The 492,042-nt window shown below is 46.5% G+C and overlaps 1 protein-coding gene across 2 annotated transcripts; it reads right to left on the bottom strand.

Annotated features, from left to right (window-relative positions):
- Positions 1–43,683: 43,683 nt before the first annotated feature.
- Positions 43,684–442,007, bottom strand: ASAP3 (ArfGAP with SH3 domain, ankyrin repeat and PH domain 3). Of its 2 annotated transcripts, XM_086957572.1 has the most exons (28): positions 440,750–440,883; positions 440,533–440,709; positions 399,872–399,944; positions 371,529–371,674; positions 304,209–304,283; positions 266,766–266,815; positions 260,669–260,798; positions 253,838–253,923; positions 238,452–238,527; positions 231,415–231,501; positions 231,198–231,307; positions 213,032–213,101; positions 196,193–196,280; positions 192,160–192,208; positions 188,530–188,708; positions 187,936–188,069; positions 169,584–169,678; positions 168,737–168,917; positions 165,509–165,594; positions 158,917–159,032; positions 117,195–117,262; positions 115,195–115,305; positions 84,160–84,370; positions 57,981–58,266; positions 50,529–50,682; positions 47,082–47,210; positions 44,205–46,894; positions 43,684–44,159 (listed from the first exon to the last, which is right to left on the bottom strand). In XM_086957572.1, exons 2-27 carry the CDS (start codon positions 440,659–440,661, stop codon positions 46,820–46,822), a joined length of 2,994 nt encoding a protein of 997 aa, XP_086813698.1. In that variant the 5' UTR covers positions 440,662–440,709; positions 440,750–440,883; the 3' UTR covers positions 43,684–44,159; positions 44,205–46,819. The 2 variants fall into 2 exon arrangements, with proteins under 2 accessions (XP_086813698.1, XP_086813697.1); XM_086957571.1 differs by having other exon boundaries at positions 440,533–442,007.
- Positions 442,008–492,042: the final 50,035 nt, after the last annotated feature.

The following is a 492,042-nucleotide window of genomic DNA, read 5'->3' as shown; positions in this document are numbered from 1 at the left end:
AACTTAGAGAGTGAGACGCCCCTTTTCTGGCGAAGACAATGCCATTAGAGAGCTAGGAGGCAAGTCAGTAGTCATGAGAACTTGATATATGTGACCTAAACCGCTATTAGACTTGGAGCAGAATCAGAATCATAAACTTTTATTCGATTATCAAAAATTTACATAATCATAAAAAGTACAGTTTAAAAAGAACCATCATTTTTGTACTGGGGTTTACATTTTTAGAGTTTACATCTTTATAAAACAATTTTCGGTCGGATTCTTGTTACTATTTTTAAAAAAGTCGCTATCATTTTGGCTTCATGCGGGTTTGCCGGTGACTGTAGATAGGCAAGCGCTGGATATGTGTTTCTATGGCCGCTTAGTCGCAGAAGGGGAAGGATCCATTTTTTCCTAGCCACACTGTAGAATTTGCAGAATAGTGTGACATGGACCGTTGACTGCTTAGAGACCCCATCACAAGGACAACAATTCATGATCCGTGACCAGTTATTCTGTTCTGAGAATGAGACCAGGCGAAAAAAGAGATCGAACCGGAGTCTAGTCAATAAGAACTTTTCATGATTCGAGAGAAAGAACGTGAGGTAAGGCTGTATCAGCTTCTCTGATTGCAATTTGGAGATTTTTTCATTTTGTGTTTTCACTATCTCCGCTTGATTCCGGAGTTCTCTCAGGTGGCCTATACACAGTTCTTTCAGCTGTTTCTTGGATATATCTTCAATCGAAGATGGATCAGAAAAGTATTGCTCACGGTTAAGATCTTGGAAAAATTTAAAAACATAATTGAGCCAGGGAATTTTTCTCCAGTGAGTTAAGCTAAGACAGTCTGTGATGAGGGCGCGTGATACATGGCTTTCTGGGTTGCACCATATGCGATGCCATAGGATGAGAGGTTGGCAGCGTATGGTGTCTGTCACGAATTCCATCCCTAGCTCTCGATGAGATGCTAATATCGGGGAGCTTTGGGGGAGAGCCAATACGTATTTAATAAAGGCATTCTCCGTGACCTGTAGTTGCTTGATGCGCCCGTAACCCCAGATGCCTGCTCCGTAGCTCGCCACACTGTGGCATTTTGCATAGTATAGAGTTATGAGTTCTGACGGAGCAGGTTTGCCTAGTTTTCTGGAGAAAGCGCAAAGTGCAGATGTTGCTCGGCGAAAATTAAGGTTTCTGGCTTCTATGGCTTTTCGCCAGGTCATTGAATCGTCAACAAGTATACCCAGATATGGATATACTGACGTTTTTTCCAGCTTACTGTCTTTTATGTATATGGATTTTGTTTTCCCTGGTTTGGATCCTATGGACATTGTAAATGTTTTCTTTGTATTTACTTTTAGTCCCAAGGAGTCCATAAACGTCACATATTTGGCCAGCTGTCGTTGTAGTTGGTTGGCTGTACGGGCCAGGATGACCGAGTCGTCGGCGTAGAGTAGGATGGGTATAGGGCGGCGAGCTATTTGCGGGAGGTCCTGGCTCCCTGCCAACATTGCTTTTTCAATCCCGTTGGTGTATAGATTGAATAGGAAGGGAGCCAATACACACCCCTGCCTTACTCCTCGCGTAATTTTGAAAGGGCGCGATATGTCGCCGCCAATGCCGTAACGCACTCGGCCTTCTGCGTTGGTGTATAGGCCCCTGAGAAAGGCCAGTATCTCTGGATCTACTCCGAGATTCGACATAATTTCCCACAATTTGGCATGCTGAACACAATCGAAAGCCGAGCTCAGGTCTACATAGACTAGATAGATCTTCCCTTCTTTTGCGTGGGCATATTTTCCTGCCAGAAGCGTCAGGTTTAGGGCTTGCTCCACCGTGCCGAGTCCCTTCTGGAAGCCGTATTGCAGATCAGTGAAGATGTTGTTTACCTTGGCCCAAGTTTGTAAGCGGTCCAAAAGTAGTCGACCTGCAATTTTACCCGTAGAATCCAGAAGGGAGATCGGCCGGTAGCACGCTGGGTCGTTTCGGTCCCCTTTCTTGAATATTGGCAAAAGAGTGGATGAGGACCATGAGGGAAGGAGACCGACTTGAGCGACTGCGGTCATTACCCGGGTTATTATTAATGACCAGTAGTCGCTGTTGTGCAAGAACACGTCCATGGGTACCCCGTCCGGGCCGGGAGCCTTGCCAGCTTTTGACGCTCGAATTGCTTTTCTGACCTCGGTGACTGTAAAGCGTAAGTTGATTGGAAGAAGATGGGTTTCTGCCTCGGCCACACGCTCTGTTTGGGGTGTGTCGGATGCCGGGCCGAAAATTTTTGTGAAGTGAAGGACCCATTCATTCTCTGACACTGCAACGTCGAGGTGGTTTGGATCGGAGTCATTTTCCAAGAAGGGTGATCTAATGGTCTGCCAAAAAGTGGTGCTGTCCTTTTTTAATGCGCTCTCGTGCAGTTGGCACCAAAGGTCTCTCTTGATCTGACGCCTACGTTCTTTCCTTGTTTCGTTATACAGTTTCCTCCGGGATGAGATTAGTTGGGCGTCTCTTGGTTTCTGCCGAAGAGCTTCTTTTAAGGCTGAAAGGGCTTTTGTACAATCCGAGTTAAACCATCTGTTGGTTTGGGATGAAGGTTTGTTTGCCCTGTATTTGACTAGTTCGTCTCTTATGGCCCCTTGTATGTTGTGAAAGGAGGCGATAATTAGTTCGGGAGAAGCTTCTGCGGACAGACAGTCCCTTTGCCAGGGGAGCGTTTTTTCAAGTATCCTTTGCGTAGTCGTCTCAGGGTCAACTTTGGCCCATTTAATTGCGAAACCGTTCCTTTTCTTTAGTGTTATTGTTTGCTGATCGAGGGAGCTAGTTCTCGCTATGGGAGGACCAGCTTTCTCCATTGTGATCTCCACGCTTAAAGGATAGTGGTCGCTGATCGGGCTGGACCCTACTTTGTAATTTGTTATCGTGTTCTTACACGTATTTGAGGCTAGGATGAAGTCGATGGTGGATATGCAACCTCTCCCATGGAAGGTGGGTTGAAATTCCTGTACCGGGTCCACTAGCTCATTTACAAAGTCTAAGTCCAGGGTAAATAAAATTTCGTTCAGCTTATTTCCACTTTGTGAGTGTGCAAAGTGAGGGACCGGGTTGCCGGATACAGATAGTAGGCCACAGGTTCCGGTTTTATGGTTTAGACATAATGGCTGGTTAAAATCTCCTCCCCAGATGTATTTTATTGTTGCACTTGGATTCGAATTTTGCAGTGTGGATATATGGGCCACCATTTCATCCAGGTGTATGCAGCAGTCCTGGGTGCCTGCGTTATTGTAATAGTTAATGAGTATATAGATATTCCTTGATGCAGTGGTGAGATGTGTGATTTGAATGACCTGGAAGGCAGATGTTTCTTTTATTAGTTTTACCGTGGATGCTAGAGTGTTAGAGAAATAGGTCGTAAGACCACCTTTGGGTCTTCCCATTGTGCTTGGCGTTGCTTTGGTGAAAAATGTCTTGTATCCCGGTAGATGGAGGGGGGATAGACGCCAGGTCTCTTGTAAGCACAAGATTTGATGGCTTCGTGCTATTTCCAGCCATTGAGGACATGTTATTTTGCTGGCTAAGCCTGCAACATTCCAAAAAGCTATACCTACGGCAGTGGCCTCATTAGTTGTCGCGATGGCGAGAGTGGTTTTGCCACTGGTTGTGATTTCAGTGGTTACAGATTGCTCAGTGAGTGGTCTTGCGCTCGTGACCGAGATCTCTGAGGGGCAGGGAGTTAAGAGATTATTTTGTTGAGTCATAGGAGACTCTGCTAGCTCAAGCTGTTCAGGTGAAGTTTTCTGGTACTTATCAGGGGCTAGGGAATGTGAAACGTCAGCTAAATAATGAGAGGCAGCTGTAAGTTGATTCAGATCGACCGTGGATGGTCAATCGATCATGTCAAGACACTCGTAGCGGTTGTGGGTTGGGAAGCCCTGCCAACCTTCATATGCGGGATAAGGTCTATCCTGCCAATATGGAACTTGGGTATCAACATACCTTTCTCTTGGTCCTCCCCTATCTAGGTACTCACAAGGGAAGTCCCGCCGATTCCACGGTGTTTGACGCCATGGATCCTGATTTCGTCGGGCTTTGGGAAGATGGTGCCATTCCCAGGGAGGGGGGTTGAGTTGTTGTTTCATTGGGGGGTAAAACAGAGAAAGGTGGCAGGCGTCTACTCCTCCTTTTTTCTCGAGTTGTGGCCAGGCACAAATATAATCAACCGTTGCGGGATCTTTGCATGTTACTATGATACAATCACCGCGTATTGATTTCTTGGTTTTGCCTATCCAGGCTACCCTACGTGCTGATACGATCCCTCCTGATAGATGGGGTTCAAGAGGTCTATTTATGCTAAGCCACTGCATGGCCTTGTTTTTAAGTGACCATGCAGTTTCTGGGGTGTCGTCTACTAACTCGGGTACTCCTGTTAAAACTATTGTGTAGGGAGTAGCTTCAGGGGGCAGATGGACAGGGCGTCTAACTGCAGGATGTTTTTTCGGGGTGAATACCGATGTGATCTTTGGTGTTTTTTGGAGGGGTAGGGAATTCGTGGGCTGAGAGGCAGGTTTCTCCTGGGGGGTTCTACTAGAATCTAAATTTTGAGCTGGACATGAGCTTTGTGTCTCAGCCTTACTTTTAGTATCTATCTGTTGCCCTTTACTTTGTTGTATTGACTTCTGTTGTATTGGTTTCTCCTGCTGGGGGTGGGATACATTTATTATTGGTTTGGGTGTGATTATCGGTGGATTGGGGTTCATTTGTACTGTATGTATTGTATTTGTAGGATTAGCTACTTTCTGATTTTGTTTCTGGTTTTGCTTTTTTGATGGGTGTGTGGTATTTCGCTGTCCCTTTACATCTATCCTGGTATTTGTATCTAAGAGAGTAGCTGATATTATCGTTAATTGAGCCTCGAGATTTCTTATGCTCAGCTGGATGGGTTTCAGATATTGGTAAAGTAGGTCTTTGGTGGTAGTTAACACTTGAGTTGTAATACTACAGGTCTTACATTGCTCAGTTTGGTTATTGATATTGGATATTGGCTTGTGCGGGAGAGTGCAGTCAGGAATATGTAGTATGCTGTTAGAGCATGGGGAGTTTGAGTTATTCACCGGTGAGTTTTGGGTTTTTTCGCTACGTGGTAGTCGGGTTTCTGATGTTGCCCTTTCCCGTGCATCGTGCTGGGGTAGGTTGTCGTGAGTTAGGATATCTCCTTGCGATTGACAGCCAGCTAGGTCTGGGGTTGCTTCCAAATCTTCTGATGATAATGATGAGGATTCCAACTCGGAATGAGTAACTGACAGGTCAACTACAGAGGGAACAGTGTTGAATTCTGTGGTTAGAGGGAGTACTGGGAGTGAGCTGTTTTGGGAGGTCAAATTGATTGGAGAAGCAGCATTCGCTATGGCGCCGAGTGATGAGCGCTTGGCATTTGCGCTCATGAGGTCCAATGAGACCCTCTTTTCCATTAGGGCTATACTTTGGTTTATTGTTTCATGGACCCGCGATATAAACAGGTCAATGGGGCCTGTTACCTGTGCCACCTCCTGCGCGTGTTTAGACTTCGATTTGGATTTAGAAGCACTTCTGGTTTTGGGAGGCATGATGTTTGTTACCGGGTTGTCGATGTAAGTGAGATGGCCCGGTCCGGTCTCTATCGGGCACTAACGGGCAACAACGGGCCCGCCCTTGGCCCGGGCTTCGCCCCGGGCTTCGGCCCGCGCGCGTCCCGCGTGGCGCGTAGAGGGGCTTGCTTAAGTTGCTGAGCTTTGAAAGGGGGCGGGCACTGGGAGGGGGCGCGGCTCACTCGGGAAGAGGAAACAGCTGATGGATTTTAGCGCTGTTCCTCGCAGTCCCGGGGCCGCGCCTCTCACCTCCTCTGCGGCCTCGCGTTGGCTTCCTCCTCCCTCTTGGCAATTGTAAGTGGCGTTTTTCTGTTGCTACTCCTGTAGCACTGGTCTGGAAACAGCTAGGGCGTTGAACCACAAAAACCTCAATGCGAGCGGCACCCGCGAAGCGGGGGCCGCGAGAGGTTATAGGCTGATGGGGGCGGGCACTGGGAGGGGGCGCGGCTCACTCGGGAAGAGGAAACAGCTGATGGATTTTAGCGCTGTTCCTCGCAGTCCCGGGGCCGCGCCTCTCACCTCCTCTGCGGCCTCGCGTTGGCTTCCTCCTCCCTCTTGGCAATTGTAAGTGGCGTTTTTCTGTTGCTACTCCTGTAGCACTGGTCTGGAAACAGCTAGGGCGTTGAACCACAAAAACCTCAATGCGAGCGGCACCCGCGAAGCGGGGGCCGCGAGAGGTTATAGGCTGATGGGGGCGGGCACTGGGAGGGGGCGCGGCTCACTCGGGAAGAGGAAACAGCTGATGGATTTTAGCGCTGTTCCTCGCAGTCCCGGGGCCGCGCCTCTCACCTCCTCTGCGGCCTCGCGTTGGCTTCCTCCTCCCTCTTGGCAATTGTAAGTGGCGTTTTTCTGTTGCTACTCCTGTAGCACTGGTCTGGAAACAGCTAGGGCGTTGAACCACAAAAACCTCAATGCGAGCGGCATAGACTTGGAGCAACATTATAGTCTATTAAATAAAATACAGGACGTTTTTTGTTCAGTGCAATTCCTGAGCTCAAGTAGTGAAGATTCTTCCCCATGTGAAAACTAAGGCTCATTGAAATAAAATATGGCCTCGGATCACTCCGTTCAGTCAAGCAGGGAAGCCAGAATTGACCCCAGGGTTTCTTTTTTTTTTTACATAAACGGTTTATACTTTGTTTTTAACTCTAATCTTTAATTTGATATGCATCCCTTCTCTCGCTCTTCAGCCTTTCTCTCTCTTATATCCTTTTTCTGCGTCTTTCTCTGCATTCATGGGCCTCCATTTTGACTCTTCCACCCACTACTTGCTTTGGTTTCTTTGTTTTTGCATCATTTGCTCCCCCCTTCTGCGCACTCTCCCTGGTGGTCTTGCTGTTTTTTCCTGCTCTGCTCTCACCTGCTCTTCCCACCACTCCTCCTCTAGCCACAGCCACGGCCCCAGAACCCTACAACAGCCACCAGATGTACTTAGTGCACCACTGCAGCTCTCTATGCCCTTAATCCCAGACGTATCATCCAGCTCTGCTGTCGGGTGTCACCGGTCGATGCTGAATGTGCGTTCTCCTGCACCACCTGCCAATTCTTCTCAATTACTCCCCTCCCCTATCCCCTCTCTCCCAGACACCCTCGTCTCCACTCAACATAAACAACCATGCACCCCACATCACAACCTCACACAGCCCTCACCTTTCCCTATCCTGCCTCCTCCTCAACACCCGGTCTCTCACCCAGACAAGCCACCGAAGTCTAGGACCTCATGCACAATCTTTCACCAGACATGCTCCTCCTGACTGAAACTTGGTTGACCCCATCATCGGCCCCCAACATCACCATAGTGATACCCCTGATTGCAAGATCATACAACAGGACAGAGCTGTCAGACTCAGAGGATGACTCGTCATCGTTTCAAAAGAGAGTATCTGCTGCTCGGCCACATCCACAGACACTTGCTATACTATGGAACACCTTGGCTTGAAGCTACAGATCTCCAGCAACTCCACCCTGGGTGAGTTCTCATCTACCGATCTCCTTTTCTGCTAACCAACTTTGGCAACACCATCTCAGACTTCGTGGCCCCTCTGGTACCTCCTGGAGGATGTCACCGACTTGATCACAAATAACTTCCTGGAGGACCTGTCCACCCAGCGAGTCAACAGTCCCATCCATGCCACCGATCATCTCCTGGACCCCATCTTCACTAACTTCAACAACATCATGGTAGGCAACTCCACACCTCTCACATGGACCGACCACGCCAATGTCCATTTCAACCTGCCCACCCCACATCATCATAGAACTGCACCCATCAAATACACCAGACAAATTTGGAATAGGATCCCAGAAGAAACATGGACCTCGGAACTCCTAGCCAAGCAACCACAACACCACCATGACCTCTCAAGGTCCATCACCTACTAGTATGCCTAGATCACCTCCTGTGCACACACCCTAGTCCCACCCAAGAAGACCACAAGTACAAGGCAGCAAGCAAGCCTGTATACAAATAACTCAGACTCAACAAATGCCAATGTAAGCAACTCACATGTAGAGGGGGAGACTGACTCATGGCAACACCGATAATAGCACCTACAAGTCAGCCATCTGATTCTACCATTAGCAAGTCAGGTTCACCAAGCATTTAGCGCCCACAGAACGCAACAACAGTACCACTGTGCCAAAGAATTATTTCACCACACTTGCCACATGCTTCACAACCATCATCCATCAGAGGACCTCTGCACCTAGCTCTCCGATTTCATCAGAATTGAGATCAGCAGCATCTAAAACAAGTTTTAGCTGCAGCCAGGCTCTTCCACTCTTGCTGCCTTTCTACTCATTGTGACACACCCTCAGAAACTCACCATGACCACCAAGCAAGTGCTGCACAGGTTACAGGTTATACAGAACTCTGCTGCTAGATTACTCTGCAAACTCCCTAATAGAACTGCTACCTCAGCTTCACTACGTGACCTTCCCTGGCTCCGGATTGATAATCGTGCCAAATTCAAAGCATTGTGCTACATGCATAAGATTAACTTTGGTGAAGCACCTCATTATCTAAAGGCCTTAGTACACCACTATCACCCCCCCCCCACCATCTTCGATCCTCCAACCAACACAAATTCCAAGTCCCTAGGATCAGAAAAGCCAGAATGGGTGGACGCTCCTTTTCCTATCTGGCTCCCTCACTCTGGAACTCTCTCCCCTATCATCTACGTACTGAACAACACTATCCTAAATTCCGTAAAGATTAAAAAACCTGGCTCTTCAATCAATAGTCCCCTTACCTCTTCTATTGCCTAGCCTTCCATCCTTCTGGGTTCTCTAGCGTCGGGAAACCTTCGGGTAGCTGAGCGCTGTACAAATGTAGTAATAATAATAATAATAAGCACAACATCACAACTTCAGGAACTGCAACAGTCATGCAGTCCATGCACTCTGGAGTGTCTTCGGACCCCTGCCACCATTGCATCTTCACCAATAGACTAGAAGCCTTCAGCTCTGTTCTAACCCGGATATTGAACAACTCTATCCACACAGTCACTTTCCTGGACACCTGGAAGCATGCACAATATTGTCCCTCCTGAAGAAACCCTCACCTTACCCAAAGACATTGGCCAACTACTGCCTGATCTCCTTGCTGCCCTACCCTGCAAAAGTCCTGGAGTAAATTAACAAGCTACTGGCCAAACACCTTAACCCCTTCGATGCTCATGACGAGCTCAGCTCGTCATGAGGTACACCTCTCGTACGCTCATGACGAGCTGAGCTCGTCATGATTGCATTGTTTTCTGAGTTCTTCAGCACAGCAGGGGAATTGCTGCAGCAATGATGGTGTTATACACAACCACCTCCTTGACCAAACTGAATCTGGATTCAGGTCAGACTACAGCACCAACACCATGCTCATAGCTGCCACAGACAACATTTGACTGATCATGGACAGAGGGGACATCACAGCTCTCATCCTACTTGATCAATTAGCTGCCTTTGACACCGTCACGCATCCTATCATCACCCAATGTCGCCACAAAGCCATCATACAAGGGACTCACGCTCCGCTGGATCTGATCCTTCATTCTACACTGCATTCATGTGAATCAGCCTTGCTCCCAACACATTGTCTGCTGCCAAACACATCTGTGTGGTACCCCAAGGATCATCTGTTAACCTCACACCTTTCAATGCCTGTATGGCCCTGCATGCAAACATCATCCAGACCAATGGAATCAACAACATCTCCTGTGCTAAAATCACCCAGCACATCCTCTTCTCCCCTCTCCAACTACATTCCTTGTGACTGGACGAACTTCACCAACTGCATGTTTGTTGTAACCAGAGGAAGGAAGCTTTTGTCTTAAACTCAACAAAGATAAAACAGAAGTTGTACACTTGGGCAGAGACACCTCGCTATGAAACTGCACCTGGTGTCCAGCGGACATTGGTTCTACACCCTGCCCGACCCCCCAAAGGCAACATCCTTGGAATAGTGTTTGACAACCAGCTCACCATGACCAGCCAATTCAACACAATCACTGGCTCCTATTTCCACACCCTTAAGATCCTCTAGAAAGTCTTCAAGTAGCTCCTGATCAACACACGTAGAACCGTCACCCAAGCCCTCGTCACTGGCAACCTGGACTACGACAACACATTATATGTCGGTATCACTGATCAACTGACCAGATGATTTCGGACCACCCAAAACACAGGAGCTAGACTCAAGCTCAGGCACATGCATACAAAGCCCTATACAACATATGCCCTGTTTTCTTCAACACCTGAAACAACTTCCTCAACCTACCAGAAAACTCAGCTCGGCCCAACTCCTGCTCACACTAATCCCTTGGATATGCAGAGATGGTGGTCATGCTTTCTCTCACCTCACTCCCAAAGCCTGGAATTACCTGCCCCTTCACATAAGAGCCTCCTGCTCAGTACTTGGTTCCCGCAATAAACAGAAAATGTGGCTCTTATGTAGGCTCTTATCTAGGTCCTAGACCCGGATAGTATTTTTAGCCTCTGCTTACCAGCATGGGGATACCCTCCTGGGTGAGTTGTGCGCTCTACAAGTACCCATAACATAACACTTCATGGTAGAAAGCGTGTGGCAGTCAGAAGCCCTATTGAAAGCTCTGCTTGTTTTGGTCTTGAGGGTCCAGAAGGAACTCGAGCTGAGCCAGAGTTTGGCCTCTGACTCTAATCATTCTCAAGCCTTAATAGCTCTCATACCTCTCTCAATAACACCCCAGCAGATCAGACGCGATCTCCATAGACAGAATATTGGTACTGCTCAACTCCTTTACTCAGCTCCCCATTTTATTTACGTTATGTGGTGGTATTTGATGGTGCACAGCCCTCCTAATACCCTTTTTTACCCTCTCTTCTTTTTTAATCAATTACCTTCTTGGGTATTCACTCTGCTCTTTCTGCTACACAGTCCACCAGTGGCAGCCCTCAACATTTTGAACAGGCGCAGTACAGAGGCTAGCATTGTAAGGACTACTTAATGAGAGCAGATCGTTGCAGGTCTGGTGCGCATGCATTCCCAACCTTTCTGAAAAGACTGGCACATGTGCGCCTCTCTAGAGCACAACTACCTCTGTTGCGGATGGACTGCTCCAAATTTGGTTACTTCTTTGTAGATAAATAACTAAAGAATCAACATAAAGAGAAGGTGTCAGAGTAACAGCAGTAGATCTATCAGGAAGCTGGCATAGAATATCACCAGTGTCAGCACTCGGGTATTTACTCACTCTTCCACCTAAACACTCCTCTCAGTGAGTTACACACTGCTCTAGAGAGTTGCTTGTATCCTAAATGTCACTCCCAACATAAACCTATATGTTCTATGAGCGATGTGAGCTTGTGCTAGTCTGCCCTTCGATATCAGTTCTGCAGAGAATGGAATAATGCACTTTCCTACTGTCATGCTATACCTGTTTGGCAAGAAAGCAAAGCTTGTACTCCTGCTGCCTGATTTTTATGTTTTCTATGGTGGGCACATTTGGGCTGCTGGTGCCCTAGCAGTACCTGTCCTCTGAAGGGAAGTTTCTACTGTTTCTGCCCTTTGTAGCTGCACTATGAAGTAGGGGTGCTTCTACTGCTGTTCCCTATCTTATGAAAAATAAAATGTTATATTGAATGCCCTTACATAAAATGTCTTGGGAACCCTGGATTGTTCCTGTATTTTTTGATAAGAGATACTTCTACTCCTGAGGAAAGTGCTTGACCCCATAGGGGCAATATTCGAATGCTGAAACATGTCGATGGAAAAGTGAGGTTTGGTCCATTGCTGAGCCTCCCTGTTTAGGTCTTGCCTACTACACATCACATTCACTGTCTGGTGCAAGACATATTGTTGTCTTGCAAGTCCCCAAGATGGATGGGAACTGAAATAAAACAAGTGGCTGTGTCACTTTGTGAGAGTGCACAAGTGTGGTCCTTGTTCTTACAAAATATGTGGCTGGCCACATCAAAAGTATTTTCTTTTCTTTAGCCATACTGCACAGCATAGGGGATGCTGTGCAGCATGGCTAAATACCATTGGCAAAAGCAATAGGCTACAAAGGTGAGACCTATTGGCTTTGCCAATGCTTGTTCTAATATTGTGGTAGCAAGATACCAGTAAAAACTATTTTACCTCACCTACACAATTTCAACACAGGTCTGACAGTTTAACAATGGTGGGAATAAATGTGAGGGGTACTGAAGGTTTGAAAGAGATGATGTGGTCACATTTTTGGCCATACATGCCTGCCCCATAGGGGCAGCGCTCAGACTGTGACGGGTGGCGTGAGCAGAGCACAGTATAATTGGCTGGAGGGTAATGGCCTCTGCACTAAAAGTAATAGCTTTAGTTGTTTCTACATCACTCTTGCCGAACCAGATATTGAGGTCTTCCAGGATGTACACATTAGGGTGACTTAGTTGGCACTGTGTCCAGTAGCAAGTTCTTAAGTTTTCTCTTGCTGGGAACTGGTGCGTATATCACGAAGAAGCGGCTGAAATTTGGGGTGATGTGACATCTCACTAGCAGGTACTCACAGTTTGTGATGTTGAAGTAGTTTAAGTGGGATATGTAGGAGAGTAGGATCTGCTTTCTATGGTTACCCCCACTTTTTGCTGTGTTTCTTTATCGTCTTTATTTCAACATGAATGTCATAAAAGAGGTCACAATGCATTAACAATAAAATTTCCACTGGAAACATTACATTTTAACAATATAAAAACCAGAAGTACATCGTGCCAATACAACTATTTCATCATACTAAAATAGAAAAACATTGTTAAAAACATTAAGAGAAAAATCAAGTCAAATTCCCTGCCCTCGCTAATAACCTTCCGGCACCCTGAGGCTATACAAAGATACACAGGATCTCATTTTACAATAAATTTCCTTCTAATGTTCCACATATTAGCAAAAAATTTGGTTACAGCAAAAACAATTACTGGCGATAAATCAGTTTTTAATATTCGGTAGGAGTGAAAACACTGCCTAATCCCCAAGTTTTTGCAAATTGGAACAATCCAGTTCTTCCTGGGTGTCCGATATGCCGGGCAGAAGATCAATACATGCAAATCATTTTCTAGCTCCGCAGTGCAGGCGGGACAATTTTTAGAAGTAGGTGGAGACCAACGACTAGTAAGGGCTCTAATTGGCAGAGAGTCGTGTCTCCATTGGAGATACAGCTTCCTAAGACCAGTAGGGTTAATATCAAGAACGGTCTCCATTTTGTAATAATCTTTCCTTGCTAAGAATGTGCTCGACACTGTCCCCGTTTGGGCATTCAATAAGCAGATAGACAGATTATGATCATAGTACAAATTAACCAGCTCTTTACGGGATATACTTCTACAAGCTTGTTCCGGGTTAATCCATAATAGGGGGCAACCTATCCTCTCAAATTCCTGCCTTATATATTTTAGCCAGGGAAGTTTCCATGCATTCGGGAGGTTTAAGAGCTCCATCAGTTCTTGCCTATAGGTGGCGAGTTCTGGGGTTACCCAGAGTCGCCTCCAAAAAGTTAAAGGCTTAAGGCCCAATTCCTCTTTTAATGGTCTCCGTCCCAAGTCAAGCCTTAGGGGCAGCAAAGGTGTACTTATGGGCAAAGATACCAGCTGCCTAAGGAACTTGTTTTCCGTGACGGTTATTGCAGGGGCGCACTGGTGACCCTACAACTCGCCACCATAGATTACCGCCCCATGGGCCTGCATTTTATACATTTCAAGAGGTGGGCCAATAGGTTTTAGTGTGGATTTATTCAAAAATTTAAGAATACACCCCGCCTTTTGAGAAAGCTTTAGTTGAGATTTAATCTGATGTTGAACCCAGGTCATCTTTTCATTAAGAGTCAGACCCAGATACTCGAACGTCTGCGCTCTTTCCAACCGAACACCTCCTATAGCAGGGTTTGGGTGTGATGTTTTCGGAGGATTAAAAATCATGAATTTCGTTTTAGATGTATTCATTTCCAGCCCCCGGTCATGGCAAAAGGTGACAAAGCCAACCAAGACCCATCGGAGTCTTAGAGAGTAGCAGGGTATCATCTGCGAATATAATCGCAGATATCCTCGCCCCAGCGAGCCTTGGGGCATCTCTATTGGGGACCGCATTCAGATGGGGGATTACTCCGTTGACGTAGAGGCAAAACAGGGTAGGCGTGAGAACGCATTCCTGCCTTACCCCCCTGCCAACGGAGAAGCTAGATGACAAATTACCTTCCCTCCCGCACCTGACCCTCGCGAAATTCTGATTATGAAGTCGTATTATGATGAAGGGGGGGTCGGGATGCCTAAGTCCCCTAAAACGCTCCAAAGTTTCCGACGTGAGACCAGATCGAAGGCCGCACGAAGGACTATGAAAACAGTATATAATGAACCGCCCTCTACCTTGACCATTTTCCAGAAGAGCATAGTTAATCTGAAAATCTGGTCTGTGGTGGATACGTTCTTCCTAAAGCCCGCCTGATACGGGCTTAAAATTTCAAAGTCCTCTATCCAGTCCAAAAGGCGGTCCAAGATCAGCCTTGAAAAGAGTTTCTGAGATACATCTATTAGGCTGATTGGCCTGTAGTTGGCTAGCAGCAGAGGGGACCCCTTCTTAAATATGGGGACCAACTCTGCTCCCAGTCAAGTACTTTGGACCGTCATACTTCCAAGGATTGCATAAAAAATCGTTAGTAGATAGGGAGCCCAGATCCCAGGTTCATGTTTATAAAGGTCGCCTGGAACCTTATCCAGCCCGGGAGCTTTACCCCCAGGGAGCTTAGATATAGCTGCCCGGACCTCGCCTAGGATGAACCTGATCTCGGATGAGCCAGGGACAGAGCTGTTCAATATGTCACCTTGGGGGAACTCTAATTGGGAATTGTCCCCCTTATAGAGGGTACTAAAGTGTTCCTCCCATACCTCAGCTGCGATGTTCGGCCCTACTGCCAGCTCTGGTTCCACAGAACCAGTGCTCACAATCTGCCAGAACTTCCGTGCATCTTTAACCGCTAGGGCTGATGTTAAATTCACCCAGTTTTCATTCCCCCACTTGATCTTAGCATGGTGGATTAGCTGCCGGTATTCATGTCTCCTGCACTTTATAAGTTCCCTGTTGTTATTCTGTTTCAATGCGCCAAGGAGTTCTCTTTTTGCCAATTTGCAGGCCCTATTATACCAAGTTGGCTTCCTTCCGCCCCTTCTCCCACTCAAACCCGGAGGATTTAAGATATCTGAAAGGCTGTTAAATAATACCTTGTTAAGTTCTTCTAGCCTTTCATAAAAGTCAGGGGTAAATTGCTGTTCAATAGGAGCAGCTATGTCAACTAATACTGGGAGAACCCGGGCATACAATTCACCTACTCCATCTGGAGTATTGACCAGCTTGTCCCATCTTATCCTACGTCTGTTACTTGACAGGATGGCCTTGTTAGGTGTGCCGGACTGTAAAGAAGAGCTGTCCTTATAGGTGCCCGGCACGGAAAAATCCAGAATCAAGGGGTTGTGATCACTCTCTCTCCTCGGTACAACCCTAAAATCTAATACTCTGTTCCAAGCGCTGCACTCAACAAAGATATAATCGAGTCGAGTCTCCCTCCCTGGTTTGTTAAAGGTGGGCATGGGCGGGATGTCAGACTTCGTACGGCCGTTACATGCCCTGATCGAATGGGTCAGCGTCAGGGACATAATTTGGACGGCCAGGGGGGCCCATGACCTTGCCAAAGGACCTGCCACTTGAGGAATTTTCCAGGCATCATCCTCCTCCTGATTTACACTATCCAGCAAACCCTCAAGTGGTTCAAAGTGGGAGTTGAGATCTCCTCCCACCACAAGCATGGCTCCCTCAGGAATCTTGGTTAAGAAGGAGGATAAGTCTTCAATGACTCCAGACTCAGAAGTGGGACTCACAGGTCTCAAATAGATATTGACTAGTGCGAGTCTGTAGCCATACTGCCACTCTAGAATCACACATTGCACGTCATCTGATGCGGTGTCCATAATTCTAGCAGTACAGACCAGATGGGTTGCTATCCAGATTGTTAAACCCCCCAAGGGGCTGCCTTTTCCCGCCCACCTTGCGGGGACAGAAAATGAGGCGAATCCTATGCGGAATTGTTCCTCCCTCGCCCATGTTTCCTGGAACAGGCAGATGTCATTCAGATCTATAAATGTTCCCCAGTCAGGGCAGGCCAGTTTGTTACAAAGGCCCGCTACATTCCAGGAAAGGATTTTTAATACAGAAGAGCTGGAGGGACCGCCAGGAGGTTGCCTAGCGGGTTCATCATTGATAGTGATAGTGCTCACCGGGGCAGGGAGTGAGTGTTCTCGGGAAAGGTGACCAATATCAGGAATATCCGCCACTGTCCCCAGCGAAGCTGGGACAGCCTGGACTATTTCCTGGTTATTAGAGAGATTTATTTGGGCCAACCCGCCTTCTCTTCCCCCTGGACCTGCGTCTCATTGTGGTCAATCTACCTGGTCAAGGCAGCTATACCTGTTAATATACGAATAATCCCCAGGGGTAGGTGCATAATAACAGATAGGCCTATGCCTTCTGCCTTGAAAACTTGTTCCGACCCTTGTCCATCCTTCTTCAATCCCTGGATGCAATCTAGTGTTTGAAGGTGGGTAAAAGAAGGACAATGGCAACGGTTGAATAGTTGTGTTGCCCGTGCTATCCAGCCAATTGCAGATATGAGAAACAATCTGTGGATTCCTGAAGTTTACCAGGATGCAATCACCTTTAATTTTCTTCGTGGTGCATCCCACCCATGTAACCCTCCTAACCATCAGCAGTTCACTTCTCATGTTTGGGGGAAGGGGCCTGTGGATGTTCAACCAGCTGATCACTTTATTTTTTAAGGAATCAAAAGTTTCTAATGCAGAGTTGGTAAGCTCGGGCACACCACTTAGAATTACTACATGGGGTGCCGCCTCTGGGGGTAGATTAACTACCTTTTTCCAACTTAAATTACTTGAGTCCTGAGTAGAACAATCACCCATCTCAGTGGGGATCCTTACCGGCCTAGTTGGATTCTTTGTGACTGCCAAGTTGGATTGCTGTACTAAGGGCAGGGGGACCGGTTGCCTGGGGGAAGGTACTGAGATAGGAGTTTGTAAGTTGGATGGAGGTACAGTGGCTGGGATGGGGGAATGATTTTCTTGGTGGTTGGCAAACTAGATGAACTAGCTAGAAGAGGAGCCCCTACATTCGTCAGTGACACTCTATGGGTGCTACCCATAGTTCGCAGATGGTCCTCAATGCCCCCGGTGACCGTTTCTATTACTTGTAGCCTTGTATCAATACGGTCAAGTCTGGCCAACAGGGGATCTAACAAATTCTTCAGAACATTAGTGAGAGCATGGGTAAACTGTTCCCCGCCACCAGAAGACCCCTCCCCAAAAATAAAAGAAGTAGGCAGGGCTGACACCTGTGTTTGTGATAACTGGATAAAAGTGTCATTTACATTAACAGTAGGGGGGGGGGGGGCGCACTCCACTATATGGGTCGTGTTCTCAGAGTTATTAAGTGGTGGATCTAATTTGGCCCTTTTTCCTCCCTTAAACTGCCTCCCTCTTTTCCTTTTCGGGACAGCCCCTTACCCTCAGTCCTCGTGAATGAGATATATTCGGGTCACTCCCCTCCTCAGAGATCTGCACTGCCTCAGATATCGAAGCAGATGCAACCTCAGGTACGGTCTGGAGTGAGTCTCGGTGTGAGGATGAGGTAGACATTAGCTCTTGCAAAACAGACTCAATTGTTTGGTCAATACTATCCAAAAGAGCTATGTGAGAATCGTCAACCTTTTCAGGGGTTCTAGCATTCGCAATTAGACCCAGGGAGGATCGTCTAGCGCTTTCAATCCCATCTGAGAGCCGTCTTTCCAAAACAGTTAAATCATTGTTCGCTCTAATGAGGAAACTGTCCAAAGTACCTGAAACCATGGAAGTTGCTGCCGTGGCTTTACTTCTCGTTTCCCTCGAAGGCATTATCCTTGTTCTTTATGGAGATCCCAGCAAAAGAAGAAGTTAGGTATCCTCCGGAGAGCTAAGCACAGCCCAAGAGGGGTGGCCCGGTCCGGTCTCGCCCGTGCTCGAACGGGATCAAACGGGCCCGCCCTTGGCCCGGGCTTTGCCCGCGCGCGTCCCGCGGGTTTGGGCGTGTTTTAATAGAAAGAGGCGGGGAGCGGGAAGAGTCATCAGGTGCGGCCGATGGAGGCGCCGCAGAGACTGCTGGGACTCGCAGTCCCGCTCCGCTCCACTACCCTCCTCAAAGCAATCAGCTCCGGTACGGCAATCCAGGAGTCCAGGCAGGCAAATGGAAAGGCAGGTTCCCCAAGCTTCAAACAGGTACTGCACCAATCTCCTAATGTCTGCGAGTGCGAGCGGCGCCCGCGAAGCAGGGGCCGCGAGTCGTAATAAGGACCCATGGGGCGGGAAGAGTCAGCAGGTGCGGCCGATGGAGGCGCCGCAGAGACTGCTGGGACTCGCAGTCCTGCTCCGCTCCACTACCATCCTCAAAGCAATCAGCTCCGGCACGGCAATCCAGGAGTCCAGGCAGGCAAATGGAAAGGCAGGTTCCCCAAGCTTCAAACAGGTACTGCACCAATCTCCTAATGTCCGCGACTGCGAGCGACTTGCTGTGTTTCACTGATTTAGTGACTTTAGACTGGCTGGGGCCCTGCTAACCAGACCCCAGCCTAGCTGCTTCCTCTCTAAACTGATTGCATGTACATTAGGTACACTCCAGATTGGTTACTGGGCTACCCTTGTGAGTCCCTAGTAGATGGTACCTTAGGTACCAAGGGCATAGGTACCCCAGAGGCTGAAGCATGTATTATGCCACCCCTGGGAAGCCTTCCAAAATGGCACCACAAGTCTGCTACTGCAGCCTGGTTAAGGTGATACTTGAACCCCTTACCTAGATATAGTATACCTATATCTACCTATATATACAGACACATATACACCTATAAGTCACTCCTTTGGCAGGCCTTGACAATCCTGAAGGCAGAGTGCTTGGTTTTGTGTGAGAGGGTGCCCCTCTGCAGCTTTCGGAATCCCTTCCTTATAGCTGTTCTGTGATACAGCCTTACCATATACTCTTAAGTGCATTATAACCTTGCAGTAAATGCTAACTTTGGAATGGCTGCATCAAAGCATGATGTGTTTGGTGTCAAACACGTTGGAATCCTAACCCCCCCCCCCCCCCCCCCCGCCAGTCCTGGCGGCGGGGGTAGAATTCCATTCTTCTAGAGGGAGAAGACATGTACACACTTACCTGAGCTGTAATAGTTTAAAAGAGTCCCAGCATCACAAAATGGATGCTGGTGCCATAGACACGAGTCTGACCTCCTGCTGCTGGATGAAACTCTGGCAGGGGAGGCCTGGACAATAGGTTTCCAGTCCAGGGAGGTGTAACCACCTCCCCAGAGAGGCTTTAGTGTATTGGGGCAGGGTGGGTGCATTCAGTGAATGCTTTTCAGACAGTGCCTGGGGCAAACAAGGTGTCCCTGTGCATACCCCAGTTCAAAACGGTTGCTGGGGCACTCAGCCCCAGCTCTGGCATGAAACTGGAAAAAGGGGAAGGGGTCTAACCACCCCCTCCCTAGGTCCTCCCATAGGTGGGACCTTAGAGTCAGTCCATCCCCTAAACTTAGTATAAGTATAGGAACCCAGTCCCTAGCTAATTTTAGATTACCCTGGATGAAACTCTGCAACATATATCCTGGAACTTCAACATTCTATTTCGACTAGAAGACTGAAGGATCTCCCTTGGGGTCAAGGAGTGATTCCCCAGTTCAAATAAGCACCAAAGAAGCATCTTGCCGGTCGGCATTGTCGAGGCTCCTGCCGGATCCCGAAGAATTTGCGACACAGGACATGGCCTTCCAGACATCTCTGAGGCCGACACGAGATCTCAGCAGAGCTGAGACCGGTAGCCATCACGAGAGACATGGGACCAGAACTCCTGGACATCCAGCACATTTGCTAGTGCATCAAATTCCCGAGCTTTCCCCAAGTTGTACATTGGGCTACTTATAGCCCAAGCCCTGAGCACCTTTTGAACCAAAGCTTGTGGGCCTACACTCCACGAGTGTTCCGTGGGCCCGCTTCTAGCATTTCTGCTTGAGGCCCCTTCGCGATCCCTGGTTCGTCGACTGGTGGGTCCCCGCGAAGGAAACTCTTTTGTTTCTTGGGCTTCCATGGTTGTTCCAGATATGCCCTGACTCCCCTCCAAACGGTAAGTCCCTCAGACCTTGCTGGTCTGCTCTGTAGCCAATCTTTGCATTCTGCATGGATTGCTGTGGCCAAGGCTTGTTGGGTCCAATCCGGATACGCTGCAGCACTCTACATCCGATGTGGGATAGCTTGAATCCAGCTTCTGGTTGTCGTTGACATTTCCTGGTCCTCGTGGCTGAAGAGTCAAAATTCACCTCCTGCACCTGAAATCACCCATCGGTGGGCAACTTCTTGTTGCCTCCCTGGTCACTGGCAAGTGACCCAGATTCTGTCCCCTCTGCTTTCATGTTCTTCACATCTTCGATCCACCCTTGGATCCATCCGGACACTTTTCACCTGGTCGCCTGCAGCACTTCTTTGCTGGTCTCCATAGAAAACAACGACGAAACCCGACACGAAAAGACACCTATGAACCCGGCTTCCCTAGGCGAGGTAACACGAGTACTTCTTTCTCCATAGAAGTCAATGGTGATTTGAGGCTGTGTTTAGACACAGCATGCGTCCCCCGTGGGTCTCCTGCGTCCCTACCTTGGGTGGTTCCTGGTTGCCCAATTGGTTCTACAGGCCCTAGGCCTTGTCTCTATGTTCACAGCGGTACTTATACCACTTTCTTAGTATATGGTTTGGAGGTCCCTAGGGCAAAAAGTATACTGTGCTAATTTACTGTGTGCTACTTACGTTTTCTGTAAGTACTTTTGCCTTTAGCCTCTTAAACAGGCTCGAGGGGTATGTTTAGAATCAATACATATATTTTATATATATACCTGGTGTGGTTCTCTTTTCATTTGGTCATTCACAAGATTATAGACTGGTAAAACAAGCTGCTTTACATTCCTTCAAGACTTAGCCTGAAGGCTACTCTCCACAGCTACCACTAGGATAGCTTTCTATAAAGGTTGTCTTTAAACCTACCATCAAGTTTGTACTGGTGCAAGGTGCCCAATAGAATAGTGGACAGCATATGCAGGCCAACTTCTCACAGGATATCTTTATTGATTTTCCGTGAACGACTGCCATACCTCCTCCCATCTTGCTAAAGCGATTCTTGCTGATGATGCCATATCCAGAGCAGTGACTTCATGTTGTGTGTGTGTGTAGTCATTGCCAAGCCATATTTTTGGGATTAATGTGATGTCTGGGTTGCCTTCTAAGGACAGGTCAAATATATTGAAGCTATTCTTGTTCATTGATCTGGTGTCAATCAGAAAGCAATTTAGATCCTGGTCCTCTGTCTTCTTGTTGATCTGCTAGGGGTGAGAGGTGGTACGGGTGGAGATGGGAGACAGAGGAGAAAAGAGTGGGAGGTGGAAGGGTGCGCTGACTATGGCTTTCGGTGGGGTCAGAGGGAGGAGTGATGTGCTACCTAGCCTTGTTTGTCTGGCGGTGAGGGGGATTCAGATGGTTACATCAGGAGGGCTGCATGTGTCATGGGCTGCGTTCAGAGGGTGGAAGAAGCAACCAGGGAACCTAGAGGTAATGTACTCATGCCACCCTTTTATTTTCAGTCTCCTGCCGAGTGGCACTGCAGACCTCCACCACTTGAACTGTGCTCTTCTAGGGTGAAAAGTCCTTAGATCAACTGTGTGAGTGTGATTTCTCATGCGGGTGTATTGGTAGTAGTGCTTGATGGCTTGTTGGTCTGTACAGACCGCTTGATTTAGTGCTTGGGGGTGTTTGTGGGTCTTGTTATCCTGCGGGTGGGGGCAGATCGCTCTGAGACTAGTTGGATTATAGTGTTCATGTTATTTAATAGTGGTGTTATCCTCACTCTGTGGATTTAATTTTGATACACTATTTGCCAATCAATCAACAATTTATTTGTTCTGGGCGTAAGAACATACAAAAAGACACAAAATATTAAAGCTTAAAGACATAAAACTAATTATCAGAGCAATAATGGCAAGGCGCAAGTGCAACATATGTGTCAGTAGCATTAAGATACTTAAAGTGAAAGTGGGCAGGTCGATCTAGTCAGTTTCCATGTCCGAGCAATGTAGATGGCCACCCTCATAGGCAGTAGGTGTATGTCAGTAGAATACAGCGAGATAAGGGTCTCTGCATTTCCTAATGTTGTTTGTTAAAAATAATGGACAAAGAACCTGCCTTCTTATCTCCAGCCTGATCATAATAGCATAACATGGAGAACGGTCTCCTGACCCCCCATCTTGCCTGTGCGTCGGTCCCTGCAAGTTGGGCTGTTAGTCCATTTGCTGGTATAGGCCAGCACAGGCAAGATGCCCAGTCGTTATTCCAGGTACAGCGTTTGTCTCTCCACTGGGACCAAAGTGCTTAAACATGGTTTGTAGTCAAATGATGGCTTAAGTTTGAGAAAGAGATAAGACAATCTGCCTCCCTTTAGAGCCCATTGTGCTCTGGTGTGATCTAGGTATAGTCTCTGTAGTGACTGACTGGTCAGTGTCTAGTGTTTCTAAACTGTGTGTGTTTCTTTCAGTCACTCCTCCAGGGCTGGCTTCCACACTCACCCCAAGCCCATCCATCACAGGTGTCACAGGTCAGGCGACCCTGCTAATAAAAGTGTCTTTGCGCTCGTGCCCTGGGTCAGTTCCAGACTGGATAACCATGTGTCTGTGTCGTTATTAGCTGTGCATGAGGGCATAGGGCCCTACACATTACAGTCTCTTTACAAGGCAATATGATTCAGCCACAGAAAGTTTGTAGACCCTCTATTTGTTGTAGTGTCCGAAAGAGCCGCTCTGTATCATACTGCATTCTTAATAGGCCTGGGTCTGATCCTACATAAAATTGGCTTGATAAAAACGACGGGTTTGACCCCAGAAAGGGGATTCTGTGCCTTTAACGCCACCATTGGTGCTCCGGGGTCTAAATGTAATAACTGGTGTAGGAATTTGTTCTCTGATACTTTCAGTCTGTAGTAAGTCTTAAACCCCCATAAGAAGCAGTTGACATAGCTTTGGCTTTGTAAACATTAATGACTGGATCAAAGGACCTTCCTCCAATCTCGTTGGCAAAGCAAAAGATAGTGTCATGGTTCCATGCTATCTCACTCTTAGTGACCTGAGCCAGGCAAGACAGGTTTCATCGAATCGTATGTCCAGGTAGTCAAAATGTTTTACTCTCTACAGGTTTACACCATGGATTCGGAAAGTCATTCTTAGCTTCTTTCAATTTTTTTTAAACCATAAATGTCTTTTTGGTAGTAATAATTATCAATTTTTTATTGATTCAGTATTTATCAACGCCCAGAAGCATTTGAAGCATAGATTGTTCTGTTTGGACGAAAATGACTGGGTCCTTGGTGAAGAATAATATTGGCAATTTCACAATCCTAATATTGGGACGTAGAGATCAATGTCTTTGAGAGTTTTGCCCATATCATTAATAAAGAGATTATAAAAAGCAAGGGAGTGAGTGCACAATCTTGTCTAACTCCCTGTTCAATTTCTGTTTCTGGAGCACACTCGCCTCTCCCGCCATAGCAAACCAATGCCGTATTCCTTTGATATACATTGTATTGCAGATGATAATTTTACAGGAACCCGCTGCTCCATTAATGATGCCTCATAGTAAAAATCTGCCCACAAAATCAGCCTTTGACTCAAGGTCAATAAAGACCATGTTAGCAAATTGGAATTGGAAGAGGCCTTTACAGAATACTCTCTATTCCGAAAAAGATGAGGTCTCAGAGGAGGAGGCAATAGCCTGGTTAGCAGAATCAGTCAAACCTTTGGACCAAGAGCAGAAAGATAGTCTTAACCAAGATATAACAGTAGAAGTGAGGATGGCCATACAAGCATCTAAGGGTGGGAAGGCTGCTGGGCCGGATGGGATACCAGCGATGTTATATACAGTCTTTGTTGAAGTTCTAACCCCCTTTTTGACAGTGTTATTTAAAGAGATTCTGGAAAATGGGATGCAACTTCCAAGATCATGGAATGAAGCGACAATTTCGCTTATTTTGAAACCAGGCAAGGATCCCGCTAAGTGTAAATCATACAGACCCATATCCCTATTGAACGCAGATTTAAAATCTTTACTACTATTCTGGCGGGGCGATCAAGCAAGTTTGTGGGTGGGGTAATCCACAAGTATCAGAAGGGATTCATCAAGGGGAGGCATATACATGAATTAACGTACGCCTCCAAGGCTTTCTATAGGGTCAGGTGGTCTTATCCGCTAGTGGTTTTGAAACGACTCGAGCCGGGGTACAAATTTTGTAGGGCAGTCCAGTTAATATACCAATATCCCACTGCAAGAGTTTTAGTAAACAGAAGTCTAACTGCTCCCTTTAAAATATCGAGGGGTACAAGGCAGGGTTGCCCGCTGTCTCCTCCGTTATTTAAGTTTTTACATAGACCCCTTTGCTCAGAAACTTAGGATGTCAACCGACATTAGCGGCTATTCTTGGGGACCTTGGAATAGAAAGTTGCATTATATGCAGACGATTTGGTAATCTTCTTCGATTTAGAGGCTGCGCAATCTCCTACTGTACAGATGGCTTAGGGGTTTGGTAGAATATCCGGTTACTTGGTAAAGAAGGGCAAAACAGAAATTATGGTCTGGAACCAGAGGAAAGATAACCCGTTTATTAAAAAGGAGAGGAAATACTTGGGGATTAAAATTGCGGAAGATATAAATAAAATCCAGGAATTCAATTTGCTGAGAATTCTTAGGAAAACAATGCAGTTAATGAAGAGCTGGGTATATCTTCCTCTTACCATTTTTGGCCGGGTTAATTTGATCAAGATGGTGATTCTGTCAAAAATCACATATCTATTTAACACCATGCCTCTGCATTTCGAGAAAACATTAATAGATACAATTCAACAGGCAATAAATTAATTTATCTGGGAATATAAAGGGGTCCAATTTACTTTGAAAAAACTGTGGGGACGGAGAGAGAAAGGGGGATTATCATTAACTGATATTCAATACTACGATTGGGCTATTCAGATTGCTAACTCTAGAGTGCTTTTTCAAACCCCAGAAGACACAAATGTGGGAGTTATGCGTTCCGTTATCATAAAAGCGAACAGAATGGGCACTGACGGGTTTCTCTTTAAGTTTGAGGACCCAAAAGTTTCCAAAAAGATGAAGTTAAAAGTAATACATGCATTTACCAGAATGTGGTACTTGATAAGAAGGCGGCTCAAACTAGACTATTATTCCTTCTCTGCCCCAATTTAGGAGTCTCCAGGGACACCAGAATGCCTCAAAGATAAATTGGCCTTACCGATGAGAGGCGGGTGCACTTGTTTGGGGTGAGATTATGCAGGATGGAAAGCTAATCACATAGAACGAGATAAAGGACCTCATGGGAGATAACATTTCCCATTTTAAGTATATGCAATTTAAGAGTTGGGCGCAGGCAGGGAAGACACCACTGGGTGAAGCCAATGACTCGGAGTAAAAACTAGCGGGTAAACCCCCTGGCGAGAGAGAAGTCTCTTTTTGGTATCGGGGTCTGCAAGATACCATAGGTGGAGAATTCACACTGGAAGAAGATCTATGGGGAAGATGCTTGCCGAGCTGCAATCTACAAAAAACACAATTGATGGACAGAATGCAGAACAATGTCATACATTCACCCCAGTACAGAGATCTGGGCCTAAATCCATCGTTTTTTTGCACTCCATACCACCCCAGTTCAGACATGGCCATATGCAAATCAGTCTGACCCTGTGCCTCATGGGAACAGTCCAGGCCGAACTGCCAAGCCATGCCTTTCCTGGACCGGAAACAAGCTTCCGAGGACCGGTTTCTGGCATTCCAGCCGTCTTCAGCCCGGCTTGCTTGAATCCAGTGGTGTGGAGTGCATGGGACTCACGTCTGAGCATACCCATCCCATCGGGGTGACAAATGCAAAAACCACAATTGATGGACAGAATGCATAACAATGTCATACGTTCACCCCAGTACAGAGATCTGGGCCTAAATCCATCATTTTTTTGCACTCCACACCACCCCAGTTCAGACATGGCCATATGCAAATCAGTCTGACCCTGTGCCTCATGGGAACAGTCCAGCCCGAACTGCCAAGCCATGCCTTCCCTGGACCGGAAACACGCTTCTGAGGACCGGTTTCTGTCATTCCAGCCGTCTTCAGCCCGGCTTGCTTGAATCCAGTGGTGTGGAGTGCATGGGACTCACGTCTGAGCATACCCATCCCACTCGGGGTGACAAATGCAAAAACCACAATTGATGAACATAATGTAGAACAATGTCATACATTCACCCCAGTACAGAGATCTGGGCCTAAATCCATTGTTTCTTTGCACTCCACACCACCCCAGTTCAGACATGGCCATATGCAAATCAGTCTGACCCTGTGCCTCATGGGAACAGTCCAGCCCGAACTGCCAAGCCATGCCTTCCCTGGACCGGAAACAAGCTTCCGAGGACCGGTTTCTGGCATTCCAGCCGTCTTCAGCCCGGCTTGCTTGAATCCAGTGGTATGGAGTGCATGGGACTCACGTCTGAGCATACCCATCCCACTCGGGGTGACAAATGCAAAAACCACAATTGATGGACAGAATGCAGAACAATGTCATACATTCACCCTAGTAAGGAGATCTGGGCCTAAATCCATCTACAACATATTTGGCAAGTATTGATGCGTACACTTTATACTATTGTTAAGCCTGCTTTTTTAAATAGAAACCACTTCTTCACACTCCAAAGGGCATACATAACACCTGAGAAGCTGTCCAAAACGGGGAAAGGAAAACAGACAGCCTGCACAAAGTGTGGCTTGGAAAAAGCAGCATATGTGCACATGTTCTTTCAATGTACACAGGTACAGAATTTTTGGTATGAAGTCGAATCAACACTTTCAGGTATTTGGGGGATACATATAAAGGTAAGCCTTTCACAAATTATCTTTGGGGTGACGGAAGGTGCATCGGGAGCCGTTAGGGACTTGTTGTTCTATGCATTATTGCTTGCTAGAAGGGAGATATGTCGTAACTGGATAAGTGAAACTCCGCCTCAGCATTCAAAGTGGTTAGAGTCTATGTTTTATATGTCAAGAATGGCCTGCAGGTAAATGGGTCCAAAAAGAGAAAAAGATTCTGGGATATACTACAAAATTGGGCAGGGGTTAACCAAATGTAAAGAACTGGTAAAAAAAAAAAAAAAAGATAATAAGAAGACCCCTCTGTCCAATGATATATAATGCTTATATAACTCTCTGTTTTATGCTGCAAGGACCTCCCAATACACTTCATGCAGCCGCCGTAAGATCAGATGTCTTCTGAGAGAGACATACCAGAAGCAGGATGGTGTCTTAACCCAGCGTATTTTTTTCTCTCCCCCCGCCTGGTGAGGGTCCATGGTCTCCCCCTCATAGGGAAAAGGCAAGGGTATAAGCCATTGAAACCTGAGGTGAATGAGGACAAAAAAATTAATAAAAAAATTAAAATAAAGACCATGTATAGGTGGGGCTTCTTAATCGATGTGGCAAGGTAAACCCTCCTTGCCTGGCCAATTGCTCCCAGGTTCTTTAACCCCTTCAGCGCTGATGACAAGGTCAACTCGTCATGGGCTTTACCTGCCCTGCGCTAATGACGAGTTGACCTTGTCATGAACAATGGTAATCATCCAAAGTCAGCGCAGAACGGGAAAACCCCTAGCAGCCAAGGTGTTAAAAAAGACGGCTTGATATTTGGACAGGCTCTCATTATCGTCTGCCTAATTCTGCAGACAATTTAGCAGCAGTTTCCCATTAATTTTGCCAGCAGCGTCCAACAATGAAATTGATCTGTAATTTGTGGTTTTGCCACATAGGCCTTTTTTGATGGCCTTATGCCATGCTGCTGAGGTTTCCTGATATACCCAAATGGTAAAACCAGTCTTTAATACAGGAACCAAGCTGGATACGTCATTCCTGAACGCATTGAAGGGTAGGTTGTCTAAGCTGGGAGCTTTTCTGGGTTTCTGGCTAAAGATCACCCCTCAAACAACTTCCACTGTTTATTTTGAGAATTTGTGGTGGAAGGGACTGGGTGGGCATCAATAGGGTTAGAGGACGGAGTCGGATGAAGGGAGTCACACAACCTCTCACAAATGGTGGTAGGACACAGGGAGTTCCTTATCCACAATTAGGACAGCATTAGCCATGGACCCATTTGAGATCTTAGGAGATTATAATATTTAATAGGGGAGTGAAATTAGATGGTCCAAATAGTTTAATACACATTGTCTGGATTATATTGGAACTTTGCTGTTCTTCTGGATGATAATTTTCATGCGACTAATCTTAAAAATATATTTCTACAATATAGCTTGTTTGTAAAACACATTTGAATACTGTTGTCCTTTCTGTATAATAATCTATCTATGATATTTGTGAGTGAAACAAATGGGTAGCAAATACAAATGAGTGTCATTATATGTTTCTAGTATTATAGGTTTCCTTTTGCTACCCATTGGAAAATAATATTCCAAGTATTGACTGGGCATCAAGATGTTTAAGTTTCAGGTCTTTTTTGCATTGCCTTAAACATATCCTGCAGAAAGCAGAATTTAAACAATGGAAGCTTAAATGTACTCTTGGAGATGTGGAAGTAGTAATCCTTAAATTCTATAGTGACTTCAAAGACATATTTGACAAAAACACTAGTGTATTCCCACCTCATCAGCTTTTTGACTATAGATGTCCAACCTGGGTCCTAACTTCCTTGCAGAAGAATTTATGCTCTGACAGAACTTTCATTTTAGAATACCTCAATGAGCTTCTGGATCTGGGTATTGGATTCATTCTATCCTCACAGTCTACAATCTTCTCACCTTTTCTTTGTCCCCGAAGAGAGAGGAAAACATGTATAGATTGCAAGCATTAAATTGTGTTACTATAAAGAATAGGTATCCCCAACCATTGACCCCATCCTTATTAGACCAATCAAAGAAATCACTGATTTAAAGAAAATTATGCCTAAGAAGAGCATACCATCTTGTGCATATCTGTAAGGGTAACAAGTGGAAAACCACACTCCAAACTACATTTGGTCTCTAGGAGTACCTTGTTACGCCCTTTGGATTGTGAAATGCCCAGCTGCCTTCCAATACTTCACAAATGAGGTACTACACAAATTCATAGACATTTGCGATGTGGTCTATATTGAGGATATCTTGATCTCCTCGAATTCCCTAGCTGAACACACTGGCCATGTAAGATCTATTTTACAGCAATTATGAGACAACAATCTTTTCACAAAACAGTTACTAAATTTCAAATTACTTAACTTAATCCTATTGAAGTTGAATTCTTGCGATTCGTCATTCATATGGACAGGAAGAAAGTTGAAGCCATTGAAATTTGGATATGTCCTTAATCAGTATGGGAGGTTACAGAGGACACAGAGTGGCGTATTTTTTGGAAACACCAACCCTTGTTGAATGTGTGACTACAGGGCGGTGTCCCCATGAAGGTCACGGGTTGGGAGATTGCATCATGAAACTCCGATATTAACGACGAATGAGTTACGGAAAAACAAGCAAGGTTGACTTCACCACTTAGTAACAATTTATAACATAGTGATATAGACCAAATTCTGCTAGGGTTCTTTACCCTGAAGAAGGCCAGTGACCCAGAAGGGAAATTAGATTTGGCCGAATCATGTTGGTACATTTAAAGACGGGGCTGAGGAGTAGGGGCTCCTCCTATATACCCCTCCCTTTGATTTTTTAACCCTGCCAAGGTGGTCCAATAATAAAGGAATTCAGCCAAAATCTCTTGAGGCAGTTTTAGCACATTCTTTTCAGTACCAGTGATCATTAATGAAGGAAACTTTTCCTTCTCTCTTTCTTCAACTCACAAAAAAAAAAACAGCGCTCCATCCAGTGTGTTGGTCGGCACCTGGGCATCAAAAGCGGCGCTGTGAGGAAGCATGCCACTAATTAGTGGGTGAGGGCAGTATTTAAAAATCTATAGATTTTCCCTTCTATACCCTTCTTTTCTCTCAACTCTGTGTTGCGGTTTCCTTTGGACAGAGATAAAGATGTAACAGTACAGAGTAGTGTTTCTCTGTTATGCATTTCATTCCTGCTCTTTTTGTGAGTTATAGGTTAGATTAATCCCAGGTGTCAGACTGAAACTTTAAAGCTCTCATGTCACAGGCAGGGGGTGCTGACTTCGCATCGACGCATGAAGTGGTGTCAGGCAACTTCACCAAAGCTATATATTATCCACCCCAAAGTAATGACTTCAGTTTACATCCATTTTACCCCCACCTTCAAGGCAAATGGATAGCATGAAATCCAAGAATAGTGCAGTACCAAAACACAATTTGGGATATTAACTTTCCGTAGAACACATCCATCAAATGAGGTTCTAAGAGGAATCTGTAGGCAGAGTATCCACCAGAAAGATCGTTGCCACAGGTAAGTATCTTTTTCTTCTGATGGCTTCTTGCACATGCAGATTCCTTACCTGTAAAATAGCTTCCAAGGCAATACCCTGCCCAGGATGAGGTTTGATGGATGATTCGACAAGGAAATCCTGCAAGACTCATCTTGCAAAGTTGCTGCTCTACGTGCCTCACAGTTCAGGCAGTAATTCTTGGCGAAAGGGTGCAGTGGCGCCAAAGTCACTACCTTTTAAAGGTCTGCTAAGGGAATGCCTCTCCCAAGGGCTGGAGTAGTGGATTGGGCCCTGGGGGAATGGGCTTTGATTCCTTCCAGGTGATCCTTTTTGGCCAAAGTGTAACATGTTTGGATGCAAAGTAACATCCACCTTGAGATGATCCTCTTTTGTACTGCTTTCCTCTTCTTGGCACCACATTACCCACAGAAAAGATGATCATTCAGCCGGTTGTCCTTGGTACTGTCTAGATAGTAGTTCACCGCTAGTGAAAGTCCAACCTATGCAACTGCTCCTCCTCCCTAGTGGGATCAAGCAGTGGTGAAAAGTGGGAAGGGTGATAAACTGATCCAGGTGGAAGAGAGTCACCACTTTTTACAGGAAAGTAACCTTGGTACGCAACTTCAACACGTCACAAGAAAAGGAAGGGTGGACGACAACTAATAGCTTGTAATTCGCTCACTCCTCTTGCTGAAGTAATAAGAACAGAAATTACTGTTTTGAGAGTGAACATCTTTAAGGAACAACAGGGCCTCAAATGAAGTCTCCAATAGAAAAGTAGAAACTAAATTAAGATCCCTTTGGGGTACTACAAAGGGGGCTGGGGGAACATGTTTGTCAACCCCTATAAAAATCATTACAATGGGAGTTTTAAAAAGGGACAGCTGGTCTGACAGACAGAGGAATGCTGACAACACTGCTAAATATCCCTTGACAGTGCCAATTGCACAACCCCACTGGGTAAGGGAAAGCATATATTGCAGGACTTGTGACAGTTTGGCCTCCAAAGGGTCTACATTGTTGTTTGCGCACAGCAAGCTGTTTTTTGGAGTGGCGACGAGCAGACAGAATGATGTAAACCACCTCCAGAAGCAGTTGAAAGAAGCTTAAATATCCCCACCTAATCTCCAAGTATGTAAGTGGAGGCCTCAGGGATTCGGGTGCAAAACTATTACCTCAGACTGGGAGAGAAGGTCCAGTCTGAATGCCAGCTTGAGTGGAGGACGTGTGGACGAGTGTCGAATATCTACATACAACACCCTCCTTGGCCAAAAAGGGGCAATAAAAAATAACCTTGGCCTGGTCTTGGCATATATTCCTCCGAACCTGAGGAGTCAAGAGAATGGGAGAAATGCATAGTGCAGTGGAAAATTCAATTTCAGTTGAACGCATATCCCATTGCTCCCCAAAACAGATCCTGTAGGACAAAGAACTGCTGGCATTGTGACATTGAGCATTGTCCAGTGAGGTGAAAAGGTCAATCTGAGGAGTGTCCAATTGGGCGGAGATATACTGGACCACTTCTGGCAGGCAGTGCCACTTGTGATTGACAAAATAATGCTGGCTAAGGCAGTTGGCTCTGACATTCGTAGACCCAGCTAAGTGATTGGCGGTTAACCAGATTCCTTGGTGGTGTGCCCAAGACTATAGTTTCAATGCCTCCAGGCAAAAGAAGTGAGCGCTTATTCACCCTTGCTAGTTGACATACCACATTGCAGTCATGTTGTTTGTCAAGATCTGGACAGACCACCGTGAATGGAGGACAGGAAGGCCTTGGCGACGGCCGAAACACACACAGTTCCAAAATATTGATGTGAATAACCTGTTCTCCTAAACACCGAAGGCTTCTGATCTGCAGATCCCCCAACTGAGCTCACCACCCTGAGTTGAAGGTATCCATCACTACCATAGCCAGTACCGGAGGACGAGTGAAGGACATCCCATAGCTGAGGCTCACCTTGTTCCTCCACCAACCTACTTCTGCTGCTTCTTTCTCTGACTGGTACTGCCACTTCCCTGACTGCTGCGTCCTCATGTGCTTCACCTCACCACTCCTTTCTCTCTCACTCTCTCTCTGGTGCTGCTGGGGATATATTTATGGAGTTTGATAGGTCTTCCTCATACTGTAGCCACTGCCTGCGGAATCACAACTGCAGGGCCCTCATGTGCTAATGTGTGCGAGTGACTAGAGAATGCAGGAAGGTAGCAGACCCAGAAATCTCAGAACCTTCAGAAGTGGAACAAGCATACCTTGTTAAAAGGATGTGACTATTTTCTGAATGTCGGTAATTCTCTGAGGAGGAGGAAAGGCATGGGGAAGGGTCGTGTTTAGTACCAAGCCTATGAACTGGATCAATGGGAGGGGCACAGTGAGATTTGGGCTCATTGATCGAAAAGCCCAAGTTGAGCAGCAGAGACACTGTTGACAGTAGATGGAGCAGTACCACCTCTGGTGACCAAGAATGGAAAATGGGGATGCCCCATTTTCTGTGGTAGTTTACAACCACTGCCATCACCTTCATGAAGGTTCAATTTGCCATGGCTAAGTCAAAAGGGAGCACTGCAAATTTGGAGTGCATAAATCTACCACAAAATGAAAAAAAATTCTGATGTGACCAACTGGGTCCTGTATGGTGCTTCCGCTGTAGGTCCCTCAGGCTGCACAGATGTGCCACTATGGCATCCCCCACTCATGAGGGAGAAAAGAGTGGGGCTACAGGTGTTCCGTGAAATGTTGATTTCGCTCAAAAGGTACAGATACCACAATGCCTTGTTCAGTGCATGAGTGTTCTGCTCATTCTCGGACCACTCTTCTCTTGTATAGGAGTGTTGCACAAGGTGGGTCTTTGGCGCTGTTGGTATAGACTGCTCCGGGGCCCCCGCCTCCTATGGTCAGGGGAGCCACTGTCAGCTCATCGTGATTCACCTGTGCTTTGGTACGCCAGCCCACCAGATGAGAGCATTCGCTGGTTGGGTGATGCATTGCTTACAGGAGACACATCTGACCTCCGTTGAACTCTACAATCTTTAAAGGTGGTGGGGACAGGTGGTGGGCACTATCTGCTCTAAATACACAAGAGAGATGATGGTATGGATTTCCTTTTTTAGTCCCCATGGTAATTCACTGAATGCCGTTGACAAGGAGTGGCTTTGTGTAGTGATGGAGGGGGTGCTAGATGGGAAACATCTGTCACTGGTGGGGAGTTATGCTACTAACAGTAACTTTCCAGCAGCTGTGTACGTGTACAGCTGGAGTATAGGAGTGTGAGAGAATTTGTTGCAATTCCGGAGGGCTGACCAGGAGGCAAAGTTTCGATCCGTTCCATAGAAGTCTTGGCACCGATTACGGATGATTCTCACCTGTAAGAGAGGTGGTTTGAGGTGTTTCTAAAAATAATTTTTCACCAATAATTATTCACCATAGGCACGCTCATTGTGTGTAGAATGACACAAACGTGTCTGGACATTTTTAACCGCACCTTTTCATGACCACATCCACGGGTAAACATACCTCTGGTGTTTTGATGGGATGGACCACCTGAAAAAACTTTTTGTCTTTTCCATTTCAGGTCAGCTAAAATAGCGGTTGTTCTGTAGGTACATTGATATACCTGCACTTATAGATTTCACTTTTTTAGAATAAAAAAAAAAAGCATAAATAGAAAACGTGAGTAAGGTGGGGATTTGTGTACCCCAGTCCTGAAGAGGATGTTTTTACATCGAAACATGTTGACACACACATAGGAGGTGGCGCACATAAATAGCGCTAACACCTCTAACTCTTTTTAACAATACCAGCCCGGGGGCCAATTAAAGTTTCATTGCTACCCCACGAGCCAGGCACTTTTTAATTTCACTCACTATTTAAACCCCACCACTACACTCACTTACACTCTCCCTCACTAACACCACACATAGTCATATCAGTGCTCCCATGCAATCGTCGGTCGCAGCACGCCGCATCCCGTAGAGGGATGCGAGGACCCCGATGACGAAGCATGACACCAAGGGGCCTGTTGGTGTGTGAGGGGTATCCAAAAACAACAAGTGTGTTCCCAACCATAGTAGGGACACCTTTTTCCCACTTCCCTATGGATTCCTCTTGTTAAAAGTTTCTAGAGACGCTACAGACCCGGGTTTGTGGTACACGCGACACACGAAAGAACTCATTATTATTGTCCTATTGCCCTTGCCCTGAGAAGGCCAAGAAGAATCAAAAGGCTGAAACGCATCCGCGTCAACAAATTTTGTGGAGGAAGTCCTGCCAAATTTATAAGGAGTTGTAATAACTTTTTGTGACACAGTAGAGCCATAGGAAAAGAGGTGCCCTAGCCAAAAGTGTTCACTTAGACTACCTCTAAGTGAATCACCCAGAATAAATGTGTGAACACTAGTATAAATATGTTTGGGTATTGCCAACGTTAAGTTGAGTTTATTGTTTTTTTGTATATATATATATATATATATATATATATATTTTTTTTTTTTATGAACAAAAGGCAAGGACGCGGCACTCCTCTTGAACACGATAGTTTATTTTAGGTCTCTTAGCAAAAACTCCTACGCGTTTCTAACTAACGTTCTTGGTCACGGCAGTGTTCTACAAGAGTCCCTTTTCACTTTCCACCATTTATACTATTCACTCAGTTGAACAAAATGAGGAATTATGGGCCTTGTAGTTTGTACATTAAACGTGTGTTTTTCAATATCAAAACAAAGCATTTATGTAGGGCTTTGCGTGTGGGTGACATTTCTTATAAGAAATGTTCTAACATAAATTTTATAACAATAAAATTATATGCTAATAATTAAATTAAATTCGAAATTGAAGTCCATTTTGTGCTTTCACAATAAACACTTTACATCAAGGACCTTTCTTATAACGTTTTGCGTTATAATTCGTTAGACGGGCTGAGTGCCCTATGTCCCACACTTTTCCCCTTGATTAAACGTTGCGGCCTTTGTAATGTTCCTTCACACAGGATTTTACATAAAGTCAATGATCAGTGTTTTTCAGAGGTGTACATGCATCTCCTCGTCTGCGTTCAACCCTCTTGGCTGTCTTGTTTTGAACTTAATTATAAGTTTAGACTCCAAACGTCTCAATTTCAGAAGTCTGTCTCCCCCTCTTTCCTGGGTAGGGATGGATGCTAGTCCCAAATATCTTATATCTTCCCAGGTTTTGCCAGTATGTGTTCTTAGATATTTCGCCATGGCATAGGTGTTGTCATTATTTTGTATTGCCCGAATGTGTTCTAAAATTCTCTTCTTGAGAGGACATTTGGTACTCCCAATGTATTCTTTTCCACATTGACACATGAGCATGTATACAACAAAGGAGGACTCGCACGTTATTTTTGTTCTGATTATGAAGTCTTTGCCTGAAGGGTCTGCAATAGATGTTGCGTTTTGACCTATTCTGCATGCTTTGCATGTTTTACATTTGGTAAATCCAATGTTTCTTTTCTGTAGCCAGTCTTTCTGTTTTGTCAGTGAGAAGTGGCTGTTTACCAAATGGTCCGAGAGATTTGGCGCTCTCCGATATGTTACTAAAGGGCCAGTTCCAATGTCATTTCCAATGTCCGGATCTTTCATTAAGATATGCCAGTATTTAGCCAGGATTTTTTGAATTTTATAACTTTCTTTGTTATATGTAGCAATCATTCTCGGTTTTTCTTCATGCTCTGTTGTTTGTTTGTTTTCTTCAGGTTGTTCAATTTCTTCTGATTCACTAGGTCTTTCCAAGTTTAGTGTTTCCAATCTTGTTTTACATTTAGCTTTGTCTTCCCCAATGGTTATATCTCTGTGTTTATAACCCCTTTCAAGAAATCTATTTCTCGTGTCATCAAATTTTTCCTCCAATTCCTCTTCTGTTGAGCAATTTCTTCTCATACGGAGAAACTCACCGTAAGGTATGCTTTTAACCAGTTTTTGGGGATGGAAACTCAAACCGTGCAGGATGCTGTTTGTTGCCGTTTTCTTTCTGTGGGTAGTCGTCTCAATTTTGTTGTTATGTACAAAGACTTTGATGTCCAAGAACTCAATTTCTTTCTGACTTATGTTGTACGTGAACTTTAAGCCAACATCATTTGCATTGAGGACATCAAAGAAGGTTTTAAACTCAGATGTGCTTCCCTTCCACAAGAGAAACAGGTCATCTATGAACCTCACCCAAAGTGCTACTTTGGCCATGTATTGGTCGTTTTCTTCTCTCCAAGCTATGCTCCTCTCCCACCACCCCATCATGAGGTTCGCATAGCTTGGAGAGAAGGAAACTCCCATGGCTGTTCCACACTTTTGCTGGTACATTTTGTGGTTGAATAAGAAGACATTATTGTATAGGCACATCCTGATCATCTCAGTTAGCATTTTCGAATGTACTCTTTCTGTTATAGGCCTTTGTTTCAGAAAAAACTCTATGGCTTTGATCCCAATTTCGTGGCTGATGGAGGTGTAAAGCGACGCCACGTCTATCGTTATCAATGAGTAGGTTGGATGCCAATCTGTGTTCATAAGCACTTTTAAGAAATCTCCAGAGTCTTTTATATAAGATGTCAGGGTGGGAACTAGATCGCGATGAGGATGATTATAAGTTTGGCACAATTCTAACCTTTGCACGAAAATTCGACACAGCAAAAAAACAATGGGATGAAACGAAGAAGGGAACTACCCAAATGAGTGGATCAGAGTCAGAAATAAGTGATGGGGAACAGGATCAGGATGTGCCTATACAATAATGTCTTCTTATTCAACCACAAAATGTACCAGCAAAAGTGTGGAACAGCCATAGATGACCTGTTTCTCTTGTGGAAGGGAAGCACATCTGAGTTTAAAACCTTCTTTGATGTCCTCAATGCAAATGATGTTGGCTTAAAGTTCACGTACAACATATGTCAGAAAGAAATTGAGTTCTTGGACATCAAAGTCTTTGTACATAACAACAAAATTGAGACGACTACCCACAGAAAGAAAACGGCAACAAACAGCATCCTGCACGGTTTGAGTTTCCATCCCCAAAAACTGGTTAAAAGCATACCTTACGGTGAGTTTCTCCGTATGAGAAGAAATTGCTCAACAGAAGAGGAATTGGAGGAAAAATTTGATGACACGAGAAATAGATTTCTTGAAAGGGGTTATAAACACAGAGATATAACCATTGGGGAAGACAAAGCTAAATGTAAAACAAGATTGGAAACACTAAACTTGGAAAGACCTAGTGAATCAGAAGAAATTGAACAACCTGAAGAAAACAAACAAACAACAGAGCATGAAGAAAAACCGAGAATGATTGCTACATATAACAAAGAAAGTTATAAAATTCAAAAAATCCTGGCTAAATACTGGCATATCTTAATGAAAGATCCGGACATTGGAAATGACATTGGAACTGGCCCTTTAGTAACATATCGGAGAGCGCCAAATCTCTCGGACCATTTGGTAAACAGCCACTTCTCACTGACAAAACAGAAAGACTGGCTACAGAAAAGAAACATTGGATTTACCAAATGTAAAACATGCAAAGCATGCAGAATAGGTCAAAACGCAACATCTATTGCAGACCCTTCAGGCAAAGACTTCATAATCAGAACAAAAATAACGTGCGAGTCCTCCTTTGTTGTATACATGCTCATGTGTCAATGTGGAAAAGAATACATTGAGAGTACCAAATGTCCTCTCAAGAAGAGAATTTTAGAACACATTCGGGCAATACAAAATAATGACAACACCTATGCCATGGCGAAACATCTAAGAACACATACTGGCAAAACCTGGGAAGATATAAGATATTTGGGACTAGCATCCATCCCTACCCAGGAAAGAGGGGGAGACAGACTTCTGAAATTGAGACGTTTGGAGTCTAAACTTATAATTAAGTTCAAAACAAGACAGCCAAGAGGGTTGAACGCAGACGAGGAGATGCATGTACACCTCTGAAAAACACTGATCATTGACTTTATGTAAAATCCTGTGTGAAGGAACATTACAAAGGCCGCAACGTTTAATCAAGGGGAAAAGTGTGGGACATAGGGCACTCAGCCCGTCTAACGAATTATAACGCAAAACGTTATAAGAAAGGTCCTTGATGTAAAGTGTTTATTGTGAAAGCACAAAATGGACTTCAATTTCGAATTTAATTTAATTATTAGCATATAATTTTATTGTTATAAAATTTATGTTAGAACATTTCTTATAAGAAATGTCACCCACACGCAAAGCCCTACATAAATGCTTTGTTTTGATATTGAAAAACACACGTTTAATGTACAAACTACAAGGCCCATAATTCCTCATTTTGTTCAACTGAGTGAATAGTATAAATGGTGGAAAGTGAAAAGGGACTCTTGTAGAACACTGCCGTGACCAAGAACGTTAGTTCGAAACGCGTAGGAGTTTTTGCTAAGAGACCTAAAATAAACTATCGTGTTCAAGAGGAGTGCCGCGTCCTTGCCTTTTGTTCATAAAATTACCTAGGAGACACGCTCCCGGTCTCCAAACGCGAGCACCAACCAATGGAGTTCCCTCTGCTACGGGGACATTTGTGAGGAATATATATATATATATATATATATATATTTTTTTTTTATTTTTATTTACTTTTTCACATGTACTTTTGTATGTCCTTACGTTTTCATTAGGTTCTGTTCATAGATCGGTCCCCCTGTATATGTGTGTCTTAAATTATTAGACAATATATTTTTGAAGGACTAAAAGGCTGAAGATATGGTAATTGAATGTTTCCTTTGCTAAAATAAAAGTTATGTATTAATTCCTCCATACCTATCTTTTTTGTACATGATAGTGTCCCATACCCAGGTATAGGAGGGTGATTTGGATATACCCCGCGCATATATACACAATAGTTAAATGACAACAACAGCACAGCCTCCATCAGAAGCACTGACTATGATGCATTCAAGACAGCAGACCATGTGATGTGCATTCAGACATAATTTGGGGTAAAACACGCCTTAACCAACAAGATGAACACCTTGGAACTCCAAATACAGGAAGCTGAGGTGCAGTTGGAGAACGAACTAGGACACCATGTGGCCTCACAAACTTGTATCAGGACACAGTATATTGGTGGACCAACTTTGGCATATTGATTATAGGGAATATGTGACCTGCAGCATGCAAAAGGGGGTAGGGTGAGTTACCTGTTGGCATGGCTCCTCTGCGCAGACATATCTAGAACCCCCATTGGGCTATAATGTCACCTGCAGGTGGAATGGTCACCTAACAAGTGACTATAAATTAATTGTTTGTGACTTACTATGCGGCACTATACACAGCTGTAGACACTTTGGGCTCTTATGTGACAGATTGCCTATACCACACTTCGAACCTTTGCAGAGATCTATTTTAGACGAGCCACTTATGATATGCGGATGTATGCGCAGCAATAGTTCAGGTGGTGAGCAACAAAACCTTGGGTGTCGATGGCTTCCGGTGGAGTTTTATGTAAACTATTGTACAAAATCTTCCCCAAAGCATCTTCAACTCTATAGAGAAGCTAAAAAGACTAGATCCCTACCCCAGACATTACAACCGGCATTGATAGTTGGCCTCCCTATGCCAGGTTGCGAACCTATGGGCGTGTGCTCCAAATGGCCCTTCTCATTACTTAACAATGACTGCAAAATACTTGGCAAGGTGATAGCCAATAGATTGACCACCATAATCACCAAACTGGTGCATCCGGACCAGAATGCATTGGTAGCAGGGAGTAACACTTTCCTCAACCTTAGGTAGTTGTTTTCTATAATGGGGACGGTGCCAGAAGATTGAATACCCACATTGGCAATGTCCCAAGACAATGAGAAATCCTTTGTTACGGTGACAGTACCTTATGGGTGCTGGAGAGAATGGGGTTTGGAACAGAGATTAGAGGATGGATAGGACTCTTACACTTGGCCTCAACTGCGAGGGTAAGCACAGGTAGATAAGTCTCTGAATCATTCCCAATATATGTCGGCCACTGGGAAGGCATGCCCACTAATGACCTTGATATTTACACTTACCATGGAAGCAATTGCAGCTCAATTTAGCCTCAGGGGCCCGTAGTGCGTAAAACCAAACAATGGAACTTGGGGCACCATCGCCCTGTATGCGAATAGCAAGCTCTTATATCTGCCTAATACACAACAGACCCTTCACTCCATTCTGGGTTCACTAGAGGAATTTGGGGAAATGTCTGGGTTTAGACTCAATAAAGCCAAAACATGCTTGCTTTCATTTAAGCCCCTAACTGATAATGAGTATGTAGGGGCAGCACACAATGGACTTGAATGGAGATATGACACATTTAAATACCTGAGGGGTCAATGTTTACCACGCTGACAGGGACCTAATATAGAGGAATTTGACTAAGGTGGTGTCTAGCACTAGGCAGTCGGTGCAATTTTATTAGACCCTTCGCTTGTACACTATGGGTAGAATAGCAGTTGCTCAAATGTTGGTGCTACATAGGTATTTGTGCCACTGTCATCCCCACATGTATGCATATATGTAAAACCATTAAAGAGATATATTCAACAACAAAAAAAGATGGGGATGTAAAAATACTTATCATGTAATTCAACAGACACAATCCAGTTTCCAAGACCCAGCACCAGCAACACTCTTAAAAGAGTCAGCATCTTAAACTTCTCCTTTGTCATGTAGAAGTTCAGAGTTCTATAATTGAGGATCAGACACAGACCACCATCCTTGTGCACCAGGAAGTAACGTGAGTAAAATCCATTACCCTTTTCCTGTTTTGGGACTCACTCCACTGATCCTTTTAATAGGTTTGTTGCTACCTCCTGTTGCAATATGGCTAGGTGGTCTGGAGGGGTGGACCTGGGGAAAGGAAAAGGTATAGCCCATTTCCACTATTTGAAAGACCCACTGGCATGAAAAAATGACATTCGAGGCCGTGAGAAAGAAGGACACTAGGCCGCCTACAGGCTCCTAATGGGCTTCGGGAAGAGATATAGGGCTGCTTGCCTGGTGGTGCAGGGGAAAAGGAGGAGGGATGTAGGGTGGATCCACAACCCTTTCCTCTGGCTTTGCCTATGCCCTGTCTGACCAATGGATTTGGTTGCTGCGGGGTTTGAGGCTACTATTGTTCCAGATGGCAAAACACATATTGTGATAATCTCTTGAGAGGGTCAAACTGTTGTCCCAAGGAGCAAGCTGTATACCCTTGCTCGCCTTGAACCTCTCCAACGCTGAGGCAGCCTTGTCTGCAAACGAGTATCTCCATTGAACTGCAGGCTTTCAGGTTAAGGGTGGTTTACCTATAGCCAGATGATAACAGCGTGTCACCAGCCTGTTAACTGCAGTGGTGGAAGATAGTCTGTGCCATGACAGGGTCTACAAAGAGAATATAAGGACAGGAGGGGTTACACAGTGGGTGCTGTTGGCAAGAGGACCTCTGTGAGAAAATTGATCTTAACCTCAGATGTTGGTAGTTGTACATTTAAGACCTCTCAGTAGCCTTTTTCACAACAGCATGAAATGGCATTCCTTCTGGTGTGAGTGGTCCGGTTGGAAATTCCCTCTCAAATTCAGGCGAAGTGTCAAGGCGCTAACTGATGAAAGGCCTGGTTATTCTTGCCCTTCTTCACTATTATCACTCCCATATAGACGAGATCTGACTCTGTGCCAAACAGGTCATGCATGCAGCTCCTGTATATTCCTCCACCAGCCTTTGGGTCTCACTTCATGACCTGTTCTGTGGCACGACTTTGTGGTCGGGTGCCAGTGGCAGAGGTGGAAGTGGTGTCAATAGTGTATTTTAAGGTGCCACCATTCAAGGAAGTCGGTTGAGGCATTGAGTAGTGGTTCACCAAGTCAAATAAATGTGGAGTCGGCGTCAGACCAGGTGGAATGGTACCAAGCAGCATCAGAGCCGTAGGCATGAACATTGAGGGTGTCATGAGAAGCCATGGGACCAAAAGGTGTGCCGGATGGTACTGATGCTCTCATAAAGAATGAGCACATGGCGTACAAAAATGTCGCCACTTCCAGGCCCAGAGTTTGAAATTCAAGGAAGGGTGGAGCCAGCATCGGAAACTCAGGTTGTGAAGGCCCTGGCAAATGTTTCCAAAACGATGGGAGCGGCATTGATGGATGTTGAGGTGGGTTTTGGCTAAGTCCACTGAAGTCACCAGAGTGGGCCCACTCGGTGGCGCATCAACTGGCTCCATGACCACCAACTCCAATTCTGAAGATAAAGACGCTATGGGAGCCTGAGGAAATCTCAACTTGTCTTTTGCATGCTGTGATGCTTCTTGTGTTCCTTTTACTTTCCTTTTGAAGTGTGCAATAAGGGCGACCTAGAGTGAGGTCATAAACGTTGCAGACTGCTTTTCTTCCCTGTCTCAGACTCCAAAGTATTTTAAATTCTGCTCTCTAATGGCCTTCACGTGCATGCTTCAGCAAGAGTCGCAGGTATGGGAGTCATGGTCTGAGCTGAAGTACCAGAGGCAGATGGAATGGGGAACGGTAATCGACATCGGGCCCTCACAGTTCTCACAGGGTTTGAACCCGGATTTCTTCGGTGGAGACATTGTACTGCAGAAATACATTTTCTGAGAGGAAACACTCAGAGAGTGAGCTCCGGATCTGCATCATAGGCAGGGAAAGAAGGAAACTAACGCTGTTAGGCTGCGATGGCCGCTATATGGCTTCAGAGACCACTTCTGGTGTCGCTGTGAAGCCATTACCCCGTACCAGTCCGTTTGAGACCTCGGATTATTCTACAGGTAAGGAATCTGCAGGTAGAAGTATCCATCAGAATAGCATAATATTTAAAGAGAAATAGACTGACATTCTGTGATCCAAACAGTCATATGCTATTATACATTATTCAATGGGTATTCATGTAAATTGTTCATACAATGTGAAAATTAAAGTAAGTGTTATGTTACAGGGTTCTTGATTGTGAATCTCTGAATATTTCTCACAGAATGAGGAAAAGGAAGTAATGTGAGTAAGAGAAAAGAAGGAAAGATGGCGGAAGAGGAATATATGAAAGGTTACGTAAAACACATTCTTGGACACATGTTTGACTGTACATATTTTTTATTTTAAATTGTGAAAATTAACATTTTACACCTAAGTTTCATGTAGGAGCTGCGCATCTGGCCCCAGTTCATTTTTTGAATTCCTATGACCATGAGTGCCCCTGTGGATCCCAGATGTGTGACATCGGTATCGACGCGATTGAGGGCTAGCAATTATATTGCCCAGTTATTCTTCCTTACCCACTGGGTGGGATGGATACATTTTTTTTGTCTGGCTTTATTATTCACTTAATCTGTTCCAGTTATTATCTGAGAAAGAGTAGCTGAGTCTATTTGCAGGAAAGCAAACATTTGGAATGTATATTCACTGAAACACTGAAATATTTGTTTTGAGCACAGCATTGTTATATTTTTTTTGTTTACTTCCATTAATGACTGAAAATTGAACACTGCCTCCCTCTCTTCGATTAAGGGATTTTGCAGGTCCCTGCCAACACTCGTCTCTTCTAAAAGTACCTCATTTTGCAGGTCCCTGCCAACACTCGTCTCTTCTAAAAGTACCTCTGTTCCTTTACATTTGTTTCCCTGACCCATTAAAACTCAGAACTCCAATTGGATTGTCTGAGGGGCAAAGTATTTGTAACTGAACATCTGAGACTACTAAGTCTTTACTTTGCTATTTATCCTCACGCTGGAGGTATTTGTCAAACCAAGTTGTCTTCGGCAAACGACAAAACACTGACTTGAAAGATCCCTTACTTTGTAGACAGAAAGATAACAGAATATTTAATCGTTATTTGCAGCGAAATGTCTAGCTACCATTGTACCCTGCCACCCACATGGGTGAATATGTAGATTGTTCTGCTTTCGGTTAAAATATCACTTTGTAAGCCCAATTTAAAGAAAAAGTCAAGAAAACATTAGGCGCCAATTCTGGATAAAATGTAAGATTGGGAATGAATCTATTTGCTGTTTGTCTCCTGGGGTATTGTGGGTATATGCAGCGAAGGTGAGCTCTAGGTTCCAAAGGACCCCATTTCCAACTCATTGAATTATTAATCAAAACAAAAGTGCTACTGCCTGTCAGAATGTGCATAAAAAGGACAGTAACCAACTTGAGAACAACAACAATAGTAACATGATTTGAAATTCCATTAGACACAATTTTTCTTCTAATAAGAAAAATACTGACCATGTTGAATAAAATAGCCAAATATTGCTACTCTAGTGTGCCTACTTTTTAACTCTACTCTAAAAATCGTTTAAAAATGTACCCTTACTAGTCATTTTCCAATTTGGAATGAAAGGATGTATTGGCCATTATTTCAAGTAGTTAGTGGTGAAAGGCACATAGCATGTACACCAGAATCACATACCTATTGAGTAGAAGCCGGAGACCCTACTATGCTATGATCTGGGCATGCAATAGGAAACCACATGAAGCACACTTTTTTTGTACAGAAATTACACAATTCCCACACAACAGCTTTCAGCAACTAAGTAATCACCAAGGCATCAGAAAACTAGCTTGGGAGGAAAAAGCAACTTTTAAAAGGTAAAAAGAAATCCTATTAATTTCCAGGAAAAAACAGACAGAGCAACATTTGACTTTTAGTTTTTTTTAAATCTTCCAAGTATGCCAACTGCCACAGACACCAGAGGTAGCACATATGATTTTTTTTTAAAACAGCCACTGCCAGAAGTGCAGTAGGAAGCGTCAAAAGTGTACTAGAGAGGATACAAAAGTTACAGTTACTTTCTAAAACATTGAAAATTCAGCATTTTATTTGCTAGAGTAGACTTCTTCTCAAATAGCCAGTATAACCAACACTGATAAGCAATGCTAAAAAGGTGGGTTTTATGCTACCATATTTGAAGGTGGCTATGGTGGGGAGATTTGGCTGTTCTCTTCCTACGCCACATTACAAAATGAGCTTTCTGAATGCCAAAATAGGGTACCATAGCTCTGTGTAAAGGTCTGCTATGTAGGCAATAAAGAACATACTCATCTTTGCCCTTTGACCCTGATGACAGCATATACATGCCATACATATTCACATGAATACTGGCTTGTACCATTGGCTCATGCATTGCTCACCCTAGGAGCTTGCACTGCATGTAGGAGGTTTTCACTCCTTGCAAGAAGTAGGGCTTACCAGTGGCCAATCACACTTTCTAAATGCTGTCTTATTCCTTATAGGTCAATTTGGCTCAGCAGAAAATCTAGCCAAAAAGATAACACTCTCACACCTCAGAGAACAATTTCCCACTCTGGGCGGCAGTTCCAAACCCTGGGGTGCAATCTCGCAAATAGGAAAAACGTATCACAAAACGGAGGGAAGTCTGGCATCCTAGGTGGTAGCATTTCCGACTAAAGGGCAGTACGCCTGGCTGGTCAGCATCTCACATCCCGGTCAACAGACATGTGTCCAGGAGACCACTGAGAGCCAACTTGGCATCAAATTATGGCCTTCCTTACTTGTGCAAACTTCAGTCTCAGTCCAGGACGAGCTGGCTCTTTTGCTGGAGGTCTATCTTGTTCTGTGGTGAATGTCCAAACACACTGGAAGATAGCCCATGGCAGCCACTGAAATGCAATCCCATTGGCGGAAGGGCTGCCTTGCATTATAAACACCTCACTGCAAAAACTGTAAAGCAGGTGGGTTATATTTAGAAAGGGCCAGCACCTAGCTCAAAGGGAAGGACATATCTTTAAATATTTTGGTATTCACCAAAACAAACTAACCCCATGATGAGAAATTAGGCAACATTTTGATGCTTTTTGTAACCATCCTTTCAAATGTCTCTGGGGGTTTACAATGACATAATTGTTTGTTCTCCAAAAGGTTCCACCTTTCCACCAAGAACCAAGAACAATCCTGCCTGCAAAACTCCCTCTGGGCAGTGCAAAGCCAGAGGCAGCCTTCCTTGCCTCATTGAAACAGTCACAAACAGCAAGTGAGTCCAAGTATTTCCAAGTCCTTGGTGGTACATTATCAAAAATGGTCATGGTTTGTGGTTCTTCCCTTTCTTCCTTGGATCTCTTAGCACCGAGTCAACGCAGAGGCAGTGAACGGGTCATCCTGCTTTCTGTGGCATCACTGCCTAGTGCAAGACGTTGCTTTGGAGAAGCATGTTGTTTCTCTTCCAGTTCTAAGTACACATGGACACAGCAATCAATCTTGCAAAGGTTGAACCGAGGTAGCAAGGAAAGTGCCCATCCTGGATCCATTGCCTTCCACATATCCCACCTAGAACAGAAGAAACGCGATTAGAGAAGAGTGTTAACAGTAATGAAAAGCTTACCCTGCATCCCTCTGTATATTTATCCCTCCTCCTCAACACCTGAGATACAGGTCACAGGTGAACAGAAGAGGTTTTCAACCAGCAGTATTCAAACCATCAAGATGTCCCCAGAAAGTAAGCTTAGGGTCTCACCCAGCAATTGAGGTCCTCATCAGATGTCACCACAATCACATCACCTTTAGAGAACTTCAGCTCACCGGCCTTGCCCAGTTTGCAGTCCACAACAGCCTTTGCTCGTTTCTGCCGAGGAATCCCCTTTCTCTGTGGATAAAGGATCAAGTTAATTTAAAAACTAAGCATCAATTGACCAATCATAATAACTTTAGTAAGAATATTTTTATCGATCCATAAAAGTGCATAAAATACGAAGAGAAAATATCACATATAAGAAAAAAAACTTCTATCAATAAATCCCAAAAGTACATAAAATAGAGAATACATCTTATATAAAACTAAAACTTATTCAATTAGTAGTTCGAACTTCATTAATAAAAATCATCCTGTTTCCTTACATTGTAAAAATTATCAGCCTTCATAGACTAGGTTATCTAAAAATGCAAGTGATTTCCTTCGTTTATAGCCAGGCTTATATAACCAGCAACAGCTCGGCATACTAATTCATTATTGAGGGTATACATAAAAGTCACGGCATCCTTATAAAAGAAATGTTTCTATGCCATAAAGATTTGCCGTAAAAATATTCTCCTTATATCTCGATAGAACTTGCAGAATAGCATAAAGTGAATCATGAACAGGGTAGTTTTCCCATCACATGGGCATCTGTAAACCTTTTTTTGCCATCTTTCATGCTTTGGAAAATCCACCAGTTCATGGACAGTGCCCAAACATAACCTTGTCAGGTAAAATATGTCATGGGTATTTGTAACTTTAACAAGATATTCAGGTAGACCAGACAGCTTTATACTAGCCATATATCTTGAAAATGCTCATTTTTTTCTCTTCTCTGCCAGCTCTTTGTTGGCTTTGTTTCTCCATGTAAATCTTTTTAATTTAATTTTTGCCGTATTGCAGAATATAAGCGGGGTCTATCACTGATAGTTCTTCATCGATTTCCTTCAACAGCTTATCCATATATACTAGGCATGGGATTTTATTGAAATGTTCCAGTGCTAAGCAGTCCTTAATTATGTCCCTGGTGAACTTTGTTCCTTCCTTGCAGCAGATGTTATGCCAAGAGCATAAAGCTCTTTCTTGTATTAGGTCGGCAACATTAGATGCATCTCATTCTTTATGTAGGAGATATACGGATGTAGACCTTGGTACAGCCAGCATACGGCAGAAAAAATAATTTTCACAGGATTGTAATATATTTGCACTGACGGTACCCCATACTACAGAGCCATAGGTTGCTACTTTTAGGCATTTACTGCAAATACGTCTACTGCCTTTCTTATTACAAAAATCTGAAAACAGCCTCCATAGTTCTGATAAGTTTATGTTTTAACTGGTCTATATGAGGGCCCCAATTACTATTAAAGGAGATTAAAATGTCTAAATACGAGAAACTTTGGACTTCTGTCAGCTAATGTTCCCTCATACAGTGTCTTTTTCTTAGTCCTACCCCGTACGCAGAACATCACAAATGTTTTAGTAAGATTAAACTTTAGGTCTTTTTGCTCCATGTATGAGACAAAAGCTTCGACCAGTTGTTGTAGTCCGTTTGCAGTTCTAGATATTAAGACTTCGTTGTCTGCATACAGGAGCAGCGGGGTTGGACGAGAGTCTTTTTTCGGGGCATCACTGTTCAATTCTTGGGAGGGTTTTGTCAATTCCATTAATGTATAAAGAGAAGAAGAGGGGTGCAATAACACACCCCTGCCTTGTTCGCCTGGACACCTTAAAACTTAGGGTGCACTCTCCTTCCCTCCCATACCTTACTCTAGATGGCAGTCTTGCATGAAGTTGTGATAAAATGACACAATGTCATCTGGGGCGTCCATATAAATCATTGCTTCCCACAATTTAGCGTGATTAACACAATCAAAGGCCAAACTAAAGTGTGCGAAGCATAAATGGATGTTTACTTCCTTGGCCAGTGTTTATTTACCAGTGATCAAGTTCAGATTTATGAACTGCTCTACTGCCCCCATCTCCCCCCTAAAGCCATATTGGGATTCTTTCAAGATGTTACCATCATAGACCCATGTCTCCAATCTTCTAAGGACTATTCGCCCCATAATCTTTATTGATGAATCTAGAAGGGATATGGGATGGTAGCAGTTTGCCTCTCCCCTGTTGCCTTTTTTAAATATGGGGACAATTATACTATTTAATTGACTCAAACAGCCTTGAGTAGAATGCCAACTGAAGATGCAGACAGCCATGACACTATTGACTAGGACAACATATGAAGAGCTGCCCGGTACAGGGTCTGGGGAGTAGCCCACCCATTGCAGGATACACCATTCCATTAGGATAACTGTATAACCTTGTGATACTTACTCCTAATGGGACAACACCTTTTCATGGAGGAATGACAACTCATTAGCATTACATAAAACATGGAGAGCTGTCCAACATGTTCACTCATGCTTCTGCACTGTGGCAAAATGGATGAACACCAGTTGCTTGAAATTTAGAAAAGATAAAATCAAGAATCCTCATCTGTGGGATTCAAACTGACATCTAGACCTCAGAGTGGAGGTCCTCTGAGCTTCGCAATCCCCTGAGCCCTCCACATAAGTGAGGAATTTAGGGTCAAGGCATTTTAACAAAAATGTTGTTTCGCCATATAAATTACCTAGGTGGAAGGTACCTGCTGTAATCCTCTGAGAATGCTTAGAAAAATAGTCCCTCTCTTGCCTCCTTAAGCCCAGAAAACCTTAATCGAAGCCCTTATCACCTCACGGTTGGACTACATGAATTAAATATATTTGGGTCTACTTGCTTATCTTTTGCATCGGTTGCACACTGTCCAAAATGCCTCTATCCGGTAGGGGCTCATCCTCCCAGCCAGAGTATCTATATCTGCTCATCTCGAATCCATGCCTTGGATACCCGTCATTAAACGCTGCCAGTTCAAGAATACAGACCAACTGCCCCGATTCAAGCGGGAGACTCCTGAATTTGTAATTGGACTCTATTTTAGCAGTCTCCTGCCTAAAATTGCCTTTACTTAATTGCAGTCAATGGAGAAAATAAAGTCCCTTGATTTAAAAAAAAATCTTTTTAGTTTGAAAATGCTGGCAGTGTGTTTTTTACATTGTGTTTTCTATAAGTCAGGTCCCCAATGCCTATGAAGAACATTCTAGCACTATCTCTCTTCAAGATCATTAAGATTGTTCTCAGCATTGTGGCTTTAAGTCCCCACATACAACAAAAAGAGAATGGAAGGATGTGCATTCTCATTTTCTGCTGCAAAACTTTGGAACCAACTTCCCCTTTCTCTCAAAAACGTAAATGACCTGACCTCTTTCAGGAAATCCGAAAAACCTGGCTAGTCACTTAAATGTTCCTTCTGTTTCCAGGAAGTTCTTTGCTCCTGGCACCAGGACACCCTGTTGGGTATAATCAAATAATAATTACACCTCACTAACAGCCTCAGGCAAAAGTTTTTACCGGCACAAGTTTCCTTGGAAAGAGTGGCACACTGGAGGCTGGAGCTGGCATCCTAGCCAAGGGCACATCTTCGCTGCTCCCCGGGCTCTGAGGTGAAAGGCTGGAGTTGGAAGTCTTCGAACTGGTTCTGCGATATGTCTTGATGCCATCAGAACTGAAAGGGAGAAGGAAAAACAGTCAGAGGGGAACAAAGTATTTTCAAAGGCAAAAGAGGGAATACGGTGGCAAAGGGAAGAAGGGCTCGGAGGTCCAACAGTGCACTCGAAGGGGTGTCGGGAATTTGAACAACTCTTGGAATGTACACATTGCGGAAGAAGAGAAGGGGCATAGTTTATTAAAGCCGGGTGGGTGAAGTTGATTACAATTTTGTGGTGGAAGATGAAAAATGGAAACTGTTGGAGAAGGTTATAATTTAGAGGGCTTTATAGTAGGGGACAGAGGAAGAGAGAAAGATGCACGTCTAGGAATGCATAAAGGAGAATCCAATAGGCCCTAGGCAAAATGTGCTTCTATGAAAGATTTTCGGGAAACCGCATTGCTTAAGCACACTTAAGTGATCAACAACATTTGTCATTTAAATCTTTAAGGAAAATACAGACTACTGGAAATAGACAGGTGATCCCACCCCATCAGTCTCACAGTTCCCCCACTCTTAGAGACTGTGGAGCCTCCACTGGTTCTGTGGTTGGAATCCTATGACTTAAGTGCCGATTCGCCAGAGAGCAATCAGGTCATATTAGCAGTCTATTTGAGATGGGACACACAGTAGTCCAGACAGGGTAATCACTCAATGGCCTGAAAAAACTCCCTGCACATTGGGGTCATAGATTGTTTGATTTTCCAGAAACCTTTACCGCTTTGAGAGTTTATTCTTGAGGAACCAACTGGGCATATCAATATATCTTTCTCTCATTAAAGGTACACTGTCTTTAATGGAACCACCGCATTGCCAGCATTACTGATCAAAGACAGACCCCTGTCTGAGAGGTGGGAATCTTTAAGTATGGTGAGTGCACTCCTGATGGGGATGGCAGAGGAGATGGCTGACCTGAAAAATTGTCAGCCATACTTTAAATGACTCCTTAGGTCTTTGCTGCCCAACAGGAGTGGCGCCTTCACAGTGAGTAAACTCCAAGCCCTCGAGCCCAGGTGTAACATATTGTTCTTGGGGTTCTCAAATCCAAGTGCTCCACCGAAATCCTGCCACCTCTGTGGGTACCTGGTACTGAGGATCCCTTGGGAGAGGCATAGGTCACCAGCACTAAAAGGAACAATGGTTGCAGAATGAAACATATTTAAGGGCATCTCTTTTAGATTATCCCTATTTGTGGTAGATTCATCACCTTCACATGGTCCTTAACTATATTACAGGTTCCACGAATGGGGTACTAATCAGAGACAAAAACGGCACATATCACCTACTGTAGAAACTATGAATACTGTGTTGTGTTTTTTATTTTGCACTATGGCAACAAAGCCAGACTGTTTCCAGATTTCTTCAATTCAGAGTCAGTTAAATAGTTCCATCTACTGAGAAACTTCAATTATATTTTTCTACAATCATAGTCATATCTTGGACACGAGCTCAGCATTTTTTAGACCTATTCAATGAGTTAGAGGGTTTTTACACAGCATCTGAGAAGAATTACATTATGCTGTCTCACATACATCCAACACTTTCATTGTTGCTCTGTGTCTGAGATTGATCAAGTGCTGTATAGAGATGACTGCCAGAAATATGTGTTGGGATTTAAGGTGCATCAAAATATAAGTGATATCTTTTTAAGTAAATAATCCTTGCTATCACATGGTGCATCTTGTATTCAAGTGTATAGAGGAAACTTCCAGTTATCTGAGAAGCAGAGAAGATTATTTTGTTTTGTGTAATCAACTGTATACAAATGTTGTCCTAAACCACATTAGTCTCGAGTTCAGATGGCTGCAACCTAACACGTACAAAAGCCCACAATTGCCAGCTACAATCAGTTTAGACTGTTCAATGCACAGAAAGCCTTTCATTGTAAATTGAAGAATGAGGCGCTATGTTTCAATTGATTGAATATTGATCCCCATGTGTACAAAAAAGTTCTATTTTAGATTCCAAATGAATTTGCCCCTTCATGCCCTTATATAGGTATAATACACATTACCCTTATATAGGCATAGAAATCCAGTCCTTATTTAGGCACAGCCCATGGTACCCAAACACAGGCAAGGCTACTTCCATCCGTTCATCCACGTCACAACGATTTCTTGGAAAACCAGACTCTTAAGCAGAAGGGACGTCCCCTAGCCTGGATATTGATTTCTCCAAGAACTCATTTATTATGCATGAACATCATGCATGAACATCTATTCCTTAGGGGTTCATTCATGACGTTCATATGTCTGACTTTTACGTCAATACTGGCATTCCTAAACACCTTCAAGGTATAAATATACTTCCACTTGCTATGGCAAAGCACGGTGTGGTTCGGTGCAGTTTGATTACCTACTTGCACGATGCAGCTCGCTACAGCAAGTGCCGAAGGAAGCCAACTCTCCTGCTGACACACTGATCAGAAGCTGTCATCCTCCTGCCGAGAAATCCAGCTACACTACAATTTCATCATAGATACACTGCATTTTATTTTGAAAATAGTCTGCCATGTGATTTCAGCTATTGTGATCCATACTATGGAGGGAACCTTCTTTAAAACTCATAAGAGAGGTGATAGTATTAAATAACTCACATGAAGAATGTTTCGCTCTCTTTATTTTTGTAGAAAAAAATAGAGTTTTGGTACTAATAGTCATAGTGTAGTACTCTTTGCTGATGCTGGTATACTGGTCTTTAGCTATTCGATCATAATCTTTTCTCAATAGCCGTTCAGCTGCCAGACATTTCTGTTTAAGGCATTTTAATTCGGGAATGTACCACGGAGTGGAGGGTCTTTTACAATAGGTCATTCAGGCGCCAGCTGGGTCAGAGCAGAATCTAACCAGCGGAAAGTAAAAGGGATTTACCCGGAATTCTGATCAGGCTCCTGCCAGATTCCTGTTAAGTAAAAAAATCTGCATTATGGTCAGACCATACCAGGGAGGAAGATTTTTAAAATTGTAGTCGGAGATCATTTGTAAAAATCCCATCCAGGGTGTGACTTGCCTTATGAGCAAGCTCCGCTATTTGTTGAATGAGGTCAAAACTGCGGCACCCATCAATCAGCTTGATTGTATCAGGATTGGTTGCTGCCTTTAAGTAAAAAGTTAAAATCCCCTGGAACTGTAAATTTTTGTAGTTCCATACAGGATTTCAAAAGCATTTGCAGATTGGAAGGGGTAGGGTGACGATAAACTAGAATTCAATTGAAGGTAGCTGGTTAGCACATTTAAAGTTAAACATGATTGCTTTCCCGCCCAAAAGGTGGGCTGGTATAAATGTAGCTTTATCTGCTTTCTGATACAGAATGGCCAGACCATTCCCAGGTTTGCCATCTCTATCTAGTCTATAGATGGAAAAGCCGCCAGGCACTACAATGTTAAGATCTGGGTCTGATGGGTGGTCAAACCAGGTTTCAGTAAGGAATGTCAGAATGGGTTTAAGGATATCTAGGAACTGAGCAAAATCCATTCGTAGGAATTGTTCACGGAAAGAAGATTATTTTGAGCATGCCAATCTACTGAAGGAGAGGCTTCTCCATCGAGGGTACCCTAAAAAACTATTAAAAAATTCGCTTAAAAGGGCATGGTGGACGCCACGTGAAACACTAATGCAGAAAAAAACGAGAGTGGAACATAAACTATTGGTCTGTGTTTCGACCTTTTGCCCAGCGGCCAACCAACTCAAAAAACTGATAACATCTAACTGGCATCTAGTAAAAGATTTACATGAGGACTTCAAAGTGCCGCCTTTGTTTGCATACAAAAAAGAAAAAAGTGTGGCAAACCACATTGTGAGAGCAGCTTTACCAATTGAGAAAGGCCTGACTCTAAGAAGTCTGTTTGGATTTCCACCGACAACAGGACACCACAAATGTGGAACCTGTATTTGCTGTGAAGAAACCATAGAGGAGTCGGTTTTCTCATTTAATAACATCAATTGGAAACATGAAGTTATTACCAATTGCAAGACAAGGAATGTTGTGTACGCTATAATATGTCCCTGCCCAATGTTATACATAGGAAGAACAACTCAAGAGGTCAGGCAACGCATTACCCAGCACAAGTCAAGAATGCGCAGAGAAGTTGAAAACGCACCTTTAGTGAACCACTGGGTGGCCAAGAATCACGATAAAAAAAACTAAAGTGGACGGTCCTGTAGAAAATTGAAAATGATCCGAGAGGGGGCAATTTGGAGACACGACTAAACCAAAGAGAAGCCCTGCTAATAATGAAATTCGACACAGCAGTCAACGGACTAAATGAGATTTCTGAAATCTACAAATCGAACACGTAAACTACTTTAGTTTTTCAACAGCGCCGACGGGACTACATCTCCCATAACTCCTCAGAGCGTAGCCACACCCACAGCCAATAACAGTGTTTGTGTTCACTCACTCCCAGAAGACTGAAGGGGAAGGAGTGGAAAAGTACGAACTGCAGTGGACTTCGAAAACTAGCGCGGTGCATAGCCACGGTAAGAATGACTCCATGGGGGCCAGCGAACGTTGCAACTCAACCGCCATAGACACGCTAGTAATCAAGCGGTAACACACGTTTCCCCTTTTTGATTTTCCAGCGTTCCCGTGCGAAACTTCACGACAGAGCCCGATCCATTGGGGACTTAATTCTCAGCTATCACGCATTACCGCCCAGGTAGGCGCACATTCTGAAACCGAATGAATGAGTGACGTAAGAACGTACATATGTGACAACAGCACTAGTATTACTCAAAACTTAGCGCACTTATCGTTTGTTTATATTCCAGCACTTCCCTCTCCCCTTCTTTTGGAATACAATTGTCTGCAATCACGGTTGGAGCCATGACCCAACAATAGAGGTAGGCTGATGGAAGCTAGACAGCGAACAAGGTGTTTATCTCTTAAAACATAAGATTTATGATTGTTTCCTTTTCTTTGTAGTTACTTTTTGTTCCCGAGGAGAACCCTGGCACTTACAGGGTTTGAAACGCGTCGACCGACCCGGTCCCGGGTCATCCCTTTGAATTTAGATTGGAAATTTCTCGACAATCCACAGAAAAGACTGTTTGCTTTCCTTTTAAACCATTACAAACAATTGTAAAATACGACAAAAAAAAAGGACTCTTCATTTGTTGTGTATATAGGTTCTTTTTGACACCGGGACCAGTATGGATGTGGAGTAGTATGAATGGACGGCCAAGAATGTGTTGTTTGTGAGTTTGTCTGATTTATTGTACATACCAATTTGTCTTATTTCATGTTTGTATATAAATGTACATAAACTCTTTTTTGTATTCCCATGCACAAAACTAAAAATGACTAAAAACTAAAATAGTCTTCAGAAGAAAATTAAAAACAAAAGTTGCAATTCTTAAAGCAAGTGCCCATGCTATTTTCATGTATGCTGTGTTCTTTAGTCGGTTTTGAAAAATAAGTTTCTCAGCACTGGCAAGTGTTTTGTTTCTTTAGTGTATATTGGCTCAGCCTTGCTGAGTTTAGGAGTCAAGACCCTTTTTGTTTCCTAACCTGGTCACACAAAGGCATCTCATTACAAACAATGGGAAATGGGAGAGCAAAGTTACAGCCAGAGTACCTGAAACTCCAATTACTATCTTCTGGCTAGAGTGTAGCACAATGGGTGACCTTACCTTAAGGTGCCAGTGCTAACAGGTCTATAGTCGAGTAGAGGTGGGTGTTTGGTCAATGAGGGTTCCTGGCGAATGCTGCTGTCAGGGTATGTGTGGGTAAGGAGGTTGCAAAGGTTGATTTTTAATTCCAAGCAAAACGATGTTTGGGTGCTCTATTTCCCCTACAAACTTATTATATGACATTTGTCGAACTTTTAGTACCAGAATCTGGTCATTTAAATGTGTTTTATACAACAACTTAATGAATATACAAACTTGACTCTACTCAACAATCGAATTGAAACCAACCTAACCCACACTGCAGACCAGCTTTTTACTCAGAATTTGAAATATCATCTTTCAATCAGCACCACATATTGAAAGAGTCTTCAGGATGCCATCATTCACGATTCTGAAATTTGAATTTCTGGCATCTTGTCTGAGTTTATGGGAACCATATTTCAGCCCATGCATATTTGTAAACTTTCCTTTGTACCTAGAAATGTGCTCTTGTGGGTGAATATTAGTTCAGCAATAATAATTAATGAAACTCATGCTTTTGCTGAAAAGCCATGCTTTTTTATTCGTAAAGATAACATGGCACTATGGAGTCTAATACATTTGGCCTGAAAGTCATTTTTTGTTTATATGTTGGAAAGGTCATTTCTTACCGTACATTTTCATCCACCTCTTCAACCGTCATTGAATCCTGTTATTATTTTTTTCGATTTTTTTTTTAAATGAGAAACAATGATTTTGCTTTTGCCCTTGTGGCTCGAGGGTTAAGAATATTTTCAACTTAAGGCAACCTCATAACCTCATGCACATAGCTTCTTGCATTCGGTTAGTTATAAACCAATGAATGGCGCTCTATGTGCAGGTCTGCGGACAATTCCACAAGTGTTAAAGCTTTAAAAGCATGCTCCCTAGCAACATCCCTTTTCTGGAAATTTCCAAAACTGTAACTTGGTGTTTTTAGCATTTTCTTGAGCTACTTAGCTATCTTCTACTCTACCTTCAGAATTGCTTTAAGCCGTATACAAAAATATCCTCACTTGTAAAAATGTTAAGACCGACCACAGATTTCGTGTGTAGAAACAGAGCTAAGCTTCCCTCACGTGAATGAGCTTGGGTCATCGCTATCTGCTCCAGAGGAAACTAAACCCAAAATGGCCACTGAAACATCTATGGTTACAGGTATGGTAAAGTTGTTTGGGTCTCTTCACATTTATTTATGTATTTATTTTCGGGCTTCTATAGTGTGAACCAGACCCCAAGGGGTATCAGAGTGCTTTAAATCAGTCATCGTAAAAAAAAAGTGAAGTGTGATCAAAACAATACCTGAGGGGAAAGATGTTGCTGACTAGGAAGGGTGTTTAGTTCTTTTTTGAAGTAGACATGGGAGGGGTTGGCCCTGGTGGCAGGTGAGGTGGCGTTCCACATTTCAGCTGCGGATTCGAGAAAATTTGTACGAGAGTTCTAAACTTTGTGCATGCCGGGATTACTAGGTGCAAGGAGTCAGAGCTTCAGCTGGAATGGGAGTCTCCTGACATGGTTAGTTTATTAGGGATTAAAATTGGGTTCTCTACTCATCCGACTACATAGGTTATATGTGCATGACTCGATTCAGATTTGCTGTGGAAGAAACCTGTTCATGAGTGGCAGGAAGGTCTGGACATATTTCGTTTTCCAACACACTCACATACCTGAGCAATGGAGGGGTTGGCTGCCCCTTCTCAGCTGGACTCCCAAAAGGGTGGATGAACACGGGCTCTGACCCCCGTCGCTGGAGGCTTCCCGCTAGCTCAGGACCATCCCAGCAGGCCATGCTTCGAGCTTCTGTGGGGCTACTGGAGACCTGGCGACGGTAGAGGTGGTTGGCTCCCTCTAGGGTGCTGGGGGCACTGGATGAGGAGTTAGGGCGGGTCCCCAAGCTCTCTGGAACATTGACAGGATGAGGCTCAGCAGACTGGCGAGGCCCTTCTGAACGATCTAGCATCGAGGATGGGATAGGAGAGAAAGGAGAGACAGAAGGCAGACAAGGTTTATAGCAGCTGAACCTCACAATCTTGGCTTTCATTTGATATCTTGTAACAATTGGTCCGTTTGCCATAAGCACTCTAAACCCAGCGTTTCATTTTGACTTTAACCAGGGATTTAAGTGAGCCGGGTCTTGACCAGGAGTTCTAAAAAGCAGGTGCTGAGACAGGTCCCTATTGGGCCCTCCATTTTTTCCCTGAGTCACAGGATGAAAAACAAAATCCTAACTCTGCAGCAGTGCCACCCTTCACTGATTTGATGCAACTTCAAAGGGACTCGTTATAGTACTTTCAGTCTCATCATTTGAGAACTGAAGCATGTTTTATATTCTATACAACAAAGCCAAAATACGTAGCTTATTTATAATATGCAACTAGCAACCATTGGCAAAGCCAATATTACTGGCTTGTTATAGGTCTAATATTACTTGTTGTATTATATATCTGGATGCAATGACAGAAGCTGCAAATTACCAGATTGATGGCATACTATACTAAACACAGGTTTTTAGCTTACGTGTTTTAGGCTACGCCCTAATTACATCAGACACGACCCTTTGATAGACACAGTTGTTCATCCTACTTAAAGGCCTGACTTTCCCTTACATCTTTCAGCTCAAAATATGTTTTCTTCATGTCTCTGGTACCTTTTGACGTGAATATCTTTCAATTTATGCCAAGAACTGATACTGAAATTAAGAGGAATAAGGCACGTAAAATGTGAAAGGTTGCTCTCAGGTGAGTCACTATGTGCAGGGCCACTGGAATTATGTGGCAGGGGAGGATTAAATTAGGCATCAGTCTTGACTTAATTATGTGGCAAGAAAAGGCAATTTAGGAGGCCTAATGCATAATACTTTTTTAATTTGTCATTTGTAGGTTTCGCCTGGACAGCACTTGTGAAATCTCTTGTATTCAATATATCTTACAAGGGGGCTCTGATCAATTCAAATGGCCAAATTACTGTGTTAATTCACTTTTGTCTGGAACCTTTTTTTGGTTAACCTCCCATGGCTGCACACATTTACTATACTTCTTCTCAAGCTGTTCACACTGTTAATGCCCCATTTACTATCAAGATAAGATCTCTTCCCATGGAAAAGGCAGACCGCTTCTAACAGTATGCTGGAATGCTTACTTTTTATTACTTTGTTGTGCAAAGAAGATGCTTTAACCTTAGAATTTTTGTGGCATTTCCTATTCATGCCTCAGTACCTTTCTATGCACTTTGTAGCCATAATTGGATCGATTTTTTTCAACATAATCTTTTTGATCATTATGATCAAATTCTAAATGTTGTAATAAACATTGCACAGTAAAAATGTTACTATACAAGAGCTATGCTATATTTTAGTACTAAACAGGCAACCACAAGTGCAGTTACCCTGAAGGCAACAGGGTCATGATTTTGAATGGTGCAGCAGGTGCAGAGGCACTGGGGCCAAAAGTTGTCACAAGTCCACTAAACACCAAATATTGCTATATCTTACTACTAATCAGGCAGTTACAAGTGGAGTTATATTGCAGGCAACATTATTTGACTGGGCAGCAGGTGCAGTGGCACTGGGTCCAGAAGTTGTCAGAACTCCTCTAAACACCTAATATTTTTATATTTTACTACTAAATATGCAATCACAGGGGCAGTTATTTAGCAAGCGCTAAGGTTATGATTTCAATAGTGCAGTGGCATCAAGACCAACAGCTCCAGACGCCACACTAAACACTGATTATTGCTATATTTTACAACTAGACAGACAGTCACAAGTGCAGTTACCTTGAAGACAACAGCGTCATGATTTGAATGGTGCATTAGGTGGAGTAGCACTGGGGCCAAAAGTTGTCAGAACTCCTCTAAGCACATAGTATTGCTATATTTGACTACTAAACAGGCAGTCACAATTGCATTTACCCTGCAGTTAAAAGGGACTTCATTTGAATGGTACAGGAGGAGCAGTAGCTTTGGGGCCAAAAGCGCTAGGGACCCACAAAACCCAGATTATTGCTAAATTCTACTACTAAACCAGACAGTTACAAGTGCATTTATCCAGCAGGCAATAGGAGCATGTTTTGAATGGTGCAGCAGGTGCAGTAGCACCACAAGCAAAAACTCTAGGCACCCCACTAAACGCCTAATATTGCTATATTTTATTCCTAAACAGGCAATCACAAGTGCAGTTATCTTGCAGACAACAGAGTCATGATTTGAATGGTGCTGTAGGTTCAGTGGCACAGGGCCCAATTGTTGTCAGAACTCCTCTAAATACCTTTTATTGCTATATTTTACTACTATACAAGCAGAAACAATTGCAATTATCTTTCAGTTAAAAGGGACGTGATTGCAATGATGGTGCAGCAGGTGCAGTGGCACCGGGGCCAAAAGCTCCATGGACCCCACTAAACACAGACTATTGCTAAATTTGACTACTAAACAGGCAGTCACAAGGGCAGTTATCTAGCAGGCTCTAGGGCCATGATTTCAATGGTGGAGCAGGTGCAGTGGCACCGGGGCCAAAAGTTGTCATAACTCCTCTGAACACAATATTGCTATAACATCAATTAATTCTATTATTTCCCTCTTTCAGTTTTCAAAATGTTGCTATTACTTACCCGCACTATATCACTAGTAACAGCACAATATATTGACTTTTTGTACATAAACAAGTCATAAAACTTTAACAGACTTTCTGTAAGTTATATTGTACAACTACTCAGCAAGCTACAACTTACAACAAAAACAGCTTATTAATCACATAGGCGAAACATAATGCATTTACCAATGCTTGTTACACATTTGAATAGTGTCTGGGTGAAGATTTAATCTCCTGAGTATCAGTTCAACACACAAACCCAGCAATAAGCAACAGAAAGGTGGACAGTCAACCTGCGCAAAGGGACTTCCACTGCGCAGCAACACCCATTACTGAATGTTTACACATTTTTGATCCGCTTAACCCCTTCCATGCTGATGACGAACCCCAGCCGTCATGCACTACGGTGCTCGTGTGCTGATGACGGCTGGGGTTCGTCACGGCCCGCCCCTGTTTGTGTTGTTTACAGCACACCAGTGGAATCGCGGCCGCATGGAAAGGGTTAAGCTACCAAAAATTTGTGGTTGAAATCTGCAGATTGTGCAGAAGATGGTAGATTATGTGGTAAATGTGACTAATCCATTAAAATGTGAAATATTCTGTGGCTGCAAAATCGCATAATTCCAAAGGCCCTGGCTGTCTAGCATTTCCCTCCCACTTACCCAGGACAGACACCCCTCTTCCAGCCAGTTCCCAACAAAGGAAGTCAGGCAGAAGAGGCTTGATCCTAATCATGGGTTTAACCATGCTGGGAAGATGAGGCGCAGACAGAAGCTGAAAGAAGCAACACTCAAATGGTAGGAGCAAGGATGTAGGTGTCTGCAGTGGGAGGTAAAGAAAATAGTCTGCTATGCGCGAGAGTGTTCTAAAAAACAGAGGAAAAAGAGGTGAAATGCTTTAAACAATGTTGTGTTGGGCTGTCTGAGTTTAAGTCACGTCTTTCACTTACAAATCAACACTTCCACCATTTGTTGTTTATTTATTTATTTATTTATTAAGCAATTTGTAATGCGCAGACTAAACCCGAAGGTATCAAGGCGCCTATCAAAATCAAAAAACAGAAAATATACAGAAAATAGAGTGCCACTAATGCAGAATGCCACTAGGGGTATGCAAGTATGAAAAGATGGGTCTTGAGCGCAGATCTAAACGTTTGCAGAGAGGGGCTAGATTTTACTTCTAGAGGGAGGGCATTCCACCACTTGGGTGCCAAAAAGGAAAAGGCCCTGCCTCCCCATCTTACTTTTCTGACACGAGGCACAGAGAGAAGGAGTTTGTGACCGGAGCGGAGATTTCTACTAGGGTTGTGCCGAGAAAGAATGGATCCCAAACTTGAGGGGTTGGGTTTAGCAAGAGCTTTGTACACTAGGCACAGGGATTTGAAACGGATCCGGTATTCAACGGGGAGCCAGTGCAGTTGTTTTCGGGCTTCAGTGGCAGAGGCACGTTTGGGTAGGTCAAGAGCAAATCTTGCTGCTGCGTTCTGGACCACCTGCAAGCGCTGTAGATGACTCTTGTTCAACCCTGCATACAGCGCATTGCAGTAGTCCAGACGCGAGCCCAGGAAGGCAACAGCAAGTTGCTTTCTTGCCTGGGGTGACAGAAAGTGCCTGATTTTCCTCAGAGTGTGAATAATCCCCCAGCAGGTCGAAACAGTCCTGTTGACCTGTTGGCACATACTGAGGTTGGGGTCGATCATAACTCCCAGGTTTTTGGCTGACTGGGTGGGCTCGGGACATGCACCCAGCGAATCCGGCCACCACTCCGCCGACCAGGTCGATTCCTTTCCACCAAAGACCATCACCTCTGTCTTCTCCCCATTCAGCTTGAGTGAATTGTGGATCATCCACTGGCCAACTGCCTCCATGCAAGATCTAAAATTTGCGGCAGTTGACGTAGCTGGCTGGGAGAGAGAGACTAGGATCTGGGTGTCGTCCGCGTAGGACACTACCTCCATCCCAAAAGATCTAATAAGTCTGGCAAGGGGGGTCACATAGATGTTAAAAAGGGTAGGGCTAAGCGCTGACCCTTGTGGGACCCCACATTGCACAGACAGGGATGGAGATAGGAATGAGCCCAGCATTATCCTTTGTTCTCTGTGTTCGAGAAAAGAGGAAAGAAGTCCCAGAGCAGACCCGCGAACACCGATTTCCCTTAGGCGAGATGTTAATACCGCAGGAGAAAGGGTGTCGAAGGCCGCAGTAAGGTCTAACAGGATCAGGAGGGAGGTCTGACCCTCATCAACTCTGGTGCGGATGGTATCCAGCACTATGGTGAGGGCAGACTCGGTGCTATGTTCCCTCCTGAACCCGTGCTGGGAAAGATCCAAACAGCCCGAACTCTCCACAAATGCCGCCAGATGTTTATTTAAATAGGCTTCAAGCATCTTTGCGGGAGCCGGGAGCAGTGAAATGGGGCGAAAGTTCTTTAGCACCCCGGGGTCCAGAGAAGGCTTTTTAAGCAAGGGTTTTACAACAGCATTTTTCCACTGTTGGGGAAAAATGCCTTCCTTCATCGCTCTGTTCATAATGTCAACCAGAGGAGGAAGGAGAGATTCTCTGCACTGCTTAAGGATCTTTAGCGGGCAGGTATCCAGCGGAGAACCAGATTTAGTTTTATCAAGCAGGATTTCAAGATCCTGACTGGAAAGAGGAGGAAAGGAGGTCAATTCCTGAGGCGGAGAGGATACCGCAACGCTGGGTTCAGGGAGGGCAGGCAGCGGGGGGACGGTGATAAGGGATTTTTGGATCTCCAGAGCAGTGTAAATGTCAGCGATTTTAGACTGGAAGAAGGCCGCTATCTTGTTGCACAAGTCCTGGGAGGCAACCACAGGATCCGGTGTCTGGAGTGTCGTGAGGGAATCGACTATCCTGAAGAGATCTCTAGGAGATGACACTGAGGAGGTGAGTGCCGTGAAGTATTCCTGCTTGGTTTTAATGACTTCAAGTTTATAATTTTTAAGCAAGATCCTATGGGCTTCTCTGTCTTTAGAGGTTAGGTTGTTGGGTTGTCATGCAACGCCCTCACAACACTATTAAGTATCCTGTACTTTACATAAGCTCATCAACTCCTCCCTAGAGAATCCTACTTTTACATTACTGAACTTGAACACTTGGCTCTTAAATAAGCCTTTGACTCCTTACAGTATTATATTTAAGGGCGGGCCTTCCCTTTGTTTTCCCATCATGCCTTGTTGGTTAGGCTCTCCAAACAAAGACACTAATATCAATATCTTCATATGATTCCTGTCATTACAACCCTTTGAATTCCATATGGTTCGTTGCCCTGGACAGAGACAGGCCGATTATGACTGTCAATGATGCTTTCATCAGTCTCCTAAACCTGAACGACTTAATCTAAGGGAGTAGGGTTGAAACAGGTCTGCGCCCTCCTCCGAGCTTCTACTTGTGATTCCACCTGCTCACCATTTAAAATCTATCTCCTTGCAGACAGTTCACAACATGGGAAGGCAGGCAAAAGAGGCTGAATTCTAACCAGGGAGTCAGGCAGGCCGGAAGTATGAGGCATCCGCTGGAAGTTTGGAGAAGCAATGTTCACATAGAAGGAGCAAGGGCGTAGGCAGAACGGGATGTGATGGAGGAAGTCTATGGAATGAGAGGTCAGAACGCGGAGGGGCGACATATTCAGAATTCAAAGGAAAGAGGGAACATTGTGCCCACACAAAAAAAATGTGGATGCTCCCAATGATATCTGGGTGACCCAGTGTTACTGCTATCTGGCAAGGGTTACAGTTGTAGCTATTGGAGCCTAGAGCCCAGATTAAAGGCCCAACAGGTCTCTACGTTCTTGATGGGCCAGTTCTCAATGATTGTTCCAAAGGTTCATAGCATCTCTAGGTTTGTATCTTAAAATCTACCAGTCACAGTAGAGTTGTTGGAAACTCTGGACAGGGGTGGAAAGGCCTTGCTCATCATGCTAGATCTGTCGGCGGCCTTCGACACCGTCCCCCACGACCTTCTCCTTACAGGACTCTGGGAGATTGGCCTAAGGGGAACGGTGTTCGAATGGTTTCAATCTTTCTTGGCCGACCGCAGACAAACGATCTGGGCCCCCCCTTTCTCCGCCCCTATGCCGCAGCTTGAGGTGGGGGTTCCGCAGGGCTCCATACTCAGCCCCTCCCTTTTTAACATCTTCATGAGGAGCATCTTGGGTCTTTGTCATTCGTTACCGCTGGGGTGCCCGGGAGGACTGCTGACCCTCTGGTAATTGCTGGGATTGCTGCCTGCCTCCCGCTGCCCGCTCCCACTACTATCTAGGGAAGCGCTGGACGCTGCGTGGAGTGCAGGGCAGGGCACTACAATCCCCAGAACCCCTGCAAACCACGTGACCAAACAGCAGCGCCAGGAGGCGCTTTAAAATCCTGACGGACCTGCAGAGCGGGGGGAGCATCTTGGGTCTTTGTCATTAGTTACCGCTGGGGTGCCCGGGAGGACTGCTGACCCTCTGGTAATTGCTGGGATTGCTGCCTGCCTGCCTCCCGCTGCCCGCTCCCACTACTATCTAGGGAAGCGCTGGACGCTGCGTGGAGTGCAGGGCAGGGCACTACAATCCCCAGAACCCCTGCAAACCATGTGACCAAACAGCAGCGCCAGGAGGCGCTTTAAAATCCTGACGGACCTGCAGAGCGGGGGGAGCATCTTGGGTCTTTGCCATTCGTTACCGCTGGGGTGCCCGGGAGGACTGCTGACCCTCTGGTAATTGCTGGGATTGCTGCCTGCCTGCCTCCCGCTGCCCGCTCCCACTACTATCTAGGGAAGCGCTGGACGCTGCTTGGAGTGCAGGGCAGGGCACTACAATCCCCAGAACCCCTGCAAACCACGTGACAAAACAGCAGCGCCAGGAGGTGCTTTAAAATCCCGACGGACCTCCCTCGCGGGACGCCGGGCTAAGCCCGGGCAAAGGGCGGGCCCTCTGTGGCCCTCAGAGGACTGAAGAGGACGGGACGGGCCACCCCATTTGACTCTTTAACAGGAGGAGGTATTGTGAAGCTTCATTTTCATTGACTATATTGACTATTTGGCCGTTTCCAACAATATCGTAGACACTATGTCCATTTGGGAAGAGCTCAACGCCCTGTGTGGCACAAAGTACGTCCCTGATGCAATCATCTCCCCTACTGTGGGCACTAACTGTGTAATTTCTAATGGCCTCCCACGGGACCTAGCTTCCCCTGTAAATAAAGACCAAAACCAAGTACACGCGTCTCCCCTGGATCTTAATATTAGAGGGAAGCACGACAGTGACATTGCAAATGGGAACCATGCAAGTACACTAAATCTGTGCATCAGCCCAACATCAGCTCCCTCTACACTAACAACATCAATGGAGGACACGGCCGCGGCCAAATTAGACGACCCCGTCTTGTCCCCCAAATTGACTTTATTAACCCAAATTGAGCAACTGTTGTTAGCTGTCATCTCACCCTTGGTCTTAAAAATCAACGACTTGGGGGACAGGCTGAATAGCATCGAGGAAGTAATCAAAACGTATCCTCCTCCAACTAATAAAATGTGTACATCCATTTGCCTTAACCCTCCCATTGCCCCTGAAAAGCATAAGTCTGGTATTTGTAAGAACGGTGAAACACAAATACAGCCTCCCTGTTTACCTGCCCCAATAGGTCCCAAAGTAACTTTAAAACCTGTGATAAAAACACATACAGTGGTTAGATCTGCTCCTGTCAGAATGCCACGCATCAACTTACCTCCTGAAGCCGCCCCATATGTGTTTGTCCTCTCTGGGGTCCCTGCCCTCAGCCAGGGAACACACGAATCACAGCAGGACCTGCTAAATAAGGTCATTTTCTGGCTACAAAACAATAGACCTTTGCCACCTGAGCTAGATGGTGGTATCTTGAGTGTCAGGAGGGTGGGGTGGTTAGGCACGCTGCCCAAAGACATCGCTGGGGACCTGGTGCTAATTAAATTTAAAAACAGGAATATCGTCCCCTATTTACGATTTTGCCCCCCCAAAGAAAGACATGGCAATATTCACATTTGGGATTTGCACGATTTTTACCTGAGCCCCCAACATATTCCTTACATAGACCAACGGCAATGAAATACTACTCCTGGGGAAGGGGACCTCGTCTCCACAGTGCAACTAATCTTTTAGCCTCCAACGGTTTTGAACTTTTGCCCAAAATTTTTATTTTTAAGACCCCACCACTTAGAGGCCACTCATAAGCCTGAGCAAAACTGACAGGGTAGGATGTAACTGATAAGTATATTAATGATAGAGGCTTGCTTAAATGTTCTTCCTCGGCTCCACAGTATGTATGTAAGTCTCTTTGTTTTAGAGTTGTTTTATTGAAAATGAAACCTATGCACATTGATTAGCTGATTCGTTATACTTATTTAATCTTGTTTTATTAACTTTGTAATGAAATGTTTGGTGTTTATGAAATGTTATGGTGTTTATTTATGTATTGTTGATGCTTTTATGATTTTAATCTAAAATCGAATAAAGCTTAATTGAATTGAATTGAATTGAACATCTTCATGACACCATTGGCGGCACATGTGGAGGAGCTAGGGGCCCAGATCGTATCCTATGCGGATGACACACAGCTCCTGTTCACGTTTGACAAGGGCTGTGACTTCGACGGGGCGGCCATCCGGAAGTGCCTGGAGTTTGTGTTTGATTGGTTCGGGAAAAGCGGCCTCAAATGCAACTCGGACAAATCAGAGATATTGTTTTTTGGCTGTCCTGCCGACCCGAGATGGAAGTTTTGGTGGCCTTCGGCCATGTTCCCCCCGGCCAGCGATTCTGTTACAGCAAAGAATCTGGGCATGCTGGTCGATAACACCCTCTCCTTCAAAGCCCAGGTAGCTGGCCTGACAGGGAAGTGCTTCGCCATCTTAAGGATGTTGAGAAAGTTTCTGCCGTACCTATCTTTGGAACACAAGAAGATAACGGTGCAGGCCTTGATAGGCTCTTGCCTAGACTATGCCAACATCCTTTACTTGGGTCTTCCTGAATATCTGCTGACCCGTCTGCAGATAGTCCAAAATTCGGCAGCCTGGGCAATCTTTGGCCTTACCAGAAGAGCCAGGGCGAGCAATCTCCTTGCCACTCTGCACTGGCTGCCGATTCGCAAGCGCATCTCATTTAAGACCTTAACTACAGCTTTTAAGGTGCTTCACAATCTCGGTGCTGGCTATTTGCAGAGAAGGGTCAATTTCTATCTTCCATCTAGACCCTTGAGGTCTGCTGCCCAGGCCTATGCCATAGTGCCGTTAGTGAGACGTGTTCGCTGTGGAGGTCGCTCCTTTAGCTACCTTGCCCCCCGTCTTTGGAACACTCTGCCCCTGATGCTGCGAACGTGCCCTAATTTGTCTGCCTTTAGAAAAGGACTTAAAACTTATCTCTTTGTTCTGTAAGTTGTTCCTTGGATTTCTAGTACCGTTTGGCTGTCCTGTTGGTTGCTGGTATTTTGTGAAGAGGATCTATAGCGCCGGGACGCTCTTGGAGCAGCTGAGCGCTCTACAAAACACCCAGTAACATAACATAACAACAGTTGTTCTGGTGGCGGGGAGCCGAAGTGTAACAAAAACACCCAAAGGAAGCCACAAAGGAATCAGTAGCCACTGGCTAATAGACAGACTGACAAAATAGGCTAATGTGACTTCAACCAGTGATCTCTGATGAGGGAAATGAGCCCTTTTTGAAAAGGTCAAAACCCCTGTTTTTGCCCGGAAACTGATGTGACTTCGACTGGAAGTGCACTGGGTTACTTCTAACCAAGTCCCCAGTGCCAGAGCTCTTTTCCAAAATTGTACAATTGTTTCCCCCAATTGGCAAAATCTTTAGCTCCCTCTGTAAGTCCCTAGTAAATGGTACCCTTGGTACCTAGGGCTTGGGGTACTAAAGAGGGGCCCTAAGTGCAGCAGCATGAAATGTGCCACCCCAAGGGACCCCTCACCAAGCACATACAGGGCTGTTATCGCAGGCTGCATGTCTTGATGAAGACAAAAGGGAAAACACTACATGTCACACATCCCTGTGTGCCATGCCAGTAGTGTGGCTTACTGGTTAGAGGCGGCAGACCCGAGAGCAGAGGACGGCCCGGGACCAGGGTTCGATTCCCGGCGCGGCAGGTTTCTGGACCAGGGTCAGCGGACTCGATAATTTTCTCGCCTCGGTGCCCACTCTGATCAGCGATCACACTCGGCAACTCTGGGCATTAGCTTGACTCATCTTCACTAACGGCCCCACCAGACCGCCGGGGATGCCTGGTCTCACCCTGGAGATACCCATTAAGGGACCATCTCTCAGGGAAGCCAGGAAGGGTTTCGCAGCGGTCGAAGCGCCTTGGGACCCTACGGGTAAGTAGTGCGCTATATAAATGCCTATACATTTACATTTACATGTCGTCTAACACTGCATGTGATATTTAAGTCACCCTTACAGCAGGCCTGACACTCCTAAAGCAGGGTGTTGAATATTACATGTGAGGGCATGCCTGCATGAACAGATATCCCCCTGTGGTGGTCAATCCTATTACTGCCAGTAAAAAGTGACCAGGGAAACCTTATAAAACAAGTGCTGGACACTGGTGAAAATGAGTTCCCCAGCTACATCATAGCATCACTGAAGATAGCGATGCTTGGTATCAAACATCTCGTATTCATAAGCCCACACTGATTCCAGTGAAAGAGTTACCTATACATGCTCCCAACGGGCACCTTAGAGGTGCCCCTGAAAACCTACTAGCATCTGATGTGCTCCCTGACTGGTTTCTGCCAGCCTGCCACACGAGTCACTGTTCTGACCTCCTAAGTTGAGAGCCTTTTGCTCTTAGGAGACCCAGAATAAAAGCCTGTCCGGGAAGAGGGTGTGGCATACCCTTCCACAGGATGACCTGCTGATTAGCCTTTCTAGGCCAGCAAGCTTCAAAGAGCTGCTGCTTTTAAAATGCAAGTCTGGCTCCCCTCACAGGACAGGAAGCCAACCCCCTTTGTCCACAGCCCCTCTGGCACCTGGACAGGTGGGAGAATTAGCTAATCAGGTAGGCGTGCTTCCTCCAGGCTAGTACCACCCCTAAGGTGGGCTAAACTGAGACGGACACAATTTTGCATAAGTAGCCATCTTTGTGACGGCATACTTAGGCATTCTGGGGCAGGGTTATGCCCACTTCCAACAGGAAGTGGTCATACATACGGGTCATAGTGACACCAACGGTAAGTAGCCTTTTGACTACTTCCCAACACTCCCCTAACACCCCATAATTCAGTATTTATGGTAGCGCATGACACCAGAAGAGCAGATCCTGATGACCTGAACGGATAAGATCAATCAATCGATACATTTCTAAAGTGCACTACATACCCGTGAGGATCTCAAAGGCGCTGGGGGGAGAGGGGGGACACTGCTACTGATCGAAGAGCCAGGTCTTGAGGAGTCTTCTGAAGGCCAGTAGGTCTTGGGTCTGCCGTAGGTTGGTGGGGAGGGTGTTCCAGGTCTTGGCGGTGAGGTGGGAGAAAGATCTGCCGCCGCCGGTTGTTTTAGAATGGGGGGACTGTGGCGAGGCTGGTGGAGCAGAGCTGGCGGGTGGGGGTATAGAAGCTGAGTCGTCTGTTGAGGTTTGCTGGGCCGATGTTGTGGAGAGCCTTGAAGGTGATCCTCTTGTTGATGGGGAGCCAGTGCAGATCTCTCAGGTGGATTGTGATGTGGCTGCGGCGGGGGATGTCGAGGAACAGATGTGCCGAGGCCTTCTGTATACGTTGCAAACGTCCCAGAAGCTTGGCCGACGTTCCTGCGTAGTGGGTGTTTCCGTAGTCCAGCCTACTGGTAACGAGGGCCTGGGTGACTGTTCTTCTCCTTTCGGTGGGGATCCACTTGAAGATCCTGCAGAGCATTCGGAGGGTGTTGAAGCAGGATGAGGAGATGCCGTTGACCTGCTTGGTCATGGAGAGGGTGGAGTCGAGGATGACCCCTAGGTTGCGTGCATGGTTGGTGGGTGTCGAGGCTGTTCTTAGTGTTGCTGGCCACCAGGAGTCATCCCAGGCTGAAGGGGAGGAGCCGAGGATGAGGACCTCCGTCTTGTCAGAGTTCAGCTTCAGTCGGCTGTTCCTCATCCATTCGGCGACAGCCTTCATTCCTTTGTGGAGGTTGGCCTTGGCGGTGTGAGGGTCTTTGGTGAGGCAGAGGATCAGCTGGATGTCGTCAGCGCAGGAGATGATGTTGAGGTCGTGCTGTCGAGCGACGCGGGCGAGGGGTGTCATGCAGATATTGAACAGCATTGGGCTGAGGGAGGAGCCCTGGGGTATGCTGCAGTTGATTTTGGTGGCATTGGATCAGAAGGGAGGGAGGCGAAGGCTCTGTGTTCTGCCGGAGAGGAAGGATGTGGTCCAGTCCAGGGCCTTCTCTTGGATCCCGGCGTCGTGTAGGCGTGTTCGTAGTGTGCGGTGGCAGACCGTGTCGAAGGCGGCTGACAGGTCCAGGAGGATGAGGGCCAATGTTTCTCGGTTGTCAAGCAGGGTCCTGATGTCATCGGTGGCGGAAATTAGGGCGGTTTCGGTGCTGTGGTTGCTGCGGAATCCGGACAGGGAATGGGACCAGGATGCAGTTTTCCTCGAGGTAGCGGGCCAGTTGTTTGTTGACGATTTTCTGGGTGACCTTCGCCGGGAGCAGGGAGATGGGCCGGAAGTTCTTGAGGTCCTTGGGGTCTGCCTTGGGTTTCTTGAGTAAGGCGTTGATCTGGGCGTGCTTCCAGCTCTCCGGGAGGGTTGCTGTCTCGAAGGAGATGTTGATTACTTTCCGGAGATGGGGTACGATGGCTGTGCAGGCTTTGTTGAATATGTGGTTAGGGCATGGGTCTAATGGAGATCCGGAGTGAATGGTGCTCATGATCTCACTGGTCCAGGAGAGCAGGCGGTTGGTGCAGGTGGTGGTCGTGGGGGTGGTGGTTGTCGTGGCGTTGAAGCTGTTGTGGATTTCGGCGATCTTGCTGTGGAAGAAGGTGGTCAGCGAATCGCACAGATCTTGCGAGGGTGGGATGTCGTTGGTGTTAGAGCTGGGGTTGGAGAGTTCCTTCACGATGTTGAAGAGCTCTTTGCTGTTGTGTGCGTTGTTATCTAGGCAGTCTTTGAATGAGGCCCTCTTGGTGGTTCTGATGAGTTGATGGTGTCTGCGGACGGCGTTCTTGTGGGCTGCGTAGCTGTCTGATGTTCGTTCGCTGAGCCAGTTCTTCTCCAGTTTTCGGCATGTTCATTTGGAGGCCTGGAGGCCTTCGGTGAACCAGGTGGCTTTCTTGATGGTGTGGCTGTTGGAGGGTGTCTTGAGTGAGGCGAGGGTGTTGGCGCAGTTGTCGATCCATTGTCTGAGGTTACGGGCGGCGGTATCGGTGGAGCCGGCGGGTGGGCTCTGGGTGAGTGTGGTGGTTAGCTGGTCTTCGGTGATTTTGCTCCAGCAGCTTTGAGGCATCTGTTGGGTGCGGTGGTGCGTGGTGGGGTTCCTAAAGACAGACAAGAAGAGTCACACAGCAAGAACAGAAGACCCAGCAATTCACTTGATGCCAACCCTGCTGTACTGTCTGTTGACTTCACCTATTGCACCAGAATGAAACTGCAGCTTCTGTCCTGCAGCTGCTGAGTCCCCAAAACCTGGGAGACCTGCCAGCCTCTACCCAGGAACCAAGACTTTCCGAGGGACAGCAGAACTGTCCCATGCGTCCTGCAGACAGCACAAGAAGTACAAAGAGGACTCCAGCCCCACCAAAACCCGCCGCCACCAGGCACCACTGTACCCGAGCCACCCAGCCCATGTCGGAGTGAGCCAAAAGTGTCAGCATGGTCCCCAAGCCTCTGAGTCCACTGTGGAGTGACTCCTCGTGAACTCCCCGACGTCGCCTGCAGCCTCTGTTGGCAGGCCCCTTAAACTGTGAGTGTTGCAGGACGGAAAAACCCAACACCCCACCCAAAGACCCTTGGCACCTGGACGCCCCGTCTTGACGAGAAGATGACCAAAGGTATCCCCATATCCCCAAACATCGCAAGAACTTAAGCCACTCGTTGTTCTTACCGGACTGGTCCCCAGTCCCCTCCTGCACCCTCTCTCTAGCGCAACCGTTATCCATAAGTTAACATTGGGAATCCGACGCTGTTTTGCAACTCTGCACCCGGCCGCCCTAGTGCCTCTGGTGGTGTTCTGCTGCTGCTGGCTTGGACCTTGCCCACCACTCACCGTAACTCCTGGAGAAGAGTCCTGTAAGTTGCTGACAAGAACTGGTAAACTGCATATGATTTTACTCCCATAGGATAACATTGCAGAATTTGCACTAGGTGTCGTCTTTTTGAACTGAAAAGAATTCATATTTAAAAACGTATTTATCTTATGAAGATACTTGCCATTTTTAGGTCTCACAGAACTGGGTATCAGCACGCATGCGCTGCTTGCTCTGCGAAGCTTCCTGTAATCAAGCGGATTTCAGAAGTGGAGTCTAGGCTCCGCCCCTTCTTTCCATTGGCTTACATCATCGTTGATGCTAAACGCTGGCTTTGGATTGTGAGAGAGGCTTTTCAGTCCCTCCTTGTTACCACCCTGTCTCCTTTGGCCCCACCCAGGCGGACTGGATCTTTTATTTGCGGCAGTACAGCTTTTAAAGAAGACCATGGCGCAAAAATCCCTCAAGTGCGTGCTGCTCCATTCCCACTGCGTTGCTTTGCAGACAACTGCCCACACTGTAACAGCTAAACCAGCACTTGACGCTCCACTCAACGCACAAAGGTCAAAGAAATGCCAGAGTTAAATCAAGAACTCCTCCTGGTCAAACCGGGCCACGTAGCTGGTCAGACGGATTGGTCTCATCATGCCGCTCTGGCCTCTGGTTCTGCCAATCAGATTCAGGGTTCAAGAACACAACTGTGTCATGGGCAAACACAGTATTAACAGTTGCCGATTTCTAAAGCAAATGGATTTGCGTCTGCTCGCCACTCAAGCACTGGCCATCACCTCAGATGCAACCAAGCCGCCTCTTACAACCATGTAGCAAAGACCACCCAAATAGCAGGCACTATATATTTTTGAAAACATGCGCACGTAGCTGACAAGTTTTTTTCCTATTGTGCGACTTTGCCATTTTTTTACTGTACTTAGGTGTGACATTCAGTGTCTTTTTGTGACACACTCAGGGAAACATCTCATTGCCGTAAAATGCAGTAGAATCAAAGTTATTACTACAGCCATTTAAATTACCACAGTTTGTGACACTTGTGAAGTCGAAAGACCCCTATAACAGCCCTTCCCTTGACATGCATCCTATTTCAAACAGGATGGTCATGGATTATTTCGTGGAATAACAACAAAGAAAGCATCTAAAAGCAGCATTTAAATGTGTCCTGATTCACTCATGCTATAAACCTTACCTGCAAATGATGCTTTTCGAGCCGCTCAGAAAGGCTTTGGAGGGCTGTCCGGACACCGTGGTGGCAGCCCGCTCTTCACGGCCTGGGTAAATACAACTCTGGGCAACAAATGTGGTCTTGTGACCACAGGCCAGACTGAGAAGCGCTGCCATTGGACATGGGGGAGGTGAGAATTAAACTTTTGGTACATTTGTGTCTGTGTTTGTGTGGTGGCGCGAGAGACCAAGGGAAAGAGAGAGCCAGTGTGTGCAGGTTTTATTGATTTGTGTTATCTTTCTTTATAGGACGGTTCTCAACTTTAACTTGTACAACCAATTGAAACATATAGACAAGCGTTTGCAATGCAATAGGTTTACACTAGTTTGAGCTAGTGGCATTGTAAGGAAAATGCTACTTACCAGTATGCATCTGTTTTTGGCATGTAGAGCTGCAGAGTTATACACTGTGCATAGATCGCCATCTAGTGTTGGGCCCGGATGTTTGCACTTGTTTCTGTCCTGAAAAGTTCTTTGGAAGTCACAAGGTAGGTGACTCCTCCTTTGGATCACATTGCGCATGGGCATCGTCTCCATTCTCAGATTGTTTTTCGCCATTAGGGAAATGATGGCACTTTGCAAGAAAAGGAAGGATGTCCATGTAAGTTGTATCTAATTAAGATAATACTGGAACAGATAAAGGTAGCCGGGGAGGCGGGTGGGTGTGTGTAACTCTGCAGCTCTACATGCCAAGAACAGATGTATACTGGTAAGTAGCATTTTCAGTTTGAGGCATATGAGCTGTAGATTACACACTGTGCATAGATTGTATAGCAGTGCCCACTCTTAGCGGCGACCACCCGTATCTGTTGCAGTAGTTTGAAATAGTATTTTTAGTACAGCCTGGCCCACAGTAGCTTGTTTAGTTTGCACATCTACACAATAGTGTTTTGTGAATGTGTGCAGTGTAGACCATGTAGCTGCTTTGCAGATGTCATCTTAGGGAATGTTCCCTAAAAATGCCATTGAAGCTCCTATTTTTCTTGTAGAGTGGGCTTTAGGAAGAACAGATAATGAATTTTTAGCTTTGTGGTAGCAAATTTGTATACATTTGACAATCCATCTAGCTAACCCGGATTTTGATATAGGGTTGCCCTTGTGTGGTGGTGAGAAAGAGACAAAAAGTTGTTTGGTCTTACGAAAGGGTTGTGTTCTCTCAATGTAGTATGGCAATGCTCTTCTAACATCTAGGTTATGAAGAGCTCTTTCTGCGACTGTCTGTGGCTGCGAGAAGAGAACGGGCAGTTCCACAGATTGATTGAGGTGGAAGAGAAATAACTTTAGGAAGAAATTTAGGATTAATACGGAGAATGACCTTATTATGATGCATACATCTTTGTATGTGTGTTGAATAGACACATCCAGGGGATTGATATTGTTGTTGTGACAATATATTACAAAACGTTTCCACTTTGCTGCATAACATGCTCTAGTGGTTGGACATCTAGCTTCTTTTATGACGTTCATGCAGTCAGGAGGAAGGTTAAGGTAACCGAATTCTAGGATCTCAGGAGCCAGATCGCAAGGTTGAGAACGACCTTATTATGATGCATTTGCAGAAAAGGTTCTTGAATGGTTAGTGCTTGTAGTTCACCAACTCTCTGTAGAGAAGTAATAGCTACTAGGAACGCAACCTTCCATGTTAAAAATTGTAGTTCACATTTATGTAAAGGTTCGAAGGGAGGTCCCATTAGCAGTGTGAGAACAATGTTCAAATTCCACACTGGTGAAGGTGGTACTCTGGGAGGAATTATTCTCTTAAGGCCTTCCATAAAGGCTTTTATGGCAGTTACTCTGAAAAGAGATAGATGGTGTCTATTTTGTAAATATGCTGCTACGGCAGCAAGATGAAGTCTAATAGATGTGTAGGCTAAGTTACATTATGTCGTCGAACACATGTGTATGCTCTTGATCATTGCACATATCCTTGAAAGGAGATACAAGATGTCGTCCGCTTTCACTATAATGTGGTTGCTGTCATTAGTAATGCTAATCGTCACACTAGCTGAGTTGATGTGTTGGTCGCGCAAGATAACTAATATGATTTCTGTTTCTTTTATCTTTCCTTTAATTTTCGTGCTATTAGTTTTAGTTTCTATACATACCTGTTGCCTTATCAGAAAATGTTTATACTGCTACATCCATACTGTCCTACTGTGCGATCCTACTGGACACTTGCATGTACACCTTATTATGCTGACTGTGTTACCTGCTATCCCTATGTACATGGTGTATATTTGTTTTGTACTAATGTGGATTGCCTCGACAGCCTCAATAAAATGTTTAAAAAAATAAAAAATAAAAAGTTACATCTTTGGAGGTGTAGTAAGTATCCTATGATGTGTTGAATAGACACATCCAGGGGATTGATATTGTTGTTGTGACAATATATTACAAAACGTTTCCACTTGGCTGCATAACATGCTCTAGTGGTTGGACATCTAGCTTCTTTTATGACGTTCATGCAGTCAGGAGGAAGGTTAATGTAACCGAATTCTAGGATCTCAGGAGCCAGATCGCAAGGTTGAGATGAGCTGGGTCTGGGTGTCTGATCTCTCCATGGTTCTGGGTTAAAAGGCGTGGAGATGGGTATAGTTTTTGGTGCGGTACCACAGACAGTTGTAGCAGTATGGTGTACCACGGTTGTCTGGCCCTTGTTGGAGAAACTAGGATGAGGGTTAGAGAATGCTGCTGTAGTTTGCGCACTAGTAGTGGCATGAGTGGGATAGGCGGAAAAGAGTACGCAAATCTGCCTGACCAGTTCATCCATATTGCATTGCCTTTGGACAGTGGGTGTGGATATCTGGCGGCAAAGCTTGGGCATTTGGCGTTTTTGTGGGTGGCAAAGAGGTCTATCTGAGGTTGTCCCCACATCTGAAAGAATGGTTGAAGAACTTGCGGATGAAGTTCCCATTTGTGGAACTGTTGTGTCTGAGGACTTAACAGATCTGCCATGGTGTTTTGTACCCCTGGAACATGTTGGGCTAAGAGGAATATGTTTTGAGGTATAGCCCACCGCCATATGTTCTGTGCTAGCTGAGAGAGTTGCAGGGAGTGTGTTCCGCCCTGTTTCTGTATGTAATACATGGCTGTCATGTTGTCTGTGCGGACTAATACAGTCTTGTTTGATATTTGCTTTTGGAATGCTTTTAATGCAAGGAATATGGCTAGTAACTCCAGGTGGTTGATATGGAGTAACGTTTCTTGTGGTGTCCACCTGCCTTGCATGGTGTGTTGTAGTAGATGGGCTCCCCAGCCGGAGAGCGATGCGTCCGCTGTCAAGTATATCTGAGGAACTGGCAATAGGAATGGTCACCCTTTGGGAAGGTTTTTGGTGTTCCACCACTGCAGAGAGCGATGAGTACGACTGTCCACCAACACTAGATCTGTCAATTGACCTTGAGCCTGGTTCCATTGGTCTGCTAAGCACTCTTGGGGAGGACGCATTTGTAGTCTTGCATGGGGCACTATAAAAATGCAAGAGGCCATCATCCCAATGAGCTGTATGAACACTCGAGCTGGAAGGAGTGCTGTGGCTGAAATTTCGTGAGAAGAGCTTGCATGTTTGCTATTCTTACCAGAGAGGGATAAGCTAGCACTGTTGAGGTATTTATTGTGGCACCAAGGTATTGTTATATGTGGGACAGTTGCAGATGGGACATGGTGTGGTTTATTGTGAGCCCCAAGTCGAGAAGCAGTTGGATAGTGGGATGACACACACTGGTTGTCGGGGCTGGATTTATGAGCCAGTTTTCTAGATATGGGACAACGTGAACGTGCTGTCTTCTTAAGTGTGCTGTCACTACTGCAAGGCACTTGGTGAATACTCTTGGTGCTGTTGTGACTCCGAATGGGAGTACTTTGAATTGATAGTGCTGACAGTCTATTACAAATCTGATATACTTCCTGTGACCATGGTGAATGGGAATGTGGAAGTATGCGTCCTTGAGATCTAAAGTGGCAAGGAAGTCGTTTTGTAAAAAAAGAGGAATGAGCTGTTGGAGTGTTACCATGTGAAAATGGTCTGACTGTATGTATATGTTTAGGGGTCTGAGGTCTAGAATAGGCCTTAGAGAGCCGTCCTTCATTGGGATAAGAAAGTATAGGGAGTAAACTCCCTTGTTTTGTTGGTGCAGAGGAACTGGTTCTATTGCACTTTTTTCTAGTAGGGATATTACTTCTTGCTTTTAGCAGTAACAGATGCTCTTGTGACATTGGACGCTGTCTGGGTGGTATGTTTGGGGGGGTAGATGTAAGTTCAAGACAGTAACCTGATTGAATAATTTGTCGCACCCACCTGTCTGATGTGATGTTGGTCCAGACAGGAAGGAATTGTTGTAGTCTTCCCCCCACTGGAGTGGAATGGTGAGGGGGAAGTGAAAGAAATTCATTGGGTAGGGGTGGAGGCAGAGCGGGAGTTGTTACTTTTGCCTCTGCCTTTGTTATCGTTACCCCTGTAACCCCCTCTTTGGTAGCCCCTAGTGAAGGTGGATTGGCTAGGGGTCTTATTAAGAAGTGGAGGGGCTATCGGAAAAGTAGCCTCTTGTGTTGCCTCTGTAGGATGAACGACGAAAGGAACGTCTGGGAGCTTGCGACTGCATGGCTCCCATAGATTTAGCTGTGTTTTTATCTTTTTTCATCTTTTTTAAGGATACATTGACACTAGGGCCAAATAGGTGTTGCTCATCAAATGGTTGATTGAGGATGGAATTCTGGACTTCAGGTTTGAAACCTGAAATACGTAGCCAGGCATGCCTACGCAAAAGGACGCTGGTGTTAATTGACCTTGAAGCAGTATCTGCGGCATCTATGGCACAATGGATGGAGGCATTGATGATAGTTTTACCTTCCTGTATGAGTTCATTGGCCCTATTTTTATATTTGTCTGGTAGATGCTGCATTATGGATTCCAGCTCATCATAATGTGCCCTGTCATATCTTGCTAACAGCGCTTGAATATTGGCAATGCGCCATATGTTTGCTGCCTGTGATGCCATTCATTTGCCAGAGGCGTCAAGGAGTTTAGACTCCTTATCCGGTGGGGAGGCCTCACCTGATGTTTGGGAACTGGCCCTTTTCCGTGCATTAGAGACTACAAGGGAGTCTAGCGGTGCGGGCCTCTAATATAGACTGGTTCTCTAGGGGCAGCTTTGTATTTTTTCTCAATTCGGGGGTTGAGGACTAGAGCCCTGACTGAATCTTTAAATACCTCTGGTTCATGCTTAATGACCCCTTTAAGCATTGGCAGAATTGAAGTGGACCTTTGTGTGGTGTCAAAGTGTCCATTAAGAAATCTTCCTCCAGTGTCTGTGTGTAGGTCAACCCTTACAAATTTCAAATTATCGAGATCTCGTGGAGATAGGAAACGCGTTCGAGACAATACCTTTGGAAACGGGTGAGGGATTGCGCACCGAAGGAAAACTCGGTTCCAAACTGGAGCGCAGTAAACACATGCGAGCCCGATGGCGGAAAAAAACAATCCGAGGATGGAGCCGATGCCCATACGCAATGTGATCCAAAGGAGGAGTTGCCTATCCCGTGACTTCCAAACAACTTTTCAGGACAAAAACAAGTGCAAACATCCGGGCCCTACACTAGATGGCAATCTATGCACATTGTGTAATCTGCAGGTCAAATGCCTCGAACATGACAATACCTTTTATATACGTTTTGTTTTTTAAAACATAAATAAAAGGCATTGTCATTTACAATGCCATTAGCTCAAGCTTGGATAAATGTGAGACCTATTGCATTGCAAACACTTGTTATAAATTGGTGTGGATCTCGTTTTTGAGTCAAGTGTCTTATCTATTGAACATTGTGTGTATTTTCAGATGTCATGCACTCCTCTGTGTTGAGCCTAAGGCAGCTCGACCACAATACCCCCTAATAGAGCACCATGGGAGTGCCATATTGAGCCCCCTGTCCTCTCATAAGGACTCTTTGCATGATATATCTTGATTTGATATACCATATAAAGAGCTAGTCACCTACAGCTGTCAAACTAAATGGGCTAGAAAGATGGTTCAAATGCTCCGGGATTCAAAACGACCTTCCTCAGACAAGTGAACAAGACTTCACCTCAGAGGTTTAAGATTGAGTTTCTTCAGAATGCGCTGGAGCAGTGAAGGAGATATGTATATGTATATATGATATGTGCTGTACTGTCAAAAACTTTGGCAAAAGGCAGCAAAAGGCTGTCCAGGATCAAAGCCTAACATGTATAGTCAATTTGAGATTGGAGGGGTGGCTGGATTTTGTAAAGATAGACTGTGGAGTAGGTGCAATCACAATATCAACATGAGGAAAGTCAAGCGTGAAGTAGGCACGCCCTTCTCAACTTCAGAGGATGATGATGATGGACCAGCTCCTGGAGCGGTTATGTAGTTGTTGCTTTTCTGGGACTCCAGGGATGGGGGACCACACAGCTCTGCAACAGTCTTGGTTCCTCGAGATAACTCCATGATGGTCCTGCCTGTCAGCTGGGCCTTCTATTGTCTTCCTTGGAAGCAGATAACGTCCTCCTGGTAGGTGCAGCCGAGCTCCTTATTGAGGTTTATCCTCCAGGTCCCGCAGCAAGGCATCTCACATGCTCGCCAGACTAGGGCCCACTCTTGTTCAAAAGTCTTACTTCCTTACACAGGTATTTAAACTTCCTCTGTGCCCCTGGGGCAAAAACAAACCAAGTGCTGACTGAAGAGTTCAATATATAACCACGACTGGTGGCTAGGTGGACTGCAAGAACCATTAGATTGTCTGATATTTTACAATGTCCCAAAGTTTCACATTGAGCCGTTGCTTGCCAAGTTCATGGGCTTCATTCCCAGTGTCTACGACTTATCATTTTGAATTGCCCTAGGTGTGAAGCACGTTTATGTTACCCCAAGGTTCTGGTTTCAGGGGAAATGACCATAACACAAAACCTGGATGGAAGTGGGTTTCACCAGTCAGCAGAAATCTGCAAAGGCTTTGGCTAACTTCCAGCCACAACCACTGGGTATGCCTAGGTCTGGTAAAGGGGAAATTAAATGTAGATGACAGGTGGCGTCTTCTGTTCCGCTGATCTTAACTCTTCTAACTCTGTCTCTCTACCTCTAACTCATTGAAGAATAGAGATGCAACCCTTGTAACATCCTAAATTAATACTCCATATATCTCCCTTGTGTCCAGTTCATGCCTTTTCATCTGTTATTCTTTTTCCCAAATCCTCCTATTTTCAGTCTTTAGCTAAAACATTTCATTCTGTTGTTTTATTCTGTCAAGTTCAGTGAACTTTTTTTAATAGGGTGCCTGTGTATTGTTGATTTTGTTTGCTTTTGTTTCTGAACTGGGGTTTTGTTCATTCAAATCCAAAGGATTGAGCATATCGACATTGCTATACTGCAGCAGAAGATTGTGGGTGACGTCCTGAATGCAAACTACACACTGCAATTTTTAGAAATTAAATGCGAGATAGCGTTGCGGATCTCTGTCGGACTCTGGGATCATTAGGAAATGCCTAATTGGATGCTTGACTGAAATCTACCGAATTTTGATAGTAGCAATTTTCAGTTACCGAGACTGATCGATCTTTCTCTGCACCTTACGATTTTGTGGAGAACCTCTTTTATACAATGTTGGCCCTGATGAAGCCTTTGCAAGGTGAAACGCGTTGGCTGCATGTTTACACGGTTTTATCAAGAAATTTAAATAAAGAAGAATATTCTACCATATTGCTGAGGACCTACAAGTTTTGTTTTATGCTAATTAGTTTTACATAATCAACGGCATTTGTTGCCTCTCTTTTTTGTGAAAACAGTACAGTGAGCATATCGACATGTTCTGTACTGGGCCGACAAGAAATGCACGATTCATAACCTAATGGGAGAAACGTCTTTGTGTAGAATTGTAACCATTATTCTGAGTTTGTGCAAGTTGTCTCTACCCAAGTTATGTGTTGACAGTCTGTCAGAATCAGAACTCTGGCTACAAGCAGAGGCAGAGATCAGGTCTGTGGACAGATGGCTGGAAGAGAAAACTAAACAATGCACCTATTCTCTTAACCCTTCAAGCAATACTATGCAATTTCCACTTTAAACTCCAACACATTGTGTCGTAGGGCCGCCATCAGATGCATTCAGTAGTGCAGAAGGATAATCTTCTATATAAATAGTATGTCTGTCTGTCTGTTTGTCTTTTATGCATTACTACACCATTCATCCGATCGCCGTGAAACTTTGGGAAGTTGTTGAGTACACTCCCACAAAGGTTTCTGTCAAATTATTTTTTTTAAATCGGCCCCCCAGGCCCTCATAATCTTTCGAATACTGAAATAGACAGCGAATTTGCGAGCATCGTTGACAGTTATGACCCCCAAACGGAAATCAATTGGTCAATCTACATCAGAAACACGGAAGAAAAAGGCATTACGAGCTTCAGAAACAGACGAGCAACAGGAAGCAAGATTAGAAGCTGTTTGAATACAAACTGCTCAAGCCCGTTATTCTCAAACGAACGAGCAACGAGAAGCAAGATTGGAAGCCGATCGAGTACGCACTGCTCAAGCCCGTTCTTATCAAACGAACAAGCAACGAGAATCAAGATTGGAAACAGATCGATTACGCACTGCTCAAGCCCGCTCGAATGAAACAGGAGAGCAACGAGAATCAAGATTGGAAAACGATCAATTACGCAGTGCTCAAGCCCGCTCAAATGAAACAGGAGAGGAACCAGAATCAAGATTTGAAGCCAATCTTAAATCAAGCCACACTTAGAAATGTTTTAAAAAATAAAATGAATAAGTTTCAATAACAATGACACAATGTAAATTTAATGTGATCATAACAAGTTTCCTTGAATTTCCTTTCTTCTGAGATCGCAGCAACGCGTGACGGGTAAGCTAGTGTTTTATAATAATAAGTAGAGGTGATAAGCACACTAGACATTCGCTTATATGTATATTTTCAGCGTTACCTACAGCAACTACATACTTGGGGCTTCCTGAAAAAACTTTTGTCAAAGCCTCAAAAGCAGAGCAGGTCATTTCATCTTCCAGCTCAAGCTAAACAAGCATGCCACCAAAGCAGAAAAATCGGTGCACTGCCTTATAATCGAAGAACGCGCATGCTTTAACATGCTGCGCCTGACCCACAAAATAGTACGACATCCACTCTACAGGTCCATGGAATTCTTCCAATGCCAGCTGCCAACAGATCAACACCTGGGATCCTACTGTCTCTGGAAAAATCTAGATACTCATGTCAGGAAGGAAAATCCTTGCACACCTAAGGCGCAATGCAAAAGAGCCCCCCTCCGGTGCCAGGAACCCAATCACTTGAAGTCCAGAAGAGCCTCGGAACCCCATGCATTCCGCTTTACTTACAGACTCCAATGGCTCCAAGGCATCAGGACTAAAGGATGCCCTATATACATGCACCCATCTCTGTTCTCTTCAGACTCACTTCCCCTGACTGGGCACTCAGGAACTATTGGTGCTATAGAAATCAGTTGCACATAGTAAACAAATGTAATCAGTGCCATCCATCGCCGAACAATCCAATCAAGTCATACCAGCTGTGTGACCCCATACACACCAAGAGAGAACAATCACACCTGCAGTGGCAGAACACTTAAACTTAGAGTTAGCCGAAGAGCGAAGCAGCACACACACACAGTGACAGGACACACACACGCACTACCCAACGAGAAAGCAAGAACACTGAAGAATTATTTTGCATAATTTAGGAACTCACTCCTTTTACCAAGGAGACATTTTGCAGTCAGAGTTTGTGCAACATAAAATACAACTCTTCACAACCCCTTCCCTTCCGTGCACCCACCCTCACCACATACTCACTCCGTGCTGTGCTTTTGACCGGCAATGGTGGGGGCATCTCTGGACTCGAGGAAGACTTTGTGCTTGGTCGATGGCTAGCGACCTCTATAGTCTCATAAGTCTTGTTAGTGAGGTCCACCCCAGCGCAGCTCCACTGGTGTTGAGGGAATGGAACAGATTTTCCAGAAGGTGAGGGGTAAGGTGATCTGACCGACCTCTGCAGAGGGCTGACCTGTAAGGGAATAACAGCTTACCATGAGAACCACCAGGTGTGCTACTTGGAAATTACCACAGTATGTGCTTCCTTATGTGTTGAATGGGACTTAGAAAAGCCACAATTTGATTTCCAAGTGGCACAGGGCTGATAAAACCTTACACCATGGTGTCTTGCTCTAGAAAGACTGAGGCCAGCACAGTCAATCCCACCCCCTATGATTCCAGGTCGCTAAATGCAGTCTAGTCGAGCTTATGTGCACAATTACATGACCGTTGGATGTGGCAAAGAAGGAAAACACTCTAAATATGCAGCCGAGACATGAGCAGCAGGTGAATTATGCCAGACTGTGTATCTAAACTGGCTGAAGACCCACAATCACATACCTTGCACTTATTTAAAATATACTTGTCTCTGCTGCACAGCACCTCTCCAGAATATCTAACCGACTACTCTCCCAGCAGACGGCTCTGCTCTGCAGATGCTTCTTTGTCGTTGTGTGGCACTGCCTCATATCTTGCAATATTTGTCCCCATAACCTACTCTGACATACGCCCTTCTAGCACATCCACTCATTTATTTTGAATGACTTCTTCAAACCACAACAAAAGACTTCCATGTTCAACAATGCAAGCTCTTCCACCCAGCAGTGTTCCTCCTCGGCACCGCCACTTTCCAACCCTACAGAGCCTCTACCTCACTCCCAAATCCGAAAACTTTTAGCCCAAACTTAGTTCATAAAGTACAACTCCTATGACTGCAGCCCTTCTAACAACATCTTTCACTCTACCACTTCCCCACCCTGCATTACCTCAACAAACTGTGTTCTCTTGGACACAATATCACTCACTTCCCAGGTCTTACCAATCAGTCGCCCAGCTCTACATCAAGCCCTGTAATCTTCCCCAAACATCACCTTCCCTTTTCTCAGTCCTCCCACTCTGAGCTTGCACTATTATACTATGCTAGATTCCACAGACGACTTCCATCTCAGACTTACCACTCCCTTTCTTCTAGTTCTATTATTATACTCCCATCTTCTTGTCACTTCTTTCTCTGCCCTAGCAAACCAGCACGGGGTAGATTACTGCACTTTTCTTTATCCACTCCCATTCACTTCTTAAAACTACCACAGCCGCACTCTGCCATCTTTAATACAACCTATGACTCCGCCTACCATCATTCCCTTCCGAGACTAATCACTTACCTTACACTGTTTGCCGCCACCATTTTCTCCTCCTCCTTAACAACTAAACTCCCCCCCCCCACCCCCCACCCCCTGTGCCTGTCACCTTCTCATATCCACCTTATTCTGAGCTAGTCAGTATCCTCATCCCTTTAGAGCCTAATCTCTTGAAGGAAAGAGCCCAGCATTCCCTCTCTTTGGATAACTATAACTTTAAAGCTGTTGCTGTGCAACCGTAAACTATAAAACATATTTTGAAATTGTGTACTTTTATTAAATTGTCTTAAACTAACGACAAGCATAGCTGATTGTTACCTACCTGTAGGAATAGTGTTGCAGCTTGCTGTTAATTCTGGACTCCAATGTGGTACATTATTTTGCCATTTACTATTTGGGCTCAATTCAGTGACGACATCACTGACTTTATCACCCCACACGCCCTCCCCTCCGAGGATTACATTCTATTGGGAGACCTCAACTTTCACCTGGAAAAGAGCAACGACGGCAGCACCACCACCCTTCTGGACAATCTTGCCAACCTCGGACTCAAACAACTGGTCACTACCCCCACCCACATTGCTGGCCACACACTAGACCCTATCTTCACTTCCAGCAAACATGTCTCCTTCAGTCATACCACAGCTCTCCAATGGACGGACCACAGCTGCGTTCACTTCACATACAACAAGTCCACAATCTACAACCATCCTCAACCCACCATGCGAAGAAACTGGAACAAAATCACCATCAACCAGATCTCCTCTTCGCTTCTTCAAAACCCGCCTGTCCACTCCTCAAACCCCGACCAAGCAGCCACTAACCTCACCCAATGGATATCCAACAGCGCCGACATTCTAGCCCCGTTGAAAAAACGTCAAAGCAAACCTGGCAGCAAAAACGCCTCCTGGTTCAACGATGATCTTAAGAAATCGAAGAAAATCTGTCGCTCCCTCGAGAAGGCCTGGAAAAAAGACCCAAACACCAGCACCAGGGACGCCTTCAAAAACGCCACCCGCATACACCACCAACTAATCCGGTCTGCCAAGAAAGCCGCACTCAAAGACCGACTAGACAACAACGCCCACAACAGTAAGGAACTATTCAACATCGTCAAAGAATTCACCAACCCATCAGCCAACTCCAACGACATCACCCCTTCACAAGCCCTATGCGACTCCCTAGCTTCCTTCTTCCACAACAAAATCGCAGACATCCACAACAGCTTCGACAACCGACCCGGAGACCAACCCACCCAACCTTCTGCAGGACCTTCACCCCCCCTGAACACCCTCAACGACTGGAACCCAATCTCCACTGAGGACACCATCCGCCTGATGAACTCCATCCACTCAGGATCCCCAACTGACCCATGCCCTCATCACATCTTCAACAAAGCAGACTCCATCATAGCACCACACCTCCGAGATGTCATCAACTGCTCCTTCAACTCCGCCACCTTCCCGGAAAGCTGGAAACACGCAGAACTCAGTGCCCTTCTGAAAAAACCCACAGCGGACCCCACCGAACTCAAAAACTACCGCCCCATCTCGCTTCTTCCATTCCCTGCCAAAGTCATCGAGAAAGCTGTCAACAATCAACTCGCCGCCTTCCTCGAAACCAACAAATCCTTAGACTCCTCACAGTCCGGCTTCCGAGCCAAACACAGCACTGAGACCGCACTCATCGCTGCAACTGACGACATTCGAGCTCTACTGGACAACGGAGACACAGTCGCCCTCATCCTCCTCGACCTCTCCGCTGCCTTCGACACAGTCTGTCATAGCACCCTTCTACAGCGCCTCAGAAACGTCGGAATCCAAGGAAAAGCACTGGAATGGATCACTTCGTTCCTCACCGGAAGAACACAGAGAGTCCGCCTCCCACCATTCAAGTCAGAGTCCACTGAAGTCATTTGTGGCGTGCCACAAGGATCTTCTCTCAGCCCCACCCTCTTCAATGTATACATGAGCCCCCTTGCGACCATCGCTCGCCAACACAACCTCAACATCATCTCCTATGCTGACGACACTCAACTGATCCTCGCACTCACAAAAGACCCCAACACCGCCAAAACCAACTTACACGAAGGAATGAAAGAAGTAGCCGAGTGGATGAAGCACAGCCGTCTGATACTGAACTCCGACAAAACAGAAGTCCTCATCTTAGGCACCTCCCCCTCCGCCTGGGATGACTCTTGGTGGCCAGAGGCCCTTGGAAAGGCACCCATCCCGACAGACCACGCACGGAACCTGGGCGTCATCCTGGACTCCTCACTCTCGATGACCAGACAAGTCAACGCCGTTTCATCTTCCTGTTTCAACATTCTTCGCATGCTCAAAAAAACATTTCGCTGGATCCCCACCGAAACTCGTAAAACGGTTACCCACGCATTGGTCACTAGCCGCCTGGACTACGGAAACACCCTCTACGCCGGTACAACCACAAAACTCCAGAAAAAACTCCAACGCATCCAGAACGCCTCTGCCAGGCTCATACTAGACATCCCGCGCAAAGAACACATCTCTGGTCATCTGAAAACCCTCCACTGGCTCCCCGTAAATAAGAGGATTACTTTCCGCCTCCTAACCCACGCACACAAAGCACTTTACGAACTTGGACCTGAATGCCTCAACACACGACTGTCCTTCTACACCCCCTCCCGTCAGCTACGATCCTCCAACCAAGCTCTTGCCACTGTACCTCGCATCAACAAAACCACCATGGGAGGCAGATCCTTCTCCTACCTGGCAGCTAAAACTTGGAACTCTCTTCCTACTCACCTTCGCCTTACTCAGAACCACCTAGCATTCAGAAAGCAACTTAAAACTTGGATATTCGACAAGTAATTCCCCACCCCTCCTCAAGCGCCTTGAGACCCTATGGGTATGTAGTGCGCTATATAAATCTTTTTGACTTGACTTGACTTGACTTGACTAAATAAGGGTCTTCAAGCAGCAGCTATAGGCAGGAGACTATGGCCCCAATGTACGAAGCCATTTAGCATTTCTTAATGGGCTGAATCACTATTGCGGCCCATTATGAAATGCTAAATGGCCTTTTCAGAAGGGCCAAAAACTGTCGCAATTTGTGATTTCTACACTGTAGAAATTGCAAATTGGAACTGCGATTTAGGAACATTTCAAATGCCTAAAGCACATGTACAAAGCATTTCCTAAATGCAAATTGGGCACTTAGGAAATGCAATTACCATTGACTTCAAGTCGATGGTAAACATGTGCAAAATAAAAAAATGCATTAATAATGCATTTTTTTTATTGTGACATGAAGTGCACAAATGCCCCTCGGGCATATGTGCACTAGGAAATTCAGGGTTTGGCTTTGCATTTCTTGAATGAGATTTCCTATTCAGAAATAACAATTTAGGAAATGCAAACCTTTGCCTATTTCATCAATAGACGGAAATGCACTGGCATTTCCTATTTGCGATTCCCTAACAGTGATTCCTAATCTGTAGGAATCGCTATTAGGAAATCACAAATTAAGTACATATCCTTTCGCATTTCTTAAATAGCGAATCCTATAGAGTGGCTATTTAAGAAATGCAAACAGGAACCTTAGTACATCTAGCCCTCAATCAATCAATCAATCAATTAATCATTCATCATTTGTAAAGTGCACTACTCACCTGCGAGGGTCTCAAGGCGCTGGGGTGGGGGAATGCTGCTACTGCTCGAAAAGCCAGGTCTAGATGAGTTTTCTGAAGGTCAGCAGGTCTTGGGTCTGCCATAGGTGGATGGGGAGGGTGTTCCAGGTCTTGGCGGCGTGGTGGGAGAACGATCTGCCGCCGGAGGTCGCTCTTCGGAATGGGGGGGGACTGTGGCGAGGGCGAGGTCGGAGGAGCGGAGCTAGCGGGTGGGGTGTAGAAGCTGAGTCGTCTGTTGAGGTACGTTGGTCCGGTGTTGTGGAGTGCCTTGTGTGCGTGGGTGAGGAGCTTGAAGGTTATCCTCTTGTTGACGGGGCGCCAGTGCAGGTCTCTCAGGTGGGGTGCGATGAGGCTGCAGCGAGGGATGTTGAGGATCAGGCGTGAAGAGGCGTTCTGGATGCGTTGGAGCAGTCTCAGGGGTTTGGCCGAGGCTCCTGTTTAGAGGGCTTTTCCGTAGTCCAACCTGATGCCGTTGATCCACTGTCTGAGGTTGCAGTGTCAGGGTCGGTGGGGTCTACGGGTGGGCTCAGGGCGAGGGTGTTGGTTAGCTGGTCTTCGGGGATTTTGCTCCAGCAGCGGCGAGGCATCTGTTGGGTGCGGTGGTGTGTGGTGGGTTTCTTGAAGGTGAAGTGGATGCAGCGATGGTCTGTCCAGTGGAGTGTGGTGGTGTGGTTGAAGGAGACGTGGGGGCTTGCGGAGAAGATGGGGTCAAGCATGTGACCGGCAGAGTGGGTGGGTGTTGTGACGAGTTGCCTGAGTCCAAGGTTGGCTAGGTTGTCAATCAGGGTGGTGGAGTTGGTGTCGTTCTCGAGGTGGAAGTTCAGGTCCCTGAGGAGGATGTAGTCCATGGAGGCGAGGGCGTGTGTGCTGACAAAGTCAGCGATGGAGTCGCTGAATTGTGGTTGGGATCAGTGGCTCTGTAGATGCGGGTTCCTCTGTGGGTGGTGTTGGGGTCGGTGTGGATCTGGAAGTGCAGGTGTTCGGCGGTGCTGAAGGTGTCGTCGGTGTTGGTCGAGACTCTGAGAGTGTTCCTGTGGATGATGGCGATTCCTCCTCCTGCTCCGTTGGTGCGGTCCCTGCAGGTGATCTTGTAGCCTTCCGGGACAGCTATGGCTATGTCGGGTGCCGAGGCGGGTTTCAGCCAGGTCTCCGTTTGGAAGGCAACATCTAGGGAGGTTGAGTCGAGTAGGTCCCAGAGTTCAATGGTGTGTTTGCGGGATTAGCGAGTGTATCAGAGGTGGTTGGGTTCTTTCCTGGTCGGCTGCATGGTGGGGCTTGTGAAGCTGCAGTTCCGGTAGGTGAAGGCTCTGTGGGTGCCCTTCGGGGTGGCCAGGAAGCAGGTGTGTGATCGTCCGGTGTTGAGTGCAGAGAGGGTTCTGGCATCGTAGCGGTGTCCGGCGTCGTGGCGTTCACGAGGTCCAGGGGTCCTAGCGTTGGGCGCGCTCCAGGAGCGGACGGGCGCAGACGGGCTTGCCTTAGGCGCACCCTCAGCGGCCGCTGCGCTGCCTCCATGTGAGGGGATGTGGGAGGGAGGAGCAGCTGGGAGGTGGGAGCGTGCGGCGATTGAGATTGCAGGGGGGCGGGCCGAAGGGACACAACGGCGGGAAAAATAGGCGGGGCCGCAGGAGAACTGAGCACAGGAAGGAAAAACAAGTTTAGGCAAGAAAACAAGTACAGGCACAGAGGAATAAAAACAAGTCTGGGCAAGAAAGCAAGTACAGGCACAGAAGAATAAAAACAAGTCTGGGCAAGAAAGCAAGTACAGGCACAGAGGAATAAAACCAAGTCTGGGCAAGAAAACAAGTACAGACACAGAGGAATAGAAACAAATCTGGGCAAGAAAGCAAGTACAGGCACAGAAGAATAAAAACAAGTCTGGGCAAGAAAGCAAGTACAGGCACAGAGGAATAAAACCAAGTCTGGGCAAGAAAACAAGTACAGACACAGAGGAATAAAACCAAGTCTGGGCAAGAAAACAAGTACAGACACAGAGGAATAGAAACAAATCTGGGCAAGAAAGCAAGTACAGGCACAGAGGAATAAAAACAAGCCTGGGCAAGAAAGCAAGTACAGGCACAGAGGAATAAAAACAAATCTGGGCAAGAAAGCAAGTTAGGCACAGGGGAAAAACACAAGATCAGGCAAAAACAATGCAGGCAAAGCCGTGCAGCAGCGTGGGGAGCGACCTGCCTGCAAGCAGGGTCATGACTCATGATGACAAACCTGAATCTACAAGATATCTGATTTCTTTAGATTCTATTTTCGCTCGTGGCCTATTGCACGGATGAACTGTAATGCAAGTATAAGTAAAATGAATGATTGCGTAGATAGTTTGCATTCCTCTTCGCCTGGGAAGGGGTGTTCATGTGAATCTAGAATGTCAGCAAGCTTCAAAACCATGGTTACAACTAAGAAACTATTTCTTCTGGAAGCATCCATCTGTTGTAGATTTGCATATTGTGTCTTGATTGCAAAGCAGTGTTCATCCAGGGAGATGAGCGTGAAGTGTGAGGAGCAGATACCAAATGTTATTCACTTATTTATTAAAGGAGTTTTATATAGCGCTAAATCATGTAGTTAAGGTGATGTAGTTAAGGTGACTTCCGCGTACTCAGTGGTATTTACGGCACAGAATGTGGTCAGACGAAACACTACAGTAGGATGGGGACTTCCAACAAGGGAAGTTAACCCCAGAATAGTGATGGAGCAAGGTTTCATACATAACAAAACTTGCTTGAACTCAGTCCTCTCGAAATAACATGTAACTTATTAACCAACATATTTTGTAAGTACTAATAATGCACCACACAAACATTTCAGTATCTAAGGGAAGCTTGTTTATGTGCTTTTACTAACCAGTAACACAAGTGTCCTAAATTGGCTGCTGAAAAACACAGGAACCCTTCTGCGCATGCGTCTACTGCATCCACGTAGTATGACGTACTTGGCTTTTGGTGGTAATTCTTTGCAGCTGCGCAGTAGTGCCAGAAATGGCCGCTTTGAAACTCACATGCTAATGCATATGCTTCTGCCTAAACTAAACCTTGTGTGTTTTGCTTAACTGCTAATGCAATGGATTAAATAAAGTAATGGGAATAGAGTAGGAATAAGTGGTATACAGTGCATTCATTTATTTTCGTATTCTAACGTGTCTCTGTTTGACTTTATTGATAGCTCGTATTTGGGCCTCATGAGTAACTATATTCTCCATCTTGAATTAGCGGTGCATGCTCACTAAAACTCTGCAAGCCTTGAAATCACTGGCATTGCACCCTCGCCAAGTCTCACTTTACCAGCGATGTGCCTAGGAACCTCACCCCATGACCTGGAAAGAGGAAGACGAACTGCAAAATTGTTAATTATTGCATATTAATTGAAAATAAATGTTGCTGGGTGGAATAAAAGACATGGGAAAATAAATTATGGGCAGGAATTTAGCTTAATTAAAATAACGGAAAATTACTTCATACTGGTATGGTTTGATGACCTCTTCCCGTCTTTCTGACCAATCAAATAAAGGGAATACTTGAATTTTCAACATTGGGGGGTGGTACATACCCTGGAAATTGGTATAACTAAGGTAGGTTTAGTCAGTTAGATTGTCCAACTTGTCATGGACCAGTCACTGACCAGCGTATGCTGAAGGAGAATTGAGAGCAGAGTGCTGGTCGAGCACTCTGACAGAAGAATCAGGAATTTGCTGAGGGAGAAGAATCAATCTTCCCAGTCGGGGTCCGAGAGTAGTTGTAGAGAGGGTTGTAACACTGGCGTTGAACTTAGCTGAGGTTACCTGTCCTGTCCTGCACCTGTCCTGACCTGTTGGCTCCTGTCTAGTCGGGAACCCTTTTCTTTCCAGCCCTTGGCCGGGGTTGGTCCTCACGCCATTCTAGGTAAATATAAATCCGTGTGGTATGTCCTTGTACTGTCCTTCCCAGGTACCAATGTCTAGAATTAAAATTAAGTCTTCAAAGATTCTTGCTTTGTTTATTATTCTTATTCTTGAGAAACTGTTGAATAGTCTGTACTGGTTTTTGACTCACAAACTATCGGATAGATCATTAGATAGTGTGCTCCCCAAAAAATGTATTTCAAAGAAAAAAGGTCTGAATAAACAGCCTTGGTTCAATTCAGACCTAAGGTCCCTTAAACAGGAATGCAAACGAGAGGAAAGACAATGGCGAAAACACTTCGACGAGGAGAAGAAAATTAAATACAAGCTTACAATCAAGAAATATAAAACTGCACTTAATGTAGCCAAATCCACCTTTTATGCTGAAAAAATTGAAAAATCCACTAACGCTCCCAGAGAAATGTTCAGAATAGTAAAAACTTTGACAAGGGCCCCCGATTCCCCCCTCATCCGAGCTTTCATCTGAAGAATCTGGTGCTTGTTGCAATGAACTAGCAAACTTCTTTGCCACAAAAATTGAAAAGATTCTTCTTTCTCTCCCTCCACTCCCAGCAGCTGAATCCAACCCTCCTCCGAGGGATGATATCAATTCTACCATACCTCACCTTGCATCCTTCCACCCGCTCAGTGACTATCTTTTCCCTTCCCTTTTCAACTCCATAAAAAGCGGCTCTCCCCTTGATCCCGCCCCCATGTCCATCCTGAAATTAGCCCTCCCCCATGTTAGCAAAAACATCATTGACCTTGTCAACACTTCCCTGGAGTCTGGCACAGTACCTCAAGACTGGAAGCTAGCCATGGTGAGGGCCCTGTTGAAGAAGCCAAATCTCAACCCTGATGACTTTTCCAATTACCACCCCATCTCCCTCCTCCCTGGCATTAGTAAGCTTGCTGAAAAGTGGGTGAATAAACAACTGGTGTCCTATTTGGAGTCCTATAACCTGTTACACCCCACCCAAACAGGCTTCCGAAAGGGACAGGGAACCGAAACAGCTTTGTTGAGGGTGGTCGAGGTATCCAGGAGGATTCTGGACGCAGGTGGCAGCGCGGCCATTATCCTCCTGGACCTCAGTGCCGCCTTTGACACGGTTAACCACCGTGTCCTCCTAGCCCGTCTAGAGAGAATTGGAGTCACAGGTAAGGCCCTTGAATGGCTTGAGTCCTTCCTTAGCAATAGATTCTTTAAGGTCTTCTCAGACACCAACTGCTCCCTTCCAGTGCCATTACAGTGTGGGGTGCCACAGGGCTCCTCCCTTAGCCCCACACTGTTTAATGTGTACATGGCACCTTTGGCAGAGGTAGTGGCCCCTTTCGGAATCCAGCTGGTAAGCTACGCTGATGACACCCAGCTAGTAGTTTCCCTTAACCAGGCAGACTCCCCCCGAACAATCTTTGCAGCTGCCTGGGTGCGGTCGCAGAGTGGATGGATGCATCCCACCTGAAATTGAACGGAGGAAAAACCGAGCTGATGTTACTCGGAAGGAAGGCCACCTTTAACATCTTCTCTATGTGGCCTCCTTGCATGGGACCCGGGCCTACCCCAAAAACTGAGATAAAAAGCCTCGGGCTCGGGCTCTGGCTCGACACGGAGCTATCCTTCAAAATCCAGGCAAGAAAGACAGTGGCTACTTGCTTCGGTTTAATGAAAACCATCCGCAAAATCCTCCCCCAGCTACCTGAGACTGCTAAGAAAACCATAGTCCAGTCCCTTATTTTATCAAGGCTGGACTATGGGAATGCACTTTACCTAGGAGCCCCCACTTCAGTTACCCGACAACTTCAAATGGCCCAAAACTCTGCAGCAAGGCTACTCACTGGTACCAGCTATCGTACCTCAGCAGTACCTTCACTAAGGACCCTGCATTGGCTCCCAATAAAAGAGCGGGTCCATTTCAAAACCCTCTGTCTGGTCCATAAAACTCTCTATGGGAATGGCCCCCCCATTCTGAACGATATGATCAGACCATACATTCCATCTAGGGATCTTCACTCTAAACAGCAAAACCTCCTCACAATACCCAGGACCAACAGAGCCCGATCTAGGGACCGTCTCTTCTCGCAAAATGCAGCAAGGCTGTGGAATGCCCTCCCGCTTTCACTTCGCCTAGAACCCAGCCTGCTGGCATTTCGAAAACAACTTAAAACAGCACTGTTTCCCAAGATACAGATGAGTTAGCTCCCACATCTCAGATCCTTGTCTATACCTTCTGTTCAACGTCAAGCGCTGGGATGCTTTCGAGTAGCCATGCGCTATACAAGAACCTCTTCAATTCAATTCAATAGATAAAGAGTTTTAAACTGCCCAGAGTCTGTGGTTATTGTATAGTAAAGGTAAATTGTCATACTACCTATTATTCTAACTGCCATATCTATGTTCCTCCGTGATTAAAATATATACAAGTGACAAGGAATTGGTAAGTTATGGTACTCAAATATAGGCAGGAAATTAGATTACCGAATCAAAGTGTGTATATTTATGGGTTCAGGTGAGTATGTGTGTGTAGAAATATCCTGAACTGGTAATCGCGCACCATCAATAAGACTTGTTGAGGAAATGTTTCAAAAACGGTCACACAAGTAATTTTTTTGCTTTAGGCATCCAGAATCTTAGTCAAACTCTGTTTTTAAATTGCTACTGCTCTCGGCTTGTTTTAAAGTTCATATAGTAATGTGTGGTACAAGTGTAAATATAAAACCATGTAGCCATCTTGCATATGTCAATTGAGGATACATTTACATTATATTATCGCATCAATACAAGGGGCGTAACTATGGTGAAGAAAACTTCTGGACGCACATGTAACATCTTGCATGATATGCAAAGAAACATTAACAATCTAGCACGTGTATCCTTAGTACCTGGCTTCCTCGATAACCACGGAAAATCAATACAAAAGGTTGTTTATGTTATTATGTAACGCATTGTGGCTTATTGTCGACGTCCGCATTTGCCATATAGACAATCACCTAAAAACGACATGTAAAACAAGCATTGGCATAGCCAATAGGTCTCGCCTTTTGGTCCTTATAAGTGTTTAGGCAGACCTTTAGGCTTTTCCAATGGTTTTAAGCTGTGTTGTAGAGAAGTTAAGTATTAAAATGGTTAATTAGCTGTCCCTTAATTCCAAGCTTTCTTTGGGGACAGGAGAAATAATGTAACTGCATCGCAGGGATACTTGGCTGAAGGAACAACACAAATTATGAAATGTATATATAATTGCCAACAATATATGGATCTGCTCAGAACATATATCATAAGTGCCTCCCTTCCCAGGTAATATATCAAAAGTGCATCTTTTAGTAAGCAGTGCAAATTAGAATATAAATGCACAAATGGATCGTGCACCAATGTAATTGTTAAAGAAAGCAGCGCTGCCTTGAATACGCGTTGTTGTGATGGCGGACCAGGAGGAACCGCTGCAAAGGAGTTGTGGACAAACCCTGGCAAGGAACGGTGGGGAAAAGGCTACACATAGTCGATTTTAGTCCCACAATAATAATAAAATGCCCTGAAAGAAAAATTGCACAAGTGCCTCAGTTTATACAATGGTCAGCAAGCATAATTCTGCTTGTCGGTTTAGCATTACAGTTCTAAGCACACTCACGACAGATGTTATAAAAACACCCAGTGCGAGGAGGAAACTGTCTAGAGTTGGCAGGGAAACACTAAAAGTGCATGCTGTGAGGGTGAACATGTATTGTAACCACAGCAATTGTGAGACAGAGAGCTGGTATTGTGACAAGTGGGGTCGAACAGAACATATGGTCGCCTGCCATCCGCACTCCAGTCCTAACATGCTGCTGGTACTGCTTGGTGCCAGCGAGGAGCCATCCCAGGGGGCCTCAGCAGCTAGTTTGGGCAGACTACTGCTAGCCACATTTAAACCTAAAAGCCAGTTGATCTCTAAGACAGAAGGGGTTGGTGGGAGGGGGGGGCTCTTCGTCACAGATTTCTGTTTTTCACAAGTCATTATCTTTAAAATGCCCATAAACGTTGCAGAACCAAATAGAATGAGCAGTGCTTTACGTGGACTGGTACGGAGTACCAGCACTTTTTTTTGAGGAGGAGAGTAACGGCAATTCTCAAGAGAAATTAAACACCTTTGATTGGAGAGTACCAGCACTTCTCAGAATCAAACATGTACTCTGCTACAGAGTGCCTGAACTTTTATTTTTCCATTTCAAGCACTGAGAATGAGCATATAATACTGCAAGAAAACGAGACACCTATTCACACATTGTGTAATCAAACTCATTTTGAGTGGCTCTGGCTGGTATCTACAGTCATTCACGAACTGTTCATTTCTAAAAAACATTCCATGATTATTATATAGATTGCAATTGGAGCACCACGTGAAAAAATAAATTCATCTTGAAGGGCAATGCTTAGGGAAGCTTGAACACCAAACGAAAATCAGACTGTAAAATAAGGGCTGTTTATATGCAGAAAGCCACAGTAATTAAATTACATTGAAGGATAAAAAGCGGAGCTGACACAGGAGGCATTTAACACTTCCTGCCACCCTGCGCTTTACCCACAAGCTCTTTCACCAGCTTAGACGGACACCTGAAGCTGCAGTCTTTTCAACCAGCCCACAAAGCTGACCAGATAACAGAAGTGTGAGCATATAGTGCAGTGAACCCTAAACACGTGTGCCACAGCATGCCAACTGTAAACGAGCTGCAACCACTACGAGGTGCCGCCCACCCTCCCACTGCATTACCAAGCCTGCAGTTGGATATGAAAGTGGCGCTTCTTTAAATACTAGTGATCTCCTGTAACTGTCTGTTTACCCTTGCAGTTCCATCAGTGTTAGGAGTAAATATTTGCTATGTAAAAATGTGGCACGATGTGCCTAAAAATTACACTGGTGACGAGTAACGTTCAACACAACAACTGACACAGTAGATAACAATATATTGTAATTCTCTGACGCTATGTGGTATAAATAACAAAAAAGGTGTTGGGGGTTTATTATAAAAAATGTGCACTGATGTCACAAAAAGTTACATCGACGAAAAAGTGCATTGAATTTGCAAGTTCGCTATTAACATACACAAAATATGAATTGCTCACAGTATTCACCTGAAGATATTTTGACGGTTCGCTTTGCAGCCATATTATTAAAACATGTCTCAAGTTCCCGCCCCTTTTGGAATACTGTTTTAGGAAAGCGTTGCACACGTACATTGTGCTATGAGAAAGACTTCAGTGTACCTGGTCAGTCCGGCTAAAATGTAATGCGGCCAGCCACACTCCCCGCGGCACTGCAGCTAAGGTGTCCAATTAAGCCTTTAATATTGAGACACAACACTTTGATCCCTTATGAGAAACTGCTAATCTTGCCTCCGGCAGGGCAACAGGTGGGAAATTAAACAGATTGTGTCAGGCATGGCCCACCAACACCATCGTCCACGGCTCTACAAACCCCAACACACAGCTGCCAAGCCCATATGCAGTTGAAAGACAGGGAAGACACGGCCACTATTGTATTTCAGAAACGTGAAAGATTGTGGCGATCAAGGTTTGCTGCTTTAGAAATATTGACATCAAGAAATGTTAGTGGTGTCATCGGGTCAAACCAGGAGCCGCCTCTAACTGTAGAAATGGACAGCAAGAAAGTGAAAGGCTAGAGATGAGGTGGGGGAAAGGAGGGTGACAGAGGGCAAAGAACACAAACGATTGACAGAGACGCAGAAAGCTAGTAGTGAGCCATTTTATAATTTTGAGTTAAGGTTGTCATTAAGTAGTTAACCACCACGAGATTGCTCAATTCACGGTGCACCATAAATACAATGCCTCACACAAAATGAAGGAAGATTGACGCGGCTGCAGTAACCTGATCCCAAGTGGGGGAGGGGTGCTGTGTCTGCCTGTTGGCACTCAAACAAGCAGCAGTTGTTTTTAAAACACACGTGCTTGTGCAGGCATCCGCCCTGCAGGAGCAAGCAGCGGCGGCGCGGAAGTCATGTTTACAATTAGCATGCGCACCGCTGCTCACTTCGAAAGGTGGATGCCAGCACAAACACACGTGTGCTTGAAAAGGAGCAGACCGATTTCAAAAGGTCATCTTCTAGAACAGCACATGCGCTCTGCCTAGGCGAGACCTAAACATTTACTAGGTTGCTGTTTAAAGACCAACCACTAGACGGCAGAACAACATACAACATGAGAATCTAGATTTGGTTTCATTCTGCAAAAAAACAGGATATGAACACGATAATGCTGTGGAAAACCGAATGCTTTCGTTGAGTTGGTGGCAGCAGCAAGCTCTACAGTGGCCCGGCTCTTCTGGAGGGGAATAAGTGGGCAAACAATAGACATGCAGGAGTCAGCAAGAGACAGGCATCGCCTGAGATCCTGCAAAAAAGACAGTGGGTATAAAAAAATGGCAACCAGTGGTATGTCTTTGCAAGCCACGTCAAAGGTTCTGGAGGGTCTGAGGAGCTACGAGATACCTAAACAAGTATTTGCAATGCAATTGGTCTCGCATTAAAAAGAGTTTAAGCTATTGGCAATGCAATAGCTTAAACTCTCGCAAATGCGAGACCTATTGCATTGCAAATATTTGTTTATTTACTAGCGCCCATGTGGCACTTTCACATTCATGAAGCCCGCGCCCCCTTCTTTAGACAACCCGCGTCTAAAGAAAGGGGCATGCCCAACATTAAAGTAAAACTGGGGCATGGGCGCTTTGACAAAAAAAGCATCTGTTTGTGAAGTTGACAAACGGATGTTTTTTTTTGCCGCACTTTCACTTTCAATGTCAGCCATGTACCTTTCTGATTTACATATGGCCATGTCTGAACTGAGGTGGCAGAGTGGGCTAAAGAACGGTGATGGATTAAACCAAGATCTGTTGAGTGTTTGTTTGGTTCAGATGCTCCGTCCATCACCACCCCCCTTTTGTACCGCTTTGTTCGCCATAAGTTGGCAGGGTATGCTCAGACGTGAGTCCCTTGCTCACTTTGCCACTGGATTCAAGCAAGCCTGGCTGAAGACGTCTGTAATGCCAGAAACCGGTCCTAGGAAGCTTGTTTCCGGTCCAGGGAAGGCATGGCTTGGCAGTTCGGGCTGGACTGTTTCCATGAGGCACAGGGTCAGACTGATTTGCATATGGCCATTTCTGAACTGGGGTGGCATAGTGGACTAAAGAACGGTGATGGATTAAACCCAGATCTGTTGACTGGGTGTGAGTGTTTGATTGGTTCAGATGTTCCGTCCATCACCACCCCCTTTTGTACAGCGATGTACCTTTCTTTAGACACTGTTTGTGTAAAGAAAGAGGCGCAACCTCTGTAAAATGTGAAAGTGCTGCATGGGCGCTAGTAAACAATATAAATAAACAAATAAGTAAGCGTGGTCGCTAAATCCGGACAACGCTGCTAAAATAAATAAATTAACAAGCACTGGCATTGCCAATAGGTCTCGCAGTAGGAAAGTTTGAGCTATTACAATTGCAAATAACAATGCCTTTTATTTTTGTTTTCATTTTGAAAACATAAAGGGCTTTGTCATTTACAAAAGCAATAGCTCCAACTTTCCTACTGCGAGACCTATTGTGCACTGCACAGTGTGGGTGAAAGTGGCACTGCGTGGGTGTGAGTGGCGTTGCGTGGGTGATAGTGGGCTTGCGTGGGTGTGAGTGGTGTTGCGTGTCTGAAAGTGGTGCTGTGTGGGTGAAAGTGGCACTGCGTGGGTGTGAGTGGCTTTGCTTGAGTGAGTGGCGTTGCGTGGGTGAGTGGCGTTGCATGTGTGAGTGGTGTTGCGTGGGTGAGTGGCGTTGCATGTGTGAGTGGCGTTGCGTGGATGAGTGGCGTTGCGTGGATGAGTGGCGTTGCGTGGATGAGTGGCGTTGCATGTGTGAGTGGTGTTGCGTGGGTGAGTGGCGTTGCATGTGTGAGTGGCGTTGCGTGGATGAGTGGCGTTGCGTGGATGAGTGGCATTGCGTGGATGAGTGGCATTGCGTGGATGAGTGGCGTTGCGTGGATGAGTGGGGTTGAGTGGATGAGTTGCGTTGCGTGGATGAGTTGCGTTGCGTGTGTGAGTGGTGTTGCTTGGGTGAGTGGCATTGCGTGGGTGAGTGTGGTGTTGCGTGGGTGATAGTGGTGCTGTGTGGGTGAAAGTGGCACGGAGCCTTTGATGTGGCCTGGCGCAGGAGAAATGCTGCTGCTGGGAACAGATGGCCTGGCCGTGAAGCAGGGGGCGGGGCAGCGCTGGGGAAGCCTGTGGGAGGGTGATTGATGCCTTTGATGTGGCGATATTAAACACCCCCCCCATGACGAAGTTAAACAGTGGAAATCATTGGGAGAGCAGACTTAAAGTCACGTTTAAGGCTGTGATTCGGATTTTACTAGCACCCTACATTTGATCGTCCTCATTTTTTTTAAGTAGTTGCGTAGTTTGATCTTTTTCAATTCAGTGCATTATGGCCTGATTTTATTTTCCTTTTCCTGAAGCTGCTTTCTTCAGCGGCCACCATCCGTTCGAGTGATTAAGTGCTCAGAGCTGGGGAGGGGCCTATGCTGCTGCGGTCAGAATTGCAGCCACTTTTCAGCAGTCCATGGTTCAATAACCGATACCTCCTGTACAGTGCGGCGTGAGTCTTCCTCAGACTGTTTGCCATGGCTCATTCCGGTGTCCAGGAAAAGCATCCTTCATGGTCACTGGCGACACTAGTGCTCAGGATATCGAAAATGGAGGGGATATCTGTACTAGTTAATGGAGTAGATTTAGTCAAAAATGGTAGTCGATGTTGTGTAATTAATGTAAAGATCCAAAGGAGTGTACCTGAAAGCCCCTTCTAGACAAGGGATGGATATAACCATTCAAAGTCCTATATGAACAAGTGCGCATGCACGCCCCAAAGTTTTGGGTGAAAACCTTCTGTTTCTTGCTCTGGAATTTAAGTCTGTAATGGCAGGAGAAAAATAATTAAAATGTATTCCATCACAAATGAATGACGAGTGAAAAGGAAAGCGTACCAGGCATACACCAACATTGTTATTACTCACTCAGGAGTAGCAGCGTCTGAAAGAAGAGGCCAAGATGGGTAGATTACCCACAGTAAGCTAGATCATTTGATGTGCGTCTTCTGGAGTCCGTGCCCCAGTATCGTGAAAGACCGAGCGAGTGACCATCACTGTCCGAAGCAAGAATGCGCTTTCAAGAAGTGGCTCAAAACGAGGCTTGGAATGCAATGCACAGTTATGAAACTAATACATCAAAGGAGGAGGTGTGGCTCTCTGAGGCGAGAACTATAATGAATCTATAGAAGCATTTGGTGTCACATTAAAATACTGTAATCTCAGAACCCTAGTAAAAAAATAGACTGTACTAAAATACATGTTGCGGCAGAAAAGAGGAATAGGAACAAAAAGTAAGAATATGCAGGTAACCGGGGTAAACCCAAGGAAGAAATCCGAAGTCAAACACTATTTTGAACCTGAATATTTAAAGTACAGGGCAAGGTAATATACAGTTTGGGAAATTTTAGTTTTGAAACCATGATATTATGATATTATGTACAGCTCTTAAACAATTTTGAGCTGTGGGTCTTGGGGGGTTGTTTCCTCTCACTGCATGCAAGGCAAGGGAAACAGAGTACGGCCGGCCTGCGGCCGGCCATGAATAATTAGGGGAGGAGAAGCCCTTTGATGTGCTGGGCTGTATAGAGTGCAGGCATGGTGAAAGGAGATGCGTGGAGGATGGGGGCGGGCTTGGGTAACAGAGTACGGCCGGCCTGCGGCCGGCCATGAAAGGGGAGGAGAAGCCCTTTGATGTGCTGGGCTGGCCCTGAATGCGCGTGCTTGTTCACGTGAACTTCATGAAAACCGCGGGGCTGAAAGCCCTTAGTTTGACGATGTTTTCGCCACTTGAATTCTCGCTCCGCTCGATGCGCTTGCGCACATCGATAGGTCGCGAGACCTAAAAAAACAGGCCAATATAGTTAAAGCGGACCGCCATTAGTAAAAGTGTAAATGAAAGTGAGCTGGGTAGGTAGTTGGTAGGTAGTTGGTGGAATAAAATAGTGCTCACCGACTCATAAAGCAAACCATGTAACAACACCAGTAAAAGTACAGTCGCTATGGGAGGTAACAAATGCAGACAAGGCGGTACCAAGGAGGGACTAACAAGCTTAATAACGACTGGGAAGCCAGCCTTTACGAAGGACAATGACACAAGCCAATTAAAAATATGGGCGGAGAGTGGACGGGGCTTCAAAGCCATACTGAAGTACTGCAGGCCTCGCAGCAGCGCATGCGCTGCCCAGGCTCGCCCTAAAATAAAAACAGGGGCCTGTTTATCCACTGTCTCACAAGGGCCTTAAGGTTTTTTTCTGCACTCGTAGGCTTTTTATATATTTATTTGCTTTATATAAAGCCCTTTTATACAAGAGGGTTTATTAACAAGCCCCTTGCTCAACTTTTGCGTCATTTTTAACATGGGAAAAGTGACGCAAAAAGTAGTGCAAGGGGCTTGGAAATGAGCCCTAATGTCTTAAAGTACAAAAATACACAACTGTGCAAGAATCAAGCAATTGGACGCCTCCTTTTGTGAACCGGTGGCAGACCTGATGCTGTGAGTGTAGTAGACAGCAAGATGGCAGGGAAACAGCTGAGGACAGAAAATAAAATAAGCATTTGCAATGCAATAGGTCTCGCATTTGCGAGAGTTTAAGGTATTGGCATTGTAAATGACAATGCCTTTTGTTTATTGTATTGTATTGTAATTGGATTTATATAGCGCTTACTACCCCTGACGAGGCGTTAAAGCACTTTTTCGGCGAGTACCACGCTACTCCGGGACCCATAGAGGATTAGTGTTGAATTAGTATAGTGAAACATGCAAGTACATTTTAAGTGGTGGATAGGTTAGTCAGTTATTTGGATTTGGAATGATAGCAGAAGGATAGAGGAGGACAAAGGTTTGTATTTTTATAGCGCTTGTTGCTATTCATGAATCCTACAAAGGATTAGTGGTGAATTATTTTGGTGAAATATGAAGTAATTTCAGTGGTGGATATTAGTCAGTTACTTTGAGTGAGAAGGGTAGCGGAGGGATACAAGGGGAAGAAAGATTTGCATTCATATAGCACTTGTTACCCCTGATGGGTGTTAAATCGCTTTTCTGGCGAGTAGCACACCACTCCGGAACCCATAAAGGATTACTGTTGAAAATTAGTATAGTAAAAAACAAATATGAAGTAATTTGAGTAGTGGATATGTTATTCAGTTATTTGGGTAGTATATTAGTATAGTTTAATATGGAATTTGAGAAGTGAACAAGTTAGTCTGGTAATTTCGATTGAAAAGGGTAATGGAGGGATAAAAGAGTGAAAGATATGTAGTTTTTTTTGGTCTTAGCAATAGGAGGAGGCTTTTGGATGAGTAAAAAGGAGTTTTGGAGGGGAGGACTCAGAGGAAAGAATTTAGAAAGGTTTGTTTTAGGGGATCGGTACAGTAAAAGAGGTGTCAGATGATGCAAGGAGGGGTAGAGTAGGAGAGAGTCTAGAAAAGGTTATTTTGGCAATCATAGTAGTGGTATGGTGTTTGGGATAAATTAGAGAGTGGATGTAGAGGATATAGTGATAGATGTATAGGATGAGAGATAGGGTAGTGCATTGGAAGGAGTAGTAGAAGAAGTTTGAGATGAGTCAGAAAGTTGGGTTAGAAGATGTATTGAGCGAAGTATAGGCTGAGAAATAGGGTAGTGCATTGGAAATACTAAATTAGAAGAAAGTGATAAATATATAGATCCATAATTACATTGAAAGTATATAGGTACAGTGCTGGGCGCAGTGCTGGGGTGCCTAGATTTCGAATGATTCACAGGAGCAGAGCTCACCAACGGCTTTGAATAACATTTTTCCAGGCAGCACGTGCAGTTCATCTTCTCCCTGTCTCCCTGGTCCATGGGCTCTCAGATCCAGTTAGCAACGGACTAGAATCAAGTTAGACAATGAGGCGTATATGTATTCACAGATGTCACTGCTGTAAGGTAGTAAGCCAGAACCTGACTTGTGAGCCCAAAAGGCCTCCTACTAAAATCATCAATTTAAGAGATTGAGGAGAACAAGCTTGACCCGGATGCTGTTCGTGGAAAGGGTCTGCCCTGGAAAGAGCAGGAGTTGTGGTCGCGTGGGCTGTGCATATATAGTGCCTGGAGTGAGGGCGCAGAGTCTCCCACAGCGAGGACCCATGAACCCTTTTTTTTCTTCTTTTAGATGGGCCGTTTGTGGATTGCCTATTTAGTAGATGCACACACTTCACGTTAGCAAGGTGCAAGACAAGGGAGTGAGTGGGTGGGGAAGAGGAGGCAAGTTTTCTATTTAATAAATATTGGTTAAAAAAAAGAGAAATACAAATGGCCCATGATTCACATCACTTTAAATGTTCTCCGAAGTCAGTTGCCCTTTTAATAATAGAACGTAAAAGCACTCTGACGTGGGGAAGAGTTTCTAAAATGCAAAGGCCGATCTAAATGTAAAACTTAAAAGTTTGTTGACCACGTTTTGTCCCTTGCCCTGGCTGCTGCTAGATGACACCATTGCTTTACTGTCTTGTCCATGGGATCACCAGGGTAGATAGACCCACTGGGAGGGGAGGTGGGATTGCAATAATTTATAAACATTACATACAGTGCACCCTCAAGTCTGAGGAAATCCCGGACAGTGAAGCTGGGTTCTTTTCTATTTCGGCATCCAACAACTACATCATAAAGGGGCTTTTGGTTTGCAGACCCCCAGGAACATCTACTCGGTTCGCCCCTAGTTTGATTGAGTGCTTAATCCAACCAGCACTCAGGTATGAGAAACTACTGCTTCTGAGGGACATGAATCTCCACTTAGATGATGCCTCTAATGCTGGGGCTCAAGAGATCCGCCAGGAATTAGCAGCACTACAGATGACATTAAAACTGAGCTCCCCACTCATTATCTGGGCCACCTACTTGACCTGATTTTTGCGAACTAGGAGGCCTTAGAAATAGAACCCCGTTCCCGGATATATGGTCAGACCATTTTATGATCTCTTTTAAGGTGAAGATGCCTGTAGAAAAACTACAGGAGAAGGTGGAAATTAAGGAAAAACGCAGGAGGTGGGCGGGTTTCTGGTTAGAGAACTTCCACAAGGCCCTGGTACAGGGTGGGCTCCGGGCAGTTTAGAAATTGAGTCGGTCTGCGAGGCCTTATACAGACGCATTACGGAGGCACTCAATAGTAATGCACTCTGGTCTGTAAAGGGGGCAGAGAGACAAATAAAGTCCGCCCCATGGTTTGGGGACGAACGAAGAAAAGTAAAGGCCGCATGTAAGCGGCTCGAGAGACGTTGGAGAAGAGGCTTCTCGGCTCTTGGTAGGAGTGAATACAAAGCCAGTCTTAAGGGCTATCATGCCCTAATTAGAAAGACACGGGCCTCCGACTACAAGGAGAGGATAGAGATAGCTGAGAATTCGGTCGAGGAGTTGTTAGCTATTTTTAAAGAAATATCCTCCTTGTCCAACACTGCTGCACTCTTGGTAGGCTCAGTGGAGTCCTGAAATCGGGTGGCAAACTTCTTTGCAGAGAAGGTAGAGAAGATTTACTCCACCTTCCCTGTGACAGCTAGGGAGGGGTGAATGGTCGATGATGCATAATGAGGACAGAATGTCTTGATGCATTCAACATTCCCTTTCAGGATACCCTAAGCAAGATAGCTGCCAACATCAAGTCTAGTTCTCCCAAAGACCCTGCATCGCCCAAGGTGTTGGGAGGTACTATTGAGACACTCGAGCCTTACATCAGACACCTTTTTAGAGCTTTCCTTTAGGACAGGTATTGTTCCGATAAAATGGAAGGAGGCTGTGGTTCTCCCTTTGAAAAAAAAGCCCAATGTCAGCATGGAGCAATTGGACAATCTGCGTCCTATTTCGCTTCTACCTCACTTTGCACAGATCGCAGAGAAGGTGGCTAACAACCAACTGACGGCCCATATTAGTACACATAGTCTTCTCCACCCCACCCAATCAGGCTTTTGTGTGTCTTATTCGACCAAATCGGCTCTGCTCCTGTCGATTGAGACTGTGAGGGATCCACGACCAAACCCAAGATGGCCGCGGGGTTGGACCCGACCGGAAGTCAGGTCGGCGTACCAGTCGTCCAATCAAGCAGTACTACATCCGCTTTGTGGACACAAATGGCCGTGTCCACAGAACTACAGGAGGAAGAGCCGGAGTGGGAGACGGACGACCGAGGGGAGATCTGCGAAGACGCCCCGAGGAGGAGAGACCGAGGAGAAGACGCCGACAAGAGCGAGGAGAACAACGAGGATGCCCCGAGAAAGAGGGACCAAACCGAAGATGCGGAAAGAACACGAGCGAGACCGGCCCCCTGAAGGAACCAGAGGCGGCGGGATCTCACGATACCACGGTCACCTGGGACCGTGGCAACAGGCAAGTGACGGGGAGACCGGGGGTTGGTTTAAAGGGTGGTGGAAAGGCCGCCTGAGCACCTCACTTTGTCGCTAGCACAATTACACCCCTACTTAGGCACTACACCGTTAGGGACCGGTATAAGGTGCACACATCCCCTTCCTTGAATGTATAGAGAAAAGCCAGAGACCCTGACGCTTGTATTATTTTCTTTCCTTTATGCCCTCTTCTGGATTCTGGAGGCCGGTCCACATCAACTCAGTGAGGCCAAGCTCCACCCGAAGAAGGGATCAAGAATCCAGACCCTGTGCAGAGCAACCGTTTCCTTTAAATGACTTTCCTTCATTTGTTTCCATTTATACTTCAGTGACTGTACAACTGAACTCCTAAAGAGTGTGTTGTTTTGTTTCATGAGCCAGCCAGAGCACCCAAAGTCGAAACGAAGTAATAAAGCTGGTAAACCTTACCCCCAGACTAGCTCATATCTCCGTGTACCTAGTAGTCGGGCGGAAGTCCTGACAGAGACCATCCGGAAATATGTGGATGAGGGACAGATGGCGGCCTTAATTCTATTAGATTTAAGGGCTGCATTTGAAACTGTAGCTCATCACACGCTGCTACAATGTCTCAGAAAGGGAGGGGTGGTTGGTAAGGCCTGGGAATGGTTGGAATCCTTTTTGCAAGACCACAGCTTTCAGGTAGCACAGGGACCCCATCGGTCAAAAAACATCAAGCTGAGACAGGGGGTGCCAAAGCGGTAAGCCCTCAGTCAAACCCTATTCAATCTCTATGTCACACCGGTGGCCGAGATTATGGAGAAATTTGGGGTCAAAGTCATGTCCTATGCTGACGACACTAAACTGGTTGTGTCTCTGACACAACCAGATGAGAGGGCAGCAAGTAATTTTACAACATGTCTGCAAGAATTGACGTCTTGGATGGCCAATAACTGCCTCAAATTAAATGGAAATAAAACGGAGGTGATGATCATAGGGAAGGCTCCATCAGTGTGGACATCGGCTTGGTGGCCACAGACGCTGGGTCCTATACCCACGCCTAGCGAACAGGTTAGGAATCTAGGGGTGTGGCTTGATACCAAGCTCTGGTTGGAGCACCACACAAGACGAGTTGCAGGCACATGTTTTGGAATCCTGCAGGGACTCAGGAAGACCTTGGATTTGCTACCTACCACAAGCAGGAAAACCAAATCATGGTCCATGCCTTGGTGACATTGAGGCTGGACTATGGGAATGTCCTTTATCTGGGAGCTAATGTCAAATGCATCCAGAGGCTGCAACATATTCAGAACGCGGCAGCTCACCTGGGTTTGATGTTGCCTAAGAGAGCCCCTGCCAAGAGGGCCATGGGCATTTTGCATTGGCTGCCAATTAAGGAACGAATCCTGTTTAAAGCCCTCTGTGTCAGCCATCGGATCATACAGGGGAAGGGGCCCACCTACCTTCACAATCTTCTAACCCTGCATACCCCCACCCGTCAATTAAGATCTAGGGGGATGGGACAGGTTAGTGTTCCTACCATCAGGAGAGCAAGGATGGGTGGTCGCTACTTTCGCTTTTTGGCGGCACAGCAGTGAAACAAACTTCCGTAGGGACTCCGGCTCGAGGCCTCAGAGGTGACGTTTCGCAAGGAGTTGAAAACCTACCTCTTTCCCGTACATTAGACCACTGTTGTCTTAATCCTTTGAGGGGTTTGTAATCTTTGTGAGGGTGTTGCTGGGTTTGTACTGTAGCGTGGGGACACACTAGCCTAGTGTAACCAGGCGCTTTATAAACGTACTTATTATTATTAATTAATATTATTCTTTTATTTTTATTATTATTATTATTATTATTAAATATGTCCGCTAGTCATCATTTTGGGACTTCGTGCAACTTTAAAGGTGGCAGTCAGTAATTACTACAGTGCCTTGAACATTTAAAGTTGTACAGCATATCTCTCTTTTAGTCATACTCCATGTACTTAAAAGGGACTGTGATGCAGGAGACGATGCAAAAGTGAATATGGAGACAGGAAAGGTAGGATGAATAAAAGGGTGCATCAGAAAGATTTCGAGGAACTACGTTACTTACAAATTCATATTTTGATAAAAATGGATTGTCTAAATACAGATTCTATTTGTTAAAATACGATGCTAGAGTGCAGAACAGTTGTCATTGATAGTTGTGCTCAGTGTAGAGTGTTTAGGACAGAAAGTATTCTTTTCAATGTAAGATGTTGAAGGGAGCATATATATAAATATTGGTGGCACCATAGTGAAACTGCGGGTGAATGGATTATTTTCTTTCTAAAATTAGCTTTATGGGGGCTGTTTCAGAGAGCGGTCCCTTTGTTGGGATAATAACACACCGCATGCCGTATATTTTCTGGTTTAAACCCGTGCAGAGATTAAAAGTTTGGGAAATCGTTAATGGGTCACGGGCAGAGTAAACAGTTTGTGACAACCTGAGACAGACAGTGTCAACAGAATGGCAGTAAAAAACACACAAGTGTGCACAGGGAAAGGAAGATAAAGCGGTGTGCCCCACTGCCCTGAAGGGTCGGCCTGATTTACGCCCCGGGGACGGACGGGAGCCGATCGCTTCATATTTCTCTGATTTGCTACCGGGGCTGTTCCATGCCCAGTGGAGAAGTCTGGCTCAATGGTTAGAGAGGCAGACCCTGATGCAGAGGTCTAGCCCGGGACCAGGGTTCAATTCCCGCCTCGGCGGGTCTTGGGCTCAATTTCCTCTGGCCTGATAATTCTCGCCTCGGTGCCTATTCTAATCATGGTACAGACAAAGTGGTCCCAGAACAAAGGAAGAGCAATATAAAGCAATAGCAATCGATTATAAACTAAATCCAAGGAAAGTTTGTAGTATTGTTTTTAATCACAACCAGCAAATGCAATAAATTGCAAATAATTCATAAAATGCATAAATATATATACACACACACTTAGTGCCCCGAAGGGAAGGGTCAGGGTGGTGATGGAGAGTGTAGGGAAACTGAATAAGTGACAAATTACAGTCAGTTTGAGCCTTAGTACATAAAAATGGCAAATAACCAGCAATTCACAAATAAATCAAAACAATCTCATGCTTCAATGGAGAAAGCAAAAATGGCAAATAACAGAGGCTGAGGGGAGGGAGGGTGTGTCGATGTTTCGACCCAGAATCGTTGCAGGTACTGGTTTCAAAATTGAGCGACAGCGCCAGCAATTGATACATCTGTTGTGGATAGGGATGTTGTTGAATGTTAATATGGTCCCTCGCGTGTATATGGAACCTTGATTAAAAGCCTCACACAATCTCAGCCGGGGGTCGCAGAGGCGGTGATATTCGAGGGATCGGGCAGAGGAGTCCGGATCCTTAGTGAATTAATTCTTCTAGTCACAAGTGGGGGGTCAGAGCGGGACGCCTACTCGGTCTACACAAATGTAAGAAGCCGTGGGGATTCAGTCCCTATCCACAACAGATATATCAATTGCTAGGCAGTCGCTCGATTTTGAAACCCTCGCACAACATCTGACTGATCTGCCCCCGCCATTCAGACGTACCACTCCCCAGTTATTCTCTGGTTTTTACAAACTTTCATGCTCTTCCCTGATGTCCCCTGCCTTCTGAGCAGTCGTGCTTCCACAATAGTCGGATGTAACACAACCTATTGATTGTCTGCCCCACTTGGTTTTCCACTGTCCTGATGAAGACCCTCTAGCAAGGTCGTAGCCAGTACCTGCAACGATTCTGGGTCGAAACGTCGACACACCCTCCCTCCCCTCAGCTTCTGTTATTTGCCATTTTTGCTTTCTCCATTGAAGCATGAGATTGTTTTGATTCATTTGTGAATTGCTGGTATTTGCCATTTTTATGTACCAAGGCTCACACTGATATTAATTTGTCACATATTCAGTTTCCCTACACTCTCCATCACCACTCTGACCCTTCCCTTCCTTTAGGGGCACTAAGTGTGTGTATATATATTTATGCATTTTATGAATTATTTGCAATTTATTGCATTTGCTGGTTGTGATTAAAAACAATACTGCAAACTTTCCTTGGATTTAGTTTATAATCAATTGCTATTGCTATTGCTTTATATTGCTCTTCCTTTGTTCTGGGACCACTTTGCCTGTATCATTAACTCACCCAGGTACCAGCAACTTATTTGGGTAAACCCCCGTGTTCATAACACTATTCTAATCATGGGTCACACTCTGCAACTCTGGGCAATAGCTTGCTTAACCTCCACAACGGCCCCAACAACGCTAGGATGCCTGGCTTCACCTTGGGGGTACCCAGGAGTGGGCACCTCACAGGGAAAAGCCAGGAAGGGTTCCACAGCGGTATCTGTACACGCGCCGAGATACCCTCATGGGTCGATTCGTGCGCTATACAAGTACTACTACATGCTTGATGTGGAGATGAGCAGCGGATCAGAGATCCGCGGGAGGGAGACCCACACTGGCCGGCCAGGGGGTGTAATTGATTCTGGAACCTGAGACAACAGAGCGCAATTTGTTTTGAGAATGGGTGGCAAAGCAACGCCTTCTGCAGGGTGAGACGGGGAGGCGGGGTGACTTCCTCTGGGTGGGGCAGGGATGGAGGGGTGACATTGGTACTTGATGCGGACACCAAAAGCAGCAGGAAGCACCGTATTGCTTATGAAATATACTGCCGTAGGGTGGGGATATGTACTGGGAGAGGGGCCTGCGAACGTGGATGGCAATCCTTAGTGTGACAGAGCAACAGTCATTGTCGCCCTGGGGGTGGCCGCAGGCGGCTTCTCCTTGGGCCTGCACTTGTTGCAGAGCTACCAGCTCCCGAATGCTAAAAATACAAGCAAAAGCACATTGTGCTAAAATGCGTGCACATGACCCGTAAGCGTGCACATCGCCTTTCTGGGTGCGTGCACATCTCCTGTCCCCATTCCACCGTAAAAGCCACGACAATAGATCTCGCCAAGGCGACAGCGAATGAGCTGCGTCGCTAGGCGAGACCTTAAAATAACAACCGCTGAAAATAAATCACTCTTACTTGCATCCTGTGAACACCTTACGGGGTCTCTCAGGGATCGAAACTAGCCCCGTAGACTCATATGGCCTGTTTTACTATCAATATGCACATTTACATAAGACTAACTAACATTTCCACTAATCACATCAAAAGCTACCTCTCGAAAATACATAGCAGGATGTGCAGGCATAATCTGTCATTTATTTAAAACCAACTGAATCCTGATCAATACCCATAGCAGTTATAACACAACAGCCAAAAAGCAGCCCACACTACATACAAAATGTCACATCTCTCTAAAATTTATGCCGGCCCGGATAACTAACAAACTGAAAAACCATTACAAAAAAATAAATGGTAAAAGTATATAAACATTGTGAAATCAATAAAGAGACCTATTATTGGGGGAGAGGATGTAGCCTAAATGGCTAGTGCGGTCGGCCTAGAAGCTGGGGAACTGGGTTCGTGTCTCAGCAGGGACTCTCAACATCCTGTGATTCTGGGAAAATCCCTTAATCTCCCTGTGCCTAACAAAAAGAAATGTATGTATCCATCTGAAAAGCAACTGGTGCTCATGTAAAGCACTCTGATACCTTCAGGTTAAGATCACACTATATAAAACTCTAGAAAAACAATTATATAAGCAACTCAAACAAATCATACAAGCACATAATATGGTATGTCAATCTGCGCAAACTGTCTGCAATCTGTAGGAAGACGAATTATGGGCAAGGAAGGTTGAACACGTTTACGTCAACACTCATTAAACCTTGCAGGCTCCCATTCCACGCTTGCTGCATGTTCAGATCTGCCTTCATTCTCTTCAAAGCACTGACAGTGATACCCTTCTCTTCCTTAAAAACAAATTAGTGTAACTAGGCAGAAACTCACTGAAAACCACCTACTGGTGAGATTAAAGGCAGCACTTAATTTTTACCAGTGGTTTCTGGAGCCCGGTGCCGGCACTTAATTGTCAGCACCAGCACTTAAGAGAGGGTGCCACATGGCGGCGCTGTTTGTGTTATTTACAGATGAGCAGTACAACAGTTACTTATTAATTCGATTCACACTAAATATAACCAATACCTGCCGAACAAGCCATTCTTATATATTTTTGGCCTCGAATAGTCTGAATTGTCACACTTACACACAGGTACTGTCATTGGCAGTGCTGGCACGGGCAGTTGGTGGTGCAAGCTGCAGCTGCCTCCTGACGAGGGCCCAGGCACTTTCATTTTTACAAATTAAGCACTGATTAAAAGATATCTCCTAATGGATTTCCGTCTCTCCTCCTCTTCACCATCCACCAAAATGACAGACGACTCCCTTCCGAGACAAAGCAGCAAGAAAGCCAGCGCAGGGTCCCTGCTATTTCTTGCATGCAAATTACACCGTGACAAAACACTGAATGATGCCATACGCCTATATTTAAGAACCACGTGTAATTAATGCCTCATCAAAATATCTAATATACCACCAACTTTTCCTACCCCTTTAAAGGGCATTTTATTTATGCACCTTCACTGTCATGCAATGTCTTGTACATATGTGGTGCTTGTAACCCATGTTTTCATTCAGTATGTTTTATCTGTCTTTTACCCTCTGTACTACTACCTCTTTTGTAAAATGCTCTAACACCCTTCTTAGATTAAGTACACACTTTAGTAATGACTAATCAAACAATAACATTTTTTTTTAAACTGCGAGGTGCTTCCTGAAGTCTTGGAAGAAGAAGAAAGGCAATGATGCAAAAGTGACGTGCAGTGGCTAGTCTCAGTGTGGCACAGGCTGTGGCCCTCAATGGGTCAAACCAGACTGATGAAGCAGTGACATCTAGCGGCCATCTAGAATATTATATTGGTTAAGGTCCGACACCTACGAAAAAGACAAGCATGGGCATTGTCATTAGAATTGTGCAGCTAGACTACTGCTGGGGGTACCAAAAAATAAGTCGGCCAAACAAGCCCTTAGAACTCTTCATTGGCTACCGGTCTCGGAGAGAGTTACATTTAAGGCCCTATGTATAGGTCATAGGACCTATTGGGGTTTGGGACCAGCCATTACCAGACCTCTCATCACCCCTTACCATCCTAGGAAATTCCTTCGCTCTTCCAACCTCCATCTGGCAGTCACACTGAAAATAAAAAGGTCTAGAAGTGGAGGCAGATCATTTACCCACAATGTGGCCAGACTCTGAACACGCTGCCCCCTTTTATCCGTGGCGAACCTCTTCATCTTCCATTCCGGAAACTGCTCAAGAGCTGGTTATTTAATCAATCCACTTAATAATTTAACTGTTCTGTCTAGTCGCTAGCGCTGGGACGCCCTCGGGTAGCTATGCGCTATACAAAAAAACAATAATAATAATAATTAGGTCAGCTTATGAATGGACTGTCAAGCCAGACCTAAAAATTCAAGTATATTAATGACTCCCTTCCTACCATCTGTGCTGCTGCCAGGGAGACACAGCATACATGATCTTGTTATCTAAGGCACTTTAATAGCTTTACAAAGTCGTGTGTGCCCCTAAAAGTGCAGGTCATGGCAGGACTATAAACCGGCAGCAGAACCGCTCATCTTTCACACTGACTCAAAACCTGTTTGAATTCCACCCACCATATACTTAAGTCGGAGAAGGATAACATCTTCCACAGACCCACCTTTTCATCCAAGTCATCCTCGCTGTCGAAGGAGGTGCTGTCGGACTGCATGTCCCAGTTGTAATCCACGTGCACTTGACTGTTGAACTTCCCAGACTGCACCTGCTCCAGCTGCAAGAGAGCAATCCAGGAGTGAGAAATGGACGCACGTAAGATCACGCCATCCTATGTGCGCAAGAACGCGCAGAACCCAGTGTCTCCAGTTTATAGTATATGTGCGCTCCATCCTATACTAAGAAATACTGTTGCTCACACTCACACACATAAGCAATAACTTGCTGCAATCCCAGGGGTCTCCAAGCAGGAGTTCACCTGCCAGGATTTACTACTCACAGCCCAGGCAACACCCTACTAGGAGTCATAACATTCCTTTTACACAGGTCAGAAACTTCCTCAGACAGTCAGTACAACGACAAGAGGGATATAGAACAATGTAAGAATTAAGGAAAAATCTTACAAACTAGATCAACATCTACAATTTTCACATTTATAGATCAGTTGACACGATAGATTTTATGATTCCAAAATGTATTATTTATGAGTCTGAAAATGTGTATGTGAATTTATTTCTTCGAAGTAAAGAATTTTGACTTGCGACGTTAGGTACCACAGAAAATACAGAAACCGCTGATAGCACAATCAAACATGGCATAAAGCTATAAGATATATATCCTCCACAAGGGTCACCAAAATAAGCATGAAAGCAAAGCTTGGTCACAGGGCACAGCAGACTCCTCTATCTTTCATTTTTATCCGTTTGCACCTTCTTTGTCACCAGTAGTACCTCAGTGCATGGCTAGATCACTCCCTTTAATGTCTGAATGTGACAGCACACATTGGGTTTCAGACATATACTGGACTGGTGAAGAGCTGCACGTGCCTCTCCTCCCAGCTATGCATTCTGAGACATTCTCAACTGCTTGAGTGTCTGGCACCGACACAAATGTGCACATAGACCTGCCTCCCACAGGCACAATGCAAACCCTTTCACACTAGCTGCTTAGTCCCAAGATGCTGGTTTCTGGTCCAGGGAGGACCTCGCTTGGCAGTTCTGGCTGGATTGCTTCCATGGGGAGCAGGTCCAAGACTGATTTCCATATGGCTGGGTCCAAACTGGGGTAGCGTGGTGAGCAAAAGGACAATGGGTTATACCCAGATCTTTGTGACTGGGGGTGAATGTTTGCATTGTACAGCATTCCGTCCATCATTTGTTCCTTTTGTTTTTGTCGCCCAAAGTGGGAAGGGTATGACCACACGTGAGTCCTGTGCTCACTGCGCCGCTGGATTCAAGCTAGCCTGGCTGATGAGGTGTAATGCTCCGAAACCGATCCCAGGATGCCAGTTCCCGGTCCAGGGAGGACATGGCTTGGCAGTTCGGGCTAGACTGTTTCCATGAGGAGGAGGGTCTAGACTGATTTGCATGTGGCTGGGTCCAAATTGGGGTGGCTAAGTGAGCAGAAGAACGATGATGCATTTAACCCAGATCTATGACTTGGGGTGAGTGTCTGAAAAGTTTCAGTGCTCCGTCCATCAGCATGCCTTCCTGGGGCATTGATTACATGTCAACTGTTTCAACACATCCACACACACTTTAGTGTCACTTGGCTTCTTGCAAAGACCGACATGATCTTCTTCCATGAGGAAGCATGCCGCATGCAGTGTGCCCTCTTCCCCAGACAGCTCCAAGGACATGACCCAGGTGTGCCCCACTGGCTTAAATGCCCCATGTGTGCCAGGTGCAGTGCACTGTGATAGCATCAAACACTGCCAAATATTACGTGTTTCACAGTGAGAAAGGCTGAGGGTTCTAATGTTACTGTATACCTTCATGACACAGCACCCATGCTGTGACAAAGCCAATCATTATGTGGTTGAATACTTGTAAAGCCAGAGTTCTGATCGACTCCTCACCAGACTCGCAGCTTTGTACAAGTACTGTGCTACCATACAGCTTTGCCAGGCCCTCCCTTAGCACATCCGCTGCAGCAGAGTATACATACCAGATCCTCACACTCAGACATTTTGTTCTTCTTTGCCATGCTCAATGCCGTCTCCCCCGCTGTATTCACTGTTTGGAAAACAGAATCTCTGTTATGAAGTAAAAGAAAATGTCCTGCCATACTCATTCCTCAAAAAAACGCACTCTGCGCTTCAATCCCAGTTACAGATAGCATTTAAACATGAATACATTAAAGACGAGACGTGGACTGTAAAGATCACAAACATTATTTAATTTTGCATTTCAGAGCTTCCTCTTTGTTATTGAGTTCCAGAGAAATTGAGAGCTTCTGTTATGCAGTGCATTTGAGTGACATGCGACAAGAGCATTGGGGTGAAAGTCACTCACCTGTAACAGCAGCAGACAAAGGAGGCCATGTTTCATAGTTCAGCAGTTCCTGTGTGCAGCTGCTCAGGCTCCCTGGTGAACAATGACTGATGGTAACTGTAGGAGAGTAGGGTCTGCAATCCTATGATCACCCGGACTTTTTGCTTTTGTTTCACTGGTTTACGACTTTCTCGGGCTGTGGGCCTGCCAATCAGACCCACAGCCTAGCTGTTCTCTCGCTAAATTGATGTGTGTACCTTAGGTGCATTACCCAATTGGAACTGGGCCACCCTGTCAGACCCTGTAACTCAGGGCATCGGTGTACCCAGGGCCTACAAGGAGCTGAAGCATGTATTATGCCACCCCTGGATGGCCATCTAAAACTGACACAACTGGCTGCACGACACCTGGGGCAACATGGCGTATTCTCTCGTTGCTGTAGGTATAGTATCCCTATATCTAACCTTAACATGGACACCCGAGTTCCTATCAGTCACTCCTATGGCAGGCCTTCACAATCCTGAAGGCAGAGTGCGTGGAATCGTGTGAATTGGGCTCTGGCACGAGCCGAGCCCGGTTGCAGCTTGCGGAACCAAGACCCAACGGCTGTTCCATGATAACGCGTATCATATCGGTAACTTCGGTATAGCGTTATCAAGACATGTCGAGTAAGGTGTCATACGAATCGGGATGCTGCCCCCTCACCAATTCTGGCGACGAGGTTAGCATTCCGCCCTTCTAGAGGGACACGACATGTACGTAACTGTGAACCCCGGTTAAAGCTAACTGAAGCCTCAGCTCCACAAAATGGATGCTGCCACCACAGACACGAGTCTGACCTCCTGCTGCTGGGAGTCCTTCCAGCGAGGAGAGCTTGGACAAAGGGTTTCCTGTCAGGGGCGGTGTTCGCACCCTCCCAGACAGGGTTTTGTGTATTCTGGGTAGGTAGGGCTTTGCAGGAAGGTGACTGCGGAGTGGCACCCCGGTGCTCACTATGCATCTGCCGGCTAGAACCAGTTCCAGGGGCGCGCAGCCTCTGACCTGGGGAAAGTCCGGCAGGGGAGAGGGGTGTAACTACCCCCCTTCCTGGTCCCACCCCTAGGGCAGGACCTAGTCATGTACCCACCCCTTTCTTTAGGATAAAGGCAGGAGCGGGGACCCTTCCAAATCAGATCATCTTTGAATCAAGAACTACTTTCTACGAAAGGACATTCGAGACTCTTCTCAAGATTTCTCCCTTGTGGCTAAGGAGTAGTCACCCTGCATCCGCAGGCACCATCTAAGAACTCTGCGGTTTGCTGCAAGTCCTTCCTCAGGAATCCGACGACCCAGCTCGACGAGAACCGGCTTCCCTGGCACCTCTGACCTCTACCCACATCGCCAGCTCAGCTGAGATCTGTGGGTGCGACGAGACCTCGAGGGACCGGCCATCATCAAAACCTGCACGCTTTCTTAAACCAGCACGATCACCGAAGGAATCCTCTGGTGAGTGCTCTGGGGTCCGAGAAGCCCCGACCCTGAGCCGCTCCAGCATCGAAGTGCAGTCTCCCAGCATCTCCACGATCTGCGTGGGGCCCTTCTGCTTTGCCGCTCAGCACGTTGTCCGGTTACTAGCCGCTGGCTTGTGACCTCCTTGACGACATCCGACAACCACCGCTGCTGTTCTGGTTGCTCCAGACCGGCCTTTGCTCCCTTTTACGAGAGGAGCACCCCGGACCCTCCTGGTCCACTCAAGACGCCATTTTAGGCCCACCACGTGGCCCTGAAATCTGCCAAGGCTTGTTGCCCCAATCCTGGGCCCAGCGACGCCGACAGCATCAACCTTCGTGGGACAGCTCGCACCTCCATCCTGGTCGCCGACAACGCCTCCTGGTCCGTGAGACTGCAGAGCCTAGCGTCGCCCACTCACCTAGTCGAGGTGACGGCCATCCGGTGCCCTCCTGGTACCCTCTGACTACTGGCTAGTAGTACGAACTTGGTCCCCTCTGCTTTCAGGTATCAACGATCTCTGATCCAGGCTTGGATCTCTACGAACTATTCTACACTGGTCGCCGGCCAGCAACTCCTTCCTTCCGGCTCCTGGCTCGTCAGCAAAGACCCCCGACGCCTGTAAGACTGGTGCAGCCGCAGCCCTTGTGGCTAGGTAACTCCGGCATTTCGGTGCCCGCATAGCCTCCTTACTTAAGGGTCCCGAGTCCCTCGCTTCCGACTTGCCTTATCGGGTCCGCCCGAGACCACTAAACTTTCCGTGCCCTCGGGCACTTGTATTGATTGTGCACTTGAAGTATTTTCCTAAGAGTTTTGTTCTGTGCTTAGTACCCTGTCCTCATAAAGAGTACAGGGCTGTTGTGATTCTAATAAATATACTGTTTATTTTCATAACACTTGTGTGGTGTCCTTTCACTTGATGTTCAAGGGGTATGTGATGGTATAACAGCTGGCTTAACACGCCCTCTAGAGTTTAGCCCGAAGACTGCTCGTATCCACGCTACTAGGATAGCTGGTCTAAGGTTGACTTACAACCAATCACCATAAGGGTCGTTTGGACCGATGCATAGTGGTCGCTGGAATAGTGAACACTGCATATCGGGCCAACTTCTCACATTGGTGAGCAGCGGTTGGGATTTGAGCTTGCTGTTGTTCTACCACGCGTATCCTAAGAATATCTTGTGAAAGATCGCATAAGTACTTCAGGTACATATAACTTAGCTTAGAATACTCTGAGTTCTACTGAACCAGCTGTTGTAGCTCCTCAAGGCTTAGCACACCTTGGCTACAACTCTTAGCAAGGGATCAGTAGGTAAACACATAGTGTAGGTAGGTGCATCACTTACACCACACTAGAAGCAGCATGTCAGACAAAGGAGGAAACTCTGAGCCTCCCCTTGTGTCAGTCGACCTTCCACAGGTCACCTCCAGATATGCTGCACTTAGCTTCCAAGAGATGCGACAGATCTGTACATCTCGGAAGCTAAAACAGGGTGCAAACCCTACCATTCCGTTTCTGATTGGTCTCTTGGAGACTTATGATGCAAGGAGGGAGGGTAACACCGACCCTTCTCATCCAGAAGTGGATATGCCCCCCCTCGAGGGAACCCGAGGTGACCCTGACCTTATCCATCTCTCCGCAGAAGGTGAAGAGGAGGACGAGGAGCCAGAGACATCTGGGGACGAGGCAGACAAAGGTCCAGTCATAGTTAGCCAGCTAACCCAGGACAACTTAAGCCGGCACGAGAATGGTACCAGGAGACTCCTGGGGCCTCTCTCAGGCCAGCTTAACATTGGGAATGGACGAGTTAGGTCTCTGTCGAGAGGCTCTAATAGATCCGTTCGAACCAATGGCTCTCGAGGCTCTGCTCGAAGAGGGATGACATCCCCTCAGAGGAGAGTGTACGAAGCAAAGGAGCGGGAAGTCAATCTGCGGATCGAAAGGGAAGAACTTGCCCTAGCCAAAGAGAGACTCGCCTTTGCTAGAGAGCAAGAATTGAGTGGGACAATTCCCACTGGTGGCAGCATTCCCCCACGGGAACCCAGGAGTTTAGACACTAAGCACCTGAATAAGATAGTGCCCCCCTTTAAGCAAGGGGACGACATCCACTAATGGATTACTACTTTGGAGCGGGCCTGCACTGTCCAGTGCGTCCCCCAGAGTCAGTGGGCAGCTATCTTGTGGCTCTACTTTGAAGGTAAAGGTAGAGATAAGCTCCTCACTACTAGAGTCGAGGATGCTAACAATTACCAGGTCCTGAAGAACACACTGATTGATGGGTTCGGCCTAACCACTGAGCAGTACAGGTTGCTGTTCAGGGATACCCAGAAAACTCAGTCTCAGGACTGGTCTGATTTCGTTGATTGTGCCACTAAGGCTTTGGAGGGCTGGTTGCTGGGCAGTAAGGTTACTGATTACACAGGATTGTATAATTTGATCATGCGAGAACAGATTTTAAACAATTGTCAGAACCAGTTGTTGCATCAGCACCTTGTCGACTCGGATCTGACCTCTCCCCAAGAATTGGGGAAGAAGGCAGACAGATGGGTCAGAACAAGGGTTAAGCAGAACCAGGGCCAGAACCAGGGTGGTCAGAAGAAAGCAGACCAGAAGGGTAAAGATTCGAAAGGGGAACAAACTGACCAGAAGTCTTCGACAGGTCCCCAACAACCCAAAGGGGGGGGGGGTCAGGCTTCCCAGAAAAAGAAGAATCAAGAAGGCCAATCGAAAAGGTGGTGCCAATACTGCAAAAGTAAAACTCACTGGTTTAGGGAGTGCACCAAGAAAGGAGGGCAGACTCCTGCTACTGCAGCCCCTAAGGCACCTGTGCCCCCTAGTACAGCCAGCAGTAGTAGTGCGCCTCCCAAGGGACTAGTTGGGTTAACCTTGGGTTCTGAGGGGTGTGACAACTTAGTTGGTACGCTCACTCAAGCTGTCCTTGTCTGTACGGGGGATGTGGATATATCCCCTGATGTCAGTCCCAATACCTTGGGCAAATACCGACAGACACCTTTGATCAATGGAAGAATGGCTCAGGCCTATAGGGACACGGGTGCCAGCGTCACCATGGTGACGCCTAACTTTGTGGACCCTGGACAGATCATGCCAGGTACAGATTTCCTGGTGACCAATGCCAGCAACGTCACTACCAGTCATAGTTTGGCGATTGTTACTTTCTCCTGGGGAGGGGTAAATGGCCAGAAAAAGGTTGTTGTTAGTTCAGACCTCCCAGTGGATTGTTTGTTGGGCAATGATTTGGAGTCATCGCAATGGTCAGAAGTGGAGCACCGGACTCACATGGAGATGTTAGGCTTGCCAGCACATGTGTTTGCCGTGACCAGGTCACAGGTCAGACGATGCCCCACTGAACAGGTGCTGGATCCTGGAACAACGGACCAGACACCTCCCAAGAAGAAGAGCAGTCTGGTTAAGGCAGCGCCTTCCCCCTTGCCCCAGGTCGAGGATCAAGTCTCAGAGGAGGCTGACCTCCAGGAATTGCGGGAAACTGAACCTAAAGAACTCGAACTTGATCAAGTTGAGTTTCTGGGCTCAGGGGGACCCACACGAGAAGACCTGGGGAAGGACCAGTTAGACTGCCCTTCCCTTGAACCCCTCAGACAGCAAGCTGCTGCTGAGGCTGCTGGGAACGCCACAGGTACCCACAAGGTATACTGGGAAGATGGACTCCTGTACACTGAGGCAAGAGACCCCAAGCCTGGCATGACCAGGAGGCTGGTTATCCCCTTGTCTCAGCGTGGTTTCCTCCTTACCTTGGCCCCGAGATTCCCTTAGCTGGACACTTAGGCCAGACGAAGACGTGGGACAGGCTTGTCTCACACTTTCACTGGCCTCACATGAACGAAGATACCAAGGAGTTTTGCCGCTCCTGTGTCACTTGCCAAGCCAGTGGTAAGTCAGGTGGCACGACAAAGGCCCCCCTTATACCAATGCCTGTGGTGGGGGTGCCCTTTGAACGGGTGGGGATTGACATTGTCGGTCCAATGGAACCACCAACAGCATCAGGGCACAAGTTTATACTGGTGGTAGTGGATCATGCCACCAGGTATCCTGAAGCTATTCCTCTTAGGACCACTACAGCCCCTGTGGTGGCAAGAGCCCTAGTTGGAGTATTCTCCAGAGTGGGCTTCCCTAAGGAGGTCGTCTCCGACAGAGGTGCAAACTTCATGTCGAGCTACTTAACTGCTATGTGGAAGGAATGTGGTGTCAACTACAAGTTCACTACACCCTATCATCCACAATTCAATGGGCTTGTTGAGCGATTCAACAGGACCCTGAAAGGGATGATTTATGGACTACCTGAAAAGCTCCGGCGTAGATGGGACGTCCTGATTCCCTGCCTTTTATTCGCTTACAGAGAAGTCCCACAGAAGGGGGTTGGCTACAGCCCTTTTGAACTTTTGTACGGGCATCCTGTAAGAGGACCCCTGGGTTTGGTGAAGGAAGGATGGGAGAGACCTCTCAAAAAGCCTGCAACCAGCATAGTGGACTATGTGCTTGGTCTCCGCTCGCGGATGGCTGAGTACATGGAGAAGGCATCCGAAAACCTTAAGGCCAGCCAAGAACTCCAAAAAGCTTGGCATGACCAAAAGGCTGTCTTGACTGTTTATCAGCCCGGACAGAAGGTGTGGGTGTTGGAGCCAGTGGCCCCAGCAGCACTCAAGGACAAATGGTCCGGGCCCTACACCATCCTGGAGAAAAAGGGAGAGGTCACCTACCTGGTGGACCTTGGAACTCCCCGGAGCCCCCACAGGGTGCTCCATGTCAACAGGCTCAAAGCATATGTCGACAGGAAGGACATGAGTTTGCTCATGGCCATAGATGAGGGACAGGAGGAGGAGAGTGACCCTCTCCCCGACCTGCTCACTCAGAATCCTGACGATGGATCGGTAGACGGTGTTGTCTTTTGTGGCAGCCTCTCCGAACATCAACAGGAGGATTGTAAACAGGTTCTTCAATCCTTCCGGCATATGTTCTCTCTAACACCCAGTCAGACCAATTGGTGTACCCATGAGGTTGACACTGGTGACAGCTTGCCCGTCAAGAGTAAAATCTACAGGCAGCCCGATCACGTTAGAGACTGCATCAAAAGTGAAGTGCAGAAAATGTTGGAGCTGGGAGTCATTGAACCCTCGGATAGCCCTTGGGCTAGTCCCGTAGTTCTAGTGCCGAAACCTCACACCCCGAGCGGTAAGAAAGAGATGAGGTTCTGCGTAGACTACAGGGGTCTCAATGCGGTCACTAAGACTGATGCCCACCCAATACCAAGGGCAGACGAGCTTATCGATAGATTGGCTTCGGCCAACTACTTAAGTACGTTTCACCTGACAGCTGGGTATTGGCAAATCAGGTTAGCTGAGGACGCCAAGCCTAAGACCGCATTTTCTACCCCTGGTGGGCATTATCAGTTCGTGGTGATGCCCTTTGGTTTGAAAAATGCACCTGCCACCTTCCAACGGTTGGTGAATCACGTTCTCACTGGGCTGGATGACTTCTGTGCGGCGTATCTTGACGATATCGCTGTCTTTAGCTCCACCTGGGAGGATCACCTGGTCCACCTGCGGAAAGTGTTAGAGGCTCTGCAAGCAGCAGGTCTCACTATCAAGGCTACCAAGTGCCAGATAGGGCAGACACAGGTTGTATACTTGGGCCACCTTGTCGGTGGAGGCCAAGTTCAACCACTGGAGAGCAAGATACAGTCAATCAGGGACTGGGCTCCTCCAACCACCCAGACTCAGGTTCGAGCTTTCTTGGGCCTGACTGGTTACTACCGAAAGTTCGTCAGAAATTACGGATCGATTGTGACTCCGCTTAATGAACTGACGAGTAAGAAAATGCCAAAAAAGGTTCAGTGGACAGCGAGCTGTCAAAAAGCATTCGATGACCTAAAACAGGCCATGTGCACGGCACCTATCCTCAAGAGTCCAGACTACTCCAAACCATTCATTGTCCAAACAGATGCTTCTGAGTTGGGTGTGGGAGCTGTTCTATCTCAACTGAATTTTGATGGTAATGACCAGCCCATTGCTTTTATAAGCAGACGGCTGACCCCCAGAGAGAAAAATTGGTCAGCTATAGAGAGGGAGGCCTTCTCTGTGGTGTGGGCCCTGAAGAAACTGAGGCCATACTTGTTTGGCACTCATTTCAAGATTCAGACCGACCATAAGCCCCTCCTATGGCTAAATCAGATGAAGGGTGAAAACCCCAAACTGCTTAGGTGGTCCATTTCCCTACAGGGGATGGACTTCACAGTGGAGCATAGACCTGGCACTGATCATGGCAATGCAGATGGGCTCTCCAGGTATTTCCACTTAGAACAAGAAGACTCACCTGGTCAAGGTTAGTTTATTGTCCCAACGTTTGGGGGGGGGGTCATGTAGGAGAGTAGGGTCTGCAATCCTATGATCACCCGGACTTTTTGCTTTTATTTCACTGGTTTACGACTTTCTCGGGCTGTGGGCCTGCCAATCAGACCCACAGCCTAGCTGTTCTCTCGCTAAATTGATGTGTGTACCTTAGGTGCATTACCCAATTGGAACTGGGCCACCCTGTCAGACCCTGTAACTCAGGGCATCGGTGTACCCAGGGCCTACCAGGAGCTGAAGCATGTATTATGCCACCCCTGGATGGCCATCTAAAACTGACACAACTGGCTGCACGACAGCTGGGGCAACGTGGCGTATTCGCTCGTTGCTGTAGGTATAGTATCCCTATATCTAACCTTAACATGGACACCCGAGTTCCTATCAGTCACTCCTTTGGCAGGCCTTGACAATCCTGAAGGCAGAGTGCGTGGAATCGTGTGAATTGGGCTCTGGCACGAGCCGAGCCCGGTTGCAGCTTGCGGAACCAAGACCCAACGGCTGTTCCATGATAACGCGTATCATATCGGTAACTTCGGTATAGCGTTATCAAGACATGTCGAGTAAGGTGTCATACGAATCGGGATGCTGCCCCCTCACCAATTCTGGCGACGAGGTTAGCATTCCGCCCTTCTAGAGGGACATGACATGTACGTAACTGTGAACCCCGGTTAAAGTTAACTGAAGCCTCAGCTCCACAAAATGGATGCTGCCACCACAGACACGAGTCTGACCTCCTGCTGCTGGGAGTCCTTCCAGCGAGGAGAGCTTGGACAAAGGGTTTCCTGTCAGGGGCGGTGTTCGCACCCTCCCAGACATGGTTTTGTGTATTCTGGGTAGGTAGGGCTTTGCAGGAAGGTGACTGCGGAGTGGCACCCCGGTGCTCACTACGCATCTGCCGGCTAGAACCAGTTCCAGGGGCGCGCAGCCCCTGACCTGGGGAAAGTCCGGCAGGGGAGAGGGGTGTAACTACCCCCCTTCCTGGTCCCACCCCTAGGGCAGGACCTAGTCATGTACCCACCCCTTTCTTTAGGATAAAGGCAGGAGCGGGGACCCTTCCAAATCAGATCATCTTTGAATCAACAACTACTTTCTACGAAAGGACATTCGAGACTCTTCTCAAGATTTCTCCCTTGTGGCTAAGGAGTAGTCACCCTGCATCCGCAGGCACCATCTAAGAACTCTGCGGTTTGCTGCAAGTCCTTCCTCAGGAATCTGACGACCCAGCTCGACGAGAACCGGCTTCCCTGGCACCTCTGACCTCTACCCACATCGTCAGCTCAGCTGAGATCTGTGGGTGCGACGAGACCTCGAGGGACCGGCCATCATCAAAACCTGCACGCTTTCTTAAACCAGCACGATCACCGAAGGAATCCTCTGGTGAGTGCTCTGGGGTCCGAGAAGCCCCGACCCTGAGCTGCTCCAGCATCGAAGTGCAGTCTCCCAGCATCTCCACGATCTGCGTGGGGCCCTTCTGCTTTGCCGCTCAGCACGTTGTCCGGTTACTAGCCGCTGGCTTGTGACCTCCTTGACGACATCCGACAACCACCACTGCTGGTCTGGTTGCTCCAGACCGGCCTTTGCTCCCTTTTACGAGAGGAGCACCCCGGACACTCCTGGTCCACTCTAGACGCCATTTTAGGCCCACCACGTGGCCCTGAAATCTGCCAAGGCTTGTTGCCCCAATCCTGGGCCCAGCGACGCCGACAGCATCAACCTTCGTGGGACAGCTCGCACCTCCATCCTGGTCGCCGACAACGCCTCCTGGTCCGTGAGACTGCAGAGCCTAGCGTCGCCCACTCACCTAGTCGAGGTGACGGCCATCCGGTGCCCTCCTGGTACCCTCTGACTACTGGCTAGTAGTACGAACTTGGTCCCCTCTGCTTTCAGGTATCAACGATCTCTGATCCAGGCTTGGATCTCTACGAACTATTCTTCACTGGTCGCCGGCCAGCAACTCCTTCCTTCCGGCTCCTGTCTCGTCAGCAAAGACCCCCGACGCCTGTAAGACTGGTGCAGCCGCAGCCCTAGTGGCTAGGTAACTTCGGCATTTCGGTGCCTGCATAGCCTCCTTACTTAAGGGTCCCGAGTCCCTCGCTTCCGACTTGCCTTATCGGGTCCGCTCGAGACCACTAAACTTTCCGTGCCCTCGGGCACTTGTATTGATTGTGCACTTGAAGTATTTTCCTAAGAGTTTTGTTCTGTGCTTAGTACCCTGTCCTCATAAAGAGTACAGGGCTGTTGTGATTCTAATAAATATACTGTTTATTTTCATAACACTTGTGTGGTGTCCTTTCACTTGATGTTCAAGGGGTATGTGATGGTATAACAGCTGGCTTAACACGCCCTCTAGAGTTTAGCCCGAAGACTGCTCGTATCCACGCTACTAGGATAGCTGGTCTAAGGTTGACTTACAACCAATCACCATAAGGGTCGTTTGGACCGATGCATAGTGGTCGCTAGAATAGTGAACACTGCATATCGGGCCAACTTCTCACAGTAACCTCTTGGGTCACCGATAAGTCAAGATAACTAAGTATCAGTCCTAATGACAATGTGCTCTCAAACCCAATGGCAGATCGGAAAATGACCTCTACAGCGTGGGGCATTGTATGCTTCGGGTTGACTCAACTAATTGCATGTGCCCAAAAACCTTATAAACAGCAAACAAGAAGCTCTAGAATCAGACAACCAAATTGCAGAGTGACAGACAGCACTTGAGTCTAAAACAGGCTCAAGTTTGAAAATCCCTCTTCACCACCTAAGTTTACCACTTTGACTGACTAACACAAAACTGCTCCAGGACTGCTCTGTAGACAACACCGTAGGATACATAGTGGATACATAAGAGAAGGTGCAGCTTCACCTACACATGTATTGGCCAGACAGCCACTGGGACTCTAAGGCAAGGCTGCTTCACTCAGTTATTTGCCGTGTCTATTTCCTGCAGGTGAATCTGGTGTGGGTGGTGCACGTGTGGGTTCTAGGAGAGCCAAAGGAGCTTATACCGTCCCATGCTTATTTTCTATTTTATAAAGAGGTATGTGTATTCAGCAAGCCTAGCTAGAAATTAACAGAGCTCTTCAACTGACTGAACAGTTCTCAGTGGATATTGAAGTGGTGACTGCAGTGAATGCGCGTGGTCCCATTTGCCCCAGTCACAAATCAATTTTAACCGCGACCAGTAAGTTCCAACATACAAGCTCCCGAAGTATTAAGGACTCAATAGGGTGAGCAGCCTCTCGATAACCATTAGTTTCCCTCAAAAGCTCAAGAGACCAGTTTGGCCCGTTAATGGTCCTTAGATCTGTGCCAATTTAAGGGCAATGGAGTCCATGGTCACCGGGTCCGCAAACATTAATCCCCTCGGGAGGACCTATGACCTTTGGTGAGTGGCGCCCTAGTTGTATGGGTTGTGGGTTTCTGGGTTCTGCAAATTTGGGGCGACACATTTCATTTCAGACAGGACTACTTTTAGGGGCAGCATCTTTTATTCCAGCCATTTGTAAGCAGCGTGGTGCCCACAGACCAGAGTTGTGTCCAGAGTCTCCGCATCTGTACTCTTTGCCCACCTATTTGCGAGAGTTACGCTATCTCTAAGAACCAGGGGCCTGCGGCCGAGCCAAGACTGCTAGGATAATAATGAACACAGCGCAAATGTTAAGAGAAATCTGGCACCTAATTCAAGGTGCCCTTTCAATAAAGTATTGAGAGTTATTTATTGTGTACTATTGAATCAGGGGTTCTAACTCTGTTTACCTACTCGAGGTAACCCTTTACTACTTGTCCAAACCACCCTGAGACAGGCAAGTAACTGTTGGGAGTAACTTGGCTATCCAACTTGGAAACACCGGTATTGTGGCCTTGGGACACCAGTGGTAAACAACAGTACTCGCACGGAATAGTGCCCAGTAACCACCGACTGCCTCGTGACACCAACATGGGCCTCAAAGGAACAACACCTAATGGTGCAATAACACAATATAAAGTGAAGGGAAGTGTGAGATGAATGAAGAGGATCTCCTGTAGGACATGAGCCGGAATATGTAAATCAGATAGCTGCTTCAGCCATCAGAAAACATTCAGTCAATCCCAGTGCAAAGGATTGTTGATTGAATTTTCTCTTTTGTTGCTAAGAAGAGATTTGACAACTTGACCAGAAATTCAATTTTCCTGTAGAGATATGCTCGTAATATAAGGTGCATGTATAAGGTGCAGGGCAAGCCACTTGGCCACAATGACCCCACACTTTCTGGATAAAGCCAAGATCCCTTTCAAGGTAACTAGGCACAAACCCAGAAGAGGTTATTAGGGCAGTGTTTTGTGAACTGACCAATAAGAGGTGCGGAAATGATAAATCTGTCTCTTGCTGTTTCTTCAATCTCAAGGGGTTCCATGCAAGTCTCATGGACCGAATCCATGCCAGGGTTTAAGTATAACAGCTGACTATGTTAATACATCTTAAGTAGAGTCTTTATATGCACATACATCACAAATGAATATTCTGAATATCTGTCTGGGTGTGAACAGAGTGGACAATCTAGTTCTATTGGATAACAATGAGGAAGAAAGCAGGAGGACATCTAGTTTTCTTAGCTTTGAGGCAGGAGAAGAGCACTTGTAGGAACACAGATAAATAATATTTTTTTCAGAATAAAAACATCATATGCTTTGTTCCCATTCCTGAACAGTATTAATCCAATCGAAACCATATCAATATATGCATGGTGTAGCCAGTATTAACCTATGTGTGAAATACAATTTCTAATGAACTAAAATATAGATAACTAAGTAAACAGATTGCCAGCCACACACTTACTTAAATCCTCTATTTTTGAGGGAACAAACCATAAGAGACTTCCTGGTTCGTACGGGTATATCACTCTAACCCTTTTATTATTTATTTATTTTTTGTCTTTTTTAGTATCGATGTATGAAAGGGACACCTTATCGTTTTGTACACCTTATATACAATTATTTACAATTCGCGATGATTTACAACACAAACACATACACATAACTAGTTGTATTATACAAAGTGAATTGCTCTGATATATATACACTCAAATATTCATACTACGAAGAAAAAATCATCCGTAATTCCATAAAGACCAGAGTCAAAAGTATAAACTTGATGACAATCATAAATCAATGAACTACAGTTAAATGTGGGCAGTTCAAAAAAGGAAAAATAGACTTCAAATTAATTCATTCAGTCCATTCGACCAATAAATGGCTAATCTTTTTACGCCAACGCGTTTCGAATCCAGTATGTCAACTCTACGGATTCTCATAAGGGCTCTGTCTTAATACGGGATATCTGCAAGTGTATAAAATAAAACTTGTTTTAGCTACATTTCTGGCGGTTGTTTAGCTTCCAACTACATTTAACTTGTATTCCTCTTATTACCTGTTGAACCAGCAGCCGCCGGTCAAGGGTAGAGTATTAGTTCTGACTGAGTTTCTTTTCTTTTCGGGATCTAAAAACAAATGCAGGTATCATGACCTGTTCTTGCTCACTTTCTAAGAACAGAATGGGGCACATGTGTTATCAACATACCTTACTGGATCATTCTCGTGATCCTACGTTTCCACCAAATGGGAGTTAATTTTCAGTCTTGTATTACAGCCTGAAAATAATGAGAATAACGTTTTACGCGCTTTTTATGCACAGACGGAGAGAGTATGGCACTCGTTGCTCTACTCGGCATACCTGCTCTGAGGGATTCCTCGCTTGGGCTGTTCGTGTTCTAATCGGTTGCAGCGGTAAACGCTTTCTAACCATGCAGGCACCACTTTCCTCAGTCCTTTTTACTCGCGCTCGCTTTCCCTAGAGGAAATAACAGCGTTTTATTAGGTTTCTGGGGCTACTGCATTATTGGTAGCAAATCAAACCCATGTTAGCTCTAGACTTACTTGAACAAGCTGTGACTCGGCATCTAGCTCTCATTCACTTAGTTTGGCAGCCATGTTGTAACATGGTTTTGGACCTACTTAAAGCTACTTGCTTGGCGGCCATCTTAGAGTGGGGTCGCTAGTTTGGCAGCCATGTTGTAACATGGTTTTGGACCTACTTAAAGCTACTTGCTTGGCGGCCATCTTAGAGTGGGGTCGCTAGAGAAGGCTATCATTTAGATGTGAAAAAAGGTGAATTTAAACCACATATGAAAACATATGCGCAATTACCATCGACCCTTTCTTTTGGAGGCACTGTACTAGATATAGCTCACACTCTAGATATTTCAGATAGCGAGTTGAGCCCGCTGAGTGCGCTATTAAACTTAAGTATAAGGTAGGCCTCTTTTTTTAGTAGAAGTTTATCATGGTCAATGGATCTAGACTGTTGCAGAACATATAGAATTGACCACTTCAAGTCATTCTCAGTGTGTTTATTTTCAATGAAATGCTCCACCATGGGTGCTGTAAGCACTTTATTCTTGATTCTAGATTTATGTTGCGTTATGCGCATATTCACTTGTTGTGTTGTCTTGCCTATGTAAATCTTATTGCATGGGCAGATCACTACATACACAACATTTCGTGTTTTACAATTTGAGAAACTTAAGTGTTTCCACTTAATATTCCCATGTTGGAATTCCTTCCCTTCCACAGTAGTCCCACAGGCCACGCATGTCCCACATTTATGATGTCCCTCAATGGGTTTCATTCCCCATTGAGACAATAGGTCACTCTTAGGTTTGGGTAATGCTATCTCGGCTCGGACAAGATGTTGTCCGATGCTCCTGTTCTTACGATACGCGAAAAGGGGACGGGGAAATGGACAGTCCAGGTTTTCTAGTAAGTGTCAATTTTTTAACACAGTTTGTCTGAATTTGTTTGTGTCAGGCCCAAATGTGGTGACACAGACCATCCAGTCTAGTTCAGCCTTTGATTTTGTTTGTAGCAAACATTCGCGTGGTGTACATCATGCCCGCTTGAATGAGTTTTTTAACAGTTTTTTGGGATAACCACGGCTTTCCATTTCGTGACAGAATGTGTCAGCGTGTCTTTCATACTCTGACAACTCCGTGCAGTTTCTCCTGATACGGAGCAGTTGGCCATAGGGCAAATTAGCCTTCAAGTTCCTGGGGTGGTCACTTTGGTGGTGCAGTATTGTGTTTTTATCAGTCTGCTTCTTGTACAAAGAGGAGACCAACTTCCCGTTTGAACATGTGATTTCCACATCCAGGAACGTCATTCTTGTGTCACTGAACTCTATAGAAAATTTAATGTCTGGATGTTTGGAATTAAGCCATCCATGAAATTTCATCAACTCCGTGTGGCTCCTGTGGCAGGGGAATGTCCATTTCCCCGTCCCCTTTTCGCGTATCGTAAGAACAGGAGCATCGGACAACATCTTGTCCGAGCCGAGATAGCATTACCCAAACCTAAGAGTGACCCATTGTCTCAATGGGGAATGAAACCCATTGAGGGACATCATAAATGTGGGACATGCGTGGCCTGTGAGACTACTGTGGAAGGGAAGGTATTCCAACATGGGAATATTAAGTGGAAACACTTAAGTTTCTCAAATTGTAAAACACGAAATGTTGTGTATGTAGTGATCTGCCCATGCAATAAGATTTACATAGGCAAGACAACACAACAAGTGAATATGCGCATAACGCAACATAAATCTAGAATCAAGAATAAAGTGCTTACAGCACCCATGGTGGAGCATTTCATTGAAAATAAACACACTGAGAATGACTTGAAGTGGTCAATTCTATATGTTCTGCAACAGTCTAGATCCATTGACCATGATAAACTTCTACTAAAAAAAGAGGCCTACCTTATACTTAAGTTTAATAGCGCACTCAGCGGGGTCAACTCGCTATCTGAAATATCTAGAGTGTGAGCTATATCTAGTACAGTGCCTCCAAAAGAAAGGGTCGATGGTAATTGCGCATATGTTTTCATATGTGGTTTAAATTCACCTTTTTTCACATCTAAATGATAGCCTTCTCTAGCGACCCCACTCTAAGATGGCCGCCAAGCAAGTAGCTTTAAGTAGGTCCAAAACCATGTTACAACATGGCTGCCAAACTAGCGACCCCACTCTAAGATGGCCGCCAAGCAAGTAGCTTTAAGTAGGTCCAAAACCATGTTACAACATGGCTGCCAAACTAAGTGAATGAGAGCTAGATGCCGAGTCACAGCTTGTTCAAGTAAGTCTAGAGCTAACATGGGTTTGATTTGCTACCAATAATGCAGTAGCCCCAGAAACCTAATAAAACGCTGTTATTTCCTCTAGGGAAAGCGAGAGCGAGTAAAAAGGACTGAGGAAAGCGGTGCCTGCATGGTTAGAAAGCGTTTACCGCTGCAACCGATTAGAACACGAACAGCCCAAGCGAGGAATCCCTCAGAGCAGTATGCCGAGTAGAGCAATGAGTGCCATACTCTCTCCGTCTGTGCATAAAAAGCGCGTAAAACGTTATTCTCATTATTTTCAGGCTGTAATACAAGACTGAAAATTAACTCCCATTTGGTGGAAACGTAGGATCACGAGAATGATCCAGTAAGGTATGTTGATAACACATGTGCCCCATTCTGTTCTTAGAAAGTGAGCAAGAACAGGTCATGATACCTGTATTTGTTTTTAGATCCCGAAAAGAAAAGAAACTCAGTTGGAACTAATACTCTACCCTTGACCGGCGGCTGCTGGTTCAACAGGTAATAAGAGGAATACGAGTTAAATGTAGTTGGAAGCTAAACAACTGCCAGAAATGTAGCTAAAACAAGTTTTATTTTATACACTTGCAGATATCCCGTATTAAGACAGAGCCCTGATGAGAATCCGTAGAGTTGACATACCGGATTCGAAACGCGTTGGCGTAAAAAGATTAGCCATTTATTGGTCGAATGGACTGAATGAATTAATTTGAAGTCTATTTTTCCTTTTTTGAACTGCCCACATTTAACTGTAGTTCATTGATTTATGATTGTCATCAAGTTTATACTTTTGACTCTGGTCTTTATGGAATTACGGATGATTTTTTTCTTCGTAGTATGAATATTTGAGTGTATATATATCAGAGCAATTCACTTTGTATAATACAACTAGTTATGTGTATGTGTTTGTGTTGTAAATAATCGCGAATTGTAAATAATTGTATATAAGGTGTACAAAACGATAAGGTGTCCCTTTCATACATCGATACTAAAAAAGACAAAAAATAAATAAATAATAAAAGGGTTAGAGTGATATACCCGTACGAACCAGGAAGTCTCTTATGGTTTGTTCCCTCAAAAATAGAGGATTTAAGTAAGTGTGTGGCTGGCAATCTATGTACTTAGTTATATTAATGGTCCAGCTAGCCCCACGTCCCAGGACCTGACTCCCCCATTCTTTAAAATATAGATAGGCACTATCCTCAGGACGCAAAGGAGACCTATACATCTCCAATAGCCATAAAACAGTATTCAGATAATATTGCACATAGGTTTGCATATTTCATCTCTATATCACACATCAATAGTAGGTATTGATAATACCACAAGCAAATAACAAAGATGTATAAGTTATTGTCAGGACAGACTTAAGGAACAGTTGCACACCTAGCAATAGCTCATCGTTATCCCATACGTGGTGAATTGGCTTTGTGAATGAGTTTCATCTTGAAGAACAATTTATTTACCTTCAGTAACGCCTTATCTAGCAGAGTCTGTAAGCTGGATTTTGATCTCGGCGGACAGGCTACTGATGGATATCCCATCCACCGAAAAAATAAATCCCATTATATCCTAGGGATTTATATTTTGGGGGATGGCATATCAGTCATCGTTCTGACGGAGTAACCAGTGTGCCAAGATCTAAGTCAGGCCCTTTATCTAGCCACAGATTCCTTACCTTTGAATTCCCCGTGCATCAGACTGGATCTGGTAAGATTTTTCGTGAGGCATACCCCTGAACTCCGGTACGTGGTGTCGATCTGCTCCGCATGCATCGCCAGCACCAGAAGTGACATTGTGGTACCTATATGGGCACCACCCAGGCACGCTAACGTCAGTTACTTTTCATGCCTTTCCACGCCAGAAGCACAGAGCCATGAAGATCACAGACTACTGGTGTGTACAACTCAACCTTTCTTTGCACAAATATACCCCACGAAGAGTTGGTCATCTACCAGGAACTTTCATGTGCGGTCAGGTAGGTCAAGGTAGCACAACAAAACTCCTTTTGGGTCCAGACGGAGAAGTTACTCCTCTTCTTTAAAGGGAAGTGGAGGAGTGAAAAAGGTAGGCCAGGTGATTGATCGGTCTACTTGAAATGGGGTGATCACTTTCGGCAGAAAAGAAGCCCTTGTGCAAAGCCTGGCTGCCAGAATAACATGACTGATGGCGGGAGGAAGGTCGAAAGCAGTCAACTGCCGCTGCTCAATCTCCTGCTGCTGTAACAGATCTTCCCGAAGGGGCATCCTGTTCGAAGGATTAATGGTCATGCTCAGTAGCTTGGTATACCAGACTCTCAAAGCCCAGTCCAGAGCCACAAGGATAACTTGGGACCGGTCGTACATGATCTTCTTGAGAACTCTGGGTAGGCGTAGTATGGGCAGAAAGGCATACAGGAGTACTGAGCTCCACTCTAGATGAAGTGTCTCCGAGCAAGAGCCGCCATGGAACCGCCAGCAGCAAAACTGATGACATTGTACATTCTCGGCAGAGGCAAACAAATCTAACTAAGGTTCTCCTCACAGCTGAAAGACACCTTTCGCTACTTTCGGGTGGAGACGCTATTCCTAACCTGCAAAGCATCGACAGCTGAGTTAATCTCTCCTGGCGTCCAGAGAGCCCGCCAGAAGTTGTACCACCAGGGATATGCTCTGCTGCTCCAGATCTGTCTAAAGGCACAGAGCCTCTTGATAAAGGGTCCATGACCACACCCAGCCCTTTTTGTTCCAGTACCACATGAAGGTGGTGTTGTCGGGTGAACATCTGCACTAACCTTCCCTTGATGGAGGGTAGAAAGGCTTTTAATGCCAGTCGGATCACTCGGAGCTCCAGCATGTTGATGTGGATTCTGCCAGAGACAAGAGTCCTCTGATCTCCACCTCTCCTAGATGGCCGCACCATCCCAAGGAGTGACGCATCTGTCACTATTGTCCTGGTTGGGGAAGGGAGAGGGATCTGCCTCTGACCTAGCCGCAGTTTGTTAACACTGCAGAACTTTTACAGTTCTCTCCAAAATCTGGGCCATGTCAGAGAGATTCCCCTGATGCCGCAAACAGTGGAACTTCAGGTCTCATTGCAGTGCCGACATATGCCATCTGGCATGTGTCACTAGCAAGATGCCAAAGGCCATGAGGCCTAGCAGCCTCAGAGTCAGTTAAACTGAAACCCAGGATAGAGGACGAAGCATCGGTATTATAGCCTGAATATCCTCAACTCAACGCTCTGGAGGATAAGCACAAAACTGCACTTTGTCCAGAACTGTTCCAATGAATACAGGGCCGGACTGGCCATAGCGGGCACCAGGCAATCCCCGGGGCACCACACAGGTGGGGGCCAATTTTGGGCCCCGGGGGGCGTTTTTGTTACTGGGCCGTTTTTGCAGCATAACAAAATCGGCCGAAAACCGGCCTCGGCAAAGAGCTCGGCGGCAGCCCAGTGAGTCAGTCATTTAGAGTTCACATAGTATTGTGAACTTTGCTGCATCTCTCCCTTCGGCAACAGCCGGTGACCTATGGCAGCACTTGCGCAACATGTCCCACCAGGAGGAAAATCTCAAAAAACTCTTTGTAAATCGGTGTAAAAATCCAGTCAAATAGTGACTGAGGTGTAGCTTTTCTCTGGATCAGAGCAGGCTGGCGTGGAAAGAAAAGAACTGATGTCAGTGTGCCTGGGTGGCACCTACACAGGTACCGCAACATCACTTCCGGTGCCTATGACGACACACATGGAGCCAGTTGACGCCACCTACTGGTGCGCAGGGGTATCTCTCACAAAAAAAATCTTCTGGAATTTGTATGACACCTGGGAAATTCAAAGGTAAAAGATCTGCCGGAAGAAGTCTCAATTGGATAAATTATAAATATCAGCAGTGCTGGAAATCACGGACTAAGATTGGAAATTATGTCAGTGACAAATGAAACACTGAGGGGCACATGCATCAACATAAGGAATTGCGATTCCTTAATAGCGATTCTTAAGGGATTACTATTAAGGAATCGCAATTCCTTATGCATGTAGGAATCGCAATATAATTAGCGATTCCTAAACAGCAAATCGCAAATTGTGATTTGCTATTAAGGAATGCCTTCCCATTCGTTCCTATGGGTCTAGAGGTCCATATGAATGAATGAGACAGCATTCGCAATTTGCGATTACCAAATGGGTAATCACAAATTGTGCATGCAATTTCAAGGGTGCAAGGCGGCCAAAAGGCCTCCCTGATGCACCCCCACCCTGATGCACACACATGCCCTAAGGGCATGTGTATGCACCACAATGCACTTTGGAAAATGCATTTTTCAAAGGAATTGCAAATTACCATCAACTTGAAGTTGATGGTAATTTGCGATTTTAAATAGCGGAAATGCAATTGGCGAATGCATAATGCATCGCATTTAAGGAATCGCAATTTGCTATTCCCTAACTGCATTTGCCAAATAGGTAATCACAAATATTGTGAACCGGTTTTGCGAATGCCCTTGGGCTTGATGCATCCCAAATGGCTATTTACCGGTTGCAAAGGGGCCGATTCCGCCAATCCGCCCCTTTGCGAGCCAGTAAATAGCTTGATGCATGTGCCCCAAAGCATATAAGCCATGTTGGTGTGGAACTACGATAAAGAATCAAAATGATTCTATCACGTGGTCAAGAAGCAAGTCAAAGAAAAAAGAAATAAGAAAAAGCGATCGCGATTCTAGAAGTCATGTTGGCAAATGGCTAATAGGTTTAGAGTCTGTTAGGAATAGTTCTCCTGAACTTGCAATAGTCCAATATTTGACTGTATGAACACCAATAACTTATTTTAAGGCAGCATTTTACAGAGGACAAGGAATATGAATTTAATAAATGTCACAACTTTGAAACCAGAATAAAACGACATAGGTAACAATTATTGTGCTGATGTTTCATCTACAGAAAAGGATAATCCTACATTAACCTAAACATTATTATGGAAAATCATCATAGAAAATAGATCATAAAAATATACTGCATAGCTGAATATATAAATCTTATGGTCACAGGATAATATCAAGTTTTAAACAACAAGAGAATAGATGAATAATTCTTGTATGGAGGCATCATTGGTGAAAATGGAGGGCCTACATGGACCTTAGCACTGATAAAATGACTTTAGAGAATTAATGATGTAAATCAGTGTCATAGCTAGATGGTTCAGCCACTTGAGATCAACACTGATGATGAATTGCATGTAGTTTTAATAAGTCATTAAGGTGGAACCAATTCAGAAATAGATCTTGTGCCTGCAATTTGAACCAATAAGAATACAGCAAGGTTAACTTAAAATTGATTTTACAACAATCAGCTTTATCTATCAATGTGTTTCAATAAGTTTGGCGTTAAAGTTAATGCTTTTACCATTTTTTAGTCTCTCCTAGCATTGGAGCGCACATGCGCTTCTCGCTATGCGAGGCATCTTGTAATCGATAGAACTTCTGTAGTGGAGTTGAAGCCACGCCCATCTTTTTGGTTGGCTGGCGTCATTGTTTATGCTAAACGCTGGCCTCCGATTGAAAATGAGGCTTCTTTGTTACCGCCCTGTCTCCCTTTTGGAGGGCCATCCTGACTGGATGTTTTACTTGCAGAGTTATACATTCTCCTTTAACTAATGGGTAAGCATAATTTCTTATTTGCGTAATGGCGACAGCTTGTTTTAATCGCCTTTGGCAAGGGAGGCCGCTTGTTTTATATTTGCATCGCGCTTTCACTTAAAGTGAAATCACGATGCAAATATTAACAAGAGGCTGCTTGCCTAATGGGGACAGCTTGTTTTCATTAGGCTTTGGCAAAGGCAGCCGCATGTGTATTTTTGTATTGCGCTTTCACTTTAACTGCTATTGTTAAAGTGAAAGTGCGATGCAAAAATAAACAAGCAGCTGCATTTGCGCATTCTATTTGCGCATTTCTATTTAAAATCGTCCTTGCTTCGGGATCCGAAAATTAAGCCGCTCGACAATACAATCACCATGTGTTATGTAGAGCCGACGCAGAGACTCAAACCCGGTTTTCCAGACACAAAGTCTGCAGCTCTGCTTGTTAGGCTATATAGCAAACTTGTTTTTCGTATTCCAGTACAGTTGTTTTCGAAACTGTGGAATCACTGAGAGGAGAACTGCTGTCTGTGAGAGGTACAGTGTGGTGTTAGTGGTGAGGGCCAACATGGGTAGCCCAGGGACGCTTGTTAACTACAAAGACAGTCCTTGGGCAGGCATAAGAGACTTTCAGTAAGTAAAACCTAAACAATGTATTTAGCCTCTCGGAAGCTGTTTGTGGGGCGTCGGAGAGGTTATTTCTGTTATTTTAGAGCGGCCTGGCTGGCCGAGCCTATGGAGATGGGGTGGGGTGAGAGTATCTATCATAAAAAATAAAAAAATGAAGAATGCAGGGCGGGACGCTTCGCTTAACAAAATCCACTACCTCAATTAATAAAGCACAGTGTTCTAAAGAAATTAGCCTTTCTATGCTTCACCCCTTGTAGCAGGCTGCCTTCTCTAGTTCCTGGTATTTCTTAATTTGTTTATTTATTTTTATACTTGCGCAGCGTCCACTTCAGGGACCCTGAGTTCTGTTTTTTTTTTTTTACTTTAAAACTGAGCGCGGCACCGTTTCAAGGACACCGCTCTCAGTTTCTTTATATATTTTTTAACTTTAACACTGAGCGCAGCGCCCACTTCAAAGACTCCGCGCTCAATGTTAAAGTTAAAATTAAAAAAAAGCACAGTGTCCTTAAAGCGGCGCCGTGCTCAGTTTTAAACCTAACCATTTGCAATGTAACAGGACCTATTGCATTGCAAATACTTGTTATTACTGCTTTAAACGTACCTGTTTCTAAAGTCTACGACACCTGGTCTTCACTACTTTGTAATCTCTCTACATGTATCCATGGAATAGCAGGTATGAACATTATTGCTATATTTTATATGGTAAAAAAAAACCTCAGTTGATTAATTCTTTATTTTTCAATTTAAAAAGTATACATAGTTAATATATTTCCCTGGTCCATCCTTGATGTAAGAGGAGAAACTACCTACAGGTCTTCAACTGGCAGAGACCGGCAGCACTTTAGGTGGTTGTTCTGGAGGGTAAGTGAGAATAACAAGGAGATTTGCCCTGACGGCTTCAGACTGCTACCGCAGTGGTATCCAGGGAAGCAGCGTGCAAACAGGGACGTCTGGAGAGCACTAGCGTTCGAGAAAGATAGCCGCTTTGCTTTGGTGAAAAGCAAGAGATAACTAATTAAAAGTACATTACATTTCCGGGCTTGTCCCTAACGCTTTCTGGTGACAGCCCGTCAAGCCTCAATCTGTTCATTCGCACTGTACCCACAGCCTGCCTGTCTGACTTAAGCCTGGTTTGCTCTCTTCATACCCCAGCGCTTATACAGCATGAAGTGCAAACCCCTGACTAAAACCCGCCTATGCAGGGCGAAGCATTAGGATTGAAAAGCATCTGCTGTCGTAGCAAAGCTCATGAAGGGCTATATTGAGGCACACAAGACAAGCATTTGCAGTGCAATAGGCCCCGCATTTACGCGACTTTAAGCTATTGGCATTGTAAATGACAATACCTTTTATTTAGGTTTTAAAAACGAAAACAAAAGTAAAAGGCATTGTTATTTGCAATGTCAATAGCTCAAACTCGTGCAAATGCGAGACCTATTGCATGGCAAATGCTTGTTGAAGTATAAGTTAACATTTTGGTGAATGACTGCACTTATGATGTGTTCTATATTTAAACAAATTATACTAGCTGCTCAAATGATTTCAAGATTTTGGTTTAACTATGTATGTTTTACCTAATATTAATCTGTAATTGCTAGGCTCACACAATTTTGTTATCGAGTTGATTTATATGATTAATTCCTCTGAGATATGTTTTAGAACTTAGGTCTAGGAAATTAGGTTTAGAGAATTGGTCCATATAGGCTCACCATTTTTACCAATTGTTCCGCATACAATCCTTAGTCTTCTTATATATTTTCATATCAATTCTCCAAGATGTTTTTTTTAATAATGCATAGGTTAATAAAGGCTTATCTTCTGTAAATGATACCGCAACGCAATAATAGTTACCAATGTCGTTTTTTTTAGGAATCAATATTGTGACATTTGATAAATTCAGACTCTGTGGCCTAGATAAAATCTTCCATAAAATAAGCTATTGGTGTCCATACTGCCAAAACATAGACTGTTGCACATTCATTAGAGCTATGTTCAACTGACGCTTAATGGTAATAAGAATATCTAACAAGGCTTTTGGAATAGTGTCAGTTTTTTCTGTCTTCTGTATTTTTTGTCCTTCTCCGCATATGATAGAATCGTAAAATTCGACTCTACCCTATCCTTCCGTCCAAACGAATTATCAGTGGCTGGGAAGTGTTTCCAGCTGATCAAAACCCTGAAAAAAAATGTTGACCGTCCACCAGCCACAGCAAGGAAAACTGTTACAGCAGTCATAATAACCCCTAGGTTAGACTACTGTAATAGCCTTCACGCGGGTGCCAACAAAGCAATCTTTAAAAAGCTTCAGACCATTAAACGCGCAGCAGCTCGCCCAGTACTTAAACAGCCACGTCGTTCCTCAGCCTCCGCAGATTTGAAGACGTTGCATTGGCTACCCATGCACAAAATAGTGCTATTTAAGAGAACTTGTCATCACTTTTAGTGCTTTCAGGGCATGCATTTCTAAGATCTAGATTCACGCCCTATGTCACCAAACGCCATGTTAGGTCTTCCTCAGCAACCTTTTAAAACCCACACCCTTCAGATATAATATTAAGGGAGGTAGATCAGTAACTGTTCTTGGGGAAAAAGCATGGAATATACTCCCCAGTTATCTTTGTCTTATCCAATCTGAAGCCTGTTTCAGGAAATCTCTAAAAACCTGGATTTTTGGAGCTCCAGACTCTCTATGCTTCTCTCTTATTTAATCCTTCAGTAATCTCCAAGGCAGTTGTGCCATCCTGTACCTCCCATCTATTATTGCATAACACCAAGATACTCCCTTGGAGTGATAATTAAACTCTAGAAATAAAATACATACATACATTTTGATTCCATTATCGGATTTCCACAGCAGCATGGCTTAGGTACTTAGGATTTTTGTTGTCATTCATACTATTTCCACTCTTATCTGGTGATTTCCTGACATCCTTTTAGAAATACATCTTTTCAAGATGGTGCCCATTCACCATGTCAATTCTCCATGTTTGGGACAATCCCAAGGTATCAGTAGGCACAGCGCTTGTTCTTTAGGTCTCTCCTGACAATATCCTATGTAATTTTGGAATTTGTTTGTACTTTTACCAATACCTATGATAGGCGTGTGATACAGAGACAATTTATGCAAGTATATATGTAATATAAGCAGTCTCTAAATTCTGTATTTTCTGAAATTACTTGTCTTGACTAATGCTGATAAGCTTCTCCAGCCCAATTGGTTGGGCGTATTGAGATGTAAAATGCAAGTCTACAAATAATATGATTATTTTCAGATTATTTTTGTCCAGGTTTGACTAGTCTTGGCCTACCTGGAGAATCTTCTCTGTTTTCTTCTTGGGGGCATACACACTACCATGAATATTGAGGATGGCACCTCTAATTTGATGCGGACTTACTTTTAAAATTACTTTCTACTATCACAGTGTTTTAGCCTGGTGTGATCAATTTCGTTTTTTTGGGCACACGTGCTACCAAGACATGTTGAACATCTATTGGAGAGGCACACGTCTCCTTTGGCTACTGAGGCTAATGTCTGTCACCAAGTTTATTTGAAACTGTCTTTAAACACCTAGGTTAACACCAGGCTGTACAATATTTGTACAATGGGTCGTTTAACTATAAGTCTTAGAGTGGAATAATACTGTAATTCCCTTTAAAATGTACTTGAGTACATGCCGAGATCGAAATAAGTGTTACAAATACATGCCACCTAATTTACGGGCCAATAATGTTTGTGAACATCCGCATTATGAACTTTTTTGTATTTCAAGACTTTTGTTCCCTCTGTCGATGGACTAGCCTAAAAAGTGAGTCTAGCTTGGGATGAGATTGTTGAAACGTATGGGGAACTGAAGTGCATGCCAAGACCCAGACAACTGTTACCACATGACCCTTTGTGCACGAATAGGCTTCAGGTAACTGGAATTTGAGGACACAGCTACTATGAACTCTGTCAAATGAACGCAGTTCGTGTTCAAAATATGGTTGGCTAATCTTTAACTCTGACTAATGCAATTCATATTCAACATACCGGTTGGTTTATACAGAGAGATCCAATGAATATGATTATACATGTTAAATGACTTAGGTAAGACCTATACCATCCACTATATAACTATTCAATGATATTTTAAACATTATATAGCTATCTGACATGAGGTACAATCAGATATTCATGGGCTGTGAATTAATTTCGCCAGTTAATATTGAAGCACATAAGGATCTCATACTTTTATGAAGTTATCCTCTGCCGTAATATCAGGATCTCAACAACATATAATCCATACCATAATTTTCTGCACAGCTTTCATTTAACTTTATTTTCTCACTAAATGTTCATTTATATGTGGTGATTGACCACGTAGTGTTATTTTGACTACTTGGGCAGTAGTCTAACAAGGTTTTAAGATGAGTTAGGTTTTCAAATAGGACTTCTAGATAGAAAATTAATTTAATGTTACTTATAAATATGTAATTTTGGATGGATTCAATAAATTACGTATGTGATTTTACAGGCATAAAGTAGGTGTGGAATAGAAACAAAACACATTGGCTAATTTATATGATGCTTTTATTCTGAGATGTTGTTCAAATAAAGTCTTATTCATGGAATTCTTGATCAGAGCGGACATCAAAGTGACTGGGTACTTAACTTACCACTTTGTTAATTGAAAGCTTGATTGTGTCAACAGCAATTGAGTGCCTCTCCCATTCTGGAGCTGCTTATTTAGGTTTTAATGTTACAACAACCTGTAAGTGCACTGACAGCTGGAAGTGTGATTAAATGAAATTACTCAATGGAATACCAAAAGAACACTATGTTCTAATCGTTGCTGCCTATGTGTAAATGTGTTTATTATTTATTTTATATAACACCAACTATGAAGGATTTCAACCAAATCAAAGCGATTATTGTTTATAAAACTCATTTGATTCACAAAAATTAGAAGGAAAAGATAGACTGTACACCCACACCTGCATACATGTACAGATCACAGGTGGAAACAGCATGAGCCTGATGGGAGACGTTGAGTACTCTTGGGCCGAGCCCAAGTAATGGCCGAAGGCGTGCTTGAATGGGGCAGCCTCGAGGCATTTTCTAAAAAGCAGGCAGAAAGGTTGGTTGTGCTGTCAAGGAGGAATAGAGTTCCACAAACGTGGACCACGCAGCCCAGTGGATCGACCTCCATGATGCGTCTGTTTCTGCATCAAATGGAGGAGGTTCATGGTGCTCAAACAAGAGCCAGTGAAGTGGTTCTGGGATAGGTATTGTGATCCAGTTATTTTGAAATGTTATGTTAAAAGCTCTTGTAAAGCGCAAGTTCACCAATCGGTTTCATGGCGCTTGTGTGGCGGAAAAAAGATTTCAGACTGCACAGTATTTTTTGTATCACATCACGTTCACATGGTATATAATACAGCCATTTTTTTACTTTCTTTCCTACCCAACTAAACTCCATCAGCGTTTACTAATTACGGCTTGAACTGGATCCTTTCTTAACTCAGAATAGAAAAACATAAAATTCCATATTTTTCAAAATATGTCATCTAGTCATGCCCATTGTGCAAACATCATTATGCAGGACCTCTTGTCCAATAAGCCTAACATCAGTGCAATTATAGTAAGCCAATCTCTTAAACTGTCCCTCTCCCCGTAACCCTCCCACCCCAACCCTGTACGTCTCCTGGTCATACTGATTCACAAGGAATAACACTTCTTAACGTTAATATTGAGCGAACTAGGCATATAATAAAGATTTACGAAAAACAATATCTGTGCGTTTGTGGGATCTTGTGCTCCTACCCTACCCACGCTGATACTTCCTACAGTCCCTTCACTTTCACATTCCATCCGTCTGTGATGGTAACAATTCCATCTCTTCTAGCTCTAACATCATAATTTCCAATTCTTGTGCAATCGGATGTTTCCGTTGTCCTCTCTACTCTTCCCATCTCAAGAACGCTCCCTCCGCCTTACCCCATCTCAACAGGTCTGATTGCCAAACTGCTATTCCAGGAGGTCTAGGAGACTTCTATCTCATTGTTAAAACTCTGATTGCTAATAACAAAGCCAAATCCAGGAGTTTCAATTGAGCCTTATGTTATTTAGGACGTTTACGGTGCCCCACCAGACAATACAGCGCATCTTCCGGCACAGGCAAGGCCGTGACTGTACGGAGTATATGACGTATTTCCTTCCAGTAACTTCTTATTCGCGGGCAGGCCCATAGCATGTGAATAAAACCATCCTCGTCCTCCTTAGAACTAGGGCAATTGTGGGGAGAGTCTGGGAACATTCTATGCAGCCTTTGGGGGGTAAGGTACGCCCTATGCAGCACCATAACTTGGATGAATTTAAATTTAACGTTCCTGGACACCTTCCGTGGGAGTTCAAGAACTACTTGCCAGGCCCTATCCGATAGTGCTTCCCCGGTGTCCTGTGCCCAGGTATCTCTGAGTGCAGTGAGTGGTGTAGCCGCATGCTCCCTAATCCCAACATAAAGCCAGCGCACCAAATTGCCTCCCGTTGCCATATGGTATAATAAGTGAACTAATTCATGTTGTGTAGGTTTAAGCCTCTGTGGAGCCCAGGTGTGGTCTTATGTAGTGCGATACTGTAGCGTGTAGGAGGTATAACCTCTGGGGAGCCCCCTGGCTTGTAAAAAGGAGTTGTGATCTAGTAAAGCGTCATCCCCAAAAAAGGCCCCCATATCCTCTACCCCAGCCTCTATCCAAGGCTGCAACCTATGCTGACTGAGTTTACCCTGTGGTGTCGAAATACCCAACAATGGAACGTTCTCTGCAAATGGCAATGCCCTAGAGGTATATGCTAGCGCCTTCCTCCAGTACGTCAGTGCTGTTCGCAGGAGAGGATGGCAGTCCGGAGAGATCCTAGTCCTGGTCAACAACAGAGAATGCAATTCTCCCCGTGCTAGTTGTTCCGCTGTGAAATTGATCTCGTGTAAGTTTCTGCTCGCTACCCATCGTGCCATCCACTGTAGCTGACTGGCGTAGTAATATCCACGCAGGTCGGGCACCCCGACGCTACCCAGCTTTGTTCCGATTTGAAGCTTTCAGAGGCTAATACTTCTCCGCCGCCACCCCCAAATAAGAGTTGTCAATATCGTATTCAATATATTAAATAGCTGTTGTGGGAGGATGACCGGGAGATTAAAAAAAATATATAGCATGCGGGGAAGCAAAACCATCTTTGACACAGCGATTCTACCCATGACGGATAGGGGCAAGATCGTCCAGAACCCTACACTGCCACGAAGGCCAGCGATGGCCCTTTTAATATTGCCCTCAATCTGGTCATCGGGTGTTCTATATACCTGTATACCCAGGTATTTGAACGTGGTCTGGGCTACCGGGATCTGGTATCTCCCAAACTGCAGGAGAGGAGGGTGTGGTAAATCTCTAATATAAAAGCCAGTGGATTTTCTGGGGTTAGGGCAAGACCGGACACTTCCTCGAAGCAGTTGAAGATGTCCGCTATAACCGAATGATCTTCTTACAGGTCGCGTTCCTTGTGAGCTCCAAGGGCTATAGCTAGGGGCTCTAGCGTTATAACAAACAATATGGGCGATAAGGGGCATCCCTGCCGGGTGCCTCTGTATAGTGGATAGCTATCTGAAATGTACCGGACTGTAAGCGCTCGGGCCGAGGGATCCGTGTATAGTAGACACACCCATTTTAGCAAGGAGTCTAGAAAACTGAAGCGCTGCAATACCTCGAACATAAAAGTCCATGACAGAGAGTCGAACGCCTGCCTAAGGTCCAGCGCTATACATCCGGCCTGAAGAAGGCCCTGCGGCATGGCTACCATAAGGGCATGCAGTCTCCGCGTGTTCTGTGATGTGCTTCTACCTGGCTACCTGGGAGGAAGCCGCATTGGTCCGGGTGTATCAGAGCGGGGAGATGGGATTGTATCCTTAAAGCAATAGCCTTACTAAGTATCTTATACTCTGTTGAGAGCATTGAAAGGGGGCCTGTAGTTAGGCAGTTCGAGCGTATCTCTTCCGGGTTTTGGAATGGACGTGACTAGGGCTTGCATCGTCGATACGGGTAGGTGACCTTCTTCATATGCTGTCTTATAGACTTTCTCGAGGATGGGCACCAGGGTGTCGGAGTATGTCTGGTAAAACTCTACTGGGAGCCCGTCCATACCCGGTGTCTTGTTTTGGTTGAGGGACCGGATAGCAGCACGAATGTCCCGTTGTGTGATGGGGCCATCTACTATTTCTTGTGAGAGAACTGGGAATGGCAGATCTCGAAGGAACACCACCATCCGATCTGGGGCCTCCGTAGGGAAAGGAGCATATAGTGATAGCAAGTGATCGTGGAATGCCCTATTAATCTCAGACTGCGAATGTACTATGTCGCCTGACCCGTCACGGATCTGTGTGACCAACGGAGGGTCTGGTCTGTCCCGCACCAGTCGGGCCAGTAAAGCGCCCGACCGGTCAGCTTCGGCATGTTGACGGAGTAAGTAGTCTTTATGATCAATGATCCTCAGAGTTTCTAATAATTCTGCGTGATCTATATTCCCTGCTTGCAGTTCTCCCTTCTTTCCTGGGTCTACACTTGCCTCCCCCTCTAATTTTTTCAATCTGTTCTCGACTTCACAGAGTCACTTATGAATTTCTTGTCTGACCCCCACCAGTTGACCAATAGCGGCGCCTCGCATCACTACTTTCATAGCATCCCACACCACCAGGTTAGACGTCGCAGAGTCCCAATTTTCAAGAAAATAACTGTTCAAGGTGTCAGACAGGGATGTACGTAAAGGGCCATCCTCTAAGAGCAATGGATTAAGTCTCCAGGTGGGTACCGGAGACAGCACCCTACCCATAAGAGGCCATGTGTCAGAGGCCTATGGTCAGAGAAAGCTTTGGCCAAGTATTCTGAGCTACTAATCTTGGCCAACAGGGATCTGGAGCACAGGAATCTATCCAATCGTGTGTGTAGGTTATGTACTGGGGAATAGTAATAGTACTCTAGATGGGCCGGGTTTAATTCGCGCCAAGTGTCCACTAGTCCCCAACCCTCAGCCCAGGCCTTAAACGTCTCAGCCATTTTAGTTACTCCAGCCATCTGGAGGGGGGGGGGGGGGGGGGCGACCTGTCCAAACCCACATCCAGCATCATGTTCCAGTCACCACCCAGAATCCAGGGGAGATCCACCCATTCAGATAACGCCCGTCCCACCTTACAAAGAAATGTATCTTGGTCAAGGTTCGGGCGTAAATACTACCAAGAACCAGTATTGTGCCATCCAGTGTACCTTTCCTGATCATCCACCTTCCGCTCTAACTCTACAAAGGGTGCCCCGTGGTGAACCCATATGGTTGCCCCCCTGGAAAAGGCGGAGTAGGACGTGGAATAGATAGAGCCTTCCATCTTTTCCTTAGTGTATGAGCTTCGGAGGTTGTTAGGTGAGACTCCTGCAAGAATGCGATCTGTGTGTGGTGCTGTAGTAGAAATGCGTGAATCCGGTGTCTTTTTTCTAGTGCACCCAGCCCACGCACATTCCAGGTAGCTAAGTTGTAAGACCCAAGTGTTACAATGCCCTCTCTAAGACGTAATAGAAATGGTAGCCAGGAGACGTAGTCTTTCCCTCCCAATGTCAAAACTAACTTGGCGCAGCATATTAACATTGCTGAGCCGAAGGAGAAAATTTGAAGCATAACAATCCAAACACAGGTGCATCCGCCTTTGGGGGGGTGGCCAAGCACTGTTCTCTTCATCCTAACTGTCCTGCCGGATGCGGCTGGCTGTACATAATCTCATCAGACGGCAGAAACCCCTGGAGAAGCAGGTCAGCGCTGGGATGCTCTCTGAGTTACTAAGCGCTTTACAAAACCATTAAATAAAATAAATAAATAAACAACCCGGGGGTACTAATCAGGAACTTATTCTCAGGCACTCTCTGGAGGACCCTGACAGGGGGACAAAAGGATCCATCGGGGTATAGCAATCCAAACTGGCTCCGCTCCCAACTCCCAGTCAGCAGTGAATCGGATCCCCTCTAGACCTCATTCCATGCATCAAAAGGAAATGCAGTTCCCCAGTCCCCCCGGTACCTCCCCGCATGCCATAATGAAAAACATCAGCCAAATGTCACAAAAGGATATCAAATTCTTCGGGTGATCCATCTACTTCGGGCCGTGTCTCTTGGTCTCTCAATTGTCCAGCATATCGTCCGCCGCCCTAGGTGTAACAATTGGGAATAAAATCTCGCTGTGGTCCGAGTCTCAGTGAATCGTACTGGTGTCAGTGTCTGTACTGATCTTCTCCTGATCTTCCCGGAAGTTGCCCACTAGTGCAACAGCTCCCAGCTGCTCTTCCTTCTGCTGTTCCCGTGGAGGTCCGTGTCATCCCAGCCTCGTCCCGAGACAGGCGAGCCTCCGTCTTTTTGTCCTGAACCTCTTCATCGATCCGCTAGCAGATGTATCTTGAGTTGCCACCTGGCTGCCATCAATGCCCATCACTTCCAGCCACTCCTCCACATCCGCGAGACTTTCGAAGAAATGCGTTTTTTTATCATACACTATCTCTAGGCGAGCCGGGAATAGCAGTGCATACTTCAACTTGGCCTTTTGGAGTTTCCTTTTCACCTCCAGATATGAAGATCTTTGTTTTTGCACCACGTTGGTATAGTCCGGGTGTAGCGATATTCGACGGTTCCCAAATTGTATTAGGGATTTCTCTCTCGCCTTTTGCAGAAGGACATCCCTGTCCCGATAACTTAATATCCGTACGATCAAAGGGCAGGGCCGGAGGCCCGGTCTAGGCCTGCCAGTGGTGACGCAGTGTCCTCTTTCCACACAGAAGTGTGGCGACAGGCCGTCCATGGCGATGTGGTCTCAGAACCATTGTTCCATGAAGTCCTCTGCGTGAGTCCCCTCACAACGTTCCGGAAGGTTAATGACGCGGATGACGCTGATTGTGTCCAGGTTGGACTACAGTAACGCCATTTATCTGGGAGCCCCCGAAGCAACCTTTCATATCCTACAGAAAATTCAGAACGCCGCTGCCCGGATGCTCACGGACACCCCGGCCAGAGCATCAGCGAAACCCGCCTTGATGAAGCTGCACTGGTTGCCAGTCAGGGAAAGAGTGGTGTTCAAGGCCCTCTGCCTGGCCCACAAACTGCTCCACAACGAAGGTCCCCCAATCCTCAAAAACTGCATCACCCCCTACAGACCGTCCAGAGCGCTCCGATCGGACCACGAAAACCTCATAGTGGTACCCAGAGTGAAGAAAGCCCGCGCAGGAGGTCGCCGCTTCTCGGTGCACACAGCGAAACAATGGAATGTGCTTCCTCTGAAACTAAGAACAGAACCCAACCTCCTCCGTTTCAGGAAATCGCTCAAAACCCTTCTCTTCCCCTAAACCCTCCAAATCTCATGTACTATGTCTCCTCTTGATTACTAGGTATAGCGCTGAGATACTCTCGGGTGATTACGCGCTCTATAAAAACCTTAAATAAAATAAATAAATAAATTAAATAAATAAATAAATAAATAAATAAATAAATAAATTATTGCGTCAAATTCCGGCCCTCCGCATCCTCCACACGGTCCACTAAGGAGGCAGCCTGCTGTTGCAACTCCTGGATAGGGGTAGTATGATCTGCCACCGTCGGGGTGAGATCTGCCATCACCCGGCCCTGGTCCTTAACCGTGTCAGCCAGTTTGTTATGGTCTGCTTTAAGCAGGGAGAGGTTGGTGGTAAGGGCCCCAAGTTGCATCTCAATTGCTGACCTGGAATCCCTAATTTCTTTTAGGATCAAGTCCAGTTTATCAGTTTTTTGTTCTCCGACAGGGTTCAGCTCAGCATTCCCCGACATAGCCCCTCCATCCTCGGCGTCCTGAGTCTGCTGCACAGCGGCCAGGCCATCCCGGCACTCCAGCATCTTTGCCCCCTTCCGGTGCATGGCCAGGTATATCAAGGATTCTCCACTCCTTTCGTATGCATGCTGTCCAGCACAGGTCCTGTAGCCGGAGCTATTCCGCGGGGCACGACACCTCTACGCGCCACTTTGTAAGCTCTGTCCCACCAGCCCGTAGGGCCCAGCGTAATTTCCAGCGAAGGGGCCGCTGCTATGGTCTTCCGCCCCACTCCAACCATGTCTCCATGTGACCTAGGCCCCAAAACCACACTCCGCCTTCTCAGGGCCACCTATTCGCTCTTACGGTACTGCCTGGCAAGGGGTCGGGTCTTCAGCCCCTCGGGGTGCACCACCGCGTATCGTGGGAGGGGATTCTCCCAAGCGTAGCCTGTAATATCCGCTGCGCTCCTCTTTGGGTGGTTGCCTCCTCAATATGGGGGGGGGGCGGGAAGAATGGAATAGCCCCCCCTCCTCAGTATCGTCGGCCTCCTTCTCCTCACCTCTGGATCCAGCACTCCGGGGCCCTTCAAATGTGAAACGTTGACTTGGGAGCTCCCCGCTCCTGCGAGGCCGATAGTTTACGCCTCCCTTAGCCCTCCGGGTCAGCCGTCCAGGATTGTTGCCCGCTCTCCACAGTTCCGGGCGGGGTTTATGCCCCGGTCAGCAGTGGTTCCTGTAGGCAGGCCTCCGCAACACTGGGCTCCCCCACGGAGGCACCGGGCCAGATACTGGATCCCTAATCTAATCACCCACTTTCAGAAGACGTTTGAGGCGGTTCCTGTAAATAAGCCACCTAAAGACGCCTCTTCATAATATTACCACAGCATGGCGTCTGAGTTGATAAGCCGGAATGTCACAGTATAGGGCATTGGCATAATCCAATCGGGAAATCACCAAGACTAGGATAACGAAGGTCAGAGCCTCCATAGACAAAAATCTACTGATCTTCCTTATTCTCGGTAATTGGAAGAAACTAGCAGAAACTACTGAGCTTATTTGGGCATTCATTGACAGATCATTAGAAACCATGATGCCTAAGCTTTTTGCAGAGTCTGCAGGCTTCGGAGGGTTACCTAGGGATGTTGGCCAGAAGTTAAAATGCCATGGGTTAGAGGAGCCACCTGTAAGAATCAGCTCGGTTTTGTCAGGGTTGAGCTTGAGTTGGTTATGATTCATCCAATTCCTGATAAAAAATCATGGTGGATTGAAAGTGGGTGACTGACGATGCGGACAAATTGATTTCAAACACCAAATGGAGGTCGTTAGCATAGTTGAAAGTCACAATCCTTTTTTAGGTCTCCCCTCTCAATGCGCATGCGCATTGAGCAGAGCGAGACTATAGGGCTTTAAACAGAGTTTACCCAACTGGTGATTTGGTGCTGTGCCCGTGCGGTTTGCGCGTGCACAGCACCAAATCGCCGTCTGTTCCCTCAGCCGCACTCCTCCCACACCCCCGCTCCGCCCCCTCCCCTGCCTGCCTGCCTGTTCCCTCAGCCGCACTCCTCCCACACCCCGCTCCGCCCCCTCCTCCCCTGCCTGCCTGCCAGCATGCGCTCATCCCCTAATTATTCACGGACAAAGGCAGAAAGAAGCAGCATTTGGCTTCTACCTTTTCCCAGCCGGACTCCTCCAAACAAAACCCAGTATATTTTCCTTAAGGGCTCATTCCTGTACGAGTTGATGGTCGTTATTTAAAGTGCCTGCCCAATACGAGCACTTTCAGATTAGAAATAGGGAGATTTATTTACTTTTCAGTTAGTGAAACCCGTAAATGTGTGTTCGTAAAGCTGAATTGCCTGCCTTGCCGCAGTATGGGTGACTCAAGACAAGGGGCTGTTCAGCACGGTCCCACGTCCCTGTTCTCCCAGACCTACATCTCTCTCCGTTCATATGTGTGAAAACGTAAAATAATCGCAACATTGAAAACACGCAATCCGGTTGTGTTGCAGTATGTATTTCCTTCCACACAGAAGCTCTCTAACCCGTAACCTAAAATGGCAGTTCTAATTTGACTGCGGCCCATTCATTGACGGTAATAACAGAGGGCCTGGGGCACGCTGCTCGGCTCCGCAGTGGAAAGAAACTTTCAGGCCGTCCGCTCTCTGTATGATTGACGGATTTTCGTGTGTTTTCATTGGTAACAGCCCCTCGTGCTCTGGTAACGTGGCAGTGGGAGCCACAGCCGTTCTGACATCTAAGCACGTTCAGGGATAGATCGGCGTTGACGTACGTTACTCAACTTGCGCTGCACATCCAGGTTCATTGCCGCCCCCCCCCCCCCACCCAACACTGCATTTGTGCATGCGACCGGCGACACATTCAGCTTACTAGCTTTCCTTTTTAGTTGCAGTATAACAATGCAGCTTCTCTATTTGCTCGCGGCCATTTACTGGTCAATGACCTTTGGTACAAAACTATATTTTTTGTTTTACGTGATTGTGGCATGACTCCTTAACTAGTGCGTATTTGGATTAATGTAAACCAAAGGCTAAATTGAATAGGAACAATCATTTGGTTTGACACCTACTGTACCTTTTATTATATTGATATGTCCGTTCGATGTGTCCATTAATAACCGTTCTTGGCTGTTAAGGGTGACTGATTTTAGGTATAGCCTAGTTTGGATGTTTGAGCATCATTTTAGGGTTACTGGTTATAGGAAAATGTTCCTCTAAGCTGCTCATAGACACGCCCTGCCTTGTTTACAAAGGCAACAGGTTGCATAACAAAGGCTTTGTCGGTCGAAATAAACTAGTTTGTTCTTCTAGTGTGACTTGCTATCTGTTTTGCATGTTTTCCCTTTAGCATGATATCAAGAGTGTATTGGGATATGTGCCTATTCCCAGTGGAATACGTTTGACAGTCCCGTCTCCATCTAACGGTAGGTAGATGAATCAGTGGCCTTTTGCATTGTACTTTATCTGAATTGGCATCCAGTTATTTTATTTTACTGGGCATTTGTGCTGTGAGAGTATCTCGAATGGAAGTACTCTTGAAAGCCTCGATGCATGTTTGTTATCAAACATACATATAAAAATAAAGGAGTGGTGCAGTAGCCAGGGCACACCAGCTCTCTTGCTAAAGTACACTCCTGTTCAGGTGGTGGTGAGCATTTGATGCTAAATAAAATTGTATTTGGGTTCTTTCAGTTACAGTTGCGTGCATTTATAGAGTATTTTACAGTCCTTTACTGCATTACGTTTCTATTCTTCTCTACCCTACAGAGGGTGTCTGATGTTGGATTAGTTAACAGTGGTATTGCTCACAAATGGGTTAAGATCGGGTCCTGCTAAATATTTCATTAAATTTCATTAGCATGCCTCTTTCACTTTCCTAACTACCGTTTGCAAGTAATTGGTGCAATAAGTGCTGAATATGGTTTGAAGCAAATTGGTAGCTCTGCATTTTAATAAATGTTCTGTTGAGTTTAGATTTCTCAGGTGTGTTGGGGCAATGATGAAGTAGTGACATTTAAACAATGTAATACCATTTTTGCCACTTGATTTTATTTTGATTTATAGATTTATCCGGTCTTTAATTTCTTATTAAAAAATGCAGGGAGAAAACGTTTTCCTGATGAGCCGGCCACTGACGCACAACCACAACCACATACACAACCACAACCACACATACAACCACACACACACAGACAACCACACACACAACCACAAACACAACCACACAATCAGACACACACGACACACACACACACAACCAAAAGCACACACACAACCACACACACAACGACCACCCAAAGACACATACACAACCACACACGCAGGCCACAAACACACAACCACGCACACAACCACACACACACAACTACACACACACAACCACACAAAGCATTGGCATAACCAATATGTTTCCCATTTGGGACCTTATAAGAGTTTAGCCCCGCAACAGTTGATGTAGTTGCACAAAGGATATTATACTGCATAAATAAATACTTAGAAGGTCCCAAAAGCAAGCCCTATTGGCCATGCTAATGCTTGTTCTCCCTCTCCCCATCTCCCCCTCTGCCTGCTCTCCTCTCTCTCTCCCTCCCCTCCGTCCTTCACTCTCGTCCTCCCCCTCTCTTCTTACCCTCCCTCTACCCTCTCTCCCTTTCCCTCACTTCCCTCTCTCCTTTTCCCTCTCTTCCCTCTCCTCTCTCCCCGTCTCCGTCTCTCTCCTCTCCCTTCTCTCTCCCCCCCTCTCTCCTCTCTCCCTCTCTTTACCCTCTCCCTCTCCCTGCTCTCCTTTTTCTCCCTCTCCCCATCTCCCACTCAGCACCACCACAGCACCACTCAGCACCACCACAGCACCACTCAGCACCACTCAGCACCACTCAGCACCACCACAGCACCACCACAGCACCACCACAGCACCACCACAGCACCACCACAGCACCACCACAGCACCACCACAGCACCACCACAGCATCACTCAGCACCACCACAGCATCACTCAGCACCACCACAGCATCACTCAGCACCACCCCAGCAGCACCACTCAGCACCACCACAGCACCACTCAGCACCACTCAGCACTACCACAGCATCAATCGGCAACACCACAGCATCAATCGGCAACACCACAGCATCACTCAGCACTACCACAGCACCACTCAGCACCACTCAGCACCACCACAGCACCACCACAGCACCACCACAGCAGCACTCAGCAGCACTCAGCAGCACCACTCAGCAGCACTCAGCACCACCACAGCACCACTCAGCACCACCACAGCATCACTCAGCACCACCACAGCATCACTCAGCACCACCACAGCATCACTCAGCACCACCACAGCACCACCACAGCACCACTCAGCACCACCACAACACCACTCAGCACCACTCAGCACTACCACAGCATCAATCGGCAACACCACAGCATCAATCGGCAACACCACAGCATCACTCAGCACCACTCTCCATCACCACATCATCACTCCGCATCACTCAGCACCACCAGAGCACCACTCAGCATCACCACATCATCACTCAGCGCTACCCCAGCATCACTCAGCACCACCACATTATCACTCAGCGCCACCCCAGCGTCACTCAGCACCACCACAACATCACTCAGCACCACCACAGCATCACTCAGCGCAACCACAGCATTACTCAGCGCAACCACAGCATCACTCAGCGCAACCACAGCATCACTCAGCGCAACCACAGCATCACTCAGCGCAACCACAGCATCACTCAGCGCAACCACAGCATCACTCAGCGCAACCACAGCATCACTCAGCGCAACCACAGCATCACTCAGCGCAACCACAGCATCACTCAGCGCAACCACAGCATCACTCAGCGCAACAACAGCATCACTCAGCGCAACAACAGCATCACTCAGCGCAACAACAGCATCACTCAGCACCACTACAGCATCACTGGTTCGAATATATTCTTTCAATGTTTCAAGCTGTTTTTAAAAATGTTAATATTTCACTTCTGTTCTTGAATTTTCGTCACAATAAAAAACACTGAACATAATCTTCACAAAAGTTAATTACAAAAGTTTAAGCTATTGTCATTACAAATTAAATAAATGATTAAAATATTAATTATTTAAATAAATCAAAAACCATTGTTATTTGTAATATCAATACATCTAAGTCACGTAAATACAAAACATGTTGCATTACAAATGCTATAGGTGTCACATTTGCAAAAGTTATAACTATTGGCATTGTAAATGATAAAGCTATTATTTTGGCTATTTTAAAAAACAAAACATAAATAAAAAAAAGGTCATTTATAAGACCAATAGCTCAAACTTTCCGAATGCGAGACCTATTGCATTTCCAATGCTTGTTCTCTCAAGGATCGAATTAGCGGGAGCAGGTACAAATTAAAAAGTAGGGGAGAAAGTGAAGAGCCCTGAGGGGCCCCACAAGTCAGTTCCCTCTTGCTGGAAGAGAAATTAGCCAGCCACACTGCTTGGAAGTGGTTACTGAGGAAGGAGGAAAGTCATCTCAACGCCAGCCCCTGGATCCTCGCACTTCTGACACGGTCAATCAGAATATTATGATCAACCGTGTCGAAGGCTGCTGATAAATCCAAAAGGACCAGGGCCTGGGGGGTACACATTTTCAGCTCCTCTTCTTAGTTCATCCATAACAGTAAGTATAACAGATTCCGTATAAAGGACAGGTCTAAAACCAACCTGATGGGAATCCAAGATCTGATCGTGTTCGATAAATGAGCTAAGACAATTGGCCACATATGTGGTAATTACTAAACACTGACGGGTCCGCACCCGGTTTCTTCAGAATGGGGATGATTTCCGCACTTTTAAATTCCTCAGGAACGATACCGAGATTAAGTGATTTTGCTAAGAAACGAGAGAGGGGGGATCAGGACATATAGAAAAAGCTTCTCGAAGAATGTGAGGGGGACAACAATCAGTAGGGGAGCCAGAGTCAACCTTTTTAATTAGATCAAGAAAGGTCTCCTTCCAAATCAAAGGAATGTGATTGTGTTTTGAGGCACCGTCTACGCAACTGATTTTGTAATCTGAGATTTGTTTTTGTGTTTTTGGGAAGGAATTTGTAAATCATGTTCAGCAGTATCACCATTCCATAGCTTGCAGTTTGGTTATGGCACGTTCTATTGGAAATGCCTATATTGAATTAGCTTGGATGATTCTGTGCATGATAAAATTATAAAACAAAGCTCTGGAATTCCCCGTGATAAAACATTTCACAGGGGGCTTAGGCAGCCAGGGTGGTCCCAATGGCCATAGATTAAAGCAAAGAAACTCACAAGAGTCAACGCTGAGTCTTGCGGTCCAAAATAAAAAGCAGTTCGAACAGTAGAGGTGAGGTTCAAGATAAGAGACCTCAGAAAGAAAAATATCAGTCAAAGAAAGAAGGGATGAGGAAATCCATTTACACTTTCAACCAAGAAACATGATGATAAAGCCGAAAGGGAATGGAGAAGAATAAACGCATTCTGGTAACAGAGTTATGTCCTGACCAAACCAAGCCAACCCTTTAATGGGGACTGGATCCCTAATCTAATCACCCACTTTCAGAAGACGTTTGAGGCGGTTCCTGTAAATAAGCCACCTACGCCTCTTCATAATATTACCACAGCATGGCATTTGTAGTAATAATTACTAATAAAAACACATCAAGCCCTAACTTTCGAGTTTTACTTTATGAGTAAGGATATGACACCTCCTATGGCAGCAACTGAGTGCCCTGGTGATGCGGACACCTACCAATAGTGAAGGAGGCCTTTCCCTTCAGCAGCAGCTTCAGGCAGTTGGGCTGGTTGTAAAGGATGCTGTAATGCAGAGCTGTGTGCCCGTCTGTTGTCCTGCGGTCCAGATTCCCCCTGTGCAGGGAAAGAGAAGTATGTAACTAGCCAACCCTTCATGAATGAAAATACCCATGTCACCCTGCCTTTGTCCAGCACCCCATAATCTCCAGCACAGCTTTAATTGACTAATCTGTCATTTCCATTGTAGCATCGTGTATACCAGTCCAAGTCCTATTTCTCTCAGTCTATTGCCCAATGCGTCCAATTCCTGTATCACCTCTCCTTTACCCTACCATGTACCTGGCGTTCCCTGAAAAGAGCAGCCCTGTCCTTTCCTCAGGTCTCTGCATCATCTCTCCGACCCCTGGCACCATTTCTCCAATGTATTTATCTGGCTCTTCCAGTACTTGCTACATTTGCGCAGAAACAGTTTTTTTAAAGCTGTGGTAAGGATAATTTATAATTTCATGAATATAATAAACATTTTAAGATGGTCACTGAAAAACAACTATCTTTCTAAATATAGACAAGAAAGGATAATGTTATTTACCCAGTAAGCATCTGTTCTTTGCATACTCCTGCCATCTATAGTTGGGTCCCGATGTATGCAAGTTGTTTTTCTTCGAAGGAGTCTTTCCCAGTCACGATGTAAGTTGACGACTCCTTTCGGTGATAGTGCGCATGGGCATCAACTCCATTGTTAGATTGTTTTCCCGCAAGAGGGTGATAATGGAGTAAAAAAGTGTAGTCTATAGATGTCCATGCATATAAATATAATGAAGAACTGCAACTATAGGTACTTGGGTAGGCGGGTGGGGGCATGTGAATCTACAGCTCTGCATGCCAAGAACAGATTCTTACTGGGTAAGTAACGTTATCCGTTCTAAGACAAGTGTGCTGTAGAAACACATGCTTTGCATAGACTATAAAGCAGTATACTCCCAAAGTGGTGGCTAACCTGTAGGTGTTGCAGTTGTTTAGAACAGTGTTTTAAGTACTGCTTGGCCTACATTAGCTTGTTGACATGATAACACATCTATGCAATAGTGTTTGGTAAATGTGTGTGGTGTAGACCATGCAGCTGCCTTACATATGTCAGCTAGCAGAATGTTAACTAAAAAGGCCACAGAAGCCCCTATTTTGCAAGTGGAATGCGCTCTAGGGGAATAGTTAAAGTTATTTTAGCATACCATGTTTGAATGCATTTAACAATCCATCTGGCAATACCAGATTTAGAGATAGGATTGCCTTGGTGGAGTGGAGCAAATGCAACAATCAGTTGTCTATCTATGTAGTAGAGTAAAGCTCTTTTAACTTGAAGCACGTGAAGAGAGCATTCTGCTACAGAGTCAGGTTGAGGAAAAAAACTGGTAACTCAACCGATTGGTTTATGTGAAAGGCAGAAACAACTTTGGGAAGGAATTTAGCGTTGGTGTGGAGAACTATCCTGTCTTTGTGTAGCTGAAAGAAGGGTTCTTCTAAAGTTAATGCCTTAAGCTCACCAATTCTCCTCAGTGATGTGATTGCAATGAGGAAAGCACCTTTCCATGAGAGGAATTGCACATTGCACTTGTGCAGTGGTTGTTCAAAAAGTGGACCCATGAGCCTTGTGAGAACAATGTTGAGATCCACACTTGAGCAGGAGAAATCTGTGGTGGTATTACTCTTTGTAAGCCTTCCATGAAAGCTTTAATTACTGGAACTCTGAATAGTGATAGATGTTGCCCACTTTGCAAGTAGGCAGCTACTGCTGTAAGGTGCAAACAAATAGACATATCCACTAGTCCTGTTTGCTTTAAATGTAACAGATACTGTTTTGAATGGAAGCATCTAAAGGATTGATTTTGTTCTTATTGCAGTATCAAACAAATCTTTTCCATTGTGCTGCTTAGGAAGCTCTGGTGGTAGGCCTTCTTGCTTCTTTAAGAATATTCATACAGTCATGTGGTAAATTTAAATAACCAAACTCTATGACTTCAGGAGCCACATTGCTAGATTTAGTTCCTTGGGTTTTGGATCTCCGATTTCTCCATGGTTCTGGGTGGGGAGAGTGGAGGTAAGGTGTAGATTTTGTATGTGGAACTATTGACAGCTCCAACAGGGTGGTGTACCATTGTTGACAGGCGCATGTGGGAGCTACTAGAACTAGTGTGAGGGATGTTTGCCTGAATTTGCAAACCGCACATGGAATGAGCGGGTGAGGCGGAAAAGCGTAGGCAAATATCGCTGACGAGTTCATCCATAGGGCATTGCCCTTTGAGAGCGGGTGTCGGAACTTGGAGCTGAAGCTTGGGCATTTTGAGTTTTCGACTGTGGTGAACAGGTCTATTTGTGGAAAGCCCCATTGTTGAAAATAGGGAAGGAGAACTTGGGGATGAAGTTCCCACTCATGGATTTGCGGTCTCCTTCTGCTGAGGAGGTCGGCAATTTGATTGTTTACTCCTGGAAGATGTTCTGCCAGAAGATACATTTTGTGATGGATTGCCCACTTCCAGATGGCTTGAGCAAGTGTTGACAGTTGGAGAGTGTGTGTCCCCCCTTGCTTTTTCACATAATACATTTCTGACATGTTGTCCGTTCGGATTGGACAGTGTTGGTGATGAGGGGAGTTTGAAAAGCTTTAAGTGTCAGAACAATTGCTAAAAGTTCTAAGTAAATGATGAGATGTGTCTGCTGTGAGCACGATCTGTGAAATAGAATCGATGAAAGGCCGCCCTGCTGATAAGTTTTGTGGGTTCCACCACTGCAGAGAGCGATGGGTACAGCCGTCTACCAACAGTGGATTGGTTAATTGACCCTGTGACTGATTCCACAGACATGCTAAGCACTCGTGTAGGGGGTGCATGGGAAGCCTTGCAAGGGGTACAATTGTGAGGCAATACACCATCATTCCCATAAGTTTCATGTACACTCTGGCTGTTAAAGCTCGGTTGAGTTGAAACTGTAGAATCATAGCCTGAATATTGCAAATTCAGGCTGCAGTGGGAGAAGCTAGAGCTTTGACTGTGTCTAGACTGGCTCCTAAGTAAGACAGCAACTGTGATGGATGCAGCTGAGATTTTTGAGCATTGATGGTGAACCCCAGGTGATGAAGTAGATCTATTGTGATCTGTGTGTGTTGTAGACAGTTCTGTTGAGATCTGGCTTTGATAAACCAGTCGTCTAAATAGGGAAAAACGTGAATTTGTTGTCTTCTGAGATGAGCAGCGACTACTGCCAGAAATTTGGTAAAAACTCTGGGAGCTGTAGTCTCTCCAAAGGGAAGCACCTTGAGTTGGTAATGTTTGCCCACTATCACAAATCTGAGGTATTTGCGATGAGCCAGATGAATTGGAACGTGAAAATACACGTACTTTAAATCTAAGGTAGACACAAAGTCTGCTCTTTGTAAAAGTGGGAGTACCTGTTGAAGTGTCACCATGTGAAAGTGTTCTGACAATATATAACAGTTTAGCTTTCTGAGATCCAGGATAGGTCTTAGGGAACCATCCTGTTTGGGCATGAGAAAGTACAGAGAGTACACCCCTGAGCTCTGGTACTGTATTGGAACCAGTGCTATTATTCCCTTTAGTAAGAGGGACTGGACCTCTTGTTTCATAAAAATATGTGTTATGGAGACAACTTGTGAGACCGAGGTGGAATGCTTGGGGTATAATGCTGGTAAGCTCCAGGCAATAACCATGTTTGATAATTCCAAGCACCCATTAGTCTGATGTTATAGACTGCCAAACCAGGAGAAAATGTTGATGTCTTCCCCCGATAGGTGTGCTGTAATCGGGGGAAGCTTTGGCAAGCCTCTGTTTGCTGGGGGAAGGGGAGTAACCTAAAAAAAACTTCTGGAGGGGGAGGACTTGTTGTTACCTTTATAAGTGGAGGTTTGTTGATCTGGGGATGGTGTTTTTGACCCTCCTCTGTAAAAGGAGCGACAAAAGGAGACTCTGCTGGAGTGCTCCCATAGATTTAGCTACCTCTGTGTCTTTCTTCATTTTCGCCAATGCCTGGTCGATGCTGGGACCAAATAGGTGTTCTTTATCAAAGGGTGTGTTAAGGATTGATTGCTGGACTTCAGGTTTAAACCCTGAAATCCTTAACCAAGAGTTTCTACTGATCAGAATGCTGGTGGTAACTTCTCTAGGTGCAGTGTCTGCGGCATCTAGAGTGCAGAGTATAGAGGAATAAGAAATGAGCTTACCCTCATTTACTAAGTCCATTGCCATAGACGTATGCTCCTCTGGGAGATATTGGAGCAATTGCTCTATTTCGTCCCAGAGTGCCCTGTCATACCTGGCTAAGAGGCCATGCATATTTACAATGAACCATTGATCTGCAGCCTGAGCAGCTATGAGTTTGCCACAAGCATCAATTAATTTGGACTCTTTATCTGGCGGAGGAGCATCCCCTGACGTTTGAGAATTCGACGCGTACCAGCTTTAGATATTACTAGGGAATCTAACAGTAATTGTCTCTTTATAAATATAGGATCTGTAGGAGAGGCTTTATATTTTTTATCCACCCTAGGAGTCAAGATGCGTGCTCTGACTGGGTCTTTGAAAATCTCATCAGCATGACCTGTGTGTAGAAGCTAAAGTTCAAACAAAAAATCTTCTTCTAATGATTCTTTGTGCAGCAAAACCCATTGTAATGGGAAGCCCTGGCAATGAATTCTTTGTGTAATGCAATGTCGTCTGGAAGAAATGGTTTGGCTGGATAAAGGTCTAGATCAGTATCACCTGGGGGATCAATTGTGTAATTTGTCAGTGGATCTATTGGGATATCCAACCCCCCATCTTCTGCATAATCATGGTGTGATTGTGGGGAATCCTTAGATGTAATATGCAAAGGATTCTGAGGTGGAGACGGAGGTGCTGAAGGAGGTGAGAGAAGATGGAAAGGACTTGTAGCTACTGATTTTTTCTTCAAGGCGATCTTGTAAGAAATGTCCTCCTCTTGCGTTTTTGAGGTGGTTTTGTGTACGTAGGACCAGTCTGTGGGTTAATGTGTAGCCTCTTCTACTTTGGATCTGGTGTGAACGGAAGTGTCCACGCACGGATCTGAAGCTGGCTCTTTGTGTTTCGGTGCAAAAGTTTTCGGTGCTGGTGTTTTCGGTGCCGATGGAGGCTGACTTTTTGGCATAGAAGGTTTAGGCTCCGAAGGTTGCTTGAGTTTCGGCACTGAGGATTTCGGCTCCGAGCTTGACTTATGCTTCGAACCGGAGGGTTTCGGCTCCGAGGAAAACTTTGGCGACCGGGTACTGAGCTGGAAGGCTTGACTGGCTGTTTCGGAGCTGGGCCCTAAGGCAGGGTGTTGGAAACGTCGACTCTGTGCCAACCCTGGCCAGAAGGTGGAGGTAGTGTTGAAGCCTTGTGTTTTTTCGGTGTTTGTGGGGGCAAGAGGTCTTTGTTACTCATGTCACCTTGTTCCTGTGGCAGTTCTTCGGCACATGTCTTGATGTCGAGCCAGATGGTCGCTGAGAGCCTTTTTTGACCGGAACGATTTGCAAGCGTCACAGTTTTCTTCTTTGTGATTGGGAGATAAGCACAACTTGCACACTTCATGTACGTCGGTGTGCAGATACTTGTGGCACTGAGGACAGAATTTAAACAGAGTCCGATCCATCGACGGAGAGCTGACCGGGCGCAGTTAGGCCTCGAAGGCCATCCAGAAAGCTTTCCGATCAAAGGTTGATTCCAATGTCAAAACGATACGTGGAGAAGTAGAAATGCGTACAGAAACAATACAGTTGAGGGTAGAGAGGATTGCGTGCCAAGGGAAACCCGAGGAACGGTTTCGGACTGGAGCACAGCAATAAACGTCCATACCCAATTGCCGAAAAAAATAAATCGAACAAAGGAGTCAATGCCCATGCCCACTATCACTGAAAAGAGGAGTCACCTTACCTCATGACTAGAAAAGAGTTCTTCGAAGAAAAACAACTTGCAAACATCCGGACACAACACTAGATGGTATAAGTGTGTAAAGCATGTGTATCTAAAGCACATATGCCTCAAACATAAGTGTTACAGCACCAATCAAAGATCTGACTCTCCAGAGGACCATTCACATTTCTCTATGTTTTAGTGCTTGCCCAGGTCTCCCAATCCCTGGGCTGCATTTCACAGACCATTAACGGTGCCTCCCATGGCCTGATATGTATCTAAATGTCCCTGCTTGCCTCTTTAGTTTTTCTGCCATGTTTCCTAGCCCCTTCTTCGTCTCTCCCAATCCTACTACCACACTTTCCAGTTCCTACCCTGCAGCATCAAGACTTTGCCCCAAAACACAACTTCCAAAACCCACATGTCCGAGTCCTTGCCAGAGCCTCTCAGTCTGCAGCTATATCTTATCAGAGCCACTTAGTCCCCCCTCCAGCTACTCCGTCTCAGTTCCCAATTGACCGTACCAGTCCAATGTACATCACCACATTCACAGCACAAGTCATCCAGTCTCCAATGCTAGCAGATATTTCCCTGTAGTCCTTGCCAGAGCCCGCCAGTTTCCAGCTAGATCTTACCAGAACTTGCCCAGTGCCACTCAGTCCCTTCTTCCCTTACCCATTTTGAATGATGAAGTCGACAAGCGGCAGCGTGGCCTCATCTGCAAGACGCACCGCTAGATGTAGTGCAGTCTCACTAGGGTCCTGCCAGGGAGAGAAAAGACGAGAGCAGCTGAAGTCACCAGGATACCATGACTAAAAGAGACACTGTAGAGTAAATACATGACGCAGAGGTTAGAACACATCAGGGAAGGATGGACGGTTTCCCTATTGTGAAGGGCCCAGAGACAGAAAAATTATTGAAAGGCTCTCTGTAAAAACAAAACAGGACCTAGGGCTGGACACCCTTCTTTGATCAAAACAAGCTTGTCTCATCAGCCAATAAACCTAGCGTTAGATCATGTACAAAACTGTCTAAGGCGTTGGTCTTCTCCTCCTTTGTTTAGACACCCATTTAAAGAGGGCCACCATAGATGCCCCCTCAACTCCCAACCAGAGGCCGCAGGGAGAAGGGGGCCCTGCTAGGGGCCTCAAAGTCACTTTGCAAAAGGCTTTTTATGTTGGAAAGCCCGACATGAAAAGCCTGTGGAAACGCCGTCCTTAAATGATTATGTGCAGGTTCCAACTGTCCGACGGGCTCCTTGAGCCTGTTGAAATCCAGCCGGACTGACCAGTCCGTTTACTCATCCAACCGTTATCATTGTAATACAGCGGTCTAAAGTGAAACCGAAGATGTTGGTCGGAAATCCTCTGACCTCAGATCAGAGGCTTTCAGACAGACATCAAAATGAGGGCCTATGTCTCCTAAGTAGATTCTTTCATGTTCTCTTGTTCTCACCCCTTGGTACTAATAGGAATCCTCTTCCTACCAAATTCCAAACTCGCACTGGCATACTGGATACTTGCCTATCCTGCAAGGCCAGCTCTAGGGCTTTGCGACCATTGCCACCGCACCAGGCACTGACTTCAGGAGGGGCTGTGTTTTCAAGTACATTTTGATTTTAAAAAAACAACGAATCGACCCCCGCCCAAGGGTTTGCTCCCTATCCCTACCGCAACACCAGTGGCCTGACATCAGGTCTAAAAGATTCAGAAAGTTTGTCAGTTGCAACGTAATATGTATAGATGATGCAAATGTTATGTTTAGCGCCTGATGGAATGCAGTATGCATAGCTGATGCCAATGTTAATGTACAGTGACGATATCTTTCTCTTGTCCTTCCTATTCCTCTTCAGCTTCACCACTAATTTGTCTATCCTTTCCTCTTACACCTCTTTCTCTCTCAAAAAACATTCTAAAGGGGCTAGCTATATATACTCTAATGCGTAAACGACTATTACCCAAGCTGGGCTAACCCTGTAACAGTGGTTGTGATTGTATTCTATATAAAACCAAATATTTTTTTTTAAAAAAGCTCCTACTGCCACGTACCTGCCTCCAGTAATTTTTAAGCAACAATAAAAGTGTCAAAATAACTCCAGTGATTAATGTTCTTTCTGGAGAGAAATCAGAGTTTTGTCTAGTGGCAGTTTTGATTCATCATAAGGTAGCGCAGGGGGTTGATATGCCTGCTGCAAATTACGTGTATGATGCAGATCACAAAATTCATATAATGTAGCTGGATCAGTGGGTCACTGCTTTTGTCAGAGAGATCCACTTGTTACTTAACAAATAGCTATTAAGTGTCATCAAAAAGCTGCATGCAAACTGCAAGGTATAGGTTAGAGAGATATGATTTTTTCTGCACTCTGTTATTATCCAAATGTTGTAAAATGGGTTTATCTGGGCAGAAATCAATTCATATTGGTAAAGGCAATCCCCAACCATTGTGTTACGTTTTGAATTCTGAGTTTATGCTTCTCCAGACCAAGCAATCCTAAACTGTACGGTCTACCAGTATGGATCACATGTGAGTCCTACACCTTGTAGTCCTCTGTCGTATGCAACATTTCCTATACACTAATTTACACACGTATGATTCACTGTCTCTATGTTTTGTGTGTATGATGTAAAGTCCTCTGACACCTTACACTGGCGTGAGTGGCAATATAAACAAACAAAATGCATGAGAGAGAGAGAGAGGTTATTGAGACTTAAGGGGCACGTTTAAAGATTGGTGGTGAGGGAATCCACAGAGAAAGAGGTCAATGGAGGGCGCCAACAAACACTGTTGCATGGGGCGCCACTATAGCTAAAGCAGGCCCTGCCTATCCTTCCATTCTGAATCTTGTCCTTTTTGCTACATTCAACTTCACAGTGTACATCAAGACTGGCCCTATGCATACCTTTTTTCCTCTAGTTTTATTCATGATCGTTACCTTCCCACTATATGGCCTCTCCTCTGTCCTCATCGAGTTTTGCTTGCCACTATTCCTTCTCAACAGTCCATCTTTAACAAAAAATGTTAACTCCTATTGAATCTCAGTTACCACGAGCATCTCACCTGTCCTCAAATTCTACTACCTTTTATCTTCAAATGCATTCCCAGCTTTGCACCTGCCTTAATGGTTTAATTAGCCTTTACATGGCTCTCGCACCAAGATTCTATGTAAATGTATTGGCATTTATATAGCGCACTACTTACCCGTAGGGTCCCAAGGCGCTTCGACCGCTGTGAAACCCTTCCTGGCTTCCCTGAGAGATGGTCCCTTAATGGGTATCTCCAGGGTGAGACCAGGCATCCCCGGCGGTCTGGTGGGGCCGTTAGTGAAGATGAGGCAAGCTAATGCCCAGAGTTGCCGAGTGTGATCGCTGATCAGAGTGGGCACTGAGGCGAGAGAATTATCGAGTCCGCTGATCCTGGTCCAGAAACCTGCCGCGCCGGGAATCGAACCCTGGTCCCGGGCCGTCCTCTGCTCTCGGGTCTGCCGCCTCTAACCAGTGAGCCACACTACTCCACACTACTATCTCGAATGCCCTACTCATGTACCGGTCCTCCATAAGTCTCCTTGTCATTTTATTTTGTATCTCTGAAGAGCTTTCCTCTCTTCGTCACTCGCTTCTAGATTAACCCTAGGTCCCAGCAGACTCAAAGTTGCAAACGTGCATTCCGTCGCCATTCCAGTGTAGCCCTTTGTAGAATGTTCTTTTATAAATACAAACAAAAGTTCCACAACTGGCTACTCTCAATGAAATAGTGTACCAGGCTATGTTCTACGGGGTTGCGATTTGGAGGTCCAACCTCCTAAAGTAATTTACTACTACTACACTCGGCTATTCACAGCAAAGGGTTTTTTCTGTGAGCAGTCAGTGTGATACACAGTGTAATAGCTGGGGGCATAATTACCTGGGAGTCCATCGCTGGGAGAGGTTTTGACAGGTCCCATCCTTCTGCAAAGGCCTGCAAAAGGCACAGTAGATCTCGGCTTTGAATGGCTTCCCAGACCAGCTGTGGATCCTGCCCATTTCCATGTCGAACAAACTTGCGATCCACATACTTGGCAACAATGTACTCTTTTCTCGCACTCCTGTGTGGGAACATGGTGAAGGAGTGAAGGAAGGAAAGTGGGATATTTTCACATACCTAAACCATACCTCTGCTGCTTCCCAAACTTTCTTCAATTTAAGAACCTAAAAACAGTATTGTCTTAGGGAGAGGTGTGGCACAGCAGATAGAGCGGCTGACTCCGGAGCAGGGGGCACACAGTTGGATCCCCGGCGGCAGCTCAGCTCAGCATCATGTGACTCTGGGCAATAGCTCACTTAATATCCCGACAGCCCCCAGCACTTTGAAGCCCTTAAAGGGGTGATATGTTCGCGCTTTACAAATATTAATTAATATTATTATCTAATATTGCTTAAAATAGGAATGAATGAACAGTTACCGCTGTTTTTTCACAAATGCCAACTCCGTCACCTCTTTCCCCACATTTGCCTGTACACCCTTTATTATTCCTTTTTTGAACATTCAAAGTTGACTACCATTCAAGCGCTCTGTAGCAGATATTGTAGCACTTTATTAATCAAATAAATAAACATATGAATTGAAAATCCTACTGATGACGACTTTGTCACAGTATTGATTTGTTCTAACATTGCTCATATTAATCCTTCGGACAGATTTTGGCACTGTGTCACTCACAGGAATACTCCAAACACCTGCAATGCTCCCACCCCTTTACGTTGGTACTCACATGTCACTGCTGGGCACAGGCTTCACACCGGCATGGGATGGCAGCTTGGCCTCCATGATCTCATTAAACCTTTGGTTCCCGATGTTTACAGCCAACTATGGGAGCAATGGAGACGAACAGCGCTATGAAGAAATGGCCCCAACCAGCAACAGTGCATTTTTTCCATTCACTTACTTTCAGAGCACACAAGAGGTAAGTGGATAAGGCACCAGTCTGCTTGCTAACTGAACCCACCTACCAGCGGCAGCGATTACGCTGGATCACCAAATCTAGAGAGGACCCTGGCCTACCAGCTCTAGAGAGGGATCTGGCCTATCTTCTCTAGAGATATCTTTGGTCTATTGGCTCTAGTGAGAGCCCTGGTCTATGTGCACTAGAGGAAGCAACTAGCACAAAAGGTGCCTTTGGTATCCTATCTCTAGAACTTGCTCTGTCTTACCAGTTCTTGAGATGGCAATGCCCTATCCACTCTGAGGAGAGATTATGGCTTACCAGCTACACAGATGACAAGTCTATGGAGTGAGGGCCCCAGACTGTCTAGTCTGCTGATGGATCACACCTAGTGGCACTAAATACGGATTTAACCAACCTACTCCAAAGAGTCCTTTGACACTCCTGTTCAATAAATGGCTCTGGCCCATCTATGCAAAAGATGATGTGTTCACCAGCATGGTCTAGAGGGTATTGCAGACAATGAATTAAAGAAATTGCATCATCATTCATTTCATAGAGAGGGCCTATTATTAGGTCTGCAGATCTTGTGCTACAGATTGTTCTGGAATAGGGACTAAAGATGGTTCCTACCTACTAGCACTACAGAGATTTGCTGCATGTCAGATCTGCGGATAATGCAGAATATATACTGAAATATGGACTCAGCCTATCTGAATAAGAATACGTGCTCAAGAGATCACTATGGCCTGACTGATCTTCAGAGGAATCATACCTCCCACTAAGTGCTTCTCAGAAGCAAACTCTGGTCCCTCAAGAGGATGTTGTTCACAAACAGAGTGCTACTATCATGGAAGCGAAAGGGGTACACACAAAATGATAATCCATTTATAATGAGTATCTACAATCCATATGACCAGGGCAGAGCACAACTCCATCTTGGTTGCAGCTAATCAATAGTCATATGGGCCTTTTATTACCTGCACCCCTGTGGGATACTGCCTACTAGTCGGGCGGGGTGCGTGTGTGTGTGTAAAAGTGGTGCTTGGGTGGGTGAGCGGTGCCCTTGCAGTTATGAACCCTCAGTGGTACTAGGCTGGGTGACAGTAGTACTTAGTAGTAGGGATTAATAATATCCCCTTTCCCTGTCAGCCTGTCTCTTAACTTTCCTTCCTCCAAGCAAGAACAGATTTGAAGCTAAGCGTGTCGAATTTGAAATCGTATAAAAATAAATACAGCTGCACTGGGCAATGTATATCTCTGTACTCAGCCAGGGATGGATCTCCTGAGGTAGAGGAAGTTTAGCATTTAAAGCCAAAGGCAGAGTAGGTCTTCAGGATCTCAGGAAGAGTGGCGGTAAGCTACACTGACTACATGGCTCTCTTTGTCAGCCCACCTGCTGCAACTGCACGCGAGTTGGATGGCAGAGAAGTACAGGCAACACAGACCCTGGGAGAAGCTGCAGGTTAGTGTATGTAACGCTGCCTGTGTTCCTGCTGACCCAGGACAAAGCCTCCACTACTGCCTGTGCTGTCCAACCCAGCCATTGTTTGCTTGGGAAGGGTGGCCTACTAGTTGCAATGACCCACTACCCATGCATGTACAATCAGTATTTCACTTCTTTTTCTGGAGGGATTTACTTCTTCCAACATTCCATGTGTGTGTATTTAAGGGGGCTTTCACCATTGGCTGTGCTGTTTATGGTGCTTCTTCTGCAGGCAAATGAAGAGTGTAATATAGCTTACATTTTGGTGTAGGGCAGCTAGCACTGCATTTACTTGCCCTGCCCTGCTTCTTGCCCATGCTCTGCTTCTTGCCCATGCTCTATCTGCTCTGCATATCCCTGCTGGCCTGCTGTGCTGCTGCTTATGCTGTATCTGCTCTTTCAATGAGGGCAGCTTGGGCAATATGACATGGCCTCTACTTTTTGTTCAAGGAAGACTGGTTCAATGAACCCCAGCTGTATGGATTGTAGTAAGGTCTGGTAAACTACACCTGTTCTGTGCTCTGCATCTGTCTGTGCTACACTGCGTCTGCCCATACTAGTCCTTTATTGGTGGGTGTTCCTTTGCTGCTGCAAGTAATGCTTCCATTTTGTGTACATAAGGCGGGCTGACAGTTTCCACTGCCCGTGATGATCTGTCCGTACTCTACCTTTTGTATGTTAGGGAAAGCTGTTTTTCTACTGCCTGCACTATATATTTTCTGTAAGTACAATGAAAGACTGTACTACTGTTGCATGTGCTGTACCAGCTCTGTTTGTTAAGCGCTCCTTGCTGTTTTTGTGTCTGTGTTTGCGTGCGTAACACTTGTCCTGCTACCTCGGTTTCACTATTCTGTGTGTCTGCGTGAAGCATGTGCTGCCACGGACGGTGCTGTAGATGTTCAGTGAGTCTAAGGAAAGATTACACAGATGGTTGCTTTGAAGCATAAGGTGTCTGCTGAGAGTGTTCAGAAGTTTGTGAAAACTTTTTTTTTTTTTAAATCACAGAAAGGGCAAAATGGTTCAATGACCGTGCATAAACTAAAAACGTGCGTCGACAATCCAGCCATCTTGGCTTTGAGTAGTTAAACAAGGTTTATACAAGCTTCTGGTACTACATGGGAAGCTGTAGCAAAATACTCAACTTCCCCACACGCATCCATTCACCTACTGACCACATCAATGCAAAACAACCAAACATACCCTGTACAATATAGAATGACACAAAGTGGGCAAACAATATAACTGATATAGTGAATGTGATTGAGCAATAAGAATAGTGGGGTGCAAAAGGAGAGATATAAACAGTGGTAAGTTATATAACCACCGTAAAGTACAAATTACTCATGAAGTCTTATTTAGAAAAATTTGTTCAGATTTGGAGTCCTCGTTTGGATTGCTGTCCAGTTACAAAGGACTCACTTTTAATACTGTGTCCACTTATTAAGGCCAATGCAAAAACAACAATTGATGGACAGAATGCAGAACAATGTCATATTCACCCCAGTACAGAGATCTGGGCCTAAATCCATCGTTTTTTTGCACTCCACACCACCCCAGTTCAGACATGGCCATATGCGAATCAGCCTTGACGATGGATTTAGGACCAGATCTCTGTACTGGGGTGAATGTATGACATTGTTCTGCATTCTGTCCATCAACTGTTATTTTTGAATTTGTCACCCCGAGTGGGATGGGTTTGCTCAGAGGTGAGTCACACCACTGGAGTCAAGCTGTCCTGGCTGAAGACGGCTGATAGCCAGAAACCGGTCCTAGGATGCTCAATTCCGGTCCAGGAAAGACATGGCTTGGCAGTTCGGGCTGGACTGTTCCCATGAGGCACAGGGTCAAGGCTGATTTGCATATGGCCATGTCTGAACTGGGGTGGTGTGGAGTGCAAAAATACAATGGATTTAGGAACAGATCTCTGTACTGGGGTGAATGTATGACATTGTTCTGCATTCTGTCCATCAACTGTTGTTTTTGCATTTGTCACCCCGAGTGGGATGGGTTTGCTCAGACGTGAGTCCCATGCTCTCCACACCACTGGAGTCAAGCTATCCTGGCTGAAGACGGCTAATAGCCAGAAACCGGTCCTAGGATGCTTGATTCCGGTCCAGGAAAGACATGGCTTGGCAGTTCGGGCTGGACTTTTCCCATGAGGCGCAGGGTCAAGGTTGTTTTGCTTATGACATGTCTGAACTGGGGTGGTGTGGAGTGCAAAAAAACAATGGATTTAGGCCCAGATCTCTGTACTGGGGTGAATGTATGGCATTGTTTTGCATTCTGTCCATCAACTGTTGTTTTTGCACTCATTAAGCCCACCTCTGATGTATTGTGTTGAATCCTGAAGACAATACCTGGCATTTGCCTTAGATCACACACAACACCAGACAGAAGCTGTATTAAGTGTGTATTGCCCACATGCATCAAGCATTTTTGGAGTCGCAAACGGTGCGATTCCTTAAAATCGGCCGTTTGCGATTCCAAAAATGCTTTTTGAGATGCATCATTTGTTTTGGTTGAAAATCGCTAATTTTGCGATTTTCTAAAATGCGATTGCATTTAAGGAATCGCAATTTTGTGATTCCTTAAATGCAATGCATCATCCTTAAAAAAAATTGCGAATTTTAAGATTGCAAGTGCAAATTACCACGAGGTTGAACCTCGTGGTAATTTGCGAAAAATGTTTAAAATGCTCAAATTAGCATTTTAAACACTGTCATGTTACAGACACACATGTCCTTAGGACATGTGTGTGTGAAACATCCATTTTAAAATACATTTCAGGGGTGTAGGGGGGAAAGGACCCCCCCCCCCCTGCACCCATGGAATGCATCAACATTTTGCGAATTCCAATTTGCGAATTCGCAATTACCATTGATTCCTATGGGCCTTTTGACCCATAGGAATCAATGGGAATTGCGAAATCGCAAATTGGAATTCGCATAATATTTGCGACTTGGTAAAAATTGCGATTTTTACCGAATCGCAAATATTATGCACTTTCAATAATGCATCCCGTTTTGCGATTCCTTATTTGCGATTCGGTAAAAATCGCAAATTTGGAATCGCAAAACGGGAGTTTGATGCATGTGGGCATATTTTCCTATAGATTCAGAGCACTCCAATTAACCAATTTATTCATGTAAAAAACCCTAGTGTTTATTTTAAGTGGCAAATGTAACACTCCTACAACATAGGTTAAAGCACCTGCTAAAGTGAAGTATACAAAACATGTTTTTTTCTATTAGCTATCAGTCATGAGCCACTGATATTTTTCCCAGTTCAAAATCGGATGCCTATTACTGAAACCATGTGTTCATATGGATAAGTATGGCCCATTAGCTTTTGTATGGTTATAGTATCTCCGTGCACTCACTAAGTTATTCCAATTCAATTGGTTTGGGCGCGTTTCCTTGTCGCACTATGCCAGGTAGTGCCTTGAATCATGCAAACAAGATGTGATGAAGAAATCACTGCAAGGCGCGCATTTTCACATGAAACTGGTGGGTTTCTTTGAAAGTTTATACAAAAGAATGCAAACAAAACTTGCTTCAATTGTTGATTGCGAATTTATTTCATTCCAGTAGGAAGATCATTCATCAAATTATTCTTGAAATGTATCCAACATAAATCAATCTTCACATTACTTGATGCTTGCCCAATGCATTTCGGGTTAATGGGTATAACCCTTCGTCAGGGGGCTAAAATGAAAACATACAAGACCTTAACTTTCAGAAACGAGAGCCATGAGGTCATGATGACCAAAATAATATATGACATTAATATCAATGCTCTGGCTGTACATGTAACCTATACAACATTTTCAAGCAGCAATACAGCGTAATACATAAAAAGAAAAAGGAATTTTACACATACCATCCAAAAAGAAACCTTTCATTATGCCATAGCCTATGACTCTACTTAGATTCTTTATTACCACACGTTTCATTTTTCGTTTTTTCACTTTTTATTTTCCACTTCACTCGAGTCATCCTACATGAGCCTTTGTTTACCTGCAGTCGTCGCACCACGTGACCCTGAGTGCACCAATGAGAATACACTTAACAGCCACGCTATTCCGCGCGTCTAAGTTCGTGAATTGCTCACTACTTTCATAATCCTTCACTATCACTTTATGTTATTTCATTTTATCTCATCCCGATTCCCAACCTCATTAAATTCCGGTTTCGTTTCGTTATATTTTTCCTGATCCCGCACCACGTGACTCACCAGCATACCTATAACCAACCTTCCCATTGGTCCTTCGCTTATCGGACAGGTTCCGCGTTCGGAACACTAAGAAGACTACACGTTACTACTGCGGTAAGCTTCACGATTTTTGGCTCTGTTCGCCATACGCTTAGGCTTCCATCCCATTCCTCCCCGCCTTATACTTTTCTCTTACACCACACGCTCAGAGTACACCACTTGTTTCCACAACGCACCTTACTAGCGCACACAGAAAGGACCACGATGTTAGTTTCTTTTCCTTTTTCTTTTTATGTATTACGCTGTATTGCTGCTTGAAAATGTTGTATAGGTTACATGTACAGCCAGAGCATTGATATTAATGTCATATATTATTTTGGTCATCATGACCTCATGGCTCTCGTTTCTGAAAGTTAAGGTCTTGTATGTTTTCATTTTAGGCCCCTGACGAAGGGTTATACCCATTAACCCGAAATGCATTGGGCAAGCATCAAGTAATGTGAAGATTGATTTATGTTGGATACATTTCAAGAATAATTTGATGAATGATCTTCCTACTGGAATGAAATAAATTCGCAATCAACAATTGAAGCAAGTTTTGTTTGCATTCTTTTGTATAAACTTTCAAAGAAACCCACCAGTTTCATGTGAAAATGCGCGCCTTGCAGTGATTTCTTCATCACATCTTGTTTCCATTAGCTTTTGTAAACACAGTTGTTTACCACCCTTACCCAATGACCACCAATACTACTACATTGAAATTGGAAGAGTAAGCTGCTAGACGTGAGCAGTGGGGTTGGGAACTCAGAAAAAGCATGAACAAGTGAATAATCAATAAACATTATGTCCAGTCAAAGCTATAACTTCAAAGAAGAAGAATTTTTTTACTTAAATGCAAATAAAGTATTTTACGATATGACAGAAGGTGCAGTACCTTCTGTGGTCAAAATACAACCCCTTACTTTTTTAGGTCGAGGTATATCCGGTTTGCCGAAGGCAAAACCGGATGTAAAGAGATCTTATGTTGTATAGTAGGGCACTTTAGACCCGCCTCTCAGCTCCATTCGCTTCCATTGGCTGGCTTCCTAAACAGAGGCCAGCCATTGGAAGAGAAGGGAGTCACTCAAAACAAGCCCCGTCTTTTTCGGATTTGGGGGCGTGATTTTTTGCATTCTTTAGCCCTGTGACGTCGTCTGTCACTCAGGGCGCAAAAAACACACCCCCGAATGCGAAAAATCACCATGCTTTCTCCGAGGCATTTCTACTTTGCCTCGGAGAAAGACGGTGGTGATTTCCACAGCTGCTCTGCTCGTCCCCCCCCCCTCCGCAGCTCTCCTTAGTCCCGCTCCCCCCCCCTCCCCCGCAGCTCTCCTTAGGTAATCGCACCGAAGAACAATGCACAATATTAACCCAGATTGGAGAATAATTAACGGAAAAAAGACATTGATGCTGTAACGTACGTCAGAAACAGCACTTTGCGATATGCTTTCTACATATCCGTTGAAAACTTCACCACGTGTTCGTTGAACACTATTAACAAAATATTAGCTAAGTGTGCACACAGATATGTCAAGAGCAAAGGTACACAAACAGGCGTTGTGTGCTCTGCTCGTCCCCCCCCTCCCTCCGCAGCTCTCCTTAGTCCCGCTCCCCCCCTCCCCCCCCTGCAGCTCTCCTTAGGTAATCCACATTTTTTTGTTTCTACCCTGTCTTGTTTAGTTAAGGGGCTTGTAACCGGCAGCCTCTGCACGCTCTTCCCGAGAGACGGGGGGAACTCACCCTAGCTCTCCTTGGCTGCAGCTCGGGCACACGCCCACATCCCTGCATGCAGAGGGGGTGGAGATAAACAACTGAGCGCGCGCGTGGTCTGCCCACCGGTGCCCGCTGGCACCATGCTGCTGTTGGTCGCTGCCTTCACCGTGGCCTTCGTGCTGCTGCTCTACAGGGTGTCCCCGCTCATCAGCCCCAAGCCGCTGAAGCTGGCAGGGGCGCACGTCGTGGTGAGTGCCTCAAGTCCGCTGCCTTCTCGCTGCGAGTGAGGTGGGGCGAGCATGCTTAGACTCAGGGGGTGGGGGACCCTCAGGCTGCCCTTGTCACCCATCAGACTGAGGTCACGGGAGCCCTGCAGTGTGAGTGGTAGCGGCGCGAGCCCCCCCAGGATAGCATTAATGCCGTGTTGCGCATACTGCCGTGCTTTTACTACCTGCGTCCACACCAGGGTTAACTCACGGCGCAAAGTCTGCGCAGTTCCAAAAAAGTGCATTAAAAAACTTTCGAAATTGTTTTTAGCGCTGTCTCAGTCTGTGAGGCACTAGTGTCTAAACTTCTATTCATTTACCTCCACTTTGCACACCTGTCAATTTTCTTTCAGTGATACAAAGGGGTCCGACCATACGTCGAAGCGGTTTGCAGATGGGTAGCGTATTACGCAGGATGCTATCAAAATTGTTGACTTTGACTGAGGGCTCCTGGGGGTGGCATTGTACACCCCCGTTCAGCTTCGGGCGAGTGGAGGATTCCACTAGGACAGACACATACAGAGCTGACAAGGGGAGCCCAGGACAGTTCAGTCTTTCTACTTTCAGCAATATATTGTGGTCTGCGTGTTTATTAAATGTGGAAACCACAGTGCATCACGAAGAGCCAGACCTATTAGAGATGAACGACGAGCACATCCCCTCTCTTCCTCTTACAGAGGTCTTGGCATCTCAAGTCGGGGCATTTATTTAATGTGCAAAGCGAAGTTTCTTGTCACGTGGAATGCAGTTCACAACTGCTTGCCAGAACCTCCTGCGGCGCAGGGGTTGACTGCGAGGCTCCAGTTTCATGCTGTTCGTGTGCAGAGGACACTGGCATGTGCTTGCCTTTACTCATGTGGGGGTTCCGTCGAGTAGGCAGGGCGGGGAATAGTTTTCTGAGCGGTGCCACGGTCAGCCTGCTAGGGCTGACAGTTTCTTTCTCCACACAGTGTAGACAATCAATACTATTGGACTGCGGCGGTGCCCTCTGTGTAAAACAACAAGCACGCAGCGTCTGACATGTTTCTAGGCGATTCATGGCAGCGCATCTGGGAGCTGCTGTTGCTGCTGGGTAGTGGTTTACCACGCCATCCCTGCCCTTTTGCTAGGTTAGATACTCCTCTCGGGTACCGCGTGGGGTGCTCTGGCCCACAGCCACGTGCCACTCAACAAATCATACCTCAGAGAATAGGCCGCGCATACTGATCCAAGCGCCGGGAGCATCCGAGGGACAAAGCGCGGGTAAGATGCAATAATTGGAACCAAAAATGAAAACCTTTGCCGAGGGCCGCTCAGACCCCACCAGGCTCCACAGCGCGCTGCGAAAGAAAACGGGCGCTTCATTACCGAGGGCAACTTTTTATCCTTCTGTTTCTCAATATTTTCTGTTTTTCTCATACAGTCGATAGCACACGGGGATAACTGACAAGCTACCACTGGAACAGCAGCAGACCACGGGAGGAGAGAGGAGCGTCTGTGGCATTAACAGAAAAAACGCCACAGTGCAACTGTCCCCAATGCCTTAATAAGAATGAGGTGAAAGCGCGCACACAGGCAACTCTATCAATTAAGGTGGGAATATAGTTACCTGAACAGTCTTGAGGCAACAAACCGTACGCAGTTCTGCCTACGATTGGTCCTACAGAAGAATTTCAAGGTAACATCTGTTTGGTAAAATTTTCAGCCGGTGCCTCGCAGCTCGCCCTCTTTTGGACGTTGTGTTGGCAAAGCAGTTTGCAGTTTTCTGCCAGGAAGCTGCAGTCTAACCTCACAATTGACTTTAATCTGAATGTACAATAACTTCCATGAGCCATGAACGCAGAGGCACTGGTTGCTTCTTTGAAGAAAGGTGTGTGGCTGCACTTTATTGGGCTGCAGGCACAGATGTTCTGCAGGGACTGCACCTGATCTCTCTGGTATGCTCAGCTCTACATCCTAATGAGCAGGGTTGGATTGGGATCAAAAATAGGTCAGGGCGCCCAAAGAAAAAAAAAGCTGGCCACCTTTGCGGATTTCACCCTTCTGCAAAACTCTGCTCAGCTCCCCATTGCATCATCCCTTCACTGCTGCACTCTCTCCTCAGGCTCTCCCTGCACCGTCCCTTCACTGATGCACTCTCTCCTCAGGCTCTCCCTGCACCGTCCCTTCACTGCTGCACTCTCCTCAGCCTCTCCCTGCACCGTCCCTTCACTGATGCACTCTCTGTTCAGCCCCCCATTGCATCGTCCCTTCACTGCTGCACTTTCCTCAGCCTCTCACTTCACCATCGCTTCACTGCAGCACTCTCTCATCAGCCTCTCCCTGCGCCATCGCTTCACTCTCTGCTCAACCCCCATCCAGCTGCAGCCCTCACTCCTCCACTGCACCATCACTCACTGCTGCACTCTCTCTCAGCCTCTCACGGTACTGTCCCTTCACTGCTGCACTCTCCTCAGCCTCTCACTGCACCATCCCTTCACTGCTGCACTCTCTCCTCAGCCTCTCCCTGCACCGTCCCTTCACTGATGCACTCTCTCCACAGCCCCTCCCTGCACCGTCCCTTCACTGCTGCACTCTCTGCTCAGCCTCTCCCTGCACCGTCCATTCACTGATGCACTCTCTGTTCAGCCTCCCATTGCATCGTCCCTTCACTGCTGCACTCTCTTCAGCCTCTCCCTGCACCGTCCCTTCACTGGTGCACTCTCATCAGTCTCTCACTGCACCATCCCTTCACTGCTGCACTCTCTCCTCAGCCTCTCCCTGCACCATCCCTTTACTGATGCACTCTCTCCTCAGCCTCTCCCTGCACCGGCCCTTCACTGATGCACGCTCTCCTCAGCCTCTCTCTGCACCGTCCCTTTATTGCTGCACTCTCTCCTTAGCCTCTCCTTGCACCGTCCCTTCACTGCTGCACTCTCCTCAGCCTCTCACTGCACCGTCACTTCACTGCTACACTCACTCCTCCTCCCCACTGCCCCGTCCCTTCACTGCTGCACTCTCCTCAGCCTCTCACTGCATTATCCCTTCACTGCTACACTCTCTCCTCAGTCCCACTGCACCGTCCCTTCACTGCTGCACTCTCTTCAGCCTCTCCCTGCACCGTCCCTTCACTGGTGCACTCTCATCAGTCTCTCACTGCACCATCCCTTCACTGCTGCACTCTCTCCTCAGCCTCTCCCTGCACCATCCCTTTACTGATGCACTCTCTCCTCAGCCTCTCCCTGCACCGGCCCTTCACTGATGCACGCTCTCCTCAGCCTCTCCCTGCACCGTCCCTTTATTGCTGCACTCTCTCCTTAGCCTCTCCTTGCACCGTCCCTTCACTGCTGCACTCTCCTCAGCCTCTCACTGCACCGTCACTTCACTGCTGCACTCACTCCTCCTCCCCACTGCCCCGTCCCTTCACTGCTGCACTCTCCTCAGCCTCTCACTGCATTATCCCTTCACTGCTACACTCTCTCCTCAGTCCCACTGCACCGTCCCTTCACTGCTGCACTCTATGCTCAGCATCCCACTGCACCGTCCTTTCACTGCTGCACTCTCTGCTCAGCCCCCACTGAACCGTTCTTTTACTGCTGCACTCTCCTCAGCTTCTCCCTGCATCGTCCCTTCACTGCTGCACTCTGGGCTCAGCCTCTCCCTGCACTGTCCCTTCACTGATGCACTCTCTCCTCAGCCTCTCCCTGCACTGTCCCTGCACTGTCCCTTCACTGCTGCACTCTCCTCAGCCTCTCCTTGCAACATCCCTTCACTGATGCACTCTCTGCTCAGCCACCCATTGCATCGTCCCTTCACTGCTGCACTCTCCTCAGCCTCTCCCTGCACCATCCATTCACTGACGCACTCTCTGCTCAGCCCCCCATTGCATCGTCCCTTCATTGCTGCACTCTCTGCTCAGCCCCGCCCCCCATCCAGGCTGCAGCCCTCACTCCTCCACTGCACCATCACTCACTGCTGCACTTTCTCCTCAGCCTCTTATGGTACCGTCCCTTCACTGATGCACTCTCCTCAGCCTCTCACTGCACCATCCCTTTACTCTCTCCTCAGCTCCACTATACCGTCCCTTCAAACTCTCTCTCACTAACTCACTCTCTCTATCACTACCTCACTATCTCTCACACTACTACACTATTTCTCATTCACTCTCTACCTCAATCTCTACCTCACTACTCAACTCTCTCTTTCTCACAGCATCACAATATCACTACCACAGGAACTATCTCTCTAACACACTACTTCACAACTTAACTCTCTCTATCTCACTACCTCACTCTCTCTACATCACTACCTAACTCTATCTATAACTATCTCACTATCTCATTCTCACTGCCTCACTATATCACAACACACTCTCTCAAAAATTCACAACACTCTCTCACTACCTCACAACTTCACTCTCTCTCTCTAACTCCCTGCTTCACTCTCTCTCTCACTACCTCCCACTCTCTCTATATACTACCTCACTCTATTTCTATCTCACTATCTCTCTCTCACTATATCACGACACACTCTCTCTAACGTTCACTACATCACTCTCTCACTACCCCACAAGTTCACTCTCTCTATCTCACTACCACACTCTCTCTCTCAAATACACTAACTCACTTTTACTCTCTCATACACTACCTCACTCTAGCTCACTACTTCACAACATCGCTCCGTTTCTATCTCAATACAGCACAACAACTCTCACCCTCACTACCTCATTCTTTCACTACCTCACTCTCTCTATCTCTCACTACCTCACTCTATATCTACTTCACTCTCCCACAAAACAAAAATAACTACATCACTACTCAAGTTAAATCTATAACACTATCTCACTCTCTCTCTCACTAACTCTCTCCATAACATCACTCTATTTCGATATCACTCTCACTACCTAACTATAACACAAGTCACTCACTCAAAAAATAACTACAACACTCTCTCGCTGACTCACTCTCTATCTCACTAGCTCACAAGTTCACTCTCTCTCTCCAACTCACTACGTCACTCTGTATCTCACTAACTCACTCTCTCTTTCTATCTCACTAAGTCACTTTCACTCTCTTAAACTACCTCAATCCTTCTCTATCTCACTACGTCACAACATCACTCATTGTTTCTATCTCACTACCACCAAAAATCACTCTCCATCACTAACTCACTCTTTCACTACCTCACTCTCTCTGTCTCACTCTATCTACCTCACTCTCACTACCTCACTCTCTCTATTTCTATCTCACTAAGTCACTTTCACTCTCTTTCACTACCTCACACTCTCTCTATCTCACTACCTCACAAACTCACTCACTGTTTCTATCTCACTACCTCAGAACATCCCTCTACCTCACTCTTTCACAACCTCACTTTCTCTGTCTCTCACTACCTCACTCTCTATCTACCTATCTCTCACTACATAACTCTCTACCTCACTACTCCATTCTATCTCACTACCTCACAACTTCTCTCTCTCAAAACATCACTACCTCACTCTCTCACTACCTCACTCTCTAGCTCACAACCTCACAACTTCACTCTCTTTCTCTAACTCACTACCTCAATCACTCTCTATCTCACTACCTCACTCTATCTATCTCACTAACTCACTTTCACTCTCTCTTTCAGTGCCTCTTTCTCTATCTCACTACATCACAACATCACTCTATGCTTATATCTCACTACCTCACAACATCCCTCTCCCTCACTACCTCACTCTTTAGTACCTCACTCTCTATCTCACTACCTCACTCTCTCTCACTACCTCACTCTCTCTCTATTTCAATACCTCACTCGCTCTCTCTATCTCACTACCTCACTCTCTCTCTGCTAATGCAATAGGTATCACATATGCAAAAAACAAAGCTAATGCCAATACAAATGACAATGCCATTTATTTAGGGATACAAAAAAGATAAAAAAATAATGAGCAATTCTAATAGCTCTACCTATAATATTGCCGAGACCATTGCATTGTAAATGCTTGTTTGTGTATATGTGCTAGAACATGGGCCTTATGACCAAATCTGTCTTATGGGGCCACACTGTGGATATCTCATAGCACTTTCGGATGATACAATGACAGTCGGGGGTCTGACCGACCGCAATCGTCATAAGCCCCTAAGTTCTTCATAGGTGCATACTACCAAATGAATAGAGTCACGTGGACTTGCTGGCATTGACGGGCTCTCCTGCCCTCTTTCCACATGAGTGGAAGAAGCACTTTACAGAGAGCGTGTCATATGACTTGTTCGGTTTTATATGTCTGCGTCCTTATGCAGTACAATTCAGGCTGGATTAGGACATGTCACCTATCTACCTTAAACGTTCCAATATGCTTGGTCACTGTAAGCAAATGGAAAGATTGGATTCAGATGGGTGAATATGGAAATGCACCCCTTTGTAAATCAGGGATGATTTTCCATATGGGATGCATTCCCATTCAGAGACGCTGTCAGGCCTGGACGCTGGTTTCACTCGATGTGGGACTCACAAATTACACCAGGCTGAATGTCAAACTTTGAAATGAATTTGATTTCTAAATGTGGATCTGTTCAGAGCTCCTGGAAGCTGCAGATACTGAAACAGAACCCCAACCAAGGGGACTCCCTCCCTCAAACCATAGGAGGAGCCCGTTTGCACACATTACAGGTCTTCTCCAGTTCTGGATAATATCAGATGTTTGACATTTCATCAAGAATCCTCCATATGTTATACATTCTGTGCAGCTGTAAGCCAGGCGCCTGTGTTTCCATTCGCTGGTTCTAAACTATTGGTATACAAATTCGTCTTTCGGTGCAATTTTACATTTATTTCACATTCATTTATTTTAGTGATATTTTTCATGTTGTCATAGGAATCAAACGCTGTGTGACATCACTACCTACATTCATCATATTTGCTAATTATCCACTCCTAAGAGTTTTCAAACATTGAGACCTCTGCCTCCTGCCATCAAGCTGGACTATATAAATGTACATCCGCTGCACACTGAGCACCCGCAAACGCAGAGCGCTTCCTGCAAACAGACAAGTGCCTTTCAAAAATCGAAACAAAATTTTTGCATTTCATGTTGTGTCCTGGTGCAGTGAGAGCCACACTCTGCCAAATTGGTTTTCCAGTAGTGTGCCCCTCTGTAAAGAGATAACTTGGAACCATAACTGGTAAACAAGAGACAGATCACATTAAAGAAGAGACAGATCGCATTACTGCATCTTCCTTTTCACTTCCTTAGCAAAAGATTAGCAAGATGCACATGCCTTAATTATGCAAATCAATGCATGCATCTGCTTTTAAAAGAAGACAGCAACACTTCTGCCTTCTAGGACACTGTGGCATGTCTTTGCTGCCATGTTTTGAAATCTATGTTCTATTAAATGATATAAAGCTAATAAAAGTTCACAAATATGTTCATATTACTTTGCAAAATATTATTGTTTTGAATTTATATTTGAAGCCTGAAAGAGATCTAAAATGGCTTCATCAAATAATTTTGAAAATAGATTATACAATAATAAACAATAATAAAGAGCAGCACCTGGAATTCCCATTAATTCTAGGTGGGTACATGGTTGCAAGAATGCCCAACCAGGTAAGGAATTCCACATATATAGAGATGAAGAGGATAGTGTTTCTTTTTTAAACAGATTATGTTTGTGTCCTTGAACCCATTTATGACATAGTTATATTGCAATGGTTAAGAGAGTTTACTTTATTTTTCCTAACTGCCACACACCAAGCTATTGGCCAGCAATATATCTTGACCAGTTGAATACTTCACTGATGATTGGGTTTTCTCCAAGTACTGAAAGGAACTTAAGGTTTTATTTTGGGAAGGCTGTAATCTCCTCTCCTTAATGGCATGCCTCTGCTGAAGACTCTTCATGCCTCTTCTGGCATGGCGCAAAAAAGCATCCATGGGTGGTCTCACCTGTTCTAGAAGCCAGAAAAATCTGAATTCCAGAAGGGAAGATGCAGTTCTCCCTGAATCAGAGAAGACTTTTGACAAGGCAGCCCTTGGGTAGGCTCATGCTTCTGCAGTGGCCACCAAAAATTGTTAGATACTTCCCCCAAGAGACTGTAACTTGTACATTGTCCTCATATTTAAAAGACTCTTAATTTCAGTATCTGGGGATTCATTACCTGGACTTTTGTTGGTGGTTGCTGTCCTTCAGCCTCCGATCTTTGGAACCCATTGTAATATGACCTCTTGGAAAGGAGCTGCACTGCCTTCTAAGTAAAGCAGATGTGATGTTTGGAAGAACACTGCAAGGCATAGCTGACTGAAAGTGCATGGAGGATCATCAGTGTACCAGAATTACCCAGAAGCCAAGAGAGCCCTGCAGCCCAGAGAGCCTGGAAGAATGGAAAATATTCACAGATGCCTGGGCATGCAATTGTAGGGACCCCTCCCTCAAACTTCACAGACAAACCTGCTTGGTACTCTTGGGTTGAAGCTATATTCTCATTTATATCCCATTGAGAGCGGAGGGTTAAAAGCTGTCATGCCCCCATTGTGGGGCCAGTTCCATACGCTGGACACCAATTCTGGAACAATTTGAACCACTTCTCTAGCCCTTAATGTCTCAAAGATATCAACATTTTAAGATATGTTTCTTCCCTTGGTTCTTCCCTAAAACCTAACACCCAATTCCCACTGGAAACTGGTGTGGCCTGTATGTTCAGAGGATGCTTTGAGCTTTAGCCGGGTAGCTAAATATAGGTAGTACTGTGGGACGCCATGGTGGATACGGATACACTCTTACAAATCATCCCATTGTAAATGTTTGCGATAACTTGGAACCAAAACTGGTTCTGTCTGAACACTAGTTGACAGACCTTTAGTCACCTTTGATTTGCACACCAATGCTAGTGGTACTGGGAAAACTGTCAGTGGCTATGCAAGCGCGACCCTTATTTTTTATGCTTTGGATTTATGTGAGCAAAAATGTTGGTCTATTTATGTCTGCAAACTGAGCTGCTGGGGCTTTAACCCACTGATGTGTCCAGTGTTGAACTGAGAAAATATTAAAATAGAGGTTAAGATATATTATAGCTAGGTTGTGAATTAAGAGTGGTGTCATAATGTTTGTATAATTTGTTGTTTTGTATTACTTATTCAAGTATTGTTTTTACATCACACTATTTCACCACAAATTGTATATGTTTTTGTTTGATCTGTGGCATAAATAAGTGTAATTTGTTCTAGACTGAAACATATCTAACTTCTCTGACCCATGATTCAAATGTGGAGTAAAGTACATAGAAATGAGCAGCAAATAAATTCCTCAAGCCAATATCAATTGAATTGTTGGTTCATAGACTGTTAAATTAATGTAGCAGCATTTGAAAGGTGACGGCTAAGTCACTTCTTACAAATAAATATACAAAATTGCACGGACATTACAACTACCTTAAATATATATGCATATGTATATTTTTAACATTACTTTTTTTTATTAGCAACAAAATTACATATAAAACATAAGTAAGCACTGTAAAGTACCTTATATTCATTATCCTGGACACTTTCGACTATCTCCTTACCTGTCCCCCCTTGTCCCTCTCCAGCACCCATATCATGGCCCAAACAAATTGCTTTAGACTAATGATACCCTGGGTCGTTGGGAGCTGGGCCTTCACAGATGTTACATCTGTATTCATTCCAGTGCCCCCAAAGTTTGGCCCATGTGTGGGGGCAACCTCGGCCTTCATACACCATTCTTGCATGCACCAGTCTATGTCAAGTTTCCACTCCCCCAACTGTGGTGTCTGATCCGTACCGCACAACCTAGCCACCACCAGCCCCAGAACAATCTATATCCACTCCAAGTCAGTTTCCTCCCAGACGTTCAGTAGACACCATTGCACCGAGGCTGTAAGGAGATGTGTATAATTTTTACTTGTGTCAACCTCTGTGTCTGGGGTGCATGTACAGAAAGGCTAATTACATGCAGCTGGCTTTACAAGTTGGGCACTATTAAGTTCAATTCTTGGAATTGGTTTTGTTCAAAGGACAAGTCAGGCTGCAAAACTCAGTTCATGGAAACTAAGAACGTCAGGCTTTATATACTAAGCATCTGCCTAAATATGTGCAAACGCATGAAAAACAAATATGCCAACACTCTCAACTGCTATGACTAGCTTGTGCTCTGATCTGGCTTTAGCAATGGCTCTTTCTCGGCACCACTAGCAGTTTGGAGGCCCTGGTTTATAAAATAAATCTTCCTGTCTCCGATTGCTACATGGCACTTCCAGTCATTACCAGAATCTTTGATTGGATATTGTAATCTTCTCTAGATGCGCCTTTAGCTCAGATGCAAACTTTTGGAAAGCAAAATAAAATCAGATTAAAGAGAGAGGGAGAGGCCCCTTGGAAATGAAAACCTATCAAATTTGAGAGGAGAGCGGGATGAAAATGTAAGCCAATGAACAGAATAGTGTTAGAGAAAATGTTGAGACAATAAAAACACTAAGGGACGTTCACAAACCCATAGGCACATACCAGCAGCTCTGAGGTGCTGAGAAGGTCCAGGGTGATAGACTGGATGCGGGAGTAGTGCACCCCCAGCTCTCGATGAATCCCAGAGCACTCGATGCACGTCAGGATCCCCAAGTTTGTTGACAGCCAGGTAGGATCTGCAAAAGAACACGTTTATCACTACTGGGAACCACCTCCAAGCATCACCAGAAGGTTTGACTAAGTCTACTGAAATGTATTTACATTAATTTAAACTAAAAAAAATTCAATTGGGAGGGAGGGTTGGCAGGGCACAAGCAGTGGACCGCCCAATGCCTGAACATTTGGGTTATCTGATGGAAGTGAATTTTCATCACTGTCATGATTTCTCTAAGAAGGTATATTTCAGGCTTGGTTCCATGTGGGCATCCTGTCTTTGTACACACTTGTGGCTACACTCTGTGGTTGTGCTTGGGGATGCAATGTGTGTGAGCATTTGGGTGTGCAGCCTGCGTAAATGCTTAGGTCTGTGTATGTCACCATGGAGTGGGTGAGTGGCCTCCCGCTTGTCCATGTTTGAGCATAAAGTTCATGTGTTGGCTTGCAGCCATGCTGTGTAAGGGCAAAGATTGTGCCTACCTGGGGCACCACAGTCGCAGCAGTGCTGGTTCCCTGGCAGGTTCTTAACCTCAGCAATGACAAGCTTGGTTAGCTCCTGGAGGCTGCTGTCCATGCCGCTATTGCCACTGTTCACCGCATCACCTTTAAAGGCATTATTCAGTGCCTCGTCTTTGCTGTTTTGTAACACAGACACCCACCTAGGCAAAGAATGAACAGCTTGATGTTGAAAGCACTATATTATGTATAGCAGTATTATATAATTGATGGTGGGGCACATTAAATACAGCAATGGACCTGCACGCTGCCAAACACTCACAAATTATAGCACCAAGTCACTGTCTAAAGAGCAGTACCCAACATATTGGCAGGTATGCATGTGATCCAGCCAGGTAAGTTTAGCACATATTTTAAGGTATGGTCACATTAAGCTACCAAGTAGGCATACACCTTGAGCCTTGCATGTATATTTTCTATTGTCAGTAAACTGCACAATTTGCTGCCTTTCATCACACAGCACAACGAACATGTTTGCCAGCTGACTACAACAACCACCATCCCAGTGCAACAAATACCACAAGGCACACGTGTAATATAGCCCCAGGTATACAAACCACACACTGTTAAACACATCGACCAAAGAATGAAAGTCCCAGACCCGTCATACGGATAACCAATGCACACCACATACAGTCAAGCTCTCACACAGCACTCAACAAATCACCACCAAGACATAATCAGTAAGAGAAAGGGAAACTGGAGGATCACCAAGTAAACAACTCTAGAAGGGGAGGACGTGATCTGCAAGAGTTGACAACAAAATGTACAGAAATGTTGAACTACACTCAAGTTATTTTTTGGAACATTAATTACTACAGCATATTTAGTGTATCTTAATGTCAGACTTTGAACAAATCAAGACCATTTTCTGCCACTTCAAGTTGGGATAGATGAAGAGAAATTTTGGACGCACCTAATGGAACTTCTAGGAATAATGAAAGTTGCTTGTGGACAGCGCTTCGATAGCTCAAGGTTTTAAATATTTTAGTGTAATTCTTATGGGCTAAGCATACGTTATAGAGTTAATGGGTAAAGAGGGGCCAAGTTTGCATTTCTTGGTGGTGGATGTAGTTTATGCAAGCAATGGCACTATTTACATTCTGCTTTACAAAAGCTGCACAGTGACTGTGGACCACTGTCTATCAAGGCATGAAACACCTTTGGTTCTAGATAAAAGAGCTGTCTGTGCTGTTGCATACAGACAACAGCACAGACAGCTTCTCTACCCATGCTGGCACTGCACTAGAGGCACTTCTAAACTTGTGTATCTCTATAACAAAGTGCCACCACAGCTTATACAGTCTCACAATATTCCACTGAAGAAATATACTGCATATGCAATCTGCCTATGCAGCATTGTGCCAGACAAAGCTCCTTCAGGCTCGCACGGTTCTGATGCACATTTGCATCAGAATAGTGCGGTATCCAATGTGCATACAGCCTCATGTCATTGCACATTACGCACAAGTAATGCTCCATTCCTGTGTAACCATATAACTTACACATCGCTCAAAAAGATTTACTGCTCAGTGTCTTTTTGAAAATGTGCCCCCATGCACCCAATGCAGTGAGAAAATCTATTGATTTATACTATTACAATGCACCAAAAGTTCCCAGCTGATGCTATGCACTTATATAATCCAGTATCATATAGAGCGTATTTGATCTTTCCCTGTTATGGTGCACAGTGTGAGTGGCACAGGTATGTATGCATCTAGTCATGTCCTGTGCCAGCCCCATACCATTCCACTGGACGTAGGCGGTGCTAATGCTCTTTTCTCATGTAACCCTATGCCAGCCGCGGCTCATGTGGTATTTACTGCTCAGTGCACTGGTGGCATTTTCAGAGATGGGCATCCATGTAACCAAATACCATATAGAGCTTTTGCAGCCTCATACTGCTGAAATACCCACCGGAAACTGTGCCATTGAGAGTTTTAACGCCTGCACCATACTGAGGTTCACCAGTCACTCTTCTGATGTTCAGTGCTCATGTAGCACTATAGCAAGACAGGCCCTTGCAGTCTTATAATTCTGTGGTGCAATAAGTGCCCAATTAATGCTATGCATCTACTAGGCTGTACCAGGCAAAGTTCCCACACTTCCGCAAACTGCTCTGTTCAAGCAGAGGCTCGGCTACTGATAACACTGCAAAGATTCATTTGCACAGACTGCTCCGAAGCACTTCAATAATAGGGACTCCTCTAGCCCTGTCCCAAGAAGGGCTGATGCATTCTCACACTTCAGCACAATACAAAAGCAACTATTTATGCTCTGCACTCTTGATAGTGCCTTGCAGAGCTCCTGCAACCTCACAGTGCTGCCAGGCACTACCAAAGCCCAATATTAATGAAGTTAATTAAAGATCAAACAGCCTCATGGTGTCTAGAGCAAAAGAGGCAGCACACTGCTAATGTTGTATACCTATGTAACACTATGACAAGCACAGACACTACTCCACAGACTTCTTTAGTGCAACAAGGCCCCTGGTAGTGCTTTATGCGCATGTATCAGTGCACCAACAGCTCAGAGCAGAATTTCCACTGCCAGCATCAAATACCAATCTAGCTATATGCCAAGCAGGGTTGCTACTGCCTGGCACTATTTCACATACAGAAGGACATTCTAATGTGCTGTGTACTTGTTATAGTGCCATGAAGTGCTTTTACAGCCTTGCAGTATTACTGGGTACTGCAGAATCTCAGTATCTATGCTGCACTATGAAAGTTAAAGCTCAAGCATGCTCATAGATCACTTGTGTCCCAGAGGCATCATATTGGTAATGCTCTGTAGCCATCAAACCCTGTGCCATGCACAGCTCCGACACCCTCACACTGTGCCTCTGCCTTGGGTGCACAGCCGCTCTGTAGTTACAAGTCGCCTTACCAACTATGGCCAACAAAGTTTCACACTCCATTTCTCCAGTACACCGAGTAGTACCAAAGCTCCGCTCCCTCGATACCACGACTAACCAGATGCTGTTTAGCCTCACACTCCACCAGGGCACCAGATTTAGTGCCAGACCTTTACACCCACATGGAGTCCCATTGTCCCCAGAGCTGCTGCCTGGCCTTTACACCCACGCCCACATACATTATCACTGTACTAGAGCAAAGGTGTTCTGCCAATGCTCTGTATCCATGCAAGCCAATGTCAAGCAGAGCCCCTCACTCATCCAGGGAAACTGCTACTGTCTGTGCTGTGAAACTGTAAACTATATTGCTTTGTACTGCCGAGCTGCCAAATGCATGCATTTTGTTGATTTACAAAGCACTTCTTGCCACAGTATGTTCACCAATATTTACTTCAACAACAACGTTAATTAGATTGCTCTGTGGGAAAACATACACCAACAAGTCACAGTGTCAGATTTTGCGTAGACTGATACATTTCATGTTCATAAGGACAATACCATGAGATTTTGAAATGGTCAAGACTGTGAACACCCCCCATCTCCACCAGAAATTATTTTATCCAGAGGATGCACTTTATATTTGTCCCACACTCGCCTCATCAAGTATTTACTCAGTTTGATAGGAAACAAAATCTCACAAATAATTGCATCTACTTATTTCATCATGCGTGACTTACACAATGCATTCCTGCTCCTCCTCCGCCTGGAAGTGGTAGGTCCTATTATCTGAAGATACGGAGAGATGTACACACAGACACATTTAAGATGACTTGAAAGATTCATAAAGATTCACCAATTCCTTGTATTCTTCTATAAAAGTTCACCTTTAAAGCACATATTAGGAGGAGTGGTCACCTCTTAAGTAGTATGGCCCTTACCGACGATGGGTCAAAAAACTTCTCAACAGGACCTCCATCTTTCAACCCCACCATATAACACAAACTTAAAGCCCAATCCTGTGTCCTGTCTAAGAATTCTCCGTCCCTTACCACAACGCATGCCTTTTACACCATACTTCTCTTGTAAAAGGCTAGTTGTCAGTGGAAGCTTCGACAGGACCACATGCACGCCTTCCTTCAATCATAAGAATTTACTTGATTGAATGTAACTTGGCCTCCCGGTTTTATGGTACTATTTTTTTTTACATTTCCATCAGTATTTATTCATATTTTATTTTGGTCATCTTATTGGCATTTATCCATATTTATTTTGTGTATTGAGAATAGAGTTTTAAAATGGTATATTTCAACATTTATTTATGTGCACTTTTACTTCAATGCATGTAACGTTTTACAAAATTAAGCAGCTAAATAGAGCAGAACACTGCACTCACAGATAAATATTAGAATTATATACAAAATATATGTTAATATATGACTGTAGTTATGGAAATCTCATCCTGCTTTTTAAACTCATGTTGTCTATCTGCTCATCCGTTGGCCTGGAATTCATGAAGGACAGCATGGAGAGTCACTCACAAGAAGTACAATTTACTGTTGATTTTTCCACTTTTAACAATACAGACCGGAAACACACACACACACACAAAAAAAGCTGTAAAAGCAGAAACCGGTAGCCTGAAATGTTACAAATGAAGTGCCAATTCAGACCTTTCCAATAGATCATTACATACATATGTACAAAGGTGTTAAAGTGAACCAAAGTAAAAAAAAAATGTTTATATATATATATATATTTTTTTTTTATTTGCATTTGTTGTATATTTAAGGTTTTATATCTAGGCACTCTGCACTTTATATAGGAATGTCATCTGACATCATACTATACTATACATTGTGACGCATTTGCATTCAAGCGTTTAACACCGTCATTTGTGCATTGATTTCTCTTGTAATAACGGGATTTTTGAGGCAATATATGTTCTGTATAGTTGTATGAATTTACATGGTATCTTAATACATTGCAATTTGGCTTTTTTGTAGTTAAGGTATACAGCAAAGAGGAAGTCAGTTTTCCCATAGTATGTTTTCAATGTCCATGACGTCAATGGACGTACCTGGTTGGCGCCAAGTGAGTGTTTAAAATTGAATGTTTATGCTTCCAGTTTGTTGAGTGAACAAGGACACAGCCCCATGTCCGAAACGAGTCTGAGGCAAGCACCGTTCCAGCACAGCAAAACTAATAAAATTGAAGATATATCCTCTGACCCCTGTGTGTGCATAGAGGCCTAGGTTTGTCTATGGTAATGCTAGGTCCAGAACCTGTGCTGTGTCTTAAAGAGGCGCCCAAAACGTGCACTTATTGGTTGACAATAGACTATCACATAAAGCAGTGGTGAGAGCATAGACTGCTTTGTCAGTGGTGTGACCAGACTCCTTTTCTGGGTCAGTGAGAGTGTGGTCTACTTGCCTCTCTCGTAAATATGTGTCTTATGTGAAAGCCACAACCTTGCACAGTCATTCAAGGTGCATGTTGAATGTGTGAATGGGCAGGGAGTGAGAAGCACGTGAACAACAGCAGGGCTCTATGTGTTGCATGAGACCAAGTACTGGGACGAGTGGGATCCACTTTGGATGTCCCACATTTAGCATGGCATAAGATGAATGATGAGTTTTGCGTCTCCAGACAGAGGAGGTGTATTACTTGCATTCCTATGGTTAGAGGGTGGAGACCCCGACACTGAGGCGAAGCGGGATGGAGACAGGGCTTCCCTTAGAAATTCAGTGAGGGCCTTGGTAGAAATGAGCTAGTGATTAGTTCTTCCTAAGAACTTCCAATTGAGATGTGGAAGGAGTGAGGCATGGGGGTGCAATTTCTGTTATTCAAGGTAAGACTGCTCTTAGGCAGAGCCTTCCTTTTAGTCAGTTTACGATTACTACATCAGGAAGGATGATGGTAGCCAGGTGCAGAGACCTCACACTTCATTGAACCCATGTTTTCGATACGCCGTCTTGGAACCAGACCTATTGCTGCCTGCTGAGCGAGCCACCACTTTGCACAAAGGCTATGCTGAGGAGCAGCCTGAAAATACCATTTCAAAAAGCACCAAACCAGTTCTGAAGCCTTAAATAGTGGGTCTGCATCCCAGTCTGGAAAATATATACAAGTGGGATTCAAACCACCCAATTCTGATGCAGTCCCAAGTTCATCTAAACCAAGAATGGCAGTGCTCCACAGAGTACTTGAAGAGCTACTGTGCAACCAGAGCCACTCTCCCAGAGATGTTAGGGCATCACAGGATATCTGTACTTTCTGACAGAGAAGCAGTGTGTCTATTTGATATGCCTAGACGTATGACTGCTTTCTGAGCGAGGGAAGGAGTGCACCTTGCCCAGCAGGAGGAGAGGCAGTAAAGGAGGAGAAGTTGAGCATGCTCCCAGCGTGAGGACCACCAACAGAAAGTGGAGTATCACAGAGAGCATAAATAGGAGTGAATCATGTTACATAGGGGTCACCTTGATCACTCAGTATGATTCATGTATGAGCTGCATTAAGACTTTCAAAGCACAAGGACCACTGTATCACCTTGATGTCCACTGAGGATTAAGAAAACTGGTGCTGCCGACGTCTGAGACAGTTAAGCTGTATCACTGCCAAAGCGGGAAGCTCTGATTGGTCAAAAGGCCAAAACTGACAAAGAGACACCACTGTGGCTGTTATGGCCTGAAAAAAGCTGAGCAGCTGCCTACAACTGGCTAGGAAGGATGTGCTGCTCAATATGAGTGTAGCTGCACACACCTGCGGCCACAATTTCATCCCACAAACACTGCCCTCAAAGCTAGGTGTCATTGCAGCTTCCAAAGGAGAAGAGGTGCCACCATGAGGGAGTGTGAACCACACCCTTATGACTGCTAGAACTACAATGTTAACCAACAGGTAAACACAGGGCGTAGCCTGCACCTGGGACAAGAGACTAGCATGCACAGACGAGTGTGCTGAATATGCTTGAGACTTTTGCTGGCATGGTAAAAACATTGAACTGAGTTGCACATTCAATCAGAGAGAGTATTTGACGCTATCTGCACATGTGCCTGATTATTGCTTAAGTCCTTAGTGTGTTGAGGACTGTGACCATGAGGTCCTAAATCTAGTGGTGAGAGAGGATACCAGCAAAAAAGATTGTAGCACCTCATTGCAAAAAGAGACGGAGATTACAACGATGTATTGCATTTCTATCGAAAACTGTATTATGAAGTTTTGCTATGAAATTAAACTACTTTCTTTTGCACAAAATAATAGCACTAGGCTGGACAATATGTTTAAAGTCTGCTGGTTGCCCGTTGACTTCTAAGCATTTCCCTACATACTACCTCTGGCAGAAGACTGTGGTTGCTCACTCTCCCTACCCTGACAGTCAACTGCAGAAAGGGTTGTAGTTGACCCAGTTTGCAGTTTCAAACTTGGAGGGACCCCAGGACACCAGAGGAAAACAAAGTCAACCACCACAGTTGGGACTCACTAGCATCTATCTGCCATGCCTGCCTCCCACCCCACCCACCCCACCCGCCCCCCCCCCCCACACCTGAACGGGGTCTGACACTGACAAAATAGTCCGTAATCTACAGATTTACAGAAATGTGCTGGAAATGCTTAATTACTTATTTAAAGAAATGTTGCGGCAACCTGAACCTTCACTGAGAAAAGCAGGGAATACAGTTCCAAGAGCTGTCAAAGGGTCTAGAAGGTGCTTCTCTTAGTATAAGGAAGCAATGGAGAGGGGATTCTTGACATCATTCTCCAACAACTTACGTGTGACGAGGTCAAAGCACTTCTTATCCTCGGGGTGCGGACGCACCTGACAGGTGAGTAAGTTCAGCTTCACGGGGGGCCGGTTTATCTGTGGCAGAACAGAAATTAACAGGTGGACCATTAACATAAAAAAAGCTCTGGATCATTTTACCATATGTATTTTATTTGCATGAGCAGAGTGAACGGAAGATAAGATCGAGTTTTCTTAGGTGTCTGAGCAGTGGGATATCAAGAGGAATGTGTAAAAGGTTTGCAGAAGTGAAAATGTTGGGTGCAGTTTGAGGATGATGGTAGCGAAAGCAGGAGTATGTGGAAGGTTTTGAAGATCCTGAAGCAGGGTTTGCAAAATAGACTCCAATACTTATCTCAATCAAGCGGTTTGAGGTCAGGCCATTCAACCCAGTCTTATACAGTAATCTACTATTTCAGCCAGGGAGATGGATGTTAAACAAACGCAAAAAAGACATACACAAAATTTAGAGGTAAACAGGAGGCCAGCTACTAGGTGGCAGAATATTCAGAGCAGAGACGTCATCATGCATTCAAAATAAGGAGACAACTGTAGTGTTCTTCCAGTGATGGTACCTACTCTTAAAGAACAGTCAATCACCTTCGACAACAGAAACCCGGGTTTAGACAGCTGCAGAACCACTGTGATCAAACAAAGGTAAACGAGGACGATGTGCTCTTTCAGTAGTCTCAACAAATAGCTAAGAATAAAGGAACCCTCCAGCCTTTCATTTCATTTGAACATACAGGGGACACTCACTACAACCCACCCAATACTTAAAATGTACATTTTCTCAAGTACAGGCATGCAGAGGTGGCAGCACCAGGGTATGAGCCACCAGAGTTGGGTGTGCCTAAACCACTTCCATCAGAGTTATCAATTTTAGATTGAAAAGTATGAGCATGAATCCATCAGAGGATACTCGTGTACCCAAAGTTCCACATAGATGAAGCCAAATGACGCAGGCAACGAAGGAATGCAAGCAGTTGGCAGCAAGATAAGAGCACTTCAGAAGGCCAACCTGAAGTGGGGGAGGGTTGGACTCTTTAAAACTGATAGTTCAGTGGCAAATGGACAGCTGGCTATATATTTCTGACAGTGGATCTAACTGAGCATCTGCCACCAGAAACCCTGTGGGTACCCAGTCTTTCACAGCAACAGGAAACCATGGAATAGTCAAAGAGGGAATCAGGCCACTTCTAGTGGTTGCTAAACATCCCTAATTCCTAAATAAGACCATTAAATGAGTTCCCACTGCCATGAGCACATATCCATGTTGATTCTCAAACAAAAAACTTTTCGTGCCACGAAGCAGCAATGATAGTTGATAATGTTCCAAATGGCTGTTTATACTCTCAAAGATGAAGTAGAGGAGTGTGGCTCAGAATTGGAAATGCTCAGTGTTGAGACAGAGAAAGCACCTCCCCCACCCGCGTGCTCAGTATAGTGTGTGCCCCTGCCTCGCCTTCACCTTTGCAAGCACTGAGGACTTTCCACCTCTCTCTTAGCAAACAACAATCATACATAGGGCTGGGAGAATTTTGGTGACACAAGTTGAGACCTACAGTGGAGTTCTGTGGTCTGAAGGGGCCCCATGTACATTCTCACTACAAAATGTGACTACGGCCAGTTCACCAGGCTGCTGAAAGCTGATAGTTGTGGCAGCAATAAAGTTTATGGCAGCAAAGCAACCATTTTCACCTGTCCCTGCCTGGAAGATTGTGTACTGAACTCTCCTATCTTTTTTTATTTGGGCTGCCAATTCCTGCAACCAGTCCTTCGCTCACCCATGTGGGACAAGGTTGTCACTGGTGTATCTCTTACGACTGCGTAGAAGATATAACAATGAGCATCCGAGATACATGCAGTCATAGCCCACATGAAATATATTTTGTGTTTTCAACATCCAAATGGTACATAAGAGCAGGATTGAAGAGAGCTCAGACAGCAGGTGCAGATTGTAGGGCTCCTCCAGGGACATTCCAGGAATCATGTGTAGTGAGCCAGACTTTGTGTGCGAAAGAGAGGAGACAGAGGGCCACTTTGAAGGTTGGGAAATTCCCCATGCTCTTTCCTGGCCCATTCTTCAATGGAAGGTCTACCCCCTTTCTTCTGTTTCCTTGTTTTATGTCTCTTCTGTCAGAAGTCTTCCTGCTCCACCACATCTTCCTGCTAGCGCCTTGCAATAACGACCTTGGCTGGACCAGTCTAAGTAAAGTAAGCGAGAGGGTGAGAACGGGACTCAGGCCTGGCAATTGGAAGACACAACTAATGCCTGCAACTCTGGCACAAAGATGTGACAGCAACTTTCAGCCAACCCGAATCTGGGCTCTCCACAAGAATGGCAACAAGAAACTTTGTATGCTGCAGGGATGGAATATTTACTGCCAACTCCTCTTGCCAGGCCCGGGACCAGTAATCTGGGGAACTTCGACCAAGACTACCAAGAGAGGTGCCGGAAACCTGTTTCAAGAAAGAGAGCAGACTGACTGCTCTGGAGGGGTATTTGAGGCTCCCTTGCACTTAGGACATGCTGCTCAGAAGGAGAAGGGCGTTGTAGGAACCTAGGCAGGACAAGCAAAAGACGTTGGATGCAGCAGCTGGGAAGGAACTGCGCTTCTGTGCACACTTTCTATGAATGTTGGACTTTAGAATGGGTCCAAGGAAGCACCAAAGCTGCAAGATCTGCAAAGTGGGAAGCACTGCAATATCACAGAAGCTTCTTAAGTTGATGCCAGTGATGCCTAGGATTACTCTGATGCACTGCTCTGGGGCTGTAGATTCCATTTGCACAGAAGTTGGACGGGCCACGGGAGAGAGACTGCACTCTTTGGGGCATTCAGTGCATATCACTGGGATCAGTGCCACACCACTTACTACCAAAGAACACAAGAGTTTCCTGTGCTCTGGCTGATCAGATGGACATCAAGGTAATGCACAGCCAGAGAGAAAAGCAGGGGTGGGACACAGGCCATATCTACGAAGTTGGCGTAATCACAGGTTGTTGCCAAGTCAACGCAGCCTTCCATAAGTTTGGCAGAGTTCTCAACGCTATCCATCAAGACGAATCATAGCACCTGTTCGGAGTTATGACACAACATGTATCTTAAAGAGGTAATCCACCACAAACAGCCTAGGCAGTGTCACCACTAAATACTGAAAACTTCTAATAATCATCTTCTACCTTCTGACATATTATGTACTGAATTACATTTTTTTGGATTCAGTAACGTACTTATTTTTCAAAAAATAAGCACAGGCTGCATATAGAATAATTAGCTGCTGATCAGCCTGCTGAGTTCTGAGTCTCTAACCCACAAACATCTCCCTGTATACACTTTGGGGTGCTTGAATTTGCTTCCATTAGGGTCTCCTCCTGAAGGGGTGTACTCGGTGCTGAACAGTAAGTTTAAGTCCCAGGATACCAATGGTAAAAGGCTCTAATTGTCCCAGTCCAATCCTAGTGATCCCTAAATGTCCTGGGACTCCAGAAAAAGTTCTGAGATTCAGCTTTCCTTAAGCATTTGATTCCTGGTCATGTTTTGTACTAAAATACCAGAGATCTACTTTAGAGGTATTGGTTAAAGAATGTGATGATTTACAAACGGTACTTAGTTTAATATAAAGCGAAGGCTGCAATTAACTTTATCAAGGAGTGGATTTACGCTAGAGAACTGGAGATGAATGCAGACCTTCTCTGCTGCATTTTAGACTTAACAGCAGACAAAAGAAAGTCACAGAGAGATTCATTAATCAGCGAAACTTGTGAATTTACACAACAATGTAGAATCAGATCTCAACCAACTGATGAAGGAATAAGTTTTAGAACATTGGAATGTTGGGAGCTCCATTGCAGACAATGGAGTGCTCCCTGCTTCTACGGGCCGGTAAACGCCCGCAGAGCAACATTCCAATATTCTACAAAGGCTTCTCGAAACTCGAGGGGATTTATATCCCCTCGAGCTTCGAGAACCCTTTGTTTAATTTGTTAGAACATTCTGCCCTCTGGTGGCAGAATGTTCTAATAGCCTTATATCCCTTCGTAGCAGGACTATACCGGCTATTAAAGTCCCGCTGTCTCGTTAAAGTCCCTCGCCTTCGGCTCGGGCCTTAACGATTCAGCGGGCCTTTAATAGCCGGTATAGCCCGCTACGGCGGAAACGTGGCTAACTGAAACTTCTACACCTATAATGGACATACTAGTCCCCCCCAACTACCACATCATTAGACTCGACAGGACCGGCAAGACGGGCGGGGGAATCGAAGCGATTTTTAGGAGCAACCTCTCTGTTACCAAAGTCACCTCCCCCTCCCTCACTTCCCGTGAACTCTTCTGCCTCGATATCTCTAGCGAGGGCAAACCTGTATGCTCTTTACATGTCATCTACCACCCGCCCGGGGACAACCTCACCTTCACCCAACAACTCATGGACACGATCTCATCCAACGCCGGTCGGCAGATCACTCAAATCTACCTGGGTGACTTCAATCTCCACTGGAACGATCAGAAAGACGCAGTGGTGAATAGTCTCAAATCTTTCCTTAATGCGCTTGACCTCGCCCAAATCTGCAACAGCCCGACACACGACAAAGGCTCGATCCTCGACCTTATCGCCAAAGAGGGCACTACCCAACTGGGGGTGATCCAACCCTGTGACTGGTCAGACCGCCACATTATCACTTTTTTCATCAATGAAAAAGTTAAACTTAACTCGGCTCAACCCACCAAATCCAAGATCTGGAAAAGGGACATGAAGAATCTTAACCCTAACTCCTTGCCTCCCCACACCTGCAGTCTCCTCCTTCCCCCTTCAGGTGCTTCTGATGTTCAATCACTGACCGACCTCTACCTCGATTCTATGAACTCAATAATCAACGAAGCCACCCCCCCTGCAACTGAAGAGAGACTCCACCAAGAACTCGAACCCATGGTATGATGGTAGACTCAATGAAGACAGGCGTGCTATGCGAATGGCAGAGCGCACCTGGAGATCTGACCCCTCAGCACTGCACCTAAAAACGCTTAAGAACAAAAGAAATGCCTACTTCAGGAAACTCAAGCGCTCAAAATCTGATTTCTTTAGCCTCCAGCTGAACCAAGCAAAAAACCGACCAAGAAAACTGTTCGAACTAGTCAAAACTCAAACCAAGATACAACCCTTACAAGCAAACACCACAACAAGTGATATACCACACTGTGAAGACTTTTCTGCTTTCTTTAAGCTAAAGACCGACAACATAAGAAGTGACCTCCTCAATGATGTAAGCCGATACTCCAGCCACATCAGCATGACCACCACTCAACCTAAAAACAACGCATCCTGGACGTCCTTTGACACCTACTCTGAAGAAACAATTCACAAACTGCTCGGCACCTTGAAGCCCTCTAATCACTTCACAGACCCCCTACCTGCTAATGCTGTAAAAGACTTCACCCCCCTGCTCCTCCCACTCTGGACTAAAATCATTAACAGCTCCCTTCAGCAAGGACTCATCCCAGACTCCCTTAAGGTGGGGCAAGTCACGCCTATACTCAAGAAACCTACAGCTGACCCGGCTGACCTAAACAATTACCGCCCTATCACCAATATCCCCACCCTGGCCAAACTGCTGGAAAAATGCGTACAACTCCAACTGACAAAACACATTGATCAGTTTGACCTCCTCAACCCTCATCAATCAGGCTTCCGAGTGAAACACAGCACGGAAACGGCGATGACGCACATAATTGATGACGCCCTCCAAATCCTTGATCGCAATGATTCCTGCCTCCTCATCCTTCTTTTTTTTTTTTTTTTTAAGACCAGCGGTCCCAAACTTTATTTAGTTTCACAGATGAGTTAAGCAGTAGTCATACAATGTCATAACAACGAAGCATTACTACCAACGGCATTCGGCCAGCAGCACATAATGACATGTCAAACGTACATGAGTGAAAGTAAATAGCCAGTGGAGATGCATTGGTGCGCAAGTGGCAGTGCCAGGAAATGTCTCGTGCTGCAGTGCTCGCGGCTCGTAGCACCGCGTAAGGACCAGAGCGGTCATGAAATCCAACAGTCATTGTTTTAAGTTGTGTTCCCTGATTAGCACAGTAGTGTGCAAGGGCAGGATCATATCCCCCGCCGTCACATGGGTCGCTGGATTTCCGCCTTCTGTACTTGGAAGCATTCAGCTGGCATTGTGTGATACGGAAATGGGGAGGGGGGATCAAGCATTTGCGTGAGTACAGCATTAACAATCTCTGCGTCAACCAAAAGATATAACTGGGAAGTAAAAGAAGAGGGGGAGGGAGAAACATTGCAACAACTGTTGGACTAGTGTTTGTGCGTGTGGTAGTGTATCTAGAACCCTAGCTATGTGTGGTGCACCCCATATGGGCTGCGCAGGAGCGGGGGTAATCGAGGACACGGTGTCGCTGCGGCTGCAGGGCGGAGGAGGGGGGGCGGCGAGGGGGGAAGAGCAGCGGCGGGGAGCGGCAGGGGACATCTCTCGTTGTGGAGGGCCACAGCGGTCGGGGCAGGTGGTGGGGGGGAAGGAGGGGGGGGGTACGGACAGCAATTAACTGGGCCCCCTCTAGTCCGCGTCGGGATGGCATTCTATACCGGCCTGGGCGCACGCCCGATGGTACGCGATCAGGGTGGCGTCCCAGTCTTGGGCGATCGGATATTTCCGTAGGCCAGCGGTCTCCTCTCTGTGTAGAGACACACTCTCCGCACAGGCCCAGTTGCCAAGAGAGCGACGCCAGTCCGCGGGGCGCGGTGGGGTGGCACTTTTCCACCGTTTCGTGATGAGGCATTTAGCCGTGATGAGGCCTAAGTCCCAAAAGCGCGCCCGTAGCTTGGTCTGCTTAACCCTCCTGTAGAGTCCCAGTAAGCATACTTCCCACGTCTTGGGGAGAGTTTCGCCTGTGGCTGCCGTCAGCGTGTCAGTGACCGCTGACCAGTACGGGGCGAGGTGGGCGCAACTCCAGAGTGCGTGCAGGAAGTCCGAGTCTAGGAGGCCGCATCTGGGACACGCCGACGAAGTGAGTCCGAAATAGCGATTCAGTTTGTCAGGAGACAAATACGCGCGGTGGATGATATAATATTGGATGGTTTTAAACCGCGCGTTGCGGGGAATATTTCTAGCGCCCGCTAATATCGCGGCCCACTGCTTATCCGTCCAGTCGGAGCCCCGGTCGGTCGCCCACTTCTCCCTCAGTCTTTGGGAGGAGAATTGGGTATGGCTGTGCAGTGCCTGCGCCAGCCAGTGCACTATATGAGACCCATCGCCCATCACGTGTAAGTACTGGATGAGTAGATGGGTGGGCGGTTCTTGGCTCATGTCACCCCATGCCTTCGTCAGCTCATGGAGGAGCCTGGCGTGTGTCAGGAACTGACCCACTGGCAGCTCGGTATCCGCGGCCAGGGTCTCGAAGGGCAACAGCACTCCGTCGCTATATAGGCCGCTCAGGTCGTCTAAGTCTGCCGCAGTCCAGCTGCGTAGCTCAGTCGAGGACAGTATGCCAGTGCCTAGGGGAGTCCCTAGTAGAGGAAGGTTCGGAGCATAGGGCACTGTATCTCTGGTGAGTCTGAGGGCCCGTGCAAAGCACCGCTTCGCGAGCGCCACATGGACTTGTGTGGGGTGTCGCCCCTGCGTTAGGGGGTGGAAGAGTGTTAGCGCCTGTGCGGGGGACAGGGTGGTGTCGGCCGTGGCCGTGTCTATCAGGTTCTTGCCGCTCAGCCAGTAAGCGACCCATTGTAGCTGGGCTGCTAAGTAATATAGCTCCTGGTTGGGGACCGCCAAGCCTCCAGCGTCCGTGGCCGCATATAGGGTCCTTAATGCTACCCGGGGTCTCCCTTTGTTCCAAATAAGGCGCCTGGTGAGAGTTTCCAGCCCTCTGAATATGCGCGTTGGCACATACACTGGCAGGTTGGCATAATAATAAAGGAGCCGGGGGAGCATTATCATTTTGGTTAGCGCCACTCTGGCCGGCACATTCAGTGGGAGGGAGTTCCAGAACGTGACCTGGGCCGCGAGCGAGGATATAGCTCTCACCAGGTTGCCCTCCAGGAGATCCACGGGGTCGCGGTATATCAAGATCCCTAGGTACCTGAATACCGTCGGGTGCCACCGGAGCGTCACCCCCATCATGCGTACCTCACATTGCGGCATCTCGCTACTGAATGCGTAGGTTCCCGATTTGGCCCAGTTAACGTGGAGCCCCGACATGTCTCCGAACGTTCGGAAGATGTCCGTGATTGCCTCGGGTATGCACGTGAGATCTCTGATGTACAGTAATAGATCGTCGGCATACAGAGACACAGAGTGTTTGCCGTCTGCCAGTGGTATGCCCCATGTGACGCCGGAGGTGCGGAGCAGTTCCGCCAACGGTTCCATCGCCAAGGCGAATATCATAGGGGAGAGGGGGCAGCCTTGCCTGGTACCCCGCCCAATGCGGATCCTGTCAGAGAACAACCATCCAGTCCGGACGCGTACCTCGGGCGCTTGATAGAGGAGCCCCACCATCTGGATATAGGCTTCGCCTAGTTCATATTTCTCGAGGACTCGGAGGAGATACGGCCATTCCACTGAGTCAAACGCTTTTTCAAGATCGAGCACGATACATCCTGAACGTGGCCAGGTGGGAGTCGCAGACCGTTGGATCTTAAAAAACCGGCGTAGATTGTAGGACGTGCTCCGGGTGGGCACAAAGCCGTTTTGATCAGTGTGTACCAGTGTGGGGACAGCGGTGCAAGCCTCCGAGCCAGCGTCGCTGCCAATATTTTGTAATCGGTGTTGAGGAGCGCCAGTGGTCTGTATGAGCCGAGTTCGTTCGCTTCTCTACCCGGTTTCAGCAGAGAGACCACGTTAGCTTCGTTTAGGGACGCCGGGAGTTCAGCATCTTCCAATGCCACCTTATACATTCTCAGCAGTTCCGGTATTAACACCAGTGAGTAGGCTTTATAGAACTCTGCCGGGAGTCCGTCGGGGCCCGGTGCTTTGCTATTGGAGAGGGAGAAAATCACTTCCCGCAATTCCTCACCGGTGAGCGCAGCGCCCAGCTCAGTCTGGTGGGCAGCAGTAGCTGTTGGGAGCCGCAGAGTCGTCAGATAGTCCGTGATCTCCATCACAGTGGCCCGCAGCCGCGAGCTATACAGGGACCTGTAATGTGACGTGAACGCCTCATGTATCTGTGTCTGGGTGTACACCTCGACACCCTGGGTCGTGCGGATCGACAGGACCGATGCGGATTGCGTGTCTTGTCGTATCAGCCAGGACAGCAGCCTGCCAGGTTTATCCCCCGCGCTGTGTGTACGCGCGGAGTGCGCTGCGAAATTAATGTTCTTTAGGCGCTCCATCAATACAGCGTGATCCGCCCTGGCCGAAATCAGTTGGGAATCATCGCCTCTCGTCGCCTCCCGCTCTTTATCTAGTAGCGCCTCCTCCGCTCTTATCAGATCCCTCTCCACCTGGCCTCGCAGGCCCGCCTGCACACCAAGGCAGTCTCCCCGGGTAACCGCCTTGAAGGCGTCCCACTCGATCCTCGGGGAGGAGGCCGAGTCGTTGTTGTCTTCGAAATATTGTATGATTCTCCTGGACATCTCCTCCCGGAATGGTGTGTCGAGTAGGAGATCTGGTTGCAAGCGCCATGTGGGCACGGGCGGACGTGGGCGTCTCCATCCATACACCAGTGTGTGCGGGTTATGGTCCGAGTGCGTCCGTCCCAGGTAGTCTGCGTCTGTCACGGAGGGAATCGGGTCGCGGGACAGCATGTATCTATCTAACCTGACATGTAGTGAGTGGGCACCCGAGTAATAGGAATACACCCGGGCGGTGGGATTTCTGACTCGCCAGGCATCCTGTAAGTTCCATTGTGTTGCCCAATCAAGTAGGGCTCTGGAAGTTGCCTGCGCTGGAGCAATTGCTGCTGGGGGGGACGAGCGGTCAAGGGAAACATCTAGTACGCAGTTGTAATCCCCACCCATCATCAAGGGTACGTCTGGCCAGGGCGCAATTACTGCCGATAAGCGCGCAAAGAATTTCCCCTGCTCTACATTAGGTGCGTAAATGGAGGCTATGACAATCTGCTGCCCGTCTAGTCTGCTCTGTATGAAGACATAGCGCCCCTCAGTGTCGACATTGCTGTGTGTTAGTGCAAATGGAACCCCGGGCCTAAACCAGATCAGGGTCCCCCGTGCAAACGCTGAAAAGGTCGTGGCGAATATCTGCCCCCTCCACCTACGGCGAAGTGCGGCTACCTCAGTGGCGACCAGGTGTGTCTCCTGTAATAGTGCAATCTGGACCTGATGTCTCCTAAGGTATGAGTACACCTGGTATCTACGTGAAGGTGTGTGCATGCCCCTGACATTCCAGGTACAAAATTTAACCGTAGCCATCAGAGTGTTCATTGCGCCCAAGCACCCGTCCCCCCCTCCCCGGCCCCCAGCCCGCCCCGCCCACACACGTACAGCAGCCGCGAACAGCGACCATTTTTTCCCCCCGCCCTCTTCCACAGACCCAGGGATGCACGCTGTAACACTTCAGTGTCAACACTAGTCTCAAAAGGAAGAACTTTAACAGAAACATAATACCAAAAGGGCAACAACAGAACAAGTCGTCGCCCAAACGCTCTATCGAGCTTAATCAATCCGTTAGTTCAATGGGGGGATGACGAAGTTCAGCACTTGGGTGGAACAAGTTAGTTCAAATCGCCAAGAGAGCCGTGGTGGCTCCCCACCACGGGCATTGGTTCAAGGGGCACCAAGAGTCAGTGGCAGTGTCCGCAGACTGGTCAGAGTTCCCAATGTTACTGGTCTCGGATAGCCCGCCCCAGGGGGGGGGGGGATCCCATCTGTTATTCCCTCGGGGGGGGGCACTCACCTCTAGGGGTCCGTCCACCCCGCCAAATTTCTGTTCCCGGTGGCGTGCCAGTGGAACCGCTCCGGCTCCTCTCCCGGTGTCACGGCGGTTCCGTGACGGGTCGGTAGACGAGGGGTTCGGGAGTAGAGCTCAGATCCCGGAGATGGGACTGGACGTAGCTGCCGGGGTCCCCAGAAGAGCCGATGTGGACCTCCGATTGGGTCAGCCTTGGAAGTGAATAAAATGTTCCAAAATGCCAGTTGCAGTGGCCCAGCCAGGGCTAGGCTGATGAGGGTTGCTTATACTATCTGATCCGATGTTTGGGGTGTGACATCCGGTAGGCCCTCCGTATTTGAGTCATCTGGCAGTCCGTACATGAAGTCGTCGTCTTCGCTCCCGCGTGATCTTGGGCTTGCGTTGGAGATCAGGATGGGTGATTGTGACCCGCTGATCTCAGCTGCTATTCGGATGGCCTCTTGTTGTTCAGACTGTATTTGCTCTGGAGTGGGGCCAATTTCTGCGTCCGTGGTCGGCGACCCGACCCTCGAGGCGTGTCGTTGTCTCCGCCTGCGGGTACCCCGGTGTCGGCGTTGCTCCTTCGGCGCGGGTACGTAGTTCGCATCTACACCTGAATCCAGCCAGGCCGCCGCCGCCTCTGGAGTATCGAAGAAGTGGGTTTTGTCCTGTGCCACCACTCTGAGGCGTGCCGAGAACAGCAAGGAGTACTTGAGAGCCAGGCGTCTGAGCCGTTGTTTCACCTCGAGGAATGATTGACGTCGGCGTTGGACTTGTATGGTATAATCAGGGAAGAACATCACCCTGGCGTTGTCTACCTGTACGTCTGACAGTTTCCGCGTCTCGCGGAGAATGGCGTCCCGGTCACGGTAGTTCAACACTCGCATGAGCATTGGCCTCGGGTTGGAGCCCTCCGGGGGTGGACGGGATGGTACCCTGTGCGCTCTTTCCACCACAAAGTGTGGTGACAGTGTGCCTTCCGGCAGTAGCTCTCTGAGCCAGGTCTCCATATGTTCCGCCGTCTCCCTCCGTTCCCATCGTTCCGGCAGGCCTACTATGCGTACATTGTTTCTTCTGGCCCGTCCTTCTGCATCCTCTGCTCTATCCTCGAGGAACTCCACCCTGTTGAGCAAGTCACGGACGTGCTTATCCGTCTGCGCCAGCTTGGGTGTGGTCTCTGCCACCGTTTGTTCCAAGGTCGTGGTGCGGTCGGACAGTTTCTTGTGGTCCGCTCGAAGGAGCGTCAGGTCCACAGCCACCTTATCGATCCTGTTCTCTAGTGATGTACGGGTTAGCTGCATGGATTCCTCTAGGCGTTCCATGGCCGCCAGCATAGTGTCTAGTTTGGAGGCGGTTTGGTCAGTCTCTGTGTTCTTCACCATCTTTCCTTTGCTCAGTGTCCCACCGGTGCCGGTCTTTGCTCTGGTCCCCCCTGACATGTGGGTGGTCGTCACAGGTAGGCAGCCGAGTGGGCAGGCTCTCGCGATGAACGCTGTTGGGGCCTGTGCGCGCTGGCCTCTTCCGGTCAGGCTGTCTGCTCCGCCCGTGTCGGGTGGCGTGTGGGCCGCGAGGTAGGAGGGGGGGACCGCTGTACCGTAGGACTACAGGATTTGGTGCTACTGCACCGACTGGGGAGGACAAGACAGCAGTCCTTTGTCTGGTGCGAGAATCCCCAAGTGTATCGGCCGTCGCTACGAATGTCTCTATTGCAAATGACCTCTCGGCTGTGCCATGCGGTGGTTTTCCAGGTCGTGCCGCTTGGTCCCTCCGATTGCGCCTGTCCTGCGGGCCTGGGAAGGCACGTTCAGGCGGGTGATCCTAGACGCCACCAAGCGTTGTGTGGGGTCACCGCGAAGTTCAGTGCCGGGGTGGCTGAAGTGGAGTGTGCGGGGCTGCTCTGGGTTCTCACCCGCGTGGGCCTGGGAGGTCCCCCTCGTGTAGGGCCGATTGTCAGATGGGCCGCCCCAACGTGGCCGCAGCTTGCGCGTCGTGTGGGCCGGGCTCCTCGGTGTTAGACGGGTCCGGCGTTGACCAGTGTCTATTTCTGGGCAGTGGACGGGTACAGGTATCCAGGAGATAGGGCCTCACAGCCTCCGTTGCTGGTCGTGCAGGCCCAGGGGCGATGCCGTCGGTGTGGGTCTCCACACAGTGGAGCACGATCGTCCTCCGGCGTCCGCCAGGTTTGGCGGGAAGTCCCCAGCGCCGGCAGGTGAGGTGGGTCAGTGGCACAGGGCTCTGTGGGCCAGTGTGGCGTGCCTGCTCGCAACCTCTGGGATCCCTGAGCAGAGGGTTCGCCGGGGGGTATCGGGCGTGGTGATGTGGTCTCTTCCCCCTTGCTGGGCCTGTCTCAAGGCGGTGGGTGAGTGTGGGGGCCCGGGGGGCAGAGCGGGCCAGCCCTCGCTGTAGACTGCCGGGAACCAGGGGTAGCGCTGTCCGAGTGGGCCCCCAAATGGTCGAGTGCAATCCCTCTCCGGCGCTCACAGGGCCTGGCAGGATGTCCCCGGTTGCAGGTTGGCAGGGTGGGCCGATTTCGCAGCCCGTTGCGAGCCAGGTCGTTATGCCTTGCCGTCGTGTCTGGGGCCCCTGCGCAGCTGGAGCGCTGGGGGGCTGCCGGTGTTACGGCGCGATCTCCTTCCCCCACCTGATTGCGCCGGGGAGTGCACACGTGTTGCGGCCTACCTCGCTGGGCCGGATCCCCGGCCTCAGGTAGATGGGGTCGCCGACCGGAAGTGAGCCCTGGGCGGGCAGTTGCCGCGGCAGTCGACGGTCGGAGGGTCAGGTACTCCGATCCGTCTGAAAAGTTCTGTGGTGGCTGATCCGGTCCCCGGGTGCACTCGGTTCAAGTTTGGGCCCGGTGGTACAGGAAATGTAGGAGAAATAGCCCGTGGAAGGGGAGCTTCGCTCGGAGCTCAGCCCGGGCACGTCTTCTCACATCGCGTACTTGGCCACGCCCCCTCCTCATCCTTCTTGATCTTTTCTCAGCATTTGATACTGTCAAACATGAGAACCTACTGGAGTTGTTAAATTCCAGAATGGGTTTATCCGGGACTGTTCTCAAATGGTTCACTTCCTTTCTACATAACCGGTCTCAGAAGCTCAAGATCAACAATGTGTTGTCCTCAGCTGTGCCTGTAACTTTAGGCGTCCCACAAGGATCTTCCCTATCCCCCACATTGTTCAACCTAGTCATGGAACCACTCTCCACCTTGCTGCAAGCATCTAATATACAGTTCCATATGTACGCCGATGACACTCAACTTTACCTCAAGCTGCAATCCTCGGAAGACATCAAACTTCTGAATTCCACACTCAGAAATACCCAATCATGGTTGGCTGATAATCACCTCAAACTAAATGCTTTGAAAACTGAGTTCCTTCTGATCTCACCTCCTGCGAAAATCGCCATCACCCAAACCTGGCTCAATCACCTAACTGCGCTCAATGTCCAACCTACCATCGTGGAATCCGCGAAATCCTTAGGCATCACACTTGACGCCAACCTCAACATGCAGCAGCACATTAGTAAAGCAACTAAAGGAGCTAATTTCCAAATCAACACCCTGAGGAAACTTAAACCCTTCTTCCCAGCGAAGGACTTCCAAACTGCTGTACAAGCCCTAGTCATCCCTCGCATAGACCACGGAATCGTGGCCCTCAGCGGACTCCCCCTTTCTACAACCGCACCCCTAAGAGCCTCCTTGAACGCAGCCGCAAGACTCATCACTGGTTCAAGAAAACAATCGCATATATCCCCTGACTTGAGATCCCTGAACTGGCTGCCTTTTGAAGGCAGAATACAGCTGAAAATTGCCTGTATGACACACTCGGCCGTACACCACAAGTCGCCCAACTACCTCACTCAAAAGCTGACTATATCAGGAGGCTCGAGATCCAATAGAAGTACAAAAAATCTTTTCCCGAAACCTCGAAGATTCCGGAAGGAAAAAACATACAAACACTCCTTCTCAGGAATGGCACCCAGGATCTGGAATGCACTCCCTCCTGAAACTAGGCTTATCTCTTCTACTGCATTTTTTAAGAAGGAGGTAAAAGCCATCCTTTTGGCCAAGTTCACCTGAACTCTATTATTGTCGGATCAAAGACTTTGCATCGTTTTTGTATTATTGGTTACCTGTTCGTTTATTGGTATTATATTTTTACATGTTTGCTTTCCTATTTTGCTACTCACTCACTACCGACTACTATATTGTACCCAATAGTTGGTGGAATCACCCTCCTGTTGCCCCTACCCCTTGTTTCTGTAAAGCGCTCTGATATCTGCAAAGATCTTGTTCGCGCTATATAAAACTTTGAATAAATAAATAAAATATAAGGCTATAATAATTTAGAAAGAGGGAATGCTGCAAAAAAATATGTCAATGAGAGGGCCCCAATGAAAAACAGCACAAGAAACACCAGCCACGATTCCTCTTGGCAATGACAAGTATGTATCTATTTGTTACTAGATTTTGGCTGGTTAATAATGTTCTGAATATAATGGTGCCCTAAAATTACTGAAACATCCACCGCATGCAGTTATACAAGGTTATGAAACACAAGGTAACTGACTGCATGGGATTACTCATTGCTAAAATCTTCTTTAACCCCTCCCATGCTCGTGACGGAACCGTTCTGTCACGAGCCTTGGGTGGGCTGTGCTGGTGACGGAACGGTTCCGTCACAGCCCTCTCGCCGCGCCTGCGCCGCACGAATTCCGCGCCTGCGCTAACGTTCTGAAGCGCGGGCGGGCCGTGACGGAACCGTTCCGTCACAAGCACAGCTCACCCGCGGGCCGTGACGGAGCGGTTCCGTCACGAGCACGGGACCGCCGTGCGGCCCCCGCCTCCCCCTTAGCACTGCGGCTGAATAGCCGCCGCAGTGAAGGGGTTAAAGTCTTCAGGGGTCTTGGCAAGAATATTAATGCAGCACATCAATGGTCTTTGACTCTGGCAGCTCTCAGTCCATCTAACAGCAGCCTTGGCATACTGCTGCCTACCTATATGGCCCTTCCTGATTCTCCATCTGTATCCAGCGAACTATATATCTGCCCACTGACCGCTTGCTTTTACTTTGGCAGCAAACAGTGACCTTCGCTTTTTGACTTTGGCTGGTCCTAGCCCACTTACTTTTGGATTTGCCTGTCAACTATCTCTAGATGACTATCTCTTAGGCCCTAGACTGGCTTCCTACTGAACCCTGGTGACTACTTGCTGACACCATGGACTGACTTTCTATGGGTTAAGAGGTCGAAAATTCAAGATCTTGAGAGGAAAGTATGTATTCAGAACAGTGTTAGTTATTCTCATCATGATCTGTTGAGGTACATTTTAAGATAAACTTTATATTTGGCCAAACTCACACTGAGTTGCATGCCAGTAATCTAGTGTCCCCCCTGTGTATTTCGGATGCCTCTTGATTGCTCATAAACAAAAGCATGTTTAACACCTCACTGAAGGGGTGAATATTACATCATTTCATATTGACTGTGCACTGATTACGTCAACAATGTATTTGCCCATCCTGCACAGTGAAGTATTACAAGAGTGAGTGACTTTTGTATAGTCATCCTATATGACAATCAAATTCATGACATTCAGACAGCTTCAAACTCCTGGAGCTTCAAAGAGGTAAGGTTCACTTACCTAAGGCAAAGTGAGAGTGAGTTCCTGCATCCTATTCTTAAACACATAGCACCAAGAAGTAAAACATTTTAAACTGGCAGCAAAACTGTAGTAGCAGTAATTACTGGCTAGAGGTGAGGTGAATACAGCTATGTTCTTGCACTGTTACATTATATTATTCATAGCACCCTGGCAGTGTGAAGGGGCCCACTCCACATTAACAGCAAGCTTCCTTTTAGAATAATTAATGACTTCCTGGAGAATCTATGCGCTGACCTTCGGTTTGTCCCACTGGATGGCTCCCTGTCACAGGGCTCACAATATCTGTTGCCTGCTGCTGGTCTCACTTACCGTGCTGTGGGAGATCGTGAGGTATCCATACTTCACTCCACATTTTCTCTTCTGCCACACCTTTCGGATTCTGGTAGATATAAAATAAGTAGAATGATCAGATACAATAATGCTTAGAGAAAAAGAGTGAATGCAATGCAGAGATTGTTGGGAACGATGAAAAGAAAGGAGGAGAGAGAAAGTGTGGACAAAGTGACAAGAAGGAGAAGGATTCAAAGGACGGGTGAGATACACTGTATAGACAAAGATAGGATGGAGGAAGACATGGTAGAGTGCTAAAATGAATGGGATTTTGAAAAATTTGAAAGCGAAGCTAGATTAAAAGAGGAGGAGAAAGACAAGGAAGATATTTGCCTTAAGAAGAGAAGGTATTCACAGTAAGAATTTAAAGTAGGAGAAGGTGCAACCTAGAGTAAACAAGATAGTAGGCAAAAAGTGAGTCATGCTGGAAGCGAAAGAACAAGTCATGACATAGGTAAAGAGATATGGAGCAAAACAATACAGAGGATTGCAAAAAGAGCAACGAAGGTGATGGCATGAGCGGGATTGAGAGAAAGAAGAGGAGGAAGTTAGCGGTAGGAAGGGAGCTCAGTGTGGAGGGACTGGAAAAAGGACAAGGCAGAGGAAGAATGGGAAAGAGGGCATGGGAGGAAATATGAATAGCAGAGGAGGTACATCAAGTGTAAACATATAACAAACAATATGGCACTGATACATCATTCATATTAAAAACTGATAAGGACTTTAATAATGCTCCAATTATCACTCCTCAGACGTGGCCACAGTCCACTGCTCTTCAATCAAACTGACTACGTAGAGAAGATTAAATACGCAAGTACATCCTGAACAGATAATTAAACAACTAATCATCAGAAAACCAATCAATTAAATACCAGGCCTTCCAATTTCCACAGAGCATAAATATGAAGAAATGAACTCCTGTCAAGTCTTGCAATGAGGAACACCATGGATAAAACATTCTATTGTCAGACACATAACAGAGTCTGGCTAGAAAAGACCAATAATGCAAGCTACTGTGTTTGGATGCAGCCGCCTTTTGATATAACCTGTTTAACAACAGCCCAAAACTTCCTAGCAGCATATGATTACAATATCCATGATCCAACTAACATTACCAAATTAAGACAGACTTATCACTCAACTTCATACTATCTGTAGGCGATTAAATATGGGGCTAAAAGCTGTATCCCCAAGACTGTAGCAATCACACAATAAATGGCATTGGAGCCACTTACCTCTCAAATGACCCCTTTAAAAGCTGGCATATCTCAAATAGTGAATGCCACCTCAAACCTCAAACCATTTCGAAAATGGCAATAATACATCAAGCAAGTGTGCTAAGCTGGAGATTGAAGATGTGGATGGGTAGTCATATACAGAAATTGGGTGAATATCAAGAACCCCACATATGTAAAGCCAAATCTCTTGAAAGATCAGATGAAATATTCAGGAACTGAGGACTACTATACACTTCGGTTTGTTAATGGGTTGCCAAGCAACTCCAAATGTTATATACTATCTTCTATTTCAGAACTAAATGTGTTTTGGAATTTATAGCATTCATTTTCATGGGAATTCAGCTACTTGGGTTTCTGAAGGTCACGTCTTTTTTAGATGAATCACAGTGCCACTGTCAAATGAAAATGCACTATGCTCCAACTTTGAACAAAAGTGTAGGAAATCCAAGGACTGATCATTATGAAACGCAAAGTCTGAAACCTATTAAGAAAAACAAAAAACACAATTAAGCAAACCTATGAAATCCACAGGCTCAAAGCTAGGAAAACCAAAGACTCAGTACTAGGGGATTAAAGACTGAACCCTAGAAAACCTAAAGGCTCAACACTAGAAACCCCCAAGAGGTCACCCCTAAGAAATGCATTGATTCAGTCTCCAGAAATTCAAAGATTCAGCTGTGGGAACTCTAAAAAAGCAACTGTATGTAATCTTAAAATGCAGCCCTGGGAAATCCAAAGGTTCAACTCACGGTAATTCAAAATGCTCAAACCTATCAAAATTAAAGGTTGAACTGTAGGAAATTCAAAGGTTCAGGACTTCAAAATGGAAAGATTCAACCACAGAAAATCCAATGACTCAAATAATCCAGCCGTGGGAAATCCAAGGCCTCAATCGTAGGACATTCAATGACTCGAATGTGTGAAATCCAAAGATGCAGATGTACGAAATCCAAAGATACAACCGCAGGAAATCCAATGACTCAATCATACAAAATCTAACGATGCAGCCGTAGGAAATCCAAAGACTCAGTCTTAGGAATTCCAATGGATCAACCCTAGGAAATTCAGAGACTCAACAATAGGGAATTCAAAGACTTCACCACAGGAACTCCAGAGACTCAACTATGGGAAATTCAAAGGCTCAACCAAAGGAAACCGAAAGGCTCAACCAAAGGAAACCGAAAGGCTCAACCAAAGGAAACCGAAAGGCTCAACCAAAGGAAACCGAAAGGCTCAACCAAAGGAAACCAAACGGCTCAACCAAAGGAAACCAAAAGGTTCAACCAAAGGAAACAAAAAGGGTCAACCAGAGGAAACCAAAAGACTCACCAAAGGAACCTCAAAGACTCAACCAATGGAACCCCAAGACTCAACCAAAGAAAATCAAATGACTCAATGGCAGAAAATCTAAAGATGCAGCCTAGGAAATTCAAGGCTCAACTATGGAAATTCAAAGTCTTAGACCATGAAAAACCAATGATCCAACATTAGGCAATCCAAAGACTCAACCACAGGGAATCAAAAGACTCAGAGACAGAGCAATCATAAGCTCAACACTAGGAACTGTAAAGATTCAATACTAAGACATTCAAGACTCAACTGCTGGAAATGTAAACACTCAAATAGAGGTGATCCAAGGTCTAAAGAGTAAAAAATAGTAATCAAACTTTTAAATAGCTAGAACATAACCCTAATAATTACAAGAAGACACTGAGATACACAACAGGTAAACCATGGCAAATTGGCAAACTGAGCACTGGGAGACTGGGATGCGGGCCTCTCTTTTGTAGGCCATACTAAAAGAACCGCGGCTTGTTGTTTCGGTCTCCTGAGAGGCTTGAGACCTGTTCTCAAGTTCTTTGACGCCCCGACCAGGCAGTTGGTGATCCAGGCTACTATCATCTCCCGCCTGGATTACGCCAGCTCTCTCCTGGCTGGGGCCAACCAGGCCGAATTAACCCGCCTACAACGGGTTCAGAATGCTGCGGCAAGGGCGATTGTGGGCTTGCCCAGATTCTGCTCAGTGACAGGTGTCCTTCGCTCCCTACACTGGCTTCCGGTTAGGAAGCGCATCCTCTTCAAGGTCTTGTGCTTTGCTTTTAAAATCTTGAGAGGTACAGGCCCGGAAATCCTGTCGAGCTGTCTGTCTTTTTATGTCCCTGCCCGTAGCCTTCGCTCTCAGGGTCTGGCCCTTGCGGTGGTTCCCAGATTCAGGCTTAGCCGTATGGGAGGCCGCTCGTTCAAGGTAATGGCTGCGTCAGCATGGAACTCCTTGCCAGTTGAAATCCGCTTGCTGGAGGACCTTCTGACCTTTCGGAGGGCTATAAAAACCTTCCTGTTTTAGCTGTCCCTTAGTTTTGTTCTTAGCCTGGTGTTGTGTTACGTGCTACCTTGCCTTTGCGCCAGGACGCTCCTTGGCTGGAGTATCTGTGCGCACAATAAATAATCGTAACATAACATAACATAACATAACATAACATAACATAAGGACCCACTTTCGCCAAGCACTCAGTCACTGAGCTGTATAAATATCATTATTGATGGGCCGTGGGTTGGTCACGGACCCGCCCAATCCAGACAAATCCGTCCAGAATCCGGCTTCTAAATGGTTTCAGTTTCCTGACAAGGGAAAAGACTGACACAGCGGAGGTGTATCGGCACCCGACGGTCAGTATCTGTGGTCCCCGGCCCTCTCTACAGCGAGGAAGGAACCTGACAAGGAGAGGGCATAGCTTAAGAGCTCAGCGAGGCCTGGTCTCGAGTGCCTGATCGGCAGTGCCGGGGACTCGATTGAGAGTGATAACCGAGGCGGAAGTGTGGCGGAGCGGCATCTGGATGTGAGGAGGGTAATTTGCCGGTGATCGCTGAACGGCGGCCTACCAGTATCACCAGCACATGGAGGAGCATAGGACGAGGGGCATCTACGCAACCACACTACCGCCATAACAAGGGGGTCAAGGTGAGGAAAACTGCAGCGCGATCCAGAAGTTTGAGCCGCATAGACGACCGCAACGAAGGAGACCACTGGGGAGTAGGCGAGGTAGAACCGAGTACTGCACAAGGCGAGGTAGAACCGAGTACTGCACAATATGTTGGGGATGCAGTGGACTCGCCCCGGTGGACTCTGGCAATAGGAGTCATCTTGGAGGACTCCCTGGAGTTGCTAGATCACGAACCATACAGGCCACCGATGGGGGACTAAGGTGGTGAGCATAACAGGGATTACCACGCCGCACAGTGTGCTCTATAACTGGTAGTCACGACCCTAGCAACCGTAAGGCCAGTAACAAGGTCGCAGCAAACATAGTGCCACTTGCCTACCCCCAAAATAAGTCCGGATCAAGGACTGAGTCCGGTGTTGAAACGGAAAGCATATCGGGACAAGAAAGGACTTTCAAGGCAGAGGTGGCTGGTCGATCGGGACAGTGGAAGGAGACTCCTCGGACAACAAACAACGGTGCTGGGCATCTCTGCAGGCCCCCCTACCTCCTGGCGGTGCGCAGCCTGAAGCAAGGGAAGGTTTTATTATCCCCATAGGAAGGAATGAGGAGAAAAGACAGCCAGCGCGAATCTGGTAAGGACAAGGAACAGTACCTCATGGCTTCCTTTCTGGGCTTGTAATCCGGAGCTAAAGCTGGTTGTGGGCAGAATTGAACATTCATTTGCCGACAGTCGGGAGCGTCCGCGAGGGATGAATATATTAACGCTGTGCCAACGACACCTACACCAGGTCGGAGGGGACCCATTAATTGGAGGAACCGAAAGCAGGACATTGACTATTTGGCTTCCACTTGCAAGTAGCAGGACCCATAAGAAGGACAATGGGGAACACCAAGGGAGTGGGCCCGGTCCAGTCCAACAAAATGGGCAACTACGCTATAACCAAACCAACGGATCATTCTGCGGAGGGTGTACAGGAGGAGGAGCCATCCCTTGCGGAGATCATCGCAGCGATACGTAACGTTAAAGGCTCCTTGGAGACCAAGATAGACTCGATCTCTGGGGAGGTCACACTAATTAGAGCTGACCTCTCCATATTAAATATGAAAGTGGCAACGGCCGGAAAAAAAACTACGCAACTTTAGTCTCAGAAGGAACGCCTGGAGTGCCAAGTCACCACCCTCACGCAGCACAAATGGCCACATACGTGTGGTGGAAGTTCCCAAAGGGGCGGCGGGGCAGAGCTTGGATTTGTTCCTGGAACATCTCATCATCAACAAACTGCAGCCCTCATGCCCATCTAAATTCTTCCCCATAGAGCGGGCCACAGAATGCTGGGGCCTCGCCCGAAGCCTGGATAACCACCGTGCACAATAATAGCAAGAGTGTTCTATTTCACAGACCGCAATACTGATGGACCAAGGACTCGTAGAAAAGAGACTTGCTCGAAAGTAATCCGCTCTTTTAACTCACTAACAAGCATTACAAACTGTTTTGTGCAAAACTAATGTGCACCACACCAACACGCAGGTTAGTAAAACTTGCATATGTGTAGAATTTCCTGATTTCAGGCTTTATTTTTGGTAAATTCTGGTGGTGTTTTTTCAGGGTTTTCCAGTGATTTCAATACCTCAAAAAAACAGTGCTTTTCAGTGGTTACTCGTTTTCGTGCCGTAAAAAACAACTGAAACAGTGATTTACCGGTGTCTATGGAACGCTTTGCTTTTATTATTGCTTGTTTCAGGTAGACATTTAGTGTGTGTATTTATGGGCCCAGATTAGTATATGGTATTGGAGTATCAGTTGTTGGTGTGCCGCTGGATCAATACTGTACTCCAAACGGCTAGAATAAAAGGAGACCTCCCATTCGACAAGTCAGTGATTACGTTTTTTCCCGTACTTTACACTGCAAGTGCAGAAACAAAGACGGAGTTTCGATCATGTTAAAAAAGAATTGTGTTCCAAAGAACTGAAGTACATGATGCTTTTCCCCGTCCGACTGAGGGTCATAGCGGAACGGAAAACATGGCATTTCGCAACTCCGGACACTGACGACAACGGCATACTGAGAGTGGGAGTGGAAATCGTAAAGAGAGAGTGATCCCAGAGACTGAATCAGAGCTGCAGACAGCCTCCCCAGAAAACACTGGTTCAACGAAAGAATGAACTGTGTTGCAAAGGTGACCACTTAGACTGGTGTGGAGAAAGTATTATGTTTGGGATTGGGGTGTGAACTGTGAGCCCCGGGGGACGCAGCGGGCAAACCAAAGGAAAGACTGATTAAACCCGGCACATGCAGCGGACATTGGGCATTATCTATTGTGCCAGGACTTTAAAGAGATCTTGATGCAATAGGGCAAGAGCGGGGGGAGAGGGTATGAACCAAATATGTTGTTGGTCCTGCTTGATCGAACACCCCCCAGATTAATAGTTAGTACTGTTATGTATGTACCTATGCAACAGGCACTCTGAAGGTGAGAACTTTGGGGATTCCTTAACCTTATCAGCAGGGTAGCAGGGAGTGGGGGTAAGGGATAGGGGTTATACATATGTTATTGTTAGTTTAGAGTTTTACATGAACAGAGAGAATAGTAGTACAACACAGTGGACACAATACTTAAGAGTGGGGAACCCTCCAAAGACTTACTTGCTGTGATGACCCCACATAGAAACTTGCAGTCCTCGCTCAAGATATGGTCCTGAAACGTTAATGGCCTAAATGGCAAGACTAAAAGAGCGACGGTGCTACAATTCATTAAACGTAACGCCCCAGATGTCATTCTACTACAGGAAACACACCTTCATGGGAATCATTACAAAGCCCTAGATAGATATGGCTACATTCTCAAAGTGCATTTCGGCTGCACCTCTGGCTCCAGAGGAGTGGGAATATTGATCTAAAGGGCATGCCCATTTATAGTCTAGGGCCTGTGGGCGGATGAGTTAGGAAGGTACGCAGCCATTAGTGGATAATGGAAAGGAAAACAAATTAACCTATGCTCTGTCTATTCACCCCACCGGGCTGCAAACGACCACCCTCGAGACACTGGGAATGATGCTGTTACAACAGCCAGAGGGTAGGCTTGTATTGGGCAGGGATGTGAATGATATTATCTTGAGCGAGTTGGACGCACTAGGGAGGGGAACAAGAGGCACTGGTGCTGTACGGCAACGGGCCAGCTACAAATTTCCTTGAAGCCCTGGGCCTGGGTGATATTTGGAGATATCAGCTACCCGGCGTGAAGCAATACACTCATCTGTTGGCAGCAACAGGCAGCCTCTCTAGACTTGATTATATTATAACACAACCTTGGAAGCTACACATATTGCGAGAGGCATCTCCGACCCTTTCCAGATGGAGGTGGGGCTAACTGGCCCAACAAGAGATTTCAATCTCCCACCGAGAATTGACTCTTGGTACATAAAGGATGAATAATCTAGGGAAGGACTGAGGGAAGAGGCTAGACGTTATTTTACAGAAAATCAGGGGTCAGTGGATTCTACGGTCGTCCGTTGGGAGGCCCTTAAAACAGTTCTCAGGGGCCAGGCCCAAGCCAGAATAGGTGTTGCCAAAAAAGAAAAGCATCTCAATTGCATAGCCTTGGAGAAGGAAATCGGTTGTCTCGAGGCACAGAGGAGAACTGGAAGCTGCCGTTAGCAGACATCATTTGGGACTCTGACAAAAGGAACTTAAGGAACTGTCGGAGGATAGGGCCAGGGTGCATGCGCAGGCAACACAACACAGAGTATACGAAGTAGGGGTCAAGGTCAACAAATTACTGAAATGGCTAGAGAGAAGGCAGGCAGGCAGGGAGGGGGGTCAATCCCGGGCCGAATAGACAAAGAAGGGAAAAAAAGGAATATGCTACTTACCAGTATTCATCTGTTCTTGGCATGTAGGCCTGCTGACATTCATATCTGTGCGTAGATCGCCGCCTAGTGTTGGGTCCGGATGATTGCACTTTGTTGTCCTGGAAGAGTCTTCGAAGTATCACGAGATAGGTGACTCCTCCCCTGGACTACAGTGTGCATGGGCATCATCTCCATCCTCAGATAGTTTTTCACCATTGTAGCAGAGATGGAGATAGTAAAGTAAGAGATGGCCATGCAAAAGATAATGCTGCAGCTGCGACAGGCACCGGGGAGGAGGGCAGGCAATATGAATGTCAGCAGCCCTACATGCCAAGAACAGATGCATACTGGTAAGTAGCATATTCCGTTCGAGGCATGTGGGCTGCTGAATTCATATCTGTGCATAGACTGTATAGCAGCATCTCCTCTAGCGATGGTTACCTGTGCCAGCTGCAGCAGTTTGAAAAAGAGTTTTGAGGACAGCTTGGCCTACAGCAGCTTGCTGCTTTGCTTGCACGTCTTCACAGTAGTGTTTTGTTAAAGTGTGTATGGTAGTCCATGTGGCTGCTTTACATAGGTCTTCAAGAGGAATATTTCCTAGGAAAGCCAGATATGCCCCCATTTTTCGCGTAGAGTGTGCTCTTGGAGGGACAGTTATAGTGCGTTTGGCCTTTTGATAACATATTTGAATGCATTTAACTATCCATCTGGCTATTCCTGACTTTGATATTGGATTTCCCTTATGTTGTGGTGAAAAAGCAACAAAAAATTGCTTTGTTTTCCTAAATGATTTCGTTCTGTCCACATAATAAAGCAGAGCCCTTTTGACATCAAGTGTGTGTGTAAGGCTCTTTCAGATACTGACTGTGGATTTTGGAAGAACACTGGCAGTTCTATCGATTGATTAATATGGAAATTGAATACGACCTTTGGCATAAACTTATGGTTTGTTCTAAGAATCACCCTGTTAGCATCTACTTGAATGAAGGGTTCTTGAATTGTTAGTGCTTGTAACTCGCTAAATCGCCTGAGTGAGGTAATGGCAATCAAGAATGCCACCTTCCTCCGCGTCGGCGGGGGTGTCTCCCGCTCATTCAGTATCCAGATGGGAACGAGACAGGGGTGCCCCTTCTCCCCATACCTTTTTGCGCTCGCAATGGAGCCCCTGGCGGCGTGTGTGCGGATCGACGCCCAGGTGAGGGGCTTCCAGTGGTCACCGGGGGTGGCGGATAGAATAGCCCTATACGCCGACGATGTGTTATTTTTTCTTTCCGACTTGGATCGCTCTGGGCCTCGTATCTTGCGGATCCTACAAATTTTTGGAGAAACATCGGGGCTCTATATGAACCCCGGGAAGTCCACACTCTGGACTCTAGGGGGTCCGCATCCTCTGGGTGAGTGGGCCGACGGGCTGCAGGTGACGGCTGAAGGGGTGAAATACCTCGGGGTATACCTCACGGAGGATGCCTCGGTGGCCCTGGAGCGCAACATCGCCCCGGTTTGGGACAGTACGCGAGAGGATATCAAGGTGTGGGCCAGAATGCCGCTGTCCATTCAGGGTAGATCTGCCATCGTTAAGATGGTTGCGCTCCCACGTCTACTGTATCAACTGCAGAACCACCCGGCGTTGGTCCCGCACACTTGGTTTCGACGCCAAGCAGCTTCTTGTGGGAAGGCGGCGCGGCACGAGTTGCGCTGCGGACGTGCTTCCGCTCCACCTATACAGGGGGTCTTGCCACATCTGACTTATTATCATATTATCAAGCATCGCACCTCCTTGTACTCAACGACTGGTGGTACGCGGACAGGGGGGATCCTGCATACGCGGTGGAGCGATAACTTATGGGCTCTGCCTCCCTACATACGCTGTTGTACTCGGCGCCCCTCCGGGGATCGCTGCCGTCCGTCACGCGCGTGGTTTTCCAGATCTGGCGGCAGGCCCTGCGCAGGGTGGGGTGGTGGAATGTCCTGACCCTGGAGACTCCGCTGTGGCAGAATGGTAGATTGCCGCAACTGGCGGCCCTGGTGGGCTTTCGTCAATGGGACATGATAGGCATTTCCACACTTGGAGACGTTATGTCTGGGGGAACGCTCAAATCTTTTGCTATGCTGCGGGAGGAGTTTGACATGCCACATACCCAATTCTATAAGTACCTTCAGTTCCGGTATGCCCTTGCCCCGTATATCCGTGACGTGGAAGACCTGCCGGAGTTCAGTCCCATTGAGGCCAAGGTCTTTATGGGGGAATTGCCAACCAAAAAGATCTCCCGTATCTACCAGACGCTGGTACACCATAGCGCTTCAGATCTTGCCCACCTTAGGTCCCAATGGGAGCGGGATGTTGGGGGGCTCGACGAGGAAGACTGGGTTGAGGCCCTGGAGGGGCCCAGGGGTGCGGCCGTCTCCACGTGCTTGCGACTGATACAGTTCAGATACCTCCACCGTACATATTACACTAGACAGCGCTTGTGGAGGGCGGGATTGATTGCATCCCCGACATGTCTTCGATGCGACTCTGAGGTGGGTACGCTACTGCATACAGTGTGGGGCTGTGGGGCTTTTCAGAGGTTTTGGGACAGAGTGTTTCGGTGTTTGAGTGAGGTGCTGGCCTGGGAGCTGCAGAGGGACCCCAAACTGGCTCTCCTTCATGTTCTAGCTGGAATTGGGGGCAATAGATATAAGCGTCATTTACTACTTTTGAGTCTGACTCTGGCCAAAAGGGACATAGCGAGATCCTGGAAGGCACCTTGTGCCCCCACCGTCACAGCCTGGCAGAATGATATGGATTATTGTATTTGACTGTCTTTCCCTGGGAGGTGTTCTACCAGGAGAAAGATATATTTTGGAATTGTCCACTTCCATATGTTCTGTGCCAAGTGGGACAGTTGTGGAGAGTGTGTTCCTCCCTGTTTCTGGATATAGTACATTGTTGTCATGTTGTCCAATCGGATCAACACAGTCTTGCCGTACAAGTATTTTTGGAATGCTTTCAGGGCTAGGAATATCGCTAGCAACTCTAGTTTTGTTTGATTGTCCAAAGCCCTTGCACTGTGTAGTAAAGGAGGTGGGCTCCCCAGCCTGTGAGTGATGCGTCCGCTGTTAGTACTAGTTGTGGAACCGGCTCTTGGAACAATAGCCCCTTGGAAAGGTTTTGTGGGTTCCACCACTGCAGAGAGTTGTATGCGCGACTGTCTACCAACACTAGGTCTTTTAGTTGTCCTTGAGCTTGGTTCCACTGCCGTGCTAGGCATTCTTGCAATGGGCGCATTTGAAGTCTGGCATAGAGGACAATGAATATGCAGGTTGCCTATGCCTATGAGTTGCATGAAGACTCGAGCTGGAAGAGAGTTGTGGCAGAAATTCGCGAATGAGCATCTGCATGCTGGCTATCCTCGCAGAGTTTGGGTATGCCTTTGCCACTGAGGTATCTATAGTAGCTCCCAGATATTGTTGTATGTGGGAGGGTTGTAGATGCGATTTTGGGTAGTTTATCGAAAACCCTAGACTGTGTAATAGCTGAAGTGTTTGAGACGTGTCTCTTGCACACTGTTGGTACGATTTTGCTTGTATGAGCCAATCGCCTAAGTACGGGAACACATGGATGTGTTGCGTCCTGAGATGTGCAGCTACTGTCGCTAAGCATTTTGTAAATACTCTTGGAGCGGTGGTTACCCGAAGGTGAGAACCTTGAATTGGTAGTGTTGACCTTCTATTGTGAACTTGAGATATTTCCTGTGAGCTGGATGGATGGGTATGTGAAAATACGCGTCCTTGAGGTCCAATGTTGCCAGGAAGTCTCCTTGCTGTAGCAACGGGAGCACTTGCTGTAGTGTGATCATATGGAAGTGCTCCGACAGTATGTATTGATTTAGGGGTCTGAGGTCCAATATTGGTCTGAGGGAACCTTCCTTCTTGGGAATAAGGAAGTATAGGGAGTATACTTCTGTCCCTTGGTGTTGGAAAGGGACTGGCTCTATGGCCCCATTTTCCAGCATGCATTTCACCTCTTGTTGCAGCAGGGTGATGTGTTCTTTGGACATAGGACGGTGTCTGGGTGGTATGTTCGGTGGGGTAGAATTGAGTTCTAGGCAATAACCATACTGGATAATTTGACTCACCCACCTGTCCGTGGTAATTGCGTTCCAGACAGGTAGGAATTGTTGGAGTCTGCCTGCGACCGTTATTAGGTGGTCTGGAGGTAGCGTGATGAAGTCACTGTTTTGTGGCAGTGGAGGCTCTAGTGTTATTGCCTCCACGTCCTCTTCCCTTGTTATTGTTGCCCCTATAACTCCTCTGTTGGAGTTTTTGTTAAAGGAACGTTGGGTGTTGCCTTTGTATGAAGATGAGGTCTGTGAATTATTGCCTCGTGTTGTAGTTGCTCTGTATGAGGAGCGTCGAAAGGAACCTCTGCGTTGCTGAAACTGCAATGCACCTATTGATTTTGCAGTTTCTGTGTCTTTCTTCATTTTATCTAAAATGGTGTCGACTGCAGGGCCAAAAATGAAGTCTTGATTGACTGGCTGGTTAAGAATGGTGGACTGCACCTCATTCTTAAAGCCCGAAATACGCAGCCATGCATGTCGTCATAGTAAAACGCTAGTGTTAATAGACCTGGCTGCGGTGTTGGCTGCGTCAAGTGCACATTTGATGGAGGCGTTTGTAATAAATTTTCCCTCCTGTATGAGGTTATTAGCTTGGGCTTTAAAAGGCTGAGGCGGGTGTTGCATTAAGCTTTCAAGCTGGTCATAGTGTGCCCTGTCGTAACGAGCTAGCAGAGCTTGTGTATTCGCAATTCTCCATGAATTGGAGGCCTGTGATGCTACCCTTTTACCCTAGGCCTCTAGTATTTTCGACTCCTTATCAGGAGGAGGAGCCTCCCCTGTTGTCTGTGAGTTGGCCCTTTTGCGTGCATTAGCCACTACCAGTGAGTCTTATGGTCTAATGCTCTATACTTCTTCTCAATCCTGGGATCGATTACGCATGCCCTGGCTGTATCTTTAAATATATCAGGCGCGTGTTTTAACACTCCCTTTAGCATAGGAAGTGTTCTGACGCTTTTCTCTGAAGTAGGGAAGGTGTCAAATAAGAAGTCTTCTTCTACAGGGTCATTATGCATGTCTATGTTGTGGTATTGCGCTGCCCTGTCTATTAGTTGGCAGGTGACGGCTTAGTTGGGTATGAGGAGACGTCAGGGATGTGTTTGGTGTCATATGGGTCAGTTGGTTCCCCTCATGGTTCATCTTGAGGGTTAGGATCCTCTGGATAATTATAATCATGCTGTGGGTCCTCCCCTGTGTTTCCCTCATTGTCCCCATAGTGAGAAGGAGAGTAAGGAGCAAAAGGTGTAGTAGGCATAATGGGATAGAAAGGAATGAAGGGTCTAGAGGGAGAAGTCCCAAAGTCATTCTTCTTTAGAGGAATGAGGGAATGAGAGTCCGTGTCCAGTGGCCTCTTCTTCCTGTGCAGAATTGTGACTTTAACAGTCTCAGGATTAATATATATTTTTGCCTGGTCGTCTGATGGATCTGGATGGAAGAGTTCTTCCTCCACTGTCCTTGGTTGTGTTTTTGACTTTTTTGGCTTTGGGTCGATAACACCTTCTGTTTTGACAACTTTTGGTGCCTTATTGCTCTTCTTCGGCTCGGGCCCTTTCTTTGGGTCGACGAGTGATTTTGGGTCGACCGGGTCTTTCGGTTCGACAGGTTTTTTCGGTTGACTGTCCTTTGCTGAGTCGATGGCTTTTTGGGATCGACTGGTGTTTTCGGAGTGCTTGTCTTTGGTTCGATAGCCTTCTCCGGCCGGATTACAGGCTTCGATACGGCACCCTTTCCGTCGGCGACCTTCTTCGGTTCGGCGACTTTCGGCATTGCTGGCTTTCTTGGGTCGACGGCCTTCTTCGGGTCGGCGCACTTCGGCTCGGTGTCCTTCTTTGGCTCGACGGCCTTCTTCGGGACGACGCCCTTCGGGTCGACGACCTTTTTGGGCTCTGGAACCTTCTTTGGGATCACGTTACTTGGCCCTGGGGTCTCTGAAGGCTTAGGTTTCGGTTTCGGAGCCTAGCCGGACGGCGGGGCTGGCGAATGTTTTCTCGGATCTTGGCTAAGGCCTTTTGGCGATGCCTCGACCGGAGCCTTTGGTAACGGGGCAATCGGTGTCGGGGGCAGTGTACTCACGATTTGCCCTGGTGGGATCTCATCGTCGGAGTCTGAGTATTCCTCGACGGTGACTATCTCTAGGTCCGAATCTGGAGCTTCTGGAAGTTCTTGGTCATTATTGAAGATGTTGTCTAGTTCTGGTGCCCCTCGCTGCATCTCTTGCCTAGCGGCCCGTCAAATCCGTATGGTTTTCTTCGACCGGAATTGGTCACAGGTTGGGTTTCTTCCTTATGATATGGTGAAAGGCACTTGTTGCATACTGAGTGCTTGTCAGTATGCGGGAACTTGGAGTGGCATTGTGGTCACCTTTTGAACGGGCTCCTTTCCATCGACAGCAGGCCCACGTGGCATCGAAAAGGCCCAACGGCCCGCATCGACGACCGGTTCGAGGTGGAAAGCTTGATTGAGTCAAGAAGTACCGAGCGAGAACAATACCGTCGAAGTCGAAGGCCTTTTGGCCTTTATAAAAGTTTTGTTTCGATTCCGAAGTTGGAGTATAGGAATAACATCCGAACCCAATGGCGGATAAAAACAATCTGAGGATGGAGAAGATGCCCATGCGCACTGTAGTCCAGGGGAGGAGTCACCTATCTCGTGATAATTGGAAGACTCTTCCAGGACAATAAAGTGCAATCATCTGGACCCAACACTAGGCAGCAATCTTATGCACAAATATGAATTCAGCAGCCAACATGCCTCGAACATATATATATATATATATCATTATTCATTTCTGCTCACTCTAAAAATGAAATATAATGAAATTAAAGCATGCACACTTGATTGGGACAATAAACTGAACAAACAATTCACAGTAACCCTCAGCAAACCAAACATGCTTCAGTGAAAAGCCCAAACATGTAACTTCAGACCATCCTGAAAAACACATTTCAGACAATTCAGTGGCTCCAAAGCATGTGGTAGACCCACATGTAGACCTGCATATCAATTGGCTTAACTCATGAAAATTCAAGGACTGAACTCCAGTAAACTCAAGAAGCAGTTTTAAGGCATGGCAAAGCAGGCAACTGTCCGGGCCCACACCCTCCTCTCAGTAATGTGATTAGGTATGCATAAAAATAAATTCATTTATAATTTCATAGCTGGGCTGGCTCAAATCTAACCCTCAAGGTACCAATCACTTGGTGCACTTAAATTCAAAATAAACTTTCTGTGTGTGGATCGCCCCCTCTCTCTCTTTTCCCTCGCCTCTTTAGCCTCACCCCTCTTGCTTTACCTCTCTCTTTTTACCTCATTAACCTGTTTCTATCTCAACTCGCTTTAATTCACCTATGTCTCCTTATCCCTCTATCCCAAAAAGCCTCTCGGCCCTCCCATGACTGTGTTCTACATCTCTCTCACAACTTCAGCTCTGTCTGCCACTCTCTGCCTATTTCTCGCTCTTTGCCTCTCTGTCAATCAATCAGAACTTTTGTAGAGTGCACTACATATCTGTGAAGGTGTCAAGGGTGGGCGGGGGTCACAGAAGGCAAATGGGGACACAGGCAAAACAGGGGCCCAAAGGAGTCACAGGCAAAATGGGGCAAGACAGCAGAAAGTCGGAAATACACAAAAGAAGCAGTGGGTCACAAAAAAGAATACAGGCACAAACCAATTACGGGACACAGACCAAAATACGTTTGGCAGTAGCAGCGGGCACAGGGCACACAAGGGGGCTGTGTGGCGGTGAGGGGAGCGACCTGCCTGGTGACACTCTCTCTGCCGCACGCCTCTGTGTGCACCTCACAGCTGTTTTCTTCTCATTGCTCCCCATTCACTCACTACCCATCTCTCCACCGCCGCTTTTCTACTGCTGTTCCCTCCATATTTCCTCTCTTACTACCTAACTTTTTTCTCACTGCCTCATTCTCTACCGTCTTTCTCTGCACCTTGTTCCCCACTTCTGCGTGTCCTCTAGTCTTACCTCACCACTCTTTCTAGCTCACATCTATCTCGCTCTTTCTATATCTGTATCAACATTACCTCTTTATCTGCCTCACCACTCTGTCTACCTCACAAGTTTATTCTCCATAGCTCTTCTCTCTTTCTATCCTCCAGCCCTCTCCCTTTTCCCTTCTGCCTCACTACTCTCTCAACCATGTCTTTTTATGCCTCAACACATTTTGCCCCATGTGCTACCTCGCTGCTGTCTCTACCTTGCCTCAGCATGTACTTCTCTAGCTCTCTCACCCCTCTACCACTCTCCAACTCATCTCCCTTTCTATCTTACCTCTGTACTCTGCTTCTCCTTTTGATGTACCCCGCCGCTTTCCCTTTCTCTACACATCTGTCTTCCAATTCCCAGCTCTATCTCACTCTAAACCCTCACCTAACCCTGTACCTCCCTTTTTCTATCTACCACTTCCTTTTTCAACCTCTCTGTATCTTTGGGTCTAGCTATTTCACTCTTCCAACTTTAACTCGGGTCTCTTTCAACCTCGCCTATCTCTATAAAATCTACTTCTCTTCTCCCTCACATTTACCTCTCTCACCCACCTTCTCCCATTTTTCTTGCTTAATGGAGTCAGAGGGGAGCGTCTAGCCAGAGAAGTCTACCCACAGAAGGTAGACAAGGTTGCGGAAGGGAATGAAGGGGATATTTATCAGATTGCATTATTAATTATTATTATTATTAAAAAAAATTATAAAGCGCGTAGTCACCCGGAGGTATCCCAGCGCTAAGATCCCTACGTCTGCGGGTCCGGGGGCAAGGAGGGGGGTGGGGCTGGGGGAAGACAAAGTTCAGGGAGGACAGAGTAAATTAGGGGAAAAGATGAGTTTTCAGCCGTTTCCTGAAACGTAAGTAGTTTGGTTCTGTTCTCAGGTCACGGGGGAGTGCGTTCCAGAGGCGTGCGGTGTGGACCGAGAAGCGTCTTCCACCCGAACGTGCTTTCTTGAATCTGGGGATGATAAGAGACTCCTTGTCCGATCGGAGGGATCTTGAGGCTTTGTAAGGTCTAATAAATTTTCTTAGAATAGGGGGGCCTTGATTTTGCAGCAGTTTGTGCACCAGGCAGAGGGCTTTGAATTTCACTCATTCCCTCACTGGGAGCCAGTGAAGGAGCTTCAATGCTGGTTTGGCTGAAGCTCTGGCAGGAGTGTTAGTGAGGATCCGGGCAGCGACATTTTGGATTCTCTGGAACTTGTTCAGAGTTGCCTCGGGGGCGCCCAAGTAGATAGAGTTGCTATAATCAAGCCTGGAAAGTATCAGGCCTTGGATTAGTAGTTTTTGTGAGGTAGAGGGAAGTAAGGGCAGGATCTTTCTCATTGATTTCAGGAGCCCGAAGCAGGTCCCGGCTACTTTTTTTGCTTGTGTGGTGAACGAAAGATCGGTTTCAATCCACACACCCAGGCTTTTTACTTCCTGTTTTGGGTCGTGGGGGGAGGGGGGGGGGGGCCCAGACAGGGTGGCCAGATGTTCTGGCGGCAAGGCGAAAATCCTTAGAGCAGCACTTTAGACTGCCAATTGTGTAGGCGCATTTCTTTGTGATTATGACTAATTGGCAAATAGAGCAACAATTTCAAGACCTATGTGCATGCTCCTTGTTTTAATATTGTGCACTAGTCGGCTAAACATCCACAATGTCACCTTGACCGTGTCCTTTCCTGCAGCGGGAGGAATAGGCTGGCTAAACTCTGGATTCCACATAAAATATTGTTGTTGCAAGAACAGAAAAACGTTTAGAAAAGGTTAACATTTTATAATGCAAACTTGGTTTTCAACGCAAAGGCTTGAAATAGTTAAAAATGGACACAATATTTGAACAGGACGCCCCTAAATAGCTCTTGCCCAAGGCCCAAAACACTCGTAAAATGGCATGCCAAAGCAGTCAACTCTGTAAAATGAAAGTATTTGTGTCCACGAATTCATAACCATAATTTGCAAGAAATCAATGGCCAACTCCAGAACAGTTGTTCACATAGTCGCAACATCACCCCGATACTGTGAACCTTCCTCACCCGTCACTTTTCTTGCTCAAGAAGCCGGACTTCTCTGTGCCATGGCGCTTGTTCCCCTGGTGCTGGTGGATGCTGTAACCACTGCCCGAGTTTTTTCGGCTCAGACTTTCCTGCAACCACAAGAACACACGTTCGGAGTTTCTTCCTCAAAAGGCATGTGTGTTAATGAACAGGGGGCTGAGAGGACAGTGAGAGGGTGGGAGGGGTTAAAGGTTACCTCTTTGTTCTCCAGCTGCAGGACTCCCCTAAGTGACTCCCGAATCTGGGTCAGTTGCTTCACTTCCTCCTCCTGGGCCTGGTGCAGCTGTAAAAAGTAAAGTTACCACTTAAAATGTTCAAACACAGTTGCCACCTTTAAACAGTGGGGGTGTACACATGCCCCTAGCCTCTAAAACATGAAAAGGTTATTATCTACTGTACAGATAAGACCCCGATTCTTAGATGACCACCAGCACCTTATCAATGCCACCCTCTGCTAAGGGGAAGCGCGTGGAGATCAGCAGCAGCATAGTTATTTTACAAATGTTGTATTTTTCATTTAGGACTCACAATTCTGCAACTGCCTTTCCTTCATTTCTTGAATTAAGATTGGATAGCTAGGAAATTAGGAAATAATGCAGCTTTTTTGATGCAGTTGATGCATAAGGAGATAATATGTATTGGGCTCCCTCTAGAGGTGGAAAAGGGTAACAGCTTGCAGGGAGAACCAGGGCAGTTGTGGAATAATAACAAATGTATGTGCAATCCGTCCAAAGCTAGTGACTAGAAGAAGTTATTAATATTTATCAGAGCCCTCTATTTATATCAGGATATCAGTTTGCAAAAGAAAAATTGTTCTAGTGGTACTCTGTGCTACTTATAAACGATGAGCGCCATGTAGAGAGTGAATAAGCGCACATACACTAGCTCAGAGCCTAAAACTGACTGAACAGTAACGGTAGCTCAGAACGACAACAGCATGCACACCACCTCGCCTGACATAACTTACACGTTATACCGCCCAGCAGCTACGAACTTCATATATCTGAGCACTCATTACAGCTCTGAGGCTCAAGTGACTGAGCACTGAACACCAACGAAGAGGTCCGAGAGCACTAAGAATGCCATCTCGGAGCCACAGTAACTCCGCGCGTGCACACCTGCTCAAAGTACTAAACCCAAACTCCACAATAGAACATGTACTAACTTAGCACATGTGATGTTAACAAAGGCCCATGCATTAAACCCCTCAAAGGCACCCAACCCTCCAGTGAGGGCCCCATTCTGCTCAAGGCCAATGAATATCTGTGAAGTATTGGAGACGGGGAAGTGGTATTCAAATTCTGCGGGGGGGGGGGGGGGGGGGGGGGAGAGCAGTTTGCGTTACGCCTCTGCATGTACACCGAGACATGGCGAGAACTGACATATCACACAGACCAGTTCAGCCTGAGCAGCGTTTCAAAGTATGAGCGCCACCCCCGAGGATACTGTAGTGTTGCGCTCTAGTCGTTGTGCCTAACGTAGCGACGTAGAGCGTAAACCGCCATGTTGCGGACAAGTAACGGAGCCCGCGAACTGAACGGACGCGGCTCCCGGCGCTCCTACTACTTAAGCATTTAATAAACGCTTTACCACAACAGTGCCTCCGCCTATTTATTGGGGTCACTCAACCTCCACAAATTGGCGACGAGGTTGGGAAGGACCGCGAAAGAAGCTCTGAATCACCATTACTCGAGGACAGCCCAAGGCGAGCCACAGCTACGAGGCAGCGCATAGCAACACGGCAGGGATCACACAGAGTAGAGAGAGCAGCAGAGGAGAGCGACCGCAACCACCGCCCGACCCACCGCACGGAGAGACCCCGACCCATAACTGGAGGGGGAGCTCCAAGCTGGTGGCAGGAGGGTGATCAACCAGACCACGTGAGGACGTTGAGGGGAGCATAACTACCCGCCAGGGAGACGCGCCGGGCACTGACCACCCAAGTGCACACCTGGGCAGTGACAAGCACCTACAGTGAGTACGGCAGCCCGTGGGAGAGAAGAAGGGGGGCGCAACCACGAGCTCCTAAGCTGGGCCCCAGCCATAAGCGGAGGTCAACACACATGGTAGAAGACACTCAAATGCACACGGTGGCCTCAGACTCCACGCTAGCAGCAGCCGGCCTTCCCGCCCGAGGCCCTGGCTGAGCAGGCACAGCAGAGCGCAGGTGGTGATCCTGCGCCTCTAAGGAGCCAACCGCGCCAGCAAAGGCACAGCGCGCCAGGCAGTCCCAGGGAAGAAGAAGAACCCCCAGGGAGATGGGCAGAGATGAGCACCCAAGCCTCCTCGCTCACAACTCCGGTACCCTTCCTACCCAGGCCAGGGGAACCCTCCATGAAGTGGGAAGATTGGAGGGAGTACTTTATGAACTATCTAGAAGCGCTGGAAGATGAAAGCGGTGGAGCGTTTCCCAGCAAAAGGAAAAAGAGAATACTACTTCATTACCTGGGCCCGAATGCATCAGAGTTTTCCGGAATCTAGTACCGAAAACACAACAGGCTGATGATGACGTGTTCCAACATGCGATTGATGACCTGGATAATCACTACAGACCAGTGGTGTGCACATCCATAGACAGGTACAACTTCCAACAGAGAAAACAGGAAGCAGGAGAGTCTATAGATGAATATGTGGCAGCACTAAAGAAACTGGCAGTCACATGCAAGTTTGGCGCTTTGCACGACAAGTTTGTGAAGGACCAGATTGTCATGCACACCACGAACACCTCAATTCAAGAAAAGCTATGGGTCAATGGAGACGCGTCCCTGAAAGAAGTCATAGCCATGGTGAAAAAAGCAGAACTGCCTAAAAGGTGCTCTGAGGCAGCAAAAAGAGAGAACACCACGAGGAACATGGCCAACAAGGTTACAGAAGCAGGCCCGCCAGACAGGAGCAAAGGAGAAGCAGGGAACACAAAGATGCAGACCAGATATGCTCCCAGACCACCACCCATGAAGAAATCCACAGGTAAAGACAAAAACACGTGCTACAGGTGTGGGAGCCATGCCCATGCAGCCCATGATAAATGTTGCCTGGCGTTCTGCGCCAAATGTCTTTTCTGTGGAATCATGGGCACTTGAGAAAGTGTGTCGCCGTAAGCAGAAGAGACCGGTGGTCAAGTATTTCGTACAAGAATCAGACAATGAAGGAGACTGGGGGGAAGAAGATGATAACGTGCTATGCATAGAAGAACACATACTCGGCATCGACTGCACCCGCACCAAGAAACCACAATGTGAACTGTCAATAGGGGGGAGTACAAATAAAAATGGTAGCCGACTCAGGATCGCCATACACCATAGTTCAAAGCAAGGTGTGGGACGAACACTTCAGACAACACCTAGGGCCACACCTAGTACCTTCGGACATACGACCAGTCACGTTTACAGGTGAGCCCATCCCCAAAGTGGGGTACCGAATCCTGCAATTTGAGTTTAAGGGCCGGAGAGCAGACGGCAAGCTGTACGTAGCCGAGAAAGGGCTCTCAGTCTTAGGATGGGTTGACCAGGGCTGGTTGGGCATACAACTGAATCCGGGAGGCACCACGCAAGGTTTGATGACCAGCCCAGAGCGACAACCAGAAGCCACCAAATGGAAGGAGGAGTTTCCCGCAGTGTTCGGAGGCAGAATAGGAAAATGGACAAAATTCACGCACAAAATTGACCTCAAAGCAGACGCCAAGCCTGTGTGCCACAGGGTGAGGAACATCCTGTAGGCAATAAGAGAGACAGTACAGATGGAGCTGCAACATCTGGAGGACAACGGCATCACAGAGCCGATAGACAGCGCAGAATGGTTGGCGCCGTTTGTGGTAGCCAGGAAGCCCAATGGCAAGGTACGCCTATGCATGGACTTGGGAGAGCTAAACAAAAACATAGTAGTCGAAAAGTTCCCGCTACCGAGAATAAACGAAATGCTGGCCAAAACAAAAGACGTGAAATGGTTTTCCACCATTGACCTACCTCGGCGTACCATCAAATAGCCTTACATCCTACGTGCCGCAAGCTGACATCCTTTATAACCCTGTTTGTGTACTACCAATTTCGCAGGATGCCATTTGGACTAGCATCGGCGGCAGCCGTGTTTTAGAAACTTATGCATAGGTTGTTCAAGGACACAGAAGGGGTACAGTACTTTCAAGACGACATCTTGATAATGGGCAAGGACCGGGCAGACCAAGACACGAAGTTGGCCACTGTGTTACACATTTTGGCACGGAACGGACTCACTGCAGAATGGGAGAAATGTCGATTTGGAATGTCGTCTGTCACATTCTTAGGCCACGAGATTAGCGACAAAGGGATTACGCCCAAACAATTCAATGCCAAAGCCATACGTGATACTACCCCACCGAAAAACAAGGAGGAGGTTCGCTCTTTCTTGGGTATGGCCGAGTTCTGCCGCACTTCGCCACAAAGACGCACAACTTACGCCAACGTCTCAAAGACAAGACATCCTTCGTGTGGTCAGGCAAGATGCAGGAAGAATTCCAAAGCATTAAAGTGGACATCTGTACAGCAATTCCCCTCTGCGGTTTCGACCAACAAGCAACATCCATACTAACTACGGGCGTAAGTGAAAGGGGACTGGGTGCTGTCCTAATGCAGGAAACAAAAGAAGGTTTAGTATCCACCATCAGCTTTGCGTCAAGGTTTTTGTCGCCCATCAAACGCAGAAGTTCAGTGTAGTGGAAAAGGAGGTGCTGGCGGCGGTCTGGCCCTTGGAGAAGTTCCGCCAATTCATATGGGGCTCGAGATTCCGGCTCAGGACAGACCACAAGCCGCTAGTTAAGGTGCTGACATCATGAGGACATGCGAACGCCACCCCCGCGTTGCAAAGATGACACTAAAGTTGCTAGACTACAGGTATGACGTCGAATATATACCAGGACCCAAAAACAAGGTTGCGGATTATCTCAGCAGAGCAACAGCCATGGAGGAAGCTCCTCACTACACGGAGGGAGAGAACGTCAGTGTGGCGTTCATGGAGGACCACAAAAGAGTGATAAGCGCGCAGGAAGGGAAAGAGGCCAGAGAGAATGACAGAGACATCACTGTGGTCAAGCAGTTCATCCTACAAGGGTGGCCAGAAAAGAAACTCTTGAGTGCAGACCAAAGGAAGTTCTTTGAAGTGCGAGACCATGGCACCTTCCTGCTAAGAGGAGATAAAGTAGTTCCTCCCACCTCATTGGTGTCACACCTGCTCTCCATCCTGCGTGAAGAGCACTTAGGCATTGTAAAAACGAAACTTTGAGTGAAACAAACGTACTGGTGGCCGGCAATGGACAGCCAGACAGAAAGACACGTCAGGGAGTGCACGAAATGCTAAAATGCTGACAAGTCCTAAAGCTTGATGCGGCCATCCTTAGGAAAGTTTGACAACCCAGTAAACCCGTGGGTAAAGTTGTCGTAAGATATCCTCGGTCCGGTGCTAGACGCACAGGGAGTCCAGAAGTACGTGGTGGTGCTCATGGACAGATATTCCAAATGGACTGAGATTGACATACAGGAAGACATGGACACAGAAATGGTGCTGAAGATTCTCACAGCCACCTTCCTAAGGGAAGGTATACCACGTTCCATCCTAAGTGACAATGGGTCCCAGTTCACGTCCGAAAAGTGGAACGCCTACATGGGAGGGAAAGGAATCAAGGTCAAGCACACATCGGTATACCATCCGGCTGGTAATGGCTTAGCCGAAAGGTTTAACAGAGTCATCATGGGGTCAGTACTATCGGCAATTGGCACGGGAAAGAACTGGGAAACCGAGTTAAAGAACATGCTGTGGGCTTACAGGATTACTCCAACCAGCACGGGATATAGTGCCTTCAACATCCCTAGGGGACGGGACCCTTTCACCAAGGACAACGTAGCATGGAAAGAACGCACCATCGTGAGCAAATGGTCCCCAGCAGTGGTCCACCACAATCTGGAAAGAGCACAGAGAGTATACACGGAACACTTCAATAAGCAACGTAATGGGAAGGAGACGACATTAGAGAGAGGAGAGTGGCTTCGAGTCAAACTAGCCCAACTGAGAAGAAAGGGTAATAGCAAGTTCAGTGCACCGATGCAAGTGAAGGAGGTTTACAACAGAGCGGCCTTACTGAGCGACGGAAAGGTTTGGTCCCAGGATCGGATGTCCAAGTGCAACAAGATACTGCAGTGGACAAAAGCAGTAGGGCCACAGTCAGAACACCACAATGATAACTACTCTGAGGTCCTCCCTTCAGGGGAAGAGGAAGCTACCTCTGGAGGTAACTCAAGAGAGACGGTGTCAGTAGAAAGGGACAATCAGGACACACAAGAACGCACCGAAGACACAAGCGAAGCGACACCGAAGGTGAGACCATCGTGTGGAGGTAGATCCTTGCCGAGAACTCCCAGAGAAGACCCAGGGAATGCCTCCGGCACCCCGGTGAGATGTACCCACGCTGGCAGAAAGGTGGTAAGACCGGCTAAGTATAGAGACTATGAGATGGGAGAGGTTAACGTGCCGGGAAGCAGATAGACTTTGGGACATTATCACTCCAGCTGTGATCAGTCGTTAAAGGGGGGAGATATGTAGTGTTGCACTCTAGTCGTTGCGTCTGACGTAGCGACGTAGAGCTTAACCGCCATGTTGCGGACATGTAATGGAGCCCACGAACTGAGCGGACGTGGCTCCCGGCACTCCTACTACTTAAGCATTTAAATAAACGCTTTACCACAACAGTGCCTCCGCCTATTTATTGGGGTCACTCAACCTCCACAGATACCTGGGTTTGGGCACATACAGCTGCTCAGAAGAATCGCAGCTCCCCAGGCACATGAACACAGCTCAGCACCTTAGCACGTACATACATATTCTGTCTTAATTCCCTAAAAACAAAGATCATGCCGTGGGGGTGGCAGGGTAGATCTCCCCGTGCTTCTTCCTTCCCTAGCCCTTTGCTATTCCCAGGCCCCCTCCATCTACAACACTCCCGACCCTCGTTTGCTACATCACGTTTTCCTCACTTACTTCTCGCTTTCCATGATAACCCCGAGCTAGTAGCATCAATTCTGCAGCTGGTTCAGTGGCATCAGAGCCTAGGTATCTGAGGGTCCAGCTGCAAACCAAGTTACATCTATTTTTCAAGACCCAAACAGGAGGATATGGTACCCATGCCCTTGTTTCCATTAGGGCCCAGGGCATCCCTGCTACGTCACCGCATCCCCACCGCCACCCGCGCGCTAGCATAGCATCTCTTACCGCCTGGAGCGACGAGGCCAGCTTCTCAATGAAGGGAAGCATGTTCTGAGCCGCTTTCCACCCATCCTGGAAGAAACTAAATTACAGAACTATGTGAGATAAATAGAAGTTAAAAGACAATGGAAAAAAGGCATTAAGAAGAGAGTAAGAGGTTAAAAGAATCGAGCGAACGATGAAGAATATGAGCGGGGAAACAAAAGCAGAAAGAATGGACGAAGACGAGAAATAGGACACTAGATGCATTTATAAGAGGGTAGATGGCAGTTCAGGGGAGGAAAGAGAAACAAGCATAGTAAGTATCAGACAGAAAAGAGAGTAAGCCACGAGAAAAGAACATTACAAAAGGAGGGGCAGAGAAAGAAGCATCGAAAGAACAGTAAAACGAGGGAAGGATAGAGAAAAGAGGTTGATCTTGAGTGAAATTTGATTGGGTATATATAAAGCGTGACTGTCACTCAAAAGGAGCATCCTGGTGCTAATAAAGTGCGTGAGCGCTGGAAATATAAAGAGGGCAAGGAAGGGTTAATACAAATAGAATAGATAGAAGACTAGACGGAAAGGGACATAATGTGTGAGAGAGGGGAAAAGAAGTATGAAAGAAAAAAGGTATGTAAGGTGCAAAGGATTGAAAAAGACGTCCGTAATGAGACATTAAAACCGAGAAACAGAAACACAAGGGTAGAGAAAAGGCCTGCAACAGAACATTTTTTTTTTTTTTATTTTTTATTTTTTTAAAACCTTTATTTATAAAAGCACAGTACACAGAGTCTGCCTACAACCCCGCGGGGCCGGCCGCTATGACACAGACGGAAGAATAAAGAAGAAATTAGGAGACAGTACGTCGTTAAAGCAATCTCTTGAGCATATATTGTCATGTGGAACATAGCACCATATCAAATAGGATAAAAAAGGTTTAATTTTATGATTTTGTCGAGAAGAACAAAAAACACACAAACACATGGTATCATACTGGCAAGGGTCGTAGGAGGGGGGGAAAGGGGGGATGAAACAGATAAATAGAGGAACGCATCTGGTGAGGGGGGGCGAGCATGAAGGGGAAAAACAAAGGTAATACGGAAAACAGGAAACGGAACGTCAATCATGGGGAAGAGGGGAGAGGAGCCTCATAGTCAAGTGGAGGGGAGCAAATATCTCCGCGGTACGAATTCCACTGAGCCCAGACCCTGGACCATTTCTTGGGACGCCCCCGTGCCTCGTATACCGTTTTTTCTCGAAACATGCACCAGTCCATGTTCTCCTTCCAGGCACTAAGCAATGGTGGTCTAGGGGAGCCCCAGAGCTGAGCTATATCTCTCTTCGCAACCATGTTGCCCAAAGTGACCCAAAGCGTCTGAGCAGCATTGCAATCCGAAGGCTCCCACACATTAAGCAGGCAACGTCGTGCTTCGGGAAGGAGGGGGATTCCGGTGACACGACCCATAACATCATGCACTCTAGACCAAAAGGCCGAGACCATCGGGCATTCCCACAAAACATGAAGGAAGGTACCATCCATACCGCACCCATGCCTGCATCGTCCATCCGAAACTAAACCCATTCGTACCAGACGCATTCCAGTCACATACACACGGTGGAGGATCTTCAGCTGGACAAAACGAAGCCGAGCCGGAATAGCCACCTCCTTAGGGGAGGACACAGCGGACTGCCAGTCCTCGTCGTCGAGTTCGAGCCCGTCAGCCGTCCAAGAAGCACGAAGTTTCTCCAGTTGGTCAGCCCTGTTGTTGATGAGCTTTTTATATATTAAGGAAATCGTGCTATCGGGGACATGGCCGTCCAAGACACGGTCCTCCAAGGGGGTGGATTGCGGAATATCGGTACCAGGGGGAAAGACGGAGGACAAGGCATGTCGAACCTGCATATATCGAAAGTGCTCCCTGTCATCGAGCCGGTATTCCAGTTTCAAAACAGCGAAGGATTTCACAGCACCCCGTGCCCACAGATCCTCCACCTTACTAATCCCAATCATGTCCCACTTATCAAACCCTTTCGTCTTCCACAGGTTGCCCAACCGATCCGAGTCATACAGTGGCGTCATACGCGTCAGCTTACCACCCCAGCCCGTGGCCACAGTAGCATCCCTCCAGGCCCGCACCGAACACTTCGTGGGACCTGTAAGGAGACGGATGGGTGACTTTGAGTACAGAGCCCTATTAAAGTTGCCACCGGGCAATAACATTTTATCTAAAGCAAAGGCGGGAGCAGGTTCCGAAGAGTACGTCGCATGATTGATAGCGCTCAGATGTGAGGCCCAGTAATAGCGTCTAATATCCGGCAAAGCAATACCACCATCGTACCATGAGAGGGTGAGCTTGGACAATGCAATACGGGCACGACCATCCCAAATTAGTTGTCGCTGTAGACTCTCGACCTCGCGAAAGTAGCGAGCAGGGACAGGGTCGAAGAAATTCTGCAGGGCGTAAAGAAATCGGGGGAGCGACATCATTTTGAAAAGCGCCGCTCGGCCCAATGGGGATAGGGGCAATTCACGCCACCTTCTCACATCCTGCTTGAGTCGGCGGAGCGGAGCATACAGGTTCCGCTCATAGCGGACTGAAGAGACCGTAGAGACATAGATCCCCAAGTATTTGAAGCCGTCCGTCGCCACCAAAATGGGGAACCTGCGAGGCAGAGGTGGCAGAACCCCGGCTATAACGTAGACACAGGACTTGGTCCAATTGATGACTAATCCAGAGTTCCTACCGAAGGATGTAAGAACGTCGAAGAGGACGTTAAGAGACTTTTGAGGGGAAGTGAGATAGAGAAGGATATCATCGGCATACAATGAAACGCGATCCTCGAGATCTGGCGTCCACCGGATCCCCTTAATCGAGGGTTCCCACCGAAGCCACGCCGCAAGGGGTTCAAGCGCCAGCGCGAATAGAAGCGGGGAAAGCGGACAGCCCTGGCGAGTGCCACGGCCTAATGGGAAGGGGTCTGAGCATCTACCATTTACCACAACCTGAGCCAGTGGTTGTTCGTAAAGGAGCCTGACCCATGCAATAAAGTTAGGACCAAAGCCGAACTTAGAGAGGGCCGCCCAGAGATAGGGCCATTCGATGGTGTCGAAAGCCATAGTGGCGTCCAGGGAGGCCACCACTGCCGGCTCCGCGAGAGTTGCAGCCCTCGCGAGAACACCATGAAGCCTACGCAGGTTAAGGGCCGTGTTCCTGTGCGGAATGAAACCGGATTGATCCGGATGGATCAAGTCGCAAATCACCTTCAACAACCGATTGGCCAGAACCTTGGCCAGGATTTTGGGTTCCGCGTTTAGCAGAGAAATGGGGCGGTAGGAGGTGCAATGGTCACGAGGCTTGCCATCCTTATAAATGGCCACTATGGTAGCTAGGCGCTCCTCAAGTGGAAGGCTTCCAGACTCAAACGCATCGAGAAACATGTTGCGCAGATGGGCGGCCATCTTGTCCGGACAGAGTTTGTAAAGTTCAATGGGCAACCCGTTCGGGCCCATCGCCTTACCCGAGCGTAACGATCGGATGGCAAGGGCAATCTCATCTACGGTAAAGGGAGCCTCCAAAGCAAGGCCATCTTCTTCCGAGACAGTAGGAAGGGCTATATCACGCAACAACAGCCTGGAATCAGCCTCATCACGATCACTCACCGGGGTATAAACCTTCCGGAAGTGGTCCACAAAGCAATCAACAATCTCGCCAGGGTCGGAAACATTCTCACCAGATTCGCGAACAATAACATGCACAACACGACTCGCTTGTTCAGCCTTATCCAGCCATGCCAGGAGTTTGCTAGCTTTGTCACCCACATCATACAGCCGGCCCAATTGATTCGCTCGCATCAACTTAGCAGCATCAGTAACACAAGCCTTGTAGTCAGCCTGTTTCAGTTCCAGAGTGTGCAACAGCGCAGGCGTGTCGTCCCCACCCAGCTCACTTTCAAGCGCAGTGATCTCAGTCTCAAGGGCCAGAACAGCCTCCCTCTTAATCCTTCGCTCAGCAGCAATGAGAGATAATGCGGAACCCCTGATAACCGTTTTAAAGGCCTTCCACAGAACAGTAGGGGAGGTGACCGAGCCCACATTTTCATCAAAGTAACAGTCAATCGCCTTCACCATATCTGAGCGGAGCCGGGGGGTTCGGAAGTGCCAGGGAGGGACAGGGGGAATCCTGTTACCAAGCAGACCACCCACAGAAATCCTAATCATCAAGGGGGAATGGTCCGAGATACCCCGGGGAAGATGTCAAACCTCCCGGACAGTGGACAGAGTGGAAGCCAGCATAAAGAAATAATCTATACGAGAGAGGCTGCCATGCGCACCAGAGTGGAAGGTATACTGCAGGAGCGACGGGTGTAGTGAACGCCAGACATCTACCAGACCAAAAGTACCAGCCATCTCATTGAGCCACATCTGGGATGGCAACAGGACTCTAGAGGGCAGCCGATCACATTCGCAAGACATAACAGAGTTGAAGTCCCCGCCCATGATTAACAGTCCTTCAGGGAGACCAAAAAGAGTCTTGCCAAGGTCGGCGTAGGTGGTAGCTTGCAGCCCCGGGGGAATATATACAACCACTAACACAATTGGTTTACCCTCCCACCTCCCGGAGACAGCAGCATACCGCCCCCGATCGTCCAATGTAACATCATCAATCGCGAGGGCTAGGGAGGATTTCACCATGATACCCACTCCCCGGGACCCAGAGGTGAAACCAGCATGGGCGACCAATCGGTAGCCCCGACGGTCGAGAGCCTTACAGGCATTACCGATCAAGTGGGTCTCCTGAAGGAACACAACATCAGGGGCATGGCGCCTCAAAAACTGTAACACAATGCCACGTTTGATTCTGTCACCCAAACCGTTGACGTTCCAAGAAAGAACCTGCATCTCACCCCCCCCCCCATCACAGCAAAGGCAATCTGCCCCCCCCCCCCCCCACAACCCCAATTTCGGAATATTTGCAATCAGTGACATACCATGAAAAAGAGAACATAACAAACAGAACGAAACACAACCAAGTCCCCAAGAACCATCCCCCAACCAAGAACCCGTTACAACACCCCCCACCCTGCACCCCTGCTGACTAAAAAGCCACCCCAAACTGCAGTGTGCCTGTCGCCCCATCTGATCTACACAAAGAACCCCCCGAGGAGGAAGGGAGAAATCACCCGCACCCGCACCGCCACGGGCATAAACATAGAGCACACAGTTAATTTACTCTGTAGAGTTCATAGTCTCAAGTCGGACCTCCGGGGGCCCACGTTACTCCTGGGCCGTTGCGCCACCTTCCGCACCACCAGGGTCTCCGCTCTCAGTGTCATCTGTCGGCAACGAGTCCAACCAGTCATTAGCACGGTCAGGCTGATCAAAAAAATAAGCTCGTTCTCTGAACTCAATCCGCAAGCGAGCTGGAAACAACATGGCGTACTTCAGTCCCCGGTCCCTTAGACGACGCTTCACTCCGAGGAACCCAGATCGCCGTAGTTGCACTTGGGGAGTGAAATCAGGATAGATGGAGATAGAGTTATTGTCGTATTTCAACGGGCCGTGTTTACGAGCGGCCTGTAGGATAGCGTCTCTGTCTCGATAGTGAAATAGCCTTGCGATGATAGGCCTCGGCGGGCCTCCTGGCTTCACTTGACCTCCTGGGAAACGATAGGCGCGCTCTACGGCAAAGAACTTGCTGAGTCCAACAGGAGCGAGTTTAGCGACAATAAGTTCCTCGACCAGTAGATCGATCGAGGCAGCACCATCACTTTCCGGCACTCCAACCAGGTGTATGTTGTTCCGCCTGGCCCGATTGTCGTAGTCTTCCATGCGTTTGAGCAGTAGGTCGTGTGAGGAACGCAAATTCCCAATCTCGGATTGCGCCTCCGCCATGTCCGTCACCAAACTCGACGCCTTCAAGTCCAGTGCCTTCACCCTCTCGTTCGTCTTGGCCAGATCGGCTCGAATAAGAGTAACATCCACAGCCACCGTGTCTATCTTGGACACGATGGCTTCGTATTGCTGACTCATATCGGCCTTAAGTCCAGAGATGGCGGCCAAAAGGTCTTGGAGTGACACTTCAGAGGAAGACGACATGTCCGTTCGAGGGCCTTCAGAGCCAACACTGGTGACACCAGGGGAGCCTCTCGGCTGGGTGTAGCGCTCGATCATATTAGACTGGATCGACCCCCCCCCTGAGTTACAGCTTTCCTGCGTCTTTCCGCCTCAGGTTTTGTCGCCATGTTGCATTCAGCGGCGGCCGAAGACACCCAGGTGCAGCGGGACGATGATAAGTCCAAAAACTCTGAAGTGTGGTTTTAAGAGAGAATACCACGGGCCTCCTTGCCAGCCCGAGGAAGGAGAGCGTTCACTGTGAGAGTGGCAGGCGAAGACAGAGTAGGAGGAGACAGAGACGATGAGGCCGGAAACCGAAAGTGAAAGTGGCACACCACCGGTGGGCCAGATGCCAGGCAGCCGTTGTTGTTGCATTACAGCTCGGCCATAACAGGCAGTCGAGACCCCGGTTGCGTCTGTGGTCAGGCCAGAAAGTTGAAGACGATAGAAAAATGGTCCCCAAGGTCCGATTTCGACCAAAAAAGGATCGACAGCATCAGTGAGAGTAGTACTCCAAAAGCCCGTCGAAGTGATCAGGATATATGCAGGATAGATAAAGAAGGGCGACGCTGGTCTCGGGAGCTCTCTGCTCACGCGACCATCTTGGATGCCCGCGTAGCTCCTCCCAACAGAACATTTTCAAGCAATTATGAACTGATCGATAGAGAAAGAGGGTGATGACAGGCCGAGAGTTAGATAAGAAAGAAGTGGCTTTACTGTAACTATAATTGTGAAGCTGGTCGCTATTCTGAGTTCACATGGGGCCGGGATCCAATCAATCAATCAATACACTTTTTAAAGCACGCTACATACCCGTGAGGGTCTCAAGGTGCTGTAGGGGTGGGGAGGGGGTGCTGCTACTGATCGAAGAGCCAGGTCTTGAGTAGTCTTCTGAAGGCCAGTAGGTCTTGGGTCTGCCGTAGGTTGGTGGGGAGGGTGTTCTAGGTCTTGGCGGCGAGGTGGGAGAAGGAATTGCCTCTGGTTGTCGTTCTTCGAATGCGGGGGACTGTGGCGAGGTCAGCAGAGCGGAGCTTGCGGGTGAGAGTGTAGAAGTTGAGTCGTCTGTTGAGGTACGCTAGGCCGGTGTTGTGGAGGGCTTTGTGTGCGTGGATGAGGAGCTTGAAGGTTATCCTCTTGTTGACAGGGAGCCAGTGTAGGTCTCTCAGGTGGGGGATGATGTGGCTGCGGCGGGGGATGTCGAGGATCAGACGTGCCGAGGCGTTCTGGATGCGCTGCAGCCGTCTCAGGAGGTAAAGATAGGTAGGATTCGGAACGGAATCTTGCTTGATTATCAAATTAAAACTGTTGGCATGGAAGACGGGGGTGTTCAAAGATTATCTTTCATGACGGAAACCTGATACTGAAAATGTTGCCTACTGTTGGCGCCCTGTGGAGAGTCATTTTTCCTGTCACAGGATTTGGAGAATTATAAGAAAAGCAAAGAGTTACAGCATGAGAGAGCATCAGAGACTAGAAAAGAAAAGACAGACAGACCGAGAAAAACAGAGGGGTAAAGAGAAGGAGCATATGTGGGCAAACAAGAGGCATAACAAAATACACAAGTACAGCAAAGGACAAACATGCACACCACGAGAAGGCCCTGACGGCCCACTCCGCCAATATGCATTTTCCAGGCACGCTACTGGTTGGATGGAAAATATCACAGCAGGAGAGACCGCCATAACTCCAATCATGTCCCTGTGGCCACAATCTAGTCACGGCCTCCTGCATCATGTGGCTGGTTTAAGCACGATTGTCTGGGCTGGTTTTGGATTCCAGTCCAGCAGGGTCGGAAGTCGGCAGAAAATAGTCCCGGGTACCAAAATAAAAGTGACCCCACTAGTGATTTAGGTAGATAAAAAAAGTGGCACATGTTAAGAAATTGGGTCAGTTTCGAACTTGTAAAGATACGTTGCACAAGTGTTTTACAAGGTATACAAGACTGCATGGATGTGTGCTTCCTGCAAACAATGTTATTTTTTTAAGATCAGGGCAATCGTCACTAAAAACCGTCCCAGCAGAGCATAAAACAGGCCCGCAAACAGCCAGAAAACCAGCCCACACACTAGCCTGTCAGACCAGCCCATCAGGCACTGCCTGACTACCCTATAGGCCAGTCCGACCCTGCAGTCCAGTGTAACAGGGACAGTCCAGTGAGGAAAGAGAAAGCAATAGTAATATTGAAAAACAGAAACAAAGACTGAGAAAAACAAAGAGATGAGGACAGGAAAAAAGAAAGTGCGAGACAGGAAAACAATGGCAAAACGTCCTGTTCATACTTGAGATTATCCATCACACAGCTGCATGCCTTGAGGCGGACTCAGCCTGTAAAACCGCTTTATAAGCTACGTGTGCGCCATCTGCAGACAGCTGGTAGGCGTGTCTAGTCACACATCAACAGCTACAGGTTCACCCAGGGGATACCGTGTGGTTTGCAACCTCCGAGTCTGCATCCAACATGGGCTGTTCATCAATGTGGACCAGACGTCTCCTCGGCACTCAACTGTCCCTGGCCATTAAAGAGGAGCAGATGCCCGACCCCACTGGGTACCAAACGAGAAGGAAGCTTTAAAGACCGCAAGAGGCTAGACCCACCTTTCTAACCAATTGGAAAAGGCACTCAAAGAAAAAGGGCCCAACTTAAAACAGTATCCCTCGGGCCTTGGCCATACTGGTGGACAGAGGCTGAATCAAGCTGACACACTGCCTTATGCTGTGGTGAATGTGTAATCTGCAGCTCAGATGCCTCGAACATATATGTATCTCTCTCATTGGCAGTCTCCACTGTGTAGCTAGTATCATATTTCCATACGTGGTGCATTTTTTTTTTGGTTTGCTTACATCTTTGGCGCTGTTTGACACATCTTCACGAAACTTTCCAAAACGAGTTTTCCCCATTCTTTTTCTCAATTTGGAAGGAAGCTAGACTGAACAGAGTTCAGAAAGAGTGCCGTTTTATGATTTGGTGTAAACGTTGATTATATTACATATTTCAAGTTGTTTCTCTTCGAAAAGGTTTTGAGTAACAGGATGTTGTGTTTGTCTACGCCCTTAGTCCTCAATGCACATAGGCACCGACTCCACCTTAGATTGTTTTTCACTCAGCAAGTAAAAGGTGTGAGTGGTGTGCAGAGTGGTTATTAAGCTGTGGGAGGTGGTGTTTCCAGCACTGAGGTCAAAGCAGATTTTTACACCAGAGATAATATTCCCTTCTGCAACCAGCTCCTTGCACTTTTTTTTGTAGACATCAGGACGGTACTATATGAGTGCCTCTATCTCCTCCCAATAAAACCTGTCATACCTTAACAGCAGACCCAGCAAATTGGCAATCAGCCATTGGGTGGTTGCAACCACTGCTATACATTTGTCAGTTCCCATTGCCTTCTTTATCTAGGGGTGTAGTATCTCTTTTTGTTTGGGCAGAGGCCCTCTATCTGGCAGTATGTAAGAGAAGGGAATCTGGGGGGCTGGACCTCTAATAGAGAGAGGGTCATCAGAAGAGGCTTTGCACTTCTTGTCCACAAGTGGGGTGATGACTTTGGTCCTGACTAACACCTTGACCGCGGCTTGAATTCCGCTGTTGTGCTAGTGATTTATTGAGTGGGCGGGGTTCAGACAGCCCCCAGCCGTCCTCCGCACACGCCCACTGCGACGCATGGAAGGGGTTAAAGTTGCCAGGGCAGGATTTGAGCATACCCTTGGGAATGGGCAAGAATTGCACACTATGTTCTGTCTTTGAGACGGTCTCCACAAGGAAGTGGCTTTGTCCTCTAAGACAGGCATGTCACATTTAACTGGTTGGTGGTGATTAGCTGGGAGAGGGGCTTAACACAGTATTCTTTCTACGGTTCATCCAGCTCCCTGCAAGAGTGAACTGGTCGTATGGGCCTCCCTCCACTGATGGGTTGACAAGTCCAAGAAAGAATGCACTGATCTGTCCAGGGATTTAGATAGAGTAGGCATTGCAGGCAAGATTGACCATGGTGGTGGAGGAGTTGGTGGCGAGTGCGAGTGTGGTGGTGGAGGTGCATGCCTGGGTATGGGAAGCTTTTGAAGAGGACTCGAGGCTTGGTTCTTACTCCTCTTGGAGATTGGGTGTTGTGAAGCCTTGAAGGCAAGCTCCTCCTCAAAGGTTAGCCTCTGTTTTTTGAGGGGGGATTCTTAAGTAATGTGCTGGATGGCTTTGCTTGAGACAGTTTAGCCAAAATGCAACCTTTTCAAGAATGGATAAAAATTGGATTTTGTTTGGCATTGAGTTCTTCAGCTGGCTTTCAAAGATGAGAACCTCAGAGGTCTAGGAGAATGGAATCTGAGGGGTACTCTTCATTGACTTGGTATCCTGTTTCAGGGGCAGTTTGCACTAAAATCTGCTCCAAATGTGGAGGCTTTGTGACTTTCAGTCGAGACATGCAATTTGGCAGATGGTGCTTCTGTTCCAAAGCCTTGTCTCAATGCTAACCGGAACCCAAGTGTGGCAGCTGAGCAGAAGCTGAGCAATTTTTTTTGGCAGGTTCTGGGGTTGATGTGCAACTCCTGCGTGAGCGGTGATCTTCCTTGGTGTAAGTATGTTTAACTGGGTGAGGCTCTGGGTGGTACTTACAGCCCTCAGGGTCTTCTTAGTGCGAGTCTTGTCGGTGTTACTGCTAAAGAAATCAACTGTACTCCCTTAGAGGTGCTCCCGGATAAGATCTCTGGACTGGGCAAGGATTGGGCCTGGTTCTGGATGGACACACTTCCTCCTCTTCAATGTCGCAAGGGTCCAGCTCACCGAAGAAATATTGGGTGTCGCACACTGACTCTGCTATATTTTCAAGTGTGCCGAGTGCCTTTGACCCGACACCTTAACATCTTGCACATGAAGACAAGGCAGAAGTTACACATCCACTCCTTGTGATCAGAGAGAGGCAGAAATTACAGAAGCTGTGTTGGTCGGCCCAGGGATTCTTGGCAATACACTGTGGGAAGAATTGGAAACTTGCCCATTTCCCCTGCCAACATTCTCTGGGGTAAGGTCCTAAGTGGTTGAAGAAGGGCTGTACCCATCGAAGTCTGGGCGCTGTCCATCAGGCACAGTCAATCGATCACAGTTTAGGATATTAAAAAAAGTGTACTATCTTGAGCAGTGGGCACAGTGACGGTTCCCAGTAACTAGAGCCAAAGAGTTATAGCAAAGCCTGAACTTTCTGCAAGAAACATGTCTATCTCTGAGACATAATTAAACATGTCTGAATCCGATCTAAGGTGGAACAAGTGCAAATGCATATTGTGGACTGAGGGGGGTGTTGCTCAACATCCCAGGACTCTAAGCGTGTTCAAAGAAAAACACCTTGGAATATCAGAGCCCAACACCAAACAGCAGGTGTTTGCAAAGCATTTGTTACAAATGCTAAAAACGTACATTTTGCTTTTAGGTGTTGCTATTTATTGGTGTAAATATTGTGAAGCTATGGGCATTGCATTTGGTGTGCGAGTTATGGTTTGCATGGCTGTTGTACGGGCTATGGATTGTGGTCCTAACCATTACTTAAGTATTTCAGAGGTTTTATAGTTTTAATTCTTAACCGTAACTGGACTTTAACAGAGGCTTTTAAGTAGATTGCTATGTTTTTTCTTAAACAAGCATTAAGGCTTAAGATAAAAACAAACAGAAGCTCAATTTAACCTATGTATTTTTCACTGAATTTGTGAAATTTTTATGATATACTACATCCAAAACTTCGCTCTGCTTCTATCTGCTACTACCTGAACGAGCCGCAGTTGGCAGCAGAGCTTTTTGAGCTGTAATTTACAGTCATCTTGGACTTTTAAAATCAAGAGCATGAAACTCATAAGATCTGTGAATCAAATTTGAATTTTTAAGACATGATTTTTTTCTCCATTACCTTAAAATTCACAAATTTCCAATAATGTTCGAGTTTTGTTCTGTGGATAAACGTTAAACAGAAAATTGGAGATCCAATGACCAGTACAAGGGCACTGAGGAGTAGACATGTACCCAAAGGCATGTAAAAAGTCAACACAAATTGAGAATAGCATAAGTAAGGTCTGTTAAGCTTGCAAATTTGAAAACATTTGTGTGTTCACAGCAACTATTTGGACATTATAAACAAGTACCATGGTCCCGAGCTTGCAAATAACTGTGAATTTGCGATGTTCAAGTAGACTACACATATAGCCAGCCACTGAAAGCAAGATTTAACAACAGGCAAAGTGAGTATTGTAATCATCCAACAACGACTGCGCACAACCATGGGTGGGCTACCGGTGCATTTTGGATGGCGGGCCGGGTCAAGGGCCAGACCCTGCAACCAACTTCCACAGAGAACAGCTGAAGGACGTGTGGAGCAGGGGTTGGGCGCACACGCCTGACCGGGCATGGCTGTGCAGGTGGAACAATGGATACAGCATGTTACAAAAAAAGAAATTTACTGAAAAAACATTAGCAAACATTAATTTTAGTTCAGCAAACTAAAAAATACAATGTACACCATAAGTGACCCCCCCTGCCACATTTTCATCATGGTTTAGTTTTTTTTCACGTCTATGGCAAATTAGTGTACTGAGCATGGAGGGGCATCAGCTTTGGTGTATCCTGTGTGTGGCACACCATAATGGCAAAGCTCTGTGTTTGTTTGTTTTATCCTTGTTTACTGAACTATAACTACTCATTAACTGTGTTTTTCCAGTGAATGAATGTGTGTGTATATATATATATTCACTGAAAAAACCATAGGTTTGACACATGTTATAGTTAACTGGACATTTTACTCATATAAAACTAATGAAATTCCCCCGTTATAGTTACTTCAGCTAACTATAACTCGCGCGCCCGCAATGCACTGCTGATGACGTCACATATTACATCACTCATGCTTTGAACATTTTAGCTTCTATTTTTAAATGTGTGTATCAAAGGTTATATTACGCTGAGAGGAGGCCTACCACTATTTTACAAGGATGATGTCATCAGTGATTTCATCAGTGATGTTATTTCAGATATCATCAGTGATGTCATGAGTGATGTCACTGACCATGTCATGAGTGATATAATATGTGACGTCATCAGCAGTGCATTGCGGGCGCGCGAGTTATAGTTAGCTGAAGTAACTATAACGGGGGAATTTCATTGGTTTTATATGAGTAAAATGTCCAGTTAACTATAACATGTGTCAAACCTATGGTTTTTTCAGTGAATTTCATAGGTTTTGTAAATTCTACTTCCTAACTATAACGTGTGTAAAACCTTTGGTTTTTTCAGTGAATTTCATAGGTTTTTTGAATGCTACTTCCTAACTATAACGGGTTTAAAACCTATGGTTTTTTCAGTGAATTTCATAGGTTTTTTAAATGCTACTTCCTAACTATAACGTGTTTAAAACCTATGGTTTTTTCAGTGAATATATATATATATATATATATATATATATATATATATATATATATATATATATATATATATATATATATATATATATAAAATTTCTATGGCAAAATGAAACCCCTCATTTTGTTCCTTTTCAAATTAAATGTATTAAGTGTTACCACTTTATTCCAATCAAGATGACTTCAGGTGTGCCATACTTTTGTCATAAGTAAGACTGTTAGTGTTCTAGTTGTTCTTTAGAACACTCTGGGACATTCTGTCATTGGGCTATAGTTGGGCTACATCTGGCTGATATTTGGGCTACATTTGGGCTCTTTTGTCTCTGGTGGCCATCTTGGGAGACTGCATATCAGAATTGTTTTAATGAAATATAAGAGGATTTGAGAAGTCACTCAAAATGTGCCCTAATTTTTCTTTCTTCAGCACTAATCATAATTTCTATGGCAACATGAAACCCCTCATTTTGTTCCTTTGCAAATTAAATGTTTTAAGTGTTAACACTTTATTCCAATCAAGATGACTTCAGGTGTGCCATACTTTTGTCATAAGTAAGACTGTTAGCGCTCTAGTTGTTCTTTAGAACACTCTGGGACATTCTGTCATTGGGCTATAGTTGGGCTACATCTGGCTGATATTTGGGCTACATTTGGTTTTTTTTTGTCTCTGGTGGCCATCTTTGGGCTACATTGGGCTACATTTGGGCTCTAACATATATATATAGCCCAATGTAGCCCAATATATATTTTTTCAAAGTTAATTTTCTCAGCAACTACTGGACAGATTTACACCATTCAAAGAAAAGCGTAATCTGCGAGCCGGACTCTACCTTTCTACCAAATTTCTTATAAATCCATTCAGTCGTTCGAGCTGTAGCCGTGTCTAAACGTCCTATGGAAAATAACATGGGGAAAACACGTTTTGGGACCCCCCTTTTATCTCAGCCCCCACTTGACGAATCGCCCCCAAACTTTCAGGGAAGGAGCGGAGCGGAGCAGGCCATCTTCTTTGAGAAATTCGCAAAGATTCGTCCACCGGCGCCAAAGTTATTCTCAATAGAATGTTGCGGATTTCCTATGGAAACTAGGTCCTAACTATAACTACCTACTGGTGACTGCCAGTAGGTAATATATATATATATATATATATCTCCAAGCGAGAGTGTAGAATCACCGCCGTCGCACCACACACCTCAGGTGCTTCCTGAATGCAGCGGTGAGCAACGTAAACTTCACAAGCACAGTCCGCAACAATGTGTCAGCCGACACAAGCAGGAGCACACCGCAAGTTCGTGCAGAATGTATTTATTTCATAAATTGAAACCCCGCCCCTGCAACGTTGATAGACGCGTTTCGCCGCTCTGGCTTTGTCAATGTCATGCACGAACTTGCGGTGTGCTCCTGCTTGTGTCGGCTGACACATTGTTGCGGACTGTGCTTGTGAGATATATATATATATATATATATATGTATACACACACACACACACAGGGATGTTGTAGTTAGGTTTCAGATTTTACACACACAAAACCACAGAACTTCAGCAGTTATAGTTCTGGTTATCTCAAGTAACTATAACTCGAGCCCTGAGGTAACTATCACTTAGCACGTGCATCTGCGCTGTTCAGGTGAAACTTAAATAAAAGCAAGGCTGAGGTACAGATTTCAGCATCCAAAAAGGACAGTGCGATGAGAATAGGGCCTAACATCTCTGGACTGAGACAAAGAGACTGAGAGAAAGTTGCCTCCCAATAAAAAGGGAACTCACTGGCTACAAGAGGGGATTTTCTACAGATAGGTGACATTATCATTAGAAAATCATATTGTGCTTAAGAAAAACTCACTTCCAGGTACCTGTGCTGTGCAGAGAAGCGAGAGCTCAGAGTGAGACAAGCGAGACGCTGATGGCACCTACCTGTGCTGTGCCTGGAAAAATTTAATGAGGCTCTCCAGGAATTCTGGCCCTTGCTTCATCTGACTCTCATTGGCCTTCAGCAGGTACTAGAGAAGGAGACACAATCAATCAAAGGTTTTTGTAGTGCGCACAGCTACTCTGGGTGTCCTGGCGATAACACACAAGAGCTCAGGCTGGCATCACGAGTGAAAGAGCCATGCACAGAGGGAAAAGAGGAGAGAGGGGGCTAGGTGAATGCTGCAGAAGAGAAACAATACAGGAGGAAAGTGGGAGAAAGCTGTGGTTACACTGAGCAGAATCTGAACTAAACATTAGTGCCATCAAATGGCATGTCCATCATGTGTGCCTGGACTTCTGGCCTAAAATCTGTGCTCTTCAACCAGCCATACCTCTGCATAACAGTCACATTTCCAACCTGCCTAAATTCGCAAGTTGAAACAACATCCATCAATAAAACAGACATTTGTTCTCCACCTCTCAATATTGCCTTTGCTTTCTCTTTATCCTCCTTTGTCAATTTTTCATAAAACGTCGCAGTGTTACGCCATAATTGTCTGCTAATTTGTCTACATTGGTAGCGCAATATGACAATCTTAATTGCATCAGCTGCCAACACATTCACTCTCTTCCCTACAGCGTCCCATTTTTGATCTTCCTGGTCTATTGGAGCTGTTCAAGGAGATGAAGGGTTACTTTATCCCTGTTGCACTGCTGCTGATATCATGGACTCAGTACAGACCCGGTTCAAAATACATCCTGCTGCATCATCTGTAGTCTTGCATCTATTTTTATTTCTTTTAAAATGTACTGATGTGGTTGCTGGATTTTGCATCATCACTAGACTTCCTCTCACAGATGTTCTAGGACAGAAAAGGATTAGGCGCTCCTGTGTGCTTTTTCCTTAAAATCAAACAGAAAACAGTGAAGTAGTGTGGCTCACTGGTTAGAGGCGGCAGACCCGAGAGCAGAGGACGGCCCAGGACCAGGGTTCGATTCCAGGCGCGGCAGGTTTCTGGACAGGGTCAGCGGACTCGATAATTCTCTCGCCTCGGTGCCCACTCTGATCAGCGATCACACTCGGCAACTCTGGGCATTAGCTTGCCTCATCTTCACTAACGGCCCCACCAGACCGCCGGGGATGCCTGGTCTCACCCTGGAGATACCCATTAAGGGACCATCTCTCAGGGAAGCCAGGAAGGGTTTCGCAGCGGTCGAAGCGCCTTGGGACCCTACGGGTAAGTAGTGCGCTATATAAATGCCTATACATTTACATTTACATTTACATTTGGGGAAACAGAGACTGGAAGACTGAAGCATTCTGACGCTTTCTCTATTGGAGAATGAAGCCTTCCAATATCATCTGGAGGGGGAACTCTTACCTGTTGGTTCTGGACTAGCATTCTTCTGCACTCTAAATTGATTCCATTCAGAATCCTCTGTAGGAGACCCTGGTTGACCGTGAGGGCTATCATCATCATTATCATCGCCACTAAAGGGAGACGAAATCCAGGCATCCTGCTCCCCTTCATCCATAGCCACTTGCTCTCGATTCACATACTCCTTGAAGGATTGCTTCCCTTGAATTTCCTGGGTTAGTGTTTGTACATGTTGCAGAATTGTAGGCTGAGGAAGTTGTTCGAGGATGGCGGACCTACTCTGGTTTCATCCATCAGTATTTTCACATTTTAACTTGATGACGGTGACAGTCTTATTCTTATCGACAACTAATCTCTCTCACCTCCTGGTGACTTTTGAACCTTTCCCATCGTCTACAACTTTTGTCTTGTTGACGTGTTCTCATCACCTTTCTTCCTTGACACTTTAGTATCTAACACGGAGGCTACCATAGATTTTTTTTAATAGTACCTCTTCTTTCGCCTTGCACTTTTTGTGTACCTCACCAGAGTGCTTTTGACCGGACCTCTGACTCTTAACAGCTGGGTTTAGAGATCCTTTACCCAGCTTTTTTTATGTATCATCCTTCCCTAGTTCCTTCTACAAAATAGCAAGAGCCATGAACCTTCTCGATCTCTTAAAATCTTTATAGAAAAATGTCTGCAAATACTGCAATCTGTTGGCTTGTGCTCAGAGTGCAAGCAGTATAAGCACTTTATAAGTGGATCGTCCATGTAAATCTTCTTTCAACATGATTTATAGGCTTTAAACAAAGACGTTTGATGAACTGCTTCAGCCACAATGTGGAACATTTGGCAATTCTTTTGTTTTCTCTTCTATAACAGAGCTGTCAAAGAGGGTTCCTCAAATCTGAAAGTGAGGTAGAAAATCTGACAGTTGGAAGCATCAGTGAAGGAAACAGCTGGATGAGGCTGGTTCTGGTTGGCTGGAGTTTAGATCATGTATAATGATGTGGATAGGGTGAGTAAAGATTCATAGAGTGTCAATGTAAATCAATGCATATATATGTACTGCTGTTTGCAATGTTACCTGGTGTTCCAAGTCTGACAACGGGGAAGGATTCAAGCATGAGAATCTATGAAAGATCCAATGCTGGAGAAAAATACAGGAGGAAAAGAAAAGAAAGCTATGGTTGCACTGGGTAGAATCTGAAATAAAGAAATTTTAAGATGGAAAAGGAAAGAAGATACAAAGGAGTGCGAGAAAAGGGGCAGTAAGTGTGGTAAAACAGCAACCTGTGAAAGTCGGGAAAGACACACACCGACCAAACACAGTAAGCTGGGCATGCTGGCTTTTGTACAAGGCATTATCAGTGACCAAAGTCCCAGGCACAATTTTACAAAGGGCACCAAATGACAGCAAGCTACGGAAAGTGAAACTTCATACCAGTCTAGTAAACCACTGAGCATAGCCCGAAGTGAGATGGGGCTGGCTTCACACACACACAAACGTTTATCTGTATGGGCCAGCAGTGGGTTTGTCTTCGAGGCATGAGACTTGCATTAAACAAACATGTGGTTGGTCCTGAGCTAGCCTGATTTCCAAAATGGTACTTGCATACAACAGGTGAGTGACTCTTGGCTCTCCAACAGTGAGGCCACCTACTATGAGACTTGCACACAAAATTCAGACGAGAGATTTCCGAGTTGCAAAGCAGTTGTGATGATTACCCCTACAATCACATGATTACTTTGTGTCTGCCAACAATGACACTCGGCTACACTCCCAATACTGATCAACCCATTTCCCTTCCCATTGCTAGACGGCAACCCACATGAATCTCTTGCAGACAACAAGCTGGAAAGCAAAGCAATGTTAAAGGTATGTTAAGTTCCCAACTAGTCTATGCTCATGTGGTACACAGTGGTACCTAACAATGAAGGGAAGCAGAGACCAAAGAGCTAAAACAGAGGGCTTATCTTGAACACGTCGACCTCAGGCAGAAGAGACCGGTTTCCACTGTCAGACAGAAACCACAGAGCTACATTCTGAAAGTCAACTGAGATCAAGGAAAAACTGGGTAAGAACTACAATCTCCCCAAAGGTAAACTAAGGAAGTTAAAAGATGGTTATAAAATTGTGAAGCCAATCTACTTGTCACAAAACAATCAAGCCGTTAGCTGGTGCCATTGTGAAAGAAGAAATTATAGCTACCCAAAGAAAGATGCTCACAATCGATGAAAGGTTCAAAATGTCGGTGTGAGAGCAGTCACTGACTTAGCACCAACATGATCATGTCCCAGGAGAAGGTTCACTGGGTCCAGTGTCAAACAGAGATATGTTTAGGACTGAAAATACCTAAGGTATAGCAGGGGCGAAACTCGCACAAACCTTCGCCATGAAACATGCATTTGCAATACACATCTGCTAAAGGTTTTGTCCCAGTTATTACAGTTAGAGACAGTAGTATGTTGACATCACCAGCTCGAGCATCAACCCCACTCCTTTCTCGAGTGCTGTATCTGAAATTAGCCCTCCAGAGGACCAATGCTAGAACTTGTCCCCCACTCACACCCCTGCTTTGAAGACCAGCTTTAGCAATCCCCCCAGCTCTCCACAAATCCCTAAAATATTTCTTGTTCCCATACATACGCCACAAAGAACATAATGAAGTCTTATTGCACTCTGCAGGCTCCCAGACGGCAATATTTCCTTTTATCAATTCAACACCATTCCACTGGCATAATATGTAGTGCAGTGACTGGGCACTGAAGCCTCTATTTAGTTCATTTGAATAAATATCCAGTATACTTTGCCCTCTCACAGAATGAACCAGTGAGGAGCGGGCCAACACTCCATGCCTCTGGCCCTGTGCTCACAAACTTCAAAAAGGAAGGCGGAAACACTCTACTAACCAACACAATTGATCCGGGCAGAGTGATTTCCCTAACAGAGCAGCTATTCAACCCTCTGACTCGCGCTCTGGCAGCTAGGCCTAGCTGCGGGCATCTGAGGCACCACAACAAGAAGAGGAGCAGCTTGTTCTTTATACCTAGCCCGCGTTTTCATCTTTAAACTGCTGCTCCCAAATCCGGCTTGTGCCTCCACCTGCCGCCCTCTTCCATAACTTGGGTTCAGGGCTTCCGGTTTTATGGTATTTATTTTTTTGACATATCCGTCTGTATTTATCCATATTTATTTTTTGCTAATTTCATCTGTATTAATCTATTATTTTGGGTCATGTGAAAAATGAAGCTGAAATGAGTATATTTCGACATTTATTTAACCAATAAATATGCACAAAAGTCCGGGACGCCTGCCCAGTTTTTGTGATATACCCCAAGATTATAAAATATGCACTTATAGGAAAAATGCAAAGGTTAGTACCAAGGTTGTATGTATGTATATATATATATATATATACTGCCGTTTAAAGTTCTTTACAAAATTTCCTTTATTTTGTTTAATCCCGCTTACATTTCAATCTGCACAGCTATTGGCCTGGCAGGCATGATTGACAGCATTTAAAACTAATAAAAAAACAACGCAATCTCCGTTTTTATCCACATTTAAAAATAAATACAGACAAGAAAATAAATTGTTTTCTGTCTGTATTTAACTGTAAAAATCAGTAAAAACGGAAACCAGGGTGCCTTACTTATGTTCCTTGCAATCTCTCATTCTCGCTCTTTCTTTTTTAAAGTAAAGTAAATCTTTATTTGCTGATTATTTCATAGACTGTGAGAGAGACAGTAAGTTCAATAAAACATACAATATGCATTATGAGAAGGAGAAGTAATAAGTAAAATAAAGTTATTGGTCCCTAAAAAAAAGCAATGACTCTCCTTCATCCCACTCTCTTGCACTTGCAGAGATATCTACTGATGCCAGTATATATAAAAATAGAAATCATGCATCTCTTTTATGCTCCATTCACTCACCATACTGCTAAGTGCTGCATCCCATAGCATGATACCCACACCGCGGTGGTCATCACGAACGACATGGAACACAGGCTCAATACTAGCATTCCCTGAACCGCAAACCCTACACACTGTAGCGTGCTGCCAGTGTGGACAAGCTCTCCAGCACCCCACCTTGCAATAGTAAGTGCTATATAAATACGATTCTACACAATACCATCAATTTACTGCTTCGCTCCATCTGCTCTATTCCACCCTGAGCACTGCTTCCATTTTACCTTTCCGCTCGCTCCCTCCCTCCTGTTCCCCCTCACCTTTCTTACCTCTCTCTCACTTCCCCTACATAGCATTTCTTCTCTTTTGCATTACTCCCTTTTCTCCCTTCCAACCAATGTCTCACACCTACCCATTTCCCCGTCCCTCCTCTTCAACAATTTCTTCCTCTTTCACCTCAAACACTTCTACACTATTCTTGATCCTAGACCACAGAATTTTTTTGGGGCGGAACACGAGAAGACTTCGGGTTTGTTGCAGTTTTACATCAAAGATGTGAATATGGGATAGCAGCTGCTACTCAGGCTTGCCCTCTCGCACTGCCCTCTCTTCTCCTGGATGCACTGGTAATAAAGGCAGAAGTAACATGTAAAAGGGGACTTTACTTATTTGAAGTCTCCATCCCTTGCCCTCTCAACAACAGGAAGTAGTTGAAGGGCAGGACAAGGGCTATCCTTGTGATCTCATAAGCAGTACATGATACTAAGACCAGTAATTAATGTGAGCCAGTGGTTTACAGTGCTCGCACTGGCACTTAATTGTCAGCACCGGCTCTAGTGACAGTCCACCGCATGGCGGCGCTTTCTGAGATGTGCACAACAACCGTGTTTATTAAGACAAATGGCATTGAAAAGGAATAATGCCAGCTTCCCATGCCACTATTACAGCTTTATGTGGCCTGAAACAGTCTTGATTTATACACTTGTAAGAGTGGTATGGATAGGTGTTATGTCACTGGCAGTGCTGTCAGGGGCAATGCGTGGTGAAGGCTGCAGTAGCCTTTTAAAAAAGGCCCTGGCACTTATCTTTTTACAGATTAAGCACTAAAACAGACTGTACCCATAGGACTCATCATACCCTTCTGGCAAGACTTATGAGTGTCAAAGAAGTAACAGAAGAACCACATTGCACGTCCTCTGTATTAGAAGAAAATTCTCTTCTACCAACTGCAGTTCCAGCGTTTTCGCCCCACTATAGAACATCTGTTGCAAGACTGTCACTGCACTGAACTACACATACAGAAATGTATCTACTCCCTCTAGCTCTAGAAATATTCCACAAGCGCTCTTGGTAATGGAGTATTCCCCAGTAACAATCTCAAAGTATCAAGTTATACCATAATTGCCGAGCTTGCAAGGATATTCCCCTTCGAAGAGACCTTGTGGATGGGGCAACCCCTTTGCAGGGAGCTCCTCTTACTGAGTGCCCTCCTTCATGATGCCCTGTTCCAACTCACATCATGCACATGGTCTTCAGTCTTGGCCCTCACTCCTCTCACCTCACACATCTGCAGCTGAAAGACACGCCGCTCCTTCTCCAGGTCCTCCACAAATTCTGTAGGTGAGAGGTCTGGCCGGATCATTGTGGAAAACCTCGCTCGTTCTTTCTTTTCTTTTTCAATTTTATTCCTGCGGACACAAAACAAAGGCAACCAAAACATGAAATATAACTCCAGTCTCCCATTTCACAATTCCTTGTGCCAGCATAGGTGAGGATAGTATGATGTGATCTCATCTGAGTAATGGTCCTAATAGGAGCGCTTCTCTTCAGTGGCAGAGATAACACTACAGAGTCATCAATAGTCATTTGGTCTTGATTTCTAGAGAAGAAAAAGGTGACTATGATTGATGAGATCAAGAAAAAGCACGGACTTTTAGGGATTTTTAAGGTTTAGAAAATGTGTTCAGTATATAAAGGAATTCGACAAATGTTCATCAAAAAAGTACCTTACATTAAAGATGATAACCTCCCCCACCAACAGTTACCTCTGCTGAGATAAGACAAATTCAGCCCGACTGTTCTCAGTTGACCTACCTACAGACATAAATCAATGCCAAACGACCATTTGAAAGAGGCGTAAATATCCACCGAGGTCTGCATTTGTTCTGATAATAAAAGACAAGTAAAAGAGATGGAATCCAACCTCCTCAAACCACAGACCAACCTGTACTCCGCATCGAGATCTTTGAGCCTGGTAGTATGCATGAGGTGCAGGCAACACTAAATAAAAAGAAAGTTTACAGTACAGTTTCAGAGATAAGTGATCTCATTACGTAATGCTGGGACAGAAGTCTTGTAATCGGTTTTGCAAACCTATGCCGCACTGCCTTGCACATTTGCTCGAACGCCTTGTCACGTTTTCCTACGTTAGCTGAACAATTTTATGAAAACACTGAACATTTTTCCCTCTAATATACATTTTTGTTACAATTAGAGGCTTCACATTGAAGCTCAATCAGCCTTGTGATGGAGGGACAAAATATGACTCAAGTGGTGCACGCTTAAAATGTGCATGGGGCACTGCCACAGTACACCCTAGTCATTGACCACATTGGGTTCATGTGGCAGTCGCAGCTCCCTTTCAGATATTTATCCTATGCCAGCTCCTAAGGTTGTCATCTCATGGAGATAGCATTTGTGCTGAAGACTGAGGTACACAGTCACTGCCACGTGGCAGTACCTTTAGGAGGGGTGCAGCAGGCTTGTAGTGTATTTGGCAGTACGAACGAGCATCAGGCATTACTCAGGACGGTGATCATTGGCTGGGTATAATTCTTTGCCCCAGATGCGACTACATTGACTTAATACTGTAAAGGCACAGGGGTAATTTAGATGGGATGAAAACCAGTCCAACAGCAGCTTCAAAGGCCCTGCCTGCCTGCCGACTTGACTGACTTGACTGACTGACTTGACTGACTTGACTGACTTAACTGACCTGACTTGACTGACCTGACTTGACTGACCTGACTTGACTGACTGGCGTAAGGGTTTTGCGAGGAGTCTTGCAAATGATATAGAATCAAAGTTCCTTAGGGTCAGGGAAAAGAGATATTAAACACAGTACTCTTATAATGTATTGTATGTGGGGTTATATTCCAAATGATAAATATCCACCTCATCTCCCCCGTTAAATCCTCAGTCTACTTCTTCTCCCGGGGAGAGAATTCTGGTTGTTGACATGTGTCGCCTGTACAGTAAAAATAGACACACCAATATGCGGCATGCAATGTCTCTGAAATATAGTTTGAGCATTTGGATGCAAGCTGGATTTGTGTTCAGAATGTGTGGCAATATGAACATAGACTCCAATCATCATTTTAGTAAACTACAGCATGAAATAAATCAATAAATTGGCTCACTTTTTCTTTATCACATACTGAATAACGTGCCTAGACTGGGAAATAAAGGGAGCTGAAACTCTACTAATTCCCGTATTGTTGTGGTGGCGGTTGTAGTTGTCTACTCAGGAAGCTGCTTTTCACGCACTCTGATGGGTCTGGTTGCGGTACGTGAGACGTCGCAGCTCAGCTTTCATAAATTATTAATGTAGTGAGGCTTTTTTATTTGGACAGTTAAGAACTGATGTGACAATCACACTGTAAAAGGTTAATTATAGCCGTGTAATTCAGACTTTATCGCAAAAGCACGTAGCTTTACCCGTGTCTTTTTCAAAGGTTGTTGGAAATTTGCCATTTATGCAAGCCACCCCCAATTATTTCACCTTTTTCCTGAACCCTACTTTTGCTAACTATGGAACTCTGTGCAGTTAACTCCTGCACGCCAGTGGTAAAGTGCTTGTACCCCTCCTTTGAACATGGCACAAGTGGCATATTCCTGATTGGCAAATCAAATGTACTAATAAGTCCCTAGACTATGATACCATGTGTACTTAGGGACTGCAAATTAAATCCTACCAGAGGGCTGACGCACATATTGCAGTAGCCCTGTAAAACATGTCTCCAGGCTTAAGGTTTTAAACTGCAAAATGGACCGGTCAAATATACCCCTAAACCATCCTTTTAAGCATTTATAAGTCACTCCTAAGTAGGCCTTATTGCTCATAAGGCAGGGTACATGAAATTTAAAATGGCATGTAAACGTTTAATGTAAAACATGTCATTACAATGACTACCAGGATGTAATATTAAACACTTATACTGCAGCTCAGGAATAACACTAGGTAGAAATGTAATGAAACTACTTTTGTATAATTATCAAAAATCTAACTGAATTGTGAAGTCAGATTTTTTCTAAATATTATGGAAAAGTAATTTTTAGGAACTCACATTTTCCCAGCCTGAAGTTGCTGGAGGCTAATCTGTATTTTTGCTCTCCAACTTCTGCCACACAGTGATTAGCATTTGAATCAATGTGAAGCACATCCCAGGAGCAAGCCAAAGGCTTGGGTAGAGATTACACATTTGAACCCGACGGATTATGTAGGGTGGAGTAGTGAGGATCCTTTTCGACATTAAAGCGTATATTCCTGCTTGAATGTCACATCCAGCATGACAGGTCTGCTGTCCATACAGCACTTGGGGCACACTCAAAGAAGCCTTCCCAGTTACAGGCACATGTTAGCTGAAACTTGGACAGGGCCCTTCCTTTGCCTCCCCCCCCCAACCAGTCAGACATACTCCAACCACAGTGGGCCTCTTTTTGACATTATAGTGTCAAAGGCTGTTAGACATGTATGCTGGGTCAAATATAAGATTTGGGTGCTCTTCTAAGGAGGATGACAGGATGCCAAAACAATGTGTATATCCACTGTTTAGTTGCTAAAAACTCAGCCTTTTTCTACCAGACTTCGGTCTCTAAGTTTATTGTGGGTACAGGGACGGTCTCAAACTAGAATTTAAAGTCAGATGTGAGAAGACACTAGGATAACCATAGTACACTCCCAAACACACCCCAGCCCTCAGAGCCCAGGTTTAGTGTGGCTGAAGACTTTTGGCCAACATGAAAATGCTCAGAATGGGTAGCCTTATTGGTAAGGACATCACCAGAGATCATTCCCACCGACTAGCTCATGCCAGGCATAAATGAGGCATCCTCAGGCACCCCCTTCAGAACACGCATTGCCCTGTAGAAACATATAAGTTGTGTGGACCTGCTGTCTGTGACCTAAGAAGAGCCCTGAAGGCTGGACCTGCTCTCCCTCTTGTACCCAGGACAAAGAAGTGGACTCCAACAGTCATAAAGCTGATCACCTGTTAAAGCTGCAGGGACACAACAAGCTACAAGAAGTCTTTTCCTGCAACTGTCAGCTGACCAGCGGCAACTGGATCCTGATATCTGGTCTCTGCCTGACACCCTGTGAGTCTCCTAGCACTTTCCCTGTGGTCCAGGGGGATCTTTAGAAGTGTAATTCTGTTATGAATAGGGACTTAAAGGACTAAAGTCAGATGATAACATTTTTGACCAGGAAGAACCTGGTTAGGACCAGCCTGCACCCCATCACGGTCAGCATCAAACTGCTCCGAGTGCTGTTCTATTGAGATCATTAACTACCAATGGCGCTTTGATCTTTTTGGTGCTGCTGCTACTTAAAAATGAAAAAAATCATGTCTCTGGTTCCTCTTATTGAATTTTGCTATTTTGCTGTCATTTTGTTTTTTCAATTTTATGAGTTGTACGTATGTTTCTGTGTTTTAGTGTGAGCGTGTTTGGTTTTATGAGTGTGTCAGTTTGTTTTAAGGTGTTTGCTGAAGTCTGGTTGCGAGATGCATCTGCATCTGCCATGCTTCATCCAACAGTAGTGAGGCGCTTGGAGATCACCTGAAGGGGAAGGAGCAGAATGTCATATTAACCCTGGGGAAACGCACCATTTCTTTCCTTGAACCAGATATAGCTTGATGCACTACAGAACTGAGGTGTGTTGAAACATGTATGTCAGCTTCCTGCTCCACACACAGAAATACTGCTCTCTTCCTGGTGTCCGTGCTACAGTGGACCTCCTGTGTCACCCAGAGAAGACACTTGGTTTAAGTGCATCTTGGACAAGGAGAATAGTGCCTGTAACCTTCAACAAACCATCTCAGGAAACTAAGTTAAACGTGAACACAAAGATCTTTTGAAAGGTTCCGAATTTGTGATATCTCAGTGCTCAATACAATACAGGCAAAGTATCAGACAAATAAACATCTTTTTTTAAAACAAAAAATATGAAAACCTAGACATTTAAATGAAGCTTTTAATTATTTGACAGATGTGCAATTTAGTTGTAGAGAGCCAAGGCAAATGTAGACAGAAGACAGGGGAATTATTAACAAAAGAATGAGAGAAATTGGAGAAAAAGACAAAAGCCCAAATCTGTCAGATATCAAGGAGTCGTCTCTAAGGGTTCATCTCCCTAATGATTGATGCTCTTGATATTAAGTGTTTTTGTAATGAATGTGGATTAATTTAGAGTTTGGCAGAGCAGAGCCTCTGGAGTAAACAAGCAAATAATTGTCTGACTTATATGTGGGAGAACAGCGGGGTGTCCAACGGAGCATCATCTGTCGCTGCTGTAGGAAACCTTTGGTTGGTAGCCCGTCAACCATAGGGCTAGAGGCCTAAACTATTTCGGACCTTGATCCCATCACAGATAGTTCCTGCCTGCGTCCTCCAGGTGACAGAGGAAAAAGCAAAAATGGACCCAACAGGCAATTAAAAAAACTCCCTGCTTGTCATGGACATGTGTTTGTTGTTTTTCAAAAACACATACCTGCTTTTCGGAGACTTTTCTCACAAAAGAAAATACTGAACATGCTTCTATGACTCGGCATCTTGCCCAGAATTGAAATTCTGCCAAAAGAGCTACTGATAAAAAAATGGTGGGTGTGTTTTAATTGATAAGGCCATGCCAAAGAAGCGAGGAACTTTCAGTTTGTGGCGTGGTCAGACAGCTTAGGGCTGGTAAAGAAGGGGCCTCCTTCAACACAGTGGTTTGGCGAGTCACACACAAACTGTAAAGGAACTGTCAATAAAAATAATCAAAATATCCCAAAACCAGTGCTTAATTTGAGCCGGTGGTTTCCTGTGCTAGGCACCTGCACTTAATTGCCAATACCATAAGTATGACAGTTTGACACATGGTGGCGCTGTTTTTCCTATATAGAAATTAGCACCACAACAGTTGTTTATCAATTCAATATATATAAAAAATTACTAATACATGCCACCCAAGCCATTCTTATAGCATTAGGGGCCTGGAACAGTCTGAATTTCAGGCTTGTAGGAGTGTGCAGGTTAGTAGCTGTGTTTGCACTGTCACTGGCAGAGCTGGCTGGGGCAATAAGTGGTCCAAGCTGCAGTGGCCTCCTGACGAGGGGCCTGGCACTTATGTTTTTTACAAATTAAGCTCTGCCCAAAATGTCCATTCTGTGCTGACAGTTACTATAATGTCTGGCTGGAATGCATGAATCAGTTAAGAAATCTGAACTACATTCTTGGGTAATAGAAGACATAGTGGACATTAGGGAATGATTCTTTCTTACCTTGTCGGCTAAACCTGATTTGCTAGACATAGGCATCTGAAATAGCAGAAAAAGGAAAAATAGAATAGGGAAAAGGGGAGAGAAACAAAGAAAGAAAAACAAGGTAAAACTCACACTCTAGTTTCGTACTCTTTCCATGCCTTCTCGACTTGTTTTCTGCAGTCCTGAAGGAAAGGATGACAAAGTAAAACTTCCAGAACACAAACCTTATTCAAGGTTAGATCACAAAGTGTGTTAATGCCCTACCCACAAAATGAAAGTCTCCAGTGGAAACCTATGTAGGACTGCAGTAACGCAACTATAGCCTTATAGCCTGCTGTAGAAGGTTATACAGGCCATTAAAGGCCGAACTGAAGGACTTTAGCAATGGCCGGTATAGCCCATCTATGGAGGGTAAAAAGGCTATTGAATCATTCAGTCACTAGAGAGCAGAATGTTCTAACAAATAAAACAAAGGCTTCAGTGAGCCCAAGGCGATTTAAATTCTCCGGCTACATGAGGCTTCTGTTTACAGTGAGAGCTGTGAAGGACAAACATTGGAATGTTGGAGTTCCGGGCTTTCCCCAGCCATTAGAAGCCCAGAGCACTCCACTGTCTTCAATGGAGCTCCCAACATTCCAATGTTCTAATAAAATTTCACGTTGAAATTATTCATAGCATGTCAAGAATAAGTTAGCCATCCATTCACACTAAGCGGCATAACCTCAGTGCCAAGTATTAGATAGTTTTATAGAGCACTGCAGCTGTCTTTCAATCACTGGGGCTATAATATATAAAATGCCCTAAAGATGCAGTGGGCACGTGTGTCTGCTGCTATCCCCCCCACTGGCACTGTTGTGTTAAAGAAGGGGTGGCAGATGCTTGTGTGGCCCCTGTTGCTACAAGAACAGTGCTGGTACAAGATGTGCGCCAGCACGCTCAAACGGGGTATTTCATCATTTGCATGGAGTTGTGGCCCTATATAGGTTAGGGTGGAGTTCCGCTATGCGGAACTCCACTAAGTGACAAATAAACTCTGCCAAGCTATGCAGAGTTCTGCAAGCAGTGGAGTGCATTACCTCACTCCATTTGCACTGATTTTTAGCATTGTGTGTTTGTCCTGCGCTGCAAAATCAGTCCGAACTGGATCATGCGCAGTGCAAGAGGGCCTAGAGATGGATTTTCCTCATTCACACATACCAACTTACCATTGGCGAGAGCGAGCTAGGAAAAAAACTCCACTTTGCTGTGCGAGCGGAGTGTTTTGGAACTCCACGAGCACAACTCTGCAAACTCCATGAATTGAGCAGAGTTCGCTGCCCAGGCCTAGCCATGTATAAATGTGGAAACCCTTTTCCCATTGCACCTGCACCATATTACAGACATAAATACAATGTTGCATAAGCTGTTAGGAAGCTGCCTACATTGTTCCCTGGCCACCTCGGCATTTCTTTTTCTTACAGAAACACGTCCCAAATGGCACGCACTGCCGTGTTCTCTCATGTGCATACAATTATCGAATACACGGTTTACCGTGATTATAGTAACAGAAGCCCTTCCCCTTACTTGGGTAAGTCTTTTAACTGGCGCTTTTAACACGAGATTTCCTTGCAGTATTGTATAATGAGGTCTCATTGTCTTTTTTTTTACCCTGTTAGTTCCCAGCTGGGGTCCCATGTAAGTACCCTTCATATATCTTCACTTCCCTAATGCATTCTTCATTCATCCCCTCCATCAATTCCATCTGTAGCAATGCAGCTGTCAGTGAACTGTAACACTTTGTTTTAAAAGTTTTTCAGAAGCAGATGGCATTTGGGTATGCCCTAAGGGTAGGGTCCAGTGCATTTCTCTGTGTTGGCAGCACAGGTTCTCAGACGCAAGGTGGGCTGCCAGATTACATTGTGGTGTTCTTACTTGCACGCAGGCATCTAAGGACTAGGCAGACTATCAGTTACTCCAGCAGAAAGTGCAGACTTCAGGTAATGTCCCCTAACTTTGGCAGGCTAGCTGTCATGCAGAAATCAGACCTGGTGATACAGTGTTCCTTGAGTACTCTCCAATGCATCCCCTTCCTTGTTGAAGTAGAACGTGGAAATTTTAGAGCAGGTTTGGGGTGTTTTTCTTTCGAATCTCATTTTCTCTCTGTTCCTCAGACAAGGTGATGACTCTCACAGAGCCTGCTCTTGTGTCCCTTGTGCCTGTACTACTGCCACTGCCGTCCGCCATCTCGCTGATCTTGCCCTGGTGGGACAGGAGTCCCAGGGCCACCGGAACCCCGTGCTGACATCTTCACACATTGGTTGGAGACTATATCTCCCAGAGTGCAATGAGAGTCGCACAGGTGCCGCGAGAGGGGGGAGGCACCTGAGCTTCCAGCGTGATCAAAGCATAGCCTCTCCCCCCCGCGGCGCGAGAGCCTGCTCTTGTGTCCTTTATGCCTGTACTGCTGCCACTGCTGCCCGCCATCCCGCTAATCTTGCCCTGGTGGGACAGGAGTCCCAGGGCCACCGGAACCCCGTGCTGACATCATCACACCCTGGTTGGAGATTACATCTCTCAGGGTGCAACGAGAGTCCCACAGGTGCCGCGAGTGAGGGGGGAGGCGCCTGAGCTTCCAGCGTGCTCAAAGCCCAGCCTCCAAACCCCGCAGGACAAAGGGCTGGCCCGTCCACGCCAATCAGAACCCGGAAGAGACTGGAATGGGCCTATCCTCTGACATTTTGGACTATATAATTCATCAAAAAGGTACAGTCACGAGATTTACAACTAATTGTAGAAATTAAATGCTGACTGCCCTTTTTACATATTGTATGTCTATTTAAAAATTAAGTTAAAAGTAATGGCATAAAGGAAGACCCGTGCGGATCAGACAGTAGGGAGTGTAGCAGGAACTTTAGATGCTTTTTTGACTAGGAAGAATCGGTACTGACGTATGAGATTGCTTTAACAGAGAGACGCCTTTCCTTGGACTCATTAACTGTGCAAAAGCGTTCTTCACTGGGTACATTTACCTCACTAACACCACTATTGGCCTCACCTTCTACTCCGTCAATTTCATCGGCATCGCCTGTACAAATTGTTGCACCAGTGGGCTTGCACCCATTCCATCCATCCGATGAGCCTATTACTAGCTCTAAGGCATTAATAGCAAGCCAGGGGCCAATAGTTGACACTGATAAAAGCAACGAGCCCTCAGTGAAGCACAGAAGGGGTGGTGCACTAGTAAAGCAACCGGTGAAGAAAAAACACAACTAACAAGATGTAAAGGGAATGAAGAACGGATTGTGGCCCAAATGACACTGTGCCTCATGCTATTAATAAGGACTCTGCCTCCTTCCCACTATTTCAGGGTGACGATATGTGGAAGAGGTTCGAGACAATGATTACTGAATTACTAAACCCTTTAAAAAAAACAAGTTAATGTCCTTGAATTAGCATAAACCTTTTAAAGGAAGAATCCTTCTGAACGACACACCACTAGAGCAGGTCGAGGCCTTAACCTACCTAGGCATTTTACTTCAGGCTAACATGGGAGGTAATCGCCATATGGATATGGCCATTTTAAAATTTCACCAGCTTGCAGGAGCCCTATCCTCCAAACACAAATCTTCCCTCACAAAGCCAATTACACCTGCTTTGGAGATATACAACATGAAAGTGATAAGTTCCACCCTCTATGGATCAGAGCTATGGAGATTTAACAATTTGAGTCACCTAGCTAAAGCGGAGAATACATTTTTACGAAATCTAGTTGGTGTCCCCCAAAGCACCCCTATTGCTCCGCTCTTACTTGGTCTAGGCAGGAAAAATGTTGTAGATATAGTGAGGTTACGGCCATTATTGTATTGGAGGCATATCTGGACGACCCCAGAATTAACCCATTATGCCCAGGGCCTGAAGGACGTGATCTTGGTTGATCGATTTCACAAAATCCAGTGGCTTAAAGAGCTTAGGTCCCTTTTAATAAAGCTAGATCTAAGTTTCCTATGGGATGAACCGGATAACTCGACTTTCCATTCAAAAAACAAATGAAAGCCGCGTGGCCAAGATGGCGGGCTGAGAGGACGCTCTTGCCGTGAGCTCCCGAGTCCCCGGTGACCCTGCGCCGCCTTATACCGCCGATCTCCCCCGGATCGAGCGGATTCAACGCCCAGAGCTGTCGACGGTGCAGAGGAGCAGCCCGAAGCCTCCGGAGACCTTGCTGGGGCGGAGGCGCTACGCCGGCATCGTCCTGAAATCGAGAGCGGGCCGCAGTGACGACGAGGCTCCGAAGAGCCGCCAGCCACGAACTGGGAGAAGTCCGGCGGGGAGTTGCGGAGACATAACGTGACTCGACGGCCCACAGCCGCTTCTATTGCTGGCCTCCGGTGAGCTCCGGACACAAAGGCACCCAGTGGAAAGGAGACGAGCCATCCGGAGTGCGACGGGGGCGGAGCCGGCAGGCGGCAACTACGCCAGGCCGGGGATCAGGTAGGCCGTGAGGCCTGAATCGCCGGGGTTGACCCGGACCACCGCCCTGCATTCCAGCCGGTCGGCGGTGGACGAGTGGTGGCCGAGAAGAATCTGGGAGGGTCCCACTTTTTACATCTAAGAGAAACTGATCCCCGCCCGGCCCCACGCTGTGGGTGAACTCCTATACTGGGCCTGCGGCGTGAAGTAGGCAAACGGACACAAGGCCCGAGTCGAGAGTGGACCCCTGCCTTCTCACCCCCCTCCCTCATTTGGCGTTGGGCCCTGGCAGTGGCAGACCAACCCTGGGCGCGACTGAGACCGACACGATGATTGCGGTGCGAGCAGTGACCAGAAGGGGGACCGGCCTTTGGCGCCTTTCGCCGTAAAACGAGGTGTGCAGCTCCGACCCCGATAGAGGTGCAGTAACATCGGCCCGGAGTGGGAGTTGGCGCCCTACCTCCGTAGTGACTGGCCCCCGGAGACGACGCGGATTACTCCATTGGCGCAGCGGCGAACCACTTACTCCGGCCCTGTGACGCAGTTGGAAAGACCCAAAATTGGAGAAGACCAGCCGGGCCCTCACTTAAATCGATGCCCTTATGGCCCAGGGAAACCACCAATAGGCCCTGCACGGAGGAGCACCACTCTCGGGAAGACTGCTGAGTGGGTCCTGGCCCATACACTATCATACCGCGCAATACTTTGTCAGTGCCCCCCTCTTACAACGCTCCCCCACCTCCACGATGTCGAACGCCAGAGGGGGTAAAAAGGGAGACCGGACCTTGACAGACATGCTGAGCAGGGGCACCCCGAGACAGGACAGGAGTCAACCAGCCCCGAGCCCCCGACCGGCTCTCGAGGTGCGGAGGGGGGGGAACTCCGGTAACCAGATCTTTCTTGGAATCACCGTTTAGCTCACTGAGGGAGGACTTCCAGACGCTGAAGCAGGAGGTGGCCGGAGAGGTCCGAGAAATTCGAAGAGAGGTTGACTCCTTGGGGGAAAGAGTGAACACTGTAGAGGAAGCTGGTCACTCCCGAGACGAGGAGATCACACACCTGCAGCAGGAGGTCCTGAGACTCAGGGATCAGCAGATCGACCTCCAGGCCCACGCCGAAGACCTTGAAAACAGGTCTAGGCGCAATAACATCCGGGTCCGTGGCGTTCCATCCAGAGAAGAAGGGGAGGATGTAACTGCTTACCTGAGGGACCTATTTCGCGAAATACTGGGAGAAACTGGAGAATTTCCTATCCGAATTGACAGAGCTCATAGGGTGGGCCTGCCGCGGCGGGCCTCAGCGCCACCTTCGGACATTCTGGCCTTTCTGACGGACTTTCCCCTGAAGGAGCGGATCATCCGGGAAGCCCGGCGACAGCAACCCCTACGTTTCAGAGGCCATCAAGTGGCCCTGTATCAAGACTTGTCCACAATAACGCTACAAAAACGCAAAGCCTTTAAAATAGCTACAGACTTTTTATGAGAGCATGAAACGCAATACTCCTGGGGCCATCCCTTTCGGCTTATCTTCCGGTGGAATGGGACTCTGCACCAGCTCCGATCCCTCCAGGACGTCTGCGGTGTGCTGGGAATTACCGCAACGGATGAAGACACTCCAACGCCTCGACGTAGGCGCAGCACGAGGGACGGCTGGCAGTCGATCAGAGGACGGCAATCCCCACCTCCACCCACGAGGCCCGACTCACCCACAGTCCGGGCTGACATGGACAGCGCTATTCAGGAGGCGTCCAGAAGCACGTCGACTGGTGAAGTGGCCTTGACGGCTTGAGTGCACTCCGGGGGGAGATTACAGTAGACTCATCTTTATTGCAGGTGCGAGGGTTCCGGGGATGGGGGGCGGCGGGAGGGAAGGGATTGTGGCTAGACGTCCACTTACTTAACTTTACACAGACTTGTCCGTTGAGGACCGGACTGGGACACTGGAGTTCTTTGAACGGTTGGGTGTGAAGGGGGTGGGTGTGGGAGTTGATTTGGGGGGTCTGGGGTTCGGGGAGTTGTACGGCTCAGGGGGTGGTTGGGTGGAGTTGGGTTTGGGGGGGGAACTTCTTGGAGTGGGGGGGGAGGGAAACGGGGACCGTACTGTGCAGTAGTACCATTTGCTTTCACCGCACTTCACTTTCACACACTGTTGACCATAAGGCTTCCCCTACAAGGCCGAGCCCGCCTTTCTGAGCACTGCCTTTATCCTCCTCATTGATGGCCCTTAAGATTCTAAACTTAAATGTGAAGGGGCTGAATAACCCACTCAAACGAAAGGCAGTATTGGCCATACTTGATGATGCCCAGGCAGATATTTGTCTCTTACAGGAGACCCACCTCCTAGCCAAAGATTGCCACAGACTGCGAACACCGAAATTCCCCACGCAGTTCTTCTCCTCCAATACCTCCAAAATGGCGGGGGTTGCAGTCCTGGTGTCTAGGAAGTTTAAAGGGGAGATTCTACATAAGGTGGCCGAACAGAGAGGGAGGCTCCTAGCTTACAGGGTCAAAGTAGGAGGTCTGGTGTTCACTATCGGCTCGATATATAGCCCCAACGACCGTCAGGAACAGTTTCTGCATAAGGCCCTGGAGGAGGTGGCGACCACTCCGGATAGGCATATTATTCTTGGGGGAGACCTGAATATGGTCTTCGACGCGCCCCTAGACAGGTTGACACAGGCGGGGGAATTCTCGCAACTGATCAGGTCCCACATGGAAGATCTTGATCTACATGATCTGTGGCAACGCCTCCACCCTACGGCCCGGGCCTATTCATACTACTCACACGCCCATAAATCCTACGCGAGGCTGGATCATCTCCTGGTGACGGGTCCAGTCTACGAATTAGCCATGGCCTCTGATGTGGGGGTACTTTCCATATCGGATCATGCCCCGGTGGTGGGCACTTTTCGACTGGCCCCTGTCTCTCCTTAGCGAGGGGTCTGGCGTCTCAGGGACACCCTGCTACACAAGCAGTCAGTAGTAAAACGCATACGCGATTCGATAGCTGAATACCGACAACACAACGATAATGACGACACCACTCGTGCAACGCAATGGGCCGCCTTGAAGGCGGTACTCCGCGGCGACTTCATCGCGGTTTCCTCAGCGGAGAATAAGGAACGACAGCTAAAACGGGACGAACTTACGAGCAAAGTGAGGGAGTTGGAACAGGTGCACCAAAGAACAGGGGCCCCCAGAGTCTGGAGGCAACTTAAAGCCGCCCGGAAACTTCTGTCCGCACTGGACATGGATAGAGCAGAATACGCGGTGTTACGCCTGAAACATAAGTACTATACCGGCGGTGACAGGTGTGGCCGGCTCCTTGCGAATAAGCTTCGCATACAACACCAGAAACACCGGGTGAAAGAGCTGTCGCTTCCCGACGGGGGAATGGCCACTGAGGATGACCAGATTGCGGACGGCTTCCGTCGGTACTACGCCGATCTCTACACGGGTGAGTCCCCCTCGGCGCAAGCCGAGGCTGACTATCTGGAGTCGGTCGATCTCCCTTCTCTTACCTCAGAACAAACCCAGCACTTGGAGCGGGAGATCAGGATCGAAGAGGTGATCTCGGCTATTTCCAAACTCAAACTTGGGAAGGCCCCGGGACCTGATGGGTACACCCCTCTCTTCTATAAAACATTCTGCCAGGACCTGGCGCCGCTGTTGACGCGCCTCTTCAATTCGTTCTCTGAGCCAGGGATATCCCTCCGGATTTACTCCAGGCGACAGTGTCGGTGATCCCCAAGCCAGGCAAGAACCGGACCGAATGCGGTTCCTACCGCCCGATCTCGCTCCTGAACGTGGACCTCAAGCTATACACCGGGGTCCTCGCGGCACGTCTGGCACTCCACCTACTGGGGCTGGTTGACCCGGATCAGGCGGGGTTTGTTCCCGGTAGACAGACGATCGACAATACCAAACGGGTGGTCCACATACTGGAGAAGGCCTCTAGGATCCCCGGAGAACGCATGCTGCTCTCCATAGACGTGGAGAAAGCGTTTGACCGGGTGCACTGGCCATACCTAGAGAAAGTGCTCTGTAAGCTGGGTGTGGGGGAGAAGTTTTGACACTGGATATTCAACTGCTATAGATTCCCATCTGCAGTGGTGAGAGTGAATGGTTGCAGCTCCCGAAAGTTCATGATAGAGAGAGGCACCAGACAGGGGTGCCCGCTATCACCGCTCCTTTTCGCCCTCTATATGGAGCCATTTGCTCAGAGGATTCGTCAGAACTCCGAAGTGACGGGCATCCGCATGGGAGAATTTGTTCACACCCTCAGTCTCTGTGCGGACGATGTGATTCTGACACTTGACGATCCTGGAAAGTCGCTCCCCGCCTGCATCGCCGAGTTGGAGAACTTTGCCACAGTGGCGGGCTTTAAAGTGAACTTGGGGAAATCGGCGGCCCTAGATATCTCGCTATCTACCACCACGAGAACTGAACTACAGAGACTCTTCCCCCTGAGCTGGTCTAGGGATCGGGTGCCCTACTTGGGCATCCTTCTGGCGCCCTCTATTCCTGCCATGGTAACGGCCAATTACACGGCCTTAGGCAAGAAAATCAAGGAAGAATTAACCCGCTGGGACAAAGGAACGCTATCGCTGCTGGGCAGAATAGCCGCGGTGAAAATGACCCTCTTACCGCAAGTCCTACATCTCTTTCGGGCCCTCCCACTTCAACCCCCTAAGGGGTGGATTAGACAGGCCCAGTCGGACATCGCACGCTTTGTGTGGCAAGGCCGCAAACCCAGGCTCAAGAGAGCCTTGTCCACGCTGTCGCCGGAGTCCGGTGGACTCGGCATACCGGACCTGCACAAATATTTTCAGGCGGCGCAACTACGATATCTGGTGGAAAATCATCGGGTGATGTTCTGTGTAGCCAATTTTTTGATTGCATCAATCCGTGCTAGACGGAAGAGACTCCAGACGAGTTTAGTTGGGGTCAATGTAAATGTTTGCCCTATACCTGATAGTACGAACTAATTTCCAGGCTCTGGTTCATTTTACATATATTTTTATAATGAAATATGAATTATTACTGATAACTGTGTAATTCCTGTGTGCTAGGTCAATCCATATGTATTTGCCAATGAATTTTAAATGTACAGTAATTAACAGCTCTGTATGATGTTTTTATGTATTTGTATAGTATACTTTTATGATTTTTATTTAATCGAATAAAGTGCTTTTGACTTGACTTGACTGGTGGAGTGGAGCCGGTGGGAATCTGACAAACATTGGTTATTCCAAGATCAGGCGGTGGCGGGCAGAACACTACAGGAGGTGCCCTTCTTGCGCAGACCCCACCGCCCCCCAAACCTTTATGCGTCCTTCGTTACGCGGGTTCCACTTCAGGTGTGGGATGCTGTGAACATCAAACATGAACTCACCACCTTTCCATCTCCGTTAACCCCGATAGTGGAGAACCCAGACTTTGGCCCTGGCATGGAGCCCGGAGCCTTTGTGTTCTGGCGAGCGGCTCGGTGCTCCGCACTGTTCCACATGTATGGCCCGGAGGGCGCCATACCCTTCCAGGACCTTCGTCGAGAGTTCAACCTACCTGAAACGGAACGTATGAGATATATGCAGGTGCCTCACTGGGCACTCCAACCGCAGGTGCGCGACCTAGCGGACCGGAAGCTCACGCCTTATGAGCGGTGGCTGGTGACACGTTCCTCAGACGCTAAGCTCATCTCAGATCTCTATAAGCTCCTGCAGCCCCCTCCATTTCACATCTACAACCCCGGACGGGAGCGCTGGGAACGAGAACCTGGGAGGCCACTGAGCCATACTGACTGGGATCCCATTTCCTACCGTGCACGACACTCCGCTTATCACACTGGGCTCACTGAAACGTTCACAAAGCTTTCCACCTACTGATATTATACCCCCGCAAGATTGCACGAAATGAATCATAATATTCCACAGACCTGTTGGCGAGACAGTGGACAGATTGGCACACTTACTCATGTCCTATGGGAATGCCCTTTATTGAGTCCCTATTGGGAGGAGGTGTTGGAGGAGGTAGACCGCTGCTTTGAAATTGAACTGCCACGCTTCCCTGCCTATATTCTGCTAGGTCTACCCAACGGCCTGATGTATCCCCTGAAATCTAAGAAAGGCAAACAGATAGCGATCGCCTTGGGCTCGGCAATCCAGAACATACTCATTCACTGGCGCACTACCACGCTTCCCACTGTTGTTGGTTGGTTACACCGATTATGGCATGTCCTGGGAATGGAAAAAGATGTCCCTCACGGTGGCGGGAGAGGTAGACACATTTGAGGAGTTGTGGTTGCCATTCCATACACTGTTGCAATCCGAATTCAGGGAGATTACCTGTCCCAGATACCTCAGGCTGCTACGGTGGACATCCCCGGCAGCCCCGTCCACATGAAATATTCAAGAAGAAAGTAGAAGCGAGGGAGGTGGACACACTGCAAAGATGGAGAAGTGAGGCGTTCTTAGCACAGTACGGAGGGTGGGGGGTGGGGTTCGGTAATGAAGGGGGAGGGGGGGAGTTGGGTAGGGGGGAGTTGGTTTTTGGAATTGTCTCACCTGCATGTGCGCCTGACATAAAGCACTGAGAAATGATGGACTTATCGCACTGTAGTTGCAGGAAGCACCCCTATAGCGAACTATTTGCACCACCCTTATCGAGACAACTGTAGTTGTTGGTTTGTATTGTTTCTCTTTTTCAATGATGCAATAAAATACTTTAAACCTAAAAAACAAATGAAAGAAAAATATTGGGAAATGGTTCTGGCAGCATCCCATAGAGCCACCATGAACACCAACTTAACTGGCCGTTTTGTAGACCATAAATCACGCCCATTCTGTGAAGCATATTGGGACATTATTGAGAGGCCTCTAGACTAAGTTATATTTTCAATTTAGGGTAGGACCCTTAACGGTCAAGCTTTTACTCACAAATAGGCGCCATCATTTGATGACAAATGTCATAACTGTTTAGACATGGCAGAAACTATAGCTCACTGATTTTTTGTATGTCCCCTCTATGCTGCTCCACGACGCAAGTAGCTCAGATCCATTTGCTTAAATCTGGGCACGCGAAGACACATAGAAGCACTAAGGATACTAGGGTCAGACTGTTCTCCTTGTATAGCTGTTGCTGTAGCCAAATTCTTAAGGTGTGCTTGGATAATACGCACACGCACTTTTTTGCCACCCGTTACTAGCTAGCACAATGTATGTTGTCACTATGCTGCCCTCATTTTATGAATTAATTTTTATTGGATCAAATATGAATTTTAACTTGTTTTTAAATCGACAGTAATTAATTGGATTTAATAGTTTTTTATATTATGTATCGTTATGTACTATTTATTGTGTTTTGTTTTGTGATTGATGTGTTGTTCGCGCTTTTATGACTCACTGTCGAATAAAGCTTTTTGAAATTGTAATTGTATTGCTAAACCCTTTACAAGTGCAGTTGAATAGGATTGAGGAGCATATGTCGCATATTGAAGGCCTAGTAACTCCCTTTTGTAAGTCCCCCACATGGCTCTTCCATCAGCGCCAACAGGTTGGGCCCCGCCCTTGCCCCCGGCTAAGCCATATCAAAGTAATGGTACTGCACAGGGGAATCAACCTAGCCAGAGAGGAGACGGAGGGTTGGAGCCTTCTAATATAAAGGAGGGAACACAAATAGTCATCTTTCTCTGAGGTGTCTGCCACCTACCGTCCAAACAGAATCGCAAAGCCAAATGGCCTACTAGGTACAGCAACACCAACCTCATCAAAGCAATGGCACCCCCTTACTAAAACCGGTCACTACCATAAACAACCCAGTAAATATTATTCACCCAACATTGGTATACACCTGTTACAACGCAACTTTTACAACTACCTACTGTTACAACGCAACTTTTACAACGCATACCATTACAACGCATTGCGCTGGGGGGCGCTCTAGGATAGGGAATAAGTATAATTTACTATCCAACACCTTCCCTAGTGTCCACGGGGACTGGAGTTAGAATAGTAAATTATACTTACCACTATCCAGCACCTCAAAGCGCTATGCGTTGTAATGGTATGCATTGTAATGGTCGCGTTGTAACAGTAGGTAGTCGTAATGGTATGCGTTGTAACATGGTACATCCCCCAACATTACAGGGTCAGAAGGGGAGGGTCGCTTATTTGAACAAACAAAGCCAGTCAGAGGGGGCCCTTGCTAAACCCTATCAGTCTTTGCACCTTCCTAAGGCCTCAGAGCCTCTTTTCATGATTCTGGCCAATGCTCCATCCTTAGGGAAAGATCAGATGGAAAGCACTATCCAACTGCTAAACAAATCTCTCCACTGGCTTTCCCGTCAGGTCCCCAGAGGGGTAACTGGGGCTGTCCCACTCGCAAAATAGATCAATATGGCGAGAAGGGTGGAGTGGTTGGGCCCATCAAATAAATCAATGGATGGGGATTGTGTTAGCCTGAATTTTAACAATCATTACAGCCCTAGAGTCCTTGTGGACTACTTGCAGGGGGATTTACAAAGGGATACTCAGATAAAATTTTTACCTTATGGGTTTTTCTTTCATAGACACTCCCCAACACCGATCAACGAGTGGACATTACTGGGGAGGGGAGGACAAATGAAAATTACTGTACATCTGGAGGGGGGACCTAGAGAGTTAGCCACATATAATAGATTTGCCCCCTAAGTGCCTTGGAACAGTGTGACTGACTAAAGCCACCGTTATATAGAGAGCAGCAAGGGCCACCCGCCTCCCTTACTAATGATAGCCAATCAAGTAAATTAGGGCCCGGTGATGGCACACATGTATTAAAGATCCCCCATATGGGTGGGAGGGCTAGAAATATGGCGTATGATACAGAGGAGGCATTTAAGGAACCAGGAAGGGATCAACCTGGAAATAGAGTGATATGCAAAGGGTTATCTGGTCAACATCATTAGGATGGGTTTGTTCTAGCAACTTGGAACGTGAACGGGTTAGTAAATAAGGTCAAGAACATTGACTTGGTTAACTTTATTTCCTGTTATGATATTATATGCGTCCAGGATACCTGGTGCGTAAATTCTGTACATATTGACGGTTTCTCATCCCATTTCCTTCCAGCAGCTGGCTCAAAATCAGGTTGAGTAAAGGGGGAGCTTGCAGATACTTGTTTCCAACCAAATATCTGTAATGGTTAAAAAGTTTTATTAGTGGAACCTCGTGCTCAGATCTTATGGCTAAGCAAGAAGGGAGGGAAAGACCTTATTTTAGTAAACTTTTATAATAATATTTTTGATTCTAAAAGTATTGATGTGGTAACAGCCCTTGATTGTTGCTAAAGAAAAGTTTCTAGTTGTCAATTAGTACAGATTATGTCCTACTATGGATAGGAGATTTTAATATACAGGCATGTAATGCCTAAAACCCCCAAGTAGGCTGCCATATTTGTGGTGACAGGAATGAAGTTGACCACTTTTGCCACAGTGAGTATGGGGAATCCTTAAACCAGATGGCATCCAAATATGATCTCCTCCTGCTTAGGGGAGGCTGCGGCCAGATGGAGGTTGTTTTCCCAACTTTTATAGGGAGAAATATGTATTTGGCTATTGACCACATATTAGTATCCACCTCAGATATATTAAGGTGTGGAAACCCCATCATCATCCCCTCCCTTCTGAGTGACCACAATCTACTGGCTTTACCTTTGTTCTTTTAGGGCACAAAGGGTGAAGCTTTTTCCAAAGCGGACAATATTACTCCATTTAGGAATAATGGATCTAGAATTAAGTGGACGTGTGTTGACCCAAGTAGGACACTAAAGCAAATAATTACACATAACCAGGGAGCAATCGCCTATTGTCTTAAGGACGATATTTCCCCAGCTGTATTAATAAGTAATTTTAACTGCATCACCATGTATATTAAAGGACTTTTAACAAGGAAGCCCGGGAACATAGCTAAAAACAAGAAGGGGTGGTTTGACTATACCTATACCAAAGCACTCAAGGTGCTCAAATATGCACAAACCAATACACCGCGAGATGCATTGGTGACCAAATCCTTAAGACAAGAATATAAAATAGCTCTAGTAAATAGGAATAAGGTATTACAGAAAGAAGCATGGGATAACCTGATAACCTCAACTGAAGCAAAGAACAGCAAACTCTTTTGGGACACTGTAAATGCCCCTTTTTTTTTTAAAAATGCTGATGTACCAGTGTTTGGTTCATTTATCCAGGCAGAAAAATGGGTGGCAAATTTCTCTGGAATCTTTAACAACACCGAGGAGATAGTGGGGGGGATTAGATAGGGATGCCCACGAAGAGAGGATTTGCATCTTAGATATCACATGTGCAGAGGTTGTACTGGCAATTCAGGAGAGTGCTGGGGGGCGGGCACCAGGTCCCAATGGAGTCCCAGTAGACATCTATAAATCGGAACCCAGAATTATGGGGACCCATTTTAAGTGTTCAACTCAGCCGCAAGAAACAACACTACAAACATGGGGTGAGTCTATTATTGTCCCAATATATAACAAGCATTGGCATAGCCAATAGGTCTCAGCTTTGGGGCCTTATAAGTGTTTAGGAAGAGCTATTGACTTTGCCAATGTGTTTAAGCTGTGCTGTAGAGAAGTGTGGCTGCTATGCAGCATGCTGAAAAGTTGTAATAAAAAAGTGCCAGAACCATTTTTGTTACCTTATATGTGACTAAGAAGGCATTATGTCCAAAAGAACAACCATATTAAAAAATGTATGTACAATACAAAATTTCCTCATTTTTCTTTTGTTCTTGCAATACTTGTTAAAGTTTTTTTTCAGGGGTATAAACAATTGGAGGTTAAAGTTTGTGAACTAGTACTTGTATTATAACACTAGCAGCGGCCAGACATTAGGGGAGAATCAACAGATGGCAAATTATGAGAGCAGGCTGATGTGGTGTTGAGTGATGTTGAGGTGGTAGTGGTGGTGTTGACTAGTGCCGAGACAATGCTGAGGTGATGCTGAATGATACTTCGGTTTAGCTGAGTAATGATGATGTGGTGGTGTACTATTGCAAAGGCGATGCTGAGTGATACTGATGTGGTATTCAGTGATGTTGTGGTGGTGATTAGTGATGATGTTGTGGTGGTGTTGAGTGATACTGTGGTGGTGATGAGTGATGCTGTGGTGGTGATGAGTGATGCTGTGGTGGTGATGAGTGATATTTTTGGGGCCCTGAGTGATGCTGTGGTGGTGCTGAGTGATGCTGTGGTGGGGCTGTGGTGGTGCCTAGTGATGCTGTGATGGTGCTGAGTGATGCTGTGGTGGTACTGAGTGATACTTTTGTGGCCCCGAGTGATCTGTGGTAGCGCTGAGTGATGCTGTGGTGGCGCTAAGTGATATTTTTGTGGCCCTGAGTGATGCTGTTGTGCTGCTGAGTGATGCTGTGGTGGTGCTGTGGTGGTGTTAATGATGCTGTGATGGTGCTGAGTGATGCTGTGGTGGCACTGAGTGATACTTTTGTGGCCCTGAGTGATCTGTGGTGGTGCTGAGTGATGTTGGGGTGGTGCTGAGTGATGCTGTGGTGGTGCTGAGTGATGCTGTGCTGGCGCTGAGTGATGCTGTGGTGGCGCTGAGTGATGCTGTGCTGGCCCTGAGTGATGCTGTGCTGGCCCTGAGTGATGCTGTGCTGGCCCTGAGTGATGCTGTGCTGGCCCTGAGTGATGCTGTGCTGGCCCTGATTAAGTCAGATCATTTAACAAATGAAAAAAAATTAAACAATCCGTTTTGAGAAAATATATATTTTCGTAAAGAACTTGCTATTTTACTATAGTTTAAATTAGTGCATTAGGTGTTATTTTAGTTTAATTTAGTTAGCATTCTAGTCAAATCGAGAAAAAATATGGATTTAATTTGTGTTGTTAATTAGTATAGATTTGTGTCAATTTGTAAGTTCGGCTATATTTGTAAAAAACTATTTTAAAGAATGATAATTTAAAGATTAAATACATTAAAAAAGTATTATTAAAAAGACAAGTTTAATAAAATGACATCTTTGTACAGTGTTTTAAACATACATTTAAGAGAATGTAGTCTTAGATTGAGATAATATGGATATTGATAATTTTTCGTGGTTTAGTAAGTAGTTGTAAAGAACATAGTGGTTTGGGTTAGGTAGTGGTTTAGCCTTCGTGGTTAAGGCATTCGTTGTTAAAGTGGTAGTGCTTTAGTCATACATCCGGCGTGGAGTGATGCTGTGGTGATGCTGTGGTGGTGCTGACTGATGCTGTAGAGGCGCTGAGTGATATTGTTGTGGCCTTGAGTGATGCTGTGGTAGTGCTGAGTGATCCTGTGGTGGTGTTGAGTGATGCTGGGTTGGCCCTGAGTGATGCTGTGATGGTGCTGAGTGATGGTGTGGTGGCGCTGAGTGTTGCTGTGGTGACGCTGAGTGATGCTGTGGTGGCGCTGAGTGATGCTGTGTTGGCCCTGAGTGATGCTGTATTGGCCCTGAGTGATGCTGTGATGGTGCTGAGTGATGCTGTGGTGGCCCTGAGTGTTGCTGTGGTGGCGCTGAGTGATGCTGTGGTGGCGCTGAGTGATGCTGTGGTGGCGCTGAGTGATGATGTGGTGGCGCTGAGTGACGCTGCTGTGACACAGTGTCTTTGATAGTTACAGTGGAGTAGAAGAGGGATACAGGGGTAGAAGAGGGGTAGAGGGGGGTAGAAGAGGGGTAGAGGGGGGTTGAGGGGTAGAAGAGGGGTAGAAGACGGGTAGAAGGGGTAGAAGAGGGATAGAGGGGTATAAGAGGGATAGAGGTGTATAAGAGGAGTAGAGGGGTATAAGAGGAGTAGAGGGGTATAAGAGGAGTAGAGGGATAGTAGAGGGGTAGAACATGGGTAGAGGGGTAGAAGAGGGGTTGAAGAGGGGTAGAAGGGGGTGAAAGGGGGGTAAAAGGGGGTGGGAGGGGGCTGGTAGAGGGGTAGAAGGGTAGTAGAAGAGGGGTAGATGGGTAGAGGGGTCAAAGAGGAGTAGATGAGGGGTAGAAGAGGGGTAAAGGTGTAGAGGGGTAAACGAGGGGTAGAAGAGTGGTAGAAGGGTATTATTATTATTATTATTAACAGACTTTTAAAGCGCAACTTAACCCGTAGGCATCAAGGCGCTGAAAGATGGTAAAAAGAAAACTCAAAACTCAAGAGTCGTAAGAGGGGGAGTTACAAATATGCTTTCTGAAATAACCAAGTCTTAAGGGCCTTGCGAAACAGGATATGGGAAGAGACCCCCTTAAGCTCACTAGGGAGTGTATTCCAGAGTCTGGGTGCAGGAAAACGAAAGGCCCTTCCCCCCCTATCTGGCTTTACATATGCGGGGAACAGCCAGCAAATTTTTAGTGGAAGAACGAAGTGCTCTGCCGGGGGTGTAATAGGCCACGAGAGCACGAATGGCTTCAGGCCCAGACTCATTAAGGGCACGATGAGTAAGGCAAAGAGCCTTAAAGTTAATTCTCGCCTGCATGGGAAGCCAATGCAGGTTCATTCTGATGGCCGTGCCAGAGGAGCGTTTAGGAGCCCTCACCACAAACCGGGCAGCCGCATTCTGCACCGTCTGAAGGCGCTGCACCAGACTATTGCTAATGCCCAAGTACAGCGCATTGCAATAGTCTAGCCTAGATGCAATAAGCGCAACTGCAACTTGCTTGCGTGCATCGGGGGAGAGGTAATGAGTAATTTTCCTGAGGATCCTCAAGGCATTACAGCAAGTGGACATGGTCCTACTGACCTGCTTGTCAAGCGAGAGATTAGTATCCAGCATGACCCCAAGATTGCGAGCAAAAAGGGCCGGCACGGGGCAGGTACCAAGGACATCAGGCCACCAGTCCGTTGACCAGATCTCACTCTTACCCCCAAAGATAAGGACCTCCGTCTTCTCTCCATTCAGCTTAAGGAAGTTCTTGATCATCCATCCGGCGACGGCCTCCGTACAGTTTTTAAAATTATGGGCAGTTATGGTCACAGATTGAGAGATAGAGACCATAATCTGCGTGTAGGTTAGAAGGGGGTAGAGGGGTAGAAGGATAGTTACCTGCAGAAAATTCAAGTTGATGTACCCAGGGTGGCTGGTCATCTGGTACCCGTACTATTATATGCGGACGACGCAGTACTATTGGCACGGACCCCAGTAGGCCTCCAAAGATTGATGGATGGTTTTTCAGGTTTTATGGAACAACGGAGGATGGCAATCAACAAATCGAAAACGTTCACCATGGGATGTGGGCCTAAAAAGAAACCTTGTAGAACCTTTTAAATAGATGGTACCCCAATTTGTACAGTAAACTCTTTCTCCTACCTTGGTATACTGTTTTCAGATAACGGTACATGGTCCCAACATATCATACATACAAAAGTTAAAATGAGTAGGGTCAACCAAGGGATTTTTACATTTGCGGCGAAATTGGGAAAATAACTAATTAAGGAGATGGTTGCCATCTATAAAGCTAAATGAGTAAGTACTGCTACATATGGGGCAGGACTTTGGGGCTTCACAAATAGTGCTGCATTAGAAATTTAGGAAAATTGTTTTATAATATGCTTGTTGTTTTTACCGTCCTCTGTATCGAATACCATCGCACATCATGAGGTGGGGCTGCTATTTCTAGAGGACATCTTGATGGCAGAACCCTTATTATTAGGGGGCCAAATCTGGAAAAATGAAGAAACTGCTTTTACCAGATCAATCATTTTAGACTGCTTAAACCTGGACGATGCCCCAAAAATTCCCTGGTTGTCTTATATTAACACTACACTGGGGAAAACGTATTTAATATGTCGGTATGGTTGTACCCTGGAAAAATGCTAACTATTAATAAGAAAGAACGTAAGGCCTCCTTCTTGTCATTTAGACAAAACCGTAGAGCAATAATGGAACTAAATAAACCAACTGTGGCTTTATACAAAACATATATGTTAGAAGAGGGAATTAATGGTTACCTATTGCATGTGACTTATCCGCAGCATCGTTTTGTTTTATTGAGGCTGAGATGTGGTATTATTCAATATTGTGTTGCTTTCCCAAAAATGAAGATACATCCTTCAGATAAGGTGCCCTGCCCTTGTGATAATAAGAGTAAACAAAGAATGCTGCACTTTATATTGTTCTGCAAATTTTATTGTCATTTTAGGAATTTTTATTTGAAGCCCCTGTTTGTTAACCGTGGAATCAGGTCCCATAAATTGGCTATGAAATTCCTTGTAAGCCTAGAAGATTCTTTGACATGTTATAGCAATGCCCTGTTTATTTTAAAATCAATTTCTGCAAGGGAAAGCTTTGCGTTAGAAACTAGTAATGGATGACACGAATGTCTGTACTTTTTTAATATGCGCCAATTTTTTTGTATTATATTGTCTGTGCTTTTATGGCTGTTTTTTAATAGTCGAATAAAGATTTTTGACTGACTGACTCTCAGAGAAGGTAAAAATAGGTCTGGCTCCTATCAAGATTGTCATCAGTCTTCCCGAAGCAGTAATCAGAGGCAGGCCTTACCTAGAAACTCTCTCACCTTGAGCAAGAGAAACTGCAGTCTCACCTCTCACCCATTTCATCTACCAAATAGCAGGCAGTGCTCGGGATGCACAAATCAAAAGCCCTTTTGTGGAAAGGTCCTTGTTGAATTTCTAAAGGTAGCCCTGTATCCATACTCCTCACTTCAAGGTCTGTATCTCCACACTCCAGTCACAGGACTGCATGCAATACACTTTCCCTGTCTGGGAAGCTGTGTCAAAGTATCATCCTGTGCCATGCTTAACCAGTGTCATCCCTAGTTGATCCATTGGTCCAAGTACTCAGACTCTCTCAACTCATAGTCCTACTATCATACATGTGCTACATACTCCACAAGCACACAGAATGTCTGTGCATGGTTCTGAGTTTCAAACAGAGGCACCTGAAAAACTCAAAACTGAAGGAAATCAGTGTGTGTGTGTGTGTGTGTGTGTGTATAATATTTATTAACATCAGCAGAGCTGGGAAACGTCGCAGGATTGGGAGCTGAAGCTGTTGGGACATTTTACATTTTAAATTAACAGAACAGTGCTCATGTACGCTAATAAAAAAGGTTTAAAAAAACTCATACTATCTCATCCTGCTCTTTCCTGCTTTGGCAATGATACTGCACAAGGCACACACTGAAGGACAGGTGCCAGCATGCAAGGGGCACTGAGGAAGTGCATGTTTGCACAAATATAAACTAGGCATTGGCAATGCCAATAGGTCTAGCTTATGAATGAACATTCTTCTTCATCACTGAGGAGTTTAGACATTCAATATGTCAACATACATGTGCTCTGTCACTCATCCTTGTACTCATGCATTCATTCTCCACCCACTGATCCATTCTTGTATTCACCGACACACCCAGCGGTCAAGCCAGATCTAAAAAAGATATTTGCATTAATGCAACAATATTCCGAAGAAGCAAAAGCAGCTGGACGTCGTACAATTGTTCAGAATAGGCCCAGACTGTACATGCTGCCTTGTCTCATCGGAGGCTGATAGAGATCGTTTGGCATCCTTTCCATCAACTATCACACCATTCTGACGTCAAATGTTCCCAACTCAATTAACTTCCCATATTTCCTCAGCAGCAAACAGGAGGCTGCAGAAGGGATGTGACAGGGGCAATAAATGGACGTTTCCACTACTTGATCCAACCCTACCTCCCCAAATGCCACCTATTTGCTCCTGAGGGGATATGAGAAGAACCAGACAAAGACATTTGAGGCTGGTTCTTACAGAGCACTGTTTACTTTCCTTCCCCAGGTTCTGTCATTGAAATCTCAGAGTTAAGGGTCCTAATGGCAGGGGTAAGTCAGGCGTAGTAGCTGCTACACCTTGGGACCCCTAATTAGAATCCATGGTCTTAGTAATGCCTCTATAAATAACATTTGGACTACTTAGTAAACATATGATGAGAGCTTATTGAGGACATATTGTTCATGTTATACGAATGGAGGGGCGATAAGAAATAAGGAATATGCTACTTACCAGTATGCATCTGTTCTTGGCATAGAGGGCTGCAGAGTGGTACATTTATGAATAGATCGCCATCTGGTGTTGGGCTCGGATGATTGCACTTGTTTTTCTCTTGGAGAAGTCTTTTGTCGTCACAAGACTGGTGACTCCTCCTTTGGATGCTAGTGCATATGGGCATCGGCTCCATCCTTAGATTGTTTTGCCATAGTAGGGTTAGATGGAGTAGTACGATTGAATACAGATAGAAATGCCCATGTAAGTGTATCTAAATAAGATAGTGTTGGAACAGACACAGGTTTCTGGGGAGGCTGGGAGGGCATGTACCACTCTGCAGCCCTCTATGCCAAGAACAGATGCATACTGGTAAGTAGCATATTCCGTTCGAGGCATATGGGCTGCAGATGGTACATTTATGAATAGACTATACAGCAGTTATCTCCCTAGCGGTGGTCACCAGTGTCTGTTGCAACAGTCTGGAATAAAGTTTTTAGAACAGCTTGTCCCACTCTAGCCTATTGTGTTGCCTGCACATCTACACAGTAGTGTTTTGTGAAGGTATGCGGTGTAACCCAGGTAGCTGCTTTGCATATGTCATCTAGAGGAATGTTTCCTAAGAATGCCATAGATGTTCCTAGTTTGCGTGTAGAGGGAGCTCTAGGAGGAACAGTTAATGTCCTCTTTGCTTTTAAGTAGCATATTTGTATACATTTTACAATCCATCTGGCAATGCCTGCTTTAGAGATAGGATTGCCCTTATGTGTAGGAGAAAACGCTACAAATAGTGGTTTTGTCTTTCTGAAAGTATGTGTTCTTTCTATGTAATACAATATCGCCCTTCTGACATCTAATGTATGTAGGGCCCTTTCTGCTACCGTCTGTGGTTTTGGAAAGAAGACTGGTAGTTCCACTGGCTGATTGATGTGGAATGCTGAAATTACTTTAGGCAAGAATGGTTCTTGTATTGTAAATGCTTGCAGTTCACTTACTCTTCTGAGTGAAGTAATAGCTATAAGAAAAGCCACCTTCCATGTGAGGAATTGTATTTCACACCTATGCATAGGTTCGAAAGGTGGTCCCATTAGTCTGGTAAGTACTATGTTGAGATTCCAGACTGGGGCAGGCGGTAGTCTTGGTGGAATGACTCTTTTGAGGCCTTCCATGAAAGCTTTTATTGCTGGTACTTTAAACAGGGAAAGATGTTGTCTGTTTTGCAGGTACGCTGCTATAGCTGCAAGATGTACTCTTATAGAGGTGTAAGAAAGGTTACATTGCTGCAAGTGTAGTATATAGCAAATAATCTCTTTAGTGGATGCGTCCAGAGAGTTGATGTTGTTACTGTTATAGTATACAGCAAACCTTTTCCACTTTGCTGCATAGCATGCTCTGGTGGTAGGACGTCTTGCTTGCTTAATGATTTCCATACAGTTTGGAGGTACATCTAAGTATCCAAATTCTATGACCTCAGGAGCCAGATCGCTAGGTTCAATTGTTTGGGATCTGGGTGCATTATTTTTTCATGGTTCTGTGTAAGGTGCATGGGTAATAATCTTAACTTTTGATGTGGCACCTGTGAGAGTTGCAGTAGAGTGGTGAACCACGGCTGTTTTGCCCACGTGGGTGCTACTAGTATCATTGTCATTGAATGTTGTTGCAGTTTCCGAACCATTAATGGAATTAGTGGGAGAGGGGGAAAAGCGCAAGCAAATTTGTTGGACCAATTTATCCATAGCGCATTGCCCTGGGACAGGTGGTGTGGGTACCTGGATGCGAAGTTTTGGCATTTTGCATTCTATGAGTGGCAAAGAGATCTATCTCTGGTTGTCCCCATCTTTGGAAGAATGGCTGCAGTATTTGGTTGTGCAGTTCCCATTCGTGTATTTGTTCTGACTCTCTGCTTAGGATGTCTGCTATCTGATTTTGAACTCCTGGTAGGTGTTCAGCTAATAGATAGATCTTTTGAGGAATGGCCCACCTCCAGATGTCCTGTGCTAGTATGGATAGTTGGAGAGAGTGTGTCCCTCCCTGTTTTTGAATATAATACATTGCAGTCATGTTGTCTGTTCTGATCAGGACTGCTTTGTTGAGGATTTGCATTTGAAAAGCTTTTAATGCTAGAAACACTGCTAGTAGTTCCAGATAATTGATGTGCAGTCTTTTTTGCTGTATATTCCATTTTCCCTGCACTGTGTACTTGTCCATATGTGCTCCCCATCCGGTGAGCAATGCGTCCGCTGTCAGTATCACTTGTGGAATCGGTTCTAGGAACGACCGTCCCTTGGAAATGTTTGTTGTGTTCCACCACTTCAGAGAGCGATGTGTGCGGTCGTCTACCAACACCAGATCTGTAATCTGACCTTGAGCCTGATTCCACTGTGTCGCTAGACACTCTTGCAGTGGACGCATTTGTAGTCTGGCATATGGTATTAGCAGTATGCAGGAGGACATCATCCCTAACAGCTGCATGAACACTCGAGCTGTTAGTGAGTGTTGTGGTTGAAATTTGTGGATCAACGTGATCATTGTTTGGATCCTGATTGGATTAGGGTATACTTTGGCTTTTTCTGTGTCTATAGTTGCCCATAGATATTGTTGAACCTGGTTTGGTTGTAGGTGGGATTTTGTGTAGTTCACCGTAAACCCTAGCTGGTGCAGCAATTGAATGGTCTTCTGTGTGTTTTGAAGACATTCTTCCTGTGACTTGGCTTTTATTAGCCAATCGTCCAAGTAAGGTTAGACATGTATTTGTTGTCTTCTTAGGTGTGCTGCAACTACTGCTAGGCATTTTGTGAACACCCTTGGTGCTGTTGTGACCCCAAACGGAAGGACTTTGAACTGATAATGTTGTCCTTCTACTACAAACCTGAGGTATTTTCTGTGGGCTTTGTGAATTGGGATGTGAAAGTAAGCATCTTTTAGATCCAGTGTAGAAAGAAAGTCCCCTTTCTTCAGTAAAGGAAGTACTTGTTGGAGCGTGACCATGTGGAAATGTTCCGAGTTTATGTATGCATTGACAGGTCTGAGGTCTAAAATTGGTCTTAGAGATCTGTCTTTTTGGGAATTAGGAAGTATAGAGAGTATACTCCTGTCCATTGCTGATGTTTTGGAACCTTCTCTATAGCATGCTTTTGTAGCAGTGATAGTACTTCCTGTTTAACAATGTCAGATGATCTTGACTCATTGGACGCTGTCTGGGGGGTGTTTGGTGGGGTAGCTGTGAGTTCTAGGCAATAACCATGTTGGATAATTTGTCTCACCCACCTGTCTGACGTGATGTTTTCCCAGACAGGTAGGAACTGTGATAGACGTCCCCCTACCGGTGTTATATGGTTTGGGGGGAGTTGTATTAAGTCACTGTTTTGGGGTTGAGGAGCTGCGGTTGTTATTATTTCCGCGACCTCTACCCTTGTTGTTGTTACCTCTGTAACTGCCTCTTGAATTACCTCTGGGTGATGTTGGTGTAAAAGAGGTAGATTGCTGGCTTGTGCCTGTATTCTTTGACCCCCCTCTATAGGTGGACCTACGAAAGGAACCCCTATGAGTTGGCTGTTGTAATGCTCCCATTGATTTAGCCGTTTCTGTGTCTTTTTTCATCTTTTCTAAGGTCTCATCTGTACCTGAGCCGAAAAGTGTTTTTTGATCAAAAGGTTGGTTCAATAAAGATGTTTGTGGGGGCGTGGCTAGCAGCCGATGATGGCGGCAGCAACCTAGAGAGGCTCCCGTAGCAAGGCGGCTTCCCGCAACAATCCGCATGCCTATCCGTCCACTGATCGTCCCAGAAGGGGTGTCCCGGGTGCGGTGACCGAACGACGCTCACAAGGAAAATTTGGGAGCGCTCAGAGCTCGGAAACGGGACGAATCTTCATCCGAGTCCCTCACGGGCGAGAGGCCTGGTGGCACGAGGCGAGCAGCGGTGTCGAGTTGAACCCTTGACCGGGCGGAAGTCAACCCTCCCCGGCACGATCGACCGGAAGTAGCCGCAGACGACATCACTCAACACCAACGGCCGGCGGTCCTTCCCTACGGCCACTTCATCCTCAACGCGGCCTACCCAGTGGCGCTACACCGTAGTGCCCCCTCATTGCACTCGGCCAAGTCGTGGAACTTGCTACGCAGCAGTCGCCATCTTGCCCGAGCTTGCCGAGGCCGCAGCAGTTCCGTGGCTGCCGGCAGCACCTTGTCATCGTCAGCGATCCCTGGCCTATGCCCGGACTGAACCTCCTGTACAGCCACCCCCACACGGTCGGCTACGGGCGATCGGCCCGCTCCATTTTAAACTGTGTCTTGCCGCAGAGCAAAAATGGCGGGGAAGGGGCAGAGACAAACCACCGCCCAGGCGAAACTCGGTAAATTTGCCTATGATAATCAGACGTCCACTCAACCTGAGCAGCGCAAATCACTGGGCAAGGGCGCAGACAACGATGGGACTAAAAAGGCCACGCTGGATGATGTCCTACGCGCACTGGAACTGGTTCAGGCTACAGTGGGCTCGACTGCTGCCGAGGTGACCCTCATTAGAGCCGACCTCCAGAAGATGGGCGAAAGGGTGAAGCAGGTGGAAGTGGTGGCTAAATCGCTGATAGAGGACGTCTCCGACCTGCAAGTAGCCGTGGAAAGACTACAAGCGGACAATAAACTCCTAAAAAGTAAATTGGACGACCATGAAGGGCGCTCCAGACGCAACAACGTCCGCATCTTGGGGGTTCCAGAGTCGGAAACGAAAGGAGCCATGGATCTGTACGTGGAGGACCTCATAAAGACTCGCTTGGCCCAGAAGGGACTCTCCAATTTCTTCACAGTGGAACGTGCACACCGGGTCCCTGGTGGGACACCTACGCCGGGGGCCGCCCCGCGCCCTATCCTGGCGAGACTCTTCAATTTTAGAGACCGCGACACAGTTCTCCAGGCGGCCAGAGTGGCACCACCTATCCATGTCCAGAACTCGCGGATATCCTTCTTCCCGGACTACACGGCAGAGGTCACCCGCAGAAGGAGGACCTTCTTGGAGGTAAAGAAATCGCTCCGCGAACAAGAATTGCCGTACTCCATGTTGTTTCCGGCCCGTCTCAGAGTTGTGGCTGACAAAAAGGTCTGGTTCTTCGACTCGGCTGAGTCAGCAAGAGAATGGCTGGATGGATGGCGCACGGTGGACCGCACTTCCAGTCGTCGATGCAACAGGCCAGATGAGGATAGCCGGCCGGACTCACAATCATCAGCCAGGGGAAGCGCGAGCGGATCACCATCGCAGGACCACGCAGGGGCCGCTGGAGGTGAATGAAACCACCGTGAGAGACTGATTGGACTCGAATCTACTCCCGAGAAGATTGCTTATCAAGTCGTTCTTGGACGCTGGCCCGGACAGCCCGAGGGCAGCAGAGGGACCGCCTGCTTTGGGGGACACTCTCCCCCGACGTGCAAGTACTCTGTTTTTGGCATGGGATAAGCGCTCTGCTGAGTTGGGGTGGCGGGCAGTTCTGAGTCCGTTTGGCAGGGAGGCAGGGTGGGGCGGGTTGGGGGGGGGTTTTGTTCTTTTCTATGGGAAATTCACAGAGTCGATCTCGAACTGTACAATGTACTTGGATTGCTATTGTAATGTTGCTGGGGCGATGGAGTCTATACCGATGGTTTATGTTTCTGATCTCTATTGATGGCGGGTGAACAGCTCAATACAGTGAGAGTGGAGGAGACGCGTATAGGCGGCTCCACCCTCCGACTCCTTGCCTGGAACGTGCGTGGCCTGGGTGATAAAGTGAAACGCGGCCTCGTTCTGTCCGAGGTGAAACGCTATAAACCTGACCTGATACTCTTGCAGGAGACCCACTTGGTGGGTAGCGCTACTAAGGCCTTAGACAGAAGGGGATATAAAATGTTAGCCCACTCTGAATTCTCCACTGGTTCCCGGGGTACAGGCATACTAATCAGAAAATCCTCCAACTTCATTACCCTTAGCACTAGAACTGATACACAGGGCTGTTTTGCGGTAGTGGCGGGACAATGGGACGGACGCCCCTTAACAGTAGTCTCAGTTTACATCCCACCTTCACTACACTCGGTGATGTTACCGGCCCTGGGTGATTTCTTACTGTCCCTCCCTGAGGGAGACATGCTTCTAGGTGGGGACTTTAACGCAACTGCAGACCCGCAGCTCGACAAGTTCCCGACAACCACCCCCCCGGGGGGTCCCTCCCGGTTTCAGCGGTTCCTAGAGGCACTAGGGCTGGTGGACGTCTGGCGCCATGTTCACCCTACGATCCAGCAATACACGTTCCACTCCACCGTTCACAATAGTCTATCCCGCATTGACTACTTCCTGGCTTTAGGGGATGGGCTGCAGCGTGTGGAAGAAGTGCACATACACCCTCGGGGCATCTCAGACCATTCGCCACTGACTCTCACCATCACCTCACGGACGCGATCCCGCCGCCGCATATTCCCCATTCACGCCTCTTATCTTAAAGTCCCGAAGGTCAGGAAGGCCCTGCAGAAGGCCACGACACACTATTTCATTGAAAACGAGCCAACCGCAGCCTCGGCCGAGGTACTCTGGGAGGCCTATAAGACAGTGTTGCGGGGGCAAGCTATAGGCTCTATAACAACACATAGAAGGGAACAGGCGGCTGAACACACAGCCCTTGAGCTCCGACTACGCGCAGCCACTACTGCCCATGAAGCCGACCCCACAGATGATACAGCGCATGCCCTCGCACTTGAACAGCGACTATACGCAGATCACGCACGGCTCATTACACAAGGACACATCACCGACACACAGAACCGAGTATACGATGTTGGAGACAAAGCAGGGAAGATGCTGGCCTGGCTCGACAGGAGAGGGGGTAGCTCCAGAGGGATCCAGCAGGTGGAAGATGATGAGGGTAGGGTTCAGACAGACCCGGAACGAGTAGTAGAGGCATTGGCGTCCCACTTTGAAAAAGTATACACCCCGGAACGGGACGTTACTGCGATTGCGGCCCAATGCGCACTGAGCGACATAGACATCCCAACACTGCAGCCGGAGGCCATAGTGGAGCTGGAGGCACCGCTTACCACGGACGAACTGCGGATGGCCATTGGAGCCCTCCGTACGGGCAAGGCGCTGGGGCCAAATGGCATCCCGGTCGAATGGTTCCAAGCGCGCTCTGACACTCTCAGCCCGCACCTGCTCAAAATGTACGAGGAATGTCGTGGTAAGGGATTGCTCCCGTTGGACCAACGGACTGCCACGATTGTGGCTATTCCTAAGCCCGGTAAACCCCCTGAGGACTGCTCCTCCTACCGCCCTATCTCTCTGCTTAATGCAGAAAGTAAAATACTAGCAAAACTCCTAGCAAATCGTCTCATGCCTCATCTGTCTGATCTCATCCACCCGGACCAGTCGGGATTCATGCCCCACAGGAACACCGCGCTCAATCTCAGACGGGTGCACGGGGTGCTGGCGAGAGCGGACGGCATAGACGAACCCGCGGCTATATTGGCGCTGGACGCGAAAATGGCCTTTGATCTGGTGGAGTGGGCCTACCTCTTCGAGGTCCTTTTGTGTATGGGATTTGGCCCAATTTTCATCTCCTGGATTAAGTTACTCTACACTGCACCGGTGGCACACGTGGTAGCAAACGGCCACATTTCACGCTCCTTCCCCCTTCGACGTGGCACCCGACAGGGATGCCCTCTCTCCCCCCTTCTTTTTGCACTCTCTCTAGAACCGCTGGCGATCCGTATCAGGACTACCCCTTTACTTAAAGGGATTAAATGGAGGGAGGGGTGGGAGGACCGCGTGTCATTATACGCAGACGACAAGCTGGTGTACCTGACGGACCCCGATCATGGCATACCAGCTCTCTTGCGTCTCTGTAATGACCACGGCGAGGTGTCAGGCTATACCATCAATTGGAGCAAATCAGAGTTGTACGCCCTGACGGGAGATCACCCAGCGCTTGGTCCGGACTGCCCTCTACGGCTTGCCGGCTCCTCATTCAAATACCTAGGCATCCACGTCACAGGTGACCCTGCTGAACACGAAAGGTTGAATCTCTTGCCACCACTGGACCGCCTCAAACAAGATGCAAGCTTTTGGGCGGGTTTGCCGTTGACGTTGTTGGGGAAAGCTGCCTTGTTTAAAATGAAGTCCCTGCCCCGTTTCCTATACATCCTAGACAATACCCCATTCGCAGTACCAAAACAATACTTCAGGAGAGTGGCGGCAGTGGTCTCTGGATTGCTGTGGGGCAACCGCCCGGCGCGTATAGCCCACGCCAAACTTTGCAGGAGCTGGTACGAGGGCGGCATCGCGCTCCCAAACCTGCACCTATATTATTGGGCAGCACAGCTCAGACCCATCAACCAATGGCTGCATGCACCGCAATCAGATCCGGCATTCCAGGCGGATAGAGCTCAATTGGGTGCCAATAACTTGCTGGCACCGCTTTATGACCGGAGGAAACTTAGACCGCTGGTGGGCCCCACTAGGCTCACGGTGGCCACCTGGCATGCAGCCACCGCTGCGCTAGGGTGGAAAGATACACTCACTAAGCTAACTCCACTCTGGGACGCACGAGCCCTGGGCAATCTTCGGGTCAGTAAGGGGTTCTCCCGTTGGGATGACATTGGAATCTCCACGGTGGGGGACATGTGGGAACGAGGGGGAGTTATCACCTTCGCCCGTTTGAAAGAGGTTTATGATCTAGGACCACACGAAACCTACCGGTACGTCCAAATTCGCCATGCACTACTGTCGGCTATCCCGGCGGGTTCGACTCTTCCCGAGTCCTCCCCGCTAGAGGATCGCCTCCTGACGGACTATATGATAGAAAAGGCCACCTCCCTCACTTACCGAAAGCTCCTTAACAATTCCCCGGACCCACTAGTGACTCTCAAGGAAAAATGGGAGCAGGAGGTGGACGCGCTTGATGAGCAGGAATGGAATGAGGCATTGGCTTCCCCTAAGGAAGCGGGCATATCGGCCAGAATGGGGCTCATCCAACTTAAAGTTCTACACAGAACGTACTACACCAGAACATTGCTTCACCGCATACAACGGACCCCTGACCCCTTCTGCTTGCGGGGAGGAGGGCACATTTTTCCACACATTCTGGGAATGTCCAAGCATACACAATTACTGGCGTCAGGTCCTGCGCACTGTGTCACAGGTGCTGGAGGTCTCGGTGTTGCCGGAGCCACGGCGATGCCTCCTCAATGTATGGGAGCCAACTGATTTGTCCCGGCACGGCCGCCTCTGGGTAACATTGGGAATGATGGTAGCTAAGCGGGACATCGCGCAGCGTTGGGGGGTGGCGGACCTCCCGACAGCTTCACAGTGGTGCATTAACATGGACAGGGCCATGGTTACGGAAAGGGCGGTATACTTGAACCGAGCTTGTCCGGGCAAGTGGAACAAGGTGTGGTCCCCGTGGAATGCCTATCGGGGTGACATCTGCGACCCACTGCCAGAAGAAGACCCGCTAGACTCGGATGAGGACGACGGGTTGGAATGAGGGGGGCTGTTCAGGGGGCGGGGTCTTTCAGGAGGGGACGGGGGGGGAGATGTTTCATTTACACCCTAACTTGACTTGTGGTCGCGCATGAGGTTGGCTCAGTTCAGGTATAATCTCATGTCTGTCTGGCAATATGCATAGTTAAGGATCGTACTGTGACTTCCCGAAGTTCGATTGTTCTTTTCTTTAGGTTTAAAAAACAGAAAATGAAAACCTCATTCACCAAGCATGGAACATTTGCATTTAACCTTCGCCACTCTCTTTGCGATCTTTACTTCAATGACTTTCATATTAACCTGCACTGTGTGTATTTTTAAAGATCGTTCTCATATGACACTTCAATTAGCGGCCGGCCCATTTGGGTTGTAGGCGACAAGCTGTGTACAACTGTGAAGGTATAATAAAGGTTTTCGAAAAAAATAAAAAAATAAATAAAAATAAAGATGTTTGTACTTCTTGTTTGAACCCTGAGACTCTAAGCCATGCAAGTCTTCTTAACATGATACTGGTGTTGATGGATCTTGCTGCAGTGTCTGCCTCGTCTAAGGCGCACTTAATGGAAGTGTTGGTTATTATCTTCCCTTCCTGTATAAGCTGGTCTGCCCTTTTTTGATGTTCCTTAGGGAGATGTGTGATGAGTTTTTCTAACTCATCATAATGCGCCATATCATAGCGTGCAAGTAGCGCTTGTGTATTAGCAATGCGCCAGCTGTTTGCTGCTTGGGATGCTACTCTTTTGCCTGATGCATCTTTTAGCTTGGACTCCTTATCAGGAGGAGGAGCTTCTCCTGTAGATAATGAATTTGCTCTTTTACGAGCGTTTGTGACTACAAGCGAGTCCAGAGGTACCTGTCCCTTGATAAATATTGGGTCCTTTGGGGCTGCCTTATATTTTTGATCAATTCTTGGGTTTAATACCCTAGCCCTCACAGGGTCTTTGAATAGGTCTACTGTGTGATTGAGAAGACCCTTTAGCATAGGTAGTGTTCCTGATGTTCTTTGTGCAGCAGGTAGCGTTTCTAAAAGGAAATCCTCTATTTGAGGTTCTGTATGTAAATCTACCTTATGGTATTTTGCTGCCCTATTAATCAGCTGTACAAAACCTGTATTATCATCAGGTGGTGAAGGTTTTGAGGGGTATAATTCTGGGTCGTTATCATCATCTGACCCTACATCATAATTCTCCCATGGGTCTTCTTCATCTGGGATAGTGTCGTCATCCCCATGAGGTTCTCCCTCCCCTCCATTTGTTTGAGGTGTAGATGGTCTTGGTGTAGAAGGTGGAGGAATAGCTGGCATAGTGTGAGGAATAGGAGAAGAGGGTGTGGTCTTTAGGTCGAGGAGAAAGTGGAGGAGTTGTATTTGTCCCCATTGTTCTCTTCTTAGTAGGAAGAGTTTTGTCATCTAACTGTTCATTCTTCCTCTTTTTCGGTGATTTTGTCACCACTTTGCCAGTTTGCGGATCGATAAACAAAGTCTTTTGTTTTGGATCTGTCTGCTGCTCCTGTGTCGGTACCGAAGTTCTTGGTTCCGAAAGGTGCCTTTGCTTCTGACCGTCAATGTTCTGTGTTTTCGGCACCGAGAATTTGCTCGATTTTGATTTTTTCGGTGTCGAGTAAGTCTTCGAGGTCGAAGCATGTTTCGGTTTCGACATGGAATGTTTCGATGCCGAGATTTCCTTTGTATGGAGCTTCGGTGTCGATGTCGATGCCGACCGTTTCTCGGATCCGACATGGTGGGAGGCCGAGAGTTTCGGTTTCGTTGCCGGGCCCGAAGGCGGGGCGTCGGAAACTTTCTTCGGTGGTCTGACCGGGCTCGAAGGCGGGGTCGGTACCACACGGGGTCGGTTCTTTGGTTAGGGGACGTCGTCACTCACGGTTTGTTGAACGTCAATTTCTTCGACATCAGACTCGTCCACTTCCGACCCCGATTCGTCTTCCTGTTCCTCTTCTTCTTCGAGGTGCTGGGCCTCGAACATCTCCGGGATTGCCTCCGACTGCATTCTCGAAACCTCGTGTCTTCGGGCTCGACGGTTTCTAATCGTCGACTTGGAGGAGAATGCTGCGCAGGCTTTGCAGTCCCTGGATTCGTGTTCAGGCGATAGGCAGAGGTTGCACACCTCGTGTAGGTCCTTGTGTGAGAACTTAGCACCACACGTTGGACATCTCTTAAATGGAGTCCTTTCCATGGACTCCGGGCTGGACTATGTCGAGGAAGGCCTCCCGGTCTCGTCGACGTAGAAGAAAATGTTTATTGTTGGAGTCGAAACGCGTCGGAATGGAAATGAAATTGCGTTCGATAACAATACCGTCGAATTGGAAAGGGAATACTCGCCGAAATATCACTTTTTCTCGAAGTCGATCCGGAGCGCTTCGATCCTCATCCGAACCCGATGGCGGAAAAAAACAATCTAAGGATGGAGCCGATGCCCATGCGCACTAGCACCCAAAGGAGGAGTCACCAGTCTCGTGACGACAAAAGACTTCTCCAAGAGAAAAACAAGTGCAATCATCCGAGCCCAACACCAGATGGCGATCTATTCATAAATAAACCATCTGCAGCCCATATGCCTCGAACATAAAAGCACTTACTTGAGTCCCGCCAGCCGCCGCCTCTCCTCCCTCCTCTTCTACGGCAGCAGGATGCACACAGACTCCCAGAATCGCCTAGCCAATCACTACGCTGCGTGCCAGTGGCGTTGTGATTGGTCTGAGCTCCGTGTTTCGGCGCTCAGACATGGGCTGGGAGTCTATGCATGTTCTCCTCCCAGGCTGTGCAATATAGCCTGGTGGAGAACATGCTAAATGCGCATTACTGTTTGGCCGGCCAAAAACACCCTGTGAAACAGTCATGTGCACTTAGAAAGTGCCTACCACTCCTCCCCCAGCACTGAATAGCCCAGCCCTGCCCCGCCTCCAAACAACTGAGCCAGTATGGTAAAATAAAATTATAAGAATGTTGCGTTTTCATTTATTTTCCCCTTTTGAACTGCTCATTGATTAGAGGAGGAGCCACCGCTGTCTAATCCGCTCTCACAACCTCTTTTGTGACTTAAGCCAGAGGAGAAAAAGACATCAGACCGATCTCAAATAAAGTGGAGTAAACCACTAGATGAAAATCTTGAACAAACAGTCTAATAGGTAAGCACGTTCCTAGGTTGTGCAACATTCTCAGCTACAACCAGCTATCTACACTACCCTCTCTTACAGACAATATATTCACTTTATCCCATCATTCATACCCTCCAGAGCAACCATCAACAAAACGACACAGAGCAGCCCTTTGCAGTAGATTATAAAAATGAATCAACAATTAATCCCTTTTCAGCTTTAACTGTCAAAGAAATTGATGGAAAAAACAATCGAGGAAAAATTACTGGTAACAGGAACCCTAGTTCTAAATCACAATCGTCTAAACCCCATCACTAAATACTGCCTCGCCAGCAAGAGCAACCCTCAGAAATATCCAACAGGGCACGGATCGAATGGATACATTCAATTATCCAACTTACTAATTAACATACCTTTTTTTAACTTATCTTTATTCGTTTTTTGCTTTATGTCCATTAATGTTTGCATAATTGTACAGTATAGACAGTTTTTCACATGCTTTTGCTAGACAAACTACAAGGCCTGGCAGTTTGGGCTTGGCTGTTACCATGAGGAGTAGAGTCGAGCCTGATTTGCATATGGCTGGGTCCAAACTTGAGTGGCATAGTGAGCAAAAGAATGATAGATTAAACCCAGATCTCTTGACTAGGGGTGAGTGGTTGAAAACTTCAGCACTCCATCCATCATCTTGTTGTGTTTGCTGTGTCTGCCCTAAGTGGCCACGGGTATGCTCAGACACGTGTCCTTGCTCACTGTGCCAATGGATTCAAGCTATCCTGCTGATGAGAGGTGATACCCTAAAACCGGTCCCAGGATGCTTGTTTCCAGTCCAGGGAGGACCCAGCCTCGACCCTGCTCCTCCTGGGAACAGAGCAGTTCCCATGAGGAGTAGGGTTGAGGCTGGGTCAAAACTAGGGAGGCATAGTGAGCAGAAGAATTATGAATTAAACCCAGATCTCTTGACTGGGGGTGAGTGGGTAAAAGATTCAACACTCTGTCCATCATCCTGTTGTGCTTGCTCCACTCAACATTAGATTTGGCATTCCTCATGTTTCCACAATCACTCCTCACTACCGTATATTTAGCACCACTTACTGACCTTGATAACTCCTTCACACTTACCTGCTGCAACCACACAGATGATGCCAAGATCATACCAAAAAATTAACAATGTCTGGACCAAAAGGCTTTGAAAACTGCCTCCTGGGAATAGAGCAATGGATGCTTAAGACCATATTTAACATGGAATGGTAAAAATATAAAGTCTCAGCCGCAGAACTTGGAAGCCCCACAGGTCTCTATCAGCCAGGCTCCCAGAACGAAGTCTGCAATCAACAACATCAAATGAGATAAAAAACATTTGCGTTGTCGTTGACTCCAACCTCTGACTTAAAACTCAAGTTAACAAAGTGACTAGACATTTTTTTTATGATAAGAACACTCTGTCAAGTCTTACCTTATCCAATCCTATAGCACAGGAAGAAGCATGAGTACCACTTGTGTCCTCACACTTTGACTATTCGCTTGGCCTCCCAATTGGCCTACTAAAAAAGCTCTAACAAATCAGGAACGCCTTGGTCAGAAAACACCTACATATGAATTGACAGGACTACATCACATGTGCCAACAAAGTCCCAAACTGGATAGCAGTAGCAAAAAGAATCTGTAACTCAGATCCAATACAGCTTCCCTCCTGATCATTCCCCTGATAAAAAATAATAATAATAAAAAAATCAAGAGTAGAAAGCAGCTCCTTGTCTGGAACAAGCTACTGAAAAGAACACAGATTATCAGCTACCATCAAGAATTCAGAAAATCAATAAAGACCTGGCTGTTCACAAAGAAATGATTCAATAACCTCAAGTTTGCTGAAAATCGTAGTTTTTTATACGGTAGAGGCTAATCTATCCATCGCTTTCCTTTCGCATACCGCCTCATGCGTTTGACACTACTACATGTGGCTGCGTCAAGTCTGGAGCACATAACTGGGTTTCAAGCGTAATGATAATAAGGTCGCCACACTTTGACGACTCCTCAACCAACACCTTCTGATGCACAGACAACAAACAGAGTAGTTACTTAGTCACCATACCATAATGCACTTTAGGGCCCCCGTCAAGGGCAAGGAAAGTGCTATAGAAATTCTCCAGTACAATAAGTAAATAAGATCTGGTTTAGTTGTGACTGCTCCCAGGCTTCCTTCTAGAAATGTTTTGTGAAATAGGGGGTGTGTTGTCACCCTGTTAATTTAGTAGAGTTTGCTTCTGGACTCAATTTTGAGTGCTGTTCAACTAAGCATCTGCCTGCAAACCCACCTGCAACTGAATAATAAGGACCTAGGCACCTGACCTAACAGCTTACCTGGCACAGTTAAAAGTAAGTAATATGTGGGTCATTTGATACTAACTGTTTCAGTCTAGCGGTATGTTCATGAAACTCCCTTCAACTTTCAATCTTGTTTTGTTTTTCGCAAAACCCTTGATTACTTTCTGTCAAATTGCACCATTTGCCCTGAAGCAGACTGAACCTTAAGCACACAAGGTTCAACGTTGGGAGCAACGAACTGTAGAAATAATACTGTGTCATCGCGGATCCAGGATTCAAGAGAACAAATATAGTTTATTACAGATCCATACCGTGCATGTGTGACCATAAAGGTTTTGAGTGGGTTAGAGGCTAACACGGGCAGATCTGCACCTCTTCCTGAATGCTTATTTCAGAGCCAAATACTACTTCCTCCTATCTGCGAGGCAGAGGAGATACAAGGAGTTTGGTTCCAATGAGTCTTTAAACCTCAGGCTTGCAGGCGCCACCAACTAGTTCTCAATGTACACTCATTTCTTGCTGACATGTGTCCACAGGTTCTGTTTTGAACAGCATCTTACAAACCATTGTCATTTCACCTGCCAGGGTGGAGTAATTTCAAACATCTTTGACGGGACAAGCATTCTTAAGACCGGTTTAAGTTGAAATTCGAAATTAACATCGTCTTGGAAGTTTACCTTAAAATCACCAGACCACTAATCGAAACAATATTTAAATTTGATTCCATTTTATTTAAATAAACCCATCGGTACAAAGGTCGCCATACTTGAATATTTATTTACTCATGCATTTTTAAAATGTTAGCTCTGATGTGCAGGGGTATTGTATAAATTTATGTCAACTAGTTTTTTCAATAACAAAAAGTAATCTGTGGAGGGTTCATAGATATTGGGAGGCTGGTTCTGTTTTACAGATGCAGAGTGGTGGCAGTGCCGCTGGAGAACAGTAGCTGTCTGTGGCCACTAAATTAGCAGCCAATATTCGAGGACCATTGGCCACAGAGTGGACACGGAGGTAGACTGCACTCCGCATACTCGCGTGTTGGCAGCGGTGCATTGGGCCTGCTTTATGGGGGCAGAGCGATGGCAGTGCAGCACGGGTGACAATAATGATGTGTGGCCCCTCAATCAGCAGACAACACTCCAAGCAAACAACGCTCAAGTCCCAAAGAATGAGAGGCGGAGAAAGAGGTAGGTGGAAGAGGCCCACGCGCTCACCTGCCGGCTGTCCTTCACGTCACCCTTCAGGAGGTTATCCAGAGGGAAGGAGATGATGTTGTTCAGATTCTGCACCTGAAAAACAGTAAGACACACTATTGTCATGGATCAATAAGGCAAAATGGAGTCGGAGACAGATGTTGAAGGTGAGAGCAAGGACAAGGAAAGAAATGCAAGGCAATGCGTTGACAGAGGGAGAAACTGAGCAACACTTTGGGCAAAAGAGATCGAGAAAGGGTGTAGGTGAAGATTATGCATCTAGTGGACAGTGCACAGAAGATGCTGGAGGTGGTCAAAGCGTGAGAACCTCAGGGAAACAACAGAATGAGAGACTCCATTAAAAAGAAGGGTAAGCAACAGAAAAAAGTGCCTCAGAAATACATAATAGAGGCTGCAAATAGGCACAAATCTCTCCCAGACATAGGGGATAGTGAACTCCATGAAAATAAAACTTCACTAACATTATGTAGAAATCTTATAAGAATTACTGATGACAGGGTCAATACATCACCCACATCCCAGCAAAATATTGTGAAATATAATAAACCAAGATGTGTGTGATAATGACAAATGCAAAATGTGAGAAAATACAACCATGAAGAAATTAATATAATTTTCAAAGACTGATGAAAATGCTTTATACAATGCATAATTATGAATAAAACATTATTACGAAAACAAGGCTCAGCTTAATCCATAAATATCAAGTGAGAGCGTTAGAGAGAAAATACTGCAAATACTCCCCTAGTTTCACCAGACAACCAACAAAAAATATTAGCACTTGTAGAAGATAATGCAGCATTTTCTTTAAACAAATCAATTCAAATATATCAGCGCCTTTCCCACTTAGCGATTTATAGATGGGAACAGCAGTCATGGCACTAACTAGTCCAGTCAGGGGTGTGTCGCTGCACATGCTGTCTACAGGATAGAATAAACATGAAGGAATATTACAACCCTAAAAATATGAAGAAATAAAAACTGAGAAAACACCTAGTCGGAACACCATGTAGGAGACCTGTTAAATATTAGAGCATCTCTGATTTCTCATCTTGGGTGAAAAGCACGGTAGATGTGCCTGTATCGCCTTAGGGCGGGTCGCAACCATGTTTCTGCCCTTTACTGTGAGCTAACTCCTAGCACTTTCCTGTCTCAACAGTGGGGAGTGCTGTTGCTGCCTTATAATGAATGTCGCTGAACTGTGCTCATCACTATTCTAGGTGTGGTACAACAATGAATACTAAACCATTTGCTAAAAATGAGTAAAATATAGAGAATCAGTGGATATCACTCCAATACTTTGTCGATTACATCATTAAAAAATCAAAATAGATTTTCTATGAACGAAATTGGTTCATTCATTGAGAGGGTTACAGCCACACTCAAATATGAACACACTCCTTGTCAGGGTGACCGCCAAAAGTCACTAAATAAACCTGTGCTTAACCCTCTGGTAGCTTGGCACAGAACAATTGGGCTTAACTAAAATGCAAAGTGTAATGTATGTATGCAGAACTCGAACAGTATTAAAGTGAAAACTCAACCCACGAAAAATCCCAAACCAATTGAGGAAAATAGAGTTTTTTGGTTTTTTTTAAATTTGTTTTTATTGCAGAATTAGAAACCACAGAATACAATGGCTCAACCAGTCCACTCGAAACGTCCCCCCGGTCAATCATTAAAACGTACAACATACACAGCCATTCAGCCCGCATCCCGGAGGCCGGGCGGCGTAGTATCCTAGGTAGCAGGAAGGCATCACGGTGAGTGTCCCATAGGGACAATGGTCGAAAGAACATTTTTCGTATCTGCATTTTACCCCCCCACCCACAACAAATAACAACGTCAGCCATCCCATCTATACAGTTCAAGGCTACTAACCGTTCCCAGGCCCGCCCCGCGCACTGTGGAGCCCGCCATGCCTGACCCATGCCCCTCTGCCACCTCCCACTCATCTCCTACGCTCCTCAGGCCCTTCCCAGCTCAGAATCGCCTTCGCGGTCCACCAATCCCCTGGCTTCCGGCCCACCCCGAACTCCCACTAAACAACCCCTCAGTGTCCCCTCCCCGGCAACTGCTAACGGTGTGTGTGTCCTAGTCCGAAGTGCAGCATGGAGCACGCTACAGTGTCAATGACAATTCTGAGTTAGTACGCCTCGCAGTGTCCACAGGTCCCATCCACTCAGTCCTCATCTTCTACTAACGAGTCACGCAAGGCTTGCACCACCAATTCCCATGCACGCGCTGCATCCAAGGCTTTCTCATTACCAAGCTTGACAGCCTGCTTCATTCGGAGCACACTCTCACATTCAGACCACCGTAACAATTCATTCTTCCACCTCCTCACTGACGGCCCGCCCTTGGACTTCCAGTGCCACGAGATCTCTCTTTGTGCCAGTATCAGACCAAGGTCAATAAATTTGCTCGTCACCTTAGTGTGTTTGGTGTGCGGGAACCAGAGCAACAGACACGCCGCCATGTCGAAATCCACCTCCCTGTTGGTCACTTTGTTTAGGAGGTCCCCTACCTCTGCCCAATAGGCTTCCAAATGCGGGCAGCCCCAAAACAAATGATCCATGTCCGCCTCCGGAGACGAACACCTCGGGCACCGTGCGTCCTGCACCTGGAAGTATCGCCGTATTTTTTCCGGAGTCAGATAGGCCCTATGTAGCACAAAGAAATGCACTTGTTGGAAACGCGCATTCCTCGTGCCTTTCCACGTGCGCCGTAAAATATGGCTCCACACCGTGTCTGGAATGGGCCTGCCCACACTCTCCTCCCATTTCGCTTTGAGCCCCTGGAGTGGTTCCAGTCCCTCGTGCAACATCCTGTTATGGAGGCAGGTCACAGCCTTAAAGGTGCCCGCTGCCATCACCACATACTGGCACGCCATAGTTGTGTCCGGTTCTATGAGCCCGCCCTTCCAGTGCTTCTGTATAGCCGCCACCACCGCCGCATGCAATAGAAACCCCCCATCAGACAGCCCAAACTGCTCCTGAAGTACTTCGAAGGGCACCAATGTCCCATCGACATACAGGTCTCCCACCACCTGAAGTCCCGCCTCCTCCCATTCCAGCAAAGGAGACCAATCGCCTCCGTGTGGTAGGGCCGTCAGCATGCCAATCGGAATTTCCGGCGCATAAGGCCGAGTCGCCCTCGCCCTCCTAAGACTCCTCTGCCAGCACAGCCTAAGCGTCCGTTCCTCCATTGTGAGGCCCCGCAGCTCCAGCCTCTGCTGCATAATGATGTAAGACAGCACGTGGCGCTGTATCCCCAACTCTCGATCACACTCCGGCCCCCTAAACACCCGGGCCACATGTTGCGTGAGAACCTGGAGTTGCGCCGCCAAATAATACAGTTCAAAATCAGGGACAGCCATCCCCCCCTCAATCTTGGGGCGTAGCAACGTACTCAGAGCCACTCTACGGCGGCCATGTCCCCACAGGAAACCGATAACCATCGTCCTCAGGTCCCTAAAGATCCTCTGAGGAATCCAAATGGGTAGCGTCCGGAAGTAGTACAGAAGTCGGGGGAGCGCCACCATTTTCAAAAGAGCAATCCTACCTAGTACCGTCAGCGGGAGGGTCGACCAAAAGGACATGCTGCCCCTCAATGCCCGGACGCACCGACCAATATTGCCTTCCAATAGGTCCGTGGTCACATGGTAGATACGGACTCCCAGATAAGTGAAGCAAGATGGCTCCCAGACCACCCCCAAGTCACGAGCAGGGCGAGGCGACTCCGCTCTCAGCGGGAACACACAGGTCTTCGTCCAGTTGACCTTAAGGCCCGACAACTGGCCAAACTCCGACAGCAGGTCCATTGCTCCTTCCAGGGCCCGCTCCGTGTCATCTAAGTACAGTAACAGATCATCCGCATATAGCGAGATGTGATGTAGCCGCCCGCCGCTGTTTATCCCCGCGTATCTGTCGCCCGACCTGGCGTGGACCGCCAAGGGTTCCATCGCCAGAGCGAACAGGAGGGGGGAAAGGGAGCACCCCTGTCTCGTGCCCCTACCTACCGGGTATGCCGCAGACACCAAACCGCCCAAACGTACCCGCGCCGTCGCTGAGGAGTACAAAACCTTCGTCCACCGGCGGAACCCATCACCTATGCCGAACCTCTCCAGCACTCCATCCAGGAAGACCCACTCCAAACTATCGAACACCTTCTCAATGTCCACTGATAAGACCGCTTGGGCCCCATCCTCGTCCAGAACGGCGTCCATTATCCCAACCAGGCGACGGGTATTCAACGCCGTGCTCCTCGTGGGGATAAACCCTGCCTGATCCCTGTGTACTAGGCCCGTCATGTGTGGAGCCAGCCTGGTGGCCAAAATCCGACTCAAGATTTTATAGTCCACCGTCAGCATGGACAACGGGCGATAAGACCTCACATCTGTTGCGTCCCTGCCGGGCTTTAGGATGGTGCAGTGAGCTAAAAAACGGTGTTGGATCTAGCCCTGATCTCTTGACTGGGTGAGAGCTTTCTGCTTAATTCAGACTGTCCCTCACCACCCCTTGTTGTAAATATTTTTGTCCACCCTAAGCGTGGAAGGGTATTCTCAGATGTGAGACCCTTGCTCATTGCACCATCAGGATTCAAGCAAACCGGGCCGAAGACGGCTGTAATGCCAGAAACCGGTCCCCGGGAGCTTGTTTCCTTCCCAGTGTAAGAATTGGCTTTTGTAGTTTGGTTTGCCCTGTTCCCATCATGCACTGGGACAGGAACAGACTAATTTGCATACAGCCAGGTTCTGAAACTGGGATGGTGCAGTGAGCTAAAAAACGGTGTTGGATCTAGCCCTGATCTCTTGACTGGGTGAGAGCTTTCTGCTTAATTCAGAGACTCTGTCCCTCACCACCCCTTGTTGTAAATATTTTTGTCCACCCTAAGCGTGGAAGGGTATTCTCAGATGTGAGACCCTTGCTCATTGCACCATCAGGATTCAAGCAAACCGGGCCGAAGACGGCTGTAATGCCAGAAACCGGTCCCCGGGAGCTTGTTTCCTTCCCAGTGTAAGAATTGGCTTTTGTAGTTTGGTTTGCCCTGTTCCAATCATGCACTGGGACAGGAACAGACTAATTTGCATACAGCCAGGTTCTGAAACTGGGATGGTGCAGTGAGCTAAAAAACGGTGTTGGATCTAGCCCTGATCTCTTGACTGGGTGAGAGCTTTCTGCTTAATTCAGAGACTCTGTCCCTCACCACCCCTTGTTGTAAATATTTTTGTCCACCCTAAGCGTGGAAGGGTATTCTCAGATGTGAGACCCTTGCTCATTGCACCATCAGGATTCAAGCAAACCGGGCCGAAGACGGCTGTAATGCCAGAAACCAGTCCCCGGGAGCTTGTTTCCTTCCCAGTGTAAGAATTGGCTTTTGTAGTTTGGTTTGCCCTGTTCCCATCATGCACTGGGACAGGAACAGACTAATTTGCATACAGCCAGGTTCTGAAACTGGGATGGTGCAGTGAGCTAAAAAACGGTGTTGGATCTAGCCCTGATCTCTTGACTGGGTGAGAGCTTTCTGCTTAATTCAGAGACTCTGTCCCTCACCACCCCTTGTTGTAAATATTTTTGTCCACCCTAAGCGTGGAAGGGTATTCTCAGATGTGAGACCCTTGCTCATTGCACCATCAGGATTCAAGCAAACCGGGCCGAAGACGGCTGTAATGCGAGAAACCGGTCCCCGGGAGCTTGTTTCCTTCCCAGTGTAAGAATTGGCTTTTGTAGTTTGGTTTGCCCTGTTCCCATCATGCACTGGGACAGGAACAGACTAATTTGCATACAGCCAGGTTCTAAAACTGGGATGGTGCAGTGAGCTAAAAAACGGTGTTGGATCTAGCCCTGATCTCTTGACTGGGTGAGAGCTTTCTGCTTAATTCAGAGACTCTGTCCCTCACCACCCCTTGTTGTAAATATTTTTGTCCACCCTAAGCGTGGAAGGGTATTCTCAGATGTGAGACCCTTGCTCATTGCACCATCAGGATTCAAGCAAACCGGGCCGAAGACGGCTGTAATGCCAGAAACCGGTCCCCGGGAGCTTGTTTCCTTCCCAGTGTAAGAATTGGCTTTTGTAGTTTGGTTTGCCCTGTTCCCATCATGCACTGGGACAGGAACAGACTAATTTGCATACAGCCAGGTTCTGAAACTGGGATGGTGCAGTGAGCTAAAAAACGGTGTTGGATCTAGCCCTGATCTCTTGACTGGGTGAGAGCTTTCTGCTTAATTCAGAGACTCTGTCCCTCACCACCCCTTGTTGTAAATATTTTTGTCCACCCTAAGCGTGGAAGGGTATTCTCAGATGTGAGACCCTTGCTCATTGCACCATCAGGATTCAAGCAAACCGGGCCGAAGACGGCTGTAATGCCAGAAACCGGTCCCCGGGAGCTTGTTTCCTTCCCAGTGTAAGAATTGGCTTTTGTAGTTTGGTTTGCCCTGTTCCCATCATGCACTGGGACAGGAACAGACTAATTTGCATACAGCCAGGTTCTGAAACTGGGATGGTGCAGTGAGCTAAAAAACGGTGTTGGATCTAGCCCTGATCTCTTGACTGGGTGAGAGCTTTCTGCTTAATTCAGAGACTCTGTCCCTCACCACCCCTTGTTGTAAATATTTTTGTCCACCCTAAGCGTGGAAGGGTATTCTCAGATGTGAGACCCTTGCTCATTGCACCATCAGGATTCAAGCAAACCGGGCCGAAGACGGCTGTAATGCCAGAAACCGGTCCCCGGGAGCTTGTTTCCTTCCCAGTGTAAGAATTGGCTTTTGTAGTTTGGTTTGCCCTGTTCCCATCATGCACTGGGACAGGAACAGACTAATTTGCATACAGCCAGGTTCTGAAACTGGGATGGTGCAGTGAGCTAAAAAACGGTGTTGGATCTAGCCCTGATCTCTTGACTGGGTGACAGCTTTCTGCTTAATTCAGAGACTCTGTCCCTCACCACCCCTTGTTGTAAATATTTTTGTCCACCCTAAGCGTGGAAGGGTATTCTCAGATGTGAGACCCTTGCTCATTGCACCATCAGGATTCAAGCAAACCGGGCCGAAGACGGCTGTAATGCCAGAAACCGGTCCCCGGGAGCTTGTTTCCTTCCCAGTGTAAGAATTGGCTTTTGTAGTTTGGTTTGCCCTGTTCCCATCATGCACTGGGACAGGAACAGACTAATTTGCATACAGCCAGGTTCTGAAACTGGGATGGTGCAGTGAGCTAAAAAACGGTGTTGGATCTAGCCCTGATCTCTTGACTGGGTGAGAGCTTTCTGCTTAATTCAGAGACTCTGTCCCTCACCACCCCTTGTTGTAAATATGGGCTTTAGGAGCGGCACAATCAAAGCCTCCCTCATGGATCCTGGCAAACCCCCTGACTCATAAGCCTCCGTGTACACCACCAGCAGTCTGGGCGCCAAGCTGTCTGCAAACTGCTGGTAGAATTCTATCGGTAACGCGTCCACCCCGGGCGTTTTATTCCGAGCCATATTTTTAATGGCCGCCCGTATTTCAGTAAGCGTGATCGGGCCGCCCAACTCTTTCGCGTCCTCCTCGTCAAGGACCGGAAGCTGCCTCGCCTCTAGGTACTCCGAAATTTCCTGGGCCTCCACCCCCAACTGACTCTGGTACAATTCCTCATAATACACACGAAAGCACTCCAACACCGCTGCCTGAGAATATACCGTCTCCCCCTGTGCGTTGTTGATGCTAAGGACCGGGCAGCCCCTAATTTCAGGGTTAGCGAGTCTGGCCAAGAGCGTGCCCACCTTATCTCGTTCAGCGTGCGCTCTGATGGCGTACTGCCTGTCGTCGTAACACCTCAACCGTTCAGTTTCTGTGGCGACCACCTCTTTCGCTTCCAACAACCGGGCCTGTAAGTCCGGCCTTGCCGGCCTGCGCCACTCCAAGTCCCTCAGGGTCTCCTCCGCTTTCGCCAGTGCATTCAACACAGTCGTACGGGCATTCGAAAACCGACCCAGGCATACCCCTCTCACCACCACTTTCATCGCATCCCATTCAGTGGACCTACACGTGGCCGTACCCTCGTTCTCGCCGAAGTAATCATCGATGCCCTGTTGGACAGCCTCACTAAACACTGAGTCCTCCAGCGTGTCTGGCCGGAGCCGCCATGTTGGAATCGCCGAGCGCTCCCGTTGCCACTGGATATGTACCAATAGGGGATTATGATCTGAAATGGTTCTAGCCAGGTATTCCGTGTGTGAGATCAACGGGGCAAGGGACCCGCCACAGAGCACTGAATCTATCCTCACATGCAGTGTATGGAGAGCTGAGTAAAAGGAGTAGTCCCTGGTGTCCCTGTGCTGTTCCCGCCACACATCCAGCAACCCCCACCTGTCCTGCCAGTCCTTCCTGTGCATGGCCAACTTACGCACCGGGGAATCAACAAGGGGGGGTGAGACCTATCCAAGACCACATCCGTAATCGAGTTGAAACCCCCCCCCCCCAAGTACCACCGGGCCCGCTAGGAAAGAGGCCAAGGACCCGGAAAGGCCATCGAAGAATCGGGCCTGATCAGCATTTGGCGCATACACACAACAGAGCACCACATCCCTACCATACAACCGCCCCTCCACCGCCACAAACCTGCCATCAGGGTCCACCACTTGGTTCAGTACCTGAAACGGTATCCCCGCTCTCACCCAAATCAGTACCCCTCTGGCATAAGCTGAGTAAGTGGTGCCGAACACCTGGCCCCGCCATCTTTTTTGCAACGCAGCACATTCCTTTTTTGTCAGATGGGTCTCTTGTAGCATAGCAATCTGGACCCCCCTCCGCACCAGATATGCGTGCACCTTGTGGCGCTTGACCATGGTTCATAACCCTCGGACATTCCACGTTAGGCATTTTAAGTTAGGTAACGTCCCCATACCAGCAGCAAGCAGTCCAGGTCAAACAACACCAGTTCGCATCCCCACCGAAGCAGTTGCCCCCCCGAAATTAACTCTAAAAACAAAAACACCCCGAACCCCACTCCCCAGGACAGAGCCTACAAACCCAGTGTCAGCCCTGATCCAAACCTCAAACCAACCACACATTCTCCTAACCTGTGATCTCCACCACAGAAGGCCTTAAGGGCCCTAGGGGGGTGAGTTATCGCCGACCCCAGCTAGCGGAGCCCACGCCCCGCGCTCCCATCCCGTACTGCCCACGTGGCACCCTACCCGGCAACCCAGCCATCACCAACAGGATACCGCCCTACCATCAGATCATGTCCAAGTCTCAACACAGCCTCAACCGTGAAATATCCCATCAGAAGTCTGGGGGGTCACCACCGGCCCCTTCGAGCTTTCCGCTTCCGAAAGGTCCTCTCCTGTCCTGCTGCCCTCGCCGCCAGAGTCCGACTCCACCAGTTCACTTTCCTGCTGCAACCCCGTGATGGCCGCCGTCGCTGCGAGCGCATCCCTCTTTTCCGCAGCCATTTGGGCCTCCCGTTTCTCCCGCTGGCGCCTATTGCGGGACCGGATGCGTTGCGATTGTCTGATCTGAGGCGGTTTAGGCCGATCTCGCCTACTTTTGTGCGACTTGTCCGTCCCCGCTCTGTACGACTCCAGCCACTGCCATGCCTCGTCCGGAGTCTGAAAGAAGTGCGTGGTCTCATCCAGGATGACCCGCAGCTTGGCCGGGAAGAGCAAGGAGTATTGAATGCCCTCCTCTCGCAGCTCCTTCTTCACCGCCAGGAACAATGCTCTGTTCCTTTGGACTGCCTGGGTGTAGTCCGGGAAGATTGTGACCCTACTGTTCTCCACCTCAAACGGGCCCAACGTCCGAGCCCTCTGGATGAGGAGGTCCCGGTCCTTATAATGGAGGAGCCGCACCACCATCGGTCGGGGGGGCGGCCAAGTCCTGGCGGGCGAGCAGGCACCCTGTGGGCTCTCTCCAGGGTAAAGAAAGGAGTAAGCCCCTCCGGCGCCACCACAGTTCGAAACCAGTCCTCCATGTAGGCCACCGCATCCTCCCCCTCAATTCTCTCCGGCAGGCCTACGACCCGCACGTTATTCCTCCTATTGCGGCCTTCAGCATCCTCCGCACGTCGTTCCAGCGAGTCCAACCGGGCCAGGATGTCCGTGATCTTATGCTCCGCTGTCACTACCGACGGTTTCAGGTCCAATAGCAACTGATCATGGTCCTTGACCTTATCCGCCAGCTTCGCATGGTCCGCTCGCAATAGCCCCAGCCCCGTGGCTACTTGCGCAATGTCCTGCTGCAACGCCTCCTTGGTCGAGGTAATTGCGTCCAGTATGGCATCCAGGCGTCTATTCAGTCGCTGCTCCTGGTCCAACTCCGGCGGGGGGGTCTCGCCCACCTGGGACAGCGCCGCCATGTCCCCCTGTCCGCGCTCCACGGCCACCAGCCCTCCCGTAGCCGCCATCTTAGGGTAATGCGTCACAGGCCAGGAAACCCGTCTGGTCCCGGCACTCGCGGGTCGGTGCAAGCCTCCCAATATTGAGCAGGATCAAGTGCCACCGCCGATGCCCCCAGCTCCAAGGGCCAAGTGGGTATGCACTGTCCGACCTGCCCCCTCGTGAGCCAGGAGGAGGAAGGGAAAAGGGAGGGACAGCGGCCAGCAAATATTCTCGAGATTCGAGCGGAGCCGGGGTCCCTGTCCCCTGATCTTCAGGACTGTCGCCACAGTCCCTACTGCCTCGCTCTCTCGGCTGCAGAGTCCTCCGCCAGTCGGGACCAAGGCCGCTCAATGTCGATGTCCGGAGCCGCCCGTCCGCTCTGCCGCCATTTTCTTCTCACTCTCGGCGACACCTCAGCCGTCGCTCATCAGGGTCTCCTCGGGGCTAGCAATCCCCCAGCAACTTCCTACCGACACCCAGCGGCCCCCCTACACTTCGTAGGGCAGGAGTGTCGATCACGGGTCGCCCAGGGTGCAGAAATCAGGAGAATTAGCGGGATTCCGCGCGGAGCTGCGAGCTCACGCCGCCATCTCGATCGGCGTCCAAGCCACGCCCCCCTTGAGGAAAATAGAGTTAATGTTAATATATACAATGGAACATCCAATCAATAGAACCAAAGTTATGTGTTTTTAAAGTTTCTAATAAAAATAGCCCCAGAGCACAAACCGCCAATTGCAGTTATCTGGTCACACTGGATCAGGTCAAGGTCACAAGTTTAGACCAACTGAGATGGAGCGCAAGTAGGCCAGTGGGACAAGGTTTGCCCTGTTGTAGAGTTTTACCTTTTCCGAGTCCAAGTCTACATGGGGAGCTTCAGCAGAACTTTTCATTGGTGAACTACAGAGGGGGACCATTGTTGGCATGAAGAGCAGGTCGGGCTTTGCAGACAGTCGCTGTTTGGCACAAAGAGCCGGTTGTCGGGGACGAGGAGCCGGTTGTCAGGGATGATATGGATTGCTGCCATTGGCGGTGGTTCTTGGAGCAGCCTCAAAGAGCAGGCCAGGTCATTGCTGAAGATTTGCGTCAACGGGCATCACAGATTGTCATTGAATGACAAAAGGAGTTCATTCACTGTTGCAAAGAGCCCAAGAACATCTAGATCTTCACCTTCAGCTCAGGAGTGGTAGTTGTGTTGCAGGAGGAGTATGCTCGGATGACAGCCAACGGTGCAAGATCTGAAGGGGCATCTCATGGGGATCAGGACTCGCTCTAGAAGAGGTCAGCACGACTCAGGCAAGTCCAGTTGGTGCTGGACAGTTCCAGTAGAGGGAAGCTTGTTGTGTCGTTGTCGCTCAAACAGGAAGAAAGCCAACTGACCCTTGGAGTCACTTCTGGGGAGCCTGGGATGAAGGCAAGAACATCCAATCTTCCTTCATCAGACAGCAGGGCAGTCTTTCTTTTGAATCTTCCACAGGTCCAAGAGTGTTCTAATGTAAGGATCTGAATGTGCCACTTTTATACTCCATTCCATGCTGTGGGCGGGGGATGCCTCCTTTGTCTACCCATCTCCTTTTCCTAGGCGTCGCTCCAAACTGTCTAGGATAACAAAATACAGGCAGGCTGATGTGTGAGCTGCATTTTCTAGTCCCTTTGTCCCCATGTCTGGAAAGAAGACAGCATACCACAGGAGAGCCATTAACGGTCATGTGACCCTGGACACTGACAGAAAGACACATTTGGTTTAGGTAGAAAAATGGCACCTTTTTGAAAGCAGCATTTTCAGAATAGGAGCTTAAAATCTGAATTTACCATTAAAGAGGATTTTAAAGTACAATTCAAATAAGTGGAAGAAGCATTTCTCTACCAGTTCCCAAACTGGAGTTATCGCTTGAAACGTGTAATTAGGTAACCCAGAGTTAGTCCATGTGAGAGATAGCCTTTCAACAGTGAAAAATGAAGTTACGTTTTCCATGTCCTGGCAGTGAAAAACTCCTAAAAACACGTCCTACTTTTTAAATATGATGCATCCTGTCCTAGGATTGCGTATGGTGTACCTTAGGTGTGTCTTATAACCATTAAAAAAGAAGATTTAGACTTTGCAAAAGGTTTATTTTACCAGGTCGAAATGGTAGTTTAAAACTTCAGTCCAGGCAGCAGTGACAGGTCCGAGACATGTTTTACAGGGCTATCTTAGTGGGTGGCACAATGAGTGCTGCAGCTCACTAGTAGCTCTTAATTTAAAGACTCTGGATACTCAGTCAGAAATACTTTATTCGATGTATAACAGAAATCATAAAAGCATGCTAAACATCAAAAGTCAAGACCACATTGACATAGTTAATACAATAAGAAAGTTTTTGTGCAAATTAGCAAACCATACAGTACATTATCATATAAAAAACATCCAGTACAAATATAATTAAGTGAAACTATGTACAGATGTTTTATACGCAAGATTCATATATTCCAAAAGAGACAAATTTAAAAAGGAGAAACTAGTGAAAAAGGCAAAACAATCCATTACCTTTCATAAGTTCGCTGCTATGTACAACAGATCCATTTGATTTTCCTCCTTAGTCTCATAGCTATAGTTAAAAAATTCGCTACATTAAAAATTTCCCAAGTGTTAGCCAATAATTGCAAATACAAAAGGGCCGGTTTAGCTGGTCTAAACCCTTTATTTTTAATAAGAGCAGTGATAAACCTTTTGCGAATGAGGCGAAGATGTTTACAGAAAAAAATAAAGTGCATAGTGTCCATGACGGAAAATCCGTCACAAGAACAAATCTCCAGATCTATCTCCCTAGTCCAACCTGGACATTCTGTAAGAAGGAGGTGGAATTTATTCAGTCTAAACTTAGTCAATAAAAATCGATGATTGGAGTTGTTAACGATTCTTAGGTAAGGTTCCATTTCGCTTGAGGTTTTTACCAATTGGTGAGCCCTTACTGTTGGTTTTCTCAATTCCTTGTCTTCTCTAGCCAAACCGGTCATCAGCTTGTAGGTGACTTTCACCCATTTCAAATCCCCCTTCAATAATTTTAGCGGCTGATCATACAATTCTGGGCGACCCAGAGTGACTGATAGTTTTTTTACATAGTTCAGCCAGGGAATGGAGTTACCTCGCTCAAGTGCTAAGCAGTCCCTGAGAACCTCATGGTTCAACTCAAGTTCAGGGTTCAGCCAGACTGAGATCCATTTTAATAGGGGTGCTATGGCTATACGATCTTCTAGGTAATCTACCCCACACTCTTGATGAGCAATATAGCCGGGGGTTGACTGGGGAATCGATAAAATAGATTTAAAAAATGTATCCTCTGCCACCTGCAACGTTTTTACATGTTTAAACCCCCACAACTCCGCTCCATACATGGCTAGTGAAACACATTTGGCGTCATATACTTTCAACACAGCCTGCAATGGCTTCATCCCCAATTTACGGGAGAATCCCAGGACTGACAAGATAGATCTCACAAAGGTATTACGTTTCGCAACCAGCTGGGGCAACCATGAGGAATTGTCATAAAAAATGACCCCTAAGTATGGGAATCTGGAAACCCTTGACAGGACATTTCCTTCACAATTCAAGGTCTTTATTTTTTTACACTTACTACCCACAATCATTACATGTGATTTTGTAAAATTAACACTCAGATCCAAACCTTTCATAAAATCTGCAAATTAATTTAAAAGACGTTGCAGTCCTACTGCTGTGCGAGCTAGGAGAGCAGCATCATCGGCATAAAGTAATGCCGGTATGAAAAACTTACCTGCCCTCGGTATATCCTTGCACGCCCCACTTAAGACAGCACCTAGGTCGTTAATATACAGGGTGAATAATAGGGGGGCTAAAATACAACCCTGCCTGACACCATTAGTAATCCCGATCTTACCCGTGCAGTTACCCAGACGGTCATATCTAACTGTGGCCGAAAGGTCCCTATGCAGGTCAGCAAGGAAGTGCATGATGTTTTATCAATGCCAAGCTTAAGAAGCAACCCCCATAATTTGGACCTATTCACACGGTCAAAGGCCGAGGAAAGGTCCATGAAGGCTAAATATAACGTGCCCCTTTTGGCAATTGTGTACTTCCCAAGTAATAATTGGAGGTTGAGGCTTTGATAAATACACTACCATATACTAGAGATTTACAAGTAAATTAAATGTACCAATCAGGTGTAGGCCAATTCTACCATGTTTTCAAGGGACAGCAAATGAACGTTAAAATCTGTGGTGGTTTTTATTTTTTGGTGGGGCTGGGGGCCTAAAAGTGAAGTTACTGAATACTTTCTACCTAATGGAGGCAAATCCATGACAATAACTCAAACAAACATTAACGCTAACTCTGGCACAAATGTTAAAAGCAACTCTAATATTAACCCTGACATACCAATGTATGCCATTGGTCGTTAGGCATGCTAGCTAAATGGGTACATTGCCTCTGTTTTGGTAGTTAAAAAAACAGTTACAACTGGGTTGCAGTGAGCACTTCACACTCCCTAGAGTCTGGTGTCATTGTACCTGCTGTGCTACGGATACATAAGTATATCTATTTAATTAATTAATCAGTCCTAATCTCCAATAGCAGTGTCATGAAAGGAAAATATTACTCACCTGTAACCAGCTGTTCGTCGCTTGTCAGATTGTGGATGGCATGCTGTGCACTATCCTACCACTTCGTATTAGAATACTTTGTGATCACTAACCAGAAACCCACAATGCATCAGCACACAGACTCCATCTTACATGATATATCCCCTGGTAAACAATGTTTACTCCGAAACTTTTTCAACGCAGGGATTCACAACGCGGTTGTTATAACAACCGCAATGTGATTCTGCATACCATTACTCCGCAAGTCGGAACAACAACTTGCGTGGGGGCGGAGGGGGGGAGGTGTTGGATTTAAAAATCCAACACCTTACCTAGTATCTGCACAGACTGGAGTTGGAATAGTAAATTATACTATTCCAACATCCAACCCCCCCCCTCCGCAAGTCGTTCCGACTTGCGGAGTAATGGTATGCCGAATCACAACACGGTCGTTGTAACGACCACGTTGTGATTCCCTGAGGGGGAAAAGGCTGCGGAATAACGGCATAGATTCATATCCCCTATCTGGACATGTGTGTGTGCTTGTGAAGTAAAAAATGAAATGCTTAGTAAAGCCAACTAAGATCCCCATATTGGTCATCGACAGGGGAGGTGGGTGTTGTAGGTGGCTCTTCAATCACAACCAGCTGAAAACCGCTGGTAACAGATTATTACCAGTTTCTCTTCGCAGCAGGTGCTATTAAAGATCAATGCAATGCACTGAGTTACCAGCAGTAACCATCCTTTTAACTCATAGATGGAAGGAAAGTAGAAGTAGTCACGTTTTTAAGACCGTTTCAACTGTTTTTGCTTTGTTTCTTGCATGGATAACAACACAATTATGTTTTGTAAATGGATGAGCATGTTGCCAATAAAACCTACTTGTGTTTATGGAGCACTGCAGTAGATCCTTCCTTTCTTCCTATTCCTTCCTCTTCTTCTTACTATCTTTATTTCAGCTCTTTCCTAGTGTCTTTCCTTTTCTTTTCTTTTTCTTTCTTCTATAGTAATGATACATTTGATGTTCCTCATGGTTCGTTAACGTAATCCTGCTAATTATACTTCATATTTTATCTAAATAGCATTTGTGACAATCTATCTCTCATTTGATCGAATACTATAATGAACTTATGTATTTTGTCCTTTTCTCCAGTAACTGTATCATTATGTATTATATTTAACTATTTTTTACCCTTTTAAAACTTTAATAAACTTATTGAACACAAAAAACTACGGCAGATCCTTTTTACTGGAGGGGGGATTTGACCACATAACACCTACCCGTGTTGTTGGGTGATGTACCTCATAACATTTTTTTTAAAACATCTCATGTACTCAGAGGGTAAGTTAAGATATCCAAACTATATGACTTTAGGAGCTAAATCACTAAATTGTTGACTGAGAATTAAAAATGTACTGTATTCCAAACTCAAAGCTTGTAGTATGGCAGTAAGTATATATAGAGCACCTGTGAGAATTTAACCTGTCGGACCCATGTTGGGGCAACTAAAAACAATGTCATGTATGCTTGCTGCACCCTCCCTACCACTGGAGAAATCTGTGGGAGAGGTAGAAAAGCCTATGCAAAAAAACCCTGATCAGTTTATCCATAATGTCCCTTCATCGGGTAAAGTGAAGGGTGTCACTCTGACACACTACCATGGCTAACAGACCGGCCAATGCCTGGATGTACTTTGCTAATCCATACATTTTCAATGTCACTTCGCAGGGTGAATTTATTTTTTAGATGGTGTGGGGGACTAGGGGGGGCTTAATTGTCTGAAATAGAACTGGTCACCTTTGATCGCCATCCTAATGCCCAAGAGTAATGGATCTTTTTCAAATGAGTCCATGGACGTATTTTCTGTGACGACCTTGAAGTGTTAACGCATACTTTTCGTCCAGATTCATGATTTTAATGATGATGCACTGCAGGATGGTAAGGCGGGGAGAATTGTAAGATGGTATGGTGTCTGCTTATAAAGAATTCCACCTTCACTAACACAAGCATTTGCAAAGCCAATAGGTTTTGCTTATGCCAGAGCAATTGGCTTTGCCAACATCTTTTAGCTATGTTAAACAGCAGAGTGGAGTGGAGTGGAGGGAAGGGAAGAAGAGTGGAGTGGTGTGGCGTGGTCTAGCGTGGCGTGTAGTGACTTGGAGTAGCATACAGTGAAGTGGCATACAGTGAAGTAGCGGCGAGTACAGTGTAGAGTTGAGCAGAGGGAGTGGGATAGTCTGGAGTGGCATAGAGTGGAGCAGAGTAGAGTGAACTGGAGTGGAGAACAGTGGAGTAACGTAGCATAAAGTGCAGTGGCAAAGAGTGGTGCAGAGTGCAGTAGCGTGGAGTGGTGCAGAGTGGCACAGAGTGTAGTGGTGTAGAGTGCAGCAGCATAGAATGCAGTGGCATGGAGCAGAGGAGTGGCATAGAGTGCAATGGCGTAGAGTGAAGTGGCGTAGACGGCAGAGCAGAGTGGTGTAGAGTGGATTGGTGTGGAGTGGAGTGAAGTGACGCAAAGTAGAGTGGCATAGAGTGCAGTTGCGTGCAGTGGCACTGAGAAGAGTAGAGTGGCATAGAGTGCAGTGTTGTAGAGTAGAGGTCTGTGGCATAGAATAGGGTGGAGCAGAGTTACGTAGAGTAGTCTTGCAGAGTAAAGTGGCGCAGAAAGCCTCCCACTCAAGTAAAATTATAGAACAACGCTGCCCACTCACCGCACATCTGGCCCTGGATGACTGAGGAAAACTCAGCCGGAGTGCAGTGCCACCGCCACCCACCACCGCAGTACAGGAAGAAAGTACCACATCGTAACATAAAAACGAAATCATGCATGTTATGAAACTAATGTAATATGTTTATTGAGGCTGGTCACGAGTGGAGCTGTGCTTGCAGGTCTAAGACTCACAGCTACTGAGTGATGTTCAGCCCATGAACAAGTCTACGTGAAATCTCCACTGCGCGGCTCCCCTCTCATCTTTCTGCCGCAGGGACAATGTGAGGAAGCGACGGCCTGGCACACATTCTTCGCCTCAAAGCCTGACTGGGACAGGTCGGAGCCTGTTCTGCTGCCTCGCAGAGGTAGCCCAGCAGGACTGTGCATTTTAAGGTGCTGCAGGTTTGAAGCAACGTTCCTCAGGACGCCGTCAAGGGAGGGCACAAGTTTTTTTTTTTTAAACCTAAAGGAACGGCTTTAGGCTGCTTGCCGAAGCCTAAGTGTCACAGGCCCTTACGTACCCAGGAAAAACATGGGGTCCAGAGTTGGTCCTCTCCCACCTTCATTGCTGTACTAGTTATAACTACCCAGTGCTTTATATGGGGACAAATAAGTGCAGGTACTCATTAAAATGAGCTAGAGTTGTAGTGCGTGGGTGGCCTAAGGGCGGGGCTAAGAGCAAGACATAATGATACTTAACAACTTGCATAATAGTTGCAGCACACACCAAAACACATGATAAATGTGTTTATATAAACAAAGCAAGTTAACTCATTACACAAAATGAAAGAGAAATGCGATAATATGTTAATCCTTTTTTTTGCAATAGTTGCACCTTCTTAATGCCATACTGTTAACTGATGTTTGGCACAATACTATATATTTTTGAGCACGTGGCTAGAAAGAAACTGAAAATACCCCCACATCAAACCGAAGCTCTTATGCCAAAAAGCAAATGAAGCAAATTGTCATGACCCTCGCCAGAAGATCTCTTGTCTCTTCCATCGATCTATCCATTCATCCTTTCATCCTACCATTTACCTGCTGATGTCCACCATTTAACCTTTACATTCTGTTGTCTATTCAGTTTTTCATCCATCATTCAGTTTTTCACCATTCCGTCTGCCCACCCTTCATATCCAAACACATCCATCCATCCATCTTTAAACCTATCCATTCATCCTTTCACTCATCCGTCTCTTTATCCACCCTTTCACTCATCAATCAATCCTTTCGCTCATCTATCCATCAACCCTTTCACTCCTTTATACCATCCACCCTCATTCCATCCACACTTTTACTCAATCCCTCCTTTCACTCATCCATCATCCACCCTTTCATCCATCCTCCCTCCCTTTCATTTATCCATCCAATCTTTCACGTATCCACCCATCAGCCGCCCTTTTATCCAATCATCCACCCTCCTTCACCCATACATCCAGTCACTCATCCATCCACTCACTCACTCACCAACCCTCCCTACTACGTTATTCATGAACTGTTGCCGCTGCAGACATGTACACACAAAGTGCCACCCATTTTCTTTAAAATACCTCCTGAGAATCTCTTGATTCGCTCTCCCTCGTTTTTTTCTTACAAAAAACAGGCATACAAATGCAGGCAAACACACAAACATAAGCAGACACACAAGACTCCGATATGTTAAAAGCCATGTTATACTCTTCACCATGGCTTTTTTAATTTCCACTGTCAAGGGACAGCCATGATTCCTGTATTTGCGCATATGGAGAGGATAGTGCGAATGTGGTTAACAGCACGGGCCTGAATGGACCCCAGAGCTGCCAAGGTTTCAGATTGCTTATGTGTGACATTTTTATTGTAATTATGAGTGACATTTAAACGAGTATGAGTGACACTTTCCTGCGAGCAAAATTAAGCAATGAGGATGAGGGAATTATTTAAATATCAGAAATTACACTCATTTGAGTTTAGCTGCTAATGTTTCCGATTGCTTATGTGTGACATTTTCATAGATTCTGTGGATTTATGAGAGTCAGGCAACAACTAGATGTGTAACACTTAGAGTGGCACATTCTTGCGACCAAAATCATGGAATGAAGTCAATGGCAAAAGACAAATATCAGAAATCACAACCATTTGAGCAACAAGGAAGTCAAACTCTGCAGCAGGTGCTTTTGAAGCCATTATATAATTTCTATTAAAAAAAATCAGCACCCTCCACCAAACCTCAGCTTCAGGTGCGGCCAAACCATATGTAACAAAGGGATCTCTGACTAAACAGCAACTCACTGAGCTATTCACATACAGTACAATACAATATGCTTTTTTGAAGGAGGCATATTAACCCTCTACGCTACTTAATGGTGAGAGTGAAAACTGCCAGTAGAGAAAATTCTGACCTCTCTCCAGCGGGAACAATCACATGACTTATCTCTGACTTGGCATGTCTAACTGTGCTGAGAAAATAAAGGGTGCTGCTTAGTAGTGTCACTGTCGAGCAAACACTTTGCACTACTAATAAATCAGCAAAACTGCTAGTTTTGACAAAACATAGCGCATTTTCAGCACAGGCGGACAACTCTAGTGTGCCCATTTGCAAGGCCCCCTGCCATACTGAAGCCCCCTAATCATTTCTGTAACAAACATTTTAAATGTCTAGGAAATTATTAAATTAATATCTGACTTAGCTGAATCTCTTTACAGCTGTCAGAATGATCCACCGAGAGGAGCTTCTGGCCTGGCACTGCGTGGATCACTAGCCTGTCTCTTCTTCAGAGTCACACAGCGGCCCTGCTGCGGTGTCTCATCAGAGAAAGCCTTCAATGTACAGACCGGGTAATTGAGGCATTTGACGAGAAAGTAGTTATATTAGCGCTCAAGGAGCCTCTTCCATCGCATTGTCTGGACATTAACCCTCCGATCTAGAGAAAAAAATAAGGGTACCCTGCACTGACTTTTCACTACCTGAAGTGCGGCACTTTGAAAATCACAGGAGCACACTAGCAGGTAAAATGAATCTCCACCCTGCTCTGTCAAACACAGCTTGATGGTGAGCACCGCACATTATTCAAATGAGCCCTGCCGAATAGCTCAGCAGGGGCTCAGATCGGGCTACAGCAGTAGCGCCTTGGCTGCCAGACTGTTCCACTTCTGCTGATTAGCACTCTCAGCCAGTGAGCCGACCTGTCAATGAGTACCGGTACTCTCCTCGGGCAGTAGAGAAGTGCCGGTACTCAGAGTGACAAATCCAAGAAGTGACGGTACTCTGCACCGGTGAGTACCGGCCCATTTAAAGCACTGTAACCACCCCCTTGAAAAGTTCGTCTCCCTAGGTCCTTAATATTGGCGGAGTGTGGGGGGGGGGGGGCCGGGGGGGGAGTGTTCCTGGAGCTCCTTCTGGAAACCACCTCGTATTCGCTGGCCAGTACATTAGTAATGCAGATACTCTTTTTAAGGGGGAAAACAAATACATAATAATATATGGTCCTGATTACAAGGTGGAGAGATAATTCGATCCCAGGGTAAACAGATGTTTGTGCTGGAATATGAATTTTGAGTGATGTATTAACCCCTTCGATGCTCATGACGGAACGGTTCCATCATGAGCATCGGTCGAGCTGTGCTCATGACGGAACCGTTCCGTCATGACCATGCCCGTTTTCATTAGGGCCCAGCACCGGCGGTAAATCTGCACCGCACGGATGTGGTTAAATACACCCCCACCAACTTTGGAAAATTTCGATAGGTCAGACATGTAAACATTTACTGGCAACTTTCAAAACAAGTGGAAGTCAATGCAGACCTAAAAAGGGTAAAGCAATTTTTGAAAGCAAAACCATTTTTGCTTCATGTTAAAAAACAATTTCAGAATTTTTCGCGTTTTCTCTGTTCATGTTGTTATCCAACAAAACAAAGCCTGGCGAGGTCATCTAAATAAAATTCACAGGCCTTGAAGCTTTTAGAAGCTGCAGGTCTTGAGAACAAACTGAGCCCTTGACAGGAAGAGGCTATGAGCCTGTTTGGGAGTATTGTGTGATAGAAACTGGGATGTACCTGAAAGACCTTGTCCTATACATTTCCTTAGGTTTCATATCTATGGGTGCCATCGTGAATGAATGCTAACCCTTTCTAATAAGCTAGCTATTTGGGCCCATTCATAAACGTGCCAATGTGCAGAAATCTGTGCTCTGCTTTGGCCACCAGTTTCAATGTCTCTATTGTCAGCCAAGTTTTCGTCTTTCTAAGGATATCAACACAAGTACTTGGTTGAATAACGATATTAAATATTTCAATATATTTACCTTTTATAAAAGGAGAAAAACCAGAACCTTACATGCAGCATCCTCGCCATCTGTCTGATCTGTTTTTCAATTTTCTTTTCTTCCTCTTCCATCCCTGCGACTCTGCCCAGTCTTCTAGGTCTCTCTCCATCTACCATACTTCAGACTATTTCTGTCACCCACTGTTGGAATGGAAAAGTCCTATTCATGGTAGTGGACGAGCATCCCTGCCCTGAGTGTGCACATGTACTGATGTCTAGATCCCTAATGCTGATTTTTGTGGTCATGGGCAAAAAAAAGAACAAGCATGTGCGCCATGACATAGGGCTGTCTCACGCATTGAGGTCTTGTTAGATGTGGAGGGAGGCCCAAAGAGCCATCCTCATAGTAGCTTTGATCCTTCGCCAGGAGTTAAGCAGTACAAAAGCTGTGGTGGCGTCATTTCATGTAGTGATCAGATGGAGTGAACAGGTCCTTTTTAACCTGTGTCACTGGAGTGAGGCCTAAAGGCTCCCTCCCTTTTTAAAGTTCCTCTGCTACGTGCTTAACAAACCCATAGCAATATCAGAATGGTGTGAAGTGCTGTGCAGAGCAGTGCATACTAGAAGTGGTGCATCTACCCCGGGTATATATGTGCCTGAGGAGGGTGCCATACAGTGATAATGCAGTACTAAATAATGTGTGTATGGTGTATGCATGTGTTGAAGTTGCATGTGCCCTTAGGGATGTATGACATCACAACGCATGCTTTTACCACGCATGCTTTTACATCGCAACTTTTACAACGCATAGTGTTGAGGGGTGCTGGATAGTGAATAGTTTTAATTTACTATTCCAACTCCAGTCCCCGTGGATAGTAGGGAAGGTGTTGGATAGTAAATTAAATCTATTCCCTATCCTAGAGCGCCCCTCAGCACAATGCGTTGTAATAGTTTGCGTTGTAAAAGTTGCGATGTAAAAGCACTGAGTGGTAAAAGTTGCGTTGTAAAGGATGTTTCCCACCCTTAGTGGTATAGTGCCTGTAAGATGTAGTGTTGTGCAGTGCGTGCAGGTTACGTGCATGATGTGCTGAGTATATGTGTAACTGGGAGTATTACAATACATGAGGAGTGTTATGTTTACTGGATTCATAGAGCACGTCGTATCATCCAATAGGGTATCCAGTCACTGGAACAGGTGTACAGGTTTGAGAGTCATGTGGGAGTTAGTTGAAGAGCCAGGTCTTCACCTCTTCTGGAACTCAAGAAGTGAGGAGAAGGTCCTAATGTGTAGAGAGAGGTTGTTCACTGTTTTGGGAGTGATGGAGAAAAAGACTAAGCCTCCCATTCCGCTTTTGTGGATAGTTAGGGCTAGTGAGAGAGAAGCTGAGCCTGGTCTGGTGGGTTGGTGGAAGAAAAGGTGGCTGTTGATGTATGCAGAGCCCTGTATGCATGCATGAAGAGTTTGCATTGGCATGGTTTGTGTATCAGCAGCCATTGGAGTTCTCTGAGGTGTGGTGTGATGTGAGTGAGACATGTGAGGCTAGGATGAGTCTTGGTGCGGCATTCTGGATAGTCTGAAGTTGGTGGAGGACGTGGTTGGAGATTTCTGCGTAGACTGTGCTATTCTAGTCTACTATTCCTGTGAAGAGAGCTTGAACTACAGTAATTCTGGTCAAATGGTAGGGAGGTTGGTGATGATGCCCTTGGGGTTCTGTTGGTTTTCATAATTATTGTGGACTTTTTCAATTTTGCTGTGAAAGAAATTGTAGAGGTTGTCGCAGAGTTCCTGGGAAGGAGTGATGGCGGTGGCTGTGGCTTCTAGGGTGGTGAACTCCTTGAAGATGGAAAACATTTCTTTGCAGTAGTTGAAGCTAGCTTTAATCCAATTCACGCAGGATCTCTCTTGGTTTCTCTTAGAAGATGGCGGTTGTGCCGGAGTGCTGCCTAGCGGGAAGCTCTGGCATCAGCTTTGCGCTTGGATCTCCATTTCCTTTCCAGCTGCTTGCAGTATCTTTTGGAGTCCCGGAATTCATCAACGTACCAGGTGACCAGACTGTGGGTCTGCTCTGGTTATGAATTGTTATAGGCTTAAGTTTACCTGTACAGTTCGTGATCCAATGGTTGCAGTTGGTGATATCCTTGACTAGGTAGTTGGTGGTGGTGTGTGAGTCTGCTTCAAGTGCGCTGCGCCAGTCAGTTTCTGTTCCAGTTTCGGCTAGGTAGGTTGACCTCATGAAATGCCACAATTAGTGCCTTTTTGGCGCTCCCAATAACACGCTACTTGGTATTCAGAGCATTAAGTGCCTCTTATTTGTCACAACACCCACACTTAATGTAATTCATTTCTTAGATCTGCGTACCGACATGGCACCACAGTCCAATGACACTCATATCGATCTAATGGTTTTCCTTTTAGATATCCTTACATCCCTGGATTTACGATAATGATTCACATTCATAATGTAAGAAGTTGGTTATTAACTTCTTATCATGAACTGCCTATCTTCTGTTAATATGCTAAAGTACTAAACCATTTATTACTCCTTACAGAATTACTCAACTTACTCCAGCAGCTCTTATATTCAACATTATCATTGCTTGGTTAAGCTTTGACTTATTGAGTATGAGGCAAATTCTCTTCCCGCCACCAACTCCCTATCCACAAACCTTTACTTGGCATGAATTTGAAATAGAGATGCATGCCACCATCCCTCATGTAAAAGTGCACACCTTTCAGCATGGTTAAATCACATTTCACAAAAATAAGGCACCTCGTGCACAATAAATTCTCACTGGAAATAGATATTTAGCTCATCCAACCACAAGTTTGCATCTCCTGATATGACAGACACTCGCTGGTGAAACTTTAGGGTCAGCTGACCCAGGTGTTGGTTAGATAAAAATGATAGATGAGACTCCTCCTAAATAGAATAAACTTTTGTTCTAGATGGTTTTCCCTGAAGAAGTCTACTGTGATTCAAACAGCACAAGACGAAACTTGTTGGCGAAGGTGTGTGACTAAGATGATTGAATAAAAAAAAAAAACTTCTGAAACCACGACCTCAGTTTGGAATTTCTGTCTGCTAGGAGATCTTGTGATTCTGATGCCGGTGGGTGTTTTGGGTTGTGGGGGGAGATTATGAAGTGGAGAAAGTGATCGGTCTATGTAAGTGGTGAGGGTGAGTTGTATTTAATGTGCAGTGTGCGCAGGATAAGTGCATGTGCTGGGTGTATGTGTGACTGTGTGTGGTACTGTACATAAGGGATACAGTGTTGGGCAGTGCATTCATGTTAAATGCATACGCTGGATGTACATGCACCTGTGAGTGGTACAGTACATGAAGGATACATCACTTTGCAGTTTGTGTGTGCTGTATGCATGCACTGGGTATATGTGTACCTGTGGATTGTACAATACCGGTGTTCCATTTTGAGAGACCCAGGCCTGCATGGAGAAGCGTGAAGTGAAGGTACAGAGATTGCCCCCAGACAGAATTGTGGATATCTGCATTCCTGTAAGCTGGCTGGGACACACATTGGGTAGGAGGGCAGGCATCCCCTGTACACTTTTGTGGGTCCTCTTTGATTCAGTAAGCGGACGCAAAGAAGGGGCATGGGCACATATCAGGAAGGAGATGGGGCTAGTAAGAGAATCACAAAGATTAAGACTAAGAGCCCTAGGCAAACCTTTTGATGCATATATCACTGTGGCTGACATCCAGTTGTGAACTCTAGTCACTCCTGTGGCCTGTGTTGTGAGACTATCCGCTTTGGAGACACTCCTGCTGTGACAGGCTGCTTTTCAAGAGGAAAAGAGAGCAGAGGAGTAGTAACATTAAAAGAAGCAGAACCCCAAAATAAAACTGCAAAGACTTAGACACTACATCACATTTAGTGTCTGACAAAGGACTATAAGAAGGGGAGTTTGAAACCTCAAACAACTGTCATCTGTCAAGCAGCCAGATGGGTTGTGTGAGGTGAGGAAGCTCTGCAAGACATCATCCTGTGACCAGAACTGGGGGCCAAGGCCTGCTAGTCTCCCTGCTGTGTGAGGGGACATTACCCAGGAAATGGAAGACCACATGCCTTGGAGCACCAGTGTCTGCCTGCTTTCCAAGAACCAGGGTGCCCTGTGAGGAAGAGGAGAGCATTGGACAGAGCAAGGTTAATTGGGGTGCCCTGTCAAGTGGGCAGCGGGTGCGAGAAAGAGGCTGCTACACTGATCGGATCGTTGCCCGTGTGCAGGATTAAGTTGGGGACCCCCATATGCAACGAGAGGGCCGCCCTGAAGATAGCCATGAAAAAGACTGGTGTGCATTAAGGGCTGAAGCATTGCATTGTAATGTTGTGGTGACCCCGAATGCCAGGAGGGGCTGCTGTGGAAAAGACTACTGGGTGGTAGGGGCTAAAGCCTTGCGCAGTAATGTTGTGGCGACCTCGTATGCAAAGAGGTGCTGCTGTGATAAAGACTGCCGCGCAGTAGGGGCCACTGCCTTGTGTGGCAGCTGTGCAGCAACCCTGTATGCTAGAAGGGGCTTCCCAAAATACTTGCGCTGTGTTGATTGGGCTGGGGCCCATAGACTGTGAGCAGTGGTCACCCATAGGTCACTGGGAGCACCAAACACTGTGACTGGTCCAACCCCATTGAGCAAGTGAGGACACCATGGGAGCATCATCACCCAAGTTTGGGATATAGGACCAGATTGTCAGAATTATGCCTCACACCCACCACAGGAGAGTGCAGAAAACCTCGGTTCATTGTCGGAGCGCGATCGCGAGGTAGAAAGAGAGCCTGTGCCCGCAAAGAGCAGCCACTGACTCAATGTGCAGCTAACTCACCTAAACGGGACATGAGCCGCTGCAAGAGCCCACAGATGGGGTGCACTCTTAGATGCAGCACGCTTCACTCCTGGCAGAGTGGGTCAGACTTGTTTTGGGCCTCCTGCCCCGGAGAACTTGCTGCTGACAGTGCTTGGACACTTTTGACATGAATTAAGAGTCAGAGTGGACTCCTAAGATATGAACTGCTGGAAGGGCATTCCCTGAATGTTGCCAACAGTGAATGAGGTATAACCATTATCGTTAACACAAGGAGGGACAAGGAATTGCCCTTGAAACACTAGAGCAACGACCTCAATGGAAATTGTGTTACTGTTTGTGAAAGTCATATTTTTCCTTGGTGTGGATAGTTCAAGAAAAAAAAATACCTCACTTTTTTGGCATAATGGTGAGTATTTCGCGTGGAAATTGATTTATTGCTGCTGCTGCACATGTTTGGGTTATGAGCCTGTGTTCACTAATTTGTATCCACATCTCCCACGAGATAGTCTGGAACTGCTCGACCACGTTTACCAACAAAACTCAAGCGCAGAAGGGGAGCCTGGCCCAGCTACTCAGAATTCATATTAGGAAGGGCCACAAGACATCAAAAGTAAAAGGCCTAAACCCTCACAGTTGGGCCCACTAACACATGCCTCCCCCGTGGCCTTTTGAAAGGGGTTCCGATACCCACCCTCCAGTCTTTTGGAAAAGGAAATACTATCAAAAAGGGGCCAGAGGCTGTGTACCCCAAAGAGCATTGTCAAGGAATGTTTGGCACCAGGACACAAAGTGAGGACAACACAATCCTTAGCTTTTTTCACCTTTTTAAGTTTTATGTGTAGGGCACTTACACCATTCATGGCAAACATATATATTTTCTATGTCTACTCTAAGATGGGTTGAATCAGCCTACTTCCGTCATTGGATTGTTTTGCTGTTTAATCTTTAGCCACTGTTTCAAGACCTTGTCAATCACATCTTGAATCAGTCCACTATAGTATCTTGATGTGTCCAAGCTTTTGATAGGTTGTTTAGGTCCGTACTTCCACCTCCAATGAAACCCACAAGGGATCATTGTAGTCTGTGAATGGCCCAGTAGCACTGGGAAGCAAGTGCCAAATAAGGATATGAAAACTGGATTTTACAAGCACAATAGTTACTTTACTTTCTTTATCATCCATTCTCCATTGTCAGTGCTTGCTCCCCTTTGCTAGCGCTGCACATTCCAACTGATTAGAAACAAGGCAGTTCTTTCTGGAAGAGAATTTTACTGTTTATAGTTTTAACCTGGCTGTGACGTTTAGAATCTTTCGCGGAGCGGCACAGCAGCACTGAGAAATGAACACTTACAAACGTATCTGAAAAATGGATGCTGTACATAAAAGCAACCCATTTTAGGTCTGGCATTAGCCAAGATTTTTTATTTTTAGTAAAATTATATATTTATTTACTTCTAGGCGCTTAAATCAGCCCTCTTTATCCATATTGTGTCATTCACATTTTTCTTCAGCTCACTAGAGCATACAGCATAAAGTAAAGGGTCATACCACCTCAGCCACTGGCTAACTTCATTGTGATCTGCTCTTTCAAAAAGAGCACACCCACATAGATAGTATTAACTTCTGTACCACGTACGACTATGGCAATGTGTGCTTTATGAGAACACAAAAAAGTTTGCTTTTAGCTACTTTTTTTTATACACAGAGGGCTTACAGTTCCCCAACAATTAAGTTGTACAAAAACCTTGAGAAACCAAAATAGGCATTCATGCAGGCAAAGGGCTGGCAGCTAACACTAGACCTGATGGTTTAGGCCATGTTTGTGTATGTTTCATCCATTTTCTGGTGCTTTTGTTAGTGCTTCCACCCAACAGTCCATTTGCATATTATGCCTACTCCCCAGTACGCAACAACTAATGGCAGAACCAACGAACCTGTTGGCTTTGCCAATGCTTGTTTATGACTTACAGTACCATAGAAGCCACCACTTAAATGAATAGCTCTGCCACAGCGCAAGGGAGGGCCTCAAAGCATGTTCAGGCTGGGAGTTTGTGCGTATAAGATTTTGGGTTTTAATTAATGCAACCAACTGTATGTATTTGGCACCCTATTGGATCAAACTCTACTGGTCTTGTGCTGTTCCTCGCAAGCTATCAGATATATGAAGCTTTTAAAGATTGCTCGTTTTAAATTTGACTTCGAAAACAAATCCGACATTTGTACCTAGTTAATGAAAGCAGTCTACAGCCCCCAGGAAAAAGCACACACCTGTGACAAATGGTTGCCGGAGGGCACCGGGACTGTTATGCTTGTCCGAAAGGGGGTGGTCCCAATAATTGATAAACAAAAAGTTCCTGCATGCTTGATCTGTCGTGCTGGGCTTCTCACACCAAGGCATCCGTGCTATGCATCGCCTCAGTGCCTTTATCTGAAAACATCCTGTGGTCTTGAAGACTAGCATACTTGCGATCCTGGGCTGCATAGCCAAACACAACTGAATTTATGCATGGAGTCAGTCACTGCCTGTTCCTTGGCCACATCTTAAGGTGGGTTTGCGGGCTTTAGAAGGGCGAGGTGGGCTATGCGCAACACTCCGGCACAAATAGTGCCAGTATCTCTCTGCCTAGGTGGGCCACGTCACTGCCTTAGCCTCTGTTCATACCTGCCTATGTTCCAACTCTCATACATGCCAACAGACCTGATCCAGAAATAAGACTCGCTTTTTTGAAGCCTTAAATAGCTTTATTTCAGCTATTTCCTGCCTGAAATTGCCCCTGCTTCAATATAAGTCAATGCCAAAATACATTTTCCCGATTGGTTTTTCAAGATCTACCACTGTCCGAATTACACTCAACTGTCGCCACGTTCCAGCCTCTCCCACCATAGCTGTTGCAACCTTCCATCCATTGTAAGCTTGCATTTAGGAAAGAAAACAAGATGCAGGCTCTATGAGTGCAGCTCACACAGGTGAGTCAGGTGTGGGGTCTCCTCCCAAGTGAAAGTGCCTGCAGGGTGGCAGCATCTGTGGTCTGAGCACTAGACAGGGTGATGATTCTTGGGCTTAGTGTGGGTTTGGATTGGGATTTTATGAATGGTGTGTCCCTGCACTATCTGGTAGGTGAGAACCAAACAATCTGTATGGATACAAAAGACCTCTTGTAAGCTTACAGAGGGCCTACAGCCTGCCCACTGATTACCAATGGTTGCCTTTACAGTCTCTTTCATTTGTTTGCTTCTAACTCAGTATATTTCTGCCTCCTTTTGTGTTTGTCCCTCCCAAGGAGCATATCTTCTTTACAATGTTTTTGACTGTCTGCCTTGTATCGAGTACATGTGTTTTCTATCTCTCTACCTTGTGTGCTGCTTCCCCTCCTAAAATACCACCATCAACCTGTGCTGCGTTGGGTCGCCATTGGCTGCTTCTCCAGGGGAAAATAAAGTGTGCGGCCGCTATAATAAAAGCGTGCCGCTCTTGCAAAATAAATAAGTGAATAATGCATTTTAGAAGGAGCACGTTTCAGACTGTGCCGTAAAATAAATAAATAAATAAGCACGGACACTTAAGTTGAAGCGGACCGCGCTGTAAAGTAAATAAGCACTTTAATAATATCAAAGCAGACGGGTGCTCGGATGTCATGGATGAAATACGGGAAGAGCATTAAAGAAGCAATGCCATGGGTGGGTTAGGGGAAGAGCATTAAAGAAGCGATGCCATGGGTTGGTTAGGGGAAGAGCATTAAAAAAGCTATGTCATGGGTGGAATAGGGGAAAAGCATTAAAGAAAATAGTGCTCACCAACTGTGTACCACCACCAGTAAAAGGTCAAGTTGTTATTGGAGGTAACAAATGTAGACAAGGAGGGACTAACAAGACTATTTCAAATCAAAAGCTAGCACTAATGAAGGACAATGACACAAGCCAATGAAAATTAAGTGTGTAGAGTGGGAGTGGCTTCCAGTGCATAATACAGCATGTCTCGCAGAGCATGCGCACTGCCACTAGACTCGACCTAAAAAGCAGATGTTGCCAGGACTCTTTGTTTGCGGATTAGTTCACAATGGATGAACCACACCGAATATACGCAAGGCCGCTTCTACTCCGGTTCCCTGACCCTGCTCAATCTGCATACAATATAGGGGTGGCCCAGCGAGGGACTGGGAATAACACCTCTGCCCTGTTGGTAAAAGAGAGGTAACAGAGGCTCATCTGCCTCCAAAAAGGCAGCTCAGGCCCCTACTGGGCCGCTGGCGGCTGCTTAACAGCACAGATACGGCCCAAGTCACCTGGCTGGCCAAAAAAATGGCCCACAACTGCAACTGAGATATAGGTCCACCGTCCATTGCCCGAGTGCCCGCCTTACCTATCTGACCCTGTGGTATAAGTGCACAATAATGCTATTTTAGGTTGATGTCCCTGTAACCGAAATAATTGCTGAACACCTAAATTAGCTGGGTGCAGATTACCTGCAGGTTCATTATATCGTCCACAATTTAGTTCCCTTACAAAACGCAGCCACTGTTAAAGCTCTTAATGGCCTTAAGTGTGGGCTTGTGTCGATCATAATGTTAGACCAACGAGCCCAAACTCCTTACAGTTGTTACAAACCCTATCATTAAGTTGAAATATACTGCTGCTGAAATATGTTCCAGCAGAATGTAATATGTCTGATGATTTAATTTTAATTCCAGTGACCTAACAGCCATGCCTGTGGCAACCAACTTTTATGGAAGGCCCTTATTTTGAGATTGAAATACCAGCTAATACCCTTATGTGGTTTTAGGAATTCTTGCTTATTATTGCTTTAGTTAATTTGTTTTGATGCCCTGCATCGAAAGCTGATAAAAACTAGCATCAACATGTATTGTGAAACGGTTAGGATTTTTTTTTTCGTATTAGTATTGCCTCTAAAACGCATCTTAATGTACATCATTTCAAGACTTGCAATTCAGTATTTACAGGTCAAAATTAGCATAACATACAAACTTATGGATCAGCCATACTCGGCATAGCTCGAATTATTTCTACTGTCATTCTGAAGCATTTAACTGTTTTCCCTTGGTGCACTTCAGGCCTAAAAGCAGCAAAACCACCACGCCATGTTTAGAGGACAGCTCCATGGTATGACCCTTTACTATGCAGTCTTTAGTCTGCAAAGCCCGTACTCCTTAGCCTTTACCCCACAGGTGCTTTTTTTAGGGGCAAGGGGTGGGCAGAGGTAATGGGGGTAAGGGTGATTTTAGGGCTAAGTGTGGGTAGAGGTAAAGGCTGAAATTTTAATTTTCGGGTTTGAGGTGGGTAGAGGTAAAGGGGGTAAAAGTAAAGGGGGTAAAAGTTATTTTAGGGTTTAGGGGTTTGAGGGTTATTTTAAGATTTAGGGGTGGGTAGAGGCGAAGGAGGATATGGTTGATTTTAGGTTTGAGGGGGTAAGAGGTAAAGATCAGCAAGAGTGATTTTAGAGTTAAGGGGTGGGTAGAAGTAAAGGAGGGCAAGGCTAATTTTAGGGTAAAGAGGTGGGTAGAGGAGAAGGGGGAACTTTGTACAGTTTAAATTTTGTCATGCTGGTAAGATACCACCTGTTGTGTTCATTTTCTCAAATGATAGTAACAGATCTCGGCCGAGCCCATGCAGTATATAATTTTACTAGTAAGCTGTGCACAAATGTGCCCAGTCGACAAAGTGTATGGAAATGCACCCACTTCACCTGTGTGTACTCAGTGGTGTGCCCAGAAGCCATTACCATCCACATGTGAGTAGCCATTTGTTTTATTTATGCATTTGTTTAACAGAGCTCAGTCGGTCTCAGACCTAGTTACTCATATCAAGCACTCACAACCCAGTGGTTTCAACTCACCTGCAAACCACCCATAGGACCTTAGAAGATCCTCTGTATATTAATCCACTGAAGAACCTCTCACCACGCCAGTCACACTGCATTCCAGTAGGGGTCTGTGCAGGTAAGCGTAGTGGGGGGAGGGGGGTGTTGTGAAAGTTGTATACGACAGCCCGACAGCCTAAGGAATATAAAATAAATAATTAAAACCGCTTACTTTGGTCTGGCTGCATCGCCGAGGCAATGTGGCGAGCGTGAGGTAAGTGGTTTTAATTCTTTATTTTATACTTCTTTTCCCGCCGTATGTCACTTCCACCCCCTCACCCCTGCCCCTCCCCACCGCGCTTACTTGCACAGACCGCCACTGTTGCAGTCGTCACACAGAATGTCCTAGACTGGCACCCCATTCACAAGCGCAGCCAGTTCAAACTTCTCACGCACACATACAAAGCCCTACACAAGACAGGACCAGAATATCTAAACAGCCACATACACTTTCACCAACCCACCAGACATCTACGCTCTGTCGCACTAGCACACATTCACCGCCTCAGTAAAAACAAAATTGGATATCTCTCATACTCCTATATTGCACCCAAGACATGGAACAACAGCCCTCAATACACTAGAGCAGCTTCCTTTCTTCTCGAGTTCCGCAAGAAGCTGACGACTTGGCTCTTCATCTAAAACACCTTGGGAACCACACACCTGCACAAGCACCAGGTTACGCTCTCGGGTGATTTGGACGCTATACAAATCAATATAACATAGCAGACAGCACCAGAAACAACATTATGAGGCTGGGCTAACTGCAAACTGTGTGCTATTCAAAGGCTAGCAATACATGGAATAAATATGGGTGGCAAGGTCAGACAACTAATTCCGAAAACTCTGCAAACTTGATATCAAATGTGCTCACTTTTTGTTTAGTCTATTTATGAACCACCAAATGCTTCATTTTTCAATAATTAATTCATATTTTAACTACACTGCTTTCTTTTCATAGATCATTATGTCAAAAGCGGAGTTGTGCTTCTTTTTCATGAAGTATTTCTTTGTAATAAAATTTCTTATTTTTGACGAATCAGTTTCTATTGATTTTCCATGGATTTTTGCAATTTGTGGCACACTTTGATAAATGTACGAAGCCCTTATTACAAGCATTTTCAAAGTTCACAATTCGGAGGAGAAATGGAGGGGAAGGAATAGGAAGTCATTGCAAAACTTTGCCTAGGTTGGTTTAACCAGTTGCGTGCGACACTGACAGACGAATCAGCTTGCGTGGTCTACCAGCAGTAAACAGCCGTGAAATGGCGTGCAGTGACAGGCCGCCGCAGAACCGCATTCCGCTGGACTTCTAGGCATCACCGTCCCCCATTACCACCCACGGCGCCTCTTGCACGCCTCTTTGATCGTGTCCGTGTCTCCTGCCACACACCTATCCTGCTCCCTTTAGCATCGACATTATTCACACCCGAATAGCAGCACCAAGAAACAAACGAACATTGGCAAAGCCAATAGGTCTCGCCTAAAAGATGGGTACCGGAGAAGAAAAAGATTCAATCTCCGACAATAACATTTATTGAACAACAAAAAAAAAGATGGGTACTGGTTGTCAATGCTGCTTTAGCCGCGTACAGCCATGCTATTGTGCAGCATGGCTAACAGAAACAAGCATTTACAATGCAATGGTCTCGGCAATATTATAGGTAGAGCTATTGGTATTGCTCATTATTTTTTTTTATCTTTTTTGTATCCCTAAATAAATGGCATTGTCATTTCTATCGGCATTAGCTTTTTTTGCATATGTGATACCTATTGCATTAGCAGAGAGAGAGAGTGAGGTAGTGAGAGAGAGAGAGTGAGGTATTGAAATAGAGAGAGAGAGTGAGGTAGTGAGAGAGAGTGAGGTAGATAGAGAGTGAGGGAGTGAAAGAGTGAGGGAGGGAGAGGGATGTTGTGAGGTAGTGGTATAAGCATAGAGTGATGTAGTGAGAGAGAGAGAGGTAGTGAAAGAGAGTGAAAGTGAGTTATGTTATTCTAAACTTTTTAAGCGCACAGACACCCAGGGGTTTCATGGCGAGTTAGTGAGATAGAAAGAGTGAGGTAGTGAGATAGAGAGTGATTGAGGTAGTGAGTTAGAGAGAGAGAGTGAAGTTGTGAGCTAGAGGGTGAGGTAGTAAGAGAGTGAGGTAGTAAGAGAGTGAGGTAGTGATGTTTTGAGAGAGAGAAGTTGTGAGATAGTGAGGTAGTGAGATAGAGTGGTGTAGTGAGGTAGAGAGAGTTATGTAATGAGAGAGAGGTAGATAGAGTGAGGTAGTGAGAGACAGAGACTGAGGTAGTGAAAGAGTGAGGTAGAGGGATGTTCTGAGGTAGTGAGATAGAAACAGGGAGTGAGTTTGTGAGGTAGTGAGATAGAGAGAGAGTGAGGTAGTGAAAGAGAGTGAAAGTGACTTAGTGAGATAGAAAGAGAGAGTGAGGTAGTGAGATAGAGAGAGAGTGAAGTTGTGAGGTAGTGAGATAGAGTGAGTTAGTGAATTTTTGAGGGAGTGAGTCGTGATATACTGAGGTAGTGAGAGTGAGATTGAGATAGAAATAGAAATAGAGTGAGCTAGTGAGATAGAGAGAGAGTGAGATAGAGAGTAAAGTTGTGAGGTAGTTGTGAGCCAAAAAGAGGGAGGGATAAAGCAGCCCTGGTTGTAATGCAGTGGTTGTAATGCATTCCTATATGAGCCACAGTATTGCCGCCTGATTGTCTGACTTTATATAAACTCTGCAGAAATAATCTGAAAACAAAGGGGAACTTATAGTAACGCATTCGTGGCTCAGTTTGTTCGTCACCAACAGACTGCTTTGTAGATAGATGACAGGGTTAAGGGACCTGTTGCACAGATCTAGTCTAGCTGCAGTAAGCTTCCGGGCACTGTACTGGGGAGGTATGTCCAGCGTTAATGGACTTGCTCTGGTACCACGTTTGAAACAACGTGAAGCAGCTCCGAGTGTTAATGTGCCTGTTGCGGGGGTCGTCTTGTGACCTGCAGGTGACACGTGCCAGGTGTGGTGAAGAAGCTCAGCATGTACACTAACAATATAGTCTGGAGCACCAGCCAGTTAGGTTAGTAATCCCAGGATAAACGTAGACTCTGTTTATTTTGCCTACAGGTAAACAATGCAACAAAGAATGCAGCCTTCCATCTACACTGCATCCTCTTCCCCCTGCTGATAGAGCACCACACAGAAATGCTTAGACTAGAACGCTAAGTGGAATTTTGGACATGTTTTGAACATCTAGCTCACATTTTCTCAGCATGTATTCCAAACACAATGGAGTGGGAGGCGATCTCTGAGTTCAAGGATACTACGATCAATGAATTACCAATCTTTTGGAATCAGAACAGTAATCAATGGGATATTCTCGGGGTCAGTTGACCCAACATCTAGCTAACAGTTAATCTCATCCAAAAAGTTTAGACACGAACCTCAGAATTCCATTTGATAGCTTCCTCGCATGTACCTTAGCTTCATTTTATCTAAGTACCATGAACATCAGTTAGGCACCATCATCTGAGTGCTGCTTTTTGGGAAACAACCAATATCATAGTTGGTACCATTTTTCGTACATTAAACTGCAGCTTTGACTAGGTCTTTGTCCTGGAATCTGATTTTCATAAGGGGTTAATTCTCTTAGAGTCATGATATGCCTCAACACACTGCTCTGAACATATGCAGATTTATAAAATATTGCGAAAATAGATTTGATTTCTCAATCATTTGTGAACCTTGCCAGTCTGGTGCCTGTCCAGCTATGCCATTTGATTCCTGGACTTGCTTGGATATTCATATGTTTCAGGGGAATTGTTCCTATAATCTTCATTCCAGTGAGAATTCCCTCTAGTGATATATAGATCCCCCAAATCATTAGACTTTCATCCAGGTCTCTGGTGGTCAATACAAGAAGGGTGCTCCTAATTATAAGAAATGCTTCAGTTTCTACCCTCTTGGTCATTACCACTTTCCATACTCTGTCTACTCTACACCATAGGAGGTGAAATCGTCTCTTGCCACAAGACCTAGAAGTTTTCATACATGTGGATCGATTAAGTCGTAGGCATTACAAGTACTATATGATCCAAGACTTTTTCCCTTAAGTAATAAGCCTTACCAACTAGCATGCATTTTCCCTGCAGAAATGCATACCGACTAGCCTGTGTTTTGTTTCTGGTAGAAATAACGGGTCAAGCCTTGGAAACACAGAGTGTATGTCTGGACAACAGCAAAACAGGATTTCGTTAGTTGTGATCATTTCACACATTCTTTAAGTCGACTGGCTCAGAGAAAGGTACTATCTCTGTGGGGTTCCCAAGTACCGGTCACATTTCCTCTAGTCTTCCAAGGATTAGACTTGTGAAAACTTATTATTGAAGTCTCCTACAACGGTTAGCATACTCCGAGTATTTGAGAGCAGGATCTGTATGGAAGAGAGCTGGAATGTCAATCTTAGGATCTAATCAAGAAATTCTGGTGACAATGGGAGGTATACATGTTTGGAAGCGTAAAGGGCAGATCCTACCATGAGCTTGTCACCTATTGACCCGCTTGATCTTGTGACGCCTAATCAATTGGCAAGAGAAGTGATTTTGTAAAAAAACGTAGCCACGCCCCTTAATCCACTTACGACCCGTGTGTGTTTCTAGAAAGTCACAAATACCTAAGAGATAGTGCTATGAGGTATGGTTTAGGTCGTCAAAGATAGTGAAAATTCCTCCTCTTAGTGTTGTCTCCTGGTTATTTACATTTCAGGTAGGGGCATTAGATCTGGGCACCCTCCCCTGTTCCAGCAGTAACTACCTAGCACTCCAGCGAACCCATCAACCAAGAGTGTGAGGTTTGTCATTTTGAGCTTGAAGCTTAGTAAACCTTGCGTGGATGGAAAATTTACCACCGGCCCTGTACTCACCTGGTTTTGACAATATTTTTGCAACCAAATGACACAAAATTGATATTTTGACCTCACTTCGGAACACTTTTGTAGGTTCCACTGCCCTATCTTGCAAGATCTCCTTACTTTTATGTAATGCGCTAGTTCACAGTTTTGAGTCATTTTCAAGAGCTGTAAATGACACGTCTTACTATTGCCGCAAGTATTTAAAGCATTTAATTTATGTGCCTTGGAAGGATGAAAGGCCGAGTTGATTATGCCATCTGCAAATCCCAACAACTGTCAATAGCAAGTGCTTAATTTGTGTAATCACTTCTCAGTGTTGGCAACTACTTTCTTGAACGTGTTTAGTTGAGAGCAGCTAGCATGACATTACTCCAAGGGGGTGGCAGAGCAGGACGACGGAGCTGCGGGCGGAGGGAAGGGGGGGCAGAGCAGGACGACGGAGCTGCGGGCGGAGGGAAGGGGGGCAGAGCAGGACGACGGAGCTGCGGGGGGAGGGAAGGGGGGGCAGAGCAGGACGACGGAGCTGCGGGCGGAGGGAAGGGGGGGGGCAGAGCAGGACGACGGAGCTGCGGGCAGAGTGAGGGGGGGGGGGCAGAGCAGGACGAAGGAGCTGCGGGCGGAGGGAGGGGGGGAGCGGGACCGGGGCGAAGAAGGGCTGCGGGCGGAGTGATGGGGGAGGGGGGCAGAGCTGGACGGAGCTGCGTGCGGAGGGAAGGACAGAGCTGGACTGTGAAAACTTATTATTGAAGTCTCCTACAACGGTTAGCATACTCCGAGTATTTGAGAGCAGGATCTGTATGGAAGAGAGCTGGAATGTCAATCTTAGGATCTAATCAAGAAATTCTGGTGACAATGGGAGGTATACATGTTTGGAAGCGTAAAGGGCAGATCCTACCATGAGCTTGTCACCTATTGACCCGCTTGATCTTGTGACGCCTAATCAATTGGCAAGAGAAGTGATTTTGTAAAAAAACGTAGCCACGCCCCTTAATCCACTTACGACCCGTGTGTGTTTCTAGAAAGTCACAAATACCTAAGAGATAGTGCTATGAGGTATGGTTTAGGTTGTCAAAGATAGTGAAAATTCCTCCTCTTAGTGTTGTCTCCTGGTTATTTACATTTCAGGTAGGGGCATTAGATCTGGGCACCCTCCCCTGTTCCGGCAGTAACTACCTAGCACTCCAGCGAACCCATCAACCAAGAGTGTGAGGTTTGTCATTTTGAGCTTGAAGCTTAGTAAACCTTGCGTGGATGGAAAATTTACCACCGGCCCTGTACTCACCTGGTTTTGACAATATTTTTGCAACCAAATGAAACAAAATTGATATTTTGACCTCACTTCGGAACACTTTTGTAGGTTCCACTGCCCTATCTTGCAAGATCTCCTTACTTTTATGTAATGCGCTAGTTCACAGTTTTGAGTCATTTTCAAGAGCTGTAAATGACACGTCTTACTATTGCCGCAAGTATTTAAAGCAGTTAATTTATGTGCCTTGGAAGGATGAAAGGCCGAGTTGATTATGCCATCTGCAAATCCCAACAACTGTCAATAGCAAGTGCTTAATTTGTGTAATCACTTCTCAGTGTTGGCAACTACTTTCTTGAACGTGTTTAGTTGAGAGCAGCTAGCATGACATTACTCCAAGGGGGGGGCAGAGCAGGACGACGGAGCTGCGGAGGGAAGGGGGGGCAGAGCAGGACGACGGAGCTGCGGGCGGAGGGAAGGGGGGCAGAGCAGGACGACTGAGCTGCGGGCGGAGGGAAGGGGGGGGGGCAGAGCAGGACGACGGAGCTGCGGGCGGAGGGAAGGGGGGGCAGAGCAGGACGACGACATTTCTTTTTTTTTCTTTAAATCACAAATAAATGGCATTGTCATTTACATTGCCAATACACAGCACTCTGCACTCAACAGCACTCTGCACTCAACAGCACACAGCACTCAACAGCACACAGCACTCAACAGCACACAGCACTCAACAGCACACAGCACTCTGCACCTGCACTCACTGCTCTGCACCCTGTTGTGGTCCTCCCAGTCTAAAAGGGGCAGCGTCAAAATGTCCCAGTATGGATGAGAGCGTGTGAAAGAAATCAGGGGTATCCACATTAGGGACATACACATTCACTGGTAGTACACAGTGGTCAGCCAAATGACCAGCAAGGACAACATAACGGACCTCCTTATCAATGAAGTTATTGATAAGGCTGGAGGGGATGCTTTTATGAATGTACACCCCTCACCCCTGTGAATAAGTACTGTAGCTAGAAAAATATCTGTGAGATCCCAAGGTTTTTGTAAATCCGGGGGAGTCCTGTGGAGGGAGCTGTGTCTCCTGCAAGAAAGTAATTTTTGACCGATGTCTATTGAGATAAGCCAATACTTGCTTGCTTTTGCGGTGTTTATTTAAGCCTCTGACGTTCCAAGCCAGAAATGTTATCTCAGCAAAAGAAGATCGCCCTTTTGAAGTCACAGTTGTAATGGAATATGTATGATTTGCATAATAAAACAGCGAGAGTAATTCATTCCAGGCATTTGTTAAGTGCAAAAACAAAAGACAACAACAATCTACAAGTAAAATGAATACCAAACTGCTAGGTAGATCCCGAATAAACCAACAAGCAAATAAAAAACACACAAATTATGGTATGGTATTCACAAGAGTGGACAACTCTACGAAACGGAGCCCACAAGAATAAACATCTGATGTGATACATTATATGGCTACAGGCATATGTGTGATTGTCCTGTCTAAGACATTACTGTGAAGGTGAGTGTAAGAGACTGCTCAGCAGATGATCATCCAAGAATAACACTATTTAGAAACGGAGTACAAGCATCTCAGCCAGGGGGAAAAGGCCCACACTCTGCAAGTCCTGCAAATCTGCCAAGACACGATATGGAGTGGATAGCGGCGACCGGGCACTGCTAGATGGAAGGTCCTTATAGAAGGAAAGTTATTCAGCTGGGGAATCAAAGAACCTATCCTTTAAGTCTACATCCACCCAGAGCCAAGCAGGGTATAACATACCATATTTGAAGCCTTTTGTGCACAGGAGAGGTTTGACATCTTGATATAAGGATCTGGCAGATACTGTAATGGGCCCCACTCGTGAGCAAGACGGAGCACTGTATCTCTGGCCCCAAAGTTCAACAGGCAGACTTTCGTTCTTAGCAGCAACTGCTTTGAGAAGTCATTCCACCTTATCCAGACATTTATTAAGGAAGGTAGTGCTATCCTCCAGGCCTGCGATACGCTCCTCCGCCCCATAAAGTGAGTGCTGTGATGTTCAATTCCTTCTCCCATGCGATCTAGGCGGCTGGTTAATGTTTTGAAATAGCATCTGTTGAGTAGAATCCAGCCCGCAACTCTGCCATGATGGCATTTGTCCTTGTTAATTGCTTCACAGCTCCATGATCAGACACTTGCTCCTAGGAGTCTTACATGATCTTCGCTTTATCAGACTGTTTGTCTCTCTCAAATGGGAGCTTACATTGTTTAGGATCCCCCCTCCCCATGGTGGCAATAGGGGATGATTAGCAGAGGCTTTTGCAGAGGAGGAGGTGTACAGGCCCAGTTCGAGGCACTGGATTGAAGCGCCCCACACACAGCAGTTCATCGTGGTCCAAAAAGGGGCACCACGAAGGCACTGGCTGGCAAAGTGCGTTAGAGTGGGAGTGATCCAGCACGTGTGGCGCATTGTCCCCCAAGGAGCCTCTAATGCAGTTCAGGAATGTAGGTACGTGGACCAGGGAGACCGGTCTGGTAGGCAGAGGTTTGTTTTATTGTCCGGTGATGCAGGGGTTTTAATGTGTGGAAGCTGGGCCAGTATGCTCCCAACAAGCAGGGCCCAGAGTGGCGAGTACGATGTGGCTAGAAGCGCTCCAGCACAGCTGGGGGCTCACCCCCCCCCCCCCCCCCCCCCCACCGCGCCCCCAGAGGGGAAACAGCAATGCCCAGCGCAGGGTATCCAGACCCCCGAGAGAAGCAGGGGTCTTAGGGCGGTAGCACACTAGAGCTGCAGGCAACGCACAGGCAGCAAGTGGTGGCCCGACCAAGGCCGCAGGATAATATAGCCTGGGATCTCCTAAAGGTATGGAGAAACTCACCCGCAGCCCTGAACTTGAACCCCCGTCGCACCCTACTACAGGGCGAAGGATGTCTCTGACGGGGGGGAAACCTCACTGTGTCTCCTCGCTGCACGGTCGCTAATGGAAAGCCATGGCGCCACCCAGCCCAGTCTCAGCTAGGCCACCCCGGAAGCGAGGCTGGTCAGTGTTCGGTCTCAGCAGCGCTGGATCAGGAGCCCAAAAACACAGACAACATCAAGGACCACCTACCTGATGCGATTTGTGATGCAGTGGCAGGCCCAGCAGGGCTCGACAGCCCAATCCTCAGGTTCACCCGGGCTCCTGTTGCTGCTGGACCTCCGAGGAAGGCCGGGTCGGCTTCGCGCATCAGGATGTGGCTGTCTCCGCTCACTAAATCAAACAAGCGGGGGGAGGAAGGGGTGGGGGCCGAGAGCTGCAGCAGAGGGAGGGGGGAGGGGGAAGAGGCGAGAGCACAACGGAGGAGGGCAGAGGGAGGGGGGAGGCGAGCGGATTCGAGCAGCTGCTAAAAGCAGCAGGGAAGGGAGGCGAGCAACTACGAAAACACGACCACGTCTCTCCGAGGCAAGGAGACAATGCCTCGGAGACACGCACGGCCATTTTCGGATTCGGGGGCGTGTTTTTGCGCCCTGAGTGACAGACGACGTCACAGGGCTAAAGAATGCAAAAAATCACGCCCCCGAATCCGAAAAAGACGGAGCTTCTTTGGATGGACGGCTCTCTCCTTCAATGGCTGGCCTCCTTTTAGGAAGCCAGCCAATGGAGAACGAGCAAAAAGAGGGAGGGATAAATGCAGCACTCTAAGAATCATTAGATCTCCGACATCCGGTTTCTGCCTTACGGCAGAACCGATAGTCCTCGACCTAAAAAGAAAGCGCTAAGACACCATCAGCGCGTCTGCCTCATATCCTTTTTTCGCTGGCAGGACGAGCAGACGGCAAGGAGGGGAGAGAGGGGGAGCGGATGACGCGGCCAGTCAGAGCTCACAGCTGGGCCATGGGTCAGCCCACAACATCCACTGCCTCTCTTGCACTATGAGATGGCATTTTACCTGACCACAGTTGCACGAAAATGAGATAACTTCAGTGCCAGGGCTGGTGTACCACCGATATTTGGCCTCTCATTTATTTATGTATTCTTTTATATGTGCGATTCTTTTTCCATAATGCATGTGTTTGTAAAAATAAAGCATTACACGTTTCTAGGGTCAGACCAATTGTTTTTGCCAACGTTTTTTTCCTTAGTCAGTAGGAACTTGGATTGCAGTTTCTGTTTTTCATGATTTGAAAAGCAGTGCTGCCCTGTAAATTTTTTTGAGCCAGCCCTACCCTTTTCTTTCAGTAAACTCAGCACGCTGCAAGACCATATGAGGTGCTCTGCATTCCTAGGTTGACACTTTTCAACAGAACTGAGGCCTGGAGGGCCCCCTATCCTCAACGAGGGTGGTTATTTCACTCACCCCCTGCAATGAAGTGGCAGGGAAACAACCTTTACAACGCAACTTTTACAACGCACTACCATTACAACAAAAATTTTACAACGCAACATCCATTACAACGCATGCCATTACAACGCAACCATTACAACGCATACCACTACAACTCATGTCATTACAACGCAGTCATTACAACGCATACCATTACAACGCATAGTACCCTTACACTATCCAACACTTACCCTACTGTTGCACCCCCTGGAGTTAGAATAGTAATTTTTACCCCTACACTATCCAACACTTACCCTACTGTTGAACTCCCTGGAGTTGGATAGTGTAGGGGTAAAAATTACTGTTCTAACTCCAGGGGGTGCAACAGTAGGGTAAGTGTTGGATAGTGTAGGGGTAAAAATTACTATTCTAACACTTACCCTACTGTTGCACCCCCCTGGAGTTAGAATAGTAAATTTTACCCCTACACTATCCAATACTTACCATACATGTGATGTAATGGTATGCGTTGTAATGGTATGCGTTGTAAAGGTAGTATGCGTTGTAATGGAATGCGTTGTAAAGGTAGTTTTGTGAAATGCGTTGTAATGGAATGCGTTGTAATGGATGTTGTGTTGTAAAAGTTTCGTTGTAATGGCATGCGTTGTAAAGTATGCGTTGTAACGACATACATCCAAGTGGCAGGCGCCAGGCAGGGATAATCAACCAATCAAAGCATTTGTAAAGCACACTAATTACCCGTGAGGGTCTCAAGGCTCTGAGGTAGGTGGGGGTGTAGGGAGTTGCTACTGCTCAAAAAGCCAGGTCTTGAGGAGTCTTCTGAAGGTCAGCAGGTCTTGGGTCTGTCGTAGGTGGGTGGGGAGGGTGTTCCAGGTCTTGGCGGCATGGTGGGAGAACAATCTGCCGCCAGAGGTCGCTCTTCGGATGCGGGGGACTGTGACGAGGGCGAGGTCGGCAGAGCGAAGCTGGCAGGTGGGGGTGTAGAAGCTAAGTCATCTGTTGAGGTACGCTGGTCCGGTGTTGTGGAGTGCCGTGTGTGTGTGTGGGTGAGGAGCTTGAAGGTTATCCTCTTGTTGATGGGGAGCCAGTGCAGGTCTCTCAGGTGGGGTGTGATGTGGCTGCGGCAGGGGATGTCGGGGATCAGGCGTGCAGAGGCGCTCTGGATGCGTTGAAGTCGTTTCAGGAGTTTGGCTGTGGCTCCTGCGTAGAGGGCGTTTCGGTAGTCTAACCTGCTGCTGACGAGGGCCTGGGTGACCGTTTTTCTCGTTTCAGTGGGGATCCACTTGTAGATCTTGCGGAGCATGCGGAGGGTGTTGAAGCAGGAGGAAGAGACGGCGTTGACCTGCTTTGTCATGGCGAGGGCAGAGTCCAGGATGACCCCTAGGTTGCGTGCGTGCGTGGTCGGCCACCAGGAGTCGTCCCAGGCCGAGGGGTGGATCCGAGGATGAGGACTTCCGTCTTGCCCGATTTCAGCTTCAGTCGGCTGTTCTTCATCCACTTGGAGACGGCTTTCATTCCTTCGTGGAGGTTGGTTTTTGCGAAGTGAGGGTCCTTGGTGAGGGAGAGGATCAGCTGGGTGTCATCGGCGTAAGAGATGATGTTGAGGTCGTGCAGTCGGGCGACAAGGGCGAGCGGTGCCATGTAGATGTTAAACAGCTTTGGCCTGAGGGATGAGCCCCGGGGTACGCCGCAGATGATCTCGGTGGCTTCGGAGCGGAAGGGGGGAGGCGGACACCCTGTGTCTTCTGCGGAGAGGTAGGAGGTGACCCAGTCCAGGGCCTTCTCTTAGATCCCGGCGTTGTGGAGGCGTGTGCGTAGTGTGCACTGGCAGACCTCGTCAAAAGCGGCTGACAGGTCCAGGAGGATGAGGGCCGCGGTTTCTCTGTTGTTTAGCAGGGCCCTGATGTCATCAGTGACGGTGATGAGGGCAGTTTCGGTGCTGTGGTTGCTGCGGAACCCGGACGGGACGGGTCCAGGATGCTGTTCTCCTCGAGGTAGCGGGTCAATTGTTTGTTGGCGGTTTTCTCGATGACCTTCGCTGGGAACGGGAGCAGGGAGATGGGCCGGAAGTTCTTGAGGTCCTTGGGTTACGCCTTGGGTTTCTTGAGTAAGGGGTTGATCTCTGAGTGCTTCCAGCTCTCCAGGAAGGTTGCAGTCTCGAAGGAGATGTTCATGGTTTTCCGGAGATGGGGTGCAATGGTGGTGCTGACTTTGTTGAAGATGTGGTGTGGCCTTGCGTCTGACGGAGATCCGGAGTGGATGGTGTTGTCGTTGTTTATGTTGGTCCAGGAGAGTAGGTCGTCGGTGCGGATGGTGGTCGTGGGGGTCATGGCGTTGAAGCAGGCGTGGATGTCTGCGATCTTGCGATGGAAGAAGGTGGCCAGTGCGTCGCACAGGTCTTGCGAAGGTGGGATGTCATTGGTGTTGGAGCCGAGGTTGGAGAGTTCCTTCACGATGTTGAAGAGATCTTTGCTGTTTTGCATGTTGTTGTCCAGCACTTTTTCTTTTTTTTTACAAACTAACCACTGGTGGTGGGGTCTTGACTCATCTATGCACTCTTATGCTGTGTTGCTTTCAGTCTCCTTAGTCAGCCAATAAACCCCCACTCTTACTATTTGCAACTGTCCTTGACTGACTTACTACACAAGGAACCCTAGAAAACCAAGTGCAGAGCAATACCCAGGGACTGCTGGAATATTTGAACAAAATAAAACTTTGGTTGGTGGGCCTTTCCCGCTTGTGCTCGAGCCAGTAGCCTGTATGTCATATAGACATCGAAGTGAGCCTTCTCACCAATGCCAGGGGCCGGACCATTGCTTGGCTGATTGGCTGTAGCTGGCATCGGGCATTTCCCCGGGAGGCTGGAAGGGTGGGGGCGATTTTGCAGTGGTGCGGCTGTTTTTTTTTACTGAGGATCGGTTTTGCAATGGTGCTGCAATATCAGCCCCCAGCAACAAAAACAGCAGTGCTTCAACTCTTGCACACCCTAGGAGGCTGGTCCGACAAGATTGCTAGGGCTGCTTTGGGTTCTCAGTCCGGCCCTGCTGGTGGGTGCCCTCCCTCATGCTGGAGCCAAGCTTTTATTCCTCACACAGTGCAGGGAGCAGTGAAGCACTTTGCACATGCCCTTTTATAGCACAAGGAGCATTGAAAGAGCGTGAGGAGCTGAACCAAAACAGTAGGCAGTCTTTTGCCTGCTAAAATTAAAACATAGAAACCAGGATGCGAATCGTGGGAACAATTAACCTGGGACAGACCGTCATACTAGACAGAAGAGTTTTTTTCCTTGCCTTTTTACAGGTCACGCTGCCTTCATTCAGGGTAACAAAATGACTCCATGTCACCATAAGCTCCATTCGCTAGTCCAATTCTTCCTTCTGCAAGCTTCTGCTGTCCAGAACTGTAGTTCAATAGGCTGAACGGAGGTTCGGTCGTAGCTATAATTTGTGCAGCAGGTGCAGTAGCACTGGTGCCTAGAACCCTGGCGCGCTCATTGATCAGGGTCGGATTGGTACGGCAGACACTCTGGCGAAGGGCCGGTACAGGTGTCGCAGCAGTGAGCCGCTTTTTGGCTGGAGTGGAGGCCGATTTGAGCCATGCCTGTGCAGTTCAGATGCCGCCAGTGGCCTAGTGGGGTCCTGAGCGGCCTTTCTGAGCCAGATGGGCGTCTCTGGTATCTCTCTTTAACCAAGCGGGTGGAGGTGTTGTCCCCAGTCTCCCTCTGTATGTAATGTATGCAGACTGGGCACGGGCCTGACAAGAAGTGGCCTCACTTATATTCAGATGTGGTTCACAACTGTGAACTAATCCGTGGACAAAGAGTCCTAGCAGTATTTGCATTTTTTTAGCATCTCAGTGAAGATAAGAAAACATGCCTCTTTTAGAGAACTCCTCCCCTTTCATAATATTTAAAACACAAAAGAAGTGTTTGCAAAAAAGCACAATCTGCAAATGTGGGCCACTTTTTTTTAGGGCGCCCAGGTCTATTTTTGATCCAAATCCAACCCTGCCATTATCCCTGACAATTGCTGCATTAAACAGCCCCACACACAGTCAAAGGGGCCCATTTCTTTGATTTCACCAGGGACAATGGCATCTTTGCTATGATACTCAGGTGAATCAGGAATGGAGTAACCAGAATGCATCTGGTTATTAAGAAACCCAAGGGCGGAAACATGGAGTCCATGATGTCAGAGTTTCATGGCAACAGGTCCGCGGCTGCAAATAGAACCACATGATAATGCAGCCACCTCTACCTGGAAGGTAGTTCAACCGATCAAAGCTCTAGAATCTGGACACACCTACAGCCCTAACTAAGGGACTCACAGGAAGGGGTGCCATCCGCGCAATATTTTACCAAGATGGGAAGTACTTTTTATGTAATCGTCAGTGAAATATGTGTTACAAGTGTGAAAGCCAGTTAAAATAGTAAATACAAAAATATGGCAATTAAAAAATATATTAAGGTTTTCTAAACTTGATTAAAACAAACGGAAATAGATTTTTCGAGTTTAAGTGTAATGCATCATATTTTACAAAAAATAGTATTCAAATAGGAGCCTAGCACTTCCATAACCTTAAAAGATGAAAAAAATGGGTGGTAATATGCCCCCAGAAAGTGAGTAACTCTACTTACATGGGCCACACACTTGTTTCAGGGTTTATCGTACTGTCGAAGTGAGCCTCGGTGAGTACATATGTTCCCAAGAAGCGCAGAGTAAAGGCAGGCAGGCTGCTAATGAAATGAAATGAAAAATAGATTTGTTAAGCGCCAGCTAGTACCCAAAGGTATCTAGGCGCTAGCTCCTGCAGCATCTAACACGGGGATCTGATCAACAAGATCAAAGATTGAAAAGCCAGGTTTTAGCGCTTTTCTGAAGGCCAGCAGTTGAGGTTCCCTTTTTAGGTCTCCTGGCGTTTAACAGCGCGTCAGCGCTGTGTCCGCCAGGAGATCTTTTGTCAGCGACTATCATTCCCAGGAGACAGTCCTGGCCACGCGCATCCTTCCAGGCGATTTGTAACTGGAACGCGCGCTGTGGCCAGGCGCTGTCTCCTGGGAAGCGCAAGCACCACACACGCATGCGCATACACACACACACGCGCCCATGCACGCATGCACATACATACATACAGAGACACCACCCCTGACTCATACACACACGCGCGTACACACACAAGTGCACCGAGGCCCCCCCTCCCCCTCCCCCGCCATCACCGTCGCACACATACATACACACACACACACGAGCATACACACACACAAGTGCACCAATCGCGCTCCAGAACTTACCTTACCTCAGCACGCGGCGCCCAACCTCCTGCTGGCGCGGCCCCGGGGCTCTACACCGCTCACAGGAGCCCCGGGCCGCGAGACGCTACGACTCCGCCTGCCTCCTCTTCCGGTGTGAACGTGGCCCCGCCCCCGTCACAGGCGACCGTGCCTGACTTCCGGGGCGGCCGCGAGTTCAAAGCTGCGCTGCTGATGTCCGGTCCCAGGGGCCTGTTTCGTGCCACCACTCGCCATGCCCAACCCACTCGCGGTAGCTTGCCTCGCTTTATGTCTCTCTCCACACGCCTAGCGGTCGCCACTTCTCACCTCCTTTGCAGAGTAGGCCTCAGCTAGCTTCGTGCTCCATCTACCATTTCGGGCCGAATTTGCAATCGGCACCCTGGGCAGTTCTTTCAGGGCTTGCGGGTAGGTCTCTGTGCCCCACGGGGGGGTGGGGGGGAGAAACACCAACCTCAGCGAGCAGCTCCGACTTCACCCGATGGGCATGCTTGGTGTTCGCATGGCAGGAGGTACACCATGTGTGAGTGACTTAAAGCAACTGAAACGTACTCTCTCATGCCCCCATGGCCGCCCGCTGCGGCAAGAGGGGGCATGAAAATTAATAATTGCGGCAGGCGGGCGGGCGGCCGGCTGCGCCCCGCAAAACACCAGGCATCACCTTGACCAGCGGCAGCTGTACCGGCGACAGTCAGCACTGCCAGGCCCACCAGGATTGCAAGTGGCCGCACCGCCAGAGGCGAGGAGAGTCCAGAGATCTGCAGGAGTGTAATGTACCCTGGCAGAGAATAGCTGAGCCTCGCGTCACTGCGGCAGTTACCGGAGATTGCAGTGGCCGGCGCCGACGATCATGAACAGAACGAATCGAGGTGAGGTTGTTTACAGTCTGTCACCTATGAATTTCTTATGAACTGTGCCCCTAACTTTAACGTTGTTGCATATGAAAGACCTAACTGCTGCCTTTTTATGTGCTGCTCTGTTATGGGGCTCATCGGGCAGATTCTTTGGAATTTCTGAGGGCGTCAGGATCGGATGCCACAATGACGACTCTGTACATCAAATACATCCTGTGGAGAGAGGGTATGAGGGGACAACCAGAGTGACGGTTTTGGGATTGCACGAAATATGCAGAGGATTATGGCCTGTCAAATGACCGTGAGTCAGGCAGAACACTCAGCAGCAGCAGCAGACTCACCAAAGACAGCCCTGGACTAAGGAGGCGGGTGATGCGGTGGCACCCGCCCTAACCTGCCACGCAGAGTCCACTGCAGGCTCATGGTTCCCTTGCCCTTAATGCTAAACCTCCGCACCTCACTGTGTCTCTAGCCCCTTGCCATGGTAAAACAGCTGTAGATCCCAAGCTCCTCCTGCCGTGATTCTCGCCTCTCTGCATTTGAGTAAATGGAGACACCTCTGCAGGCGCAGTGTCTTGGGCCACATGGTGATTTTATAAGGCTTCCGGCAGACATACCAGAAGCAGATGTGGGAGAGCTCAGCACAGAGGTATGTTTATATGTCCCAAACCAAAGTGGCATCCTTTCATTTGACACACAAAAGTCTTGGCAGTCCTGAACAACTGAAGTGCCTGCCCTCTGTTACTGAGGACTGCAGTCACCGCAGTCTGTGTCTGGTTACTGCCTTCTGTTTTTTGGTGCTTTGTAGCAGTTTTAATATATTAATCAGACTTTCTTGTTGCTCAAATGGGTGTAGCATCTTATATTTATATGTTTCCCTTGTCTTCATGGCTTGATTTTGCTCGTGTGAAAGTGTCACTCATGTGGTCTGAAGCATTGCAAGGATGTGGGATTATTATCCTCAACGGGACTCAGTTTATTGACCTCCGAGGGTGGAAAGCCTCGTTTGCCCCCCTGTGTACCCGCAAGTTGAGTACGTTTATGAAGGAACCTTATTAGTTCCATGAAGTATCTAGTGAGAAAAAAGGGTTTTGCTTCAGTTCCCTATCGAGATGGCTTGTGCCTGTGCAATGTGAGAGCATTGTGAGCAGCCAGGGCAAACTGAGTAAGGCAGAGTGGGATGTCTGTGAGAGTCGGTGCACGCCTGAGAACTGACAGTCGGCAAAGTCAGTGTGAACATGACTTTCAGGGACTCTGACTCAGTAGTGTTTTCCAAATGCATAAAAGGCGCCAGGAAAGAGAGGATGCCTTGGAGGTCGGTGCATGTTAAAATAAAATTCTGTGTTTTTGCGAGCTCTGTAGATGTGTCAGTGTGTGTATTGGGGGGGATGCTGGAGGTTACCGCACCAAGTTCTGGATTACTATTTCCATTCTGGTACTTCTAGAAGTTTTCTTTTATTCGTAGTAAATGCATAATTGTAGCTTCCACTCTGGAAAGAAACGAAAGTAGGTGTTACATATCACACCTGGCGACTGACAATTTTGTTGTCCGATGAGGTGGAAAAGGAACGAATGGGAGAACTTCCTCTATAAATTTCTCATTATAAAAGGCCTACCATTTTAGGCACAGTTTCCTCACCCACTCCTGACTTCCACTCAGTATTGTACTGCTGGTAGTTTTGTTTTTTGAAAGACTGCATAAGTACCAGAATGCAAATATAGATGGGCCGTGGGTGCAGAGTTGGCTTTAGCGCTGGTGGTGCCCAGTGCCGCCATTTTTTTTTTTTTTTTTTTTTGCACCCTACCCACCTATTTACTCCTTCTCCAGGATTTGCCTTACCCCCTCCAACTTTCCCCTGATTTCTCCATAGCCTCTCTCTCACATGTATTCAATGTAATGTATTTAATTTCTTATAGCTTTACTCATTCCAATGTGCATATTATGCGGATACAATAACTTATGTAAATGCGTAAATCAATGTATAGGAAATGTTGTATAAGACAATGAGGTGTAGTCACGCCTTCCATACTTGAAGGCATTATATGTGACAAATTCTTAATCTGGAGGAAAAACAAACTCGGGATGTAAAGCATTCTGACACCCTACACTGGGATAAGTAACCCTATAAAAGAAATTAAATACATGTGAGAGAGGGGTTATGGAGAGATAAGGGGCAACTTTGGAGGGTGGTTGTGAGGCAATCTGTGGAGAAGGAGGATATGCCAACAAAGATGGCCGCCCTGGGCATCACCAGCGCTAAAGCCGGACCTGAATATGGCTAATAGCAGAAAACCAAGGATTTTAAAGCCCTTTGATGCCCGCAATGAAAAGCTCTTGTCTGTTCTATTAATTAATACCGCGGATCTTGCCCCGTACCGCCCTCTGACCTCAAGCAGGGCATTCGTCCCTTGCCACTTTACAAAAATGTCAGAAATACAAATACAACTGGATATCATTTATTTACCTTATTGGCTGGGTAACCTGGCTCATAGTTGACTCTTCATTATTCTAGTTTTAGAGAGGTTACTGCCAGTGCCTTTGAAGATATATTTCTACATGACCAACAGGATGTAACAATACATCTAAGTCCCGTAAATACAACACAAATTACAATAGAAATGCTATAGGTGTCACATTTGCAAAAGTTAAAAAATATTGGCATTGTCATACACAATGTCAATAACTCAAACTTTAATGCTCCGAGATCTATTGCACTGCAAATGCTTGTTTTTGTACTCGTGCGTGGTGAGGTGCCCTCGGGGGAGGAGGAGGCCGTTGTTTTGGGTTTGCGGACAGTCGCAGAATCGAAAGCAGACTTTCTGTGAGTGTTTTTTTCATTTATTTTTTAAATCGATTGTTATGACTATGCTTTTGTCCCTGCCTGTTAAGCTTCATTACAATAGCGATTGCGAAAGCTATCAATTTCAGTGCTACTTTTTCTTGCAGCATTTACCATCTTTATACAACAATTCAGAGTTTGATAACAAATTAATGTAACACATTGTAATATACAATGCCAATAGCTCAAACTTTAAAGCTGGGAGACCTATTGCATTGTAAATGCTTGTTAAGGCAAGGGGGAGAGCGGTCCAAACTAAGTCTAGTGGCACCAACCAGGAAACTACTGCCGCCCCAGGCGGTTTCCCTGAACCTGGGGATACAAGATTGTGGGCAAGAGAGAATCTGAGCAGACGGGTTGGAAGCGGCAGCTTTTGTGCAACTTGTGCTTAAAAAGGCGCATGTTGTAGCATAGACTTCTAAATACAAGGAGTCAGTGCCTAGAAGCATAGGATTCGAATGGAGGAATATTCACCTTGTTATCGTCTGTCTGTGGTCCCCAAGGGAGGCACACCCTTTCTCCATTAGCACCACGTCGCTCCGTCCTTCACTGGCACAGTGTTGGGTGGGATGTAGACGTGGGGACCTCTATTAGCTACAAGGCATAACAATCGTAGCTTAGCAACGTTTATAAGAGGCGTGGCCTGTGTAACTAAGGGCGAGAGCTGAAGCATCTGCACTTCAAACTGCGCCTGTTATTTGTCCAAACAGAACTTTCTGTGACGGAGTCAGAAATTGTATTTTTCTTTCAAGATAATTTATTCGGAATAACTAGTTTAATGAGGTTAAAAATAAAAGCTAGAGCCTAGACATGACATAAACGCAGAAGGAAGTCGGCTTGCACACTGCCCACACTCTTCAGCAAAGGCGCCTCTACATTTTAATGCAAGGAGCACTTTACAAAAGCACGCGATAAAAGTGTAGGCGCTAGCCATAGAGCAGGACTTCGGAGGAAAACACTCCTCCCTGGCTTTATTTATATAGATTCGCCCTTCTGGCTAGTGTGCATCATAATCCAGACATGCAATAACACATGACCGATCACACGAATGGCAAGGAATGCAGATCCTACCAAGGTCCCTCTATGAGGGACGGAAAAGAATAATGGTAAAAAGCATGTGGCAAAGAATTAATACTCCGAGAAGTTGTGTGTGCCACCTCGCCATCCTGACTTTCAGGACTCCAACCCTCCAGGGTAAGCTCCCCAGAGCTCGCTGCGCGGTACGGCCCTGGGTGGAGGTGGAGAGAGCTCGATATGAGCCGCACTTTGATACCCGGGGTGCACCTACCGCAATGAAGAGGTGGGTTATCCTTGAATAAGTGAGGCAGAGAGGCGTAAAGAGGTTTCTTGAAATAAAGTTGGTTTATTGAAATACAGTAGCCCAGGTCCTGGTCATCCTCTCTCCGTCAGTTCCCAGCTCCAACTGGTGTAGTTGGAGTCGGCAACCATGGAGAAAGAACTCAGAACATGGAGCCATACACAAATATATACAGAGCCTGCGTGCTGGTTAACAGGCAGCATTGCAAGCGAATACGCACGTGTACTAGCGTGTGAATTTGCATGTGTATACCACTACATCATCTCCCCCTCCTGCAACATAACACAATTAAGATAATTGCGCATGATCAAGAATGGAATAACAATTGAGCTTAAAGCATGTAATAATCTTTAAACGTGGCAGGCAAAGAAACATAGTGTGATGATCTTGAAATGTTAGTGAAATCACTTCATGTGCTTGGGATATCACCATGAACCTGTAAAGAGGAATTATCTGCCACTAATGCAAATGTACCAGAAGAAGACGACTGACACCAATGCTCTTGTATCGTTATCGAGAGAGAGAGAGGACTAGATAGCTAGTCCGTATCCCCTGGGTTTATATGTTCAATCAATAAGGGCTAGCCTATTTGTGAATTTACATGGACTCAAAACTGTATGTCAGAATGCAAACCCTTATGTTTATTCATGAAGCCCTCACCCACCAACCTAGTTGGTGGCTTTTCATCATCGGGCCCACCCAGTGACACCGAGTGTGTCCCGGGTGTTCTACGATGCCTGGATACAGCGGAGCAGGTATGTTACTGAAAGTGCAGTGTGGTGAAGTGATAGTGAAAGGTTAAAAGCTATACAGGGATCCCAGTACCCGAGGGTAAATTAAAACTTTAATAACTGGGTCACTGCTAGCATTAACTAGGTTGGTGGGTGAGGGCTTCATGAACAAACATAAGGGTTTGCATTCTGACATACAGTTTTGAGTCCATGTAAATTCACAAATAGGCTAGTCCTTATTGATTGAACACCAATGCACTTGTGCCAGGCATAATGTCTTTAAGTATAACATCCTCAGAAATACTTTCTCAAAGGTCTTCTGTACTTGAGGTTGAACTGGACCATTTGTTAAAGACAAATTTGTAAGAGGTTGTGAAACCCTTGCTTGACAACTTGACAAAGTTTGTGGATGTGATAGAATCCACAAGTTTGCAGATGAATTGCTGTCATTACCATGCATCCTATGTCTACTAATTAACTTTGCTTGTTCAGGGTTGAGCTTCACCACAGCTCTTTTGCTCCACCAGCCTCTACCATAAATTTGCAATGAACCTTTGGCAACTTTAGTAACTTTGAGTGGGTCTGAACATTTCGTCTCACCTTTCTTTACTCTATGTGGGGTCCTAAGCATCACCAAATCATCCACTGAAAAATCAATCACCCTCACATCATGTTTTGCATCACAGTGTGGTTGTTGTTCTTTCTATTTCTGCGAAACCTTCAACTTAACCTGATCATTGACCTCAAACCAGGCGTGCAACACCCATTGGGCTCACAGGTTTTTAGCCCCCCATCGTGCGTGTCAGCATGGGCTGAGACAGCTTCCCCGGCACAAACACAGCCGTACCAGAGTACTTCACAGGTCTTTAAAAGACCATTTACTTGTTAATGAGGCTTTGTTGTTCTTTCACCCATTCTTAGAGCCCTTGCATCTTCATTATGCCGATTGCTGGAAGAATTAGCCCCCCATCCCGACATTTGTATTAGCCCCCCGAAATTTCACTATATTTGCGCCTCTGCCTCACACCAGCACATTTTTTCTTTCGCTAGCATGTCCCTAATCCAATCAGGACACATGATATTTTTTGGTGTCCTTTTCCTTAAAAGACAAAAGGGTGCAATACACCAGTTGTGCTGTGCTGAGTGACGGCATAAGCTCACATCTGTTTTCTTAAAAATTCTTCCACTGGTAAGTTATTGGCTATAGTTGTTTGAACCCCCTCTTTAAGAAAACTGTTTGTTTCTTACAACTAAGCGATTTGAACTTGGAGAATATAGTGCCACTTCTAAGTGTTGTACATGTTATTTTGCAAAGAGACACCTTAATTAGTGTTGAAGTAAAGTGAGTGGCATTATCCATTATTAATACTCTGGGGGGCTAATCTATATCAAAAGTTTTTTGCAGGAATTTTACAACATTTGAAGTGATGGGAGCAGAAACAAATTCAAAATAAATCCATTTTGAAAAACAGTCCATCAAAACTATGAGGTATTTTTGACTCATGGGTAGAATGTCAAATGGGCCTGCAAAATCCATGGCCACTTTGGACCAAACATTTCTGGCAAGGGACCTGGGTGTAGAGGTATAAGATGAGCCATCCAATGCTTGTCAGAGAGAAGACATGCAGGGCATTAAGATACCCAAATGGAAACTTGAGTGTCTAAAGACGGCCACCCAAAATTGTTTTTTTATGTTTTTATACATGACACCTACAGCCAAGTGACCAGAATGTGCTGCTGCAATAATATTCTCCCTAATGGAAGAGGGAGGAACGCATGCATCATTCCTTAAAAGCACACCATCAAGCACTGAAAGTACCTCTTGAATCTGAGCAAATGGTTTTAGCGGGGGTACTACTGATCTTTCTTTCGGCCAACATTTAATTACAAACTATTTGACCAACTTTAATGTTTTATCCTTATCAAGTACCTCCATCCACTAAGACTTAGGCACAGTGCCCGAAGCTGACAATAGTACCTCCTCAAGGTTGACCACCAAATACTCTACATTATTCTTAACATCATCAGGTTTCGTATCAGTCAAGTGTAGCCTCGACGAGCAGTCTGCTCTGACATTTTTTTCAGCAGGAACATGCCTAATTGAAAAATTGTACTTTTGCAGGCGAGACAATAATCTACCTAGTCTGGCGGAAGCCTTGCCAGAGCCACTGCAGTTGAGCATGAGGAGCAAGGGTTTGTGGTCAGTCAAAGGGTGAAATGTGAGCCCCAGAGAAAACTCTTGAACTTTTCTCTTGCCCAGGAGCACGCTAGCACCTCTCTCTCAATTCTGCTGTAGGCTCATTTGGATAGGAAAAGCAGACAAGAGACAAAGGCAATGATGCGTTCCTCATCACGCTGTCAGCTCCCAACTCCAACTGGCATAGTTGGAGTTGGCAACCATGGGGAAAGAACCCAGAACATAGAGCCATACACAAATATATACAGAGCGTGCATGTCAGTTAACTGGCAGCATGCACCCAAATACGCGCGTGTAAGAACGCATGAACTTGCACGTGTATACCACTACAAGGAAGTCATCTGAATAGTGCAACTGCAAAAAGACCTCGCTGGCACCCCACGCACGCAAGATGCAAGCATGTTTGCGATATTAGGCAGGTGCCCGGCTTCTTTATAAAACAGTTGTAGGGGAAAGATGGTATATTCAAGATGGGCTGTAGAAGTGAGTATGGCACAGAGAAAGAGCCAGCTAATGGGGGAGGCTGGAGGGTGGGGGCGAACGCCAATCTGTAGAAGACAAATGGGGACCAGGGATCACCGTAGCGCTCTACACAAGAACCATACTCCCATTCAAGCAATTATTGGTACCCAGGGCGTTAAGTGGGATAAAAAAACTTGGGGGGAGGGGGGTCCTCTCAGAGGGGCGTGGCCAATGTAATTAAGGGCATGGCTTAAAAATACGTAAGTTAAAAATCTGTACTTCGCATAGTGTGCCGCCCGACTTGTATTTAGCTGTTTCTGTCATTGCGTCCAGATATATAATACAACAAGTAGCATCATACCAACAACAAGTCAGAACTATTGGCTTTGTCAATGGTTGTTAGTTGCATAAGATAAATAAGCAGTAACTATGGCTTGTATATAATATAGAAAAAGCTTCCATTTAAAGCCCTGGTGACACCACAACAATGTTGCTGCTCCTGAGTTTCAAAAAGAGAAAGGAAATCAAGAGAGCAAATTACTCTCTTTAAAGGATTTCCCTTCTACAACGCTCACCTAGCATGACGTCATGCCATAACTTCCCCACTAGTGAGAAGCGAGCAGTGTGAGCATGAGCAGATCGAAGTGCCTGCTGTCACTGCGGGCCAGAAAAAAAATGGGCCGCCTGTGCGAGGGCATAAAACAGAGCTCAATAGAGACCAGTTTCGAGGCCCCCTTTAAAAAACTGCTGGTGCTCAGCTCACTTTAAGCCCTGTTGGTACCCTTTTACTCCTGTCCAACACCCCTTGCCACCAACATATACACACAGAGAGATGATGCCCTGCGTGAAGAAGCAGGCGACAGAGGGCTACCCGAAATGAACCAAGGCATTTTGGACATCTACCCTCCAGCAACGCTAGGGAACACATTCCTGGTTTTAAATACTGCACTGGCTGTGAGTGGTAATATCGGGAGACCATCCACACACCTTGGATGACAGGGGGACCTGGCTGTGAGTGGATCCTTAGACTGCAGGAAACACCCTACTGTTTGAGAGGAGGATTTTTCTAGTAGATTTAGACTAGGGACTACAAAAATATTTGATTGGATTTCACCACAAAGAGAGGCCACATTTGGCTTGAAAAGCATTTGCTTCCGAGCCAGGAACATGAACTGCACCAAGGTGTCGGCGTCACCACATTGAGGATTCCATCGTGGGATCAGTTTCCTGGTGTCCCTCTCCCGATCAAGGAGCCACAGCTGAGACTGATCCTGGGTATAGTCTCCCTACCCTTCTTACAGGTCTTCGACAGCCAGTGTCATACCAATCTCAAACCCGCCCTTACATTTCTGCGCCTTTCAGCCTCCTGGTTTGGAAAGCACACCAGACATGCCATTGGCATTGAATGCTGGTCCAAAGTCAGCTGCAGCTAGAACAAGTCGACCACCTAGGCAGAGGAATCCAGCTACCATCCACTAGCTGCTGCCAGGTACCGGGGAAGCAATGTACAAACATGCAGAATGGCTCAGTGTCAAGTTGGCTGCTGAATCCAAGGCTTGCGTTATTGAGCCCTCGGGCTTGAGGGTGAAAGTCATACGTTAAGCAACGAAACTTGCATCCTTATGAGTGGGAAGAATGACTCGGTGAGTTAAAAACTTGACACTGATTTTAAAGGTCACAGGTTTGAATCCCTTCAAGACCATCAACCCTTCCCTGGGTTAAATCCATAGTTTTTTGCTCGCCATGCTATTCCAGTTTGGATCCAACCATAGGCAAATCAGCCTTGGCCCTACTCCTCATGGGAACAGTCCAGCCCGAGCTGCCAGGCCAGGTCTTCCCTGGACCAGAAACACGCATCCAGGGACCGGTGTCGGGGTATTTCCCCTTATCATCCAGGATAGCTTCACCCCTGTAGCATAGTGAGCAAGGGACCCACGTCTGGGCATACCCTCCTCACTTAGGGCAACAAAAGCAAAAAGAGCAGATGATGGACAGAAAGCTGAACAAATTAAACATTTGCCCCAGTCACAAATCTGGGTTAAAGCCATCATTTTTGTGCTCGCCATGCCATTTTAGTTTGAACACAGCCATATGCAAATCAGTTTTGCCCCTGCTCCTCATGGGAACAGACCAGCCCAAACTGCCTGGTCAGGTCCTCCCTGGACCAGGAACAAGCATCCTGGGACCGGTTTAGGGGTATCACCTCCCCCCCCCCCAACCCCACAGACAGAGAACTGTTAACTGTGGTCGATATTGACACACACATGGAAATTCAGCGTTAGTCATAGCTTAGGTGAAGCACGGTGATGTCACGGTGGATATGCGCCATGCCAGCACTTGGTTGCTCAAAGCGCTGGGGGATGGGGTCTTTGCTTCAATCCTTTTGTGACATTGTTCTCGGATTCCAACTCCTAGGGCCTTGCATCCTCACCCTGCCATGGAACTGAAGGAGTGAGCATTTCCTGACCCCCTGCCCTACCTGTGTGTTTTTTATGAGCCCCTGTGGCTTACGGACAGTGTGGACTGCACTGAACCCTCTTGCTCCCTGCACTCTGTTCAATAAAACACCAACAGCCCCTACTTTCCTCGGAAAGTTAATGTGGCTCAAAAGGTGTGTGTGTATGGAGATGAGAGAGTGTAAGCTAGCACATTGTGAACATTTTGGTAACATTGAAGTCGTTTTACACTCCATCCGAAGAAACCTAAGAGTTGCAAAGGTTTGTTTTTAATGTATTGGTGTACATCATACTACACGTACACATGGTTTTCCCAGGATTACATTTGCACACGTGCGTGCTGCTTTCATACGCGTTCTCCCAACAACAGGTTGACATATGCGCACATTTATTGACACGCATTATTTCTGCATCTCGTCTTTTCATGATAGAGTACAGTGTTGTCCACTTTCTATGGACTTCAATCAGGGGGTCGCCAGAGGTCGCACTGGCTGCGACCCTTGACCACCAGCTTGCGACCGCTGGCATGTTGCCTGTTGCCCCAGTATTTATGACAGTGTCCTGAGTGTTCATTTGCAAAGCACCATTAAGTCAAAGGAAGCCTCGAGGCACTTTTTTCCCTCTCTGGGACTGCCCGTCAGCTGTGTGGGTAGGAACATGGGGACGCAGGAGAATGACAGGATCACAGAAATAAAACATGGAGGAACAAAGCGAACTACTTCTGAGCTACACTGGCAATCTTGATGCGAGGTGAGGAGGGGGAAAAAGTGGGAGGTGCAAACCGCACACAACATGTACAAATCTTTGCAACTCAGAGTCACAGCAGCTTCTTTTTAAGCTGCCCGTGACTCCAGCTAACATAGAGGTATGAAAAACAATCACTGGCATAACTAAATACTTGTATGTTCTGAAAGCCGAGACATATTGGCTATGGTAATGTTTTTATAGCATAACTATGTTTCTAAACACTACTACAAAGTATTGAATTGTGTGCTACTGAAAAATCTTGTTCTAGCTTTTTTGCTTAAAAAGCAAATGTGTAACAGCTTTACAATTAGTTTTAATGCTAAAGTAGCCTGAAGGATAAAAATGCAAAGTGTACCTTCTGAGCAATGTGCAGTAATATTTTTTTGCATACATAAAACACCCAATTAGAGTGTGTGGTAGTTTAGATTTTATTTTTGAGCAATTGACATTGCTAATATGTGTTATTTTTTTAGCACCTTATAAGTGTGTAACCAAAGATAATGGCAATGGTTTGTCCAGGAATAACTGACAAATGTTTGTTAGTTTAAATTTTATTGTAAGAATTTTTAGTTAGCCTTTTTAGTACTTTAAAGTAAGTTGAGTGGGGCAAAAAATATTTATGATGTACGTTTATACATGTTTTATAAATATATTAATTCTGTTGCAATATCTTTGAATATTTTTGTAATAATGCCATTGCAAAATATTACTTCACATATCTGCGGTAAATATTGCATAAGCGCATCGGATAAGTCTTCCACATCTGTCTACTAGAAGTTCATTGCTAATATCCATAGATTGATATGTTTCTGTATTGTGCACTTGGGTTGTTATTGTAGATAACCCCAGAAATCTGTGCACACGCAGCAGCCACAGGTTCAAAAGAAAGCAGGGCTGACTCGAAGTTTCATCTTTGCTATACCAGTAGAGAGGCAGCATGTGCTTGGAGAGGGCACTTGTTTATATGGCGTGTGAAGAGAGCAGCCCTTGTTTTAATGTATTATACTAAAATACATGCTAGCAGATACTTTTGACAAAATACGATTCTTTTTAGTGCAGCTACTAGATATGTAGCATAGTTATTGACAGAGATCAAGAAGCCACAAAAACAGAGAGCCCCAGAAATCTGTGCGCACACAGCAGCCACAGGTTCAAGTTAAAACAGGGCTGACTCTAAGTGCCATCCTTCCTATAACTTGAGAAGAGAGGCAGCATGTGCTAGGAGAGAGTGCTTGTTTATATGGTGTGTGTGGAGAGCAGCCCCTGTTTTAATGTTTTATACAAAAATACATGCTAGCAGATACTTTTGACAAAATATGATTATTTTTAGTGAAGCTGCTAGATATGTAGCACAGTAATTGGCAGAGATCAAAAAGCCACAAAGTTGTTTAAAAGGAACTGGTTGACAAGTGAGGGTGAGGCAGGCAGTGGAATGGAAAGTAAAGAAATATAAACAAGCGCGCGCAGCCCATTAATTACAAACAAATGGTCGCTGCGTGCCGATGCTCGTCCCTCAAGGTGGATGCCACCACAAGCACGAGGGCTTGAAAAGTGCAATGCAGCATTGTGATTGGTAAGCACCCAGGCTCCCCTGACCAATCACAATGCTGTAATGCATCGTTGGGATTGGTTGTGAGCGTCCTTGTTAGAAATGGGATTTCTGGTTGGCTGAGGCTTGCGCCAAAGCCAGGCAGAAACCACCACTCTAGTTAGGGCAAGGAAGTTACACTCCAAAGATAACCCCTGCTCACCCCCTTGGCAACGTGACACAAGCAGTAAGGCTGATCCCCAGGGCAATGCAAGTTAAGAATTTGCGCACGCACCCACCAGCAACAACATCCAAGGCCCCCCACAAAAGGAACTGCACACAAGGATATATAAAAATAGCCTTTGTATTACCAAACACATCAGATAGTAAACACACACTTTACAATGTGCCAGAGGCACGGGCAGAATTTACAGGGGATTATATACATGGGACAGGGCCATATGGACCACTGTCAGGAATAAGCACTTTTAGAACTAGCCGTTGGTAGAATTAGCACTTTGTAGGAGTAACACTTTTAGAACATGGAACATATAATAACTGGCGGCGGGAACGGACCGTGCCTTCTGTTCTGGTGGCGTGGGACAATGCGGGTGACCTCCTCGGCAGACCGGAGCGGGAGGGAGGCGGCAGGTACGCTACAAGCGTGCGGGCGTTTCTCGCCTCCCAAAGGGGGCTCCGGGCTTTTTCTGAGGCTGGGACGACCAAAGTGTGCGACTCAGAAGAGGAGGGGGGCAGGGTGCGGGCAGCCCAGCGAAGCGGGCGCGGATCAGAGGAGAGCGGCGCTGCTCGAGGCATTTAGGGCGGCCAGGCACGGGGTAGGGTGCGGGCGGCCCAGCGAAGCGTGCGCGGCTCAGAGGAGAGCGGCGCGGCTCGAGGCATTTAGGGCGGCCAGGCACGGGCTGCAAAAGGGGGCGAGCGAGGCACACTTCAGGCGGGGCTCCAGCAGCACCAGGAGGTCAGACAAATACCAGCAACTTGGCAGGGAAGGCACCATAGAGTCCACTGGTCCTGGGACTCTGGTCAGGGGGCGAGCTCAGTATCAAGCCCTTGGAGATAGTTTTAAGCACCAGATAGCAAATGTAGCACACAACCAGTATCCACTGGTAAAAGGTAAGTACCACCTACGCAACCCTAACTACCTTAGGAAAACATCACGCAGGGAACCATGAACTCACTAGCATAACTATACTAGGAAAAACAACCACCTAAGCATAAAGATACATTTAGGGGTATAGGCCAGAAACTTTACACATGATGCATAAAAACACATTCAGAGGTGTCAGAACACAGGGTGCGCAAAACATACTACACGCAGTATATTTCCTAACACCCAAAGCATTAGCACATAAACCATAATATCACATAAATCACATTTAGTGCAGAAATCACATGTAGCACATAACTCACATCCAAGTCCAGGTTGCGCCACTGCGCCAAAACCTAAACGTAGCAGCTGCCCACTACTTGCTGGTCAGCTGGTGACAGAACAAGGCCTAAACGCTGCAGCTGGCACTAAGTGCTGCGCAGCTGGGGAAGGCCTAGGTAGGGATGAAGGAGTGCAACTCAATCCTAAGTCTAAAGAACAAGTCCCTAGAAAGCCAAACCTAAACGGTGCAGCTGCCACTACTTGCTGGGCAGCGGAGGACAAAACTGCGACAGGGGCTCTCGCTAGCCCTCAGGGACAAAACTGTGCAAGGGTTGGAGCCCTCTAGGCTCTAAAAACACATAGGGGCCCTGGAACAAAGCTGCGCCAACTATGGGAGCCCTCTGGACAAAGACTGCGCACGTGGGAGCCTTCCAGGCTCTAGAAATACAGATTCCACAACACGGTGGAGCCCTTTAGGCTCTGCACACACATGTGCATTTTTGGGAGCCCTCCAGGCTCTAAACAAATCATGTCAACTGGGGGGAGCGGCCCGCTGCCAGCCGGGGCCGCTCTACCTCCCGAAATGCCCCCCTTCGTTGGGGGGGCCTCGTGGGCTCTAAACGCATGAGGGGCGGGGGAGCCACCTAGGCTCCTTAAAAAAATATGCCCCCGGTCGTTGGGGCGGCCCTCTTGCAAGTGGGGCCGCCCAGGCGCCGATAAAACGCCCCGAAATGGCCACAGACATGGGGACCCCCGCGGTGGCCTTTTTTGATAATGGAGGCCATCGTTGGAGCCACGGGGCTCTAAAGAACCAAATGGTGCCCAGCCCCTCATGGGGACTTTTGAACAACTGGGCACGTTGGAGCCTTCGCGGCTCTAAGACCACTAATGCGCCAAGAGTTGGAGCGGCCCACTGCCAGACGGGGCCGCTCGGACGTGGTATCTTCCCCACACAGGACCTGTTCCTTCGGAGAGGGGGTGCGCACTGGTACTTGGTCCCCTGCCCAGCCCTTACTTACCGGGCTCCGGCGCGGTGGACTCTTCTCTCCAAAACGCGGCAGTACTTCTCCTGCGGGGCTCTACCCTCCTCCGCAGTACTGCACACGCCGGCATCTTCACCCGGTCCCCCATCTCGGGACCGGGGATCATCACCGGCAAGTAAGGAGGCGGGGTAGGCTCCCGACCTCCTCAATCGCACCACTTCCTGCCGCACTTCCGGGCTGCCCGTGTCACTTCCGTCCTGCGGCCCCGCCCACAGTCAGGCAGGCCACGGGCGGCGGCGGCGGCATCTTTGGGGGCAGAAATTGAGGGGTAGGCTCCCTCGGCCACTCTAGCGACAAAATCGGGCACAACAACGGGGTGGGCACCCGTAGTGAATTAAATAAACGGGGTGGCACGCGTCAATAAAAATAATTAAATGTGGGCATAAGGCAGGGTGGGCTCCTGCCGGGAAGCAAAAGTAAACGTAGGGGTGGGCACCTGGCGTAATTAAAATATCAGCAATATGGGCAGTCGGCCTCCATGCAGGGTGGGCATCTGCGAGGCACAGCGAGGAGGAAAGTCAAATAAAAACGCCCAGTCCAAGAATAGGCGCAGGAAGGCTGTCACAAGCCTGGGGAAAATCCACAAAGGAGGAAAGGGGTCCCAGAGGTCCTGGGCGTAAGACATGGAGCACAGCAGCTCCTAGCAAGGCAATTCCTCTAGCATCCAGGGGCTGGGCCGGGGCCCAGGGAGGAAAGCCTTCCCCTGGGCCCCAGCAGCAGCACGCCCCTGGTTGTTTCAAGTTGGCAAACAAGAACATTGAACATGAAGTCACAGCCTCATTTTATACAGAAAATCCCTTTGTCTCAGACGCTGCTGGTTTGGGAGCACTCTGATGGGCTCATCCCCTCTCACTATTCACTGGCCAGGCTAGGGTTATTAGACGCACCACATGGGACGGAGCCAGCATTGTGTGGGGAAAGCCCAGCCCTATTCAGGTCCCAGGTGCAGCCCCTCCCTGCCTTCAACAGACAGATCTCCCCATTCACCACCAGGGCAGACGCATCCAGACTCCAGGAGCCTGGCACACCAGCCAGCTCCAGCCAATCACAAGCCAGCACATTCACTGCATAGACACACCAACTTCTAGAAGTGGCACTTCCACACTAGACACATGAACACCGCACACATCATTGCGCAGCATTCAATCTCACAAGTTCGCACATACCAAACTCAACCTTGCACTCCCCACGCATCAGGAATTACCATGGACACACACATTCCCCATGCATTCCTATGGGAGGGCAGGCCAATCTCACACACGCACTCAGAGAGCGCACGCACTTTACACTGCGCCACAGTGCTAAAGTGCGCAAAGACCAGAAATCATTATAATTATGTAACACTAAAAGGCAAAAAGTTCAAGGGTGAACCTGCCAGAAGGGCCAAGTCCAACAGTCCTGGTTCGACACTCAACCAGAGAATGGGCCCTGGGCTTGTTCTCCACGCAGGCTGTAATGTAGCCTGCATGGAGAACAGGGAAAGTGCGCATGACTGATTTGGGCGGCCTGAGAGGGCGACCAAACAGTCAATGCGCACTTAGGAGTGGGCAAGCCACTTATCCCCTGCCCTCCTCTGAGAGCAAAGCTGTCCCACCCATCCGCCCGCCCTCAAAGGAAACATAAAATGATAATAACTTAAAGTCATTCTTTTATATTTCCTTTATTTTACATTGCTCAAAAGCAGTGGGGCAACGCTCCTCCCCATAGTGAAGAAGCCACCACTGCATCTATTGTAAGAAAGACAATCGCATGCAGCCCGTCCCCTGCTTACTGATCATTGGCTTCATTGTCACTCTTATTTACTAACTTCTAATTGGCTAGTGTGTGCCAACTTCACTTCCTCTTCTTTTGGCTGGAGCATGGACCAAGCAGTACTTGCTTCAGCTTTATTGCTGCCTTCCGCTGTTTGCACTGTGACACTACTTTTTTTCTTCTTCCCCTGGTGTCCATCTCACATTCTGTGTTGCTTCTCCCCTCCCACCTGTGTATTGTACTGATTCTTTCCCCACTCCACTGGCCCGTGCCTCCGTATTGCTTCTTCCACACCCCACTTGTCTGTGCCTCTGTTGTCTGTGTTGCTTCTTTCCCTTCCACCCCTAATCCCTTTTGTCCCTGTAGCTTCCACCAGCTCCCATGTCCAAGTTGCCTCTTCCCCTCCCACCCCAACCCTCTGTTGTCTGTGTTACCCACCTTCCACCCGCTATAGGAAAAATAAGGTGATAGGACATGGCGAGAGCTGGCAGCGTCAGAGCACTTTTTTGGTGCCCTTTCTATTTCCCTACCAGTGTTCCTTAACCTTATTCCCTCACGTTGTAATGATGCCCACCTGCCATGAGAAAAGTGCTATAATGCAGTCAGCAGCGGCTGCATCATAGCGCTTTTTTTTATTAACAACTTAGCCATGCTGCACAGCAGCTACACGACTCTGCCACATGGCAAGACCGACAATGTTTTTTGCGATAGTAATATCCAGCATACGAGGCTAAAGACTAGGGAAAAGCTGTAGCTAATCAGAGGGTTTTCATCAAAATCATTAAATCTAATCAAACGTAAGTTACTGAAGAAGCAAGAAGATGACGAAGAAAGAGCCCCCCTTCCTCGTCGGACATTTGAAAAACTATACAAATAAGGCTGTTATGTAACACATACATTGTCATACCACCACCCAACGGTGCGCTCTGACATCTAAAAGTCGTACATTTCTATTTATGAATATTGAGGCAATGGCCCATTCACTTTTGGGCTCCACTCGACCTTTTAACCTTGGATTTTCAGCTGTGTAACAATCTCTGGCCTTCCTGAATTAGGCTAAGGATTAAAGTCCCCACCGCTGATGCTGGTGTGGGGCTATGGACTAGTCAACTTTCCTGCCAATAGGTGGGAAACTCTTGAACTTGCCTGTAAAGTCTTTTCCCTGGAGCCCTTGCTCCAAAGACAGATCTCCACAAGAAATCGCTCTTATCTTCTTGTATCTGCATTTATATAATGTATTCACCCCCTCCCTTCCACTCCCTCCCCATTGGATGTGTGCTTCTTGCACTGAGGAGAGGTCTGGGCCCATATCCATGGGGCTATAACAAGATGCAAGACAAAGACCCCTTGGCGGAAGGGAGCTCATTGCTCCGGACACTTCCACTCTGCTAAAGTCCTTAGCATGTCTCGAGTAAGCAACCTAAGTGAAGCCTAATGGGGGGGGGGGGGAGGTGGAGGGGTGCTCAGTACATTTTCAAATGGACCACATCCTTTTCTGATGCTTTACTGGGGTAGAGACCCCTCTATCCAGGGCTAGAGACTCCTGGTTGAATGCTCCTTATCGTAGGCGTTGTTCTCCTCAACAAGTCGCGCCCACTAGGGCTCCCAACCCTACGGCAAACGCCCCTACGTGGCTCCCACCCTCCAGAGGCAAAAGACTACTTTACCAGATTTTTGAAGAGTGCTGTCACCTCCCGGGTGAAGACCGCCAGGTTCAAGAATCCTGTGGACAGCTCGGGGTGGTTCTGCGTCGCATGGTTGTTTCCCAGGCTCTCTAGCGCCTCCACAAACTGCTCCTCATTCTCGACGTGAGCTGCGGAGGGAAGGAGAAGAGAGGTTTGAGGACTGCAGAGAAAAGGGAGTCTAATGCCACAGTGGAACCCAGAGCAGGCAATAATGAGAGAGAGGCAAGCTCAGGAGTAACGGTATTTATATAGCGCTTACTACCCCTGAAGAGGCGTTGAAGATAAAGAAAGACAATCAAACTGAGGAGGCAATATCAATCAATATCAATCTTTGTTCAATCTTAAAAAGATCATAAAAGCACAAAATAAGTCAAACTGAGGAGGCAATAATGAGAGAAAGTCAAAACCTATGGGGCATTCTGTAAACCGGGCAGAGCTCTGGCACACCGTGCATTAATGTATAAAGCAAAGAGGGGGCATATAAATCCAGTACTTGTATAGCGCACAAATCACCCCCGAGGGGTACCTCGGCGCTTGGGTTCATTGGGAAGATAAATCGAGCTATTGCCCAAAGCAGCATGGACAGATCCCTCCCGCCGGAGCCAGGGATCGAACCGTGATCCTCGGCGGCCAGCGTCAGTCGCCATGGCCGCGGCGCCACACCTCTCTATCCCTCAGACATATAAGACATTAGTACAAGAGAAAGGACACAAAGAGCATCAATATCAACGAAAGTATAACGCAATAATGGCAGAGAGGGTGCACATAGAGCAACACTTAAAGAAAAAAGACGGGGAAAGCAAATAGCATTATATTGTCGCATAAAGGCAGACACGAAGGGCATTAAAAGAATAGACGGGTCGCAGAGGAATGTTGGGAGGAAAGTCCTTGCATGACTTAGTAATTCTGGGCTGGACGCTTTTCTGAACTACCCTATCTTTTTTCTCTAGTGGACTTCACACTCATGTAAGGCCACTGGAGGTATTTCGAGTCATTATTGTCGATACCATGTGTTCTCTGATGTCAGGGAGACACCTGGGGCGACTACCGCCTCTTTAAGCAGGATACACAGTGGCTGGTGGTGATAGCAGCATGATTACAGCCAAGGGACAAAACCCGGTCCTTGCTACCTTTGTAGGGAGCATGCCTTCTGGTCCTCTGTCGTAAAGGATTGTCTAGCCTCTTTAACTGAGGTCACTTGCCTTAATGGTTTCTGGATATACATGAAGGATGTACACTTGCGTAAGTGGAATATGTGGGCAACAGGAGGGCTTATGAATGCCAGGGGGCTCTTTCCACGCACACTGAACAAGATGGTGGCCATCTGTTTTTAAAACTGCTCCTCCATCGCTGACATACCAGCCTGCAAGTATGGATATTCCTGCCTCACTCCTCGAAACCAGTGTGGGCTGGACTGTTCTCAATGGAGAAGAGTCAAGACTGGTTTGCATATGGCTGGGTCCAAACTCAGGTGGCATGGTATGCAAAGTAACAATGTACTAGGATGCAACCCAGAGTACTTGCCAGCGGCTGAGATTCATTCAAGCATTCCAACTATCACTTTTTTGTGTACTTTACTGGATCGCCCTAAGTAGGAGGGGTCTGCCAAGGAGTGGGTACCGTGCACACTGTGTCACTGAAACCAAGCTATACCTGGCTGATGAGCCAGTAATAAGGGTGAAATTGGGCCTGGGTTGCTTGTGTTCCGGTTCAGTTAGTTAGTTAGTTTTTTAATTTATAGTGCGCAGCAGATACCCAAAAAGGGTTTCCCAGCGTAAAGGACAAGTCAGGGCTTAGAAGAAACAGACAGAGGCAGTCTAACTGTCGAAAAGTCAAGTTTTCAAGGAGTTGCGAAACTGAGTATAATTTGTCTCGTTGCGGAGTGCTGTGGGTAGAGAATTCCAGGTGGGGGGGACCAAGATAAGAGAAAGACCTACCACCCATCCGGGCTAGTTTGAATTTAGGGACTACGAACCTTACTTGAGTGGCAGAGCAGAGATTTTGGGAAGGAAAATAAGGACTGAAGATAACGAGGGGCACAACAGGATTTCATTTTGTGCATGTAACTCAGTGCCTTGAAGTTTATTTGGTTATCGATTTTAAGCCTGTGCAGCTTGCGTCGATAGGTCGAAATGGAGGTGGTCTTAGGGACTCCGCACAAAAGTCGGACAGCCGCGTTTTGTACCATTGGTAGTTTATGGACTACAGATTTGTTCGACCCCAAATAAAGTGCATTTCCATAGACAAGCCTCGATGTAATTAAGGCATTGCCTACGTTTTTTCTGGTAGATTCTGGTAGCATCCAACAGATTTTCCTTAACCATTTGAGAATGGTGAAACAAGTTGCTGCAACTTTGATTGATTGGGGGTGCATGCTGAGTGAGTCATCGATTGTGATGCCCAGATTTTTAACTTGAGGGGAGGGGGACGGAAGATGACCCATTTCACATGGCCAGTGTTGGGGGTTCCATAGATCTTTTTTCTTTCCTAACACCAATATTTCAGTTTTCTCTCCATTAAGCTTAAGAAAATATTGCTGCATCCAAGATGCTATTTTGTTAGAGTCAATTTTGAGAAACGACTGAGCATTTGATTTTTCAGCTGCCTCGGCAAGTGGTCTTACATAAAGATTGAATAAAAATGGGCTGAGGATGGATCCCTGAGGCACCATATGGGCAAAAGAATGGAGTTCAGAGCAGGCTGTTTGTGAGAAAACTTGGAAAGTGCGTTTTGAGAGGAAAGCAATAAGCCAGTTTAAGGCAGGCCCGCCGATGCCCTGTGACTTAAGTGTGTTTATTAGCACAACATTGAAAACCATATCACAGGCGGCGCTCAGATCTAATAAAATGAGCGCGACTGTGTTTCCATTGTCCAGATGTTGCCGTATGCTATCAGTGGCCCTAAGTAAGGTGGTTTAGGTGGAAAAACCCGCTCTGAAGCCTGACTGGGAAGGATGAAGAAGACTGTGTGTTGTTACAAACTGATTTAGGTGTTGGTGGATATGTCTTTCTAGAATCTTTGAAAAGACAGGAAGTAAAGACATCGGACGGTAATTACTGGGCACATCAGGGTCGGCATTTGCCTTTTTTAAGAGGGGATGGATCATAGCATGTTTCCATGATAATGGAATGACGGCTTCCTGTAGTGAGGCATTAGGGAGATTGATTATCACAGGTAGTGAAGAAGAGCTCAACTGCTTTAATATTGAAACAGGTAAAGGATCATTTGGGGATCCGGATTTAATATTGTTTAAGTGTGTTATTAAACTTTCTGTGGTAAGTAGAGGCCAAGTCGTAAGGGAATGTTCAGGGAGATCCAGTTGTTCCGCTTGATTTAAGAGTGAGTCAATACTACGAAGAGAAGGTGGAGGTGAAGGAGCGACGGAGACATTTCTTGCCTGATCAAAAAGTTGACAAAATATATCAAGACATTGTGCTTGAACAAAAAAAAGAAGCCAAGGCCTCACATTTAGGTTTAGTTAATGCAGGGGACTGTGCTTGAGTTTTGAGTTTTCAGGGCTGAGTTCCGGAGTAATTACCAGTGGCTGAAATGAATTCAAGCTCAAGCATTCCATCCTTCACTTTTTTCAAAATGAGAGACCCGATCCAACTGTTGATAGAAATGCACCACGTGGCGATGCATTGGGAGCACTGAGGGCCCTGCTATACCTGCCTATGGAAAAGCACCGCTGATGATGAACTAGGTGCAGAGAGGAACCTCCTGTAAAGCGCATAGAAATACACTCCATGCAAAAAGGGCAGAAAAAAGAACCAGTGCCAACTCTCCGTCACTCACAATACATCTTTAAGGGTGGCCATGCCAAAAATACACAACATTAAGTCACTTTCTTTTCCAAAGGAGGACACGTGCAGTGAAATCCAGCGCTGGACGTTTTCCAGTGAAAATTGGTCAGGCACAATACTGGAAGAGTGCGCGGAAAAACTAGAATCTTATCCAAACAGCTGGGAAACGTTATCTTCGACATCACTAACTTGGGCTGCGCTAGGAAGAAGCCTGCCACGGGGCCACCCGCATGTGGGGGGGAGCCCCAGCATCACTGGAGCAGGCCGTGGTGAACTGGGGTGGGAATCTAACCCTTAAGAGTGCTTTCTTCAACAGACTGCTGCAGGAAAGGTAGTTGCACAGCAGGACCGTCGCACTCCAAGACTGCTGCACAAAAAACGTTCACGCAAGAACCCCACAGCATCAAAAGACTCCTGCGTAAAAATACGACTGTATATAAAGGCGTACAGGGTAACCAAACTGAAATGATGCATATTCCTGCTTTTCTTCCCCCACGGTGTCTGAAGTTTTACAGCAAATTCTATTCTATTCTATTCTCATCCAGCTTAAAGTGTTTTATGAGCTGCAGCTCTGTTCATTTCAGTCACAGGGAGTTGCCCTTGCACGGCTTTTGCTTGGCATGTTACATTTCATTTAGATCAAAAACTTGCTCATAAGTAGGTCTAGATCTGATGTAAAAACTGAGGGAAGAAGAACAAAAATGAAAAATAATTGTATGATGCACATTTTCCCACCAGAACGGCCTTGGCGCTATCAGGTACAGTAATTTCTTGCCATGATTTATACACTGGATTTGGTGTTTGAGTTTTTTTTACATCAATATTGTGTTTGTGGTTCTGCTGTTGCATGCAATAGGTGTGTGTGTTTTAGTTACGGTTCAGTGGGCTGCAAAGTTAAATAGGTGTGGCCAGAGGGCTGGGTAATTTGGCTTGTTCAGTTCTCAGCATGTCAGATCAGGTGAGTTAGTTGACTCTAGTTAGCGGTGGTGTTCGGGAGCCATGATATTTATTCATTGACTAGACAAGCTGGGCTGCCCCAGGTGGGTGTTACATATTTGTGTCAGCATCTCCAGTTGGTGGCTGGTGTGCTGAGTGTGGGGTAGGACTTATACTGCTGTCAGCATGGTGATCCCCAACTATAAGACCACACCTGTGCTGTGCTGGATGTATGCCTGTTTTTCTTTCTAATGTCTGTCTTCTGTGTGGGCTGTTTCTGATCAGAAACTTCACAAGTGAGCGCTTTAATACATAACAATGGCACCCGATATACGAAGTCCAGGCGGCAAACAAATCCTTGTTTTTGCACAACGCCCTGTTTGTGACCTTGGCATCACTTTTCGACGTGACTGGTGCCTTAATATGTCGCATAACAAAGTGTACATATGCAAATGTCCTAAAGCACATGATACAAAAGGGGATGATGGACGGAGCATTTGAGCAAATCAAACACTCACCCCCAGTCAACTGATCTGGGTTTAATCCATCACCATTCTTTATCTCACTCAGCCACCCCAGTTCGGACATGGCCATATGCAAATCAGTCTGACCTTGTGCCTCATGGGAACAGTCCAGCCCAAACTGCCAAGCCATATCTTTCCTGGACCGGAAACAAGCCTCCATGGACCGGTTTCGGATTCATAATCCTTATCAGCCAGGCTATCTTGAATCCAGTGGCCAAGTGAGCAAGGGACTCACGTCTGAGCATACCCTTCCAACTTAGGGCGAACAAAGCGATACAAAAGGGGATGATGGACGGAGCTTTGAGCAAATCAAACACTCACCCCCAGTCAACTGATCTGGGTTTAATCCATCACCATTCTTTAGCTCACTCAGCCACCCCAGTTCAGACATGGCCATATGCAAATCAGTCTGACCCTATGCCTCATGGGAACAGCGGTACAAAAGGGGGTGGTGATGGACGGAGCATCTGAATCAATCAAACACTCACACCCAGTCAAAAGATATGGGTTTAATCCATCACCGTTCTTTAGCCCACTCTGCTACCCCAGTTCAGACATGGCTATATACAAATCAGTCTGACCCTGTGCCTCATGGGAACAGTCCAGCCCGAACTGCCAAGCCATGGCTTCCCTGGACCGGAAACAAGCTTCCGAGGACCGGTTTCTGGCAATCCAGCCGTCTTCAGCCCGGCTTGCTTGAATCCAGTGGCAAAGTGAGCAAGGGACTCACATCTGAGCATACACTGCCACACTTATGGCGGCCAAAAGCGGTACAAAAGGGGGTGGTGATGGACGGAGCATCTGAATCAATCAAACAATCACACCCAGTCAAAAGATCTGGATTTAATCCATCACCGTTCTTTAGCCCACTCTGGGGTGAATGTATGACATTGTTCTGCATTCTGTCCATCAACTGTGGTTTTGCCTCATGGGAACAGTCCAGCCCGAACTGCCAAGCCATGTCTTCCCTGGACCGGAAACAAGCATCCTGGGACCGGTTTCGGATTCATAATCCTCATCAGCCAGGCTATCTTGAATCCAGTGGCCAAGTGAGCAAGGGACTCACGTCTGAGCATACCCTGCCAATTTAGGACGAACAAAGCGATACAAAAGGGGAGGATGGACGGAGCGTTTGAGCAAATCAAACACTCACCCCCAGTCAACTGATCTGGGTTTAATCCATCACCATTCTTTAGCTCACTCAGCCACCCCAGTTCAGACATGGTCATATGCAAATCAGTCTGACCCTGTGCCTCATTGGAACAGCGGTACAAAAGGGGGTGGTGATGGACGGAGCATCTGAATCAATCAAACACTCACACCCAGTCAAAAGATCTGGGTTTAATCCAGCACCGTTCTTTAGCCCACTCTGCAACCCCAGTTCAGACATGGCTATATGCAAATCAGTCTGACCCTGTGCCTCACGGGAAAAGTCCAGCCCGAACTGCCAAGCCATGTCTCCCTGGACCGGAAACAAGCATCCTGGGATGATCGGTTTCGGATTCATAATCCTCATCAGCCAGGCTATCTTTAATCCAGTGGCCAAGTGAGCAAGGGACTCACGTCTGAGCATACCCTGCCAACTTAGGGCGAACAAAGCGATACAAAAGGGGATGAAGGACGGAGCGTTTGAGCAAATCAAACACTCACCCCAGTCAACTGATCTGGGTTTAATCCATGTGGGTATTTTCATTGAAACGTTTTTTTTCTGATTACCAAAAATGAGCACTTTCTAATCAAACAGTCATCACATATCTGTAAAAGAAAGAAAAAAAATCATAAAGTTGAAACAATCTTAACCAATTTTCTTTTTTCACTCAATCTTCCCGTGCCTACCAAAAAGGAATGTGTCCTTGTGTAATGTAATTGGTGCTCATGTAAAGCGCTCCAATACCTTTTGGTGGAGTTCCGCTACATAAAATTACAAAAAAAGACTTCTCTGGATATATTTTTTAAAGATACAATGATTCAACTAAAAACAAAAACATGTCATTCACACAAAGGTTTCTTTGTAACATATCGTTGAATAACAGTGCAATAAATGTTAAGTTACAGTGAATATGTAACATATTGTGCTCCTAAATCATGTAATTTACAGAAGCATATCACACTCAGCTACTCTGGCTTACATAGATGGATTGCTGCGTCATTCTGGTGGTTTACAGGCTATTCCCTGTCCGCCGATAGTTTCACCTGTGACCTACAGGTTTCACACAGGTCATGATGTGGCCTGTACCAGCCAGAGCTGCGAGCTCTGGTGCTGGGGAACCAGGTTCGAGTCTAGGCAACGACGCTCGACATCCTGTGATTCTGGGCAAATCACTTAATCTCCCTGCGCCTACCAAAAATGGATGTATCCTTGTATAACGTAACTGGTGCTCATGTAAAGCGCTCCGATACCTTCGGGTCGCGCTCCCGCTACATAAAACTGAAAGAAACAAAAAAACGAAAACGTGCAACTCACTGTGCTACTTTGCAAGATAAGAAATTGTTGTATTGTTGTGAATACTATTGTGCATTTGTTCTGCGGTATATAACCGTAGCACCACTAGAGAGTGGAGGTGGCACACTGACCTGTTAGTGAACGCTCCATCTGTTAGTGGTATAGAAGGAAATACTATGTACACGTGTTCTTGTGCGATTGCTTCAGCCGATCGAACAGTCTTTGCTTTCGGTTAAGACAGCTGCACTGCAGACGACACCTGCAGGCTTTGGGAAACCTACACTGAAATTCTGCTTTTAACCATTAGCACTAGGACACATGCCAAAGAGGGACTCGCAGAACCAACGCCATTTACAGTCCATCTTGTGCTAGATCAAGGGAAATGTATTTGCTTTAATGTTCCAAAATTCAGAACAATGTATTTTGTTTTCTATACAGAAAGGCTAGAACAACGGAAAACACTAGTCTGAATGAGAACAGACTGACGTCAGTTTTCCCGTAGTAATCTTTAGGTCACTGCTCTGAAGCATGCCACATTTTTTATTTCTGTGCAGGTAACAGTCCTTTTTGAGACGTTTATGTGACGTTCTGAGATGAATTAGCAACCAAGCCATATTGAGGTTCAGTGGTATAATGCGCCTGCTGCCTGCCAGTCACAGTTTCAAATTTAGGTGACCACGCTCAGTATTTGTACACCAAAGTTTCATAACATGATTATAAAGGAGGTGGTTTAAAAGTGCAATCTATTATTAACTAAAGAAGAAATTTCATTGAGTGGAGTTAATCAATCGGTCCATATTGTTAACAGTTCTTATTCATTATGTGTTTTTAGCTGTCTGCCTTGAAGCCCGAAGTAGACTTAATTTTTTTCCTCCACATTTTGTACCAGAAAGAGCTCAGTAGCATAAAGTGATCAGTTTTTATCTGTTTATTTTAGCGTAGCTTCTTCTTGAACATGTGACATACTGTCTGGGGTATTTGTGTTGTTTGTCTAGCATTCTTAATTGTTTTTCAGTAGGATGGAGCTTATAGTAGAATTGGACCATCAGCCTCAAACACCAGTGGTACCAAGGTGCCCTGCCAATTGGTCATTTTTTTGGCCTGGCTTTACAGCATAGCTGTCTGTCTGCCCTATTATAGGGCGTCCATATCACCATATATCAAGTCTCCTATGAGGAGGACCTTTCCGTGACACTCTCATTAGAAGTGAACAATTTTTATTTGGCAACACCGTACTCTTGACGTCGTTTGACCGGAAACAGGGGCGAATTATTGTACATGACCCTGCATTTAGGACAGAGTCAAAGATATAGTCTTGACAAAGATGGATTAATCATTGTTTACCATAGAAACGCGTTGACGCACTTTTTGTGTACAATTCAAGACTCCATAGCATAAGTACAGATTTTACAGTGTGATATATTAAGGTTTTAAAAAGGATTTAGAGTGTACAAACTGTATTGCACAAATTTGAATGTCTTACATGTGTCTGTTCATGTATGTAATTATGCGGGTCATAATTTGTGGTGAATGTATTTGAACTGAAATTGCTTTTTTTGTATTTTGGGAGGGATCTGTTTTTTTAAACTATGTATTTTATGGTGTTTTTAATTTGATTTACTTTGGACTATTGAATAAAACATATGTTTCAGTTTTCCGGCTTCGCACTGCACGCCGCTCCGCTCCTCCCAATGGTTTTCAAAATGATCAGGCAAGGACGCGCCGAAGGGTGGTGCTGAGCTCACCGTAGCCCTCTGCCCGGGCGCTGCTCCTCCGTGGTGTAAGTAACAAACAAGCAAAAACATATGTTCTTTTATATTCATTTGTTATTTCATAATATTTGTACCAGAATCTTATAGCAGAGCCAAGGGGATACTACAATTCTTTCAGGAGCCCTATTATAGAGGCCAGTGCAATTATGCGTTTTTGTATAATTATGGATTTGCTGCATGTGCCACATAATTTGTCATCTGCTGCACAAAATGCAGATTTTAACAAACAAAAACATTGTTGGTAGCTGAAACCGTTCAAAAGTTACTAAAAATGTAACTACATGTTTACACTCCAGTGGCAGCCCCTTGACAGAGGATGACTGGTCACCTTTCTGTTGCTTAATGCTATATTTGAGTGTCAAACCTGTACTATGCAACCCATGACCTGACAGGGTTAATAAGTATAAAAAAATGAATGATGAAGTAATACTATCACTGAATTTGCCGCGTAATTGGACTTTTCTTGCCACATAATTTAGTCAACCCTACCACATAATTTGGCCTTACCCCAGCGCATTATTCGTGTGACCCGGCATATTGTTACCATATATTTAAAATATATACAGATCGGGCTTCGGTCTGACGTAGAGGTGCATTTCTGTATAATCTCATTTTATTGGCTTTTCGCGGTATCATTTTGTCTCCTGTGAAATGCTTGCATTGTAATGCAAGAGTGACTTTTTACTTAAAAATTACACCGAATCAAGACATACTCAATAATTTATCTCATAGATCTGTGGTGTGCAAACACTAATCTTTTCTCACTGCATCAGATGTTTTTTAATACTGTAGTCAGGACTCATCATGCAAACCAGAACTCCTGGCTTTCCTAATGCTTGTTCTGTGTGCTTTAATTTTTCTCCTTATTATTCTTCCCATTCTGTGCTGAGCATACTTATGTCAACTATGCTTTTTTGGGATTAACATCCTTTAATTGTAAATATTCCATCACTTTAGGATGCTGCCAAATCAAAAACACATAATGCAAAGAACATTGGTTATTCGCCAGAGCAGCGATAACCCATTCTCATGCATTCCACTCACTCCCCTCTTCAGTTAACCTAAAACCTTTCCTATGGTCTGACAAAGCTTCTGTGCATCCACTTCCGAATGTTTTGTATTGTATCTTCATTATTTTATCCGATGTCTTTTTATCCGAGTTGGTCACACTGTATTCAGCTGGGCCATTGAAGAGGATGACATTAAACATTTTTAATTTCGTTTCCATTTATTTGTGATATCCTTTCTAAAATGTCTTTCTAAAAATCTGACACTTCTCTAGTACATCAGAATTTGGGAATACCTTTCCACAATACAGTGAAACGTCCAACATGCATTCAAATGGAATACCTTATGTTATTGTCCTTTTCTAGAGGTCAAGTGCAGATGCTGGAAATTTGTGTGCTGAGGTAGCCTACCAGCCACCTCTAGCTAACCCTTAAGAATAGAAGATATTATCCTGTTCCACTTAAGGGCATTATTGTAACTACAGGTCTCCAGTCCCCCAAACACTTGGAAAGACCAGCGGACCCGTGACCAAGCTACGAGAAGCCGAACGCCCTATTTAAAGTGGTTCACAGTAATGCCCCATTAAAAATGTCAATGTCCAATAGACTGTTAAGGCGTAGTTGATGAAGTTAAAAACATTAGCAAATAAAAAAAGTTTGGAAAATAAAAGTCCTTGAGTACGTAACACTTCAATCGAAAACTACATGTGAGAAAACATTGCTGTTTGACTAAAAAAGTAAATTGTGGTATTAAATTTCCATCTCCGTAACTTTCCTCGGAATGTGGCCTGTTATTCTTTTCTCTTCTGAAGTACAGGTGTAAGTGGCACATTCCTCCACCTGTCACAATCGGTTTCCTGCTAGCTAATCATTTACCACTGATGGGTAAACTTGAAGGCACGAGAAAATGACTGGGACAATAGACTCTGCTTTTTGAAAGATACTATTCCCCTTTCTGGCAGATTTTTTGTTTTTCTGCAGCAACTGACACTTTCCTTCACATACAGTACTGCTGCCCGTACACTGACTTCAGGGGCCTGATTACCACGAGACCCACTACGGTTAATTTGCTACTCTAACTGCAGTCACAGCCAGTTTGGCAGCCAATGCAACAGCGAACCAAGGAAATAACACCCCGTCAAAATAACCAAGGCCAAGGTAATAGTTAGGCTGCAACCTGAGGTGCAGCCTAATCTTACTTGGGTTTCAGTCACTAAAAATCTTTCAACCATAGTGCATACTGATGATTTTTCAACAGAAGTGAGGTTTCGTGACAATTGTAAGTGGTGTTTTTCGACTCGCACGAATATGGTCGAGTCTGGTATCTATGAACCGCAAATGACGAGTTTAGTAAGTGCGCGCAGTTTCGCTGTGCTAACTTAAACCGTTTGTTTGTTATGTGGGTTTTTCATCTGTACCCACGGGTTCCATCTTAGATATGGCATCCATTTTGTCTCTTGCCCTCAAGTAGCCAGCGAACGGACGTTGTCCGCTTCGCGACCCTGGGACTCCCAAAATATCCGCGGAAGACACATGTTCTTTATGAGTGTCTTTATGACGAGGGGGTTGCTACTGTAAGGCGGATGGCGCCGTTCGAGGCTCATCTTGCCGCACGGACTTATTGTCTCAGCCGTGCATCTCATTAGGCACGTCCCTTTGATGCCTGTATCTCGTGTTTCCCGTTACCTCCCCTTTGACACCCTTTCCGATCTCCCCACTGTCTCCGTCTTCCTCTACACCTGTCCTTGTTCCTATTTCGATCTGTTTTACTGCTGATTGGAATTTGCTAATGGTGGGAAGATGGGTTTTTACAGTTGGGAACCGCCAAATGCTTCCGCGCTTATGTTCCGGACCTCATGTGTTTCAAAGTGACCAAAGCGACCCCTCTGGGGGATAATGGTGGGAACCGGGTTGTAAACTTTTGTGTTCAATGTTATCCTATGGGTAAAAACTGTATAAAAGGAGCGATCCACAGAACCAATTTGAAGCAGTCTCCCCAAGTTGCACGTGGTGTACTTGTCGTGATCTCTGTGTTCCCTGCAGCAAATAAACCTTGAATCTTTGACGTCGAAGGAAGTGTCCCGTGTCTCTGTGATTCGTACGCCGGAGCAGGTTACCCACGAAGGTTTCAGGTGTTGTGCCCTGGCACCGCTGGGTCTTAAAGAACCCAGTCCTTCAGTTGGCGCCCAACGTGGGGCTGCATCAGTGGTACCGGTCCAAGCCCGACGATCGTGAGGAACTTCGTGTGAAATCTCCGAGGGAAGGTGCACTCCGCTTCATCGATCCTGTTGTCGAAATAAGTGGCCCGAAGACTTTTCCCGCGAAGATTCCCGCCTCCGGACGGCTGCGACGGACTGCTGCCCTGACTGTAGACCTGTTTTGGCGCCTGGCGTAGACCTTGGTATAGCGAGACGATTGACGGGCCTTCCTGGCGACGCCATCGATTTTTGAGTTAAGTATTTGTGGGTCGCTCCCATAGTTCTTGGTTGTTGACACTTTAGCGAGTGTTTTTGTTGTTAGCGCTGTGTGAGTGTTTTTGTCGGTGACACTTTGCTAGCGTACTTTGTTGTGTTGTTTGACGACTGCAGCCGCCAAAAACCGAGGGTTTTTGTTCTTTGCTGGGACTTGGTAAATCCCGTAACCCTTGAAGTTTGTGAAACTCGGCTAGTGTGCAAGATGCCTGGTCGCAGTACTTTGTTTAGTTGTTTCAGACCTTGTGGTACGGATTCCCGACTGGAGGACTCGTGTCCGATACCTCCGGTTGGAACTCCCACGTATGAGCTCTATAGTAAGCATGGGCTAGGCCCAGTTACCTTTAACGATTACTGGATTAAATATACGAAAAAGGACGGCGACCTTCGTTGGCCACCTCATGGTAGCTTCGAAGCTCCGATCTTAGATAATCTAGAGATAAAATTGTTCGAAAGAAAGTCAAGGCCGGCCATGTTTGATGCCTTTCGGTTGTGGCGCAAAGAAGCCCGACAGAAAGAAATCAGACAGACTAAACGTAATCAGCGAGATAATGTTGCTACCATAGTGAAGAAAGCAGAGCAATTTCAGCGTGATAAGGAGGTTAAGGATAAGGAAGTGTTTGACCGATTACAGCGTATGACTGTAGATAAATGTTACCCCGCTTTACCAACGGAGTCGGATAAGAAGGAAGAGCCAGTTGAGGATCCCTTAATGTCTTATCTCATGAAGTCGCCACCTCCGTACGTACAGGGTACCGCAGCTCCTGTGGTCCCTGCCGTACCTATTCCTCCGCCTATTCCTCCTCCGCCTGTTCCTCAACCTGCACCCGTTCTTCCGACTGTTCCTGCTCCTTTGCCTGTTGCTATCCCTACTGCTCCTCCGCTTCCACACACTCCTGTTCCCGCTACTGCTCCTGCTACTGCTCCTGTTTTGTTAACCCCTGCTGTTGCTACTGTTTCTACTCCTTCTCTTGTTAGTCCTGTATCGTATGCTTCTCCCTCTACTCGTAGTCGCAATTCTCCTCTTGCGGCTAGTTTCTTTCATTCGCTCGGACCTGTTCATGGGTCCGCTGGTTCCGATGGTCCTCAGAGACGTAGTCAGCTTCCTGGAAACAGAGAACGCGTTGCGTTATATAATATGGCGATGGGTTGGATGGTAAATCCTCTTAGGTGTCCACCCCGTGTTGTCCTCGAAACATTTTGTCAATTCAATATACCAACCCAGAGATATGTGTTTAATGAAATGTGCAAGTTCCTTTATGATCAAATAGCGGCCGATGCGCCTGACGAGGTGCTGACCGCCCTGTCTGATCTCCAGCTTCAGTTCGCAAATGGACTGATAGTGGATACTAATGTTCGACGTGCTGTTGAACGATTGCTATCTCTTCGTCCGGCTCCAATCCCTCATGCATTGTTTGTTGAGGATGTTGAAAAACAACCAGATGAGTCTGGCCAATATCCTATGCGTGAAGTTCCGCCGGTTTGGATACCAGCGAATCCAAATGCTCAACCTCCGACATTGGCGCACTTCCAGAGGATATGGATACATCTCCCATGGAAACGCTCGGAAGTATTACAGGTGAAGCAATCTTTGCCTGACCCACGCAAGAATCCTACAGGGTATTACAAAGAATTATCACAGCTTGTAAATGCTACGGTAATGAATCTTGCCGATATCGATATGTTGTTCGGCAATGTCGTACCGCAACCGGTATGGGCAAAGATTCGACAGGAGAATCACCCGGCTGAATTAGGTGGTGCTTGGGCTGCCATTGTAGCGGCAGACGCCGGACAAGTAGCTGCTACTAAACCCGACCAGTTGATTCTTGACCTTCCTCAAAGAATTATTACGCTAATGAAAACACTTATGCCAGCTATGAGGGTGAACTGGGACAAGTTGTCAGCCTGTAAGCAAAAGAAGGATGAGAGTGTTTCCGACTTCTTTACGAGGTTTGAGGAGGCATTCATTGACCATAGTGGACAGGATATGGGTACCGAGGGTGGTCAGAGATTGTTTGTGGACAAATTTGTTTCGAATTTATTGCCCGACTTGAGCAATAAATTGAGAAATTCGGAAAGTGCATGGGCCGTTTCTACTTCGGCTCAGATATTGGCTACGGCACAATACTATGAGAATAGGGAGAAAGAAGAGAACGACCGTGCTGATAAAAAGACGAAAGAGCTCAAAACTAAAGTGTTGTTGCAACAAGCGTATCCTCCACGTTCAAATCAGAATAATTCACAACAGAATAGGTCACAGCCACAATCAAACAGATCCCAAACCCGTAACGACTCCTCCTCCCAAAGATCCTCGTTAGGGTACAATCAATGTGCTTATTGTAGACAGGAGGGACACATTAAATTCAATTGCCCTGTTTTGAATGAACGTAACAATGGTAACTCATCTAGAGGAGGTCGTGGTGGTTCACAGCAAACATCACGTGGTAGAGGTCGTGGTGCTCAGAATGATCGCTCAGACAACTCGTCTAATTCTAATAATTGTTTCGATCAACGTGGATCATCGCAAGGACGATCTGCGCAGTACAATGTAGACGATTATTACGTCGATCAGGGAACTGACGACAGTAATTACTAGGACAGCCATAGACAAGGAGAGGGAGTGGTATCAGTTCCGGTTGATCAGAGAGGGCCTTACGTCGCAGTTGCTACATCGGGCGTCGTTGAGCCTTTTCTGTTGGACACTGGTGCAGCGAAAAGTTCTATCATGCATTCGAAACTCCCTGGCGCACCTTTGTCTGGCTTAACAAATGTTTCCGTTGGATTCTCTGGCGCCCCCGTTAGCAATCCAGTTTCTCGCCCTGTGCCCCTTAAAATTGGGCCACGTGAGCTAGAAGCTCCGTTGATTTTGACTACGGGTTGTGGTGAAAATCTCTTGGGCCTGGATTTGCTTAAACGTTTGTACGCAACTTTGTATTGTTCTCCTGCGGGTGTAAAGCTTACGTTAGGAGAGAGGGTTGTCTCTCCTATGTATTTGTCCATCGATAAGCTCCCACCGGAATTGAGTTCTCTTCCTGCGTCTTTGTGGGCAACAGGTCCAAATGACGTGGGCCTGCTTGATATCTCCCCTTATGTTGTTCAGTTGAAATCTAATGTGCGGTTGCCACGTATTCCCCAATATCGTATCTCCCTTGATGGTGAACGATCACTGTTGGCGATCATCTATGATTTGATCGAGAAAGATGTTATTGAGGAGACTCGGGGAAACGTGTGCAACAGCCCTGTGCTGCCCATTCTTAAACGTACTGATCCTTCAAAACCGCCTGTTTATCGTTTTGTTATCGATTTACGGGAGGTAAATAAAATTGTGGTTCCTCAATTTCCCGTTGTGCCTGACATCACGGCGCTACTGACTCTGATTCCAGCTTCTGCATCATGGTTTTCGGTGATTGACTTGAAAAATGCGTTTTTCAGCATCCCGATTGCCGAAGAGAGCAGGGACCTTTTCGGTTTCTCTCTCGGTGGACGTAGCTTCCGGTTCAAACGCGCTCCTCAGGGCTACTGTGAAAGTCCATCTATTTACAGTCAAGCCTTGAAGGGTCAACTGGATGCGTTTAGGTTGCCGGTTGGTGCGGCCTTGATCCAATACGTCGATGACTTATTGGTGGCTGCTGATACTCAGGACATTTGCAAAATTGCTACGGTGTCGTTGCTGCAACATCTCTGTGAGTTAAATCACAAGGTGTCACCTTCTAAACTCCAATATTGTTGTCAAGAAGTTACCTATCTAGGTCACTTATTGTCAAAGGAGGGAAGGAGATTGACCCCAGAAAGAATTGCAGCGATTGCGCGAATGGCTGTGCCAAAAACCCAAAGAGATGTGCGTGCCTTTCTAGGTATCACGTCGTACTGCAGGCAATGGATTCCTAATTTTTCATTGCTAGCGAAACCATTGGTGGCTCTTACGTGCAAGGATGTTTCAACTCCTTTACCATGGACGGAAGAATGTCAGAACAGTTTTTCTGAACTGCGTGATTCATTGTGTTCGGCTCCTGTGTTAGGTACCCCTGATTACAGTAAGCCGTTTACGTTATATGTTCACGAGAGGGAAGGTTGTGCTTTGAGTGTCTTAACGCAACCTTTTGGTGGTAAGCAACGTCCATGTGCATATTTTTCCTCGACCTTGGACCCAGTAGCTAGAGCATTGCCGAGTTGTTTACGAGCAACAGCGGCAGCTGCGGTCTCCATCCGACAATCAGCAGGATTGGTCATGGATAATATGCTTACGGTGATGGTTCCGCATGCAGTCGATACTCTTTTGAATCGAACGAAAACTCAGCACTTGACGAGTGCGAGGTTGTCTGGGTACGAATTGACGCTTTTGGCAAGCCACATTCAGATAAAACGTTGTAATGTTCTGAACCCGGCAACTTTGTTACCAATTAGCACAGAGTCAGATGAAGTAGCAGAACATGACTGCTACTTGAGGACTGAAGAGGAAACAAAAGGTCGAGTGGACCTTAAAAACACCCCATTGGAAGATCCGGATGGTACTTTGTATGTGGATGGGTCATGCTTTAAGTTGCCGAATGGCGATGTGACTACTGCTTATGCTGTTGTAACATTGAATACTGTTGTTGAGACTGCAAGGTTGAATCAGAATTCTGCCCAAGCTGCGGAGCTGATTGCTCTTACTAGAGCATGTGTGTTAGCGAAAGGGAAACGTGTGAATGTGTTTACTGATAGCCAATACGCTTTTGGTGTTGCTCACAGCTTTGGACGATTGTGGAGAGAGAGAGGTTTCTTGACGTCGCACGGTACGAAGATACAGCATGGCCAGCTTGTGAATGATCTTTTGGATGCATTGACTTTGCCTACGCAAGTTGCGATTGTTAAATGTAGTGCGCATCGTAAGGTGACGGATGATGTTGGTCGTGGTAACGCGTTTGCGGACGAGACTGCTAAGGAGACTGCCCGGAACCTTAGCACTCGAATGTATGTGACGAGTTCGGTTAGGTGGCCTACAGAATCGAGTATGTGTGAGGACACTATCGAGAGTGTGAAAGCAATTCAGAATGAGGCCACCGAGACTGAAAAGACGAAGTGGAAAGAAAGTACGGGAAAGTTGGATGCGAATGGTTGTTGGATTGATTTGTCGGATCAGAAAAGATGGTTGTTGCCTGATGCGTATGTGCTGGCCGTTGTGACAATGGCGCATGGGTTAGCACATATTAGCGCGAAAGGTATTTGTAAGTTGCTGGCTCCTGTGTGGAAGAATGATGGTATTACAAAATGTGCTGAACGTTTGGTGAAGAATTGTATGGTGTGTATAATGTACAATCCTGGCAAAGGAACCCCAACTCCTCCTGGCAGTTTTGCTCCCCCTTCGTATCCCTTTGAGGTGATTCAATTGGACTTCATCCATATGGAGCGATGCAATAACCTGAAATACGTTTTAGTTGTGGTTTGCGCATTCTCCCGATGGATCGAGGCCTATCCCCTCAAAGACAATACTGCTTTGTCTACTGCGAAAATCCTACTGAAGGAATACTTTCCTCGGTATGGAATGCCTAGAGTCGTGTGGTCAGATAACGGAAGTGAGTTTGTTGGAAGTGTGATGAAGAGTGTGTGTAAGGGCCTTGGAATTAATCAAAAATTCCACAGCGCCAATCATCCCCAGTCAGCTGGATTGGTTGAAGGGTACAACGGCACCCTTAAACTAAAGCTAGCGATGATTCAGGCTACGACTGGCCTTTCGTGGCCTGACGCTTTACCTTTAGCATTACTGTCAACTAGGGCGACTGTACACTCCCGAGTAGGGCTTAGTCCCTATGAAATAGTGTTCGGCCGTCCTGCGAATGTGTGGGGGGTTCCTAGGCCAGGAATGTTTTCTGATCTTGAGTACCCAATGTTGATCGATTATCTACATGACTTGACTGCTAAACTGAGGTTAATTCACCAACAGGTTTACGACGCATTGCCGACGCAGACAGAGGGTCCAGGCCACCAGCTCCAGCCCGGAGACTGGGTGGTGACAAGGAATTTTTCACGCAAAAATAACCTGGACCCGAGGTTCACCGGACCCTATCAAGTGCTCCTGGCCACGAGGACTGCCGTTCGTCTCGAGGGACGTAAGAATTGGGTGCATGCTACGCACACCAAACGAGTCCCCATCCCCTTGCCGGCAGACCCGTGGGTAAGGAGAGGCATTGCGTCATCTGAAACAGAAACCTTGCCGGCGTTTGTGCCTTTTAGCGACGCACAGCTTGTTGAAGAATCCTCAGCGCAGCAGAAAGACATTGTCGAACAATTAGCATCAAAAGACTCAAGACCAGAACACTCAACTGATCAGCAGGACGCTGTCTCTTCAACGGATCCTTTGTTTGACGAGCAGACACGTCCTGGTAAAACTCGATACTTTTTGCGATCCCGCACTAAGGACAAATAAAAAGATCTTGCCTTGCCGTATTGACAACTGCATTATCCCGTTTTCCCGTGATCAGTTTTGAATTTTCGTATTACTGTAATTATTTTTGTATATATATATTGAACTTCATTCCTTGTATTTTTGCTTCCACAGCTGAGAGACTTTGTTTTTGCATATACACATATTGTGCATTAAAGGCCGTAGGGCCGCGCGCGTACTTCCTTCTGGATAGTAGGTCTTGACGCTAGGTTAAAGGCCGTCGGTTCCTGGGAACTCCTAGGGATTGACTATTGCTGCACAGAACGAAGTGCGTCAAGAAACGTTGCGGACGGTCGTAGGGAATGGCATTCTCGAAGCTGAATGATTTGGAGGGAGCTCAAGTCTACAGATTCAAGCTGCAGCAACTCAGTCGTACCAAATGTTTCATATTCCAACTGTTTGTATTGTTTTTGACTGCTTCTGCATTATTGGCGGGTGGGGTGTATTACACGATGTCTTACTTCTTACCTGCTACACCTACTCCTACTCCTTACCCTAATCTTACCTCTACTGCTTCTCCTCATTCCTTTCATATGTTACCGGAACACGAGCAGGCTAGACGTGTAGAATTCCGCAACAATTCCTTTATTCAGCTCCTCCATCAGCATCAGTTAGTGGTTAACACTACTAATTGTTGGGTGTGTGGGTTGATGCCACATACTACAGATAAGGGAATTCCAGATCTGGTGTTACCGTATGGTTCCCAAGGGTCAGCTCGAGCATTTCAAACAATGTTTCGAAGCGCACTGGGTTTCCACCCCATTCGAGAACCACGTTCCCCCTACTCTGGTCCTACCTCGTATCAAAAACCTTTGTCGATAGCAATAGAGGATTTAGATAGTGAGATCTATGATCCCTCGCTTATTCCCGAAGAAGAGGTACAAGCCTATAGAGTCCTAAGTAGAGGTGAATATAGTGTGTTCACTAGCGAAAAGCAGCTTAAAAGCTCGCCTCCGATATGGGTCGTACCCCACACTGGTAATTTTTGTCTTATGGGTCGTGGCCGAAGATCGCAAGCCCGACTTGGAGCAAGTGCTTGCACTGAAAATTACATTCTGCCGATGTCCTCGTCCCCTGTGTTTCTGGCTGCCAAGGGTACATACTTTATCTGTTATGATCGTGCATACACATGGTTGCCCGCTGACTTCATGGGCTCATGTTTCATTGCAAATCTGTTGCCTCCGACGTTTACTGTAGATGCCGATTATCATAAGACTAGAGTTGTACGAGGCGTAATTAGCGAAGAGGATACTGCCGGTCAAGAGGCAGGAGACTTTTTCAAGGGTTTCCTCCCGTTTTGGGGACCTATGGTCAATAGTAGGAACCTGAGACAGTTGACTCGGGTGGTAGAATCGACAGCTAATATTACTGCCAGTGCCCTTGGTAATATCACCACAGAACTTCAGGCGGAGAGACTTATGACGTTACAAAACCGTATGGTTTTAGATGTCATTTTAGCAGATCGAGGTGGGGTATGTAAGGTGATCCATTCGAGCTGCTGCATTTTCATCCCAGATAATGCTCCTACTGTCTATCAAGCCATCTCGAGGTTGCATAAGATCTCCGAATCCATACACGTGGATGTAGGGGATTGGACGCTACTTGGATGGTTTTGGGGCCTGATGTCGACTTGGGGTTGGAAAATTCTGATGATCATCGGAGTCGTTGTAGTGTTCCTGTTCACGTGTTGCCTTTGTGTGCAGTGTGGTCCTGCCTTATGTGGCCTTTGTGCTACAACGTGTATGAGACAACCACCTGTTACCAAGGGGACTCGGTTGGACAGAGCTATGCTACAGCAACATCTCGATGGTCTGATGAATATCGAATATGACTCCGACTAGTGCTTGCCTACATGAGGGCAAAAGGAGCGTCTGAGGTTTCGTGACAATTGTAAGTGGTGTTTTTCGACTCGCACGAATATGGTCGAGTCTGGTATCTATGAACCGCAAATGACGAGTTTAGTAAGTGCGCGCAGTTTCGCTGTGCTAACTTAAACCGTTCGTTTGTTATGTGGGTTTTTCATCTGTACCCACGGGTTCCATCTTAGATATGGCATCCATTTTGTCTCTTGCCCTCAAGTAGCCAGCGAACGGACGTTGTCCGCTTCGCGACCCTGGGACTCCCAAAATATCCGCGGAAGACACATGTTCTTTATGAGTGTCTTTATGACGAGGGGGTTGCTACTGTAAGGCGGATGGCGCCGTTCGAGGCTCATCTTGCCGCACGGACTTATTGTCTCAGCCGTGCATCTCATTAGGCACGTCCCTTTGATGCCTGTATCTCGTGTTTCCCGTTACCTCCCCTTTGACACCCTTTCCGATCTCCCCACTGTCTCCGTCTTCCTCTACACCTGTCCTTGTTCCTATTTCGATCTGTTTTACTGCTGATTGGAATTTGCTAATGGTGGGAAGATGGGTTTTTACAGTTGGGAACCGCCAAATGCTTCCGCGCTTATGTTCCGGACCTCATGTGTTTCAAAGTGACCAAAGCGACCCCTCTGGGGGATAATGGTGGGAACCGGGTTGTAAACTTTTGTGTTCAATGTTATCCTATGGGTAAAAACTGTATAAAAGGAGCGATCCACAGAACCAATTTGAAGCAGTCTCCCCAAGTTGCACGTGGTGTACTTGTCGTGATCTCTGTGTTCCCTGCAGCAAATAAACCTTGAATCTTTGACGTCGAAGGAAGTGTCCCGTGTCTCTGTGATTCGTACGCCGGAGCAGGTTACCCACGAAGGTTTCAGGTGTTGTGCCCTGGCACCGCTGGGTCTTAAAGAACCCAGTCCTTCAGTAGTGTATTTCTCACAAAAAGGTACATCGAAAAGATGTGATATAATTTGGTATGCTACTTATTGTAAAGTTACCTCTGCCAAAATAAGTTACTTCAGTTTTAAGAATGTTTAGCCACTCCCTTTAATCAAATTTAGTCTGCACAATCATTTCCACTTTTAAGTGGCTCCCATTCACAGTTATAACTATAAGCATCATACATAATGCGTTATGGAGAATTTACAATTTTAATGCATACCAAAGATAATAGTTTAAAAAAAATCTGGCCACCTGCCATTTTTTCACGGTTTACTTAGCTTAGAAAACTCGTGTTACTTTTAGAGGTTGTGCTGAGCCCACCAGAGGCACGGTAATCGGATTACATCTATGAGTATTTAAAGAGGGTTTATGATTTTTGTTTAAATTACAAATGCGTTTTGATTTACGTGCTGGGGAATCATCAGTCGCTGCAACGCAGCACATGGTTTGTGAACACGTTTTTCTATGTTAAGTGGTTGTAGTTTGCCATCTTGGTTCCTGAATGTGCATGCAGTTAGATCATGCTGTGGTGCAGGAACAGAGAGCATGTTCTATCCCAAATGAGGGAATGGTTCAGAAGACGTTGTTTGTTTAGGCATAACAAATCAACATTACTATTTGTATAAGGTTTAAAAGGACACAAGAAGGCAAGAGAGAGAAGAGAGTTTTGTGAAAATGAGGTGCAGAGAACTCATGACCAAGGCTCGTGAATTGTACTCCTGGGTTGTGGAAAGTGTTATTGCTTTTAGGTTTGTTATTATTTACATAATACACGAACAATTACCTATTTGGGGTGTTGGGAAGGCTCCCCAGGATGAAAGGCTTCAGCTTGAGATGAGAGAAGAATGACGGAACAGACTCACAAGAGAAACGAGCATTGGCAACATCAACAGGTTGAGCCTTTGGGACCTAGTAGCTTTGCCAATACTTATATAGTTGAACAGCATCAGCAAAAAGCAATGTTTTCTGCTGGTGCTGTTAAACAGCGGTCCCAAAAAAATATGGGCAATTATACGGCCACTGTTGGTGGTTACGTCATTCTGTGGTTGCCCAAATAAATCATCCCCATGCGAGTGCCTACAGAATGACATTGGGCCATTTTCTTTTATGATTTATTGGCCAATCTGAAATGGCGGGTGCTACTTAAATCTGTCAATTAAAAAAAATGACATTTCAAGTGCATGAAAGTGCTTTTGTGGATGCAAAGGAACCGGGCGGGAGGCAATATGGAAGTTCAGAGGCAACACGGAGGGTGTAGCTGGAGCGACCAACACCAATAGTATGGATGGATATGAAATGGCTTGTCATTGTATAGTATGACCTTTCATTGTGTAGTATGATATGGCACTACATGGCATGTCACGCAGTGCTTAATTAGTAGAAAATTAAGTGCCAGTGCCCTCATCTGGAGGCTACAGCAGCCTACGCCACCAATTGCTCCCGCAAGCGCTACCAATGACAGCACCAAACCAGTTACTAACCATCACACTTTTACAAGTGTGACAATTCAGACTATTCATTGCCCTAAAGCTATAAGATTAGCATGAGCGGCAGGTAATAGTCATTTTCATTGTATATTGAATTAGTAAAAAAACTGCTGTTGTGCTCACTCTAAATCAGACACACTGCGCCACCATGTGGCAGACTATCATAAGTGCTGGTGCTGCCAATTAAGTGATGGTGCCAAGCACTGGAAACCACAGGCTCAAATTAATCAGTCATGGCATGTCACTGTATAGCATGATATGGTAAAGTGTGGTAGGTATGTCCTATTATTGTATAGTATGGTAGAAGCCATGTTAACTGTATATCTCTAAAATTACATTTATGTTCCCTGAAACCAGGTTTAGCGAGGGCAGTTCCAAGGGCATCACAGGTAAGCCAGAGGAAAATGATGCCTGTGCCCTATTGCTATGTATCCCTTCGGTAGCCAGTAAGCATTGTGTAATAGTTAATTCCCCGCATATTACTCTTGATATTAGATTTTTTTTTAAACAAGCAGATGTATCATGAAAGACAATATTTTAATTCTACACAAAAGCTGACGCTATTTTGAGTTACAAATGTCTGCAAATCCAAATGGATGGCTAAATAAATGTCCACATGAAGACCTGCATTCTATTTATGCAAGAGCAATGATATCAAATTCCCTCCTAATGGCTGCATCAATCCATTCAGGCGGCTTTTGGCAGAACCTAGCTGTAGGGCCCTCTGCTTTCCCCTCTCCCGCTTCCTATTACATACTTATTGACTTTGTGCAAGCAAGGACAGGTAAAAAGTTCTCATCTGATTCTTAAAGATGAAGAGGTGGTAATAGGGTCATAGGAACCCAGGCCTGGACGAGAACGTAGATAATGTGTCTTAAGGGTTAAATGAGCTAGATAGATGCCACACACCTTGTGCAAAGAAGCAGTGGAGTGCTCTCACAGAGAATGATTATTATTGCTGCAGAAGCCTCTCTAACACACATAAAGCAGGATAATGATGGGATCTGGTTAAAGTAAGGAATCAAACTAATTGAGATAAATGGCATGCCATTTCACCCTTATTTGCCAAATAAAGACTCTTGTGCCTTGGGTGTGTTTACGGCGGGAGTCTTGCACGCCCATTAAAGAGATATTCCATTGAGCTGGCTAAGCTGTTAAAGCAGAGGAGTGACTGAGGGACATGGCACTGTGGCGAGAGCAGCAGACTTTGGAACTTGGGAGCCAAGTTAGAGTCCCAGCGTCGGCTCAACATCATGTGATCCTGGGCACATCACTTATTCTCCACATGCCTAATAAACAAATCTGACTTTGTGTAATGTTACCTGTGCTCACAGAAAGTACTGCATTACCCTTGGACAGAGTTTCTTCAATATATTTAAAAAAACAGAAGCAAACAAGAGAGTGTGGTACAGGAGGAGGTCGGGAGCGCAGAAGTATGGGCTAGACACTAACTTCAAGTGTGTAGAATTGCACAGAAGTACACTGTTCTAGATAGCGACATGGCGGGGGGTAGAGAAGCATACAAGTGAGACAGAGCTGGATAAAACTGGAACTTTCATGGAGTGCTTCAGGAAAAAAGTAACAAGCAACCGGACAAGAGGGAATGCAACAGGCAACTGGGCAGGAGGGAGAAAAAATATCACCTTACTATGAGCGTGACCAACAGAAGGACCCCTATAAAGAAATTAATCAGTACGTGGGCCATGCTCCACTGAAGGCAAGAAGGCCCACGAAAAGAAAGTGAAACCAGATGCAATGACCAATGAGAAACCAGGAAATTAGAGTGATGAAAACAACCAATGATAATGGGCAGGCTAAAAGCCCCTTTTTAGAGGTTTTATTAAAAGAAACAGATCATCTCAATTGACAGTGCATGCACTATATCAAGCGAGACCTCAAAAGTACGGCTTGGAATGCGAGTACTTGAAGGCACTGGCGTAACGAAACTCGAGCGGACCTCCCTGCAAGGCACGTTGAGGGGCCCGCTACGGGATCAATCAGGAGCTCTGCAGCCAGAGTGCTGTGCTGATGGGGCCCCCTGGAGCTTAGGGGACCTCCTGCACCGCAGGGGTTGCGGGGGCCTGTGTTATGCCCCTGCTTGAAGGACACAGTAAGGAGTCCAAGCTCCAGTAGAGGGACAAACACAAGAAGATGATGAAGTCACTCAAAAACTGGTTAATAATAAGCAAGCAAATGAGTGACAATAAAGCCAACAAAAGGTAAGCAATTGAAGGATCTAAAGCCTACTGTCTGCTAACAATACATCTTGTAACAAACTGCACATGCTAGCAGGTGAGATCAAAGATGGTAGTATCCTAAAAATAAGCAGTGGAAGGCCATACGTCAGCCAGTCAAGAGGATGGTAAAGAAGCTATGCTCCAGGGGAGGGACAAACACAAGACAGACAAAGAAAGCAATGAAATAAGAAGACAGTGCGAGTGACAATAATGCCAACCAATGGTAAGTAATAGGCGGGCTCTAATCCCATATATATGTTTTTGGAAAGCCCACCAAAGGTCTTTCACAACAGTTTGAGCTGTCTTTCAGGCTCGAACTACAGATGGTTTCAGATAGAAAGTAAGAGCTGCCTGATAGAAAGCAAGCCTGAATGATATTCAGTGAGTTGAACCAACTGCTAATCAGTGGCAGAGTCTGATAGAGAACAGAACTTTCGATCACCGCTTCACTCCTTTATGAGGCACACATGGCTTTGGCCATGTTCTTAACCATGCATTGGACCAGGCAGGTCCTGGAGATGGACACAATGGCTCGAGATGACCAAGAGCATTGCTCGGAAACTGCTATAACGCACAACTACCACAAGTGAAAGGGCAAGAGAGTCACCAAGATAGTATGCTCAGGCCCTGAGGTAGCATATTTTGACAATGTATATGGTGGGGTGGCTCACAAACTACAATGGTCATTGGGCGTAGGGTGCACTTTTGGTACTGGGTGGAAAAATACATTTTAGTCATGATGTGCGCCATCAATCCTGGGGTGAAAACTCATACAACCCTGACCCCCCGTTTAGGCCAGGGTCCTTTGCATTGCAGCAGATGAAGCTGGGGTTGCCCAATGAATCTGAAAGGGCACCACAACATACACTCTTTGATCACGTTTAACTCCCCCCTCATATTGCAACCCATCTTTTCCTGTGTTTCCTCATCTACTGCCTAGTGTCGTTCAGATATTCCGGTCATCTTACACTCTTTAACTTTCCGTCTGAACCCCCTTCTATACGTGATAGTCTGCGCCTTGTCTTGCCTTCCTTTGCTTTTCCATTTTTTCTCCCCTTCCTGTTCTTCTCCTCAGCCTACCCAGATCAGAGTGAGCGGGAACTAACTGGAATCAATTTCCACTATTTTACTTTCCCTATATTCCACTTGTTAACAGTTCCAAGAATGGTTCTTGTGCAATGAAAGGATGGCTGTTTTCATTGCACTTCTCATGCTGTCCTTGAAGAAGTTTGTGAGGCATCTAAACAATAATATGTTGCAACCAACCCCCTACCTCTCAACATCCGCCTAGCCAAACTGCCCCTCAAGCTGGTCAGCACACTTCAACCTCTGCCTGAGACTCCCTTCCTACTGCTGTTTTTTTGTCTCTATCCTTTCCCCTATATTTTCCACATTGCTTCCAATCAGCTCAGTGTTAGCGCTACATAAAAGCCATTTTTTGAAGCAGGGACGTCACCATACAATAGGTAAGTTGTAGAAAAGCGGATGCATGCGGTGCAATAAATAATGGACTCCACGAAGAAAAGAGAACGATGCTGACAGGTGGAGAGCCATCAAGCAGCTGTCAGTCATCCTAACGGCAAAAGCCTCATAGAGAATGCCAAGTGGTGCATGTGCTTTCTAACAAGAACAGCAGAGTGTGGTAAATCAAAATTAAAAGTACAATAAATAAATAAATAGATACACATTATTTTTTTTGTTGAAGATTTGTACTTGTAAATATCATAAATGACCTTTTACAACGCAGCTGCAGTCAGCAGCATTACAGTGTCATCACAACTCGTCAGAAGAGGATAGCAGGTTGCAAATATAGGCTTGAATGTGGCCTTGTTACTGACACAAAGATCGCTCAAACAGAAAAACACTTTTGCCTGGAGCTCCAAACATCCCAGAATGGAGCTGACCCAACGGTCCTCTTTCCACTCCTCTCTCCCTTCAATTCTACATTTCCACCTTAACCCCTTACCTCTCTTTTCTGCTTCCACCCTGTTGCCCGTTCCCCGACTCCCTCTGCATATCCTCCCCACCCCCTTGTGCCCTCTCATCCCCCATTTGGCTCTTCCCTCTCTCGCCCACTTTCACCATTTTTTCCATTCGCTGCTCCTTTCTCGTCTCCCTGGCCCCACCGCCCTTCGATGTGAAAGTCCCCCCCCCCCCCCCCCCCCCGCCCCCCGTCCCCTCCTCGCTCACCCTCATCTCCACCTTGGTGCTTACTTTCCCTTTTCTTCCAATCCTTCTCTCATTCACTTGCAGTCTCCCCACCTCTCTCCCCCTAAGTTACTCCTCACTCTCTCCACCCTATTTTCCTTCTAGCAGTCTCATTCCCGTTGTCTCTCTCCTGCAGAACACTCCATGTCTCCCCACCCCCCTTGCTTCCTCTCACGGCGCTTCAGGCACCTTCCCCGAGTACTCACCCAGTCCAGAGACGTGTCCGGCCTTCACGCTCTTCTTGATCCGGCTCAGCACGGTTTGGTCGCTCTCCAGAGTCTGCAAGAGAAGCACAGGGCGGGTGAGTGTCAAAGAGCCGCTTGGCAGCGCCCGCGCACGGACTCTGAAGCCGTGCCAGCTTCGGCGGCTCCCCCTGGGCCATTCATACACTTCGGGCCTCAGAGACCGTGCCAGCTAGAAGCCAGGCCTCCAGTACACCAGTAAGAGCCCAGGCATGGCCAGGCTAATCGCCTCGAGGTGGGCACAAGCGCCGGAAGTCTCCTCCACATTATGACATCACTCCAGACCTCTAGTACACCAGTAAGAGCCCAGGCATGGCCAGGCTAATCGCCCCGAGGTGGGCCCAAGCGCCGGAAGTCTCCTCCACATTATGACATCACTCCAGACCTCAAGTAAACCAGTAAGAGCCCAGGCAGGCATGGCCAGGCTAATCGCCTCGAGGAGGGCCAAAGCGCCGGAAGTCACCTCCACATTATGACATCACTCCCGAACTTTCAACTCTGGGAGGGACATGGGTTGCAACCTGCACACGTATTATTATGACGCATTTTATTTTTCCTGAAGCTACTGTGCCGATTAAAAATGCTCGCAGTTTTGACAAGCATTGGCAAAGCCAATAGTTTTCGCCTATGCGAGATCTATTGGCTTTCTCAGTGCTTCTTTAGCCATGTTGTACAATAGTGCAGCGGATGTGCCACTTGGCTGAAAATAAAACAAAATAAATGGTCAATGATGACATCATCATAGCGTTTTTTGTTGGGTTTTTTTTTTACTTTCAGGCACGTTGTGTGCCACTTGGCTAAAAAAAAAAAAAAAAAATGCATTATGCTCAACCTGAATGGAGGAATGGGTAGGAGTGGGGTTCCAGTGTCGACACTGTCTCAACATCCTGTGATTCTGGGCAAACCACAGAACTTCCCCTGGATAAAAAAAATGACTGAACATTTGTAATGTGACTGCAGCTTATGCAAAGCTCCCCGATAGCTTCTGCATGGGTCGAGTTTGTACTATGTAAAAATGAAAAAACAAAATTAAAAAGAAATAGCACCTCAATTACAGCAGGAGCACAGGACGGTAGGATAAAGTTTCATCCATCAGTACTTGGTCCATGAACCACACATAGACAAGGAAGTGACATTTCACACAGGCTGCCCAATTAGAAGGCAGCAAAGAAGAGTGAAAATGATGCCAACGAATGGTAGGTAAGAGGCAGGCTAAAAGCATTTTATTTTTATTTTTTTGTTTCTTTTTAGGTCTCGCCTGTCGATGCGCATGCGCATCGAGCAGGCGAGACTATAGGGGCTCATCGACTCTTTATCTAACTTGCAAGGAATCGTGGCGATTCCTTGCAGTGCCCGTGACTTTTAAGGTCAATGCGCATGCGCATTGAGCTTATGCGCATGCGCATTGACCTTAAAAGCGCGTGCGCGTGCACGTCCGTCTTTGTTTACCCGCTCCGCCCCCTCCCGCCGTGTCGCATTTCTCCTCCCCCTCCCCTCTCTTCCTTCCGTCGGCTCCCCTTTTTCCACTCCCCTCCCCTTATGGAGCTGCGCTGCTCTCTTGTGACGCTTTGGATGCATTGTGGATCTATGGCTGCGTTTACTGCGGCAGCTCCCCCACCTGCAATACTGCGTGAAACTGCTCTGGGGACCTTTATTTTTACTAGGGGTGCATGACAGCCATTTTGTTTATTTAACGTCTTGGATGTCCCCGGACTGAACATGGGAGTTGGCCGATCAGCCTTGTAGCAGTGCTCTTTGAAGATCCTGGTTGACGAGACGGGAGCAGTGTCCTCCATCTGGGTTTTGTTTCTCAGGAGTGTGGCACTTCCCTTCTCTCCCGCCCCCCACCCGACTTGAAATTTCATTCGGCCCGCTTCCCTCCCACTCGCTCACTTCCCTTCTCTCCCGCCCCCCACCCGACTTGAAATTTCATTCGGCCCGCTTCCCTCCCACTCGCTCACTTCCCTTCTCTCCCGCCCCCCACCCGACTTGTTGTCTCTGTGGTCCTTTGGTTAGGCGACTCCTGTGCCACTAAAACATCTGATGAATGCTCTTCGTATAGTAGGTTCCCACCGGGTGGATATACGGCTACATGTACCCATATTCCGGGTTGTTTTACAAGGGATAGGTCCTGCCCCGTGCGCCTCGTTGCGCAGAGCGACCGACGGCTGGTACATGGGCTCAAAATAATTATGACAGTATTTTAGACATCTTTTTAATTATAAGCACATAGTTCAATGTACTGTTTGTTCAAACACGTTCGAAGGGCGTCCAAATATTTTTTTCTTAACCTATCATATGCACATTCCCACACCGGCTGCCAGCAGACTCGCTTCAAGTGGGGTGTGTGGTTGCAAAGTAGGCTTAGTTTAAATAAAACGCAGCGTCCATAGACTGCCTTGTATATTTCGGATTTCCTAGTGTGCGCTACGGGAAGGAAAACTAAACCTCACTACGAGAAATACATTCTTTACGACCACAAAACCCATGAAGACGATCTGCTTCACAGGGCCGATTTACAAGGAGCGTGTGTTTTTAAGATCACTGCATATGAGCCATCGCTAGAATTAGACACCGAAAAAGAAACTCTTGAATTAGTGTTTGAGACCTAACTTTTGCAGTTACCCAGGGCTTCTTTGCTTGCGTGTTCCTCCGAGCAGGTACTTACTTATCGGGGCCTTCAGCCAACCCCCTGCCCCCTCCCCTTCCCGCCGTGTCGCATTTCTCCTCCCCCCTCCCCTCTCTTCCCTCCAGCTTGTTTTTTGATTATTTGACCCGCTCCGCCCCCTCCCCTTCCCGCCGTGTCGCATTTCTCCTCCCCCCCTCTCCTCTCTTACCTCCGGCTTCTTTTTTTTTCTTAACCTATCATATGCACATTCCCACACCGGCTGCCAGCAGACTCGCTTCAACTGGGGTGTGTGGTTGCAAAGTAGGCTCGCTCACTTCCCTTCTCTCCCGCCCCCCACCCGACTTGAAATTTCATTCGGCCCGCTTCCCTCCCATTCGCTCACTTCCCTTCTCTCCCGCCCCCCACCCGACTTGTTGTCTCTGTGGTCCTTTGGTTAGGCGACTCCTGTGCCACTAAAACATCTGATGAATGCTCTTCGTATAGTAGGTTCCCACCGGGTGGATATACGGCTACATGTACCCATATTCCGGGTTGTTTTACAAGGGATAGGTCCTGCCCCGTGCGCCTCGTTGCGCAGAGCGACCGACGGCTGGTACATGGGCTCAAAATAATTATGACAGTATTTTAGACATCTTTTTAATTATAAACACATAGTTCAATGTACTGTTTGTTCAAACACGTTCGAAGGGCGTCCAAATATTTTTTTCTTAACCTATCATATGCACATTCCCACACCGGCTGCCAGCAGACTCGCTTCAACTGGGGTGTGTGGTTGCAAAGTAGGCTTAGTTTAAATAAAACGCAGCGTCCATAGACTGCCTTGTATATTTCGGATTTCCTAGTGTGCGCTACGGGAAGGAAAACTAAACCTCACTACGAGAAATACATTCTTTAACACCTCACCCTCACTAACTCTCAATCCCACAATCACCCTTCCCCTCACTCACCCTCAATACCTCACCCTCACTAACACTAAAACACTCAATCACCCTCACTCTTACTCTCACTCACACTCTACACCTCAGCCTCACGCTCAATGACACACCCTCAACACCTCACCCTCACCCCCTCAACACCTCACCCCCTCAACCTCACTCGCCCTCACCCTCAAACACTCACCCTCAACACCTCACACCCTCACCCTCAAATCCTCACCCTCAACACCTCAACCTCACTCACTCTCAACACCTCACCCTCACTCACTCACCCTCAACACCTCACCCTCAACACCTCACCCTCAACACCTCACCCTCAACACCTCACCCTCAACACCTCACCCTCAACGCCTCACCCTCAACACCTCACCCTCACTCACTCTGACTCACCCTCACTCACCCTCACTCACAATCACTCACACTCAGTCACCCTCACTCACCCTCGACCCCTCACTCACCCTCACTCATCCTCACTCATCCTCAACACCTCACCCTCACCCTCATCCACCCTCAACCCCTCACCCTAACTCACAATAACACTCTCTCACCCTCACCCTCACCCTCAACACCTCACTCACCCTCAACTCCTCACTCACCCCCACCCTCACTCACCCTCAACACCTCACCCTCACACAGTGCAATAGGTCTCGCAGGATTTTTAGTTAAAGCTTTTACATTTGCTTATTGCTTTTTTGATTTGTAATTCTTTTGCATTGCCTACAAAAAAATAAAATGCAAAAGATTTACAATAAAAAACCTATAAACAATTCTAAAAGCACTAACTCTAATGCTGCGAGACCTATTGCATTTCTAATGCTTGTTTAAATATAACAGATCGTCTCCAAGCAATAGCACAGCGTACTGCCTGCATGCAAGAACTAAAAATGTAATCCTCCATTAGAACAATACATTTCTTTATTTCATGGGTCTCATAAGTAATAGTAAGTGCACAGTATGGAGAGAAAATCATTTCTCACCTTCATTCCCCTAGAAAAACATTTCTCACCTCCATTCCCCTAGAAGTGCACCCCACCTAGACTACCAAGATCACTACTTCAAGTATGCACTCAAGCACTGCCTTAAATAAAAATATAGAAGTGCAGGCACTCACTCTTTAGAGTACCTGTTTGATCCTGAGAAGTGCTGGTACTCTCCAATTAAATGTACTGCCGGAGTGCTGATAAGTACAGGTACTCTCCCTTTCAAATTTAAGAAGTGCAGGTACTTAGCACCGGGATGTACCTGCCCATTTAAAGCACTGAACTCAAGACCTTGTCTCGTTGCGGGAGTCCCTAACTGATTCCTCCCCCCTCCCAGCCGCCATGATGTAGTAGTGCAGTTGTCTCTTTGAACTTTATGACACCTTGTAAACTACGTCTGACTGTAGCTGAGCTGTAAACTGCTCCACCTATATTTTTGTAAACATGTCCTAGAACCTGCATATGGTGACAAGCAATGCCCAGATTTCTGCAAAGCATACAACTACCTCTCTGGGTCAAGGTTCACCCTATATAAATATCCGCCACACCTTGGACTTGGATAATACACCGTGTACTGGGAGGCACACCTAGAGCAATGCACCATCTACTGTCAAACACTACTAGGTAGGAGGACCAGATTTTGAAAAGCAAAAACAGGAATATTCCACAAACATAGAAGAAAGACTACAATTTTGCATCAACTGAGGGCATTGAACGACTTAGTGTCTGTGTTTTCTATCTATTGGAGCGCTGTCAATGAAGTAAATTTAGAGCAACTTTTACACACGGTATAAACTCTGGTATTTTAACTGCTTTCTGGTAATTGAACTTCTTTCTGATAAAGGTTGCTAAGTAATTCTACACTGGAACACATGACACCTTTCCTACTTCCGTGCCAGACTAGCTAAAATTAGCCAGGACAGATGGTGAAAAGGTGTGCCTGTCTCAGCAAATCCTGGGAGACACGCCTAGTGTAAAGCTTAAGAAATACACCATATCCTGAGAGACACACGTAATGTTCTGCCAAATGTGACTACCACCAGTTTCAATGCTGAAGATCACATGGAGGAAACCTCAAACTTGCAAAACAAGTCATGGTATCCAGAAACCACAGACAAACACCCATACAAAGAGACTGACCGCAGTCTGGAAATCTAGGCCGGAAAACACAGGCCAAGTCAGAAACCACAGAAGGGCCACAACGGCCGTGCATCAGAGGAGCGTGGGAGAAGTCAATACAATGAATTGTCTTCCTGCACTGCCCAGCACACAGACGTTGTGGATACTCCTACCCACACCTTCTAGAAGTAAAACATTGTCACATCTTCAGGAGACTTCCAAAACGTGCTTAGATGTCACCATCCGCAGGCAGCTAGAAGTTAAACGTTGAGACTTCAGACGTTGTGCTTGAAACAAGTGTGAACTTATACAGCTTGAAGTTCGCTGCAGTGTATAAGTTACAATGCCGACATACTACAATTTGTGTTGACTAGATTTGTTTACACGCTGTTATCCAAGTAGTAATAACGGTCACAACGATTAAATCTAAAGATCAGGGATCTGCGGAGTTGCGTTTTTTTCTAATAAGCTTTGCAAAGTTGTGTGGAAAAATGTGCCACTTCATGAGGTTTTAAGCTTTCCCTGCAGGAAAAGCATGACTCTTGAAACAATTTACATGACAAAAAGTAGACTTGAAGAGAAAAGAAAAATCTGCATACAATTGCCACTGTGCACAGAAAAATCATGCCTAATGTAAATTTGCTAAGAAAAGATTTGCATACGCTTTCCATCTTGGCTGGGTCTGACTAGCTTGACAATTATTACCTCGGGTAAGGAAAATGATCTTAAACTGTGGTTAACATGATCTCACAGTGTGCAACATAACACAGACTCCTGCAAACATTCGGCGGTGTTAACAAAAACATGTGCACACTCCTATTGCGCGCCTAGACACTTGTGTCCTATTAATACGGCTTTGTGGGTTATGCATTGTAGCTGAAAGTTACTGAACGTCATCATTCACCACCACCCAGGATGCAAGTGCAGAGCAGTGCATTAGTATTAATATTATTTTTTAATTAAATTAGCTGCGCCCATACCTTTAACTGCACCAGGCAGTCAAATACTGCCGAACAATATTTGATACAATTCTATATTATGTATACCCTTCGGTGCAAGTGCTGTATATTTCACTCGTGTATACAGCACAAGAACAGGCTATCCGCGCACGTCACCAAAGAGAGAGAGCACATAATTGTGATCTAAAACCCCCCATAAAGCAAGCAGCAACGGCCACCATTGTAATCTCGGGACCACTTCAGACTCGGTGTGTTTGCTTTGGCAATGCGTGATCGCCTGCGGACGCCTATGGAGTACTTGGCGTTGTTTTGCAATGAGTCACTGCTGCCTCTACCTCCTCTGAGGGGGTGCCCTCCAATCTCTCACCTCTGGAGCAGTGCTCGCCTCCCCCCGTTGGGGGTGAGGGGAGCGGTGTGTGAGGCGGTGCAGGGGGAGCCTGCGGTTTATCATCAATAACATGCATTATTCTTCAACCGGGCGATGATGTGACTCCTGCTTTCTCGGGTCTTTCATACTCGGAGGCTTTTGAGAAGGTGGCATCGGCTGAGGGGGCGCACCGTCACAGGTGCACAGCCGTGCCCACTACGCCCGAGAGGTGGGCGAGACAACTAGTTAACAAGGAGAGCCGAGCCAATGCCGGATCTGGTATTAGGAGTCCGTGTACGAGCCGAGCCCTGGTAATAATTGTCCTGTCAATATATTAAATATCTTCAAAATTGAAAAAAAGTGTGCTTCTTTAACACGCGGAAGAAAGCGCTTGACACATCAGATTATTATTAAAAGCGCTATTTTTTAAACATGACGTGGCAACGTGGCAGCATTTCTGCTCCCCGGCCTTGCTGACAATGTCATTAGGGAATTAAGAGGCAGGTCAGCTGTATTTACCCAGTGTATGCCCTTGTTTTTTTTCTAGACAGAGCAATACTATAGCCCGTTAAATCATTTGTACTTCGCACATTTTACACACACGCACTTAAAGGCGTTGTCGTGTTAATTAAGATAAAGGAGGTCGGTGATACGAAATATTTGCCTAGGATCACACACTTTGATCAAACAGGGAAGCAGGGACTGAACCTACGTTTTCTGCTTTCCTATTATACAAATCAGTCACTAGAGTGGTAACTATTTTAAAATTAAATGTGTATGTATGCGTTGCTACTAATTCTTGGCGCATGAGAGGCGAGTGTGGCGGAAGGCAGAAGTCTCAGGAAAGCTCGGCTCGTTTTGGTGTTCGGAGATCCAAAAGTACCTCAAGCTGAGCCAGGCATGATGGCATCTCCTCGAGCATTCAGTGGCTTGCCCACCTCTAAACACGACATATATGCACGTTACATACATGGACACTTGGCATTCATCAGGTGAGCACACCTGATGAGCGCACATCAGACAGGCCCCTCTGTGTGTGTGTGCTTTTGAGACAGGAGTCCCCAGGCGAGGGCCGCACTCTCTCAGAGGCTCCAGTGTTGCACAGCGGCTTGTTAGGCCCAGTGCGCCTTGAGGGCAACCTAGCCTGGAAGCAGCCGGCGCCCGAACCTCTTTCGTGCCAGTGCACCACAGCGTGACAGAAATACAGACGCAGCTTCACGTCGAGCACCGCTGGAGCCAATCAAAGGGAAGTCGCTGCGTTTGATTTGATTGGCTCCTGCGTACTGCACGGGTATCCTTGGTAACCCCGAGGTGGTAACTCGGAAGCCATTGGTATGCAAGCCTTGTTGGCTAACTTGGCCACGATGTGAAACGAGAGAAGTCCCAAGGCTCAGCTCACCAAAACCTCTGAAAAGTAAAGTGCTGTAACTTGAAAGACGTGAATACTGACTCACCTTGTTTTAAATATAAACCCTTCATGTCTTCGCATGCCCTCAGGAAATTAGATAAACATTTGTACAAGTGTATGTATGGGATTGGTAGAGACAATGTATCATAATCTTAATTCTTCTTTGTAAGATTATGATACATTGTCTCTGCCAGTCCCATACATGAACAGATTTTATTGATCATTTCTGCAGTAGTATATTATTACAGTACAGTGATTTAGTTCGTTTCACTTGATATTAGCTCTTCCACAGTATTCTCATTTATTACATATGCAATCAATCTGTATATTCAAGTGATGGTAAAACTATAACATTAACTAACTCCCTCCCTCCCCTAAGTAATCTTGTCAGTAGATCTCCGGAGAGGTGCTGGGTCCATGAGTGTTATGGGCTTTCTATTTGTGTGTGCTTAGTGGGGTGATGCAGTCTTAGTGAAGTAGTCGCTAGTGTTGCGATGCTTCGGCGATTAGGAGTATGTTGTTTATTATTGACATGTTTGTGCCACGGGTGCCCACTTTATGCGGCTTCTCTTTCATCCTCCGAGGCTTCTAGTTCTGGATACTTTAGGTCATGTACTAGGGTCTCCCAGCTATATCTATGTGTCGTAGCCCTCTCTTAGCGCCAGCATCAGTATGCGTCCCTCACATCCTGCCCATTTCAGGAGTTCTTTACGGCAGGTGGATAACCTGGGCCCTCCCTTTGATTTCCAGTTCCTGGTTATTTCTCCTTTTGCCAAGATATACACTAGGTCATTGAATTTGCTAGTGACTCTAGTTTTTGCCCAATGGGGAAACCAGCCCAAGAGACAATGAGCTGGTGAGCATGGCAGCTCCCTATCTGTAACCTCGCTCACTGTCCGTACCACTACTTCCAAGAAATCATGCAGCTGAGGACAGTCCTAAAGCTAATGTAGGGTGTGGGCCTGGAGTGTGCCGCATTGTGGGCAAGCCGGTTGTTCAACCTGGAAATATCTGTTTATGCGTTCGGGGGTCAGGTATGCTCTATGCAGGACATAGTAATTTATCAGCTTGAAGTGTGCATTTCAGGATACCCTCGGTGTCCCAGCTAGTGTCTGGTCCCAGTCTTTGGTCATAATTGGTGTGCCCAAATCTCGTACCCACTGGAGTCGCAGCTTCTCCAATGGACGTAGCCCATCTGCGCGGAGTGCTCAACATAGGCAGGACACCGCTTTGATGGTGCCCGCTAATTAGGCCATATAGTAGCAAGTTTGCTGTGATGGGTGTTCCGTGCCTCCCGTCTGCCAGTGCTTACGAATGGCTGCCGTTAGTGCCCTGTGCAGCTAGAAATGCCCCTGAGGCAGCCTAAACTCCGCAAGGAACTTTTCAAACTAACATCTCAGAGTCCCTGTAAAGCTCACCTACTTTTGTCACCCTCAGCTTCCGTCAATGCCTCCAAAGCCCGCCAGTTTCCTCCATGTGGGAGGGCCTTTAGCATATCTAGGGGGATGTCTGGTGAGTATGGGATCCGCACTCTCATATGCAAATCAGTCTTGACGCTGATCCAAAAAAAGAGCTACTGGCTTTGTTAATGTTTTTTTAGGCATGTTGTACAGCTGTGCAGCATCATGATTGAAAGTTTTAAAAATGCACTATGATGAGCCCAGCACTATCCGCTTTATAGTGATTTTAAAAATCTTTTAGTGCTTCTATATATTATGCCTAAAAAACATTAACAAATCCAATAGCTCTCGCATATGCGACACCTCTTTGCTTTGCCAGTGCTTGTTCATGCATCCTCCTAGGTGACTAAAATATCCTCTTCAAAAATTCCAAAATAGGGAAGGTGTGACACAACCACCTATCTCACATTACCTCCAAGAACTCATGGGCCACATTCAGAGTCCTTCTAAGGAGGGCTTGTGACATCCATAACTAGTGCATCATCTTCCCTGAAATGCAAATCATACCATCCTCCTCTCGAAAAAGTAACCAACCCTTTTCCAGCTCCTCTCCAGCTCTTGGAAACAGAAACAGCCAGTGTAACACGCCTCAAGGTGCCTTTTCACTTGATCTTGCAGGACGAGCTCTGCTCAACAAAGGTTTCCTAAGCCTTTAACCACCCAGCTTCCTGGGTAAGGAATCCCACAAACACACAGGCAGAAGAGGAGGTCCTTCTTGCCTTCATTGATACACACACCCCTGCCAAACAATATCTCCAATGTTATTGATCGCTTGTGTTACTGGTGTCTGGCGAGCAGGTGTGGCATAAATAGTTTGGGAAAGTACTGTAATAATGTAAGGGAAGCACTTTTAGTAGATTGGATCGAGCAATGGTTCTTATCTATGGTCCGGGGGAACCCTGGGGGTCAGAAAAGCCTCCACAGACTTTACTCGATTGCTTAGAAAATTAAATGATAATAAAAGATAAAGTGAACATGAATAAAGAAGCAAAATGTAAAATTGTTCAACTTTCTGTTAACATGAAGAAATCTGCAGCAGCGTAGCTGGGGGAGGGCGGCGCACGGTGGCACTTCACCCTTTCACTTCACCCCTTTGCTTCACTAGAAGACTTCCCCCCCCCCCCCACCCCAGGGCTGGACTGGCCGTTGCGGGCACCGGGCAATCCCTTGGTGCGCCGCAAGGGTGGAGGTCGGTTTTGGGCCCCTGGGGGCCGTATTTGTTACAGGGCCGTTTATGCATCATAGCTGCAAATTCGGCCCTGCAACAAAATCGGCCTAAAACCCGACCCCGGCAAAGAGCTCAGACCTCCCCCCTCAGGGGGCCGGCCGGGCACTTTGCCGGACTGGTTTTGGTTCCCAGTCCGGCCCTGCCCCCCCCCCCCGCCCCCCCCCCCCCTTTTCACTCGAGCAGCAGCTTTCTCAATGCAAACAGAAGGTTTCTCAAAATGAGCAGTTGTGGTCATCAGCCACCTCCTGCGTTGAGAAATCCTACCAGGAGGTGGTCTGGAGTAAGATTTTCCCTGCTCGTCAACTTTAAGTTGGAGAGTGTGAGCGAGGAAAAACTCCACTGGCTGCGCGGAGTGAGAAAAACTCTGCAAACTCCGCAGGCCTACGTATTACTTCAGGCTGTGTTCAAAATACTGACTCTGCATGCGAGAAGAAATTTTCCCACCTTGGTCAAGAGTAACGTGGGCAGCAATCTGTTTTTTAGGTCTCGCCCTGGAACAGGGCAGAGACTCTATAGCTGGCGGATGCCGGGGAATGAGGGACAAGAAACTGGCACGATTTTTAGCATTCGGATTTGGCTGCGCGAACGCGCACGTTCCGTCCTGCGCCGCCCTCCCAGCCTACTGCGCATGCGCCGCCCTCCCAGCCTACCGCGCATGCATGCACACAGACACAGACACACACAGACACACACACACACACACCGCAGACAGACACTCGCTCACACACACCCCCCCTCCCCCACAGTCACACACACGCACTCCAAGACACATACACACACGCACGCACACACATACACACACATACACAGGCCCCCCCCCCCCGCGCCTACATGCTCCTCTCCCTCCGCCCGCACGCCGCTCAGCAACGCACTCACCGGCTTCCTCTCCTCAGCTGCAAGGCCCGGCAGCAGGACTCTTCTTCCCTCCTTCGGCACCGGGGCGCAGGGTAGGCTCCTGCCTGCTCCGGTGCTCCCTGCTCCCAACACGGCTCCAATCGCGGCTCTTCCGTGGGAGGCGGGGTAGGCTCCCGCCCTCCTACTTCCTGTTTCCGGGTGTCGCGCCGGCCTGCCTGACTTCCTGGTCGCAGGCCGGCAGAGTAACGAGGATGTTTTGCGGTATGTATTTATTTATTTAATTATGCATTTTTATATAGCGCAGACTTTACCCGAAGGCGGTATTTATTTATTTATGTATTTATGCATTTTTATATAGCGCGGACTTTACCCGAAGGCGGTATTTCTTTATTCATGTATTTATGCATTTTTATATAGCGCGGACTTTACCCGAAGGCGGTAATGCTTGCCTTAGCGTAATGGTGTTCCTTCTTAATTTATTGGTGGTGTCCCTGTTAGAATTATTCCCACTTTTAGTCTAGCAATGCTTGGCATGATGTTGGCATCTTTGGCATTATTGAGCCCATCCCTGGTATAATGGGACCACAACGTATTGTGGGCATTCTTGACACAATTGTGCTTCTCTTCACCAGCGGTGATGGTCATCCCTGGCATGCGATGGGTGTTCATGGAATTGGATGTTAATATGTAGACATGTAAAGCCAGACTCTGTCCATGGGGCAGTAATATTCATGAGTACTTGATGACATGGAGATCAAAGATACAACTAAAACTGAAAAGCCATTATTTTGAGAGACTGTCATATTTGTTTTTGGGAATCAGAAATATTTATTAAAATGAAATGCTTGTAATAACAAGCCAATGCATGATTACCAGCTGTGATCGTGTTTTCAAAATGTTTGTAAAGTTGATATTAAAGTGATAATTCATGCTAATTTCTGTAGTCTTATTTACATCTTGTTTACAATTATACTATACTACTAATGTATGTTTACTAGCCATAACTGTACTGTTATATGTTACATTTTAATTACAGTGTTTGCCTTTTACAATCATTTTCTTACAAACTACCTCATAAAACAAAAATATTTATGGCTAAAATATTTTGCACTGTTTGCACAATATATTTGTGATGTTTACACTTACCTATTTGAAATTAAAATGTACAAATGGACATTTAGTCAATTACCATTAAAAAGTTTAACTTTTTTGCTAAGATATTCTTGTAATCTTTTATGCAAACAAATTTAAATACTGCATAAATAATTTTAACAACAAATACTTTATATGTAGCTTTTTATGTACATAAGAAAACTATAGCATAAAGCAAAAAACATTGCCATTTACAATAATAATAGCTCAAACTTAAATAATGCGAGACCTATTGCATTGCAAATGCTTGTTTAAGCATGATGTGCAATGAATATCTCTATGACTTCAGTGCAATTTCTGTGCGATTTGGGTGACTTATATGATTCTGGGGCAGTGTAAGTGTATTTATGGAGGTCGCTTTTGATGTCTGATGCTTCTTGACTGCTGCTGTTGAGTGATCTAATGACCAGGACACACCTGTTCCAGTTCTGGGATTTTATTTAAAATACATTCATTATTGAGATTTTTTGTCAAAACCAAACAGTATCATAAATACAAGGCAGACTCCGTAGCCACAATGACAACTGGTGCAGGTAATGACAAAGGGTGTATATAGAACTAGATCTATATTGCGCGGATCGATTCTAAGAGACAGACCCGTCTCAAGGGAATCATCAAAGGTCGTGGGAAACAAACAAGTGTGCTATGGTTACAATATTGTGCAAAGTCGTCATCGTGTGTGCCAAAAATAGGTATCTTGTGCGAACTAACGCAAGGGAGGAACTAATGTATATCAGAACCAGTGGGACGGAAGTCGTGGGCACCGCTGACTGACACTGTCTCCCCTCCTGGCGAGGGAGTATGTGTGGTGTGTGGGGGAGGGAGGGCAGGCACCACACCCCTCCCTGCCCCCCCCCCCCCAAAAAAATCCCCAGAAGGTGTGCAGCGGCACAATAGGAGGGAGGAAGGAAGCGAGGCCTCCCTGCCACAAAAATGGGAACTGTAGTCTTGACTCGTTTTAATTGAGCAAATTGGACTAACTCACCTTATGGCAAAGGTATGTCACAGGTTAGTCCAAGAATGGAAAAGTGATGCCCCCGACATGGAGCCACCTGGTCACCCTGCACCTGCAGCATTTTGATGAGTTTTGAGGACAGTGGTTGGCCTGGGCTGGCCGGAGGCAATGAGATATAAAAAATGTTATCAAGTGACACGAACCATAGAGTTGGCCTTCGAGGGAAGGCGCAATGTGGATACCTGGAGAATTGGTGGAGCTAATGGGGGGATACATGGGGAGGGGAGGGTGACACGACCCCATCGCCCTGGCGCGCTTTGTTGTTCTTGAGGCACCCCCTCCCTCCTTGAATGAAACAAAAAATAATTAGCAAAAACACCCACCCAAGTCTAGAAGTCCGAGTCAAATTGTAGAATTTCAAATGTAAGAGGCAGCATTATTCATGTTGGTGGCCTTGCTTGTAAGGGGTCCTGGCCAGGTTCAATATCCGGCACAAGAAGGGCAGGTTGGGGTTGTACCATGTTGCTGTTGTCTTGGACACCAGGCTTCCCATTTACTATTAAATAAGCCAGCCCTGAGCTGTTCTAGTCCAGCACCACTAGCGCCCCCTGCAGCAACCACCAACTGCTTACACCGGTTTCATTTTTATAAGAATTCACGTTAATGGAAGACATTTCCTGTGAGTAACAAATCCTGTTTTTATCTATATAAACAGTTGTTGCGGAGGTCTTTACCCACTGCAGCATTAGTTTTTATTTTACTAAGTTGGCACTGTGTAGCTCACTGAAATACTGATGGCCTTCCCATCTCTGACCAGAACGTGTAACATTCACACAATTAGCTTTATTAATCGCAAATGGTGTCTCGGGTTCACTCATTTCTTCAGGTGCGACTATTGGCTCAGTCTCTACTGCATGAATACTGGCACCCTATCACACTATCTGCACTTTCCGTGCTGCAGCCACAGCGTGTGAGTTGTCAGCCACAACTTCTACCCTCTGAAATAGTTTTGGGGAAATCATCATTTCACACTTTTATCGTCGCTTTCTTCCCTACCGGATGATCTTCTAAACTGTAGTGTAATCCTACAGGGGTTACTTGTGATATCTGTGTTGTCATCTTAACTCACAGTAATGTCAGCCTTTTATCTACACTATTTGCAGACTTGAAAAAGTCTTATAGGCGAAACACGTCAGATGCCTTTTGGAGAAATGTCGTATGTAATATAAAAACTTGGATAAGAATAAAACCAAGAACATTTATAAAAAAAGAAAAGTATAAAAGCATTGTTCATCTTTACTGCTAACATATCATTGTCTAACAGAACTGTCGGGTCTTGTTTGTGTGTATCTGTACCATTTCTTCCCTAAACATACCATGCTCGGATCTTGCTTCAGGATGGATTTTTCGCCTGTGGTGGCAGGGTGACGGCACCAAGTGAGCACCACCACTGGGACAGTCCTTATCCTTTTGACTTAATTTCCACCTACTTTGACCACGTATCTGATGTGCAAACCCTATAGCATAAGCTATCAGATGGTTTTGTACACTAGCATGTATTTTGTTGGCCAAATCATCCACAGATTCTGTTAATGCTGCAGAATCATGCTCCACTCTTCAAAATAACAAACACTAAGTCTACTCCCTCATGGGTGACATTGTGCTCCTCAACTTGGGCATGGAATAATTAATCGACTTCAGGTATAACACTCCAGCAATAATCTGATGGTCCATTGCTCGGATTATGGTCTAGCTTATAAACATCTGTTGACCATCGAAGACTTGAAGTGGCAACATGAATCCATCAAAACAAGCGTTGGATCAGCCACCCCAGATCAATTCCTAACATTCATTGGAACAGGCTGTTGCAGACGATCATACCTCAAACCACTTGAATCCATGGCTGACTGCAAACCACGCTGCACACAAACCACGGTGGAATGAACATTGTTCTAGCTACAACTTCTAAGAGAAACAACTTTACCCATGAAACAGACGTCCCCTCAGTCACTCAGACACTAGTCCTGGCCAGAACATGCCATAGAAACTCACCCGGTAAGAGATGCCCAGAGAAGCCTCAAATCCCTCATGACCTTGCACCATGCTGCGGCATCCTTCATTGCATGCATTCATGGTAGATAGCGCGTGCCCTGGCTCCTGTTGAGGTTCACCATCTCCAAGACTGCACTCCTAACTGACAGGTCCATCACACTCTCCTCCGCCCTTCCAGAGACGAATCTTACCAAGTCCAGAGAAAGTAAATATTTAGCTTCAAGATGTACAGCACAAATGTAGTTTGAGGACCACAGTTGCACTTGTCCTCATTCATTACCGGGTGCGTACTGGTTGTATGTAGTGATCGGCCATCATGATTTCAAATGCCAGCAAAGGAGGCTCAAGCGTTCCCTTCTTCCAAGGACCCTAGATGGGGTACTGGTAGAATGTGCATTATTAACATCAGCTATTTCCAGTGCTTAGAATGGCTGAAGAACAGTATGGCACACTACAAAAAACAAGTTACTTTAACATAAGTCATGGGTTATCTAAAGACTGCATGTGTGAATACTAGTGTGAAGGTAGAACTTCCTGCACCAAAACAATCCCACCTATAATTCAGCAGGTAGTGTCATGATGGAAGGGCACCTGCCCTGACGCTAGGCAGCCAAAGTGCGCCAGAGCTAGGAGAGAACTGAACTGCGACATACATTTGTAAATATGGCACAGTTCAGCTCTCTCCCGTTCATGCAATGCAGCACCTTGCCTTGCGTTGCATAAATTGTTAATAAATCAGAGCCCAGGTAACAATAGGTCTATCTGCGCTCTCAACCCAGACCTACAAAAGAGGGGGGCAGTGTAAGGATAACTTATGATATATTACGTGACACAATACGCTGTGACATGCAGCATTTGTAGTTTAAAAAAACGATAGCGAGTTGTCTATAGGGCTCAACGGTAGGGCTGAAATATTTATAGAGCTCTGGCAAAATGACATTTTGGAAGTGGCGTTCAGGAGCTCATAGCAACAGCCATTTTAAAGAGAAATCTGTTGCAATATTGCACCCTCTTGTGGCATAGTCAAAAGGCACCACCCGCATCAGCCTCAATATTGCAACCTGCTACCCCTGTGGCTTCTCCCCAAGCTTTGCCTTGAGTCTAATGATTTGGGAATTCCAGTTATGCTATATGAGGTAATTAGATAACCATGCAATATGTGCACATGGCTGCAACCACACAAGATCCACTTCAACAGAGGGGGATATTGAAAAACCATGGCTGTAGTTGTTACACATATTGTATCTGCCTGTCTAATACAGTCAGGATGATGAGTGGTAACCTGTTATATAATGATTTCCCCAAATGCCCTTAAATAAACATCTTTGGGTCAAGCCTAAGCAGCGTGTGCTGCTCTGCAAGGCATGCTGTATTCAGGTATGGACTTGAAGCGCCACCCATATTTTCAATTGGCTCGTGTTGCTGTGGTTTCTAAATTGTGGCTTTTGATTCATGAACAGGTTTAGTAGTCCCTCCTTAGTACTGCCTTGTCTGCATTTGTAAACTCCCAAGGTGAGTGGACTTTTTACTTATACGTTCTCTTTTATCTACAGACTGGGAGCACTATTTTCTTTAATTATTTTCCCCTAAAGCAGGCATGAAGCGCTTTCCTGCAAGGGTGCCTGCAAGTGTGACTCCAGGTTTCACGTTATGGTTTTAGCACAGCGCCTGCTTTTAAATTTTTATTACTAATAGGACCAACTTCACAAACAAAAAAGTTTTTAGTAAAAGCGCCCCACACCACGCTTTCACTTTAATGGTGCACGAGCACCTTTCTTTAGATGAGCCACGTCTAAAGAAAGGGACGGAGCCGCCATTAAAGTGAAAGCGCAGCAGGAGGTGATTTTACAAAAAAACATTTGCAATGCAATAGGTCTTGCATTTGAGAGTTTAAGCTATTGGCATTGTAAATGACAATGCCTTTTATTTATTCGTTTTAAAAACAACCCATAAATAAAAGGCATTGTCATTTACAATGCCAATGGCTCTCTTGTAAATACGAGACATATTGCATTGCAAATGCTTGTTTTTAGTATAATCCAGACAAAAAATGAGCTATGCGAAGGATGAAACACGGAATCATCACAGCCAGGATATGAAACCGACAAACAAATACCGAAGAGATCAAAGCATCAAGCGTTCAAGTCACCGCGGTATCTCACCAGCAACATTGATGTTACTTAAGTAAAACTATATTTCCGTCAAGTTTACAAATCCTAAAACGTTCCTAACTTGCAACTGGTCGTCTACGTTGCACTGCACTGTATATTCCACACCCAAGGGAATCCTACCACTTCATCTGGGGTATCTACTTCTAGACAAACATAAAATGTTCATGGGCTTCAAAACAGAGATCCCTATTAGTGCCTAGAAAATAATGGTTAAACACACTAGCACATGTAATGTGCATGTAATTATACAAAGGATATCCCCCAGTGAAACACACAGAATACACAGCCTTGTTTCTTTCAAGCGTAATAGTACACAGTCTTACCTAATGACAAAGAAAAATTGTTTTACCCGAGAACGGATGACGACTATGCCCCTTGATATGCCTACACGGGTAAGAATTGTCTCCATTACTGTTAGGGAGCTAGTACTTGTCTAAATTCAGCACCAACAGGACCTTTCAAATACTTAGTGCAGGACAATTTCAGCCAGTCAACATGTCCAACATGATGTGTGATGCTGTCATAGGGCTAAGAAAATATGTATTCAAAGCTAAGTCTAACATCATGGGTTAGTTCGCATAAATTGCACCAACGCCGGGCAAGTCTTGGTTAAATACAAAATCAATTTCCTGAGCCACAATCATGTAGTGCATGACCGTAATTAATTCACACAGTGGTTATCTGTAAATGTTCATCCTTGGTCTGTATTCCAGATCTTGTTATATTTGATTGCGCTTCAGTTCTTCATCAACGCTACTGACAGTCACAGTTTTTGCCAACACGTGTTTCGTCTATTGGTAATAACCCCAGTCTTCATCAGGGCATGGACTGAGAATATACAAGTGGTATAGTCAGTATCCACCACGAACAACTGTCTTCGGGTTTAAATGACCAGTATATAAACTCCAGTTATGGCACTTCCTGCATGAGGTGAGTGAGAGTTCAGCTTAGATCTATCTTCAATCTTCACATTAGCAACAAATATCCTCAATTTCGAACAGCGCAACGGACAGTACTCCGATCCGATTTGGCGTCTCACATGAATTGCACCAACGCTGGGCAAGCCTGTACTTGGTACCAGGCGATTTTACACCGGGTTGAACTGCCTTTTGAAGCTATAATTGCCCGGCAACTGTGCAAAACCAGTGATCCGCCCCTAGATTCTGAAATGCTAAGGTGCATAAACTATGGAAGCGTTAAGTTGTAACTTGGATAGGACATTAGAATGACCAAAGGGAATAATTTTATGTTGGCTGGTATGGAGTGTTATAAAACACATATCACTCAGTGATGTCCCATCCCATGTGCAAAAAGACCCAACTCATTTACTTGTGCTCCGTGACACTAATCCAAGGGTGGCCTGATTACGTCAAAGCAAGTTTAAAATGAACATTTTGTAAAGGAATATATTTTTCTTCTTTCAAATATACACTTAGAAGTGAATACAAGAAAAAATATATCACTTCCAAAGTAATTTCAATTTATATAAATGAGTCTTAAGTGAAGTTCAGAGGATTTTACAGAATCCTGAAGTACCAGCTTCTAGCCACTGTCTTAACACGAACAAATGGCAGGCTTTTTTTTATCTGAAAAGGTTGCAAATCAACTTGTTTCTGTAGTCTGAACTACGTTAAAGAGACGCGACACCCGAAAAGGCTAGCCAACACTTATAAAAAAAACACATAAATGTTGCTGGACAATCACCATCAAATGCGGGGCTCTCAGTGCATCAAGAGCTCGAAGACATGATGTCTCATACCCCCCTTTCTTTCCCACTGCAACGTGGCCAATCCATGCAGCACTTCAAATATTTCCCGACGCTTCCAATTTCCCTCTCCCTCGCTCTGTAACGAGTCAGGCGTATCCCGGAACGCAGAAGTCACATTTGGCGAAGCTCCCGTTTTTGACCCTTTGTGATTTCTGCCAAGTTTCAAATTTTCCCATTTACCATCACCCGAGCTTCGTTTTTTTATTTACAAATTTTCACTTTAATTAACCCAGCCAACCTCGTAAAACGAATGCAGAATATGTCTGTGACACGTTTGTTACATTTTGCACAGCTTTGCTCGGCACGAAAAGGACACTATTTTCTGTGAAGTATACTTGTATTTTAATCACGTTTTATTTATAGTTCTTTATAGTTCTTATGGGGCACATAGCATGGTACACTTTGGGGGAGTGCTTGGTTGGAAGAGTGTTAAATTGCAGCGTGTCCTATGTGGGTTGTTGTCAGGGGCGACTCTAGGCTCATGGTAGCCCTGAGCAGGGAGTGTAGGTAGAGGGCCCTGGAAGAGGGAATCCGGGCGAGGCAGAGCGCGAGGCCATTGAAGAGAGGGGGTCAGTGTGTTTGGTCATGCCGTTCACGTTGATTTTCATTGCGGAGGTGTCCCGCACTGTAAAATCAGTGCGAACTGCACCATGCGCAGCGCAAGAGGAAGCTGATTCTTTTCTTGCTACTCAAGTAGATTTTTTACCCGAGCAGCAGCTTTCTCAACACGAGTGGAAGGTTTCTCAACGTGAAAGGTCACGACTAAGGGCAACCACTCACGTTGAGAAGTCTCACCAGGAGGTGGATTTTCCTCGCTTGCGCTCACAATCTTGACGCTGGCGACCATGAGCTAGGAAAAACACTGGTTTGCTACGTGGTGCGAAGTGTTTCGGAACTACACGTGCTCCGCAGAGGGCGAAAAACCCTGCAAACTCTGTGAATGGAGCAGAGTTCACCACCCAGTCCTACTACAGAATCTACCAGGGAGCAACAAATGGGAAGCCGACGGCATGCATTGAATACGGGGAACCATGGCATATGTTCTATAATCCCACCTAATGATGAACGACCCATGGGCGTGAACACAATACAAGGCCACTGGAATTATGCAATTCTGTGGCCATAACATTTTTTATGGTTTTACCACATTAACCATCATCTGCAGCATAATTTGCTAATTTGCCAAAAAAAATGTTTCTAGCTCAAAAGGATCAAACGTTACTAAACATGTAGGGACAAGTGTTTCTGTGCAGCGGAAGGCTCTTCACAAAAGTTGTCTGATCACCGTTCAATTGCCTATTGCAGTATTTGAATGTTAAACTGTTACTAACCAGGTGGAACCTTAGCCTAGACAGGTTTAACATGTGTAAAACAAGCATTGGCAAAGCCAATAGGCCGTGCCTATTGGTTTTGGTGATGTGTTTTAGCCATGTTGTACACCAGCATGACTGATGTTCAGCATGACAAAAAATTAGTGGCGTAAGGGAGAGTGGCGTGGAGTGTTATAGAGTGGAATGGCAAAGAGTGGAGTAGAGTGTTGTAGAGGGGAGTGGCATAGTCTGTCATGTATTCGACTGCCACAGAGGGGAGTTGAGGAGAGTGGCATACAGTGGAGTGGTGTAGTGTGGAGTGGTATAGAGTGGACGGGTGTAGAGTGGATTGGTGTAGATAGTTGCAGAGTATAGTGGCATAGAGTACAGCGGCATAGATTTCAGCTGCGTAGATTAGAGTGTTGCATAGAGTGGATTGGTGTAGATAGTTGCAGAGTATAGTGGCATAGAGTACAGCGGCATAGATTTCAGCTGCGTAGATTAGAGTGTTGCATAGTAGAGTGCAATGCAATGAGTGTAGTTGTACGCAGTAGACTGGTGTAGAGCAGAGAAGAGTGGTGTAGAGTGCAGTGGTGCAGAATAGAGTGACGTAGAGTACAGTGGCACAGAGTGCAGTGGTATAGAGTAGAGTGGCATAGAGTGCAGTATAGTAGAGTGGTCTAGAGTGGATCAGGGAGATTAGAGTGCCATAGAGTGCAGTGCTGCAGAGGTATAGAGTGGAGTGATGCAGAGTAGAGTGGCGTAGAGCACAATGTTGCAGAGTGGGGTAGAGTGCAGTGGTGTAGAGTGGCGTAGTGTGCATTGGCACCGAGCAGAGTGGTGTTGAGTAAAGAGCAGTGGTGTTGGGTGCAGTGGTGCTGAGCACAGTGGTGCAGCGTAGAGTGCAGTAGCGTAGAGTAGAGTGCAGTTGCGTGGAGTCGTGTGGCATAGAGTACAGTGGGCTGATGTAGAGTGTATTGGTGTAGAGTGTTGCAGAGTATAATGGTATAGAGTGCAGTGGCACAGAATTCAGCCTTGTAGAATGCGGTGATGTAAATAGGAGTGTTGCATAAAAGAATGCAGTGGTGGAGAGAGAAGGGGTATAGAGTGCAGGGGTAAAGAGCAGATTGACAGAGTGCAGTGGTGTAGATTACAGTGGCGTAGAATGCAGTGAAATGAAATGAAATGAAATAGGGATTTGTAAAACGCATGGCTGCCCTTGAGCGTCCCAGCGCTGATGATGGAGGTAGTGGCAGAGGAGGAAAGAAATCAGGGAAAGAGCCAAGTCTTCAGCCCCTTGCGGAACATGAGATGGTTAGGTTCCGCTCGGAGGGTAAGGGGGAGGGAGTTCCACAATTTGGGGGCAATAAAAGGGAAAAGACGGCCTCCCGAGCGAGCCTTTTTGATCTTAGGTACATATGCCAGATGGAGATGAGCGGAGCGCAGGTTTCTTTTAGTAACATGGTGTCTGATAAGATGTTTAAGAATGGGTGGGCCTTTGTTGTGAAGGATTTTATGGGTCAGACAGAGCGCCTTGAAGTTGACCCGCTCCTGCACCGGGAGCCAGTGGAGAAGCCTTAGGGCTGGTTTTGCCGAGCTCCTACGGGTAGTGCCTGTTAGCAGCCGAGCTGCCGAGTTCTGTACGCTCTGAAGTTTGGCAATTACTTTCTTTGGGTCACCAAGATAAAGGGCATTGCCGTAGTCGAGTCTGGATATTAAAAGACTCTGGATGATGAGTTTCCTAGTGTCTTGAGGAAGCAAAGGTAGAATTTTGCGGGTGGTCCTGAGGATACCGTAGCATGCTCCGGCAGATTTCCTAGCTTGGGTTGTGAAGGAAAGATCTTGGTCTAACCATAAGCCCAGGATTTTAATAGCAGGTTTAGGGGTCGGAGCTGGGCCCATACAGGAAGGCCAAAGAGAGCTTGGATTAAAGTAGGCTGGGTTTCCCAGTACCATAATCTCCGTTTTCTCGACATTGAGCCTAAGGTGGGAGCGATCCATCCAGCGAGATATGTCACACAGGCAAGAGTAGAGATTGTCGGGGGAACGGTCAGGTTGGTTAAGGGACACTACAAGCTGCGTGTCGTCTGCATACGTCACTAGCTTGAGTCCATGAGGGGACACGATTTCCTGGAGGGGAGACATGTAGGCATTAAAAAGGGTAGGGCTCAAGGAGGAGCCCTGGGGAACGCCACAGGATAAGGGAGTGGAGTGAGATTTAGAGGATCCCTCTCAAATTTGGAAGGATCGGTTGTGGAGGAAGGATTCCAGCCAGGCTAGAGCCGTCCCTGAGATACCTAGAGCCCTTAGCCTATGGATCAGGATGTGATGGTTCACGGTGTCGAACGCCGCGCTTAGATCCAGGAGGATCACTGCCACTGATCCTCCTGAGTCCAAGATTTTGCGTGTTTCTTCGACGACAGCCATCATGGCTGTCTCCGTCCCCTGACCTGGGCGAAAGCCCGTTTGGGAAGGGTGAAGAAGGTTGTTATTTTCGAAATAAAATGATAGCTGCTTGTTGACAAATTTTTCTGCCGTTTTGCTCACTATGGGCAGAAGGGAGATGGGGCGGTAGTTGCCCAATTCAGTTGGGTCAAGATGTGGCTTCTTCAAGAGGGGCTTCACAATAGATTTTTTCCAGCCTGGGGGCACAATGCCTTGAGAGAGAGAGGTGTTTATGAGTTGAACCAAAGGTGAAAGAATAGTTGGTGTGACTGATTTGAGGATATAGGGGGGGGCCGAGTCACGTGGAGAGCCACTTTTGATGGATGAAAAAATAGGGAAAAGATTCTCTTCTGTGGCGGGAGAAAAGGCGTTAAGACCGGAGCCGGGTTGCAACTGGGTGAGGGGCACTGGATCAGGAGAAGTATCATCTGTGAGGGGAGGAAGAGATTTTAATATATTTTGAATTTTTACGTTGAAGAATTCAGCGAATTCGTTACAATGGTCTTTAGACGGATCCACAGGTGGGGGAGGGTCGGGTGTCTTTAAAAGTTTGTTAATTATGTGGAATGTGTCTTTGGCTGGGTTGGAAGAAGTTCTAATTTTTTCCTCGAAGAAAGCTGCTTGAGCGGATTTAAGAGCTTTTTTATAGAGAAGGATAGTGCATCTATAGTCTTTCTTTTTTTGGGGAGTGGGTTCTTTCCTCCAAGCTCTTTCATGGTGCAGAGTACAGTAGAGTGGCACAAAGTAGAGTGACAGGGAGTGCTTTAGCGTAGAGTGGTGCAGAGTGCAGTGATGCAGAGTAGAGCGGTGTAGAGTGCAGTTGTGCAGAGTTGTGTAGAGTTCAGTAGCAGAGAGTGCAATATTGCAGAGTAGAGTGGCATAGAGTGCAGTGGCGTAGAGCACAGTGGTGCAGAGTAGAGTGCAGTGGCGTAGAGTGCAGTTGCCTAGACTGCATTCACATACAGTGGAGTGGAGCAACAGAGTGGAGTGGTGTAGAGTGAAGCGGTGTAGAGTAAAGTTGTGTATAGTGCAGTGGCGTAGAGTGCAGTTGCATAGAGTGCTTTCACTATCTGCCTCTGCTTATTTAGTTTTTCTACTTGCAGCACATCGTAAACGTGTGTGTGTGTGTTTCCCGTGTTTGGTCCCTTTAACGTTTCATCCTCTCCCCTTCTACTATTTGGTACAGCATAATACAACCAGCATGCCTAATGTTACTGTCACTTTTTTTTAATTTCTGTAGTTTTTTATTGTATAAAAAAATATATATTTACATGGAGCATACATGAGTGGAGGAAAGAGAGAGGAGAGAGAGAACAGAAAAAAGGAATGAAAAAGGCGCCACGGGGGGGGGGGGGGTGTGGGGGGGGGGGGTGGGAGGGGTATAGAGTGTTGGCCGCCGGCCTTCCTTGTCCTGCAATAGTTCGGTCTTTTAACAATAATTTCCAAATACATAAATGGCTTTCCGCTATCACTATTAAGTAACCACTAGTTTAGTTTGTAACCTAGTTTTTTAAGTCGAGCCTAAAGCAGCGCATGCGCTGCTTGCTCGACTTTTATTAAGGGGATTTTGAAAGTGCTACCAGAGGCTTTTCCTGGCCTCAAGCTTGAGTGCACGTGGGCGTGCACGCACGCAGCCGCCATGTGGGCTTCTGTCAAGGCTCATTAGGCCTTGCGTGCCTCTCTCCGTGCTTCAATTCCCTCCCCCACGACAGATCGCGTCACTCTGATGGACTCCACTCGCCCTCCCCCCGCCCCCCTCTCTAAACACTTTCGTCGCGCGGCAAATGCTTGTCTTTCCCTTTGCTCGACTATCAGCACAAAATATAAGCATTAGTTACGGCTCTCTCTTGTTTTTCTTTCCCTTTGCTCGACTATCAGCACAGCCCGCTTCACGGACTCCATGCTTCATTTTTTGAACGTCATTTATATTACAGCCGCCTTATCTTTCCTTTCCGTCGCTGCTTCTATATTTCTGCATTTCCCCCTCCCTCCTCACGATAGATGCCCTCCCCCCACCCTCCGAGCACAAACACAGCTGTGGGTTTATTAGTACATGTAGGAGAACTGACACCCAGACCCTCTCAAAAGTGTGGCTGACTCCGAACCACCACCAGTTTGGCTGCACTTGAATGCTCCTACTTGGAAGTGACGCGAGAAAATAGCAACGGAAGATGAACGCGGAGTCCAGACAATTGGTATGCTACTGCTAGTCCATACCAGCAAGTAGATTTTTCCGTGGAGGAAGAAAGAAAGGCTTTCCTCTCACGTGCTCTCTCAAGCGCGCGCTTCAACACTCCTCTCCCTCACCACCACAGAGCGCATCTTGCGGCTACTGCAATCCTATTGCCTGTTTCAGATTCACTTGCCTGGTGACTGACTGATTTCCTTGCCCCACAAAATATGCTCCACAGTTATTAGCCTGTCACAGGGGGTCTGACATGAGACTGCTCTTCGCCATCTCCCCCAGACTTTCAGGTGTATGTATGACATGTAGCTGACTCTGCTCCAGCCCCACTGACCTCTCAAAAATGCACATGTCACGTGACTCAATTCCATCCAGCCTTCCTGGCCCTTCAGAAGTGTGATTTACGTGATTGAAACTGCCCCAGCCCTCTTGGTTGTTCATGTGTGTGTCGGGCATGACACTTCCCCTTTAAAAGCCCCACAGGCCTGTCAGATATACCACTGGCGTGCTACGAACTGTGCCGCAGCCCCACTGCCTGATCAGCGGGCCCTCCCATGTGTGACTCAACAAAATCTACCCCATCCTTCTGTTTAAGACAGGGGGTGCCTTGGCATCTTTCAAAGAGGGGCCTCAAGCATAACAGACTGCAAAAACATTATTATCTTTCTGAGGTGCCTCACATAAAACCGCCACAGTTCTATGGCCAGAAAATGCTGCAGATGAAATTTGACTGACTTTCTCCATACACTTTCGGCCTGCCTTAGGTCCGACTTAGTGGTAAGTGCCTCTTCCTTTGCCCTACTAACGCCATGCGTGACTCTACCCCAGCCCTACTAATCTTCCAGCGGCATTACTAACTTTCTCAGAGTTGCCGGACGCATGGCTGAAGGGGCTGAAGACATACTACCCTTGCAGGGGTACACCTGGCACGTGACTGGTATAACACCTGTGTCAGCCGTGCGACCGCCAATACTTGTGCCAGCCCTTGCGCCCTGTCAGAGGGGCCCCTCTAGCATGACTCACTCCACCCCCTCCATCTGCCCTAGACAGGGGGTGTCTGCATATGACTGACTCCGCCCCAGAGTACTGGCTTTTCAGTGACACTGACCTTTCAGGAATGCACCCAGCCTACCAGTCATCACAGTTGCATCCATGCCTCAGTTCCGATACATATTTGTGAGTAATTCATTTTTAAAGTGAATCAAAAAGCATATTTTACCTGCGTTCTTCATTAGTTTGTCAGGGTGTCTGGAAAAAGGAAACTCCGTGGATTCAGTCAAGCAGATATACAGGAACTCACCTGTTTTACTCCCGGAAATCAGGCAGATTCCGTCAAAAGAACAACTAGGGAGTAAATAGATGCAGACACCCCTACCCTAGCTTTCACCCACAATGCACCAGTGACAGGCCCAGAGTAGTGTGTCAGAAGCAACCTGCCACAAGGAGGCCCCCTAATGCGCTTTCTGTCTGATCCGAAGACAGCATTAGGGTGAACAGAATCTTTTCATTTACAGACATTTCCAGCTACAACCGAAAGAGGGATTACATGAAATAAATACCTGTGGTTATATTCATATTTAGGTGTAAATATTCCTTTTTAGCTGCTTAAAAATACTCAGGTCGAGACCCTTCCTTGGTCATATATAAGGTAACAAAATGCTTCTGACACTTTTTTATTATAACTTTTCAGCATGCTGCACAGCAGCCAGTAGCCACACTTCTCTACAGCATAGCTTAAAGACATTGGCAAAGTCAATAGCTCTGACTAAACACTTAGAAGGTCCCAAAGGCGAGACCTATTGGCTATGCCAAGGCATGTTTGCACTTGGCTAAATGATTTTTAGAATGTATTAGACATGGTTAAAATGTTTTATGCAAAAACAAAACAAAAAAAGAGGATGTGTTTTAAATTTAATTATGTTTGCACAATTACAGGTTGGCTAGAACATTTTAGCATGAAAAGATTATTATAATGTGATTTTTTTGCCTGTTTGGCTGCTTCTACTGTGCCTCTTTCCATAGCTTAATGTGTACATTGTATCAAAGAATATCATACCATACTATCCAACAGACCAAACCATACAGTGACCGACCATACTATAAAATGACAGGCCCTACCATAGTAGACAATGACATACCATACCAAACCATACCATACTATACGACAGACCATACTATATCATACCATACTATACAATAACAGTCCATGCCCTAGAATAGCATCCTTTACAATGACAGGCCATGCCATAATATACAATGACAAACCATCCCATATCATGCTATATAATGACAGGCCATGGGATACATATACAAAGACAGGCGATACCATAACATGACAAGCCATAGCATAGCATAAAATAATGAACCATACCATGTCATACAATACAATGACAGGCCATAGTGTACTATACAGTGAGAGGCTATACCATACTAAACAATGACAGGCCATACCATGCTACACAATGACAGGCCATAACACACCATACAATGACAGGCCATAACACACCATACAATGACAGATCATGCCGTTCCATTCTATAGGATACCATATGATACCTGACTATAAAATGACAGGCAATACCATACTATACTATTGTACACAATGACAGGCCATATCACGCCACACCATAACAAAGTGCTATACAATGACAGTCCACACTACAATATACAATACTGTCCAAAGACAGGTGTTGGATCTGGCCTTTTTTGCAGGATTATCCCCAAACGTGTTGACTTTTTCCTATTTTTTCTGACCTGTTTTTGTTGGCTTTAGGAGTCTGGACACTTTACCACTGCTGACCAGTGCTAAACTGCATGTGCTCTGTGTCTAACTTGTATTGGTGATTGGTTTATCCATGATTGGAATACTTGATTCACCAGTAAGTCCCTAGGAAAGTGCACCAGGTGGCCTGCAAATCAAACAGTACCCGTGGGCCTGCAGCACTGTTCCAAATTAATAGCCCTGCAAACATGTCTCAGATCTGTCATTGCAGTGTCTGGGAGTGCAGTTTTAAACTGCAATTTCGACCTGGCAAGTGAATCCACTTGCCAGGCTGAAACCTTCCTTCTTACTACATGTAAGTCACCCCTATGGTAGGCCCAATCCAGCCCTATGGGCAGGGTGCAGTGTATTTAAAAGGTAGGACATGTGGTGTTGTGTTTTACATGTCCTAATAGCGGAATACTGCTAATTTTGTTTTTCCACTATTGCAAGGACTACCTCTCCAATAGGGAAACATGGGGATTGCCTTAAATACCTTTTAAATGTAATATCCCATTGGGAGCAGATAGAGATTTGGAGTTTGGGGGTCTCTGAACTCCCGATTTAAAATTACATCTTTTGGTGAAATAGATTTGTAATTTGCGTGTTTGAAAATGGCACTTATAGAAACTGGGAATTTTCTTGGTTAACCATTCTGTCTGTGCCTTTGCCTGTCTGTAGAATCCACGTCTGGGTTAGAGTGACAGTTGGGCTCTTGTGCATTCACTCAAGACAGTCACACAAAGGGAGCTGAGGTGTGCTTGCATATCCTGATGGGCCATCACCAGTCTGATTTGCCTTCCTGAGCTAGAGTGGTGGGAGCAGTTGTCAATTGCCACCTGAATAGGGCTGTGCCTGTCCTCACACAAAGAAGTCTAAAGTGTGTCTGGAGCCAGGTCAGGAAAAGAGGGGGTCTTGTGCACTATAAAGACTTTCCTTTGAAGTTTACCTATTTCAAAGGTAGGAAGGTATTGAACCTATGATACTCTCAAATCAGAACACTTCTGGACTAAAGGTCATTCAGCCAGAAAGAAGAGCTGAATGCTAGAGGAGGGGCTGACACTCTGCCTGTTGCTTTGTAGTGCCGGTCTGCTGCTTGCTAGTTCTGTCCTAGGAGTGAAAGGATTGGACTTAGCTTTCTGAATCCTGCTTCCAAGATTCTCCAAGGGCTTGTGCATTGTTTCAAGACGACTGGTAGGAGTCACCATGCTAATGGGACAAAGTAAAAACCTTCTGAAATCAACGAGTAACGGTCCCCGGCTTAGCTTATCTCCTACCTTGGTGATGTATAAGCTGAAAAACACAGGAAATCCCTCATACCAAGGTGGGCGACAGTTCAGAAAGGGGGTACCCTGTGATTCCAAGAAATGTATGCACCAGCATTTAAACGATGGTTGAAAGTAGTGTGGCACAATCTCCATAGTACCCTGAAGCTAATCAAATGTGCACTGGTCCTAACAAAAGGGTCACATCCATAAGGACCATCTGCTGCCCCGAACTGGGTTGAACTCGTATGGAGAACAAACATTACCTACAGTGCACAGTTATACAAGCTTTTGCCCCAACACCCCGATACACAAGGTGTGTTTTGGACCAGCCTCATAGTTTGCTCTGCTGGAAAGTTCACGAGTTTGGTTGTTAGTTACCGCACAGACTAGATTGTAACATCTGTGTCTTAAAATAGTCTATTTGAGCTCTCTAAACACAAATCTATCAATTATGTGATTCTAGAAATCTGAAGTTCAATCCAGTTAGGGCGACCACCTCACTCTATGTCATCATAGACACTGCTGCCAGCGATAGATTTTTAACTAAAAATTGTTGCTGTCCGGTGAGTTACATTGATTAGTTCAACCGACGCAATAAAGATTGCAATGCTCAGGATGAAGTAGGCTGTCACACAAAAGGCTTGGCCGGGAAGCACGTCCTCTGATAACATGGGAGTCTGGTGGAACCCTAAACCTAGTGCACTTCTAAGTCCTTTGCTGCAGCTCATGATGCACTTCCTCCACTCCAGTTTCACCTCGGAAGAGCTCAGACCTCATATTCAACTCCAGCAGCTTTCCATCGAATCTCAGCTCATGCACTACAGGCCACAGATTCGACTCCTGTACCATTGCCTATCAGGCACGTAAAGGTCTGTCATTTAGAACAGCATTTTGCACCATTAGCTTCACCCGCCAACACAACTAGCTCTGCTTAGCTGCCAGGTAGTCTCACGCCGCTTAGGACACATACAGTCAGCCCTAGCTTTCAGAAAACAACACTTTGGTCTCGATTATGATTTTGGTGGCAAATACCATCAAACTTGCGTAGCTGGTAAGTACCGACTCCACTGGGTTTGGGAAATAACAGATGTTAAATTAGACTGAATATCAACTTTTACCACGACCAGCAGAATTCTTATTTACTGCATGGGCTAAAAACCGAAATATGTGCTATTTACAATGAGCTGTAAATACCGCGCCCGATAAATAAATAGCACATTCACAGAACATCAGGAAGTGCCCACTTTCATGCTTTATAAGTTCCCAGAGCGAGAAATGTATCCATAGAGAATAGAAACAGTCAGAGAAACACGCATAACAACTTGAGGAAACTCCCAACAAATGGGCGGGTGTGTGTAGGCAAAGCACCTTGAAACAAGACAACCAAAATCCATTGTCATGATCTGCTATCACTTAGTCATCACAAGCAGAATACTTCAAAACTCTCCTATCATGGACCCCAGCAGGAAAGGATCCTGAACTGGTGGTTGTGGCCAAAGTGCTGGTAAACCATTTGACTGTCTAATGTTCCATCTCATGCTGAAGATGCCACATAAAAACAAACAAGTCTTTGAACGGGGAGAAAAGACAAAATCAATACTGTATCAACATAGCCACATGATGTTGAAAATATTAACAAGCATTTGCAATGCAATAGATCTCGCATTTGTGAAACTTTGAGGTATTGGCATTCTAAATGACAATGTCTTTTATTTATGTGTTTTGAAAACTTGCAAATGGCGCGTGTCGCCAGGTTTTCAAAACACATAAATAAAAGGCATTGTTATTTAAAATGCCAATACCTCAAGCGTGACACATGCGCATGCGCGCCGCTCGGTGGTGCCGGGGGCTGTAGTTCCTCTCCCCCTCTCGACACAGAGTGATGCGGCGACCAGCAGGAAACAGGCAGGACAAACAACAGGAATTAACGGGCTAAAAGAATCAAGTGATCAAGCGGGCACCCTTCCAGGAAAGCACGTCATGCCAGCACTAGGGGAAAATCATTAAAGTAAAATATAAAATAGTGCTCACTGACTGTAGATAAAACAGACTGTAACACCACAAGTAAAGACCAGTCCTCATGGGAGGTTACAAATGCAGACATGGCGGTATTAATGAGGGACTACTAAGCCTATTCATGAATCACAAGCAACCATTAAGAAAGGACTGTAATAGGAGCTAGTTGAAAAGATGGGCGGAACAAGGGCAGAGCTTCAAGTCCATACCTGAATACAGCATGTCTCGCAGAGCAGCGCATGCACTCCCCAGGCTCAACCTAAACACAGGGTCCAAACCTTTAAAGGCTAGGTACTCAAGTGACTTGTGAAGAACAAGCTCTAAATCTTGGCAACTGGTGGTAATCCTCCACCTCTACTTCAAGCAGTGTGAAGAAAAAATGTTGACCATCCTCAATATGTCTGGAGTGAAAGACATGACAGAAGGGCTCAAGGTCATTGGAATCCAAGCTAAAAGACATGAGAGATGGAATGGAATGGTACATGTGCTTGTTAAAAAGATGAATTGGCCAAGAATCATCATCACGGTGAAGAGTGACTGATAAAATGTGTTACACTTATTCACAATGATCCATATAGGTGCTGCCACAGGTCCTAACAACGCTCTAATGGTATTGCTAGTATATATTGAAACTGAGCTACCAAAATTGTAGTGCATTATAATCTTGATGATGAAAGGTTGATTTGTCTGCCCAGTATGATGCAGGTGATCCGTCACCATAGTATGACTAATGTCACTTCTCTGCAGGATTATGACATTGTGGTTTGATCCAGGGAACCAAACACAGCAGTCCGGTACACACAGGTCCACATCACACAGCATTTGCACATTAACAGTGTGCTCCATTTTACGGTTGCAGCACACGTGTTCCTCTCTATGTGAGGTCACCAGGCATACATAAGTGCACTCAACTGACCTTACAATATCAGGAAATCCTACTGTAGCACAGTTGTTTTTTTCTGGCATCATCAGTGTGGGTGTTCAAGGGGAACTCTATATGATGCCCACTCAAAGTTGACTAAGGAATACCACACATCAATTCTATCCTACTGTCCACTGTGTGTTGCCAGTTGCAAAACTTTCATGGACTGCTAGCATTTTCAGGAAGTGGGGATAGCAGTACAATCCTATGTTGGGATCCAGGGTATCCGTAATGATGAAAATGTGTTTTGGATGGTGCTCATATTGAGCCTCTGGATCTCAGCCTGACTCATGTTTATGGGTTCCAGCCTTGCTCTGTCAATACTGGATCTCCCCCTGCAATGCTGCACCCTCTGAGGTCATTGACTGGTGGCCTGGTTTCCATCCTCATGCTGTCCAGTTTACGGTAGTAGAACATAGGTCTGGCATAGCATGATATAGTGGCCTAATCACTGCATCCACAGTGGTGTACTAATAATGAAAGTGTGTATGCTTCTGCAATCTAGCAGTGAGGGCTTCAATTGTCTATGGTTGTTGGTTGTAATTGCATTTATATAGCGCTTACTATCCCATACGAGGCATCAACTCGCTTTTCGGTGAGTAGCATGCTACTCTGGAAGCCAAAAAGAATTAGGATAGGTTTTTATTTATATAGCGCTTGCTACCGCTGATGAGGTGTTGAATCGCTTTTCGGCAGGTTATATGCTACTCTGGAACCTAAAAAAGATTCATTGGGAATTATTAAATTAATTTGAGCAGTGGACATGCGAGTCTGTTAGTTGGATTGAAAAGGATAGGGGAGGGTTCTTTGGGGGGATCATAGTAGTAGAATGGGGTTTGGGATGACTTAGACAGTAGATGTAGAGGATATATTGAGAGAGGTATATGTTGATAAATTGGGTAGTGCATTGGAGAGAGTAGGAGAATGAGATTTGGGATGAGTCAGAAAGTTGAGGTAGAGGATATATTGGAAGCTGCATAGGCTGAGATACAGGGTAGTGCATTGGAGATGCTGAATAAAAAGTAATAAATATAAAGATACATAAGTACATGGAAGGTATATATGTATAAGGATGGTAATATATGTAGATTTAAGTTGTATTTAATAAACTCTGACTTTTAAGTGTAGCTGTAATTTAAGACAATGTATTTGTTTTCATAATAAAAAATGTTGTGGAGGGTGTAATTCGATAGTGAAGCAATTGTAGATAAATAGTTATGATAAAAAACGTACTTATTTATGCCTTAACCTATATACATGTTAAACATAAGATAATATAACCATAAGTAATATGTACTTTTGTTAAGCAGACCATATGAAGATCTATATATTTATAAACATAATTATTATACATGTTTATACAAAGGAATACACATATCTAGGTACATATATACAGTTCAAATAAATTATCATATACGCAAAGGTATGCTGTACATGTATGCTTAAGTATAGTGGTTTGTGGGAAAAAGCCAACTCTTGAGTAGTCTTCTGAATGTAAGGTAGTTATCCGTGGATCTTATGTTTGGGGGTAAAGAGTTCCATAGTCTGGCTGCTTGAACAGAGAAGGATGTGCCATTTATGGGTTTTTTGTTGTATGGTGCAGTTTTGAGGTGAAGTTCCAATCTAGAGCAGAGGTCACTTTGTTGAATGTGTTTGGGGATTTTAGTCCTAATGAAGAGTGGTCCTGTTCCATTTATCTCTTTGTGGACGATACAAAGCAGCTTGAATGTGGATCTTCTGGCAAGGGGTAACCAATGTAGGGCCTTCAAGGCAGGGGAGATATGTGCTTCTGGCTTTACACATAGGAGTAGACTGGCAGCAGGGTTCTGAATTTATTTTAGTCTTTTCATAGTTGTTAAAGATAATCCGTGTTAAAAGCTATTGGTGTAATCGGGTTTAGAGAGAAGATAGATAGTAGCCTGGACCTTGTGTGGAAATCCCAGTTGGGGGAAGATGCATTGCAGAGTTTTTAAAGTAATGACGCTTGATCTTACTAGTTTTCCCACTTTGGGAATTCATTGCAAGCTTGGCATCATTGTAATTCTGAGGTTTTTTACTTCCTTAGATACATTAGGTGGTGTACCCAGATTGTCAGGCCAGGTGGCGAGTTGGTCATAGTTTTTCTCATCACCACATGAGAGTATTTCCGTTTTGGAAGCATTCAGTTTGAGATGGCTCCATGTCATCCGCTGATAAATGGCTCTAAGGCAACTGAAAATTTGTGAGTTTCCAATGTCCTTGGGGCTTTCCAGTTTAAGGCGTACTTGTGCTTCACCTGCATAGTAATAGCATATAAGGTGAAATTCATTGATCAGTGCCGGTAATGACTTCATATAGATGATGAAAAGCATGGGTGTGATGATAGAGTCCTGAGGGACCCCTGCTTTTTTTAAGTACAGTTTGGGTGAGAAAGGGAGAGTATGGATGACATTAGTTCTGTTTTGAAGGAAGGATGTGCTACTTGAGAGCAGTTCTTTCCATGCCATCTTCGTGGAGTCTTTGTATTAGAGTGTCATGGTCAACCATGTCAAAGGCAGCGGAGAGGTCAAAGAGTAGTAGTGCAGCAAACCTGTTACGGTCAACTGTGTTCTTAACAACTTCAATGCTACAGCAATTCTCCCTGGATGCTGAACCCCCTTGAATCCCCTTGTTCATGACGAGCTCAGCTTGTCATAAGCACACGAGCACTGTGCTGCATGACGAGCTGAGCTCGTCATGAGCATGGAAGGGGTTAAGTTCATCCCAGATGGCAATGAAGAAGCCAATCCTGTTTGGAAGTCTAAAAGTACAGAATGGTCAATGAATTGCGACATCTGGCCGAATAAAGCACTTGGCAGCCCTTCTGACATGGGTCAGAAGGGCTGCCGGCAGGCCTGCTAGCTTTGACCAAGTCTATAAATTCATTGTGTGATATTTCCTGGAAGGAATGCATAGGCTGGGTTAGCCTACTCTTGGTGTTTTTTTAAAGTGCTGGTGGTTTTTCTTTGTTTCAAATAGAAGTCTAATGTGTCTGCTTTGGCCATGTATTGATTTGCCAGTTTGTTTGAGAAATCTTGAGTAATGGGTTGAGCTCCTTCTAGGCAATTTGGTTTACGAAACTCAGTGAGAATTTTAAAGAATTCTTTAGTTGCACATTTAGCATCTTGAAATCTGTCTGGATAGTATTTTCTTAGCTTTTTTGATTGATGACTTGCATAGTCTGTTAGATTACTGTAGGGGAAGTTGGTTTTGATTGGTGGTGATTGTTTTGAACCAGGTGCATTGCAGATTTCTAATTTGCTGTTTTATCTCTTTTAGCTCTGTATTTCTCCAAGGTGGCAGTTTTCTTTTGTTCTGTTGTGTTGTGTTGTTCTTAGTGGTATAAGGCTATCAAGAGCTTCCTGTAGCCACTCATATCGTTTTTGAGCTGAATGTATTGTGCCTAGATCTGTACTGGATGTTAGTTGTGTTTCTAAGTGTTCAAATCAAGTTTGTTCCACAGTCGATAGGTGGATGCATACTTGAAAGGTAACAAAATGGGCACAATATGTCCAAATGCAAATGTTCAATACAGTGCAGAGAAACAACAATAATATGCAAGTTGATATAAATAATTAAACAAGTATTTGTAAAGAAATCTTGGTCTCCTTGTTTTAATCAATCACAGCTTGTGAACAACCAGGCGACACGTTTTTCATCGCATCTCGCGAATCTTCAGGGCTCCAATGGTTGTGTTTGGACCAAGCGGTCGCTCTTCCGGTGATATTTCCGACCCGGAAGGGCCCAAAACCATCCAATCTCAATTTCGAAGTGAATTAAATTAGCTTGCAAGCGTAATGCGCTGGTTGTGGGTCGCCCGGGAGAGGGTGTAGAAGTCAATCACTCTATATCTATACTTTTTTCTTATCTCGCGAATGTTAGGGATTGCTCAATGGCCTCGTCCGGACTTTATGTCTTAAAGACGTCTCTTCACTTTCATGTTCTCCCGGGTCTCTGTGTTCGGAGTGCGCACTCCGAACACAGGAGCCCTGAAGATTCGCGAGATGCGATGAAACACGTGTCGGCTGGTTGTTCACAAGCTGTGATTGATTAAAACAAGGAGACCAAGATTTCTTTACAAATACTTGTTTAATTATTTACATCAACTTGCATATTATTGTTGTTTCTCTGCACTGTATTGAACATTTGCATTTGGACATATTGTGCCCATTTTTTTACCTTTCAAGTGTGTGCATAGGGTATGTCTTTATTGTCACGTTGGATTAGTACAGCTTGCTGACTTATCCTTTGAGTGGTTATATGGTTGTCCACTCACCCAGTTGCACCACATCCTACTTGGTCCTACAGTGCTTCCATACTGGCATTGCGCCCTTTCTCTGACATCTAAAAACCATTCTTTCTTTCGATAGGTGGATGCATGTAAGGTGGTTCAAGGTGTGTTGTTTTATGTTGAAAACCAAGCAAATGGTGGTGTGGTCATGTGGCTGGAGTCATTGTTTAATACCTTGGCTGCTTAAGATATTCCCCTGCTTTGCTGGACCATAATAGAAATGGGTGTGGTCATGACGAGCTCAGCTTGTCATGAGCACACGAGCACTGTGCCTCATGACGAGCTGAGGTCGTCATGAGCACCGAATGGGTTAACGGGTAACTAGTTCTGAATTTGCAAAAATTACATCTATGATGTGTCCAGTGATTTGTGTGGGTTTGTTAACGATCCGATATATGCTTGGTGTGTCTAACCCAGTGATGATTATTTTTGGATGAGGAATATTGGGTTTTTCAAACCAAATGTTTAGGTCACCAAGAACGCATAGGTTGGAGACTAGCATTATACGGTTTAAAACAGTGTCTAGAAGCATGTCTGGGAATGTTGCATTGCTAGGTGGAGGTCTGTAAAGGAGTCGGAAGTTACAGGAGGAAGATGATGTAGGCTTGCATCCGGTGAAGAGGGTTTCACAGCCTTGTATGGAGATGTCATCCGCTTTAGTGATATTTAATGTTTGCCAGAATACAACAGCTAGGCCACCTCCTCTTTTGCCTATACGATTTTGTGTAATAGTTTGAGCCTAGAGGAATGGCTTCATGCAACACTGGAGCCATGTCATCTCCCAACCATGATTCATTTATGAAGAGTAAGTCAGGTTTTGTGTCAGTGAGAAGGTCGTAAATGTGATGCTTGACTTTTTTAGACAGATCTAGCATTTATTAGTAGGTAGTTTACAGAATGTGTTTTGGTGATGGTGTGACTTTGTTTTGTAGAAGAGTGAGCAGTGTTATGAGGACTTGTAGCAGGTGTGTCCTTAGTGCTGTTATTAGCTGTATGAGGATAACAATAGTGTTGCTGTTCTGTATCATATTCCTCATCTAACAGCCTAAGAAAGCATTTTGATTCATTTGCATGGGTAGGTGGTGGAGATGGTGGTTGAGAGTGAGTTGGTAAACTGTGTTTTTGTAGAGTAGCCTTGTTGTGCAGTAGACATGGAGATACAAAGTTGTAAATAGTGGCATGTTGCTTATTTTGTCTGCTTCTGTTTAGGGTGGAACGTTTATGAGTTAGGGGTGGTGGTGCAGCATGTGGTTTATGTTGTAAGGTTCTAAATTGTCCAATTGATGAGAGATGGTTAAAAGAGAGTTGATGTGTTGCTGTATATGTGTTTGGTGTCGGGGAAGAGAGGAAGCTTGGCAGTGTAGCTGGTTTAGGGTGTTTATTAATTGTGTAGTAAGGAGGCTGGGAGTGAGTGTGTGTTTCTAGTTTGTGACAGAAACCATTATGAGTTAATGTTGGAAGAGAGTTTGTTGTGCTTGTGTGTGTGTTATGTTTTGGTTTTGAGGAGTTGTGAGAGGGGGTGATGATGTCTTTGTCTTCTGAGAAGTATTTGTATGTAAAGTATTGTTGGGGAGTGGAAGCTGCAAAATAAAGGGGGTGGTGATGTGTTTTGGTAAAGAGTGCATGTGGTGCATGAGAGGGAATGAAGAGTTAAGTGTGTCTGTGTTAGATTTGCTTGCTAGTAGAGGTAATATGTGTGGGAAGAAGAGGAGGGTGTTGGTGGATGAAAAGATGGAAGGGGTCTGTTATGAGTAGGGAATGCGTGTCTGGCTGTTATATAGTTACGTATGGTATAGGTTGGGGTTGTGTTGGTGACTAGTGGATTGGTTAGTGGTATGGGATAGGGTTGTGTTTTGTGTGCGAGTGAATGTGCCATTGTGTAGTAGTTTGGATGGAAGGGTGTATAGGTGAGGTTTGTGGGGTTTTGTAGTGGGTGTTGAGAAATTGATATGTGTGTAAGGTTTGTTTGTAGTGAATGAGTAGAGTACATTTGCTGTGAGTGTGTTAATACGTATGTGGATAGGTTAAGTTGGGACCTGGTGAATGGAAAAGGTGCCTGTCTCCATGCGCTGCTATGTAGGTGATTTTATGTTCTCACCTAAAACGATGCATGTACTGTGTTTTTGATGTATTGTTCTTCGCTACTTTGTATTGTTTTACAACTTTTCTTTCATTTCTTACACTTCCAGGACTTTTTTTCCACCTGCTTTTGGCTCGAGGTGTTTTAAGTTAGTTTAAGCCACTGGTTTTCAATGACCTCTCAGTCTTGTAACTGGGTGTTAATTACCACGTTATTTTTATCACATGCAATAAATAGTGCAAGTAGACCACAGGCATGCATTATTTAGCATGTGAGGAACAACGTATCACCCCCTGCGGCTCTGCTCTCTACAGTCTGGTGCCCTGCAGCTTGGATTCCCTCCCCCGCACTTACTGCTGCCCTTAAACTCACAACTTGCATCTCTCTCACCTACATTCACCTGCTGTAGCTCTACCTCCCCCCAAAATTCACCTCCTGCATCTTTACCCCACTCACCTCTTGTAGAGCCTTTAGCACAGTGCCCACCACACACGGTGAACAAACATCTTGCAGTAAGTTTCCATTGCAGGTACTACCTGACCCTCTTCCCAAAACATTCTCCAGTTCTTTCCCAAACTCACTATTTGCAAGAGAAAGTCCCTCAAGCTCACCTCTTGGGGTAGCGCAGGCCCCTGCAACCACCCTCCCCTCCACAATTCAGCTCAGTCATGTAACACAGGCCCCTGTAGTGCAGGGGACCCCATTCAGCCCAAGACCAATGAATATCTGTGAGATATTCGAGACTAAGGGCCACTCTTCACATTCTGAAGCACTATCATTTTGTGTTATGCCACTGATTCAGCCTATCGCCTATAAATATCTGATAGATGCGGGAATCGCTGTGGTCCCTCATCACATTGTACAGGGGGATGGGGGGGCATTATTTTTGCAACAGGTGCCCTGCACAAACCTGCTGCCCCCCCCCCCCCCCCCCGAGTTCTGCCCAAGACCCCACAAGCAATGCAACTTGCTCCAGAAGCCACATCTGCTAACCTTGGACTTTCCTCTTATAATCAAGGCTTGGGGTTGTGTTGGCCCGAGCGATTTAAATGAGGCGGGCCAAGACGTCAAGTCTCACATTCCATAGGGTTTTTAGGTGAGAATCCAGAACTGCTGTATGTGGTCCATGATTTCAAGGGGAAAACGTTAGCACCAGCCTTACCTTTCTCCAGTCACATCCCCTCAACTTACTTCCATCTCTGCCACAATGTCCCTCTCCCTCCATCACTTGCCTTAGACACACACCCACGCTGCCCCCCCCCCCCCCTTTACACCTGACCCCCAGACTCACCTCCTCCAAGTCCGCCACAGCCCCCCGGCACTTGTGCATGCTGGAGGCGAAGGTGGCAGTGGGGGCTGGGCTCTGGATGTCCTCATACGTCACTGCCAGGAACTCGGAGACGCTGATCTGCTCGGGCATGGTGCCTACTGGAGGGTTCGGACCTCAGACCTGAGCGGGGGCGGTGCAAACCCACACACCTGAGAATTGAGCCATAGGGTCTGTGTCACGTGCCTGCCATCCCCGAGGCGCGGCACGTGTGATGGATGTTCTGATCAATAGGCAGGCCCGAGGAAGAATATAGGATGTTTATTGGAGTCTCCGGCTGCTGGAGTAATGACACAATCAAGGGAGTGTTTGCACCTCAGCCCCTCCCTGTGGCTTTGCCAGTCGTTGGCCCTGGCGCCGGTCTCCGTTTAGCTGTTTACATGCTCAGGTGACAGACTTCCACAGACCGCCTGCTATCGCGCCGATCTCCCCGCATTCCCGGAGTGCAGGTCAGCCCCGGCTCGGGTTCCCAGCAGCTGTTTAAAGATCTCGGCGCCGCTCTCCCGTGCACACCTCTTTTCCCGCACTCCAGCCTTTCTCATTCCAAAGTCCTGTTTAAGTTTCCCAAGTTACTTTGTAACAATTTAATATTCCAGCTTCCTCGTTCTGGTGGGCTGTCCTTTACGATTTCCAGTAAACGAAACCCTTGAGTGAGTGTTGGTTTATCAGTTCCGGGAAATTTCCAACTTGACGAACTTTTTCAGATTCCAGTCAGCCTTGCAGCTTTCGAAACTTTCCAAGTGTCTGAAGTGTCGGACACTGGCGGAGACAAAGAAGGCTTTTCTATCCTCAGCGAAAACTTCCAAACTTCCTTGAACGCAGCATCCCCAGTTACAGGTTGCAGCCTCCTTTGTGCTGTCCCACTGCAGGTTCAAGACTGCAGTCCCTGGGGGTCTCCAGGCTGCATACACCAAGCTGCTCTGCGGTATACCAGATGCACTGAGCCTCCTTTGTACTCTCCAAGTTGCAGGTTCTAAAGTTGTGTTCTTCACTGCCTGCGGCTGGTTCTAGACTCATTTGAACTCACACCTTCGCAGGGGCCAATGTCTAAGTTCCCTTGCACACTCCTAAGGTTCCAGAAAGGTTAGGGCTCACCTGCATAAGTCTCTTTACTCTCAGTCTGCAGGTTACAAACTCTCCTGGACAGTGCGCTGGGGGTCCCCGAAGCCCCTGTGCATTCCTGCTGCCTCCACTGTACTTTCCCAGAGACAGGTTCCAGCCTCCGCCGTGCTCTCCGAGCTGTAGTCGCAGGTCCCAGCCTATTGCACCCTGCCCCGTTGGGGTCCCTGTCTGGTTTCCACTCTCCTCGGGTGCAAGCCTCGCGCGCCCCGGTGCGGGTTTCCAGGCTATTGTTTCCCGGGTTCGAGCCTCCCAGCCTCCAGGAGGTGTTCTCTGTTGTCACCGACGAGCCTCTCCGCTCCTGGCCGCGTCACGTGGCTAGAGGGGCGGGTGCAACCAAGTCTTCTGGCCCCGCGTCTGGCCCACCCCTTCTCTGCCCGCTGCAGTCCGGGCTCGTGCCTGCTCCGCCCCTTGCCTGCACGGTCTCCTCGCATGCCTGCTACTCCTCGTCTCCACAGACTCCCTACACACACCCCCTCCCCCTGCGCCCACTCGACTCGCCCACACCCCAGCCTCGGGGTCTGCTCTTCTTTTGTAGTTAAGGTCGCTGCACTAAGCAAGGTTGTGCTTGTTTTTTTTGTATTTCTTTAATGCGATTTTCTATAGCGTGAGGTGTCAGAGCGCTTTACAAAAGAACCAGTTGCGATACATAAGGATTTAGGATTAGCTGAGTTACATAAAAGATACAATCAGGAAAAAAATGCAAATGTACAAGTTGTAAAGTCATACAGGAAAGAGATACAAATAGAACACATTGCCAAATGTACACGTTGTAAAGTCACTCAAGGAAGAGATACAAACGGATCAACTCTAAGAATCACATAGGAATGGTAGTGACTACAAAGGTCTACTACATCTACGAGTGGTTAAAGTTATCTCGATTTATTTATTTATGCAATTTTCTATAGCGCGGACCTTACCCGAAGGTGTCAGAGCGCTTCACAAAAGGACCAAAAATGACATACAGGAACAAAATACAAATGCAAACAATAGGTTACATGGATCAAAAGTGACACTAGTGAGCAACCAAAATACATGAGGTAGCAATCGGTGCAATACAGGAGAAAGAAAGTGAAATTGGTGCAAGGTACAAAAAATGTACAAAATACAAATAGAAATATAAAATTGCAATAAAAGGCAGACACTCCATTACAAGAACAAACGTTACGTAGGCAATGGAGGCACTTGTGCAAGTAACTAGGATAAACAAAATGTGTGAGGTAGCAAACAGTGTGTTACAAAACAAAAGTGACGTGTGCAAGTTTCAAAAGGGTACCATACACAGGTATTGGGATAATAGTAGACATTTAAACTACCAGAACACACTGGGGAGGAAGTACCATAAACCTGGCCAATAGACTTTCCAGTAATGGGAGGTCTTCCTTCAAACGAGGGCAAGGGTGCGAGTTAGACTTGGAGGTGTCTTTGGAGGAGAAGAGCTTTAAGGTCCCGTTTGAAGGCCTGAGAGGAGGAGGTAGTCCGGAGCTGAGGCGGGAGCGAGTTCCAGATTCTCACTGCGTTGCCTGAGAAGGATTGGGCCATCGATCTTTCCTTCTTGAAAGTGGGGGGTTCAAGCAGCAGATTTTCAGCATTCCGAGATGGTCTAGAGCCTCCAGAGAGTTTCAGTTTATTCGACAGGTAGCGGGGAGAGGAGGAGTGCAGGGCTTTGTGGGTGATACAGGCAGTCTTGTAGATAGCTCTAGCCTCGATGGGAAGCCAACGCAGGGAGGATAGCAGCGGTGAGATGTGGTCGCTTCTTTTAGCCCCATAGATGAAACGGGCTGCTGAGTGTAGGACCGATTTCAGGGGGGACAGGTGGGATTTGGGGAGGCCAGTAAGAAGAGAATTGCAGTAGTCCAGTCTGGAGAGGACCAGCGATTGCACCAGTGTTTTAAGGTCATGCTCAGGAAAAAAGCGACAAATACCCCAAAGAAGACGCAGTTGGTATCGTGCAGACTTTGCAATGGAATTGATGTGAGGGATTAGATTGAGATTCTTGTCGAGTAGGACACCAAGGGATTTTGCGCTTTCAACAATGATAGGCTTATTGTTGAGTAGATTTGTCTGATCCATCCAAGATTGAACCGGGGAAGGGGAGAGTGAGGAGGAGAGGAGGAGGAATTCAGTTTTGGAGGGATTCAGAATCAGTTGATGATTTGACATCCAGTTTTGAATGGAGTCGAGAGTTGAGCTAAGGATAGTGAGATCGTGGGTGGAGGCAACTTTGAGGTAGATTTGAGTGTCATCTGCGTAGAGGTGATAGTTGATCCCAGATTTACTTAGGAGATTTCCCAGGGGTTCTAGGTAGAGGTTGAACAAAGTAGGTGCAAGTATAGAGCCTTGAGGAACACCTTGACCTACCGCCAGAGGAGATGACAGGCTGTTCGCTATTTTGATCATTTGGGATCTATCTGAGAGGAAGGAAGCAAACCATTTAAGCACAGTACCCTCCATGCCCATTCTCTGTTGCAGAGTGTTGAGGAGAGTGTCGTGGTTGACAGTGTCAAAGGCTGCAGAGAGGTCAAGGAGAATAAGGAGACAGGACCCCCCCCCCGAATCGAGTATCCTCATCGCGTCATCAATCACTTGCAATAGGGCTGTTTCAGTGCTGCAGTTTTGGATAAAGCCGGACTGACAATTGTCAAGAAGATCATTGTCCCTGATACAGTGAGAGAGTTGTTTCGCTACACATCTTTCTGTGATCTTCGCAAGAAAGGGAAGGTTGGTGATGGGGCGGTAGTTATTCAGGTCATTCGCATCAGCAGAGGGTTTTTTAAGCAGAGGGGTGACCTGCCCTGTTTTGAAGGAGACAGGAAGGGAGCCTTGGCAGAGGGAGAGGTTGACCAGAGTGGTCCAATAGGACAGTGAATGGGAATAGAAGTGTATAGCAATGGCACTAGGGATGGGGTCAAGAGAGTGGTTGGAGGGCTTTGTTTCTAGGATGCATTTGAGGAGGTCATCTTCAGAGATGAGGTCAAAGTTCTGCCAAACGGCTAAGGATTTGCGCTCCTCAGGAGGGGTAGGGTGAGCTACTTGAGCCACAAGGGATTTCACATTTTCGTCAAAGAATAGAGCAAAGTCCGTTGCTATCTTGGTAGAGTCCTCCAACTTGGAGGATGTGGGAGAGTGGTTAGGAATCTTGATGAGATCGAAAAGTTTTTTAGGTCTATTTTTGGCAGAGTCTAGGAGAGTTCTGAAGTGCGACGCTTTTCCAAGGAAGATGTTCTTATGGTATTTGGATCTTGCAGAATGAAGCGTGGCTAAGTTATCAGTGGAGGGCGCTTGCCTCCATTGTTTCTCCAGGTATCTTAGCTGCTTCCTTTCTTCATAGAGGGATTTGTTGTACCAAGGCGCTGAAGGAGTGGGCCTAACTTTTTTGCTTTGGAGAGGAGCGACCTTATTGATTTCGACTGCAAGGACTGAGAGGCATTGGGAGGCGAGTACGTCAACATCTAGGTTCGGGTCAAGCTTTGGAAGTGATAACAAGGATGATTCACAGAGGGAACCAATGTCAATATTTTTAACATCACGGAACCACATGGTAGCCCTCTTAGGTTGGCCAAGAATTATAGAGTGTGAAAGGTGAAGAGAGAATGGGATGAGGAGGTGGTCAGACCAGTCAACATGAATAGGGGTAGTGATAGAAAGCCTGTCTGCTTTGGAAATAACAAGGTCCAGGATTGAGCCCTTAGAGTGTGTTGACTGTGTGCAGTGTTGTATAAGATCATTTGCAGAGAGGAAGGAAGCAAGCGAGCTCGCAGAGGAGTCTTGCGGTGAGCCCCAATGGAGATTGAAGTCCCCCACAAAGGTCTGATTGTCACTTTCCGAGAATTGGTCGCTGATGAAGTCAGTGAATTCTTCTAAAAACGAAGAGTCGCTACCCGGTGGACGGTAAATGACATGGAATCTGAGGGGTGAGCGATGGTGCAATTGGAGCTCAAGAGAAAGGCCTTCGAAAGTGCGGAAAGAGCTGAAAGGAAGAGCCTTCAGTTGAAGGGAGTTTCTAAAGATGACTGCAACACCACCCCCAACGCCGTCGGCTCTGTCTTTCTTGAGTATAGAATAGCCTGTGGGTAGTAGGAGATCAAAGATAGCGTGTGAGGTGTCGTTGAACCAGGTCTCTGTGAGGAAGAGCATGTCAACCTTGTGAAGGGTGATGGTATCGGAGATTTGAAGTTTATGTCTTACTGCTGATCTGCAATTGTGGAGCAGACAGCGCAGCTCTGTCAAGACTGTTTTGGTGATGGGGGTACTTGGGCTCTGCAGGGTGATTGGGATGTTAAACCTGTACAGGGGTGCTCGGGAGGGTTTAGGTGGAAACTTAGTTCTGACAGAGGAGATGGTCGGAATAGAGTAGACAATAGGGTAATCTGGAGGTGCAGGTTGAATAAGGGTGGCATTCGAATGCTTGTGTGAGATAACCAAGTTTGCCGATGAGGAGTTGGGCTTAGTTATAGTGGGGTGAGGGGGCGAGGTGCAACTCGTGGGATGGTGCAGGTTATCCACAGGAAAGGGGGTGTATGGAAAGGAGGGAAACTTGGAGCTTAAAAGTGAGATGGCACTTACAAGCTGGGAAATCAAGGTGATCAGGGAGTCTAGCTTATTTTCCAGGGAGAGTAGGGTGAAGCATGGGTTGTTGGGTGGTTGTAGGGAGACTGGAGGGGGAGGGCTGGGAGGGGTTGCGGTGGGAGGGGTTGAGGTGGGGGAGTGCAGTAGGGGTGTAGGGTTCATGAGTGGGGAAAGGTGGGGGTTGATAGTTGGATTCAAAAGTGGGGAAAGGTGGAGGTTGAGAGTAGGAGTAGGTGCGTCAGAGGCGGAGTGGGAGATGTCAATGTTGGAGTTGCAGGAAGGAAAGGAATTAAGGACAGATTTAGGAGAAGATTGGTACGGATCCGGACGGTATGGTAGAAGGAGAGGGGATGATTGAGTGGAGTTATGGGAATGTGGGAGGTTAGGGAGGAAAGGAGGGGAAGTGGTCAAAGGGGTCCTGTCATCGATAGGAGGTGGTTGTAGGGGAACGGGCATCTGGCCTAGAGAGGGGGGTAGGGAGAAAGGGAAATTGGGGAAGGGGAGTGGTTCTGCTGTGCACGAGGGAGGGACATGGATAGGAATACCAAGGGGGGAAAGGGGGTAGCACAGCATAGCTGGAGGAGAGCGTGGGTGGAGAGAGATGCGATGGGTAAGAGGGGAAATCGGGGCGAAGACCGTGGGGAGGAGGGGGAAGAGGAGAGGGGGGATGTGGGAATAAGCTGTGCGTGGTGAGGGTTAGCCTGGGTAGAGGGTTGGAGAAGAGGTGTACTCACAAGGGGGGTGACGGATAGGAATATGGGTGAGGTGAGGAGATTGGGGAATCGTGAAGGTGTAGCTTGGGCACGGCGCGTATTAGTTAAAGGTAAGGCTGAAGTGAAGAATGAGGGGGCAAACTGTGAAGGGGGAGGAATAGATGGGGGGGTGAAGGGAAGGGGGCCTGCCTGTGATTCTCGAGGGTGCATCGTAATGGTGTGTAGGGGAGTCAGGGGAGGAGAGAGTGAGTAGTGGGTGTAGCTAGGTGAGGAGTTAGGAGAAAACCCAGTCACAGAGGAGGGGAGTAGGGAGGGGAAGAGGTGGTCAAAGAGCGAGAGACAGGAGTCTTTGCCTTGTATCATAATAGTACCGTTGTTATAAAGTGAGATAGTGAGGTGGCCATCGAAACGCGCAGAAGGGGAAAATTTTAGTTGTTTGCCATGAGGGATGGAGGAGGAGGAGGTGACGTTAAGAGAATGATAAAAGCTTGTGGACCAAGAGGGGGTGTCGCGAGTGAAGAAGATGAAGTCGTTGTTGAGCCTCCCAAGATGACCATTATAAAATTGATCAACAAAAAGGGAATCAGGGAAACGTTCAAGTGTTATGTTTCAATCGTTTTGTTGAGGCTTTAGTCTGGCCGGGAGGATAAACGATTTTATAGCAGTTAATTCCAGCCTTAACTCGAGTAGTGGCCATGTTGGGAAAATGGGCTGGAGGAGGGTGGGGGGGGAAATAAGACAGGAATTACTAGGAAGGCTGAGGAGATGATATGTAAGAGGGCAAGAAGGAGGCACATAATCCAGATGTTGGGTGAAGAAGTCAGAACTAATGTGTCGTCCGGGAAGTGGGGTGGGTATTCGTTGGGCCCTGCATCAAGCTATGGCCTAGCGTCCTAAATGTCTCAGAGACTCCCAGGCCACCTCAGAAGGGGGGCACAGATGTCCTGAATGCATAGTCCATAATGTCCAGGCTGCTGGCGACGCAGCGTGAGTCATAACGCAATCAAACAAAACTGTCTACATTGAAAAGAATTGTCTTAAGAGAAGGAGCTGGCACTACTTGCTGCACAGCAGATAAAGGCTTAAATGGAGCAGCTGGCACTTACTTGCTGCGCAGCTGTAAAAAGGCCTAAACGGAGCAGCTGGCACTACTTGCTATGCAGCTGAAAAGGCCTAAACGGTGCAACTGGCACTAATTGCTACGCAGTTGTAAAAGGCCTAAACGGTGCAGCTGGCACTATTTGCTGCACAGCTGAAGAAGAGGCACCAGCATCCTCCTGATGGTCATGCGGCATTCTTCACGGCCCTCCTGACTGTTAGCGCAGTGCGACAAGCTTGGGGAGATGAACCCAGTTATAAAGATTAAAGGGCCCAAAAGTTGCTGATTTACATATATTGCTGATTTACATATATATACAAATAGTAGATTTTCTCAGGATTCCATTTTACCAGCGATTTGGCTTGGACAAGTATATATCACATACTTACAGAGTGTAGTTAAATTTGCTGCACTAAGTAAGGTTGTGCTTGTTTTCACAAGTGCACCGCAGCACCCCCCTGTGGAGCTCGGGGAAAGGCTGCACACTGTCGGGTGATGCACCTAACCCCACAGACACTAGTCCTGGGGCCCTCGGTCGATCCACGTGCCCCTCTACAACATAGTCTCTTTTGGGGCTAACACTACCCATGCTAGGTATGAACGCCACGCTAAAGTTTCCCAGACTCTTGCATTCTGGGTCTTGCTTAGCCGTTATAACCTGCAGGACTACGAGCCCCAGAATTCATCGGAAAAAATACTGAATTCTATGAGCTACTCTTACGTGGAATTGGGGAACATGAGAGTTCTGCCATGTCAGATAGGCCCAGACCCACTCCCACACATAGCCAGAATTTTTGTGACACCCAGTGCAACCTCACACTCCCAATCACTATTTCCAGACCCTCCACCCTGTAAGAGTGGCTTTATTTATTTATATAGTCATTTCGCGATCTTAAAAATCCTAAACTTCATCCAAGCGGGCTTCAGGGCGCTGTACAGAAGAAAGGTGTGGGGTGAGAAGAACATAGGGCAGAGTGGACCAACCAACATATTTCAACATTATTTTACAATACAGCATGTGTCTGGTGGCATAGAGGAGAAACTAAAGAGGGGGTGTATAGATAGCTATAAGAATGTGCTGGGAGAGCTTGTTATCCACGAAAATAGAAACGAGTTCGGTACCGTTAAGCACCAGTGCACAGGCACCAAACTGATGGCTCAAATAGTAAATAATTAGTGAGCAATAAAATCAGCAAATGATGCAAGAAGGTATAGTGGGCAGACGCACGAAGAGAGGGCCTTGGGAATTGATGAGTTCTTTGCAGAGAAAGCGTCACAGACTATCACCCGCCTCAGCCCCAGAGCCCTCGCAGACTCGCCTCTTCCTCCGTGCCCTTCCACAGACCTCCAGGCTTCCCTTCCTCCTCTCACTTTCTCTGCCTGTCGGGTCTAGCAATGTCCTTTTGTGTGAGAACAACAATGGCGCCGGCACACCCAGCCCAGGCGTCATCTGCCTGACGGTGAGAGAGACGGATGAACGTGCCCTTGGGTGTTGCGCCTCTCAGGAGGGATGAACTGAGAAAACACAAGAGGGAAGCTTGACTGCATGGTTAAGAAAATACTGGAAGGCCTTAAACCTGGAGTACTTGCGAGAGAAGTGAACAGTGCCGGTCACAGGGGCATGAAGCGCCTAGAGGCAGAGGAGAGCAAGCATTGGAAGCAAACTGATGGGCAGGTCTGAACCGGAAACCAAATTCAGCTCTGGATAAAAAAAATCAAACCACTCCACAAAGTACAAGACGGCACTAATACACACCACGAGTGAGCGCCATTAGCGCAAGACCCAGAATGAGCGCAAAGCAAAAAGTGGGCGTCAAAATCAATTGTTCCCTATTTTATGCTTTGCTAAACTTGGAACGAGGTCCAAAGTCTGTAAAAGGCGCAGAAGAAACAGAAACGGTGCAACTGTGGTGTGTGATGGAATCATGATGTGCACTGTTGCAAAGACAAGCAGCACGGCTCTCCAAATGTGTAAGAGTCAGATGCTAAATGAAGGCTACAAAGCACATAGCACAAGAATGTTAACTGGTGCCTTGTGCATGCTCTGTATCAGATATTTGTAACATTAAAATGGCTGTGCTGCCTCCTCGCTGTGATTGACAGACCATGAACTTCAGGCTGTGCCCAGGCACAACTCTCACTTTTATGGGCGGATAGACCTGTTAGAACTGTGCCACCCAGCCCGTGTGCAACATTTGTATGACTTTGCCCTCTTTGCTCACCCAATCGACAATCTGTGATCCCACTGGAAGTTCAAGAGCAATTTGTGGTTGTTCCCTGATGTCCCCAAAGTGAACTCCCGTCCCTAGTCTGGAGGGCCTACTGTTCCCCATGTAAGACTGGAAGAGGTTGTAGAGTTGATGGCAGCATTATTCAAGTCAGAGACACAGGACTGTTTTACACTCCATTTGTAGGAGTCTCTATTTATATGTCTGTCCAGAGTGGGAGACAGGTTTCCCCTCTTCATTAAATGACAAGTGTAGCTGTAGCATCCTCTTTGCTGTAACATTCACCATTGTTTCTGGAACAATTTGAGCATGTCCTTTGTCGTTTCCATTCCAAAGATGGTAAGATTGGTAAGCGTGGTTAGGTCCCAACCTTGAGTCCCACTTACCCAATTCCAGCAGCCAATCATGTGGGGCTTGTGGTCACCCTCAGTTCTTTTAGTGCTACTGCCACTCGAAATTCTTCGCCACAACCATGCAGTGTCCAGTTATAGGCCCGTAAAGTGCTGGTCCCCCAGATGTGCTTTGGATGTTAGCCTAGCGTCAGTAAAAGTTGTCTCCCTGCTGTGAACTTTGAACTCTGACTGGTCTGGATCTCAGCTGCTCTGAGCTGTGTCCTGTGTGAGGACAATAACTAGAATGTCTCTGGTAGCCCTCCGAGTTAGATATCAAGAGTTTATGAACGGACCCCTCCCTGACAAAGAGGCTCTAGTGGCAATCTAGTGGAAATTAAACAAGTATTGAGCATAATTACAAGGCCTCATAGTGCTGACACAACTTATTGTGGCTTGCAGTCATATTACCTTTAGTTTCAACGTTTAAAAGCAGAAGAAGGTCACCCCAATGAATGCTTTTTCTGCCACTTTTGGCTAATTTATATGTTACGTATTTTGGAAAAGATCTGGCCCACCTTGGCCATCATATGTTTCTTACAGAGATATTTCTCTGGAAACCTTATATGAATACTGGTCTTAGGTCCAGCTTGACAGCACAGCTGTCTGCCAGGACATTGGTCTGGTCACTGGTCTTCCAAAAATATATGGACAGTGGCTTCAGAGAAGTAAACATCTATCACCTTGCGATACTGAGTATTGGTGGTATCATTCAGCGGCACATGAAGTACTTCCTCTGGGAATCATGAGAAGCATTGTGATCGAATATGACAGGGACTATTTAGTGAATGTAGAAGTCATTTTGAAAAGAAGCCCCCACTCCCCCAAAAGCAACACACTATGCATTTTAAGCAAATGCTTTCTTGAAGTATGGTCTAAGAATGTAAAGGCTTGTGAAAGAAACCTTCCACTTCAGGATTTGGTTGAGTCTGAGAGAGTATTCAATGCTAAAATAGGAGTCTGTGAGTTACAGAGAAAAATAACTTTCCCCCCAACACCTAATAACGAAACAAGCTCTTCCAGGCAAGACAGGCAGCACATAATTTCCAGTATTAATCATACTACCAAGTTCCCACAAAGAATACAGGGAGGTGCACGCGTGAGGTCACAGGACAAAGCAGGACGACCTTTGAGCACAGTTTCAGCTGAGTAAGCTGAATTTTGAAACCCTCCCATCAGGTCCAGGGTGCTTCATGTCTAATCTCAGAAACAACATATCTGGTAAACATGAGGCAAAAACCTGGTAGTTACTGGTAACTATAATACAGCATTTTACGGAGTAGTGCATTCAGTTTCAATGGGTCTGTATTTTGTTTCATGTTATTTTTAAAGAAAAAAATTGTGGTTGAAAAAAGAAATGAAGAAAAAATGTTTGCTAGCATTTACATGTTTTTCTTATGAACCGGGTCATTGCCTTACTCAGGCTCCCGCTTTATTCCTGAGGTTGGATCAGCCTGTTTCATTGCATTGTGAGCATCCCCCTCAGAAAGATTGCTAGGACCATTTTAGCGGTTTTCTATGAGGCAGACTACCCAGGGCTTTATGTGGGATGAAAAAACTGGGGGGTCTCTTAAGGGGGCGTGGCCAATGTAATTAAGGGCGTGGCTAAAAAACACATACGCTAAAAATGTGTGCTTCGCAGAGGCGCAACTAGAGTAAAATTGCGGGGGTTGGGGGAGGGAGGGGGGTCTAATAACAAATTCGGCGGGGGTCGGGGGGGGAGCTAATACTTCCAGCAATCGGAAGAGTGAAGATGCAGGCGCTCTAAGAAAGGGTGAAAGAAGAACAAAGCCTCATCTCATTCATTACCAATTGAAAGGTCTTTTAAAGACCTACTAAGTACTCAGGTGTGGCAGTGTGTGTGCCCGGGAAGCTGTCACAGCCACACACTACAGGGGGAGGGAGGGGATGGCTGAAGCCCTTTGAGCCCAATGTGCGTGGTGCACCTGGTGCTTAGCATAGTGTGCCGCCCGACTGGTATTTTGCTGTTTCGGTCATTGCATCCAGATATATGATACAACAAGTAACATCATACCCACAACAAGTCAGGACTATTGGCTTTGTTAATGGTTGTTAGTTGCATAAGATAAATGAGCATCAACCATGGCTTGTATTAATATTTAAAAAGCTTCCACTTAAAGCCCTGGTGAGACCACGACAATGTTGCGGCTCCTGAGTTTCAAAAAGAGAAGGGAAATCCAGAGAGAAATTACTCTCTTTAAAGGATTTTCCTTCCCCTATAATGCTTAAAAAAAACGGAGCGCCTGTGCCAGGGCACAAAACAGAGCCCTCCTTAAAAAAACTGCCAGTTCTCAGACCAGGTGAGACCTGGCCCACTTAAAGCCCTGAGACTACCATTGTATTTTGTCTCTAGTTGTTGCTGGCTCAATGTGCCTTTGTATCCTGCTATGTAGCTGGTTGTTTCTGCCATTCTGGCCCTTCATCAATGTCCCCCTTTGGATGTACCTCTCTGGTCCTTCTTCTATATCTCTGGCTGTAGGTACCTGCCACAGTGATGGGATGTGGCAAGGCATTCGGACCATGCACACACCAGATTGCAATGGACTGGACACCGGGCAACGCTTCTGGTCAGGAAGGGGTGAGGCAGGAACTGGACAGACACTTGGTGCAGGGACATGAGGCAAGGATGAGAGACTTGGGTCGGTAGGAGTTCTAGCAAACAATAGAGAACACCTGTTGAAGGAAGTAAACCGTTTAGGGTCACCCCGGTCACTAATGACCACCTCTCAGCCTTCCTTACTAAATGAAGAGTCGGTCAGACAGTAGAGGATACAAACCAAAAATGGTTTATATACACTCAGAGTGGAGCCCCATCTTCCCAGTCACTAGGAGTGCTACAGAGTGAACTAAAATCGACAGGCATAAAGATACATTATGTACGTTTCGTAACCGGGCAAAAACACACCCCCAGTAGAATTTTCCAAGCAGGTGCAGTTAAACAGCAAAATACAGAAAAAACGGTGTCAGCGCTCATATCTTACACAAAGTAACATAGTCCAAGTTCATTCCATCCGGAGCCCGCCACCAGATAATGGGGAGAGGGCCTCTATCTAATGGTAAAGCTATGTGCTAACATGAACAGTATGCTCATTACTAAGCAAAACCTAAGTGGGGAAAAAAAACTCAGAGAGGAGCATTTCTCGGAATTGAACTAGATCAGTTTCGAACAGCCCAAAATGGCGCCCAAATAGAAAATGGCGCAGCAAATACTTACTTACATAAGCATTCGCTTATGCAAACGCTAATGGGTCCATTCTATTACTGTTACATGCCTGTCAGCCTCATCCTGGTTTTTTGGGGCCTGGACACCGGAACACAACATCTGGTGACGAAGGTGGGTGAGAAACAAGAACAAGGTCCAGGCATGCGTGGCGCAAAGTTGGGAGAACACCCCAGCCGCGCCGACGACAATCTGTGTGCACCCCGACGTGTGTGCGAAGCACCACTTGCATTTGCATGTCCCCAGTGACAACAATGACAGCAACATCTCTAGCACCATTTTCCAGCGACCTCTGCCTTTTGACCTCTCTGACTCTCAAACGAAGGACGATCATAGGGAGACATGGATCCGACGTTTCGAGCACTATCTGCGGACCACTTGCAGAAACTACTCGAATGAGCAGGCCAAGGATCTTTTCTTTTACCTTGTTGGTGACATTATAGAAAATGTGCTTGTAACTTTCCCTCTTGAGTCGATTACTACTTACAAAGGCCTAATTAAATGCCTTACAGAGAGTTTATACACTGAGCAGAATGTTGACTTCAGCAGTACATGTTCAACAGAGCGTGCCAAAGAGTCAGTGACCTACTGAGAGTTTGACAAGTTCAACAACGAAGAAGCAATCAGGCTGCGCATCATTGAAGGATGTCACTCAACTGGGTTTTGGACAAAGATTCTGAAATACACATACACATTAGACAAAAGACTAGCCATGGCTAGGACAGAAGCCAGGGCCACATCACACGTGACCTATATGGAAACTGTGAGGACTCGAATAATGGAGCATGTTCACTGAATAGCCGGGGGCAGCAGCAGACATGACAGACAAATGCCGCCACTGACCAAGCTCAAGCGAGCATGCTACCCCTGCAGACTGGAGTACCTACACATCAGCATCTGCCCGGCCATGGGACAAAAAGGCTAGAAATGTAACAGAGACAATTATTTTTCGAGTTTCTGCAAAGGTGGACATGTGAAGTCAGAGAGAGGGTGGCCTGCCAGGATGTAAATTAACTCAAGTCATGCAAGGTACATGGAAGCATGCATTTGCAGCCCCTCCACAGACTCCGAATCTACTTCTGTACGAGAGACCAATGAACGCCTATACCTCATGACGGAAATCCAGCATCAGTGAGAGACTCTGAGCATATCCAGCTTGCTGACAAAAGAGAAATGAAGAAGACGGTCATGGTGGACCCCTTGGTAGGAAATCACGTAACAGGAGTTGCACTTGATAGCGGAGCCACATGCAACAATAGGTGTGTGTCAAAATTAAGCACAAACCCCCTTTGTACTGTCGATGTTTTCACATGGGGTGCGATACACCCAGTAACAAATGTAGGCAAATTTGTGGAGACGCTCATAATCAATCGAACGTCCATGGAAGAAGAGGTGCATGTCCAATGAGGAGACATCCCAGCACTGTGTTTGCTCAGCAATGTCACAGCTTAACTTATGGGCCTCCTTGCCATGACATATCACATGTATGAGTGTCACAGCATCTTTAAGGAATACCTTGAACTTTTCAAAGGACCTGGAAAATTAATAGGCGTGCAAGTCACCCTTTACATCAACAAAGCAATCAAACCTGTGGCTCAGCATCACTGTAGAGTTCCAGTGCACCTCCATCCACAGGAAGAGGAAGAACTAAAGAGTTCACTAGCACAAAAGCTAGCGGCAGTGCCAACTCAGTGGTAGTCTCCCATTGTTGCCATTCCAAAGAAAAATACACAGAAAATATGCATCTGCGTTGACATGCGTCTACCGAACACGGCCATTGAAAGAGAAAGCCACCCAGGCCCTCACCTGAATGAGATGATCAGTTACCTAAATGGAGCCTGCGTATTCTGCAAACTTTAATTGGCTGTCATTAATACAAGGAAAACCAAAGGGGATGATGGACGGTGTGTTGAACATTGCAAGCACTCACCCCCAGTCAACTGATCTGGGTTTAATCCATCATCATTCTTTAGTTCACTCCGCCACCCCAGTTCAGACAAGGCCATATTCAAATCAGTCCGACCCTGTGCCTCATTGGGAACAGTCCAGCCCAAACTGCCAAGCCATGTCTTCCCTGGACCGGAAACAAGCATCCTGGGACCGGTTTCTGGCTAATCAGGCATCATCAGCCAGGCTAGATGGAATCCAGTGGCAAAGTGAACAAGGGACCTACGTCTGGGCATATCCTGCCAACTTAGGGCGAACAAAGCAAAACCAAAGGAGATGACGGACGGACTGTTGAACATTGCAAACACTCACCCCCAGTCAACTGATCTGGGTTTAATCCATCATAATTCTTGAGCTCCCTCTGCTACCCCAGTTCAGACATGGCTATATGCAAATCAGTCTGACCCTGTGCCTCATGGGAACAGTCCAGTCCGAACTGCCAAGCCATGTCTTCCCTGGACTGGAAACAAGTATCCTAGGACCAGTTTCTGGCTAATCAGCCGTCATCAGCCAGGCTAGCTTGAATCCAGTGGCAAAGTGAGCAAGGGACCCACGTCTGGACATACCCTACTAACTTAGGGCAAACAAAGCAAAACCAAAGGGGATGATGGATGGAGTGTTGAACATTGCAAGCACTTCGTAATACAAGGATACACTTGGCACCCAAGAAATTTGCGTAATGAAAAAAAGGGCAGGTATATATTTTCAGCGGTGCTAAAGGTGAAGGAAAACACCCAAGATCCTCCAATAAATCAACCCTGAGGTCTATTCCAAGTACCACTTATCCTCTGCACACGCGTGTATAAAAACCATAATGTAACAAGTAATCAAATATAATCAAAGAAAGAGAGTAGGTTGGTTCTGTTTTTTCTTTGGTCTTTAATCTGAATCGCCCTGCCAACACGTGTTTTGTTGGAAGGGGAAGACCGCACGACTTCTTCAGGGTTGTCAGGCTCTCTTGTTATAGATCAATGCCCTCTCCGCCGGTTGTAATTCAGTCCCGTCTGCTCTGGTGTGCTTATTCAAAACTTCTGGTAAGTGCAACAAAATCCGTATAGTGACCCTGTAATGTAGACCGGCGTTTCTCCCGACAAATCGTCTGGGTAAAAGACGCTGTATACATTCTGAAATCCATATCAGCGACTAGGCTGAGAAAATTGTTAATTCCGCGGCGTGTTCTATAAACACGGCATGGAGTTTCCAATTTCCTCAGCATTGTTGCATATGCAAGCAAAAGCCTGATGGAAGTGAAAAGGACGTACTCTTAACCAGAGAAAGAGAGCTTATCTGTGGTGTGGGCATGTGAGCATTGCCACATGTTCATCTATGGGAAGCTGTTCACAATTGTGACAGACCATCACCACTGGTTACAACATACGGCAACCCGAATGCAAAGATTCCACCACACATTGGGTGGTTGGGGGATATGCATGATGGACTACGACTTCAAAATTGTCCATAAACCAGGGAAGGCATACACCCTTAAAGATTATATGTCGCAAAACTCTCTGCTGCGTGCAAAACAGACATTCTCCATGGCTGAAGAACACCTCCATTTTGTGCTGCAGCAAACACATCAACTCCGGTTATGGAGGAGGATCTGATACAATAAACTATGACCGATGTCATGCTGGAAGCAGTCAAAACCATCATACGGCAACAGAGGTGGAGACACATGAACAATAACAGCCCAGTCAGTAAAGGAGTCAGGAGAGAGGAAATACTTGCATTCAAACAAATCCAGGAAGAATTGTCTGAAACGGAGTGAGGGATACTCCTTCGAGACACCAGGATAGTCATACTGCAGACTCTTCGATGGCAGACAGTCAGTCTAGCACAAGACAGCCACAGGGGAATGGTGGCACAACAAAAATGTTGAGGGTAAAGGTATGGTTCCCAGGCCTTGACACCCCTGGTAGAGGACATGATCATGAACTGTCACCTCTGTCAGACCACAGGGAGACAGTCCAAGCCAGAGCAACTACCCATATTGACCTCCCCAATGATGTGTTTGGCAACACTGGCTGCTGATTTTTATGGGCCACTGGACACTTATGGATACCTACTGGTCATCATTGATGAGTTCTTTGTTTCCGTATAGTGCAGTAAGTGTTGTCCACATCAGCAGCTGCCATTTTACCCATTCTGGAAGAGATCTTTGCAGCCTGCGGCTCTCCTCAAATGCTCAAAATGGACAATAGAACCCCCTTCTACGGAGAAGTATTTTACAAGTACATGGCCTATTTCGGAATACACCATCAGAAAATAACACCACTACGGCCACAAGCCAACGGAATTGTGGGACTTTTCATGTGCAACATAAATAAAGCAGTCCAACGAGCCAAGCTAATGCAGATTTCAGTTGGCCAAACCTTGTGCCAAGTACTTCGGGACTATCCCAACACCCCACACAATTCCACGGGGTGGTGCCTGTCAAAACTGGTACTGGAAAGGATAAGCAGAACTCGTCAGCCTCAGTTGGAGGATAAGGCCCCGCCAGAGCATAGCACCATTGCCGGGCATGACCAGGAGGCAAAGAAAAAAATGAAAACGCAGGCAGACAAACAACCTTCTAGAGGTGCAGGCAACATACTTCTGAAACCTCAAAGATTCAATAAAAAGAAAACATTTAAACATACCTTCTCCGGGATGGCACCTAGGATTTGGAACTCTCATCCCCCAGAAACCTGACTGAATTCCTCTACCGCCTCTTTCAAAAAGGAAGTAAAAGCGATTCTCATGGCAAAATTTACTTGACTACTTTACCCTGCCTGGGACTTTATTCAATAGAGACGCTCATGCTATACTCTTCGACAACTTTTCTGTGGTTTTTTTGTCCTATTATCCCATGCTTATCTACCTCACAACTTTTTCTGTGTATTCGTATTTGTATCCCATGCTTGCTCTCTCCCTCATATTACTGCAAGTACAATGTGTCTTGCTACTCATTATGTATAATCAGCTCTGATCACTGTAAAGCGCTCTGATATCCGCAAGGATCTTGTTCACCCTCTATAAAACCTTCAAAATAAATAAAATAAAATATAGTCTCTTCTCCATCCGGCCACTAAAGATAAACGATGTAAAAAAGGGACAGTGATCACAGCAGCAACAGGACCTTATTCCATTACCAAGAATAGGTCCCACTTCAAAGAGTCTCATATGGCAGATGATGATGAAGTAGAAGGAAGAGCAGGCACCTAAACAAGGTCTTAGAGCAGCACCACCCAAGGAGCGGAGGAATTAGCCCCTTCAAGTGGGGACATATTCCTCCGTGATGAGGCACTGAACGAAGAGCGAGGCTGCTGGTTCCACCTTAGAAAAGGGAGCCAGCACCCATCGAGAGTGACTCGGAAGCCCAAACAAGTAATTGAAGAACTATAATGCATGGTTACAAAGCACAGCTGTTGTTTGTGTCAGCTATTAGTTTTCTCTCTATCACTAATTTTCTTCTCTCTGTCTTTCCCTCTCTCACTCTTCTTGGAAGCGCTTCCTTGCTGTGCATGATAAGCATTTTTTTAATCATGTGGCAGAGACTAGTTGGTGAACAAAGACCATCTTGAAAAGACTTCCCCAATGGAAAGCAACACTTTCTTTATTATAAGCAAACACTTCATAGATTTATGATCTCAAATTTAATTGAGTACTTTCGGAGAAACAATGAATCCAACTTCACACATATAAGGACTGGCCATGCATTTAATATATTTAAAATTGTGGTAGTTAAGACCTGTGCTGCTCACTCTTGGAGTGAAAATTGCAAAAAACACAATTGATGGACAGAAGCTCTTGGAACACATAGATATAGCCTGTTAGACCTGGCATCTTTTGGCACGGTTTTCCCTGTATTTTTGTTTCTGACCTTCTGTTTTTGACTGAGTGCTGGATTTCATTTTTGCTGGCTTTAGGACTTTGGACACTTCACTGCTGCCAACCAGTGCTAAAGTGCAAGTGCTCCCTGTCTAAAATGTAATGGTATTTGGTTTCTCCATGATGAGCATATTTGATTTACTAAAAATGCCCTATTACAGTTCACCAGATATGCCCAGGGCCTATAAATCAAATCCAAAATTGGGGCCTGAAGCACTGATTTTGCCACCACGATTAGCCTTGCACACATATCTCAGGCCTGCCACTGCAGTGTCTGTGTTTGCAGTTTTAAACTACCATTTCAACCTGGCAAGCCACTTGCCAGTCCCAAACCTTCCCTTTGTATTACATGTAAGGCCCACTTAAGGTAGGCTCAAGGTAACCCCATGGGTAGGGTGCAGTGTATTTTAAAAGTAGGACATGCAATATAGTGTTTTACATGTCCTTGTAGTGCAATAATGGTACTTTCAATTTCACTACAGCAAGGTGTATCTTTCCCAACGGTTGGCATTGGAGCTGCCTTGTAACATCCTACAAGTGATCTGCCAATTGCGGCTGAAAGAAAATTGGAGTTTGGTGTCTCTGGACTCATATTTTAACAACACATCTTTTAGTGAAGTTGTCTTTTAATTGTAGTTCTGAAAATGCCACTTTTAGAAAGTTGTAAAAAGAACAATTGATGACCAGAATGCAGAATAATATTATACATTCACCCCAGTACAGAGATCTGGGCCTAACTCCATCGTTTTTTTTGCTCTCCATGCCATTCCAGTTTGGACTCAGCCATATGCAAATCAGTCTCGACCCCGCACCCAATGGGAACAGTCCAGCCCGAACTGCCAGGTCAGGTCCTCCCTGGACTGGAAACAGGCATCCTAGGACCAGTTTCTGGCTTTCAGCCCTCATCAGCCAGGATAGCTTGACTCCAGTGGCAGGGAGAGCACGGGACCCACGTCTGGGCGTACCTGTCCCACTTGGGGTGACAATGCAAAAAGAACAATTGGTGGACAGAATGCAGAACAATGTCATAAATTCACCGCAGTCTAGAGATCTAGACCTAAATCCATAGTTTATTTGCTCACCATGCAATTCCAGTTTGAACCAGTAATAAGCAAATCAGTCTTGACCCTGCGCCCAATGGGAACAGTCTAGCCCGAACTGCCAGGCCAGTACTCAGGTGTGGCAGTGTGTGTGCCCGGGAAGCTGTCACAGCCACACACTACAGGGGGAGGGAGGGGATGGCTGAAGCCCTTTGAGCCCAATGTGCGTGGTGCACCTGGTGCTTAGCATAGTGTGCCGCCCGACTGGTATTTTGCTGTTTCGGTCATTGCATCCAGATATATGATACAACAAGTAACATCATACCCACAACAAGTCAGGACTATTGGCTTTGTTAATGGTTGTTAGTTGCATAAGATAAATGAGCATCAACCATGGCTTGTATTAATATTTAAAAAGCTTCCACTTAAAGCCCTGGTGAGACCACGACAATGTTGTGGCTCCTGAGTTTCAAAAAGAGAAGGGAAATCCAGAGAGAAATTACTCTCTTTAAAGGATTTTCCTTCCCCTATAATGCTTAAAAAAAACGGAGCGCCTGTGCCAGGGCACAAAACAGAGCCCTCCTTAAAAAAACTGCCAGTTCTCAGACCAGGTGAGACCTGGCCCACTTAAAGCCCTGAGACTACCATTGTATTTTGTCTCTAGTTGTTGCTGGCTCAATGTGCCTTTGTATCCTGCTATGTAGCTGGTTGTTTCTGCCATTCTGGCCCTTCATCAATGTCCCCCTTTGGATGTACCTCTCTGGTCCTTCTTCTATATCTCTGGCTGTAGGTACCTGCCACAGTGATGGGATGTGGCAAGGCATTCGGACCATGCACACACCAGATTGCAATGGACTGGACACCGGGCAACGCTTCTGGTCAGGAAGGGGTGAGGCAGGAACTGGACAGACACTTGGTGCAGGGACATGAGGCAAGGATGAGAGACTTGGGTCGGTAGGAGTTCTAGCAAACAATAGAGAACACCTGTTGAAGGAAGTAAACCGTTTAGGGTCACCCCGGTCACTAATGACCACCTCTCAGCCTTCCTTACTAAATGAAGAGTCGGTCAGACAGTAGAGGATACAAACCAAAAATGGTTTATATACACTCAGAGTGGAGCCCCATCTTCCCAGTCACTAGGAGTGCTACAGAGTGAACTAAAATCGACAGGCATAAAGATACATTATGTACGTTTCGTAACCGGGTAAAAACACACCCCCAGTAGAATTTTCCAAGCAGGTGCAGTTAAACAGCAAAACACAGAAAAAACGGTGTCAGCGCTCATATCTTACACAAAGTAACATAGTCCAAGTTCATTCCATCCGGAGCCCACCACCAGATAATGGGGAGAGGGCCTCTATCTAATGGTAAAGCTATGTGCTAACATGAACAGTATGCTCATTACTAAGCAAAACCTAAGTGGGGAAAAAAAACTCAGAGAGGAGCATTTCTCGGAATTGAACTAGATCAGTTTCGAACAGCCCAAAATGGCGCCCAAATAGAAAATGGCGCAGCAAATACTTACTTACATAAGCATTCGCTTATGCAAACGCTAATGGGTCCATTCTATTACTGTTACATGCCTGTCAGCCTCATCCTGGTTTTTTGGGGCCTGGACACCGGAACACAACATCTGGTGACGAAGGTGGGTGAGAAACAAGAACAAGGTCCAGGCATGCGTGGCGCAAAGTTGGGAGAACACCCCAGCCGCGCCGACGACAATCTGTGTGCACCCCGACGTGTGTGCGAAGCACCACTTGCATTTGCATGTCCCCAGTGACAACAATGACAGCAACATCTCTAGCACCATTTTCCAGCGACCTCTGCCTTTTGACCTCTCTGACTCTCAAACGAAGGACGATCATAGGGAGACATGGATCCGACGTTTCGAGCACTATCTGCGGACCACTTGCAGAAACTACTCGAATGAGCAGGCCAAGGATCTTTTCTTTTACCTTGTTGGTGACATTATAGAAAATGTGCTTGTAACTTTCCCTCTTGAGTCGATTACTACTTACAAAGGCCTAATTAAATGCCTTACAGAGAGTTTATACACTGAGCAGAATGTTGACTTCAGCAGTACATGTTCAATAGAGCGTGCCAAAGAGTCAGTGACCTACTGAGAGTTTGACAAGTTCAACAACGAAGAAGCAATCAGGCTGCGCATCATTGAAGGATGTCACTCAACTGGGTTTTGGACAAAGATTCTGAAATACACATACACATTAGACAAAAGACTAGCCATGGCTAGGACAGAAGCCAGGGCCACATCACACGTGACCTATATGGAAACTGTGAGGACTCGAATAATGGAGCATGTTCACTGAATAGCCGGGGGCAGCAGCAGACATGACAGACAAATGCCGCCACTGACCAAGCTCAAGCGAGCATGCTACCCCTGCAGACTGGAGTACCTACACATCAGCATCTGCCCGGCCATGGGACAAAAAGGCTAGAAATGTAACAGAGACAATTATTTTTCGAGTTTCTGCAAAGGTGGACATGTGAAGTCAGAGAGAGGGTGGCCTGCCAGGATGTAAATTAACTCAAGTCATGCAAGGTACATGGAAGCATGCATTTGCAGCCCCTCCACAGACTCCGAATCTACTTCTGTACGAGAGACCAATGAACGCCTATACCTCATGACGGAAATCCAGCATCAGTGAGAGACTCTGAGCATATCCAGCTTGCTGACAAAAGAGAAATGAAGAAGACGGTCATGGTGGACCCCTTGGTAGGAAATCACGTAACAGGAGTTGCACTTGATAGCGGAGCCACATGCAACAATAGGTGTGTGTAAAAATTAAGCACAAACCCCCTTTGTACTGTCGATGTTTTCACATGGGGTGCGATACACCCAGTAACAAATGTAGGCAAATTTGTGGAGACGCTCATAATCAATCGAACGTCCATGGAAGAAGAGGTGCATGTCCAATGAGGAGACATCCCAGCACTGTGTTTGCTCAGCAATGTCACAGCTTAACTTATGGGCCTCCTTGCCATGACATATCACATGTCTGAGTGTCACAGCATCTTTAAGGAATACCTTGAACTTTTCAAAGGACCTGGAAAATTAATAGGCGTGCAAGTCACCCTTTACATCAACAAAGCAATCAAACCTGTGGCTCAGCATCACTGTAGAGTTCCAGTGCACCTCCATCCACAGGAAGAGGAAGAACTAAAGAGTTCACTAGCACAAAAGCTAGCGGCAGTGCCAACTCAGTGGTAGTCTCCCATTGTTGCCATTCCAAAGAAAAATACACAGAAAATATGCATCTGCGTTGACATGCGTCTACCGAACACAGCCATTGAAAGAGAAAGCCACCCAGGCCCTCACCTGAATGAGATGATCAGTTACCTAAATGGAGCCTGCGTATTCTGCAAACTTTAATTGGCTGTCATTAATACAAGGAAAACCAAAGGGGATGATGGACGGTGTGTTGAACATTGCAAGCACTCACCCCCAGTCAACTGATCTGGGTTTAATCCATCATCATTCTTTAGTTCACTCCGCCACCCCAGTTCAGACAAGGCCATATTCAAATCAGTCCGACCCTGTGCCTCATGGGAACAGTCCAGCCCAAACTGCCAAGCCATGTCTTCCCTGGACCGGAAACAAGCATCCTGGGACCGGTTTCTGGCTAATCAGGCATCATCAGCCAGGCTAGATGGAATCCAGTGGCAAAGTGAACAAGGGACCTACGTCTGGGCATATCCTGCCAACTTAGGGCGAACAAAGCAAAACCAAAGGAGATGACGGACGGACTGTTGAACATTGCAAACACTCACCCCCAGTCAACTGATCTGGGTTTAATCCATCATAATTCTTGAGCTCCCTCTGCTACCCCAGTTCAGACATGGCTATATGCAAATCAGTCTGACCCTGTGCCTCATGGGAACAGTCCAGTCCGAACTGCCAAGCCATGTCTTCCCTGGACTGGAAACAAGTATCCTAGGACCAGTTTCTGGCTAATCAGCCGTCATCAGCCAGGCTAGCTTGAATCCAGTGGCAAAGTGAGCAAGGGACCCACGTCTGGACATACCCTACTAACTTAGGGCAAACAAAGCAAAACCAAAGGGGATGATGGATGGAGTGTTGAACATTGCAAGCACTTCGTAATACAAGGATACACTTGGCACCCAAGAAATTTGCGTAATGAAAATAAGGGCAGGTATATAATTTCAGCGGTGCTAAAGGTGAGGGAAAACACCCAAGATCCTCCAATAAATCAACCCTGAGTTCTATTCCAAGTACCACTTATCCTCTGCACACGCGTGTATAAAAACCATAATGTAACAAGTAATCAAATATAATCAAAGAAAGAGAGTAGGTTGGTTCTGTTTTTTCTTTGGTCTTTAATCTGAATCGCCCTGCCAACACGTGTTTTGTTGAAAGGGGAAGACCGCACGACTTCTTCAGGGTTGTCAGGCTCTCTTGTTATAGATCAATGCCCTCTCCGCCGGTTGTAATTCAGTCCCGTCTGCTCTGGTGTGCTTATTCAAAACTTCTGGTAAGTGCAACAAAATCCGTATAGTGACCCTGTAATGTAGACCGGCGTTTCTCCCGACAAATCGTCTGGGTAAAAGACGCTGTATACATTCTGAAATCCATATCAGCGACTAGGCTGAGAAAATTGTTAATTCCGCGGCGTGTTCTATAAACACGGCATGGAGTTTCCAATTTCCTCAGCATTGTTGCATATGCAAGCAAAAGCCTGATGGAAGTGAAAAGGACGTACTCTTAACCAGAGAAAGAGAGCTTATCTGTGGTGTGGGCATGTGAGCATTGCCACATGTTCATCTATGGGAAGCTGTTCACAATTGTGACAGACCATCACCACTGGTTACAACATACGGCAACCCGAATGCAAAGATTCCACCACACATTGGGTGGTTGGGGGATATGCATGATGGACTACGACTTCAAAATTGTCCATAAACCAGGGAAGGCATACACCCTTAAAGATTATATGTCGCAAAACTCTCTGCTGCGTGCAAAACAGACATTCTCCATGGCTGAAGAACACCTCCATTTTGTGCTGCAGCAAACACACCAACTCCGGTTATGGAGGAGGATCTGATACAATAAACTATGACCGATGTCATGCTGGAAGCAGTCAAAACCATCATACGGCAACAGAGGTGGAGACACATGAACAATAACAGCCCAGTCAGTAAAGGAGTCAGGAGAGAGGAAATACTTGCATTCAAACAAATCCAGGAAGAATTGTCTGAAACGGAGTGAGGGATACTCCTTCGAGACACCAGGATAGTCATACTGCAGACTCTTCGATGGCAGACAGTCAGTCTAGCACAAGACAGCCACAGGGGAATGGTGGCACAACAAAAATGTTGAGGGTAAAGGTATGGTTCCCAGGCCTTGACACCCCTGGTAGAGGACATGATCATGAACTGTCACCTCTGTCAGACCACAGGGAGACAGTCCAAGCCAGAGCAACTACCCATATTGACCTCCCCAATGATGTGTTTGGCAACACTGGCTGCTGATTTTTATGGGCCACTGGACACTTATGGATACCTACTGGTCATCATTGATGAGTTCTTTTGTTTCCGTATAGTGCAGTAAGTGTTGTCCACATCAGCAGCTGCCATTTTACCCATTCTGGAAGAGATCTTTGCAGCCTGCGGCTCTCCTCAAATGCTCAAAATGGACAATAGAACCCCCTTCTACGGAGAAGTATTTTACAAGTACATGGCCTATTTCGGAATACACCATCAGAAAATAACACCACTACGGCCACAAGCCAACGGAATTGTGGGACTTTTCATGTGCAACATAAATAAAGCAGTCCAACGAGCCAAGCTAATGCAGATTTCAGTTGGCCAAACCTTGTGCCAAGTACTTCGGGACTATCCCAACACCCCACACAATTCCACGGGGTGGTGCCTGTCAAAACTGGTACTGGAAAGGATAAGCAGAACTCGTCAGCCTCAGTTGGAGGATAAGGCCCCGCCAGAGCATAGCACCATTGCCGGGCATGACCAGGAGGCAAAGAAAAAAATGAAAACGCAGGCAGACAAACAACCTTCTAGAGGTGCAGGCAACATACTTCTGAAACCTCAAAGATTCAATAAAAAGAAAACATTTAAACATACCTTCTCCGGGATGGCACCTAGGATTTGGAACTCTCATCCCCCAGAAACCTGACTGAATTCCTCTACCGCCTCTTTCAAAAAGGAAGTAAAAGCGATTCTCATGGCAAAATTTACTTGACTACTTTACCCTGCCTGGGACTTTATTCAATAGAGACGCTCATGCTATACTCTTCGACGACTTTTCTGTGGTTTTTTTGTCCTATTATCCCATGCTTATCTACCTCACAACTTTTTCTGTGTATTCGTATTTGTATCCCATGCTTGCTCTCTCCCTCATATTACTGCAAGTACAATGTGTCTTGCTACTCATTATGTATAATCAGCTCTGATCACTGTAAAGCGCTCTGATATCCGCAAGGATCTTGTTCACCCTCTATAAAACCTTCAAAATAAATAAAATAAAATATAGTCTCTTCTCCATCCGGCCACTAAAGATAAACGATGTAAAAAAGGGACAGTGATCACAGCAGCAACAGGACCTTATTCCATTACCAAGAATAGGTCCCACTTCAAAGAGTCTCATATGGCAGATGATGATGAAGTAGAAGGAAGAGCAGGCACCTAAACAAGGTCTTAGAGCAGCACCACCCAAGGAGCGGAGGAATTAGCCCCTTCAAGTGGGGACATATTCCTCCGTGATGAGGCACTGAACAAAGAGCGAGGCTGCTGGTTCCACCTTAGAAAAGGGAGCCAGCACCCATCGAGAGTGACTCGGAAGCCCAAACAAGTAATTGAAGAACTATAATGCATGGTTACAAAGCACAGCTGTTGTTTGTGTCAGCTATTAGTTTTCTCTCTATCACTAATTTTCTTCTCTCTGTCTTTCCCTCTCTCACTCTTCTTGGAAGCGCTTCCTTGCTGTGCATGATAAGCATTTTTTTAATCATGTGGCAGAGACTAGTTGGTGAACAAAGACCATCTTGAAAAGACTTCCCCAATGGAAAGCAACACTTTCTTTATTATAAGCAAACACTTCATAGATTTATGATCTCAAATTTAATTGAGTACTTTCGGAGAAACAATGAATCCAACTTCACACATATAAGGACTGGCCATGCATTTAATATATTTAAAATTGTGGTAGTTAAGACCTGTGCTGCTCACTCTTGGAGTGAAAATTGCAAAAAACACAATTGATGGACAGAAGCTCTTGGAACACATAGAAATAGCCTGTTAGACCTGGCATCTTTTGGCACGGTTTTCCCTGTATTTTTGTTTCTGACCTTCTGTTTTTGACTGAGTGCTGGATTTCATTTTTGATGGCTTTAGGACTTTGGACACTTCACTGCTGCCAACCAGTGCTAAAGTGCAAGTGCTCCCTGTCTAAAATGTAATGGTATTTGGTTTCTCCATGATGAGCATATTTGATTTACTAAAAATGTCCTATTACAGTTCACCAGATATGCCCAGGGCCTATAAATCAAATCCAAAATTGGGGCCTGAAGCACTGATTTTGCCACCACGATTAGCCTTGCACACATATCTCAGGCCTGCCACTGCAGTGTCTGTGTTTGCAGTTTTAAACTACCATTTCAACCTGGCAAGCCACTTGCCAGTCCCAAACCTTCCCTTTGTATTACATGTAAGGCCCACTTAAGGTAGGCTCAAGGTAACCCCATGGGTAGGGTGCAGTGTATTTTAAAAGTAGGACATGCAATATAGTGTTTTACATGTCCTTGTAGTGCAATAATGGTACTTTCAATTTCACTACAGCAAGGTGTATCTTTCCCAACGGTTGGCATTGGAGCTGCCTTGTAACATCCTACAAGTGATCTGCCAATTGCGGCTGAAAGAAAATTGGAGTTTGGTGTCTCTGGACTCATATTTTAACAACACATCTTTTAGTGAAGTTGTCTTTTAATTGTAGTTCTGAAAATGCCACTTTTAGAAAGTTGTAAAAAGAACAATTGATGACCAGAATGCAGAATAATATTATACATTCACCCCAGTACAGAGATCTGGGCCTAACTCCATCGTTTTTTTTGCTCTCCATGCCATTCCAGTTTGGACTCAGCCATATGCAAATCAGTCTCGACCCCGCACCCAATGGGAACAGTCCAGCCTGAACTGCCAGGTCAGGTCCTCCCTGGACTGGAAACAGGCATCCTAGGACCAGTTTCTGGCTTTCAGCCCTCATCAGCCAGGATAGCTTGACTCCAGTGGCAGGGAGAGCACGGGACCCACGTCTGGGCGTACCTGTCCCACTTGGGGTGACAATGCAAAAAGAACAATTGGTGGACAGAATGCAGAACAATGTCATAAATTCACCGCAGTCTAGAGATCTAGACCTAAATCCATAGTTTATTTGCTCACCATGCAATTCCAGTTTGAACCAGCAATAAGCAAATCAGTCTTGACCCTGCGCCCAATGGGAACAGTCTAGCCCGAACTGCCAGGCCAGGTCCTCTCTGGACTGGAAACAAGCATCCTAGGACAGGTTTCGGGCTTTCAGCCCTCATCAGCCAGGATAGCTTGACTCGAGTGGCATGGAGAGCACGGGATCCATGTTTGGGCATAACCGTCCCACTGGGGTGACAAATGCAACAAGCACTGGCGTTGCCAATAGGTCTCGCAGTAGGAGAGTTGGAGCTATTGGTTTTGTAGATGACATTTTATATTTATATATTGTTATTGGCATTGTCAATAACAATATATAAATATACAATGTCATTTCCAAAACCAATAGCTCCAACTTTCCTACTGCGAGAACTATTGGCAACGCCAGTGCTTGTTTAAGAGGCAGGGTTTTTAGTTTAGGAATATATAGGTGGCATTTAGGGGAGGTCCTGCCTTATTGAGGACTCCATTTTGGGAGCTTGGGAGCAGAGCAGAGATTGCAGTTAGCCCCACCCATCCAACCTATGAAAATGTACCTTTTATTATTGTTATAGATATGGCTTACTTCGTATGAGTTGATATAGTTACTATAGGATAGGTTGTAGTTTTAAAGGGGCGCTTTTTTGTTGGTAATGGAGTCACCCCTCAGGAGGAGGGGGTCCTCTGAGGGGACAAGAGGAGTGTTTGGAAAAAGGGAGTTCGTATTAGAGATAATTGGTCGGATGTGTGAGAGAGATGAGGTTACAGCGGAAAGGGAGTTGATTTGTTCTGGGGAATTGTTGCAAAGTCTGGGGCTGTTAAGGGACGGGGTGTCAGGAAACATTGTGTATTCGTGAGGATATCTCCGTTTCATGTATTGGACTTGAATTCACGAAGGTTGATGCCTGCAAGCCTGTTCTAATAAGGTGGGCATTTATGCTGTATAGGCTTGTGTCAGGGATATTATTGCACATTTTTTTATATGTCATTTTTAGTCGCAAGTGCTGAAGAAAAGCGAACAAAAGGCATGCGATTAACAAGCAGCATGTACTTGTCCAAATGTTGCCTCTTCTTAAACTTCAAACTTTAACATGCCGCCTGGAAGTGAGTGGGGGTTGTGGACGTAAGCGTACGTGATGTCTGTAACGTGGTTACGATAGGGCACCATTTTGAACGGAAAGCCCTGCGGTGGCGGGAAAATTGGCGAAGTCCCGGGTCCGAGGAGGGGGCCCCAGTGAAGAGTAGAGGCGGCGGAGGGGGAATATGTTGGAGCGGGGTTTTCATGAGTGTAGGGAAACCCTGTGAGAGAAGTGCTGGTGTCGTGGAGAGGATTTACGGAAAGGAAGAGCAGGTGAGTAAAGCTTTTTTGGGGGGAGTAAAGTAGAGGTATTACGCCGTTGCCTATTGTTAGTGTTGCCTTGTTTGTTAGAGTAGTTGTGTAAAGTGTAGGTAGCTTTTTAAGATTTGGATGAGGCAATGTGTGTGGTTGTTTATGATTGTGTGTAAATTTTTTGTGCGCTGACTGCGATACAGTTTGTGAGAACATGCTTTGTGAGTGTGTCTGCGAGTGTGTCTGCGAGTGTGTGAGATAGTGTGTGTGAGAGAGAGTGTTTTTAGTTTTGTTATGAATCTCCAGTATTAATTGGCGCACTGTGATAAGTAGTTTTGCTACTTACAGTTTGTGATGCTGTCTGTGTGGCAGGAGTGTTACCTCCAGCTGGAGATGTTGTGGCTATGTTTTTCTTTGGCTTGTACACTGAAATTGAGTATACATAAAAAATAGAGCGCCGTATTGGGGTAGACGGATAGATTATGTAGTGATTTTTAACAAACAAATAATCTAGCCTTCCCGGAGATTACATTGAAATACATGTTTATTTTTACTGCTATTGCACCATGTTGTTGGATATAGTTGTGAACGGTACAGAACATTATGCGGCTGTGCTATAAAGTGTTTTTTAAAAAAATATGTCTGAGAGAGATGCTGTTACAGTGCTACCGGCGCAAGTACGTGTTTTGTGAGTAAGTTAAAACAAGAACAAGTCGGGTTGAGGCGGGAGAGTGAGAGAGTGGGAGGGAAGAGCTGGAAAAGGCCAGGCTCGGCAGTACGGCATGGCTGTGATTGCGTGGAGAGAGAGGGGAGGTGCTGGTGTGGGAGGGGGAGGCTGTGATTGCGTGGAGAGAGAGGGGAGGTGCTGGTGTGGGAGGGGGGAGGTGCTGGTGTGGGAGGGGGAGGCTGTGATTGCGTGGAAAGAGGGGAGGTGCTGGTGTGGGAGGGGGGAGGTGCTGGTGTGGGAGGGGGAGGCTGTGATTGCGTGGAGAGAGAGGGGAGGTGCTGGTGTGGGAGGGGGGAGTTGCTGGTGTGGGAGGAGTGCTGCTAGGGGAGGAGAAGCCTGATGCCGGATGGGGGCGGGAGAGGCTGGGCTTGCATGCGATGCGCGTGCATGTTCACGTGAACTTCATGAAAACCGCGGGGCTGAAAGCCCTTTGGTTTGAAGATGTTTTCGCCACATGAATTCTCGCTCCGCTCGATGCGCTTGCGCACATCGATAGGTCGCGAGACCTAAAAAGAACAACTGATGGACAGAAGGCAAAAAAAATTCATACATTCACCCCAGTACAGAGATCTGGGCCTAAATCCATCGTTTTTTTGCTAACCATTCCATTCCAGTTTGAACCCAGCCATATGCAAATCAGTCTTGACCCTGCGTCCAATAGGAACAGTCCAGCCCGAACTGCCAGGCCAGGTCCTCCCTGGACTGGAAACAAGCATCATAGGACCAGTTTTGGCTTTCAGCCCTCATCAGCCAGGTTAGTTTCACTCCAGTGGCATGGACAGCACAGGACCCACGTCTGGCTCACTGTGCCACTGGATTCAAGCTAGCCTGGCTGATGAATGGAAATACCCAGAATACCGTCCCAGGATGCTTGTTTCCAGTCCAGGGAGGACCTGGATTTGAAGTTCGGTCTGGACTGTTCCCTTGAGGCACAGGGTCAAGACTGATTTGCAAATGGCTGGGTCTAAACTGGGGTTGCATGGTGAGTAAAAGAACTATGGATTTTACCCAGATCTCTTGACTGGGGTGAATGTATGATTTATTCAGCATTCCATCTATCATTTGTTTGCGTAGCACTTTTAGAAAGTTGGCATTTTCTTACTTTAACTATTCTGTACCTCTGCCTGTCTCTGAATACACATCTGGGTCAGAATGACAGCTGGGCTGTTTGTCCATTTACTCTAGACAGTTACACAAAGGGAGCTGAGGGGTGTCCTGTACCCCCTGAAGGCCCATCACCAGGCTAAAGGGTCTTCCTGAACTGGATTGTTGGAAGGAGTTGGCACTGACACCTGAATAGGGCTGTGCCTGTCCTCATACAAAAACGTCCCCACCCCCTGTAGTGCGTCTGGGGCCAGGGCAAAGAAGGACATGGTCTTGTGCTCTATAAAGACTTTTCTTTGAAGTTTGCCTTCCTCAAAGGCTAACATAGGTATAAGTACTGGACCTCTGACACCCTATACTCAGAACACTTCTAGACTGAGAACATTCTGCCAGGGGGAAGAACTGGATTGTTGTCAGGATGGACTGCCTCTTTGCTGTTTGCTTTGCTGTGTGGCCTTCTACTTTCTGATTCTGTCCTGTTAGTGAAAGGACTGGACTTTGCTTTCTTCACCCTGCTTCCAAGGTTGTATAAGGGCATGAGTTGAGCTTGCCTCTTGAAAGAAGTCTCAGGGCTATCAAAGACTTCACCTGCAATCTCCTGAACTCTGCTGCGCTGAATCCTACTCTGCCAAGTGGTGCCAAATCCAGTTCTTGGGCCCTTGAAAGTGATTTCTGGTGATACAAAGAAGAAAATCCCCACATATAACATATCAAGGCTGCCCGTAAAAATAACATTGCTCAACAGCTTATGGAAGCCGATAATTCTCCCAGAGAACTGTACAGGATTCTTGAAACCTTTGTAAAACCTATGGCATGTATATGTCCAGATGACTTCTCACAAAGTCTATGTGAAGAAGTGTCTTCTTACTTTGAAAACAAAATAGAATCCATCTATGGAAAAATCTTAATATCTCAACCAAATGGAGATTCCCTAAATGCCTCCTCCCTCAATGAAAACACCAACCCTACCTTAACTACATTCCCTCCTATTAACACTGAAGAGCTTGACACAATAATGACCCAAGTTAAATCTGGATCACCGGATGACCTTATTCCTGTTAAAACCTTAACCCCCCTTCGTACCCTGTTAGCCCCCTACATTCAGGATATTATCAACCAGTCTCTTAAAGAGGGAAAAGTACCAACTGAATGGAAAAGAGCAGTGGTGAACCCTATCCGCAAGAATGCGGCTCTCCCATGGACGGAGCTTTCCAACCTCCGTCCTATCTCCCTTCTACCTTACTACAGCAAGATGGCCGAGAAACATGTCAACGCACACCTGTCCAAATACATCGAGGCAGCGGGCGGCCTAGACCACTCACAATCTGGTTTTAGGCCCAACCATAGCACCGAATCAGCCCTTCTGTCAGTGACAGATAACATCAGAATGTCACTTGACAGAGGGAGCTCAATGATTCTGGTGCTATTGGATTTGTCCGCTGCCTTCGACACGGTGTCGCACAAAATTCTTCTCGGCCGTCTGAAGGGAGCTGGAGTAGAGGGGACCGCTCTTGCGTGGCTGGAAAGCTTTCTTGAAGACAGACAGCAAGGTGTCAAATTAGGCTCCCATAAATCTGTCTGCAGGAAGCTTACCAAGGGGGTGCCACAGGGCTCATGTTTGAGCCCCACGTTATTTAACGTATATGTGGCCCCCCTGGCAGAGATTATTAGATCTCATGGGTTCTCACCAATCTCTTACGCTGACGATACTCAGCTGCTTTTCCCCTTTCAAACCATTACACCTGCAGTCATGCAATCTTTCCAAGACGGTATGAGAGCGGTGGCAGGTTGGATGGCCCAGAACTTCCTCCAATGCAACGTGACCAAAACAGAGGTCATGCTGTTTGGAGGGGCCACCCTGCTCTGGTCCCCGGAATGGTGGCCACCTGAGCTTGGACCTGTCCCAGCGCCCAAACAAACCATCAAAAACCTGGGGGTACGCCTAGACCAAACTCTGATTATGAAAGATCACGTCAGCCAGGTTACGGGAACATCCTTCCGTACAATTGGTCTTTTACGGCGTATCTTCCCTTTCCTACCAAACACCTATAGGAAGACGCTGGTTCAGGCACTAGTCGTTGGACGGGTGGACTATTGCAATAGTCTACTCATTTCCGCCAACCAGGAACAACTGCGCAGACTGCAGGTGGTACAGAACACCGCGGCAAGACTTATCCTGAATGCCCCCCCCCGCACCCCTTCCCGTCCCCTCCTCTCCCACCTTCACTGGCTCCCAGTGCAACAGCGGGTAAATTTTAAACTCTGCTGCATCATGCATAAATGTATCTATGGGTCCGGTCCCAAATATCTGATAGATATCTTCCTTCCTTACTCTCCTGGACGCACTCTACGCTCCAGCAACACTATGCTGCTATATGTACCCAAAGTAAACAGAGCGAGACAGGGTGGCCGTGCTCCCTCCCTTAAAGGCCCATTGCTGTGGAATTCCCTCCCTCCCCAGCTAAGACAAACTTCTAACCTTCTCAATTTTAGGAAGAAATTGAAAACTTACCTATTCACACAGGATTAATTTAGCCCTCCCTCTGCCCTTCCTTATCTTTAGTTCTGTCTAACTCACTCAGAAGCCACGCGCGGAGATACCCCTTCGGGGCTGATTCACGCGCGCTACAAGACTATAAATAAATAAATAAATAAATAAGCTCCAAGAGTAGTTCAGAATCGGAGCAGCACCGCCAAAACTCGCTGTATTGCCATTGCCTGCACTGGAGCGTGGTCCCTGTTTTACCCAACAACTGCGGATTACAATGCAGGCCGCAGCTTTTCATCACAGCACGACCGAAGATCTGCCACTGTGTGAGTCTTGAACACTGGATCACTGAAGGCCCTGACACATCGACCTGACTCCGACACATCACCTACTTCAACTCAGCAATTGACGTAGTGCGACTTGACTTTCAACGCATTGCCCCTGGGCACTGTTTTTTTTCATTGACACCACACCGCAGCCAAGGTACCATGCCCACAAACAATGCATCATCTCCCCTGCCTAGCAGTAAGGACCGACGCATCACCTGCTTTTTCGACACCTCACCTCTCCTGCGCCTCACAACGTGTTTAATTTTTGATGCATCGAAAATACTTTGTCCTGATCAAGCGCAACCATTGATTTTTAAGAACTACAACTTTATTTAATATTCATAAATTCATATCTTGACTTGTGTTGGATTTTTGTCATTTCGGTCTTATTTTAATCAGATAAATATTGGCTATTGATCTAAAGTGGTGTGAGTCCTATTCTAGTATTTTCACTGTGTTACTGTTTGTGTGTATGCAAATACTTTACAAATTGCCTCTGGGGGTAAACCTGACTGCTTCTGCCAAGCTACCAAGGAGTGAGCACCAGGGCAGCACTGGCCGTAGCGGGCACCGGGCATTTCCCTGTGGGCCACCAGGGTGTGGGCCGGTCTTGGGCCTCTCGGGCCTCTCGGGGGCCGTTTTTGTTACAGGGAAGTTTTTGCAACATAACTTTACTACTCATAAATGCCTTTTGCGAATACCAAAAGTCGTAAAGTTAGGATTTTTCTCAGTTTATGAGTAGTAAAGTTAGGAATCCTAACTTTACTACTCCTAAATGCTTTTTGTGAATACCGAAAGCCTTAAGGTTAGGATTTTATCTCAGTTTAGAAGTAGTAAAGTTAGAAATCCGAACTTTACTACTCCTAAATGCCTTTTGTGGATACCGAAAGTCTTAAAGTTAGGAATTTGTCTCAGATTACTTTTGTGGACCGGGTCCATTATCCGCATCTCGCACCACAACCCTGATCTCACCGATGCTGCTGCCACTGAGCCGCTGCATGCACCATGACCTGTGGGCACCGCACTCCGCACCGCCTCGCTTCACTTCGCCATCCTGGTCTCAGCGACGCCATTGCTCCTGCTGACTTTGACACTCGTGGCAGGGGACACTGCTCGTAAGTTTCACAACGCACCACTTCGTCCCACATAGCTGATGCCAGCTCCCGCTAACCGGCTCTGTCACTTGCACCGCAATCTGCCAGCACCGCCTCAACCTGCATGATAAGCCTTGGTCTCGCCAATGATGTCTGGATGATCATCACTGAGCCGCTGCCTGCACCGCATCGTGAGGGCATCGCACTTTGCACCGCTTCCATTTTGCAATGCAACCGTGACGGTTTCCACAACCGGCTCGCACCAATGTGCCAGCCACAACAAGAAAGGTACTATTCACAAGTCTGTCTACGCTTTTTCTGGCCTCGTACTAACGCAGTGGCTGGAACTGTTAGACTCTGTTGTTTTCAGCATCATAGTAGCCCCGAACGGACCTACCCACTTGTAGGAACTGTGTTTTTAAGATATTTCTGCAAAGTATATATTTGTAAGTACTGTCTGTTGGATTCTTATCGTTTTAATCTTGATTTGATATGTAAAAATATTGGATATTTTTTCAAAACTGGTGTGGTGTCCTTTTGTATTGTTGTCACTGTATTACTGTTGGTTATGTGCAAATGCTTTACACACTGCCTCCGCACGACTCATCCTCGACGTCCCTCGCCACAGCCACATATCGGCCCACCTGAAAAACCTGCACTTGCTCCCCGTTAGCAAGAGGATCACGTTCAGGCTCCTCACCCACGCACACAAAGCACTCCACGACATAGGCCCCGAATACCTCAACAACCGCCTCTCGTTCTACTCTCCCACCCGCCAACTCCGCTCCGCCAGCCTCGCCCTCGCAATCGTCCCATGGATCCGCAGAGCCACCGCCGGAGGGCGATCATTCTCCTACCTAGCCGCCAAGACATGGAACTCCCTCCCCGCTCACCTACGACTGACCCAGGACCATCTCACCTTCAGAAAACACCTCAAGACCTGGCTATTCAAGCAGTAGCGCCCCCTCACACCCCCTCCCCCTCAGCACCTTGAAACCCTCGCGGGTGAGTAGGACGCTCTACAAATGTACTGATTGATTGATTGATTGACTGCCTCTGAGATAATCCTGACTGCTCATGCCAAGGTACCAAGGGGGTGAGCAGGGATTATTTTAGGAGAGTAACTCCCTTACCCTGACTAGGAAGAAGAGTCCCTACTTGGACAAATGTACCTACTTCTGCCAACTAGAGACCCCCATTTCTAACAATCCCTGAGATGTATTTAAAAAGATAATTTTGTCTAGGGATATTACCAACTCAAGTTCTTTTGAAGACACCTTGAGTAAAACACAAGCCACTTCGGGAATCCCACTTGATTATTTAAACACTTGGAAACATAGCCTGACTACGAGTGTGTGTGGTGGTGTATGTTGTGGTCCTGAGGCGAAAAGCCGGGACAGCGTGAAAAGGACGAAATAAGTGCATGTTGCTTGATTTTACACAGCACTTTTTCTTAATTTGTGCACTCGGGAAAAGCCCGATTTTTAATTGATCGGAAGCGAAAATACAAGCACAATTCTCTGGACTCACCCTCACGAGTCGGGCCGCCGCTGATTTAGAGCGGTTCCTGGGCCCCCCTCGAGAACCATCAAAGCCTTCGGCTCCCCTGCCACAAACGAACATCCGGGTCCGCCATTTTAGGTGAGGCACCCGATCTCCGTGCTAGGCCCCGCCACCCCGAGGCACACCCACCTTAAAAGAAGCCGCCGAATGCACCATCCCCACTGACTACGAGTGTGTGTGGTGGTGTATGTTGTGGTCCTGAGGCGAAAAGCCGGGACAGCGTGAAAAGGACGAAATAACTGCATGTTGCTTGATTTTAAACAGCACTTTTTCTTAATTTGTGCACTCGGGAAAAGCCCGATTTTTAATTGATTGGAAGCGAAAATACAAGCACAATTCTCTGGCCTCACCCTCACGAGTCGTGCCGCCGCTGATTTAGAGCGGTTCCTGGGCCCCCCTCGAGAACCATCAAAGCCTTCGGCTCCCCTGCCACAAACGAACATCCGGGTCCGCCATTTTAGGTGAGGCACCCGATCTCCTTGCTAGGCCCCGCCAACCCCGAGGCACACCCACTACTTATTGACTCCCCCACCCAGGAGGCGCAGCGGACGGGCGCAGCGGCGGCGCCGGCGGGGTGCCGAAGGCGCGCCAACGGCAAGCCCGTCTGCGCCCGTCCGCGACCGGCCGGGACCAGGGGCTACAACCGCTGGTCAAAATCCACCAAGATATTATTCCTCCCATACGCTACATCAACTGCGTGGCCACACCGACGATCGCTGTCTCATGTCCTGGGACCCAACCTCACAACTCTTCGACTGTCCGCATTGTTTGTTCCTCAGTCACCCTCCCTCACATCCCCCCTCGCTTCGCATGTTTCTGCTTAATTGCAGATCTCTACCCAAACATGCCACTGAACTATCCCTGATGATCTCGGACAAAGATCCTGATGCCATATTCCTCACGGAAACATGGCTCAACACTGACTCTGACTCCAATGTCATTCAAGCCCTCCCTATTGATTACCTTAAACACCGAGTCGATCGACCTGTAGGAAAAGGAGGAAGCATAGCCATTATATACAAAAACCGCTATACCTGCCGCTCCTTCCCCTCGAACCTTGCCAGCTGCGAACATCTCACCTTCTCGCTGGACTTCTCCCCCACCTGCGCGGTCTCGGGAACCCTTATTTATCGACCACCTGGCACCCCGACCAACTTTATAAATCAGCTTGCCCCAGAGATAGCCAATGGTGTATGCTCCTCACCTAACTATACCCTACTAGGTGACCTAAACGTACACCTGGAGGACCCCTTAAATCAAGCAGCCATCGAACTCCGCAATAACTTACTGGTACTTGATCTTTCCCAGCTGGTCCAACAACCTACCCATGAAAAAGGTCACCTTCTGGACCCTATCTTTAGCAACTGTATGCATCTCACAGTTAGCCCACCCATCACTCTTCCCTGGTCAGACCATTCTTTGATCCCATTCACTTGGGGACCAGTAGGATCCCGCCCTCACCCCCCTCCGCACCTAGCAGAGGCCGCAAGTGGTCCCAACTTAATACCAATCAGTGGACCTCCACATTGGAATCCTCTATTCCACGGAATAACTCAGATCCAATTCTCAGCAACGACAACTTCAATAACTGGATCACAACCTCCCTTGACCTTATCATCCCTCTTAAGGACCTTCCTTCCAAACAGAGACCAAAAATGCCCCTTGGTTCTCACAGGACCTACGCACTCTCAAGAGAGTTTGCAAAAGATTGGAAAGGAAGTGGCGCCTCGATTACTCCCACAGCAGTAAAACTGAATATCGTGCGTCTATAAAATCCTATAAAACCAGTATAAAAAAAGCTCAAGCCAGCTACTTCGAAAATAAGATCAATGAAGCAGCATCCAAGCCCAAGGAGATCTACCAGATTGCTAAAAACCTACTCAAACTCCCTGATAAACCTCCAGACCCTCTGACCGCTCAAACCCGCTGCAATGAACAGGCTGACTATTTCTATAACAAAATAGCCACAATCTATTCCTCCTTCCCCCCTCCCCACTCCCCCTCCCAGATCAGCAGTATACCAGACCCTCCCCCTCTCCCTCCTTGAAACCTTCCCATCTTTAGAGCATGCCAGCCTTGAACCCATAATACTACAAGTAAAATCCGGATCCCCCAGCGACCCAGCCCCAACCCGTTTCTTAAAAACTGTCACGCCGACCATCCTCCCAACCATTTTGAATTTGATCAATAATTCTCTCTCAACAGGGATTGTCCCCCCTAAATGGAAGCAAGCTACAGTTAAGGCCCTCCTGAAGAAACCCAACCTGGATCAGGCGAACCCGGGAAACTACCGCCCGATTTCTCTGCTGCCATGGATCACCAAAGTCACCGAAAAATACTTTAATCAATGCCTCACCAAATTCCTGGAAGAAAATAATTCCCTGGACACCTCACAGCCTGGGTTCCGCCCCATGCACGGAACCAAAACTGCACTATTAGCAGTAACAGAAGGGGCTAGAAAGATTGTAGATGAGGGTGGCACTGGGGCCATTATTTTGTTGGACCTCAGTGCCGCCTTCGACACTGTGAATCACGACATCTTACGTCACAGAATGTCAGAGCTCGGAATAACATCCACTGCAGCAGCCTGGCTCCATTCCTTTCTTTCGGACCGGTCCTTCAGAGTCTGCGAGGACAACACCTCCTCACCCAGCAAACCCCTCAGTTGTGGAGTGCCTCAGGGCTCGTCCTTGAGCCCCACGCTGTTTAATATTTACATGCTCCCCCTCCCAGAAATAATTCGCCCTTTCGGCATTCAAGTCGTGACCTACGCCGACGACACGCAACTGGTGGTCACTCTTACCCATCCCTCCTCCCACCCCAGTGAACTCAGAAACTGTATGGAAGCAGTCTGCACCTGGATGAGTCAGTCTTACCTAAAGCTCAACGGAGAGAAAACTGAGCTAATGGTGCTGGACAATTCCCCCCAAAAATCCATCGACTCTTTGTGGCCCCCTTCATTAGGCCCAGGCCCCTCGCCCAGGGATTCCATCAAGAGCCTGGGCATTTGGCTGGACTCTGCTCTCACCTTCGGCCACCAGGCAACAAAACTAGCAGCTTCCTGCATGGGTATTATCAGACTCATTCGGAAGATCTTACCACTCCTTCCTCTCAAGGCCAGACAGATCATGGTCCAGGGTCTCATCCTCTCCCGGCTTGACTTCGGCAATGCCCTATACCTAGGCTCCTCTGAATCCACCCTGAAAAAACTGCAGGTGATTCAAAACTGCACGGCCCGCACCCTCCTGCGCATTCCCCGCCGACAATCAGTGAGGACTGAACTAAGAGCACTTCACAGGCTACCGGTAAAAGATAGGGTCAATTTTAAAAGCATGTGTATCGCCCACTGTGCCTACTGGAGAAAAGGAGCAGTCCTTAATCACAGCCTGATCACTCCCTACAACCACAACAGGCAGCTGAGATCTTCCCTCGCCTTCCAGGTCATCATCCCCAGATACAAAAGAGAAAGAAGCGGAGGGAGAATGTTCTCTACCAACGCAGCAAGGCTCTGGAACTCCCTTCCACTTTCCATCCGCTCAGAACCAAACATCCTGCCATTCCATAAAACATTAAAAACCTTTTTCTTCAGGAAATAATCTCTGACCTGCCTCACCCCCACCGTATTCAGTTATAGCGCTGGGACGCCTGCGGGTAGCTATCGCGCTTTACAAAAACATATTCCATTCCATTCCATTCCATTCCATAGCCGCTTGAAGCTTGTGTTAAAAAGCTCATTCCCTCCTTCAAGGCAGGCCGAAGGCAGCCTCTCCTTGCAAGTTTGTATAACTCCCCACGTTTCTGACCTGACCTTGTTGGTGGATACCCAAAGCCTAGAACACAGAGTTTTTCGGTTATCATTTATGTAGGATCCTGAATTCTGTTACATAAATCTTGGCATGCTGGCTGGAAACCTCTGTACTTTCCTTACACTAAAGTTGCAGGCACATTTTGTGTACTGTAACTGTCAGATCTGAGACTGATTTCGGACAGTGCCTATTGCTTATTCCTCTCTGACTGGTCTGGCTATGGACTTTTGCCCACATGCATCAAACTCCCGTTTTGCGATTCCATAATTGCGATTTTTAGCGAATCGCAAATATGGAATCGCAAAACGGGATGCATCATTGAAAGTGGATAATATTTGCGATTCGGTAAAAATCGCAATTTTTACCGAATCGCAAATATTATGCGAATTGAAATGTGCGATTTCGCAATTCCCATTGATTCCTATGGGCCAAAAGGCCCATAGGAATCAATGGGAATTGCGAATTCGCAAATTGGAATTCGCAAAACTGTTGATGCATTTCATGGGTGCAAGGGGGGGTCCAAAGGACCCCCCCTTGCACTCCTGAAATGTTTTTTTAAATGGATGTTTCACACACACATGTCCTAAGGACATGTGTGTATGTAACATGACATTGTTTAAAATGTAAATTTGACCAATTTAAACATTTTTCGCAATTTACCACGAGGTTCAACCTCGTGGTAAATTGCACTTGCAATCTTCAAGATCGCAATTTTTTCTAAGAATGATGCATTGCATTTAAGGAATCGCAAAATTGCGATTCCTTAAATGCAATCGCATTTTTGAAAATCGCAAAATTAGCGATTTTCATGAAAAAGCAATGATGCATCCCAAAAAGCATTTTTGGAATCGCAAACGGCCGATTTTAAGGAATCGCACCGTTTGCGATTCCAAAAATGCTTGATGCATGTGGGCATTTGTCCTCAGGTTTTGGCAGGAAGGTCAGGTGGAGCTGGGAGTCTCATGTGAGGGGAGACCCAGCACACTAGGGTACAAAGGAGGCAGTGATTTGCACACTTAACTACCTCTTAACCCGTGTGGCATCAGCAACTTTTAAGTAAGCATTGGGGCAGGGACTTTACTAATCTTTAGTGGGAACCTCTGTCTCCTCTGCTTCACAGCCATAAATCTGACCTTCTACAAAGGATCTCTGGAATGTCCTGAAGGCGCCCTGCAAGTCACATTGCTGCCTAGGGCTCTGTCCTCCTTCCATTTTACTATTATACAGAACAAGGGAACCCAAAGGAATTTTAGACAGGGACCTTGGGCAATTTCATGTTATAGAGAACAGTGGTCCCTATTCAGGGGGAATACAGTGTGATAGATAACCATACACTAGAATAGAATGTATGTCGTTTGTCCAGCCGGACAAGAATTTATTTTCATAGTATTTTCCAAAAGTAGTATCAAATAAAACATTAAAATGACAAGTGGGCACAGCCGTGACCCACAGAACACAAGACAGAAAAATGAACACAGAATTGGCCAAAAGGCAAGCCAAAATGGGTCTGTACACTTGTACTTAGTATAGACAGACAAAAATTAATCATTTAACACCGTTGCACAATGTGTTATAGCTTGAGTCTGGTGCATAGGGTGTTTGGGTGTCGACGACGTTTCAATGCCAACATTAAATTTAGGGCATCATCTTCAGGACAAACAAATAATACATTGCTGTCTTGATAATAATGTATCACACCTTTTTAACAATTCTTTACATACAAAAAAGGAAGAAGGGGAGAAAAAAGGGGGGATAAAAATGAAAAGGAAGAATTTTAACCACATTTGACAACAATATACTAGGCATGTTTTCAGCATAATGTTTGTGACTTAGGTGCTTGGATTTGCGTGATCAGTGTGGACTGAATTTCATGCAGAAGTGGTGACATTTCTCTAGTTTATACTGAGTGAGGATTGAAATGCGTGTCGCAGTGACGACGTTAAAAAGGAGTTGGTTGAATTGATGCCGATTCATGGTGCTTAGTACAGCTTCGTCATGACATAGTGAATTATTGCAGTGATTCAACGGAGAAAAGACAAGTGAGTATGATAAAACCAGTCAGCATATTAAAAGACGACGAACCGGCGCAGTGCCTGATCATGAGCAAGGTGTTCCCAGTGAGTCAGGAGGAACAAAAAACGGCGCTGTGCGAGAGTGAAAGAAATATTCTCCTGGGTAAACCCAGAGGGCAATGGGCAAATTACCTAAAGTGGCAGAGAATCAACAGTTCACTATAGGCGCAAGGGCGCTCAGCATCTGGACTTTGGGGGTTGGTGGCACCAGCAGGATCTAAATGAACAAGAAGCAGAGGTGGAGGTTTCTAAGTTTAAGAAGGGGTGGAGTTGACACGGAAATTGAGTGTAAAACAGAATAAATTAAATTACCAATTCTGTTTGCTTAATGGCAGAAAGTCCTGTTGGGTGCTGTGTGCCAGCTGTTGGAGAATGCACAATCGCATTACCTGGAAGCAGAGAGGGGTAAAAATGGGTTTAGGCATGAACCCGCCATGCTAAAGAAGTGGTGTCCAAGGGATCTGGCCATGCTACTTACTTCAGTGAGTGTGGGCAGTATCGCCGTATCTGCTTCGGAGTTTCAATGGAGACTGCCGGTTTGCCTAGGCAGAGCTGGTTAATGCACACTATCGGCAGAAAGTGAAGAGGGACTGGTTAAGGCACACTATCGGCAGAAAGCGAAGAGGGACTAAAAGGATGGGAAGGAGGCGGCAATGCGATTGAGGCCACTGTGGATGCTATTGGTTCTCAGAATCCAATGGAGCTCTTCCTTGTTGAGTAATTGTGAAATGTCTGCCCCTCTTGGGGGTGGTTTGATCACTGTGATAATTGTCCATTTGAGATTATTCTCAGTATGTCCATTGTCCGTGAAGTGCTCCACTAGGGGTGCATTCGCCGTTTTATACCGGATTCTGCTGCCATGCTGTCCGATCCTAAGCTTGATTTTCTGGCTTGTCTGGCCTACCTAGATCATTTTGCAAGGACAGAAAATTGCATACACAACATTTGTTGAATTACAGTGGCCTCAATCGCCTTGAAGACTGGACCTCCCTTTTATAAAGATGTCTCTTGTAACATGTATTCAAGTCACAAACTGTGCCACTCTGCATGTACGTGCTCGTGTATTCACAATATAAGTCACTTACTCTGCACCTTTCCTGGGCAACCCACACCACCTTAAAAATTGCCTGAAGATGATGCCCTAAATTTAATGTTGGCATCGAAACGTCGTCGACACCCAAACACCCTATGCACCAGACTCAAGCTATAACACATTGTGCAACGGTGTTAAATGATTAATTTTTGTCTGTCTATACTAAGTACAAGTGTACAGACCCATTTTGGCTTGCCTTTTGGCCAATTCTGTGTTCATTGTTCTGTCTTGTGTTCTGTGGGTCACGGCTGTGCGCACTTGTCATTTGAATGTTTTATTTGATACTACTTTTGGAAAATACTATGAAAATAAATTCTTGTCCGGCTGGACAAAAGACATACATTCTATTCTAGTGTATGGTTATCTATCACACTGTATTCCCCCTGAATAGGGACCACTGTTCTCCTTCCATTTTAGGCACCACCTGGACTCACGAAAACAAAATGGATTGCTGTGTAATCACAGCCCCAGGTAACACGTGATCCACACATACCCTACATATAGACATACAACATACACACACATCTTTCATGTCCAACATGGAGGAAGCAAAGGTTCTGGTTGCAGGGGCTGGCAGACCAATTAAAAGAAATGTAGGAGAGGCCAGTAGGAGACGGGCCCGGGCAGAGACAGGTAAAAAGTTTGTCCCCAAAACCACAACCAACTTGCTACCACCGCTGTCTGCCCTCTGCAGCCTTTTGAGCCAAAGGTAGCCACTACATAAGGAGGGTGTACATCAGAGGCGTAACAAAACTTGAGTAGGCCCCCCCTGTAAAGTACAGAGAGGTGGCTGCCCAAGCTCTGGACCCACTCAGGAGCTCTCCGCTGCCTGCCTGCACTGTGCGGGAGGGGGAGGCCCAGTAAAGTACTACTACTCACAGCGCTCACCGTATGCTTCTGCTTGTGGAAACTCAATCCCAGTACTGGAAGCAGCAGGCTGTCATCCCAAAGCAGCCTCCATAGAATCTCAGCGTTTTTTTAACACCCCGTTTTGTTTGTTCTAGCTGCTTGTGTGCTTTTGAAATTTGGAACACTTAATACCCACCAGTATGGGTCCCTGATCCAGCACGGTCGCTCCCACCACGCTCCCTGACCCCAGCTCCTGCCCTGGCTTCTGGTGAGACTGAGACTGCAAATCTGGAAGTGAATCAATTGATTTGAATAACCTCGCGCTATTGTATAGTTATTTAAGCTTGACTCGCGCTGTGCATTTATTAATTATTTCGACTCGCGCTGAGTATTAATTAATTATTTCGAGTCGCGCTGGGATTTATTATTTATTTACAGTCGCGCTGGGACTTATTTAATTAATTGTAGCTAACGCTGGAAACTGATCTGTGCCCCTGGTGCCGTGGTGCTTCTGCTGCCCCTGCCTTAGTCTCCCTTTGACCCTCCATCTTGTTTACTCGCTCCCTAGCCCGCCCCTCCTCCCTGCTACCGCCTCCCAGCTGCTGACCCTCCCACCCACGAACAGAGGGCTCCCTACCTCCTCTGACGCGCTGTGACTACCTGGACCTGATCCAGCACGGTCGCTCCCACCACGCTCCCTGACCCCAGCTCCTGCCCTGGCTTCTGGTGAGACTGAGACTGCAAATCTGGAAGTGAATCAATTGATTTGAATAACCTCGCGCTATTGTATAGTTATTTAAGCTTGACTCGCGCTGTGCATTTATTAATTATTTCGACTCGCGCTGAGTATTAATTAATTATTTCGAGTCGCGCTGGGATTTATTATTTATTTACAGTCGCGCTGGGACTTATTTAATTAATTGTAGCTAACGCTGGAAACTGATCTGTGCCCCTGGTGCCGTGGTGCTTCTGCTGCCCCTGCCTTAGTCTCCCTTTGACCCTCCATCTTGTTTACTCGCTCCCTAGCCCGCCCCTCCTCCCTGCTACCGCCTCCCAGCTGCTGACCCTCCCACCCACGAACAGAGGGCTCCCTACCTCCTCTGACGCGCTGTGACTACCTGGACCTGATCCAGCACGGTCGCTCCCACCACGCTCCCTGACCCCAGCTCCTGCCCTGGCTTCTGGTGAGACTGAGACTGCAAATCTGGAAGTGAATCAATTGATTTGAATAACCTCGTGCTATTGTATAGTTATTTAAGCTTGACTCGCGCTGTGCATTTATTAATTATTTCGACTCGCGCTGAGTATTAATTAATTATTTCGAGTCGCGCTGGGATTTATTATTTATTTACAGTCGCGCTGGGACTTATTTAATTAATTGTAGCTAACGCTGGAAACTGATCTGTGCCCCTGGTGCCGTGGTGCTTCTGCTGCCCCTGCCTTAGTCTCCCTTTGACCCTCCATCTTGTTTACTCGCTCCCTAGCCCGCCCCTCCTCCCTGCTACCGCCTCCCAGCTGCTGACCCTCCCACCCACGAACAGAGGGCTCCCTACCTCCTCTGACGCGCTGTGACTACCTGGACCTGATCCAGCACGGTCGCTCCCACCACGCTCCCTGACCCCAGCTCCTGCCCTGGCTTCTGGTGAGACTGAGACTGCAAATCTGGAAGTGAATCAATTGATTTGAATAACCTCGCGCTATTGTATAGTTATTTAAGCTTGACTCGCGCTGTGCATTTATTAATTATTTCGACTCGCGCTGAGTATTAATTAATTATTTCGAGTCGCGCTGGGATTTATTATTTATTTACAGTCGCGCTGGGACTTATTTAATTAATTGTAGCTAACGCTGGAAACTGATCTGTGCCCCTGGTGCCGTGGTGCTTCTGCTGCCCCTGCCTTAGTCTCCCTTTGACCCTCCATCTTGTTTACTCGCTCCCTAGCCCGCCCCTCCTCCCTGCTACCGCCTCCCAGCTGCTGACCCTCCCACGCTCCGCCCCCTTCCACCATCCATTTATGGCCAATGCCCCCACGCGCAGCGTCCACGCGCTTCGGCCACGCCGAAGGTGCGCCAAAGGTAAGCCCGTCTACGCCCGTCCGCGCCTGGACCGCGCCCAGCGCCAGTCCCCCTGCCCCACGCGCTGCCCAGCCCCCCCGCGTCACCTACGATGCCGCCACCCTCCTAGCCCTTAACCCCGGTCGCGCCCCCAACTGCGTCCAAGCCGCTCCTGGACGCACCCATGGACCGTTCTCCTGCTTCTCCTGCAAATTCATCGGCACCGACAACATCTCCGCTACGACCACACCACAGATTCCCGACCCCAACAACCTAGAATGCATCCTTCTCAACACCCGCTCGGTCCACAGGCACGCCATTGACCTTTGGAACCTACTAGACACCATCTCTCCTGACGTCGCCTTCCTAACGGAAACATGGATGAACGCTTCCTCCGCCCCTGACATCGCCATCGCTATCCCTGATGACTATAAGATCACACGCAAGGACCGCACCGACCATACAGGAGGTGGAATCGCTATCGTCCATAAGAAAACAATCCGCATCTCAACCAGCTCTGATGCCAACCTCGCCAACTGCGAACACCTTCACTTCCAGATCCACATCGACCCCAAAACCACACTCAGAGGCACCCTCCTCGACAGACCACCAGGACCCCGCGCTAAATTCAGTGAGGACCTCACGGACTTCATCACTCCACACGCACTCCCCTCCAAAGACTACATCCTTCTGGGAGACCTCAACTTCCACCTTGAAAAGATCAACGACCGCAACACCGCCACCCTCTTAGACAACCTCGCCAACCTCGGACTTAAACAACTGGTCACTTCCCCCACCCACATCGCAGGTCACACTCTCGACCCCATCTTCACCTCCAGCAACCATGTCTCCTTCAGCCACACTTCAGATCTCCTCTGGACTGACCACAGCTGCGTTCACTTCACCTACAACAAGCCGAAACCCATCATCCACCTCCAACCAACTCTACAAAGAAACTGGAACAAAATCACCACAGACCAGATCTCCACATCACTCCTTCAAACCTCCCCAGCCCTCTCCTCTAACGCCAACAAAGCCGCCGCCAACCTCACCCTATGGTTATCCAACACCGCCGACACCTTAGCACCACTGAAAAAACGGCAAAGCAAACCAGGCAGCAAGAAGGCCTCATGGTTCAACGATGATCTTAAGAAATCCAAGAAACTCTGCCGCTCCCTTGAAAAAGCCTGGAAAAAAGACCCAACCACCAGCACCAAGGACGCCTTCAAAAGCGCCACCCGCACTCACCACCAACTGATCCGAAAAGCCAAGAAAACAGCATTCAAGGATCGACTTGACAACAACGCCCACAACAGCAAGGAACTTTTCAACATCGTCAAGGAATTTTCCAACCCCTCGGCCAACTCCAACGACATCACCCCCTCTCAAACCCTCTGTGACTCCCTAGCCTCTTTTTTCCACAACAAGATTGCAGACATCCACAACAGCTTTGACAACCAACCCGAAAACCAACCCACCCTACCAGCTGCTGACCATCTTCCCCCCGTCAACACCCTTAACGCCTGGAACCCAATCTCCACTGAGGACACCATCCGCCTGATGAATTCCATCCACTCTGGATCCCCCACAGACCCATGCCCTCACCACATCTTCAACAAAGCAGACTCCGTCATAGCACCTCACCTCCGAGACGTCATCAACTGCTCCTTCAACTCCGCTATCTTCCCAGAAGATTGGAAACACGATGAACTCACCGCCCTTCTGAAAAAACCAACAGCAGACCCCACCGAACTCAAAAACTACCGCCCCATCTCGCTTCTTCCATTCCCGGCCAAAGTCATCGAGAAAGCTGTCAACAACCAGCTCGCCGCCTTCCTCGAAGCCAACAAATCACTCGACCCCTCACAATCTGGCTTCCGAGCCAAACACAGCACTGAGACCGCCCTCATCGCAGCAACAGACGACATTCGAACTCTCCTGGACAATGGAGACACAGTCGCCCTCATCCTCCTCGACCTCTCTGCAGCCTTCGACACAGTCTGCCACAGCACCCTTTTACAACGCCTCAGAAACATCGGAATCCAAGGAAAGGCACTGGAATGGATCACCTCGTTCCTCACCGGAAGAACCCAGAGAGTCCGCCTCCCACCATTCAAGTCCGAGGCCTCTGAAATCATCTGCGGCGTACCACAAGGATCCTCACTCAGTCCCACCCTTTTCAACGTATACATGAGCCCCCTCGCGGCCATCGCCCGCCAACACAACCTCAACATCATCTCTTACGCAGATGACACTCAACTGATCCTATCTCTCACCAAGGACCCCAGCACCGCTAAAACTAACCTACACGAAGGAATGAAAGAAGTCGCCGAATGGATGAAACAAAGCCGTCTGAAACCGAACTCAGACAAAACAGAAGTCCTCATCTTAGGCAAATCCCCCTCTGCATGGGACGACTCCTGGTGGCCGGAAGCTCTCGGAAATGCACCCATCCCGACAGACCACGCACGGAACCTTGGCGTCATCCTTGATTCTTCACTCTCAATGAACAGACAAGTCAGCGCCGTATCCTCTTCCTGCTTTAACATTCTTCGCATGCTCAGAAAAACATTTCGCTGGATCCCCTCCGAAACAAGGAAAACAGTCACCCACGCTCTAGTCACGAGCCGACTGGACTACGGAAACACCCTCTACGCAGGTACCACCGCCAAACTCCAGAAGAAACTACAACGAATCCAAAACGCCTCAGCCAGGCTCATATTAGACATCCCACGCAACGAACACATCTCTGGTCACCTTAAAGACCTCCACTGGCTACCCGTCAATAAGAGGATCACTTTCCGACTGCTTACCCACGCACACAAATCACTCTACGACATCGGACCAGATTGCCTCAACTCTCGACTGTCCTTCTACACCCCCTCCCGCCAACTTCGCTCTTCCAGCCAAGCCTTCGCCACTGTTCCTCGCATCAACAAGACCACCATGGGAGGCAGATCCTTCTCATACCTGGCTGCCAAAACATGGAACTCACTCCCCGCTTACCTTCGCCTCACCCAGAACCACCTAGCGTTCAGAAAGCAGCTTAAAACGTGGATTTTTGACAAATAATCCACCTCCCCTTCCTAAGCGCCTTGAAACCCTCTGGGTATGTAGTGCGCTATATAAATGTTTTGACTTGACTTGACTTGACATTTTTCAAAAATGGTTGGACTAACTAACAGGTAACCATCCCTTTAGCGGATCCCCAGCCATATCTAGTTCACTGAGTGATGGAAATGGGGACATGTCGGCCCTAATTCATACTTTTTCTTTAATATTTTTTCAGAAAAACACCTATTAAGTCAAGTCAAGTCAAGTCAGAAATTTATATAGCGCGCTACATACCCAGAGGGTCTCAAGGCGCTTGAGGAGGGGAAGGGAATTACTTGTCGAATATCCAGGTTTTAAGTTGCTTTCTGAACGCTAGGTGGTTCTGTGTGAGACGTAGGTGAGTGGGGAGTGAGTTCCAGGTTTTAGCTGCGAGGTAGGAGAAGGATCTACATCCCATGGTGGTTTTATTGATGCGAGGAATGGTAGCAAGGGCTTGGTTGGAAGATCGTAGCTGGCGAGGGGGGGTGTAGAAGGAAAGTCGTGTGTTGAGGCATTCGGGTCCAAGTTCGTAGAGTGCTTTGTGAGCGTGGGTTAGGAGGCGGAAAGTAATCCTCTTATTGACGGGGAGCCAGTGGAGGTTTTTCAGGTGGCTAGAGATATGGTCTTTGCGTGGGATGTCTAGTATGAGTCTGGCTGATGCGTTCTGGATGCGTTGGAGTTTTTTCTGGAGTTTTGTGGTGATACCGGCGTATAGGGTGTTTCCGTAGTCCAGGCGACTTGTAACCAGTGCATGGGTGACTGTCTTTCTGGTTTCGGTGGGGATTCAGCGAAATGTTTTTTTGAGCATGCGGAGGATGTTGAAGCATGAAGATGAGACTGCGTTGACTTGTCTGTTCATCGAGAGAGAGGAGTCCAGGATGACGCCCAGGTTTCGTGCGTGGTCCGTCGGGATGGGTGCTTTTCCAAGGGCCTCTGGCCACCAAGAGTCGTCCCAAGCGGAGGGGGAGGTGCCTAAGATAAGGACTTCTGTTTTGTCTGAGTTCAGTTTCAGACGGCTGTGCTTCATCCACTCTGCTACTTCTTTCATACCTTCATGTAGGTTGGTTTTGGCGGTGTTGGGGTCTTTGGTGAGTGATAGGATCAGTTGGGTGTCATCTGCGTAGGAGATGATGTTGAGGTTGTGTTGGCGAGCGATGGTCGCGAGGGGGCTCATGTATACGTTGAAGAGGGTGGGGCTGAGTGAGGAACCTTGGGGTACGCCG

The sequence above is a fragment of the Lissotriton vulgaris genome, chromosome 2_1 (assembly GCF_964263255.1).
Source record: "Lissotriton vulgaris chromosome 2_1, aLisVul1.2, whole genome shotgun sequence".
Taxonomy (NCBI): domain Eukaryota; kingdom Metazoa; phylum Chordata; class Amphibia; order Caudata; family Salamandridae; genus Lissotriton; species Lissotriton vulgaris.
This window is presented reverse-complemented; position numbering and strand designations above follow the sequence as displayed.

Excerpts from the sequence above, each read along its gene's own strand:
- ASAP3 (XM_086957571.1), bottom strand. The coding sequence starts at position 440,661 with ATGCCCGAGCAGATCAGCGTCTCCGAGTTCCTGGCAGTGACGTATGAG. Across the intron at positions 196,281-213,031 it reads TCACGATCTCCCACAGCACG|ATAAACCGGCCCCCCGTGAA; the intron begins GTAAGTGAGACC and ends GTTCTGCCACAG. Across the intron at positions 159,033-165,508 it reads GACTTCATCATTCAAAATGG|GGGGAATCTGGACCGCAGGA; the intron begins GTAAGGGAAGAA and ends TTCCCTGCACAG.